At 40.6% G+C, this 576,716-nt stretch overlaps 1 protein-coding gene, 1 long non-coding RNA gene, 2 other non-coding genes and 1 pseudogene across 7 annotated transcripts; 3 read left to right on the top strand and 2 right to left on the bottom strand.

The window, feature by feature from the left end:
• Positions 1-199,406: 199,406 nt before the first annotated feature.
• On the top strand, positions 199,407-199,478 carry TRNAC-GCA (transfer RNA cysteine (anticodon GCA)). The gene has a single exon. It is a non-coding gene; the product is annotated as a tRNA-Cys (tRNA).
• A 2,953-nt stretch (positions 199,479-202,431) lies between these two features.
• Positions 202,432-203,297, bottom strand: LOC110122413 (mitochondrial intermembrane space import and assembly protein 40 pseudogene; annotated as a pseudogene).
• A 9,194-nt stretch (positions 203,298-212,491) lies between these two features.
• On the top strand, positions 212,492-225,355 carry LOC139037793 (uncharacterized). 4 transcript variants are annotated; one of them, XR_011490691.1, is made up of 7 exons: positions 212,492-212,576; positions 214,721-214,888; positions 214,987-215,557; positions 218,163-218,916; positions 219,706-222,520; positions 222,601-222,690; positions 225,265-225,355. It is a non-coding gene; the product is annotated as an uncharacterized lncRNA (long non-coding RNA). The 4 variants fall into 4 exon arrangements; XR_011490694.1 differs by lacking the exon at positions 222,601-222,690 and having other exon boundaries at positions 219,706-220,116; positions 225,265-225,348; XR_011490693.1 differs by lacking the exon at positions 222,601-222,690 and having other exon boundaries at positions 219,706-220,150; positions 225,265-225,348.
• Positions 213,855-495,691, bottom strand: MED13L (mediator complex subunit 13L). Its single transcript, XM_070475321.1, is given in 32 exon segments — positions 213,855-213,998; positions 214,999-215,111; positions 217,301-217,462; positions 220,190-220,347; positions 221,540-221,716; positions 222,313-222,471; positions 225,276-225,418; positions 225,607-225,830; positions 230,659-230,847; positions 231,908-232,033; positions 232,035-232,128; positions 232,873-233,299; positions 234,054-234,246; positions 236,070-236,293; positions 236,904-237,083; positions 241,713-242,650; positions 247,133-247,338; positions 247,833-248,053; positions 252,835-252,934; positions 258,790-258,914; positions 259,220-259,322; positions 260,295-260,520; positions 261,329-262,060; positions 265,573-265,677; positions 267,843-268,008; positions 272,231-272,419; positions 272,807-273,001; positions 275,507-275,652; positions 340,011-340,094; positions 353,089-353,173; positions 463,947-464,195; positions 495,552-495,691. Coding segments are annotated over 32 exon segments (6,633 nt in total). The 5' UTR covers positions 495,613-495,691; the 3' UTR covers positions 213,855-213,865.
• TRNAV-UAC (transfer RNA valine (anticodon UAC)) lies at positions 315,124-315,195 on the top strand. The gene has a single exon. It is a non-coding gene; the product is annotated as a tRNA-Val (tRNA).
• Positions 495,692-576,716: the final 81,025 nt, after the last annotated feature.

Here is a 576,716-nt window from a genome sequence, read left to right as displayed (position 1 = left end):
TCTGTCAATCGCCTTCCCCATCCTTAACAATGTCACACACACAAACACAAATGTACATACACACACACCCAAACACCACGCATGGTCAGCTCCCTTCTCTTCCTCTACCATGGGCATTCCTATCATTGTAATTTATGGTCAACGAAAATTTTGGTTAAAGGGTTTGAAAAAAACCAAAAATGCCTTTCATTACCCCAGGGTATGTGAAGGTGTTGTAACTACACCACTAACCAAAGAATCCATTTTTCCCTGAATACCTAAAGGGATTTGGATAATCCTACAAAGTCAGAGTCTTGTTTTCTATTCAGTAGTGCCAGACCAAAATCCACCTACACCAAGACAAATGGGTCTTTTTCAGCTCCAGCAAGCTTTTCCAAACAAGACATCCCCACAATGTGCAAGTAGAACTCCTTGGCTTGGTCACTTTTCTCCTTCTCTTCATCTTTTGATGCCATTGTTGACTACCCAGAATCAGCCCCAAAGTGCCTGTCCACACTCTTGTCCCAAAGACCAAGAATAGCACTAAAATCAGGTCCAGCAGTAGTAACCAGGGGTGCAGTGCCATCTGCTGGCCATTTTTATAAGACAGCCTCTCAGCCCACACAAGGAAATGTTCCCCCGTTTCAAAGCTACTGAAAGAATCTGAAGGTTTGGTATGGGAACAAATGATTTTTACTGTACTAATATCCTATGATTGAGAATAGTCATTTAGAAATAAATGTCTTCTCTTTCACTACTTTTTTATGTATGCAAAGGAAAAATCAGAAATCTGGGAGAGATCGACTCGGCTTATAATTCCTTTTGTTTTATTATTGTTGTTACAGTGTTATATTGGGGAATAATAATAATAAACTCTTAGAAAACTCAGTTTTACACACTCGTAATCAGGACCCTCTAAATCAGCATATCACGGTTTGCAAAGGGATTTATGATCCACAGCAAGTTTACGAGACTTTTAACACAACAAAGGCAAGAAAATAAAGGACAAGAAGAAAAATAAAGCGGAAATGAATGATCCTGTTTCCAAAGGAGCAAGGCTACAGCTAATGAACGTATATTTTTGTGATGAGGCTGATTTGTCTCACGTGTGGATAAGCATTTTTATTTAAAATCTGATGAGTTTATTTCTTCCTTTCAGGCTACTATATTTGTGTAGTCTCCTAAAAATCCAGAGAAAACACTTTTAAATCAGGTGCCTGTTCCACGAGAGAAAACAGAAAATGCATCAGTGTGCTTCTTTAGAGTTTACTCGGCTTCCAGTCTTTCTGCTTTCAAATTAGACAGTGAATTGACAAAATTGACCAAAGAGAAAGGAAGGGATGCCTTTCCTTAAAAGAACTTCTGACATGTTCTTATCTGTAATATTCACCAGGAAGTGTGGCAATAACATACAAAAGTCAGGCATTCTCTTTCCAATTGCTCTTTCTGGAAGTTTTCCTAAATGATCATCTACATAAGTGTAGACAAATATATGGAAAATAATGCAAATTGCACACACACACACACAGGTCTGCCATGCTTGGAAATGCCCACTCTGAAGAAGGCTTGTCCTCTGGTTGAGTGCTTCTAAGTTTTCTATACCGAACAAGTCTTTGGGATCCTAAGCGTTCCTTTTGTTTGTTCTCTGCTCAGGCTTCCAGAGGCATCAACAAGCTACAGTCCTTACTGCAAGGGGAGGATTTGGTTAATAGTTCCTAGTATTTTCAGCCCTTTCGTTGATTTCCTTCCCTTCTAGTATTTTTAGTTCCTGAGATAAAACTCTCATTTATAATAAAGTCAGAATCCCTGGAAAACATTTCGTCAATGAAACATTCGGCTTTGCTGTCCATTATTTTATTGAATGAAGGGGTTTCCCCCCCACCTTAAAACCTGGCAACCCAGCTCTGATTATTTAAAGGCAGACACAAAGGCAGAACTGGGTGGAGTTTTTAAATATTTTAAGAAGTAAAAATCTTATTAAAAATGTTTACTCTTTGCTGTAAAATTGCTGTTCCAAAAGCACAGGTTTGCTAGGACCAAATCATTCACTTTAGGAACTAGGGTATGTCAGCACCAGATTCAGTTCTGGCAAATTCTAATTAAATGTTTGTCTCAGCCTAAGTTTGTTTTTGTTTGTTTGTTTTTTATCACTGTTATTCACAGTCCCTGGTCTAAAATACTGAAATTTTGAGGCATGATCAAATAGTTTTAACTGAAACTAGTCCAATAAGAAGTTCTATTTCTTTCTTTTCCTTTTTAAAGAAGTGTTATTTCTTTACAGGGTCCTTTCATTATTACCCCAGAAATTTGGGGAGGTTTTTGCAATCATCATACATTTGAAATACCAGCTGCTAACTTCAACCCAATTTTCTGCCCTGTTTGAAAAGGATTTTTTGTTTGGGTTTAGTGGGGTTAGGATTGAGAGTGTGTGTGCGCGCGCATGTGTGTGCCCAGAAAGATAGAGAAAAAAAGAGAAAAGCACACAAATAGTTTTGCTTTGAAGTTGCTACATAATTACTGTTAAGATCTACCAACATGTACTGAGAGACAGCGCTGCTTACTCAAATCTGGTGATTGAGCAGGCAAACAGCGTCTGGGAAGACTTAAGGATGGATGAAATGGAAGCATCGGAAGAAATGCAACCGAGGTAGACGGAAAGATGTTTTCTGTTGTTTTCTTGTAGAGACGCATTAGGGAAAGAGAGGGCAAGGGGAGGAAGGGATACTGGGGGAAAAAAGAAAAGAAAACGTTCCTGGAGAAAGGGCCAGAAAGATATAAGAATTGAGGGAAGGAGGGGGAAAAAAGGAGGGAAGGATGGAAAGAGGGAGGGAGGGGTGAGAGAGAAAGAAAGATACTAAGCTGTTTTATCTTCCTGTGCTTCCCTTTTCAAAGCCCTATGTCCTTGGTGGAGACATTAAACCTTACATATGGAATGCAGCAAATAAAAAAAGAGGGGGCAATATAGTGAATTTCCCTTGTTCATTTCCTTTGTTGGAATACTGGCTTGGAACATCTGAAGAGAAAACAGTCGCCAAGTTGGAGAATTTCTTCTTCCAGCAGGCTCTTTCTGCAAAAGTTGTTTATGTCACAGTGCCCCCTGGAGTGTGGCCGGGAAGGGACCCCTCAGGTCCCCCGCTCTAGCTCCCTACTCGAGTTGTTTTTCTTACCACGGGGAGGGGAGGAAGGGGGAGGAAGGACTGGAAAATTCTGAAACAATCTCAGAAGCTTCTGAAGAGCTGCCACTGGCCAGGGGAGAGGAGGATTTCAAGAAATGACTTCCGATTTATTTCGGATAGTTAGGGGAAAGGGGAAGGAGGGAATAAAACCCTTCCTTCTCTTCATTTTTTTTTTTCTTCCCCCTTACCCCCTTAATCCTATTTTAGTTGAGGTCTGACCTTGGAAATTTCCAAAAGACTTTAATCTCCTGTACTCCAAATTGCTAAAAGGAGCTCAAAGAGAGCGTGTGTGCGTGTGGGTGAAAGGCGGTTTTAAATTGTTTATTTATGAATGGGTTAGACTTTCCTGATAGTAAGAATGTTAACTAGTTCATTAGGTACTCTCGGTACATTTAAGTCTTTTTTAGTTTTTCTTTTTATTCCCTTCTCTCCCTCTCTCCTTTTTCAGACAAATACATTTAATCACCAAAACACAGCAGAGAAAAAAATGATCTTCAGTTCTGCCTTCTGCCTCTGGGCAGACCTGACCCACTTGAACGTTAATATTCTCAGATAACTAGGAAATGCCATTTAGTATTTTCTATAACTACACGGCTGTCCTCCACCCTCCAACTCTCCCAGAGAAAACAAATTACCTTCCTGTTGCAAGAAGGGTGGGGGGAGTGGGGGGTGGGGGGTGCTGGAGGTGGAAAACCCAAGAGAAGAATCATTTCCATACATAGTTCCCAGATATAAAGGAAATCCAGGCTCTATGCTGATCTCAAATTTGGGGAGGTACGAACTCAATGAAATCATTAAGCATTTTATTTTTCAGATGAAAGGCCCTCCTTCTGCATTACTGGGGAGAGTTCTGATGTAATCTGAAGTGTCACATTGGAGGGGTCTTGGTGATTAAGTCTTTTCCATTTCTTTCATTAAAGGGCCAATTTTCCTGAGGTGGGTTATAACTTCATTCCAATCTGAAATTTCACCCACCCACCCTGCAAAAAGGTCTATATGTACGACTGATTTTTAGAAAGAATAACAAATCCAGTTGTATACTTATTTTTTAACTGCTTTTGATTTTATTGAACTACGAAACGCAGAAACCACTTTGCTGTCATTCTCAAAGGTCCATTCTAAATCACGAGCTACGTCAAGGTATAATTACTCACATTTAAAACATTCTGTAATTATAGGAGGAAAGAATAGAAAAATGGCTTTAAAGAAAGGAATCGTTGGAAGCAATTGACTCTCAAGAAATGTCTGTCTTTCATAAAGTTCATAATTTCCCAGTAAATTCTTTTAAGTTAATAAACATATTAAACATAAAGAACCTTTTAAAAGCACTCCCCCCTACCACCATCTGCCACCACACATACACACACAGGGGAAAAAAAAAAACAAAAAACCTAAATTCTTTTAAAATGTGCATTTTTTTAAAGACCTCAGAGACGGAAATATTTCTCAGGAAATGTCAAACATGAGCGTCTACATAATATCTACATGAAATAATAAATCAAACTCAGCTTTTTTTTATCTGACAAAACACAATAAACGGGTTTGGAACATTATTTTTGCACATGCTTTTTAGCTCTCAAAAAAAAAAAAACTCCAATAATAGATAATGCCTTATTGGGAAAGATAACGTGTTTTCTTATAACTTGGTGGGAAAAGCTTTTTTTCTTTTCCCTTTGTAAAGGAAATTAGATATATATTTGGCGGGGTGGGGGGGGGGGTGGGCAGGCGGAATATAATGTTTCACTGTGATACAAGCCAACAAAAACCCAGGAAATTCGAAGTCCAACTGATGTTCAGCTAAAAATTCACACCATTGTGCCCCTTTACTGACAACAGATTTAAGAGTCCAGAATGTCTGGGGGAACATTTCCTGACTTTCAGCCTCTCATGTCTAAACAGTAAATTGTTATTTAAACTTCAGCCAGTCTTAGAAGAACTGCTCCCCCATCCCTTTTTTTTTTTTTTTTTTGCTTCTTATATTTCTCCATGTATATTTTATGTCTTTGCTGGTCCTTGTTTCACATCACCTGAAATGTATACATTATATTGCATTTTAATCCCAGTGACTGATAGGCTTTCTGGGGAAACTGAAATCTTTTTTCAATGAGAAGAGTATTTAAGAAGAGAGAAGAATCAGAGAAGTGGGATTTCCAAACTGATAGAAACCAAGGACATAGAGCAAATAGAAAGGGAAAGATAAATCAAATGAAAAGGTTGGCGAATTGGGGTGTAGGGGGACCCCAGATGTTGTCCAACGGCCTTGTTTGGGGCTGTGCCTAGAAAAACATTAACCGTCAGGGACTCATGCCTTTGTGTAGGTTTCAGTTACAAAATCAAATTATAGAACCTAACATGCTGTCAGGAGCCCTTGCTAAATATTTAAACCCTCAAGTTCCACACCATTTGTGAATTCCAGATCATTAATTTACTACTGGATTGTTAATTACAACGGAGTAATGGAAAACCGGGCTTGTCGATTTTATGGACACCGCTCCTGTACAAGTGGCTGTTGGTACTTTCAGAGGCTAAAAGCTTAAACTTTAACTACATTTTAAGTATTTGGGACTGGGGTGAAAGGGGGACCTGTGAGTAAATGCTTTGAGCAGGTAAGTAGTTAGTTATTAAAATGGGCTTTGAAGCCCTCTCTTGGTGTATGTCTGCATATTTTAAGGGTCCCAGCAAAAAAACAACTTTTTTTTAAATGCACCTAATTTAGATTTCATTGAATTTTCTGCACGCACTGATGTTAGGATATTTTGGTGGGTTTAATTCCCCCAACCCTTCATAAGAAAGAAAAGAAAGTCTTTCTCGAAGAGATTTAGCAAGAGAAGAGAAATCCTTTTTAAAAAGCTTAGAGAACTGGGAGGGGGTGGGGGAATAAGTGGTAAGAAGCTTTAATTTCTAAAGCTTTAATCCCAAAGGAGAAGGACAATCTACGGAAGAACTGAAACTAATTTACCTGAATTCCTTTGTCACTGCCTGGCTCTCCACTATTAAATGATTCTTTTCACTAGCCAATAAAACCGAATCCAAAGCCTGTTTGGGATGGAAGGGTGGTACACGACCTACCCACTCCAGCAAAATGGAAAGCCAGTTTTCTATGCTATTTGTTTTAGTTTCCCCAAAAGGATTTTCAGAGAGAGAGCTGGGAGTTCAGGCCACCCTACTTGGGTCTCACTTAGACAGGGAAACATGGGAGAACGCGTCGGCTCTTGTTCCCAGAGCTGAACCTTCCTCAGTGTATTCCAGAAAAGAAAGAGAAAGTACCTGCATCTTAGGTCGACAGGCCGTAGCTGTCTTGTCTTTGTTTCCCTCTCATGGGCTGTTTTAGGATCTCTGCCAAGGCAAAGGGTTGTGGAGGTGATTGCTGCTCTTCAGAAAACAGTGCAGACTTTCTGTAACTTCATATCTCTACCTTTGTAAAACAACAGATAGAGCAACCGCCGACCATCTGGAAGATGTCACAGAAGATGTTTACGAAAGATTGCAGTGGGGGGGATCCTTAAAAGCAAGTAGCTGTATAAAAATACTGAGGTTTTTTTTTTTTTAACATCACGACAGCGACTTTCATTCTATTCCTAACATCCCGTCAGTCAGGATGGCAGAGAATATACCAGAGAAAGCATTAAAAGTGCCTAATCACAACTACTAACAAGGAAAAGTACCCAGCATGGAGTAAACACTCAATAGCTGTTATTTAATTTTAATAGAAGTAATAGCCTTTCAAACTCTTTTGTCCCACCTTGAAACTAGAAAGGGCCCCTCCACCTTTTATTTCAGGAAATCAAGCTGAAGAAGAAATGAAGATAAGATAAAACTGCTCAGTAATCACCGTTCCTGGGTTTTCCAACCTCGAGTGAGGTTTTGAGGCCTTGATTCCAAGTCTCTTTGCCCAGACAATGACAAGCACCCAATTGAAAAATGGATGAACTAAAGCTTTTCGCTGTTCTCCTGTCCAAATTGGATTGGTTACCCAATTTGACTGAGTGCTTAGAAATTAGTCAATAAGGCAACTAATTAATAATTTGACTGGGCGGGGGGCAGGGGTGGAGGAGAAGTCAATTTCTCAGCTGCACACAGATATAAGTCAGGGGAAATCTTGAGGCCCCTTGCTACATAATTCTAGCAGAAGCTTGTTGTTTTGAAAATCTTGTAGGCTGATTTAAAACAGGAATTCTGGGTTTAGTTTACTTTGTATTAAGCCTTTTCGTCTCAATGAAATAATATAGTGGAGAGAGATCTCAATGAAATAGTATAGTGGAGAGAGATGATATACAGAGAAAACAACAAAGCTGTGAGAGTTAATACAAGATATATTAAACATATATTCTCTATAATATGTATTTATAAACTATCTTGTGTAATAATATAGTCATTATAATCATAATGCAGAAGGTATTCACTATGTCCTAGGTATGTGCTGAGTAAGTGCTTTGCAAATGTTATCTTATTTAATCCTATGAGGGAGGTGCTATGATACTATGACCCCCAATTTACAGGTAAGGAAACTGAAGCCCAGAGAGGTCAGCCATTTAAAAACCAGGATCATACAACAGTAAAAAGAAACAGCAAGATTTTGAACCTAGGGTCACAGATTCCAAACGCTGCTTTCCTATTCCTCTCCTCTAAGACCATGGAGAAAATTAACCAGTGATCTTGTTGCCAACTTTCTTCCTGCTTAAGGGAAAACTAAATGACTTCAAAAACTGGCCCTAATTTGATGTTTGTCCATGGACAAGGCATGTTCCTCTGGACCTCAGTTTTCCCTGGACAAAGTCAGAGAGATCCTGTAACAGCAGCTCCACAAAATCACCTTATCATGCCACACTGCAGGCTCTATCAAGAAATATGTTTTCAAAAACTTATCAGATCTTCTGTCTGTACCCACAGATGGCAAAACTTGAAAAGATACTAGAAATTTTTGTTTGCTTGTTGCATTTTTAAAATTTTTATTTTATATTGGAATATAGATGATTTACAATGATGCATTAGTTTCTGGTGTACAGTGAAGTAATTTAGTTATACATACATAAACATATATCTATTGTTTTCAGATTCTTTTCCAGGTAGGTTATTAGAGGGTATTAAATAGAGTTCCCTATGCTACACAACAGGTCCTTGTTTATTATCTATTTTTAAAAAATTTTTATATGGAACATAGTTGATTTACAATGTTAGATTCAAGTTTACAGCAAAGTGATTCAGTTATACATATACATGGATCTATTCTTTTGACACTAGGGTTTTTCAATCTGGACTAGACCTTAAGAGATTGTTTAGAGAGGCTTCATCAAGTTATTAAGAACAAGAGTAGTCTGGGTTTAATTCATACTCTACCACTCACTAGGAAAGTGGGCCTCAGTGGCCTCACTTGTAAAACTGGAACAATGGGATTAATAACACAGACATAAATACATATTCCATAGGGTTGTGAGGGTTAGATAAGAAAATGCTTTATATAGTGAAGGACACAGTGCTAGGAACATTGGGGATGCTCAGTATGCACTTTCTATAGTAAGGATGATGGCGGTGTTGGAGATGATGAAGACAGTGATAATGATGGTGGGTGACAATGGCGATGATGGTGGTGGTGATGATGATGGTGATAATGATGGTGGTGATGATGATGATGGTGGTGGTGATGATGGTGGTGATGACGATGGTGGTGATGATGGTGGTGGTGGTGATGGTGATGATGATGGTGGTGATGATGATGATGGTGGTGGTGGTGGTGATGATGGTGGTGGTGGTGATGGTGGTGGTGATGATGGTGATGACGGTGGTGGTGATGATGGTGATGATGATGGTGGTGATGATGATGGTGGTGGTGGTGATGATGGTGGTGGTGATGATGATGGTGATGATGGTGGTGGTGATGATGATGGTGATGATGATGGTGGTGATGATGATGGTGGTGGTGATGATGATGGTAATGATGATGGTGGTGATGGTGATGGTGATGATGATGGTGGTGATGATGATGATGGTGGTGATGGTGATGATGGTGGTGGTGATGATGATGGTGGTGGTGATGATGGTGGTGGTGATGATGGTGGTGGTGGTGGTGGTGGTGGTGATGATGATGGTGGTGATGATGATGGTGGTGATGATGATGGTGGTGGTGGTGATGATGATGGTGGTGGTGATGATGATGGTGATGATGATGGTGGTGGTGATGATGATGGTGGTGATGATGATGATGGTGGTGGTGGTGATGGTAGTGGTGATGATGATGGTGATGATGATGGTGGTGATGATGATGGTGGTGATGATGATGGTGGTATGGTAAAAACGGTGCTGGAAATGACGATGTTGGTGGCAGTTGTGATGCTGATGGTGATGATTCTGATCATGAAGGGAATGATGGTGATATTAAGTCATTCAGTTAACAGCTGAGGAACCTGAGACACCCCCCAAAAAATTATATGCTAATAAGCAGCCTAGCCAAAACTAGAAATCCATCTCCCTGGAGCTGGCCCACTGCCTCATGCTAAAAATAAGTGCAGCAGGATTTGGCTGAAGGAAGCTGGGAACAGCAAGTCAGGTCGTGGCTGAGAATCAGCATGGTTTTGGCTTCCCCTCCACCCTGAGCTCATTTTACAATGCCAGAGAAATTACTCTGTCCTCACCAGACCTCATTCACTGCCTTTTATGGATGATGACACCTCCTGATGTTTAACTGAGAGGTAGGGGAAGAAGGTGAGGTCTAGCAAGCTGCTTTTTAAACAGTATCTCCCAGTGATCCTATTGCAGCTGGTCTCACACTGCATTCTGAGAAATTCTCCCACAGAGAGTTGACTTACTTTCTGGTTACTGCCCAAGAGACAAAATAACCTACTGAATTTGTCTATTTAATCTTCCAGATGGGGCTAAGTAGTCCCTCAAGGAGCTTGAGATCAAGCCAGTAAGAAATCAGATTTGAAAGAAAACAGGAGCATGAGAGAGGGGAGAAATACATATATTTCATGCCAAGTAGTAACAGAATTGATATTTTGGGTCAGCACACATCCCCAAAGAGCACTGAGTCTTCCCAATAAGGAGAGTAAAATTAGTTGTAAGATTTAAAGCAGCTCTACCTCAAGGTACAGCCGCCCCAGGAATTCAAAGCTAATACACAGGAATAGGTGATGCTATTTCCCTTAAGGTACCCATGGCAGACATTACTAACAGATACTGGCATCCTCCACTAAGCCCAAAACTGCCTCCCAAGGCTTCTCACAGAACTCTAGGCAGCCATGAGCAATCGATCAGAGTGGACACGCAGATGAAAATGATTTTCCACTTAGCACATGGGAGCAAGACCCCGTAAATGATTCATAAGGTCCTGAGCTGCTGAAAAAACCATTAAGTGACTAGGTCATGGGAGAGGTTACAGCCAGATTTAGGCCTCCCAGTATAATCCCATTCCAAACACTGTGGGTGATATTTCATTCATTCATTCACTCATCCATTCATCCATTCACTCATCCACACATTCATTCATCCATCCATTCATTCATTCATTCACTCACTCATTTATTCATTATTCATTCATTTTCTTATTTATTCCTTCAATCACTCATTTTCCCAGTCATTCAGTCACTCATTCCCTCTGTCATTCATTCTTTAACCAATATTTACTTATTCTGCATTCTATATGCCAAACTGTCCCACATGCTGAAGACCTAAAAGTGAACAAGACGGACTCAACCCTGTCTACAGGGAGATTATAGAAAGGGTATGGGGTGAGGTGGAGAGATGAGTGGGAAAAAAAGTGTTGTTTTTTTGGTCACAGAAAAAAAAATTAAATGTAACAATCACATAATTCATTATTTCTTTTTAATTGTGGTCCCTGCAACAAAGAGTAATACGGCATGCTCTGAGAGCAGAAAGCAGGGACTCAGCTTAGCCTGGTGGGGAAAGGTGAGGAGGGGAATCAAAGTGTCCCAGAGGAAGAAACATTTGAGGTGAACATTGAAGGATGAGGAGTTAACTAGACATAGAGGGGAACGGGTTTCCAGGCAGAAGGAATGGCTTCTGTAGAAGCCTGAAAGGATGGAAGCATTTTTATCACTGAAAATGAGAGAAGGTCAGAGGGACCAAAGCCCAGGGAAGGCCTGAAGGCGTGAGCTAGATGATGCTACAGAGGTGAGCAGGGGGCAGTGTTCCCTCCCAAACATGAGTCCCGGTGTGACCCTCACCTGCTAAGAACCCTTCAGTGACTTCCCCCTGCCCTCAAAATGAACTCCAAACCCCTCACCATGTTCTGGCTCCAATCACCTCTCCACCTCGCCCCATGCCAGCCTTTCTCACTGGACACTGAACAGTTTCCAGAATGGGAAGCACTGCACTGCAAGCCCCATAGGAGCAGAAACAACGTGTGTTTTGTTTCCTGCTGTGTCCCCAGTGCCCAGGGTCCTGGCACCATGCCAGGCATAGAGATGAACTTGAGAAATACTGTAAATGTACAAATGAGTGATCCTTTGACCCCACCCTTGGCATAGTGCCTCGCACAACACACTGAAGGTTTAAACGTTAGACAAGAGCAGGGATGAAAGAGGAACAGAGGGAGGAGGGGGAAGGAGGGCGGGAAGGATGAAGGAAGGACAGGGAAGGAGGCAAGAAGGAATGGGGGGTGGAAGGAAGGAGAAAGGACGGAAGCGAAACATCTTATGTGAGTATTGGGAAAAGGTCATGCCATAACCAAGCTTTTCAAAGCTCTAATTCTCATCCTAAAAGACAGTGAATCTAAGTATTTCAGAACAAATGATTTAAACAATGTTTTAAACAAACAAGTGTTTTTAAAAAAAAAAAAAAAAAGGATTCAGACTTACCAAGCTGGCAACACAGGGTCCGGTAGGGAGAAGGAGGCCTGACTGTATCAAGATGGGTGGGGCCCATTTGGACGCTTCCAGCCAAAAAGCATTTTTGTGGCCTCGTAATTTCTGAAAGCTCTTGGCGAGGCTAACTGACTCCAGGCTCAGTCTCCTGCAAAGACCTCAATCTCTGCCATCCCCTCAGTTCACCATCACGTAACCTAACCCAGGCCAGGCTGTTGGCTGGGCCTCAGTTTCCCCGCCTATAAAAAGAAATCCTTGGGTTATATCATCTCTAATCCAGCCCTAACACTGTGAGTCTCTCTTAGGTTCTCTTCCTGGAATCCCTTCCTATCCATCCACCTCAGCTCTGAAAATATTAACATCCATCCACCTCAGCTCTGAAAATATTAACAATCATAATTACTATAATAATAGTAATTATTCTTATACTAGCTACCACTTACTGAAGCACTTTGTTTTTCATCTTTGCAACTGTCACATAAGGTTGATCTATGATCTTCATTTTACACAGGAGGAAACTGAAATTCAGAGAAGTTATGTACCTTGCCCAAAGTAACACAGCCAGGTAAGGGAAAAGCAGGAATCTGATCTCAGACATGTTTAAACCCAAAGCCCATCCGCCCCTTCCTTTATCCACAAATCTAACAGGCCCCAGCAGGACAGATGTTTACTGAACACAGACACAGATTTCCTAGTTAACTTGTGAGGCAAGGGGGAAAACAGGCAAAGGAATATGTAAGTATGGTAGGAACATTATTATTGTTTGCCAGCCTCTCTTTTTCCTTTCTTTCTGGGGCGAGGGGTAAAATTGTCTTTCATATATACACAGATTATGGAGTTTTAGGGGCTATTACCTCTGTCATCCTTTTAGTTCTAATGGAACCATGAAGCACACAACCCTGCCAATGGCAGCAGTCATGTGGGACCTAGGTCACATGACCCATCCTGGGCTATTATAGTACAATATTAACTATCACCCGGTCACAGTGGTTGGTGATTGGTTCACGTAATGAACATGTGACCCAAAACAGCCAATAACAGCCCTCCCCTGCTCCTAAGTTCCGAAGGGAAAGCTTTCTCTTTTCTCTAGAGTCGCTATGTTGATGCGGAGAAGGCAATGGGAACCCACTCCAGTAATCTTGCCTGGAAAATCCCATGGACGGAGGAGCCTGGTGGGCTGCAGTCCATGGGGTCGCTGAGTCAGACATGACTGAGCGACTTCACTTTCACTTTTCACCGTCATGCATTGGAGAAGGAAATGGCAACCCACTCCAGTGTTCTTGCCTGGAGAATCCCAGGGACGGCGGAGCCTGGTGGGCTGCCGTCTATGGGGTCGCACGGAGTCGGACACGACTGAAGCGACTTAGCAGCAGCAGCAGCAGCTATGCTGATGTGATCGAAGCTTCAAGTTTCCTGTGACCTTGCCCCCATGGCCACTCACCCACAGATGCCATGAAAGGGAAGCCCCCTGTCAGAGAGAAGAATGTGGCCAATAGAAAAGCTGAAATGAGAGTCAAGGAGAAAGGAACCCTCACCCCATAGATAGGCTGCTGAAGCCAACTCCACACTTGTCCTTCCCAGTTGCTGAGCCAGTAAGGGCCTGCGATGTGAATTAGCCACTTGCAATCAGGAGAATCCTAAGAGAATTTTTGACCAGCATTGCATAGCTATGGTCATATCCCACCACATACACGAACACAATATGTCTGCTACCTAGATTTGGGCAAAAAGACCTGGTAAAGAGCATTGAGGAGGAAAAGAGGCAGGAAGAAATACAGACAGAAAAGAAACCCCAAATTGCCATTTCCTTCCCATCCAGTCTTGCCTCAATATCTGACCCATGCTCATGCATTCATATCATCTGGGCTTCAGTTTCCCCAGAAAATCATGTCTTCTCTTAACCAAACAGCTACCAAACAGCTTTCTTTCCTATGTTACCTCATTTATTCCTCACTAAAACCTGCAAAATAGAAAAGTTATATCCATTCTGCAGAGGAGAAAACTTAGCCACAGAACAATTAAATTACCATATAATTAAGTGGCAGAGCCTAGAGTTTTGAACCAAGATCATGTAACTTTAAAAGCCATCCCTTTAAAAAAACAACAAGAAAACGACTTCCAACAGTCTCCCCCATCAATGACACATTGGTTTGGATGCCAGCACTTTCAATGGAGTTATCCCTCTTCTCTTTCTGCTCTGATATGTCAAGGGTTGCCTGTGCCTGAAGGTCTGAAATTAACCAGGCACATCCTGATACAAGAGGATGTTTCTTTTCAGCAGCACAAGGGCTTACAGGTAGTTTGATCCTAAGAGGAAATATCCCCAGGGCAGTGGCTGGCAGCAAGTAGTAGGCTCCCTCCACTTCCAGAAGTCAGTGCCTGTGTGTGTAGAAGGCAATTAGGACAGCCCACTTGTTAATACAAAGGTGAAGATATGAACATCCGGATGTCTAGTGGGTATGGAATAAAGCCGGACAGAGGCTTTTGAAAGCAGACAAGATGAGGAAAGTGATGTAAAATATTGTCACTTACGCTGCTTTGAACCCCCAAGCCAAAAGAACTTTTAAATCTATACTCAGTGTTACTTTTCATCCTAGGGAAGAAAGAGAGGGTCTGATGACCCATAGCAATCTGTACCTAGACTCTCTACTCAGCCAGAAATTATTGAGCACCTACTATATGCCAGCTACTGTTCTAGTTACTGAGGACACAGGGGTGAACAAGACAGCTTTCCCCAAACCCTCCTTCAGAGCCATAGATCCAGTCGTGGCATACTCCCTGCCTAAAACCATTAGTAGCTCCCCATTGCCCACAGAATCAAGTTCAAATCCCTCAGTATGGTCTACAAAGTATTTCATTGTCCAGCCTCTTCAGTTTCATCTCTTTCACATTGCTCACCATCCCCAATCCTTCCGATTCATGCTGTGGCTATACTGAAATATTTCCAGTGTGCCCTGACTCCCAGGTTTTCAGACTTTTCTACCCCTCTCCCTTGGAGCACTATTCTAACACCACCAGTGTCCTCTTGCCCACTCCCTGGTCATCTCACTCTTACTTATCCCTCAGTATACATGTCACCTCTTCAGGAAGTTTTCTTGACCCCTTTTCCACACCAGTGTTAAAGCATCTTTCTTTTTAATTTAACTTTACATACATTATTGGTTTTATACATAAATAAAAAAGAAAAACTACAGTGCTTTGTCACAACTTAAAATTTTTTACAACTACTACATTTTGCTAGAGTATAACTTATATTTTACTCGTGGTAGAATGTATTCATTAAAAACTCCAACTCCATATATATATCAAAATGTAAAGCCCTTAGCTATCTTTCTGTTATTTTTATCAATTATTTTATCAATTATTATCACTATTAAATTTTATCATATAAAATCTTCCCTTAAGTCTGTTGCATTTTCTATATCAGCAGAATAATTTTATATCACATACAATTCAAAAAATGAATAGATACTAACATCAGTCATCAGATTTCTGGACCTTAATGTCAAAAATGAGATTATGTTCTCTGGTATGAATCTTTTCTTCTGAAAACTTTTTTAAACTTTTTATTTTATATTGGAGCATAGCTGATTAGGGCTTCCCTGGTGGCTCAGCGGTAAAGACTCTGCCTACAATGCAGGAGACACAGAAGATGCCAGTTCAATTCCTGGGTCAGAAAGTTCCCCTGGAGAAAGTCATAGCAACTCACTCCAGTGTTCTTGCCTGGAGAATGCCATGGACACAGGAGCCTGCTGGGCTACCGTCCATAGGGTCGCAAAGAGTCGGACACGACTGAAATGACTTAGCACTCACGCACACATAGCCAGCTAACAATGTAGTGATAGCTCCAGGTGGACAGCAAAGGGACACAGCCATACATATATATGTATCCATTCTCCCCCAAACTTCCCTCCCATCCAGGAGTGTTAAGCATCTTTAAATGATAGTGTTGTTTTGTTAGCCTCACATCTCTCTCTTCCTTCTCTAGTAACAGAAAATCCTGCCTCCTATGGAGAATGCGTTCGAAGGCATTCAGTGGGCTATCCCATGCTCTTATCTTAGCCACAGATGACTTGAGCCAGGAATATCACCGAGCTATCACTGAGACCCCACTAAACACTAAATGCCACAAAAGAAGGACAGACCTATATATGTATAATTATGGCTGTTTTGCTTCCCAGATGGCGCTAGTGGTAAAGAATCCACTAGGGTTCAGTCCCTGGGTTGGGAAGATCTCCTGGAGGAAGGCATGGCAACCCACTCCAGTACTCTTGCCTAGAGAATCCCATGGACAGAGGAGCCTGGTGGGCTACTGTCCTTGGGGTCACAAAGAGTGAGACACAACTGAAGTGACTTAGCATGCACAGGAGAAAACAACACAACATTGTAAAGCAATTTCCCTCCAATTAAAAAGCAAATTAAAGAGAGAAAAAAGGACAGGTTTGTTTGCTTCGCTGTCCTGACCTCAGCACCTAACACAGGTGGAGAATCCACAGGTAGGTTATCAACAAATATATTTGAATAGACGAAGGAAGAAAACTTAATTTGCTTTTACATTTGATCAAGCTAAAAACAACTGAGGTTTTCTACCACCAAAACTTCATATTTTAGGTCACAGAGAACCAAATTTCAGTTTAAAGAACATGGGTTCAAATCCTAGCTTTGCCATCTAAGAACTCAGCGGCATTTGGCAGGGGGTTTACCCTCTTTAAGGTTCAGTTTTTCTCGCTTATAAAATGGGATTTAAAATGAACTTGCTGGGACTTCCCTGGTGGTCCAGTGGCTAAGACTCCATCTTCCAATGCAGGGGACCTGGGTTCAATCCCTGATCAGGGAACTAGATCCCACGTACCACAAATAAGGATCCCGTGTGCCACAAGGAAGATCAAAGATCTCTCATGCCGCAACTAAGACCTTATACACCCAAATAAGTAAATAAAAATATTTTTAAGTAAAATGAGCCTGCTTCATTGGGATATGACGAGGGATAAAAAAGACTGTATTTGCAAAATTCTTAGGGCAGGCAGGCATTGGTACTCAGTGGGAATCAGTGAACATTAGTAGTCTCTGAGACTGTATTTAAACTAAGGACTCTAAGCTGAATTTAAACTAAGCTCCAAGCATTAGAGCTTCCTATTTAGAAGAGTTGCAACTAGACATCTGTTGACATCAAAAAGATCCATCCACACTGTCCCTTGACCAAGCAGATCTGCATTGGGAACTAAATAGTCAACAAAAGGCACATTTTACAGCCTCAACTAGTCAGGAGTTTCCCATGATGCCTTAAGGAGCATCAATTTGCCACATCCTCTACCCTTGTCTGCACCTCGGCATCAACCTGGATTGAAACGGCTGCAATAAAAGACAGAGAAATGCCTGCTAATTATTTCCATTTTGTGGGCTTTGAAATGCTTATCTTTGCCATACTTTTCTCATGGGATTTGATTTAGTAAAGTGTTTTAATTACCTAGAAACTCTGAAACGTTGGTGGTGTTTCCTTGGGTAAGCGTGGTTGTTCCTGAAAGGGATGACTAAAAATAAGGCTATTTTTAGGAGAGAAAACTGGCTCATTTCCTCTCTGTCAAATCCAATTAGCTTCTTTCACCTACCAAAACATAGCACTGAATGTACCAGAACACCGTTGCTTGGTGCCCAGCTGCGGTCTCGCAGACAAGTGGAGTGACCTTGGGGAGGTTAGCTGAATTCACAGTTAGTTTTCAAATTGGGGAAATGGAGAGCCATAGTTGTGCTGGTTGATGTCCTAGTTCCAGCTGCCATCCTCCCAAAAGCAGACCCTACATCATGTACTTGTGTGTGGGTAACTGATTCAGAATATGATATCAAAAAGTAGGAGTGAACTAATGAGGAAGGAAAAAGGATACTTTTAAAAGTGCATTATCAAGGTCTGTGATATAGGCAACAGAGTCTTGATTTTGCACAGAGAATTTATTCAACAATCCATGGTTAGGTCCCTGCACTTCTAGACAAAACTTGGGTGCCACCTAGCAGGCTCTTAAAGCACCAAAGAAGGTCCTGGGACAGAAATGCAGAAACAGGTTCTTCAGACTGTCAACTGAGGTGTGTCTGAGTTCCCAGGGAACTGTCCACCACCGCTGAGGCTGAAATCAGAGTTGGTTGGAGGAGATGCAGAACAGGGGAGCCGCAGCACCTGGGACCTCTACCTAGAGCTCTTCGACAGAAGTTAAAATAGATGAGCATGGATCCTGGCAGATAATAAGCAACTCAGTGCACTCAGTAAGTAAGAGCTGCAAGTAGGTGTGTTGAGGAACTTGGAACTCCACAAGTACTACATGATCAACTCAAAATAACAGGTGAGTTTCCTCTCATGTGCCAACTCTGATCAAATGGAAGTGGCTGCCTTGAGCCCTGTTGAGACAAGGCTTCTGAGATACCATCTGAGCCCAGTGGGAAGGAGTGTGGTGATGGATTATTGATCTCTGCCACGAAAATGGGGTACATATACTGCTATGTATACTTAAGGTTTATTGATTGTCTCTGTCTTCAATCGTTCCAATTCACACTTAGAGGTTAAGTGTCCAACCCATGTAAAATAAGGACAATACCTGTGGTTGACCTTCTTGACTCACAGGGAGACTTTGAAGTGGTAAATTTGAAAACGCTTTGGAAACACATAGGATGCACATAAATGTGAGAACTTTCCCAGCCAGCTCCCTCCTCCCCAATTCATGGGGAGGAACCCTTGGGAATAAGGAGGGTCTCTGAGAAGATACCTGGTTTTCATCTTGCTACTTAAACACACTACATGAGACTGATGGTTAGGGGACACTTGTTTGCACCCCAGTGTTCACAGCAGCACTATTCACAACAGCCAAGATATGGAAGCAACCTAAATGTGCATCAACAGATGAATGGATAAAGAAGATTCATATTTTATTACTCAGAGAAAAGAATGAAGCAATATCTTTACAGCAGCACAGATGGACCTGGAGAGTGTCATAATTAGGTGAAGTTGGTCAGACTGAGAAAGACAAATAGCATATGATAACACGTATGCGTGGAATCTTAAAAATGCTACAAATGAACTTATTTACAAAACAGAAAGAAACTCACAGCCATAGGAAACAAGCTTATGGTTACCAAAGGGGAAAGGTGGGGAGGAACAAATTAGAAGATACATACCACTATATGTATAAAATAGATAAGCAAAAATGACCTACTGTTTAACACAGGGAACTATACTCAGTATCTTTTTCTAAAACTTTTCATTTTATATTTGAGTATAGCCAGTTAACAATATTGTAATAGTTTCAGGTGGGCAGCAAAGGGACTCAGTCATACATATACATGTATCCATTCTCCTCCCACCCACCCCCCCCCCCGCCCCGTACTCAGTATCTTTTAATAACCTATAACGGAAAAGAACCAGAAAAAGAATATATATACACACACATCTTAAACTAACAAAACATTGTAAATCAAATATACTTCAGTAACAAAAAAAAAAATTTTTTTAATTATATGACTTGCCTGATACCTCAAAGAGGGGCTCACCCCACAGCTATTTCTCAGTACTTTCTCTGTTGCTCTAGCTGTAAGTAGGTGCTAACCCTTGCTACCTAATTACCCTTCGGTCCGATCATCTTTCCCCCAGAGTTCCTATTCACCATCTCCCAGTGATGAGTGAAGGTAAGGTGGCTCCATCTCTGGAATTTAGACTGATGAATTCTCCCATTTCCTCCCTGGCCCTCTAAAATTCCCACCTCTTTCCCCATTCTGGGTCCTGAGTCCCTGGAGAGGGCACTGTCAGGGGCTCCCCAGGGAGCAGTGGTCCCCTACATTCAGGAGCCCAACCCCAGCAGACCAGAACACTTCCTGCCGGGAGATCACCCAGAGAGACCCAGGCCTTCACCTTTGCTCTGAGCTCACAGTCAGCAGAAAGCACCTGCAATTCTTCAGCTTCTCTTGCACGCATAGTCCTTCACATGGGCTGGGCTCGCAGCTCCAGCTGATGGAAGCAAATCAGGGACTTGATAAGTGAGGAGACACAGACGGAAACCCCCACTGCCAGGGGGAGCAGAGGGGAGGGCTGACTTCACTTATTCCTAGCAGTCTCATGCCTGTTGTTCAAAAGAAAAAAAAGGGCATATCTTCATTTTCCCCCATAATATATCTGATGGATGTTCAAATTCCAATATAGGGAAAAGAAAAACGTTTCTTTGATCTCACTTCCCACAGGTATCTGTAGTTACCAGTTTAATGTGTCCTTCCAGACTTTAAAGACTTTTTCTTAGATAAAAAGATTATACCACATAATATCATCTTATAATTTATGTTTTTTCACTTAAATGTAATACATTAAGATTGTTTCCCATTTTTAATTGGTAATCTGTCCAAAAATGTAATTAATACTGAAAATTACCTGAAGAATGTTCATTTCGAATAATGGTAACACTGCAGACAAGGTTTCCTTTTTTTCCTGTATTTTTTTCTCTTAATATAAAAACCATTCTATTGTCTCAAAAAATTAAATTAAGAATATTAAAAAGATAGCTTCTAATTTTTCAATATTATAAACAACATAGCAATGGATATCTTCATTCATACATCTTGCATGCTATTCCTGTTTGATTGTTCTTTTATAGTCATTTCCTGGAAATGTGATTTCTTGGTCAAAGGGACTCGTGTTTAACACTCTTGATTCACATTTCTCAGTCCTCTAAATCTATTTCTCAATTTGTCAAACCACCAGCAGGATGTGAAAATGCCAGGTTTTTTACATCCTTGGCTTACAAATAAAGGTACAGCATCAGGATTATTTTTAACTTTTTATTTTTAAATAACTGCAGCCTTTACAGAAAAGTTGTAAAATTGGTAGAGAGTTTTCATATGCCCTTCACTCAACTTTAAATGTTAACATCTTATATAACCAAAGTACGATCAGCCAAGCCAGGAAATAATACTGTTGCAATGCTATCAACTAATGCACAAACTTTATTTAGATTTTTATCAGTTTTTCACCAATGTCTTTCCTCTGTTCCAGAATCCAATCTGGGAATTGTATGTTACATTTAGTTGTCATATCTTTTCAATCCTATCCAATATGTACTAATTCCACTGTCTTTCTTCGCTTTTCATCACACTTTTAAAGCAGTCTGGCTACTTACTGGGTAGAAAGTCCCTTGATTTGGATTTGTTGATTTCTCCCAGGATCACATGGAGGTTCTGCATTAGAGATAAGAAGGCTACAGAGACAATAGTGCGTCCGTCTCAGGACATTGTGTCAAGCGTTTTAAGATGCTGTGATGTCTAACTTACTGGTAATATGAACCTGGTTCATTTGGTTAATATGGGTGTCTGCCAGCTTTCTCTGCTGTAAAGTTACTATTTATCCCTTTGTGATTAATAATATCTAGGAGGAGATAATGTTGTTGAGATTAGGCAAATATCCTCCTCAAATTTTGGCCCACTTGTCTTAGTACCCATCTGTGTGTCTTGTCAGATGCAGCATCTTTTAAAATAAAACTTAAAAGTAGACAAAGCATTCCTGATTAAATAAGCAGTAGCTAGTGAGATTGGTAAGTTAACTTAGAATCTATACCAGAGGAATGGGTGTGAGCATGTGTACACACCCTAGAGGATGTTTTCTTTATGATGAACACTGCAGCCTGACCTACCACAGGTGGACCAGTAATCTGCCAGTCTCAGGCATGTGGGGCTTCCCTGGTGGCTCAGTGGTAAAGAATCTGCCTGCCAATGCAGCAGACAAGGATTCGATCCCTGGGTCAGGAAGATCCCCTAGAGACGGAAATGGCAACTCACGCCAGTATTCTTGCCTGGGGAATCCCATGGACAGAGGAGCTTGGCAGGCTACAGCCCGTGGGGTCACAGAGTCAGACATGACTGAGCAACTAAACAAGCCATGCACGTGGAAAATGGCTTGGAAGACAAAGCATTCCACCATCTCTCTTTCACTCACTCTCTTTTGCTCTCTCTTTCCCTTTCTTTCCCTTTCTTCCATTTGTTAGCAGCGTCGCCCTAGGCAAATTACTTTCTCCCACTCAGTACCTCAGTCTCACTATCTGTAAAATGGGGGTGATAGCAGTACCTACCTCATAGGGCTGTTGGTAGGATTCAGTGAGCTAATGATTGTACCATCTGGCACAGAATTAGTACTGAATGCACAATAGCAACCATTAGTATTGTGTAGCTTATCTGGTTGTTCCTGGCTGCTCTTAAGGAATTTCTCCTCTGCCTTCAGAGTGTCCCTGTCATATTACCGACCATCCAGCAAAACCCTCTTGTATCACAGAAGCGGAAACTGCTACCCTAAGAAGGTGAGTGATCGTGGGGAGATGATTAAAAGTATAGGTTTCCTGGTTCACATGTCATTACCTTTTCCAGTGATGAATACCAAATAGCAACACAATTCAAACAAGACACTTCACAGACCCCCACCTTCCACCTGCCTTAGTTAGGACTGTTTTTGTGGGATTGACAGAGACCCAACTCAACAAGCTTAAGCAAAAAGGGGGAAGACTCAATTTATTGAAACAATCTATAGGCAAACAAGCTTCAGGCATGGTTGGATCCAGAGGCTAAAGTGAAATAATTAGAGCTTGAGATCTTTCTTTTATATAGGATCTCTAATCTAATTCCTCCCAGATCCAACTTCAGCAGACAGTTAGAACTTCTTTGCCAACAGTCCAATAAGTCCTGGAATGGAATCTGGGTAACCTGGCATGATAAGCTATGACCCAGCCTGCCTGCTGACCAAGTCCCAAGTGAAAATCTCCTAGGTCTACAGCAAAGATGCAGATAAGAGGATATTGCCCCATAGAACCTCAGAGCTTGACCATGTGGTTTCTGAGTCAGAGAAACTGCCTCATATATAATCAATATTGAGCCTAGGTGCTGACATGATGGAATATAAAAGACACAATTCAAACAAGATACTTCAAAAAGACAATGACTCTCTATTCTTCCCACCTTTGACATAGCAGACATCCCACTGTACTGAGACAACCAAAGGTCACAGAGACCTCAATGAAATAATGACTCACATTCACTGCCTACAGGCCTCTAGCCTTTATATCCTTCATATTTCTTATCAACTGCTTTATTAGTAAAACATAAAAAGTAAAAGCCACCAAGTCCAAAGGATTTACTGTTGCCCATCTTCAAACCTGGACTAAACCTGTGGTCCAGTCTAACACACCTGGGTCATTTGCTGTCTTCTGAACCAGCTACTGAGGTCAGAGAGATGGAGTGCTATGGTTGGTTACGTTTCTGCTTTTGAGCCAATCACTGAGGCCAAAGGGATGGAGTGCTCTGATCATTTTTCTGCTCTTGAACCAATCACTGAGGCCAGAGGGATTAAATGCTCTGCTAACCCCCCAGACTAGGGAGATGGTGTCCATCCTACTTGAACCACTAGAACTAAGAGTGGGGTTTTCCCAAATAAAACAAGGATGATGGATGCTGGAACAACAAAAAGTGACAGATTACAGCATTCCATTTGTGCTAAAAGAAACAATTTTGGGGGCTCATTCCTGTCTCCAATTCCACACTCAAGGAGGTTTTCTCTCTCAAAAGATCCTAATGATCATCCCCATTACATCCATCACCATTTCCAATACTTAGCTTGTAGAGGCATTCAGCTGGGTTGCTCATAAACACATCTGCCAGACAGATCCTCTGGCACTCAGGAGATCTGGACTGAGGCCAACTGTGCTGATGCAGACCAAACTAATTCTGATCAGTTGTTGACGATCTGTAGTGCTGTATATCCAAATCTGAGCTCAGAGTGGAAGAGTGTGATAGTTGATTAGTGATGTCTGTCCTGGGCATGAGCAAGAAGGATAGGAGCATGTTTGCAATGTGTATCTTATCATAAAATATCTCAATGACACTTTCCTGCTTGCATATGCTAAAATCCAGGTCAAGGCAATAAACTTTGGAACACACATTGGGCATCCCTCAGAAGGAACATACAAAATAAAGCTTTGAATACAAGCTTTGTCCTATCGAGGAGATTACTTCTAACTGGGAAGACTGAACATTTAGGAAAGCATTTGGACATCATAGACTCTCAGCCTTAGATATTCCCAGTGACGCCTGCCCACTTCTCCCAGGTCTTCAGTTGCAAGGAACATCTATAGCCCTGATTGAGAAGCTATCTCTGCTCTTGCCTATGGACTCAGGATCCCTTTATAGAGTGGTCCCCAACCTTTTTGTTACCAGGGACCAGTTTCATGGAAGACAATTTTTCCATATACTGGGTGGGGAGGGGTATGGGATGTTTCAAGCGCATTACATTTATTGTGCACTTTATTTCTCTTATTATTTTACCAGCTTTCCCTCAGATCATCAGGTAGTAAATCCTGGAAGCTGGGGACCCCACTTTATAAGGCATGCTGTGTGTGTGCTAAATCGCTTCAGTCGTGTCTGACTTTTTGCGAACCTATGGACTATAGCCCACCAGGCATTAAGCCTTACGAAGCCCCAAATAGAGACTCCCTTCTCGATGTAATCAGAAGACAGAAGAGCACTGACCAAGAGAGAACACTGTGCATCCAGAACACAGCCCCCTTTGTGAATAAACCTTTAGGACGGGCACATTGAGCGCCTCCATTGCTCATGCCAATGTCTAGAACAGGAGCTACTCATGGAGAAAGCCTCCTAAATGGTACCAACACATGCACACCAGTGAAGAAGAGCTTGTTGGGCAGCACTGATGACCCCACAATGCACAGGATTCACCTGGGGATCTTGTTCAACTGCTGAGCCTCATTCAAGAGATAGGGGGTGGGGCCAGAGATGCTACAGTTCTAATAGGTTTCCAGTGGTCTTGGCTCCAGAGGTTTCCAGAGGATGCCAATGGTCTTGGCTCACTTTGGGGAGCAAGGGGCTGAGTAATGGACAGACTAGATGCTGTGGGAAGACAGAGAAGAGGGATAGGGAGAGGGGAAACTGCACTGTGTAGAACAAGAGTAGGAAAGGAAATGAATGATGTTCTCAATATCTGCATGAAAGCACCAGCCTTAAGCCTGATACGTGGTCAAAAATTAAATTAAAATTTCCCATCTTCCTTCTCCCTTTAATCCTTCTACTTTTAGAAGTAAGGTGAATTGTTGTTTCCAAAATTGGCAAGCCACTCCAGTATTCCTGCCGGGAGAGTCCCACGGACAGAAGAGCCTGGTGGGCTACAGTCCATAGGGGTGCAAAGAATCAAACACAGCTGAGCGACTGACACTTTCACTTTTCACCTCCCACCCAACCCAGCCCACACACTGACACTTTCAAATGGGGCAACCAAGGGTTGGAAAGATAAGTAACTGGTCACAAGTTACACTCTGGGTAGATTCAAGCCAGAAACCCAGACACCAGCCCCTGCCTGCCTATACCTACTCCTCTGTGTTGTGACATGGAACCCAGAAAGGGACCTTGAGAAGATTCGGGGGCATGCGCAGAACCAGCTCAAGGGCCCTCATCCATAGGCCTCCAGTTTCTCAAATAATGAGGCCAGTTGGAAGCTGTTAACACAGATGGGAACCAGCCAGCAACAGGTGAAAGGCCACCCAACCTAGCAGCACTGTTTTAAGCCATAGCACACTGCTGGCTTCCTCTCCCCAATTTCCAGGGGCCCAATCCCCAGATGCACCTGCCAGCAAACAAGCAGCAGCCACAGGGGAGACCTGGGTCTGCCCCACTCTGCTCCGGCTTCCATGTCCTTCCATTTCCTGGAGCCTCTTGGGAGCACAGTTTCTCCAGGTTAATATATGGTGCTAATGAGGGGGAGCCGGCGGGGAAAGGCAAGATCTATTTGATCCAGGGCTTGGAATGAAGCCAGGGTCCCTCTGGCCATAGAGTCTCTCTCCTTCCAGGTTAGTGGGAGATTAAGATGTATAGTCTGCAAATGGACTAACCTTTTCCAGGCCTCTTTAATGAGGCTTCCCATAATAGGGCCATTCCTCTTTCTTGCATATGTGTACACATTCACACACATATATACACACACATTCCTTAACATAACCCATATGGAAATAAAAAATCTCTCCCTGGCTCTATTTTTTAAGTGGATGCTATAATGGGCAACACTTTTTTTTTTTCTTCAAATGAAAACCCAATGGGTTTTCCCGCCTTTCCAGTGACTCAAGAAGGTAGTTTCAGCCAACTAGCTAGGCCCCTCTTAGAGCTCAGCTTTATGGATAGTGAGCAATCAACTAGACCAACAGTTCCAATACTTTGGACACCTGATGTGAAAGAGTCGACTCATTGGAAAAGACCCTGATGCTGGGAAACAGTGAAGGCGGGAGGAGAAGGGGGCGACAGAGGATGAGATGGTTGGATGGCATCATTGACCCAATGGACATGAGTTTGAGCGAGCTCTGGGAGACAGTGAAGGACAGGGAAGCCTGGAGTGCTGCAGTCCATGGGGTCGCAAAAAGTGGGACAAAACTGAGGGGCTGGGGGATCCCCGCACAAAGTATGGTAAAGTTCCTAAGAAACATACTCAGTCCTGGGACTCACTCTGGATGAAGCAGCATGAGCAGCTTCCAACCCGAGGTCCCTACAGAAAAGGAACATTATTATGTTCTGTATCACTCACTGAAATTCCCTGGTGGCTCAGGCAGTAAAGAATCCGCCTGCAATGTGGGAGACCTGGGTTCAATCGCTGGGTCAGGAAGATTCCCCAGGGAAGGAGTGGCAACCCACCCCAGGACTCTTGCCTGCAGAATCCCATGGACAGAGGAGCCTGGCGGGCTAGAGTCCACAGGGTCGCAAGAGTTGGACAAGACGGAGCGACTAACACACACACATATCATTCATACCATCATCTACTGAAAAGGAGGAAATTCTAGCCTCTAATATTGCCAGGCACCTTTCAACCTTAAAACATACAGTGGTAGGGCAGGGATAAAGAAGCAGGGTTCTGAAGCTGCCCCTCAAACCCTTGACTTTTTAAAATACTTTTATTTATTTTATGTATTTATTCACTGTTGGCTATGCTGTGTCTTCACTGCTGTGTGGGCTTTTCTCTAGTTGTGGCAAGCAGGGAGCTACTCTCTAGCTGTGGTGTGTGGGCTTCCCATTGTGGTGGCTTCTCTTGTCGCAGAGCATGGGCATGGGCCCCAGAGTGCGCGAGCTGGACAGTCACAGCTCCTGGACTCTAGAGCACAGGCTCAATAGTTGTGGTGCACGGGCTTGAAGTGCATGGCACATAGAGTTGATGTGCGCGGCACGTGGAATCCTCCCAGACCAGGGATCCGAACCTGGGTTTCCTGCATTGGCAGGCAGATTCTTTACCATGCCTTGACTTTTTAACCACCATCACTATTATCCACACAGCTTCCCTGGTGACGCAGTGGTAAAGAATCCACCTGCCAATACAGGAGACACGGGTTCAATCCCTGGGCTGGGAAGATCCCCTGGAGAAGAAAATGGAAGCCCACTCCAGTATTCTTGCCTGGAAAATGCCATGGACAGAGGAGCCTGGCAGGCTACAGTCCATGCAGTTGCAAAAGAGTCAGATATAACTTAGTGACTAAATAACACCAACTATTATCCACATCAGGGCTGTGGGTAGGAACTCTCTGGAGAGTTTCAACTCCATCTCAAATCAGAGGATCATCTAACCTTAAGCTTCCCAGAGAGCAGGGGCATTCTCAGGCCTGTCTCAGACACGTGAGCTTCTGAACTCAGACGTCAAGCAGTGAGCAGCGGCGCAAAGTTGAATTGTCTGACCGCAAAGTAATAAAACTAGATATTACTTTACTTTTTAAAACTCTGGACACTTAAAAATTTAAAGGCACATCCCAAACAGCTTGAGACAAAGAGGAAATCAAACCCGACAATTACAGCAAAGGAAATAACAATAATGAGAATACTGTGTATTTTAAAAATCACACGGGAAATGCCCAAGGCTGTAATCAGAAGTGCAAGTCATAGTATTAAATGCTACTGTTATTGTATTTTAAAGGATACAAATAAATGAGCTGGCCATCAACTCAGGAAGTTAGAAAAGACCAAAGAACAATAGGGAAAAAATACAAATAATTATTAACAAAGAGAAAAGGAGAAATATGTGAGTTCAGAATTTTTTTAATCCAGAGCAAAGATATAAAACTCTGAGGGGCTTAATCAAGAAAAATAAATAAGCAAGACACATATAATTAGGAGGAAGAGAGTTGGTGGGATAACCACAGTAATGGCAAAGATTAAAAATAGCAAAGCCTCTTGCTGCTGCTGCTGCTGCTAAGTTGCGTCAGTCGTGTCCGACTCTGAGCAACCCCATAGACAGCAGCCCACCAGGCTCCCCCGTCCCTGGGATTCTCCAGGCAAGAACACTGGAGTGGGTTGCCATTTCCTTCTCCAATGCATGAAAGTGAAAAGTGAAAGTGAAGTCGCTCAGTCGTGTCCAACTCTTAGTGACCCCATGGACTGCAGGCTACCAGGCTCCTCCGTCCATGGGATTTTCCATGCAAGAGTTCTGGAGTGGGGTGCCATTGCCTTCTCTGAGCAAAGCCTCTTAGTCATGTCCAAAAATGTTTGCTGAAATATTTGCAGCATGTGCAAGGTTCATGTTTTATTTATTAAAATAGCTATTAATATTCCTATATAAAGCATACTTGAAAATGAATTTTAAAACTTTATGATAGAAAAATAAGCAAAGGGCATGAATAGGCAGCTCAGAACAGAATGACTACATATAGGCAATGAACAAACCAGAAAATGCCCAACCACACTGTAAATCAAAGAAGAAAACATGCAAATGACTGTGATGCCATCTTTCCCGCTATCAAATTAGCAAAGTTTTGTTTCTGAGGTGGTTCTTACTGTAAATGGCTACAATCAATGAAAACAGAGATGAGCTGAACCAGGTGGTCTCCCATCCAGGTAAGAGTAATGTAAATTACTGAAAGACTCTTGGAAACATTCCAGGTGAGTATTTGGCAATTTCCTTTAGATGGAAAGGTTTCAAACATAACTCTTCTTTACAAATGCTTACAAAGCAAGCCCTGATTCCTGCACATTTGGAGTTTCCAAGATATCAAAAGAGTCAAATTTGTGGTGCCCAAGGATGAGATCAAAAGTAAAGAACTCACCTGCCAATGCAGGAGACCTAAGAGAGGTAAGTTCGATGCCTGGGTCAGGATGATCCCCTGGAGAAGGAAATGGCAACCCACTCTAGTATTCTTGTCTGGAGAATCCCATGGACAGAGGAGCCTGGCGGGCTATAGTCCCTGGGGTCGAAAAGAGTCAGACACGACTAAAGCGACTTAGCACACGTGCACATAAAAATGAGATCAAGCAAGAAGAATACCTGGCTCCAGGATCCTGTTCCGCCACCAGCAACCTAGATGACCTTGACAATTCTTTAATTTCTCCCAAACTCCACTTTATCACCAGAGTAATGCAGGAGCTAAATTTGACCTCTAAAAGCTTTCCCTCCCCCACTCGATGCTGACGTATCGTTTCGTTCTCTTCTCAGCACCAGGATGTTCCTGGTGTGTTTAAGATGCACATTTCTGCATAAGAGGCAAGAGGAAAAATGATGGAATGAGAGTAAAAAATGGACTTAAGTAAATTTTGTTTAAAAATTAATATCTATAAGGGAACTATTTTATCGAAGTAAATGATTATTCAGAATCATAAAACACATTTAATCAATAAAACTTTAGTTCTATATACATTTATAGAAAAACGTTTAAAAAATTTTGAATTTTAAAATATTTCCTCTATCAAATGTTTATAAGAGATTTGGTTACAAAGTTTAAATCTTTTAAGTTTATGGGCGATGTAACTTACAGGCAAACAGAAGTATAAAGTTGTCAAAGAGGAAAAAGAAAAATGGACTAACCATCAAATACCAGAGACAGTTTCTAACCTTTCTTCTGCTTCACTTCCTGCATTTCTTAAATGGGCTATAATGCTTTTGTATGCTAGAGCTCTCAATAAATATTTGCTGAATCAAAAGATAGAATCAATAAATGATATAGAAAGCCTATTTCTGTAAGGTTTTTTTCTTACTGATCTCCAAATCACTGGAAGAATATAATAAAATTTATATTTTGTTGTTGTTTTTCAGTTGCTAAGTCATGTCCAACTCTTTGCAACCCCATGGACTGCAGCATGCCAGGCTTACCTGTTCTTTACCACTTCCTAGAATTTGCTCCAACTCATGTCCATTGAGTTGGTGATGCTATCTAACCAGCTCATCCTCTGCCGACCCCTTCTCCTTTTGCCTTCAATCTTTCCTAGCATCAGGGTCTTTTCCAATGAGCTGGCTCTTCGCATCAGGTGGCCAAAGTACTGGAGCTTCAGCTTCAGCAACAGTCCTTCCAATGAATATTCAGAGTTGACTTCCTTTAGGACTGACTGGTTTGATCTCCTTGCAGTCCAAGTGACTCTCAAGAGTCTTCTCCAACACCATAGATCAAAAGCATTAATTCTTTGGCACTCAGCCTTCTTTACGTACATACCGATAAATTGACGAGGTCCCTCAGAAAGAAATTGTGAGTCAAGGAAGGACACACATGGACTCTGTATACTTGCTCTGTTACTTAGCAGTGGCAAAAGCAGAAAAAACACCAGTCAACGTGGCCAGATAATCCAGAGCACCTAGTCATTCCAGAGGGAAGAAAATCTAACCATGCCATTTGCAGGTGATTCTTCAAAGTTGAGTCACATGGCCAGTGGAGTCAGCCACGTGGACTCAACCATGTCCATCCACTCCTCCACTGTCATCATCACCCTCGTGGTCAGGAGGGGAGGAACCAGCATGGGCAAAGCCACACTCCAGGTGTGGCCACTGCACAACTTGCCTCTCTCTCTGTAAGGATATAGACTAAAGCCAAATCACAAAGCAGGCCAGCTCAAGTTGGGTTCAGCCATCAGGACAACCCATCACATGTGTAGCACTACTCTCCATGCCTTCACCAACAACAGACATCATCAACCTTCCCTACTGTGCCCAGAAGGGACCTCAGAATCCTTCACAACCCTGAACCTTCCAGGCCACCACAACTACCTGATGAGAGTCATCACACAAGAAAAAGTGTATCTGTGATTTCTGGTTCAGCAAATATCTCATGTTCCAATAATGGGAACTGTGAGCTGGGTTGTGTCCTCCAAAAATTCATACAGGGTTTTCTAAACCCCCAGTGGGTCACCCCAGAATGCAACAGCATTTGAAGACAGAATCTTCGTTCAGGTGGTTAAGGTAAAATGAGGTCACCTGGATGAGTCCTAATCTCATATGACTGAATCATCTTAAGAAGAAATTAGGACACAGGTATACACAGAAGGAAGACTGTCCTCACACTGGGAGAAGACTGCCATCTACAAGACAAGGAGACAGGCCTCATGAGAAACCAACCCTATTGTCATCTTGATCTTGGATTTTGGGCCTCCAGCACCATAAGAAATGAGATGGTTGGATGGCATCACCAGTTCAATGGACATGAGTTTGAGTAAACTCCAGGAGTTGGTGATGGACAGGGAGGCCTGGTGTGCTGCAGTCTGTGGGGTTGCAAAGAGTCGAACATGACTGAGTGACTGAACTGAACTGAATCATAAGAAAATTAATTTCTGTTGTTTAAGCCACCCAGTGGGTGGTATTTCGTCATGGCAGCCTCAACAAACAAACAGAGTGGATGTGCTGATAATTTTTTAGGTGAAAAATTACATTACAAAAGAGTACATAAAATATCAGTTTTATGCAATCAAATGTACATCTGTGTGTATGTAAAAAAGAGAGTGTACACTCCAAAAGGAAAATGGAATGGTACAGACCAAAGAGTTCACAGTGATTCTTTCTAGATGGTGGTACTACAGGGGATTTGAGGGAGCAAAGATGTGATTCCTTGCTCCTGTTAATCAGTGCTGCCTTTTCAGTGGCCATGTGTTAACTGTAGCTTCCCTGGCAGCTCAGCAGTAAAGAATCCGCCTGCAATGCAGGACATGTGGATTCAATCCCTGGGTCGGGAAGATCCCCAGGAGAAGGAAATGAAAACCCACTCCAGTATCCTTGCCTGGGAAAACCCATTTCCCAGACAGAGAGGAGACTGGCAGGCTACAGTCCACAGGGTCACAAAAGGTCACGACTTAGTGATTAAACAACAAAGATGAAATATTTATACCAGTGTACACATATCCATTAGTTATAAAAGTTAACCCAGAGGTGATACTGTGTGTCAGGCACTTGCTGTTTTATTTATTTGAATTCATTTAATCCTCACAATCACCCCCACCAGGTAGGAACATTTTTTATTTCCATTTTCCAGATGAGGAAACTGAGGCACAGAGATTAAGTGACTGCCCAAGATGATGAAGTTGGCACATGGCAGAGTCAGCCTCCAAACCAGGTGGTCTGGTTTCATATCTGTGACCTTAATCACAGAGCGCCCCAGCTTCCCCATCACTGGCCAACTCACTGCTTTCCTGAGAGTTTATCTGAACACAGTTTTGTTTAGTACAGTGTGATTTGGTACAAGGGTACATGAACACACACACACACACACCAGTCAAGCACATTTAGCTGTGCTTCACGGCCCAGCAGATTACCTAAGTCCTTTCCATTTAAGGGGCACAATTCAGTTGGGTTTAAGACACCATACCTGAGAGGGTGCACCCCTCTTATAAACCTTAGGAGGAAGACCGAAGAAGCTCCATAAGTTCCGGGGTGGGGCGGTGACCCTTATGCTCTTGGACGGAGGTTAGGGTAAGAAACCTATTCATATTTTATAAGTTTGTTTAATGGAGCCTTATTTTGGGGGGTTATGTATTTTTAAAGACCATACAGCTTAGACTGATGGAGTTGCGATGCTGATTCTCCTCTGAAAGCCAGAGAGCTGGAGGAAGCTCAGCTCTTCTGGGCCCAAGGAAGGACAGGGAATAGTCGCAAATGGATAAATGCTCATCAGAAGGAAACTGGTTAAATAAATTATGTTCATCCCCATAATGGAATGTATGCAGCTGTTAAAAAGAATGAGCTCGGGCTATAGGTCCTGTCAAGGAAGGGTGTTTGTGATATACAGCTAAGGAAAAAAGACAAATTGCAAACCACTGGGGATAATATGATGCTATCTGGTGATAGGAAATTGTGATGGGAGTGTTGTGCGTGTGTAATAATCGCTAAGGATATGGACTCTGGTCGAACCAACTGGAGTTTACATTCCAGTTCTATTACTTCCTAGCTGTGTGACCCTTGGTTTTCTTAACCTCTCTAAGCACCAGATCCTTTACCTGTAAAATAAAGAGAAACTGTACTACCCATCCAATCCATGATGTGGTGTGAGGGTGAAATGAGAGATGGATGGAAGGGATTTACATTGGCTTAGCACACTAAGCACTCAAAAAGTGCTTCTAAGATTACGATGAAGATATTTAAAAGGTCCATAAGGAAACCTAGCAAATTTTTCATAGTGTTCACCTCTGGAAAACAGTATCAACGAGAGCAAGGCTCTTACTGTTTACATCACACATTGTAATTCTATCATATTTGAATTTCTATCATGTATATATTTGACTTTCCTCACTAAAATACAATAAAGCAGAGTTTTGTTTATTAATGAATAAAGCTGATTGCTCTCCTGAAAGAAATCACAGGACTCCTGAAGCTTCTAATAGGCTCATTCCTGGTGATCTGCTCGTGTTATGGCCACAGTCCTGGGACAAGTCTTCTCTGTGAGGTAGAGAATAAGAGCGAGTCTTCCTGAATTGCTCAGATGGGAATCAGCAACGTTGTCTGCAAACTCCCAAGACATATACCTTGGCAGTAAATCTGCCCTAACTTGATTGCTACAGTCCCTTTATTTCAGTTCAGTTCAAGCCCTCTAAACAGATAAAGCTGGGCCAAGTGAGCAAACCTACAAAAGTGCAGGGGCTTTGAGAATAAATCAAATAGCAGCAATAATTTCTCAAATCCTTAAAAGTGTCAGGCATGATGCTAGATACTTCTGTACCATCTCATGTCATCTCTCATAGAAATCCTGTATGGTAAGTACTGATTGATCCCCTGTTTTACAAATGACACAGTAAAGCCTCAGAGAGGGGAAGACACTTGCTCAAGGACACACAGCTGAGAGCATCAAAGCCAGAATTTGATCTGATGCCTACCTGGCCACAAAATCTAAGCCTTCCATGCTCCACAACCTGTGTACTGTGTCAGAGGGAAAATGGATGGACTCTTACATGGTCAGTTAAGACCTAGACACCCTTTACTATATAACTAATACCAAAGATGAGTATAAAATATTTCATATTCACAAACTCTCTTGAAGTTTTATGCCGGCTCAAATTCATTGATTCTGGGATACCATTCTGTTTTGTTTTGTGTTGTGGTAATAAGTATTTTGTGAGAAAAGAGTTTGAAGTTCCAGTGATTTTAGAAAGTTCTATTGGTTTTGTTGAGCACGTTTCCTTATGGCAAGACTTGTCAAAATCTTTGCCGTGCCAAGTATGTTTGATTACCCAAGAAGGCACAACTGAAATGATCCATGTCTCTCCTCATAAATCATCCCTGTGCCTTCAAAATTACTCAAGATCCTTAGACATATATCTGAATATAAGAGAACTCCAAATGTAACATAACCCCACCTATAAGATGAGCCTATGCTTCTCCCAATGGGAAAATCTAAAACTAACTTTTAATTATATTAAAATTTAATTATTAAATTTTTAATAATTAAAATTTAATTATACCTTTAACTTAATTGTATATATATAGATGGGCTTATATATATACATGTATGTATATATGTGTGTGTCTGTGTATGTATATATATATGTATGTATGTATGTATATGTGTGTGTGTATATATATATGTGCTTCCCAGGTGGCTCAGTGGTAAAGAATCCACCTACCAATGCAGGAGATGTAAGAGATGTGGATTCAACCCCTGGGTCAGGAAGATCCCCTGAAGTAGGACATGGCAACCCAAGAAGTAGTATTCTTACCTGTAAAATCCCATCAACAGAGGAACCTGGCAGGCCATAATCCATGGGGTCACAAAGAGTTGGACACAACTGAGAGATTGAGCATGCATACACACACACACACACACACACACACACACACATACATATGCTGCTTAGTCGCTTCAGCTGTGTCCAACTCTGTGTGACCCTTAGGACTGTAGCCCACCAGGCTCCTCTGTCCATGGAATTCTCTAGGCAAGAATACTGGAGTAGGTTATCTTGCCCTCCTCCAGGAGATCTTCCCGACCCAGGGATCAAACCTGGGTCTCCTGCATTGGCAGGCAGATTCTTTACCACTGGGCCACCAGGGAAGCCCACACATACATATATATACACATACATATATGTATATATACACACACACACACACACATAAACATATATACATAACTTGCCTTTCCAACTTTTAAGGATTAGATGGAGTCAAACATTCATACTTATCATATGTAATTACTGAGTTTGACATATATTTTTTAATAACACGTAATGTCAAATAATGTTGATGTAGACAATCTACTTTCTCCCACTCTCTCATACCATGAAACAATTTATTCAAACTCTTTGCCTGCATCTTTGTCTTAAGAAAGTCCCTTTTAGGGCTTCCCTGGTGGCCCAGTGGTAAAGAATCCGCCTGCCAATGCAAGAGACACAGGTTCGATCCCTGGTCTGGAAAGATCCCATACGCGGCAGAGCAACGAAGCCCAGGCGCTACAGCTACTGAGCCTGTGCTCTAGAGTCCGGAAGCCACAACTGCTGAAGCCCACGTGCCCTAGAGCCTGTGCTCTGCCACAAGAGAAGCCAAAGCCCCAAGAAGCTTGAGCACCACGACTAGAGAGTGATCCCTGCTTGCCGCAACTAGAGAAAATCCTGTGCAGCAACAAAGACCCAGCACAGTAAAAAATAAATAAATCTATTTTTTTAAGTAACCATTCTCTTAAAAATAAATAAAAGGAAGCCTCTTTGTGTACCATCTCACACGGCATCCAGCTAAGTCACATTCACTTCAGCCCAAGTCATTTAGAATCGCAGCCACTTTAAACCTGTGCAATGTGCCATCCCTGGAAATGTTACTCCAGACCTCAAGTACTGGTACAGATAACATGGTGACAGTCAGGACAGTCGTGTTTTCCCCTCGTTCATCCTGTAGGTGTCTCGACGTGACCTCTACAACACCACTGCTTCCAGAGTTGTTTGTGAAGTCAGCTTTGGAAGTCTGGTTTACAGGGACATCAAACACTGGCATTCCTGAGTCATAGCGCCTGGAATTGCTGTTACATCTCTATGGTTCTGAGAGGTGAATGTTGGAATCTTCCAAAGACCCAGCTTTGGTGTCCAAGTCATTATTAAACAGGACTTTGCTAGTCTAAATAAAATCATTACAGGTGTGTCCCGTCATGTGACGCACTTTGCAAGGACCCAAGTGTCTGCAGCATGTTCTCTCCTGTGGCATCGATACGGGAAGAACCTCTCATGTCATAGTCGGGCAGGTGCAGTGGATATAAAGGGAAGCTGTTGTTTTAGTCACCAAGTCGTGTCTGACCCTTCGCGTCTACATGGACTGTCTCCCGCCAGGTTCTTCTGTCCATCTTGCCTCTGGGATTCCCCAGGCAAGAATACTGGAATGGGTTGCCATACCCTCCCTCAGGGGATCTTCCCAACCCAGGGATTGAACCTTCGTCTGCTGCATTGGCAGGCGGATTCTTTACTGCTGAGCTTCCTGGGAAGCCCCAGGAAAGACCTCCCCTCTAAACAGAAGGCTGCGCCCTGTCAGCAGTGAGTGGGTTAAGCACAAGCTATGCACCCCAGCGTGAGAAGGAGTCAGGCCAGATATGGCAGGACCAGGAAGACCTGGTCTTCCAGGCAGGACCTGGTCTTCCAGGACCAGGAAGAGTGAGGGCAAGAGAGGAAAAATTATTGACCTAGGCAGAGCATTCAATTGCAACCTCATGAGTAAATGGGCCATTTATCCCCCAGTCCGGAGCTCCTTGAAAAGGTGACCGTCCATCAATCCCTCGTCCAAGCTGCCCTTTGATGAGCTGTTCTATCAATGGGCTAATTTAGCTGATTACAGAGGAATTTGAGAGGAACGGGCTGCCAGAGCCTGGGTCTGGGCCAGCAGTGCATTAAGTCCACCAATGTCTCCATCAGCCCCCACTTGGGACCGATAGGGGCGTCTTATTCCTGAAACCATGTCCCATCTGATGGGCTTTCTTTAAACTCAGCTCCAGCTTATCAGGTGCTAGGTGGAAACCCTCCTGCTACAGTGCATGGATTGTTCTGTCCTCTAAGTCCTTGATGGGGTAGGACAGCCTCTGGGACCAATGCCAGGCTATTCTCGGCTGCTGGTCAGCAGCATGTCAACGCCCAGCTCCATAGGATGGGAGTGCAGGGAGAGATGCAGAGGCCCAGGCTGGACTGTCCTTGCTCCTTTACCCCTCTGACTTTTTACAGCACACAAGGTTTAGAAAATGCCCCCACCATCCTTCAACAGAGGGTGAACTAAACTCACATACAGGAGGAATAAGTGCACAACCATGCTGGGAATCTCTCCACTCCTTCCAAAAGGGATCACCTTCAATCATCTCTAACATTTCCTACCATTCCCATCTTTGAATTAAAGTACTGCCCCATCCAAATAATCCACTTAAAATATGGAGTTGTTAGCCATTTACACTTTAGTATGATTTAGTCCCTAATAGTTTCCCTAATGGCTCAGTTGGTAAAGAATCCACCTGCAATGCAGGAGCCCCCAGTTTGATTCCTGGGTTGGGAAGATCAGCTGGAGAAGGAATAGGCTACCCCCTCCAGTATTCTTGGGCTTCCCTTGTGGCTAAGCTGGTGAAGATTCTGCCTGCAATGTGGGAGAGCTGGGTTCGATCCCTGGGTTGGGAAGATCCCCTAGAGAACAGAAAGGCTGCCCACTCCAGTACTCTGACCTGGAGAATTCCATGGACTCTATAGTCCACAGGGTCTCAAAGAGTCAGACACGACTGATTGACTTTCACTACACTGTGATTTAATCTGCCCGCTCTTATTTAAGGTTCTGAGAACAGGACATACAAGGATATGTCCAAATGATAGGAATGTTAGATAGATGGAAATCTAAAAAGGAGGGCTGAGGGATGCTATATTTAATATTTATATTAAGGCATTTAATTCTCTGCACAGTTGAATCACAGCAGGTTTCAGTGGGGGAGGGGGGAAGGGAGGTACTGAAAAAGAAGGAAAAAAGGACCCTGGCTCTTTGACTGAGAGGGATTCCAAATTCAGAAAAACATGAACCTTCCTGCTCAAACTTCTCTTTAAAGGAATAAGAGCACAGGCTCACATAGGTAGCTATAACGTGACTTAAATATCATTCATTTCTATTAGGAGGGTCTGAAATGACCCTCTCCCTTTCAATGGACCTTCCTATTAGGACTGTGTTGATACACAAATAATCCCCCTCGTTTATTTCTCCAACTTAAAACCCAAGCCCTTTTGTATTATGCAGAAATCATTTTGTGGCAAGTGACAAAAATCAAACTGAAAAGTTTCAGTGTTAAATAAGATGGTCAGGGTGAGTCTCACTGAGAAGGTGATACCTGAGCAAAGACTTGAAGAAGGTGGGTGAAGGGGTGAGGAGGTGGGGAGAAGAGTGTTCCAGACAGGAGAAAGCAGCCAGGGCCAAGGTCCTGAGTGGGGAATGTGTCTGGTATAGTCAGACACGCCAAGGAACCCAGGGGAGAAGAGCAAGCAAGAAGCTGGACAGAAAAGAAACAAGGAGTCAGATCCCATGGGACCTTGTGACCATTCTAAGGACATAAGCACATGAAATGACTACCACAGCTTAGCCCATAGAAGATTCCAAGAAGTGGAAAGGTGGTGACAAAGACAGCAATCAAGATGCTGGCGCTGATGGCAAAGATGCCGATGCTAATGGTGAAGATGCCGAGGTGGCGATGATGGCCGTGACGACCGTGACGTGGTGTGATGTGGCACCCAACCGTCCAGTGACAGCATCCTGGCTTAACACAGACATACTCTCACCTTTCTGAGCTGTTCTGAGGATTTCCAAATTAACACAGGCAATTTGCACTTTGAACCCATGCTGAGAAAATTGCTCTGTCAACACAGGGTGTTTCCTGCCACCACAAGTCTTTATCATGTGCCTGACACCATTATCACGGAGAGGTCACCAGGTGGCACCCATTAGCAGCGCTCACACTTGTTCTGCTCGCACCTCTCTGTTCTTCATTTCCTCCTGATATCGGCAGAAATTCCCTGAATCCAACTAACCTCCCCCATGGATATCGTGTGTTCCTCACGCATGGCCTTTTGCCCAAACCAAGTGGATCATATCACTGGGTAATATGTGGTATGTGGGTCCAAATTATCTGGATATTATTAACAACCACTGACAAGGCTCCAGGCTATCAGTATTGACATCATCTAACCGAGCGCCTGCCTCACCCTGACTCTTGACTCCTGGAAACCATTGCAAAGTGTAAGTAATCCTTCTCAGACACCCAGGGCCCCAGCAGAGCAGTACCGTAACACCGCTTCTTCAGAAAGGAGTGTTCCCGACATTTCCAGGGCATGGACACACACACGTGTGAAGCTGTTGAGCCATCCTCCTGAGAACGTCTCCTGTCCTTAACTCTAACCTGGCTAAGAGTGCTCCTCCCTGCACCTACGCTCACTTCCCGGCGACTTCCCTGGTGGTCCAGGGGTTAAGCGTTCACCTTCTAAGGCAGGGGGTGTGGGGTTTGACTCCTGGTCTGGGAGCTAAGAACCCACATGCCTCACAGCCGAATAAACCAAATTATAAAACAGAAACAATACTGTAGCAAATTCTAGAAAGACATTGAAAATGGTCCACTTTGCGGCAGGGGGTGGGGGCGGGATACGTATCTTTAAAAACAATTTTTAAGAAATTCATTTCCCAAATCTGTTGTGGCAGAAAGTCCCTTTTTGAAATTTAAACATGGAATTATCAAACTATTCAGCTTCCCAGATGGCGCAAGTGGTAAAGAATCAGCCTGCCAATGAAGGAGACGCAGGAGACATGAGTTCGATCCCTGGGTCAGGAAGATCCCCTGGAGGAGGAAATGGCAACCCGCTTCAGTATTCTTGCCTGGGAAATCCCATGGACAGAAGAGCCTGGCGGGCTACAGTCCAAAGTGTTGCAAAGAGTCAGACATGACTGAGCGACTGAGCACATACCTACATATCAAATTATTCAGCATGTTCCAAACGCCTTTAGACTCCTTAGAACACTGGCAAGGCTCCCTGTGACTTGGCCTCTGCCTTTCTCTCCAGCTTCATCTCCCACCAGGCTGAGCCTGCAAGATCTTCGGTACATACACTTCCCCACTGTCCAGGCCGTTCTGGTCTCACACGTCCTCCTCCTCCACGAATCCTCCGCAGAGCTCCTCAGCCTGGCAGGAGCCCCCGCCCTGTGTGCCTGGGTAACCAGTCCAGAATCCCGCTGCGGCTCTTACCACCTGTCCTCTTGTGTTTTGAGGACACTTTCGCATCTGCCAGATGTCCTGTCTCATTCACCCGTGGGTCTCCATCTCTGGGAAAGGGGTCTACTCACAGCAGATGCTCTGTAACTGCCTGTTAGTTGAACAGCAGAACCAGTGTTTAGTCAATTCCATGTGTTTAGTCACTTCCGTCCTCACCTTGCCTTCTGAAGCACATGCAGACATACCGTCCACAGTACGCGGTAGCAGGCTGGTTTGGCAGACCTGGGTCCAGATCTCCACTCCACAACTTCTCAGCCATGACTTCGATGGCTGATAAGGCAAATTGATCTTCCTAGTCCCAGTTTTCCCATCTCTAAAAGGGAGGGGTAGCACTTCTTACAGCTACACTGAGAATTTTTTAAATTTATTAGTTTTTCTTTCTTTATTTTTCGTTGTGCTTGGGTCTTTGTTGCTGAGTGGGCTTTTCTCTAGTTGCAGCAAGCAGGGAATACCCTTCCTGTTGGTGCACAAGCTTCTCATTGCAGGACCTTCTCTTGTTGCAGAGCATAAGCTGTAGGGTGCATGGGTTTCAGTAGTTGCAGTTCCCAGGCTCTAGAGCACAGGCTCAATTGTTGTGGCATATGGACTTAGTTGTTCGTGGCATGTGGGAGCCTCCCAGGACAGGGATCAAACCTGTGTCTCCTGCACTAGCAGGCAGATTCTTTACCACTGAGCCACCAGGTAAGCCCTACACTGAGGATTAAATAAGATATTCTACTAAGTATTCTTCCCTGGAGGCTCGGACGGTAAAGTGTCTGACTACGATGTGGGAGACCCGGGTTCAATCCCTGGTTTGGGAAGATCTGGAGAAGGAAATGGCAACCCACTCCAGTACTCTTGCCTGGAAAAGCCCATGGATGGAGGAACTTGGTAGGCCACAGTCCATGGGGTCGCAAAGAGTCGGACACAACTGAGCGACTTCACATTCACTTTCACTGAGTATTCAAGGAGTGCTAGTAAACACTATTATTATATTCTCCATAATCGATGAAGTGGTCACCATATCCTCAAAGCTAGAGATTCTTGTCTATTTGTTCACTGATATACCCAAGGCACCTACTATGGTACCTGACACATAGTAGGTATTCAACAAACATTTGTTGAATGAATAAACAAGCTAGTCTTGCTAGACTGAAGGAGAAATTCCCTGTATCCCTGGAATCTTTAGATTCACATATAGGATTCTCGGGGCTTCCCAAGTAACTCAGTGGGTAAAGAAGCTATCCGCAATGAAGGAGATGCATTCGATCCCTGGGTTGGGAAAACATGGCAACCCACTCCAATGTTCTTGCCTGGAGAATCCCAGGGACAGAGGAGCCTGTCAGGCTATAGTCCATGGGATCACAAAGAGTCAGACACAACTGAAATGACTGACAGGTACAATTAGGGGTAGAATTCTCAAGATGTCTTTTTCCTATTCCCAGAGGTTCTAGTTTGGCAGGGCATGGATGAGACCCGAAAACCCAAATTTGAATGGGTTCCTTGTGATCACCCCCTTCTCCATCAGTTCAGGAACCTCAGAGCTACATGATTTAAGTCTCCATCATCTCCCCTTCTTTCTCAGCTCATCCCCTGTTCCTTTCCAATTGCAGTCATCTGACAGTCCACTCTTAGTCGCAGTTACGATCATTGCACTGGGGCTGATATTACTTGCGTCGGACACAGAGACCCAGCAGAGGCTTTTAAGTGAATACTTGGTAACAGAACAATCAAGTTAAAAGAGCAGTGTGACGCAGAGCATGAAATAGGAAAGTCTCGTGGCCAATTGATTTGGACCACACTTATGGGTTTGTGAAATGAATTTCATTTTCTGGACCAAATGGAAGCCCATCTTGTAAATCACTGCCGCTCTTAGAGATTAATAAAGGAAACAGGCTTGATTAAGAATTCAGAGCATTGGTCCCAATGCAGATTTATAGACCCAGAGGTCTTGCCACAGGGATTTCCCACCTGTTGTCATTTAGGAAGATTAACCCTAGGGCTTCAGGCTAAAACCTTCCGGCCCAAGCCCTCCTGGGACAGTAAAGGTCGATTCTAGGAAACACATTTCTCCATGTATTTCCAACCCTTCCCAGAAATGAACTAGTTATGTGGCCTTTGACACAATGTTCTCTGGGATTTTTCCTAGATTCTGGACAGGTGGGGAATTTGATTTAAATGTCTTTCTGCATATCTGCTCTAACTTGGCAGAACAAGGTTGAGTCGAGATTTAAAAATAAAAGCAACAAGAGTAAAAGGTGTTTAGGGGAATCAACTAAATGCAAAATAATCCCCATCAGCCCCAGTGTTTGCACACCCTGCGTGTAGGAAGGTTTACAATGAGAGCCGAGGCATTTAGCGTCCAAGACTATATTTGGTATTCCTTATCTGTCAAAGCCTGTCTGTGTTATAGGCTCAAGTCGTGTCTGATGCTCTGCGACCCCATGGACTGTAGCCTGCCAGGCTCCTCTGTCCGTGGGATTCTCCAGGGTTGTCATTTCCTTCTCCAGGGGATCTTCCCAATCCAGGGATCGAACACGTGTCCCCTGCATCAGCAGGTGAATTCTTTACCACTGGAAAACTATCTACTCAAGACCAAAAAGAGTTGAACTCATGAAACTGATGTGAGGGGAGGGCACAGGACCACACTAACAAGCTTTTGGGAACAGAATCAACTCCTGTTATTCTGGTGAAATGTCCTGGTTTGGGAACAAGTACTTGTGATAAGTGTGCTCTGCACATAGGAAGTCACGCTAGTTTGACATACATTTTACTCTATAATATTTGGAGCCCTGGTGGTTTACCCTTCAGCGAAAGTTAGAAACCAGGAAGATGTTCATACCAGTGAAAAGGGAATACAAGGGAGGCTTTTGAGGTGCTGACAATGTTTCATTTCTTGATCTAGGTGTGTTCAGTTCGTGACTTTTTCTCAAGATGTACACTTAAGATGTTCACTTTTCTGATATTTTTATATTCAATAGAAAGCTAAACATTTAAAAAGTAGCACAAGACTGTTGGAACCAGACAAGTATGTCTGACGCTTCTGCAGGGTTCTAACTGGTTACTTAAGTCAAAGCAGCAATGAAGAAGCCTTCTGTATAGTTTGTTTCATTCGATCACACATCATGCACTCATTCATTCAACAGATGCTATATGCCTACTCTGTTCATTCAACATGATTCTGTTTTACCTTCTTCAGGAAACTTGTCATTATCAAAAATTATCATTATCATTTATTTGTGTCATTTACCAGTGTATCATCTGTCTCCGCTCCAATAGAATGCAACCTTATGAGAGCAGGAACTGTATCTTTCTTGTCAATGCAGTAACCCCAGAGCCTAGCAAGTGCCTGGCACATAGTACACTCAGTGAATATTGGTCAGTTTCCCAAATGAGAGAATCAAAGTAGTGCCTTTAGCTCTGGAGTATCCAACTCAAATCTCTATGGTAGCACTAGATCACATAGTCATTTTAAGCCAGTGAAAATCGCTGCTCAGACCTCCCTGGTGATCCCGAGGCCAGGAAGATCCTACATGCCTCGGGGCATCTAAGCCCGGGCGCCACAACTACTCAGCCCGATGCAGCCAAAATACCTTAATTGTTTTCTAAAAAGGCATATATGTGTGTGTTTTAATTTTTCATTTAATTTTTTCTCGCTAAGTTGTGTCCAACTCTTTGCAACCCCATCAACTGTAACCCACCAGGCTCCTCTGTCCATGGGATTTTCCAGGCAAGAACACTGGAGTGGGTTGCCATTCCCTTCTCCAAGGGATCTTCCTGACCCAGGGATCAAACCCAAGTCACCTGTGGCTCCTGCATTGCAGGCATATTCTTTACCACTAGCACCAACTGGGAAACCCTGTGGCAGGGGCGGGGGGTGGGGCGGGGCGGTGGAAGATGTATTTCTTTAAAAAAAATTTTTTTTAAAGACCACAATGAGATCTCACTTCATGGCTGATAGGGTGATTATCAACAAAAAGACAAGAGGTAACCAATGCAAGTAAGGATGTGGAGAAAAAGGAATCCTTTTGCACAGTTGGTGGGAATGTAAACTGATGTAGCCACTACAGAAGACAGCACAGAATTTTGTTAATATAATTAAAAATAGAACTACCATACTCTGGGTATATATCCAAAGGAACTGAAATCAGGATCTCAAATAAATACCTGCATTCCTGTGTTCATCGCAGCATTAGTCACAACAGCCAAGACACAGAAGAACTTAAATGTCCATCAGCAGATGACTGGATACAGAAAATATGGCATATACGTGTTACTGTTTAGTCACTAAGTTATGTCTGACTCTTGTGACCCCATGGACCGCAGCATGCCAGGCTCTCCTGTCTGTGGCATTTCCCAGGCAAGAATACTGGAGTGGATGGCCATTTCCTTCTCCAGAGGATCTTCCCAACTCAGGGACTGAACCCACGTCTCCTGCATTGGCAGGTGGAGTCTTTACCACTGAGCTCCTAGGGAAACCCCAGCATATACAGATAATAGAGTATTATCCAGCCTTTCAACAAAGTGGATGAACCCAGAGGACGTTATGGTAAGTGAAATAAGCCAGACACAGAAGAACGAATACTGCCTGGTCTCACTTATATGTAGAATCTGAAGTAGTCAGACTCAGAAAAATGGGATGACGCTTACCAAGGCTGAGGGGAGGGGAAACAGGGAGGTGATCGTCAAATGATACAAAGCTTCAGTGATTATAGTTAACGACATTGTATTGTATAATTCAAATTTTGCTAAGAGGATAGATCCTATGTTGAGTGTTTGAAACTTCTGAAGATGATGGATATGATTATAGCATTGATTATGGGGATGGCTTCATAGGTACCTGGTTATCTCCAGACTCATCAAATTGTACAACAAAAATGTACAGCTTCATGTATATCAATCAAACCTGGATAAAGTGGTGGGGTTTCTTTGTTACTGTTTTTTTATACTGTGCCCCTTGCCATGTGGGATCCTATTTCCCCAACCCATGCCACCTTCAGTGGAAGTGCAGAGTCTTACCCATTGGACTGCCAGGGAAATCCCAAAGTAGTTTTAATAAAAGAGGTGAGATGGCAAAAAGTGGATGCTCACTGCACACGCTAGCTGTTACTTGGAACTTCCCAACACGCTGCTTAAGTCTGGATGTTCGCTGGCCCAATTTGGGGATGTATGTGCTGCCACTCTTCTCTGCTGTTTCTATTTCTCTTTTCTTCTAATGACTGTATATTGAAATCAAGTTAAATAATCTCTATTAAATATTAAAATAAGATGAAATCATTGTTAATGCTTTAAAAATAAAAACGGCCAAGTGACCTTCAGGGTAGAAGCTAGAATATAAAATCACAGACTAGCTTCTGAGGACCCTAGGGCCTCTTCCACCAACAAGTCCCCCTGAATTCTCCTTATATTCCCAGAATAACTCCTTTTACCATACATTAGCCTAAGTCAGAATCTCTCAAGCCAAGTGTTATTGACTGAATTTTTTCTCCCTGCCCCCCATTTCCTACTCAAAGCCTTAACCCCCAATTAAGGGAATTGGAAAGTGAAAGTGTTAGTCACTCAGTTGTGTCCAACTCTTTGTGACCCCATGGACTATAGCTCACCAGGCTCCTCTGTCCATGGATTTCTCCAGGCAAGAATACTGGAATGGGTATCCATTCCCTTTTCTGGTAGATCTACCCAACCCAGGGATCGAACCCAAGTTTCCTTCATTGTAGGCAAATTCTTTACTGTCTGAGCCACAAGCTTTTAAGGAAGGAATTAAGACTAAATGAGATCATAAGAGTGGGACCTTCACCCAATAGAGCTGGTGTCCTTACAAGAAAAGGAAGAGACTGCAGAGATCTCTCTCTGGGCGCACACACAGGGAAAAGGTCACAGGAGGACACAGCAGGCAGGTGCCACCTGCAAACCAAGGAGAGGAGTCTCACCAGGAACACACTCTGCTGCTCTGGGCTTTGATCTTGGGCTCAAGCCTCCCAAGCTATTTGAAAATAAATTTCTGTTTTTAAGCCACCATGTCCACAGTATCTTGTTACAGCAGTCCAAGCAGGCTAACACACCAAGTGACTCTGGTTTTGTGGCTTTCAATTATGCATATTAGTTGAGATTCCACTAATACTGATGTACCACAAAAAGTCTTCATGGGAGCAGACTTTATTGGCCCTTTAAGAGTAAATCAGGGACTCCCTGGTGGCCCATTGGTTAAGAATCTGCCTGCCAATGCAGGGGACCTGGGTTCAATCCCTGGTCCAAGAACTAAGGTCCCACATGCCATGGGCAACTAAAGCCCACCCACTAGAACCACTAAGCCCATGAGCTCCAGAGCTCTTGTGCTGCATGCCACAGCTAGAGAGTCCATGAGTCTCAGCCACAAGATCTCACTCCACTTGACACAACTAAGATCAAATGCAGCAAATAAATATTTCTCAAAAAAAGAGTAATTCACCATCAGTATATTAGCAGATGTCCCGTAATCCTGCTAGGTATGATCAGAGGGGGTTACTAAAAGCAGCATAAACAGTGTCCCTATTTACTTTCCTCTGGGTCATTCATTCATCCAACAAACATTTATTGAGCACCAACTGCATACCCAGGGCTTCCCTGGTGGCTCAATGGTAAAGAAGGCACGCCCGCAATGCAAGAGACATGGGTTCCATCCCTGGGTAGGGAAGATCCCCTGGAGTAAGAAATGGCAAACCACTCCAGTGTTCTTGCCTGAGAGATCCCATGGACAGAGGAGTCTGGTGGGCTACCGTGCATGGGGTCACAAAGAGTCAGACATGACTTAATGACTAAACAACACAACATGCCACAGAACTGCACATCTAGCAGTGTGCTAGGCCCTGGAGACGCAGCAGTAAATGAAGCATAGCAGAGCCTGCTGTGAAGGGGCTGACGGTCTAGTGGACAGAGATAGAAAGTAAACAAGTGAATGAGACCATGTCCAAGAGTTATAAGGGCTCTGAAGGAAGCAAAATAGCATGGCTCACAATGGGCCTGAAAGAACCGTAGGGGCCAGTCAACAGGAAGACCTGAAGATGGAACATTTCAAAAAGGGGATACAGGGCCTTCCTGGAGGGCCCAGTGGCTAAGCCTTCATGCTCCCGATGTAGGGGCCTGAGTCAAGTCCCTGGTCAGAGAACGAGATCCCGACCTGCCACTCCGGAGCCCGCAACTAAAGAAAGATCACACGTGCCACACCTAAGACCCAGTGCAGTCAAATAAATAAATATTAAAAAAAAAAAAGTCTCCTTACTTTAAAAAAAAAAAAGGGTGGGGGGTGGTGAGTATAAAGTCAAACACCCTGAGACAGAAATAAGGACATGTGAAACCTCTCCAGCCAAAACTTAAAATTATCACTGGGTTTGAAAGAAGTCAGTGCTCAGTACCTATTTGTTGCTTGAACAGAAGAGCCATTCACCTGTTTAGTCCTATGCCATCCTCACTTTCCCCACCCAAGCCAATGAAGATATACCAGAAGTTCCTAGAGCACTGTAGCAGGCTGGTCCAGCAGACTTGGGTTTGAGATCCTACCCTATCTCTTGAGTTTCCCTGGTGGCTCAGTGGTAAAGAATTTGCCTGCAATGCAGGAGACTCGGGTTTGATCTCTGGGTTGGGAAGATCCCCTGGAGAAGGGAATGACTACCCACTCCAGTATTAGTGTCTGGAGAATCCCATGGACAGAGGAGCACAGCAGGCTACAGTCCATGGGTTTGCCAAGAATTGGACACAACTGAGCAACTAACACTTTGCTTTCACTTTTCCATTTCTTAGGGTCTAGTATGCTTGCAAAAGTGGGGAGGACAATGTTTATCTAGATGGACGCCCTTTATTCCACCCTTACCCAACCTTGATATTCAGAGTCCTCAGACCAGCAGCACCAGCATTATGTGGGAGTTTATTAAAAGTGTAGCATCCCTGGTCCCACTCAGATGTACAGAGTCAGAACCTGCTTTTTTAAAACAGATCTGCATGACCATTATAGGTTGAGACTCATTGCTCTATGAAACACTGTGTACCCATCATTTAATCCCATCCTTGGAAGAAAGACATTAAAAGATATGGACCCATAGGTGAAATATGACTACATCATCCTCCCCTTCATCTTTGACTCACTGTAATTTCTTTTAATAGCCCAGGAGAAATATTAAATGACCATGTGGACTGCAGAGGCACAACTCAGGAGAAAGACATGGATCTGAAAAGGGCTTGGAAGGAAGGAAACTCAGAAATGTTTGATCTTTGTTTTCTGTTCAGTTTATTCCTGAAATCAGAGTCAAAAGGGGACAATCAAAGGAAATCAGAGTCAAATTCCCCTGAGAACAGCCAAAACCAAACATCCACACTGAGTCATGACTAGCATGGGTTACACAGCTTCAGTAGCTCCAGGCCTTCAGGACCAGAGGCCTGTCTTCCCCGAGGAATCAGGTTGGGATACCTGTGAATCAGTGTTATCTTCGGTGGGGAAGAAGCCCTGGAATTTGATTAGATACAGCTGGTGCAGCCAGGGGTCATTTACCCAGAAAATTAGGGCTATCTTGCTTACACAGCCCTAAGTGGGGAAAGTGCAGGGTCAGTTGAAATGGCTTCAGCATCCATGAGACAAATTAAAAGGCAAAGAGAAGAATATAATATATAATTCATGAGGCCAACCGGAGCAGGAGAACGACAACAGAAGGAAAAGTACCCACACATGCGGGATGGGTTCCGTTGCCCAAACATCTTTGGGGAAATGATTATGACTGTTTTCTACGGGAAGGAAAAATGTTTCCAAGAATCAGTGAAGATTCTTATTCAGAAATGTCCATAAGCTGGCGTAAGAGGTGGGACAGGAAGGATCTGAGTATCTATTTTACAGAGCGTTTAAAGGTGCTGATGGTATGATCAATTACTCAGACAGTTTTCTAATTTGACGAGCATCATGCACAAGGCAGATACTTCCATGCCCGCTCCTCGATTCCCTCCTCCCACGTCAGTTGATTCTGCTCACCCTCCAGCAGCAGATCAGGAGACAAAGCGGGTGAATCCTGCCTTAGAGTTGCTCACAGAAATTCAAAGGCCACCCTTGCCCACCCTCCCTCTCCATCACTGCATTGAGATGGGAAGAAACCAGGGAGGAACATACATACCCTACCCCCAAGGTCACAGGAGTAGAAAACCAAACCCTAAACAGTACAGATTCCCATACAGATTTAATTGAGAGTCCTCTAGACCAGGGGTCAGCAAACATTTTCTGTAAAGGCCCAGACAGTAATTAAGACTCTGCAAATCATAAGGTCTCTGTAGCAACCACTCAACTCTGCTAAGGGTGGCATGAAAGCAGCCATAAATGATGTTTAAAGAAATGAGTGTGGGTTGTTCCAATAAAACTTTATTGACAAAAACAAGTAGTGGGCCAGATTGGACCCATGGGCCAGAGTTTACCAGCCCATGATCTAGTACAATTTGGTCCTGTCTTCTTATTTTACAGATGGAAAAACCAAGGCTCAAGGGGGAAATGACTTGCCCAAAGCCACACACCTAGATCAAGACAGAGCATAAGCTGAAAGCTTAAAATGTTAACTATACCTTTTAAAACTCTCTCCACTGTACTAGATGGTCCCTTCCTCCCTTCCCTCCTGCCTTCTTCCTTTTATTATGTGCAAAATAACTAAGGATATGGTACACAAATACACAGTCCATGCATTCATACCTTCAGCCTAGTGTTATACTGAGAAACCAGTTTAAAAATAAGCTTACTTTCAGAAGTAGCCTTAAGTGCATACTGATTTGTAAATATTAATATTCTAAAACCACTACAATTAAATTATTAGAATAGTGCTGACCTGGAGCATGCAAAGCATTAAAAGGTGATTGCTCCTCAGAAGAAAAACTATGACCAATCTAGACAGCATACTAAAAAGCAGAGACATTACTTTGCCAACAAGGTCCATCTAGTGAAAGCTATGGTTTTTCCAGTAGTCATGTATGGATGTGAAAGTCGGACTATAAAGAAAGCTGAGCGCCGAAGAATTGCGATGCTTTTGATCTGTGGTGTTGGAGAAGACGCTTGAGAGTCCCCTTTGACTGCAAGGAGATCCAACCAGTCCATTCTAAAGGAAATCAGTCCTGAATATTCATTGGAAGGACTGATGCTGAAGCTGAAACTCCAATACTTTGGCCACCTGATGGGAAGATCTGACTCATTTAAAAAGACCCTGATGCTGGGAAAGATTGAAGACAGGAGGGAAAGGGGACGACAGAGGATGAGCTGGTTGGAAGGCATCACCGACTCAATGGACATGAGTTTGAGCAAGCTCCAGGAGTTGGTGATGGACAGGGAAGCCTGGCGTGCTGCAGTCCATGGGGTCACAAAGAGTTGGACACACTGAGAGACTAAACTGAACTGGTGCATGCAATACTCTTAGAAATGTATTTTCTCTTTTCACAGGTGTGTTTGCTGCTTAGAAAACTAATCATGCTCATTGAAGGGGGAAAAAAACTCTTTAATATAAATAACAGATGGAAGGAGAAATTGCCCATTATCATCTTATTCACAGATATCTACATTAGCAATTTGATGTATATTCTACTTTTCTATATAGACGTGGATATATATGTGTGTATATATACATGAGGAGCTTCCCAGGTGGCACTAGTGAACCTGCCTGAAAAATGCAAGAGACATAATTGACACAGGTTCGATCCCTGGGTTGGGAAGATCCCCTGGAGAAGAGCATGGCAATCCACTCTAGTATTCTTGCCTGGAGAATCCCATGGACAGAGGAGCCTAGCGGGCTACAATCCATAGAGTCGCAACGAGTCAGACATGACTGAAGTGACTTAGCATGCAGGTGCACACACACACACACATACACACACACATATATGTGGGTATGTGTGTATATGCATATGAGGGGGGTTAGGAGGGTGGTAACAGAAATGAGATCTTTCTAACAGTACCACTCTGCACAGATGTAATATTGCTTCTATGGTAAAATGCCTATTCATTTCCATCCACTGAGTTACCGTAAATTTTTGAAACACAGCCCATTCATGAATTGGCCTTTATTTGGATCTCTCAAAAGCTTGTGGGGCCTCAGATGGAACAGTGGTGACAGTGGTGGATGGAAAGAGGCAGGAAGACCCAGAGATGCCACCATCTTAGGAAAGGTGAAAGGTGAAGGTAGTAGGCTAATCCTTGAGTGTTTAATTTTTTAACAAGTTGCTTAGTGACCTCACTGTTTAGGCTGACTTTGATGGTCCAGAAATAAGCGTGCCGCCATTAGCAGAGGGTAACTTTTACAAAGATCCAGACCAAAGAGCATCTAAAGATAAACAATCCATGGCAGGGAAATATTTGGCTTGGGCCCCCAGGGAGTGTACTGAGGGTTTTTATTTTTTTTTTTAACCTTCTCCATCTCAGATTTATGAATCTGACAAGCAAGTAAAACGTGAGACCCTCTTAGGCTAGGGGACTCAGGGTTGTGACATATAAAACCCCATGAACTCAAAGGTTCCCTCCTCTTTGAATGGTGCCTCAGGTCAACATAAATCATCCAAGTCCTGACCCAATTCAAACACAACCATTTTCTGAAGCTGGCAAGGGGAGAGCTTCATGATCCACGTAGATTAATTCCATGTATCTATTTTGGACTCTACATAAGAGGAGTCGTTTAGGGTTTTCTCAGTTGTAAGTATGCCTGCATGCTCAGTCATTAAGTCGTGTCTGACTCTTTGTGACCCCGTGGACTGTAGCCCACCAGCCTCCTCTGTCTTTGGGGTTTCCCAGGGAAGAAACTTGGAGTGGGTTGTCATTTCCTTCTCCAGGGGATCTTCTTGACTCAGGGACTGAACCTGCATCTCCTGCATTGGCAGGCAGATTTTTTACCACTGAGCCACCAGGGAAGCCCTCAGCTATAAGGAACAGATGCCAACTCTGGATTCTGCAACCAAAGCAGGACCTTCTTAGAAGATTACTGGATAGCTCACAAAGCCTAAAGATAGGACTCAGGAAAGACAAGAAGCAGAGACTATGTTCCAAAGCAGGAAATAATGATGATACTCTTCAAGGCATCACAGTTTGGATGAATTAGCTCCAACCATTTCTACTCCTTGCATCATTCCACTCAAGACTTCAATTTTCTGGAGATCATAGCTGATCCTCCTGGTTCTCATGCTAACCCTGTGACTCAGGGAAGATGGAACTTTGATTGACATGCCCACCCTTGGGAGAGGTGTAGCTTCCCCAAAGCAAAACCAGACAGATATTACTGGAGAGAAAGGTGAATGAATGACAAGTCAGTGGAATTCACAGATGTCTGCCCCTGGAGGGGATATGCCAGGGCTCACAGCTGAAATGGACACCGTCAGAGGAGTTCACAGTGCACGTGGTTGATTGTCCCTCCATATCCTAGTCTATGATAGTGTGATCACCCATCTAGAGCCAGACATCCTGGAATGCAAAGTCAAGTAGGCCTTAGGAAGCATCACTATGAACAAAGCTAGTGGAGGTGATGGAATTCCAGCTCAGCTATTTCAAATCCTAAAAGATGATGTTGTAAAAGTGCTGCACTCAATATGCCAGCAAATTTGGAAAACTCAGCAGTGGCCACAGGACTAGAAAAGGTCAGTTTTCATTCCAATCCCCCCAAAAGGCAATTCCAAAGAATGCCAAACTACTGCACAATTGCACTCATTTCACACGCTAGCAAAGTAATGCTCAAAATTCTCCAAGCCAGGCTTCAACAGTATGTGAACCGAGAACTTCCAGATGGTCGAGCTGGATTTAGAAAAGGCAGAGGAACCAGAGATCAAACTGCCAACATCTGTTGGATCATCAAAAAAGAAAGAGTTCCAGAAAAACATCTATTTCTGCTTTATTGACTATGCCAAAGCCTTTGACTGTGTGGATCACAACAAACTGTGGAAAATTCTTCAAGAGATGGAAATACCAGACCACCTTACCTGCCTCCTGAGAAATCTGTATGAAGGTCAAGAAGAAACAGTTAAAACTGGACATGGAACAACAGACTGGTTCCAAATTGGGAAAGGAGTACATCAAGGCTGTATATTGTCACCCTGCTTATTTAACTTACATGCAGAGTACATCATGAGAAATGCCAGCCTGGATGAAGCACAAGCTAGAATCAAGATTGCCGAGAGAAATATCAATAACCTCAGATATGCAGATGACACTGCCCTTATGGCAGAAAGTGAAAAAGAACTAAAGAGCCTCTTGATGAAAATGAAAGAGAAGAGTGAAAAAGCTGACTTAAAACTCAACATTCAGAAAGCTAAGCTCATGGCATCTGGTCTCATCACTTCATGGCAAATAGATGGGGAAACAATGAAAACAGTAAGAGATTTTATTTGGGGGGGCTCCAAAATCACTGCAGATGGTGACTTCAGCCATGAAATTAAAATATGCTTGCTCCTTGGGAGATAAAGCTTCCAAACTAGACAGCGTATTAAAAAGCAGAGACATTACTTTGCCAAAAATGGTCCATCTAGTCAAAGCTATGGTTTTTCCAGTAGTCATGTATGGATGTAAGAATTGGACTATAAAGGAAGCTGAGCGCTGAAGAACTGATACTTTTGAACTGTGGTGTTGGAGAAGACTCTTGAGAGTCCCTTGGACTGCAAGGAGATCCAACCAGTCAATCCTAAAGGAAAACAGTCCTGAATATTCACTGAAAGGACTGATGCTAAAGCTGAAACTCCAATACTTTGGTCACCTGATGTAAAGAATTGACTCATTGGAAAAGACCCTGATGCTGGAAAAGATTGAAGGTGGGAGGAAAAAGAGACGACAGAGGATGAGATGGTCGGGTGGCATCCCCAACTTGATGGACATGAGTTTGAGTAGGCTCCGGGTGTTGGTGATGGACAGGGAAGCCTGGCGTGCTGCAGTCCATGGGGTCACAAAGAGCCAGACACCACTGATCAACTGAACCAAACTGAACTGAATCCTAGTCTACCCTTCTTCCTCAGGCACATGTTGCCTAGGGGTAGGGGAGGAGGGAATGACTTGAAAGTGGCCTTTTAAGAAGAGCAATTAAGGGACTTTCCTGGAGATCCAGTGGTTAAGAATCCATCTTCCAATGTAGGGGACACAGTTTCGATCCCTGATCAGGGAACTAGATCCCACATACTACAACTAAGACCTGGCTCAGCCACATAAATGAATAAATAAAATATTTTTTTAATGTCACTTAAAGACATTTTAAGACAGAATACAGCCAGTCTTTGATTACCCAGCCTAATTAGCACCCCCACCTCTACCTCTATACTCATTATACAGCCCGTTCAATGTAAAATGTACATTTTAAAACATTAGGAGGCAGTCGGTCTTCTCTGATTCCCCAAGCTATGTAGCCCCTCCACCCCCATACTCATTATACATGTGCCTCCCCTCTGTAGCACTTCAAAGCTCAAATCGATGGTCTGTTTTATGTTTATCTCCCACCACCAGGTTAAGTCCCATGGTGTAGGGACTGTACCACCTCCTTTATATATCATTTCTGGTGATCAGCACATATTACGATCTCCATCCATATTTGTTCAATGAATGAACCAGTCACAAACTAGTCACAAACAGTGTTGTATGAGGTTTACAGGCTCAGGTTTCAGAGGCAGACTCACCGGGTATGAATCCCACCTCTACTTCTTCCCAGAGGAATGCTCTTAGTCCATGACTCAGTCTTCCCCTCTGTAAAACAGGAATAATAACATTACCTCCCTCCTCAGGGTGTCCAGCAAGTTAATGCACATGGAAAATGTACAGCTTGCCCAGAGCAGGGCAATAACACAATAACATTAGTCCTGGAAACACCAAAATAAGCATAGGAATGATTTTGCAGTGACAAAAACCATGTTGCTTTTACTAACTTTCAAGGCAACACTCTCTCACATCTCACAAGGTCATGGGCCCTGGTCTCCTTTCATTCCTGCGTTTTGTATTTCTGGTTGGTTTGGCCATGCTTCTCCCTGGAATGCAATTTCACACAGTTTGGGAAGAGATGATGTTCCTTGAAACTTCCGCCCCGTGGCCGTCCCGAGAGGGCTCAGAGATACAAAGACAGATTTGGCTCTGTTCAAAACCTGTTTTGAACATTCGTTGCACATACTTCAAAAACCCTGGTCCCTTGGACTTCTCACCCATTTACTCTTGGCAGAAAGCAGTTTCCTGCTTCTGCGACGTTAAGGCTTTCAAGCTTAGGGGGAAAAGCTTTTTGGACAACAAACAGCCCTTTAAAAAACAATATTTTGATGAGTTAAGTGTAAATGAATCAGAAACACATGGATTAAGCTTCTCTTGATGTACACATGGGTTTAATAATTATCGGAGGTGGGGGAGAAGGGAAATGGGGCTGGAAAAGCCGTGTCTTGGGTTTTATCAAATCTAAAATGTTTGAGAAGTAATTCAAGACATTCTGCACACCCCCAAATGTAGCCAGATTTTCCGATTCCACTTCCAAGGAGCCACACCGGATCTTTCTAGTAACGATCTGAGTGTTCCAAAGCACCGGGTTTTTGTGGCTCTGATTGGCCGGGCATGAAGCTATGATTTATGAGACCATGCAAAGATTTATATATTGCCATTATAAAAAATCCCTTTCAAACTGAACGGTACCCAAATGCAGCTTTATAAATATCTTTCCTGTTAGAAGCCTCCTTTCTGTTCACAAAACTCTCCTTCTTTGCTTTTTTTTCCCCCAGCCCCCCTTAAGCCACAGATTCCCCCATGAGGTCTCAGGCCAATGAAGAGAGAGGGAATTAATTTTACCATAGCTGAAACGTGTTTCGCTTTGGATTGAGTTTTAAATGACTTGGGTCCATATAAGCTGCGGGTCATAAGAAGGTTATAGCTAAAGGGCTCATAAGTTAGGTGAAGGGTGGAAGGGCTGGAATTTTATAAATGCTTATTGCTTTCATAAAAAGAAAAGCGAAGTTGTGTTCGTGACGAACACAGCCAAACACTCAATACATCAGGGCCCGCCGTTTCCTAGAGGAAATGTCCTTCGCTGGTTTGGCGGGCTTCTGTCATCCTCCATTTCAATGACGTCATTAGTGTTGGGTGAGTAACTTCTTCCACATGGCACCCTCCATGGGTCCTTCCCCCAAATAAATTTTGAGTTACTCATAGCTCAGAGGTACTCTGAATTGCATGGCTTATTGGGCAGCAGGAAGGTGGGTGAAAGGTCGTGGGGGGAAGGACTTTCTGATTTTCTAATTCAGTATCCCATAGGTCTTGTTTCCAATGATAGGTTCACAAGCCCCATCCCCATGGAGTACAGAAGTTATCAAGAAAAGAAATAACAGAGTCAAATCAGCATGGGCGTCAGAAGCAGCATGTGACTGGAAAATTGGCAGAGGTGGCTGATTTATCAAATACAATATATAGGGGCCATTGACCCAATAGTGCTGCATAGGAGAGCCGTTGCTAAAGTAACCTAAGCCATCTGTGTTACTCAGCCATGCCCCAGCAGTGCTGCATAACAAAATATCCCAAAATTCAGTAGATGGTAAGGACAATCAGGTATTCCTATGTTTTCAGATTAGTGAGTTGAACACAATCAGCAGAGATAATATAGACTTCAGCCTCCAGATTCTGACTATGGGCTCCAGGCTGTGGGGCCATATATGCTTGGTCATGTCCATCTCTTTGTGACCCCATGGACTGTAGGCTGCCAGGCACCCCTGTCCTTGGGATTCTCCAGGCAAGAATACTGAAGTGGGTTGCCATTTCCTTCTCCAGGGGATCTTCCCAACCCAGGGATCAAACCCACATCTCTTGCATCTCCTGCATTGGCAGGTGGATTCTTTACCACTGAGCCACGAGCCTATAAACTGAGCTCAAATCTCTTTCAAGTGTCTTTCATCTTCCTTGTACCAGTGGTCACTCATATCATGTGGCCTTCTCCACACGTCACTTTCCAGAGCTCAGATCTGCAATGTCTTCTCAGATATAGTATTCTTCAGATATTATTTTGTCTATAATCCATGGTTTTCCTCTCCCACAAGAGAGAGTAATCTGATCTCCCCTGTACCCCTCAGATGGTTGTCACCTGAAGTCAAAACGAGGAAACAGTTGGGAAAGCATGTATACTTCATGAAGGCAGATTTTGATTCTTTATTTATGCTGTATCTGCAATCCCTAGAACAGAACCTAACACGTAGTAGATGCTAATACATATTTGTATAATAATAAGAATTTGAAACCCAAGCCATGTCTTCTAGAATGCCACTGGAGTGGATGGATAGCCCCATCTACCCAATAATGGGGTGGATTGTACAAACTGAAACTTCTTTGAGGTTATAGTCATTAGATCTGCCTTATTAATAGACTATGCATTCAGGATTGGTCGTTTCATAAACTGAGTCATGACAGTGATGGTGAGTGCCAGTAACAGAATCATATCTTCCTCTAGAAAGAATAGAAACCCAACTCTAGCTCCACCAAAAAGGGGTGGGGAAGATTGGGATTGACATATATACACTATTGATACTAGATATAAAATAGATAACTGATGAGAACCTACTGCATTGCACAAGAAACTCGACTCAGTGCTCTGTGGTGACCTAAATAGGAAGGAAATCCAAAAACGAGGTGACATATGTTTGTATACATACAGCTGATTCACTTTGCTGTACAGTAGGGACTAACACAATATTGCAAAGCAACTGACTCCAATAAATGTTTTTAAATAAATGATTTTTTTTTAATGAGATGAGGGATGTATTGTTCCACCTAACCAAAAATTCCACGTCAGGTCAGGCAAATTAAAACAAGGACCCAGGAATTAAAACAAGCACTCAGCTGCTCTCCATCTTTCCATTCTGTCTTGGAAAGTGACAACTTAAGATAGTGTTATCTCACTGCTGGACTTCTGAGCAAGACCCTGTGATGCTCAAAGAGCATGATTGCCAATGGCTCATTCTGAGGAAGTAAGAGGGTCTCCACTGGGCATCCCTGCAGAAGGGGAAGGAACCCTAATTGTCAGAAACCCAATCAGATGACTTCCCGCACTTCACATGCTCTGATTGGTTAGATATTCAACCCTGAGCCAATGACTGCAGTATGGACAGAGATCTGCTCATTGCTTGCACAAGTTGGACCTGGGAGCTGGGCATCAGGGCCATCCCACCTGTGCTCAGTCACATAGTCATATCCGACTCTTTGCAACCCCATGGACTGTAGCCCACCAAGCTCCTCTGTCCACAGGATTTCCCAGGCAAGAATACTGGAGTGGGTTGCCATTTCCCTTTCCAGGGGATCTACCTGACCCAGGGATTGAACTTGTGCCTCCTGCATCTCGTGTACTACAGGCAGATTGTTTACCGTTTGAGCCATCAGAGAAGCCCTCCCACCAAAACCTTGTGGCTGAGAGGGATAAATGCTGCAGAGAGAAACTCTAGGTAGTGCTAGTGGGGAAAGAGTGGACTCAATCCTGGCATATCCCCTAGATGTCACCACTTCACAGCCAGGTTACCTTTTCATGATTTCAAAAGCTCTTTCCCACACATGTTCCCTAAGGAACCCTACAAAGGCTCTGTAAGGGACATAATAAAGTTTTTTGGCTCTGGCATTTCCCACAATGCTCCCCAAGAGGGCATCCATCTCTTCCCAACTCTGCATTTGTCAACATAACATTGGGCATCAGTACTAGCCATGGTGGGATATTTACCTGGAAATGGGTAAAAGCTACAAATCATGACCTTTTTTATTTTTTCATACCCACCAAGAGGGTCAGAGAAGGATCTGTTTAGCGTCCCCAATCAATCCTCCACTCTACCTCCACAACAGGCTTCAGAAGACACATATCTGATTAGGCATTCCATATCAATCCTTAGCTGATTTGCCTTCAAATAATCTTTCCAGATTCATTTCCTTATTTATCCTTTGAGCTCTGGCCATAACAAGTCATTCCCTGTTCCTTAAAATACCAGATGCTCTCTCAGCTCTATGATTTTGCACGTTGCTCCCTCTGTCAGAACACCTTTGTCACCATTCTTCACCTGGCAGACTGCTACTCCTCCATCAAGACGCAACTCAGATACTCTTATACTTCGCAAGCTCCGAGCAGAGCTGGTCAATTGTTCTCTGGAGTCCCATTTCGCCTCTACTCCAAGACTTGTCATTGCAAACTTAATTACTCATTGACACATTTGTCACCCTCCTAAAAGACTGCCTATTTTGGTTCACTGTTGTCTACCAAAGTCTTGCACAGAGCGTCACATACAGTAGATTGTTCAAAAATAATTCTCAAATTAACAATAGATAAAACACATATGTATTTATCAGTCATTATGTGTCAGACTCTAGATTTTTGACAGTGATCAAACATGGTCCCTGACCTCAAAAAGCTCAGATGAGGCAAATAAGCAAATAAGATAGAGACCTAGCCTAATCATCATGACATCCCTCCCACCTAGCCTCTATTATGTGCTGAACATCTGTTTGTGGTAAGAATGACAAGTCAAACTCTTTTTTTTGGCTGATTGAAGCCAGTGGGAGAGCATTCTTGACTCAGCTGTCATTTGTAATACACCAGCGTCACCCAACACTATTAAGCATCCTTGCAATATAAATACAAAACAGGTTACAGAGACACAGACCTTGATGTCTGGGAGCCAGCATGAAACGAATGACATCAACCCTCAGCAAATAGGAAAGAACAAACAAGAAGAGAAAGAGCTGCATGCTTCTCGGGGAGAACAGAATGGGTGGCACCGACTCAGGATGGGATCAGAGAACAGGGACACAGAGTACCCGGAACTCAGGCCAGCTGCCCTATTTGGGTGGGAGAAACAGCATGAGTCACCACCTCAGTCACACTCGAAACTCTAAGGAGTGTCTTGAGTAAGAGGTGTGTAAGGCACGGAGATGATAATTAGCCACAGCCAACATTTTTTTTTTGGAGCGCTGTTGTATGCACCAGGCATTATTCTGAGCATTCTCTCTACCAGGTCACTGAATACCCACAGTAAGCCTGATGTGAATATTCACTTGATACAGATTAAAAAGTTGAGCCTCAGAAATGTTAAGTCACATGCCTAAGATTGCCCAGCCAGTAAACTAGAGGGCTGGGTTACCAACTCAGATTCTGTTACTGAACCCAATTTTTCGCCATAGCTTCACGTGAACTAATTCAGAGAAGTTAGCCAAGAATACAAGACAAGAGTTGACCCTCTTTTTCCAAGAGTGATCAAGTCTGGGCCAAGTGTGTGTAAAAGTTTGTGAATCAGTCAACCTTCAATTTATTCTTGACTCTGAAGACTCTCTGCTTGGCCTTTCACATGCTCCTGTTTCTCTTCTTCACTGATGTTTTTTTCTCCTTTATTTCTGGGCTATTAAGAGGGTAGATAACAAGAAAATATTCTAAGATCCTAAAGGGAGAAAAATCTAAAATGTAAATCCATAGCCTGAACAGATGGCCGGGGTAAGCTATCTTGTCTTCCTCTTTGCTCAGAGCCCCTCCATCTGAGTTGCTGAGAGGGTTATTTACAAAGGTTTAGCAGATCAGGGAGAATCTATGAGGGACAATGTAGTACCCAGGGGCTGACCACCGCTGGGAGCCATTACTACCCTGGTTCTCAAGAGGCAAGGGGGAAAATGGTTACTAGAACCTGAAAGAAAACTGTAGATGAGGCAGCCTTGATTAAGAACAGAGCGTTGGTGGAGGGCCATGATCAACCTGGCAGGGGAAGCCTGGATTATAAACACTCTGAGCTCCACCTCTCTAAAACCAACCCCACATCTCATGCTGGTTAATCCCAACAGCTGAATTCAGTCCAGAATGCAGATAACCCCACTGATACAGTCCAATTGGGACAGCTTCCCAGGAAGAAAATGTGGATCTGGAAGGACTAATGGAAAAAAACAAACAAACAACAAAAAAGGCACACCCAGTTTATGAAGTCAGTCTTCTAGAGGTGGAGCTTGAAACTCACTTCCCCAGCTTCCCTTGCAGCTAGAACCTGATCATGTGGCCCAGCCTTTCAATCAGATGTGTTCAGGTGTGACTTCCATGGGGCTGAAAGGGGATGGCCTGGAATGCATTCTGACATTGTGGCCTCCAGAGCAACCAGTGACAGCTGTCTTTGTGGTGGTGTTTTCAGTAGTGTTAGTGGGACATGTTCCCAGGTCTGGTGTAGCAACCCAGGAGTACAATCCAAGTGGTATAGGCTTTAAGCTTTATTTTCTGTCCTGGAAATTCAGTGAACTTTCCTATATCCTCAACACAATCCTTTTCTGCCTAAACTCGCTAAAGTGGATGCTGTTGCTGGCAACCATGAGCTCTGACTGATGCACTTCAATTCTCCAGAATGTTCTCTGGCTCCCTCTTGCCCTTAAAGTGCTAAACCCCTTCACAGGATTCTCCAGAACTCAGATCAAATCCAGCTTGTGTTACAAGCCCGAATAAAATCCTCTCCACAATCCCACCTTCCCCCCAAGTGCCTTGCTCCCCAGTCACGAAGCCCCCAAGCTCTTTATCACCTCGGTGCCTCCATAAAGGGTCACTCTCTGCCTGCCTACATCACCATTTTCCCTCCTCCTTATCTAAAACATCCAGTCTTTGAGAAGTCAGCACAGCCACCTCCTCCGTGAAGCCTTCCCATCCAGCCTCTAGGGGGATTTTGTGATCCTTTCTCTGTGCGCCTTCAGGGCCAGACCGACATGTCTCCTGACGTTCTTGTTAAACTTTCACGTGTCAACCTGCTCCCAGTGAGGATGGGGAAAGGGTCTGTGTCTTAGAGTCTGTCATACTTTCCCAGGGCTGTCAAAACACATCACCACAAACCGGGTGACTTAATAGAAATCAGATATTCTTTCATGGTCCTAGAGGCCAGAAGGCAGAAGTCAAGGTGTCTACAGGGTCGGCTCCTTTCAGAGGCTCAGTAAATGCTTGGACAGGGTGACTGAGGGAATGGAGTACATGGAAATTTTCCTTGTGGATCAAAACTCAGTGTCTCCTACCAACATTCGCTTTCTTTCATCCATGCCCTTGTCCCACTTCTCCACCAGGGACCAGTCAAGTGTATAGAGCATCTGTCAGGAGAGAAGGCAGCTGCACATCTATCTCTCCTGCCCCCACCTCCAACACCCTCCCCCACCAACTCTTTTTTTTTATATTGCTTTTGTTGTTCAGTAGCTCAGTCATGTCCAGCTCTTTGTGACTCCATGGGCTGCAGCAGGCCAGGCTTCCCTGTCCTTCACCATCTCCCGGAGCTTGCTCAAACTCATGTCCATTGAGTCGGTGATGCCATCCAACCATCTCATCCTCTGTCGTCCCCTTCTCCTCCTACACTCAATCTTGCTCAACATCAGGGTGTTCTCCAATGAATCGGTTCTTCACATCAGGTGGCCAAAGTACAGGAGCTTCAGCATCAGTCCTTCCAATGAATATTCAGGGTTGATTTCCTTTAGGCTTGACTGGTTTGATCTCCTTGCTGTCCAAGGGACTCTCAAGAGTTAACTTCATTTTTTTATTTGTTTTTGACAGCACTGGGTCCTCGTTGCTGTGCATGGGCAGCGAGTAGGGGCTACTCTCTAGTTGCAGGGCATGGACTTCCTACTGCCGTGGCTTCTCTTGCTGCGGGGCACAGGCTCTAGGGTGTGACGGCTTCTGCAGCTGAGGCTCCCAGGCTCTAGGGTGCAGTCTCAGTAGTTGTGGTTCTCTGGCTTAGTCACCCCTTGGCATGTGGGATCTTCCTGGACCAGGGATCGAACTAGTGTCCCCTGCACTGGCAGACAGGTTCTTAACCACTGAACCACCAGGGAGGTCCCCCTTCACCAACTCTTAAAGTCAAATGTTTTTATCATTGATGAATCCAGCCAGGCAAACAGGGTTGGCAGAAATTTGCCTTTCATTCCTAGACTATCTAATCTCCATGTTTCCCAGCTTTACTGAGGCATAATTGACACATAAAAATTGTATATATTTAAGGTGTAAAATATGATGTTTAGATACACATATATGTTATATCACATAATCACCATAGATACATATATATGTTATGAAATAATCACAATTAAGATATCCATCACTTTACTCACCTAGTTACTATTTTCTTTCACTTTTGTGTTGTGTGATGAGCACACTCAAGATCTACAGATTTATTCTCTTAGCAAATTTCAAGTATACAGTACCTTCCTGTCAATTCTAATCATCAGGTGGTACGTTAGGTCTTCAGAAGATATTCATCTTGCATAACTGAAATTTTGGAGTGGGAGAAAGTATTTGAAAACCATCTATCTGATAAGGGGTTAGTATCCAAAATAAATAAGAAATTCAAACAACCCCAAAACAAACACACACACAAAAATCATCATCATTATCTGATTAAAGAAACAGGCAAAGAAATGGAATACACATTTCCCCAAACAAGATGTGCAAATGGCCAAGTATATGGTAAGGTGCTCAACATCACTTACCATCAGGAAAATGCAAATCAAACCACAAGACATCATCTTACATTTGTTAGGATGGCTACTATCCAAAAGACAGGAGATAAGTGTTGGTAAGGGTGTGGAGAAAGGGAACCTTTGTGCACCGTTGGTGGGATTGTGAAGTGGTATAACCATTATGGAGAATAATACGGCAGTTCCTCTGATTTCTTTTGCACTTCCGGGCAAGCGATTGCCTTGTTGTAAATAGAACGTTCTCATAAGAGGTAATCTCAGCACTTCCCTTCCCCACTCTTCTGTTCCAGCCTAAAATGCCACCATAGTGGTTTCCATCTGGGAGAGAAAGTAAGAAAGAAGGAGGCAGCTGGGGATATGAAGGAAGTTAAGGTGTGGAGGCAGGAACAGCTCAGACACGCATCTAGTGAATGACTGGACCAGGGTGTAAGGTGGAGACCAGAGAAAGGATGAATCTAAATGCAAAGCCAAGTTTCTTCTCTCTCGCTCAAAAATTAATAATCTATGCTTGATGCAGACAGCTTCATACCAAAAAGAGAAGCCAAAAGCAAGCCAGAGGTCCCAGGTCTCTGGTAAAGGAAGCTTACTACCACTCTGAGTTTTCTAAGGAACAATGCATGGGCTTTGGAATTAGTCCCATCTGGTGGTGATTCTCTGCTCCAGCACTTGGCAGAGATGTTGTAGTGGGTTAAATATCAGTGCCTCCAAATCTATGTCTACTTGGAACCCCAGAATGTAATTTTGTTTGCAATAAGGATCATTGTAGAGGTAATTAAGGTAAGGATCTCGAGATAAAACCATCCTGAATCTGGGTGAACCATATATCCAATGAACGGTGTCCTTATACAGGAAATAAAACAGAAGAAACACAGAGAAACCCAGAGGAGAAGGCCAGTTGAAGACAGAGGTGGAAACGGGTATGATGAGTCTTCAACCCAGAGAATGCCAGGCATTGATAGAAACCAAAGAGACAAGGAAGGATCTTCCCCACAGCCTACAGAGGGAACTGTGACTCTGCTGATACCTCGACTTTGAACTTTTCACCTTCACAATTTAGAGAATCAATTTCTGTTGTGTTAAGCCACCAAGTCTAGTGACCCAAAAATACAATAACAGATGTGATGCCAGGCAAGCCATTTTATTTCTCCTCTCTAAGCCTCTGTTTTCTCATCTTTAAAATAGGTACAATAGGGAACTTCTCTCACAGTCTAGTAATTAAAGACTTGGCCTTCCAATGCAGGGGGTGCAGGTTTAATCTCTGCTTGTGAAACTAAGATCCCACATGCCTCCTGGCCAAAAAACCAAAACATAAAACAGAAGCAGTCTTGTAACAAATTCAGTAAAGACTTTAAAAATGGTCCACGTCAAAAAAAAAAAAAATTCATTTCAATGTATGACAAAAACTACTGTAATGATGTAAAGTAATTAGCCTCCAACTAATAAAAATAAATGGAAAAAAAAAAAAGGAAACCAACAATAGTGTTTAAAAAAATAAAATGGGTACAATAGTAACATGAGGCTGTCCTCAGGGCCGTGGTCATAATTCTTAGAAGCGTATCAACTCCAGAGGGGAAACCCATGAACAGACTATCCCCACACCTTGAGACAATTGTCTAGCACAAATAAAGAGAAGAAGAGGGAGCAAAGTATCATTTTTGTGGATCAGCTCCAGACATCAGAAGGGTGAGCTAGAAAGGTCAGGATAAAAGCAGAGAAGACCTCAGATGATGGGGGAGAAAAGGGACCTCAGAGATAGGCAGGAGAAATGCAGAGATAAATCCCTCCCTCCCAAAAAAATGATCATGCTCCTTCTGATGCTTCTAAGAGGGCCTAAGACACTGTACCACATCTCTCTGAGCCTGTTTTTCCATAAAATGGGAATAATAATAGAATCACTCTTGCAATATTTTTCTAAGGATAAAATGACACTTGGTATAGCAAGTCTTTAAGACAATGTCTGGTATTCATTCATTCATTCATTCCACGCATAACTGTTGGATTCAGGTTTGGGCCAGGCACCAGGCAAGTAAGAAGCACCCCATAAATTCTATCTGTTGTTGTTATTGTTATTGGGGGAGCTGGAAACATCTGTGTTGGTCAAGGGCTTCCCTGACTGTGGAAGAAGGATGCAAAGGGACTATCCATTTTCCTCTCCCTCAATCCTAATCAGCCTCCAAATGTTCTCCTTGGCACCTTGCTGAGAGGTACCCATCCATCAGCAAAGATTTTTCAGGACCACAGAGGACTGGGGGTAAAATCGTCCCACCCCTGCACATGGACATCTGCCCTGAGGACACAGCCCTCACCTCCCAGAAATGCAACAGGAGTGATGGAACAGCCATAAATCTCACGCATGACTTCAAGTCAATCAATCATGCTGCTCAGCTGAGAAACAGAATGCAAGTTCCTTTGTGCCCTCAGACCCATGAAGAAAGATCACTTCATTTGTTCAATCATTCATTCCTTCTTTCAATAAATAGTTATTGAGCATCTCTCTGTGTTGGGAACTGTTCCAGATTCTGAGATGATAAAGGGGAAAAAATAAACAATGTCCCTCCCATCATGGAATTACCAGCTCTGTACTATACAGATAAGTATGTTATTTCAAACCATAGACAAGTACACCAAGGAGAAGTTACCCATTGTGATGAGAACATTTATAGAGGGACCTAACCATGGGGTCAGGAGAGGGGACTGATGAAGGCCAAGAACTGAAGAATAATATGTAGGAGTCAAGCAGGCCAGGAGGGAAGTAGGAAAGTGTTCCAGGCGGTTGGGATAGCTGGTGCAAAGGCCCTGTGGTTACAGAGGATTGCTGGAGGATAGAGGAGGAGGAGGGCTGTGGAGAGGAATGAGATAGGGCTGGAAGGAGGCAGCAGGCTTGTGAAGTTAATGCTATATCTCAGCTCCATTTCACAGGTAAGAACCCAGATCCAGGAGGTTTAGTCACTTGCCCAGCCAGTAAAGGATGTCCTTGACCTGCCTTAACTTAGGACTTCTGGTTTTTTCTTTGCTTGCTTCCATAAGCAAAAGAAAGATAAAGAGAAATCTCGGAAAGGAGACTGGAATAAGGTGGGGGTAAGGGATGGACATGCATGGCTTAAGCACAGCTCTCCACCTCCATCCTACACAAGCTGATGGGCCAGAATATTATTATCACTTTGCCTTTACACAGCACTTTTGCTTTTCTTTTTTGTTTATTTTGTTTTAGGGTGTTTGGGTTTTTTTTTTTGTGTGTGTGTGGTGGGTGGGAAGGGTTTACTGCTCCGCCCAGCTTATAAGATCTTAGGTCCCCTACCAGGGATCAAACAGAGCCTTAACCCTCTGGAGCACCAGGGAAGTGCCACACTTATGCTTTTCTATCTATGATTTCCTTCAATTGTCAAGGTAAGAATTATTATACCATTTTCCTGGAAGGGAAACTGAAGCAATGAAAAGTGAAATGTCTTGCTCTGAAGCAGAGGGCTCCTGGTGACAAAGCCAGGACTGAACTCCACTTTTCTGACTCCTAATCCAGCGACCTCCAACTAAGTTGGACCTCCAACCTCCAACTTAGACACCATCCTGTGCTAAGACTATTCTCACAAACACGTGGGTGACCCTGGAAGAGAACATATTCATTCGGAGCCTAATTAACTCTAATCTGATTCCCACTCTCACTTTTCAAGGGGCAAAGTTAAAAAATAAATAAATAATTGGCAGGAATTTCATTTTCAAGTACCTCTCTGTGGATCACGATGCATATTTTCATCCTTATTCCCATACTTTTTACACCTGTAATGTTAGACAAGGTTAGCCTTACGTCACTGAGCCTCCTTTTGTAAAAAGACCACTCGCCTGAGAATCACACGAAAGACACAAGGGGAGACCTGGACGTAACCTCTGTTGAGCAGACTATGGTCTGCTGAGTTAGACTTTACTGTTGCTCTAAGGATGATCAGAGCCATGAATGAGCTTTCCTGAGGAATGACCCTCATAAAGAGTCAAGGGAAAAGACTTCGTTGGTAGTCCAGTGGTTAAGAATCTGCCTTGCAATGCAAGGGCCATGTGTTTGATCCCCAGTCCAGGAACTAAGATCCCACATGCTGATGGGATCTGTGGAGAGATCAGCTAAGCCCACTTGCCTCAACTAGTGAGCCTGCGAGTTCTGGAACCCACACACCACAACTAGAGAGTGTGCGAGCCAAAACGAAAGATCTCATGTGCTGCAAGCAACTAAGACCCGACACAGACAAATAAATAAACAATTAAAAACAAATAGTCAAGTCACAAGGCAAGGCATCGGGCCATTTTGGAAAGACCCTTAGCAAACAAGCTTTGGAAAAACAACCACAGAAAATCAATTATCTGCTTTGGAAAAACAATCACAGAAATTCAATTATCTGAGGAACCATTGGTTAATCACAGGGAAGATGTATATGAACTTAAATCATCTGGGAGTAGTCTGCTCAAACGGCTTCTAAGTAAGCAGACAGACAGATGTCTGCTGAGATAGTCTATGTGGCCACCTCTGCCCTGTGATCATACTTTAAGGATGCTATGTTCCCATTAGACACCTCAGCTTTCCTGGCTATGAAAAGAAAAATGGACTTAACAACTCCCTTTTACTGAGCACTTATTCTTCCCAGATACCATGTGAGCGGTTACATGTTGCACTGGAAAAAATGTTCATTTGAGATCCAAACCATCTTGCAGAAAAACTCAAACAAACTTTTTGGTCAATCCAACACATAAACATACATTACATCTCACTTAAGCATCATGTCAATCCTCTGTAGCATATATTCCTATTACCCCCCATTTTACAGATAAGAACACTGAGGTTGGTTAAGCCATTTGCCCAAGTGGCAGAGGCAAGTTTGGAACCTCGGGCTGTTTGATCCTACCTTCTTAGAACATTTTGCTCAATAGCTCCATGGATTGACATCCAAGCCCTTTCTAGATCTCAAAATTTCTGAGTTCTCAGGTGTAACCCCACCCTTATCCTTGCTTCCTGGAAATCCTCTCATACACATTATTCTTTCATAGGTCAGTCTTGGCAGCCCCAGGCAGGATCAGGGGACAGGCAGGTCAGGAAAGTTGAGTTACTTGGCTATAAATTCTCTGTCTCTGACACACCCCTTAACTGCTTATCTTTGGAAAACGTGACCTGGGATAAGGCTGGGGGATGGCAACCCAAGTCATAAAGCAGATGGCCAGGGGAAACGGGGTGTCTGGGCGATGCTCCTGACATTCTAGCCAGGTGATAGCCGCAGAGCAGCCCACTCTCCCCTCCCCCTGCCAAATGACCTGACCCAGAGAGATGCCACAGGGACGTCACCAGAGATCTTCTCTCATCTGTCCCCATTCTTGCCAGATTCCCTCTGAGCCCTTACCCCGTGTCTGTCCTTCACCCTCTGATGTGTTTCAGATGTGTGAATATGATATGAAAGCTCCGATTTCAAAGCCTCTGTGGACTGAGGCTCCAGCCTTTTGGGCCCCAGGCTCTTCATTAAGATCCTTTCCCATGGATAGATGGACGGATGGATGGATGGAGCTATCACACATCATGGCACTGGGGCCATCTTCCCAAAGGTCTCCATCATTCTGACAGAAAGGGCACCAGAAACTCCTCTCTTCAGAGTGAGGCCAGTGGAAGAAAGCTGGGGAAAAGATTAACCTCCAGCTAAACCCAGGAATGGGGCTTCCCTGGTGACTCAGTAGGAAAGAATCCACCTGCCAATGCAGGAGATGCAGGTTCGATCCCTGAGTCAGGAAAATCCCCTGAAGAAGGAAGTGGCAACCCATGCCAGTATTGTTGCTTGAAAAATCCCATGGACAGAGGAGCCTGGCAGGCTACAGTCCATCAGGTCACAAAAGAGTCGGACACGACTTGGCGATTAAACAACAGCAACAACCAAGGGATGAGCAACCAGAAAGCCCAAATGACCACACACTGGGGTGAGATGTGGGGAAGAGTGCCCAGGGAACCTATAATCACTGGAGACCACTTTCCAACAGCAGTATCTTGGGCAGGACTCCTCAGCCTCAGTTGTGCACCATCAACACGTGGAAAGAGCTTCTTAAATATCGTTGCTTGGATCAACCCTGGTGATTCTGGTTCAACTGGCCAAAAGTTGGACTTGGATGTCAGCAGTGGGTGCTCTCTTTGGCAGCACATATACTAAAATTGGATGTTAGCAGTTGTAATTGTGTTTTTTCTCTAAGTTCCTTAGGTGGCTGTGTTAATTCTCTATTGCTGTTTAACAAATTATCACAAATGTAGGGACTCAAGAAGTACACATGCATTGTCTCTTGGTTTCTCTGGGTCAGGAAACTGAGCATGACTCTGTTGGAGCCTCTGCTTCAGTATCTCTCAGGAGGCAACCAGGACTTTGGCCTCATCTGAAGTCTCAACTGCGGAAGGATCCATTCTCAAGCTGCTGTGCCATTGGCAGGATCCAATTTCTGGCAGGTTGTAGGACTGATAATCTCAATTCCTTCCTGGCAAGTGGAATACAGTCAAACCTGTATTTCTCATGCTTTAAAAAAGCATATAAATCTCCCAGGGACCTTGCTAAAATATAGATACTAGCTGATGCCTGGAACTCTGCATTTCTTTCAAAGTCCCACATGATAGGCATGCCGCTGGTCCTCAGATATTTAGAAGGAGCAGCAAGGATTCAGGGAATGTCATAGGCCCAAGCAGATGTTAAGGTCAAATTCCTACCTCATCTTTAACATTATTAGAGTTAAGGTGCCATACCCAGATATTGTAAAGCATAAAGCTAAATCCAGTAGCACATGGGATTAACCAGAATCTCATATTCAGTAATGCATCATTGAACACTTCTCCTATTTCCAGTCAACTGAGGGAGTCCCCAGAATCTAATGATTTGGCTTTTGAGATTTCACTTTATAAATTCAAAGAGTTAATACATGTAAATACATACACATAATGTATTACACAGTGGAACTCCACTGATGTTACAGAAACATAATTTTCACTCTCAACCACCTAGAAGTGAAAAAAGACAAAACTTGGAAATAAAGAGAACAACCATTGAGTTCCCACTATAGATTCCTTCAACTAAAAACATCCAGTGTATGTGTGCATGCTAAGTCGCTTCAGTCGTGCACAATGTGATGGACTGAGCCCCTCAGGCTCCGCTGTCCGTGGGATTCTCCAGGCAAGAATACTCAAGTGGTTGACGTGCCCTCCTCCAGGGGATCTTCCCAACCCAGGGACTGAATCTGAGTCTCTTAAATCTCCTGCATTGGCAGGAAGGTTGTTTACCACTAGTGCCACCTGGGAAGCCCTAAAAAAAGTCCAGTGCCCTACAATTTTTAAAAAAACTAAACTTTTTCTTTTATTAAAAAAAAAAGAAAAAGAAGGAGACTTCCCTGGTGGTCCAGTGGTTGAGACTCCAACCTCCAATGCGGGGGTTATAGGTTCAATTCCTGGTTGAGGAAGTAAGATCTCACATGCCATGAAGTATGGGCAAAAAAAAAATTTTTTAATTTAAAAAAATAAATAGATAAAAACATCCAGTGCCCTATTTCCTTGATTCTGAAAAAAAATTCTGAAATCCAAATATGCATTAAAACTGATGTGTACAGCTGATACAGTAATGTTTTTGTTTCCCTAAAACATGGCTAAAAACTTGATTATATTGTGATTGCAATCATCTCTGAAGTCTCCTCACCTCTACATTTGCACCCTTCCATCCATCCACTCAGTGCTTTCTTGGTGGCTCAGTGGTAGAGAATCTGCCTGCAATGCAGGGGACCCGGTTCGATCCTGGGTTGGGAAGAGCTCCTGGAGGAGGGCATGGCAACCCACTCCAGTATTCTTACCTGGAGAATCCCATGGACAGAGGAGCCTGGAGGGCTACAGTCCATAGGGTTGCACAGAGTCAGACATGACTGAAGTAACTTAGCAGCAGCAGCAGCCGCCCATCCACTCAGCAAAGTCAGCAGAGTCAGCCTCATTCTGTATAAGGATGAGGTAAGTCGGATCAGGTCCCTCCTCTATGCACACCCCTGCCATAGTCCAGTCTCACTTGGAGTAGAATGCAGAGTCCTTACTGCTGTCTACCTATGTGATCAGGTCCCTCCACCTCTGATTGTATCTTCCTCCCCGCTTCCCATCACTCACTCTGCTCCAGCCTTACTGATCTCCTGGCTGTTCTCTGAATATGCCGAGCACAGCCCACCCCAGGGCCTTTGCACTTTTTGCACTTGCAAATCCTTCCTGGAACACCCTAGTCTAATATTTGCATGTCTCACTTTCCTCACTTCCTCCACATCTCCACCCAAAGGGCACCTTATCAGAGATGTCTTCTAGGACTACCCTACTTATGAAACCCCAGTATCCTACCTTAATTGACTTTATAGTATTGGGTTGGTCAGAAAGTTTCTTCAGGTTTTTCCACGAGATGTTACAGAGAAAGCCAAACGAACTTTTTGGAAAATCAGATACTATCCTTTGTTTCTCATCTGACTCCCCAAAGCAGAAGGTACATTCCCTGAGATGAGGGCCTTTGCCTTGTTTACTGCTGTGTCCTCTCCATCAAAATACTGCCTGGATGATAGTTGGAAGTCAAATACTTTTTGAAGAAATGATATGATAAATATGATCTTTAAAAAAAAAAAACTTCTCCATAACATAGTTAAGCAAAAATTGCTAACAGTGACAGATTTTATTTTCTGGGCTCCAAAATCACTGCAGATGGTGACTGCAGCCACGAAATTAAAAAACACTTGCTCCTCAGAAAAGCTATGACAAACCTAAACAGTATATTAAAAAGCAGACATCACTTTGCCAACAAAGGTCTGTCTAGTCAAAGTATGGTTTTTCCAGTAGTCATGTATGGATGAGAGAGCTGGACCATAAAGAAGGCTAAGCACCAAAGAATTGATGCTTTCAAACTGTGGTGCTGGAGAAGACTCTTGAGACTCCCTTGGACAGTAAGGAGGTCAAACCAGTCAATCCTACGGGAAATCAACCCTGAATATTCATTGGAAGGAATGATGATGAAGCTGAAGCTCCAATACTTTGGCCACCCAATGGAAAGTGCCGACTCATTGGAAAAGACCCTGATACTGGGAAAGATTGAGGGCAGGAGGAGAAGGGGTTGACAGAGGATGAGATGGTTGGATGGCATCACTGACTCAATGGACATGAGTTTGAGCAAACCCCAGGAGATGGTGAAGGACAGGGAAGCCTGGTGTGCTGCAGTTCATGGGGTCACAAAGAGTCAGACATGACTGAGCGACTAAACAACAAACGAATAAAAGCTATTTATGACTACAAAGAGGAGGAATAGTATCATTTCAACATGCAATCAAGTGAAAAATAATAGAGATTTTATATGTTATATCATTCGTGAGTCATATGCATTGCACTTACAGCCCACCTCAGCTCAGACCCACACTTTATGTGCTTGATGGCCACGTATGGCTGGTGGATGCTGTATTGGACAACACAGGTTGTCCTGGATGCAAATTCTCCTGCACGACTGTCATCTGAGATCAAGATAATTCTCAGCCCAGCAATCCCTTCCCTCTCCCCGTGGAAAGCTCCCATGTGTCCAGCTCCCTATAGCTTTGTAGAACCACAGAGGAGCCTCTCCTGGCATTCCACCCGGGACAGGACAAGCTGAGCCCAGCCCAAGTGTGCAGGAGGAGACAATGAGAGCGTGGGTACCATGAGGTCAGCCCCCTCTGCCAGCGCTGCTTCCAGGAAGCCTGCCCTGCGCTGCATTCTGTGCCCTCCCTTATGTCTGTCTTCTCCCTCTAGGTCAACATCAAGTGAGGAACACAAACCAACAAAGAAGGCATTGAGTATAAATATATAAGTGCTTATAGCGGAGTGGTGGGGACTGTGGCTAACTAGAGCCACATGCCTCGTCTGAAAGGGCTGCCTCTGCTCACTTTCTACCAATCTTGCTGGCAATCAGGACATGAGCCCAGAGTGGCTAGATTGCCCATCTTTTTAGGCTGAGAGGTTAAGATTATTAAATGTGATCTGATATTTAGTGTTGGATCAACAGATTTTTTTTAAGCAGACTTTATTTTTTATAACAGTTTTTAAAATAATTTTTAAAAATTTCATATTTATGTATTGGCTGTGCTGGGTCTTCGTGGCTGCACGGGCTTTTCTCTAATTGTGGTGCATGGGTTTGTCATTGTGCTGGCATTTCCTTGCGCTGGTGTCTCTTGTTGCTGAGCACAGGCTCTAGGGCATGCAGGCTCCAGCAGTAGTTGTGGCACACGGGCTTAGTTGTCCTGCTGCATTTGGGAACTTTCTGGACTAGGGACCAAACCCGCGTCTTCTGCATTGGCAGGCAGATTCTTTACCACTGAGCCACCAGGGAAGCCCTTTCAGAACAGTTTTAACAACTTGTTGACCAGACACATATTAATACATGTTTTGTTACTGAATGTTATTGACCAGAAACGTTTTGATATTCACTTACTTAACAAATCACCGGCCACAGGTGTTAGTTTATGCAGAAATCCCCTGGTCAATAATGTGTTACATTCACAGCAAAAGTAAGCAGAAGGTACAGAGACTTCCTATAAACCACCCCCCAACTCCCTCACATACACAGCCTCACCCATTCCCAACATCCCCACCAGAGGGGGACATTTGTTACAATCCATGAAATACACTGCCTCACCATCATCACCCAAGTCCATAGTTGACACTCTGTGGGTTTGGATAAATGTATAATGACAGGTATCCACTATGATAGGATCACACAGAGTAGTTTTGCTGCCCTAAAAATCCTCTGTGCTCCACCTACTCATCCCTGGTCAAAAGACTTAACACACCAAATTCAATTATGTCATCTCTAAAATCTGCCAACTGTGCCCTTGACTGTTGCTGGACCTCTTTTGAGTCATTCATGTACCAAATATTTATGGAGCGTCTACTCTGAGATTGGTCTGTATGCAGGTGATCTGGGTAACATCTCAGCTCCTGCCTTCCAGCAGCTTACATGTTGTCAGAAGAGCCAGGCTAGAAAAACCACAATGACAATTGTGAGACAATCTTGGGATCCTGATGACGGGCTGTACAAGACTTGGGGGTCAGGAAGGCTGCCTGGAGGAAGTGACATCCAAGGTTAGAACTGAGGATACGTGGAACGAACGGGATTGCAGGGGGAGGAAACAGATGTGAAAAGTCCTGGAGCAGAAGAGGAGAGGGGTTAAGTAAGCGTAGGGCTGAACGAGACAGAGAAATTAATGGGACAGTCCTGCTGGTCCAGTGCTGAAGAATCTGCCTGCCAATGCAGGGGACATGGGTTCGATTCCTGGTCCAGGAGATTCTACATGCCACACGGGGCAACTAAGCCCGTGGGCCACACATACTGAGCCCACACGCTACAGCTCATGCTCTGCAACAAGAGAAGCCACTGCAATGAGAAGCCTGCACACCGTAACAAGAGAGGAGCCCTCATTTGCCGCAACTAGAGAAAGGTCAGCATGCAGCAACGAAAAACCCAGCACAGCCAAAAACAAACAAACAAATGAATAAAATAAAAAAGAAACTGATGGCATAGAGCATCATTTCTAGCTTGTAGCCTGCCAGGAAGCCCCCACTGCTGGCTGCTGTGATGAGGAAAGCCATAGACACTCTGCCGGTGCCTAAACTGCCCCCGACACTTCCAAATGCAGGGGGCTCTTTCTGCTTTAATCCACAGAATTAGCTTCTGGCCCCATCAGTGCCATTCCCTGAATTGCTGGAGGGCAAAGGTCAATGCATTAAGCAGGGCCGATTAATACCCAGCCGTAAATCCCACAAGCACCATTTAAGCAGCAGTAATATTTCACATGGGATTGCTCCAGACATCGATCAGCCCATCTTTGGGAGGGTGCATGTTGTGTCCTGGGCCGGCCATGTTTACGAGACTCGCCAAGCCCTCCTGGGCAGCGCCCCCCACACACCGCCCTTTGATCAGAGAAATCCAATAGCTGAGGTCTGGGCTTTATGGGCAAGCAAGTCTAGATTAAGGGAATTAACCACAGTTGATCACAACTAATAAAACGGTGCCTGGGCCCCACCACAGTGTGGCCCTGGGGGACAGGTTGTGGGGGGGGGGGGATGTGGAATAACCACCCGGGGTTCCACCCAAAGGCCACCATTCTAGCCTCCTCCCAGAGCTGTCCATACAAGGACACTGAGAGAGAGAGAGTGTGTGTGCATGTATGTGTGTATTTCACCCAAACACTTCCATACATTTTATTTTCCTATTTTCAACTTCCTCATACCAACTTCAGTCTGAAATTTCCTAGAGAAACAGGCACCCTCAGACAGTCAATTCATTCATTTCTCCATACAGTCATTCCTTCATCAAGTATTTAGGATGAATAGATGTGGCTGGCACTGTTCTGAGCTGAATTACGTCCCTCAAAGGATATGTCCAAATCCTAACCCCATTTACCTGTGAATGTGAGCTAATTTAGAAATAGGGGGAGCTTTCTTCCCTGGAGGTCCAGTAGGTAAGTCTCTGTACTCCCAATGCAGGAGACATGGGTTCAATCCCTGGTCAGGGAACTAAGATCCCATATGCCACACAGTTGGGGGGGAAAAAAATAGAAATTGGGTCTTCGCAGATGTCATCAGGTTAAGATGAAGGAATACTGGATCAGGGTGAGCCCTAAATCCAATGACTGCTGCCCTTCGAGAAAGACAGACACTCACGGGTAAGGCTCTGGGACAATGGAGGCAGAGATTGGAGTGATGCAGCCACAAGCCAAGAAAGGCGAAGCATCACCTGTGACACTGGAAGCTGGGATAGAAGCAGTGGACTGATTCTTCCTCGGAGGTCACCAGAGGGAATCAGCCTTGATGACACCCTGGTTTTAGATGCCTGACTTGCTGCATCATGAGAGAATACATCTCTGTTGTTTCAGTTTGTGGTGACTGGTTACAGCTGCCCCAGGACACGAGAACAGGCATTATGGTCTTAGCGATGAGTAAACCAGACCGAACCTCTGCCCGCAGGAGCCTCCCACATCTGTCCCTGGGAGACAGACAAAGATGAGGCCGTTAAAACGCAATGTGGTGAGTTCTGGGAAAGAGAAAGCTCAGAGCTTTCTGGTGGGCCGAGGAGGGGCACTGAACGTGGAGGAACCTGGGCACCCTCTCTGATGTGCACTGTGTGTGTGCTCAGCCGCTAGGTCGTGTCCAGCTCTTGGCAACCCCGTGTCCTGGAGCCCACCAGGCTCCTCTGTCCATGGGATTTCCCAGGCAAGAATACTAGAGTGGGTTGTCATTTCCTTCTCCAGGGGATTCTCCTGACCCAGGGATCAAACCCGAGTCTCCTGAATTGGCAGGCAGATTCTTTACCACTGAGCTATCTGGGAAGCCCTTATTGGGCACTAAGACAAGTCAAACACATCATCCAGTCTGCAGTCACGGAGCACAGACCTCCCTGGAATAACAGAGGACAGTCATGTCCAGAACAGGGCAGAGACACCTGGAAGGAAGTCCTGATTGAGGAGGTAAATTTTGAGCTGGAGTGTGAAGCTGCTGATGCTGCTGCTAAGTCGCTTCAGTCATTTCCAACTCTGTACAACCCCATAGGCAACAGCCCACCAGGCTCCCCTGTCCCTGGGATTCTCCAGGCAAGAACACTGGAGTACGTTGCCATTTCCTTCTCCAGCGCGTGAAAGTGAAGTCGCTCAGTCTTGTTCAACTCATTGCGACCCCATGGACTATAGCCCACCAAGCTGCTCTGTCCATGGAATTTTACAGACAAAAATACTGGAGTGGTTTGCCATTCCCTTCTTCTGGAGATCTTTCTGACCCAGGGATCAAACCTGGGTCTCCTGCATTGCAGGCAGTTTCTTTACTATCTGAGCCACCAGGGGGGGCATAAGGAAATTAGTGAGGTGTAGTAGGCATCTCTAAAGATGGCCACATCTTAATTCCTGGGACCTGTGACTCTGTTATGTTTCCATGGCAAGGGGGGATTCGGGTAGTGGGTAGAATTATGGCTGTTGCTCAATTGACAGTAACATACCCTGGCTTACCCAGGTGGACCAAGTGTAATCTGGGGATGTGAAGGGAGGTGAGCAGACAGAGGAAGAATCAGTTTCGAAGTGATATGATATGAAAGGCTCAACCAGCCAGTGTTGCTTTGAACATGGAAGGGGCCACGAGCTAAGGAATGAGGGCAGCCTCAGGAAACTAGAAAAGTCAAGCAAATGAATTCTTCCCTAGAGCTTCCAGAAGGAACACAGCCCTGCTGACACCTTGATTTTATTTATTTTAAAACGTATTTATTTTTATTTATTTATTTGGCTGCACCAGGTCTTCATTACAGCATGTGGGGTCTTTAGTTGCAGGAGTCGAACTCTTAGTTGCATCATGTGGGATCTAGTTCCCTGGCCAGGGATTGAACCCAGGTCCCCTGCATTGGGAGCTCAGAGTCTTAGCCACTGGACCACGAGGAAAGTCCCTGATACCTTGATTTCAGCTCAGAGAGACCACGTCTGACCTCCAGAGCTGCATATCCTGAGAACCTGGAGCAGTGCTATGGGCATAGGAGCTGCTCAGTAATGACCTGTGAGTCACTTAGACCCCTCTTTCTTCCCATCTTGCTACATATTACCACTCTCTGCCCCAGCACTTATGCTAGAAACCGGGTCTTCACGAGTGTCCCCTGCTCAGTTCTGTCAATGTCCCCACCTCAACAGTGCTTCTGTTCATCCCCTCCCCTATATTTTCCCTGCCCATATCCCAGCTAAGACTCTCAGCACGTCTTGTCTGGAGTATTGCAATGGCTTCATGGTTAATTTTATGTGTCCACATGGCTAGACTATGATACCCAGATAGTTGATCAAACGTCAGTTCGTGTGTCACTGTAAAGGCATTTTTTTTAAAAAAAAAATGAGTTTACCATTTAAATCTAGATGTAGAGAATGGATTTGTGAACACACCAGGGGAAGGAGAGGGTAGAATGAACTGAGAGAGGAGCAGCGCTGTGCATGTAAACACTACCGTGTGTGAAATAGCTAGCTAGTGGGAAGGCGCTGTAGAACACGGGGAGCTCAGCTCGGTGCTCTGCAACAAGCTAGAGAGGTGGAGTAGGGGGTGGTAGGAGGGACCTGCATGTGTATACACATACAGCTGATTCACATTGTTGTATGGAAACTAATACAACATTGTAAAGCAAGTATCTGCCAATTAAAAAAGCAAAGGAAGAATTTAAATATGAAATTACCATATGCTCCAGCAATTCCACCTCTATATATAGACCCAAAAGAATTGAACACAGGGATGCCAACAGATATTTGTACATCCTTGTTGCTACCAGCGTTATTCATAATAGCCACAAGGTGGAAACAGCCCAAATGCTCATCAGATGATGAAAAACCATGAACAAAATGTGGTATCTATTAATACATACCATGCAGCATTATTCAACCTTTCAAAGGAAGGAAATCCCACCGCATGCTGCCACATGGATGTACCTTGAAGACATTATGCTGAGTGAAACGAGCCAGACACCAAAGGACGAACATTGCACAATCCCACTCATATGACCCCAAATAGTCAAATTTATGGAGACTAGTGATGGCTGCCAGGGACTGGGGGAGAGGGGAACGGGGAGTTACTGTTTTCAGAGTATGGAGTTACAGTTTGAGATGACAGATGGTGATGATGGTTGGACAACACTGTGAGTGCACTCCATGTTACTTAACTATATATTGAAACTCATTAAAGTGTTCAATTTTATGGCATGTATATTTTAGCAGAATAATTTTTTTAAAAGAAATACAGTTGTATCTAATTTCCTTACCATTTCAGCCACTGGAAAGGCCCTAGTCTCCATGTCAAGGCAGAAGAATAAGTTTGCCAGAGGACACATAAAGAAGAAATCATTCCAGGCAGAAGTGAGGCAAGGAAGAAAAACCACTCTGCCCAAGACATGGAGCAATTTTCATTTTCTTCTGTTGTTGCCACTCATGTTTTCAATTTTCTAAAATTGCTACATCTCTAGATTTTCAAATGTCAGAGGCAGAAGTTTTCTACCCATGCAGAATCTCCCAGAACCCTGTCATCAAATTATACACTGGACAATAATGCCGTTAACATTCATCTATGTCACCGAAGAACAACATGTTTTATAGCAACTAGTCTTTTTTCAAAAATGCAACTTTAGACCAAAGGACATAGACTTGGCCAAGGGAATGGAAAAAGAAGCAAGCAGAAAGGGAAATATTTTTCAAAGAGTTTTAAAGATGGGGAGGAAGAGACATTGGTGAGAAAACATAAATTCTGTGGAAGGAAAACAATGTAATTTAAAGGACAGTACGGATTTACCCACTGCCATAGATAAAGGAGAGAAGGGTTTGGGATACACTTTGCAGAATTTAGCACAGTCTTACAAGTAAAAAAATTGACTACCATTACACAGACTTAGAGCTTCCCCAGGAGCTGAGCAGTAAAGTATCTGCCTGCAATGCAGGAGAAGCAGGAGGCTCAGGCTCAATCCCCGAGTCGGGAAGGTCCCCTGGAGGAGGGCATAGCAGCCCACTCCAGGGTTCTTGCCTGGAGAATCCCACGGACAGAGGAGCCTGGTGGACCCTGGTCCATGGGATCCCAAAAAGTCGAACACGACTGAAGCGACTGAACACATGCACACACACACACACACACACACACACACACACACACACACACACAGTTAAGTAGTATGTAATTTTTTGACTCTTCCTCTTTATGCTTCCAAATCAAGGAGCCAGTGTGATCCAGGCTGTGATACGAAAAGAGCACGAATCTCATCAATGAGGGCTCCACCCTCTTGACCTCATCACCTCCCAAGGGCCTCACTTCATCAAACCATCACCTATGGGCGGAGGCAATAAGTTCCACTCTGGGAATATGGAGAGGGACACAAACATTCAGACCATAGAAGGAGGAATGACAGCCAATAAAAGCACATTACATGGGGGAACCTCCCTGGTGGTTCAGTGACTGAGACTCCACACTCCCAATGCAGGGGACCCGGGTTCCATCCCTGGTCAAGGAACTAGATCCCACATGCCACAACTACGAGTAAAACAGGTTGCAACAAAAGATCCCAAATGCTGCAACTAAGACCCAGTGAAGCAATAATAAAATTTGAAAAGCACGTTATATGAGGTGCAACATCTTAATAGACAGGAATTTCCTTTGGAGATAATGAGAATGTTTTGGAACTAAAGAGAGGTTGGGCCACTGAATCATTCAGTTTAAAATGGGCAATTTATGTTATATGAATTTTGTCTCATTTTTGAAGCAAATGATCAAATCAACCACACTGTGGATAATTTAATCTCTTAATTAGTTAAACTCGTGCAGAACTTAATCTTGCTGGAGAAACTTGAACTCCACATACATCAGTTATCTCCCCCATGCAGTGAGGGGTACCTGGGGCATTAATTTTCAGTCTAGGGTTGAGAACACTCCCTCGGGGATGTTATTTCCTTTCTTATTTTTCTTAATTAAAAAAATTTTTTTTAATTTTATATCGGCATATAGCCGATTAACAATGTAATAGTTTCAGGTCGACAGCACAGGGACTCCACCATACATGTATCCGTTCTCCCCCATCTCCCCTCCCATCCAGGCTGCCACGTAGCATGGAACAGAGTTCACTGTGCTGTACAGTAGGTCCTCGTTGGTTATCCATTTTATTTTATTTTTTTTCAGTTCCTCTTCTATAAGCTTTATTTTTTTCGCCATTTATTTTTATTAGTTGGAGGCGAATTACTTTACAATATTGTAGTGGTTTTTGCCATACATTGACATGAATCAGCCATGGATTTACATGTATTCCCCATCCCGATCCCCACTCCCACCTCCCTCTCTACCCGATCCCTCTGGGTCTTCCCAGTGCACCAGGCCCAAGCACTTGTCTCATGCATCCAACCTGGGCTGGTGATCTGTTTCACCCTAGATAAGATACATGTTTTGATGCTGATCTCTCGAAACATCCCACCCTTGCCTTCTCCCACAGAGTCCAAAAGTCTGTTCTGCTGGAAGTTTTGGCCACAGCAATCAGAGCAGAAAAAGAAGTAAAAGGAATCCAGATAGGAAAAGAAGAAGTGAAACTCTCGCTGTTTGTAGATTACATGATCCTCTACATAGAAAACCCTAAAGACTCTACCAGAAAATTACTAGAGCTAATCAACAAATATAGTAAATTTGCAGGATAAAAATTAACACACAGAAATCCCTTGCATTCCTATACACAAACAATGAGAAAACAGAAAGAGAAATTAAGGAAACAATACCATTCACCATTGCAATAAAAAGAATAAAATACTTATGAGTATATCTACCTAAAGAAACAAAAGACCTATACATAAAAACTATAAAACACTGATGAAAGAAATCAAAGAGGACACAAACAGATGGAGAAATATACCATGTTTATGGATTGGAAGAATCAATATTGTCAAAATGTTTATACTACCCAAAGCAATCTATAGATTCAATGCAATCCCTATCAAGCTACCAACAGTATTTTTCAGAGAACTAGAACAAATAATTTCACAGTTTGTATGGAAATACAAAAAACCTTGAATAGCCAAAGTAATCTTGAGAAAGAAGAATGGAACTGGAGGAATCAACCTGCCTGACTTCAGACTATACTACAAAGCCATAGTCATCAAGACAGTATGGTACTGGCACAAAGACAGAAATATAGATCAATGGAACAGAATAGAAAGCCCAGAAATAAATCCACGAACCTATGGACACCTTATCTTCGACAAAGGAGGCAAGAATATACAATGGAGAAAAGACAATCTCTTTAACAAGTGGTGCTGGGAAAACTGGTCAACCACTTGTAAAAGAATGAAACTAGAACACGTTCTAACACCATACACAAAAATAAACTCAAAATGGATTAAAGATCTAAATGTAAGACCAGAAACTATAAAACTCCTAGAGGAGAACATAGGCAAAACACTCTCCAACATAAATCACAGCAGGATCCTCTATGACCCACCTCCCAGAATATTGGAAATAAAAGCAAAAATAAACAAATGGGACCTAATTAAACTTAAAAGCTTTTGCACAACAAAGGAAACTATAAGCAAGGTGAAAAGACAGCCCTCAGATTGGGAGAAAATAATAGCAAACGAAGCAACAGATAATGGTTATCCCTTTTAAATACAGCAGTTCCAGCCCACAATGGGAATAGCAAAATATGAGGGCTCCAGCTGGAGGTGCTGAAGATAGAAAGCACAGGGTCATGGGTGGAACAGACGTCAACAGTCAGCCTGTGACAAAGTTCACACATTGTTGCTATCAACAGCCTTGATTTTTTTTCTTTTCTTTTTTTTTTTCCCCCCCGCTGTATTACATTTCATTGTTTGAAAACACCTCACACCTTTCATCCACTCTATCACACATGGGCACTTAGTTTGTTTCTAGCCATTATTGTCAACAGTAGCTGAGAACATTCTTATTTCTCTTGGACCTGCCTGCAGGAGAAAAATTACTAGATCAGAGGATTATGAATTTTCAATGTGAGATGATGACATGAAGCTGTTTACCAAAGCACTTGCACTGATTTGTATTCCCTCTGCACCTCACATCCTTTCTAATCCTGACTTGTCAGATTTTTAAAAATATTTTACCAAACAGATGAGTGTAAAATACTATCTCGTTCTGGTCTTGATATGCCTGACAATTAATTATTGCACAATCTCTCTTCATGTATTTATTAGCCACATATGTCCTTCATTTGATATATCTGTGTATTTTTCCCATTTTTCTATTGGGTTGTTGAGCTATACTTATAACTTTCTAAAAAATTTCTTACATATGCTTGATAATACTCTCCTCTGTGAGTCATGTGTATTGCATTTTCTCCCAGTTTATAGTGTATCTGTCACCCTTTCATCTTTTAAAGTGTCTGTTGAGAGCAAAATTCTTGATTTTAACAGTGAAATTTATTCATCTTCTTTGTTTTTTAAAAAACTAAATATCTGACAACAGGGAACTGATCAAATAAACTACGGTATGCCCATGCAATGGGATATTGTATAGCTAGCAAAAATTATTTTGTTGAAAAATATTTTTTGAAACAGAAAGATGTTTGTAACTTAACATTAAATCAAAAAGCAGTATGTATAGCAAGATCTCACAGTATATTTTTGTTAAGTTTAATAATTTACCATGTTGACAAACTTGTGGGCTGATAAGCTGTCTCATTCATTACTGATGGATGGTGTACATTGATGCAATGTAGGAAATGCAACTTGGCAATGTCTATCTAAAATTTTAATGTGTGTATAATTTTTAATATTCTTTTTTTTTGGCTGCGCTGGTCTTAGTTGTGACATGTGGGATCTTTAGTTGCAGCATGTGGGATCTAGTTCCAGGGATTGAACCCAGACCTCCTATACTGGGAGCACAGAGTCTTAGCCATTGAACCACCTGGTAAGTCCCAAGGATGGTATCTATTATACCCAATTTAGAGAAAATTGAGGCTCAGACAAGGTTAAGTCCATCAGGGCTCCTCACCCAGCTTTGCAGAGCATACGTGAGGGCTTCCTGGAGGAAGCAGTGCCTGACCACAGGTTCTGTCACCAAATGAAATTATCAAATCCTGGCTCTGCCTCATTCTCTGTGGGAACAAGTTCCTTAAACTCTCTGTGCCTCAGTTTTTGCATCTATAAAATAGGAGCAATGAAATTACTGCCTCCTAGAAATATGAAGATGAGATACGTTCAGACGTGTTCATTGCTGCAGCTAGTGAGCCTTTTAAAAACATATATCAGATCACATCACTCTTCCACTCAAACCCTTTCATAGACTCCTATCTCACTTGGAATAAAAGCCGAAATTTGTACAATGAAGGGCCAGGGCCTGGTTATCCCGTTATCTCCCTCTCTGGTCTCATCCTTTAACTCACTCATCACTTTAACTCAATTAACCAGCTTCCTGGTGGTACCTCCAACACACCCAACTCTGCCCTGCCTGCAGGCCCTTGGACATTTTCTCCCCCTGCCAGGAGGGCTCTTCCCATGATACCCGCTTCGGACCTTACACAAGCGTCCCTTTTCGAGGCCATCCTTCCTGACCCCCTACCTCCCTATCCTGCTGGGTTCTCTCTCCCTGGTGCTTGTCACCACCACATATCTGTGTCTTTTCCTTAAAGATAAACTTGATGGAGGCAGGTATGTCCTCTGTTTCATTCATCACTGCATCCTGGACACTTAGAACAGGATCTCTCATACTTGGGGCCCCTGGTAAATAATAGCTCTCCCAAGAGGTGGGAGGGAAGGGTGTTTCAGGCAAAGGGGCAAAGCTTGCACAAAAGCAAGACCGTGGGGGACAGCGCATGATCTCAGCAGGGAGACATAGATGGTTCCTTTAACCTGGCTCCACCACCTTGAAATGGAAAATGGCCTCTGAGCACCAGCAACAGCTCAGATGTTTGATCCCTTAGAATTCAAATCCTTCTTTCGTCCCTTCCTGGGGCTGCTGCTGCCTTTGCCCCCAGCCCCCAAGGCTAGAGGTACAGCCAGTAGTCCCAGCCAGCAGCGTAGGGGATCTTGGGAAGACTTATAGCTAACAGAATGAGGGGGAGACACTGGGGGAGGGGGGAGGCCTCCCTGGAGCAAAGCCTCCTAGTGGAACATTGTCAGCTCATAGCAAATAGAAAAAAAAAAAAAAAAATATATATATATATATATATATATAGGATGGCCAAGTTCATTTGTGTTTGTCAGTACAATGTTGCACTAAACCCAAACGATCTTTATGGCCAACCTATTATATCTATACTGGAAAGGGCTTGCATCTCTTCTACCCCTTTAAGAAAGACACCTTTGGACTCAGGCTGGAGGTCTCAGCAGGAAACCAAACACATACAGAAAGGCGGTCCAGCCAGATAAATAGACATTTATTAAGGGACTTGTCTCCGCAGCAGGAAACCAGCATAGGGGTCGGAGCCTTCCTTCCCTAAGAGAGCAGGCATCTTTAAGAGAGAGCAGGGAAGAAAGCTTGATTTGAAACACTTGTCTCCAGATGGGACCAGTAAAAACAACGGCCCTCAACCTGGATTCAAACCTGGCAGAAAAAGGAAGTGCAATGAATGGTTTCCTAGAACCTCCCAGGGCAGAAAGACAGGCCTTCTCCAGGCCACCAGGCTGGGTCCACAGCCTGAGCCTCCACCAGACCTGTCCCCACACAGCTTCCTCTGAATTTCTGGCTGGGGCTAAAACGATAGCCCCACAGCACACTTTGTTTCTGCAAAGGCAGGTTGTCTGTGAAACAGAGCCAAGACGAGGTCTGAGCAGGGAATTCCTGGCCACAGTGCGCCCAGGAGGGGACCTCGCCAAGAGCCAGGTTGCCTCGCGCATGTGCTTACCTATCTTGAAAGCTTCATGCTCTCTCCTTCCACGGAGCCGGGCAGACTTCTCTCACTTTGTCTGGAACATTCTCAACATTTTCTCCTGGCCACCCCTACCACCTCATCTTGTAGACTTCAGTCCACCAGGGAAGCCTCCTCCGATCACTGTGACAACTCAGATGCTGTGTAATGGGCTCTACTGTACCCGCTCTCACTCCACAATGTACACTGTCCATGCTTATCACAGCTGGCATTTCACATCTGACGCAGGTGTGACTGTTAATTGCCACTCTTCTCCATTTCTTCTGCCGTGCTCACCATGAGGGCCATAGTGCCTGACACATAGTAGGCCCTCAATTAATATCTGTTTGATGAATAAATAAATGGACCCTGGAGGGAAAAAAATGTGCGGATACCTTAGGTAAGTGTCCAAACCCTTGAATGTATGCCTCAATAAGCAAATGAAAGAATGAATGAATGAGAGATGACTAAGAGAATGAATGAGTGAATGAATGAGTGGATGAATGAGAGAATGAATGAGCCAAAGAACGCATGACAGATGAATGAGTGAATGAGAACGAATGGGTGCGTGAATGAATGAGTGACTAAATGAGTGAATGAGGATGTAAAAGACTGAGAAGGAATAGTGATAGTTCCCTCAGGTATTGCCCTAGGGTTCCCATGTTTTTTCTGTCTTTCCTTTAGGTAGTAGAGTTTGGGATGAATATGACTCTAACCAAAACCCCTAAGAGAAGGAGGTCATTTCCCCAAGGGGCACCTGGTGGGAGGGCTTCCAGGCAGAAGCTGATCCCCAAGGGGCACCTCTGTCCCTGACCCCTTTCACCTTCCCTTGTTCTGATCTTTATGGGGCCATCTGCCTTTTAGCATCAAAGGAGACAGCAGGCCCGTGATTTGTCCCACAACCGCTCTATAAAAATGTAATTACCCAATAACCCGCTGTCTGCAAAACAAACCATCTTCCTGTTTCTTCTCCCATAAAAAGCATTTGACAGCCCTGTTCTATCAGCTTATAAAAGCTGGAAAGAGTTGACTTAGCCCTCTCTGGAATGAAAACCCTCAAGGCGGGGGAGCATCCAAAGTGGGGAGAAACAACACCTCTGATCTCCCAGGCAGTCGGCTGCAAAGTCTCTTGGAGGCTTCTAGGGGAGGCAAGGGAAGGAAGTCATTGTGGCCCGATCTGGGACTGGACAATGCCGGACTCACCTAGAGAGGATGGGGGTGGGGGGATGCTCAGAAATGCTAAGAACCCAGGCCTGCCACAAGCAGCACCCTCACAGCTTTCTGGAAGGTCTTGCCTCCATTTAATCACTCCACAAACATGGCTCAGGCACCTACTACACACTGGGCAATAGGCGAGACCCTGGGGGTCCAGTACACCATGTCATTCGAGAAACTCATATCTATGAATGTGTTTATTTGTGGAACACTTTGATCTGAATGGACTGACATGCAAAAGGTGGGTAGAGTCCAGCATTATGTGGATGAGGCAGGTTATAACATAGTAAGGAGGGGACTTCCCTGGTGGTCCAGTGGTTAAGAATCTGCCTTGCAATACAGGAGACATGGGTTTGATCCCTGGTCAGGGAACTAAGACCCCACATGCCGTGGGGCAACTAGAGAGATTGCATGTCACAAAAGAGCCCGTGCTGAGCAACTAGAGAAAGCCTGCATGCCAAAACAAATACCCAGTGCAGTGTGGCACTGTGGCTCCATCTTGACTATTTGTGTGTTAGTCACTCAGTCGTGTCCAACCCTTTGCAACTCTATGGACTAGAGCCTGCCAGGCTCCTCTGTCCATGGGATGTCCCAGGCACCAAGACTGGAGTGGGTACCCATTCCCTTCTCCAGGGAAGCTTCTCTACTCAGGGATCAAACCCGGGTCTCCTGTATTGCAGGCAGATCCTTTACCATCTGAGCCATCAGGGGAAATAATGGAATCTGAGGAAGGGGTTGATACAAATGTTCTTTATCTTGACTGGGGGAGCTATGCCATGGAATGAATTGCATCCCCTGAAAGACATGTCCAAGTCCTAGCCCACAGTACCTGTGACTATGACCTTATTTGGAAATAGAGTCAGATGTAATTAAGACAAGGATCAAGAAAGATCATCCTGGATTAGGGATGGTCCTAAATGGCTTCCCTGGTGGCTCAGACGGTAAAGCGTCTGCCTGCAGTATGGGAGACCCGGGTTCAATCCCTGGGTCAGGAAGATCCCCTGGAGAAGGAAATGGCAACCCACTCCAGTACTCTTGCCTGGAAAATTCCATAGATGGAGGAGCCTGGTGGGCTACAGTCCATGGGGTCACAAAGAGTAGGACACAACTGAGCGACTTCACTTCACTTCACTTAAATCCAATAAGCGAGTCCTCAGAAGAGGATGGGAAGGGAGATTTGATGCACACAGAAGAGGCCATGGGAAGACAGGGACAGAGACTGGAGGGATGCAGCCACGAACCAAGAAACACCCAGAGCTGGAAGAGGAAGGAAGGATCCTCTCTGGAGCCCTCAGAGAGAGTTCATGCTTGTGTGCACGTTCACACATGGTCAGTTGTTTCCAACTCTTTGTGACCTCATGGACTGCAGCACACCAGGCTTTCCTGTCCTTCACTATTCTATCTCCTGGAGCTTGCTCAAACTCATGTCCATTGAGTTAGTGATGCCATCCAACCATCATATCCTCTGTCGCCCTTCTCTCCTCCTGACTGCAGTCTTTTCCAGCATCAGGTCTTTTCATTAGTCAAGAAAAATGCAAATCAAATTCACAGTGAGATACCACTTCACACCTACTAGGATGGCTATTACCAAAAGGAAAACAAAATAACAAGTGTTGGTAAAAACGCAGAGAAATCAGAGCCCCCGTGCATTAATAGTGAGAACGTTAAATGGTGCAGCCATTGTGGAAAAACAGTGTGGTTGTTTCTCTAAGAGTTAAACACAGAATTACTATATAATCAAGCAGCTCCACTCCTAGGTATATGCATGATAGAACTGAAAACAGGGACCTAAACAGATACTTGTACGTCAATGTTTACAGCAGCACTGTTCACAATAGTCAAAATGAGGAAGCAAACCAAGTGTCCATCAACAGATGAATGGATAAACAAAATGTAACATGTACCTACAATGAAATATTATCCAGTCTTAAAAACAAATGAAGTTTTGACACCTGCTACCACATGGATGAACTTGAAAACATGACATTTAGTGAAACAGTTGAGGCACAAAAGGACAAATATTGTATGATTCTGCTTATACGAGTTACCCAGAACAGAAAAATTCATAAAGATAGGAAGTAGAACAGAGGTTGCCAGGAGTTGGGGGGAGTAGGAGTTAGTGTTTAATAGGTACAGAGTTTCTGTTTGGGACAATGAAAACGTTCTGAAAACTGATAGTGGTGATGGTTGTACAGTATTTTAAATGTATTTAATGTCACTGAATTGTATACTTAAAAATGATAATTTTTATCTTATCTATTATATATATGTATATATAATATTTCTTTTTAAAAATAGGAGAGATGCCTAGATGCTACTGAGGACTGGAGTGGTTTTTCTTTTCTTTCTTTTTTTTTTCTTTCTTCTTTATACTTGATGGTATTTTCAATACTTCTTTTACATGAATATATATTATATGAAGAATTCACAGTTGGGGAAATAGATTAGGAAATCAGCTATTATGATACATGGTCATATACACACAGTGTTGGGGTATATGAATCAGATTGTGGGAATGCCATAGAAGAGTCTCCAGAGAGAGGGCAATAAGCAGGAATGAGCCAGGCAAAGAAGTATAGTGGAGAAGAGAGGGTGTTCCAGAGGAAAACTGATATTGGAAATGCAAAAGACTGCCTAGTTTGATTCTTGGCCTGGCTACTTACTTGCTGTGTGTCATTGGGTCAGTTGATTAATGTCTCTGTGCTTCAGTTTCCTCTTCTGTAAAACAAGGCTCAGTCATTGTACTTACGTCATATGGTGTGGTGAGAATTGAATTAATACATGTAAAGCAATTATAACAGCATCCAGCATATGGTAAAGACTATGTAAGAATCAGACTTTTTTTTTAATGACTGTAAAGGACAGGAAATTTCTGAAAATAGTATAAAAGAGAAATGAAATGGCTAAAGGAGCCTGGGAAAAGTGCAATGTAAGAATTATCTTCAGTGAAATGTAAAGCAAATAAAGCCTTGGGGAAAAGAAAACAAAGGGAAATCACAAATCTGAAAATAAAGTGTCTTATGATGACGGGATTACATGTTGGACCAAGATATTTATAGCTAAGAAAATTGAGTTAAAATGGGTTTGGACTAAGTGAAAAGATGCTGAAAATGTATAAAGGAGTCAGGCTCGAAAGGCTGAATATAAGTCAGCCTCTTTGTTAGAGAAAGCTCCACTGTATTCAACATTTGGAATTGATGACTTGGTGGTTTCCTTTGGGGAAGAAAACATCTAGACATTTCCTCGTAAGTCTTCCTTCCTACCCTCCCTTGCTCTCAATGACCTTCTCTGTCAGCATAATGTCCCAGCTTGAGCATTGATGGGTGTGCGTATGTTGATGATATACAGGATATTAGCAGTTTGGAGGCTCAGATCAGTGTCTGCCATCTTCATGAAGATGCAAGCAATTCTACTGCCTAAGGACCCCTTACAGTCACAAATCACCATTCAATGAATTCCAGGATTTCAAAGCTGTGGCATAAATTTCCAAGTCAGAAGAGCAGTGTGGAAGCCTTAAGTGCTGGGTTTCAACCCTCCAGACTCCCTGGAACCACTGTCTGGGGTTCTGGCAGCATCAATGTGGCCCTTTCATCCTTCCAGGGGATATGGATAGTGTGTTAAGCCAATGAGAGACAGACAGCATGTGGTCTATGATTGGAAGCCACATCATGTACTTCAAGGCTCTTGGACTCTCTTTGAAATTCTGAATGGCAAATCTGTACCCCTCACTCCTCTGCATGATCATCTTTTAGATGGGTACAGCAGTGTTTTATTCTGGCACAGAATTAAAGGTCTTAAAGTCTTTGAGGGAAGGAGAACTGGGTCAGTTTAAGTCCATAAATATTGGGGCTTCATTTCACATTTAAGGGAAAGGATTGGGAACATCCCTTTATCCATTAGCAGTACATTCAGCTTTAATTAATGGAATATTTTGCTATGGTACCTTAAATTAATAGGCATTCATTTTTCTTATACAACAAGAATTCAGGAGGAAGTCTGTGACATACTCTGATTCAGCCTCAATCAATGTTTTGACAAAAGAGCTGCCACAGCTCCAGCCACCACATCTAAATTTAAGACAGGAAAAAAAAAAAAAAAAAGAAGAGGGGGAAGGCGCCACATGCACCCCCTTTTTCTAGGAGAATAAGGTTTTCTCCAGACTCTCTTGCAACAGACATTTTGGGCAAAACTGGGTCACATTCCCTCCAGCTATAAAGAAAACTGGTAAATGAAGGAACAAAACTGAGAATGATTACGATCCAGAGCCTGGGTCCGAACTCACTAGGAGTCCTTGTATTGCCTTCACAGGCTGGTAGAGAGAATGAAATGAAATGATCTATAATAACAATATACAATGATCTACTGGTGCTGTGATTGGCACACAGTGTGTTCAACAACTGATAACTATTACTCAAATTCTGAATTTCTGAGGTTCATTTCATGTCTTTAAGTCATCTTGGCCCGGGCTGTCTTTGGACCCAGTCATGCCAAATAATCAATCTCTAATAAGCGCTTTGAGATGTCCAAGATCAAAGTATGGCAGAGGTCTGTTCCTTCTTCTTTTTCTTTTCTACACAAATCAGAAAATACCTAGACTAACATCTAGCAACCTGTACATGAAGAAATTAGAAGTTTAATTCAAAATAGAGAAAGACAAAGCACCCCCCAGATCTCTTAAAACCCATAGCTGTCAGGGAGACCTCGAAATTAAACTCTGAGACTTTCTGCCTGGTTTGAACCATACATTTCTCAGGTGGTGGAATTGGGAACATGTGTTTTGATTCATCATCTGGGGCTTTGCAACCTCCTTGGGCCAAGTCTGGCATGCTGCAGTCCATGGGGTGGCAAAGCATTGGACACGACTGAGCGACTGAACTGAACTGGGCCAAGTCGATAAGAGGAGTTATTTAAGTGATTTTGTATTCCATACCTAGGAGAGAGAGACAGAGGAAGAGAGGAGGAGGAGAAGAAAAAGGAGGAGAAGGAGGAGAAGAAGGAGGAGGAAGAGAAGGAGAAGAGAAAGGAAGAGGAACTGGAGGAGAAAGAGAGATTGAGCACCATGTGGGGGAGGGGGGATGAGCAAGCAGAAATGGACCTTTGCCTAGAACCCGTGGTAGGCGCGGGGGTGTGTCTGGTATCTAATTTCTGTTGACATGTGCAGGAGAAGCACATGTGTGACCTGTCCTGGGAGGAGGTCAGAATGACCCAGAAACAGCTGAACATTCCTGATCATTCCATTTCCAATCCAGGCGTTGTTTCCAGGAGCTCAGTAAATTCTGCCCCATTCCACACTGCCCCCCACCCCCAACAGTCATGATCTCCAATGCACCTGCCCCCAGCACCTCTCCCTGCCCCTGGGAGAGCTCACTCAGACGTCAAGAGGTGGTCAAAAGGATCAGGAGGTGGGGGCGGGGGCATAACACTGCAGGACTCAGAAGGTGACACAAGACGGCTTACTCAGAAGAAATGGAATCTGTCCTCCCAGGGACAGGCACCACTCACTCGGAGGCCATGAGCAACCAGGTATAATTAGACTAAAGCCCCGGCAACAGGCTCCGTGCCCCATTCATGTCAGGACCCTGTTCCTGGCATGTGTTTCTGTTGCATATGTGTTTCTGGCGTTACCTGATCACTGACCCAGGGGACCCTCCCAGCAGAGAAGGGGTTGGCAGTTTGCTTTCTGCATGGACATGGCCATAACCATTATTCTAGGAAACCTAATAATAATAACAACAAATAGTTCATAATAATGATTGATGAGGAGAATAGAAATACTGATATTACAATCATAATGACCACCTTTGGAGGAGAAAGTTTGTGACAGGTACTTGGCAAGGTATAGGTAACTCAGTAGCTCAGTGGTGTCTGACTCTTTGCAACCCCATGGACTGTAGACTGCCAGTCTCCTCTGTCTATGGGATTCTCCAGGCAAGAATACTGGAGTGGGATGCCATTTCCTCTTCCAGGGAATCTTCCCAACACAGGGATCGAACCTGCGTCTCTTGTGTCTCCTGTACTGGCAAGTGGATTCTTTATCACTGAGTCACCTGGGAAGCTCTGGCAAGGTATCAGGTTGGCCAAGAAGTTCGTTTGAGTTTTCCCATACAATCTTATGGAAAAATCCAAACGAATTTTGGGCAACCCAATATTTAACACATGTCATCTCATTGAACCCACCCAAAAACTCCCTAAGGAAGGTAATATCCTCATTTTCCAGATGATGATAGAGAGGCAGGAATTGAACTCAGGTTTTCTGAACTCTCAAGCACAGATCCTGTTTTTTTTTTAATTAATTTTTATTGGAGTATAGTTGTGGATTTACAATGTTGTCCTAGTTTCTGCTATATAGTAAAGTGATTCAGTTATACATAACATATATCCACTCTTTTTAAAATTCTTTTCCCATATAGATCATTACAGAATATTGAGTAGAGTTCCCTGTGCTATACAGTAGGTTCTTTTTTTTTTTAATTGTAGGCTAAATACTTTACAATATTGTGGTGGTTTTTGCCATGCATTCACATGAATTAGCCATGGGTGTACATGTGTTCCCCATCCTGACCCTCCCTCTCACCTTCTTCCCCATCCCAACCCTCAGGGTCATCCCAGTGCACCAGCCCTGAGCACCCTGCCTCATGCATCGAACCTGGACTGGCGATCTGTTTCACATATGATAATATACATGTTTCAATGCTATTCTCTCAAATCATCCCACCCTCGCCTTCTCCCACAGAGTCCAACAGTCTGTTCTTTACATCTTTGTCTCTATTGCTATCTCGCAAATAGGGTCATTATTACCATCTTTCTAAATTCCATATATATGTATTAATATACTGTATTGGTGTTTTTCTTTCTGACTTACTTCACTCTGTATAATAGGCTCCAGTTTCATCCATCTCATTAGAACTGATTCAAATGCACTCTTTTCAATAGCTGAGTAATATTCCATCGTGTAAATGTACCACAACTTTCTTATCCATTCATCTGCCGATAGACATCTAGGTTGCTTCCATGCCCTGGCTATTGTAAACAGCAAGCACAGATTCTTAACTGCTGTGTTCTATTGACAGATGACAGCTTTCAAAATATGCTGCTATTCTTCCAGCTTGTGAGTGTGTTCCGAATTCCAACCTAGGATTCTGAGAATTGGCTTTGCTGGATTCTAACTCAAAATTACTAGCCTTTTATCCTGCACTTGGAGGCAGCCTTGCATATATGGTGGTAAGTAGTAGGAGAAAGTTTAAAAGGAAAATTGGGCCCTGATCTTGGAAGGCATTAGATAAGGTGCGTGACAAAGACCCTGAAACAAACTGAGCTGGTTTCTCTTTTTATGTATGTATTTCTGAACATACTTCTCTGAGTCCAGTTTTTGTAACAAGCCTCATATGCAAGTACTGGGACCCACGGAGTGTTTACTAAGTCCCTGTTGGACACAGTGGACTTCCCAGGTGGCGCAATGGTAAAGAATTCACCTGCCAATGCAGGAGACACAAGAGACACAGGTTCAATCCCTAGGTCAGGAGGATCCCCTGAAGTAGGAAATGGCAACCCACTCCAGTATTCTTGCCCAGAAAATTCCATGGACAGAGGAGCTACATGGCAGGCTACAGTCCATTGGGTAGCAGAGTCAGATTTGACTGAGCATGCGCACATCCTGGACACGGCAGGTGCTATAGGCACTCTATAAAATGCAGACAGAGTCCACAGAATGACTGTGTAGGATGGTCGAATCATTGTGAGATAGGAAACAGTTTCCCTACATAATGCAAAGATGCTCATCACTGCCTGCATTTCTTTTTAAATTTTTTTGGCCACACCGCACAGCACATGGTATCCTAGTTCCCCTACCAGGGATCGAACCCTTGTCCCCTGCAGTGGAAGCAAAGAGTCCCAAGCACTGGACCACCAAGGAAGCCCCTGCACTTCTAATAGCTACAAATCACTGTTCTGTAGTGCCTGAAGCAAGGCAGGTGAGTGGAAAAAGCAGATAATCTCATCTCTCTGCTTTTAACATCCACAACCTTCCCACCTTTTCATGAAACAAGCTTTCTCTGCATCTTCTTCCTGCTCTGAATGCATATCCTTAAGGTGAGAATGAAGTGCCCTCCCCCATAACTTCAGAACCATCAGTGTCACTGGGGGCAGAGGTGTGCATGGAGCCTGACAGTCTTCTCCGATGGGACCCAGCCCAATCCCTCTTATGTCAGAATGCCTTGTTTACCCATTAGTGGAGCATTGGACACGAGCAGCAGACAGGCTGGCTCCAGGGCATTTAAAAGGTCACGAATTGAGAGCCCAGGAAGGCAATCAGCTGGGATTCTGATCAACAGAGCTTCCAGAGATGAGCATCATTTCCTAAATGCACCAACGATGTGCTTTGTCCTAGAGGAGAAGGGGACCCATCAGTCAGAGGTGAGCCTCTCTAGGAAATGATCTTTCTCCCCAGCCCTCCTTGGCTAATAACCCAGGGGCGCCTGCCCTCAATCAGAAGCCTTGCTTGAATCACTTTGACCTTGGGGAAACTGAGATAATGGCCTTGGGGGAATTTTCTTGGTAAGACCACTGCCTTGGAGAAACTGAGGCAGTAGAACTAAGTGGGACTCGTAATCCTCATATAGCTAGCAAGAGCCTGCGATACTACACGTGGAGCTCACTCAGTGCTCTGTGATGGCCAAGAGGGGAAGAAAGGGCAGGGGGCAGGAGGGAGGCCCACGAGGGAGGGGGCATATGTACACTCGTGCCTGATTCACGGCAGTGCACAGCACAAACTAACACAACATTGTAAAGCAATTCTATTCCAATTTCTAATCCCAAACAGTTGAAATAATAAGGACTTAGACATAACAAGCACAGCTTTTATAAATCACTCGCAAGCACGGACCTGGTGGTAAAGAACCCACCTGCCAAGGCCGTAGACTTAAGAGACTTGGGTTTGATCCCTGGGTTGGGAAGATTCCCTGGAGGGGGGCATGGCAACCCACTCCAGTATTCTTGCCTGGAGAATCCCACGGACAGAGGAGACTGGCAGGCTACAGTCCATAGCGTAGCAAAGAGTCAGACATGACTGAAGTGATTTAGCACACATGCATGCATGCACCAAATGTTCCTGCTGAGCTCTCTGGGTGCATTCTCTCATTTAATATAAAGCCCTAAGAGGTACTTACTTTTATTGCTGTGTTATAGGTAATGCTAGAGAGGTTAAGTGACTTACACAAAGTTGGCCAGCTAGTTAGGTGGTAGAATTTGAACCCAGGTCTCTAAATCTAAGTTGGCCTCATCCAACCTAGAAGGGAGAAAATGGATGGAATCTAACAGATAGGGATTAAAAAGGTGTTAGGGCAGAGGGCTTTGTTTGTTGTTGTTTTAGACACTAAGTCATCTCCGGCTCCTTTGTGACCCCAGGGACTATAATCCACCAGGCTCCTCTGTCCATGGGATTTTCCAGGCAAGAATACTGGAGTGGGTTGCCATGCCCCTCTCCAAGGGATCTTCTCCACCCAGGGATCAAACCCGTGTCTCCTACACCGGCAGGCAGATTCTTTACTGCTGAGCCACCTGGGGAGCCCAGCACAGAGAGCTTGGTGAGGCCCAAATTGGAAAGAAATAGTATTTTTGTTCATTGTTTGTTTTTCCCAGCACAGTTCAGATCAAAAAGTGCCCTGACAGGCTGAACTGGTCAGACTGGGGGTAATGGTATGATGGACATAGAAGATAAATGCTGATTCACCACCTGAATGTTTTATAGCCGGTAGAAAACATAGGGAGGGAAACTTGTTGGCTAGTATCTTAGAAGAAGAAACTCTCCTTATTTCATATTAATAGATGTGGAAACTGAGACACAGATGGAAATTGTCCTGACTTAAATGTAGACTGGGATTATTGATTTTCTGGTTGCTAGAACACTCCTTTTTCAAATAACAACAGTAATAGCCATAATAACAATAAAGTCAGCCCACAATTTTCTGTGTGCTTCGCATGTGTCAGGCTCTGTGCTAAGCATTTTATATGCCTATAAATACAGCATTGTGCAAACTTCATCACAGCCTCGCAGGTAAGTTCTAAGTCTCAGAGAGGTTGAGTCAACTGCCTATATCACACAGTTAGTAAATGGCAGAAACAAGATTTTAAAACATAGGCAGTGGAGAAGGAAATGGCAACCCACTACAGTATTCTTGCCTGGAAAAGTTCATGGACAGAGGAGCCTGGCAGGCTGAAGTCCATGGGGTTACATGACTGAGCGTGTGTGCACGAGGGTGGAGGCAGATGGGTTGGTAGCAATAAAGCGGTAGAAGAACAACAACAAAAAAATTATAGGCAGCCTGATTCCAGAATCTGAGGTGTTTTCTGTTTGGTTTTGTTTTTTTTTTATTTGGTCACACCATGCAAAATGTAGGATCTTAGTTCCCCAACTAGGGATCAAACCTGTACCCTGCATTGGAAGCACAGAGTCTTAACTACTGGACCACCAAGAAAGTCCCCAGAATCTGAGTGTTTTTTTTTAACTCTTTGACTCTGCTTCTTTATAAAATAACATTCATCAACAAATATTGATGGAGCCCCCATAGGATCCTGGATGAGTGACAGGTTCTGTCTCTCCTCCATGAACTCACCACTTCATCAAAGAAACAGATTCGTGTGTAAAGAACTGAATACAGTATAAAAATGCTTCAATGAGGGGACTTCCCTTGAAGTCCAGCGGTTAACACTCCATACTACCAATGCAGGAAGCACATGTTTGAGCACTGGTCGGGGATCTAAGGTCCTGCATGCCGCATGGTACTGTCAAGAAAAAGAAAAAAGAAACAGAAATGGTGGGCAGTTATAGAAGTTACCCTTGAGAACACACTTCTCGCATGCATGACATCTTATTACTGAGTCCAAGCTCACTCTGCTCACCACACACAAGAGGCCAGTGAATCCGAGAGGTAAGGGGTTGAGGCAAGGAATATGCAGAAAGCTTAGCATAAGAAGCTTGACTAAGAAGATGGCAGACTAATGTCTCAAAATAACTGTCTTGTTGGGGTCTTGACACCAGGTTCTTTTATGGATCAGAGATGGGGGGTATATGAAAAAACAAAGTAATAGGGTCAAGTAATCTTGCAAATATCTCCTAGAACGGCAAGTTTCAAGCAGGGAAATGTGTTAATTTCTTCCTTCCTGCCATCTACAGATGGAAAGTCTTCTCAACAAAGCCTCTTTAGCTTAACAGTCAGGCAGAGGGTCAAGATTCTCTGAGGCAGGCCATTATGTATGATTATAACAACAAAATCAGTAAAACAAAATAAACAAACAACAACAACAAAAAAAAAAACCAAGGGTTAAAATCAAAGAAACAGATCTAGCATGGAAGAGTCAAAATTGACTCTTCCCTGTTACAATCTCTTGATCCTCATAACACACCCTGAGGAAGCTATCTCCATAGAAGGACACATAATTTGCTCAAAGTCACCCAACTGGTAATGCAAGGAGCCAAGATTCAAACTTGGGATAACTGACCCCAGTGCTAAGGAAAGTTCCTGACCACCATGCCGTAAGAGTGTACAGGATCCCTCCAGGAAAGCATTCATCAAGGTGAGGCAGACTTTCCATTGACCCATAGCTTTGTTGCCCGAAAGTTATGGTCAACCACCTCCTCTCAGAATGCAGTTCACATCAACAAAACCCTAGGCTTCAGGAGGCACTCACTTTTATAGGACAGACCTTGCCCTTTAAAGGACACCTTCCCTTCCAGGTGTTTATAAATTCAAGGCCATTTTTGGACTCATGCATTTGAGGAAGCCCTGGTGGCTCAGATGGTGAAGAATCTACCTTCAATGAAGAAGCTGCAGGAGACACAGGTTTAATCCCTGGTTCAGGAAGATCCCCTGGAGGAGGGAATGGCAACCCACTCCAATATTCTTGCCTGGAGAATCCCATGGACAGAGGAGTCTGGTGGGCTACAGCCCATAGAGTTGCAAAATGTTGGACATAACTGAAGTGACTTAGCACAGCACAGCACATATCATGAAGGGGTTCCACAAGACCAAGTTTCAACTTGGCTCTCAAAATAGATTCGCCTCTCCAAAAAACCAATTCTGAACATAAACCAGTCTTGTTTAGGTAGCAGTAACCTGCATTTGTCCTGAAGACACAGTTTTTCCATATATTTTCCATACATTCACTCAAACAAATGTTTTATTAATTGCTGGAAATGTGCTAGGCACTGTGATAGGCACTGGTGAACACATGTTTTTAAAAGATAGAACTTGAAAGTATCAACAAAACAAGGGTATCAAAAAATTAAGAAGAAAAGTTTTTAAGTATTTCATATTTTATATCCCCCCAAAAAACCATACAAGTAATCATAATAGCAAAAATTGAATTTAAGGCAACATAATGTTTTCAGTACTCTAGGTCTGTAACTAGTTCCAAGAAAAAGACATTAGTTCCTAGTCTTTGTGGAGCTGGATGAAATATATGTAGAAAATGTTTGAGCATGTTCATTTTTGAGTCAGACAGGACTTGGTTCAAATCCCATTTCTGCTACTTTCCAACAATATGATTTTGGACATGACCCTTAAATTATGAGTCTTGTTTTTTTTTCATCTATACAATGCAAATAGTAACAACTTGCTCTTAGAGTTGTTATATGGATTTCATAAAGTAATGTCAATAAAGCATATAGTCTAAATCAATATAAATGGAACTTCTTTTATGAGACCTTTCTTATCCATGGTTATATTAGGTATCTATTTCTGCATAACAAATCATCATGAATTTAGCATCTTAAAACAATGCACACTTATCATCTCATAGTATCTGCACATCAGGAATTCAGGCATAATTAATTAGGTTCACTCTTTTCCAATCTCTCACAAGCTTGAAATCTAAGTACTGGCCAAGGTTGGAGTCCCATCTGAAAGCTCAACTGGGGAAGGTTTTTCTTCCAAGCTCACTTATGTTGCTGTTATCAGGATTTAGTTCCTTCTGAGCTGGGCTATTGGGCTGAGAGCCTCAGTTCCCAACTAGCTGTTAACCAGAAGACACCCTCAGTTCCTTGTTACATGGATCTCCCCAGCAGGGCAAGTTGCTTCATCAAAGCCAGCCAGGGAGTCTGAGCAGGACAGAGTTTACAATCTTAAATAACACAATCATGGAAGTCACATCCCATCATGTTTTCTATTTTCCCTTGGTTAGAAGCAAGTCATAGGTCTTGCCCATCCTCCAGGGGAGGGGATTACACAAGAGTGGGAGTCCGGTGGGGAGGGGGGCGGCAGTGAGAACATTTCAGAAACTGTCTGCCACACCAGCTGACATTTCACCTTCAGTAGAGGTTTCTATTACTGGTGTCCTGCTTGAAATTAAGTGGTGTCAAATAGAACTTAGGACACCCTTGAACCCAAATTATATTTATTCATCTAGCAAATATTTACTGAATATCTACTTATCCAACTCGACTGGTCTAGACATTGGATATACTGTTTAAAAAAAAAACAGGTAAAATCTCTGTCTTCATGAAACATATTATATTGGCAGAACAGGGAGGAGGGTTACACAACACTTTCTGCACTATCAATAACTTATCATGTGTGACTCAAATATAAAGTTTAAACATAAAATTTGAAATCCATGGTTTATTTCCAGAGAATTGTTTTAAAACGTTTATTGACAATTTCAGTAACCATTGCCTTGGCAGAACAAGGTCTTTCCAAAAAGAAATTAAATTTTAAATAACTATGGAAATCTTAACTTAGGTGCTAATTACATGAGTATATACTTTTGTTACAACTCATTGAAATGTCACAACTAGAATGTGTTCATGTTATTGCATGTAAATTATATCCCAATAAATAAATATTCATTTCAGAAAAAACTACCTAAGAAGTGTCTTGCCTGATGAAAGTTTTTTCTAAATTGGCAGGATCATCAATAGATCACAAATTATCAGAAAATATTGATTATAACCTATAATTCATCATTTTGCTGAAATGAAAGTAAGAAAATACATTTTTACATTATGAATATCGAGCAATTTGTAATTATATGTCTTTATTTGACAGCTCATTCAAGCATCATCTACCCATTAACAGAGGACCAAGTCTCGCATGATTGTAATTAAATTCAGTCATCTTTGCTATTTTGCTGACTTTTCAGTTATTAAAAAACATATCACACACAAAATTTTTTATTTTGTTGTTATGAGTTGTATATGTCAAGATGGGACCCCGCGGAAGGTAGGGGGAGAGGATAAATTGAAAGACTGGGATTCTCATATACACACTATTATATATAAAATATATAACTAATAAGGACCTACTGTATAGCACTCTACTCAATATTCTGTAATGGCCTATATGGGAAAAGAATCTTAAAAAGAGTGGATATATGTATACATATAACTGATTCAACTTGCTATACACCTGAAACTAACACAACATTGTATTGGGTTGGCCAAAAAGTTCATTTGGTTAGTGAATATGTTGTTCAATAAAGTTCTTGGTGAAAATGAAAACTATGTCTTTTATTTTTACTTAAAACCAAACAAACTTTTTGGCCAACCCAATAAATCAATTATACTCCAAAAAAAAAAAATTGTTTTTAAAAGAAGGGACCCCAGAACATATTTTATTCTAACAGTTTTTAAAAGTACATTACAACATGTAAATTTTAGCCTTTTGGGTATGTGGGTCTCCCCATGTCCTCCTGCCCTGGGTCTCAGAAATGTCCAGAGCAAGCCTGCCAAGGGGCTCAACTTCCAGCTCTGAAAGTCACACAAGAGCGATGGTTGAAAGTAAAACCAGAAGAATCACTAAGTGAAATCCAGCCATGCCCCTGCACAGCTGTGTGACCTGGGCAAGGCCCCCGCCACTCAGAGCCTCAGTTTCTTCACCTGTACAATGGGGCTAATAAAAAAAAAAAACCAATTTAGTAGAGATGGTGGGAGAGATAAATGAGATAATGATTTGTAAACCAGTTAAGCACTGGACCTGCTGAAAATGAGAAAGCCTCTGGCCTTTCTTTTTAAAAAAAAAAATCCTTTTGGGGGTTTGTGGTAGGGCAAATCTGGGAGGCAAAGAGTTTAGAGAACTGGGAATGATTATGGGATAATATTCCCAGATGGTGAAGTGGTAAAAAGTCCACCTACTACTGTAGGAGACACAAGAGACACAGGTTCAATCCCTGGGTCAGAAAGATCCCCTGGAGAAGGAAATGGCAACCCACTTCAGTGTTCTTGCTTGGAGGATTCCATGGACAGAGGAGCCTGGCAGGTGATGGTCCATGGGGTTGCAAAGGGTCGGGCATGACATTCAAGGCAGAGGTAAGAAGTCTTTAGTGAGAACTAAGAGATAATTGGGGCTTAGCTCCACCCATGGTACAGAGAATGACTCAATGTAAGTGTGATTCCCATGGGGCCCAGGCCCACCTGGGGACTCAGAAAAACTGCATCACACACACTGGTGGCCACTAGTCCCTCCTAGGGAGCTTACCAAAATGCTGATTCCCAGGGCCCACCCCTAAAAGTCTGATTCAGTAGGTCCTGGGATGGTCCCAAGATGGGTTGTTTTTTTTTTTTTTTTTTTTTTTTACAAGCATTGTTTTAGGGGCAATTCCAAGAATCCCTGCCCTTCTAGGTTCTAAGTGAGCCTTATTCATGTCACCCTTTAAAAACATGCATACTCTGTAATCAGAACACCCGCAGCCCCCAAACTCCTGCATCTACCCAAGATGGGCAGGAAGTCACAGGAGATAGCTTCTCCACCTCTGGCTAAGATCAAGCTTCATGTCAGACCAGTGCATTGGAACCACCAGCCTTAGCAATCATGGTACACAGAAGAGCAAGAAATGAAAGCAAGCTGACAACACAGGGCCTGGAGTAGGGGGTAGCAAACTTCTGTTAAGAACCAAACAGTATACAAGTTCCCTGATGGTCCAGAGGTTAGGGCTCCATGCTTCCAGTGAAGGAGGCATGGGTTTGATCCCTGGCTGGGGAACTAAGATCCCACATGTGGCATGGTGCAGCCAAAAGGGGGGGCGGGGGGGAAAGGACCAAACAGTAAGTATTTCAGCTCCACAGGCCAGTCACAAAGGTGAAGCAAAAGCAGCCACAGGCAACACAGATACAAATGGATGTGGCCAGTTTCCAATAAAACTTTATTTATAAAAACAGGCAGTAGGCCAGGTTTGGCCCATGGGCCATAAGCTTACCAACCCAGGATCCAGATTCAAATGGAATATCTGTGAAATCCCAGCTGTGCTGTGCTGTGTGTCCTTGGATAATTTACCTAACTTCTCTGAGCCTCGGTCTCCCCGTGTGAAACTCAGCAGAATAAGAGTACCAGATCCACTGTGTTGGTGTGAGAATACAAAGTATTTCACATCATCCTGGGAACTCAGTACACCAGGATAAAAGTCAGCTGTTAACTACTGTCTGGTCTAGAATGAGCAAGGCTCCATCCCTTCCCAGCTGGGTGACCTTGGGCAGGTGATATAACCTCTCTGTGCCTGAGATACTTGGATATAAAATTGGAATAAAAACAGTTGTGAGAATTAAATGAGACAATTAATGCAAAATGCTTAGAAGAATGCCTGTAAAAAAGGCACACTGGAAAGTTAGCTTATTACTGTGTTATATTATTATAAATTATAAATTATTATTTTGTTATTATGCTTCTTACAGAGAAGAGATTGAATCAACAGAGTAAGGGGAAAAGTTCCTTTATAGCAAAGAAAAGAGCACCAAGATTCTTGCCTTTCCCAAAAGCTATTAAGACTTGAGCCTTTAGCCAAAGACACAGAGTGTAAAAACGTCTTTCTTTGCACCCACAGGTCAGCCAGGAGACAGCCACACTGAAACCAGCAGACTTGAAGCTGAATTGTATTTACCACACTTAGCTTTGCCTCTAAATTCCTACTAAAGATGAAACACAATATCTAGAACCTTCGTGGGAGCTTTGAGACAAAGCTATGGGATGCCACGGGAGGGGTATTTTAATAAATACCCCCCCCAGATTGTTTTTATCTGGTTTTAATCTTAGTTTCACATTTCTTCTATCCTTTATTGAGTCTCTACAATTTGCCATCAGCTTGTCAAAGACCAGTGATGCCTCTTCAAATATATTCTCTTTTGTAATTTATATATCGAATATATGAAGATCTCTTTGGCTGGGGGTTTTCCCAACACGCACAGAAGCCAACTCAATTAACTTTCCTTAAGGAAATTCCATCGCCTTTGAGAAAAACAGTTCTTGATCCTCTCCTCTGGGCTGCTGCTCCAAAGCGCACACACACACACACACACACACACACAAACACACAAACGCAAGTCCAAACAGCACTAAAGTAATTAAAGCAGCTGGGATTGATTGGGGTTCTGAGTGACCTTTTGGTAACTTACCTACGCCTGCCATTTAGAGAAAGAATAATTTATGATGCAAGTGGAAGTGCAGAAAACCAAGGCAGACAGAAAGAGAATTCTGATTAGCCAAGAGGGGTGAACTGTCAGGAAGGGGCCCCAGAGCCCCTTGTCAAAACAGGGAACAAAAGCAGTAAATGTCCAGGTTCGCCCAGACACAGACGCCTGCGGTTCCCAGGGTGAGTCTGCTCTTCTGGTTTGGAGAATCCAAGAAGTTCAGGGTTGGGAAGGTCTTAAAGGTCTCACCCAGCCCACTCATTTAACAAATGAGGAAACTGAGGCTCAGGGTAGAGGCTGACTCACTCCAGATTTGACTGTAGGTCATCTGCCTGTAGGGTGCTATGAGTTTCCCACTTTACCTGGACCAATGTGTTCAAACCAGAGGGATCTTCAAATTCCAAAATGCCCTTTATTTGGAAATTATAAACAAGTTTGAGATTCAGATTACAAATTAAAATTGCAGAAAGCAAGCTCGACAACACATGGATTATTTTCTGCTTTGTTCACTACTGTACCTAGTACCTAGATTAACAGCTGCCATGAGGTAAATAATGCATTTCTCTAGAATGAGCTGTCAGGAGCCACGTTTCCTGGATTCAACAGATGAACGTAGGGCTGGGTTGGCTCTGTATCCTAAGTGCTACCCATTTGGAGGCACCGGGTCAGGAAAACAGAAGATCTAGATGCCACAGTATTGCAGTTGCATTGAGACTATTCCATTGCCTCTCCATCAACAGTCCCAGAAGCAGGAATGACCGCTGATGAGATCTGTGCAGCTACGAGAATAGATCAAACAGTTGAGACTTCCCTTAGTGAACTCCCACCAGTGCCCCACCTTGGTTTCTCCTGTTACTTTCACCTGGGAAATGCTTCGCTGGCTTCTGAATCTTCACATCTCACCCACACTTTAAAATCCAGTTTGTAGGACTTCCTTGGTGGTCCAGTGGTTAAGACTCTGTGCTTCCAATGCAGAGGGTGTGGGTTCGATTCCTGGTCTGGGCTCTAAGAGCTTCCATGCTATGCTGCATGGTCAAAAAGTAAAAAAGTAAAATTAAACCCAGCTCACATGCCACCTCCTCTAGGAAGCTTTCTTTTCTTTTTCCTACACAGAAGCAACCCTTCCCTCTTTTGAGCTAACTTCCACACAGCTTTTGGGACTTTGTTTAAATGCTACTTTGTCAGGGGAACCTTCTCTGACTTTCTGGATAAGGTTAGATTTTCCTACTTCTTATATTTTACTATCACAACACTAATTGTGCTTTCTTTATTATCTGTCTTTCCCCTTTGGATAGTAACTGTCTTGAGAAGAGAGATCATTTCTGCTGTCTTTCACCATTTGTATTCCTAGAACCTAGCACAGTGCCTTGACCACAGGAGGCATGAACAAATTGAAGGATGGATGGATGGATCAATGAATGGTTTAATGAATCAATTAACGAATTAGTCAATGAATGAATCAACTTATGAATCACTTACATGTTATTATGCAATCTCTACCATGCTGTTGAATTTACTTCTCAAAGAGAAGAATGCAGTGGTTAAAAGCGTGGTTTCCAACAGGCTCATAGACATAGAGAACAGACCTGTGGTTGCCAAGGGGATGAGGGGTAGAAGAGGAATGGAGTTTGGATTAGCAGATGCAAACTATTATTACTATATTATTAAACTATGGATAAACAAGGTCCTATGGTATAGCACAGGGAAGCACATTCAATATCTGGTGATCAACCATAATGGAAATGAATATGAAAAAGAATGTAAATATGCACAGCTGAATCACTTTGCTGTACAATATAAATTAGCACAGCTCTGTAAATCAACTATACTTCAATAAAATTTTTAAAATTGTGTTTTCTAGAGTGAGGCTGCCTGAGACCAAATTTTAACTCCATTTACCACATGCATGGTATGGAAGAAGCTCCTTCACACTTCTGAGCCTCAGTTTCCCCATATCTAAAGGAGAACCATCGTACTGCTCACACCTCATAGGACTGTTGTGTGTTTAAATGAGATCATGCGTGTAAAGTGCTTGGCACATCACAAGTAATCAGGAAAGGTTAGCTTTATTGTTCTGATAACTCTCTCAGCAAGAGTTGTCAAATTCATCTTTGTAAGGCCCAGTACCCGTCAGATACACATGTTTGGGTCTCAAAAAGACTGAAGATTTACATGGATATTTTAAACCTCTCTGCCAGGACACTTCAAAATTCTGAGAATGTCAAATATGTCAGCTACATGGAAGGAAGCTAAAGGGAAACGACAGCTAAATGTAATACCTGACACTGGACTGGGTCCTAGAAGAATGCTGTAAAGAACATTCTTGGGTCCACTGACAGAGCTGATCTACACATGAAGACGAGATGAAGGTACTGTATAAATGCTAAATTCTCTGAAGTCGACAACTGTAATGTGATTACATGAGGCTATCCACATTCTTATATGCTGAAATATTTAGGGGTAAAAGACCTTGATATATGCAACTTACTCTTACATGTTTCAGAAAAATTATACACATTTGAGAGAAAAGGAAAAAGCAGAGTAAAATACAAGTGACTCCAGCTAAAGGAAGGATACACTTCATGCTATTTTTGTTCTTGAAATTTTTCAACAAGTTTGAAATTATTTCCAGGTGGAAGGAGTTTTTCAAATTATGAAATGAATCTGGAACCACCAGATTACAATTCTGGATTTTCAAATAATATTATAGTTACACCTGAAAAACAGTCTAGTGAACTAATCTCCAGGCTTCCCAGGTAGTGCTAATGGTAAAGAATCTGCCTGCCACTGCAGGAAACATAAGAGACCTGGATATTCGATCCCTGGGTCAGGAAGATCCCCTGGAGGAGAGGATGGCAATCCACTCCAGTATTCTCACCTGGAGAATCCCCATGGACAGAGGAGCCTCATGGGCTATAGTCCATAGAGTCGCAAAGAGTGGAAAGACTGAAGCGACTTAGCATGTGATTCAAACTAATCTCAGCAGATAACCCTCCAGAAGAGGCAAACACATGATTCCCCAACCCTCTCTCAGGGCAGACATTACTAATCAAGACAGCATCCTTAGTTAGAAAATCCAGACCCAACCTCAGAATCCTCAACACAGCTGCTACCAAGCAAATAAAACAACTCCCTAGATGAAATAACCATGGACTTGACCTCCTTCTGAGAGCTTTCTGTTCCAATCAGGGACTCATCAGACTTCAGAGCCTTTCTAGTGAAGGCACCACAGCCCCTGGAACACCTAGATGGATGATCTACAAACTACCACTCAAAGTCTTCTATATGTTATTCCTACCAAAACTTAGGACTGATTTTACTTTGGTGAAAGGAGGTTCTATGTGGTCAGAAGATTCTAGCAGTCAGATTTCTTTATGTTTGAATATCATCTCTTCAAGGGCTTCCCAGGTGGCACTACCAGTGGTAAAGAACCCACCTGCCAATGCAGGAGACATAAGAGACGTGGGTTTGATCCTCAGGTTGGGAAGATCCCCTGGAGGAGGGCATGGCAACCCACTCCAGCATTCTTGCCTGGAGCATCCCATGGACAGAGGAGCCTGGCGGACTACAGTCCACAGGGTCACAAAGAGTCAGATGACTGAAGCGACTTAGCACACCTGCTCACCATCTCTTCAAACACATCTTCCAACTTGGTAAGTCGCTTTAACCTTCATGAACCTCAGTCTCCCCATCTACAAAAAGGAACATACGATAACCCTCCAGGCTATTATGAGGACTGGCTAAGGTAATGATTGTGAACATCTTATACCCTTTACAGCTAAATTATATGATTACAGTGATGGTGATTAACCACATCATCATCCTTCCATCTTTTTCTGTTCTCCAATTACCTCCCAGTTAATGGAGCCCTGTTTCTCTTTAGAAGGTAGAAAGTAGCCTCTTCCCCAAACATCTCCAGCCTGGGTTCTTCAACAACCCATGGAGCTCTCCTGCCTTGAACCTGAACCATGCCTGAGTTTTGAGAGACCAGTTACATGTCCATTTTCTTCGATTATCAGTGAAAGGTTAAGTGCCCCAGGCCTCAGCTCCCAGATATCCATCTAAGCTTTCCATTATGAGCGGAGGTAGACCAACCGGGTCTGTGAGTTTCATTCTCCGGCCCTGGGCTCTCCAGCTAATAGAACCTCAGCCACTCTCTTGAAGGTAAAGCTTTATCTCCGGGCAAAGCCAACCAATTTAAATGGCACTCACAGCTCAGGCCTGCATGTTCATGGGCTCTGAGTACTCCAAGGAGCCAGAGCAATAAAATCTATTAGGTCTCCTTTGTCCCATCTTGTTGTGAACTTATAAGAAAAAGCCACTAAGAGGATCAGTACCCAGAAAAACCTTCATAATTGTGGCTTCTATGCAGCGAATGAGGACAATTACCAAGGCAACCGGCCAATCATTCTGGTTAAGGGCAGAGGGAGTTTATTCCAGAAGAGGCTGTTTCGAACCTCTATGGCGCTGTAATCAGAGAGTAACCAACATTTTAAAAGGCCCTTGTGTAAAAACAGGAGGAACAGCAGGGGAGGAAAAGAGGAGAGGGGGGAAGAAATTAATTTCCTCTTATTTCCTGCCTGCCTCATTGATTGCAGTCCAAAGGCAAAATGATGCACTCACTCCGGTGCACCTGGGGCCACAGGGACTGACAGCCAAGCCCGCGATGTTGTCTGATTCTATGCATATGTTTATTTACTTCTTTTCCCCTCTGGATCTGGCATCTGCAGTGTCGATCTCAAGACAGGTGCAGCCAAGGTGTCAGTAAGAATCACCAAAAAAGGTATGGAGCTTCTTTCAGTACCTTCTGGTCCCGTGAGAATAAAAACAGTAGCTCATCCTTCCTGACCCTGCTTCCATCACCTCAGTTGCTGATTTTGGCAGATCATTTTGTGATGAAAGTTGTTTTGCTCAGCAGTGTCTCCTATGAGTTTATGTTGGAAATCAGGGGAAATTGGGAAAACTCTACATGCTTTTCCATCTTGGGGACTCCGGAGATTTTAGCTGATACTGAATTGGGGACTGACATTTTCCTGCTGGGCCATGCGAGGCTCTTGGGATGACTGAAGACACGGGTGAGAATATATCTTTGGTCTACAGTCTCTGTGTTCTCAGCTCTGTGCCCTCATGACTTTTCCCTGCCTCCAACCCAGCCAGCCATGGGCAGTGAAACACTAAATAACCTGCCCCGGGTTTGCTCATCTTCCTGGTAGGACTAGCAAAGCCATCCAGTGAAATAAGAGGCTATCTTTTCCATTAGTGAGCCCCCATGATGTGAGGTGTGAAAGAGAGGTGTGCCCCGTTGAAAAAAGTCATTGATTCACTCAATAAACACAGGCCAGGCACTATTCTCTTAGCACCACGTAGGAAATCATTTCCTTGTTTCTCCCCAACTAGCAGAGTCTATCATTCTACTTACACTGAGATAACAGCAATGAAAACAACAGGAGTATAATATGACCACAGCAACAGGTGAATTAAGCATTTGCCCATATGTCATGATCTCCCTTAAGCCTCAAGGATATTATGGCATCAGTCAGGGTCCCAGCAGGAAATAAGTGGCACATGCAAAGGGTTTAACTGATGAGGGTTTAGTAAAGGGTCTCTCTTTCTTGTAGATGTACAACCACGCTTCTCCCCCCAGCTTTATTGAGATGCAGTTGACATGTGTGTGCGTGTGTGTGCTCAGTCGCTGAGTTTGACTCTTTGTGATCCTATGGACTGTTGCCCTCCAGGCTCCTCTGTCCATGGGATTCTCCAAGCAAGAATACTGGAGCGGGTAGCCATGCCCTCCTCCAGGAGATCTTCCTGACCCAGGGATTGAACCTGTGTCACCTCCATTGCAGGCAGATTCTTCCCCCCACTGAGCCACCTGGGAGCCCAAGTGACATGTAACATTGAATAAATTTAAGGGGTACAAAGTGTTGATTTGAGACATTTATATATCGCAGTAAGATGACCACCACTACTGGCTTACCTAATAGCTCCTTCATGTCACATACTAACCACTTCCTTTCTGTGGTGAGAACATGTAAGATCTCCTCTCTTAGCAAATTACATTAATACAGTGTTGATAAGTTCTGGTACTCTAATAAAGGGGTCTATTTTCACAGGTGTGAACAGGGTTAAAGGAATCAGCAAAGGATATTTAAATTCCTGGGGTCAACCTTGGGTGGGGAGCTGTTACCACCTGCAGCCAAATGAAGGGGCATCGGGTTCCCAGGTGAGGGACATGGGAGAGGGGCCACCCAAGAGGAGCTGGAGAAATAGAATAGCCCAGTCATTCCCTCCCTCCTGACCTCCAGTCTTTCTCCAATGATTCCCACTGGCCAATCGACTGAGGTTGAATCAATCACCAACGGCCAGTAAGTTAATCAATCATGACTCTTTAATGAAGCCTTCATAAAAGCCCAAAAGGAAGGGGTTGAGAGCTTCCATGATGGGGAACCAAAACACATCCACGTGCCATTTGTGTTAGGCTCCAAGTACCAGGAGGACAGAAGATTTTTTTTTTCAGTATCTTGCCCTATGAATCTTTTCCATTAGGCTGTTCCTGAGTTATTTTATAATAAAACCAGAATAGTAAACTGTGTAGTCAAAGCTATGGTTTTTCCAGTAGTCATGTAGGGATGTGAGAGTTGGACCATAAAGAAGGCTGAGCAGCAAAGAATTGATGCTTTTAAACTGTGGGGCTGGAGAAGACTCTTGAGAGTCCCTTGGACTGCAAGACCAAACCAGTCAATCCTAAAAGAAATCAACCCTGAATATTCATTGGAAGGGACTGATGCTGAAGTCCCAATACTTTGGCCACCTGATGTGAAGAGCCAACTGACTGCAAACGACCCTGATGCTAGAGAAGATTGAAGGTAAGAGAAGAAGTGGGGGGTGACAGAGGATGAGATGGTTAGATGGCATCACCAACTCAATGGACATGAGTTTGAGCCAACTCTGGAAGATAGAGAAGGACAGGGAAACCTGGCTTGCTGCAGCCCATGGGGTCACAAAGAATTGGACACGACTTAGTGACTGAACAACATTAATAAACTGGTAATCTGGTGAATTCATGGATTTCTTGAGTTCTGTAAGCTGTTCTAGCAAATTAATTGAACCCAAGAAATGGATCACTGGAACCTTCCATTTATAGCCAGTGGGTCAGAAGGATTTCTGAACCTGGGTTTGTGACTGGTGTGTGAAGTCTATGACTGAATCATTGTTCCTTTTTTAATATTTATGTATTGATTTAGCTGTGCCAGGTCTTAGTTTCAGTTACAGCATGTGGGATCTAGTTCCCTGACCTGGGATCAAACCCTGGCCCCCTGCATTTGGAACATGGAGTCTTAGCCACTGGACCACCAGGGAAATCCTAGGACTGAGCTCTTTAACTGTGAAATCTGATTCTATCTCTACATAGTTATTGTCAGGATTGAGTTGACACCCTGGTGGTGTCTGAGAATTGCCTGTTGGTGTGGGAAAGTTGAAACTGGGTCCAGGAACCTAATTTAGTTGGGATACTACTAGCTGATACTATGGCCAGAGGATTCAGGGATATTGGAACCTTGTCCCAGACCACATGAGGTTCTGAGGCAATTCCATGCGAGGAATGGACACACAGAAGGTGAATTTGGAGACTGACACTAAATTCTCATGCATAGCTCAAATGACCCCAGGTGAGTCATGGAAAGACCCCTTGGTAACAACAGCTCTGGAGCTTCCCTGGTGGCTCAGTGGTAAAGAATCCACCTGCCAATGCAGGAGACGTAGGTTTAATCCCTGGGTTGGGAAGATCCCCTAGAGGAGGAAGAGGCAACCCACTCCAATATTCTTGTCTGGGAAATCCCACAGACAGAGAAGCCTGGAGGGCTGCAGTCCATGGCGTTGCAAAAAAGGTGGACATGACTTAGTGACTAAACAACAACAACCATAGCCTTAGAACAAGAGCAGACTGGAGCTTTTTTTCATTTATTTCATTTCCTACATTTAAGCCTACATTTCAGCATCACCACTTTTTTAAATTGAAGGATAATTGCTTTACAATGTTGTATTAGCTTTTGCTGTACAACGACATGAATCAGCTACATGTATACATATCTCCCCTCCCTTTCAAGCCTCCCTCCCACCTCCCCCCCGCCCCAATCAGTCATCATAGAGCACCAAGTGGAGCTCCCTAAGCATCTCCACTTTTAATGGAGGGATTCACCTTTTTTTTCCCACCTGGATGATCACAACAGTCTTCTAATTGGGCTTCATATGCATTTTCCCTGAACTTTCTCTAATGTTGTTTACTAATGCTTTCTTGACATCTTTATTGAGGTACTGACAAATAAAGATGGTATATGGTATATGATTTGATGTTTGATATATGAATAATTATGAAAATAACTGCCACAATTGAGCTAATTAACATATTTCTGGTTGTGTGTGTATGTGTTGAGAACATTTAAAGATCTACCACTTAGCAAATTTTAAGCATACATTTTTATAATTGGAGGATAATTGCTATACATCATGGCATTGTTTCTTTTGTAAAACAACGTGAATCAGCTATAAGTATACATATATCCCCTCCTTCTTGGGCTTTCTACCACCTCCATCCCATCCCTCTAGGTCATCAAAGAGCACTGGGCTGAGCTCCCTGTGTTATATAGCACCTTCCCACTAGCTGTCTATTTTACACATGGTAGTGTATATACATCAATGCTACTCTCTCAATTCATCCCCCCTCTCCATCCCCCGCTGTGTCCGCAAGTCCATTCTCTACCTCTGCACCTCTATTCCTGCCTGGCAAATAGGTTAATCAGCACCATTTTTCTTGATTCCAAATGCACGCATTAATATATGGTATTGATATTATTAACCAAAGTCATCTTGCTGTACTCATCTTGCATAATTGAAACTTTGTACCCCTAGACCACTGACCACATTTTTTCCTTCCCTACCCCTGGTAATGACCATCCTTTACTGTTTCTATGAGTTTGACTATTTTAGGTTCCACATGTGAGTTCATGGCTTATTACCCTTAGCATAATGTTCTTGTGATCTGCTTTGACTAATAGAACATGGTTAGGAGTGACATTTGGGGGTTCAGCTTCCACGTTCATCCCCTGGGGACCCAGCACCATGCAGCAAAGACACTGGTCCAGAATGCTGGAGAGAGAGACCGCACAGAGAACTGAGACCCCCATCTAAGAGCCACACCAATGGCCAGTTCTGTAAATGAAGTCCCCTCGGACATTCCAGCCCCAGCCACACTCTTAGCAGACTGCAGCCATATGAATGACCCTAGCCCACAACCCCACAGAGCAGAGGTGTGTGATCCTAGCACAGCCCTGGAAAAATCACAAAATTGTGAGCTAGTAAACAGTTGCTATTTAAGCCACTATCTCTTGTTTACAGCAAGAGATAACTGAAATAGTACCTTTTAAATATCCACCCCCCAAGAAAGAGTTCTCCAGTCCAGTGGACTGGAACCTGAATTATGCAAAACAGTGATGTCTATCCCTGAGGTGGAGTAAAAGGGATGGGGGGTGGGGGTGGGAGGACCCTTCTTGTAGAAAGGAACAGAAGGACCAAACCTTTCATCTTTCGAAGTCCTGATATGTGTGTGTAGTTGTCCTACAGGCCAGTAAAAGCAGTTCGCATGAGCTGTTGAGTTTTTTATTGTATCAAAATACACATAACATAAAATTTACCATTTTAACCATTTCAAGGTGTACATTTCAGCAACGTTAGGCACATTCACCATGTTGTGTGACCATCACCACTACTCAATGCCCAAACAGAAACCCCACAGTCATTAAGCAATCATTCCTCATTCTCTCTTCCCTTCAACCCAACATAACTACTTACCTATGGATTTGCCTATTTGGGACATTTCATATAAATGGAAACATACAATATAATGATCTTTTTTGTGTCTGGCTTCTATCACTTAGAATGATGTTTTCAAGATTCAGCCATGTTGTAGCATGCATCATCACATCATTCCTTTTTATGGCTATATAATATTCCTTTGCATGGATAGGCCAAATTTTATTCATCTTTTCATCCATTGATGGACATTTGGGTTGTTTCCACCTTTTAGCTTCTGTTAGATAACGATGTTATGAACACTTATCATACAAATTTTGAACTAATTCAGTAGTTGTCAACCAAGGGTCCTTGTGTTCCACCCTCAAGGGGACATTTGGTCACGTCTGGAGACACTCTTGATTATCAAAAATGAGGCAAGGTGCTACTAACATCTGAACAGAAGGCAGAGATGTTGATCAACGTCCCACAATTCCAAGGACAGCCCCACCATAAGGATGCTGCTGCTGTTACCACTCATTTCTCAGTCGTGTCTGACTCTCCATGATCCTAAGGACTGTAGCCCACCAGGCTTTTCTGTTCATGGGATTTTCCAGGCAAGAATACCAGAGTGGGTTGCCAAGTTTCTCCTCGAGGGGATCTTCCCAATCCAGGGATTGAACCCACATCAACTGCATTGCAGGTGAATTCTTTACTGCTGACCCATCAGGGAAGCCCTTGCCACAAAAATACTTGAGATACAAATGTCCCCAGTGCTGTGGTAGACAGACCCTGCTCTAATCTAACCTCTCCCAGCCACCATGGAGGTATAGGGACTATACCACACTTTCCATTCAGTGTGGATTCTTTCAGAGCCCCCCTCCAATAAATAATCAACCTTCTCTCCTTCCCATCCCAGAATTCACAGCCTGGTGACCAGTTTAGAAATGTGAGATTCTTTTTTAACACCCACTATTTCCAAGAAGGAAATCAAAACAAAACCCTCGAAATCAATTTGCAGGAAAAAAAAAAAAAGGATATTTCTGATGTTTTTCTAAGCTTTTCATCCTTTTTAAAAACAGGGGGGTCAAGTGGCAACTGAGGAATAAAAGCAAGTGTTCAAAAGCATGAGCGACCAAAAGTCCACAGAAAATCAAAACAAACCCAGCTCTCAGTGTGCGTAATTACGGGTACAACCCAGTAATGAAAGCTTTATTGGTTTAATGTGATTCCATCAAGTACCAAAAAGCGGGAAGGAGTGGGAGAAAGAAAGAAAATGGATATGAAAGAGGGGAGGGAGGGAGGAGACATGAAAGAGGAATACGAGAGAGCAGAGAGGGTGTAACTAGGATGCACTGTTAATTAAACTGTACATTCTGGGTGTTGGACCAGCGTTTATTCAAAGGAGCAGCAAGGACAGACCTGAACACCTTCTCCAAAATGTGCACCTCTGCATTCAACCAATAGGTCAATTGCCGATGCTGCGTGCTTGACCCTGGTTTTGGTAGGGGGGATCCAGCAATGAATAAATTAGACAAAAAGCCTGCTTCTTCTCCCTGGAGCTTACATTCAAGCAGGGAAAACAGCCATTCAATGAAATAGTAGGTGTGGACCTCCCTGGAAGTCCAGTGCACTGGACTGGACTGTGCACTTCCACTGCTGGGGGCCCAGGTTTAATCCCTGATCAGGGAACTAAGATCCTAAAAGCCACATTGTATGGTCAAAGTTAAAAAAAAAAAATAGTAAGTAAAATACACTGTACCTTTGCAGAAAAAAAAGAAAGCAGGGGAAAGGGACAGAAAGTACCAGGGATCGGGGAGGTGCTGGAATTTTAGAGCAGGTAGCCAAGGAGGGGGTGATAATTTTTTTCCACATGTCACATGGCATGTGGAATCCTAGTTACCTGATTAGGGATCAAACTCATAACCCCTGCAGTGGAAGCACAGGGTCTTAACCACTGGACCACCAGGGAAGTCCCAGGAGGGGGTGATAGATGGCAAAGATCTGAAGCAAGTGAAGGAGTAAGCCAAGGATAAATCTAGGGAAAGATCATTCCAGGTGAGGAGAAAGGATGTGCAAATGTCCTGAGGTGGGATGTGCCTGCGGAGGAAGAGTGAAGGGGTTAGTGTTGTTGGGACAGAGCAGCGGGGAGGCCAGTGGGAGACGGGACAGATCCCAGGAGACCTCATTGGGTACAGGAAGGTCTTTGTTTTTCCCCTGAGTGAGAAGTGGGCCCTGGGTGGGGGCAGGGAGTTAGACACAAGATTACTCTCATAGGAATTAGGGTGAGGCAGCAAGGGAGTGGCTGGTCATGGGCAATTCCTCCAGGGTCAGCAAGAACCCAGATATCATAGCATTAGGAAATAAAAACATGCTTAATACAGGGTGACCCACATCCAAGGACTGATCCACCCAGGAGTATAAAGGTTTGGGTCTCCCATTTTCATTGCTGTATAGTATTCCTCAGCACAAATGTACCCACGTTCCCATTCTTCTTTAATGGACTTTGAGTCAATAGGCTGGTAGCAAAAATAATTTCTCCAAATGGCTAATAAACACATGAAATATGCTCAACATCATTAGTTTCCAAGGAAACGCTAGTTAAAACCAAAATGGGATACTACTATATACCAACCAGAATGGCTAATATTAAAAGTTGGAAAATACCAAGTGTTGGTGAGGATGTGGTCTCACAGTATTCCTCTTTCATCAAACCAAGCTGTGTGGTAACTGGGTTCCTGGATAAGAAATTAACTGTGCTCCCCAAAACCAAAGGAAACCAAGAACCACAGCAATTGATTACAGATTTCAAATCAACCAATTAGCTCTTCAGTATAAACACAGACAGCAGGCAAATTCACCAGTCCTCCCTCCTACGCCCCTCATCCAGCTTGCTTTTCCCTGTTAAGGCTAAAACCCCAACCACAGTTGAATGTTGTTGCTGTTGTTCAGTCACTAAGTTGTGTCTGACTCTTTGTGACCCCATGGACTGCAGCACGCCTATCTGCCATAGCTTACTAAAGTCACATGCATTGAGTCAGTGGTGCTCTCTAACATCTCATCCTCTGTTGCCTCCTTCTCCTCCTGCTCTCAATCTTTCCCAACACTGGGATCTTTTGCACTGAGTCATCAGCTCTTTGCGTCAGGTGACCAAAGTCTTGGAGCTTCAGTTTCACCATCAGTCCTTTCAATGAATATTCAGGGTTGGTTTCCTTTAGGATTGACTGGTTTGATCTCTTTGCAGGCCGAGGGACTCTGAAGTGTTTTCTCCAGCACAATTCAAAACCATCAATTCTTCAGCCCTCAGCCTTCTTCATGATCCAACTCTCACATCCATACATGACTACTGGAAAAACTATAACTTTGACTAGACAGACCTTTTCGGCAAAGTGATATCTTTGCTTTTGAATATGCTGTCTAGGTTTGTCAGAACTTTCCTACCAAGGAGTCAGTGTCTTTTAATTTCCTGACTGCTGTCACCATCTGCAGTGATTTGGGAGCTCAAGAAAATAAAATTTGTCACTTCTCCTATTTCCCCTTCTATTTGCCATGAAGTGATAGAACCAGATGCCATGATCTTAGGTTTTTTCATGTTGAATTTTAAGCCAGCTTTTTCATTCTCTTCTTTCACCCTCATCAAGAGACTCTCAACACCAAACCAAAGGGGCAAAGATGGATATGCCATCTCTGACATAACTGTATGCTTGAACCTTGAAGCTGGAGAGCCAGCGGGCACGTGGACAGTCATCTCTCTTTGACATATTGCCTGAATGCAGGTCTGCTTGTTTTGATAGGCTTTCAAAAAATAAAAATTATAATCTAAAAGGTTACAGTGATGGATATTGAAATCCAAACCCTAAAAGCCTTCTGACTTCGGTGTTCCAGGTGGCTCCGAGATATTTTTTTTTCCTTCTTTTTAATCTAAATCATGTTCTCAGACAGCACAGAGCCTGGTATAAATTCTCTTCTGCACTAATCTTTTATATACTTTTATGCTTGTCTGAGATGATTGAACATGACTCATTCATGGTTCTGTTTTCCACCACCACTGGTCGCTTCCAGTCGGCAACATCTGGTTTTTTGCAGTAAAAGTTTCCCTTTGTCTGTCACATAACTCTGCGGTGTTCTGAGGAGAAGAGGAGTCTACACCAGGGGCTGGTCAAGTGCCAGGAACTGCCATGGACAATAGCAGAGCTGGGATCATCTCTACTATTTATTGATGGTGATATGAAACTGAAAGTCGGTCGAATAAAAACTGTCAGCTCTACAGTGTAGACTGATAGATTTCAACCTTTTACATATATTATATATATATATATATATATATATAGTTTTTGCTGCAGGTCCTTTTTTGAAACAAAATTTCAATAAAATTGTGAAAAGAGTTCCTGTTCTAGGGAGACACACCCTCCTCTTCACTCTCAAGACAATTCACGAAGCTCCTTCTCTGAAATACCAGTGCTCCCAAGAGATTCTCAAAAGCCACTGTGCAAAGCAGATTCACAGCATAGTTCTGTTTACCAAAGGTTATTGCCAGGTGATTTTGATTTTTTTTCCCTGCTTTTTTCTATATTTTAAATGCTCTACAATGAACATTTATAACTCCATCATCATAAAATAAATTGGAACGTCTTAAAGAAAACTGGTATCATTTGATACTCCTTAAACATATCCCATAAAGCATCAAGTCAGCTTCTGGCAGTCGGTCTGTAAGTATAATAACCAAGTGCTAAATACATACCAGGTACTGTTCTTGGCATAGAAGATACAGTGGTGAATAGTGAGAGAGCAGCTGACTCCAAAGGTCTGACAGTTTAACAGCAGGAAGACAGGTGCAGGAGGCCTTCTGCCCAGCATCACTTCCCAGCAACTCACATGAAGAATTCCCTGTGACTTGGAACTCTCTGGGTCTAGAGACCCTAGTACTCAGAGGGAGGCTCAGTAATAATCCCAGGACTCAATAGCAATCCCACTCAACTCAAATCTATGGCTGCTTCCTGGTCACTTTGAGGAATTCACACCAGTCCTCCAGAAGGCAGAGCAATCAGCATGCTGGCATGGGTCACTGACCTTGATCATCACCAGGAGATAGGGCTGTAGCACAATAGAGCTTTTGTGTTTTTTATTTTTGTTTTTAGTCACTAAGTTGTATCCGACTCTTGTGACCCCATGGACTGTATAACCCATCAAGGCTCTTCTGTCCATGAGACTCTCCAGGCCAAGAATACTGGAGGGGGTTGCAATTCCCTACTCCAAGGGATCTTCTCAACCCAGGGATTGAACCCATGCCTCCTGCATTGGCAGATGGATTCTTTTATCCCTGAGCCACAGAGAAGCCCAACACAATGGAGACAGGGAGGTAATTGCTTGTGTTTGGCAGTTTGCTAGGGCATCTCCTGCTGTCCCCATGCCTAGGAGTAACTGAACATGGATAATACAGCCACCCCAGCCTGATAAGGATGAGGTCACCATGGGCTCAGACCCCTCCAGGATGAGGATCTGGGTCACCCCACCAGGCCAGCTGCTCAGACCAGAAGAGGGAGAGGGAAACCTGGAATGAACAGTGAGTGAGAAGATGATGAGTGACATGGAAACACTTGTCCATGGGATGGCTGATGACATGGAAACCATCTGCAACAGAGGGGGCTCATGCAGCCCACTTCCCCTCCTCTTAGAAATGTCTTCAGAAATTTGTGACCAATCAGAGTCCTGGAGAAACTCCACCTCGATGAAATGAATGTACGTGAGAAGCGAATGACTCCAAAGGGTGGATTGTAGCAGACAATGTTGGTGTCCTATCTGAATCTTCCTAGCTGGACTGTGCACCCATTCCCCCAGCTGTACTGTTGTTGGCTGAATATAACTCAGAGCTGACTCATTCTCTATATAATTGGCCAAAATGGAACCACCTCTCCCAGAGGCTAAGCTATCCCTCTGTAGGGGAGGCTGGCATGGTGGTACAAAAGCCCAGCCCTTGCCATAAAGGGGTACCAATTCCATGGGGCAACTTATGTTCAGAATCATGAAGTCCTTACTGTAAAATTCAGAGTTAAATTGAAGAAAGTAGGGAAAACCACTATGCCATCCAGGTATGACCTAAATCAAATCCCTTATGATTATACAGTGAAAGTGACAAATAGATTCAAGGGATTAGATCTGATAGAGTGCCTGAAGAACTATGGACAAAGGTTCATAACATTGTACAGGGCAGTGATCAAGATCATCCCCAAGAAGAAATGTAAAAAAGCAAAATGGTTGTCTAAAGATGCCTTACAAATATATGAGAAAAGAAGAGAAGCTAAAGGCAAAGGAACAAAGGAAAGATATACCCATCTGAATGCAGAGTTCCAAAGAATAGCAAGAAGAGATATGAAAGCCTTCCTCAGTGATCAGTGTAAAGAAGTAGAGGAAAACAATAGAATGAAAAGACTAGAGATCTCTTCAAGAAAATTAGAGATACCAAGGGAACATTTCATGCAAAGATGGACACAACAAAGAATACAATACACAATAAAGAAGAGAAACAGTACAGACCTAACAAAAGCAGAAGAGATTAAGAAGAGGTGGCAAGAACACACAGAAAAGCTATACAAAACAGATCTTATTGACCCAGGTAACCACAATAGTGTGATCACTCACCTAGAGTCAGAATCCTGGAGCGCACAGTCAAGTGGGCCTTAGGAAGCATCACTACGAACAAAGCTAGTGGAGGTGATGGAATTCCAGCTTAGCTATTTCAAATCCTAAAAGATGATGCTGTGAAAGTGCTGCACTCAAAATGCCAGCAAATCTGGAAAACTCAGCAGTGGCCACAGGACTGGAAAAGTCAGTTTTCATTCTAATCTCAAAGAAGGGCAATGCCAAAGAATGTTCAAACCACCGCACAATTACACTCATTTTACATGCTAGCAAAGTAATGCTCAAAGTTCTCCAAGCTAGGCTTCAACAGCACATGAACTGAGAACTTCCAGATGTTCAAGCTGGATTTAGAAAAGGGAGAGGAACCAGAGATCAAATACCCAATATCTGTTGGATCATAGAACGAGCAAGAGAATTCCAGAAAAACATCTACTTCTGCTACATTGACTATGTTAAAGCCTTTGACTGTGTGAATCACAACAAACTGTGGAAAATTCTTCAAGAGATGGGAATACCAGACCACCTTACCTGCCTCCTGAGAAACCTGTATGCAGGTCAAGAAGCAACAGTTAGAACTGGACATGGAAAAATTAAATGGTCCAAAATTGGGAAAGGAGTACATCAAGGCTGTATATTGTCACCCTGCTTATTTAACTTATATGGAGAGTACATCATGCAAAATGCCAGGCTGGATGAAGCATAAGCTGAAATCAAGATTGCCGGGAGAAATATCAATAACCTCAGGTATGCAGATGACACCACCCTTACAGCAGAAAGCAAAGAGGAACTAAAGAGCCTTGTGATAAAAGTGAAAGAGGAGAGTGAAAAAGATGGCTTAAAACTCAACATTCAAAAAGCTAAGATCATGGCATCCAGTCCCATCACTTCATGACAAATAGATGGGGAAAAAATGGAAACAGCGATGGAGTTTATTTTCTTGGGCTCCAAAATCACTGCAGATGGTGACTGCAGCCAAGAAATTAAAAGACGCTTGCTCCTTGGAAGAAAAGCAGTGACAAACCTAGACAGCATATTATAAAGCAGAGACATTACTTTGCCGACAAAGATCCATCTAGTCAAAGCTATGGTTTTTCCAGTAGTCATCTACGGATGTGAGAGTTGGACCATCAAGAAGGCTGAGTGCCAAAGAATTGATGCTTTTGAACTGTGCTGCTAGAGAAGACTCTTGAGAGTCCCTTGGACTGCAAGGAGATCAAACCAGTCAATCCTAAAGGAAATCAATCCTGAATATTCATTGGAAGGATTGATGCTGAAGCTCCAATATTTTGGCCACTTGATATGAAGAACCGACTCATTGAAAAAAGACCCTGATGATGGGAAAGATTGAACACAGGAGGAGAAGGGGATGACAGAGGACAAGATGGTTGTGTGGCATCACCAACTCAATGGACATGAGTTGAGCAAGCTCCAGGAGATGATGAAGGACAGGAAGCCATGGGGTTGCAAAGAGTCAGATATGACTGAGTGACTGAACAACAATTGCGGTTTCTTTTTTCAAACATTTATCCAGTTGAAAAGACTTTCCTTTCCTAATGGAATGGGGCATTTGCTAAAAATTGTGTGTGTGAATCTTGGCTTCTGTTGCATTGATCTATTTGTCTATCCCTGAGGTCATATTCTTGCTTAGATTTCTTTTTTCCCCTGGCTTACCATCTTTCCCTCATGCCTCATCTCCTAAGAGAACTCTCTTAATAAATTGCTTGGCTAACATTCCCATCACAGGCTCTGTTTTCAGGGAACTAGATTTAAGATTGCAACAGACATGCAAGTTAATTGTTAAATGAGAGACTTCCAGGTGCTAATCAGTACTGGGAACAAGTCAAATATGGTAATACTGCAGTAAAGGACTGGCTTGCTTGTGGAAAGCTAGTTTAGAAAAGTTGTCTCTGAGAAAGTGACATTTAAGTCAAGTCCTCAGTCATGACAACATAAGTGGATGGTTGAAGGGCAAGGAAAATAATCACTGGAGCCAAGAAGGTCTAGGAACTGAGAGTGAAGAGTGCTGAATGTTGATCTTCAATGTCATGGCTAAAGCCAGAAGCATGATGGTCAGAGAAGTGGTGGAAAGTGGGGCAGAGAAGAAGCTGCCAAGCCAGGCAAGAGTTTGTTGAAGAGCCCTTCATATTAGCTGGGAGTTTTGATGAGGGAAGGAGTAGAGATCATTTCAAAGTGTCAGTGGTGTGGGAGGGAGGGGATTTATGTATACCTATAGCTGATTCATGTTGTTGTACAACAGACAACACAACACTGTAAAGCAATTATCCTCCAATTAAAAAAATATTTTTTTAATGTTTTTAAGTGTCAGTGGAGAGTACACCCACCACATCTGCAGGTACTGAGTTCTCCAGGAGCTGGAAGAAATCCACAATCTCCCTGAAGAGGGCTGTAGGGGAAGGTGTACTCAGGGACAAAATATGCAGACAAGATGCACATGGAGAAAGAATATGATCAGAATTTGAACTTAAGCATGTAGCAGAATCAAGTGGAGGACTTGTTAAAACACAGATTTCTGGGTTCCACCCCAGGGTTTCTGACTCAGAAGCCTTGAAGTAGGGACCCAAGAATGTGTATTTATAACAAGTTCCCATGTGACGCTGATGATGGGAGACCAGGCACCACTCTTTGAGGCCCACTGGCTCAGACAATACCACATCAGGAGACAGAGAGGGGCTCAACATTGGCAAGACCATGGACTGCTTTTGTTAATCAAGTTTTATTGGCACATGGCCACGCCCATTTGCTCACATGTCATCTGCAGCTGCTCTCCCGGTTCAGGGGCCAAGATGAGTAGTTTCAACAGAGGCTGTGTGGCCTGCAGAGCCAAATATATTTATTAATACAACTCTGGCTCTTCATAGAAAAAGTTGGCTCATCTCCATTCTGTTTTATCACTAGACTTCTGGAGTTTCTTGATGGTGTGCCTGGAGACGCAGGAAAGCAACAAAGCACCCCATATAAGGGTCATGATCGTTTGTAACCTAATCTTTCCTGTTCTCTTCGAAATTGTAGGTCTGTGCTCTTAAAGATTATTTAACTATCTTTTTTTAGTGACCTTCCAGTTGGAACTGGGGGCTTCTCTGGTTGGCTCAGTTGGTAAAGAAGCTGCCTGCAATGCAGGAGACCAGGGTTCGATCCCTGGGTCACAAAGATCCCCTGGAGCAGGAAATGGCAACCCACTCTAGTATGCCTGCCTGAGAGATCCCATAGATAGAGGAGCCTGACAGGCTCCAGTCCATGGAGTCGCAAGAGTTGGACAAAACCGAACGACTAACACTCACTCACTCAGTTGGAAATGAGATATATGTTTTCAATCCACCAAGGTAATGATGTGGATTTTTAATAGAAGTATCTATGGGCCCATCAGACATGAGTCTTTACAAAACTCTAAGATGCAAAGAAATGCCTCTACAGAGAGAGTTGAACACCCCGAGATGGGGGGCTTCCCTCTTTACCCACTCTGGACCACCAACTGCTATCAATTCATAATGAAAACTTTAGGTGTCTGGAGCAAAATGAGAAGAGAAAGAAAATTTTTCTTTTTAAAATGAAGCTCACCATGCTCATTGTCCTTTCTTCTGAAAGCTTTTTCCAAATTTTTTTGTGTTAAAAATGTACTTTCTTAAAAAAAAAAAAAAATGAACGAATGGTGGTTTTTAAACAGCAGCTATTTTTAAATTTTTCTAGTACCTGCCAAAACAAAGAGTAGACACCTAATATTAGTCCAGGGCTCAGATGGCAAAGAATCTGCCTGCAAGGTGGGAAACCCAGGTTCAATTCCTAGGTTAGGAAGAGCCTCTGGAGAAAGGAATGGCTACCCACTCCAGTATTCTTGCCTGGAGAACCCAAGGCCAGAGGAGCCTGCTGGGCTACAGTCCATGGGGTCACAAAGAGTCAGACACTACTGAGTGACGGACACTTTCACATGAGTTCATCTGATTTTTCAGGAATTCCACTGATCTGTAAAATACCAAAGCGTGGGAAACAGTGTACTAAGATACCATAGCAGAGCTGTAGGGCATGTTACCACATTTGCCCACACCCTCGAACACTACACTGACTGGGATTCTAAGGGTCTGTCCGATCTCACAGGAAAGTGCAATGATCGATTGATTAGTGCTGTCTGCACAGGTGCAGGAAGTCAGCCTGAAGCCTGGGCTGCCTTCGCCTGCCACCTTTAGCGAACATCATTATCAGCAAATACACATTTCTAGATCTGATCTTGAGATCCAAGAGGTTCCATGAGCACAAAGCATACAGCTTGCTCATAAACATGCCCTAAGACAATAAGAGGGAAATTGGGTGCAGGCACTAATACCCCCCACAGCTCATTTAACGACCTCAGAGATGGCCTCAAAAAATAGAAGATATCAAGTTATCATAAAGTAGATCCCACTTCCCCAGAGGAACAATGTTGCACTTGGTGCACCCAGCCAATGACTGGGTCCCAAGCAAACCAGAACAGGACACAAAGTGGAACCATACATACACAATTATAATGGAAATAACATCTAAGATTTTTTTAACTCCCACCCTCACTGCTTTGCCAAAGAACCAAGTTTTGCCCTATTAGGAACGATGTTGCCCTCTTTCCATGAGCATGCACGGACTAGACTAGGTCACGAGCAATTTATAAGAATCTGCCTACTTCAGGGAGAGACACTGATGACTGAAAATCAGGGATGGGAGGGAGATTCACTTTATTTATCTTTGGAGCCCTTTGAACTCTCTACGTATATTGCCTATTCACTAATAAGTTTCCAAAACTTAAAACCATCACCACTTTCATTTCATAAGAGAAAGCGTGTTTTCTAATCATGAAAAATAAAAGGACACCATCACAGAATATAAGATCATCTTTTTCCAAAAAGAAGGGGTGGCAACTTAACACGGACTAAGAAATAAAACATGCAGTATAGTTTCATGTTTTATTCAAATGCAAAAATAGAAACTTTCCTTTTGCAACATACAGTACATATAATTGCCTTAATAGAAGGTTGTTTTATGGGGGGAACGCTTTGGTGATGTATTTTGAAGTAAAAGTCATCTAATTTCTTCCAACCAATTATTTTCATATTGTTGACTGAAAAGCCGCTTTCCCCTATGAATGTAGAAAACACCCAAAGCACCTTCACTGATCTTTCAGATCTTAACTATTTTGGGCAAAGCCAGAAAAATTCAGGAACCAGGCCTACGGGTTTCTGGCTATTTCTCCTGACTTCTCACTGCAGAGTTATTTAGAAAAAACAGTAGCTACAAGTGTGAGTTCCAACCAGCAAGTGTTACAAATGAATACACAATTTTTCAACTAAATAGTCTATTAAAAAAAAAAACTAACCTATTAGCAGGCACTTTAAAGCCTATGAAAGTCTAAAAAGAGCCACGTGAAGAACATCCTACAGGACCCACTTCCCAAAGGAGACAATGAAAGCTCAGAGCAGTTAAGTGACTTGCCCAGGAACACACAGCATGAAAGGAGTAAAGAAAGATTCAAACCCAGCTCAGCCAGACAGCCAGGCTTACTCACTCAGAATACATGCACCTGGTATTCACTCATGACTGGCTCCCTTCTTAAATTTCTACTCCCAGTGGGTCCTGCCAGGAGTCTGCCAACTGAGGGAGAGAGAAGACAGTCAAGACACACAGGCCTGGAATTGCTGGGGCTGGGAGTAGGGTTGGACACTGGCCCTGGGACTTGGCACTGCTTCCAGCACACAGCCTGAGTCCAGCTGGGCTTCTCCATAAATACAATCCCCAGTCAGGCCCCCAGGTCCAGGTACAAGTGAACTTCAACCTAAAGGAATGACTTGGGAGACACTAGGCCCCACGGCCTTGAAGAGCAGAATAGGCCTCTGAGGATACATACATTCAAAACCCACTAGGCCAGGCCCCATGTACCACTCCCTCCTCCCAGCCCCAAGCCTGGAAACCATTTCTTAAATATTAAAACATGGCCTCTAAGCTGGGAGATTAACAGAGACGCAGCCTTCTTATCGCAGGTCGGAGTTTCAGAGGCCCTCCTGGTGGAACCGTAACAGGATCCCTCCAGGAGGGGAACTAATCGCCCTGAAAGCTTCTGAGCGTGGAAGGGAGACAGGAGCAGAGAGTCAGCCCCACCCGGGCCAGCCTCATCCCCGCAGTGACCCACATACAGGGAAGAAACCTACCTGCTGCGAGACTGGGCCCCAGCCTCCCAGAACATGCAGAGCCCAGAGCTGTAGACAAGAGAGGCAAGCGATAGCCAGACCCATTTCACAGATGGTGCTCATCAAGTGATGCTCAGAAAGCCCTCCAGGGCCCAGGACACTCAGGGTCTTCTTGGAGTTGTCCTAACCAGCATGGCTGGCCCATCTGAAGGATGCTGCAGGTGCGTGCTGGAAGCAGAAGGTTAGAGTCAGGAGTTCTGTGAGTCAGTAGCTTGAATTCAGCCTCAGCAATTGTTCTGGTTTTTTTTCTTTTTTACGGCCCAGATTGTGGGCATTCTTTGAAAGCCCACATGCTTGGGTTGTCATGCAATGCAGGCAGAAGGAGGTAACTGAAAGAATTTGAACTTTAGAACCCCAAAGACCTGGGGCAGGGTCTCAGCGCCTTAGCAACTGACTAGCTTCAGGTGCTTGATTAAGTCACGTGACTGCTTGGCCCCCATCCTCATCTTCTGAGTTAAAGTGAGAAAGGACATCTACCAGCGAGGCTGCTCCAAGGATTAAAACAAACAATTGTAAATCAAATGCATAGCCTTGCTGAAGGGCAGGGTGGCTGATGAAATTGACATAGGGGTCATTTTCAGGCAGGTCCCCTCTACTGGATTGTGAGTCCTGCTAAGGCAGGGTCTGGTGCTCAGTGAATTCTAATTGAAGGAAATCAACACAGAGGTATTAACAACTGCCTTTCTCATCTTCTGTTGCCAACAGCAGAATAAACATTCTCTTCAGGGGAGCCAGGAGAATAGATGCTCACCCGGGCGTTGCCCTCCAGAAGCCAATGGCATCATGGGACCTAAACTGCTATTCTAATCAATACCTCTTTTTTTTTTTTGAACTCAAAAGATCTAAAGCCTTTATTTTTTCTATGTCCGTCTTTTTTTAAAGTTCTTTTTAATTGCAGGAAAATGACAATACTGTGTTGGTTTCTGCCATACATCCACAAGGATCAGCCATAGGCAGACATATGTCCCCTCCCTCCTGGACTCCCCCCGCCCCGCCACCTCATCCCACCCCTCTAAGTTGTCACAGAGCCCTGGTTTGAATTCCCTGAGTCATGCAGCAAATTCCCACTGGCCATCGATTTTACACATGCTAGTGTATATGTTTCCATGCTGCTCTCTCCATTTGTACCACCCCATCCCTTCCTGGGCTTCCCTGGTGGCTCAGCTGGTAAAGAATCCACCTGCAATGAGGGAGACGTGGGTTCAATCCCTGGGTTGGGAAGATCCCCTGGAGACGGGAAAGGCTACCCACTCCAGTATTCTGGCCTGGAGAATTCCATGGACTGTATAGTCCATGGGGTCGCAAAGAGTCAGACACAACTGAGTGACTTTCACTTTTTCCTTCCTAAGCACCCCCCCCCACCCCGCCATTTCCGTAAGTCTGTTCTCTATGTCTGCGTCTCCACTGTGTCTTTTTTTAACTTTTTATTTTACATTGGGGTACAGCCAATTAAAAATGTGATTGACTCAAGTAAACAGCAGAGGGACTCAGCCATACATATACATGTATGCATTCTGTCCCAAACTCCCCTCCCATAATCAATACCTTCTATCACAAGAGGTACACGGGGGCCAACTGGCCTGGTTTTTTTTTCATAATAACCCCCAATTTCCCAATGAAACAGACACTGTGTCGTCTCCACAAGTTTGCCCAAACCCTTCCTTCCCCTGCTCTGGGAGTCTAGCCCATCCTTCCAGGCTCAGTTCAGGTGCCTCCTACCCAGTGAAGCTTCCCTACAGAGGAGGGAACCTCCCTCTGGCTCCGGACATGCTGACCTTCTTCGCTCTGGGCTGAGACACAAGCTCCAGACACACAGACCTGGTTCCATCGGCTCTGGGTGACTTTGGGCAAATCACTTGATGTCCCAGAGGCTTGAGATTCCTGAAAAAATTCCCTATAGCTACTGTAGACCTTAAATAAAAATATGTAAAGTACAGGACCTGGTACCTTAGGTACTCCTTCGATTAATGGGAGTTGTTATTTTTACTGTGGACAAGGCCCATTTTCTCCAACTAAACACCCACTCCCCAACAGACACACACATGTGCACCCCTCTAAACACAGGGGGTGCTCTGCTTGCCCTGGTTGGTAAATGGCTGGTGATGTAAGACAACAGACAATGAATATCACACTCTCTCTCTCAAGCACCTACTATGTGCAAGAATCGCACAAGGAGAAAAATGGGAATAAAGGGATGAGTTGGGCTCTGGACATGAGGGAGGCCGATTTGCAGGGAGAACAGGATTTGCCAGCTTCAGAAAACAGGACCAAGTTCTGAATCACCGATCTATAGAACTTCACTGAGTCCCAGGCTTCCTCATCTGTAAACATGTTCTAGGATCCACACCGTGTAAGCATTAAACATCCCGCATAAAGAGCTAACACAGAGAAAATGTAAGAAATGTTAGTATTTATCAATGTGCTTGTTATTAGTGGTAATAAACCCCGGGAGGTATTATCACTGCGTACCTTGAAGTCAAGGGAGAAAAAAAGTGATGAAAGGAAGCGAGGGCTTTGGGCTCTCCTTCTGTCTTCAAACAAAGGACCTGGGCCGGGAAGAGTTGTGTGTGCTCAGTTAGGATGTGCTCAACTGCAGGTCACAGACTAGATCGCCTTAAACAACCGAGTATAATTTCCCACCTAACAAGCCCGGAGCAGGCTGCTGGGGTTGTTCGAGAGCTCAGGGAAGCCAAGGTTCTGGATCAATATCACTGCAACTCTCCAGACCTCAGTTCCTAGACTCAGCTCCATGGTAACCCTCGCCTGCCAGCCTCCAAAAGCAGTGTTTGGGGGGCGGTGGGTGGAGGGACATTTCCCAGAACCCCCCACAGTCCCAGAGCTGCCATCAGGTCCCGCTGACTAGAGTTCGGTCACTTCGGTACCCAGAAGCCAAGGATGCCTAGGCAACAGGAGTGGGTTTACCATGACTACGCAGAGTCTTGCATTGTTTCATCCCTGGGGCTGGGCCCAGCTTCCCTGCAAACTAGACACACCCCTTGTTTCCCGCAAGTGATGAGGTTCTGTTAGCAGGAGCATCAAGGAAGAGGTTGGCAGTGCCCAACACCTGGATGTACACGTGGAAAGAGCAAAAGGCGGGGGCAGAGAGGATCCTGAAGGTCAGTCAAAGCCTCAGGTGAGACTTACAAGATACATGGTGTGTTCCCGGTCCCCAGGCCTGACACAGTAGAGGGGTACAGGAGACCTGGCTCCTGCCTCTAAAGGACAGTGAGGTCAAGTCACAGCTACAAGACACACACAGCTGTCTAAAGAGCAGACCCTCTGATGGCTCCAGGCTGGCTGATTCTGCAGGTCTCAGTGTCCCCGGCCTGCAGAGTAAGCCCAGGGTGGTGGAAGAGGCAAGGGGTTCAGCCTGTGCCAATGCAAAGAGGGTCAGTGAGCCCAGCCAAGAACCTGTTCCCCATACTGAGAACACTTACTTATATGAAATGTTGGGGTTTGCCCTGGATGCTGGGCACAGAGGGAGGAGCCCTTGGCCCTGTCCTTCATGAGGTCACAGTCTTCCTGCACCTCACTCGTTTCTGTACCCCAAGTACAGAAACTGTTATTAAACAACAGCAACAGTAAATGCAAGTCATTTGCTGTAAACCAAGCCCCTCTCTGAGCACTTCACAGGTATAATCTCAATTGGTCAACACAACCACCCTATGAGGAGGTACAGTTAAGGCCCACATGTAACAAATGAGGAAACTGAGGCAGAAGACATTAAATACCTAGAAAAGCAGTGGGATGAGAGGGATGTGAGTGAGAAGCAGGAATTCTAGTTCCAGTCTTGGCTCAGCCACAGACATTCTGGGTGAGCCAGGAAGGCTCTCTCTGGACCTCAGCTTTCCTGCCTGTAAAAAGAATGATGCTCCATGAGCCAGGAGGTTCTGAGCAGGGGTTCTTGAACTTTGCTGCCCAGTAGAAACACCTGGGATCTTCCAAAACTCTGATCACAGGTCAATTCAGTCAGGAAGTCTGGGCATGAGAGCCAGGAATCTGCAATTTTTTGTTTCACTTCATTTTAAAGTCTTCAGGTGATTCCTACTTGCAGCCAAGTCTGGGGACAAGGATGATGATTTCCTGGCACACTGTGACAGCACATAAGGATGGCCTCGTACAGAATGAAGACTGAGCCACAATTAAATATCCAGAACAGTCAAATCCATAGAGACAGAAAGCAGATTAGTGGCTACTGGGGGCTGGGAGGAGGGGGAATAGACTGTTCACTGGGTCCAAGTTTCTAAAAGGAAATGGAAATGTTCTGGCTCTAGATCCAGGTGGTGTTTGCACAACATTGTGAAGGTACTAAATGCCACTGAATTGCACACTTCAAAATGCTAAATTTTGTAATGTATATTTTACCACACACAAAAAAGGTTGAAAATGACTACAAATTCAATTAAAAATATGGTGTGTCTCTCAGAAGGTCAGAACTTTGTGGGCAAGCAAGGGAAGGAACAAGATCCGAGCTGTCTCTGGAGGCAGGCCTGAGTTCAAATCCCAAGTCTGCGACTTGCTAAGTGGATGCTGTGTGACCCTGAATAAGTGACCTCACCTCTCTGATCCTCACTCTGGCCTCTGTAAAATGGAGGTAAGAAAACTACTGACCTCAGAGAGCTATGCTGAGGCTCTAATGGGACATGTACACAACACATTGCTTGATGAATGAAAATTATTATTACTCAGAATCACAGGAATGCACCTTCGGGATCTGACTGAGACCAAGAACGCTGGGGCCCAGAGCGGAAAGGGACTTGAGCAGAGTCACCCAGTGGGGAAGAGAGCCAAGGAGCACGAGCATCCGGGTGCCAGCCTGGCCACCTCCCTCCACCCGCGGGGCCAGGGAGCCTGACTCACCTGGTCCCCAGGCGTGGGGTAGGACTCCCGGCTCTCACCTGGCGCTGCAGGCGGCCCCCACCCGCCACCCGCCTTTCATCTCCCCTCCTCGTGGCTCCGGGCGCCGCTTTCCCAATTGCCCAGGTGACGCCAGAGCCCGGGCTCTTGGCTTCCGCGGGGGGCGGGGCGGGCAGGTGAGGCCGCCACCAGGTGAGGCCGCCCCGCGGGAGGCCCGCCCACCGCACCGCCTCGCCTCCTCCCGGTCTGTGGCGACATCTGCTGGCCGTCCCCGGAGGGACACAACCTCTGCTCTGATTTCTGCTTCAGTTCTGATTAATCCCCATTCATCCCTGAGCACCTCCTAGGGGCCCCGGATGGTGTTAGGTGTCCGGGATTCGCACCATCCCGTGTCTCCAGCAATCTCAGACTACCTGAAAGCTCAGATGCAGAGAAGACAAAGAAAAAGAGCAAATTGCAATCATTCTTTGCTCAGATACAGAATAACGTTATTTGGGGAGGAACCAGCCCATCCTCTCTGAGGGGATGTCCGTGGGAAGACTTCAAAGAAACCAAGAAAATCTCAGGGAAAGGAAGTAAAAGTAGCCCAGGCATAGGAAGGCACCTGGCCTTTATAGGTGAAAAGCCCAGAGGCTGAAACACCATGGCTGAGGTATGAAGTAGGCAAGGATCAGATGAGACCTTCTATCTAGGCTCTCATCGTTCCCACGGGAAAACTAGGGCCTGAGAAAAGGACTTGCCCTCTTAACCGAGTGAGGCAGTGACAGCCAAGCCTGGAGGACTCTTAGCCCAGAGCTCTCTCCAGGCTCCACCACCCTCTCCAGTCTCAATTGCTATTGGTATCCAAGGATCCAATTCATTCATTCAACAAACAATTCTTGAGCAGTTATTTGTGTGCCAAAGACTGTGCTAAGCATTAAGAACATAGTGGTGAGACATATTCCTTGAGATCCTCCTATTCTAGTGAGGGCATCAAACCTGTCTAGGATGGTTAGACGAGGTTCTCCGCACCGCCCCCCACCTCGCCCCATCCCAAAGAGACAAACCCAAAGGAATGAATCTCTAATGGCAGAAATCTGGAACAAGTAGAGGAGGTATCTCGGCACTCTGTAAAGCACACCATAGGAACAAATCATTTTAATCAATCCCTAGCCCCAGGTTTTTGTTTGTTTGTTTGTTTGTTTGTTGCAGAAGGGAAACAGTAGGTCAGAGAGGGATGGAGTCAGGATACACAGCTGGACCTCTTCTAAGATATCAAAATCTTTGTGGTAGATTCAGCTCAAGGAATGTGCTAGTAATAGGAATTCACCCCCAGTTTCCCAGAGAGGAGAACTTGTGCTCAGAATTCTGCAAGAGGGTCCTTATTATATACTCGGCAGTCAGGCTGATGGGCTAGTGTGACCCACACCCTCCTCCTCTTCATTATCATTGTCTGGAATGATCATCATTGGCACTATTGAGAATTTACTTCCAACCAGCTTCCAGTCCTTGATTTATTAAACCAAAGAAGGTTTATTAATCACCACTCCTGTCCCAGCATTCATTTGAGGTTGGGACAGACTTAGAAAGTTGAAAGCCACCTTTGAACAGCTCACAGACGAGGCAGTTTGGTGTTTAAGCAAATTATTTGAACCTGGTGTGATAAAGTGATTGCAACAGTGGTAATTTCCACTTGAGAGGAAGGACAGAAGACCGTGGATTCACCCTGCCTGGAGAGGCCTTCAGAGGGAAGTCCTATTCGAATCTTGAAAACCTTCACCTGAATCTCTAGTCCCGCGGTCCTCAGAGTGTGGTCCTGAAGCAGCAGCATTTTCACCACTTGGGGGCTTTGTTAAAACTGCAGATTCTGAATCTGGAACTCTGGGGAGGGTCCCAGCGATCTGTGTTTTAGCAGCCCTGAAGGTGATTTTGATGCTCCCTGAAGACAGAACCTCTGTGTGAGGCAGAAAGACGCAGTGTGAGTGCGTGCTCAGTCGCTTCAGTTGTGTCCGACTCTTTGCGACCCTATGGACTGTAGCCCACCAGGCTCCTCTGTCCATGGGATTCTCCAGGCAAGAAAGAATACTGGAGTTGGTTGCCATGCCCTCCTCCAGGGACTCTTCCCAACCTGGGGATCAAACTCAGGTCTGCCTGTGTCTTCTGCATTGCAGGCAGATTCTTTACCCACTGAGCCACCTGGGAAGCCCAAAAAGAGGCAGAGGAGCCCATAAATTGGTGTCTTCAACTAAAGTTGAAATTACTGATTTTTATTTTCACCCAGGTTTTACATTCCTCTTTATTTCTTTTGTCTCAGAATATCGTCTCATCTTAATTCTACGTGTGTATCTGTTCTCATAGACTGTCAGGACCACACCAAAAAGAGCAAGTGTGGTCAAATAGGGGACTGAATGACCAATCACTAACTTGGGACACTCCTGTTACAGTACTGCAATTATCACATCCCATAAAGACCTTTAAGTCATGGGCAAACCAGGACAGTTGGTCATCTTAAGTAGGCATTTATATCTGCTTTACTGTGACTAAATATCAAACAACCCAAATGCTGAGAGTATTGAATTATAATGTCGGCAACCTTTTTACAGTCCTAATCCCAAATTCAATTTTGTAATCTTCATCATAATCATCTTCATGGCTTCTGATCCACTTAAACAAAACTCATAGGCAAAATGTTACACACTTCATTTTTATGACTCAGGAGTATCCTTAAAACTTGACCTTAGGGTTGAAAATGTACATTCTATAGTAGAGCGATTCTGCTTTTAAGAGAAGCTTCTAGAGAAATTAGGTGGAAGAAAAGTTAATTGTTATATTGGTAATCAGTGTCTTGAGAGATCCTTTTGCACTGATATGGGAACAATGTAAGTTATCATCAGGAGAATGGATCACATGATACCAAAAACCAAGTGAACCAAAGCTATACGTATTTTAATTCAGCAGGACCCTAGGGGGCAATCCCAGGACAGACCCCTCCCCCACATCCTCTGCTTTAGCTCCTCTCTGAAGTACCTACATAACGGTACCTGATGCATATTTCCTGAGTAGTTTTTCATCTCCTAAAACCCGCCACCAAATGGAAGAAATTAAGGACTTGAAGATCTCGAGCACGTAGCCCTCAACCTCCTGGCCCTTCTGGATTGGTCACCATCAACCAATCAGAGAATGGTCAGGAGCTGATCAGATACCCTGGGACGCCCCTCCCTCACCTGGTCTTTTTTAAATGATTTGCTGGAAGCCTTCTGGAGCTTGAGGAGCTCAGGGGCTTTGAGCACGAGCCACCTGTCCCCCTTGCATTTACCCTAAAGCAATACTTTGCTTCACTACAACCAGGTGTCAACAGCTTGGCTTTTACTGCGCATGAGCGAGGAGGCCGTGAAGTCCAGTCTCGCGTGGGTTCCTCGCGCGTGGACACCTCGCCTGTGGCGCGTTAGAACCCGCAGCGGTAGTGGTGGCTTCGGCTCACGGGGCCTAGCCAGCAGTTGCCTGAGCACGTTTGCCTCAAAGTCACCCCCAGAACTGGCCGGCGGGCGTCCCTGGCCCTTGGCGCTTCGAAGTTTAGAGGTGATGGAGATGAGGCACTAGCAGTGGCCGGCCGAGATGTCTTCGGTGAGTAATGGCGGTCGAGTGTGATGACGCCCAGGTACCCAGCGCCATAACATTGGTCTTGCCTGAGGTAGAACTTTACTTGGTTTTTTTCACCCTTGGACCCGCCTTGGGCTTTCCTTCAGCCTCATCTCTGATGGGACTGGGGTTCTACCTCTCTGGGGCTAGGAAACTTTCACCCTGAGAGACCGTTTGGCATTGCGGTAGATTTCACAACACCTGCGGTGAAGAGTTAATTATGGGTATTCAGATCTCTGTTTTCCATCTTAAAATCCCCCTAGGGGTGAATTTTGCGAAACTGGGAGAACTTCAGCTATGCTATCAGAAATGAAAGAAAAGTGATGTTTTTGTTGTCAGCATTGTGGGTCTCAGTTCTCCTTGAAGTCTGGAGAACAGTGGCTTCAACGGTTCTGCTATCATATCAAAGTGAGAATTTTCCATTGCTTTGGCTTTTATTAATATCTCGGGGGGGGGGGGGCGGTGTTTCCGTGCCTAAGTCCAAATCCTGTTCTCTCTTCCTGGTTTTGCTGAAAGTGAGGCATGTGATTGTGAGCAAATAATAGATATATTCTTTTCTGTAACTGTTTGTTTCAACTGAATTGGGTGTTTGGAAACTGGGGGAGAACGTTTCTGAAAATGGTCAAGGTGGCCGGACAGTTTGCAAGGAGGAAGCTACATTTCTCTTCTTGTGTCTTTGAGATGAATATATCGGCCAGGAACCTCAGGAACTTACCTAGTAATATGTGTTCCTGAGGCTAAGAAAAAATATATATTTTAAACTCAAGCAGAAAAATTGAAATCCCTGGTTCTGTCTTTATGTATTTGTAAAACTTAACTTGTAAAAATGCTCTATTTGAGTTAAAAGTAAGTGCTTACAAAATAAATACTTCTAAGTATAAAAGATGCTAGCCAGAAAAATTGCAGGTTCACTTGGTCTAGGAAATATGTAATATCTAATTAATATCTATATTGTCACTTCTTGGCCTTTTGGCTAAGATCTAGTGTAATATTTGGTATTGAAGCCAGTATTAGTTTGGTAGAATCAATACAGACATGTATTTTGTTGTACCTTGGGTTACTGAAGGTCGATAAATTTGTTATTTTTGTTGTAATTTGTCAGCAAAAAGAAACATTTAATTACCTTGTATGATGAAATTCTTATATGTAAATTACATGCAAATGAAATAACAGCTTTTGGGTGAACTCTTTACAAATAATTGTTTTAGGAATGTCTACTTAAAAATGATTTCTCTAGATAATGTGGTAACTTGAAATTTCAGAGTTGTGCTAAATTAAGTTAAATAATGGAAGTTTATTTTATAGTTAAGTCATTAGCAAGCAAAATTAATGAAATATTAATAACTGAATGTTGGCTTCCCTTTACAGAGAAACTAAATGTGTTTAGGACTGTTACTAAATGGTGCCACTGAGATGTTTTCTATTAAAAGCACATGTTTTTAGAAATCATTATTGGTATTTATGTTTGACAGTCTACAGAATGCTAATGTAAATGTTTATAAATACTTCTTAGTTTTTACTAGAGATTAAGGTTTTTAAGACTTGAAGATTCTAATTTAAATATGTAATTAAAGTGGTTAGAATAATAAAGGAAACACTTAGGTATACAGTAGGAAAGTCGGATATATGTTTTAAGTAAAAGAAGGTATGAGGAAAGGAATTGCATCTTGTTAAGAAAAAGAAAGGAATTTGGTTCTGGAGCTGGTTGTTTATAAATGGGGAAAAAAATAAAGGACAAAGCTAAGATGAATACAGAAAGCTGTGGAAGGTTTATGGAAAGGGAGTCTGGAAAAAGGAGTTTTGTGAATGGTCAGGCTGAGATTATATTAAACTTAGTAAATGGATTTTATTAAAAGTTGGCTGGTACAGGACTAGATTTTGTTCCTCTCTTGAGAGAACAAGTTTACTTAGAATGCTGATTTTGATAACAGGTTGTGTGAATTTCCTTGCCTTTAAGTGATCTGTATTTGCTTTTTTAAAATTGAATAGTTGATTTACAATGTTGTGTTAGTTTCTGGTGTACAGCAAAGTAATTCAGTTTTGTGTATGTATACACACACATACATATACACATATATCTTTTTCATATTCTTTTCCAGTGGTTACAGGATATTGAATTTAATTCCTTGGGCTATACAGTAGGACTTTGTTGTTTATATACTAGTATCTGTTTATATGTAGTTTGGATTTGGTAATCTCAAACTCCTAATTTATCCTTCACCTCACCCCCTTTTCCCTTTGATATCCATAAATTTGTTTTCTATGTCTGAGTCTGTTTTGGTGGTAAATAAGCTCATTTGTATCATATTTTAGATTTTATTTAGATTTTGGATTTTAGATTCCACATATAAATGATATGATATTTGTCTTTCTTTTTCTGACTCCACTTAGGTCCATTCATGTTACTACAAATGGCATTATTTCATTTTTATGGCTGAGTATTACCTTTATATATATATATATATAATGTGTATTATATATATATATATAATGTGTATTATATATATATATACACACATCACAGCCTCTTTATCCATTACCTTTAGATTTCTTCCTTGCCTTGACTATTGTAAATAGTGCTGCTATGAACATTGCAATGCATGTATCTTTTTGAAGTACTTTTCTCCGGATATCTACACAGGCATGGGATTGCAGGATCATATGGTATTTCTGTTGTTCTATTTTTAAAGGAAGCTCTATAGTGTTTTCCATAATGAATCAATTTTCACTCCCAACAATGTATGAGGGTTCCCTTTGCTATATACACCCTCTCCAGCATTTGTTATTTGTAAACTTTTTAATGATGGCCATCTAACCAGTGTGACGTGATAACCTCATTATAGTTTTGATTTGTATTTCTCTCAGGGATGTTGAGCATCTTTGCATGTTCCTATTGGCCATGTCTTCTTTGGGGAAATATCTATTCAGTCTTCTGCCCATTTTTTATTGGGTTGTTTGCTTCTTGTTATTGAGTTATATGAGCTATTTCTGTATTCTAGAAGTTAAGCCCTTGTCAGTTGCATTATTTCTCCTGTTCCATAGACTTTTTCATTTTGTTTATGGTTTCCTTTGCTGTTCAAAATGTTAAAAGTTTGATTAGATCCCATTTGTTTTTGTTTTTATTTCTGTTGCCTTAGAGACTGACCTAAGAAAACATTGCTGCAATTTATGTCAGAATGTCTTGCCTATGTTCTCTCCTAGGAGTTCTGTGGTGTCATGTCTTAGTTTTCAAGCCATTCTGAGTTTATTTTAGGGTTCAGTGTGAAGTTGTGTTCTAACTTCATTGATTTACATGTGACTGTCCAGCTTTCCCAACACCACTTGCTGAAGAGACTGTCTTTTCTTTGTTGTATATTGTTGCCCTTTGTTGAAGATTAATTGACCATAGATGTGCTGACTTGTTTCTGGGCTCTCTATTCTGTTCTATTGTGCTACATGTCTGTTTTTGTGCCCAAAATACCATGTTGTTTTGATTACTGTTGCTCTGTAGTATTGTTTGAAGTCTGGGAGAGTTATGCCTACAACTTTGCTCTTTTTCCTGAGGATTGGTTTGGCACTTCTGGGTCTTTTACAGTTCCAAATAAATTTTAGGATTCTATTTCTGTGAAAAATGTCATGAGTAATTTAATAGGGATTGCATTAAGTCTGTAGTTTGATTTGGGTTGTGTGGCCATTTTAATAATGTTAATTCTTCCAGTCCAAGAGTATGGGATACCTTTCCATTTCTTTGCATCATCTTCAGTTTCCTTTATCAGTATTTTTCTTCTAATTCTCAGCATGTGAGTCTTTCACCTCCTTGGTCAGGTTTATTCCTAAGTATTTTTATGCAATTTTTAAAAGAATTTTTTTTAATTGGAGTATGGTTGTTTTACAATGTTGTGTTAGTTTCTGCTGTACAGCAAAGTGAGTCAGCTATATATATCCCTCTTTCTCCATTTCCTTCCCGTTTAGGTCGTGACAGTGCGTTGGGAGAGGTCCCTGTGCTATACAGTAGGTTCTTACTTGTTATCTATTTTATACATGGTTGTGTATATATGTCAATCCCAATCTCCCAATTCATCGCACCCGCCTTTCCCCCTTGAGAGCCATACATTTGCTTTATACAGCTGTTTCTACTCTGCTTTGTAAATAAGATCATCTATACCAATTTTTTTTTCAGATTCCACATATATGCAGTAATGTGATAGTTGTTTTTCTCTTTCTGACTTCACCCTGTATGACAGTCTATCCATATCTCTACAAATGACCCAATTTCATTCCTTTTTATGGCTGAGTAATAATATTCCATTATATACATATGCACCACATCTTCTCTACCCATTCCTCTGTTGATGGACATGTAGGTGGCTTCCATGTTCTAGTTATTGTAAGCAATGTTTCAGTGAACATTGGGGTGCATATCTTTTTGAATTAATGGTTTTCTCTCAATATATGCCTAGTAATGGGATTGCTGGGTCAGATGATAGTTCCATTTTTAGTTTTTTAAGGAACCTCCATACTGGTCTCCATAATGGCTGTATCAAATTACATTCCCACCAACAGTGCAAGAGGGCTCCCTTTTCTCCACACCCTCTCCAGCATTTATTGTTTGTAGATTTTGTGATGATGGCCAATCTGACCAGTGTGAGGTGATATCTCACTGTAGTTTTGTTTTGCATTTCTCTAATAATTAGTAATGTTGAGCTTCTTTTCATGTGTTTTTTGGCCATCTGTATGTCTTCTTTGGAAAAATGTCTATTTGGGTCTTCCACCCAGTTTTTGATTGAGTCGTGTTTTTTTTATATTGAGTTGTTTGTATGTTTTGGAGATGTTAACCCTGTTTCAGTTGCTTCATTTGCAAGTATTTTCTCCCATTCTGCGTGTTCTCTTTTTGTTTGATTTCCCTTGCTGTGCAAAAGCTTTTAATTTTAGTTAGGTCCCCTTTGTTTGTGTTTATTTTTATTCTCATTTCTCTAGGACAGCAATCCCCAACGTTTTTGGCACTAGGGACTGTTGTCATGGAAGACATTTTTTCTGTGGACTGGGGAGGATGGTTCTGGTTTCACCTGCCATTCAACTCCTGCAGCCCAGTTCCCCTAACACCCAGTGTTGGGGACCCCTCCTGTAGGAGATGAGTCAAAGAAGAGCTTGCTGAAATTTATGTCAAAGTGTGTTCTGCCTGTTTTCCTGTAAGACTTTTATAGTGTCTGGTCTTACATTTAGGTCTTTAATCCATTTTGAGTTTATTTTTGTGTATGGTGTTAGTGTTCTAATTTCATTCTTTTACATGTAGCTATCTAATTTTCCCAGCACCACTTATTGAAGAGACTGTCTTTTCTCCATTGTGTATTCTGGCCTCCTTTGTCATAGATTAGGTGACCATAGGTTTGTGTTTATTTGTGTTTGGGTTTATTTCTGGACTTTGTATCCTGTTCCATTGATCCATATTTCTGTTTTTGTACAGAAATGTAGTACAGTCTGAAGTCAGGGAGCCTGATTCCTGCAGCTCCACTTTTTTGGTTTTTTCTCAAGATTGCTTTTGCTATTTGAGGTTTTTTGTGTTTCATACAAATAGTAAAATTTTTTGTTCTAGTTCTATGAAAAAAATGCCATTAGTAATCTGATAAGGGGGCTTCCCAGGTGGCTCAGTGGTAAAGAATCCACCTTCCAATGCAGTAGACTTGGTTTCAATCCCTGGGTCAGAAAGACCCCCTGGAAAAGGAAATGGTAACTCACTCCAGCATTCTTGCCTGGGAAATCCCATAGACAGAGGAGCCTGATGGGCTACAATCCATAGGGTTGCAAAGAGTCAGACACAACTTTTTAGCGACTAGACAACAATAACAATTTGATACGGACTGCATTGAATCTGTAAATTGCTTTGTGTAGTATTGTCATTCTCACAGTATTGATATCTATTTGTATTGTCTTTGATTTCTCTCATCATATCTTAGTTTTCTGTGTACAGGTCTTTTGCCTCTTTAGGTTTATTCCTAGGTATTTTATTCTTTTTATTGCAGTGGTAAATGGGATGGTTTCCTTAATTTCTCTTTCTGATCGTTCATTATTAGTGTATAGGAATGCAAGAGATTTCTGTTTATTAATTTCGTATCCTGAGACTTTACTAAATTCATTGATTAGCTCTAGTAGTTTTCTGATGACATCTTTAGGATTTTCTATTAGGTTGGTACCAAAATAATTGCCGTTTCAGACCATAAATTTTAAGTCATAACTAGGCCCAAACACATCTTTATTAATCAAGGTAGGAACCATTATAATCAACACTTTTTTGCCAACAAGAAGCAAGACTTCTCATTCCTGTAGCATAAAAGTTCGTGCTTCCAGATTCAATGAACTCTTGGTTGGCTGTGGAAGCATTTTCCCTGAAAAAAATTGTCAAGATTCTTGTAGAAGTGGTAATCAGTTGGTGAGAGGTCAGGTGAATATGGTGGATGAGGCAAAACTTCATAGGCCAATTTGTTCAACTTTTGAAAAGTTGTTGCACAGCGTGTGGTCGGGTGTTGTGGTGGAGAAGAATTGAGCCCTTTCTGTTGACCAGTGTTGCCTGCAGGCCTTGCAGTTTTCAGTGCCTCTCATTGATTTGCTGAGTATACTTCTCTCAGATGTAATGGTTTCACTGGGATTTAGAAAACTGTAGGATCAGACTACCAGTGACCGTGACCTTTTTTTGGTGCAAGTTTGGCTTTGGAAAGTGCTTTGGAGCTTATTCTCAGTCCAGCTACTGAGCTGGTCATTGCTGGTTATCATATAAAACCCACTTTTCATCACAATCAGATCAAGAAATGGTTTGTTGTTGTACAGAATAAGAGAAGATGACACTTCAAGATGATGATTTTTTTTTAATAGCCTTCGGCTCATGAGACACTAACTTATCAAGCTTTTTCAGCTTTCCAGTTTGCTTTAGATGCTGAACAACCATAGAATGATCGATGTTGATTTCTTTGGCAACTTCTTGTGTAGTTATAGGAGGATCAGCTTCCATGATTGCTTTCAGTTGGTCGTTCTCACCTTCCCATGGCCAGCCACTATGCTGCTCATCTTCAAGGCTCTTGTCTCCCTTGCAAAACTTCTTGAATCACCACTGCACTGTATGTTCATTAGCAGTTCTGGACCAAATGCATTGATGTTGCGAGTTGTCTCTGCTGCTTTACAACCCATTTTGAGCTAAATAAGAAAATTTATTTTTATCTAACATCATTTCCATAGTCTAAAATAAAATGAAATAAATGGCAAGTAGTAAGTCTTTAGCAAAAAACATAAAGGAAGAAATGTGCATTAAAATGATGTATAACATAACCATATTTATTGAGAATGTGTTCCAATATCAACAGCAAATTTCAACAGTGCAAGAACCACAGTTACGTTTGCACCAACCTAATATGTGTAGTATCATGTTATCTGCAACAGTGACACTTTTACTTCTTCATTGCTAGTTTGGAATCCTTTAATTTCTGTTTCTTAGATCTCCGTGGCTAGGACTTCAAAACTACGGTGATTAATAGTGGTTAGAGTGGGCACCTTTGTCTTTTTTCTGATTTTAGAGGAAATGCTTTCAGTTTTTCACCATTGAGAATAATGTATGTTGTGGGTTTGTCATATATGGCCTTTATTATGTTGAGGTAGTTTCTCTATGCCCACGTTCTGGACTGTTTTTATCATAAATCAGTGAATTTTGTTGAAAGCTTTTTATGTATCTGTTGAGGTGATCATATGGTTTTTATTCTTCAGTTTGTTAATAGGGTGTATGACATTGCTGTTGTGGATATTGAAGAATCCTTGCATCCCTGAGATAAATCCTGCTTGATGTATGATTCTTTTAATGTGTTGGTGGATTCTGTTTGCTAGTATTTTCATGAGGATTTTTGCATCTCTTTTCATCAGTGACACTGGCCTGAAATTTTCTTTATAATATCTTTGTCTTGTTTTGGTGTCAGGGTAATGGTGGCCTCGTATGAGTTTGAGAGTGTTCCTCCCTCTGCAATTCTTTGGAAGAGTTTGAGAAGGACAGGTGTTAGCTCTTCTCTAAATGTTTGATAGAATTTTCCTGTGAAACCGTCTGGTCCTGGACTTTTGTTTGTTGGAAGATTTTTAATCACAGTTTTCATTTCATTCCTTGTGATTGATCTGTTCATATTTTCTGTTTCTTTCTGATTCAGTCTTAGAAGTTTGTACCTTTCTAAGAGTTTGTCCATTTCTTCCAGGTTGTCCATTTTATTGGCATAGTCTCTTATCCTGTGTAAAAGGGATTTTTAAAAAACTTTTTATTTTCTGATATTTCATTGTTAGTGTAAAGGAATGCAAAAGATTTCTTTATGTTAATCTTGTATCCTGCTGCTTTGCTGAATTCATTTATTCTAGTAGTTTTTGTGTGGAGTCTTTAGGGTTTTCTGTATATAGTATTATCTGTACATGATGACAATTTTACCTCTTCCATTCCAATTTGCAGTCCTTTTTATTTATTCTTGTCGGATTACTGTGCCTAGGTCTTCCAATACTATAGAAGTATTGGAATAGAACTATATTCAACTATAGAAGTTGAATAGAAGTGGTGAGAGTGTGCAATCTAGTGTTTTTTCAGATTTTACCAGGAAGGCTTTCAGCTTTTCACCATTGAGCAGGTGGGTTTGTCATAAAAACTTATCATGTTGAGATATGTTCCCTCAATACTCATTTTTGGTAAGAGATTTTTTTATCATGAATGGATGCTGAATTTTATCAAATGCTTTTTCTGCATCTATTGAGATGATCAAGTGGTTTTTGTCTTTTCCTTTGTTGATGTGGTTTATCATATTGATTTGCATGTGTTGAACAATCCTTGTGACCCTGGGATGAATCTAACTTGATTGTATGACTTTTAATTTCATGTATTGTTGGATGTTTTTTGCTAATACTTTCTTGAGATTTTTTGCATCTATATTCATCAGAGATATTGGCCTGTGATTTTCTTTTTTTTTTTTCTCATTTTTATTAGTTGGAGGCTAATTACTTTACAGTATTGTAGTGGTTTTTGTCATACATTGACATGAATCAGCCATGGATTTACATGTATTCCCCATCCCAATCCCGCCTCCCACCTCCCTCTCCACCCGATTCCTCTGGGTCTTCCCAGTGCACCAGGCCCGAGCACTTGTCTCATGCATCCAGCCTGGGCTGGTGATCTGTTTCACCCTCGATAATATACATGTTTCGATGCTGTTCTCTTGAAACATCCCACCCTCGCCTTCTCCCACAGAGTCCAAAAGTATGTTCTGTACATCTGTGTCTCTTTTTCTGTTTTGCTTATAGGGTTATCATTACCATCTTTCTAAATTCCATATATATGCATTAGTATACTGTATTGGTCTTTATCTTTCTGGCTTACTTCACTCTGTATAATGGGCTCCAGTTTCATCCATCTCATTAGAACTGATTCAAATGCATTCTTTTTAATGGCTGAGTAATATTCCATGGTGTATATGTACCACATCTTCCTTATCCATTCTTCTGCTGATGGGCATCTAGGTTGTTTCCATGTCCTGGCTATTATAAATAGTGCTGCGATGAACATTGGAGTGCACGTGTCTCTTTCAGATCTGGTTTCCTTGGTGTGTATGCCCAGAAGTGGGATTGCTGGGTCATATGGCAGTTCTAATTCCAGTTTTTTAAGAAATCTCCATACTGTTCTCCATAGCAGCTGTACTAGTTTGCATTCCCACCAACAGTGTAAGAGGGTTGCCTTCTCTCCACACCCTCTCCAGCATTTATTGCTTGTAGACTTTTGGATAGCAGCCATCCTGACTGGCATGTAATGGTACCTCATTGTGGTTTTGATTTGCATTTCTCTGATAATGAGTGATGAGCATCTTTTCATGTGTTTGTTAGCCATCTGTATGTCTTCTTTGGAGAAATGTCTGTTTAGTTCTTTGGCCCATTTTTTGATTGGGTCATTTATTTTTCTGGAATTGAGCTGCAGGAGTTGCTTGTATCTTTTTGAGATTAATCCTTTGTTGCTTCATTTGCTATTATTTTCTCCCAATCTGAGGGCTGTCTTTTCACCTTGCCTATAGTTTCCTTTGTTGTGCAAAAGCTTTTAAGTTTAATTAGGTCCCATTTGTTTATTTTTGCTTTTATTTCCAATATTCTGGGAGGTGGGTCATAGAGGATCCTGCTGTGATTTATGTCGGAGAGTGTTTTGCCTATGTTCTCCTCTAGGAGTTTTATAGTTTCTGGTCTTACATTTAGATCTTTAATCCATTTTGAGTTTATTTTTGTGTATGGTATTAGAAAGTGTTCTAGTTTCATTCTAGTTTCACTTTCTGGCCTGTGATTTTCTATTTGGGTAATATCTTTGGTGTTAGTATCAGGGTGATGGTGGCTTCATAGAATGACTTTTGGAGTGTTCCCTCCTCTTTGATCTTTTGGAAGAGTTTGAAAGGATCAGTATCAATGTTTTATATGTTTGGTAGAATTCCCCAGTAAAGCCATCTGGTCCTGGACTTTTCTTTAACAGATCCTCTTTCACTTCTAGTAGTTGGTCTGTTCAAATTATCTGTTTTTCTTTTTTCGATTTTTGGTTGTATGTTTCTAAGAAATATTTCCATTTCTTCTAGGTTATCCAATTTGTCCTCATATACTTGCTCACAGTGTGGTACTTGTTATTTCTCGTCTTTCATTTCTTATTTTGCTTCTTAGGGTTCTCTTGCCTCTCTTCTTGGTGAGTCTGGGCAAGGATTGTTGATTTTGTTTACCCTTTCAAAGAACTAGCTCTTGGGTTTATTTCCTATTGTTTTTTCAGTCTTGATTTTATTTCCTCTCTGATATTTAGAGGGTAAAGCACCTGCCTGCAATGCGGGAGACCAGGGTTCAACCCCTGGACTGGGAAGATCCCCTGGAGAAGGAAATGGCAGCCCACTCCAGTACTCTTGCCTGGAAAATCCCATGGATGGAGGAGCCTGGTAGGCTACAGTCCATGGGGTCGCAAAGAGTCAGACATGACTGAGCGACTTCACTACACTTCACTTCCTTCTGCTGACTTTAGGTTTTGTTTATTCTTTTTCCAATTCTTTTAAGTGGTAGTTTAGGTTGTTTGAGATTTTTCTTGTTTGCTGAGAAAGGCCCATGTGGATATGAATAACCTCTAAGGACTGCTGCTTCCAATAAATTTTGTATGGTAGTGTTTTCACTGTCAAATTTATCTCGAGGTATTGTTAAATTTTCATCTTTTACTCCCTCATTGACCCATAAAAGTCTTCATTTTATCGATGAGAAAGCTGTGTCTCAGAGTGAAAGGGTTTAGCTCAGACCAGGTGCTAATACTACATTGGAAACATCATGCTGATTGATTCTGCTAAAAATCTTTTCCCTAAGGTGAAAGACAACTTACTGCACCTCCCACCCACTACCACCCAAAGCCAGATGCCATGTGTTGCAGGTCCCTCTTAGATTCTGGAAGCAATAAGAACATGTCTGAGTGAGCTCCTTGTCCACCTACAGAGCCACTCAGAAGGCTTCCAACTTCAGTGGGAACCAGAGCAGAGAAAGGCTCTGCAGAATGTCCAGGCTACAGCACAAGCTGCTGACAACCCAGGTCCATGGTCTGGTGGATACACCAGTGCCACAGTGGTTGCACAGAAGTGGGAAAGGAGACCACTCCCTGGATATTTTGGACTCCTTATACCACCTAACTGGCAAAGGAAACGAGTTAATTTACTAACAGGAGAGGTTGGTCCCTATTAGCAAGTGCAAATTAATAGGGATCAGTTTGAAGTGGGTGGCCTCAGCTCAGTGAGGGTAAGAAGATGATGTAACAAGGGTTTGGGTCACAACCACTAAATAAAGAACCCCCACCAGCTGGCTGAGAGTGGAGGAAACACAGAATGAGGGGTGGGAGGGAGGATGACAGCCTCATGACCACAATTCAGAAGCAAGGATATAAGGACTTCATATATTTTCTTTAGCTATGTAATAGGGATGTGTTTATTTTTATATACTAACAAATTATCTTTTCCTCCTTCCCATTATTTTACACACAACTGTTGGAAATTAAGTTTATGATTTAGCCATTAGGGGCTAGAATATTCAGCACTGTGATTGAATTTCAGGGGTAATGAGTATATTATTAATTAGCTTAGATTCAGTGACCCTTGAAACTGCATCCTGTCAATTTGGAGAAAAGAGTGAGAATTTATTTGTAAGAAGCGTGGCTGTATCTTGTTCAGATAAGAACATAAAGTTAATTGTATATAAAGTTGTGTAAACAGGGTACATATGGAAGCTGAATCGTGGAAGGAAGAGACTGCTGTTTTCAATTTATTGCCTCTAGTTCTAAATGCACCCTTTTTTGCCTGCTCTGTGGAGAGGAATCCGAGCTTAACAGTTTTCCTTTCCCGCATGACGCAATGTTACATGTTGCCAGCAGAGGGCGCTAGAGAGACACTGCGGGAGGAAAGGGCTCTTCTAGTGCCGGTGGGTTGTTTACCAGGTTTCTCCTGCGCGCCCTCCAGTGGCCGACTGCTGCAATGCGCAGCAGTCAGCGGCATCTAGGCTCCCTTCACCACCAACCCCATCCGCAGGGCACTTTCTGAACGGAGTGCCTCCAGGGAGACCCCGTCCAGTAACCGCTTTCCCTGACACCCTGGGAGGGGCGGGTTTCCACTGTGTTCCACCAGCATGGCACCCCAGCACTTCTCTGCCAGCTGGTGAACCACAGCCATGTCCTCCCAACAAAGTCTGGGTCTCAGCCCTGTTGGGGGACCTGGGTGTGGGAGTCTCTTGGGTGGCCTACCTCCGCCCTAGGGGGAGGAGCTGCTCCTTAGGGCTGCTCTTCCTAGATCCTTTAGATGTCTCTGTACTTTTTAATCAATTCACGCTAACAACTTATGGCAAATTCAAACTGCCTTTGAGGAAGGGGACAACCTGTAAGTCTCTCAGGATTGTCCTCCCTCACCTTACCCTCTCCTATTTTCTTCACTTCTGACTATCCCCCCCTTCCCACCACCATTTCTTATCTGTTCCTCTCTGTCACCTTCTTCTCCCTCCTTCTCTTCCTTGTCTTATCACCACGCTCCCTCCTTCTTTGAAAAGTAAGCAGCTCAGATTTTTGTGCACTTGAGATGACGATTGCATCAGAGCCTGGCAGAGGGCTCCTTTCTTTCCCTGTGATGTCACACCAAGAAGGGGTGGGCAGAGGCACAGGGCAGTCACAAAGGTCTGCATGATCACCACCCCAGCCAAGAGGCCCACACAGCACTGGCCTCCCTTCAGGTGCTTCCTGCCACCTGCCTCTGCAAAACTCCTTCAGTGAATATAAATTGAAAAATCTACACAGAAAAATCTGAGATCTCCAGCCTTGAAAAATGAATGTATGAAATGCCCAACCAGACTTAAGACTGGCTAAATCCTCTCTCCGGGCCTCAGTTTTCCCATCTGTAAAATGGGAAGGACTTTCTTTTCTTCACATAATTTTATTTTTATTTTAAATATTTATTTGGCTGTGCCAGGTCTGAGTTGCAGCATATGGGATGTAGTTCCCTCACCAGGGACCAAACTCAGGTCCTCTGAGTGCAGTGTCTTAGCCATTGGACCACCAGGGAAGTCACCTTCAGATAGTTTTATCTATTTAAAAAGGTTTGTAGAAACAGTTTCTCTGTGCCAGATACCATTCTAAGCACTGTATATTGATACATATTATTTGAATCAATATAACAAGCCAACAAGGGAGGGACTATTCTTCCGATTTTATAAGCATGTCTATGACACATTAATGAGGAAACAAAACCAGTGTTTAAAAGTGTATGCGACCATGACATTTACTATTAAACCTGAAAGGGTTAAGCCTCGCCTTGTTAAAAATCATAATCTCAAGGATGAAGGTGTTGAGGAATGCAAATACTTTCACTTTCAACCTAGGCTCTGGTGATATTTGACTGTAATGTGCATACAAGCATTTTGTAATAAAACAGATATTGCCAATCTGAATAATGAATGTATGAAATGCACAAACAGACTTAAGTCTGGCCAGGTCCTCTCTCCAAGCCTCAGTATTCCTATCTGTAAAATGGAAATTACCTCTTCTTCATGTTGTTTTATGTATTTAACAAAGATTTGTAGAAAAAGTTTCTTTGTGCCAGGTGCCATTCTAAGCACTTTGATTCAGTTAATAGGTATAATCCTTACAACAAGCTAATGAAAGAGGGGCTGTTATTCTTCCCATTTTATAGATGGAGGAACTGAGGCACAGAGAGATTGAGTGACTTGGCCAAGCTTACCTAGCTAATAAATGCCAGAGCTAGGATTTGAACTGAAGCAGTCAGACTCCAGAGCCTTGCTTCATAGCTATCATACAGTATAGCAAAGAGTCAGTGAGAATGTATGTGAAATGCTTTTCATGTAATGTGTCACCTGATACTTGTGGAAGGTGAGAGGTGCTTCTCAGACTCTGCCTATAGCGTGGGCTCCCCACAACCCCCTAGAGTAATCTCTGACCCATAAAAGCACTCAGAACCCAGTTGCTGGATTAATGAATGTGTGAATGAACAAATCCACAGATGTCTGGACCATCACCTTACTTCTCTAAGCATATTTTATGTGGCAACATCTAGCCCAGGAGCTAGCACATTTAAAGGCTAAAGGATAAATGGGTGGAGAGCGCATTTGGGACACAAGTACAGCATCAGGAAATGACTGGATTACAGCAGGATGGTTATTCTGTTTCCTTAAAGCCACACCCTGACTCTTCCACGAGACTAGGAGCTCCAAGCAGACAGGGACCCTAGCACCTAGCCCAGGGCCTGGCACACAGTAGGTGCTCAGGAATGGCTGAAGAACAAATGGCTGAGATGGGGCTTGAGGGAACAGAGGGAATCAGAGCTGGGTGAGCCTCTGTCCTGAGAGCTCAGGCAGAATGACCCCAAGGTGCCAGCCTGCAACCTCCATGGGCAGCTCTGCATGTGCCTGGCCATGCATGCCCTGGGAGAGAGGAGGCAGGATCATGGAGATCCCCTGTGAGGGGAGGAACATGGAGAGGAAGGAGCCAAGGGGTGGCCAGAGCCCAGCCCAGGCGGGGCTGGGAGGAATCCTGCTGGCTGTCACCTGTGGGTCTGCGACCAAGAAGAACTTCCCTCACGTTGTCTTCAGGGGGCCTCTCCTAGGCTCCTGAAAGAAAATACATGCAGCACCCCCAGATTCCTCCTTCCACACCCACAGCTCCAACATCCACTCTCTAAGTAACTGCACCCTAGGAAGAGTCTCTCCCTTCCTGAAGCCCCCAGAGATAGAATTAAAATCAAGCCTGCCTTCTCCCTGTTCACCAGGACCTGTCCACTTCCCCTTCCCTCAGGGAACCAGGTCTCTTTCAGCCTCCCTCCACCTCCTGCCCTCCTGGAGAGCAGACTCCCATTACTCATTCTCACAAACGTCCCCATGCTGCCAAGAACATGAGTCTCTAATTGTGCCATTCTAGGCATGTCCATTAGAGCTGGGCTGTTAATTGTACTGTTCCAATGTCTTCTGTGTTCTTACTTCCTTATTACACAGCTGTCAACTCCTGAGAGGCCTGTGAAAATCTTCCACTGTCATTGTGCACTTGGGACCATGTTACATGTACCCAAGTTTGAAATGATTATAGCTTCCAGTGAAGTTAGTCTTAACATTACATTGTAAGCCTCTTCTTTTCTGACAGTGCCCTTTGCCATAAAGTCTATCTGACTGGATATGAATATAGTCATATAAGCTTGCTAGTATTTTCCAGGCGTGTGTGTGCATTATGTACCTTATCCTTGAACTTTGATGTGCCTTGTAGGTTTAGCTGCACCTTCTATAAACAGTATATAGCTGACTTTTATTTTTGTTCCCATCCAATAAGATACGGCTTCTTATTGCTATTCCTAATATACTTAGATTCATTGTGGTTGCTGATATATTTTAATCTGTATCTACCATCTTCTGTTTTCACTTTTTTCTATTTTTCCTATGTACTTCTTTTTTTCTTTTTCTGTCTTCAACTCGATTGACAGAGTTTTCTCTGTTTCTTTTATTTTTCATGTTGGAAGCTGTACATTCTGACCCTTTACTGTTGATTTTTAAATTTTTCTCCATGGCTTCTAGCTAATTGTGGGTAACTGAGTTAATATCTATACCTTCCTCTCTAGCAATACAAAGATTTAGATCACTTTTATTCAGATTATCCTGGGGTAAGTTTTATTTCCAAATGGTTTTATAACCTCAAAATACTCTATCATTGTTTTTTTATCATTTGTACATTATGATTTACCCATATTTATGGATTTCTCTTCACCTCTTCTTCCTATGGTCCTGGCTTCCTCCTGCATTTGTTTTCCTTCTTCCTAAAGGATGTGCCTGAGCAATTATTTCTGTTTCAGGCAATGATTAAAGCTGTCCTTTTGTCTGCCTGAAAATGTCTACTTCGGCTTGATAGTTTCACTGGGTATAGAGTTCTGGGTTGTCAGTTACTACATTCTCAGCACTTTGCAGACGACTTTTATCCTCTGTTGTTGCTATTGAGACGTGTGATGTCAGGACTTCCTTGCCAATCTTTTGCTTCAGTTAAGGTTTTCTTTTGCTCTGTGTTCTGCAGTTGTATTATGATGTGGATTTATTTTTATTTATCCTTCTTGGTTTTTATATATGATCCAAAATTTCTAGGTATTTTGTAAGCATGGGGGTTTTGGGTTTGGTAGTTCAGAGTCTAGCGGGGGTAGGGAGCCAGAATCACTCTTGGAAGAGCTTGTGTGCCCCCAGCACTGCCTGGCCCAGAGCCCACAGGCAGGTCTGGAAGGACAGGGATGAAGTCAGAAAGATCCTGGCCTCAACTCTCAAAGGATCCAGGCCTTCAGTTAATGCCCTGGGAGCAGGACATCAGGGTGGGAATAACTGACACAAATAAGTAAGATACCTTGATAGACACTCAGTGATGCTTCCTCTGGAAGGGGATTCTTCATGACTGAGAGCAGAGAAAGGGAAGAAGAACTGCCATGTGCCACTGCTGGTGAGTGCTGAGAGAACAGGGATGAACTAGATGAGGACCCCCTTTGGGGAGCACACAGTCCATAGGGCTGCTCTAATGTAACAGGGAAGATGAGGAGACTCCCAAGTACCACCTCCCTCCCCAGCAGTTGTTACCAAACATGTACCCTAGTGGTAGGTGTTTGGTGCATAGGCTGGTTCTCAGCAGCAGTGATGCACTGATGAAACACTCTTCATAGTTACAAATTGATTTCATCCTCACAGCAGGATACTGAGCCCCCCATTTAAACATGGAGAAACTGAGGCTCAGAGGGCAAATAGTGTAACTTCTCTGTGCCTTAGTTTCTTCTTCTGTTATGTGGGATAATAATGGTAACAACCTCTATGGGCTGGTATGAGAATGAAATGAGTTGATGTCTGTGAAGTGTGTTCTGTAGAGCAGGAGAAGATAATAGGTGTTAGTGATGGAATCCAGAATCCCCTCACCCCAGAATCCAGCCTTCTCTTGGTCCCTCATCACCCTCCATACAATGTCCTGTATCACTGTCTTCATAACATTTATCCCTGTATGAAATTACGCATTTGTTTACTTGTGTGCCTGTTTACTGTGTTTTCCCCATAGATTCCTTGTGCCATGGGGACAGAGCCTCATGTTCATTCACTCAGTGTCCCTGACAAGGTGGCACTCCACAGATGTTTCTGCATCTGAGAGTAACTAAGCAACTGATGGAGCCAGGATTTCAAGGAATCCCCAATTAACCTAGATCCATGGGCCAGTCACTCACTCTGACCCATAGAAAGTAGCCTCTGAAATGCACATCCCTGGTCAGCCACAGCCACGCTGAGAGTCAGTGTTAACCCATGCAGTTCTGTCTCCTCCAAGGGCATCCTCATCCCTGGGCTATGTTTATTTTCTGCTCCTGGTACTCTCTGTTTGGATCTCTGTTTACAACACCTATTGGCAATTATTGATTCCCTGAACAGCTGGGGAAGGTTCTCATAGGCAGAAACTAAATCAGTTATCTCTGAGTGTCTAGCACGTGCCAGGTATCTGGAAGGTATTGGAATGAAGGACAGAATATTGGATGACACCAGGAAAGGGTCACCAGATATAAGACACCCAGTTGAAACTGACTTTCCTGGGGGCTCAGTGGTTAGGACTCCATGCTTCTGCTCCAGGGGGCATAGAGGGGAACTAAGATACTGGGTGTTGTGTGTCACACTTTAAAAGAGCAAATTGAATTTCAGATAAATGATGGATATTTTAATATTAGTATGGTCCAAGTATGGCATGGGATGTACTTAAATGGGAAACCATTTCTTTTGTTCTCTGAAATTCAAATTTAACTTGATAGCCTGTATTTCCATTTGCAAATTGTAGCAGTCTTATAGGAGAGACACATGCAAGGGACAGGAAGGGGAAACAGATGTCAAACGTGTGTGTGGGGCTGGGCTTGCTGGGGAGATGGGCACAGCTGGCAATGCAGCTGCAAGGTCAGTGGATTCTAAAGTGTGACCTCCAAGTATCTGATCAAGAAAGGTGGCAAGGGCCTCCTTTCAACTCCTCTGCCTCTGGCCTTGTGCAGTGACAGTCAGGGCTACTCGGGGAGTGTGGCTGGGGAGGCGGGTTGTCAGGAGGATCACTCTGGAGAAGGGGGATGCTCTCATTTCTGGACTTCTAAGCATGCCATGTACCAGGTCCTCAGGAAAGGTGTGTCAGCTGAAAATACACACCCCCTAAGGCCAGCTCCACTCTGCCTTCCCCAAAGTAACCACATGCTTCAGGCATCAGCAGGGGTGTGACACATTGCATTCATAATGAGGAAACCTCCACACCTTACAAAATTCAAAAACAAATAAATACTCTCCTACATTTCTACATATTTGGGCAGATTTTCAAATTTAATTTCATTAGGTAATTTTCAAACATGCATGAAAGTAGACAGAAGAATGTAACAGTCACCCATGTATTCATCACACTATTTCACAATTATCAAAATTTTGCCACCCTCCTTATACTGATATTTATACCCTCACCATTCCCCCACAAGCACACACTTATTTCCTTTGTGAGTTTTCTTAAAGCAGGTCTCAGACATCATATCATTTTATCCAGTTTACAATTCTAAGGGGTTTACAAAAACACCACAGTTTCTCATGAGTGTTGTAATCCCATTTTACACATGTGCAAACTGAGGCCTAAAGAGCTGAAGTTCTTGTCCAAAGTGACAGGGAAATGGTGGGGTTGGCACCAAGCCATCAGGACCCCCAAACCTGAAGACTCCTCTCCCTCTACGAAGCCCCCCGCTAGCCCTCCTACTTTCCCACATGGCAGGGCTCCCAAGTCAGACTTTGATCTCTGCCAGGGCCAAATTCCAGGCAGAGATCTGGCCAGCCAGCTCAGGCAAGGCGATTGATGGGGTGCTGATGATGTCAGGGTTTACAGACAAGCGCCAGGCTGGGCCAGGCCAGGCTGCTGAGGGCCGATTGTCAACCATGATGGGAACCAGACACCTCAGCCCCCTGGGGCCTGGAGGAGAAGGTGCGGGGCCAGGAGGGGGCCTGGGGGTTTCTCTCCCTGCAGCAGCCACAGACTCAAGAGTACGTGTCAGGTGAGATCAGATGGTCTCGGTTCCTCAAGGAGCTCGGGGAGGCCCTGGGGGTGTCAGGGATGTCCTCAATCTCCTCTATGTGGGATCTAGCAGGAAGGGCTCTCGACTCAGAGTCCAGTGTCAGCCTCTGAAAATGACCTTAGACCATCTTCTCTCTCTGGGCCTCAGTCTGTTCACCAGTAACAAAAGAAGCTGAGACTAGATTAGGGGTCAGCACACTTTTCCCATAAAGGGCCAAATACTTCAGCTTTGGGAACCACACAGCCTTCACTGTAGCTACCAGGTTCTGCCACTGTAGCCTGAAAACTGCCAGAGATGAGATCTGATGGAGTGGGCATGGCTGGGTTCCAATAAAGCTTTATTTACAAAAAAGAGGGAGAGGGCCACATTTGCTCTCCAGCTGTAGTTGGCTGACCCATGAACTAGCCAGTCACTAAAGGCATTTTGATGGGCTTCTTCAATAGTTCAATTGGTAAAGAATTTGCCTGCAATGCAGGAGACCCTGGTTCGATTCCTGGGTTGGGAAGATCCGCTGGAGAAGGTATAGGTTACCCACTCTAGTATTCTTGGACTTCTCTTGTGGCTCAACTGGTAAAGAATCTGCTTACAATGCAGGAGACCTGGGTTTGATCCCTGGGTTGGGAAGATCCCTTGGAGAAGGGATAGGCTACCCAGTATAGTATTCTGGCCTGGACAATTCCATGGACCATACAGTCCATGGGATCCCAAAGAGTTGGAAATGACTGAGCGACTTTCACTTTCACTTTCAAAGGCACTTTGAACTCTGAAAAATATGCACATTGGAGATTAGGGTTAACAAACACCTATGCTCACAGGAGCCGGGGAGATAATGTGGATGAAGCAAAAGCCAGCGAAAGGCATTCAGGAATGCTGAGGACTGAAGCAAAAACTGCAGACTGTGCCCTAACGAGAGGAGATGGCTTGGGGTGCTCCCTGCTTTAGCCAGTTGTTGCCAGGTGGAGACCAACTTACTCCCAAATATAAATGATTATTCAAAAGATGCTGGAAATCTGCTTGTTAAAAACTGTGAGTTGCCCCATTTTGAAATGCTGGTTATAAACTCAAACTTGTAAGAAACATAACATGGCCACAATCCCATCACACTGGCCATGTGCTGTGTTTGGCCCAAGGGCCACCATTTGCCCTTCTTTCAGATCCTCCCCACCTACTGCAGACACCGGGTTAGTGTTTACAGAAGCACAGAGATTGTTTTGGGGGCTCACCTTAGTGGACTGGTTTTTTCGCCCACCCTTGGACATATACAAGCTAATGGAAAAGTAAGGAATACTGATAAGGAAAGAACCTCAGCTCAGTCATGGGCCTTCATCCCTTCAGGGCCTGGACCAGAGAATCTCCTGGGGAAGCAGCTCTGCTGCTGGCCTAGAACCAGTCATCTGCCAGGCTCTCTGTCTGAGATGGGGGAGCACCGAGGCTTCTCTTCTTGGCAGGAAGCAGGCAAAGCTGTCACCCCAGCCACCTGCCCTGATGTCCCTGATGGCCACCAGCTCAGCCTTGGAGGTGTGTCCCTCTGCACCAGCTCTCCAGGAAGGCCCACATTGCTCTGGTCCATCGCCATTTTCCTGGCTGGCATGGAAGGGGCCAGGTGGCTAGCCTGTGGGTATTTCATTGCCAACTGTCTCAAAGGCAACATCCAGCCAAGACGTGGAACTCCAAAAGAGCTGTGAGAGGCAGCAGACCATGGTCAGAGACTTGGAGCTAGGCTGGGTTGAGGGTGTTTAGTTTGGGGCCTGTTGGCCTGGGAGCCATAAAAAATGCTGATTAATCTTCCCCCTGGTCTCAGGGGATAAAGTTAGAACCATAAATGAGTCTGGAGCTATGCGGACCTGGGAAAGATACACAAAAGCTCTGCCTGTGTGAACTGGGGAGAAAACAAGACACCTGCCATCTCCCCTCCAGAGCCATCCAGTGGGGTCTGTCTTCTCAGCCACCTTTGAAAATCAGGTTTACTGAGGTATCATTTATTTTTAAAAAAATACACCCACCTTGGTGCAGCTGCTGTGGAAAACAGGAGGGAGCTTCCCTACCCTAAAAAACTATAAAGAGAATGACCATGCCAATTAGAAATCTCACTTCTGGGTATCAACCCCCCAAAACTGAAAGCAGGGTGTCAAAGGGACACTCTTGGCCAAGTTCAAAGCCATATTATTCACAGCAGCCAAAGGTGGAAGCACCCCACCTGCCCATGGTCTATTCCAATATTGGAATGTTCAGTTCAGTTGCTCACTTGTGTCTGACTCTTTGCGACCCCATGGACCGCAGCATGTCAGACCTCCCCGTCTATCACTAACTCCCAGAGTTTACTCAAACTCATGTCCATTGAGTCAGTGATGTCATCAAACCATCTCATCCTCTGTCTTCCCCTTCTCCTCCCACCTTCGATCTTTCCAGCATCAGGGTCTTTTCAAATGAGTCAGTTCTTCCCATCAGGTAGCCAAAATATTGGAGTTTCAGCTTCAGCATCAGTCCTTCCAATGAATATTCAGGAATTGTTTCCTTTAGGATGGACTGGTTGGATCTCCTTACAGTCCAAGGGACTCTCAAGAGTCTTCCAACACCACAGTTCAAAAACATCAATTCTTTGGCGCTCAGCTTTCTTTGTAATCCAACTCTCACATCCATACATGACTACTGGAAAAACCACAGCCTTACCTAGACGGACCTTTGTTGGCAAAGTAATGTCTCTGTTTTTAAATATGCTGTCTAGAATGGAGTGTTACTCAACCTTAAAAAGGAAGGAGATCCTGACACATGTACCACCTGGACAGACCTTGAGGACATTATGCTCAGTGACTTAAGCCAGACACAGAAAGACAAATACTGTATAATTCCATGTGTATGACGTTCCTAGAGGAGTCGGATTCATAGAGACAGAAAGTTGATGGTGGAGACCAGAGGCAGGAGAGGGAGGGAGAGTGGGGAATTGTTTCGTGGGGGCACAGTTTCCACTTGCAAAATGGAAAAGTTCTGGAGATCAGCTATAGCAAACTGTGAATATACTGGGCACTACTTAAAAGTGGTAAGGTGGTAAGTTTTATGTTGTATGTTTTTTCCTACAATTAAACTTCAGCATTTTAAATGATGCACCCATTTCATGTGCACAGTTCCTTGGGCCCCTCTGTAGTCTAAGGTGGTTTTAAACTTTTTGCTGAATGAAAGTGTAATTTAAAGGAAATTATTTCCTTTGGGCCAAGTCTGACCCTCTGTGGCTGCAGGGAGCTGTTCTGCCTAGACTTCTCATCTGCCTGTGGGCGGGGACAAGAGGGAGCCAGGGAGAGACGTCTACTTTGGCTTCTTGATTTCTAATCAACTGCCCAGGGGTTGAAAGTAACAGTATGAACCATTGGCTCCACAGACACACCCAGACCCCCACACACACACACCCACACACACCCCAGAAACACACACATGCCCCCCAGACACAGCAACCCCCTTGGCAGCTGCCCAGCCTGAGCACCCTCCTCCATGCGCTGTAAGTTTGCCAGATAGGAGCCAGGCTGCTCTTGAAAACCACCCCACACTGGTCCTTGGGTGTTGCCGGCAGTTTGTCCCCTGGGGCTGTTCACCCCAGTGAGGGCTTCCCTGGAGAGTGAACTCAGATCAGCCTCCTTGACTTCTCCCTTCATCCCCTCCTCCCACCTAGCCTTGACCTTTGACTTTTGCCAGTAAAGAGTGGTCTGTAAAGGTCACCCCCTGGTGGCACATCTGGGACATAACAAAAATATGTTGGTGCTTTTGTGTTTCATTGAATTCATTTAATTCCAAATATTTGAGGGGGGGAAATCATGACAGTGGAGAAAGCCAGGAGACACCTTAACCAAGTGATCAGATTCATGTCACCTTCCAGAGGACAGGGGGATAGCATGTACCCCCGACGTGATACTCTGAGAAGGATGCCTGTTTCAAGTATTCTTACCCCTCAAATCCCATTACTTTTGCAACTTCTTCGTGATCCTAAATTATTTCAAATTTTTTTCCAAAATTCCAAAGTTATTTCAACATAAAAAGTTAATGTGGGCTTCCCTGGTGGCTCAGTGGTTAAGAATCCACCTGCTGTTGCAGGAGACATGGGTTTGATCACTGGTCCCAGAAGATCCCACATGATGCAGAGCGACTAAGCCTATGCACCACAACTATTTTTTTATTTTTAATTGAAGGATAATTGCTTTATAATATTGTGTTGGTTTCTGCCATACATCAACATCAATCAGCCGTGGGTATAGAACTATTGAGCCTGTGCTCTAGAGCCTGGGAACTGCAACTGCTGAGCTCATGCACCCTAGAGCCCCTGCTCTGGAATGAGAGAAGCCCCCACCATGCAGGGAAGGGTGGTCCCTGCCTGCTGCAGCCAGAGACAAAGCCCGCTTCCGGCACCAGAGGCCCAGCACAGCCAAAACTAAATGAGATAGAAATATTTTTTAAAAGAGCGTATTTGTGGGCCTTCTTGCTTATGTGGAAGGCAATGATCCTTAAACTGGGGATATCTTCCTTCATGGAACTTAGGTTCTCGTAGGAGAGAAAACACACAAACCCAGCAGTTGCATCTATGTCAAATGATAAGGGCTGAAAAGCAAAGGAAGGAGAGACAAAGGGTCAGGGGTAGCTGGTGGCGGGGCTCAGGGGTGAGCTTTCTGTGGAGATACTCAGTGTTAGGGCCGCAAGCGGCTAAGGGGAGGCTCCATAAACTCCTTCATTAATAAGTACTACCGTATGTTAGATCACCTGCAGTGCTGTGGATGAGAAGTAAGTGAAGTAAGTGTTAGTCGCTCAGTCGTGCCTGACTCTCTGCAACCCCATGGACTGAAGCCCACCAGGCTCCTCTGTCCATGAGATTTTCCAGGCAAGGATACTGGAGTGGGTTGCCATTTCCTTCTCCAGGGGATCTTCCCAACCCACGGATCAAACCCAGGTCTCCTGTACTGCAGGGAGATTCTTTACCAACTGAGCTACAAGGGAAGTGTTTTTTAAGGGCTTCCCTGGAGGCAGTGGTCATGCATGGATGTGAGAGTTGGACTATAAAAAAAAGCTGAGCGCCAAAGAATTGATGCTTTTGAACTGTGGTGTTGAAGAAGACTTTTGAGAGTCCCTTGGACTGCAAGATCCAACCAGTCCATCTTAAAGGAGATCAGTCCTGGGTGTTCATTGGAAGGACTGATGTTGAAGCTGAAACTGCAATACTTTGGCCACCTGATGCGAAGAGCTGACTTATTTGAAAAGACCCTGATGCTGGGAAAGATTGAGGGCAGGAGGAGAAGGAGACGACAGAGGATGAGATAGTTGGATGGCATCACCAACTCGATGGACATGGGTTTGGGTGGACTCCGGGAGTTGGTAATGGACAGGGAGGCCTAGCGTGCTGAGGTTCACGGGGTCGCAAAGAGTCGGATACGACTGAGCAACTGAACTGAACTGGAGGCTCAGCTGGTAAAGAATTCTCCTGCAATGCAGGAGACCCTGGTTTGATTCCTGGGTCGGGAAGATCCCCTGGAGAAGGAATACGCTACCCACTCAGGTATTCTTGGGCTTCCCTGGTGGTCAGGTGGTAAAGAATCTGCCTGTAATGTGGGAGACCTGGGTTTGAGCCCTGGGTTGGGAAGATCCCCTGGAGGATGGCATGTCAACTCACTCCAGTATTATTGCCTGGAGAATCCCCATGGACAGAGGAGCCTGGCAGGTTACAGTCCACGGGGTCGCAGAGAGTCGGACATGACTGAGCATCTAAGCACAGTTCTCTTTAAACAGCTGGTGTGTGACACATGTCTTACTAGGCAAGTGGTGGGTGAGCAGAGGCCTAGAGGGAAAGGTCTGTGAGTTTCTGATTCCGGGAACAGGATGTGCATAGGTCCAGCAGTGGGCTTCTCACTCACAACACTGAGCACAGTGGGACACTCATTGTTACCTATTGACTTAATTTCTTCCTCTGCCCTCCTACAAGGGACACTAAAGTCTGCTTACTGCTGTGTCCTCAGCCGCCTGGCACATAGTGAGCTCAGGGATGATAATCTGCTGAATTAATGAACGTGTTTATGGGAGAGGTCGCCCCAACCGCCGACCACCAGCTGCCCTGACCTTTCACCCCTAACCCTTTGTCCTTGCTTTTTTTGCTTTCCAGTTCTTACTATTGACATAGATGCGACCACTGGGTTGGTATGTGTGTCTTCTCTCCTTTAAGAACCTAAGTTCCATGAAGGCAAGTATCTCCAGCTTAAAGATCAGTACCTTCCACATATGTAGGAGGTCTCACAAACACTGTAATATTTATTTTGAAATAATTTTTTATCTTGGAAAATTTTTTGAAATAATTTAGAGTCACAGAAAAGTTGCAAAAATAGTAGGGATTCGAGCATTAAGGATACCTGAGAAAGGAGGTACTCTTCTCAGAGTATCACCTCGGAGATACATGACGTCCCCCTGTCCTCTGGAAGGTGATGTGGACCTGATCACTTGGTTAAGGTGTCTTCCAGCTTTCTCCACTGTCATGATTTCCCCCCTCAGATACTTGGGATTAAATGAATTCAATGAAATATGAAGGCACCAACATATTTTTGTTATGTCCCGAATATTCCACCAGGGGGCGACCTTCACCTACCAATCTTCGCAAACAAAAGGCAGGGAGTTTGAGAACTGAAGGTCGAGGCTGGGGGGTGGGGGCAAGGATGGTTGATGAGTGAAGGGCTAGCTCAAGGAGGCTAGCCTGAGTTCGCTTTCCCAGGAGAGCCCTCACTTGGGTGAACAGCCCCGGGGGACACACTACCGGCCACACGCTAGGGCCAGTTGGAATAGTTGGGGTGGTTTTCAAGAAGAGCCTGACTCCTAATTGGCAAATTTATAGCACACGGGGGAAGGAGCCCAGTCTGGACAGCTGCCATGGGAGTGGATGTGTCTGGGTGTTGGGTGTTGGGTGTGTGTGGGTGGGTGTGTCTGGGTGGGTGTGCATGTATCTGTCAAGCCAGTGGTTCGTGCTGCGACTTTTCAATCCCTTTGCAACTGATTAGAAGTTAAGAAGCCAAAGTAAATGTCTCTCCCTGGCTCCCTTCTATTCCCTCCCACAGACAGAAGTCCAGGTAGGAGCAGCTCCTTGCAGCCACAGGGGATCAGACTTGGCAGAGATCCTGGGCGGGGGTGGGGGGAGATAATTTCCTTTAAATTAGACTTTCATTCAGCAAAAAGTTTAAAACCACCTTAGACTTCAGTGAGTGAGGCACAAGGGGCTTTATGAATGAGGGAATGCCCAAGGAACTGTACACATGAAATACGTGCATCATTTAAAATGTTGAAGTTTAACTGTAGGAATAAAACACACAACATAGAACTTACCACCTTACCACTTTTAAGTAGTGCTCAGTATATTCACAGTTTTCTAACAACTGATCTCCAGAACTTTTCCATTTTACAAGTGGAAACTCTGCCCCCATGAAACAACACCTCCCCACTCTCTCTCCCCTTCCTGCCCCTGGTCCCCCACCATCTTACTCTCTGTCTCTATGAATCCAACTCCTCTAAGAACCTCATACACGTGGAATCATACAGTAATTTGTCTTTCTGTGTCAGGCTTAAGTCACTGAGCATAATATCCTCAGGGTCTCTCCAGGTGGTGTGTGTGTCAGGATCTCCTTCCTTTTTAAGGCTGAGTAACATTAAATTGTTAGAACAGACAATATTCTGTTAGTCCATTCATGAGCACATGGGGTGCTTCCACCTTTGGCTACTGTAAATAATGTGGCTTTGAACTTGGCCATGAGTGTCTCTTGACTCTGCTTTCAGTTCTTGAGGGTCGATACCCAGATGTGGGATTACTTGACATCCTCTTTATAGTATTTTAGGGAAGCTCCCTCCTGTTTTCCACAGCAGCCACACCAAAATGGGTGTATTTTTTAAAAGATATCTCAGTAAACCTGATTTTCAAAGGTGGCTGAAAAGACAAACCCCACTGGATGGCTCTGGAGGGGAGATGGCAGGTGTCTTGTTTTCTCCCCAGTTCACACAGGCAGAGCTTTTGTGTATCTTTCCCAGGTCCGCATAGCTCCAGACTCATTTCTGGCTCTAATTTTATTCCCTGAGACCAGTGGGAAGATTAATCAGCATTTTTTGTGTCTCCTAGGCCTATAAGCTCCCCTCCCCACTCCAAAAAATAAACACCTCCATCCAAGCCAAGCTCCAAGTCTCTGCCCATGGTCCCCTGCCTCTCACAGCTCTTCTGGAGTTGCACGTCTTGGCTGGATGTTGCATTTGAGACAGTTGGCAACGAAATACCAATAGGCTGGCAACCTGGCCCCTTCCATGCCAGCCAGGAAAATGGCGATGGACCAGAGCAATGTGGGCCTTCCTGGAGAGCTGGTGCAGAGGGACACGCCTCCAAGGCTGAGCTGGTGGCCATCAGGGACATCAGGGCAGGTGGCTGGGGTGACAGCCTTGCCTGCTTCCCACCAAGAGGAGAAGCCTCAGTGCTTCCCCACCTCAGACAGAGAGCCTGGCAGATGACTGGTTCTAGGCCAGCAGCAGAGCTGCTTCCCCAGGAGATTCTCTGGTCCAGGCCCCAAGGGATGAAGGCTCATGACTGAGTCCAGGTTCTTCCTCATCAGCGTTCCTAACTTTCCCGTTAGCCTGTATATGTCCAAGGGTGGGCGAAAAAAACCAGTCCACTGAGGTGAGCCCCTAAAACAATCTCTGTGCTTCTGCAAACACTAGCCCAGTGTCAGCAGTAGGTGGGGAGGTGTGGGGAAGATCTGAAAGAAGGGCAGAGTTTGCAAAGGGTGGCCCTTTGTCCAATTACAGCACATGGCCAGTGTGATGGGATTGTGGCCACGCTATGTTTCTTACAACATTTCAAAATGGGGCAACTCACATTTTTTAACAAGCAGATTTCCAGCATGTTTTGAATAATCATTTATATTTGGTATCCACCTGGTATAAATTGGCGAAAGCAGGGAGTACCCCAGGCCATCTCTTCTAGTCAGGGCACAGCCTGTAGTTTCCCTGCAGTCCTCACCACTCCCTAATGCCTTCCGCTGGCTTTGCTTCATCCACATGATCTGCCCTGTGAACCCTAATCTGACTTGCACATTTTGCAGAGTTCAAATCACCTGTAGTGACTGGCTAGTCCACAGGTTAACCAACTACAGCTGGAGAGCAAATGTGGCCCTCTCCCTCTTTTTTGTAAATAAAGCTTTATTGGAACCCAGCCATGCCCACTCCATCAGATCTCATCTCTGGCAGTTTTCAGGCTACAGTGGCAGAACCTGGTAGCTACAGTGAAGGCTGTGTGGTTCCCAAAGCTGAAGTATTTGGCCCTTTATGGGAAAAGTGTGCTGACCCCTAATCTAGTCTCAGCTTCTTTTGTTACTGGTGAACAGACTGAGGCCCAGAGAGAGAAGATGGTCTAAGGTCATTTTCAGAGGCTGACACTGGACTCTGAGTCGAGAGCCCTTCCTGCTAGATCCCACATAGAGGAGATTGAGGACATCCCTGACACCCCCAGGGCCTCCCCGAGCTCCTTGAGGAACCGAGACCATCTGATCTCACCTGACACGTACTCTTGAGTCTGTGGCTGCTGCAGGGAGAGAAACCCCCAGGCCCCCTCCTGGCCCCGCACCTTCTCCTCCAGGCCCCAGGGGGCTGAGGTGTCTGGTTCCCATCATGGTTGACAATCGGCCCTCAGCAGCCTGGCCTGGCCCAGCCTGGCGCTTGTCTGTAAACCCTGACATCATCAGCACCCCATCAATCGCCTTGCCTGAGCTGGCTGGCCAGATCTCTGCCTGGAATTTGGCCCTGGCAGAGATCAAAGTCTGACTTGGGAGCCCTGCCATGTGGGAAAGTAGGAGGGCTAGCGGGGGGCTTCGTAGAGGGAGAGGAGTCTTCAGGTTTGGGGGTCCTGACGGCTTGGTGCCAACCCCACCATTTCCCTGTCACTTTGGACAAGAACTTCAGCTCTTTAGGCCTCAGTTTGCACATGTGTAAATTGGAATTACAACACCCATGAAATTGGTGGGTCTGTAAACCCCTTAGAATGTAAAGCTGGATAAAACGATGTCTCAGATTTAAGAATACTCAAAGGGGAATTAAATGTGTGCTGTGGGGACGTGTATCCTGAGGACATAAATAACCGTGGCAAAAAGATAATCGCTAAATCTGAGTGAAGAATATTTGGGTGATCATTACACTTTTCTGTTTTGTGGATGTTTGAAAATTTCCTAATAAAGAGTTCAATTAAAAAAATCTGTATAAGGCTTCCCTGGTGACTCAGTGATAAAGAATCTGCCTGCCAGTGCAGGAGACAAGGGTTCGATCCCTGGGTCAGGAAGATCCTGCGTGCTGCAGAGCAGCTAAGCCTCTGAGTACCACAACTATTGAGCCTGTGCCCTAGAGCCCAGGAGCCACAACTACTGAAGGCTGCGTGGACCCTAGAATCTGTGCTCTGCAACAAGAGAAGCCACCACAGTGAGAAGCCCACACACCACAACTAGGGAGTAGCCCCAACCTCACCACAACTAGAGAAAAGTCCATGCGCAGCAATGAAGACCCAGCACAGCCATAAATAAATAAAATTATTTTAAAAAATCTGTATAAATCTGTAGAAATGTATGAGATAGTTTTTTGTTTGTTTTTGAGTTGGGGGAAGTAGCAGGGTTCCCTGATGATAAAATGTCTTACACCCTTGCTGATGTCTGAAGCCCATGGTTAGCGTGGGGAAGGCAGAGTGGAGCCGGCCTTGGAGGTGTGTGTGTTTTCCCCTGACGCACATTTGTTACGGACCTGTTATATACTAGAGGCTGAGAGTGCCAGGTGATGAAATGAGAGCATCCACCTTCTCCAGAGTGATCACCCTGAGCCACCATTTCTAAATATGCCCTGACTGTCCCTTCATGAGATCAGAGGCTGGGGGGTTCAGCCCAGGCCCTTGGCCACCTTCCATGGTCAGATAATATGAGGCCACACTTTAGAACAATCTTGCTGCCACATTGCCGGCTGTGCCCACCTCCCCAGCAAGCCCAGCCCTGCAGGCACGTTTGACCTCTGTCACCCCTTCCCGTCCCTTGCAAGTGACTCTGCTATTAAATTGCTAGATTTAGCAAATAGAAGCACAGGATGTCCAGTTAAATTTGAATCTCAGAGAACCAATAGATGATTATTCGCATAAGTATATCCCATACCATATTTTGTTGTTGTTCAGTCTCTCAGTCGTGTCCGATTCTTTGTGACCCCATGGACTGCAGCACCCCAGGGACTTCACCATCCTGCCCTTCACCATCTCCCAGAGTTTGCTTAAACTCATCTCCATTGAGTCGGTGATGCCATCCAACCATCTCATCCTGTGTTGCCCCTTCTCCTCCTGCTCTCAATCTTTTCTAGCATCAGGGTCTTTTCCAATGAGTCGACTCTTCACGTCAGGTGGCCAAAGTATTAGAGCTTCAGCATCAATCCTTCCATTGAATATTCAGGGTTGATTTCCTTTAAGATTGACTGGTTTGATCTCCTTGCAGTCCAAGGGACTCTCAAGAGTCTTCTCCAACAGCACAGTTTGAAAGCATTAGTTCTTCAGTGCTCAGCCTTCTTCATGGTCCAGCTCTCACATTCATACATGACTCCTGGAAAAACCATAGCTTTGAATATACAGACCTTTGTCAACAAAGTGATGTCTCTGTTTTTTAATATGCTACCTAGATTTGTCATAACTTTTCTTCCAAGGAGCAAGCGTCTTTTAATTTCATGGCTGCAGTCACCATCCACAGTGATTTTGGAGCCAAGAAAATAAAGTCTGTCACTGTTTCCATTTTCCGCATCTGTTTGCCATGAAGTGATGAAACCAGATGCCATGATCTTCATTTTTTTAATTTTGAGTTTTAAGCCAGCTTTTTCACTGTTCTCATCAAGAGGCTCTTTAGTTCCTCTTCACTTTTGGCCATTAGAATTGTATCACATGTATATCTGAGGTTATTGATCTTTCTCCCAGCAATCTTGATTCCAGCTTGTGATTCATCCAGCCTGGCATTTCACATGATGTACTTTGCATATAAGTTAAATAAACAGGGTGACAATATACAGCCTCGACATACTCCTTTCCCAGTTTTGAACCAGTTTGTTGTTTCATGTCCAATTCTGTTTCCTCTTGACCTGCATACAGGTTTCTCGGAAGACAGGTAAGGTGGTCTGGTATTCCCATCTCTTTAAGAATTTACCACAGTTGTTGTGATCCACATAGTCAGAGGCTTTAGCATAGTCAGTGAAGCAGAAGTAGATGTTTTTCTGGATTCTCTTCCTTTTTCTATGATCCAACAGATGTTGGCAATTTGATCTCTGGTTCCTCGCCCTTTTCTGAATCCAGCTTGTATATCTGAAAGTTCTCTGTTCACACACTTGAAGCCTAGCTTAAAGGAGTTTGAACATTACTTTGCTAGCATGTGAAATGAGTGCAATTGTGCAGTGGTTTGAATATTCTTTGGCATTGTCCTTCTTTGAGATTAGAATGAAAACTGACTTTTCCAGTCCTGTGGCCACTGCTGAATTTTCTAAATTTGCTGGTGTATTGAGTGCAGGACTTTAACAGCATGATCTTTCAGGATTTTAAAAAGTCCAATTGGAATTCCATTACCTCCACTAGCTTTGTTCATAGTAATGCTTCCATGGGCCCATTTGACTTCACATTCCGGAATGTCCGGCTCTAGGTGAGTGGCCACACTGCTGTGGTTACCTGAGTCATTAAGACCTTTTCCTGTACAGTTTTTCTGAGTATTCTTGCCACTTCTTAATCTCTTCTCCTTCTGTTAGTTCCTTACCATTTCTGTCCTTTTTTGTTCCCATCCTCGCATGAAATATTTTCTTGATATCTCCAGTTTTCTTGAAGAGATCTCTAGTCTTTCCCATTCCATTGTTTTGCTCTATTTCTTAGCATTGTTCACTTAAGAAGGCTTTTTTATCTCCCCTTGCTATTCTTTGGAATTCAACATTCAGTTGTGTATATCTTATCCTTTCTTCTTTGCCTTTCACTTCTCTTCTTTTCTCAATTATTTGTAAGCTTCTTCAGACAACCACTTTGCCTTCATGCATTTCTTTTTCTTTGGGATGATGTTGTTCACTACCTCCTATACAATGTTACGAACCTCTGTCCATAGTTCTTCAGCCACTCTATCATATCTAATCCCTTGAATCTATTTGTCACTTCCACTGTATAATCATCAGGGTTTTGATTTATGGCCTACTGCTTCTCCCTACTTTTTTCAGTTTGAGTCTGAAACTGAATTTTGCAATAATGAGCTCATGATAAGAGACACAGTTAGCTCCAGGTCTTATTTTTGCTGACTGTTTAGAGCTTTTCCATTTTCATCTGCAAAGAATATAATCAGTCTGATTTCAGACATGCTTATACTAAAAAATATCCATCATTTATCTGAAATTCAATTTTTTTCCATACCACATGACATATGGGATCATAGTTCCCCTGCATGTCCCCTGCAGTGGAAGCATAGAGTCTTAACCACTGAGCCCCCAGGAAGTCAGCTTTAACTAGGGGTATTATATCTGGTGTCCCTTTCCTGGTGTCATCCAATATTCTGTCCTTCCTTCCAACACCATCCAGATACCTGACATGTGCCAGAGACTCAGAGATTACTGACTTAGTTCCTGCCTATGAGAACCTTCCCTGGCTGTGCAGGGAATCAATAATTGCCAACAGGTGTTTAAAATAGAGTTCTAAGCAGAGAGTATTAGAAGCAGAAAATGAAAGTAGCCTGGGGATGAGGATGCCCTTGGAGGAGACAGAGCTGCATGGGGGTGACACTGACTCTAGGTGTAGCTGTAGTTGACCAGGGATATGAATTTCAGAGGCTATTTTCTGTGGGTCAGAGTGGGTGACTGGCCTGTAGGATGTAGGTTAATCAGCACTTCCTTGAAATCCAGGCTCCATCAATTGCTTAGTTACTCTGAGACTCAGAAATAACTATGGAGTGCCATCTTGTCAGGGACACTGAGTGAATGAACAGATGAGGTTGTGTCCCCATGGCACAAGGGATCAATGGGGAAGACACAGAAAACAGGCACATAGGGAAATGAATGTGGGATTTCACACAAGGACAAGTGCTATGAAGAAAATGATACAGGACACTGGTGGAGGGTGTTGAGGGTCTGAGGGGAGGGCTGGATTCTGGGGTGAAGTGGATAATATTTATCACTAACATTTTAACATTCCTTTTACTATTTTCTCCTGTGTTCTTGCCTGGAAAATCCCATGGATGGAGGAGCCTGGTAGGTTACAGTCCGTGGGGTCACAAAGAGTCAGACATCACTGAGCAACTTCACTTTCACTCTTCACTTTTCCTGCTCCTCTGAATGCTCTTCATAGATGAACTCATTTCATTCTTGTACCAGCCCAAAGATGTTGTGACCATTATTATCCCATATGACAGATGAAGAAACTGAGACAGAGAAATTATACTATTTGCCCTCTGAACCTCAGCTTCCTCATCTTTAATAGGAGGCTCAGTAGACTGCTGTGAGGATCAATTTGTAACTATGAAGAGTGCTTCATTGGTGCATCACTGCTGCTGAGAACCAGCCTATGCACCAAGCATCTATCATGTGGGTGCATGTTTGCTAACAATTTGGGGAGCACTTGGGAGCCTTCTTGGCTTCCCTGTTACATTAGAACAGCCTGCCTTGTTGGACTGTGAACTCCCAAAAGGGGGTCCTCACTTTATCCCTGTTCCCTCAGCACCTGGACCAGCATGGGCATGTTGCAGGAATTCTTCCCTCTCTCTGGTTTCAGTCATGGAGAATCCCCCTTCCAAGAGAAGCATCACAGAGCTATTAAGTTATATTACTTATTTGTGTCAGTTATTCCCACGGTGATGTCCTGCTCCCAGGGCACTAACTGAACATCAGGCTCCCTTGAGATCTGAGGCTGGGATCTTTCTGACCCCAACCCTGTCCTGCCCAAGCTGCCTATGGGCTCTGGGCCAGGCAGTACTGGGGACACACAAGCTCCTCCAAGAGTAATTTTGGCTTCCCCTCCCTCTGCTATCCCAGAGAAGGAAATGTCAACCCACTGCAGTATTATTGCCTGGAGGATTCCATGGACAGAGGAGCCTTGTGAGTTATAGTCCATGGGGTTTGCAAAGAGTTGGACATGACTGAGTGACTAACACACACACCACACTGTACTATGAACTATCAAACCAAAAACCCCTGTATTTACAAAATACCTAAAAATTTTGCATCATATATAAACCAAGCAGGATAAATAAAAATAAATCCACATCATAATACAGCTGTAGAACACAGAGCCAAAGAAACAACCTTAACCAATGAAAAGATCACCAAGGAGGGACTGACATCACACATCTCAGCAGCAACAACAGAGAATAAAAGTCACCATCTGCAAAGTGCTGAGAACACAGTAACTGACAACCCAAAATTCTATACCCAGTGAAACTATCATGTGAAGAATGAGAACTGAAATAGGTGTTTTTACTTTCAAATAGACAAAAGAGACGCTTTAGTCATCACCCGAAATGCTGAAATAACTGCTGGGGTACATCCTTTAGGAATAAGGAAAACAAATGCAGGAGGAAACATGGACCATAGGAAGAAGAGGTGAAGAGAAAGCGGTAAATATATGGGCAAATCAAAATGCACAAATTAGAGAAAATAGTAACAGTGTGTTGAGGTTATAAAACCATGCAGAAGTAAACCCTTCATGAGATGATCTGAATTAAAGTGTTCTAAATCTTTGTATTACTGGAGATATGTATTGATATTGATGAACTTAGTTACCCACAGTTATCTTGAAGCCAGGGGGAAATTTTTTTAATTTCAGTGTCAACATTAAAATAATTGAGCAAAATGCACAGCTTCCAAAGGAAGAAATAAAAGAGGACATAGAGAAAACTCAGTTCACCCAGTAGAGTGAAGAAAAAAGAAATATAAAGAAAAAACATGAAAATAGCACAAAAAGATGGTAGACATAGATTCAGTTATATCAGCAGTCACAATACATCTAAGTTTATCAGTAACAGCAATAAGAAACCATGTCTTATTGGGTAAAGAACAAAAACAAATAATACTATTCATTGTTTATACAAGATGCAGCTACAAATATAAGGGCACAAAAAGATTAGAAATGCAAGGATTAATCCGGCAAACAGAGCAAACTTGCATGACCATATTCATATCCAACCAAAAAGACTTTATCTCAAAGAGCACTGTCAGAAATGAGGCTTACAATATAATGTTAAGACTTAATTCACTGTAAGCTATATTTCAAACTTGAGTGCACTTAAGATCCCCAATCCACAATGACAGTGGAAGATTTTCACAGGGCTCTCAGCAGTTGACAGTTGTGTAATAAGGAAATAAGAACAAAGAAGACATTGGAACAACACAGTTAACAGCCCAGCTCTAATGGACGTGTCTCGAGCCACACAATTACAGACTCATGTTCTTGGCAGCACAGGGACATTTGTGAAAATGAATGATGAGACTCTGCTCTCCAGGAGGGCAGAAGATGGAAGGAGGCTGAAAGGGATCCAGTTCCAGGAGAGGAGGGGAGGTGGGCAGAGCCTGGGCAAATGGAGAAGGAAGGCTGGATTATTTTTTCTTAATATATAATATTTTATTGAAGTACAGTTGATTTACAGTGTTTCAGGTGCACAGCAAGGTGATTCAGTTTTTTTAATATATATATTATTATTTTTGAAATTATTTTCCATTATAGGTTATTACAAGATATTGACTGTATTTCCTTGTGCTATAGAGTAAACCTTTGTTGCTTGATGCATATCTATTTTTTTAAATTAGAAATCAAGCATTCTATTTATATTAAGTCAACAAGTGGCATCAAAATGTCATACATATAGGGTTATCGTTACCATCATTCTAAATTCCATATATATAAAAGAGACTCAGATGTATAGAACAGACTTGTGGACTCTGGGAGAAGGTGAGGGTGGGATGTTTCAAGAGAACAGCATTGAAACATGTATATTATCTAGGGTGAAACAGATCACCAGCCCAGGTTGGGTGCATGAGACAAGTGCTCCGGCCTGGTGCACTGGGAAGACCCAGAGGGATCGGGTAGAGAGGGAGGTGGGAGGGGGGACCGGGATGGGGAATACATGTAAATCCATGGCTAATTCATTTCAATGTATGACAAAAACTACTGCAATGATGTAAAGTAATTAGCCTCCAACTAATAAAAATAAATGGAAAAAAAAAGTCATACATTTTTTTGTTAGGCAAAATTTCATAGTTTTTCTAAAATATATATTAAACATATTACATATGTATGCAAAAATTTTCTACTACATTTAATAAAGGCTTGGGAGAGAACATAAAAAGAAGAGATGTAGAAATTGGAAAAATAAACTAATTGAAATGGGAGCACCGAATGTGAAATAGAAAAAGTGAAACAAACTAGATGAAAGTAAAAGATCATCATATAGTGCAGTTGTTTTTAAACATGACTGCTCATTAGAAACATATCTGGAGCTCTGGAGGAAAAAAGGCAATACCTGGGCATTTGTATATTTCAAAAGATTTCAGATAATTCTGATATGCATCTGGATTTTAAAAAGTGATTACAGGTTTTTCTATTAAATCCTAGTTTTGGCAATACAGAGTTCTATATTTCTGTTGACTTACCATGATACAATGGTATTAAATGAGTAATAGTTACATAATCACAATAGTAAAAGATGTTATCAGTTTTCACAGTCAATAGCCAGACAAAAAATAAAAGATAATTACTACTGTAAGCCATAATGGAAATATGATTAACTTAACAGTATAATATAATTACATACAGTTTGGGGGATCAAGCAGAGTGATATGGTAAGTGTAAGTGTATACATGAACATGTTTTAATCAGACTGCTCAGCCAGTCTCTGTATTTTGGTTGGTGCATTTAATCCACTTACATTTAAGGTAATTATGGATACGTATGATCCTATTACCGTTTTAATTGCTTTGGATTTATTTTTTGTAGGTCTTCTCCTCTTATGTTTTCTGCCTAGAAAAGTTCCTTTAGCATTTATTGTAAAGCTGGTTTTGTGGTGCTGAATTCTCTTGCTTGTCTGGAAAGCTTTTGATTTCTCCGTCAAATCTGAATCAAAGTTTTGCTGTGTAGTATTCTTGGTTATAGGGCTTCTCTGATAGCTCAGTTGGTAAAGGATCTGCCTGCGATGTGGGAGACCTGGGTTTGATCCCTGGGTTGGGAAGATCCCCTGAAGAAGGGAAAGGCTACCCACTCCAGTATTCTGGGCCTGGGGAATTCCATAGGGTTGCAAAGAGTTGGACATGACTCAGAGACTTTCACTTCACTTCATTCTTGGTTGTAGATTCTTCCTTTTCATCATTTTAAATATATTCAGCCATTCCCTTCTGGCTTGTAGAGTTTCTGTTGAGAAATCAGCTGATAGCCTGATGGAAGTTTCCTTATATGTTATTTATCATTTTCCCCTTGTTGCTTTTAATATTTTTCTTTGTCTTCAATTTTTGTCAGTTTGATGTGTTCCTCCTTGGGTTTACCCCACCTGGGACTCTGTGCTTTCTGTACTATTTCCTTTCCCATATTAGGGAAGTTTTCATCTTTTATCTCTTCAAATATTTTCTCAGGTCCTTTCTCTCTCTCTCCTCCTTCTGGAACTTGTGTAATGCAAATGTTGGTGTGCTTAATGTTGTCCCAGAGGTCTCTTAAGGCTGTCGTCATTTCTTTTCATTCTTTTTTCTATATTCTGTTCTGCAGCAGTGATTTCGAACATTCTGCCCTGCAGGTCATTTCTCTATTCTTGTTGTTGTTCACTTGCTCAGTTGTGTCTGACTCTTTGCGACTCCATGGACTGTAGCATGCCAGGCTTCTCTGTCCTTCACCATCCCCAAAGTTTGCTCAAACTCCTGTCCATTGGGTAGGTGATACCGTTTAACCGTCTCATCCTCTGTCATCCCCTTCTCCTCCTGCTCTGTCTTTCCCAGCGTGAGGGTCTTTTCCAGTCAGTCAGCTCTTCACATCAGGTGGCCAAAGTATTGGAGCTTCAGCTTCAGCAGCAATCCTTCAGTTGAATATTCAGGGTTGATTTCCTTTAGGATTGACTGGTTGACCTCCTTGCTGTCCAGGGGACTCTCAAGAGTCTTCTCCAGCACCATAGGTCGAAAGCACCAATTCTTCGGTGCTCCGTTTTTTTTATGGTCCAACTCTCACATCCATACACGACTATTGGAAAAACCATAGCTTTGACTATATGGACCTTTGTTGGCAAAGTAATGTCTCTGCTTTTTAATACACTGTCTAGGTTTGTCATTGCTTTTCTTCCAAGGAGCAAGCATCCTTTAATTTCATGGCTGCAGTCACCATCTGCAGTGATTTTGGAGCCGAAAAACATAAAGTATGCCACAGTTTCCACTGTTTCCTCATCTGTTTGCCCTGAGGTGATGGGACCAGATGCCATGATCTTTGTTTTTTGAATGTTGAGTTTTAAGCCAGCTTTTTCACTCTCCTCTTTGACTTTCACAAGAGGCTCTTTAGTTCCTCTTTGCTTTCTGCCATAAGGGTGGTATCATCTGCATATCTGAGGTTATTGATATTTCTCCTGGCAGTCTTGATTTCAGCTTGTGATTTATCCAGCCCATATGTACTCTGTATGTTAGTTATATAAGCAGGGTGATAATATGCAGCCTTGACATACTCCTTCCCCAGTTTTGAACTAGTTTGTTGTTCTGTGTCCAGTTCTAACTGTTGCTTCTTGGTCTACTTATAGGTTTCTCAGGAGACAGGTAAGAAAGTAAGGTGGTCTAGTATTCCCATGTCTTTAGGAATTTTCTACACTTTGTTGTGATACACACAAAGACTTTAGCGTAGTCAATGAAGCAGAAGTAGATGTTTTTCTGGAATTCTCTTGCTTTTTCTATAATCCAACAGATGTTGTCAATTTGATCTTTGGTTCCTCTGCCTGTTCTTCTGCCTCACTTATTCTACTATTGATTCCTTCTAGGGTATTATTCATCTCTGTTTGCTTGTTCTTTAGTTCTTATAGCTCTTTGGTAAATATTTCTTTCATCTTCTCCACTATTTTCCCTAGATCCTGGATCATCTTCACTATCATTATTGAATTCTTTTTTCTGGAAGATTGCTTATCTCCACTCCATTTAGTTTTTCTGGGGTTTTATCTTGTCCCTTCATCTGGAACATAACTCTGTGCTTTTTCATTGTGATTCACTTTCTGTAATATGGTTTTTGTTTTAGCTGCTGTGGGATTGTGGTTCTTCTTTCTTCTTCTGTCTGCCCTCTGAACAGTGAGGCTAAAAGGCTTGTGTAAGCTTCCTGATGGGGATGACTGGCTATGGGAAAAACTGGATCTTGCCCTGGTGGGCAGGGCTGTGCTCAGTGAAGCTTTAATCCAGTTGTCTGCTGATGGGTGGGGCTGCCTGAGGCAGTCCAGCCCTGGAGTCTGCTTTATGGCAGGGTTAGTGGTGAGCTCCAAAGGGGACATCCCAGCCTGCGGCTGCCAGTGCCCCTGTCCCTGTGGAGAGCCCCTGGAGACCCAGGAGGCCCTTCAACATTAGCAGGTGGTTTTGGTTCAGTCTCCTGTGGGGTCACTGCTCCTTTCTTCTGGATCTTGGTGCATGTAAGATTTTGTTTGTGCCCCCCAAGAGTAGGATCTCTGTTTCTCCTAGTCCTGTGGAAGTCCTGTAATCAAATCCCACTGGCCCACTGGCTTCTGTCGACTGAAAAAAAGGTGTACAACTTAAGAGTTGTGAGTTAAACTTTATTTGGGGCAAAATGAGGACTGCAGCCCGGGAGGCAGCATCTCAGATAGCTCTGAGAGACTGCTCCAAAGTGGCAGTGGGGAAAAGTCAATATATAAGGTTTTGGTGAAGGGGGAGTTCAATACCATGAAGCACTCATTTTGCAAAAGGTCTTTGCTGGTCGTGAGGCTCTGCTGTCCTCGTGGGGGCCTTCGTGCTTCCCTGGTGGCTCAGCCGATAAAGAAGCGCCTGCAACGCAGGAGGCCTGGGCTCCGTCCCTGGGTTGGGAAGATCCCCTGGAGAAGGGAAAGGCTACCCACTCCAGTGTTCTGGCCTGGAGAACTCCATGGACTGTATAGTCCATGGGGTCGCAAAGAGTCAGACAAGACTGAGCGACTTTCACTTCACTCACTAGATAGGAGGAGATGCAAGGATTGAGATCATAAAATCTGTTCCTAAAAACATTCAGCTATCTAAAGACCAGTCCCACCAGACTCCCTGGAGCACAGAGCGCCTCACTCCACCCTGAGCTCCCTCAGGGGTTGTTGAAGGTCAACAGCTATAGCAGCATGGGGTTCAGTCTCCATAGAGGCAGATGGCAAATGCCTTTGTTATTCAGTTGTTGGCAATGCTCTTGGTAAGTGCCAATTTGTAGTTGATACCTGCAAGGTCAGATTCCCTGGGGATTCCAGCCCTTGGTTGGATCCCCAGGCTTGGAAGCCTGACATGGGGTTCAGAACCTTCAGAACAGTGGGAGAACTTCTTTGATATTATTGTTCTCCAGTTTGTGGGTCACCCACCCAGTGGGTATGGAATTTGAGTTTATGGTGATTGTGCCCCTCCTATCCTCTCACTGTGTGAGATATCTATTTTTTTTTGTGTGTGTGGGTTCCAGCATCCTCATGTTGATGGTTGTTCAACAGCTAGTTGCAGTTTTGGTGCTCTCATATGAGGAGATGAGTGCATGTCCATCTACTGTTTCATCTTGGAAGGCTGATTTTTTAATTCTGCCTCTGGGGGCTTCAGGCAGGGAGAGACTCTCTCTGGGGTGCAGATACTTATTGGGTGGGTGTTGGAGTGTTTTGGGGGGAAGGAGGACTTTGGGTGGGACCCTGCATGTATTTTCCTCCAGAAACCTTTTCCTTGATGTCAGCAATCTGTTTTCTGGAGGAAATTGGGAGGAGGTCCCCCCAAAAGACATGGTGGGGGGAAGTTCTTGGCCTCAGTCCCACAGGTGACAGCCAGCAGGCTTCTTCTACAGCCACCCCCTCAGCTCCTTCCCCTCAGGCTGAGGTAGACCACCCAACAGACCCCCACACCGAGCCCCCCCAACAGGGCTTGAGATTCACTTTGTTTTCTGGAAGGCATGGTCATGGTTCACCACATGGCAGAGAAGTGCTGGGGTGCCATGCTGGTGAAACACGCCAGAAACTTGCCCCTCCCAGGGTGCCAGGGGTCCCCCTGGATGCGCTCTGTAAGGGGAAGCTGCCCTGCACAGAGGGTTGGTGGTGGAGGGAGCCTCTGGGTTCTGTTGACTGCCCTGCACTGCAGCATCCGGCCACTGGAGGGCGCGCGCGAGAAGCCTGGTGAGCAGCCCTACTGCCCCAGTAAGAGCCCTGTCCTACAATGTCTCCAGCGCCTTCTGCTGGCAACATTGAACATCGTGCCATGTGTGTGGCTCACTGGGTAAACGGTTTGCCTGCAGTGTAGGAGACACTAGTTCAATCCCTGTGTCGGGAAGATCCCCTGGAGAAGGAAATGGCAACCCACTCCAGTATTCTTGCCTGGTGAATTCCATGGACAGAGGAGCCTGGTGGGCTACAGTCCACAGGGTCACAAAGAGTCAAACCCAACTGAGTGACTAACACTTTCACTTCATGTGGGAAAGAAAAATGATTAAGAAGCTCAGATTCCTCTCCATAGTGCAGGCAAAATTGGGTGCATTTGGAACTAGAAGAAATAAACTGAAAACAGCACAGTCTCTTCCTTCCATGATTCAGCTTCCACATGTACCCTGCCTACACATTGTAATTTAATATACAACAAACAACTTTATGTTCCCTGACATAGATACAGCCATGCTTCTTACAAATAAATTCTCACTCTTCAAAATGAGGGGATGCACAGTTTCAAAGGTCAGTGAATCTATATACTGACTAATCATATACACATCACCCCTGAAATTCAGTCACAGTGTCACTGAATATTCTAGTCCCTAAAGGCTAAAGTTTAAACTTAGCGGCCAACAATCATGTGTAAAATAATAGGAAGAAAGAAAAAGACAACGGTTAGCATATAAAAACACACACATCCCTATAACGCAGCAATAGAAAATATACAAAGTCCTTACAGCCTTGTTTCTGCAGTCGTGGTCGTGAGGCTCAGTGTTATGTACAGCTTCATCTTTCCACCTCTCATTTTCTATTTCCCCCACTGTCGGCCAGAACTCTAGCTGTTGGGGGTTCTTTACTTGGTGGTTGTGGCCCAAACCTTCATTTCTGAGTTTTGAGTCTTCAACCATCCTGACATTGTTGGCTGCTGTGTTTCTCCACCCACCTTCACTATCTGGCATGGAAGTGCTGGGGTCCACAGTACCCATGGAGTGATCTCCTTTCCCACCTCTGTACAACCACTGCTGCACTGGCGTGTCCACCAGATCATGGACCCGGGTTGTCAGCAGCTCGTGCTGTAGCCTGGACATTCTGCAGAGCCTTCCCCTGCTCTAGTCCCCACTGAAGCTGGCAGCCTTCTGGGTGGCTCTGGATGTGGGTAAGGAGCTCACTCAGACATTGCCTCCAGAATCTAAGAGGGCCGCCACATGTGGCATCTGGTTTTGGGTGGTAGAGGGTGGGAGGTGCAGTAACTTGACTTTCACCTTGGGGGAGATATCTCCACACATTCCAGATCACTGTGCCCCAGACTCCTTACCAAGGAGGGGTCCCTGAATGTTTGTGGTGGTTCTCTTCTCTCTCTCCTGTTTGTATGACTTTTGAAAGCATCTCAGACCTTTCTACTTTGTGCTCAGTAGAGCCGATCAGCATGATGTTCTCAATGTCGTGAACCAGGAGTATCAAGGTCTCTGTGGCCTGTATTAGGGCAGAGAACTGGAGAATTGGGGCATAAAAGGTTGAAGGCATAGCAACTGGAAAATTTTTCTCAGCATTTTGTGTTGTTATTTAGTTTCATTTCAGTTTAGTCGCTCAGTCATGTTTGACTCTTTGTGACCCCATGGACTGCAGCACGGCAGGCTTCCCTGTCCATCACCAGCTCCCAGAGCTTACTCAAACTCATGTCCATAGGGTCGGTGATGCCATCCAACCATCTCACCTTCTGTCATCTCCTTCTCCTCCTGCCTTCAATCTTTCCCAGCATCAGGGTCTTTTCCAATAAGTCAGCTCTTCGCATCAGGTGACCAAAGTATTGGAGTTTCAGTTTCAGCATCAGTCCTTCCAGTGAATAATCAGGATTGATCTCCTTTAGGATGGACTGGTTGGATCTCCTTGCAGTCCAAGGGACTCTCAAGAGTCTTCTCCAATGCCACAGTTCAAAAGCATCACTTCTTCGGTGCTTGGCTTTCTTTATAGTCCAGTTCTCACATCCATATATGACCACTGGAAAAACCATAGCTTTGACTAGATGGACCTTTGTTGGCAAAGTAATGTGTCTGCTTTTTCATGTGCTGTCTGGGCTTGTCATAGCTTTTCTTCCAAAGACCAAGTCACAGTAAAGCACGTATATACATGCCCACTAATGATGACTGTCCTGGTTTGCCCAAAACTTAAAGGTGTTCTAGGACATAGGCCTTTTACTGTTAAAACAGGAGTGTCCCAGGCAACTCAATGGTTAGTCACTTTATCCCCTGTTTGACCACCCTTGTTCTTTATGGTGTGGTCCTGACAGTCTGTGAGAACAAATGCACTCGTAGAAGTAAAAGGAAATGTAAAAGTTGAGTGAAAAGAAAAATCAGTGGTTTCAACTTTAGTACTGTTCCCAGACCCTGGGGTCATGGAAAATTGTCGTGATGCTTGATGAAAACACCTATTTAGAGACTCCTTTGGCCTCTCTGCCTCATGCAGAGGCTCTGTCTTCAGGGCGCAACAGGATCACCTGTAGGGCCGCTAGGACACAGCTCGCTGAGCGCCCCAGATTGCAGGTTCAGAGTTTGCAGTTCTGACAAAGCCCCCGAGTGGCGGCACTCTGAGAACCGCAGGACTGCAGATTCAGATGGAGGTTTTCAAGGTTCAATAGGACTTCCCTCTTAAGACCTCTCCAGGCAGGATGAATCCACGGCCTTCTGTGGTCCTCCCAAGTGTAAATTACCACTGTTGCAGCGCTTTTGTGACTCCGGGTTAAAATGATTTGCTTCAGCATTAACATGTGTCTTCTGTGAGCTGTTCAAGGATGGCTTTCACCTTTCTAAGTCTGTCCCAACCCCAAATGAATGCTGGGACAGCAGTGGTGATCAATAAACCTTCTTTGGTTTAATAAATCAAGAACTGGAAGCTGGTTGGGAGTAAATTCTCAATAGTGCCAATGATGATCATTCCAGACAATGATGATGAGGAGGAGGGCATGGGTCACACTAGCCCATCAGCCTGATCACCCAGTATGTAATAAGGACTCTCTCACAGAATTCTGAGTACAAGTCCTCTCCTCTGGGAACCTGGGGGTGAACTCCTATTACTAACACATTCCCTGAGCTGAATCTACCACAAGGATTTTGGTATCTCAGAGGAGATGCAGCTGTGTAACCTGACTCCATCCCTCTCTGATCTAATGTTTCACTTCTGTGAAAAACTGGGGCTACGGATTGATTAAAATGATTTGTTCCTATGGTATGCTTTGGAGAGTGCTGAGATGCCTCCTCTACTGGCCTCTCCTTATTCCAGATTTCTGCCATTAGAGATTCATTCCTTTGGGTTTGTCTCTTGTGGGGGGAGGGAGAACCTCATCTAACCATCCTAGACAAGTTTGATGCCCTCACTAGAATAGGAGGATCTCAAGGAATATGTCTCACTTACCACTGTGTTCTTAATGCTTAGCACAGTCTTTGGCACACAGATAACTGCTCAAGAATTGTTTGTTGAATGAATGAATTGGATCCTTGGATACCAATAGCAATTGAGACTGGAGAGGGTGGTGGAGCCTGGAGAGAGCTCTGGGCTAAGAGTCCTCCAGGCTTGGCTGTCACTGCCTCACTCGGTTAAGAGGGCAGTCCTTTTCTCAGGCCCTAGTTTTCCCATGGGAACGGTGAGAGTCTAGATAGAAGGTCTCATCTGATCCTTGCCTACTTCATACCTCAGCCATGGTGTTCCAGCCTCTGGGCTTTTCACCTATAAAGGCCAGGTGCCTTCCTATGCCTGGGCTACTTTCACTTCCTTTCCCTGAGATTTTCTTGGTTTCTTTCAAGTCTTCCCACGGACATTCCCTCAGAGAGGATGGGCTGGTTCCTCCCCAAATAACGTTATTCTGTATCTGAGCAAAGAATGATTGCAATTTGCTCTTTTTCTTTGTCTTCTCTGCATCTGAGCTTTCAGGTAGTCTGAGATTCCTGGAGACACGGGATGGTGCAAATCCCGGACACCTAACACCATCCGGGGCCCCTAGGAGGTGCTCAGGGATGAACGGGGATTAATCTGAACTGAAGCAGAAATCAGAGCAGAGGTTGTGTCCCTCCGGGGACGGCCAGCAGATGTCGCCACAGACCGGGAGGAGGCGAGGCGGTGCGGTGGGCGGGCCTCCCATGGGGCAGCCTCACCTGCCCGCCCCGCCCCCCGCGGAAGCCAAGAGCCCGGGCTCTGGCGTCACCTGGGCAATTGGGAAAGCGGCGCCCGGAGCCACGAGGAGGGGAGATGAAAGGCGGGTGGCGGGTGGGGGCCGCCTGCAGCGCCAGGTGAGAGCCGGGAGTCCTACCCCGCGCCTGGGGACCAGGTGAGTCAGGCTCCCTGGCCCCGCGGGTGGAGGGAGGTGGCCAGGCTGGCACCCGGATGCTCGTGCTCCTTGGCTGTCTTCCCCACTGGGTGACTCTGCTCAAGTCCCTTTCCGCTCTGGGCCCCAGCGTTCTTGGTCTCAGTCAGATCCCGAAGGTGCATTCCTGTGGTTCTGCACAATAATGACTTTGACTCATTAAGCATTGTGTTGTGTGCATTTCCCATTTGCGCTTCAGCATAGCTATCCACCTGGGTTCGATCCCTGAGTTGGGAAGATCCCCTGGAGAAGGGAATGACTACCCAGTCCAGTATTCTGGCCTGGAGAATTTCATGGACTATATATGGGGTTGCAAGGAGTAGGACAGGACTGAGCAACTTTCACTTTTCATAACTCTCTGAGCTTGGTAGTTTTCTTATATCCATTTTACAGAGGCCAGAGAGAGGATCAGAGAGGTGAGGTCACTTGTTCAGGGTCACACATCATCCACTTAGCAAGTTGCAGACTAGGAATTTGAGCCCAGAATCTGAGTTCTGATGCTATTGCTCCCCTTGCTTGCTCACCCTATTAGAGACACCCTATTTTGTTTTCACAATTCTGTATCAATGTATTTCAAGAAAAATTTTTTTTACATATCCACTCTTTTAGAAATTCTTTTCTGGGACTTCCCTGGTGATCCAGCTGTTAAGAATCCACATGCCAGTGCAGGGAACACAGGTTCAGTCCCTGGTCAAGGAATTAAGATCTCACATACTTCAGGGCAACTAAGCCTCAGTGCTCTTGAGCCCATGCTTTGCAACAAGAGAAGCTACCACAGTGAAAGGCCTGACCGCCACAACTAGAAGTTATCCCCTGCTTGCTGCCACTAGAGAAAGACTGCACACCGCAACAAATACCTAGCACAGCCAAAAATAAGTAAACATTAAAAAAAAAATCTTTTCCATATAGGTCATTACAGAGTATTGAGAATAGTTCCCTGTGCTATACATTTTCCCTGGTGGCTCACACTAAAGAATCAGCCTGCAACGCAGGAGATCCGGGTTAAATCCCTGGGCTGGGAAGATGCCCTGGAAGAGGGAATGCCTACCCACTCCAGTATTCTTGCCTTGAGAATCCATGGTCAGAGGAGCCTGGCAGGCTACAGTCCATGGGGTCGCAAAGAGTCGGACTTAACTGAGCAATGAATACTTTCAACTTTTTCACCTTCAGTGTGTATATGTCAATCCTAATCTCCAAGTTTTTACCTCCCCTTCCATTCCCCTTTCCCCCCAGAACCATAAGATTTTTTTCCTACATCTGTGATGCTATTTCTGTTTTGTAAATAATTTCATTTGTACCGTTTTTTTTTAAGATTCCACATAACACCCTATTTTAGTTGAATTGCTTTTTATTTATTCTCAATGCCCTCACCTCTTGCACCCCCTCACTGCTTTTGGAGCTGGCAGGCCAGGGCCACCTCGGAGCTGAGTCCAGATATTGAGGTCTAGAGGGTTGCAGTGATACTGATCCAGAACCTTAGGCTCCCTGAGCTCACGAACAACCCTGGACTGGACTTGTTAGGTGGGAAATTACTGATTTGGTTGTTTAAGACGAGCTAGTCTATGACCTGCCACTGGGCACATCCTAACTGATAGAACTCTTCCCAGAAGGAGAGCACAAGGACCAGGGTTCCTTTGATCACTTTTTTCACCCTTCAGAGTATCCAATGATAACACCTTCTGGGGTTTAGTGCCACTAATAACAAGCCTATTGATAAAGGCTAACATTTTTTTTAACACTTCCTCTGTGTTAATACTTTGTGTGGGTTGGGTTTTTTATTGGAGGGTTATTGCTGTACAGTATTGTGTTGGTTTCTGCCATACATCAACGTCAATCAGCTACAGGGAATACAGAGCGATTGTTTCATCTAGTTCTCACAGAATCCCACCACGTGGATCCTAGCACCTGTTTACAGATGAGGAAGCCTGGGACTCAGGGAAGACCTGCAGCTTGATGGTTGAGAGCTTGGTCCTAATTCCCTTGCAAGTCCTCAGTCTCCCTCACGTCCAGATGCCCCAGCTCATCCCTTCAACCCCATGTTTCTCATTATGTGATTCTTGCACATAGTATGTACTTGATAGAGACAATATGGGGTTCTAAAGTTCAAATTCTCCATTATCTCATTCTGCCTTTAGGGTGATAACCCAGGCATGTGGGCTTTCAAAGGATGCCCATGCTTTGAGCAAAAAAAAAAAAAATTGCCAGGAGGATTGCCCTGGTTGAGTTCAAGCTACCAACATTTCAACTACTGACTCACAAAACTCCTGACTCTTTAACCATTCTTGTCCAGCATGCATCTGGAGCATCCTTCAGATGGGACAGTAGGCCAGCCACGCTGGTTCAGACAACTGCAAGAGGACCCTGGGCATCCCAGGCTTTTAAGGGCTTACTGAGCATGACTTGATGAGCCCCATCTGTGAAATGGGTCTGGCTGTTGCTTGCCTCTCTTGTCTACAGCTCCGGGCTCTGCATGTTCGGGGCCCATTCTCGCAGCAGGTAGGTTTCTTCCCTGTATGTGGGTCACTGCGGGGATGAGGCTGGCCTGGGTGGGGCTGACTCTCTGCTCCTGCCTCCCGTCCATGCTCAGAAGCTTTCAGGGCAATTAGTTCCCCTCCTGGAGGGATCCTGTTATGGTTCTACCAGGAGGGCCTCTGAAACTTCTACCTGTGATAAGAAGGCTGCGTCTCTGTTAATCTCCCAGCTTAGAGGCCAGGTTTAATATTAAAGAAATGGTTTCCAGGCTTGGGGCTGGGAGGAGGGAGTGGTACACGGGGCCTGGCCTAGTGGGTTTTGAATGCATGTATCCTCAGAGGCCTATTTTGCTCTTCAAGCCCATGGGGCCTGGTTTCTCCCAGTCGTTTCTTTAGATTGACGTTCACTTGTAGCTGGACTAGGGGGCCTGACAGGGGCTATATTTACGAGAAGCTCAGCTGGATGCGGGCCATGTGCTGGAAGCAGCGCCAAGTCTGAGTACAGGCCAGTGTCCGATCCTGCTCCCAGCCTGAACGAGCCCAGGCCTGTGTGTCTTGACTGTCTCCTCTCTCCCTCAGCTGGCAGACTCCTGGCAGGACCCACTGGGAGTAGAAGTTTGAAGGGAGTCAGCCCTGATTGAGCTGACCGTATGCGTATATTCTGAGTGTGTCTGGCCATCTGGCTGACATGGGTTTGAGTTTGTTTTTACTCCTGTCCTGCTGTGTGCTCCTGGTCAAGTTACTTAATTGCTCAGAGTTTCAATTGTCTCCTTTGTGAAGTGGGTTCTGTATTATGTACTTCACATGGCAGTTTTGAAACCTTAGGCTGCTTAAGTGCCTGGAATAGGTTAGTTTTGTTTTTTTAAATAAATTAGTTGAAGAAATATCTATTCACTGTCTTGCTGATGGAAACTCACACGTGTAGCCACTCTTTTTCTTTTTTCTTTTTAAGTCCCCAAAGTGAGAAGGCATAAGAAATAGCCAGAGACTGACAGAACAGGTTGAGTTTCTGAATTTTTCTAGCTTTGTCCTGAATAAATTTCTGAAAGATCAGTGAAGACACTGTGGGTGTTTCCCACATTCATAGGGGAAAGCAGGTTTTCAGTCAATGATATGAAAATAATTGGCCAGAGTAAATTACATGAGTTTTACTTCTATATCTAACCACACTTGGATCTGCTCACTCGTGAGCAGTAAATCCCATCTACTGACACCTGGTGGTCGTGACGGGAAGTGCAGCTTTAGTGTAAAGATGCCAATAGAAGGCAGGCTGGTGGTCCTGCCCCCAAACCCTGAGCTCCCTGAAGGCTTTCAGCAAAGCCCTTTAGGAGGTGAGGTGAGGGAGGGGCTTCCCGGGTCTGTGATCAAGTCGTGCACAATTCTCTTACTGGTTGAGGGGAACAGTCCTTAGACACCAGAAGGTCAAGTACTACATGCTCATGATCATAAAGTCATTAAATTCTTCCATTTGTTGGTTTTAGGAGCTGAAAAATAACTCAGGAGATATGCATCAGATACTGCTATCCAGGCACTTCACAGCGGAGCTAAAGCAGAGGATATGGGGGAGGGAGGAAGGCCCCATAGGGTCCTTCTGGGTTAAAATACGTATAGCTTTGGTTCATTTAGTTTTTGGTACCATGTGATGATCCATTCTCCTGTTGACAACTTATGTTTTCCTAATTTATCTCCCCACCCACGCTATCCCCTTTGATAATTATCAGTTTGTTTTCTGTGCCTGTGAGTCTGTTTCTGTTTGATAAATAAATTCATTTGTATCATTTTTTTCAGATTCCACATATGAATGATATCATGTGATATTTGTCTTCCTCTCTGTGACTGACTTTGCTTAGTATGACAATCTCCAGATCCATCCATGTTGTTGCAAATGGCATTATTTCATTCTTTTTTATAGCTGGGTATTATTTTATTGTATACATACCACATCTTATTGATCCATTCATCTATTGATGGACATTTAGGTTGCTTCCATGTCTTGGCTAGTATAAATAGTGCTGTAATGAACATCAAGGTGCATGTATCTTTTCAAATTACAGTTTTATTCAGATATATGCCCAGTAGTGTGATTGCTGGTCATGTGTCAACTCCATTTTTAGTTTTTTAAGGGACCTCCACGTATTTTCCATAGTGCCTGCACCAATTTGTATTACCACCAAGTGTACAGGAGGGTTCCCTTTTCTCCACACCCTCTTCAGCATTTATTATTTGTAGACATTTTGAGGATGGCCATTCTGACTGGTTTGAGCTGATACCTCATTGTAGTTTTGATTTGCATTTCTCTAATGATTAGCAATGATGAGTGTTTTTTCATGTGCCTGTTTTCCATCTGTATGTCTTCTTTGGAGAAATATCTATCTAGGTCTTCTGCTCAATTTTATTAGGTTCTTTGTTTCTGTTTTTTTTTTTTTTTTTATTGGGCTGTATGAGCAGTTTGTATATTTTGGAAATTAATATCTTGTCAGTAGCATCATTTCCAAATGTTTTCTTCTGGTCTGTAGGTTGTCATTTCATTTTGTTAATGGTTTCCTTTGCTGTGCAAAAATATTTAAGTTTAATTAGGTCCCATTTGTTTATTTTTTGTCTTTATTTCCATTACTCTAGGAGATGGGTCCCCTGAAATATTGCTGTGTTTTATGTCAGTGTTCTGTTTATATGTTTTCCTCTAGGAGTTTGATAGTATCCAGTCTTACATTTAGGTCTTTAATCCATTTGAGCTTATTTTTGTATATGGTGCTAGAGGATGTCCTAATTTTATTATTTTACATGTAGCTGCCCAGTTTTCCCAGCACCGCTTATTGAAGAGACTGTCTTTTCCCCATGTGTATACGTGCCTCCTTTATTGTGGATCACAGAGTGTGAGTTTATTTCTGGGCTTTCTGTCATTCCATTGATCTGCGTCTGTGTTTGTGTCAGAACCACACTCCTCTGACTGCTGTGGACCTGTAGTGCACTCGAGGTCGGGGAGAGTGATGCCTCCAGCTCTGTTCTTCTTTCTCACATTTGTTTTTGGTTTTCAGGGCCTTTTCTGTTTCCATACCGATTAAAATTTTTGTTTTAGTCCTGTGAAAAATGCGATTGGTTATCTGGTAGGATTGCCTTGAATCTGTAGATAGTTTTGGGTAGTATGGACATTTTAACAATATTGATTCTTCCAATCCAGGAAATTAAAGGATTCTCCAATCCCATAATTTTCTGATATTTTGTTGATGGTGTATAGAAATGTAATAGATTTCTGTACCTGAAGTTTGTATACAGCAACTTTACTGAATTTATTGATGAGTTCTATTAGTTTTCTGGTTGTACCTTTAGGATTTCCTATGTATAGCATCATGTCATCTGCGAACAGTGACAGTTTTACTTCTTTTCCAGTTTAGATTCCTATTCTTTTTCTTCTGATTGCTGTGCTAGGACTTCCAAATCTGTGTTAAATAAAAGTGGTGAGGGCAGGTATCTTTGATTTGTTTATGATCTTAGAGGAAAACCTTTCAGCTTTTCACCACTGAGAATGATGTTAGCTGTGGGTTTGTCATATATGGCTTTTATTCTATTGAAGTAGATTCCCTTTATGCCCAATTCCTGAAGAAATTTTATCATAAATGGATGTTGAATTTTGCTTTTTCTGCATCTATTGATATGATCTTACAGCTTTTATTCTTCAGGTTGTTGATGTGGTATATAGATTTTAAGAATATTGAAAAATCTTTGCATCTCTGAGATAAATCCCACTTGATCATGGTCTTTTTAATGTATTGCTAGAATAAGTTTGTTAGTATCTTGGTGAGAATTTTTGCATCTATGTTCATCAGTGATATTGCCTGTAATTTGGTTTTTTTGTATGATATATCTTTGTCTGGTTTTGGTATCAGGGTGGCCTCATAAAATGAATTCAGAAATATTTCTTTCTCTGTAATTTTTTTGGAATAGTTTCAAAGCAGAAGTATTAACTTTTTCTCTAAATGTTGGGTGGAATTCAACTGTCAAGGCCTCTGGTCCTGGACTTTGGCTTGTTGGGAGTTTTTAAATTACTAATTCAATTTCAGTACTGGTAATTGGTCTGCTTTTTCTACTTCTTCCTGGTTCAGCCTTGGGAGATTATATCTACCTATGAGCTTGTCCGTTTCTTCCAAGTTGTCCATTTTATTGGCATACATTTGCTTGTGTTAGTCTCTTATCCTTTATATTCGTGTGGTGTCAGTTGTTACTTCTACTTTGTCATTTCTGGTTTTATTGGTTTGGGCGGGTCCTCTCGCTTTTTCCCTTGATGAGTTTGGCTAAAGGTTTATCAATTTTCTTTATCTTTTCAAAGAACCATCCCTTAGTTCCATTGATTTCTTTTTTTTAAATTTCTATTTCATTTATTTCTGCTGTGATATTTATGATTTCTTCCTTACTAACTTTGGATTTTGTTTGTTCTTTCTGTAGTTGCTTTGGTGAAAGGTTAGGTTGCTAATTTGAGAGTTATCTTGTTTCCTAAGGAAAATGTGTCACTATAAACTTTCCTCTTAAAACTGCTTTTGCTGTGCCCTAGAGGTTTTAGATCATCAGGTTTTCATTTGCATTTGTCTCTAGATACTTTTTGATTTGTTCTTTGATTACTTCAGTGATCCACTGGTTGTTTAGTAGCATATTGTTCTTCTTTCTCACATTTGTGAGAAAGCCTCTGTGTGTGTGTTTTTTTGTGTGTTTTTTTTTTCTTTGTAGTTGACTTCTAGCCTCATAGAGTTGTGGTTGTAAGAGATGCTTGATATGATTTCAGTTTTCTTAAATGTACCAAGGCTTGCTTTGTGACCCAGAATTTAATCTATCATAGAGAATATTCCATGTGCATTTTATTTTATTTTTTTTCATTTATTTTTATTAGTTGGAGGCTAATTACTTTACATCATTACAGTAGTTTTTGTCATACATTGAAATGAATTAGCCATGGATTTACATGTATTCCCCATCCCAGTCCCCCCTCCCACCTCCCTCTCCACCCGATCCCTCTGGGTCTTCCCAGTCCACCAGGCCCGAGCACTTGTCTCATGCACCCAACCTGGGCTGGTGGTCTGTTAGACCCTAGATAATATACATGTTTCAATGCTGTTCTCTTGAAACATCCCACCCTCGCCTTCTCCCAGAGTCCACAAGTCTGTTCTATACATCTGAGTCTCTTTTTCTGTTTTGCATATAGGGTTCTCGTTACCATCTTTCTAAAGTCCATATATATGTGTTAGTATACTGTAATGGTCTTTATCTTTCTGGCTTACTTCGCTCTGTATGATGGGCTCCAGTTTCATCCATCTCATTAAAACTGATTCAAATGAATTCTTTTTAATGGCTGAGTAATATTCCATGGTGTATATGTACCACAGCTTCCTCATCCATTCGTCTGCTGATGGGCATCTGGGTTGCTTCCATGTCCTGGCTATTATAAACAGTGCTGCGATGAACATTGGGGTGCACGTGTCTCTTTCAGATCTGGTTTCCTTGGTGTGTATGCCCAGAAGTGGGATTGCTGGGTCATATGGCAGTTCTATCTCCAGCTTTTTAAGAAATCTCCACACTGTTTTCCATAGTGGCTGTACTAATTTGCATTCCCACCAACAGTGTAAGAGGGTTCCCTTTTCTCCACACCCTCTCCAGCATTTATTGCTTGTAGACTTTTGGATAGCAGCCATCCTGACTGGCGTATAATGGTACCTCATTGTGGTTTTGATTTGCATTTCTCTGATAATGAGTGATGTTGAGCATCTTTTCATGTGTTTGTTAGCCATCTGTATGTCTTCCTTGGAGAAATGTCTGTTGAGTTCTTTGGCCCATTTTTTGATTGGGTCATTTATTTTTCTGGAGTTGAGTTGGAGGAGTTGCTTGTATATTTTTGAGATTAATCCTTTGTCTGTTGCTTCGTTTGCTATTATTTTCTCCCAATCTGAGGGCTGTCTTGTCACCTTGCTTATAGTTTCCTTTGTTGTGCAAAAGCTTTTAAGTTTCATTAGGTCCCATTTGTTTATTTTTGCTTTTATTTCTAAAATTCTGGGATGTGGGTCATAGAGGATCCTGCTGTGATTTATGTCTGAGAGCGTTTTGCCTATGTTCTCCTCTAAGAGTTTTATAGTTTCTGGTCTTATATTTAGATCTTTAATCCATTTTGAGTTTATTTTTGTGTATGGTGTTAGAAAGTGTTCTAGTTTCATTCTTTTACAGGTGGTTGACCAGTTTTCCCAGCACCACTTGTTAAAGAGGTTATCTTTTTTCCATTGTATATCCTTGCCTCCTTTGTCGAAGATAAGGTGACCATAGGTTCGTGGATTTATCTCTGGGCTTTCTATTCTGTTCCATTGATCTATATTTTTGTCTTTGTGCCAGTACCATACTGTCTTGATGACTGTGGCTTTGTAGTAGAGTCTGAAGTCAGGCAGATTGATTCCTCCAGTTCCATTCTTCTTTCTCAGGATTACTTTGGCTATTCGAGGTTTTTTGTATTTCCATACAAATTGTGAAATTATTTGTTCTAGTTCTGTGAAAAATACCGTTGGTAGTTTGATAGGGATTGCATTGAATCTATAGATTGCTTTGGGTAGTATAGCCATCTTGACAATATTGATTCTTCCAATCCATGAACACAGTATATTTCTCCATCTGTTTGTGTCCTCTTTGATTTCTTTCATCAGTGTTTTATAGTTTTCTATGTATAGGTCTTTTGTTTCTTTAGGTAGATATACTCCTAAGTATTTTATTCTTTTGGTTGCAATGGTGAATGGGATTGTTTCCTTAATTTCTCTTTCTGTTTTCTCATTGTTAGTGTATAGGAATGCAAGAGATTTCTGTGTGTTAATTTTATATCCTGCAACTTTACTGTATTCATTGATTAGCTCTAGTAATTTTCTGGTAGAGTCCTTAGGGTTTTCTATGTAGAGGATCATGTCATCTGCAAACAGAGAGAGTTTCACTTCTTCTTTTCCTATCTGGATTCCTTTTACTTCTTTTTCTGCCCTGATTGCTGTGGCCAACACTTCCAAAACTATGTTGAATAGTAGTGGTGAGAGTGGGCACCCTTGTCTTGTTCCTGATTTGAGGGGAAATGCTTTCAATTTTTCACCATTGAGGGTGATGCTTGCTGTGGGTTTGTCATATATAGCTTTTATTATGTTGAGGTATGTTCCTTCTATTCCTGCTTTCTGGAGAGTTTTAATCATAAATGGATGTTGAATTTTGTCAAAGGCTTTTTCTGCATCTATTGAGATAATCATATGGTTTTTATCTTTCAATTTGTTAATGTGGTGTATTACATTGATCGATTTGTGGATATTAAAGAATCCTTGCATTCCTGGGATAAAGCCCACTTGATCATGATGTATGATTTTTTTAATATGTTGTTGGATTCTGTTTGCTAGAATTTTGTTAAGGATTTTTGCATCTATGTTCATCAGTGATATTGGCCTGTAGTTTTCTTTTTTTGTGGCATCTTTGTCTGGTTTTGGAATTAGGGTGATGGTGGCCTCATAGAATGAGTTTGGAAGTTTACCTTCTTCTGCAATTTTCTGGAAGAGTTTGAGTAAGATAGGTGTTAGCTCTTCTCTAAATTTTTGGTAGAATTCAGCTGTGAAGCCATCTGGTCCTGGGCTTTTGTTTGCTGGAAGATTTCTGATTACAGTTTCGATTTCCTTGCTTGTGATGGTTTTGTTAAGATCTTCTATTTCTTCCTGGTTCAGTTTTGGAAAGTTATACTTCTCTAAGAACTTGTCCATTTCTTCCAAGTTGTCCATTTTATTGGCATAGAGCTGCTGGTAGTAGTCTCTTATGATCCTTTGTATTTCAGTGTTGTCTGTTGTGATCTCTCCATTTTCATTTCTAATTTTGTTAATTTGGTTCTTCTCCCTTTGTTTCTTAATGAGTCTTGCTAATGGTTTGTCAATTTTGTTTATTTTTTCAAAAAACCAGCTTTTAGCTTTGTTAATTTTTGCTATGATCGCTTTAGTTTCTTTTGCATTTATTTCTGCCCTAATTTTTAAGATTTCTTTCCTTCTACTAACCCTGGGGTTCTTCATTTCTTCCTCCTCTAGTTGCTTTAGGTGTAGAGTTAGGTTATTTATTTGACTTTTTTCTTGTTTCTTGAGGTAGGCCTGTAATGCTATGAATCTTCCCCTTAGCACTGCTTTTACAGTGTCCCATAGGTTTTGGGTTGTTGTGTTTTCATTTTCATTCATTTCTATGCATATTTTGATTTCTTTTTTGATTTCTTCTATGATTTGTTGGTTATTCAGAAGCGTGTTGTTTAGCCTCCATATGTTTGAATTTTTAATTATTTTTTTCCTGTAATTGAGATCTAATCTTACTGCACTGTGGTCTGAAAAGATGACTGGAATGATTTCAATCTTTTTGAATTTACCAAGACTAGATTTATGGCCCAGGATGTGATCTATTCTGGAGAAGGTTCCGTGTGCACTTGAGAAAAAGGTGAAGTTGATTGTTTTGGGGTGAAACATCCTATAGATGTCAATTAGGTCTAGCTGGTCCATTGTGTCCATTAAAGTTTGTGTTTCCTTGTTCATTTTCTGTTTAGTTGATCTATCCATAGTTGTGAGTGGGGTATTAAAGTCTCCTACTATTATTGTGTTACTATTAATTTCCTCTTTCATACTCATTAGCGTTTGCCTTACATATTGCGGTGCTCCTATGTTGGGTGCATATATATTTATAATTGTTATATCTTCTTCTTGGATTGATCCTTTGATCATTATGTAGTGTCCATCTTTGTCTCTTTTCACACCCTTTATTTGAAAGTCTATTTTATCTGATATGAGTATTGCGACTCCTGCTTTCTTTTGGTCTCCGTTTGCGTGGAATATTTTTTTCCAGCCCTTCACTTTTAGTCTGTATGTGTCCCTTGCTTTGAGGTGGGTCTCTTGTAGACAGCATATATAGGGGTCTTGCTTTTGTATCCATTCAGCCAGCCTTTGTCTTTTGGTTGGGGCATTCAACCCATTTACATTTAAGGTAATTATTGATAGGTATGGTCCCGTTGCCATTTATTTTGTTGTTTGGGGTTCATGTTTATACCACCTTTCTGTGTTTCCTGTCTAGAGAAGATCCTTTAGTATTTGTTGAAGAGCTGGTTTGGTGGTGCTGAATTATCTCAGCTTTTGCTTGTCTGTAAAGCTTTTGAGTTCTCCTTCATATCTGAATGAGATCCTTGCTGGGTAGAGTAATCTAGATTGTAGGTTATTCTCTTTCATTACTTTAAGTATGTCGTGCCATTCCCTTCTGGCCTGAAGGGTTTCTATTGATAGATCAGCTGTTATCCTTATGGGAATCCCTTTGTGTGTTATTTGTTGTTTCTCCTTTGCTGCTTTTAATATTTGTTCTTTGTTAATTTGATTAATATGTGTCTTGGGGTGTTTCACCTTGGGTTTATCCTGTTTGGGACTCTCTGGGTTTCTTGGACTTGGTTGGCTATTTCCTTCCCCATTTTAGGGAAGTTTTCAGCTATTATCTCCTCGAGTATCTTCTCATGGCCTTTCTTTTTGTCTTCTTCTTCTGGGACTCCTATGATTCGAATGTTGGGGCGTTTCACATTGTCCCAGAGGTCCCTGAGGTTGTCCTCATTTCTTTTGATTCTTTTTTCTTTTTTCCTCTCTGCTTCATTTATTTCCACCATTTTATCTTCTAACTCACTTATCCTATCTTCTGTCTCTGTTATTCTACTCATGGTTCCCTCCAGAGTGTTTTTGATCTCATTTATTTCATTATTAATTTTTAATTGATTTTTTTTTATTTCTTCTAGGTCCTTGTTAAACATTTCTTGCATCTTCTCAATCTTTGTCTCCAGGCTATTTATTTGTAACTCCATTTTGTTTTCAAGATTTTGGATCATTTTTATTATCATTATTCTAAATTCTTTTTCAGGTAGATTCCCTATTTCCTCCTCTTTTGTTTGACTTGGTGGGCTTTTTTCATGTTCCTTTAGCTGTTGGGTATTTCTCTGCCTTTTCATCTTGTTTAGATTGCTGTGTCTGGAGTGGGTTTTCTGTATTCTTGTGGTCTGAGGTTCCTTTTTATTGTGGAGGTTTCACCCAGTGGGTGGGGTTGGACGATTGGTTTGTCAAGGTTTCCTGGTTAGGGAAGCTTGTGTCAGCGTTCTGGTGCATGGAATTGGATTTCTTCTCTCTGGAGTGCAATGGAGTGTCCAGTAATGAGTTTTGCGATGGGTCTCTGTGTTAGGTGTGACTTTGGACAGCCTGTATGTTGACACTCAGGTCTATGTTCCTGCATTGCTAAAGAATTTGTGTGGTATGTCTTGTACTGGAGCTTATTGGCTCTTGGGTGGTGGTTGGTTTTGGTGTAGGTATGGAAGCTTTTGGATGGTCTCTTATTCCTTAATGTTCCGTGTAGTCAGGAGTTTTCTGGTTTTCTCAGGATTTGGGCTCAAGTCTCCTGCCTCTGGATTTCAGTTTTATTCTTCCAGTAGTCTCAAGGCTTCTCCAACTATACAGCACTGATAATAAAATTTCTGAGTTAATGGTGAAAAGATTCTCCACCGTGAGAGACAACCAGAGAGGTTCACAGAGTTACATGAAGAATAGGAGAGGGAGGAAGGAGATAGAGGTGAGCAGGAGGAGAAAAAGGGGACTCAAGAGGAGAGAGACAGATCTACGCAGTTATCTGATCCCAAAGTGTTCTCCGTAGCCCAGACACCCACAAAGATTCACAGAGTTGGATTGGGAAGAGAAGGGGAATGGAGGAAATAGAGGTGTTCTGAGGTAGAAAACAGAGAGTCAAAAGTGGGAGAGTATCACCACACTCCTGAATAGAAATGGGAACTGAATATTGGATTTTTAAATGACCAAAATTTATATCACATACTACTGAAAAACAAAGATTGAAAATCTGGTGTAGAGGTTAGACTCTTTGAAATATAATATTTAAAAACAAAAACAAAAAATTTAGAACTGTATATGAAGTTTGGTTTAAAAATAGGGTTTTTCTCTCTCTTTTTTTTTTTTGGCAAGGTTATAGTGAAATGAAAATGAAAGTTAAGGAATAATAGAGGAGTATTAGAGGACTCTAAAAGGAAATAGGAGAGAAAAACAAGAAAAAGAAAAAAAAAATTTTTTTCCCTAATTGAAAAAAATCATAAAAATATATGAAAATGAAAGTTAAGGAATAATAGAGGAGTATTAGAGGACTCTAAAAGGAAATAGGAGAGAAAAACAAGAAAAAGAAAAAAAAAAAAAAAAGAAAGAAAAAAAAATTTTTTTTTTCCTCTAATTAAAAAAAATCGTAAAAATATATGAAAATGAAAGTTGAGTAATGCGGGAGTAATAGGGAATTATAAAAGAAAATAAAAGAGAAAAAATAAAAAATAAAAAAAAGGAAAGAAAAAAAAATTTTTTTTTAATTAAAAAAAAATATGTACATATATATCTAGGAATTTCTCTGGGGTTGTTGCGGTCAGCGTAGGTTCAGTTCAATTTCAGATAGCTCCTCTTTCCAGCTTACACTTCTCGATATCTATAGGCCTCTTCCCGTGTAGTCGGTGTTACCTTCAGGGATTTTAATCTGTTGCACCGGTCCTTTCTGAAGCGGTTCCCTTTGTTTATTTGGCTTCTGTTTGCCGTCTCTTTGGTGTGTAATTTCCGCCCTGACACTGGCTGGCGGAGGTGATCTCTTATTTAGGTTCGCTAGTTCAGTTCAGTCCTGCTACGGGGAGGGTGGGGCGCTGCAGACAGATCCCGCTCTGTGTGGATAGCGCTCACCGTGTTCCGGCCACACTGGGTTTGCCCCGCTCACGGGTGTCAGTGCTTTCCCCGTCTACACTGCTCAGGCTCCCAGCTGCTCTATATGGAGCAGGCCCTGCGTTGAGTGCAGTTCCTGTTTTCGGGCACTCCACAAAAGCGCAGATTTGGTTGCGCCTGCGTTTTGTTCCTTCCCCGGCCTGAGCGGTTCAGGCAGCCAGAGGCTTGGGCGCACTCTCCCCGGGTGTGGCGCGCCTTTTCCCTCCGGCGTCGAGCAGCCCAGGCAGCCAGAGGCTTGGGCGTACTCTCCCGGGTGCAGCACGCCTTTTCCCTCGCTGTGAGCGGCCCAGGCAGCCAGAGGCTTGGGCGCAATCTCCCTGGGTACGGCGCGCTTTTTCCCTCCGCGCCCCAGCACGCACCGCCAGTCGGGTCTCAGGAAGTCTTCAGCTAGAACCCGGAGGCCTGTTTGCAGTGTGGGAGGTGGTGGCTTCTCAGGGGCTAAGTTTGCCCTTTTCCCCTACCCCCTGCCTCCTACCTCCAGCGGGGATGGGCCGGCTCTTCTCTGGAGATTCTCAGTCCCTTTGTTTTGCGAACCACCGGCAGTGTGTTCGGGCCAGTTAATTTTGTCCCTTGCTATCCCACAGTTTAAAAAAGCTCCCTCCGATTGCTCTCAGGGTCTTCGGGCCGGTCCTCACCCTAAGCAATGCCGCCCGCTCCTCTCCGTTCCGCCCTGCTTGTTGCTGGCAGGTACGGGCGTCTGGGGTACTTTTCTGCTGGGAGTTGCTTTTAGGCACGTAATCTGTGGGCCTTGTTTAATTTTTCCTCCCAGTTAGAATGCCGAAAACTTCCCCCAGTCCCGCCAGTGCGAGGGTTTCCTGGTGATTGGAAACTTCCTCTATTAAGACTCCCTTCCCGGGACGGGTCTCCGTCCGTAGCTCTTTTGACTCCCTTATTATCGTTTATATTTTGTCCTACCTCCCTTCGAAGACAATGGGCTGCTTTTCTGGGCGCCTGATGTCCTCTGCTAGCGATCAGAAGTTGTTTTGTGAAATTTGCTCAGCATTCAAATGTTCTTTCGATGAATTTGTAGGAGAGAAAGTGGTCTCCCCGTCCTATTCTTCCGCCATCTTCTGCATTTTAAAATAATATATATTCTGTTGCTTTTAGATGGAATGCTCTATAAATATCAGTTAAGTTCAACTGCTCCTATCATTTAATGCCTGTGTTTCCTTTTTGCTTCTCTATCTGGCTGAACTGCACATTGATATAAGTGTGTTAAAATCCCCACTATTATTGTCACTGTCATTTTCTCCTTTTATGTCTGTTAACATTTGCCTTATATATTGAGGTGATCCTATGTTGGGTACATATATATTGTTATATTTTCTTCTTGGGTTGATTCTTTAATCATTGTGTAGTGTCCTTCACTGCCTCTTGTAGTAGTCTATTTTAAAGTCTATTTTGTCTGATTAAATAGTGCATCTCTGGCTTTCTTTTGATTTCCACTTGCATAGACTATCTTTTTCCATCCCCTCACTTTCAGTCTATATGTGTCTCTAGTTCTAGAGGGAGTCTCTTGTAGACAGCAAATATATGAGTCTTATTTTTGTATCCATTCAGCTAGTCTGTCTTTTGGTTGGAGCATTTAGATTATTTACATTTAAGGTAATTGTTGATATGTATGTTTCTATTGCCATTTTGTTAATTGTTTTGGATTTTTTAATGTGGACCATTTTTAAAGTCTTTATAGAATTTGTTACAATATTGTTTTTCTGTTTTGGTTTTTTGGCTGCAAGATATGTGGGATTTTAGCTCTCTGAACAGGGATTGAACCCATACCCCCTGCATCGGAAGGTAAAGTCTTAACCACTGGACCACCAGAGAGGTCCCTGGATTTGCGTTTATAGGTCTTTCCCCCCCACTTCCTTTGTTCTCTTCTCATTTGATGACAATTTTTAGTGTTACCTTTGGATTTCTTTTGCTTTTGTCTGTGTTTTTTGTTTTGTAGTTACCATGTGGTTTTTGTATAGCAGACTATATTTATATGTGCTTGTTTTAAGTTGATAATCTCTTAATTTCAGACGCATTTTAGATACACTGCATTTGTAATCTCCTCTCATGATTACTGTTTTTGTTTTTATATTTTACATATAATCATTTTCTGTATCCCTTAACTGCTTGTTTGTAGACACAAGTGATTTTACCCGTTTTGTCTTTTAACCTCCCTACTAGCTTTGTACATGGATGACTTCCTACCTTTATTGTATGTTTGCCTTTGCCGGTGAGCTTTTCTATTTTGTAATTTTCTTGTTTCTAGTTGTGGCCTTTTCTTTTCTGCCTAGAGAATGCTTTCTGCCTAGAAAATTCCTTTGGCATTTGCTATAAAGCTGGTTTGGTGATGCTGAATTTTTTTGGCTTTGCTCATCTGTAAAGCTTTTGATTTCTCCATCAAATATGAATAGAGCCTTGCTGAGTAGAGTATTCTTGGTTGTATGTAGTTTTTTCTCTTTCATTACTTTAAAAGCCTTATGGAAATTCCCTCACCCAGAAGTGCTCCTTCACCCCGCAGCTCAGAGACAGATCTGAAGGCTTCAACTCCAACAACTGAGGAGCGGAGCCTGCCCCTGACCAGGGCTGTGATAGCCACAAACAAAGCGGAGGCCTTGCCTAATGCCCAGAGCAGGCTCTGGTCACCACACCACCAGTCACATCCCCTTTCAAGGGGCACAGCACACACTGAGAACAGACACTGACACTAAAAACAGCCTTCGCACCAAAAATATTAGACTCACACAAGCTACACAGGGATGACCCACAAAAAAAAAAACCCTTCAAGACCACAGTAGATAACTGTCTCTTCTAAACTCAAAGAAATATAAGTAAAATGAAGAAATAAGCCCATACACATATGATCAACTAATCTTTGACAAAGGTGGCAGTATATACAGTGGGCTTCCCTAGTGTCTCAGATGGTAGAGAATCTGCCTGCAATGCAGGAGACCTAGGTTCGATCCCTGGCTTGGGAAGATCCCCTGGAGAAGGAAATACCAGTAGTCTTGCCTGGAGAATACCATGGACAGAGGAGGTTGGTGGGTTACAGTCCATGGGGTCACAAAGAGTCAGACACAACTGAGTGACGAACACTTGCACATTCATATACAATGGAGGAAAGATAGTCGCTTCAGTGAGTGATATTGGGAAAAGCTAAATCTACATTGATACTCATTTCTCTAGTTTAGCCATTTTACCTGTGGTTTAATTGTTCCAAATGTAGCCAATACTTTGAAATAGCACAGCATTTGGGAGGTCACTTAGATTTTTTTTCTTTAATGTGGACCAATTTTTTTTGTCTTTATTGAATTTTTTACAGCATAGCTTTTGTTTTAGGTTTGGGTTCTCTGGCCACAAGTCATGTGGAATCTTAGCTCGCTGACCAGGGATCAAACCCTCACCCCCTTCACTGGAAGGTGAGGTTTAACCACTGGCCTACCAGCAAAGTCCCTGGGAGGTCAGTTTAAAACAGTTTTATTTTTGTTTTCCACTGACCCCTTAAATTTATTCTACAGTTACAGTTATTCCCTTGCTCCTAGATAGAATTTAGGGGAGGCCTCATAACTTGTCTGGTCACTATTAGGTAATGATGAAGTGTTCTGGTCCTTTCAAGTCACAAAGCACAGGGTCCTCCCTGGCAGTCCAGTGGTCACAACTCCACGCTGTCAGTGTAGGGGTGCAGGCTTGGTCCCTGGTCAGGGAATTGAGATGCTGCTAGCCTTATGGCATGACCAAACAAACAAACAAACAAACAAAAACCCAGTTACAAAACACACTCTTGGCAGGCATTTGAATCTCACTCTGTCATGGGGTGCTTCTGTGAGTTCTTTGGAGACTTGCCAGCCCATAATGGAGGTTCCTCCCTGGATTTCTCTGATATGGCAAAAGTATCTTTCAAAAAGCTGGATAGCTGCATGTACATGAATGAAGTTAGAACCCACCCTAGCACCATACACAAAAATAAACTCAAAAGGGCTTAAAGACATAAAAATAAGACATGACACCATAAAACTCCTGACACCATGACACCATAAAATGGAGAACATAGGCAAAAATTCTCTGACTGGTACCATAAAACACACCACTGTTTTCTTAGATCAGTCTCTTAAGGCAATAGAAATAAAAGCAAAAATAAATGGGATCTAATTAAACTTCTAGGCTTTTGCACAGCAAAGGAAACCATACACAAAATGAAAAGACAGATGACAGAAAGGGAGAAAATATTTGCAAATGATGCAACTGACAAGAGCTTAACTTCCAAAAGATACATACAGCTGATGTAACTCAGTAACAAAACCCCAAAGGATTCAATCAAAAAAGAAGGCAGAAGACCTAAATAGATATTTCTGCAAAGAAGATATACAGATGGCCAACAGCACATGAAAAGATGCGCAACATCACTAACTGTGAAGAGAGATGCAAATCAAAACTGCCATCAGATATCACATCACTGACTCAATGGACATGAGTTTGAGCAAGCTCCAGGAGCTGGTGATGGACAGGGAAGCCTGGCATGCGACAGTCTATGGCGTTGCAGAATCGGACACAACTGAGTGACTGAACTGAACTGATCACCTGATAACAGTCAGAATGACCATTATTAAAAAGTACAAATGAAAAATGCTGGGGAGGATGTGGAGGAATGAGAACCCCTCTTACACTGTTGGTAGGAATGTAAATGGGTGCAGCCACTATGGAAAACAGTATGGAAGTTCCTTTAAAAAGTAAAAATAGAATTATCATATAATCTTGCAATCCCAGTCCTGGATATATATCTAGAGAAAACTGTAGTTTGAAAATATACAGGTACCCCCATGTTCACGGGCTTCCCTGGTAGCTCAGATGGTAAAGAATCTGTCTGCAATGCACAGACCTGGGTTCAATCCCTGGGTTGGGAAGATACCCTGGAGGAGGGCATGGCAACTCCCGTATTCTTGCCTGGAGAATCCCCATGGGGCAGAGGAGCCTGGTGGGCTACAGTCTATGGGGTCACAGAGTCAGATACGACTGAGTGACTCAGCACACCATGTTCCTGGCAGCACTGTTTAAATTAGCCAAGACATATTCAGTCAGTCAGTCAGTCATGGGACTCTTTGGGACCCCATGGACTAGAGCACGCCAGGCTTTCCTGACCTTCACTGTCTCCTGGAGTTTGCTCAAACTCATGTCCATTGTGTTGATGATGCCACCCAACCATCTCATCCTCTGTCACCCCCTTCTACTCCTGCTCTCAATCTTTCCCAGCATCAGGGTCTTTTCCAATGAGTCAGCTCTTCACATCAGGTGGCTAGAGTATTGGAGCTTCAGCATCAGTCCTTCCAATGAATAGTCAGGGTTGATTTCCTTTAGGATTAACTGGTTTGATCTCCTTGCATTCCAAGGGACTCTCAAGAGTTTTCTCCAGCAGCACAGTTTGAAAGCATCAGTTCTTCAGCTCTCAGCTTTCTTCACAGTTCAACTCTCACACCCATACATGGCTACTGGAAAAACCATAGCTTTGACTAGATGGACCTTTGTTGGCAAAGTGAAGTCTCTGCTTTTGAATACACTGTGTAGTTTTGTCATAACTTTTATTCTAAAGGGCAAGTATCTTTTTTTTTTTTTCAGGTAAAAACCATGTTTTCCTTTTAATGGACACCGTTTCCTCTCTTGCCTCACACCCTGGTAATGATTAGGTCCCCACCTCTCGGGAGCACTGCATCCGAACAAGCTGAGACAGAACCAGTGTGAACGCGGTCCCAGAGCAGAGCTTTTCACTTACAAAGGGGTTCACTCAGAGCCCAAAGCTCTGCTTTCTAACCGCAGAAAACCTGGAGCTCAAGGCAAAACTGGAAACCAGAAGGAACCAGAAACGAAGCCTGCTGCCTCCTCAAATACTCGAGGGCTGATCGTCTCACCTCTGCTACAAGGAATGGCCCCACTCCAGCATTTGTAAGGGAAAAAGTTTTGTTTCTATTCCACTTTCCAACTGGGTATAAAATCTACTAAAAGGAACACAAAGAATCAAAACAAATCAGCTCACTCACAAAAGTCACTCCCAGATAGTGATTTCTGGCTGCTGAGATGATTCAGCACGTTATTTCCAAGTAGCAAAATTCAGGACAATCTGAGGACTCAAGAGTGGCAGCGACATTCACCAACAGGTTCGTGTGAGACACACATACACACAACCCCGTTTTTCAGTGTATATACGGCAAGGGGCCAAGACCCCAATCAGCACAATAACTTATTTTGTACATTACAGTGCACAGAACGGAGGGAAAACACTTTCCTGGAGACGCTCGTCTGGGCTCTGAAGGCGCTGGAGCCCAGTGCCCCGGCCACCATTAGCTCGATGCCGCCGCCTCTCTGGCTGCACTGGCCTCGGAGGCAGCTGCTCCCCGCAAGGGATCTGCTGGCTTCTCCTCCTCCTCCTCCTCCTCCTCCTCCTCCTGGGGGTAGAGGTCTGGGTACTTCTGCATGCACTCCTGCATGGCCCGGAACTGGTCCACACAGTCCGACCCCTTGACATCCTCCTTGCTGTAGTGGAAGCAGGAAAAGGCTGCCTTGAACTGTTCCCCGCACGGGCCGCTGGCCATCCCCCCAAGGCATGGGCAGTTCCAGTTGATGTCTCCGTTTGGCAGGATCAGTCCATGCTCCTCGTACGGATCATTGGGGTCATCGACCACCAGCTCTGCGTTGCTTGGAGTCTCGTGGCCTTCTTTGGTCACAAATATAATTCGATCCTTCCCTTCCTGCCGGCAGTAGGCCATGATGCAGCCCGGCACTCCGACCTGGCGGCGATCCAGGGCAAGTGTCTTTTAATTTCATGGCTGCAGTCATCGTCTGCAGTGATTTTGGAGCCCAAGAATAAAGTCTCTCATTGTTTCCATTGTTTCCCCATCTGTTTTCCATGAAGTGATGGGCCCAGATGCCACAATCTTAGTTTTTTCAGTGTTGAGTTTTAAGCCAGCTTTTCCATTCTCTTCTTTCACCTTCATCAACAGGCCCTTTAGTTCTTCTTCACTCTCTGCCCATAAGGTTGGTGTCATCTGCCTATCTGAGGTTACTGATATTTTTCCCAGCAGTCTTGATTCCAGCTTGAGCTTCATCTCTCCCAGCATTCTGCATAATGTACCCTGCATATAAATTAATAAGTAGGGTGACAATACACAGCCTTGACATACTCCTTTCCCAATTTAGAACCAGTATGTTGTTCCATGTCCAGTTTTAATTGTTGTTTCTTGACCTGCATACAGATTTCTCAGGAGGCAGGTCAGGTGGTTTGGTATTCCCTTCTCTTTAAGAATTTTCCACAGTTTGTTGTGATCCACACAGTCAAAGGCTTTAGCCTAGTCAATGAAGCAAAAGTAGATGTTTTTCTGGAGTTTTTCTTGCTTTTTCTATGATCCAAGAAATGTTGGCAGTTTGATCTCTGGTTCCTCTGCCTTTTTTAAATTCAACTTATACATCTGTAATTTCTTAGTTCGCATACTGTTGAAGCCTAGCTTGAAGGATTTTGAGCATTACCTTACTGGCATGTTTAGAAATCAATGCAATCGTGTAGTAGTATGAACATTCTTTGGCATTGTCTGTCTTTGGGATTGGAATGAAAACTGACTTTTCCAATCCTGTGGCCACTGCTGAGTTTTCCAAATTTGCTGGCATATTGAGTGCAGCATGTTAACAGCATCATCTTTCAGGATTTTAAAAAGCCCAGTTGGAATTCCATCACCTCCACTAGCTTTGTTCATATTAATGCTTCCTAAGGCTCACTTCACTTTGCATTCCAGGATGTCCGGCTCTAGGCGAGTGGCCGCACCACTGTGGTTACCTAAGTCATTAAGACCTTTTTCTATACAGTTTTTCTGTGTATTCTTGCCACCTCTTCTTAGTATCTTCTCCTTCTGTTAGGTCCTTACCACTTCTGTCCTTTATTGTGCCCATCCTTGCATGAAATGTTCCCTTGGTGTCTCTAATTTTCTTGGAGAGATCTGTAATCTTTCCCATTCAATTGTTTTCCTCTGTTATTTTTGCATTGTTCACTTAAGAAGTCTTATCTCTCCTTGCTATTATTTGGAACTGTGCATTCATATGGGTGTGTTTTTCCTTTTCTCCTTTGCCTTTCGCTTCTCTTCTCTTCTTCTGGTTGTAAGCCCTCCTCAGACAACCATTTTGGAAGAAACCTAAATATCCATCAACACAATTAAGTACTACTCAGCTATTAAAAAGAACAAAATAATGCCATTTGCAGCAACATGGATGGACCTAGAGATTATCATACTGAGCAAAGTCAGAGAAAGACAAATATCATGTGATATCACTTAACCACTTATATGTGAAATCTAAAATATGATACAAGTGAACCATTTACAAAACAGACTCACAGACTTAGAAAACAAACTCTGGTTGTCAAAGGGGAAAGTGGATGGAAGAGAGAGAAATTAGGGGTTTGGGGTTAACATATACACACTACAAGATATAAAATAAACAATAAGGACTTACTGTATGGAACAGGGAACTATATTCAATTTCCAGTAATAAACCATAATGGAAAGAACATACACACACACACACATATGTATATACATGTATGAAGCTTCCCAGATGGCGCTAGTGGTTAAGAATCCACCTGCCAATGCAGGAGACACAAGAGATGCGGGTTCAGTGGTTGGGTCAGGAAGATCCCATAGAGGAGGAAATGGCAACCTACTCTAGTATTCTTGCCTGGAAAATTCCATGGACATATATATGTAACTGAATCGCTCTACTATACACCAGAAACTGAGCACTGTAAATTACATATCCTTTGTTTAAAGAAGATTCCAAATTGGAGACAGGAATGGGTTTGCTCATTGCCCAGACTGGTTTGGGAGTGCATTTCTCTGCAGGGCTTTTTTAGAGGCTGGTCCACTGTGTGTCACAGATGCTGGCCTCCTCTGTCCTTAGGATATGGGAGGGCGGGGGTTATCTCTTCACCCCCTAGCACAGGGCCTGGCACCTGAGAGGCACAGAATATCAGTTGACAGAATCCACAAATTCATTCTGCAGATGTGTTACAGTTCTGTGTATGGTTCTGTGTGGCAGGGCCTGAGGGGACCTGATGGTACAGTGTTCTGGTGTGAAGTGGCTTCTACCTTTGTTAGAGAGAGAAGCGTGTAACTAAGGGAGCTGCTCAAACCTGCAGGGCAGTATCCAAGGGAAAGGAGGACAAAGACGAACAGAAATTCTGCCCAGATTCACAGATCTCCGTAGGGCCTGGGAGATGAATACAGCTGAGTGAGTCTTGAGAGAACACGATGGAGGTGGAGTTAGGACTCATGGTTAAGGAAGGATTTTTTTTTTTTTTAAGATGGGTACATGTAGATAAGAAGTGCATTGTGAATGTTTGTGGATTGTTATATAAGGCAGTCACTAACTGGAAAGTAAGGTTTCTCTTCAAAATGTTTTGAAAGGTAAAAGCAAATAGAGTTCATACACAAAAAGGTAAAACTGAAAAGAGAAAGGAAACAAACAAATCATATGTGCATTTATAAGAACTGGTTGACAGGTCAAAGGGTGACACAGAACAAGAAATGCAAATGGTAGAAATTACGCTATTGAAAGGAGTTTATAATTCTATGAAGCAATGAAACGCAACGACTTGTATGAAGAACAACTAACACAGAATGACAAAGGTTGGAAATAAATGGTTGATCAAAGATGTAACCAGAATTCTAACTAAAGGAAATAGGGTTGGTAATATTCGTATCAAAGGATAATTTAAAGCAAAAAAAATCTATGCAGAATTCATTATATAGAGATAAATTACATAGCAGATACATCATAAACCTTTATGCAGCAATAATGTAGGGCAAAGGAAAAAAGGACAGCCAAATTGCCGTGGGAAATTTAACTCCTACATAGAAGACATAGAAAATATATTGATACTTGAGACAGAATTAATCCATCTCAAATCTTACATTCTAGCACTGTACTGTCCAGTGGGATAGTGAGTGTGTGGCTTGGAAATGTGAACATGGCTGAGGGGACTAATTTTTAAATTTTATTTAACTTTCATTAAAATTTAAAACCTGAAGCAGCATACAATTTTTTTGTTAAATTCAGCCTGTTTTGATACAATGTATTTTGCTTTAACCACTGAAAATTTAGCATCCAAATTAGATATAATGTAAACAAAATAAATACTGAGTTTTGAAGACTTAACTGTGAAAATAAGAATGCTAAATATATGATAACTTATATTTCACATTGAAATATAAAAATTTAGCTGTATGGGGTTAAAGAAAAATATTATTCAAAGTAATATCCCCTGTTATCTTCACTTTTTAAATGTGGCTACTAGAAATTATAAAACTACATTTATGTGGCTCATGTTATATTTCTGTTGTGTTAGTTGCTCAGTCATGTCAGACTCTTTGTAATCTCGTGGATTGTAGCCCATCAGGCTTCTCTGTCCATGGAATCCTTTTTTTTTAATTATTTTAATTGGAGGATAAATACTTTACAGTGTTGTGATGATTTCTGCTGTACGTATCGGCCAAAGGTATACACGTGTCCCCTCCATCCTGAACCCCCTCCCACGCTATCCCTCCAGGTTATCAGAGCACCGGCTTTGGGTGCCCTGTGTCATACATTCAATTCCCACTGGTTATCTGTTTTACATATAATAATGTATATATGTGTGTGTGTGTGTTAGTCACTCAGTTGTGTCCGACTCTTTGTGATCCCATGAACTGTAGCCTTCCAGGCCCTTCTGTCCATGGGATTCTCCAGGCAAGAGTACTGGAGTGGGTTGCCATTCTCTTCTCCAGGGGATCTTCCCAACCCAGCGATCAAACCTGGGTCTCCCAGATCACAGGCAGAGTCTTTACCATCTGAGCCAACAGGGAAGCCCAGTAATGTGTATGTTTCATTGCTATTCTCTCAAATCATCTCACCCTTTCCTTCCACTGAGTCTAAAAATCTGTCCTTTGTCTATGTAGTTCTTTAGGCAAGAATACTGGCTTGGGTAGCCATTCCCTTCTCCAGGGGCTCTGAGGGACAGAACTAAATAGGACACACCTTGCTTTGAAGGTTTTGGAGACTGTTTGCAAAACCCAATCATTATTAGTTTATGTGCAGTAAGAGAAAATTAGTCCAAGAGACTTGAAATCCAAAGAGAACTTTCCTTTATTTAAAAAAAAGCAGATCAAAAAAGAAATAAAACACCAAGTCTAAAAATAAAAATATTAAACATCAAAACCTGTAGGCTGCAGTCAGCTTTAACATAGTCCCAGAGCAGTCATTTTTATCCCTTTAAGGATCAGATACCTCTGAGAATCTGATACAATAGATCCCCGCCCTAGAAAAAAATGCAAACACAAAGAATTTTGCTTATAACTCGAGGAGGCCCACACACATCCAGAAGCCCCTAGGCTATAAATGCCTGTATCATCAAAAAGGAAAATAAATTAAGCAGGCAATTAAGATTCAAGGAAGATAAAACAAAACCCTCAAGGAAACTAGGAAAAGGAACAAGATTAACAACCAGGATAAATAACAGCAGAATTGTCAAATCCTTGAGCTGTTTCTTTGGAAAAAATCAAAACTGAAAAACAGCAACTGCTAGAATAATCCATCAAGAAAGGGAAAACAAAAAAAATGCATAAACAGAAATGAGAAGGACCATACGTTACCAAAAACAACAGGTTCAGAATTAAGGGAATACTGTGCACAATTGCATAGTAGTAATATGTTGGAAAACTCAATTTTTTCCCTGTAAAAATTCAAATGTCCAAAATTGGCATAAGAAATAGAAAACAGAAAAAATAAAAGGAATTCTTCTATTTTCTAGTATATAAAATATATTTTCTGCTCCTCCAAAAAGCAGCAACAGGTGGTGAATTTGCTGGTAAATTTGAATTTTGATGTGAAACTCTTTCAACAAATATTTCCTGTGTGCCTACTCACAGCATTAGTATATAGTTAGCCAAATCTAAGGTCGTTTTTGTCATTTTAAGCAAACTCTCCTGTTCACAGAAATGACTGGAAAGTCATTAGTTCATCCCATGAGACAAAAAATGACCTTGATCCCTAGACCTGATAGGGAGATAAATTCCTAAGCTTTGTAGTGATGAGAGGTCAACAGGAAAAATAAAAAACTGGCGTGTGCACACAGAACTATATAAACATTCTCTTCTACAATTACAAATCACACACTTTAAAGGAGTCAGATAGGAAATAATTTTATATATTAAATAACATATAAATTAGTAAGAGCTCCATCAAGCCTCTAAAGTGAACAAAGTAAGATTTAAATAAGAGAAGCTAACTTGTAAATGCTTTCTGAAAAGTGTCCGAGCTCAAATTAAGACAATGACCATCCCACAGCAAACATTTCCAAGTCAGCCCTCTTACCTTAGCTCTGACAGGGCCAGGTTTCCTGAATATCATGTGGTTTTATGAAACAGGTAAATTGAAACCTGCTTAATTTTCAAGCAAGGAGACAAAGGCATAAAGTAGGGAGCACTGGCCAGAGAGATGCTGAAAGGGCTGTTAATTTCAATGTGTCTGCCTGTTCTGAGGTGTGGGTGATTTTAAACACACTGCGACACACCTGCTTAGACTCCAGTCGGAACAGAGCACCAAGCTGCAGCCTGCACAAACGCTGTTTCTAGATTACTAAAACATCCTTTCCACACCTCCCTGCTTGCCTTAAAGAGAAAAAAGTGAGACTGACCCAGTGTCTGCATCTGTGTCTTCCCTGGTAACTAATGTTCACTGAGGAAAGTAACCTTTACAGAGAAAAATCAATATTTCAGTCTTGTCCAAGCTTTCTTCCTCAACTTTTCTTTCTTACCTGCTTCATTACTTTGTTCTAACTAGAAGCAGTTAAGTGCCAAAAAAAAAATCTTTTAAAATTGACCTGAGAATTTCAAGCGAAATGGTGGGACTTGGTAAATCTGGTTCCAAGCAGAGTAAGATGCCCAGGACAACTGTTGCAACCCAGCATAACAGAATTTTCTAATGGTGTCTCATTAGGTTATTAATGACATGAACTAATTCCTGGTAGAGTGACGTTTTTGTCAAGGGGATATAAACAAACCAATCATTTAACACCAAGATAATGTAATACATGAAAATTGCATCTTGTTAGGACTGTAGCAAGTGGTAAATTCAAAAGGGAAAGAAATTTTTATAGAATGGCTGGTGTGTAGATGACAAGGAACAAAGTCTGTTTCCAGTATGTGTCTCACACTCAGACACTAAGTCTTATGACAAATCTGTCTTTAAGAACTATTGACAAACTGCACTTTTTATAAAGATTTTTCATGAGCTCTTTGATACCAGTTGGGAACAAATTCCTGGCCCCAAGACAGGGGCCAGGACATAAAACTATTGGATGGCATCGTTTGGGGCGAATGAACTGGTTTAAGCAGAATCTGAGCAGAGCAAATGCCTGAAGGCCAATGGCTTGAGTGGCAGGTCAGACTTAACTACATGGAATCTGCAAAATGTTTAAATTTGGTAAGTTTTTTGTCTCAGAGATTTCACTACTGTTGATGTTGGTATGGCTAATAATGTTATGAAAACAAAGTTCCTAGTATAAATAAAGCCAACATTCATTGGTTGTTGGATTAAGTGCCATCGGATGTATGAGCACAGAACCCAAGAAAATGAATTGGTTGGAAAAATACCACCTAGTTCTGATTTTTACACGGATACAGGAACAGTTGGACTGACCCGAATTCACAGGATCTAGGAAGTATGCAGTTCTTTAATGCTTTTTGGCCAGGGGAACTAGGTATAAAGCGGTGGTAACTGGACAAGACAGAGATCAACATTATCTGTTAACTGAAGTGGTCTCACTTTTCTCAGCCTTCTTCAATAGTACAACTATAGTAACATGGACACAGCTTTTCAGCTGGCATGGAATTGCCATCACCCAACTGCAGAGGAAATAACTCAGGCTTAATAGTGTCAACAGTTTTATCTCTAGGTCCAGAGTTATACCCGATGAGCTGGAGGAAGTTAAAAAGGCAAAGCCTTTCAGCTTACTCAGATTTTGACAGTATGCTCTGCGAAGTCCTGGTGTTAACTATTTTAGTGAGAGCTTCTGCCCCATGGTGGTTTCTCCTATGGAAAGGATCCGAGGAGAAGAGCACCAGGTAGTGGGGCCATGCAGTCAATGAGTGTCTTGTTCATATGTGTGTTGGATGGCACACAACTGTCATCAGTCTGTGTGTGAGTTGGGAAAACAGTAGAGTTGGAACTGTTGTTTCTAATGAACAACAAAAGGAAACTGGTTGAGCTCATGAAGAGAGAGGAGCAGAAAACAGACTTGTACTCTAAGACTGACTGCAGTCTTAAGAGCTGGAAGACAGTAGATCACTGTTAGATGCGATCTACTCAAAACAGTTAAGGAACTAAACACCAGAGCTCCAAGTCCAATGCTGTATATGTGTGTTCATTCTAAAACTTGATCCATGAATGCACTTGTATCTTGGAGCATGTGAAAACTGTAACAGCTATTAGATGGAGTGATCAGGGGAATAAAATTTTACTCTGAAATGTAGAGCCTGGCTCCTGGTCAAGGACTGTTCAATCCATAATACATAACACCTTTTGAATAGGCGTAATCATTTTTATTACAAAAGCAGGATGGAAGGGGGAAAAAAAGCCACTCAATGTTTCAGTAATTCAATAATTTATTCCTCTAAAAAAGTGTGTAAAAGTATATAGCTCTCATTCACAAGGTATATATGAATGACATTTAAAATGGAGGCTTTTTAGTATTGTTTCTTTTTATCAAAGTCTTTTAGTGTACTGTACCAGCGCTATACTGTAGTTTTTTTAAATGAACTTCACATATTTTTGTATTCTTTCAAATTGTTTGCTATATATAAAAGAAGCTCACTGCAAAATGCTTGAAGGAAAAAAGGAAACAAAAGAAATTCAGAACTTCCCAGAAATGTACAGCTTTTACATTTAAAAAAGGTTCTGAAATATACATACAAGCATGCTGGACAAACCCACCCCTCTCCCCTCCCCATGTCCCCTCTTTAGTTCAAACCAAGGTAAGAGTTCTGATTTCTGCAGAATTTCCAAAATTAAAAATAAGAAAAAAAATAAAATAAGTTCTCACTCTGTAGCAAATCCAGGGCTTGTACATTTCAGATTAATTCAGTAAAAAACTCACAAGTAAAATAATGCATATTTAAGGGAAATATTATACAGACTTTTTCACACAGAAGTACATAATAAGATTTTTTTAAAATCTATTGCCATTCATTTATTTTTGCACAAAAACGTATAAATATGTCACCAGCTTTTTCTTAACTTAAAAAACTTAAATAAAAGACACCAGATGAAAACTACCCTTTGCTGCCTTTTTTTTTTAAAGTTTTTGTAGGGGTTTTTTTAGTTTTTTGTGTTTTTTTTTTCTTTTTTTGCTGAGAATTGGGTTTCTAGGGAAGAAAAGCCCCTGCATTAAAAACAGCCCATTAAAAAAAAAAAAAAATTCAAAGTTCTGATGAATTCTGGGAAAAAAAGCAACCCCAAAGTGGTAAAAGATTACAAATATCTACTTTACAATTTGTCTTCTCACCAAGATAATTTTATACAAGTTTACAATCTTCATCATCTTATGCTCTTCAAAAGGCCTTGAGAATTTTTCCTTTCTGATTAAGAAAAAATAGCACTGCAATATTTTTAAAGTCAATTTTACACTGTACACATTAGATACAAATGGTTTGATATATCAGATTTTTTTAACCTATACATTGCGAAAGTCAACCCCTCCCCCTCATTTGGTGGTACAGAGAACAAAATTATCCATTTACAAGTGATTTCTCTGCTTTCACATTCCCACCACACAATTTTTTTTAATGTTTTTAAACGTTAGATTATTTCAAGAAAAATACTTTTACAAAATCATCAATTATTACATTTTTTTCTTTTTTTGTTAATAACCAGAATATGGAAGTTTCTTGGAAGAACTTTTAAAATCTGCATGATTCTCTCTACAGATGACCAGAACTCTGCAGCCTGACCAGAGTTGCTCACGGGAGGAAGCCCACACCCACTGCCCTCAGACAGAGACGCACAGCAAGGTAGGGGTAGGGGCGGAGTCTTCAAGACAACCCGCTCAGGGCCTGGAATGAGGAGTTGTAAAATACTTAAGTTAGCCTTAATGTTTTAAAAAGGCATGGGTTTTTTTTTTTTTTAAAAGTTCCACCACAAAGGCTCAACTTCAAGTACTAATTTAATGGTTAAGTTGTAATATTTCTTTGAAATAATATTCCTATGGTCCAGAAAAATTCACCATATTTATAACTGATGTTATGAACAAACACTTTTTATTGTGATATGTACATGAGTCCCTTTTGATCTAATGAGAGGAGAGACCTGGCTTTCAGTAAGAATTCACTAGAAAATATATTTCCACTGTGACTATATAAAACTAATGAAGGTACTTGCCTCCATGGCTCTGGGTGGAGCTTGGCTGCCTTCTATATAAAAATGTTGTCCTTCATGAAATGCTGGCCACTTTTAATAAGGAGCATGGCAGAATGTTTACCCAGTTTGTTCTCAACAAAACCTACTGCTGGGTGGTTCTGAATATATTATTACTTTGTAGGCATGATCCTTCCCAATTTCTATTCACTCCTTTTCCGGCTTCTAGGACAGAGGTATGTAGTCAAAGAATCCTATGGTGGATCTGAGTTGGGTTTTAGCTACTGTACCTGGTCCTCACAAATTTAAAAAAAAAAAAAAAAAAAAGTCACATGACAGAACAACCTAAAATAAATAAACAAAATGAAGATGTCTCCAGACCTCTTGTATCTACACACAGGTATAAAGTCAACCAAAGCACTCACGCCAGTCTAGATGGGAGCACTAGGGAGATAGAAACCCTATGATGAAATCATGTACTTGAGCTGGTTCTTATTTTCAAAAGTCCCAGATTATGGAGTTCAGGTAACCCACAGGCCACACACCAGGAACTGGAGGGTTTCATCAGAGGGCCACACTGCCCATGTTAAACAGAGACTGAAAACAGACTCTTGTGCAAAAGGACACCGTCTCTTCTATTTCCCTCTTAAAAACCAACAGAAATTAACTTCCTGTGGCCCAGTGGTTTGGGGCCACACACACTGTAACACTGGCTGAAAGTCACTGCTCGTGGAAGTTTCCAGGTCCGTGAGAGAAGTGTCAGTGAGTCACTCTGGTACTGAACACCGCAGAAATGACATGTGCCTGCTGAGAAGGAATCACAGTGCGGGACTGTGCAGAGTGGTCTCCAGAGGAGAAAGTGGGGTATTTGCAGAGTGTCGTAGGTTCCTTGGACTGAGGTTGCAGGGAGAAGGAACTGAGCCAGAGAGAACAAGTGCTTTTCCAATTAGAGTATATTCATGATGGCATTGTACAACTGAGTGAGCACCACAAAGTGGACGGGAAGGCAGGAGGTACGGTCCTGGGTGGCCGGATTGCACGTGAGCCACGACAGAGCGTTGTACTGCTCCAAAACAAACCTGCCAGGGAGAACACACAGGTTAGGGCGCCCAGCACAACAGAAAAGAGGCTGGTCCAAAAGATCTGATGAGCCAGACGTCGGCAGGAAGGCCTGACCTCATTCTGTAAGTGGTCCCAGGCCCTTGCCTGGAGCTCCTGTCCCGTCTTCCCTTCCTTCTAGACCTGCACTGTCCAATATGGCAGCCACTGCCCCCCATCAACTCAGATATGCTATATGCAGAGAACAGGCACAGGGATTTCAGGGACTGAATATTTTAAAAAGCACAGAAAATAGCTCATGACTATTTTTACATTGATTACCATTCAAATGATACTATTTAAATGATATCACTATCATATTTTTATATGTTACTAAAATTAATTTCAAAATTTTTCTAGTAGCCACATTAAGATGGTAATTATGTGACTCACATTATACTTCTATTGGACAGTGTTGCTCTAGAGGCTCTGGAAGCCAAAATCATGCAGATTAGGTTCTTGTTTTAATTATAATTTTCAAATCATTTAAGAATTAGAAAACATTAGAAAAAGCATGCATATCTTCTCAAGGTATATGAAGCATGTTTATAGTTTATAGCTTGCTAAAGTGCAAGAGAATCCCAACCATGGAATTTGTTTTACTTAACTTTATTTACATAATCTATGTCAGGGAGGGTAGAAAATGTGTTCAATGTCAAGTGCTTTAAGCTCTAGACGTGGTTTTCTACCTGTCCACACCTAGTCCTGATCTACTGTCATCACCATGACTGCGTCCTGGGAACAGGAAGTGACAGCAGTGGTGCTCGCAGCTGCCAGTGTGATGGCGTTTGCGGCACTGCCTGTCCGAGGCACGTGTTGGACGGATGTGGCTTCTCACTGGCTAATCCAAGAGCGCTCCACTGCACTAAAGGTAACATCTCTTCCACAAACACCACATTTTACTCTTGTTTTTCCAAGGTGTTTTTCATTAAAGCATATAATTTTAAACTGTACTGCTATGTCGCCTAGGTCTGAATCTACCTTAAAACATCAGACGTGGTTTTGGAGTCAAGAGGATGCGGAACCCGCTGAGAATTCCTGGCGGGGAGAAGTTCGTCCGTCTGTGCTACAGAAATGTGGTGATGCAGCGAAGCCTGGTAAAAGAACAAGAGAATGTTACCGTTCAAGCCTAATCAACTTGGGAAGGAAGCCTACGTCTGCCAGCAGCAGATACTGTCTAAAGTCCTTAGGAGTCAGGGTTTCTATAAGTCCCTGAATTCAAGCTGCTCAGTAACCCCAAGGTGATTCCAAATAACTATATCCTAGAATAGAGTGGGGAAAAAGCTAGCTTTGCAAATGCCCTACAAATAATTAAATAGTGTCCCCCTACAGGTTTTAATATGCAGAAGGCCCACTCTCTGGGTGGCTGAGGGTGTCACTGTGGTCCTCACTCCTGACCTCCATGCTCCGTCACTGGTGTGCTGCCCTTCCAGAGTCATGGCCAAAGGCCCGTGCTATCCCACCTGCAGCAGTATGACAGAGCCCTGGGTTCAGCAGGTACCAGCATGTTACCTCAAGAGGAGGCTTCTCTCAGCAATAGGTATGTGGGAGGGACCCATGAGTTTGAGTTTGCTGCCTCAAGTGGAATATACACCGAGAAGCCCTGACTCGAAAGGAGGCCGGATTTCCTTGCAGTGGCTTGAATACAGGCTCGTCTTTCATCTCACAAGATGAAGGGATGTCTGAATCCCCTGTGGAGTCCCTAGAGAAAGCCCTAGGTCCCCGCCTCATTTCGACGGAATGCCTCACATCCCTTTGACACCTCGAGAGGCACGCAGAGTTCACTGCTTCAAAAGGTGACGATGCCTGACTTCTCTTGAACATTGAGAGGAATCCCAATATTTCTGTGGCTACTGGAAAGGAACCCTGCGTCTCCCGCCTCACCTCGAGAAGCGTCCCTTTTGCCCTGCCAAGCCTCGAAGAGATTCCTGAGGTGTCCCTCGTAACTAGACAGGAGTCCTGACGTCGCTGAACAAACACGAGTTTTGAAGGGCCATCCCCGCCGTAACTCGAGAAAAACCATGAGACTTCCCCCTCGAAGCGAGATGAGGCCCGATTCCCCTGCATTGCATGCAGAGCAATTCCGTGATCCCCATTCAAACATGTAAGGAGCCTCGACTTGCTTGATGGATCTCGAGACAGTCCCCAAGAACACTGTCACAAGTCTAGAGGGACCCTGAGGTCACCCCAGCAACGCGAAGGAGCTCCATGTACCCCAAATCAACTCGAGATGAGGCCCGATTCCCCTGCATTGACTCCAGTTCCCCATCAATCTTTAGCTAGGGTTTTAACATAGTTTTACTTTATTAATTTTGAAATAATAGTATTTAAGACAGAGGCAACATAAATGCTTAATTCTCCTTCAAAAGGTGACTTATTTTAAATGTTTTCCAGCACAACTATGAACCCATAGACTTTTAGCAATCTGTTGCCATCACTGTTCATTCTGATGACCAAAATCCCTGGGCAATGGGAACCCCTTCAAGTTGGCTATAGGGTTCTTTGAAAAGACTCTTAATAATCTTTGGTAACTTCCATGCTTTTAGGCATGACAAGATGTCTCGGGACATCATGAATTTCTTACTTTAGTCCTGGAATCAGTCATTCCTCAAAGAATTCTCATTCTTTTGAATGATAAGTGGTATTGAGAAATCATACATGTGTCAAGAAAGGTACTCATTGCTACTAAGCTATCATCTCTAAGTCTTTTCAATAAACAGAGCATAAAAATGAGTATTTTTTAGAGAGGAAAAGATTAACTGAAGGTAAAGATTATGGATTTTTAACATAAATTCTTTGATTTCATAATACTGTGTTAAAGTCATCAGGAGAAGAAAATTGTTTTTAACCATCCAGGTGTATGTGTGTGTATCACATGGATCCCTCTGTGGTGGGACTTCTGCATCAGAAGCGGAATGCCACAGTCCTGCCAATAGAGTATGATGTTCAACACCTGCATTTTTGCCCATCTATAGATTTCTTCTAGGTTCTTTCACCCAAACTGAAGTGAGAGATCTTTTGCTTTTAACTTTAATTTGGAGTAAAAATTTCCAAGAAATATACAGGAAGGGGCATGCATAAACATAAGATTTTTAGCTTACTCTCCTGCCCTACTCTAAGTTCCTCTCCTAAATTCTACTCTCTGCATCCAGCTGTAAGAAAACATCCTCAGACTTCAAGTAGACATGAGAGAATCAGGGAACAAATGCGACAAATTCTCACCAAATTTTGAGCGTTAAGTCATTCATCCCCCCCAAAACTTCAAACATGACACCAAACCAACCTTTAGGAAGAGGGGACACTGGTTCTGAGCCTGGGGACATGATGACCAAAACCACTGGGGGAGATTCTCGGCTTTGGCGGTTGACACGAAATACCCAAGGGCCAGAGGCTGCTGTTTCAGCTCCTCAGGCGCTTCCCTAGAAAGAAGACGCTCACCCTGGCTCTGAAAGACAAAGTCCCAAAGCATGATCAGCATTTATCACCAAAGAAAGCTTTCTGTAAAATCATTTTTTCAAAATAAATCTATATAATTGACATGTAATACTAGTTTCAGGTGTACAACATGATTCTAATTGTGGGAAATATTCACAATAAGGCTAGTGAACATCCACTATGTACGAAGCGGAATGTTTTTTCTTTTGATGAGAACTTTAAAAAAAAATCTACTCATAGCAACTATCAGACATACAATATGCTGTTTTAAAATTATTTTTGTTTGTGCTGGGTCTTTGTTGCGGCGCGTGGGCTGTGGAGCACAGGTCAAGAGGTCCCGCGGCATGTCCTCCTGGACCAGGGATGGACTCTGTGCCCCTGTATGGCAAGTGGATTCTTGACCAATGGACCACCAGGGAAGTCCCTACAATATGGTATTAACTATGCATTATTACATCTGCGGACACTTCTTTTATAACCAGAAGTTTGTCCCCTCTGACACCGTCACCAAACTTTTTATCAGTTCACCATGCACACTATAGTGACTAATCCCCTTCCTGGCAGCACCTCACACACAAATCAACGGACCAAGAAAGGGCGGCAGGGGAGGCATTGTCTTTGCCACACACACAGATATCTGATGAGATATATATATAGCTAACATCAGCCAAGGAAATACAGACTTATTTTCTCTGCTTCCTTTTCTGCAGAATGTTATCTAATAATGCCACGGAGCAGATTTTACAAACTAAAAATGGAAGGAGTGGACTCTGACAGCTGAAGGTGCTCTTTCCCCCTGCAACCACCCAGAAACACACGCGTGCACCTGACTGTCCACTGTCAACAAGGTCATAACACTTCATGGGTCTCTGACCTGCCAGCAGCCGGCGGTCTGCTCCTGAAGAACTCTTGTTTCAATTTATAGCAATCCCAGGAATAAGAGATTTTTCTGAGAGCCTTATTGGGCTTTTTTTTTTTTTGCAATTGACATTTTCCTCATCTTTGCCTCTTTTAGCTAGCTTGGAGAGTTGAAAGTGAACCTTTTATGCAAGCAATAAGTAATCCATTTGTTCTCAAAAGACTTCTGTTTTGAAGAAACAAACAACCCTGAACTACTGCACCAAGTTGTAGCAATTCTGAGTTGCTTAAGAAAAACTAACTGCAACTTTGAATGCTTTCTCCTGTTGTAATGTCTTAACTGAATATCAAAGAATGTTTAATGGTGCAGAAGGAGAAAATGCTGAAAGCCTGTCAGAGTCACCTGGCTGCAGGCGTTCAGGAGTGGAAAAGGCCACCTGACCAGCCTCAGCACAGAACTGTTTGAAGTGTGACATTCAATAGCTTGAGGCACCAACCAAGGGAGACAGCCAGCACACCTCTGCTTCTCACAAACCGACATCATATACTTCAATTACCAATTCTTTGTTAATGGAAAGGCGGAATTATAACAACCAGTACTGCAAGGTAGTTGCTCGTATTTCCATTTCACAGATAAGGTAACTAAGGCTGAAAAAAGTAAATTTGTCCAAGGTAACAAAAAGCTAGCGAGCTGTAACTCAGAGCTATGTTTATCAAGCTCCAGGGCGCACATTGCTAGCTGCAGTGCTAGTTGCCTCTAGAATTCACAGTAATCCTAAATTAAAACCACTCAATGTAGAAGTTGTGTTCTTGGTCCCCGTCACAACAGTCTCCAGTGAACCAATAAATTGTATTAACTGGCAAATGCTTGAGGAGGAAGTCAAGACACTTACAATCTCTTCCTCCAGAAGGGAAAATTAGGGGGGCAGGCAGTAACATGAAGGCAGACTACTGAGTTGCCGTTCCTTGGTCTCATCTGCTCTGTAACTAAAGTCTTCCATCTTCTTTTCTCTTGATGGTCCTTCAGCAAACTCAGGGCTGGCAATAAAAGTCCCACCCGCCAGAAACCTAAGTCCTCCAAGAACATCTTTATGTCTAAATGAGGGTAAACAGGTTGCTTTTACTTGTCCAGTTTAAGATACTAGACAGCTATTTTTCTGTGTCTAACCCATCAATCTCTTAGTATTTTAAGTGTTATACCAGAATAAGGTATGTATCACCTAGCTTTATGGCAGAACCTTTAATGCTTCAGTCTTCTGCTAGTTCACCTCTAACATCTGTAGAATATTTAAAGATGAAACTAGTTGTAAGCTCTGTTTTGTCCCTTAATATTCTGGCATTAACGTGGACATGTCTCCAAAATCAGCCTCCTGTGTGCTCTTCCCATTCCTGCAGGCTGGCTACAGAGGAGGTCGGACTGCCTAAAAAAGGTGGCAAAAGACAGACCAAGACAAGGGAGGCCTCTTTCCGAACAACCATCAATAGTGTGTCTTCAGTTAACACAGTTACTCTGCATGTTGAATAAGCAGGATTATTGAACTAGTCTCTGAAAAGCTGCTGTCTTGGCAAAAATATTACAATTAACTGGGAAACGGCAAGCAACCAAAATTAATTTTTGCTCAGAAGACAACTGCATAAAACTCTTACGACTGTAATGGACTATTCTTCTGATTAAACACAGTCATCAGGAATGATAATACATTTCTTTAGAATTCCTGCCTTTGTTCAAAATGGAACAACAGAGCCACACTGACTTCACTTGTATCAGGACCACTGGGAGGAAAGGTGGATGTAGTAACGGAGGAGGTCAGCACTCTCGAGGCCTTCCCTCAAGGCTGTGGTGGGTTTAAACATGCCAAGTTTCCCAAGTCATGCTTACCCGGCTGTGCTGAAAGTGAGAGCCCACGCCGATTCCAGAAGGAGAGCCTGGGGAGGGGACTGGGGAGGAGTTGGGAGAGGAATGGAGATTCCCAGTCATTAATATGCCAATATCATTGTCCATATCATCTGGGAATGGAAGGTCAACAAACATGTCATCTAGAGGGGAGAGAGAAAAACACAAAAATTAAAAAGCTCATCCACAGCCCCAACTTAAAGCAAAACATGGTTTGTTGGCCTAGGACTGTTCTAGATATGTATTGTTAACCACTTAGACTTAATGTGTGCCCATTGGGTTCAAGGTGCTGCAAATAAGCCTTTCATTGTGTCCACTCTCCAGTGATCTCCTAGTGTGAAGTATTAACAGAATGGAGAAATAAAGAACTTAAAACTCCAGCCTCCAAAGGCACATAAAAAGATGGCAAAACAGCTAAAGAAGCAATTTAATTATTAAACAAAGTTAAAACTGACGCCATCCAAGAAAACAGCAGACTCCATCTATGCATCCAATTAGCAACTAAAAACACTTAGGGCTGAATTAATGCATGCTAATAGGTGTGAACTTGGCCTGAAACTGGAGGCCTCTTACACCAGCAGATCAGCAAAACAGCAAAGACACTGTTTTCCCTATGAAATCCTCTCCTGTATCATATAAGTAAGGTACACACATAGCTGAAAACTTGGAAAGTATAAAAGGGGAAACCCAGTCACCACGACCATTTTTGCTGCTTCTGTTTCTGTATTATTACACCATGATCATACTACACTTCTTATCTGTGTACACACATGAAGGATGATATCCTTTTACCCTCCCCATTTTCACGGGAGCAAATGCTGCAAAAAGTTCCTCAAAAAAAAACTGCAAGTGGCTGCATAATATTGAGCATTTTACAGTTTATACTCATTTCTTAACGAATGCTATTCAAACCAAGAATATCTATTAAGAATCATCAACTAAGGAGTTGTTTCAGAGCAAATTAGATTTCAAATGATCAGCAAATGGCAGGTGCTATCTTACTACTGCCCAGTAGTCTTCACTCATTTCAAACCAGCTAAGAAATATTTATTGAAAGAGTGACACCCATGTACAGGACACAACCAAACAGATACTTTTTGCCTTTCATTTAATGAAAAACAGGAGAAAGTTAATTACCCAAGAGAGGAAAGTGTTTATATGGCCTCGGCAATAGTATAAATGAAATCCTCAAAACCAAAAAGATTCTAAGCCCTTTAGTTCCCTCATGTTCTATAAGCTGTTCATACAACACAGGAGAACCTGCCGCAGCCCGGTGACCCCTCGCTGCAGCACGGCATTTTGGTGAAGGGGCCGAGCTGCGCTGGGTCCACTCACCATTGTTGGGGCTAAACCCGTCTTCATTGGGATAGTTGGCTGGAGCCACCTGGATGGTTGACGACGTTGGGAACACCAAGATGTGTGTACACGAAGCATCTTGAGGGGTGTTAAGCTGAGATGACTGCATGTTCAGTGCAGTACTTCGACCAAAAACAGAGCCCATTGTGACAGCATCTTAAAAGGTGGGGAAAAGGTATTAATTCCTTTTGTGTAGCAGTGAACAGCCCCAGAAATACATTTTAAGAGGACCTGGACTGAACTGATATGAGTCTGACACAAGAGCCATGATGGATACACATTTAAAGTTGAGTGCATTTGTTTAAATAATTTCAAGAAGCTGACTAGAGCATTTACCTATGATAACCCAAGCCAGATTTCACATTAGGCAAGTTAAGATAAACTGGACCGAGTCAACCAAAAATTCTTTACTCATATCATCTCATTCAATCATCAAAGCCAACATCTTGAGGTAAGACCACAAAGAAATGATGTAACCTGCCCAACAGATTGGGCTCAGGCAAATAATTCGCCATGACTCTAAGAGCTCTCGATCACACTCAGGACTCAGGCTCTCTCCCGAGTGATGGTTAACAGATAATAAAGTCACAAACCACTCCCTTGGAAGGGACCAAACAGTTTCCACTTTTGAGCCTTGAGTACAACCGTTTTTCATAAAGATTATAAAGATACAGTCTATATTTGTGTGTGAACTTCAGAATAAATGGACTGACGTACTCTGATACCTAATTAAGAAAACTGACAAGAGTTACCTGGCATCACTACAAAGGAGCCCTGGGGCTCCATGGCAACCAGGCAGGCACTAAGGATAGAAGGCGAGTCTGCGGCAGAGATTCCACACATCCGGCACACGTCCTTGAGCCGCTTACTGATTGTCTGTAGTGAACATTCTCCGAGGAGGATACTCCAATCTGGAATCAAATAACACAGTCTCACACAGTCTTCGAAATGCATACTGATGTGAGTTTTGTGTTTTATCAGTTCTGCCTGATAATTGAATTTCCAGGATTGGGCCCTAAAGGGAATATGTCTTTATACAGGTTCCCCTCCTTGCTACAAAGAAAATGTTACTTGACCTCGATTACACTTCATTAACAAGGGAACAAAGGCCTACCATTATGGAGACTGAGGTAACGTGGAGGCCCACACAGACCCAGGCAGACGGAGGGCAGTGGATATACTTTCTATTGGGGATGCCAGTCTATTCTGTCCTTTCTCCTCCTCCAGGCCTGGTTCTTTCACACCCTCATAGATACTTTTCTTCAGGAGAAAGCAGAGTTGGGGGTGAACCTCAGTTTTGTTTACTGCTTAAGTTAGGTTGGTTGTTTCATCAAAGGCAAGCAGCGGAAGAAACAAGGGGACCCTTTCCTGGCATGCCTCAAACAGCTGGGAAGCAATGGGTGCAAGTAACGTGCTCCAGATAATGCCACATTAGTTGTTCAGATTAAAAAGGTGGCACACATTTTCTGTTTGTTTCTTGCCTCCAAACAAAGGCAGGATATCTCCTCACAGAACTGCGGAGGGTAATGTTACTCTGGGAATTGAAGGGCACTCGGTCCTCCCTTTATTCAGACCCTGGACACACAGGAAGCCCACACACTGTCACATCCCAGAGGCAACGCCACGCCACCTCCCCACCGCCACATGCCTGCTCTCCCTTAAAAAGCAGTTTAAAACCCCCCCAAAACTTTCACGTTTCACATTCCCAATGAACAGTGAACCGAAGTGGCTAAAATAAACAGGGTCAAGGAACATGGAGGAGGGCATATGTTTAAAAAACCACAGAAAAACCCAAGAGATGTGAATTCAGTATTTAAAAACCAAATAAGAAAGAAAAGCCAGTATGATTATTTTTTATCACAAACACTATGGTGATTAAGAATGGAGATTCACAAAACTGAAATCTGTGGACCTGTATCTGCTACTGCCCCACAGAAATGCAAGGTGGTGCAGAGCTCGGTTCCCCAAAGGAAGAAACTCATGTCCTGTCACTAGGCTGTTTTCTGTGTTTATTCCTTGAAGGTATGTTTTCTCTCAGTCTTTTGATGGAGCCCTTGGTCACACTTGTGTCCCTTCTAAAAAATCATACAAGGGAGGGCAACAGCTCTAATAATTTTCCAAAACACCAAATGATTAGACTGCTAGGCTATACTTTTATCCCCTCTACTTCTTTGCTATTATATTCTAACTTTTCCCAAGGGTTAAGAGTAGCTTAAAGCCTTTAAGAAATAAGATTGACTAAAAGGTATACTAGGAGAGAAGATAGGAATTCTGACAGAAATGAAATGATGAATCCCCTAATGAACAGACCTCCAGGCTACTGATAGAGATTCATTATAAGTATAATATTCTTTTAAAAATGAAAAGGATGATATTTTTCTATTGGTCCAGAGTATGATTTTATTTAAAAAATTCTGTGTATAAGAAGATTCCTAAGCAAACACTTAATACATATTATATATTTGTATAAACTGCTGTTAAACCCTAATAATTAACCCCTACAAGACAAGTTATATCCATATCAGGGGTTTTATTTCAGGGTTTCCCCAAACACCTGATATAAATTTCATGTAAAGAAATACCATGCACACTCCAACACAAGGGTCTGCAAACTTCGGTCCGCAGGCCATGTCGTGCCCACCACCTGGTGTCAGCAAGGTCTTCTGGGAACAGAGCCATGCCCTCTCCAGGGGGTACTGTCTGTGGCTAATGTGGCAGCACAGTACAACAGCGGGGTTGCTCAACAGTGACCAGCTAGCCTGCACAGTCCAAAATATTTACTGTCTGGCCCTTTACAAAGAAAGTTTGCCAACTCTGCCCTAATATACACTTGAAACATGCAAAACTACCAGGCTAATTTGTGACACATGCTTGCTTTTGCACACACCTTAGAAAAAATTCACATCTATATGCATATACTGGATTTTCTATAAATATGTCATTGACAGGCTTAAAAAGAAAAATCTAGGCCTGTTCAAATTGCTTATGTAAAACTGGACAAGTAGCTCCACAAGGATAAAGAATGAGCTGGGCTCAACGTCAGGCAAGACAGCTGCCAGTGGTCAGTGGCGTTACACTGTTACTTACTTTTAGTCCTTTGTTGTATTTCTTATAAGGAATATAAGTTGGGGGATTCAACTTAAAAAAAAAAAAAAATCTGTTCTCTTAAATTTCCAGACTGTAGACTATCAGACAGTGGTAGTTTTGGAACAGTGTTTATAATTTGCAACTACTTGTCCTCGTCAACAAGGATTATCTTGCTATCATGCCACTAAAACAATATAATCACCTCACCATCAACCACCAAAAACAAACAAGCAAATGCAAGTAAAGGCTGAATATGACGTTTACTATCATCCATAATCTGATATAAAATTTTCCAGGTTGAACTTGTTTAAAAAAAAAAAAAAACCGACTTGTTCTCACTGACTCAATATACAAAGGTTAGAAATTCTAATTTACTAAGTGTCACTTTTACAGATTAATATAAAGAATTATTTTTCTACTAGGTTCAATATTTAAAATTTTCTTTGTAAATGATTCTGTTGCTAATAAAAAGTCTAAAAACTACAAGTTTACCCTGTACATTTAAAACAAGCAGAAAATATAACCTGCTGTATCTACTCTTACTACCAACTTTACTCTTTTCTCCCTCAGCCTACTTAATGATGTTAGCTCAGCCCTCTTCCTTTCCTTTGCTTCAGGAATTTCTTACCTTTGAGTTCCCCGTGGCCTAGACGCCCGAGTCGCCCGATCACAACTCTCCAGGGCAGAGATGTCATCTGGACAATACCGACACACCATTCCCACAACTTCTGTAGTCCAATTTTACGTGCAGATACTTTACTCCTCCGTGACCTCAAATAAATGGCAAAGGGTCCCCAAATGAGTCAAAGCTATTACTGAGTACAACAAAACCAAGAAAACTCCAAAGAACCCACCCCCGTGGTACCCACTGCATTTGGGTAGGAGAGTTAGAAAGATCCATTAGCTGAGAAAAGGCACAGTGTCAGGTCATGTGCACCACAAACACCAAGGCTCCTCACCTGTTTGGTAAAGCAATATTTACAATACAAGTTTCTAATAATTCTCCATGGAGGTCAGTGCAGGAAGCCAAAAGCCAGCGCTGGTCATGAGACAGACAATAGCCGACAAAGAGCACGTTGTATTTCTGGCTCGCTTCACCAAGTGTCTCTCCCAGCTCTGTCTGCTTGTCTTTGATTGGGGCCAATATAAAAGGAGGGGAGTAAAGCTGGATCGGGCTGGGCCGCTGAAATAAGAAAATCAGAATCAGTAACAACACAGAGCAACTCAACTCGGTGTTCACAACAAAACCCATATAGCACTGAGGGAAACCAACAGGGAGAAATGATAACAGACTGCACACCGACTAGTCCTATAAATAAATAATGATACAAAAAGACTGTATAAGTTACATGAGCTAGGGAACTCAATCAAGCCAGAATTTCCTATGAAAATAAGTAACTGGCCCAACTTAGTCATTAGGCAAGTGGATTAAAACCACTACATACCCACCAGAATGTCTGAAATACAAGACAGACAACATCAAGTACTCATGAGAACAGGGTGACCAGGACTCTCTCTCACTGCTGGTATATGCTGTGCTTTGGAGAAGTATTGATAGCAGCTGTAAAAGCTGAACGAACATGTACCCTCTGACCCCCCACCCCGCAAATGCACATATATGCTGACCAAGGACAAGTATAAGCATGTTCATAACAGTATCCATTTTAATAGCTCAGAAAAAGGCACACAGAACTAACAAGCCATGTGGGAAGTGTTACGTCTACCTTCTGATTAGCAAGATGTTTGTGGAAGCAGGAAAAAGCAATTCCAAAAAGAAATGGAGCAACCAAAAAAAAACATGAGTTAGTGTTTGCAAATGCAGAAGAAGAATTTTTCTACGAGAAGGCAATCCAGAAATTCAACTGCTCAGTGCAGGAGGAGAGTGACACGTGTCTGGGAGGCCGATGATCCTTTGATGATGTACCAATGAAGCCCTGCGAACTGTGATGTTAATTCCAGGAAACAAAATGAATGAAATTATGGAAAAACTGAAAGAACACCTGTCTGTCTAACCCATCTTCCATGGACCATGGTGGGCTTGCTTCTGTTCAATTACCAGAAGACTTGGTGGAGGCTTACTTAAAAACTCATGACTTTATTCAGATGAAGGTCCTCTTAGAAAAAGTAGGGTTCTGTCACCTGTGTCTGCGACACATTTACAAAATATCTTTGCTTTTTAAAATTTTGGTCAAGTTAAGAATGGTTGGTTAAAAACTTTTCTAGTAAGAAGAAAAATATAGAGTAGTAATTTAAAGAACTCAATAAAAACTTCTACTTTTAGTTTTTAAATTAAAAAGAAAAAGCTCAGAAGAGAAAACAACCTAAATAACCATCAATAGTAAAATGGATGATAAGCTGTGATAAAGTTACACAAGCAGAATATTAAATGGCCAAGAGAATGAAAAAACTACCACAAGCAACAAAATGGGTAATTTGCAACACTGAATAAAAGAAGTCACACAAAAGATTGCAAATTATAATTCCATTTATAAAAAAGCCAAAAGACAGGCAAAATTACATTGTTACAAGTCAAAATAGTGATCCTCACTGGAGTGACTAGAAGGGATGTTAGAGATAGATGCTTGTTATGCTTTATTTCTGGCTCTAGGTTTCATAATCTTTTTACTTATAGAAATTCAGCAAGCAGTACACTTATTGACTATGCCAAAGCCTTTGACTGTGTGGATCACAATAAACTGTGGAAAATTCTGAAAGAGATGGGAATACCAGACCACCTGACCTGCCTCCTGAGAAATCTGTATGCATGTCAGGAAGCAACAGTCAGAACTGGATGTGGAACAACACACTGGTTCCAAATAGGAAAAGGAGTATGTCAAAGCTTTATATTGTCACCCTGCTTATTTAACTTATATGCATAGGACAACATGAGAAATGCTGGGCTGGAGGAAGCACAAGCTAGAATCAAGATTGCTGGGAGAAATATCAATAACCTCAGATATGCAGATGACACCACCCTTATGGCAGAAAGTGAAGAAGAACTGAAGAGCCTCTTGATGAAAGTGAAAGAGGAGAGTGAAAAAGTTGGCTTAAAGCTCAACATTCAGAAAACTAAGATCATGGCATCTGGTCCCATCACTTCATGGGAAATGGATGGGGAAACAGTGGCTGACTTTATTTTTCTGGGTTTTAAAATCACTGCAGATGGTGATTGCAGCCATGAAATTAAAAGATGCTTGCTCCTTGGCAGGAAAGTTATGACCAACCTAGACAGCATATTAAAAAGTAGAGACATTACTTTGTCCACAAAGGTCCGTCTAGTCAAGGCTATGGTTTTTCCAGTGGTCATGTATGGATGTGAGAGTTGGACTCTAATAAAGAAAGCTGAGCACTGAAGAATTGATGCTTTTGAACTGTGGTGTTGGAGAAGACTCTTGAGAGCCCCTTGGACTGCAAGGAGATCCAACCAGTCCATCCTAATGGAGATCAGTCCTCAGTGTTCATTGGAAGGACTAATGTTGAAGCTGAAACTCCCAATACTTTGGCCACCTGATTCGAAGAGCTGACTCATTTGAAAAGACCCTGATGCTGGGAAAGATTGAGGGCAGGAGAAGCGGACGACAGAGGATGAGATGGTTGGATGGCATCACCAACTCGATGGACATGGGTTTGGATGGAATCTGGAAGTTGGTGATGGACAGGGAGGCCTGGCATGCTGCGATTCATGGGGTGGCAAAGAGTCGGACACGACTGAGCGACTGAACTGAACTGAACACTTAAGACTGGGCACTTTTCTGTGTGTATGTTATACTTTACTGTGTGTGTGTGTGTGTGTGTGTGTGCAATTTAAGAAATCAAAGCATTAGCTGTTACCTAAGACAAATATTTTAGATGAACTGTGACGAAATTTAACCTTTTTGTTTACAGCTATTACATACGTATCAGTGTTTAGTAGACTACAGCAGGGGTCAGCAAACTTCTGTAAAGGACCAGATAGCAAATATTTAGGCCTTGTGAGTCTCTTTCACATAATCCTCTCTTTGTAAAAATGTAACCGTCACTCCTATCTGGCTGCTCATACACATGCAGGCTGCAGGCTGGGTTTAGCCCATAGTCAAGAGTTGCCAACCCGTGAATTCTATAGTCACATAAAAACTCATACACAGCTATTTAGAGCAGCATTAGTCACAATAGCCAGAAAGTGGAAAAGTCCACACATCCATCCACTAATGGGATAAACAAGTTGTGGTCCATCCATATAATGGAGTATTATTTAGCCATAGAAGTGTCATATGTGCTATAACATGGAGGAACCTTGAAAATATCATGTTAAATGAAAGAAGCCAGACATAAAAGCTTATGTATGGGATGAATCCATTTACATAAAACATCCAGAACAGGCAACTGTACAGAGACAGCAAGTGGAATAGTGGCTGCCAGGAGCTTGCATGAGGCTGTGCCACTGCAGAAACCGAGAACCCCTGGAAGCAGAGGACTAGCATCGCGTTGACCGCTGCACAGCCGACACCTAATGCGGAGTCCGGCACGCGGCAGACACTCGGCTTCAGCCGCTGGGTGAAAGTACAGAATTCTCCCTGCAGACTGAAGAGAGGCCACACCGAGCAGTGGGCCAGTGCCTTAATGCAAGCGAAGATTTACGGGCCTCAGTAAGTATTCATAATGTTTGGTTCTTAGGTTTTTAATTAAGCCAAACAATTGATCTCTCTCTTCCTGTTCCAAAGCAAAAGGAAGAAAGCATATTTTTGCGACATATTTTCATCTGAGCCTCACTTTGTCTCATGAACTCTCACAGTGTTCTGCCAGTATGTTATATAATCTTTTAAAACATTACATAATGCCTTGGGATATCTTAATATAGGTAGTCAGCCTTTACTCACTTCTATGAAAATGCAGACTGCTATTAGCTGTCACTTGAAATTGTGATAGCTTCTTACGAAAGCATAAGGAATGACTGCATCTGAACTGCACAATAACCACAAGAGGTAAAGAACTAAGAGATTTAAAGTGTAAACAGAAAGGACAAACTCATAATTTCCAGGCACAAATAAGAAGTAGAAACAGATTTATTACAATTCTAGAAAAAGCTAGTAGTAGAGAAAATAGATGACTTGCTCACCAAAGTAAAAAAAACACAAACTCAACCAACTAACCTAAAATTGCCAAAGACAGAACTTTCCTATAACCCCAGAGTGGATGTAAGCTGTCAGCTAAGCAGTTCCCGTCCTTGGGACCAAGCTGACTTGAACCAAGTTACAACAAATGTGGTATTAAGTAGTACATTGTCTTTTTTTCTTTTTAGTTTTCCAGAAAAACATTACCAACTAAAATTAGCAGTTTTGGGTATTAAGTTCTCTAACAGTAAAGCGGCGTTTGCTGGCTCTTATTAATGGGTAATTTTTCATGCAAAAGTTGTGGAATTGATTTTTGAAGGCTTTGAAAGTCCTCAACACTGCCCTGTACATCTGTCTTCAGGAAAAGATGATCTAGTAAAACAACAGCAGTGGACAACTCCTGTTTAAAGAATGTTTGCCTCGGTGTTTTGGAGGTACACATCTGTGGAAGACAGGGTTAGGAAGATGGAGAGAAAACACATTCATCCAGAAGCACAGAGACCAGGGGAAGAGAAGCGTCAGAAGGTGAGCAGCCCGTGTAGTGAACACACACAACAGCTGCTCCAGGAGGAAAGAGCTGGGGGAGGTAGAGGTAGAGACTGATTCAAGAACAGATCAGCTTCCAAAAATAATGAGCAAAATAAATATAGGAAAGCTGAAATTAATAAGTAAAATAGTAAGTAAGAAGGGTAAGTGTGTTGTTGCCTTAGGTCTTACATCAAGAAAAAAGCAGGAGTTTGCTTGCCTCCTTTCTCAAAAAATACAAGTTCAGAGACGTTACCTCCTCCATTTCAACTTAAGGATTAGAGAAATCTACCACTCTTATGTAAAGGGAGAAGACAGAACAAGCAAGTAACTCTCCTGGCTTACATCTTTAGTATAAAAGCAGTCTTTGCAAATTTCTGCCCTGCTGCTGCCTACCTCTGGGTTCTTGAGAGTCATCTCAATGCTGGCGGCAGGCCCGAATCCTGTGAGGGATTTAATGTGGATCTGTGTAGGCAGAGGTCGCCTGCATTGGCAGTACACTGAAAATGCCATGGACTTCAAGTATTGAATGTAGAAAACTTGCTCATCCTTCATTGTCTGCAGCATGTACTGGCAAGGCACAATCTACAGGCAGAAATACAAACAAGAATGGGAACAGATCTAATATGCTAACAAGGCAGCTGGAAAAGGAAATGGTATGAATTCTTTATTTGAATGGGGAGGAAACTTTAGTCTTAAAATACAGAAATGCCAAACATAATATAATCCAATCTTAATTCCTTTCAGTGACACAAAGTCTTTTTTTTTTTGACACAAAGTCTTATATTACAAATAACAGCAGTTTAAGAAAAGGTGTCACTCTGCTAGGCAAGTTACATTGTCACTTATAAATTACCCTGTTCCCATTTTAGGGATAAATTCTCAATTTATCGTTGCCATGCCCTCAAATTTTAAAACTTGCTTTTAAATATATTTCTCAGTTCTATCACATCTACATTTAATATGCATGGCATCACTGGGATTATTGTCTAATCATGTGAGACACAAAACTTCAACGAAAAACTATCAACAGACTACTCCAGGAGCTTTAAATTAATTCTATAGAAATGACTTGAGTTAAAACGGACAACAATACAAAAATCTAAACACCCATTATTTTTCACCTATTAAATTATAAGCTTAAAAAATTATTACACTATGAAGCTGGCAAAGGTGCAGTGAAAATGAGCATGCTCATTCACTTCTGAAAGAACCATAAATTAAAGTATAATCTTTTGGGAAAGGAATCTGGCATTATTTACCAGTATCTTTATCAAAGAGAGATTACACATAAAGATGTTTATAATGGCAGTATTCATTTATTTATTGGTCATGCTATGCAGTTTTCAGGACCCTAGTTCCCCAACCAGGGGCTGAACCTGGCTCCGGCACTGGAAGCACATAATCCCAACCACTAGATTGCTAAAACAGTGAAACGGTAGAAAAAAAATTACATGAAAATATGATCTCAATTGTGTAAACAAACACAGAAAAGAGGTTAGAGAAACATCAAAATACTAACTAATAATGTCTGAATCTAAAAGGAAGAATTAAGAATAATTTTTTTTAATACATACATTTTTTTTTTTAATGTATTTACTTTCATAAAAATAACAACAAAGTAAATAAACTTGCAGTTCGTTACCTGGAGAATGAAAGAATTTCTCATATGCTCAGGTAAATTATCCAGCATTTCTGTGTAGCAGCGCATCAAACTCAAAAGCCAAAAATTTCCACAAGTGGAGTCTTCCTCCGCAGTGTACGTGAAAGGGGTCCACCATGTAAATGACAACAGCGGGAGGGTAGGCTTGGCTGTCTGCAGAGTCGGGCTCCGTGGGAATTCCTATTCTCTCCCTTTCTGTAACACTGCAAACAGAGCCACTTATGAGATGCGCAACATAAATTATAAAAAATACATCAACTCAAGAGCAGACTGACTCCCTGGACAGTGATTACAGAGTAAATGCAACATCAACAGGGAACAAAATGAAGGCAAACCAAGTCAGTTGGCACCAAGATAGATGGAAAATGACAATGTGCTTATCTAAAATAGGAGATCTCTTTTCACCCCCATGATTTCCTTCTACGAAGATGTTTTATAATGCTGTTATATTAATACGAAGAGGTTGAAAGTGAAAATGTTAGTCACTCAGTTGTGTTGGACTCTGTCCAACTGTAGCCCACCAGGCTCCTCTGTCCATGGGATTCTCCAGGCAAGAATACTGGAGGGGTTTGCCATTCCCTTCTCCAGGGCATCTTCCCAACCCAGGGATTGAACCTGGGTCTCCTGCATTGCAGGCAGATTCTTTACCACTGAGCCACCAGAGAAATATTATTCATATAGTATTAATAGTAATATTAATTACACTAAGTATATTAATTAGTAGATACTATTATACTAGTAATACAATAATTACTAGTAAGTTTATAAGAAGTTCTCAAATTTCTTAACACTGAACTATAGACTGACAGTTGTTACCTTCTTGGGGGAAGAATAGAAATACAGCACTTCACTAGGTTTAGAGACGCGTGAAGTTGAGGGGGCTGGGGGCACAGAGGAAGAGTAGCCCAGGGGTCCAAGTCGAAGCCACTCGGCTCAGAGTACCGTACCTTTCCTGTCCGTCCTGGGAGGGCTGCGAGGAGCTCTGCCCGGGCTCGCTGTCTCCAGCACAGCCCAGGTTCCCTTGTGTTCTCTCTGCAGCGCTGGCCCCGGTGCTGGGGTTCTGCCCCCCGACACTACCACTGAATCCTGAGGAAGAGGTAGTGCTGATCTGGTTGATGACGGGAGCAGAGGCGGATGTGGAGACCGGGGGCCCGGCGGAGCCAGAGGCAGAACTGCTTGCAGCCGGGTTCAGAGAACTGCCGTTGGAGGTGGGATTAAACGCACTGCCCGCTGAGGGTGTGGCCGAGCCTGGATTTGAAGCCAAAGGCCCAGTGCTCCCAGGTGGAACTTGCGCCTGTGCTGCTGCTGGTGGGGTCTGGTACTTAGGTGGGATCAACAGGCTGCTGTCGAGCTGCAGAGTGGCCAGATAAGGTGCTGAAAGAGGATACACAGAGAGGTGCCCTCAGGGACGTTCTGCAGGCCTGGCTGATACAGACACTCAGAACAGTCACCTTCTGAAGAGCTATGCTTCCAGGCTGCAATACTCTGGTTCTGACACCCAAAATGCTATCTCCACACCGGAACGCAAGCTTGTATACAGGAAGTAAACATGGAGCTACTTATTATAAACTCTGGAAGAGTCTTATTTGAAGAACAGAAGAAAAAGGAGAAAACCATTTCATTTACAGGAAAACCAATCATTTTCCTTTCAGACCAATTCCACACACCTTCACTAAAAACTGAGAGGCCATGTATTCTACAGACATCATGGTATATTATGCTCCTATGTGTTTAACACCTTATAAGCTAGGTCTAAGATTCTCTTGAGAATCTGGGTTAAAATTAACCAGTTAATACCAAATCATGCTGCTACATTTTCGAAATGTGGAGTAAACTAGATATGACTTCTTTAGGCTACTTTAAATAGCTTTTCAAGAATATATGTGCACATTAAAACTACTTTAAATAGCTTTTCAAGAATATATGTGCACATTAAAACTAGCATATAACTACTTAGAACAAAAAGATTGTGCGCTCGGTCACGTACGATTCTTTGTGACCCCATGGACGGTAGCCCGTCAGGCTCCTCTCTGTCCATGGGATTTTTTCAGTCAAGAATGGGGGAAGGGGGAAACAATCTGCTATTCCATATCTCAAATTTGACTTTGTCATGTATATCCCCATTTACCTAGGTGATGGCGGCAAACTTGCGCGTAAAGTTTGAGTCTGGAATGATTGTCACTCTCCTCGCTGCCCCACGGCTGGCTGAACCACTCGCTCACGAGCTCTTCCGTCAGCTTCTGCGCCACGGTCCTCCCCACACGCATGATCCCGTCGCGCAGCACTTTGCAGATGGGCTTGTGCTGCCCGAGCCGGCACATCTGACAGAACACAGCAGACCCCACTCAGAACCGGGACCCTCCCTCCTCAGAGCGCACCGTCAGCCGCTGAGACACCTGACATACACGTGGAGGCCTCTTCCTCCTTCTCTCAGCATTGCCACATGCAACCAGACCAGTAATGTATTTGAATCTGCTCTCTTGTCTCTCCAAACCCTGGACTAGCCTCTCTAAGGAAAAATGTTCTTTCTGAAGAAAAAAATAAAGGCTTCTTCACCCCAAGCACCTCCTCCCACACAAGGGAACACTGCTGAGCGCTACCTGACTGCTAATGGTCAAATAAAGAGCCAGATTCCTGCCTACAAAGGCTGACGGAGACATAGTCCACTGAACTCTCTTAAGTAATCTCTACTCTGGATGTTCTCCCATAAGATAACACTAACATTGTATGGGCCACCTGTTACACTGTTACATTTGGAGATTCCCCAAGAGCAGAGGCCACTAAAGCAGTGGACATGCTTTTAAAAGTAAATCGTTGTTTTAGCACAATGAGATCCCGTTATTAACCTCCAGAACATTAAAGGGGTGCTTATGGTAAAGAATGAATACAATATATCTGCAAAAAGTAAGCTACTTAACTACATGTTCACTGGCAGGAGAGCCCATATTAACTAGCCCATACTAGAGCTGATGAACAGAAGGCTAACCAAGCTTCTAAAAAATCCTCTAGTATACACTCCTCTGAAGCAGGTATGTATTACTGCCAAAAGAGCAATTCTGAAGTGATCAGGTAATCCTTTTATGTTCTGTAACTTATGCTGAGAGCTTCATTCAAAAGAATGACTGGGCTTTAAAATTGCTTAGACAAGTTTTCTGCATTAGGGTAATTGTGATTTAGTATTATTACGCATCATGGACCAGGCACTGTTTAGAAATTACTGTTTCCAAGGATTTCCTTCAGTGGCTTAATTGATGCCGTTATTTCAGACATAAGCGTCTTCTCTTTTCTTTGAAGCAACATGTAAGTTTACCATTTCATGTGTACTCATACATTTATAGATGGTCAATTTCTGTTATGGAATATTTTTGAAATTCAACTTGGCATCTTATTTAATAAACACTTTTGTAATGCTTATAATATATCACAGCTCCAAACACTTTATAAACACTAATTTCATTTACTCTCATCAAATATGAAGATTAATTAGGAGTATAAGGTACAAAAACTTTAGTGTATATGTACTTTAGCAGAAGAAATGTACACTAACTCTTTAAAGACAGATATGATTCTAATTTTTCAAAAGTAACAGGAGTTTATATACTAAATATACAAAATTATCTAACATTACTAGGGTTATTACATTATTAATCTGTACCAAAACTAAGTATTAAGATGTTTAAATAAAACATAACAGGGATATGAGTCATTAAACTTCTATATGATTCAGGAGTTTTCCAGCTAAACATTCTTATGCTGTTTTCAGGAACTCCCTCCCACCCCCAAGAGTAGATGTGCTTTGTTTTTGTAAAGTTCATCTTCCAAACAACCACTATCCCCCGGTGAGCAGTCCTTTTAAACTCAAGCACATAAACGGGGGACAAAACAGCTGATGGGATTTTAAGATGTCTAGTAAGGCTGGTAGAGGAAAATCTTTTCAATCTAATAACATATAAAGCTATGATGGGAAAACAATGTACTTCCTGAAAAACTTGCCAACTTATCCTTTTCTTCATCCTCCAACTACGTGCAAATTTTCCTGGAGATCTATTTTGAAGGTATTTATACTTTAAAATTTAATCACAACTAAAAACAATCTGAGGACCTGCATCATTCAGATGACTTTCACCTCTCGTGTCTTTCTCACCTCATATACAGCACTCAAGTCCCTGAAGAAAGTTTTGGCTCCTTCGAGCAAGGCCTCGTTTTCTGGACACACCACAATATAGGCAACATCACGGTGGCCCCCGTATGGGTCCAATAACAGCCTCTCCCAAAACGGCAAGGAGAATGGCGAGATGGTGAGGAAGTCCTTGTCGTAGCCTACCAGCAGGGTGGGGATGGGCAGTGGCTCAGGAGACTCTTCAGAACCTAAAACAAGACTGCAGTTTAGGAAAGCTCTTGCAAGTCCGTTTCCCCCTACCTCCACAACTGCGAATTCTCTGGCGATTCGTCTTAATTCTGGCATCAGACATTTTATTGCAGGCAGGCTGACATGATACTCTTAAAAGTAGTCTTCAAATCCTCTAATTAAATGGCCCCTGATGAAGAACCTTAATTAAATGAGTCAGAACATGCTTATAAAGGTTCAGTGAGTGCAGACTAGAGCAGGTATTGTTAGTTCTCCAAACAGAACTATCTACCTTCCTCTAAGACAAGCATTATGGTCCTGACTACAAAGAAGCTGACAGAACTAGTTCAGAGGCTCATCCAGATGAAATGGCAGTGAGGACTGGGAAGAGGAGATTCTAACAAATAGTCTAGTTGGGCATTATTTGCCCCATTGACCTTGATTATGCCAAAGATATTAAGAAACATTATCTCCAAAACTGACTATTGGAAAACAGGAGATTATAAAATTTAGTAGTCAGGAGGGAAAAGATTCTATTTTGTCAGCGAAGGAAGGACTTGACAGTAACTAAAGCTGCTCTTTTCACGGAAGAAAAAATCTGAAAGACTGTCAACAGGGAGAAAGGTCTACCGTAGGTTCCCCGTCCTGCCATCTTGTGGAACTGCTGCCAGGTGAGTGGCCCCTGCACGTGCTGGATGTTCTCCCAGGTCCTGCCCGTGCGCTTTTTCTGGATGGCGTCCTGGAGAAAGGGCTGCAGAGACAGCAGCGTACGGACCACGTCTTGGGAGGACAGCATGCTGATGTCCAGCACTGCAAGAGAAGTGACAGGAACAGGACAGGAACCGTCAAGGCGGGTTGGCATGACCTCAGCGACAGGCCGTGACAGAGACGTCCCTAGCAGTAGAGTCTACTTAAAATATTTAGTAAGTAATAAATTTTATTATTATTGGAAATAATAAAAGGGGAAATAAGGTTATTCTATATAATCAAAGCTAACTATAGAACTGCCTAAAAGTGGAAAGGTGAATAGGTCTGACTTTTTAAAACCATACAGACCTGTTTCCAAGGGTATTCATAAGAGAGCTGCAAAAATTTCTTAATGATTGCTTCATAATTACTGCTGGGAGCCGTTATGGGGGGTCCCGCCTGTGACGAGGTCATGAAGAAAATACCAGGCAGGCAAGGCCGTCCGGGACCCCATCCATGACGAGGTCACGAGGAGAAAACCTGACAGGCAAGGCCGTCTAGGATAAGGGACCCTCCAGGTTGGCCTCAGTCTCTACCCCACCCTGTATCCTCCCCCCTTATTTCTGCTGTTGCTCTTGTTTGCCCTGCTGCGGATTCTTGTGTTGCCTGCCGAAAGTTCTCCTGCTCCTCTTTCACTGAATAAAGACCAACTTAAAATCCTAATTAATAAATCTCCTGGACGCTGGTACCCTATGAAGGGGCCAGGGATGAAGGAAATGCTTCAATTCAAACCGTTTTGCTGGCATTCTGGCTTGTGTGATAAATATGTGCTCTCACTGCAAAAAATGCTCTTGATTGTTCTAAACATCCTAAGCACAATACGCTAACAAAAGAAACACAGGCCCCTTCATGGGGTGAGAAAAGCTCCACAAACATGATAGCCACAAATGTGCCTCATAGAAAATACTTTAGATAGAGATTAGCTGGCGACTTCTTGCAGGTAGTTAACTTTTAGATTAAGAGCCTGTTTTGTGCCATATCTGCTGTTTTTGCAGTCCTTCGCATTTCTGTTCTGTAAAAATGTAATCCTATCTAGCTCCCATAGAGATGACGCTTATTAGAAAGAAAATAGATTAATTTTAAGAAAAACAGGGCCGGCTACTGAAGTTGCTTAAGTCACACCAGGTGCAAGCCATAAAATGTTAGCAGGCCTGAAGGCCAAATGATAAGAAAGACTCTTGTGAACGAAAAATTATGTGGGTGACATCCAGTTTCTGTTGAAGGTCAAGCTGCTGTAATGTTTTGAGATGCCCTGTGTGTAAGCAATATGCACTTCCCCCAAAGATGTTGTTAAGGGTATAAAGGAGCCGTGCAAAAATAAACTTCAGACTTAGCCCTGAGCTTTGTCTCACTCTCTCTCTCATTTGCCGACGCCGTTCATCCTGAGGGTTCCCCTGGATCCTGCTGGGGCTGGACCCCGGCAAATTACTTTTAGTTTCTTAACTACTTTTGAGAAGGTTATTTATGCATGTATGGCTATGCTGGGTCTTTGTTGCTGTGTCCAGGCTTCTCGCTGCAGTGAACAGGAGGAGGCTGTCCTCTAGTTGCAGTGTGTGGGCTTCTCACTGCAGTGGCTTCTCTTGTTGCGGCCTGCACGCTCCGGAGTGCAGGCTCAGTGGTTGCGGAGCATCAGCCTCGTGGCCCCATGGAAGGCAGGTTCCTCCTGGATGAGGAGCAAGCCCGAGTCCCTGCACTAGCAGGTGGATTCTTAACCACTAGATGGCCAGGGAAGTCCAGTTTCTTAATTACATTTGTTTACAAATATTAATGTTTATCTGATTATATGATGAGTGGGAAAAAGGAATTTAAAAAGCAGCTTAGGACAGCTGGGGAGTCACAGTTTCAGAACGCACATTCTTCCTGCTAGCAGGAGGACTCCTTAACCTCAAACATGAAAACCTCTGAAACTCTCCCCAAACTGCACGTGCCTGCATGAACACAGGTGTATTTTTCCCCAGTGGGGAGAGGGTCTATAATGCTCATCAAATTCCCTAAAAGATCTGAAGAAAGAAGTATTGAAGATGGAGGTGGTCAGCTATGAACCTGCAGACCTTTCCTTTCCTCTTCTCCAGCTGACGAGGACGGCGGCACAGATGGAAACCCGTGACCTATTTACCAACTGAACCTAGAACACAGGGTGCTTAAGGGTCTGAAGACATTCTCAGGTGTGTCCTCAAATCAAACACGGGTTGCAAATTGATGGCACAGAGGTTTTGTTTTCATTTTTCAACTGAAACAGACTTCTCAGGAAATTTCATACACAAATCTGGATTTCCAGCTTCTCTTGAAAAACTGGAAGACTATCTGACAAGCCTGGGGCTGAGACCACTACATTGCTAGGTGCCCGCCGCCTGTGGGAGTCCAGGTGCTGCCTCCTCCAGACACTGCTGCCTGCCTGAGGGTGCAGCAGGGTTAACTGCCTCTATCTGCAAGCCTGTGCTGCTCTTCTTCTCACAGTGAAGAAAGAGTACAGTGCTTCCTATACCATGGCTCTGCCCAGTGCAGGAGAATGACAGACCAGAGAGTTACAGGTTACAGAAAGATAAAAGCAGAGGCGAGTCTCTGTGAACTCTATTCCTGTGCATACAAAGCAGAAGGATATTGTGGAAGGACACTGCTTTTCTGCAAAGCTGGCTCTCCACATCATTTGTTTACACAATCCGTCTGGTACTTTCAGCATCTAAATTTAGAACCCACATCTCATCTGCAATAAAACATGCTATTCTTCATATCCAAAGATGACACTACTCATCCACCCACCCAGACTGCTTTTCTATCTGAAGGCCACTATCTAATAAAAGAAACCATGTAAGATAATCACCCATAATTCTTTAGGGGAAAGACTTTAATTCACAAATTCATGCAGCAGTCATTAATCCAAGGACTGCTAAGTATAAGGCACTGTACTTAAACCTAAGGAGTTATAAAACAGCTCTCACTGTGGTCAAAAGACCCGTTTAATACTTATCTTAGAAGCCGGGCGTACTGAATGCCTGCTGACCACTCTCTTGGTGGAGCCTGGTTACACAGCAGAATGTAGCAAATGCAGGCCCTCCTCTGGCTCCATGCCTGCCTCCTCCTCAGTGAGCCCTCCTCCTTCACCACGCCCTGACCTGGGCTATCATCCATGTGCCGTCCACTCCCCTTCCCCTGAGCGCCACACCATGAAGTCCCAAGTGTCCACCTGGACATCTCAAAGGAGATCTTTAAAACTTCCCAAACTCAATTATGACCTTCAGACCTAGTCTGAACACTCATCTTTGAGTCCTTCCCCAGAACACTCATCTTTGACCAACATGGCACTGTCTGTCCAGGTGTACAAGTCACAAACCTGGGTGTCTTCCTTAATATCTCACTCTCTCTGACCCCCCAAACCCAACGCATTACCAAGTCCCACCATAATACCTCCCAAACGTCCCGTGACTGTTTCCACTTCTTTTCCATCTCCTATGCTAGGACACTAAGCCAAGCTACTCGTTCTTCTTTCATCTGCTGCAGGAACTTCTCAGTGTCCCCCAATCCCCTCTTGCCATTTTCTAATCCTCAGTCCACATTCCAGTCAGAGTCCACTGTTTCTGAGTACACAAATCTGATGGCAGTGTCTCTTCATAACCCATCAAGGACTTGTTAAATCTGAAGACCCAGGGCCCAGCATGTCCCCAAAGGCTCTTGACAGTCTAGCCCTGCTGGCCTCTGGGCTTCTCTGAAGGCCCCACACCCTACTTAACTCTGGCCCTCCATGCTCGCCACCACTGCCCTCAGTTAACCTGTACCCAGCGTTGCAATCTCGAATATCACTGCTTCTTCAAGGAAGTGTCCTCTGAAACCCCATGCTTTCATCACTTATAATGGTTTGCAGTTATATGCTTATTTGTGTAATTATGTGATTCATGTCATTTTCCAAAATAGATTAGAAAGTCCCTGAGGGCAGGTACCTTGTCTCTTTCATTCACCACTTTTTCCCCCAGGACACACCACAGCATAGATTGAGAATGAATAAAGAAGAGGTAACAGTCAGGTGCTCAGCACTCTTAGAGCCAAACTCCAAAAACATTTATCACCTGGAGTTTTTTAAGATAGTGACATGCCCCAGGAGCCACAACATAAAGTAAAATGTGATTACTGTTACCAGAGACACAAAATACTGGAAAACCAGAGGCAAGAGAAAGTATTCTGTAAATGGACAGAAGGCTTCCTGGAAGAAGTATCATGGAAACTTGACCCAAAAGGGTGTGAAGATTATCAGTCTGTATAATCTAGATCAGGGCTCCCAATCCCCGGCCACAGACCAGTACCAGTCCGCAGCCTGTTAGGAACTGGGCCGCACAGCAGCAGGTGAGAGCCAAGCAAGCGAGTGAAGCTTCATCTTTATTTACAGCCACTCCCCATCACTCATATCCTCCTGGTCCATGGAAAAATTGTCTCCCATGAAACCGGTCCCTTGTGCCAAAAAGGACAGGGACTGCTGATCCCGATGACTTTTATCCCACAACATAATTACTCTTCTCCAAATGTGTTTCAACATGAAACATTTCCCCATCCTTAAATTTCGAATTTCAAGATAGCTCTCACTTCAGTTGTGTCTATTTTTTAAGAAATAAAATTTAAAATTTTGTCACATAAAGGCAAGTGTGCAAGTTATCGTCACACCGAGACAGTTCTCAAAGTAAATCTGTATTCCGGGAAACCTACCGTTGCTGTGAGGCCAGGAGTGCACAGTGGCGCTTCTCACCAGGGCTTCATCCACTTTGCCACCCGTGGGATTATCCACATACTGCCGACCCTGCTCCAAGGCATTAAAGCATTCCGTCCAGTAATCATTATTATCTGCTTGCACCCGGTCGTAACTCCAGCTCACACAGGGAAGGGTCTGGCGACTGTTGGAGGAAATGTAGTCTAGGAAACTCAGTGAAGCAAAAGGCTGTGTGTGTTGGTTCTGCAAGAGGAGGAGAAGGCTTATTGGTGGCTCCTGGGGTTTTCTGGCTCCTTCCATCTGAGGAAGGAAGGTGGTCTGACACATCATTAGACGCCTTTCGGCAGCCTGACCAATGTCAGAATTCTTCCCAAAAATATCCAACTCATCTTCCAGGAAGAGTCCCGAATTGTAACCAAGTTTGCGATTCATGATCGCACTAAACCCACAGGTGCAGCGGTACTGGTCCTCGTTGGAAGAATCGGGGATGTAGAGCCCGACATCCGCCCCTTTGATGTTCATGTTGCAGGCACAGATGCAACAGCTGTCAAAGTTTCTGTCTTTAAAGATGTTCATCACAGAATCAGAAAGAATCAGGGTGACATAGAGGCTGTGGGCTTCGGGGATTGGCTGCATGGTGGCGGGCTCCACAGAATTGAGAGGCCGAGTGGTAGAGGGGGTGGAGGCTGGTGAGCCCTGGTCCGTGCTGTCATACTTCACAGAGCCCTGGCCACTGGCAGTGCCCCCTCCTCTAGGAGTCCTTGGGGTCCTGGGGGTTCGTGGTGTGGGGACAGAGAAGCGAGGGGTTGCTGGGGACGGTAAAACTCCTGCTCCACTGTTGCTGGCTGGGGCAGCGCTGTTGAGCGTCACCGGCGTGTTCATCTGTGGCGTGTTCAGATAATCTGGATCTGCCAGGCTCCCAACACTAGGCACATTGCTGCAAGAGAGACGGCACCGCGTGAGAAGAGGAGGCAGGTCCCGGGTGCCGGACACGCACCTCAGCACCCCAGCCTGGCCCGGCCATTTCTTACTTATGCATGCTATCGCTCGGTTTATTTCAGTTTCTATATATTTTTTTACGGGATTCAAAGGAGTCAGTGCAGTGTGTGGAAAAGCAAGCAGCAAGGTATGAAGAATAATTCAATATAGCATTGCCCTTCCACTCAGTCCACACTTCAGCAAGCCTCCTCTTCATCTTTTGAGGAAACTTTTACTATTTTTAACACGAAAACATGACGCTGGGTTTGGACAAAGTAGTTCTGAAAAACTCTAACTACTAAATAGAACTTTAACACATGAGTTCAGATGCCAAATTAGCTAGAAGACCATAGATGAAATTCCCATCTAATTTGCAATTACAATTTTGTCCTTTTTTGAGACTGAAAGTCTGCCAGTGTACTTGTTCTCTGAGGCTATAATCTACATATGATTCTACAGTAGTTATAATCAAAGGCACATGAAAATTTAACATTTTTCTAGTTTCCAAAAAATGCAATCCTATCTAGCTAGCATTTTTATCGTAATGAGTGACCATGAGGGAATTCTATTTGAGGAACCCATTGGCCAGTCATATATTACAATTAATACAAATGTTACACATGCTGCCAAGAGGACTTAGTATTAATCAGGTCACTGCATGTAAGTATACACGCTGCATCAAAGTGTCCAGACTGCTAACAGGTTTCTGTGGGAGGCAACTGCGGTTCACTTTCTATTTTCCGCATGCGAAACAGCACCAGGATTTTGAATTCCCAGAGACAATCACACTGTGCTGTTTCCTCATAAGCAGGGACTTCTGTCTGGAACAGCCACAAAGAAGACAAAACAGTGTCCACAATGTTCTCACTGTAATAAAATGTTCTTGTTCTACATTCTCAGAGGCACCCATAAAACAGACTGGGATCATTCTTTCCAATCAGAAGGTATCAAAAGAAATAAGATTTTTAAATGCTTAAAATTCTTCTATTAATACTGTGCTTAAACTAATGTTCCTCCAATAAAGTACATATTCATTCACTTATAATTTGAAAGAAGAATGTCATAAAGTAATGGCTCTTTGAATCACTTTCTTCTGATTTTTAATTAGCTATGCCTAACCTACCAACCTGAAAATCCAAATCAGGTTCTGCAAAGAAATGTTCAATCTGAGGCACAGTGGTGTCTTTGAGTACAGATAACGAGTGACCCAGAAACCCTGATCAGCAATCACTGCTATCTCAGAGAGCAAAACGGTAACTGTGTAATAATGATCTTTACTCTAATTGGACTCCTTTCAAATTTTCCTGTTCAACAAAACTCTGAAATGATTATGCAGTTCAGATCAGAAACGGAACTACAACGATTAACTGAAAACCTAAATAATTAAATTGCTCCCGAGGCAGTAAAATGGTTTATCGTATATAGGAACCTGACTTTTCCCATTCAAGAAAAATGAATTGAGGACCAACCAACCCCATGCTAGCTGCTGGATATACAACAGTGAAAAAAAAAAGAGGAAGAAAAGCCAGTGCATGGCAAGTGTGAGAGGCATCGAGAGCATGCTGGTGAGTCTGCGGCAAAGCGGGAGGGCCTCCTGCAGCTCGGACAGTGAAGAGTGCCTGCGGTGCAGGAGGCCAGGCTGCAACCCCTGGGTCGGGGAGATTCTCTGCAGAAGGGCATGGCAACCACGTCAGTATTCTTGCTGGGAGAAGTCCATGGACAGAGGAGCCTGGCGGGCTACAGTTCGTGGGATCACAGAGAGTCGGACACGACTGAGCAACTAACACACACACACACACACACACACAGTGATAGAGACCACAGCAGGAGGACTTCCCACACAGACACACACACAGTGATGGAGACCACAGCAGGAGGACTTCATACACACACACGGTGATGGAGACCACAGCAGGAGGACTTCCCCACACACACACACACACACACACACACACACACACACACACACACACACAGAGTGATGGAGACCACAGCAGGAGGACTTCCCACACAGAGACACATACACACACACACACAGTGATGGAGACCACAGTAGGAGGACTTCATACACACACACGGTGATGGAGACCACAGCAGGAGGACTTCATACACACACACGGTGATGGAGACCACAGCAGGAGGACTTCATACACACACACGGTGATGGAGACCACAGCAGGAGGACTTCCCACACACACACACACACACAGTGATGGAGACCACAGCAGGAGGACTTCCCACACAGAGACACACACACACACACACACACACACACACAGTGATGGAGACCACAGTAGGAGGACTTCCCACACAGACAGACAGACAGACACACACACACACAGTGATGGAGACCACCACAGCAGGAGGACTTCCCACACAGACACAGACACAGACACACACACACACACAATGATGGAGACCACAGCAGGAGGACTTCCCACACAGACAGACAGACAGACAGACAGACACACACACAGAGTAATGGAGACCACAGCAGGAGGACTTCCCACACACACAGACAGACAGACAGACAGACAGACAGACAGACAGACAGACACACACACACACACAGTGATGGAGACCACAGCAGGAGGACTTCCCACAGTCCACAGCTGTGCAGTCCACGAAGTAAGCGAACCACCAGCCCCATGTGCTGAACTTAGATTCAGTCTTGGTCTCACCGAGCCACGTGCCTAGCTACAGCACAAGGGTAGTGGGTGCCACACTGGAATGTGCAGGTATACTTACTGTATCCCAGAAAGTTCTGTCAACAGTGCCAGTTTAGAATACCAAGAATATCTGGGGTGGCAGACAACAGATTTAATAGACCTAAACAATGATCTAAATTATCTGTCACAGAAACTATCATGCAGCAAAGGGCTGTGTGTTACTGTTTTGAGGAGCCTGTGTGTATAAGAGGCTAAGCTGTGGAATGGCTTCTGAAGCGGTGACACTGCTTGTGAGCAGCATGCTCACCCACATGTGCCAGTCGCTCCAGCCGTGCGAGACCAGTCTGAGATGAAGCAAGCTGGGACACAGCTGGAGAAAGGCAACCAAGAATAAGCCAGGCCCTGCCCTACAGAGTGCTTCTAGGCACACACATTTATACTGTTGGTGGAGTGTTGCTTCTACAACCATTGGTTCTCAGAGCAATTCAAAAATCTCGTGCCTGAAACTCCATTTTAAAGAGGAGAAGACCTAAGTAAAATGGTCCCTTAAGGTCATACAGAGACTAAACAAAAGAGGCAGGAATTTGAGTCCTATGACTCCATGTACTTCTCCAAGTCTAAGGTTATTTTAAAGTACTTCGCAGTCACAGTTTTTCATTCCAATACAGACTTTACACAAACTTAAGCATAAAGCCTGCTTGTAAAATTAAAGTTGATTTCATCAAGATGATTTCTACACAAGGTCACAAAAGTAGCCCACAGACTGGACCTACAGCATAAATTTGTCTTAGCTTTAAGAATGTAACTCTGAATTAACTGTCAACAATTTTTTCTTTGGTGTGGGGAGAGGGCACGTCTTGCAGGATTTTAGTTCCCTGACCAGGGATTGAACCCAGGCCATTCACAGGGAAAGTGCCAATTCCTAACTACTGCACTGCCATGGAATTCCCAACTATCAATATTTTTAAAAAGGAAATGCACATTAAAATCTCTCACATTCCTGCCTGAACAACTCCCTCTGGTTGAACAGCAAAAAAAGAAAAGTCCCTTTAAAGGGGGCAATACATACTCTCAAACAGTCTACTGTTGACCCCATTCGCCCCACTGCCCCACAGTAACACCTGAGCATCAGCAGTGCCTAGTGTTCGCTGGACCCAGACCACTCATCCACATACTGCTTACTTGGTCCTGACAGGCCTTTCACTCTTTAGTATTTACATTATGTCATTAAGAAATTATCAAAGGGAAAACTGATTCTGCATTGTTGAAGTCAAAATTATTTGGAAATAGTATGAAATACATACAAGCTATGATAAATACTTCCTTTTCCATCCCCCATATCGTAGCACTGTTCTATTGCTGCTTTCTTGACATGGGGTGAGCAATAGAAATTAGCATATGAATACTTAACCTTAAAGTGCCTTAAGTAAACACATCTGAAATCATCAAAGTACATATAGCAAAGTACTTACCACCATCACCCTAAAAATATTACCCACTCCAATCTACTGCATGGTTCTGTGACAGACTCTGATTTGACACTGAATGACCATAAACACCATGGTTCTCTACACAAATAACCTCAATTTTCCCATATATATGAAATTTAGTTTAGAAAATAATATTTTCAACACAAAAGAATATGCACAAAAACATGAATGGCCGATAAAGTTTCAAATGAAATGCTGTCATCATGTAAAGTAAATACTTAGGTTAAATGATAAAAATCCTATTAAATATGGCAGGCGACTTGACACAATCCCAGTACATACTTGTAGCCATCTCTAATGAAAGTGGCTGCAGGTGGCATGGGCAGTTGTTCAATTTTAGGAGGGATTGCCCACGAAGGCCGAAACAGACAGGCATCAGGAATCTTCAGAGGTAGCAGGCATTGGCTCGGCAACATCTTCAGTGGAGCAAACATGGAGGATCCCACAAAAGGCTGAAAAGTTGGAACTTTGTGCACGTACGAAAAGTCCTGTAACAACAAAGTGGGGTTGGTGATCAAGCTGGTAAACAACTTGAGGACATACCAAAACAGCAACAAAAATGACTGCAATTCACTATTTCTCTTATCTGATCAATGGGAAAATGTGAATGCCAACATTTTAAATTAATCAAAAGACACTAATATGCCAAGTGACATACCACATGGTCTAATTCAGAGAACCCTTAGGAATGTATGTATATATTGCATACAGACAACACTATTTTAAAGAAGCTGTAGAAAAGTGTGCTTTAAAATCACCCTGTCTTTGTATGGGTTTCCCAGGTGGTGCTAGTGGTAAAGAGTCTGTCTGCTAATGCAGGAGATGTAAGAGATATGGGTTCGATCCCTGGGTATTCTTGCTTGGAGAATCTCACGGACAGAGGAGCCTGATGGGCTGTGGTTTATGGGGTTGCACAGAGTCGGACACGACTGAGTCTGAGCATGCACGCGTGTCTTTGTACAGTTAATATCCCGGCAATTACCTTTATTTCCTCTGGCTTGGGACTTCCTAATCCATCTTCCACTTCCATCTTGAATTCAGTGAGCTGTGTTGAAACCATACTGACCATTGGGCTTTCCATCATGCCTAATGCTGTCACTGTCTCTGAGCTGATCCCATCTTTATAATTCATCACAGGAGAAAATGCGGGGTGCTGTTCCAAAGAAGGAGGGGTGGGGAACATCCTCTGCAGGTCTGCAACTGCTAAAAATAAATAAATAAATAAGAAAGTAAAATTTTTAACGGACCTGACTTCTTAAAAAAAAAAAAAAAAAAAAATACCAGTTCATAATCAGGCCCCCTAGTTGGCATCAGAAATAATGTTGACTGAATAAGCATATCCGTTACATAACAGAGTACTAACAATGGAAGTTCCTAAGAAGAAAATTAGGAAAATTTTCAGTGGAAAATTAGCCTTTGCTGAATCTTTACAACTGTCCTCTTGACGCTTTATAATTTGGCTTCACATTAATTATGTGAACAAAGTCTACATAAACATACTTTTTCCCCCCTTCTAACAACTGACATCCTGAAAAATCTAAGGAAATGAAACTTTATAGTCAGGATTAATAATCATATCTAGAACAAAAGAATTTATTGAAAATCAACTGGGGAAAAATTATCTTTTAAGTAATATTTAGAACAGTGCTTCTCAACCTTTTTTTAAAAACTCATTGTTATATACCTGAGGTTAACCATCATCACTTCCAGTGTCTCTTTAAGGCACTGATTCTTGAAGCACGAGTGTATGGGCTGAAATGCAAGTTGTGGTTGTGAAATCTGGCCACTAGGGGGTGCCCTGTACAGCAAATGTATTTGCATATTTGGAGACACAAGTTTAAACCAGTAATCTGGAAACATCTAACTCCCCAGTTCTCAACCACACTGCTCTTTCTAGCAACTTCAACATTTAAACTAACTACTGTCTACAGTGGTATAATTTACTGTAGCTACTGAACAGATGTTAACACGACTTACAGAACTGAATCAGAACTTAAAAGAACAGCTGCCCTGTGCTCTGTCCCAGCTAGCACCTGCGGCAGAGCTGTACAGAGGAGCAGCGGTGGGCCGGCCCCCACGCAGGGGCTCCCACCACAGCACTGCTGTGTGCTGCTCACTTCCTCCCCCGGGGCCTAGCTTCTTCATCTAGAAGGAAAGGCTTGGCTAAGAGTGTGATTCTCATTAGGCTTGCTTTCTTCCCTTTGTTTATGGAGGGAGGGGAAGACTCCACCCTCTGGAGCAGAAAAGGGTGAGAACCTCTGGATTAGATGATTTTTACCATGTTTCCTAGTTATTTATATAATCCTGAATAATTTACCCTCTCCTGGCCTTGGGGACCAACAAGGGGCAAAAAAAGGCCAATAGGCAGGGTTTCAGATCTCAACTTTTACTTCCATTAGAGAAGCTCTACTTCTATTTAACTTCTATAATAGGATTCTGTATAAGATTTCATTTGACAAAACAGTACCTGCTGCTGCTACAGAAAAAAAGTTAAAAAGAGAGAAAAGAAGAAGAAAACCTATTGTAAAACTCCCAAGATGATCTTCAAGTTACTTTCTTGCTGTAATAGTATTTGACCCTAACACCATATAACAATCCACAGTATTAGGGATACAAGCCAAGCCAGAAACTATCATAGAACCACTGGAGAGATTATAGAGTTGATAAGTCCTGCTACTGAAAAACAGGTCTTCAGATGCAGCAGCAACCAAATCAATACATCTTTAAAATAAGACTAAAAACTTTAATACAGAAAAATAGGTTATTCTTGAAATTCATCACCTTTAACCTTTGGTCCCTATTCCTTTTCCCAAGCCAAAGAGAAGCTACTGTTCAATGTAAATTATAAAATTAATTTGTAAGTAGAGTGTTTTAAAACATGTGTCTGCTTCATAAAATCTTCAAACTCCTGTTACATTACAGAACTTAATTAACAAAGCAGATATCTGGAAAATAACAAAACTATATAAATTCACTTTGAGTTAAAATGGCAATGAACTTAAACACAGCCCTTTCTTAAGTATTCAAGCTATGGTACAAAATGTTAGCCCAAAATTATTTTATTAAATTTGTTTTCAAATTTTCTCTGAGATGTGTAAAAAAGGCATTTGCCATTTAGGGCTCCTCAATTTCTTCGATGCTACCGAATACAGTTATATATCTCAGTTTGCAAAGCCTCAGCCACCTTCATCATTTTTGTCAAAGGTAAGAGAGAACACAGACAAAAAGTATGGATAAAATGATATTCCACTTGCCAGAGATTTATGTTAAAAAGCAGTCTTCACCATTCTCATTATGAGCTATTCAGGAAGACTTGTAACCTCTCTATAGTTTTAATTTCCTCATCTACAAAATGGGAATAATATCTCCCTCATATTTTTTGTGCACGTTAAATGAGATAAGGTATGCACAGAAGTGAACAGTTTGCCAGGTCCATCTAAATACTCAGAAAGTAGTGAGAGTCAGCAATAATTAGTCCTCCCTCCTAATTTTGGTTTGATTAGAAAAAGATGGAAAATGCTATTCAGTCACAGGAAATTCCTGAAATGACCCTAAAAAGTTTTGAGATGAAAAATAGGGAACTGGACTCAAAGTAGGTAAGGTAGAAAGAAAACAGCAACCTAGAGAAACATTCTGGTCCTCTAAAGTAGAAAAATATTGCCTGTAGTAGAACTGCCTGTTCAATTTTCTTCCCATAAAATGACTAAAGTGAGTGTGAGAACAGCAACCAGGACGGACTGGAGTTTAAGAGTCTTACCCACAAAGCTCCAGTTACTCATCCCTGCCTGTCCTCAAGACCTGCTGCACTTCAGCAGGAACTCACCATTCAGGACACCCTCATTTCCTATCCTGTATATCAAGTATTTATGCAGCAGACCGAAGCCTTCCAACAGAAGCACCATCACCAAGGGTAAGTTCTCAGTACTCGTCCCTTACAAACAGTAAGCGCTCTTGTAGAATAAAAAGTCAATGCAAAGCCCAACTCTTTCATTTTGCCAACTGAAAGTCTCAAACTTCAAACTGACATGCTTTCCAAGATAAGTCATGTGACTGGTTTATAATAAAACCTAAGAGAAATGTTTCATTTCAATTAATGTAACAATACTTACTTAACACAGACTTGATGCTAAATTAAATCTCGCTGTTACTGTATGGTGCTTTCTCCATTATTATATATGCAAATGAGTAATTATGGACCTATGCTATGCAATACAGGATCCACTAGCCACATGGCTATGGAGCATTCAAAAGGGGGCCCCATCCATCCTGAGAGATGCTGATGTGCAAAAGGTACCTGGATTCCAAAGAGTTAATACAAAAATGGAATGTAAAAAAATCTCAGTATTTTTATGCTGATGACATATAAAAATGATGTATTGGATACACTGAGTTAAATAAAATAAACTATTAAAATTAATTCCACAGGGTTCATTTTACTTTTTAATGCAACTAATAGAAAATTTAAAATTACCTTATGTGGCTCTCATTTGTGGCTTCCCTTGTACTTGTGTTGGATGGTGCTGCTATTGTAGACATTAAATGCTATGTTTTTCCACTTCGATGTACAATAAGCTACTGCAGAAATTAAGAGCTTCTTGCCATGCTATTTTTATTGTCGCATCTTTGGAGGAAAATACTATGTATATATGTCCCCCCACCCACCCACATACACGCACACATACTTTGACATGTTAATAAGATCCTCTGACTCTTGTTTATCTGTATTTTCCTGATGCCAATATTTTTGCAATATTTCAAATTTATTAATTCTTATAACCTGTACTTTATCATAAAATTCTGAGTAGCTTCTTACTGAAGCAATTCCCTTTGGAACAGAAGTGAGAGAAAAAAGAGAAAGTACACCATATTCTTTACTGGCAATGACACTAACTAGTAGGATGGTTTGTGAGTGAATAATCTGGGACAAGTTATCAGACATTTTAACATCTAACATGATTACATATCAAAGTGTCAAAAAAAAGCACAGCAACTGGTTAAATGCAAGGCAAGAATTCATTCATCTGCCTTATTCCAGATGAATCTACTTTAATAATGTTTCTTTTAATCTGTGAGTTTCATGTTTGTAAAATTCTGCAGTGCAGAGTAATAAAAAAAGAAAAATGTTTAATTAAAAAAACTACAGCAACTGGCTGGCTATCATTATTCATTTTCATACATGTCATGCTTGAGAAAGCTTTGCATATTTTAAAAAGCTATGGATCCACTAAAGCTGTCAAAATCCAATCTCTGTATACTTCACACTTCTACATTTGAGTAAATCAGCAGTACATTTATAGGTTCATAAAACTTTTTGACTCATCCCTATGACATGGTGGTTTTTCCCCTCAATTTGTTCTCATTACCAGCTGAAGTTAATGAGAAGGTATTAAAGAATGATTTGCAATGGAACTGTGTTTCAGTTCCAGAGTACCCATATAAGCAACCTTGACTTTCTTCTCTCTTGCAGAATCATGTTTCTTAGGAAAAAAAGGAAGTTTCTCGTCCACATACATAATAAAACTAGCTGATCTCTTTAACGAAACACAAAATCTTCATTATCAATCATAAAAAGGACCATAGAAAACAAATATTCATTACCCTTGTATGAATTAAATTTATGAAAATTGAAACATTCCACACAAGCTCTTATAGCAAAATATTGCTCTGAAAACCACTGTGCAGCATTTGTCCTACTAGGAAAGGACTATTAGAAAAACAAACCTAAAACATTTTTTCATATTTTAAACCATGAAAGTTAATTTGAAAACAAAAGGAAAAAGACTTCAAATTTAAATGGGTCTCTAAGCTACCTGCCACCCTAGGAACACCAATTTATACAAGTTTTAATTTACTTTCAGTATTCTGTTAAAATGAAAAAAAAAAAGAAAAAAAAAAGGAGGGGACTCAGATGAGGCACCACTGAGGATGAGAACATTATGTATATATTATAAGCAGTAAGCTGAAGCTACATTTCCTTTTCTTACTTGGTGGATAAGGAACAGCAGCTCTTCCATCCTTCCCAAGAGGTCGGTCTTCTGTCCCAACTGTAGGCATTTTTGATGAGCGCAGTGCAGGTGATACAGCCTAAGAAGAGATTATTAATTATTAAAACCGAGCAGCACATTTATATATGAGTAGGGCGATAGTCAGCTATTGCTTAGAGTGCATGACTATTGATATTTTAAAAGAATAGAAACACACTTCCTTACAAAGTTTTCACCAGGTGAACGTCTAGAAATACTAGCAGACAGTGACACAGAAGAGATGATTACAAGCTTATCAAGTATGAGAAAAGCACTGACTGGGTCTTCTCGTCACAGGTCAGGTGAAGGCAGACTGCCAGCCGAGCAGAGCTCCCAGACCTTGGGCCAATCCCCTCACCAAGGTCATGAGAGAAGCAGTTTCAGGACACAATAATCACACAAGGGGGTGCCTCCAAGTAGCAACTGGTTATCAGTCTGATTTTCCTTCTGCTCGGAAGCAGGCAGCCTAAGATGACCTCAAGCCCTCCCAAGCCATTACTCTTACCCCACACAAAAGATATTTCCTATTCTTATTTCTTGGGCTTCCAAGGTGGCTCAAGTGGTAAAGAATCCACCTGCCAATGTGGGAGATGCAAGAGATGTGGGTTCAACCCCTGGGCTGGGAAGATCCCCTGGAGAAGGAAATGGCAACCCATTGCAGCATTCTTGCCTGGGAAATTCCATTACCAGAGGAGCCTGGTGGGCTACATACAGTCTGTGGGGTCACAAAGAGTCAGACACAACTTAGCGACTGAGCACACACATTCCTACTTCTACAACTACTGTTCACCTTCATGGGGAAAAAAAAAACCTTACCTCATAAAATTATTTAAATGTATATTCAATACATCTGAAGAAGGTTTTTCTTTGATTTGCTAAGTTCAGCTCAGTTCAGTTGCTCAGTCGTGTTCAACTCTTCCTGACCCCATAAACCGCAGGATGACAGGTCTCCCTGTCCATCACCAATACCTGGAGTTTACTCAAACTCATGTCCATTAAGTCGCTGATGCCATCCAACCATCTTATCCTCTGTCGTTCCCTTCTCCTCCTGCCCTCAATCTTTCCCAGCATCAGGGTCTTTTCAAATGAGTCAGTTCTTCACATCACGTGGCCAAACTATTGGAATTTCAGCTTCAATATCAGTCCTTCCAATGAACACTCAGGATTGATTTCCTTTAGGATGGACTGGTTGGATCTTTCTGCAGTCCAAGGGACTTTCAGAAGTCTTCTCCAATACCACAGTTCAAATGCATCAGTTCTTCAGCATTCAGCTTTCTTTACAGTCCAACTCTGACATCCATACATGACTACTGGAAAAACCATAGCCTTGGCTAGATGGACCTTTGTTGGCAAAATAATGTCTCTGCTTTTTAATATGCTATCTAATTTTCGGTCATAACTTTTGGTTATAACTTTTGCTCATAACGTTCCTTCCAAGGAGTAAGCATCTTTTAATTTCATGGCTGTAGTCACCATCTACAGTGATTTTGGAGCCCAAAAAATAAAGTCTGCCACTGTTTCCACTGTTTCCCCATCTATGTGCCATGAAGTGATGGGACCAGATGCCATGGGTCTTAGTTTTCTGAATGTTGATCTTTAAGCCAACTTTTCAACTCTCCTCTTTCACTTTCATCAAGAGGCTCTCTAGTTCTTCTTCACTTTCTGCTGTAAGGGTGGTGTCATCTGCATATCTGAGGTTATAGATATTTCTCCTGGAAATCTTGCTCCATGTCCAGTTCTAACTGTTGCTTCCTGACCTGCATACAGATTTCTCAAGAGGCAGGTGAGGTGGTCAGGTATTCCCATCTCTTGAAGAATTTTCCACAGTTTGTTGTGATCCACATAGTGAAAGGCTTTGGCATAGTCAATAAAGCAGAAATAGATGTTTTTCTGGAACTCTTTTGCTTTTTCAATGATCCAGTGGATGCTGGCAGTTTGATCTCTGGTTCCTCTGCCTTTTCTAAAACCAGCGTGAACATCTGGAAGTTCACGGTTCATCAACTGCTGAAGCCTGGCTTGGAGAATTTTAAGCATTACTTTACTATCATGTGAGATGAGTGCCATTGTGCAGTAGTTTGAGCATTCTTTGGCATTGCCTTTCTTTGGAACTGGAATGAAAACTGACCTTTTCCAGTCCTGCGGCCACTGCTGAGTTTTCCAAATTTGCTGCCATATTGAGTGCAGCACTTTCACAGCATCATCCTTTAAGATTTGAAATAGCTCAACTGGAATTCCATCACCTCCACTAGCTTTGTTCGTAGTGATGTTTCCTAAGGCCACTTGACTTTACATTCCAGGATGTCTGGCTCTAGTTGAGTGATCACACCATCGTGACTATCTGGGTCGTGAAGATCTTTTTTGTACAGTTCTTCCACGTATTCTTGCCACCTCTCCTTAATATCTTCTGCTCCTGTTAGGTCCATACCATTTCTGTGCTTTATTGAGCCCATCTTTGCATGAAATGTTCCCCTGGTATCTCTAATTTTCTTGAAGAGACCTCTAGTCTTTCCCATTCTATTATTTTCCTCTATTTCTTTGCACTGATCACTGAGGAAGGCTTTCTTATCTCTCCTTGCTATTCTTTGCAACTCCGCATTCAAATGGGTATATCTTTCCTTTTCTCCTTTGCTTTTTGCTTCTCTTCTTTTCACAGCTATTTGTAAGACCTCCTCAGACAACCACTTTGGTTTTTTGCATTTCTTTTTCTTGGGGATGATCTTGATCCCTGTCTCCTGTACAATGTCACGAACCTCTGTCCATAGTTCATCAGGCACTCTGTCTCAGATCTAGTCCCTTAAATCTATTTCTCACTTCCACTGTATAATCAGAAGGGATTTGATTTAGGTCATACCTGAATGGTCTAGTGGTTTTCCCCACTTTCTTCAATTTAAGTATGAATTTAGCAATAAGGAGTTCATGATTTGAGCCACAGTCACCTCCCAAATTAAGTCCCTTAATAGGCAACATTATCTTTAAGAATGCAAATGAACTGAATGCAAGATAAAGCAAAAAAAAAAAAAAAATCTCACAAATAGAGGCCTTTTATTTATGTTCACTTACTCAGTGGAGAATCCCCATGGACAGAGGAGCCTGGAAGGCTACAGTCCACAGGGTCTCAAAGAGCTGGCATGACTGAGCCACGAGGCACACATTCGTGTCATAGAGCTGAAACGTGAAACTAAACTCTGTGAGGTGAAAACCCGGACAACAGTCTCCAGATTCCAGTTACTAATAAGATGAATTAGCAAAATGATTCTAAGGTAACCTGTTCCTTTGTTTAAATGCCAGGCCAGAAGTCAGAGTAGAAACAACCGTTCCAGAGAAATGAGAATTAGATTAAAAACTGTCCAATTCCCCTTTGCATATTAACATTACTAAAATATATTTTAAAAAAACCAGAGTAAACATCTCTTCATTTAGTCAGTAATTCATAATTTATACAGAGAGTAAGGATGATGGTTCAGAGCAGAGACAAAAATCACTAGGGATGTTGGCTATTAACAGAAACTGGGCGGCTCTACAATGCTTGTTTTTTTCTTTTCTTACATCTCTCTTTCCATTTCTTTTTAATTCCTTTACTTCTCACACTTTCTTCTCACTACCACCAAACCAAAGAATCTGAAACTAACCCTCACTAAAACCAATCCTAGATAATACATGGCTTTACAGACACAATCAGGTACAAAATGGATCTCCAATGCCTGGGTCAAAGAATAAGGACATGTCATTTCTTCTGACAGTGTTTTTCACATTGCCACGTCCTTTTCTTAATGCAGCCACTGCCTGAATTTAGGTCCTTGTTTTTCAATCCAACAAGTTACCAAACAGTACTCTTGTTTTCCATGTATCAGACTGATGTAAAACAGCACCCACTTCTACCAGGTCAGCTGCCCACTCGGCAGCCTTCAGAAGAGCACATTACCAGCGAAGTCTGAGTTCCAAAGCCTGAAGTGTGGCCAAGCGCCTCCCCAGCCCCAGCAATCTTTACCCCCCCCCGCCCCACCCAACTCAGGAAACAGATCAATGTGCTCACTATCTCACAAGGCCCCAGCTAGTTCATTCTCTTTGCGGTCAAGCACCTCCCCAGCCCCAGCAATCTTTACCCCCCCCCCCCCCGCCCCCATTCAGGAAACAGATCAATGTGCTCACTATCTCACAAGGCCCCAGCTAGTTCATTCTCTTTGCTGAACCAAGACTCCTTCCAGGCTCAAACACACATCCCTCCCCTGCTTCTCACTAACAAAATCTTTCCACATTTCAAGTCAATTTCATTCTTTGAGATCATGATTATCCCATCTTCTAAGTATTTGGGTTTCCCAGGTGGCACTAATGGTAAAGACCCAGCCTGCCAATGCAGGATCAAGATGAGGGTTCAATCCCTGGTCACAAAGATCCTCTGGAGGAGGGGGTGGCAACCCACTCCAGTATTCTTGCATGGAGAATCCCATGGACAGAGGAGCCTCACGGGTTACAGTCCATGGAGGCAGAAAGAAGTACTTAGAATACTACTGGTGTATAGTGTCTGTTAACCAGATATATTTTATTTTAAAGTGAGAATGGGCTTTAGAAACCTGATTCCTATTTAACCTTCAAGCCTTTACTAAAATATTGCTTGCCTATTGCTTTGTACTTGAACAGGTAGCATCTTTAGATTCAGATAAATTATTGCACTCACACGGCTAAGTATATTTTAAACTTTATTTATATGCTATTTCTCCTAAAGTCTGTGAGCACCTCAAGCATAAGACTGGTAATTTAATTTTATCTATAAACCTAGAGAACCAGCCACAAAGGAACTGATCATTAAATAATTAACAAATATCATGTCAACTGGATGGATGGGAAAGTAAATATATAAATCAAAGAAAAGTGAACTAATACTTTGACTTCACTGAAGAGCAAGCCTATCTTACTCATCTCTAGGTGCCCCCAGAGATAACAGGGGCACTTCTGTTTACACAAAGGTACAGGCTTAGTTAGGATGATGACAACACACATTTCCTGACTCAGCTCAGCTATTCTCCAGAGAATTATAAATGCTAATCTGTCACTTTAATCATATGATGTGCTGTGCTATGCTCAGTCGCTCAGTCATGTCTGACTCTTTGCAACCCCATGGATTGTAGCCCACCAGGCTCCTCTGTCCAATGGGCATTTTGCAGGCAAGAATACTGGAGTGGGTTGCCATGCCCTCCTCCAGAGGATCTTCCCAACCCAGGGATCGAACCCAGGTCTCTTGCACTGCAGACGGATTCTTTTACCATCTGAGCTCCCAGGAAAGCCCAAGAATACTAGAGTGGGTATCCTATCCCTTCTCCAGGGGATCTTCCTGAGCCAGGAATCAAACCAGGGTCTCCTGCATCACAGATAAGATTCTTTACCAGCTGAGCTGCCAGGGAATCCCAATCACATGACACCTTGTATTATTTAATGTCTGCGTGTATAAATTCTATTTCCTGACTATGATGCCATAATCCTAGAAAGTATAAATCATATTTGTAATTATCTCTCAAAATGCTGACTATCCTGTGACATAAAGTTCAGTATGGTAAAGTTCAAAAAATTCAGTATGCCCCACTACATGTAGGGCATTATTTTTAAAATCTAAGCTAAAGGGACTACATAATATATTCCTGTTAGTCTCATATTGAGGAGTTAAAAAAATGAAAGATTTTAATGTTTACAACAGGAATAACACTAATGGAAAAAAGCCATCAACAAACAAAACCCAAGGGTTATCAGAGACTATGCTAATAAGTTTCAGAATCCTTTCAAGGTACACAAACATTTTTGAAGAACATTTAGAACCTGAAATATGAGCTCCCAATTCAGTAGACCAAACTATAAAGAAATACTGAAACACTAAGTCCATCCACTGAAGTGCATTTTTGTTTTGTGTAGCTACTGCAGACTCACCCCAAGTTCGTCGTCATCAGAATTATCAAAGATGTTGTCTAAGTCATGAAGGGAAGGTGCCAAGTCTGTCACCTGTGTGAGGCTACTGGAGCCTGCCCTGCCAGCAGCGTTGTCCTGCCGGACATCTGTGGGAAGGAGGCAAAAGGCACTGAATAAGCAGCTTCCTCAAAGGAGAAGGGGTGAGGAGAGGACAGTGAGCAAGCCCTGCCTGCCAAATGCTTCCTTACGCTGTCAGTTAAATCGAGATACAATTAGTGCCAAGTACGCTTATCAGTTTTGAAAGGAACTGAAAAACAAACTATGAAAATTATATTACAGATGAGGTCAAATTATTGCTAATACAATCAGCACATAATGTTAAATAGAGAAGCATCTCCCTAGCATTTACTTTAGCAACAGTCCAAGTGAGGCAAATAATCAGTGTACACACCTGTTTTAGTAGAACTGAAAAGGGACATGGCATTTTTCCCTTCAGGCACCGGCGTGGAATGACCTGGTGTAGTGACATCCTTGGTACCAAATCCATCCTCTGACTGTGTAATAAATTCAGCCAAACAAAACACATGAACAGCAACCCAAAGTGTGGAATATGAGGGAGAACACAAAGAATTAGAGGGCAGAATGGAACTTGTTATGAGCACAAGTATGATAAACCATGGTCTATGCAACCAAAGGAAATAAAAGATATGTCCTCATCCCTGATTTTAAACTGAAACCAAAAACTCCCACACTTGCCCCTCAATCTGAGTCAATCGGGATTTTATGCCTCAACAGTACTGGTGGGGTTTGATCACAGACCTGTCACGGTTTTAAAAGCTGCCTTTAACATATTTTGGAGGCTGAATTATGCTTCAAGCTTTCTGGATCTAGACAGGCATAAGAAGTATTCTCTTGAACTATATTGGTCTCCTTTCATTCTCTTATTTCCTCTGTTCTTAAGAATATTTCTTTAAATGGCCCAGTATTTTAGAATGGTTTAAAATATAAGGCTAAAGACAGCAGACACCCCCAGTACTCATTTTTAAGATAATGAAACCAGTAAAATTATACTGACACAGACTTGGAGTAGTGATGATATTAATTCGGAGAAATACAGAGGTAAAGCGCGTAACACAGTAAACAGTGAGCGCCTGATAAATGGTAGATACTGTTACCAATATTTTCCCTTACATTTTGGGTATTTTGGAATAATAATTAAAAAGAAATAAGCAGGGAGCATAGGCCAACAAGAATTAGCATATGAGAGGAAACATGCACGGTACAAGCTATAGCCTGGGAGCTATGAGGCTTCATTTATGTTCGGCCGACTTCTGAACAAAGGTGAGCCATGACATAAAGAGGAACAACACGCTGTTCGATACACTAGTACCAAGAGCATGAATATGGGGACAGAGCAATCAGGCAAGACTATCTCAAACATTCTGCCTCAGAGTCTTCCCACACGTGTTGTACTGACATAGACTGAAACCCACTCCTGGCTGGCCTCTCTCTCTGTTAAGTGGTACCTTATTCTTTTTCAGGGAATCTTTCTCTGTCCCTTGTTTGCATTTCTTGTTTGCAGTAAAGATGTATTTTATGTCGCCGTCCTCGAAAGTATATGGGTCGTTGACTTCTCCCAAACTGTCTCCAGGTTGTTGTGACAGAGGCAATGGGTCAAGAAAGTGGAGGGGCTGCATCTGCGGCTGCTTGTCTTGCCAGACTTTAAACCGTTTGTTAGGTTGTGCTAAGAGTCTGGAAGGGGAAATGAATGATGATTTAAGCAAGAAATAGTAAAAAGACCAGACTTTTTTTTTTTTTTAAAGCAACATTTGTGATTTAAAAGCATTTAGAAGCTTAAACTTTAACAACAAAGAAAACTAAAAAATTCACCTTCAAGTGACTTTCAGAGACTATATTCACAATTAAATAAATCTTAGTAGCCTTTGTTAATGCCATATACTTTTGTTTCTGATTCCACTGATTTCACTTAACAGCAGAGATGGGCTCTGGGAACAGAATGTCTGGGCACAAATTCCATCCATGTCATTTACTAACTGCATGACCCTAGGTTCTTTCTCAGCTATGAAATTAAAGGTAGCAATACGGCTGTGGTGAAGATGACATGAGAAAAACTGTATAAACTGTTTAGAGTAACAGGTTGCTAAATAACCCTCTGAAGTATTACTACTAGATGCATGATACACACCTGAACGCATGTAAAGCCTTCCTTAAAAGTGTCAACATACAAAGAAGGCACTGACTGCAATATGGAAAGTCCCATAAAGCTATATTCTTTGATTAACAAACAGCAGACCAAAAATGAATTAATTCTAGTAAGCTAATCTTACAACAAAACCTTTATAGGCCAGCATTTAAATAATGACACATATGATAAATATGTTGGATAAAGCATTTGACTTTTAAACCTTTTCCAAATGCAGAGTCTAGAATGGTGAAGAAGGACCTCTTCTATTTTGGATCTGAAGGCCCTGATTCCTGGGAACCTATGGCCTTGGCCTTCTGGTGGGTGGTCGGGGGGTGGGGTGGAGGGTCGCCTTACCTTTGCAATGCAGTGCTCTCTGAGGTTACCTCCGTTTTGGCATCGCATCTCTCACCCTGGAGCTCTGGAGGCCGGAACTCAGCATCATCAATGGATGGGAGATGGTAACTGTGCCACCACTTATCTGATGACTCTGGGTTCGAGGGCCTAATCCCACAATATAAGGCGGTCTCACTGACCTCTGCCGTGAGAGGCAGTCTTTGGCCGACGAGGACAGTCCGGTCATCCAGAGCAGACAACTGTTGGAGTTCGAGCCCATTTCCATAGAGGGCTGGATTCACAGGGACAGAGGGTGGGTCCAAACTCTCTGCTTCCTGACCTCGTGGCTGAGGGCTGAGTGTTGGCGGCAGAGGGGAAATAGGGGAATGAGGTGAATCCATAGGATTCAGATTCATTTGCTTGCTTGTATTTCTGGAAGGCACGGCCATTTGCTTATCATACTTCCTACTGCTAGCCACCTCTAAGGAGGAGTCTATCCCTGCCAAGCCTAGCTTCTGTCCCGGTGGATCTTGCTCCATGCATAACTCTTCAGCCACAGACGGCCTGTGATGAAATGGTATCAAGGGTCTCTTTTGCAGCTTGTCTCCCTTGTCCTGTCTTTCTGTTGTTTTGTGCTTAGAAGAAGCAGGAGGCGGTAAAGATGAAGATGATGATGGTCCTGCATTGAACCCTGGTTGTGATATTGTGGGAGGTCGACTGGGGCCTACTGTACAACGTTTTAAAAGTTTATGCCTGAAATGAGAATGAAAATGAGGTAAGTAAATACACAGGTGAATATAACTATACCATTCTAATACAACAGAAGAGATGCCTCTGACAAGGTTACACCTTTTCAAGAGCGTGTTATATGCACTAATACATCCAAATGGACTCTAGGTGTTAAATATATTGATAATGACTAAAAACTGCAACACATGCTGATAAGAAATGATGAACCAATTACATGCAAGTCAAGTAGATAAGAGTTCAGTTCAGTCCAGTCCAGTCGCTCAGCCGTGTCTGACTCTTTCCAACCCCATGAATCGCAGCACACCAGGCCTCCCTGTCCATCACAAACTCCTGGAGTTTACTCAAACTCATGCCCATCGAGTAACCTTAAGAAATATTCGTTAAACATGCTGCTAACCTCTACAAAAATACTAATTTGAAAATCCTCAAATCTTTCAAATTTGGTGAGGGCCTCAGACAATCTATTCGTATGGCATTTTAAAACCAAGACCATTTGTCAAGAAAGGCAGCAAAAAAAAGCTTCCAATCTCTATTTTACAACACCCGACTAACTCCAACAAAGAATGGTTTATAAAAGCTTAGAGTGCTGTAAATCAGGAACAAGATAACTATGCAATTCTCCCACAAAGTGTGAAACTAAGGGTCAGTTTAAGAATATTTAATAGGATAAATAACTAAGAGACTTATACACTACTATTATCCAACAAAGAAGGGATAAAACACAACTTTGGATCTTAAAGAAATGTGCTAAAATGAGACAGAAGTAAAATGGTTGTGAGTGAATATGAAAACAACACACATATATACAAATGCATCTGTCCTATCTAAGTAGGAATAGCAAGTCTGCTCACAACCTAACACACTTCTTGGCAGGGATGGGTGTGAGAAATTGCTCAGTAAGGGCCTACTAGATAATGCTAAGGTTTAATCTGCACAAAAAAGTTAATACAGCAGGTCAGCCAGTTCCTCCCAATATATAAATCATTCCCAGGAAAAACATAAGCTCTCCTGCCAGTGTATCAGTAACTCTCTGAGGCCACTAGGGTGGCATTAAATTACTGTTGCATTGCACTAAACGATGCCCTAGTGGGCAGTAAAATGGATTTGTGTGGCATAATGGGATGGTTTAGTGGGACAGCAGGATGGCCACCCTGCCCCATAAGACCATTAAATAGCGTGAGGAGTGGACCATTCCATAATGGGTTTGGTAATCCTGCAGTAGATAATCTGAAAACACTCTTGCCAAAGTCTTAGCTACTCTTAAAAAAAAAATCCTGACTTTGAAGAAGTCAGCAGCTTAAAGCTACTGTCAAAAAGGCAAAAACTGGACTTTAAATCTCCAGGGCACAGTACCACACTGAGAGATGAATGTCTTACCTGAAAATATCTCAATTATATCATCTAAGGGTGCTTATTTTAAGACCGAAGCTCTCAAAGTCTTTTACATAAAACTTTTTGATGTGGATTTTCTCCAAGAGCATTTAACCACACTGATCTTTTGAGATAGATATTTTATAGTAGCCCTTTCAAAGTAAGGACTTTGTGCAAGGTGGATAATCTTATAAAGCCATTTTCTTCTATTGCATTTAGCAACTTAGCTACATTATGGAACCTTCAGAATAAGGGATACACCAGTACGGAACAGACCACCACTGCACATCTGTGAATGGGTACGGGACTTCCCTGAAGCCAGCAGCAGGCCCAACAGGCCCAGCAGGCCCACCAGGCAACCATGTGGCACTAGTGAGAAGGAATCAGAAGCTGGGCCAGAGTGTAGGAACACATGGTGACTAATGAATAAGGAAAGCAGAGTGGCTGTACAGACATTTCAAAGGAAGTCAGTGTGAAATGCAATGGTGAAACTGATCTAGAAAACTAAGGAAGATAAATGATAGTTTCTAGGCCGAGGAGGAGAAAACTGACAGAAATGACTGCAACAGGGTACCTGGTTTGATGTCAATATTAAGGGTATATCTTAAAAGCACTTTGCAAAATACAAGACTTGAGTACATGTGAGAAGTCAGGTGTAGAGATAAATATTTAGAAGTCAATGGAATGGAATGCATATTTACAAATAAGATCTGAAGGGTATAAGCTGGTGAGGAGACAGAACAGTAACTCCAGAGGACAAAAGAAAAAGAGTTATTTACTTATACTTTAGGTAAAAATAATTCAAGGTACTGAATAAAAATGTGATAGAAACCAGTAAAAGGATTATTTTAAAAAGTGAAAAAATCTAGATTAAGGAAAAAAGCAGGAAAAAATAAGAGGAACATACAAGTGAAGTTAAACACACTAAAATTTTTATCCTATGTACTTTCTAAAGGTGGACCATAACCTGGCTGTAAGCTGTTCAGAAGTCAATATTATTAGGAAAATACCTTTTTTCCTCATAATCACATGATTAACAATGGCCTAGAGATGAAAGCAGACCAGTCATTCAGCTGGTGTACCACTCCTATCCCGGGACTAGAGAGATTCTCTCCAGCTCAGAGTAAGGACTCTTAATGAGCAAAGAATATCACTGAAAACATCCTCCTTGAAAAATCAATCAAGGGTTTCATTAGGCACTTAAGATAGCATCTCTCAACAGAAAGCTGACTACCAAGGCAGAGCTTGATAAAAGAGAATCAACTTATAGGAAAGGGGGGGGGGGGACAAGAAGAAGCTGTTAAAACTGTTGCCTATGTGTATAAACAAACATGTGCACACGCATGTGTGTGCTTGCAGAGATTTCTGGGCATCGTGACCTCCTCCCTACCCTGAAACCAATTCATATATGCCACATTAAGAACTCCGTGGTCTCAACTAGAGAAATGGATAGCCAACTTTCAAGTATACTTATCTCAACTGACCTTTGTATAAGCATTGAGCAGTATCAAACGGAAGCAAAGCCACTCTAAGTTGCTAAGTGAATATTCAGAAAATAATTTGGGTTTCCACTCAAGTATCTAAATGAATGAGCAACAATTTTGGCTTTCTTCATATATTATTACCACATATCTACTTCAGTCATCAAAAAACACCAGCACCAACAAGAAAAATTTTCTATGGAAATTCTATTTCCATAGAATTCTAATCCAAATTCGATTCCAAATTCTATCCAAATTCTAATCCAAATTCTATTAATTCAAGCCAACTTGCTTGATATTTATCTCAACTTTATAATTAAGAATAACTAAATAAACTCATTTAAATGGCAAGAGATTGTCTTGTTAAACTGATGCCTTTAGTTCTAAAGAAGTTATCCTGAAGAAATCTGCGGGAGCAATTTGTTAACAGGGTCAGTTGTCTAAAAAGGTTCAGTCTGAGTCCCAATAATAAAACTGTATCCTCTACATAGACACAAAACAACAGCAAGCTTTTTTCTAGCACTGGAAGTAGAAGATTTATAAAGAAGACAAAGCAAAATGATGTGGAAGAAGTGGTCTCTCAGACCACGAGACAACCAACAAAATGTACTATGATTCTGTCCAACTCTATCCAATTACTGCTCTGCCTCAGCCCCTACCTACCTAGAGCAAGAACAGCTGACTCTTTGGGTTGGATCCACAAAATCCCAAGTAGCAGGATTGTTAGCAGGCTCTTCTTCAAGAGTTGGAGTGGACATTTGGCTCCTCCTAAAAAAGGTTAAAATATGTGGTTTGTATAAACATGAGATAATATTCATACCTCTGGGAAGGAAAAGGATGTTAGAAAGACATGAATACATCTTACACAGTAACAGTATCCTGCTGATAAGACAGTTTAGAGCAACCCAAGGTGTAGGGTTGGGGGACAGAGGGGAAGTCAACTACTATGTCCGTGCACCAGAAGGAAAATCAGATTCAAAATATTTTTATTTAAGATCAATATACATTTTAACATGGGTGGTACAGATAGCAATGAAAACACCACTATCTAACACTATTTGCAGCTAGTTTTTAAAAAGTCACCTAAATTCTGGAGAGAGAACCTAAATTTTTAAAAATTATCTTTTCATAGCATCTATGAATCATATACTTTCAGACAGATTATTTTTTTGGTTCTGTTCTGCTTTATTTCTTTGTTAGACAGACTGTTTAAATCACTCTTAAAACATCTACATTTACTAGCATTTAAGGACAGCACTCCATGTATATAATGTGAACCAAAAGACAAGAATCAAAGATGTCTCCTACGTAATAACTGGCAGCTAAAGACATCTATTGCTGCATAAATAGGAACACTGGGCAGCCCCCCTGCACTGTGGGTCCTACTACAGCTGATGCTGCATCTCACTGATGGCTCTGCCCGGACTTTGCTTGCTCTCCACCCTCCCCTGCCTTTCTGGGCGTCTCACTTCCCCGTGCAGTGCTGCTGAAAGAAGGGCTCTGATCTGTTAAGAATTGGTGGAAAGGTTAGTGGTGATAAAAATCAAAGATGGTAAATGAAAGAAAAAGAAAATGTTAACATGGAAATTGTTGAGGCACTGCAGACAGAAATGAAAATACCTGTACCAATAATTCTAAAGGAAAGGACTGTTTTTAAGCAAACAGAGATAGCTTTTAAATTCTAGAACATGACATGATTTCCCACTGCAATTATTTTAGATTTTTTCCTACTAAATCTTTAGTAGCCTATTCTATATGTGTTAGTTGCTCAGTCATGTCTGACTCTGCAACCCCATGGACTGCAGCCTGCCAGACTCCTCTGTCCATGGAATCCTCCAGGCAAGAATACTGGAGTGGGTTGCCATTCCCTTCTCCGGGGGATCTTCCCAACTCAAGGAACGAGCCTCAGTCTACTACATGGCAGGCAGATTCTTTACCATTCTTTCAGAATGGTCTGAGCTACCATTCTAGAGCCACTAACTGGGAGATAAATATATAGTATGAATTTGTTAAAAGCTAGGTCCGAGGTCTGAAGGATAGCTCTTAAATGTGTATAAGTAAAGTTTTTAAAAGTAGTCACTTAAGAAACACTGACTTAACATCTAAATGATTCCTTTGGAATTACTGACAAAAATGTCCATACTTGTTCTGCTCCAGAGAATCAAGACTCATTGTTCACTTGTATCAGTCAAAAAGGTGGACATCTCAGTCATATCAAAAACATGTGAAAATATGCTGAATGTGTTTACATAATTCTTGATAAGTGAAAAAGTGTTTACTGACTACAATTTGACATTATCATCCCTGCAATTAAAATGATAGCTCGTCTTAGAATCGATTCCTACTCTTTTCCAAAAATATGTTAAGGAAGGAGGGAAGGAGGTTAGAGGGGATAGACTGGAGGGAGGTGGACAAGAAAGGGGAGTTGGGTAGAGGAAGAAAAGAATTTCCCCAAATCAAGAAACAGAAGCATAACAGCTACTAAATACTTCTCTAACTCTCATCTGTTTAGTTGAGAAATACACTGTCAATTAAAACAAGGGGCCAATGTATCATAGAAAACATGGCAATGAAGGTCATTTTCCTTTGTAAATAGCAAACATTCATTAGTAGGTACACAGGGAAAAACCATACCCACAACTATTCTCCTGATATTCAGGGTGAATTTCCGAGTCAGCTGTGCTAAAAAATGTCAGATGAACACCATGACAATCTTGAGATGATAAAGAACTTCACAATTTTCCTGGCCATCAAATTATTCTAACATCTTTGCTTTGAATTTTACTCTATCATGTTCAGAAAGATGAGCTAACAATTCAACGACCCCCTTCAGGGTTTGGTCACACAACAGTGCCATATGATTGATCCTCTTCATGTGGCAAAAAAAGGCATATCAGGTAAACCACCACCCAGACAGAATGGAAAACACATACTTGGACTGGGTTCTGTTGAGGATGCATTCCTTCCAGACTCGATGGACCATATGATTGTGGAGTTTTGGAGGAATCTTCCCCGATCTCTTTGGACTGTGCATAGTTAGCATGCCCCCGTCTTGGGAACCTAGGTGACTGACAGCACTCTGCGTACCTCCACTCTCACCTAGGAAAGAAAAGACAATTTGGAAGATCAGAATTTTCTGAAAAGGCCTCCTAGTGCACAGACTGTTCAGGGGATCTTCCCAACCCAGGGATCAAACTTGGGTCTCTGGCATTGCAGCCAAATTCTTTACCATCTGAGCCACCAGGGCAGCCCCTTATTTATTTAACATAGACACTGGACTGTTGAACTGATTATGGCAGCTTTGCTACTACCCCTGACAATAACGCTACCCATAGCTATGAGTAAATCTGTGTCAGTATAGCTTTCAGTCACATCAATACCCACACTCACATACCCACAATGGCATATCCATCAGGAGGCATTCCTACTCAGAGGTTTTGGAGATAACTTACACAGGAGGATTCAACACGACAACGTTAAAGATATAAACATGCATGGATTGTCTGAGTTTTTAAATCTCAATGCAGTAAATGAGTTTCAAGACAGAAGAAGACAGTAGAGGGAGCTTTATGCTCATGTAGCTGAATGGCTGTGTAGCAACAGCACACGGCGCCCTGGGCAGGAGAAAGAAATCCTTAACAAGGTCAAATTTCAAATCTGTGTGTGTGGAGCTGTTCATCCTTATGCCAGACACCACCTATGAAAGCCAATACCAAAGAAATGAAAGAGACTGACTCAACATTTTATATCAGAGGATTAGAAATTCACTGGTTTCTAATATTTCCATTTAGATTTTCCAACTGTACTTGGTATGCAATACATTTTCGGTGGCATGCATGCTATGTCACTCCGTCACGTCCCACTCTTTGTGACCCGATGGACTGTAGCCCACCAGACTCCTCTGTCCACGGGGTTCTCCAGGCAAGAATACTGGAGTGGGTTGCCACTTCCTCCTTCAGGGCCATTTTCTATTATGCCTACTCTAACTGTTGATAAGATTAGTTATTGGTTCTAAGTATTTTACTACTTTCATCTCATACAAGACAAATAATGAAGTCAGTTTTCAGTATTAAATTCTGATTCGATTACTTTTATGTATTTGATTTCATAAACATATTGAGGGTTTTATTCCTGATAGAATTATGATGCAAAATATCTCAACTGAAATAATTTTAAAGTGCTCTGAAATCCTTCACTTTCCTGTGAAAAAGAAAGAAGCAACCTAATATCACAAACTAATATTTCTTGGTATCAATGCAAAACAACCATTGTATGGAATTGACTGGTTAATCTCAGCTCCACTTTTTTTTTTAATAAAGCAAACCCCAATGCTTACATTCTTAGGAACTGAAGCTTTCTTGTTCCCCAGCAAAGTATTGTTATAATACAAATGAGATAAATTAACAGAGACAAGAAATTTGATCTTTCACTGCTATCTTTTAATCTTAAAAGTTCTCTGACTTGGCTCACAGGACAAAATATTTCATTTTGACCTTACAATGGATTTTCAAATGCCTATTATAAAACTAGGCAAAGTAAAGCAACAAACAGAAGTAGATAGCATAGCTCTTTGACCCCAAACACTCAACAGTATAGCCAAACAGACTATTAGTCCATGGTATCATAAGGGAATTATTTATGACCAAAACAGGAGAGGTTGTGGGGAAAGCCAGCCACAGAATCTTTTCTGATTAAAGGTGGTTTAATGTTTTTCAATAGCTTTTAATGATTTAACTAAAATGTGGGTGGTATCTTATATGGAATTAAATGAGACTTGTATTAGATGTTGTTAAATGCATATTGAATGCTGCTTCTCAAATTATCTCCATAAACAGAAGAGGCAAGCTGATCTATCTATTCACACAAGCCAGAACTCTGGCCCTCCCAGGTCCCATGCTAATCTAAGAGATGTTTGGCCATTTTAAGGGGCAAAGTAACCCCCTCTGTCCTATGCCCAGGAAAGCATGGCCGTGCTCAACATCATTCAAGTGCAGCCTCAAGGAGGCTAAGCAGGATTCTCGCAAATGGAGCATTAGGAGTCCTAAGCTGTAATTTGATGTTATCATGTATAAAGCTGGACAAATTAATTTTATGACAAATACATCAGTCACTCTCATTTAGTGTTTCTGTTTTAGGAAATAAGGAGACATCAAGAGATTTACTTACCCAGGGCGTAGTACAATGATATACACGGAATTAGAGGGGAAGAAATCTAAAAGATCTATAGTTGTAAAAGTACACAACTGAAATCCACCAGAATAAAGCATTTTTTTCTGAATTATGAATTTAAGAGCTCTGAACTGATCAAAGGTCAAGGCATCATGCACACAGCAGGCCTTCAATTTTAAGCTGAACACAAATTTTACTAAATACCAGGCAAAACAGTAACAAATGTAAACAAAAATTGCTGACTTCGGTAGTTTGTTAAAAATCCAAACTTGCATATGAAATATGATTAACATTTTTCAAAATACTGACAATTCTAGACTTATCATCTTCTCTATGATATTATTATAATTATAAAAAGACTATACAAGGGTTTTTCTGCTTTTTCAGTTTGAAAGTCGTTTTAATAAAAACCAACCGATGGCAAATCCTTTCACAAGGGATCATCCAAATTCTCTGCTCTACTGTATTCAGAGCTGGATGTAGTACATTTTTTCACCATCTTAGCAACTACAAGGCTCTTAAAAACAAAGGCTAGGAATTTCCTGGCAGTCCAATGGTTAGGACTCTGTGCTTCCACTGCAAGGGGCTCAGGTTCAGTCCCTGGTGGCAGAACTAAGATTCTGCAAGCTGTGTAGGCCAGCCAAAACAATCCCCCAAAAAACAAAACCCCAAAGGTTACATGTTACAGCATTGTTACATGTTATAAGTTACAGGTTACATCATTTTTATGTCCCCCACACAATAGCTGAGTTATTCCTTCCAGATAACTTAATGTGTGTGCTATGTTGCTTCAGCTGCGTCTGACTCTTTGTGACCCCGTGGACTTAGCCTGCCAGGCTCCCCTGTCTATGGCATTCTCCAGGCAAGAACACTGGAGTGGGTTGCCATGCCCTCCTTCAGGGGATCTTCCCAACCCAGGGATCAAACCCACATCTCTTACATCCCCCTGCACTGGCAGGCGGATTCTTTACCACTAGCGCCACCGGGGAAGCTGATAAAAATACTGTGTGTTGAAACTGGAGTTCTGAGCACTTCTGTGAATTCCTGCACTACTGTTTGTATGTGGTTTTACTGTTTATCAAGCATGTCAGGTACACGATCTAACATGCGTAACAGTCCTGGAAACTATAGAATTTAACAGAGAAGGAAACTGGTGTCAAAACAAGTGTGAGAATTAAATAAGGTCCCTCACCTAGTAAAAACTAGGGTTTAAAAGGTTTAAAAGGTGTGTTCAATCACAAAGTCTATACTTTTCCCCAATGTTATTTAACCATGTACATTTATTGAATGTCACTACATGCCAAGCACTATGGCAGCAATTTTTAAATACTGCCTTATTTCATTCTTATGAAAATTATCACGTGATGAGCATGTATCATGCTTGATAGCCCGTTTTCAAAGTTTAGAGGACAGGACTTCATTACTGATGTTCCTGCCAATATGGCCCACATTAAATACCTATAAATAATCTTACTTCAGCTCAAGTGTGATGACTATCCTTCTCTTAGTGATCATATTTTTAATTAAAATGAAGTCAACTATTAACAACAAAAAAGTTAATACAGAATATATACTACTTGACAAAGGAAACATCTTCCCAATTTAAATAATTTCTGAATTTTCTCAAGGAAGAATGTTGAAATGGGCAAATTTTTCAAGTTAATTAATATCTGTCATTTGTGTAGACAGATTATTCAAAGGACAAAGCATTCATTCAGAGCTCTTGGATGTCAGACTAACTTTGTAACAAGGAAAGAGAATTCACCCAAGACTTGTCCCTGTTGGCAATAGCCAACTGGGCAAGCACGTCAACTATTCTGATTTAGCATTTTTCACCACATCTTGCCTCCGGAGGCATGTGTGTGCACACATGCACATCAGTGTAAAAGGGTGGATGCATGTGTAGAACTGAAGAGAAATAACGAAGGTGTTTAACTGGAGTAAAGACTAACACAGACACAATTAAAATTCTGAAGCACATAAACTGTTTGTTTACAATTTTTCTTCTCTATTTTGTAAAATCCCACATTAGCCCATTTCCATCTCTTCCACCAGGAATTTCTCCGTGTGTTCTCTCATCTGTTCCGCGGCAGGGGCGCTACATGACTTTCTGGGATCTCTTCCCCCCAGGATGTTCCTGGATCGTACTCACCCACGACAGCCTGTTCTGGAGAAGTGGGCGGGGTGAGAGGCATCCCGCAGTTACTCGGGTCCTTCACACTCCCAAGCCCCTGCTGCCCAACTGTAATATGGCCCCCGGTACTGGCCACACTCTGAGGAACTGGGATGTCATTCTGAGAGATCAGCACAAAAGCTGAAGGATAAACCATCCGAACACCACCTGTGAGGATAGCAAGTGAGAGAACAGGCCTGAGAAAAAGGTCACGCCAGAACTGCCAAACTTATTATTCCAGTGGTCAGAGTCAAAGCTCAGTGGTGAAAATGAGATGCTCATTAGGTACTGCCAAAAGTGATAAGTTCCATCCTTTCATAAGTTAATAGCTATTTAAACATGTGTTCCAACACTATCATAATAGCATTTGGAATACAGGGACCACTGGTGCTTCAGGCAAGATAACTACTCAGCAAATACCACTGTATCAAGAGAATTCAAAAAGATGGGAAAATTATGGAGATTATTTTTGATGAATCTGAATGATTATCTTTTTAAATTAAGCAAGATGAAGAATATAGAATTAAGTTCTTCAGGCAAAACATTTTATCTTACCAACAATTACTTCTACTGCCACAGGGAAATCATCATCATATCCCAACTCTTCCTCTTCTTTCATTTCTTCTTTCTTTTTCAGCACCATTGGGTAGAAATACTGCCATTCCTCTATCAACTTACGGGTGGCTGGGTCTGACATTTTGTATGCTTGGCCTGTTAGCGTGCCGTTTAAGCCGTAAGGACTTACCAGTACTAAAGCAGACAGGAGAAACATATGTTACACATCAGAATGATAATTCCTACTTAAGTGTAATGCTACATACACGGTAGTTTTAGGGTGAGGCATATTATCATTTGATGTATACTGCTCTTTATTTCCTAACCCCTTTTTAAGTGTAATTAAGATTTCTCATTTTAGAACTTTTTACATGCCTCTCAACTCAAATCAGTTTTTGAAGGAAATCAAATGGGAGGAGATATAATTAACACCACCAGACAAGTACATCAACACACAATATATAAGCTATCTACACATTATCTATCTGTACATTAAAACATACAAACATCAATTTGGTAATAGCTCATACACTGTGAATCCTGAATCTTCCATGAAAGAAGACCATTCAATATATATATCCTGAAACCAGTCTGGGACCTGAACACTCACCCTGTGAGTTCCTGAGACTTCCTAAATATTTGAGGTAATTTAAAAATAATATATAAATAAAATGTCTATTGGCAGAAAAGTCTTAATGTACCAAATCTGAAACATAATGTTAAGTATAATTTCAGTTACAACCATTTTAGAAGTCTGCTGATTAAACAACTCTAAAATAAAATTTATTTTACGTAAAGGACTCAAAAAGTCCTTCTCTCTTACTCTTTCACTGTTTGACCTTGATGTCATTTTCACTGAGCTAGACACAAAAATGCAATTAACATAACACTGTATAACTCAGTTCTTATTCTCACAGTGAGTATTTCAACATTTCAAATAACACTTTTCTAGGGATAAAAGTCACTTTTTAATCCTGATTTATAAAAACAAATCTCAGCATAAGCATTAACTGGGGGGTCCTTTTTGGGAGACAGTTTTTTCTTAACTGCTGGATGATATATCACATCAATCAAGAGAGAGATGGTTAAAAACATCACATATTTCATGTTGCCTTCTGCTATTCTGTATGCATACAAATGGAGAAATACTGATCTAAGCAACACAGCTAACCAAAGGTAATTTTCCTATTTTAACATTTCTAAGAAATCCCCACATCAATATGATTAATTATGTTCACTATTAATTGTCTATATGCCAACACCTGCCCTAAGAATGTACCTTCTCTACACCAATCATGGGAAATAAGCAGGATAATGCCCCACAAAGTCTTCCATGATTCGAGATATTAGTAACAAACCAGTAATATTTAAACTAAGTAGTCTACAGGGACCAAGTATGGCCAATATTATCTTTCCCAGCTTAGAAGGTTAGACATCTTTTCTCATGACTAGTAATTCCTTTTGTTATTTTAAGTAAATGCTTTTATTTTGCTCCATGAAATCTAAAGTCAGATGATCCTCAGCACTTTCAGAGTCAAGGAAACACAGTGTTTAAATAATCCTGACAATCCACAAAATGAGCATACTGTACAACTCAAGTGTACAGTTTGAGAATTGGGCTGTTTTGAATAATATAGCAGTTCATACATAAAACATCCAAAAAACTACAGAATAATAAAGTACACAGTTTTAAATGTGTTGCTAGATGGAGGAAAACGCAGGCAATAATCAGGACACAATTACATGAGGTTCAATGTTCTTTTTTACCTTTAAAAAAAAAAAAAGTTTAACAATCTTTAGGGCAAGAAAAAGCTGCTTTCATCAAATTAACTTACAATCATTTGTATAAGACCAAAAACCAACATAAATAATATGGAGGCTAAACACTCATTTGACTATTACACTGATAGGTTATTATACCAATAAAATACTTTAGTCAATTTTATTAAAAATATTTTTTAAAATTACATTTTGTGATATACTAAGGCTATTTTAACCAGGCATCTCTAGAACTGATAAGATTAAACTCAAAAAAAAAAAAAGAAGAAAAGAGAAAAAAAGATGTTTCTATATGGTTCAATTTAATATTATAACATTTAAAAAGAGTTATTCATAGAAAATTATGAATTCCAAAGACAAAACCAAAGCTTTAGAATATATAGTTAGAAAAAAAGAAACATGGTGTTATTTTGGTGATATCTAGGTAATTAGTTGAGCATTCAAGAAAACATGAATGTAAATTAACCAAATATCTACAATCAATGCAGTCTAAAATCAAAAGAAAATAAGGTATTAATAAAGAAACTATAGACTATACAACTTCAGGAATTTGATTTTGGTTAAAATTTCAGAGTACAAAGCTTAACAGTAGCTCTGTTAGTCATTACAGTTCTAAAACCATAGGACAAAGAAAACAAGGAAAACCTTTAACTTATAAGATTTTGATCTTCAGGAAATCCTCCACACTTTATTCTTCAACACACTTAAGACCAAGTTGTAGCTGAGGGGAGCTTTCAGTAAAAAAATGAGCAAGCTATTATCACTTACCTGTGGTCTTCCCTTTCTTCAGAAACTAACCCTTCCTGCTTAGCTCAACATGTCCATTTCAGATACTACCTCATTCCATGAAACTTCCCTGGGCAGGGTGGCTATCCACTGGGTAGGGAAAGGTGAAGAGGAGGGACATCATTGTTTACTCACCTTGAAATGGTGCAGGTGAAGACTGAGCCATGTGGATATGCTCCTCATTGATCAAATAAATTGGCTGGTGTTGGGCAATCTCCACACTTGTGCATACATTACTTTCCCCGTGAAGAAAGAATGTGAATGCACAGGACAAATGCTCACTAGAAAAAGACAAAATGAGAAACTCAGCTCTACATTTCTGTGGGAAATAAATAGGTGCTAGAGACAGGAACACAGACGGGACACAGCTTTACTTTATCGAGCATCCACCACAGACTGCCCTGGATGATATTAACAAGCACAAACTTTCAGTCAGCTGTGGACAAATAACGACAATGGTAATTAAAGATGCCATATAAACAGAAAGTTAGGTTTCACTGCAGAACTGAAAACTACTGTGCAGAATGCTTTCTGCTTCCTTTGCATAGAGTCTTCAACTATAAGCTCCTAAGGACAGAAAAAGAATAACATTTTTCTACCTTCTTGTGTATTACTATCTGAACTGGCTTTTAAATGACTAGGAACAATGACAAAATAGTTTTGCTTGTGTTTGGTATGACATAACAATAAGATCAAATTTAGAATCTTATTACAATAAGGTTATTAAACTTACTGATTTAAAAATAGCAATCAAGAACACTGCTATATGTAAATTTCCCATATACAACTGCTAAGATAATACGTTTCTAAATGGACTGGTAAATGATTATATTTAATTTTCATAATTTACCTCTGATCACAAAATTTTATTAAAGCATTCCACTTTGCCGTTTTCCACACAATTTCCTAAAAATTGAAAAAATGATGTGTCTTGGAGAAAAATAATTTCAAAATTACTATAGTGGCACATTCTTTCAAAGTTGTTAACTTTGGCCCTAAGCCACCCATAACATCGCCATTTCTCAGGACAGCTTATAGGAACATTTGCCTGATGAACCAAAATCACTATACTCTAGGCAACCAGCATTTGAAAACTCATCTTCCAAGATTTCTTTCTTTCCAAAAGTTCTCTAAAATATTATTAAGTATACTTTGAGTACCACTCAAAAAATTAAAATTTATTTAAGTATAAAATTATAATGATTTTGGAAAAGTGAAATAAAATGACAACATTTTCACTCTATTCCTACAGGGAAGCATATATTAATAGTCTTCCTTGACAAGTACATGGCAATGATCTGAGAAAATTTTGTGCTTTACTGGAATGTGGTCCTCCATAGGACCTACCTAGACTTGGTATTTGGAGAAGGCAATGGCACCCCACTCCAGTACTCTTGCCTGGAAAATATCATGGACAGAGGAGCCTGGTAGGCTGCAGTCCATGAGGTCGCAAAGAGTCGGACACGACTGAGAGACTTCACTTTCACTTTTCACTTTCATGCGCTGGAGAAGGAAATGGCAACCCACTCCAGTGTTCTTGCCTGGTGGGCTGCCATCTATGGTGTCACACAGAGTCGGACACGACTGAAGTGACTTAGCAGCAGCAGACTTGATATTTGGGTATTTAGCACGCCAGAGTAATCGTAAGATAAAAATTTAAACATCTCCTTAGCACCTTATGTCTAAGTTTCAAGTTCACAAAGAGGAAACAATACATGTAACTTAAATGTATACAAGTATACAGTACTGTCAACAATGTGCTGTCCTTCACTTATGGAAATGACACTGAACACATAGCATCGCCAAGCACAACATTATTCCAGGCATGTGAGACACCAACATACACATCAACTGACTGTGGACTGGTTGTTTTCGTTTATAAAATCCAGCATAGAAGGAGGAGCTGACATATCCCTCTCATGCCTATTAACCCACGAAATCATCCAAATATTTATAAGGCCACTGGTGAGAGTTACAGATTCTGAGTACGGCCCAGAGCACGCTTGCTCTTCCACCGGATCCCAGCTGTGCATGAACACAAACACAACCTACGTCTGTCTATCAACCAGGAAGTGAGAAAGGTGCAAGAGTCTGCAGAGTGACAATGAATACACCTGTCCTCAAGGAGTGTATAAACGGAGACCGACATAAACGCTTATCAGCAAAATGAAGTCAAGTAAGAAACAGAAAATCAAAATGCCATGGGAAGGCCAAAGTGTACTGGGTTTTTCAGTTTGGAAGTCCAAATGCTTCAAAGCAGATGAAATCAGATGAACGTGTGATTTCAGCATAGAGAGAAAAGAAAAAGTAAGAGAGGGAATATGAGGCAAGGAACAGATGTATTTAAGAACAGGATATAGCTTAGAAATTCTAAAAGGAGGAGAGACAGGACATGATGGGAAAGGAGTCTGAAAAAAGAAGTCCGAGGTCACCCTTGAGACAACCAGAAGTCTTGCCATGCAAAAAATAAAGGGGAGCCAATTTAAGGTTTGGTTTTTAAAAGTCGACTCAAGCTAAAGAATCAAGATAAAAACCTCAAAATAGAATTCAATCTGAATTTGCTATGTTCCAAGACACAGAAAAGCACAAATGAAAACAGTAGGAAGTGAATCAATGACCTATTTTCTATATTGATAACTTTTAAAAACAAAACATGTTTTTTTTTTAAAGAGACAAAACTACACAAGAAAAACAACAAGTTTTGGGGAAACAGAACAGAAGCCACCAGTAACTACATAGTGTTTGGTAAGTTACTTCACTGTTCTGATCACAGCTTCTTCATATGTCAAGTCAGATGCTGGCACAAACCGCTGCTCCTTCGCCTGGAGAAATTCTCATTCAGAATGCCTAGAATGAGCCCCAAGAATCTGCATTTCTATCCAATTCTCAGTGCTGCTGCTGCTACTCCTAGCTCAAGGTTCATGCTTCGAGAATCACTGAACTTTATGGCACATAAATCCTTTTCAGCTATAAAATTCTTTTTTTTCCCCTAAGATTAAAGAAACAAGAGGACAAGGAGGACAATACTGATGACCTAAGGAGACTTCTGCCACTTCTAAGAGTACACAGATAAAACTTACAGCATTGCTTGTAATAGTTAACAACTAAAAACAGACAAAACGCCCATTTGTAAAGGACTGGTTAACTAAACTATGATACATTCCTACAAAATAATACTGTGTAACCACTTAAAAGAAAACACTGACACATAAAAACCAACCACATAATCTCAAAAGATGAAAGAAAAAACAAGGTACAAAATTGTTGTGAATCATATACACCCATCTGTATAAAAATGCGCGAGTGGGGACAAAAATATATGCACACACAATCTGCTTACCCTGGCATAAAATTTCTCTGGAAGGATTCACTTTAAAAACCTAATAATTTTGGCTGCCTTTGGGGAATGCAGTGGTATGACTAGGGGATAAAGAAAGGATTCTCAATACTCTTTTCTACTTTTTGACTGTGGGGCCAGGGGTCACACAGAAGGTAATGGAGGCAGGATTGAAGGAAGCCCCCGCCTCCCATCCTGTGCAGTGCCTGCTGGCCCAACTAGAGGAACCCACAATCTTTCATCTCACCACATTTGGCTCTTAGTTGAAGCCTGCTGAGATCATCTTTGATTCTGACTCTGTTATCTAACATGCTGGATATTTAATCAGCAAGCATCAATATCTTTATCCATGTCAGTGCTAAAAATGGTGAATGAGACTATACTGAGGAAAGAATCCTGAGTCATTTTACCAGGTAATTTTCCAGTTACAAATTCTCCCAAGTGCTGCCACTCATGTACAGTTTCTTGTCTACAAAGGACAACCTGAAAGATTACTATGTCAAATGTCTTTATAAAATGCAGACACATAACAACTACTATATTACCCTGATCTAGAAACCTGCCTAAAAGCCAAATTCAGGTTGTCTGACATAAAAGTTAACTCTCCTCATTTTACAGATGAGAAGATAAGGATAACAAGCATGGCCTGCAAATGCCGTTCTTAGCAGCACAGCTGGAATCAGACTTGAAATTTAGGGGTCCTTCCTCTCCTTTTCACCGCACCTGTCTGCTGTCGCACTCACCTCACTCTTCCCCAGAACGCTGGAGGACTATAACTTTCCTGTTCTCTGTGAAGGGCTCCCACACTCTCTGCCTAGATTTCCACAGCTTTGCCTGCTCTTCACTTGAGCAGGTGACTCCTTCAGCACTCCTTATCTTTCTCCCTCTACTGACTAAGGTCAAATAATCAACATGTAAATAAAATGATTAGTATAATAGTAATACTACTACTGATATCACTAAATAACCTATCTATAAATAACTCTGGTGTTAAGAAGACAACTGTAAGGTGAATTTGGAAATACAGGTATAATTTGTTCACTATCAAAAAGATAAAGATCATCTGAATGGCCGAAAAATACTAAATCAATCTACGTAAATACTTACACCAGACATGCAAAATTAAACCACATACATGGACCTCACCAGATGGTCAACACTGAAATCAGATTGATTATATTCTCTGCAGCCAAAGACGGAGAAGCTCTATACAGTCAGCAAAAACAAGACCAGGAGCTGACTGTGGCTCAGATCATGAACTCCTTATTGCCAAATTCAGACTTAAATTGACGAAAGTGGGGAAAACCACTAGACCATTCAGGTATGACCTAAATCAAATCCCTTCTGATTATACAGTGGAAGTGAGAAACAGATTTAAGGGACTAGATCTGATAGACAGAGTGCCTGATGAACTATGGACAGAGGCTTGTGACATTGTACAGGAGACAGGGGTCAAGACCATCCCCAAGAAAGACAAATGCAAAAAAGCAAAATGGCTGTTTGAGGAAGCCTTACAAATAGCTGTGAAAAGAAGAGAAATGAAAAGCAAAGGAGAAAAGGAAAGATATTCCCATGTGAATGCAGAGTTCCAAAGAATAGCAAGGAGAGATAAGAAAGCCTTCCTCAGTGATCAGTGCAAAGAAATAGAGGAAAACAATAGAATGGGAAAGACTAGAGGTCTCTTCAAGAAAATTAGAGATACCAGGGGAACATTTCATGCAAAGATGGGCTCAATAAAGCACAGAAATGGTATGGACCTAACAGAAGCAGAAGATATTAAGGAGAGGTGGCAAGAATACGTGGAAGAACTGTACAAAAAAGATCTTCATGACCCAGATAGTCACGATGGTGTGATCACTCAACTAGAACCAAACATCCTGGAACGTAAAGTCAAGTGGGCCTTAGGATGCATCACTATGAACAAAGCTAGTGGAAGTGATGGAATTTCAGTCGAGCTATTTCAAATCCTAAAAGATGATGCTGTGAAAGTGCTGCACACAATATGGCAGCAAATTTGGAAAACTCAGCAGTGGCCACAGGACTGGAAAAGGTCAGTTTTCATTCCAATCCCAAAGAAAGGCAATGCCAAAGAATGCTCAAACTACTGCACAACTGCACTCATCTCACATGCTAGCAAAGTAATGCTTAAAATTCTCCAAGCCAGGCTTCAGCAATACATGAACTGTGAACTTCCAGACGTTCAAGCTGGATTTAGAAAAGGCAGAGGAACCAGATCAAATTGCCAACATCCACTGGATCATCAAAAAAGCAAAAGATTTCCAGAAAAACATCTATTTCTGCTTTATTGACTATGTGAAAGCCTTTCACTATGTGGATCACAATAAACTGTGGAAAATTCTTCAAGAGATGGGAATACCTGACCACCTCACCTGCCTCTTGAGAAATCTGTATGCAGGTCAGGAAGCAACAGTTAGAACTGGACATGGAACAACAGACTGGTTCCAAATAGGAAAAGGAGTACGTCAAGGCTGTACATTGTCACCCTGCTTATTTAACTTATATGCAGAGTACATCATGAGAAACACTGGACTGGAGGAAGCACAAGCTGGAATCAAGATTGCTGGAAGAAATATCAATAACCTCAGATATGCAGATGACACCACCCTTATGGCAGAAAGTGAAGATCTAAAGAGCCTTTTGATGAAAGTGAAAGAGGAGACTTAAAAAGTTGGCTTAAAGCTCAACATTCAGAAAACTAAGATCATGGCATCTGGTCCCATCACTTCATGGCAAACAGATGGGGAAACAGTGGCTGACTTTATTTTTTGCATCTGCAAAATCACTGCAGATGGTGACTGCAGCCATACAATTACAAGACGCTTACTCCTTGGAAGGAAGGTTACGACCAACCTAGACAGCATATTAAAAAGCAGAGACATTACTTTGTCAACAAAGGTCTATCTAGTCAAGGTTATGGTTTTTCCAGTAGTCATGTATGGATGTGAGAGTTGGACTATAAAGAAAGCTGAGAGCCGAAGAATTGGTGCTTTTGAACTGTGGTGTTGGAGAAGACTCTTGATAGTCCCCTGGACTGCAAGGAGATCCAACCAGTTCATCCTAAAGAAGATCAGTCCTGGGTGTTCATTGGAAGGACTGATGCTGAAGCTGAAACTCCAATACTTTGGCCACCTGATGTGAAGAGCTGACTCATTTGAAAAGACCCTGATGCTGGGAAAGAGGGCAGGAGGAGAAGGGGACGACAGAGGATGAGATGGCTGGATGGCATTACTGACTCAATGGACAGGAGTTTGGGTAAACGCCAAGAGTTGGTGATGGACAGGAAGGCCCGGCGTGCTGTGGTTCATGGGGTTATAAAGAGTCGGACATGACTGAACGACTGAACTGAACAAAAAAAAGTAGAAAATGATATTGCAGGTGAATACAAGTAAAAATAAAGCTGGTATAGAAAGAGCAATAAACAGAACATTTTTAAAACAGGTTCATCATTATAGAATAATGAACAGAGAAATTCACTATGAAATTTAAACAATCTTGAGTGTGCATGTACACAGCCATATGGTATACAATATAACTTAGAAATATATAAAGAAAAAATGGCAGCATTACAAGTAGAAACTAACAAATCTTTAATTGATAAGTATTTCAACATACCTTTTTCAGTATTTAATAAGCAAATTACTTAGAATACCAAAAACAATACAAAAATATATAAACAAGTATGTATGTTGGCTTTTAAGAAATAAATAATCTGTTCTTTTCCAGGGACACAGAGAAGATGTACAAAAAAGGACTGAGAACTAAAACACAAGACAAATCCAAAATTTCAAAGAATTGATATCACACAGACTATACATTCTTTAATCATGGTGCAATTTAGTTAGAAATCAACAGTTTTTGCTTTTTTCTTTTTAAGGTTAAAATAAAATCCCTCTGTTTGGAAACTTGAATATGCACTCCCTAAATAAATCATGGGTTACAGAGGAAATCACAATGGAAATCACAAAATGTTTAAAACTGAATGACAACAAAAGTAATACATGTCAAAATCAGAGAGATACAGTGCTTAGAGAGTAATTTATATCCTTATATGCCTAAAAGAGGGTCTTAAAATAAATGAGATAAGCCTTCAAATCAAGAAGTTGAAGGGGGCAACAACAAAAAACAAGTCAACTCAATGAAACTAGAAGGCTGAAAATAATGAGAAAAACACAAAAACTTGAGTGGGGGGAGAAGACAGGTAACAGAAATGATTAACAAAATCAAACTTGTTCTGTGAGCACATTAAAAGAAGACAAACTACTAAGCCAACTGATTTGAGGAAAGGAAGTAGACAGATGCCTATGCAGCAAGGAGGGAGGGGTACCATCACACAATCCTGAAAACCAAAGGGAGGAAGGACCCCCGAGGCCCTGACCACTTGGCGCAAGACTAAACACTTACTGCAAAGGCTCTGCTGCTTCCTACACCTCTGCTGTTGTTCATGCTTTTCTTTGTCTAGAATAAACTTCTCCCATCCCTCATCACCTAACTCCTTCTCATCTTTTCCAAGAGATCACCTTTAAAGTCCCAGAACTGGCAAAAAGCACCCAAACTACTCTGTATATATCTCAGCCAAAGCCTCTCAATGCTCCTAAGTTTTACATCTAGTTCATCTAAACTTTTGTGAGGACAAAAGTCAAGTTTTATCTACCATTTTGTATTCCCACACTTAACATGGTGTTTGGAGTGGGAAGATGCTGCATTAATCACTTGAGTTTGTGATACTTTGTACCTTTCCTCTAAAATTTTCTGGCATTTTATTTGGAGAGTCTGAAATAACCATGGAATTCTGAGTCATGAGACAGAGAAGAACAAGAGGGAAAGGGGGAAAGGAGAAAAAAAAAAAAAGCTGTGATTTTTCCCGTCAAGAATACATTAGGGGAAACCTACCCCTGGTCTTGAGAATCTCCTGACAATCTCTCCATCTCGTCTTCTAAAGGGAACCTGCTTGGAAGTATCACTGACAGCTGTGGCATATAATATGGTATGACTCTCACTGGGACCCAAGACAGTTTATATTGTGCACATCTCACCTACATTTCTATGACTCCACATGATTTCCCTACTCTGTCACTCTCCTTAAATCCCATCTTTCAAAGTCCAATATCACTTCTACTTTTTCCATATAAGCTCTTTTATATGGCCTCATACAAAAGGCCTTCTCATATAAGCTCTTTTCACAGAGACCTCTTTATTCTCTGCCACTGAGAGTATTTACCTCTTGTTTGGCACCCATATTATCAAAAGAACTCATTTAATTAACAAGTATTTACTAAGCACATCTATCTATCTTGTATCAAACACTATGCTGGACTTGGGTATTTTACATTTTTTTAAGCAAAGCACCAAAAAACATTTAAAGGGGGTAGAAATTAGAAGACTAAGGAATTCTGGTAGGATGCCCTCACTAAAAGTGTGTACTTGAATGCCTCCAGGGGATCTTCTAGACCCAGGGATCAAACCCATGTCTCCTGCATTACAGGCAGATTCTCTACTGCTGGGCCACTGGGGAAGCCCATCCAATCATTCTATCATCCAATTTATTTCTTTCACAAGACTGTCATAATTTGCAGTTGGTTATATTGATGGTCTCCCTCACCATAAAATAAGCTCCCCAAAAGGAGGAACCATATCTGTCCCACTGCCCTCTGAATCCTCAGCACCTAGACATATAACAGTTAGTAGTCACTGCACGGCGAAATGCAGTTTTAGTCATAACCAAAGAGTAAATTACTTTTAGCAAGTTCCATCATGAGGAGAACAAGAAAAACTGATGTGCACAATGAATATTTTTCAAGTGGGAAGATTAATTATTATTAATAGGAGGGTAATGTAATTTCCAGTGATAGAAAACAAAGCAACTTTAAAAACTGTTTACTTGGCAAATATAAAGGGGTTGGTGTAGGATGCATCTGTGTTGTTGAGAAAAGACTTGCAAAAATGAAAAAAAGGAAGAACTATCTTCCAGATCATTTTACTCTTACAATATTCTAAATCTTACGAACAATTTTTTTTTCACTTCTTACACTGAGTTTTCAGAATGCAAGTATTACATGTGCTTTCAAAATGCATTATGAATATTAATAAACTCTTGTTCTTTTCAGGGTGTAAAAGTGTTTTGATAACAGATTCACAATGCAGAATGCATTTAGATAATTTCACCTAAATGCTTTTTGTGTTATGAACTTATTATCTTAAAATTTTCCAAGTTGTCATTAACCAAATCTCTTGCAAGAGGTAATTTGCCTCACTCTATAGATCCTCATTTGGGGATATTTTGATAATGTTATTTTATCATTTCCTTTTCTTAAAAATATACCATTTACTTTGTCAGCCTTCACAAAGACTATGGTGAATCCTTTGCTCATTGGCATACTGACCTTTCTCTTACTGAACAGTTCTTTAACTTTCATCTCCTCTTTACAAGATGGTGACATTACAATATTCGAATAAGACTTGATCAAATTATTTTATAAAATCCTGAGATTCTTTCACCATTTCATATATCTTCCCTTTAAATCAGAAGTTAGACCTGATTACAAAAGCAATAAAAACGTCCAGAAAAGTTACTGGCACATAATTTAAAAAAAAAAACAAAAACAGGAGTACCTGCATTATAACTTTAAATTATCAAGTACAACTTTATGAGTAATTGCCCTTCTAAAAAACAGTTAACCAATTAAATTGTTTGAATACAAAATTGCCTCAAAGAACAGTTTTTCTTCACAAAGGTATATACATATGTAATGCATAGGTATATATGTATTTAATACATATACATAAATTTATAAATACACACACATGCACATGTACATGAGAAATTAAATCAGTGAGCTCTATGACCTTTCCCTTCTACCCTGCCAAACCTCAAACCCAGGTTGGTCCTCGGCAATAAATTCGGCACGGGAGTGGTGCCGTAATTCTTCCCCATCACCAGGTGCTGCTCCTGGTCTTGCAGTGGTAAAAAAGCAGCAGCATCTCTTGCACTGATGCAAAAACAGGGCCCCGGTGGCCTAAAGACTGAATGTTCCTCCCTGGGCATCTCACGAGAAGTAAATGACAGTGTAGAGGCTCTGACTCAGTATGTCTTTGACTCCAAAGGCAGGAAGAGTGTGACAGGTTCTCATCCTGATGGTACAAACTATATTAGGTAATTTTCAGGATGCCAAAATTGACATAAGAGTTACTCTAGTCAGTGAAGTGTGCTTGAAGAAGCTGGTATACACAATATTTGAGGAGACTTACGCAAGTTGTCTTATTTAAAATCTCTCTTGAGGTTACTAAACTAAACCAGATTATCTAGTCTCAACTGCTGGACAACCCTTGGAAAATTCAATGGGAGTGTGCCTGGCAGAGAATACAAATAAAAGTGACATTTATATTAGGGAACTCATAACTACTACAGCACTTTTACTGCTCACTTTAAGACATGATTGGATTCTTTTCTCTTTTATTAAGTATAAAACAAAACCTTTAATCCATTTTTTGTTACTTTAAAAGACAGTAACATTATCAGAGAAATGCAAATCAAAACCACAATGAGGTACCATTATACGCCAGTCAGGATGGCTGCTATCCAAAAGTCTACAAGCAATAAATGCTGGAGAGGGTGTGGAGAAAAGGGAACCCTCTTCCACTGTTGGTGGGAATGCAAATTAGCACAGCCACTATGGAAAACAGTGTGGAGATTTCTTAAAAAGCTGGAGATAGAACTGCCATATGACCCAGCAATCCCACTTCTGGGCATACACACCGAGGAAACCAGATCTGAAAGAGACACGTGCACCCCAATGTTCATCGCAGCACTGTTTATCATAGCCAGGACATGGAAGCAACCTAGATGCCCATCAGCAGACGAATGGATGAGGAAGTTGTGGTACATATACACCATGGAATATTACTCAGCCATTAAAAAGAATTCATCTGAATCAGTTCTAATGAGATGGATGAAACTGGAGCCCATTATACAGAGCGAAGTAAGCCAGAAAGATAAAGACCATTACAGTATACTAACACATATATATGGAATTTAGAAAGATGGTAATGATAACCCTATATGCAAAATAGAAAAAGAGACTCAGATGTATAGAACAGACTTGTGGACTCTGGGAGAAGGTGAGGGTGGGATGTTTCAAGAGATCAGCATCAAAACATGTATATTATCTAGGGTGAAACAGATCACCAGCCCAGGTTGGGTGAATGAGACAAGTGCTCGGGCCTGGTGCACTGGGAAGACCCAGAGGGATCCGGTGGAGAGGGAGGTGGGAGGGGGGACCGGGATGGGGAATACATGTAAATCCATGGCTAATTCATTTCAATGTATGACAAAAACCACTGCAATGATGTAAAGTAATTAGCCTCCAACTAATAAAAATAAATGGAAAAAAAAAAGAAAAGAAAAGAAAAAACAGTAACAAAGTTGGGGGAAGGGGGAAGGCTAGAGTAATGGAACAGTATAGGGAACCACATACATTTTCTACCATTTTTCTCATTAAATATTTATACCAATTAGGCATTATATATTGCTAAGAAAAAGGCTGAACTGACACTAAAATAGCTAAGACTTTATATATATGAACTTCCCTGGTGGCTCTGACGGTAAAGCATCTGCCTACAATGCGGAAGACCCGGGTTCAATCCCTAGGTCGGGAAGATCTCCTGGAGAAGGAAATGGCAACCCACTCCAGTATTCTTGCCTGGAAAATCCATTGGATGGAGGAGCCTGGTGGGCTACAGTCCATGGGGTTGCTTTATTTATTTATTTATTTATTTATTTATTTATTTATATATCTGAGATCATAAACCAGCCTTTCTCTGTTGCTCCTTACTGCTAAACTGAAATGTTATTTCTTCCCAAAGTACAAAATACATGTGAATGGTACATCTTAAAATCAGTGACTGTTTGCTTATATTTTTACACAAACGTCCAATCACTATGACAGATTCTGCTGCTGGAGGAGGAGCCTAAGTGGCAGACATGGTGGAATTCTTGCCAGCTTGAAAGAAACATAGGGACAGACCTCTGACATCTGTCTAGATTCCCACAAGCAGCTCACAGTGGGAGAAACGACCTGCCAGAAAGCATAAAGCAGATGGGAATTCCACTATGGTGCCATTCATCAGGTGAACAACAGCAAGTAGGACTTTACCTACATGATCAAACCCCCCCCCCCCAAAAAAAGAGAGAGAGAGAGAGAGAGAGGATAAAATAGAAAGAAAATCTACTAATGAATAAGTGCTAGGTAAACAGGGCTTCCCAGGTGGCTCAGTGGTAAAGAATCTGCCTGCCAAGCAGGAGACTGGGGTTTGGTCCCTGGGTCAGGAAGATCCCCTGGAGAAGGAAATGACCAAGCCTCTCCAGTACTCTTGCCTGGGAAATCTCATGGACAGAGGAGCCTGGCGGTCTACAGTCCTGGGGTCACAGAAAGTCTGACATGACTCAGTGACTCAGCAGCAGCAGCAGCAGCAGCCAGGCACACGGCCTTTCTGCTGTCACAGAGTGTTATTCTTCCATACTCCATTACTACACTTTCCATTGCTTATGAATATCAACCCTCACTATTTTTTCCTGCCTCATTATATTGATCATATGTAAACTACCTTAAATACTTCCAAAACAAGATGAGGTAGGTAAAAGAGACAAGGATCCATGTCGAGATTTTGTTTCTCTCTCATACCCCAATTCTATTTAAGAAACTGATAGTGCTAGAGTTAAGTTACAGAGTGTATGTAACAAGAGCTAATACATAAAGAAACAGTATGATGAAGTTATTTTATGTCTCTACTTACAGTGACCGTTTTAGTCACATTTTAAAGACATTGTCTACAATAAACAAAGCAAGAGAAACATCTAACTTCTTGTATCACTCTATTTCACATCTAGCAGCTGACACTAAAAGTGGCTTGGCAAGTTCTTTAAAGGCTTTCCAACATTTGGCATTAGCCAACCAGAGTGCAGAGTCTTTTATATTCAGCACTACTGCAAAGTGTCTCACTCACCAGTACTCAAAGGAGGTCACAGATTTCCCAGCTAAAGGAAAATAAAATTGGAGCTGACACTTACTTGGTAGAATGCTGTTATCAGCAAGAATTTATCCTCCATACTCTTCCCATGCCACAGGCCTACACCAGAAGCTACGTTTTCCTTTTCTTTAGTCAAAACACAGTGCAGCCTTTAATCACCAGCACTGCTTGTCATCCCAACTCCCCTATCCCTAACACAAGAAAAATAAATCTGCTGGCTAGAACCAACAAAAATAAACATAAGATGCTTCTACATTCTTCTTGCCATCTACTTAAGACTATGAAGTCAAAGACAGCTACAAGTTTTGTAATACGTTTAACAAATTCCAAACAGAATTAACTTTGATTCTTAACAGTTGAAAACAATTTTTCCTAAAATTCAGCAGTGATGATATACAAAGAAAAGTAGATATTGGAACTAACAGAGTTGTTAGTTGCTGTAAATAAAGATGACTTTAGCATCTCGCTTAAGAGTAACAGAAAACACAAGATCCTTCAGGTGATGGATGGAGCACCTAAAAAGTTAGTGTGTACCCCAGACACCCAGTAGTATTCATTCTTCAAACTGGTGTACTATACACAGTAGCTACATAAGCAGTTATTTAACGACAGTGATATACAATCAGCATCTGGTCATTATCAAAAATCTGAATGCTTAAAATTATGGATGTTTCTTCCTTTCTTTTTTTTTTTAGAGCACCGATTTGCAAAAGGTTTAGAGGGAAAAAAAAATTCTGATAGAGAATCTCCTTTCATTATCAAGAATCATTTGCTCAGGCAATTTTTGGTTTATTTCTTAATTCTACAAATATGCAAGCATTGCCCTAAAATGCCAGGTGTACCACAGTGAAGAAGGCATATAGTCCTGACTTCCACAGAGCTGAAATTCTAGCTGAAATTCTGAAAGCTGGGGCAATCAGACAGTTGAAAAGTTTTTTTAAAAGATAATTCTGATGGAGAAGGAAACGGCAACCCACTCCAATATTCTTGCCTGGAAAAGTCCATGGACAGAGGAGTCTGGCGGGCTGAAGTCCATGGGATTACATGACTGAGCATGTGTGCATGAGGGTGGAGGGAGATGGGTTGGTAGCAATAAAGTGGTAGAACTAAAAAAAAAAAAAAAAAAAAAAGATATTTTTGAGACAAAAAGCCACAAGAAAACAAAACAAGGTAGCTGTGTTTAACAGTGGCAGTGGACAGAGGAAGGGGAGAAGCGACGATGCATTAGATGGGAGGCAGCAGTGGGTAAGGGAGGGGTCTTCTTTGAGGAAAGGCAAATGAGAAGTCAGCCCTGGTAAGACCTCAGAGAGAGAAGTTTAGGTAGACTATCATACAAAAGCCAGAAGTACAGGAACAAGCTTACTGTATTTGGGCAACAGAATGGCCTGCCATGTACTAAGTCACTTCAGTCGTGTCCGACACTCTTTGTGACCCTACGGACTGTAGCCCGCCAGGCTCCTCTGTCCATGGAATCCTCCACGCAAGAATACTGGAGTGGGTTGCTATGCTCTCCTCCAGGGGATCTTCCCAACTCAGGGATCAAACCTGCATCTCTTACATCTCCTGCACTGACAGGCAGGTTCTTTACCATCACCTTGGAGATAAGTACAAAATGAGATCAAATAGGTGAGCAGGGGCTGGATCATATAAACCTTTCAATACTGAGAAGGGGCATGGGTTTTATTCTAAATACACTGATAAATCTTGCAGGGTTTTAAGCAAAGGAATTACCATGGTCTCATTTATATTTTGAAAGGATCACTTTTAGTTACTTTCTTGATAATTTGTTATGAAGGGGATAAGAGTAGAACAGGAAGACCAGTGGAAGGCTGGTTTAGAGAAAGGCACAGCTGAGAGTAGGTTGGTAGCAGTGAAGACTTAGGGGGAACGTGGATTCAAAATCTATTTCAAAAAAGCGGCTAACAGCACACGTAGACAGGCACACTATGAAGGAAGGTGGATGCATCACTAAGGAAGAGGGAAGAGCGAGAGATGACATGTGAGAGATGTTCGCTTAACGATGGCTGTTAACGCCAAGGGGACGAGTGAGAGCACACAGGTCTGAGCTTGACAGACTCCAGACAGAAGAAGTAACAACTCAGCTTCTGTCTGACATCCTCAGGGTCTTCATGGGGGGTGGGGGGAGTGGGGAAAGGCTACTGTGTTTTTAGTAAGACAGTATGTGAAGCACATGTTTTAATGATATTTCTCCAAACATAGGTAAAGATAAGCCACAGTGCACTTTTCTTAACTTTTGTTTGTTTTGATGAGAGACGCTCCCCCGTACTCTGCCTGCACATACTCACTCCAATTTAGGGTTTAATGAGTTTAAGTGAATCAAACTAACCCATTCAAATTTTCTCCTTTCAAAACCACGTTTAAAAAAAGATTTATTACTAAGTTTAGTAATAAAATTAACTGAAAACAAATAATGAAGTTATAAAATACTATTTGATTCAAATTATCATCTGAATACCAGTTTTTCTATTTAGTGATCATACCTAGAAACTTGACTAATATCTGACTAATCTGACACTATTAAGTAACAATAAATGAAGTAATCACACAACCTATTTTACATTAAACTTGGAGATTTCCACTTAAAGTAATTTTTCCCTTTCATAATGCTAATAAAAGTGAGGGAGAAATGTGGCTGGGTCACCCACTCAAATCACAAGACTCCATCACATCTAGCACTCTCTCACTAAATGACTTTGACACAGTATTATTTACTGACTTTAAACATTTATCAGGACTGGAAACTACCTAAACTCCCATCAAGAATAGAAGAGATAAATCAACTGGGGCATAGTCACACAATGGAATACTTTACAGCAATCAGAATAAGTGATCTACAACTGCACATACAGCCTGAATAACTAAAACAACGTAGACCAAGAGAAGACAGAAACAAAAAGATACCTATGTAGGATTCTATTTATATGAAATGTGAAGACACATTAAACTGCTGGAACAAGTGCTCATGCTTGGGAGGGGAGAGGCAGTGACTGGAAAAGAGAATGAGGGAGGTTTTCGGGCTGCTAGTAACATCTATCGGAGAAGGCAATGGCACCCCACTCCAGTACTCTTGCCTGGAAAATCCCATAGACGGAGGAGCCTGGGAGGCTGCAGTCCATGGGGTCGCAAAGAGTCGGACATGACTGGGTGACTTCACTTTCACTTTTACGCATTGGAGAAGGAAATGGCAACCCACTCCAGTGTTCTTGCCTGGAGAATCCCAGGGATAGGGTCGCACAGAGTCGGACTCGACTGAAGTGACTTAGCAGTAGCAGTAGTAGTAACATGTTTCTTGTGCAGGAGCAGGGGTGTGCGTGTGCGCGCGCATGCGCGCATGTGTGTTAGGCGCTCAGTCATGTCCGACTCTTTGCAACCCCATGGAACGTATGGACTCAATTTGGAAAAACTCATTGAGCTTTATACACTTAACGACACATGTACTTTTTGTGCTGTATATTATATATATCAATAAAAAGTTATACACATGAAATATGAAAGATATATAGCAAAATGTTAACATTCTGGACCACATCAGGTTAAATGAGTTGTAAAAGCATGAGTATTTATCTTATTGACTATGATAAATAAAATAATTTCCCAGATATGCTTGTGTTCTAATCCCCAATACCTGTGACTATGTTATGCTATACAGCCAGGGGGAATTAAGGCTACAGATGATTAAGGTTACTAATCAAATAACCTTAAAATAGGGAGATTATCTGGGATTATCCAATGGGCCCGATATAATTATAAGAGTCTTTATTGTTCAAGGAGGTAGAAGAGTCAAGGTCAGAAAGACCCAACAAGCTACCGCTGGCTTTGACAACAGAAGGGACTCACAAACCAAGGAATGTGGGCAGCCTCTGAGGCTGGAAAATGCAAAGAAACAGATTTGCCCTGAAGGCGTCCAAGAAGGAATTCAACCATGCCAACATCTTGGTTTTAGTCTAGTGAGACCCGTTTCAGACTTCTGATTTCCAGAACTGAAAAGATAATAAATCTGTAAATAGAACGTTCAGTTTAATTCTGGATGCCACATTTTAAAAGGATATTAAGCAAACAGAAGCACACTCAAAAGAGAATAACCAAAAGAACTTAAAACCACCCAACATGACAATAATTGAAGGAAATGGAGATATTTAACAAAGAGATAAGACAACCTAGGGAAGAGATATAAACAATGAAACACTACCCACAGTCAAGCATAAAATGTTATGAAACCTATTTTGTTTAACACAATATTTGACAATTATTGCTGCAACAGTATGTGCTGTCCTTAATTGTGGCAAATATCAATTTCACACACTGGTCAAAATTTCATGGTATATCAAAGAACTCAGGTACAGTGGTCAAGCACCATTGATAAAGACACTACAGAAAAAAAGATTTCAATTCAATATAAAGACTTCCTCACTGGGTTTTTTAAATAAAAAACGGCTTACAAGAAGGGTAATATGTTTGCTTCCCTGGTGGCTCAGATGGTAAAGAATCTGTCTTCAATGCAGGAGACCTGGGTTCGATCCCTAGGTTGGGAAGATCCCCTGGAGAAGGGAAAGGCTACCAGTATTCTGGCATGGAGAATTCCATGGACTATTCCATGGGGTTGCAAAGAGTCAGACACAACTGAGCGACTTTCACCATTATGTCTGCTATACCTAATGGTGTGGTGGAGGAAATTCAAGCATATTGAAAAAGGAAAGGAAGAGAATGATCTTCAATGGTGCCTTCAATCCTCAGATTCTTATAATTCTACAATTTGATTCTCAGGTAAGTTGTACCTATTTTAAAATATCCCATATGGGATGATTACTCAGAAGCAGAATACTTATGGAAAGGCAAAGCACATCAAATTATAAGAGAAAGATGTATTGAGACAGGGCAAAGAGAAGTATCTTGAAGACACCATTCCTGAAACTTGAAATGTATACTGCTAGTGAAGTCACAAATACAAACTTAAAAAAAAAAAATTTAACTCAAGTATAGTTGATTTACAATGTTGTGTTAGTTTTAGGTATGCAGCAAAGTGGTCCAGCTACATATGTTTCTTTTTCCAATTCTTTTCCATTATAGGCTATTACAAGATCCTGAATACAGTACAGTTCCCTGTGCTAGACAGTAGGGCCTTGTTGTTTATGTGTTTTATACATAGTGGTATGTACATGTTAACCCCAAACCCCTAATTCATCCCTATGAATTCTAAACCCAGTCTGCCAAACCAAACTGTTCTGCTCTCCTTTTGTTACCAGGATTACTTTGTGAAAGCAGAGCTTACATGAATACCTATTTATAAAAGGAGCAATATAACAGAGGTGAATAAACACAAATTTATTCTCCCTGGAAAGGAGACATGAGGCTGATGTGATAACCTTCAAGAACAGCATCCTGTCAGACTGAAGTATCAGCTTGTGAGTCAGAATGAGAAAAATCAATATTATTTGAATAGAAAGTTATACAAAATAAAGAAAACTTTCACTGGGGATAGTGCCATTACACTGCTTACCCTCAAAAGCTGACATCTCAATTCGATTCTCTCAAGGATAAAGGGTTGTATTTACCCTGTTGCAGGTGTGTTAGTCACTCAGTCATGTCCAGCTCTTTCGGTCGTGTCCAACTCTTTGTGACCCCATAGACTGTAGCTCTCCAGGCTCCTCTGCCCATGGAATTCTCTAGGCAAGAATACTGGAGTGGGTTGCCATTTCCTTCTCCAGGGGATCTTTTCGACCAAGGGATCAAACCCTGGTTTCCTAAATTGCAGGCAGATTCTTTAACATCTGAGCTACTAGGGAAGCCCATTTACCCTGTTAGCCAAAGTCCATCTTGAACAATGTACTCACAGAACGCAAACTTTTAAATTTCTTATTCAGTAACAACTCCTATGCCTGGGGTTATCACAGAGTTTTTAGAAACAGTCTTTCCCTGGAGATATTTTCAGCGACCCTGGAAGAACTACCACCTTAAAACTCAATGGATGGTTCCATCCCTCTCCCCTTTTAATCATTATACGTTAAATCCCCTCTGCATCAATTAAGCACACAACAGAGTGCAGTACATAAAAACACAATAAGCAATACAGAAAAAAGGATTAAAGCCATGAAAAATGTATTAATTTATTCTATGCAATGCACTTGTAATTCTCCCACTTTCAGTCAAGATCACAGTACAGTTTAATAGTCTGGTTCAGGGACCAATTAATCCTTTTATATTTAAATCAATCACTGACTCCTCTCCGAATAATTTAGCTTCTACATGCTGCCTCCCATTTGATGTCTTTGGGGAAAGAGCACAGTTAACACTATGTGGCACATTAATCATGTTTGGTAATAGAAAAAGAAATGCATTACCAGAGAAATCTCTTACGGAAAGTAGAACATGCTCTAAAACATGTTAGCATAATCAGTGTAAGTGTCGTCATTTTCCTAATTAAAGCAGGCAAGTTAAACCTGGAGCCAAGAATGCACCCTTCATCTGCCTTTTTGAGGTATGTGTAATGCATGTATCTGTTTATTTTGGTTATGTATAAAATATACATTCAGGCACAAAACCACTCTATACAGCCCCTCCCCCAACTGCTATCAGACTGCTCTCTTCCATTCCAACCAAAATCAGAATGACTTGATGATGCTCAAACAATGGGAAAGGGAGAAGTAAAAGAAAAGCATGTATCTTATTCAAACTGGTCTGTGTTTGGCACCATGCCACAAAGCTCTGTCGCCTTCCTTGAATAACTCTGAAGTCTAATTAACAGGGTTAATCCAATGCCATAGTCATATGTTGCCTAAGTTCCTTACTACTGTATGTAAAGCAGATGTCCATATTTAAGAATATTTTCTCTAAATAAATGCGTCAAGAAAGCATTAAGAGTTCATGTGACTTAGAATCCTACTTCTTACTTTGACCAACAGCAAGAGAAGGAAGTGTGCCTTTTCTTTCCTGGATCTTACTTGCCACAAGAGTAATTTTGTATTCTAGCGACCAGCCACACCATGCATTGCAAATGCAGGGTTTAGTTTCAGAAGTTCCAAAGCAAATGTAAGTACTTTTCAAATGGTCCATAAGTGAGTATTTTCTAAACATTTTAACCGATCAACTTTGGATATAGATCCAGAAGTGAAAAAAAGTGGAGTCTGTATCTTGGCATAATCCAAATGTAGTGCTAACTCAGGAGCTCTGCCAGTTCAAACAATTCCAAAGAGAGGAAAGCACAAAGTCAATGTTAGCTCTGTGCTCACTTCACACCAACACAGAGAAATCAAATGGTAAAAGTTTAAGATCAGGTCTATAATACTAGTAGGAGGAATAATTTTAAAACGGGCCGTGATATACATGGTAATCTGAATTTGAAGAGCACATACAGTCTACAGAAAGAAATTCAAAAGCCTGACTACATTAACTGTCACATTGAAGACTTACTTTGCTGGCTATGTGAACTGTGACAACCTCTGAGACTTTGTTTGACAACTATGACCTACAAATAATCATCAGGTGGAAAAAGAATGATTGTCATTACTCTCTAATCCCTAGAATAGTCACATCAAAGAAACATTTATTAACAGAAAGAACACAAGTCATTTGTCTGTTTTTCATTGAGGAATGGAACAGTGCACTACTAATCAAAATTAAACAAGTGAACCAAAGCTCATCATCAAAAACCATCATCTTGGCCCTAGAATATGAAGTCACACCAGCTAACAAGCTACCATCAGCAGGATGTGTCTGTCTTAATTTGAGTTCATGGTGGCTGGGATTCACTCACACTCCTCTGTCTAGTTTCCTCTTGCTAAGCAAGAATTGAAAGTGCCACAGACTGACAGGGAGGTTATAAGAGACCCTCCAGATTACTTAAAAAAGGAAATCCCAGCAGTTAAATGCAAGGGAGAAAAACCTTCTGTATGTGTTTGGGCAAAATGCACTCTTATTCTATTTCAGTGACTCCCAGATGGTGAATCTCAACAGGTAAAATGCTACATGCTTTCTAGATTCAGCTCAGGAGACTGTTCAAAAGAAGATCATAAAATGCTAGACAGTCTTTTTGAAAACTGGTGTACCTTTCCTTTCTCTTCTCTATTTTTAATCTAGCTGCCCTAATTCTGGGCCTAGATAGCACTGATACCCTCTGGCTGAGACAGCAAGTGAAAACCTTACCACATCCCCAGAGGGCTCCTTTGTCAGGTCAGGCCCCATCTGAGCTGCTCTGGACAATTCCCTCCCACCATTCTGGCAGCAGAGGTTGCATCGCTTCTACATGGGGATCACAGGTACTTCTTAAGAGCCCCAAGTCTGACAGCTTCTCTCCTTTACCAGGCTGTGCAGACTTATGACTTATGTCTATGAACAGTCAGTATTGAAATCTATAGTGTGATACAAAGTATGAGGCACTGCCTATTTGGTGTTCTTCTATAAATCTTACACTGAACATCATTTGATTAAAATCAAGATACGAGACTGTCAAGTAACCCAGTAAGTATTATGACTACCAAAGAGGATTCAAGTTGAGAGTTACTATCAGTAGTCATCTTTAGACAAGTTACCAGTAAAAATGGAAAAGAAGCATATTAATGCAACAAAACTATTAATGCACAAACAAGCTTTTAACCAGTCTTTCAAAATCACCAATAACAAGACGTTGTAGGTAATCAATAAAAACTAGGTAACTGAATAGCGATATTTCTAAGTCAATGTATTATAAAATCTACTCTGGAAGAGACTTATGCAGGTTTATAAAACATCTTAGTTGTAAAATTAATATTCAAATTCAACCATTTTACTCTATTTGTTCTTTAACATACCATGTCTAAATCAAATATGATAGGCTGGTTTATAGTTCTTACACAAGAAAAAGAAGTCCTGATTCTTCTCTTATTTTCAAAAGTTGAATCAGTTAATTTTAAATAGTCATTGTTAAACACACACACACAGAGTATCTATATGAAAGGCACTTGAATTCTCCTCCACTGACTCTTTTGAAGAAAAAAAAAAAAATCACACAAGAAATTGTTAACACTGTGATGCAAAATCCAAGCGAATGGCAAATAATTATACCTCCCAAAACAACAGCTGGAATGGCCATTTAAAAGACACTTAATATCTGTAATGCTTTTACCTCATATTCCATTATCTTCTTTGATAAATGAATCTGAATAATTCAACAAATACAACTCCAATAGTACTTCATGTATGAGTATTTTAACATGTATGGAATAACACATGAAAATGTAACAAAATATACCTGTTCAATCCATAAGGAAATTTTTTGTTTTTTAGGAATCTGTACTATTTATTAATTTACTTGTTATTTTTAAAGCTTTATTGACGTATACTTCAATGTGTGGCTTACAATGCTGTGTTACAAGGTGACTCAGTTATACATACATACATATGTGTGTGTGTGTGTCTGTGTGTGTGTGTACATATACACATTCTCATATTCTTTTCCATTATGGTTTATCATAGATATTGAATATAGATCCCTATGCTATACAGTAGGACCTCGTTACTCATCCATCCTATATACACTAGTTTGCGTCTGCTAATCTCAAATTCTCAATCCTTTCCTCCCCAACCCCCAATCCTCTTTGACAATCACAAGTCCGTTCTCTACGTCTGTGAATCTGTTTCTGTTTCATAGATATGTTCATTTGTGCTGTATTTTAGACTCCACATATAAGTGATATCATATGGTGTCTCTTTCATAAGGAAATTTTTGATAGCAGAGAAAATCAGCATAATATTTCTTTTTCGTTTCCATCTGTGTACAGTGAATTAAAATTTTCTTTTTAAAAAGAAAACTGAAAATGCCTTCCTTACCTCAGACACAAGGAGGACAAGCACCCTACTGACAAGGACATAAAAAAATTAAAGATAAAACTATTGAGCTAGCTGTTTTACAAGTTTATAGAAAAATATTGATGGGGGGGCGGAAATCTGCTTTCGTTTTATTCGATAAGTGGATTTCCTTTAGCCAACAAATCTGCCTAGCTCAGCTACATGGTACAAGTGATATGTTCTTGATAATCAATATAAATTAAGTTAAAATAATGTCAGTGATTAAAAACACAAAAATTAAAGGAACTAGATTAAGATAATGGGGAGTGAGACGCTGACAGCAGTAACACCATCCAGAGACAGCTCAAGGGCTCTCCAGGGTCTCTGAGCCAGCTCTAGGGATCTCACTAGTAGTTTCTGTCCCACTCTTTCCTCTAGCAAGTCTTCCTGATCAAACCCCAGGGCTCAGTACTAGAACTCTTACCCTGTCCTTCTATCTGAATAACCCCTTCACATTTCATCTGAGAGACGCCACGGTTAGAAGCAGGGTTCTGGTCCCCCCCTTGCTTTCTCTTTCAACAGTATGGAAAGGCTAGATGGTGTTAAAGAAAAGGGAAGCTTAACTATAACATTTATGGAATGTGTTTTTATTCAGGTTAGTTTTTACTTGGTTTTATGAGAAACCTACAGAACAGCTGTACTTGCAAAGATATGTTACTTCTACATGCTCCACTTAAAACCTAATTTACTACCATCTAAAAAATCTGGGGACAAAAATTTGGAAGAGAATTAAAAAATCCCTGACTAGCACTAGTTATAATGGTGAACAGGCACTAATACCCACTCAGGGAATCAAGGGTAGAAACAGTCATGAGGGCAGCTCCCCAGAAACCACTGTATATCATCCTGGGCTGAATGAGGGCTGGGTACCTAACCCACCCTGCCAATCCAGTTTCCTTCCTAACACTTTTGAAACTGGGATAGAGCGAGTTCTCATCTCTCCAGTAGATCGCACCTATTAGAACTGCTAACTCTGAGATTTATATGTGATCATTTCAGGGTAGGGGTGTGAGGTAAGGTACAGGAAAAGGACAGGGAGTCAAAGTATCAAAAGGTTAGTGCAGGATCTCAGAATGAAGTGATGAAAACTTAAGATCAGAATAAAAGGAAACAGATTTTATAGGGAGACAAACCAAGAAGTATAAGTTTGTGAGACCATTATGATTACATTCTTCTATTGGTAATGTTTAAAACATAAACTAATTTATAAATCAGAAAGAATCTTCATCTTTTTAAATATCCAGAAAAATCATTTTCTGCAGAAAAATGAGCTGAGTTATCCACATCTTACTTGCAGTTTTTTCTTATGCCTTCTAACTGGGAGGTGGGACAGGGCATCAAGTTACAGACAGCCATTACTATTAGAGATTTCTATTTTTAAAATTGCTGTTTTCTAGTAACTTTTTTTTTTTTTAAGGAGGAGACAATGATACTTACATCATCTCTACTTAACCTTGTTCCCAAGGAAACAGCTAACTCTCAAAATCAGACCCTGCATAATTACTGACTACAAAGGAAGTATGTTACAATGAGACACTGCATTTTAGCAGAATGAAAATGACCAGCTTGGTTTTGCCTTCATATCAAATAAAAGTCTCTGATTTTCATACAGAAAGCAAGACTTTCTACCAGGCGTATGCTAACAGGACCAGGTTACATTACTTAACATGTTCTCAAGTGTGGAATGTTACTATTTTCAGTGGCATTCTATTCTAGATTAAAACAAAGATGTAACTGAAACCACTTTTATTTTTAGATACTAGTGACTGACTCTTTTGAAAGAAACTCAGCTTTGAAGTCACTCTATTAAAGTGTAAGTAGAGATAACTGCTCATAAACCATCACAGATGAACATATTTCCCATGACCAAAAGCTAAAAATTAAAATGACTTAAATTTTAAAAAGTTTATACATTTTATATTATTAAAAGAACCTAACATCAACAAAGCATAAATCTTCTTGAATAGACTACATAATTTCTAATAATATAACTGCAAATCTCCTACCTTTTATAACCAGCCCTTTTCTAGAGAAAGCATTTAAAATGTTGACATAGCCAAAGAAAGAGAGATCCATGAATTATTTGTAGATTTATGTGGGGCTTTTTTTGGTTAAAGATTTAGAAATATTTAAACTAGCAGGTCTAACTGTTATTGAGTCTGAAAATATAACATGCATGGATATTTTACCCAAAATATGCAAATGGTAAAGCAAAGCTGGTTAATTAAAAACTCAGCCTCATTTACCACTATATGGAACAAACTAAAATACACATTAAGACAAGACCTGGGAGACAGAACCTTACTGAAAGTGCACACATCCAGGGCCCTTCCATATGGGGAGAAATGGTTCTGAGAGCATAATGAAAGGACTGATGATAGCATTTCAGATGTGACAACTGAGATTCATGATGATGGCCCCACATCCTCCGGGAACTATTAAATATATTCTGAATATTCTGATTACAAAGAGAATTAGGGAACATATTTGAGATTTACACTAAAAAGAGGAAAATGAACAAGGAATTTCAAGAGAGAAAGAAAGGGAAAGAGAAGGAAGAAAGGGGAGAGCAGAAAAAATAAAAATAAAAAAGGAAATCCCTGGAGAATAAAATTCTAGGACAGGATTTTTCAAACAGTTTAAGGGTCATGAAACCAATTTCTTGTTGTTGTTCAATGGCTAAGTCATATCCGACTCTTTGTGACCCCATGAACTGCAGCACGCCAGGCTTCCCTGTCCTTCACTATCTCCCTGAGTGTGCTCACACTCATGTCCATTGAGTCAAATGATAACATTCAACCATCTCATCCTCTTGTCTAAATTGAAACCAATTTAGTGGATTTCAATCAAAATCTTTTTAAGTAAATAGAATAGAATAGAAAATGTAATAGAATTCCAGACTTGTTTTAAGAAAGGGAGAGACACAAACACATACATGCTGACTGCAATATAAGATTCATTTCTTTGAACGTAATTAAGAATAATTAAAAAGTTCTTTGAAAGATCAAATATTATGGTAAACCTCAACAAAACATCCACATAACATGAAGATTTTTCATTATATTGTCCTTCGAAAGAAAATGTTGTTAAAGCCCCAAATGACAATTCACAACTAGATTCTTCTAGGTCTAATTCCTTGAAAGTTAAAATTTTGACTCTGGGAGTTCAATAACTCCTTTATGATACAAGAGACAGCACTGCTTTCCTAATGCTGGTATCCCAGCAAGCCAGGACAATATACGCACTTAGAAAATAATTGTGAAGATACACAAAATCTGAAAATAGTATAACAATTTCATTAAAAGTTTATCAGACAAGTCTGTGCATGCTATAAAACTTCTGTGTAAACACAGAATAGGCACATCAAGACAAAAACTCTTTATAAACTAAATGCATCTACTGAATGGGAAATCAAGAACCAACATCACTGAGACATTCTAATACACTGGTGGCAAGAAGCCAAGCATGGTTAATGCAAAAGCAGTAAATTTAAAGATTTCTCTCTCTGAATTAAAAGCACATTGTACTTAGAAAATGGCAATTTTTTTTTTCATTAAGTAGTTATGCAAGTTCCATTTCAGTTCAGTTCAGTTGCTCAGTCATGTCTGACTCTTTGCGACCCATGAATCTCGCAGCACGCCAGGCCTCCCTGTCCATCACCAACTCCCGGAGTTTACTCAAACTCATGCCCATCGAGTCGGTGATGCCATCCAGCATTCTCATCCTCTGTCACCCCCTTCTCCTCCTGCCCCCAATCCCTCCCAGCATCAGGGTCTTTTCCAATGAGTCAACTCTTCGCATGAGGTGGCCAAAGTATTGGAGTTTCAGCTTCAGCATCAGTCCTTCCAATGAACACCCAGGACTGATCTCTTTTAGGATGGACTCCGTGCAGTCCAAGGGACTCTCAAGAGTCTTCTCCAACATCATAGTTCAAAAGCATCAATTTCTCGGCGCTCAGCTTTCTTCACAGTCCAACTCTCACATCCATACATGACCACTGGAAAAACCATAGCCTTGACCAGACGGACCTTTGTTGACAAAGTAATGTCTCTGCTTTTTAATATGCTGTCTAAGTTGGTCATAACTTTCCTTTCAAGGAGTAAGTGTCTTTTAATTTCATGGCTGCAGTCACCATCCACAGTGATTTTGGAGCCCCCAAAATGAAGTCTGACACTGTTTCCACTGTCTCCCCATCTATTTCCCATGAGATGATGGGACCAGATGCCATGATCTTAGTTTTCTGAATGTTAAGCTTTAAGCCAACTTCTTCACTCTCCTCTTTCACTTTCATCAAGAGGCTTTTTAGTTCCTCTTCACTCTCTGCCATAAGGGTGCTGTCATCTGCATATCTGAGGTTGTTGATATTTCTCCTGGCAATCTTGATTCCAGCTTGTGCTTCTTCCAGCCCAGCGTTTCTCATGATGTACTCTGCATATGTTAAATAAGCAGGGTGACAATATACAGCCTTGATGTACTCCTTTTCCTATTTGGAACCAGTTTGTTGTCCCATGTCCAGTTCTAACTGTTGCTTCCTGACCTGCATACAGGTTTCTCAAGAGGCAGGTCAGGTGGTCTGGTATTCCCATCTCTTTAAGAATTTTCCACAGTTTATTGTGATCCACACAGTCAAAGGCTTTCACATAGTCAATAAAGCAGAAATAGATGATTTTTCTGGAACTCTCTTGCTTCTTTGATAATCCAGTGGATATTGGCAATTTGATCTCTGGTTCCTCTGCCTTTTCTAAAACCAGCTCGAACATCTGGAAGTTCTCGGCTCACGTATTGCTGAAGCCTGGCTTGGAGAACTTTGAGCATTACTTTACTAGCGTGGGAGATGAGTGCAATTGTGCGGTAGTTTGAGCATTCTTTGGCATTGCCTTTCTTTGGGATTGGAATGAAAACTGACTTTTTCCAGTCCTGTGGCCACTGCTGAGTTTTCCAAATTTGCTGGCATATTGAGTGCAGCACTTTAACAGCATCATCTTTCAGGATTTGAAATAGCTCAACTGGAATTCCATCACCTCCACTAGCTTTGTTCATAGTGATGCTTTCTAAGGCCCACTTGACTTCACATTCCAGGATGTCTGGCTCTAGGTGAGTGATCACACCATTGTGATTATCCGGGTCATGAAGATCTTTTTTGTATTCTTGCCACCTCTTCTTAATATCTTCTGCTTCTGTTAGGTCCATACCATTTCGGTCCTTTATTGAACCCATCTTTGCCTGAGATGTTCCCTTGATATCTCTAATTTTCTTGAAGAGATCTCTAGTGTTTCCCATTCTGTTGTTTTCCTCTATTTCTTTGCACTGATTGCTGAGGAAGGCTTTCTTATCTCTCCTGGCTATTCTTTGGAACTCTGCATTCAAATTCCTTTGCTTTTTGCTTCTCTTCTTTTCACAGCTATTTGTAAGGCCTCCTCAGACAACCATTTTGCCTTTTTGCATTTCTTTTCCTTGGGGATGGTCTTGATCCCTGTCTCCTGAACAATGCCATGAACCTCCATCCACAGCTCATCAGGCTCTCTATCAGATCTAGTCCCTTAAATCTACTTCCTACTTCCACTGTATAGTCATTAAAGGATTTGACTTAGGTCATACCTGAATGGTCTAGTGGTTTTCCCTACTTTCTTCAGTTTAAGTCTAAATTTGACAATAAGGAGTTCATGATCTGAGCCACAGTCCAGCTCTTGGTCATGGTGGAGAGGTCTGACAGAATGTGGCCCACTGGAGAAGGGAATGCAAACCACTTCAGTATTCTTGCTTTGAGAACCCCATGAACAGTATGAGAAGGCAAAATGATAGGATACTGAAAGAGGAACTCCCCAGGTCTGTAGGTGCCCAATATGCTACTGGAAATCAGAGGAGAAATAACTCCAGAAAAAATGAAGGGATGGAGCCAAAGCAAAAACAACACCCAGTTGTGGATGGGACTGGTGATAGAAGCAAGGTCCGATGCTGTAAAGAGCAATATTTCATAGGAACCTGGAATGTTAGGTCCATGAATCAAGGCATATTGGAAGTGGTCAAACAGGAGATGGCAAGAGTGAATGTCGACATTCTAGGAATCAGCGAACTAAAATGGACTGGAATGGGTGAATTTAACTCAGATGACCATTATATCTACTAATGTGGGCAGGAATCCCTTAGAAGAAATGGAGTAGCCATCATGGTCAACAAGAGAGTCTGAAACGCAGTACTTGGATGCAATCTCAAAAACGACAGAATGATCTCTGTTCGTTTCAAAGCCAAACCATTCAATATCACTGTAATCCAAGCCTATGCCCCAAACAGTAATGCTGAAGAAGCTGAAGTTGAACGGTTCCATGAAGACCTACAAGATCTTTTAGAACTAACACCCAAAAAAGATGTCCTTTTCATTATAGGGGACTGGAATGCAAAAGTAGGAAGTCAAGAAACACCTGGAGTAACAGGCAAATTTGGCCTTGGAGTAAGGAATGAAGCAAGGCAAAGGCTAATAGAGTTTTGCCAAGAGAAAGCACTGATCATAGCAAACACCCTCTTCCAACAACACAAGAGAAGACTCTACACATGGACATCACCAGATGGTCAACACCGAAATCAGATTGATTATATTCTGTGCAGCCAAAGATGGAGAAGCTCTATACAGTCAGCAAAAGTTCCATTTATATATATCCAAATTCACTGTTCTAAACTTAAAGTTCAAGAAATATTTATTCTTAAAGCTTAATAAAAATACTAATTTTTAAAATACTTAACAATATACTTTAAAAACATTCTGCACAAAACTGTATGCATGAAAAACACACATAAAAGTACCTAAATCAGGAAACCAATATTTTAAAGTCTAATCCTAAAAGATAGGTTATTTGTGATTCTTCAACATCATAAGCAATTCCCACAGAATAAAAATTATGAAAGAATATTATATAATACCAAGAAACAGAAGACATATTTTGCTAAGATAAAATAGTAGAATCCAATTAGTATTTCATTTAAATAATTTTTTAAATCCAGAAATAAAGTTCTACTCTCCCAGTAAGGGAAATAAATCGTCTGTATGATCTCTATGATTCTAAAATCATGATTGAAAAATTAATTCCGATTAATCTAGACACTAACTCTGTTACCAAGGAGTAAAAGCTGGCTGTGCGGCCACACGCACCACGTTTCATCAGGAGGCAACCCCTAAGGAGCCACGACAGCCGACGTGGAGCGAGAAACAAGGCGAGCCACAGCCGTGCTTCTGGCACCTAGAGAGACGTGTGTGCTGAGAAATCACCTGCCAAAAAGCCACAATCAAATGACAGCCTGCCGCTCAATTTAACAGCAGCAGTCAACCGCTTTTCTGTTACTGAAGTCTAAAGTATATTATGTGCTTAACTAACTTTCAAAAGCGCACTTCATGTGGCTGAGAAGCAGAATGACTGTTTCTTGGGGTGAATGTCTTTCACAGGGTGAAGGAGTCAGTAGGGGGCAGGGATTAGAATGCAAAGCCTTGAGTGACTTGTCTTTTGTGAGCTCAAAGAGAAGACCTGATACACAGGACAGAGAAACAAAAAGGTCAGACTGAAAGGATAATGAAAGTCTTTAGAAATACAAAGGCTGAGAGAAAAGGAGTGTTTTTAGGTCCAATATCACTGGTAGTGGGTCTTAATGGGACAAAACCTCGATTTTGGATGCGTTAAGGCATCTGCTTGGTTCTGCAAGAGACAGAGCCTTAAAGTATTTAATAAACAGTAAAACTACTCCAAGATTTTACTGAATTTTGGTGAAGAAATTAATTCTTCATTATCCATTGAGAAAAATGCTTTGGTGTTATTCTAAAATAGTATTAAATCAATTGTGATCTTTGTAGGGAAAAAAACTGGAAAGCATCATTCACTCTTAAAGTTACCCAGTTAATAACAAAAATTGCTAGCCGTGTGCTGGACTCTGGTTTGAATTATGTGATTTTTAAAAAGTATTCCAATCTTATTTTGCTTTAATATTACAACCTGGCTGTATGTTCCATCTCTAAGACACACTCAAGAGACTGGGAAGAGGGAGCAGAGGGAAATGGCTTGGAGTGCAGAGGAGAAGCAAAACAAGTAGGAAAAATTAACAAGAAAGAATTTTCAAGAATAACTGATAAGTGAAAAATTCAGAGTTTAATCTCTTTTAACTAAATGAGGAAGTCAAACATTTCAACAAAGCAATGGGCAATGTAATGAATAATGTTAGGTAAACTTCATCTTTAGTATCTTACAAAAGCACTGGAAAAACCTAAGGAATTTTCTACAATCCATTATTCCACTTATTAGGCAAATATCTATCTTCAAGAAAGGTTTACAGAAAAGTTCTCCATGTGTCATGCAATATGTAAAACAAAACAAAACTACAGTACTAATTTTAGAGTTTCTTAAAGAGTAAAAATCATTTTTTACTGGGTGACTTCTAAATTCATGGAAAGAAACACAACTAGGGAGTTAAAAATATGAGTAAAACAATCTCTATCCTAAGGAACTTATACTCTAGGAGAAAATTAAGTATAATAGATGGTACAGATAAATACCAGAGGACAAGTATAGGTTTCTCTAAAACATAAAAAAACAATTCTTCTACCTGTGGGAATCCAGAGGTGTTGTGGAGGAGTTGGGACTAAGGTTGACCCCTGAAGAATTTTCAGGGAGATAATGTGAGACTGTAAGCTTAGGAAGGAAGTCACTGCAGGAAAGGAAATACAAATAAATAGCTAATGTTTACTGAGTGCTCACTTTGGCAAGCACTTTTCTAAGGGCTTTATTATCTCCTTAAAATCCCACAGTTAACTCTGAGACAGAGTTATGTTATTATCCCTATTTTGAAGTGATAAGAAAACGGTAATACAGAGTTAGGGTAACGTGCCCATGGTCAGATCATTTGTCGAGTAGGGCCATCTTTCAAATTCAAATCTGACTTGACCAAAGCACTATACTCTCAAAGCACTAAGCTTCACAACCTTAACTGAAATGACATGACAAAAAGTAGCTTTCATACGTATCTTAATAACTAGACATGTCAATCTATAAAGATTCTGTCAAGTTGAAATGCTTTTAAAATAACACAACTATTAGTAAAAAGTTCACGGATACCAAGATGGTTAAAACAGACAATTCCAAGTGCTGACAGATGCAGAAAAACAGAAAATTTCATACCCTACTGATGGGAGTCTATATTGGCAAAGTCACTTTTGGGAAACTGCTTGACAGTATCAATTAATATTAAAGGTGAACATCTGTAGGTCCTCAGTTAACACACCGTTAAGTGTAAGGATCAGTTCCAACTACTGCTGGTGATGATAAACTCAAAGTCTAATAACTACATTTGTTTTCTATGAATTCCCCACATAGGAATGACATAAAGAAGAGAATCATTATCGGATGAGATTCTCTAAGATTCTTTAAGAAATTACATTCTATCTGATCATAAATGATTGCATAATTAAAAGATAAAATTAATATCTTGGGTACTAATTCAAATTGTACCTAATGATCCTAGAGAAATGAATTACTAGAGATAAAAGATAAATCTTGCTTGGGTTTCTGATCTTTATTTCTATCCTTAAAAATTAACAGACCTCTTTAATTTGTTTTTCTAACTTGGCAGATTTACTAAAATCAGGAGTATGCTGCAGTTACTTACATGTATTTGGTTACTGTATTTCCTCCACAACTAACACAAATAGTAAAAGAGCAAACAGTTCTCATAAAGCAATAAAAAGTCTCTCTCTTTTTTTACTGTTTCCTACAATTAAATATATAACTGTGAAACAAAGTTAACCTAGAAGCAGAAGTGACCAGCAGGAGACTCTCTGGAGAAAAGTAATAAGAGTGATTTAACAGAAAATGAAGCTGGCTAACACCTGAAGGATTAATGGCAGTAGATTATTTTAAGTTGCTCAGATACACAGCCTATAAAATAAAGCCCTATGAGGCAGTCAAGAGTCCCAAAGAGATTACATTTAATAATCCTCCTGAAATGGCAAACAGGAACATTCTACACGAAAGTGTGCTGTCTGTGATGTCAAGGATGACAAAGACAGTAGCAGTAATCCTGAGAAGCCAAATCCCCAGCATCCAAACTCCAAAGTTCTCTCTGCCCTTAGTTTGTGCAGCAGAAGTAACTAGTTGCCTTAAATGAGTATTCAGTATTCACATGCTATCCAGAGTTGCATACCATCTCTGCCATCAGCCTTGTCATCAGCACTTAAATTCAAGGTAGTGACCTAACAAAAGACGATGTAGCATTGTTTATGAGATATTGGTGACTTCTCTTCTGCCGCTGGATAAGCCTAGTCTATCCTATACTCAGATTAATGGTCCTTATCACAATCTCTGAAACAGTTTACACATGAAGATAGTCCAAAAGTCAAATTCAGTACTTTTACATTCACCTGGAAAAATATGATCACTTCCTTCAACTACTAAAGATGACTCTCAGAGTTCAAAATATGCCCTGCTTTTCAAAAATTTGATATTCAAAGTATCTAAGTTTAGGAAAGAGACTTTAGTTTTGTTTTTAAAAAGCTCTGATGGTTACAAAAGGAAACTTTACAGGCTTATTTTAAATCACTCAGCTATCTGTATCTAGCATATTTATAAACAGAATTCAGTTCATTAAAATGTATTTTTAAAAATATATTCTTGCATATGTTTTTTGATCCAATGTCTTAACGCATACTGAAATTAGTCAAGGACTAATTTAGTCAAGGACTCAACCAAAACTTCACTAATTTTTCTTACTTATCTCTGGCAAGATACATAACAGAAAAGTTTTAAAGCCTCTTAAATTACTAAAATAAGTCAATTATAGCCACTCAAAAGACATACATTATATTTTCTTCCTGACTAAGAATTCAGCCAGCACCCTTACCCTAAAAAGTGGCGATTATTTCCTACTGGACAAGTTCTAAAGAAAAGGCATCAGCTTCTGATCTGAGGCCCACATTCTTCTCAGCTGATCTGATTTCTCATTTTAAGAACTGAACAAGGACATAAAGAAAATACACCTTCATTTGTTTATTTTCAACCTAAGCAATGTTAAACTTTTAAAATCCAAAAATACTATTTCCCTCATATATATTCTGGAGATAGGTCTATGTAATCATTGTGCTCACATGTCTGCATAAGTAGCAAAATTAAAACAAACGTTGAGATTATATTGAAAGTACAAAAGAAGTTTATACTATAGCATGAATTGGCAATAAGACCTTTCACTTTTTCATGTCTATAATGGAAAAGAAACAGACCACAGGTTAAGGTGGTATCTTGTTGGCCATTTATATAGCTATTTTTAACTCCCCAAATATTTTTAAGGTCATCAAAAGATGAAATAGAAGTGTTTCTTTCAGAAATAAGCTGCTAATAACTGGGTTTTTTTTCCATTTATTTTTATTAGTTGGAGGCTAATTACAATATTGTAGTGGGTTTTGTCATACACTGACATGAATCAGCCATGGATTTACATGTGTTCCCCATCTCAATCCCCCCTCCCATATCCCTCTCCACCCGATCCCTCTGGGTCTTCCCAGTGCACCAGGTCTGAGCACTTGTCTCATGCATCCAACCTGGGCTGGTGATCTGTTTCACCCCAGATAATATAGTGTTGCCAGAAAGTGTTTCCTATAGGGAAAGCTGAACTGAAAACAATTTAGCCTACTGTAAGACAACGACAGCACAATGAAGTACATAGCGGTTTATGGACTTCCAAATTTAACATTTATGTATTCTCAAACATTATTATATTCCTCCATTCCCCCTCAGTAACATTCTAAAACACCAGTAGTTTTTCATCCCTTTTAGTAGAATGACTTATAACCACAAATGTAAAATACAAATACATTAATTAAGGATCTTAATATGGTAAAAGTATATACAGATGTTTCTAATAAGAAGCTGTTATGCTTATAAAGACACGTGAAATAATCATTTCCATTTACAAGTTTATGTTAAACAGAAATGTGCTATTATTTTTACCATAAAAACAGTTACAGAAGTCATCAATGTCACAATTATCACCTTAAACGAAACATCTGAAAAGTCTTTGTCCTTTCTCAACTGTGAGGCAAAATAACCCCTGCAAATACTATGCAATTCCTCACATGAAATTCACATATTTTGAGAGAAAAGTAAAGTAAGTTCAAGATATTTCCTGTAGATTCCCCAGGAAACAGTCCAGGATCACCCTCTTTCAATTTGGAGCACGTATCTGTGTATCATGAACAGTATCTGGAATTGTGCCAATAGGCAAATTTCTAATAAGCCTCAAATTTTAAAAAATTGTTTTATTTTGAAAAATTTCAAAAAGAACAGGTAGAAAGACAGCAATCAAGTACAGTTTTTTTTAAGATCAGATTAAGTGGCCAAAAAGTGTCACTTTGTATTAAATATACTTAGTATTTAAAAATCTGAGAAATATTTTAAGGTCTGAGATATTAAAAAGCAACCATACATACACCAATATTTTGATAATTTAAGTACATAATACATTTATTAGACTGCATTGGGGAAAAGATTCTAGATTAAACCATATCTTAACTATACACACATCAACACAAATGACACTGGTTTTATGGAGCTTTGACTTTTGCAGAATTATTAATTCACGGAAGATAAATAGAAGGGAAAGCACAGAGATGAGAAGAAAGTAAAGACAAGAAAGCACAGTGTCATCTTTAAGATGAGGAAGTGCAAGCTGAGGGCAGGGGCGTAAGAGCATCTGTGTCTCCTGTTATTCTCCACTGTGGGCTTTCCTTCCTGTTCCATCTCTGAGGCTCAGCTAACATTTACAAGCATGCTAACCACAAACTCAAAGCCTTTTCGTCACAAAAAGAATCTACTTTTTTCATCTTCAATTTTAAAAATTATAATTTTAAAGAAATTTGGGGAAAAGGTTTCTTTCTTTCCTTTTTAAGTCATGAAACACCTATTTCTAAAACTTTCAGTTTTGTCCTAAATTAAAATTCCACCTTCTAAAGTTGTCCACATCAACATTTTTGGCCCAGATGCTTTTTTTTTAATTTTAAAATAAATTGTAGTTAAACACAACATGCCTATTTGAATGCAAGGCTATATACAATCAATTCTCAATTGTTCAGCACTAAGAAAGGCAACGTCAGAGTGTCTCACAACTGAGCAGGGTAGAGTTCACATGTGATCCATTATTAACTGCTTCAAGTTAATTAACCTCTCTATTTCAGTTTTCAATGCTCTAAAATAGAGATGATAAAGCACAACTCACAGAGATACAAACATTAAACAAGATGTGGTCATGCTCTGGATATAATAGCTATTGAAATTAAAGTTCTCACCAAAAATCAGAATGAAATCACCTACTCATCAGCACTCACCTAAAAGTATCTAATGTGAGTTTGGGAATAAACTCAAACATATTTTAAAAAACAGACTAGAAAGGAAAATCTACTCCAGAATCCAAATAACAAGGTATTACACAAGCCATATCCAAACACTGATACCTTAAATAATTTCTGGGCCACTGGTTTTTTAAACTCTTCTGAGCAATACTGCCTTCCTTTCATATCAAATGTTACAGAGCATCCCAATCTACTTTAAAAAGGAAAGACCAGAGTGGCCTAGGCTGGACTGAAGGCTGTTTTCACTTAGATGGCCTCACAGTCCAGCATACCACACAAAGTCCCAGAGCTCTTCAGACTCCCTACCTGAGAACTGCTTCCTCTACGCCAGTCAAACCCGTGTACACGATGCCCCATATAGGTGGACACACTTTGTGCCTTTCCTGCCTTCTTACAAAATACTGGCTCCTCCACTTTATTATCTACTTTATTCCTCAAAAGCAGTTCAGATTGTTCCACAGGACTGTCTATAAGACAGTCCAGAACAAAACCCCTCTCTGAACATGAGCTATTCTTCCTGTCCATTCTTCCAGATGAGGGTCCACGCATCTGGATCCTCAGGGCAGCACTTTGCTTGGTATTGCTTAACTCAGGGCAATTGTGTTCTCTGCAGACCTAGTCCCACTCACGAGGTTATGTGTGAGCCCCTGACAGTCCTGAAGAGAGCCCTGCAGATCACTTTTTTGTATTACTAGAAGGCACTGAGTATGCTCTGAGAAATGGCGGGTGGGAAGAGTCACTTCAATTATGCAATGTTTGGGATTATTTAAGCTACAGACTCTGACTTAGATGAATTAACATCAGTAGAGCCCAAGATTAATCAGGCAAAAGCCTTTTTAACTGCTACCATTAAAAAAAACTGACTGGAATATACAAATTTAAAACTGTACTACACACATAACACAAATGTAGTGCTGTTAACTGTGGTACTGCTATGTTATTATTAACACAAAAATACAAACAGCAGTTAGTATTTATTTCTTATGTAGAGAGGTTAATTTGATTAAACTTCTCTGCTCTTAAAATCTTTGGAATTTGGTGCCCCGGATGTCTGGAGCATGAGTGCCTGGGGAAGAAAGCAAGACTGAGAAAGCAAGGGGATCGACAGCTTAGTTAAGCCTTAGACTGAGAAGGGCGTTCCCAGGGTCTCATTAGTACTCAGCTTGTCTAACAGAGGGCTGCTTTGGCGAAGGCAGACAAGGAAGACTGCTTAAACACACAACAAAGCAACTGAGCCTTCCACAGCACTAAGCTGCCAAAAGAGCAGATTCCTCTCCTCACAGCTCCTCCATCTGACACTGCTTCAGCACGGAGACTCACCACACCAGTGCACGGTCAAGTTCTGCTTTACAGGGCGCTGTTCAATTATAAACAGCGTGAGGACAGGGGCCACATCAGTTCTTCCATTGTTAAAAGCCCTCGCGTCCATCATAATGTGTGGTATACAGCAGACTCTTCAAAAGGGGGGGGGGGTGAAAAAAAAGGGGGGGTGTTGGGATGGGAATCTATGTATGTGTACACATATATGCTGATATAATAAATGGATGGAAAGAATAAAGAAAAGCACTTTCATGTTCACCATCACATCATACTAATTTTTTTTTTACAATGTGACCTGAAGATGGAGTTTTAAAATTATGTTAAATATAAGATATCACATTAATAAATTTCCCTGCAAGGCAGGATGACATGTAGAATATTTAATATTATTTCTGGCCAGGTCTAAGCTTTACTTATAACAGTTTTTAAGAGTCTGAAGAAAACATGATTGCAATACAGTAGAATCTCCTGCATTCTGGCAGCACATCAAAAACCTGTCCCAACAGGACTAATACTGCATGGTCAGCGAAGAGGAAAAGTGAAAGGAGTCTTCTACTTTGCTGCTTCTCTGAAAAGGGAATCACATTAGGCCATTAAGTAGTCAGATACATTATTTTATTGCTTGCAAAACCCCTGGGTAATAAAGAATGAGTACAAATTGCCACAGGCAGTTTTGGAGGAAAAACAGAACTGTGGAAAACAATGACAGCTGCTCCCTGCAGCACTGGACGACTGCAGAAAAGAAAACAGTGCATTGGTTGTAGTTTTTCTGCTCAAGTAGAGCACGAGGCCACGTGTGAGAAGGGGCTACATAAGCACCTAATTCTGCAGAATCTGGGTGCAAGGCACAGGCAAGAGAAAGGTGAGAGAAGAGGGAGATGTATTTTGTAAAAGCAACCACAAGTCAGAATAAGTACCACACATACATTTCCATTCTCTTCTCAGTTAGATGACCGTGGGCAGCCACCATGAAAAAAAAACACATGCCCCTGGGAAACACATAAGTAAAAAGGTCAATACTTTTTATTGAGGGGAACATTAATATTTTCCCATGGAAATACTAAGACATAAAAATAAAGAAGGATATTTCTTCAACATGGTCTATGATCTAAGGAAATAATTTCCAGGCAAAGAAAACCAATTTGTGTCAGATCTCGTATGGGGAAATAGCAAGAATGAGTGATTTATTTTTATGGGACTCAGAGACTAAAACTGGAGTCTCATCTTCAACCTTGCTTAAAAGATGTTATAAAATATTAGATTTATTTCTAAAAACCACTGCTTTATTTTAACCTCTTTATTGTGCTATTTTAGTATATGTGTTGCCGAAGCGAGCACTATTGTGCTATTTTAAAGTACTGTGTGAGACCTTTATTTTACACACTACTATACTGTCAAATTTTTAGAAAAAATTACAAGAACTCTTCAGTATTATAGTAATAAAAATGCAAGAGCTTTGCTTTTAATTATAGATAGAATCTCATTATAAAATCATGTAAGAGTTTTATCTGTAACAAAATAAAGAAAACCCTTATTTATGAATTTTCAACTTTCAAATTTTCATTGAAAAGAAGAAAAATCTCTAGTGCAAAGGAATCAACTATACCAGCAGCCAACAGATGGCACAGGTGGTCACAAGCAGACACTTCGGTATCTGCTCTTTCAACCTCTATAGTCAGCAGGTTCATGCTCAGTTTCACGAAGTTTTGATAAGATGACTAACCTTATGATGTTTAACAAGCAAACAGCAGAACAAAGAAAAAATGTGTGGTCAACAGAAATGAAACCCAAGATCATTTCTAAATCTAAAAGTGATAAGGAAATGATAAGGTCAGGACTTTCCTGGTGGTCCAGTGGTAGGACTCAGCACTTACATTGCTGGAGGCCTGGGTTTGATCCCCAGTCAGGGAACTAAGATTCCGCAAGGCTGCGTCACGTGGCCAACACAACACTTGAGATGTGTGCTACGAAACAAATCCACACAATGCTGAAATGTGTGCTTCAACATAGTTCTCTATGATACCTATGCTGATCATCCAATGACAGTTTACCTGCTTCAATAATTCTAAGATGGTCCACATTAGTACGCCTTGGGAAAAGACATTTGGATAGCACTTATACTGTCAACAGGCACCTGGTAACAGTGACAGGAAATTAAAAAATTCTATGCAGGAGAGGGAAAATTCGAAAAAACCATTTTGATTACATACTCCTACCAACTAAATAAATAAATAAGCAGACATCACCAATATGGGGCTATTCATTTACTTTCTAACTTTCCACACCTAACTGTATTTCATTGAATGTAAGATATGATAAATTGTAGATACTGTTATTTTACTAACGCTAAGAAATAAAAAGCACTAATTACAATTCTTAAGTAAGAAATACCACAATTTGAGATGTTAAGATGGTGGTGAGGGGGAGAAGATGCATTTTAGAGCCAAACAAGTGTAGGGAGTGACTAGCACTGATACGTTTTGTAAGATCTAAAAACTCCAGGAAATACTGAAGCAAAGGTAAGACTGGCATGTTGTAGTCCATGGGGTGACAAAGAGTCAGACATGACTGAACAACAACAAAATATCCACAAAGCTGGAATTTTTAATAGAAAGGGAGAAAAGACACAAAGTAACATTTTTATTCACACACTTTAATAGATTTGTCTTCTACACAAAAGTTTGGAGATCCTCATCAGAATACAGGATGAAAGGACACCGGTAGAAGATGAGGTGAGATCTCAACAAACGGTCACTGAATGAAGAAGCAGATGTTTTATCTCCTCTACTGGATTTATTACACATCACATGAACATGATCTGTGATGAGCTCAACAAGAAAAAAGGAGAAAAAGCAGACAAGTATCTCTCGTGAATTACCACCCCTCTTAACTTCTTCATTCAGTTCAGCCACTCAGTGGTGTCTCATCTCTTCATTAGAGTAATATAACCGTAGGGGTAAAGAGCACAGACTTCAGAACCAAACAACTCTGGGTTTGCAGCATGACTATCTGTGCCACTCATTATGAAAATCACTACAGACACTTCAGTGCTCTCACCTATAATATGAAGATAACAGTTCTTACACCACAGGATTAAAATGGGGGATTAAATGAGAAAATGCACATAAAGCTTCTAGCAAATTCTCAGAACGCAGCAAGACTCAATATATGGCAATACAGGGATCATTTATTCAAATTAATTTCATCTTTTAAATTACTTTAGGTTATCTGAGGTGAGAGATGCAAAGATGGTATCTGAAAGTATTTGACTTAAAAACCAGTCTTATTCACCAAGACCATGTTAAGATGTCACTCTAACACAAATATTCATGGGATGAATCCTGAAATCAAAATCCATCTTTACCTATAAATCTGAGGGAAAATCATATTAGGGAACAGCACCAAAACTCACATACTGCCTTCTTATTTAACACTGGGACAACATTGAGGAGTGCTCTGGGCCTCAAATGTGTCTGACAACTGACAACAGTAATGGGAACAGCAAAGTACACTCTCGACAACACCAAGTCAGAAGAATCTCCCCAAAACAGCAAGGTTCATTTTAACAAGACCTGGTTTTCTTAAAAGTGCCTTTGACACAAATACTAGTTTAAGTAAGAATGTATTGGTAACCTGCCCTGTAAGAATATATTCTACTGATGACCAATTTTCAAACATCAACATTCTCAAATATAAACACTCCTGACACATGGTTTAGAATTTCCAAAATGGTCAACTAAAGAGTTCCATCTTGGCATAAACCCAAAGGTGGATGGCAAAATACTGACAATGTTTGTGGTAAGCAGGAATCACTGGCCTATAAATTTGCTTCCTGACTCCTGCTGCCTCTGTTTATTACCTTAGGACTGGCAATAGCTTTTCTCAGAGTAAGAAATCAGAGCTCTACATACAAACTTGAATTGACTTTCCACATATGCTTTTCAGAATGTCAGTGCTTTGGATTCAAACACTTAAAACGTTACATTTTAAGGACAATCAGTCTATGCCCTCTCTAGGATTGTGAGGATTCTAACCTGAAATAATATCTATCACTGCTATGCACAACCATATATATGCTAGACCGGGCATCACCTTTTATGTACTCATGGTAGCCCACGTTAAAAAAAAAATCATACGTTTCCAAGATATAAAAATCTAATCTAATGGGGGGGGGGGGGGGGACAACAGGCCCTTAATTTGAAGTTCACAACCAAAGAGCTCTGGGTGTAACAAGGGAATCTGGGCACAAGAGCTAAGGTACTCAAGAGAATGCAGCACTCATGACCTGGTCCATGCGAATGATAAATATGCTGCTTCCAAAAGTGACTGAGAAAAACTCAAGGCCCAAGGGATATGGAGGGTCTCCTTATTTGAAGATTCGACATCTTCCCATTGCAACAGCTCATCAAGTAGACACCTCTTAACAGTCAGAAACTTAGTGGCAGAAATGAATAACACCAAAGGAATCCAGAACAGCTCTATTAAAGCTGATACTTGGAACCAAGACTTGTTGGCCAAACACATCCCTCATTTAAAATAAGCCTAGCCTTTGTCTTTTTTCCTGAAAGATGATATCCAGCCTGGCTTCCTTCACTCCTCAAGTCCTGACAAGTTTTTCCTTCTTTTGGCCTGGGCTTCTCATTTCCAACCAGCAGGTGAACTGCATGGTCCAATGGTAAAACCCTGCCTGTCCCAAATTCTTGCTCTGGCTACCCAGTCTCAACACAGAATCCACCAAAGTCAAAGGCACTGAGGTAAGAGCAGAGATATGGGAGAGCAGGAAGTATGAAGGCAGGCTCAAAGCCCAGCCCCCTTTAACTTGCTGGCTGTCCAACTCTGAGTGGGCTACTTAACCTTACTGCACCTTAGGTTTTACATCCATAAACCAAGGTAAATAGGTAAATCCTATTACCTAATAGGATTATTATCAGAATTAAATAATCTTTGAAAACATGTTTATAAAAGTAGTACACAGTACTACTTTAACCAGTAGGTGCTAAGATATTATTCCATTTATATATTTTACATAACAAGAGCCTCACTGGGGGTAAAAATACTGCAAGAATAGCATGTGTTTCTTATTTAACCAGCTTTACAAAAAATAAACACTAGTTAGTATCAATTATATCTCAATAAAACTGGGAGAAAATTTAAAGAAGTAAAAACTATAACAGGATCATTCATTGATTCTTCTATCCACCTATCACCCACCGACTTACAGAAATCCTGAACAAAAGACTGGGCCCTGTGCTCAACTCCCTAGTCATCAGTCAGCGACTATAAGTCAAATACCATCAAGCAGGGATGGAGGAAGAGAGGGGGAACTTCCTGGCCACAAAAAATAACTTTTAAGAATCCATCACCTCTTGCTATCCTTGGTTCACAGGCTTCACAGAATCTGTGTCAGGTATCATTCTGTCTCACACCCTCATTTACAGAAAAAGAAACTGGTACCCAGCAAGATTTGTGTAGGACTTTTATCATTACTAATAAGTTATTTTATATGAATGCAAAGCATCATACACATTTGGTATTCTTGATTACTTAGAAGCACATGTTACATACTATAAAAAATCTCAATGTGAATGAAAATATAAATCCATATTCAAACAAATATTTTTGCTGAGCTATTGTTAGGGGAGGTCCCAGTTATTGGTCAAATATAAATAATACAACTAGAAACAACAATGAAAAAAAATTTTCCCATAATATTGTTTGCCAGAGATGGTATTACTATGTGAAAGAATAACATGAATTTTACAGTTCTTGTTTTGCAGTACAATATCACTATCTAGAAAGACTGGATTCATTAACTTTTTTTAAAAGCATTGTAGTAAATAAGCATGGAGGCAACCCTTAAGTGTCGCCAGCCTTGGTTTTGTCCATTTTATTTTTGCTTCATTAGTACATATGAATGCATACTTCCCATTTATTTCCATCTGCATTTATTTGGGGGCTTCCCTGGTGGCTCAGCAGTAAAGATCTGCTTGCAATGCAAGAGATGCAGGTTCAATTCCTGGGTCAGAGAGATCCCTGGCAGGCTGCAGTCCATGGGTTGCAAGAGTGTTTTAAGGAAAAGGATGGGTGAACAAAACCCTTCTCTTGCCAAGTTTGCTATCAAGATTATTGTAAAGACTGACTGAAATGGAGTCTTTGTTTCATAAAAAATGGCTGTTTTTAAATCTATTAACCATTTGCACACAGAAGGGTCTAATTAATATGTTCATTTTCAGTATTTCCTAGATATTATACTTGATATATTTATCATGATCAGACTATTGCTATTCTTTTTATTAGTATTGCTGGTTTTCAAGTACTTTTTGAAAGATTTTTAATGTAACCACCAAAATATAGATAAATTATTATTGGTTCAGTAGGATTTTTTTTTAAGCTTCATTTTAAAGTACAGGCAAGATAAATAAGTTTTTCTGGTGTATTTATTTTTAATGAGCATGTTTCATTTCACATTTAACTTCAGTGCCTATATTTTGTATTAGCAGTTTCAAGTTTTTTCCATATTAACATACACACCTTTCTCAGTTTATTATGTTTCTCTTCCCAATAATTTTATTTCACTCAAACAAGTACTTGTTAAATTCATATACCGCTGACTTTATTCTAAATTATGTATTTTACTTTTTTTAGGGAGGGTGGGTGGGTGGGAGAGTAGCTGATGCGTACTAAGTATCACAAAATTTAAACTGTTACTTTTTTCATGACTTAGAAACAGGTAATACAATCCCCCATATGCCTTTTTTACACGTTAGAATCAGGCCTGATTATTTTTCACACATACTTAACTATAATTTTTTATAGGTTTTTCAGGTTTTATATAGCATAAGCATCAGTCACTTTTGACAGGATGCATTAAAGGCTAAACTAGATAAAATCACTGTCCAAATGCAAGGGCTATTATAAAACAGGCACTTATAATCCCAACGCACATTTTTGGACAGCCCAGAATTTAAATCTCAGAGCCACAATCACTAGTTGTGTGACCTTAGGCAAAGCACATAATCTCTCTGAGCTTTACTCTTCACATCTGTAAGACAACCATCTCTCTGTAAAGGTTATTATGAGGATTAAATGACTAGTTCATTTCACTAGTAAATAAACGCTAGGCACACTTCTAAGTATTAACTTATTTAATTTTCAAAACAATCCTGTGGTGTAGGAATAACAATTGCCTTTCTTTTACAGATAAACTGGAAAAAAAGACATTAAGTAACTTTACTCACCTAAGGTCACACCACTGGTGAGGGGCAAACCTAGGGTTTGAATCCAGGCAGTCTGACCTCAAAGTCGACACTCAAGTATCACACTACAGTGCCTCTCAAAACATTGAAAGCACTTGCCCAGCACCCAGCATAATGGTAAGAATGATGATAAAGCACATAGTGGAAGGTCTAGCACAGAGGGCACAGTCCCCGAGAGGCCCAAAGACGGCTGAGGGCCACAGTGTTAGGATGACATATAAAATACACAAGTACTCCTAGATAAAACTTATACACAGGACAGAAATCTCTAAAATACAAATTAGTAACACAGCTCTAAGAATGTAAAAAACAGTGAACTGTATTAGAAATCACTCTCTGCCACTGAGAGCCTGGTTTTTTTCTCTTAACATTGTTGAATGAATCTTACAAATAACTAGCAGCTGATATTTGGTGTGTGTGTGTGTGTGTGTGTGTGTGTGTGTGTATATAATATAATGGGTTACTATATAATGGGTTACATAATGAGTAGCCATTTCTTTCTCCAGGGTTATCTTCCCAACCCAGGGATCAAACCTGTATCTTCTGTACTGCAGGCAAATTCTTCACCTGCTGAGCCACTGGGGAACCCCCAAGAAATACAAGGGTAGGAAGAAGAAAACAATCACTAGTACTTCAATATCATCATATACAGTGTGAGATAAATATTTAATTTTCCAATGATGACAGCTATAATTCTTTCAATTCTGAAAACAGATGAAATTTCATGAACTAAAGTAATGTCAAGGTGCTTCAAAACAGAAATGTTCTTCAACTGAGTAAGAAACATTAACTCCACTTATAATTGTTTTAGACAATGAAAGCTTTCTCCACTCTTTATGCTTAATGTTAATTAAGTTCAGTCAACAGTCATGATTGACTGAATCTAACTAACTAAAATGGTTTTTAAAACAATTTAAACAAGTTTCTATAAAATCCAAGTCACATGTTGAGAAAGCGATTACTAATTAATGACAAACACTGGAAATAAAATTCATTCTCTTTCACGGTACAGATGACACCAAATCACTCATTTGGTGTTGCTCTAGCATAGTATGTTTCAGCTTGGTTCCATATATGCTGATGAATTAGAAGAGCAAAGTAACTTCTGTTCTTCTTAATGGGATACCTTATGAAGAACAACTTTCAGGCAGAGCCAATACTATTCAGATGGATACCTATTCAAAAGGCACTTATTCACACTTTCAGTATACTAACTTCAACAGTCCTCAGAAGCGAGCCTTCAACGTTTCAAGCCCTGCACCAGCAAAGGGCGAGGAGAGCAGTGCTGAAACGTATGCAAGTAAACTGCACTTCCCATGCCACACTCAGAACCACAGTCCTACAGAATCTTTCCGGGTTTTCTACCGTAGTAAAGCCTTCATTTGACATGGTTTTTTTTCTTACTCTAATTTACAGGACAAGTAAGACTCTAGGTATCTTCCAGTTCTCCAAACTAGTAATAACTAAGTTTTAATATTTATTTTTTTAATATTATTTTTTATTTTTTTTTAATTTTTTTATTTTTTATTTTATTTTTAATATTTAAAATAAGTTTTAATATTTAAAATAATCTTTTAAAGTATCTTTTTTTTTTTTTTTGCCATTTTAAAGCTGTTAATCAAATCAGTGAGCTCAGATAAATCCAATTAGCTAAAGGCACTCAAACACTGTGGTAAATCAGCATTCACATCAGTTTTGGGAAGCAATTTCTTACATTTCAGGAAACTTAAACTTTTTAGTTTTCAGCTTTTATATCTTATTTGATTTAACGTTAAGCTAGCACTGGTTTTTATTATATGTTCAAATAGGTTTCTAAGCAAGCTGCTGATCTGCTATTTGAAGAATAAGCAGGCTTGCCATCCTGCAGATACTTTTGTTTACGACCCTTAATGCCCTGTTTTTAACTGCACTTGTTTAAACACAAGGAATATTTTCGTTATATTTCATATACAGTGACAAAACAAGGCAAGGATTCTTCATATGAATGAATTTTATAAAACTGTAGAGCTCCCTTAAACTTCACATGTGTTTACATACCCATGGCTGATTGCACACTATTTCATATTATACTATGTCAAGGTAACTGGTAGATGTGATTCCTGCCAAATCTTGGCCAGTAAGCATGATTTTACATGGGCCATGCTCTGTCCCCTAACACTATACCACCACTTAAATTCCAATCAGGTCCCTGCCCCAAACTTCATACTCCAATTTCCAGCCATACCCCTCCCCCCACCCCCCAGTATGAGGGGAACTATTGGTTCATAAAATTAGCTCACTCAAGTATGCAGAACAGAGCTGTAATCTGATCTGAAATGTGTGGGAATCTGGTTCCATCTTGTAACGTAACATAATTTTAAAACTGCCCTTTAACGGGAGGAAAAGGATTAATAGGAAATTTGGCACTTGAGTGGACCAAACATTGCAGGAGGCCGAAGTAGATTCTTGTCTACTGAGAAAGGTGGTCAGGACCAACATGATAGCTTTTGAGTGTGAAGAAAAACAACTTGATTCTCCGAGAGCAGAATGAAACTAAAATTAAAATCATACGCATTTACTATGGAAAAGTTCTTAAAAATAACAACACTCTCACTTTTTTAATGAACTGTAATGAAAAATTACTTTCTTTAAATCCAAATATTCAAGTATCTGTTGCGTGCCAGGTAGTTGATGGATTGGATTTTTTAAAGCAACTCCTTTAGAACACATATGAGACACACCTGTTTATGATACACAGTTCACTTTTAAGCCTATAAAACGAACTGAGAGGCAGTGGGAAGAACAGAAATCTAAAGGTTGGAACCGCTTACTGGAATTAAACACTGTGGAGCTCTGCGCAAATTACTTAACCTCTTATTTAAAAAGCTAAGGGGACTTTCTTACCTCACAGGTCCTTCCAACTCCAGGAACATAACAAACCAGATTTTTTTATTAAAAAGTAGCATTAAGTAGTTTCAAAGTCCACACTTGGAAGCTAGGAGACTGTATTAAAATGGAAAGTGTTTAATTTTCCTTAATTTTATGGTAGATTAAAGAAAAATCACTAGTACAAAGATACAATATTAGAGTCCTCTGAATAAAATTCGGAAAGGATACCTAAGAGACCATTCACAGGGACTACCTCTTACAAGTCTGGGAGCAAAACAGCTGAAGAGGGAGGTTTTTGTTGCCTTCTAAACTACCTAATTTTTCCTAGAGCATTTATTACTTTTATAATTTTTTTTGAACCTCCTATTTTTAAAAAACTCAGGAGCACTTAAATCATTGAAGGCTTTGTAACATAGCAGAAAGTACAATGAACTACAGATGGGGAGAAAAGATTACTAGTCTGCCTCTGTCTAGCTCTGTGACCTTGGGAAATATATTGGAGTTACAACATTATAGCTTTCTTATGAAAACAAGAATAGACTGCTCAGTGCGTTACTACCCCACTGGACTCAATTTTATATTAACTGGTCTTAGGTCACCTTTCTCTCATTTAGCCATTAAGTGTGTCCATCAAACAGTGAAATAACTGCAGGACCTAAACAAAATTAAGACAGAGTGCAAATTAACTTCCCTATAATAAAAATAATTAACAGTCCCCTGCCCAAATCTAACAGAGTTCTGAAAATGTTTAATTTGCTGAAAAGAAAAGAATGGATAAAAGATATACTTGGTGAAAAGCCAAAATCTATTATTGACAAAGGTGAATAAATATACACTCAGACCTAGACCTGAATGTTTTATTAGAATGCTTTCCAAACATATGCCAGAAAAGTAATTAAATTTAAAAATTATTATCAATCACATAAATTACAACTCTGCTGGGGTTAGGATACTGTCTTGGTTCTTAATTGACTGATGGTCATACTTTCTGTCTCTAAATATTAACCCAATTACTGATTTCCCTAAAGATGGATCTGAATGCATGAAATTATTCTTTGTAGTTTAACATTCACCCTCTTACCAGAGAAAACTAAGGTTTGTTATTTTATTGTCCTTCTCAGCTTCATGTGACCAATACAAGGGTTAGGTGGTTATCAGGCAGCTTTCTCAAAACTTCCTACTAACATGCATCTCTTTATTGTATTTTTTCTCTGTTTCACATCTCCTGAATAAAAGATATTGTTAAATATTAAAACTTAAAAGTTTTCTTAAGCATTTAACCTATGCTCAATTTTTAAGCTTTGAAAGAATGCTGCTTTTCCTTACACCTCATCTAATACATAAATGAATAAATGAGGGGACGATAACAATTTTCTCCTCCAAAATTCTAAATCTGGCTAAATGCCACAAATAAAGTGTATTCTTAAATTTACTATTAAGCACCAGTCACTGAATATTTAGGCAAAACATCAAAAGATGGATAGAAACTCACCTCTCTGTACCCCTGATCTCTATTCCTTTGACCCAAGGATTCAAACTGATACCTAGAAAGACTTCCAGTTTAACAGCGCTAGGGGAAGACGCAAACCAGGCGATGACCAAAAGGGAGCCCTCAACTAAGCAGCTTGCAGCTTAGACCCTTAGGCCAAGTGCCCAACAAATGCCCAAGGCCCGGAAACTCTTCCTTCTAAACATGCATTTAAATGTCCTACTTGGGCTTTATAGTGCAAGCAAGGTCTGTAAAAGAAAAGCAAGATTAGGAATCTCCTTCAAAACCTTGAACACCACCTTTGCTTGATCTCTGTCTTTGCTTTGTGTCCCTTCTCCACAAAATAGTTTTCCATTGTCCGCAGTTAGCCCGGGAGCTAAAAAGTGAAATCATTTGTTTTTTGTTTGTTCTTTATGACATCACACCTAACATTAAGCCTCTACTTTTTATATTTCTCTAACTTTTTTCATTTTTTGGAGGAAGATAGTACTTATTCTTTGGTTGCTGAAATCATGGGCATGAGCCCTGGGAGAACAGGGATCCCGCTGTGCCCTGGTCGAAGTCTAGCCTCGCTCACTGCCATTCCTCACAGGCTGAGCAATGTTGGTGGTGTTCAGTCACTAAGTTGTCTCCGACTCTGTGTGACCCTATGGACCACAGTCCACTAGGCTCCTCTGTCCATGGGATTCTCCAGGCAAGAATATTGGAGGGGGTTGCCATTTCCTTCTCCAGGGGATCTTCCTGACCCAGGGATCAAACCTGTGTCTCCTGCTTGGCAGGTGGATTCTTTACCACTGAGCCACAATAACAAAACAGAACGACCTAGCGAGCAGCATGCAGAAAGGTCCTGCCTTCTCCTGGAAAATGTGCTCTTAGCTCTGGCACTTTTTAACTCTGTTAATGAAATTCTCTAGGTCTCCACGTTCTCATCTGTAAAACCAAGGTAAAAGACGCAAAGTTCCAAGTATGTAGTGAAGACTGGAAATAATTTATGTACAACATTTAGCACAGTACCTCAATGAATAATACTAACTTAATATAGCTCCCTTTCCTTCCAACTTAAAGTTGTGCTACTGAATATCTCTATCTTGGTTGGCTTTTTATTCTACCATTTCAATTTGACTGTGAGAACACATCCAAGCCTATACTGTGGACTCTGGAAGCATGACTGCCTTTCTGCTGATGCCTTCTCCTCGAGTCTGAAGTAGATGTCAACTGATTAAACCCACACAGAGAGGCCAAAGTTGCACCAGGGAGCACTATAAAGAAATCCCTATTAATGCTACAATAAGGCTTAGATGCCTCTCGATTTCAATAACGTGAGACACTGATAGCTTCAAAAAAAAATTTATCATGAGCAGTAAGAGCCTGCAGGTTATAAAGGCTAAAATCTTTGGCAAGAGAGAAAATAAGACAATACAAAAGTCACTAACTAAAAACAGTCCCAGGCTATGTTAATAAAATCAGCAGAAGCAAGGAATCAAGAGCAAGAGGGAAAAGTTATAAATTAATCTCCATAACTCAGTGGCCAGTTTGGACTGAGCCATCAAAAGAAGCTTGGTATTCCTGTTTGTTTTAAGATCTTTAATTCTCAGGACAATGTTTACTGGTGGCTCTTTTGCAATTCTTCAACTCTAACAGACAACTAATCTAATTATTTAGACATTACTATAATAGCATTTAAGTCTCTATCTGTACTCATGAACTATTACAAGTAATCAAAGCTTCATTAATGTAGAAAGCTGTCATGATTTTAAACTTGCTATCTAGATGTTACGCTCTTTCAAAGAACATATTCTTTGCCCACATTCACCAAAATAAATAAAAATTCCAAATCTATCATTGTGGCTTAAGGACAGAACAGTGTCTACAGGCAAAATTCATCTGTGGCCCAGCTCTCCACCAAAAATGAACACCTAGACAGTTTCTTAGTACAAGCACATAAGTTCAGTGATACACAGATCCTGCTAAGCAATTTATCATCTTTTCTACATCTTGGGCCCACAACAGAGAAATGTCATAAAAGAACTTGTATTTAACTGTCAAGATCACTTGAGGTCTCTTATTTGAAATAATCTCTTCCTATCTTCCACTGCACCTTCCTCTCGAGATGCCGAGAATTTCCTTGAGACACTACTGGGATATGTCTCCTTGCTATTTTCCTCTCCACGACTCTACCCCAAGTCACCCAAACCTCAGGTATGACAAAATACAGTTAATTTCACGAATCTTTTCTCTCCACTAGAACCCACATCAATATCTTACAATTTTCCCCTTTAGTGCTTAATATTTCACAAACCAAGACACTAATTATATATAGTGTCTTATCTTTAGTTGCTTTAAGTGCTTATATCTTACCTTCCTGACAATAGTAAGATCTTTGGAAGGACTCTGTCAAGTTATTTTATTCATGTTATACCAAAACAAAACCATTTTTTTAAAAAAAACAAAACAACAACAAAAAACTGTTAGAAAAGCTATTCACAGAACACAGATAACAAAGTAAACAAATTCTGGAACTAATCAACTTCCTATACAGTCCCGAATGTACACACTTGGATTGCTCTTCAGTACATCATCACCATAAAGTAAAACAAAGCAACGGAACGCTGGGTAGGCTGTGTGCACCATGTGGTCTACTGTGCGCACAGAAAAGGGAACACACACACTGTGTACCTGCACAAACTGATCTCTGGAAAGACAAAAAGAAACTGGGGGCTTCCCTGGTGGCTCAGACGATAAAGAATCTGTCTGCAGTGCAGGAGACCAGGGTTTGATCCCTGGGTTGGGAAGATCCCCTGGAGAAGGGAATAGCAACCCACTCCAGTATTCTTGCCTGGAGAATTCCATGGACAGAGGAACCTAGTGGGTCCATGGGGTTACAAAGAGTCAGACACAATTGAACAACCAACATTTTCATGTCTTTCCAGGTTCAACATGATTTAACACTAGGAGAAAAACTGACTGGGCAGTAAGTGGAGGAGACATTTTCACCTATGTAAATTTTGTGCTATTTAAATTTCATACTATATACATTTATTTCCCACTCTACATAAAAATTTAAATAGAATAAAATAGTTTTTCAGTTAAAGAGAAAACACTGTCAGATATGTACATTTTAGTGAATTATCATGAGAATTAAAATGCTGTGCTATGCATGAGATTTATTATGTTAAAGACACATACAAAATCATCTCTTGGGTATCCATGGAGATTCTAAATTCTAGCCCCTATATTAACTTTGTAATTAGATAAACATTTACCTCAAAAAATCTGTTTATAATCAATGATCACTCCTCATTAAAGGTGTACCATTAACCTTACTAGTGAAGTCAGCATGAAAAACTGAGGAAAAATAATGGTTGTGAAACTAGAAATGCCTAGACCTGAATCCTCGACTTTCTAGCTATATGGCATCTTAGCCGATCACTTTAGCCTATCTGGATGGCAAATTTCCTTTTAAGGGCAGAGGTCTGCGAAGTTAGGTACCAGGGCCAACTACATCCCATTGCAACTGAGAGTGGGGGTTCAGCTGCTTGCCTCTTGTAAGTCAATAAAGAGGCCAGTTGGTGAAAAGAAGAGTTTGCTTTATTTCAGAGGGTGGCAATCAGCAGGAGAGCAGAGTCCTGTCCAACGGTTAACTCCCCACCACTGACAATCGGTGGGCAAGAGCTTTTACAGACAGAGTGAGGGGGGCAACATGTAGAAACAGCACCATCAGCTCTGACAGTCATCTTGAAATTGGTTTTTTTGAGGCCATTTCTTGGAATTAGGGTAGCTTATGTCTTGACTAGTCTGGTCATCAGACTGTAAACTTCCACCCGGTGGGGATTTTAGTATTTATAAGACAGCTCAAAGGACATGGCTCAGAATATTATCTATAACCCCTGAGGTCCTTGACTTTGCTCATTCAGTTTAGTTCAGTTCAGTCGCTCAGTCGTGTCCGACTCCTTGCGACCCCATGAATCGCAGCACGCCAGGCCTCCCTGTCCATCACCAACTCCTGGAGTTTACTCAAACTCATGTCCATCGAGTCGGTGATGCCATCCAGCCATCTCATCCTTTGTCGTCCCCTTCTCCTCCTGCCCCCAGTCCCTTCCAGCATCAGGGTCTTTTCCAATAAGTCAATTCTTCGCATGAGGTGGCCACAGTATTGGAGTTTCAGCTTTAGCATCAGTCCTTCCAATGAACACCCAGGATTGATCTGCTTTATGATGAACTGGTTGGATCTCCTTGCAGTCCAAGGGACTCTCAAGAGTCTTCTCCAACACCACAGTTCAGAAGTGTCAATTTTTCAGCGCTCAGCTTTCTTCACAGTCCAACTCTCACATCCATACATGACCAATGGAAAAACCACAGCCTTGACTAGACAGACCTTTGTTGACAAAGTGATGTGTCTGCTTTATAATATGCTGTCTAGGTTGGTCATAACTTTTCTTCCAAGGAGTAAGCACTCATTAGGTCTCCTTTGGTGATTTATCTTTGTTTCTCCCTTTTCTCACTTCTTGGATTAAACTTATTCTTTGAATAAATTTTTCCACAGACAAAAGGGAAGCTGGGGACATGAGTGGGGTGGAGGTAGGGGAGGACCATTAGGTCCTGCTCCACTTCATGGTCACCTATTTTTTGTAAATAAAGTTTTATTGGAACAGTCTACTGCCTTTTTGCTTACATATTGTCTATGGCTGCTTTTCCAGTGCAGTGTGGGATGTGACTAGTTTTGACAGAAACCATATGCCCTGCAAAGCTGAAAATATTTACTATGTGCAGAAAAAGTTTACCTGCCCCGGCCTAAGAATAAAATGCAGACAAACCACATCTTGGTTGAAATTTTTTTAAAGTGCAGGAATACTAAGCAGGCAGCAGGTCAAAACTACTTCCAAAATAACATGAAGACATTATCCTTTTCACTCTGATTTTCTCCAAGTGCACAATGGAGTTTTCCAGAGACTACATGGTGTTTTATGTCACAACAGACTATAAGCAGAAGCAGACACAAGAATACAGCTGTTTTCCCTTAAGTCAAACTTTAAAGAGATTCACAAAAACAGTGCCACTCTTCCAACTAAATATTTTCATCTTTTTAAAAGTGTTATTTTATTTTAAAAAAAAGAGTTATTTGTGTTAACATATAGTGGGCTTGTTACTGTTATTTTATAAATTTATAAACATTTTAACTTTCCTCAGTTTTATTTCTTTAAATACTGAAAAGTATAACCCAATAAACAAAAGCTCTATTGGGTGCTCAATAACGTTCACAGGTGTTTTGAAGCCAAAAAGTTCAAGAAACTGCTATATTATAGCTCAAGTGTATCACAGCACCATGATTAACTGGCCTACTAGAACAGTCTATACACTGGGCAGGGACTGAGGATAAACACCATGTAGTTTATTAATCATGGACAGTACCAGGAAAATCAATGGCACCACCACCATTCAGAAAGTTGATTTTGAAAGAAAATTTGACAATTCGCATTAGAAGCTCCTTGGGGTACTTTTTAAAGAAATTTATTCAAAACTCTGAAATAAGGTCAATGGAAGACTGGTTGTCCTTACAATACTGTATTGGGAAAATGCCCATCCAAGGATTATCTAGTGTCTCAGTTCCTCAACTGTGTACCCAACACCTCAGAACACTGCGGCAAATTCACACGGATGTGGTGGGATATTTTAGATTGGCAGGGCCAGAGGAAAAAGTGACATCGGGACTCTACACAAACCACTAGCTTAAGGCAGTCTACAGTCTCAATATTACACTATACTGCATTCTCTGCAATAAAGTCAGATCAGTAGGGACAGGAAATAAGAGCAGTGACAGCCAACCTGATTGCAAGGTCTGGGAAGCTGCATGGTGCTCAACAGACACATGTGTCCTATTTATAAGCAATTCGAGGTAAGGAAAAAAAATAAGTTCTATTCTTCCAATTTATGTGCATTATTTGTTCAAACAGCTACTAAGTTGGAGGTACATATATACCAATTAATTTTCTAGAAGAAGCTAGCTACTCAAATGATCTCTGAATTGGTTTTCACATGTTAGTTGTTCTTTCACTAATTAATGAGTTGATTAAAATATATGGCATTTATTCATTTCATATTTGCAGTAGAGTCCCAATTTTACCTAGCATTCTTCACTCCATGTCAAATACTCTTATCTAGATCATTCTTCTCACTTCAAGCTACGTAAGTGATAAATGTGTTTAAGAAGAAAAAAGAATAGAAAACAACTGTCCCCTTTCTGGCAACCTTATGAGGAACAATAGGGAAAAAAGCGAAGTAAAAAGCAAGTGCAAAAATATGTTTCTAGAAGGTTTGACCGATGCCTATTCAAGCAAGAGGAAAATTCGGGAAGTATCTACTTTTAATTCATGGTTTATATAAATAATACAACTTTGATGTATATGTGCTTAGTCACTCAGTACTATCCAACTCTTTGCAGCCCTATGGACTGTAGCCCACCAGGCTCCTCTGTCCATGGGTACTCTCCAGGCAAGAATACTGGAGTAGGTTGCCATGCCTTTCTCCAAGGGATCTTCCCAACCCAGGGATTGAACCCAGGTCTCCCACATTGCATGTGGACTCTTTACCATCTGAGCTGCCAGGGAAGCCTTTTGATGTATACAAACAATATTAAATAATCTGAAAATGGAAAAATAAAATGATACACAATGCTGTTCCTGAATTATGGTCATTTAATTTTGAAAAGCTGAAAGGTTTCATTCATAATACAGTGAGGAGTATATAAAGTGCTATGAGAATCTAGGAAACTTATGAAATAGGCTTTAAATAACCTGTCAAGTCACCCATTCACTCATATTAATTATCTCCCACTTAATCCCCCAAACAACCTGTATATAGACATCAATATACCCTTATTATTATTCCTACTCAGAGTTTAGGGGAAAAAAATAGGAACAGAAACACAGGTTATAGTAAGTGGATCATTTTGACTCTGTACACTAACAGCATAACCAGGAGTCATAACACAGTCCTAAACTACTGTCATTTATATCCAAAGGAGCAGTCTATTGGATGGTAGATGCAGGCCCATCAGTAACACTTGTAATAATGTATATATGTGTGACCCAATACCTAAAAAAAATCATATTTACATGAAGTTCTAATTCCTGAACTCAATACTGATAATTCTGAATCCTTACATGGCAGGTCAGGATGACTGGTCCCTACTCAGCTGCCTCATCCTGTCTGATGTCATCCTCACATCAACTCCAACCTGGCAGCTCAGGGACTTCAGCTGCTTCTGAAAATATCTGATGTGTTCAAAGGAGTTACAGGAGCACTACATGAATCCTCAAAAGAGATCAGATGATACAATGTGCCAATGGCCCAAATGAAGGATTCTTCTCCATGATATATATACTCGGAGGAATTAAAAGAGCTCTGAAACTTGGGAAGCTTAGTTTACAGTATATCAAAGCACAAATACAGAATGCTTTGTTCCACAGCAGCTACATAACATACCCTGTATTGTACTTCAAACAGAGTCAAATGTAACCGTAATATACTTCGACTGAAGCATCCTCTGGTTTGAAATGTACTTAGCAAGTATTTTATTGAGTCTTTCCCGGGTATTTGTAACTGCATATATTTCTAAGGGTTGGGGTAAAGGGAGGCCTTGTCATTATTAGGGTCCTTTATTAGTACCATTATTAGTAATTTATCTTTCTGAACCTACAAAACATGCACAAAATGATCAAGGTTAATGCAAGAAAGTACATATCTAATTTAGCACTTGAACGTAACCATGTGTCTCAAACCAGCAATGTACGTTTTCAGAGACCAGGTAAATGAAAGGCTACAGGGATAAAGTCAAAAAGTAAAAGCATATAATCCCATTTTTTCTATTTTCACAAACTGGGTATTTAAGGGCTATCACAATGTCTTATTTCTTTCCTAAAAAACTCTAGTTGAAATCAAGGCCTAGAAATAGTCAAGGATCCAACAAATCATTAGGAGAAGAAAGTGGTCATTTCAGGGGTGTGAACCATACACTGATACAAAGCTTAAGTTTTAGATCTTGAAATTATAAATAAGAAACAAAGGAGGGGAGGTGGCCTCCTTACACTGAAATTGATGGAACACTTTAAAGTCCACTGAGACAAAGCTCAAAATTCTCCAGCTAACAGTCCAATTTTCTCCTTCAGTGAAACGTGCCTTCTACAGTCTTTTTTTTTTTTTAAAACAATTCACCTAACAGAGAGATACTTCAGTCAACTCTCTTCAATTATACATACTAAGATGTTCCTTTGTTTCCTTACATTTTCAGCACCAGATAAACTCAGCAAACAACACTGGGTCAATTTCAGTGGTTCATAATAATCCTTCAAATGTTCCCCAACAATGTTCTTTCTAGGCTCTTCTGTGTGCAACCAACTAGAAAAGCCTCCTTTTTTCTATGAGGTCTGTTAAGAACTCAAAACATGTTAAGTCTGTTTCCACTAGCAGAACTGCAATTCACAGGCCAGCAATGAGTGGCAAAGTCCAACAGGGTAAAGTCTGCTTTCTACTTAGGGAATACTTAAACTAAAGTAACCATCATAAAGAGAGCCCAACTGCTCAAACCTGAAACATGAACAAACCACTAAGTAATATTGAGAAAAGGCTCATGCAAAACTGACAATTATAAGAAACAAATGTTTTAACCCATTTATAAAAGATAATAGTTTAAAATGGGAATGCAATCTTAAAAACTTCATATTTTGTTTTACATTAAATCAATTTTAAGACATCATTTTTAATGAATTCTTATCTTAGTACAAATTCAAGAGAAAAATAAAAATTTTTAAATAAAACACACACACACATACCCCAAGAATAGTAAAAAACATATTACTGATAAACATTGAGGTAAAATGTCAGGAAAACACCAGCTAGAAAAGTTGCCTCAGGGGAGCGGCTCAAAGAAGAGAGATCAAAGTTAACTTGAGTTGCCAGAGAAGACAGATGAGGGGTGGCAGGGTGGGGGAAGAACAGGAACAAAAGAGAAAAGAAGTTGAAACCATGCTACTAGTAACTGTGAAGGGCAACTCTGTCTGGACAAAAGGCTTCTTCTGGGGAACAGGAATGCCAGATAAAATTTGGGTAACACCCTAAACACTGATACCACATTATGGTCTTATATGGGAGAGCGCCTCACCAAAAGTAGTTGAACAGAAGGATACACAGCGTATTAGAAACATGAGCAGCTTGAAGTCAGAAGATCCAGACAGGCAGAAGACTGTAACAAGAGACCAGAGCTGAACATCACAACAAAGAGGAAGCTTCACAGTTAACATAATTTAAGATTTCATCTTAACACTCACAGCTTCCATATTCTTCAGCCATAAATATTGTTATAATACCTCAAACCTACACAAGTATTAATGAAACCCTACATGAGAAGTACACTTTCACATTCTGCCAGGTTCTCAGATAGAAATTTAATACCTTTGAAGAACCATACTTAATAAAAGCTTTATTTTTATAATGCCCTATGTCCTCTAACAGTCCAAACACATCAAAGAAGTAAACCAACTACTTATAAATCCCACTGGTACCTAAAATTTCTTCTCCCTTCTTCCTAATCTCATTATGAACATTATTACTGAAACTAACACAATTCCTTTCTCTAGACACATTCTTGAAAACTTTCAGACCCTCTGGAACAGTAATCAAATCCCCTGAATTGGTAAATAAAGGAGCTATTTTCTGCTTACAGCCAGAACAGAAACACAATGAAAACAATATGTTCCTGGTGGTAGACAAAGAAGGCAGAAAAGATATATATGCATGTGTGTGTGTGAGTGAGTGAGTGTGTGTGTGCGTGTGTGTGTATGTATATATATACACACATACATACACTAAAGACTTGCCCAGATTCTACAATTTCCCTGGAAACATTTTAGAAATAGTAAATGCTAAAACTGAAGTCCACAAGATTCAGTAAATCCTACAAGATCAGATATTTAATGGGAGACCATCCATATTTCTGGATGGAGCAGTGATCAAGGATAGCTCTATTTCCAGCTTAGTTTCAGCCCTCTAGCAGGAATTAAAACAATGCTATTCACAAAATCTCTTCAGTGTATATATATATATGTTCAACTATATATCTGTATGTATACAGATATATAGGTACACTTTTAAAGAACAATCTACCTGCAATGCAGGAGACACGGGTTCAATTGTTGACTCAGGAAGATCCCTTGGAGAAGGGCATAGCAACCCACTCCAGTATTCTTGCCTGGAGAATCCCAGGGACAGAGGAGCCTGGCAGCTATGGTCCACAGGGTTGCAAAGAGTTGGACATGACTGAAGAGAGTTAGCGCAACACTGTAGGGTGTTTAAAATCCATTTTGAAACTGGACAGTATATATTTAAACTGTGAAAATCCACTACTGATATTCAGGATATAAGTTTTTATTGTCTACTTTTTAGACTACTAATAGGAAAAAACCCAAAAATTAACATTGATGACTGCCTTTTGGTTATTAAGAAAAAAAGGAAAGTAATTTTTAAAAAGTAAACAAGCTATTTCTGGTTGAGCCAGTCTTTCAATTTAACACTCTAAGCATAATGTCTGTAAAAGTACAAAGCAGAGTGTCTGGGATATGAAAGATACTTTTAAGAAGGACAGACAGTATCACTAAGACTCATCAGAGGCTCTTGTCTCCTCCCTTCCTAGTAGTAGATCCAACAGTTTAACACTTTGCAGACACCTATGACAAAATACAGCAAGAAGTCTACATTCCTATCTTCATTTCAACTCCCATTTATATCTTAGGCTACCACAACCTGAAATTCACTTCAATGAAACTGCTCATGTCATGTCCATCATGACTGCATAACTACCTTTTCAAATGTATTTTATATGTCCTCACTGGTAGAGATAGCTGATTAATCTTGACACTTTAAAAATTCATGGCTTTGATGATACCAATCCTCCTGGGTCTGTCTCCTTTCTCACTGACCTCCCCTAGTCTCCTTTATATATCCCTTTTCTCTACCAATCCTGTAAATGCTCCCCAGGACTCTAACCTCATCTTCTCACTTTTCATACAATTCTCAAATTCAAGAGACATAATACATAGTACCTTCTGATATATCTTCCATCAGTAAACTAGCAGAAAATGACTACATATTTTATAGATCCACCAAAAGCAAACAAAAGCTATGGTAAAATTATTATGTATGATTAATACATCCAAATTGTCCCATTACTTTTTAAAATTAATTTCCCATCACAAATTCTTTAAGGCACCACACACGTGCAAAGTAAATTTACAAGGAAAATTACAAGGCTATCACTAATGATCTTACTTTTCTGGACACCAATAACAGATTCTCGTTACTTTTTACAATGAAGTGACTGTTTAAATTGCTTACCCTCTAGTGAGATCCCTTTCCCTGAATTTTTATCTCTGCATCTCAAGAGGGAAACACAGATGACTGGGGCTATAATATAAGGAAAGTACAGGAAAGAGGAAGATGGAAAGGAAAACAAGAAGAGGTGAAGAGACAGGGGAGGATAAGGAAAGAGAGGGAAGGAAAGTTTTAAAGTGCTAAAGAATATTGGTACCTCAAAATATTCCATCCCTTTACACAGAAACTGCTTTTGGCTACTAAAATCAAAGGATGAGTGCATCTCTAGCTAGGTAATACATGAACATAAAAAGGAAGTTAAAGAAATAATCCCAGGCTTAAGAGTCAAGAAAATATCCAGATGAGATGACACAAAAGCACTCAAAATAATACACTTCCAATTGTGTATGTGCATGTGCATCTGTTAACAGCACACACAAAAGTAATTAAAATATTTGAAGACATGTGAGGCTACTTGGAGCATCACCCAAGAGAAGGGCAGGTTTGCCCACAAGGAAGAGATGGCAAATTAATTCAAAAAATGCACTGGCAAGTTAGTATTTGTGTTAACTCAGCTACCATACATCTGATATGTATATATCAAAGAGCCAAATTGCTATTGGGGACAATCAATTATTCTGTTAAAAATGGCATTCAAAGACTAAGGAATATAAACTCCAAATTCTGTGGCAGTCAAGTATGGGCTGTAGTTAGACTAAAGTAGAAAATAGACATCTTTCCAATAGAAAGAACCTCCACCACTGGAATAATTTTTACATTATCTTAAAAGAACATTTTTTTACTGGTTTGTTTTTAAGAATATTCTGGAAGCTAAGGCTTTTTCAAGTTCAATATGCCTTAGAAATCAGAAATTATATTTGTTTGATGTTAGCTGTCACAACTTCTTAGGGCAAAGTCAAGTTCTCTTTCTTACTGATTATATTTCCAAGAATGAATAACAAGAGATACACTACTATAGCAAAAACAAAAAATGATATAAATTTCTTTTATCTTCCTGGACCTGCCTGGTCAAATCTGTGTGTGTAAATTTATACACATATATAATTTTTCTTTAACTATCCTGAACATCATCTCATATCAAACTTTGAGAACTTTAATTTCAGAGTCCTTTAGCAAATGACTTATTTTTACTATCAATACAGAGAGAAATAATAGCGCAAAAAATAATATATTATTAATCGAATTGGTGAAACCTAGTCATCAATATAATCTTTTGTCGCCACTATTAGAGTTATTTTAGCTTACTTAGAATATGCAGTGTGTTAAGTGGTGCATTTGATCTACTGATCAAAAGTATCTATATGCTAGTATCAGTTTACTTTATATTTAGAATATTATTATTTATAGTATGTTCTTTTTATTTGGGTCTAATGATATCAAATTAGGGAATTCCTAAAAATATTAATTTGTACATACAAAGCATTTAGCATTTGTAGCAAACTCCTCTCCATTGATACTAAACTGGTATGTACTAAAATAAAAGAAAAAGCTTAAAGAAGATTAATTTGTTCTTCTTGTTTCTCAAATAAATTATAAACTAGTCATATAAATTAACTCATTTAACTTTCACAATAATCCTCCAAGATACCATTATCAATTCAATAACAGCAAAAAATAGAAGTACAACTCAGAAAAACTAAACAACTTTTATAAAAGCAAATAACTTGTAAAAAGAGGTGTAGGATGTGATACCAACTCTTCTAACCCTAAATGACCTCCCCTACATCGCTACCCTATCCACCCAAAATGACTTAAGCACTGAGATCCTATTCAACATCCGACAAGATACTCTATTTTCCACTGAGAGAACAAGAGTGAAAAAGTCATTACCCCTAATAAAAGTTTTATTATAGCATATGCCAAATTTTTTAATAGAATCTTTGCTTTAAAATGTTTTCTAATTGTTAACACCTTCCAAAATAGCTTTTTAAAAGTATCAATATTTCTACACGAAAAGCTGCACAAGATTCAACCACAACTTAAAGTCTTAAAAATAATACAATAACTAAATTACACTGTTCAGAAATCAATAGCCTCCCAGGTACACAAAATCAAATATCCAAACATATTACATGCATTATTTACATCTGGCTTGCTAAAGTCAGGAAGACTCTTGAGTATCTAAATAAAGTGTAAAGATATACAAGCTAAAAAAGAAGTACATCTGACTGTTAAACATTATTTTTTACATTAAAATAGTAATTGCTACTCCTTCACTCCTATTTCTACATTTAGCTACAACAGCTACTCCTATTTCTACATTTCCTCTTCATCCACAAATTCCTCACAAATCATCACACAAATATCTGTACCTTTTGGTCAAAACTTTCAGGACTGGCTCAGTTAATTCATCAGAGACCAGCTGTGAACATGCTCACTGATCATGGAGAGGCAGGCTGAAGACGGCAAAGGAAAACCCTGCACTAAAGCAACACCATGCATCACCATTCAGACTCCAACAATGGCAGTCCGAACTTAAACCAGCAGGAAAGTTAAGTCCTCTATAAATTTAAAGAAAATGCCAAGATGAATTATGTCCATGAAACATTCATTAGTTATATGAAATCAATAAAAATAAAAGGGAAAAAAGTTCCTCTCCATCAATCAAAGCATCTGTAAACAGAACCACACCCAGACACATTAGTACCTTTTTTCTAAAAATTATTATCCTTTTCAGGCAAACTTTGATACCCACAATACCTACTACCTACTTAAACACAATTTTTAATAAAATGCTTTGTGTACTAAAAGGGGGGGAATATTTCAAGGAAGTTAATGATGATTTGGCAAAAAGAAAAAGCAAAGTCAGTCCCTAATTTATCTGATTTGAAAAATTCCAATTTTCATAAATTAGGTTTAGTTAATAAGGAGATTCCACAACCATTAAAGTCAAAGCTTTATGACATACAGATTGGAGAGAAGGCTGGTATTACTGGAAGATGAGGCAGAGTAGCCAACTGAAATTTTGGCCAACTAACCAAACAACTGAACCTACCACATAAGGCTTCAAGAGCTCATGTCTACAGCCACTAGCTGGTACCCTTAGCTTTGGACAACTTCATAGATAGTAAAATAGAATCAAGACTGTGTCCTCAGTTCTACAAAAATGAAATAATCACCAACTTCCAATTAAATTCACATTGTGTTCAAAGCAAAGTGAGATAAATATTAGATTTTGATGGTTTTGAATTTTGATTCTGGCTTGATTGATCTAAAATTCCATGTTTGTTTAGTATCAAAGACTGCCTTTAAAGCCTTGTATATAATAAGTGATGGTTAAAAGTTTAGAACTGTTTAGATAAGTAATTCCCAGTCCTGGTCTGACAACTATCAAGGACGTGTTGACCAACTTTTAAGGGCATCAAACAATTCTATAAAAACTGTCACCATTTGAATTCACTTGACTATTGATGTAAAGTTATGCCACATAACACTTTAAGGAAGAAAGATAAATTAGAATAACAAAATAGAGTAATTCAATTCCAAAGAGTGTGGCTATAAGGATCTCAGACATGGGTTACCGATAATTTTTCTAGCCAAATTTAATATTCCACAAAAACTTAGTAATAGAGTATTTAATAAAATGTGATCCAGGAATCTGTTTCAAACATCTAAACTATTAACATTACTGGAAAGTAAAAAAAAGCTGCTTCCTCCATTCATCTCTTCTCCAAAGACAGTTGCGGTCAAGCAAAAGAAACCCAAAGACCAAAAGCAATGCAAAGACTCACCTTTTGTTGACTGGCTTTTCATCTTTTTCATAAGGTCGGACAAACCATTTCCCAATCCTAACGAAGTTCTTATCCATTAGGCACCTACAATAATTATGTCAAGAATACAGTTTCAATAACGAATTAGCAAGTCACTGAATCAATAATCAGATAAGATCCACCACTGAAAATAAAACCATTACCAAATATATTGGCAAAATGTTTTCTCATCACTTAAAATTTTTACACTATACTAAACTAAAAGAACTTTCTGACTTTGGGCACAGACTTTCATTATATATTATTTTTACACACTTTTTTTTTTTTTTAAAAGAATTAGCTGAAAAATTCCTGAAGCATTTTACACTTCTGAATTACTTCAAATCCGATCGCACCTCTGTGTGACTTTAATTCTTCTGTGATCAAGAATGTTGGGAATATAGACAGCATTTCTTATGAATACCTCAGAGAAATTCTTCAAGTGTCTGATGCCCTTTTTTGCAAGTTTTAATGCTGGACTTGCTTGGTGTGTGGCAGTCAATTCTTTAGCAGGGATTTTGGTAATAAAAGCATACCAGAGCCTCTTCAACTAGGTTCTTTCCTTTTGTAGATATGGCAAAGCACTTCATTATGGCTTTGCAAAAAACAAAAACAAAAAAACTGAGGAACTGCAGTCAATCCTTCACTAATGAATATTTGTTTTCTTCATATCTAAATTGTTCCCTGCTTCGGTATTCACACCACTTTATGTACATTATTTTTCAATGTCAAGTCACAGGGTATTCCTTCTGAAGACATGTTAATGGCAACTGAACTCAACTGATGTAATACCAAAAATGCACACAATTCAACTGAAGTGACAACAATACAAATAGCTATAACCAAGTTCACTGGAATACAGGCAGATGACAACTATATCATAACTGCCACCCAGTCAGTTGTGAGCTGCCATCATTTGTAAAGAATATCCCTGATTTTGAAAATATAAAAATGTGGGAGAGAATGTGCATTTTGAAATTGATGAAATACAGTAATCTCTAACACTATTCAATGAAATGATACCTATTTTGTAAGAAAACCTGTCAGAAAGGTAGATGTAATTCTTCTATACAAGGTTTTACCCACCAGCAAAAGAGCTGCACAGCAATTCTTTATTGAATATTCAGGCAATTCTGCTGGTGGCTTTTGCCTCTGTAATTTCCACTCCATCAAGGAGGATGGAAACAATTCAAGCCTTCACCCAACTCCTTACAGATTAGATGCCTTACTAAATGGCAATAGTTTCTGTTGGCCACAATGTAACTCCCTGTGGGCAGAGCCAGTTTAAAACAGTGTTGCATCAAAAAGCCACTGGCTTCAACTAACTATTTTGAAAACTATTTTTACAATAAACTTCCTTATTTACAATGAAAAAAAAAATCACTTTCAAAGTAACCAGACTGTTCTCCTAAGATTATAAATAAACTTGCCTTTTAGGATTAAAGACCATATGACTCTATTAAAGTTAGAATAGAAAATACAGAAAACCCATAAGATGAAAGTGCTCAAGAAGCAAAACTGAAAAATAAAATTAACAGTTTCTTGTCTAGTTAAGGGACTTAATTGCATTTTTTAGGTAGATGACATATATGCTGTCACATTCCTGCAAATCTTTACTCATTTTTAAAGTCCAAGTTTATCTTGTAATTGATTACTGTTTTTTCTTCTCCAAAAGCTATTACTAAATTGAAGGTGTATCTTAAAATCAATAATGCTTAGAATGAAAGCAATAGGACATGTACAGAATCACACCAAACATTAAACACTGTCTTCTACTGACACTCATCCTCACTTACCAAATACCACTTTTAAATAACGTATTCATTAGCTCATAAGTCTTAAAGGTCAGAATTCAAAAAACCCATTTGTTCAATAACAGAGAAAACATGAATTTACAGTTTATGGAAAGAAAAAACTCCAAGGCTTTTGACAGTATAACATCTCTCATTAAAGAGGACAACATGTAGCCTGTTTCAAAACCCTTGCCCTTCTATGAAGTAAAAGCAACAAATTCTATTCACAATTTTCATTCCAGCACAAATGAGAGACGGGAGTGGAGGAGCAGCAATGCACAGCCAAGGACAAAGGCAAAAGGCAAAAAGCTAATGAAAATGCTGAGGGTGTACTCTGTGCTAATACATCTCCTGGAGTTTCCACTGCAGATCATATTTCTTTGTCAGGCAATGTCAACCAAAGGTTATTACCACTAATACACAAAACAGCCATGGAAATGACTGCTCCTTCAATCCAAAAACATCTGGTTCCAAATCAGAGTCATAAATGACTTACGTGATTTTTAACCAATAACCAGTGTCTACGTGATCAGTGATTTCCCTCGCACTGAAAGGAAAACACGAGAATGCACAATTGCACTGGATGAAGCCGTGTTTTTAATACTGTTCTGGATCTGGGACTGACCGACTGCCTGACTGACCGACCTCTGCATAAGGGAGCTGTCACAAGTAACCCTGTCACCAGTGATGTGACAGAGTTAGCAAAGTCACCAAGTACCTCAGAGAAGGCTGGACCAAAGGAGTGAAGACGCCGAATGTGCGCCCTCTCTATCCTCTGACCCCCAACTCAGCAGAGAACTACAGACATGCTGTTAGATGCAGAGATGGGTAAAGATGAAGGCAGTTTCTTTTTAGTCAATAAATAGGTTAAAAGAATTCAGCAACTATCACTATTAATTTTTATACTCTGCAATCTCTTAATCTCAACTACGGCTGATCGCAAAGAGTCGGACACAACTGAGTGACTGAACTGAACTGATGGCTGATCCAAAAAAAAAAACAAACTCTCTCTCACACACACACACACACACACACACTCTCTCTCTCTCTTTCTCTCTCTCTCTCTCTCACATACACACACACAGTGATACACATGAATCCTTCAAGATTAAGCAGTACAGAAAGTATTTCTATTTGGAGTCTTGTGCTTTATGCTATGGGAGGAACTGTGAGGAGACATGTGGCTCTGCTAAGAAAGACAGTTCTGCCACCTGATTGATACCTGGAACTATGCTGGCTCAGTAGCAGATAATATACTGAGATACTAATAAGTCCTTTCTTCTCAATCATTTTGGGGTCATGATTCATATAATATGTTTTGTATATCTGGGGTCACGATATGCACACGCTTTATGTTCTGCTCGAAAGTAATAGGTGCTCAATAAATATCTGAGAAATGAATGCTATACACCGAGTATTTTCCTATTCACAGTGTAATATTGAGACTCCTCTTGTTTGTAACCACTAATCAGGGGCAACCTCACATTGTTATTTCAATTTTCTTGTGTGTATGTGTTTGGGGCAAATATGTATATATATATATATCTATCATCTCCTTATAGCCCATCACAACTCACTCCAGACTAAAATCATAGTGGATACTCAATACATGGAAAATTAGATAGGTGTTAAAAAATGTTTAGGGATACTGGCACTACTGCTCATATGCTTTAATTATACCTGAAGAACAAAATTAAGCAAATCTTTTTTTTGAGAGAGATAATGCTATGCTATGCTCAGCTGTGTCTCTTTACGACCCCATGGACTGCAGCCCACCAGGGTCCCCTGTCCAGGGGATTTCTCAGGCAAGAATACTGGACAGGGTTGCCATTTCCTTCTCCAGGGGATCTTCCCAAACCAGGGATCGAACCCTTGTCTACTGTATCTCCTGCATTAGCAGGCGGATTCTTTACCACTGTACCATCTGGGATGTCCCAAGAGATAATGCTAAGATATAAAAAATACAGTACATCAGAAATACTATTTCCCTCTTTTATACTCTATTAACTTTTATTCTTTTTGAGAGACAAAATTTATATTTAAGTTGACAAATATATAAACCTAGAGATATACCTCATCTGCCAAAAACTGCAATTATATCAACATGACAAATAGTGCTAAGAATTTGTATCAGTTAACCCTGGCTATCCACTCAGTAATCCCACTCATTATTATTGAGATTTTTTAAATTACCTTACTACTAAAATAAGACGAAATTCTGTAAAGCAGTACAACAATATCTCAAAAAATCACAATGTCATGTCAGATTTATAAAATGTTTTGTCTAGGTAAGTATTTCTTTTTGGAAATAATTCCAAGTCCCCTACTACCTCCCTAAAAATCACTATTTCAAGAAGAAAAGAAACAGGAGCCAAAAAATAAAAAAGAAATACAGTTGTGTGTTTGTGTACACATGATTCTGCATCATGTCAAATGGTTGTAAATAATTAACTTAATTAACTACAAGAACAACCTGGCTCTGAAGTTGGCAAGCCCCAGTCTCTAATCCCAAAACCACGGGCAGACCTGACCTAAGATCACAGAAGCCACAGCAGTAACCACAGCATAAATCAGCAATCCACTTCCCAGGTGGGATAGCTGGGAGGTTTAGAAGGGAGCCAACACTGGCTGCAGCCCCTTCTGAGCCCTCATACTCCATAGGTACTATAGCTTTCCTAGATATAAAAGTCCAAGGATAGCGTTCCTCCACCACATCCTCAACTGAACTGCCCCTTCGTGCAATCATCTACTTACAGGGCTGCTCAGACAGACTAAATTTTATATAACTTCATACCAGAACATCCTTACCAACAGTAGCCAAATCTATATCAAACATGTATGCAATGAAGTATTTTCCCAAGAAACTGCAGTGCTCCTAATTCCCAACTAAATAAAAGAAACCCCATTTTTGTGACTCCATGGACTGTAACCTGCCAGGCTCCTCTGTCCATGAGATTTCCCAGGCAAGAATACTGGATGGGCACCTATTCCCTTCTCCAGGGGAGCTTCCCGACCCAGGGATAGAACCCAAATCTCCTGCATTGCAGGTAGATTCTTAACCATCTGTGCCACCCAATTTAAGGTTAAAGAAACCTTTTTCAACGGATCCCTTCTATCTTCAGTACTTCGGGTTCCTACTGTGCCTGAATGGATGCTGTCTCCTCCAACCAAGAAACCCCTATTATTTCCATCCTCTCCAAAATCTCTGTAAGGCTAAGGCCTTCTGTAGGACTGGCCTAACCTGAAATGCCCATTCTGCAATAGTTTCAAACATTTAGTGTCTGATCCCACTCTCTAACCATACAAATAATAGTAATACATTTAAATTTAAAATTTAAAGTCTTAATCCTTTCCCTGTCCTAAAAATATTAATAAATGCCCCTTAAGTCTAAAGCCTCATCCTTCTACTTCTCTTAAAGAACTGTACGCTGCAGCAATTCAATAAAATGAGAATTTATTAATTAGTCATTTCCTACTCTTATTACATTTATTACCCCAGGACCCTCAAGGTTGCAGTGTTACATCACCGTTTCTTCAACCAAGGCTGTACTAATCACTATCCTCTACTGAATATATTTATCATTTTGAAATATATTTATCATTTTGAACTACCACATCCAAGGGCCTTGCTCATCTGCCCTCTGATAATCTTATTGGATCACAATACCATAGGGTATTGAAAGCTGCTGCTGCTAAGTTGCTTCAGTAGTGTCCGACTCTGTGCAACCCCATAGACAGCAGCCCACGAGGCTGCTCGGTCCCCAGGATTCTCCAGGCAAGAACACTGGAGTGGGTTGCCATTTCCTTCCCCAGTAATGAAAGCTACTAATTTACAAATGCAATGTTATTGTTATAATATAATTCCAATCCTCTCTATGTTATTTTTAATGTACTTTTCCAAATTGAGTATCTTCACTTAAAATATCAACTCTTGGCAAACTTATAAGCTCCAGGCCGAAGTCAATTTTACAGCTCTGTTATAAACTCCCATGGGGGGAATATGACAACAATCCATTAAAAAAGCAGCATCAATGGATGACTCAGAAGAGCCATTATGTTTTACAAATATCAAATACCCACAGATTAAAGTCTCCCTAAGTAAGCATGGGGCTTCCCAGGTGGTTCAGTGGCAAAGAATCCTCCTGCCAATGCAGGAGACTCAGCTTTGATCCCTGAGTCGGTAAGATCCCCTGGAAAAGTAAATGGCAACCCACTGCAGTATTCTTGCCTGGACAGTTCCATGGACAGAGAAGCATGGTGGGCTGCAATCCATGGGATCGAAAGAGTCAGACATGGCTTAGTGACTAAACAACACCAAGAAGTAAGTGTGGACTGGACAGAGCACAATAGCATCAAAAGACCCATGTAATCTTCCATTGTGTGCAAACCAATGATCTGCATTTTATAGGCGGGGAAGGGGGGAGAAAGAGGGGAGAACACCAAACAAAAACAAAGGGAGAAAAACCCTTTCCAGCAAAATCAGCTGTGTTTAATTCTAAAAGCTTAAGAAAATTAAAATGAAAGTATACTACCACATATACCCACACATAATTGCAATTTAACAACATTATGGCAGGCATTTTAAGTACTTCTTCAAAGCTACAAAAGCAAGATTTTCCTAAGTCCCATATATGGTGAAAATCACTGAGGCAATAATAAAAACTCTGGGTGATATGAACTACACACATTTCCTGAATTCGTTTTAAAAGCTTTTCAATCAAATGTCTCACTTCATTTAAACAGTTATATGGGAAGGTATGGTACATTATGGAAACTGGACAAATTATAAGAGCAACAGCCATTTCATCCATAATATTAAAAATGCCAAATGAAGAAATTTCTGAAAAAAAGACCACAGGTTTTTGTTTTCCAAAATCTATTCACAGCTAAAGTACTTTAGTACTTTTCTATTAATGAGGTGTGAGACAATCTAAACCTAAAATACAAAGTGTACCCTTTGACAAGTTCATTAGAAATACATACAGAAACCCATATGAAACTGCAAAGACTGATGAAGAACTGTTTGAAATAGAGCATTATTTTAAAAGACAGTGAGCAGGCACAAAAAGGTGAGGTACAGTGGAGTCAAGTCAAATTAGCAGAGATTCTATAGGAATAAAAAAAATTAATGGTATTTTATTATTCTAGTCATTTCACCAAAAGGGGTAACTGAACATTAAGAAAACAAGAAGCACACTTTCTCAGAAAGGAGGAAAAATAACAATGATTGTATGATATAAAACTGAGAAGGTGTACATACTTTCAGATACTGACACTGACTCAGAAATCACACGTGAAGAAAATACCAAAAGAAGCCAACATGGTCAAAGGTTTTAAACACATGTACACATACACCAATAGTTGTGTTTCAGAAACATATCTGGTTTTAGTAATGTAGCTAGCACCTGTTTGGAGGACAATTCTTGGAGAAGAGCTTACTTAAGAGGCATGGCAAACTGTGTCCTTTTCCCAGTATGTGTGCTACCCCTTCGTATCCACTGACATCAAGCTTGGCCACGAGACTTTGGTACCTCTCAGTGATGGATAACACTTTCTCATTCACTGACTTTAAGCTTGGTGGTAAAGGTCCTGGACAATGTAATATAAGCAGAAATGCCATGTACCACTTTTGCACAGAGGCTTCAATGGGCTATTATGTATTTTGCCATTACTCTGCTCTTTACCAGGTGTCTTTGACAAGGGGCACCCCAACCATGTAATTCCTGCCTGGAGGGATGAGGACACAGAGAAGCGCTGTAGTAAACGACTCACGATGGACAGAAAGCGTGAGCAAAAAAGGAACTTCAACTGGTCTTTCAGATCTTTTGTTACTGCAGTGTAACTGAGTCTAACCTGATTGACTCAAGCGGCTGTTGTTGTTCAGTCGCTGAGTTGTGTCTGACTCCTTGCAACCCCATGGACTGCAGCACACCAGGCTTCTGCGTCTTTCACCATCTCCTAGAGTTTTGCTCAGATTGACTGGAGAGGCCACTGCAATACTTCATGAAACGCCCATGAAATCTTAAACTAGGCCAGTGGCAATAAAAAATGAAGAGAATTGAACTGACTAGAGGAAGACCTAAAAAGCTGAAGGAAAGGGGTAAGGATATATATAGTAAGAATATGTAAGTAAAGAACCACAAACAAGGAAAAATAATTTAACTCAGTGTGTGCACGATAAATTGATTCAGTCATGTCTGACTCTTTGTGACCCTACAGAATGTAGCCTGCCAGGCTCCTCTGCCCATGGAATTCTCCAGGCAAGAATACTAGAGTGGGTTCCCATGCCATCCTCCACGGGATCTTCCCAACTCAGGGGTCGAACCTGTGTCTCCTGAATCACAGGCAGATTCTTTACCACTGAGCCACTGGGGAAGCCCCAAATTAACTCAGGGGACCAAATTACTGAACAGACCACTACACAGAAGTTAGACTGATGAATTATATACAACCCCCAATGAACAGAATCAAGAAAAAGAAAAGAAAATTACAGGGATACAGATTTCTACTCAGCATAAGAAACTTTGTAACAATGAGTATTCAGAAGATAAAAAGAACTCCTTTGGCCAGCAAGGCTCACATAATCAGAAGTACTCAAGGAAAGGACAGATGACCACATTAACAAGGGTATTATAGAATGGAATTCCAGAATTAGCTGGGTAAACAGACTATTAATGTTGTGTCCAACTGTGGCCAACAGTAACATCAATACTTCTGTTAGCTAATATTAATAGCAGTTAACCATTTATTGAGCTGTTTTAACAAGAAAGTTACTGTGCTGAGGAAAACAGACCTTCACCCTTTTATAGATAAGGAATGGGAATTCAGGTGACTTAAATCGTCTGCCCATGTCATATATAATTGGCAATGCCAAGACCCAAAATATCTCTTGCCTCTGAAGATAGGCAAGAGATGGACTTTGAGAAATGGGTGCCACTGGAAAGACATAAAATTTCAGATATGTTAGCTTCTGTCTGACACCTTGATGGGAAATGCTATACAGTAAGCAGCAGTGAGGTGGGGTTTTTTTCCCTGTTTCTGTCTTTTTTAATACAGATGACACAGGCCAGACATATAGAGCATACTATATGCAAATACTGAAAAGTTACGGGAGAAATGAGTAAATGAAAGACAAAAATATTTGAAGTCAAATTACCTTAGAATTTAAAATCTAAGGAGTTCCCTGCTGGTCTAGTGCTTAGGATTTAGCACTTTCACTATTGTGGCCTGGATTCAATCCCTGGTAGGGTAAATGAGATCTCACAGACTGTGCAGCACAGCCCAATAAATCAAAGAAAAATTTAAGAAAATCTCTACACAGCATCATTATAGTATTATCTAAGCACTAATCAACAGCAACAAGGAATGAACTGATCTTACCCTATGTGAAGTTTACAATGGGACCTTAATTTCTGTAATGATATTATGTTTTATGCATCACTGCAGTGAACCATCATTCTATACACACTAGCAACCATAAAGAAGACCCATTTATATGACTACTGCTAAGCTGTGAGAGCATCTCAAAATAGTTAATGGAATTCCTTTTTAATTAAACAGTTTTGTATGCTAAAAAAATTAAGAGAGGAAACAAATTGTAAGAACTTTGTTAAAATACAAACTGAAGGGAAAAAATGGTTCCGGAAGTACAAGTACCCTTCAAGTGATACATTCTTTGATGATGCATTTCAATAACCTCAGTTTTGGCTTTCAAGGCAGAAACTCTAAACATACTCAACCTGGGAAACAAGTCAATCTTATCTAAACAGAAATGGAGAGACAATCTCAACAAAACAGAAACAAAGTCAATCTTATCTAAATAGAAATGGAGCCCTGGTGGTCTAGTGGCTAGGACTCCATGTTCCCAGTGCAGGGGGCCAGGGTTCAACCCAGATGCAGCAACTAAAGAGTTCTGCATGCCTGCGGCAACTATGACTTGGCACAGTCGAATAAACAACTAAAAAAAAAAAAAAGACGTAACAGAAAATTGTTGAGAATAAGATAGCAAACTGTATTTCAACAAATTTAGGTTGTAAAAAGATAAGTGAGTTACAGCAAGTGGTCTAAGCTATGAGAAGAACAAAAGGGCAAGCATGTATTAGCGAACCCAGCTTCTGTTGACAATGAATAAAGACAGCTAAAAAAAACCATGCAAAACGCTTCCCTGTCTCATGAGTAGGATAATTTTCATTCACAGAGCACAGTTAAAGTTTAATGAAAAGAGAACATTATTTTAAAGGACAAAAAACTACTACAAATTTTCAAAAGAATCTCAACTCATCCATTCTAATAGCAGGAAGGGAGCCAAACAGCATAATTATTCATTATTTTCTCAAAGAAACACTGTTATCTCTGTTTCAAAATAAACTTATATTAGGACCCAAATCAAAATATGCAAAACTATACTTTATGGGGAAAAGGAATTAATAATTATTAAAAACAGGTCAAGTATTAAGTGGAAGGCATCACATATATCATCTAACAAAAAGTCAACACGCACAGTATCCTCTATTTAATTTAAAGGGCATTAACTAAGACTGAAGAGAGGTCAGGACAACTGTCCAAGTAACAGACCCTGAAACCAAACCAAGATCTAACCCAAAGTTCTTCAGAACTCCAGCTTTATTACAGGACACACTGCATATGACACAATTACCTTTCTTATAAGGAAGTTACTTCAAACTGACCTAGACTCTATTTTCTAAGCAGTTATATTGTAGCACTATTACCCTAGATAATAGCTGGGATAAAAAACAAAGGTACTAAAATGCCCTTTCAGTTTTGATCACCTAAAAGAACTATATATAAACTCAGGGAAAGAAATACAAAGTTTTTCCCATAGAAATTCTTAAATAGCCCATTCTTTCTCTTCTCTCTTTCCCCTTAAAACACCATGCAGAGCCTGGGGCATACTGTTACGCCTAGAAGTAAGGACGTGCTCAAACAATGATGCTGCTACTGCAGCTAAGTCACTTCAGTCGTGTCTGACTCTGTGCGACCCCATAGACGGCAGCCCACCAGGCTCCCCCGTCCCTGGGATTCTCCAGACAAGAACACTGCAGTGGGTTGCCATTTCCTTCTCCAGCGCATGAAAGTGAAAAGTGAAAGTGAAGTTGCTCAGTCGTGTCCGACTCTTAGTGACCTCATGGACTGCAGCCTACCAGGCTCCTCCGTCCATGGGATTTTCCAGGCAAGAGTACTGGAGTGGGGTGCCATTGGCTTCTCCGTCAAACAATGATGAGGACAGGTCAAAAAACCACAGAAGCCATCATGAAGGGACTTCCCCCAGCCAAATCCAGAAGAACTTACACATCAAATTAAATGATAGTAATGTACTATAATTCATTGAATAACCAGGAACCCCATTTTTCCAAAATTATAAAGATAAAAAGATTAAGAGAGACAGATAAATGCAAAAATCTATGGAAGAAACTGAAATCTTTTCCTTACAAAAGAATGCCAACTAAATAAAAATAGAAGGAATGGTACATTTGAAAATTAACATTACAGCCACATAGTAATAAATGATATACAAGAACCACCAATAGAAGCTTAAACAAGTGATTTAGATTTTGATAACAAACAGGATAATTACACAATTATATTTGGTCACACAAAATGCTGGGATAGATGACTCACAAGCTGGAATCAAGACCACCAAGATATACATCAACAACTTCAGATAAGCACATGATACCATTTTAATGGCAGAAAGTTAAGAGAAACTAAAGAGCCTCTTGATGGAAGGTGAAACAGGAGAGTGAAAAAGGTGGCTTAAAACTCAACATTAAAAAACAAAGATCATGGAATCTGGTCTCATCACTTCATAGCAAACAGATGGGGAAAAAAAGGAAACAGGGTCAGATTTCATTTTCTTGGGCTCAGAAATCACTGCAGACAATGACTGCAGCTCACGAAATTAAAAGACGCTTGCTCCTTGGAAGGGCAGCTAAGACAATCTAGACAGTGTATTAAAAAGCACAGACATCATTTGCCGACAAAGATCTGTACAGTCCAAGCTGTGGTTTTTCCAGTAGTCATGTATGGATGTGAAAGTTGGACCATAAAGAAGGCTGAGTACCAAAGAATTGATGTTTTCAAACTGTGGTGCTGACGAAGGCTCTTGAGAGTTCCTTGGACTGCAAGGAGATCCAACCAGTCAAACCTAAAGGAAATCAACCTTGAATATTCACTGGAAGGAATGGTGCTGAAGCTGAAACTCCAATATTTTGGCCACCTGATATGAAGAACCAACTCACTGGAAAAGAACGTGATAGTGGGAAAGATTGAGGGCAATGGGAGAAGGGGGCGACAGAGGATGAGATTGTTGGATAGCATCACTGACTTAATGGACATGAGTCTGAGCAAACTCAAGGAGACAGTGAAGGACAGGGAATCCTGGCATGCTTTCAGGGGGTCGCAAATAGTGGGACACAACTTAGCAACTGAACAACAACAACACTGGATTTGGCCACAGATTACTTATTTCAAAGAGAAATAAAGATCATAGTTAACAAGTCCTTTTCTATGGTGTCACTACTGAAAAAGCATACAGGAAATATGTATGAGGAAAATATCTCAAATTTATATAAAACATACGGCCTGAATCCATCCAAATGTCAATGATGACCCCAAGGGGAAAAAAAAAGGAAAAGTTAAAGAACTCTTCCAGATTTTAAAATGACATCAGAACTAAATATAATGCATGATTAAGAGCTAATCTGGGGGGGGGGGGGGCAGGACAGAGGTTAAGCTAAAAAAGAACATAACTGGGACAGATGATAACAGCTGAGCTGAACTACAGATTAGATAATGGTATTTTATCAATGTTATATTTCCTATGGGCTTACATGAGAGGATGTCTTTGTCTTCTATAACTACTTCAGAGTTATAAAAAATGAATCTCAACTGTGTAAATGATGTTTATTCAGGGAATAAATCTGAATGCACTCATGTGCACACACAACACATACTGAGTTCAAAGTTGGGGTGAGTGAGAGGGTGAGGAGTCACACGAAATATAAAGCAAATTGGGCAAAAGAGAAACTGTAAGTGAATCTATGCAAAAGGATATGTGGAGTTCTTTGGGCTATTTCTAAAAATTCTGTAAGTTTGAAATTATATCAATATAAAAAAAACACCAAGAAGTTTATATAAATTTTCATAAAGTTGTATGTGAGAGTGTTTTGAGAGACACAGGAAACCTTCTGAGTATCTAGCATTATACTAAGGTGTCAAAATCACCATGCTGCCGTTCCTTCTCTTACCTTTCTAACAGATTGTGGATCGCTTTGAAGAGCAGCGTCCGACATTCATAGGAAAGGCCATTTTCCCAGAGTCCTTCTTCCACAACTGAAAACAAAACAAAACAAAGCAAAACAAAAAAATGAACCAGTAAGCAGGGCATCCAAATAAAAATAAAAGAAACTTTAAAAATATTTTTCTAAAGCAAAGTTAATGAGTTAATTTAAGTAGATGAACTTACACTGAAACAGAAAATAAGTTCAATCCTTGTCCAAAATCATAAAATACTTATGTACAGAGGGAATAATGTCTCAATTTTAAAGTTACTGAAACACAGGCATGGCACATCCCCCTCACACAAAGGTCTTACCAACCCGCCTCTGCAAAGTCTGAAACCATCCAAAAATCTCAAATTACTCTTTCTACCTAATAGTGTCACAAATAATTTTATTAAGGTTCTACTTAAAAGTAACAAAATGGCACAGATTAATACAAAGGTAATCATGTGTATTTTCAGAGAGAAAACAACAACAACCAAAAAATCCAAAAAAAGGGACATTACACAAATTGCTCTAAATGTTCTGAAAGCAGTTATCTGAATCAGATTTTTAAAAATATGGTTTTAGGGAGAATGCCAGAAAATTAAGTCTTAATATAACACCAAATTCATTTCCTGAACTCATAATTTCATTAATGTTTAACATTTGGCAAAGTTTTAATATTTGTTGAATATTTGCCTTTGAAATATGCTGCAGCATCACTTAAGAGCCACTAGGAACTTTGACACCAGAGAATCCAACAAACCAACAATATGCCTCATGCATTCCTAACATTCTTTTCATATGTAAAAACTACAAAATGCCTGAGAGAAGATAGTTAATTTTCTTCTAAATTATATTAGTTCATTTCAACACAGTAAAATATTGAAAGGATGCAGACAACATCTGCAGATGAAAATTTCCCTCTCCCTCTTTAACATGTCGTCTTGACACAAGTACTCACCGGAGAAAATTGTAACAGAGAATTAAAACACACGTTAAATCCATAATGCACTTTTAATGCATTTACCGCACAAACTAACTTTCAAATTGCATCTCCTTAGTCTCCAATTAGAGAGAATTTGAAAAAGTATACTTACATTTAGGGGTTTTCTCTATAGGACTTTTTTTTTTGAATGATAAAACTGGATAAATATTTCTTTTCTTGGGATGTCAGATAATTTTTTTATCTTCCTGACTATGTGGCTAATCATGACCTACCAAATTTTTCCAAATTAACCTCTGTCAAGAGACATTTTATATTATTTTTAACTAGATAAATGGAAATAAAGTACAGCAAATAAACATTCCTGCTAGCAACTATCTCTGCTCAGGACAAAACATCCAAATGTTTTCTACAATCCTGTAAAGGCATCATGAATCTCTACTTTCACACATTTATTTTTGGGGTTGAGCTTTTCTGAGTGAGAAAGCAAGCTAATATATTTCAGTGAAAGGAACAGCCCGTATTAATTTGCTCTTATTTCCTAACATAAGCTAAAAATTCCTACTTTAATAACAAAGCCCAGCTCTTCTGAATTACTCTTCAAATCAGTCACTGGTTTCAGCTTTTTCTATATATTAGTCTTCTGTGCCATAAAGAGTGCTGGTGATGCATTATTTATGAAAAAAGTATCCCATTCGTCTTTCCAAGATTTTCTTCCAAGTTGGTGGCACCTATTCTGCACATTAAAAAAACAGGAACTTTTATAATTAAAACCTTCACACATACTTTAGTGTAGAATAACAGGCCTCAAATAACCTCCAACACCAAATTATCAACAGTGTCACTTGCTTCAACCACACTGCTTTCCTTTTTCTCTTTTTGATTTTCTTGATATATTTTTGAAGCATACCCCACTCCAAAGTACTTCAGTATATATAAAATTTGAATCTAAACAAGGTCTATCAAATTGCCTGTCAAGTTGTATCTCTTAAGACTCCTTAATCTCAACAACTCATCTCCTTTTTTCAAACATGGCATTTATTTATTGAAGAAACCAGGTTAGTTGTTTTATAGACTACCTTCCATTCACATCTGATTGTTTCCTCATGATATTCTTTAATGTTGGCACTACTTTGATCTTAACAGAAGATGTCAAAGGAAAGCTCTCAGACAACAAACAGAGCTCTATTTCTTCCTCAAAAGATCCTCAAATACTTTGTTAACTGAAATGTGCAAGGGTTATAGCTGTCTGGTCATGCACTATGGAATACTAAACAAGTTTTAGCATGCACAGGTAATGCCAATTACATCACAGTCTTATGACACCATTATGATCTTATCCTGATTTCAAGAATTTTTAAAATAGCCCTTAGAAATTTTTCTTTGAAAAAAATCTTAAAAGAGTCATTACAACACACCTACACCTAACATCATACTGTTAAAAACACTGAATATTTCTCCTAATATCAAAACCAAAGCAAGGATGTCTGCTCTGATCAGTCTTACTCCACTTTACAGCGGAGGTCTCAGCCAGTACAAGAAAGTAAGTACCAGGCATATTAATTGGAATAGAAGAAATGATCTTTATACAGATGACATGACTATTAGAAAATCCTAAAGGATCAACACAGAAAAGCTACTAGCACCAAAACTGAGTTTAAGTTAGTTAAGGTCAACAGACATGAAATAATCATATTTTTATACAATGTAATGAATAATTAGAAATTTTTAACAATTTGAGTACTATTTACAATAGCACCAAAGCCCATGAAATTCCTAGGTATAAATCTTACAATTGGGAGACTAACACTACCTAACTTCCAGGTTAACTATAAAGCTAGAATAAACAAGACAATATGGCACTATAGAGAGGACAGATATACAGATCAACAGAACAGAAAAGAAAGTCCAGACATAGACCCACAAATATATAGTCAACCGATTTTCAACACAGCTTGCAAAGGCAGTTTCGTGGAGAAAACAGTCTTTTCAACAGATGATGCTAGGATTAATGAATATCCCTATGGAAAAAAACTGAGCCTGTCCTCATGCCATATAGAAAACCTCAAAATGGATCATAAAACAAAATGCAAAACCTAAAACTATAAAACTGTGAAAATACAGGAGAAACCTTTTATAAGTTTAGGTTAATCAAAGACTTCAAAGCTGACACCAAAAGCATGATTCATAAATAAAAACTGTTAAACAGTGCTTCATAATAATAACTTAGCTCTTTAAAAAGCACAGAAAGTTATAGTAAGCTATAGAAAAGATAAGCCACAGATGGAGGGAAGGCAATTACAAACCACATATCTGTCAAGGACATGTATTCAGAAAATGCTCTTCTTTAAAAAAAAAATCTCAAAGCAACACAGTTTAAAAAAATTTTTTAGAGAATGGACAAAAAATTTGGACACTTCACCAAAAAATATATGAATGGCAAATAAAAACATGAAAATATGCTCAAAACATCATTGCCATTAAGGAAATGCAAATTAAAATCACAGTAAGATATCACCCATTAGAATGGCTTGAAAGAAAAACTGAAAATCCTAAGTGCTAGTGAGCATATAGGTAACTAGAACTGTCCTATACTGCTAATGGAAATGCAATATTATTAGTAAAGTCACTTTGGAAAAGCTGACTGGAAATTTTTCCAAAGTTAAACATGTGCTTTACATACAGCTTAGCAATATCCCTCCTAAGTATATATTCAAGTGGAATAAGAACTTAGGTTCACATGAAAAACTGTAGCAAATTTTTTTTGCCCCCATATTTGACAAAAACTAGAAACTACCCAAATGTCTCTCAACTGGGGAATGGTCAAACAGTGGAAAATCCATACACCAAGATACCATTCAGAAATAAAATGAACTACTGATACATCTAAAACATGAATGAATGTCATTAAAGTGTTAGTCGCTCAGTCATGTCCGACTCTTTGTGACCCCATGGACTATAGCCCACCAGGCTCTTCTGTCCATGGAATTCTTCAGGCAAGAATACTGGAGTGGGTTGCCATTTCCTACTCCAACTGATACACCTAAAACATGAATCAATGTCATTAGGTTAAATGGAGAAAGTCACACTTAAAAGGCCACATGCCATGTGATTTCATAGTATGACATTCTTGCAAGGCAAACTTGAGGTAAGGTGAACTGGGAGTGGTGAGAGGAGGGCTTATAACATAAGGACAAAGAAAGTGGGGCAAGAGGCATGGAGGTTGGGTTGGGGGTGCTCCTGGAATATGCTTATATTGATTTCTAAAATACATTTTTAGTGTTGAAAATGAGAACACAGTGTGAATTAAAAGAACTCCTACTCTAAATATGTATTCTAAACATAATTGTTTTTACTCAAAGGATTGTGTCTATTTGATTAACCTAAATTATTAAAAGCAAAAAACAGCTGTAAGCAAAAAGATACCACAGACCCAACCACAGGGGTCCTCCCAAACAACATAATATACTGTAATTTATAGTATGTACTTGTTAATTACTATAAATAATACAAAGAGAGAGTCTCTTTCCTGGCTCAGTTCGTAAAGAATCCGCTTGCAATGTGGGAGACTCGGGTTCGATTCCTGGGTCGTGAAGATCCTCTAGAGAAGGAAATGGCAACCCACTCCAGTATTCTTGCCTGGAGAATTCCATAGACAGAGGAGCCTAGCCGGCTACAGTCCATGGGGAAGCAAGAGTCAGACACAACTTAGCAACTAAACCACCATCATACCAAGAGAAGAAAATAATTCAGGAAGATGCTTTTGCTTTTTAAATATTTGAAAAAGTATCTTTATTAATATTATTAATTAAATTCTCATGTCTCCCTCATACAGTATAACAAAGTTTAGGAACCAGTGTAATAAAACAACAGCGAATAAAGTAGTAACATGAAATAAAACCAATTCCTCTACATTAAGCTCTTGTTTAAGAAAAGTACACTAAAGCTGAAACAATAATAGAAAATTATGAATTATCCTATAAGTTAACCAGTAAATTTTTAAATATAAGTCAGTAGAGGTAATTAAAAAGGATACAGTGTTTGAACTTCATGTAAACATTTGAGTTTCATAAGTCATATGATTTATTACAGATTTCAAAGCAGTCAATAATTTACTGGAAGTCAACAACTGTGATCCAAGATTAACCACTGTAATAAAAACCATCAATATAAGCTATGGATTTAAGGATAATGCATTAATATGCTAACCCTTTTAATTTACTATTTATATATACCCAATAAACTTGTAGAAAGGAACATTAAGTCAGAACATACTTTATTTCTATCTATTTCACATACAGAATTTCCAGAAGTACAAGAATGATATACATTTGATGTATATTTCAATCAATCTCTAAAATTCCAAAAGAAGCAAAATCTAGAATGACATTTTTGGAGTCTAGTAATAGATATCTGGCCAATAATCACTGGCCCACAATTGTTGGCTATAAATCAGGAAAGCTCTCAAAAATCAAACAGACTTTGAAAACCACTGTAAGGCAAAATTACTTGGAATACTTTTCAAATCTGCCAGTGAATGCTGAAAGTCTTTTCTTTTAAAACACTAAGAGGAAAGCAAAATAACTTAAACAGTCAAGGTTAGTTTTCTATTCAGGAAACAGTCTTTCTCACTTAATGAGGCTTCACGTACCAAATCCGAACCAAGCACTACATCACTACATACAAATGTAGGGGAAGGGGTTCCTCTTTTCACAACACTTTTGAGACAGAGTAAAAGGACACATAGCATTCACTTTTCTCACTCAATACCTGACTTCTTCCCATCACTGCAAACTGCATATTTCATGAACTCTGGTTGAAAACAAAGATGGTCAGCCACCCCTAACAGGAGATGAAAATGCTGATTGTCCTACATGTAGGACAAGGATCCATAAGCTAAATGCTAGATGCTCCTGAACCATAATTTTGACCCTAGATCTTGGGACACAAAAAGGAGTGGAGAGAGAGAACTTTCTGTTAGCACTAAAACAGAGGCTGCAAGATTAAGTTTCCTGAGGTACTGTAGCATCAAGGGCTTGGTAGTAATAACACAGTTTTCTCAGACCACATCTGCAGCACTGATCCTAAAAGAAAATACTCAGTATTCTCTTACCCAACTCCTCTTCTTAGTTTGCAGCTAAAAACAGTGACCAATACACTTTATTCTAATCTCCATTTGAGAAAACTAAGGCTTAAAAAATAAACTTCCTGATGGTCACACAATAAATTCAAAAATCTGGAGTTAAATTAAGTATCTATACTCAACAGCTAATGGGATCAAATCATTTTGTATCTACTTTTATAAACAATAAACTATACAACATTCCATTAATTAAACTCCTGAGGGGAAGCAATTTATTTTCATAACTGCACTGACTAGGACATTTCAGACATTCATAAACCTGTTTTAAATTGACTTGTTATTATGTGTGTACACATCTTTCAAATTTCATTGGAATTAGTTTCAATCTAAAATCTCCTTATATCTAACAAAGAGGATTAGCAGCAAAGATGGGATTCAAACCCAAGGTTTGTGACAAATGCCCAATGCTCTTTCTACTATCACACCAAGTTTTCTAAGTTTTCTTTTGTTAAACTAAGTTTTGTTAAACTTAGTTTTGTTAAAACTAAGTTTTCTTTTGTTAAACTGCCCCACCCCAGCTTTTATTCTCATGCCAAGTAGAAAGGCAACCTTCAACACTTAAATTTCCCCTTGGATTCACAATTTGCACCTTAAATTAATGTTATCTTAATAGCTGTAAAGTAACCTTTTCAAAGGTTACGCAAAACTGAAAGTGCTTCTGCAATCTATGTGTACAGGTCCATGATAAAGTCTAAGAAAATCACAGAACAGACTTTTAAAACTAATATATCTGACACACCCTCCGCCCAAGGTAAAATTTAAACCAATACTTCATTTACTTTATACTGTGATTTTCCAAAAAGTATGGGGGGGGGGGGCCCCTGCTGGCAGACAGAGGAGTTAAAAAGTAGCTAGTCTATGTTAAGATGCTATAAATGACATGAGGTGCATTTACTACTTAATTCTCTATCTCCCTTCCAATTGGACTGAGAAGAAAAGCCAACTGCCAACAAGTTTTACAAGAAGGTAGGCAGATGCTAGACCCTTATCCTTAAGAAACCTACAATCTCCCCAGGGCACACTGCCTTCATCTTTAAAAAAAAAAAGCCTTTCTAATTCTTTTGATCTTTCAAGTTTCAACTTAAAATGCTTATTAACTCCTCAAGAATATAAATTAGCAAGAAGACTGTCTCTATAGAATACACTTACTCTATATAATGGAAAATTTTTTCTAAAACTTTGTTAACAGTCTCAGGAAATAAAAGCAAGAAAAGAAGTAAAATGAATGCACCAAAAATGACTGGCAAAACTCAACCAAAATAAATTCCTAAATTAAAACATGCTCTTGATGTTTCATGGTCAATTAAAGCCAGACTGACACTGAAAAATAAAATTAAGTACAACCATAACTGCCTACTTACAATGAAAAACAATTTTGGCACTAAAGTTATCTAACTTAAATTGCAAAAGCTATAATCAGAATTTGTTTAAATGGCTGTTATTCAACTTTTTAAAAATATAGTAATCCTCATAATCAAATATTTAAACTGTAAAACTATTATAAAAATCTTTTAGTGAAGAGACAGTGTTTTAGAAACAAAAATTTAAATAGCAGTAATTACTGCTTAGCTCACAAATAATTTTTTAAAATCATCACAAATTGTACTACAAATTCTTTCAACTTTGCTAAACATGGTTCCTTGCAGAATTAATAAGCTTCTTTGAAAGAAAAATCATATGAAAGGTTCAGGGGGATAAAAAAGTCAATATGGCAAAATATCAAAGCAGCATATACTTCAATGATTTTGTGTTTCCCAGCAGAGATCATGGAAAGATATCTCTTCCAATTCCACAAATGAAACTGACATACTTTACTTGAAGGGGAAAAAAAGGGAGGAGGGAGAATGGAATAGAGTAAGGGAGGAGCATAAAAATTGTGAAACCTTCAAGAAATTCAAGCTCATGCTTTTAGAATTCAGGTCACCCTGCCTTATACAGTTTAAAAGTAGAATTACTTTCAAAGAATACATATTTCCTCTGAGCTATGATACATATTTCCTTTTAATGTATCATATTGCAGCAACAGCTGAAATGAACTAGACATCAAAAACACTTCTTACTCCCACCTACTGCTTTTTTACCTCAGGCATCAAAACTAATGAAACCTATTATCCAGAACATTGAGTTCAGTAACCACATTGGCCACTGCAAATACTGGAGGGGGGTGGGGCACTTTCCAGGATGGCACTCCTGATTCAGCCATTAAAATTACTGAAAATCAAATTGTGCACCAAACTCCAGAAATACAAACAGATTAAAGCAAGGCACATGAAATGAGAAGATTATTTCCCAGTTAGATTTCAGAGGCAAAACGATAAAGAAAATGCAGCTCTGAATCCAGGATTTATAATTTTCCCACCACCTTTGTGGTCAAACCTTTATCCGCAATATATATTTAGCCCACTATGTTTTTTTGTTTGTTTGCTTTTAAATTAAATCTACTACCTAGGAATTATACTTAGCAAACATAATAACATTTATCAACTTATCATTTATCCATTTAATTTTAAGGGTTGCAATAAATATTTTCAAGATAAATATATGGAGATTTTTGAAGTATCTGCTGTTTCTTTTTCTAAACTGGGGTATAGCTGATTTACAGTGTCTTCTTAATACTGACTTATAAAAGAACTGAGTAACAAAGTGGCATAATGCTACATTAATTCTGAAATATAACACAATACCTATAAAAAAATCCAATTACATAGAACACTACTGATTGATCACAGTTATGCTGCCATCGATTGCCTTGTAAAATCTATATTTGAAGTCATTAATACCTAAATGGACTGACTTATTACTTATATCAAGTTCAACCCACCTAGAGCTCTGATTTCCCTGAATTGCTCATGGATGTAGAATACTTGCTATCACTTGACAAACCTATGTTGAAATGATTTTAACTTTCCCAATGTCAATTAATCAATCAAATAAGAATTTGAGATATAAGATATAGATCATAATGCTCCATTTGTTTCCTATTTGCCACTTTACATGATGACAAACACTGACAATATTCATCAGACAGAAGCACAGCTGTAATTCAAAATTTTAACAGTATAATGTCTAACTAAGGAATCTCTAACAGCATGAGTTCTCTGCCAGTTGCAGGGTAACCAGAATTTTAATGACGGTTTCTACACACCACTGAAGCAGTTGAGACATGACCTAAGTTAGCATTTCAATGGATCACAGGACTCCATGTAAAGCCACTAAACTTTAAATTGAAGGAGACCATAAAACTAAATTTCTAGATAAATTGAACAGACCTTCAAAAGGCAACTGCTACAGAAAACAGTCAGGCTGCCGTGCTACTTTAATAGCTACACAGTGAAAAAAAATCTTGCACAATGGCTGTTACTGACTTTGAAGAACTAAACTTGCCCCCATTTTTTACTCCTTTCAAAGATTTTTAAGTAATTATTACACTTTTATCCCTTCAAGCTATTAATATGCTCTTTTGTTTTAAAATATACATAAACAAACAAAGGCCTAAAGGCACAGCCACTGGAATTAACAATTATATTTGGTGCTAGAATAATTGTTATTTTCTTCTTTACCTCTTTGTGTATGTTAGCGATTTTCTTTAATGAATATGTTATGTTTTAAAAGATACATCATATCTGAAATAGTTTAAATGTCTACTGTTGTTTATTAAAGAGCACTGTGTGTGTGTGTGTGTGTGTGTGTGTGTGTGTGTGTGTGTGTAAGCTATGTGCTCATAAATTACAAGAAAGGTAACATCCTCAGGACAAGAATCACCACAAGATAAATTAAATTTTGAAAAAGGAAAACCAGACATATGATTCAGTTAGAATATTTACATTTAAATCAGTACTGCAAAATGAACACTTTATAAACTTTCTCTAAGACAATGACTTTAATCAAGATGACTCAAATACTGATTTCAACACTGGCAAAACCAAGCAGTAAAAATTAAAAATAATCCCTCCACTCTTCAGAAACAACCCGATTTGAAACACAAATACACACACACCCACCAGACTGCACGCGCGCGAACACACACACCCCCACCCACCCACCCACCAGACTGCTACTAAAATTTTAACAGAGCAAGTCTCCAAACTGCCTTTCACACTAAAGCCCAAACAGCTGTCTGTCACTGCTACTACAGTGAGTAACCCTTGCAGCTGTAAGCGTCTGAAAGGCAGCTGTCTCGTTGGCATTCTCTCCCTACCCCCACTCATCCAGCATTTCTGTTCTTGCTACAATAATCTTAAAGAGCATTTTACAGGAGGCTTAGCCCTGGCTGAGGGCACTCTACGGCGTGACCGAGAGAACATGGAAACACGATTCATTAGACACGCCTGGAGTGATAACAATGGTGCTGCTGCTTGCTGCCTTTCATTTCGTACATCAGGCTGAGACTAATGCATTCTCGTTACACAACAAGCACATTTATAGACAGGAAAAAACTGTAATCACCTTTGATTAAGAGACAGCATATTTTTCCTATATGAGCCGCCAGCCATACTGACAGAGTAATTATTTTTTAACTGACAGGTTAAAATAGCAAATGTAGCAAAAATAACATCTGCCCCCAAAGAGACAGAGAGATGACTACTATAAAGACTTCGTACACAAAGGTTTCTTAGACCAGGCTCAGTGCCATATCCTTGAGAACTGATGGGTACCTGGGCTTATATTTAAGCTACAAAGTCTATGAGAAATAGAACAGGCTCTTCATGCAATCTCATTCTATATACCCAATTCTTTACAGGTAAAAATTACAGAATTTCATTGGTCACTTTATCTGTAATTATTACTGACCTCCTTTCTACTTTCACCACAGTACTACAAAATTCAACAGTACTATTAATCTTCTTCTCATTTTCCATTATACAAAATAATTTATCCTTTTACATAAAATGCTAGCCCAAAACAGAAAGTCTGCTTTCCATCCAAACTGTAACAGCAAAAAAAGTGTAATTTTGATTAAAAACAGGGATATAGAATAATTTTCTATCACCCAGCTTCCTCAGTCACTGCACCCAATAAAGGTTTGAATTACACATATAAAAGAATATAAAAGACCTAATTTAAACTGAAAAAAGTCATAAACCACATTATATTGACAATATGTAAAGTCAATTTTCTTACAGGATTTCTTACTTCTTCACATACCCATACACTTGCAGTCTTTTGTGGGTTCATGCATATGTTGCTCACTTATTACTTATGGGGAGCTTGGTAGTTTACATATGTATTTATTGGCCAGAAATTAAAAGATTATACATTAAACAAAAATATTGGAAAGTATTTCTTCAAGGTTAGCAGACTGCATAATTAAGCATTTTTTAAAAGATCTTTACTCTCTCTTTTAAGCTTTCTATAATACGCCTATATTTTACACCAAGAATGTGCTACAAAACTACCAAAACAATTTGTAAATGTGAACATTTGCTAAAACATTAAAGAACCAAAAGTGAGCAAATAACTGAAAAGGTCTGGTTCACGAAACTTTTGAGTTCTAAAAACAGCTTTAAAAAAAAAAAAAAAACCCAAAACAGTTGTGTAGGGCAAATGAGTTTTTGTAAAGCAGTAAAATGTTTAGTTGCTGGATTACAGGTTTGCTGACCTGTGCCTCTACCACACCAAGCTAGAAAGTAGGAAATATGCTGTTCATCTTTGATGTGTCTGTAAGAGGACCACTGAACTCTAAAATGCATTTAAACACAGTGTGCTTTGAAGAGAAGTCTGATGTGAATCACAGTATATCAGAATTACATAAGTTTAAAATTTTTATCATCTGGAATAAAATAACATCTACTACAGATGGCAACAATCATACAATTTTTACTCTACAGGTGCCCAAGTCTTGTCTCTCTTAATTTGGTCTTTTTTTTAAACTGTAAAAAACAATGACTCCCCCTAAACTAATCAAATTACTTCCATAAGCTTTCTGTTAGGAAAATACAAAATTAAGCAGCAATATGCAATACATCACCACAAAAAAATTATTTTTAAAAATGCAGTATAAATGGATTCTTACTTTAATAAATAACCTGATGGTTTACATATAAATTTCCATTACATTACTGGCTCTTAGAAGGATCTCAAATCATTATTTTTCACTTTTAAAAGCAGGATCGTGTAAGTCTGCCCTGAAGTCTTCAAAGTTAGTTTATGCTTAAAAAAAAATTTTTTTAAACAACCTACCAGAAAGCATTAAAAGCGTCCCAAAACTTTAAATTGAAACATACACAGAAAGATGCTGCCTTTCCCAAAACTTTTAACAAACTTTTAAACAGTTTCCAACTCATAAGCAAAAAATTTATAGATGACCTAAGCATTCCAACAGAGCCAACATTCTACTTCATGTAGGTGTTTCAACACTACAAGATTCCTTTGCAGTAACAAGATTCAATTGCAAAAACTTTCAAGCGCTCTGGGAAATGAAGATCAGTTATTTACCCAGTGGTGTGAGTGAGTTCAATCCTATTTTCTTTCTAAACTTGGCCAGAATGGCATTTTGATTGGAGGGTGGGGCAACCCAGTAATTTTGGATCTGGCACAATCTGGAGCTGGGAAGGGCTGAGTAGGTTCAATAACACAGGAGGCAGTGGTTTAGTCCCTGTGATCCTGGGAGCACACTGTCCCATGGAAGAGTCCTGGCAAGTCTCTAGTCTTTTCCATCTCCACATTAAAAGTAGTATGGTTACAGTTTTATACAGATATAAACAATGGAGTTCTGCTACCGAGGATTCATTTGAAAGCATAAGTAAGTACAAAGAGTTTGCAAAGAGGACAGAACTTGCAAACCACTGGAAAAGGAAAAGCAGTAAACAGGACCAGAAACCCACAAAGGCTACTAGCACTGCACTCCCGGGCGCCACCGCTTTTCTCACACTTATCTGCACTCTCTGAGTCTTTCCGGCCCTCCAACTCCATGATTCTAAGGGTGAGTGCTAGCATATGAGAAAGTCTGCCAAGAAAAAGTGTGAGGGCTTCAAATACAGAGTCAAGTCCTACCCAATATCACAAAACCCAGTACACAACGTAACAGTAAAGTTAAGCATTCCTGGTTAATAGTCTATACAGGCTAGCCTTAGAATTTATCCACCAATTAGGCTTTTCACAGGGGGAAAAACATATGTTTCTTCCAAGTTATTAACTTATAGATGGCCTTTCTGAAAACACAGTATTAATATTTACTTTGTCAATTGGTGTTTGTCCATGATGAATCTCCTTTCCAGTTTTAAAGTACAATTAAAAGTTACCATAATGAGTATTTATCACTGAAGGGAAAAGGAGAGAGTTTTGATAATGAATAACAAACTCAAAAAGCTTCTGGAGTGCTAGTAAAATTTCTCAGGAGCTATATATTAGATGTCTTTGTAGAATAATTCCTTTACTTTGAATGTAATTCTCTTATCACAGCTCACAATTTTAAAGCATGCATTCAACTATGCTCCTAAAACATATATATATGAAATAACATAAGATTAAAATTTAATTGCATATATACTATAATCACAACTTTTAAGAATGCATGTTCAAATATCTTAAAATGGAATTAAAAAACATAGTAATTGTTATAAGTTTAAAATTTAAGTACACGCCTGCAGGCATGCTCAGCTGTGTCCAACTCTTTGTGACCCCAACCAGGCTCCTCTGTTCATGGTTTGTCCCAGGCAAGAAACAGTACTGGAGTGGATTGCCATTTCCTACTCCAGGGGATCTTCCCAGGCCAGGGATCCAACCCAAGTCTCTTGTGTCTCCTATGCTGGGGAGCGGATTCTTTACCACTGCACCACCTGGGAAACCCAAGTACATGGATACACTCCTTAAAATAACAGTAAATATCTTAACTAAAATATACATATATTCAAAGGCAATATTATTCCTAAAGGGCTTAGCAAATCAAATTTATCAGATAATAAAGAAAACAGCCTAAAGATAAAATGCAATAAACATGAAACAGATATTATCTGGACAAAACATAAACTAACACTTTGTTGGGCTTCCCAGGTGGCGCTAGTGGTAAAGACCCCGCCTGCCAACGCAGGAGACCTAAGAGACTGGGGTTCCATCCCTGGGTGGCGAAGATCCCCTCGAGGCGGGGCATGGCATATACTCTGTAAAGTACAAATACTGTTGTTACATTTCCTTTACAATGCAGCTTCATCAAGAAGCAAAAACTTCTAAACCACTCTCAATGTTTTCACTCTCGGCATTCTAAGCCCATTTTTCATGATAAAGTCAAGGTGATCTTTCCAAAACTTAAATCACACCATTGCATTCTTCTGTTTCAAACTCTATTCCAATGCCTTCACATGACATTAATAATCTATTTAAGCTCATTACCAGAGCCTACAAAGTTCCATCTGATCTCATCTCTAACTATCTCTTTCATCTCCCAGGAGCTTACGAGTTTCAATAGCACTGACCTTCTGTTTCTACAAGTGAGCTTGGAGGTTTCTGCCCTTACTTTCCCCTGGGACTGCATGTCTGGCTGGATTCAGATCTCCAATCTCAACCCAAAATGTCATTTCCTCCCAGAAGCTTTTTGCTAAATAACCCCCTTACCTAAAGAATCCCTATCCTTGCCTAGTCACTCACCTTCTCGCCATTTGCATTATAACACAGGATCATATGAAATTATTCATTCGTTTACTGTCTTTTATCCATGCAGAACAATGCCAGTTCCAAAATGCACAAGGGGAATGTCAATACTTGTGTACTTACGATATCATACACTGTGACCTCAAAAAAACCAAAACATTCAGAACTTCTCTGGTGGTGCAGTGGATAAGAATCTGCCTACTGATGCAGGAACACAGGTTCAATCCCTGGTCCAGGAAGATCCCACATGCTGCAGACTAATGAAGTTCATGGGCCACAACTATTGAGACTGTGCCCTACAGCCCACAAGCCCCAACTGCTAAGCCTGCACGCCCCAACTACTGAAGCTCAAGCACCGAGAACGTATGCTCTGCAACGAGAAGCCACCACAATGAGAAGCCCTCACACTTCAACGAGCAGAGTAGCCCCTGCTCGCTCCAACTAGAGAAAGCCCACAAAGATGTGATGCAAATAAGATCTTATGTGAACCCATGATCATTAACAAGATTAGAATGACTAACGAGAAGGATTCTTGAGGGGAAAAATCAATTGAATTAAGTTAAATTAAAATGCTTTAAAATAATGGCAATCAGTTCAGTTCAGTTGCTCAGTCATGTCCAACTCTTTGCGACCCCATGAATCACAGCACGCCAGGCCTCCCTGTCCATCACCAACTCCCAGAGTTTACTCAAACCCATGTCCACCGAGTCGGTGATGCAATAAACTATCACAATTTAAAGCAGTTCAGATAAGGACATGAGCCTATATGTTTTTTTGTGTTAAAATCAGATAACTCTTAAGTTATGAAACTTCTATCCCAATATGGAACATTTAGAAACAAAATTAACTCATCATCTTTCCTCAGCATAACTGATGCTAGTAATCAACTATAGATGGTTGCTATTAGTATTATTATTAAGGACTCTTCATTACTATAAATTTATAATGTCCTCTAATTTCTGACTATCAGTCATATTCATCAAATTTAGAAAATAAAGTTACACAATTATTTAGCAACCTTAAATTCACATTACTTATTGATATAACTATATATAAATGTGTTACTTGTTCCAGTCTATAAGGTATGAGCCAAAAGTCTCCCTATAGTTATCTGAAGCCACATCTGTAAAGGCCACAGGAACTTTTTTTTTTTAAAGGGGGCGAGGGAGGTGGTAAGGAATACAAAAAAATATATATATATATATTTTTTTTTGGTAGAAAAACACTGTAGAATCATTTCTATGTAAGCTTTGGCAATGTTATATGGTTTTCTGAAGTTACCTTCAGTAGCATTATTCTCAACTTACCTCTGGCTTATTCATGGACACCAAATTTTGTGATTCTCAAACAAAATTTTAACTAAATTTTTAAATATAACTTAATCACTTTACCAATAGTAAATTCTCAATTTGAGAGATATTTAAAAGATTTCTTTTATCTATTTGAAGATAACTCAAATATTATACTTTGAGCTAGTTATTAAAAATCCCATTTTCAGCAGAGATGTTTACAAATGAAGGTACATAGAGAAGAAACTGAAACATAATGGCTCTTTTAAACTGACTAGACAACTATTCACTGTTCACATTCATTTTGTATCTTTCAGTCTGGAAAACCTAAGGCTCCTTTTAACTTTCAATTAGTCATATGCTGTCCTGTTTAATTTTTTCTCTGACCATTTTGCCCTTTTGAAGGTGAACTCAAATTAAGTCAAAATCATATAATACACAGACAGTAATTTGGAAGTGGATTTCTGCCTCCCCAAACCAGACATTATGCCTTGCCAAGGGAAAAACTGTATAAATAAGACTATTCACAAGATAGGAAGCATAAGCACATGCCCATTTACCTTCAGGGTAGTCACTGAAACTTCAAAGCACCATGAAAAGCAGCATCAATGCTTTTGTCTAAAAGATCTCAGAAAATGTAAGTGATCTTGGTTTCATCAATATCTAAGACTTTCCAGGAAACAAACAGGTTTCTTAAATTCACAAGAAACCACCTAAACATCTCTTACTAGCAATGAAAATCACAACCTCTTTCCTTGAAGGTGATCATACTTATATAAGTTTAAGAAAAAAAAATTTTTTGGCCACAATGGAATAACATAAAAATGTTTTACACTTGCTTTACTTTAGTTCAGGTTAAAAACAACTATTTTAAAAATAAAACTCCAGATTGTGCAGTTTCAATTTTCCACTGCTCATTTTCTATGACAATCTGACCAAGAATTTCCCTGGTGAGGAAAGAAGATGATATTCTAAAACCTTATTTTCAGAAAAATATCTGCTTACATATCCAGTTTTTTCTGAAAACACTAATGAAAAGGTAATGATATAATAAACTGAAAGTTGGTTTTAGAAATGAGCAAGTGAAGCTCATCTAAAGGCCAGAAAGGACTTTCTGGAAAGAATGATAAGCATCTTGGAATCTCACTACTCACACACTGAGCTCCAATCTGCAGCCATTTCCCTCTAAGCCAATGCACTTGATGGGTGTGATAACAGATGGATCACTGTATCTGCCAACTTCCTGTGATGTACTGTATGGGGACTGATAATTTAGTGACTACAGAAGTCCTACAACAGACAATGCAAGCAATCCTGGCATTCGGTAAGTAGCTGCATGCAGTCCTTTGACAGTCTGTAGGTGTTGAATATATGTGGATCATTGTACAATGTAAGCTCTCTGCAAGTATCTATGCCATTTTGAAAAAAGGAAGAAATTAAACACTGGGCAAGCTAAGAACTAAATAGAACAAACAGGAAAGAACAAATATACTTAAAGTAACACTTTTTACTTAAGAAATATGAAAACCATATATTGCTCAAAAAGTTATTAGAGCCTCATGACCAGGTTAACTAGAAATGTATGTATACACATGAAAAGCATCCACTGTGGGCCTAATATTCAGGTTTCACAAGCAGGGTGATACTGTGTGAAATAACTCCTTGCTGTGTAGGGGGCTCTCTTGTGCATTATTCCTGGTTAATGGATGGGTAGCACCATCCCTGGCCTCTACCCAGTAGATGGCAACAGCACCCTACCCACCAGTGGTGACAACCAAAAATGTATCTAAACACCACTAAATGTCCCCTGGGGGAAAACACCACCACCTCATTGAGAAGACAGTCTAGAACTGCACTCTCTCAATTCTAATGTTTACGTCGGAGTGGAGGGAGAGAATATAAGGAAAGCATAGTGTTTATTCATGGAAAACATACACAAAATACTCAAACAATCTATATAGTGTGGATCAGCTAAGCACATATTACTATGAAGAGGAAAGGCCATCTAGAGATTTGGTGGCTAAACTGTTCACCAGGTTACGGAGGGAAATGAAAAGGCAATTTCCATTAACAAGCATAAGCAGTGTATTCTCTCTGCAAAACAGGAAGAAAATCATAGCTCTGCTACAACACTATATACAATTGATACTGACAGTACTTTTGCCACAAATCCTCCTCAAATAAATTCTTCATTAAATCAGGCACCAATTTACAGAATTGTCAACTTTAACAGATGCTCAGAGATGAAACTCTCTAGGTTTCACGTTCTGGTTAAAAAAGTCATATCTGTGCATACACATATAAATGTGTGTGCATGTATATAGTCAAAATCCAAGTGTAGACTCATTTGAAAAACATGGGTACTGAATTCAGTATGACCGTCTTATTTTACTTGCACATCGCTGGAACCTGCCAAATATACTTAAGTTATTTGGGAGAGGATTAGTTTGTCATTTTTGCAGCACCTCTAATGTGATGCTCTTCTCTAAGTCTAAAGCACAAAATCTCTTTTAAAATATTGTTTTAGGATACCACACAATATAAGCACTTGGAGTAAAGTCCTATAATCAAATTAAGGATGCTATTTGCACAAGGAAATGCAGTTTTCTTCTCCTCATTTTCTGTCTGCCTGCTCTTTCTGCAATTTCACTATTGAGCAAAAAAGGAGTACTAAAAGCGGGGGTGGGGTAGAGGGATGATGAGAGGAACAGACTAACCAGGGGAAATGAACTCAATATTACTTACTACACAGTTGTAATTCTTTGATTAGGAACGAATTTTTGAAACTAGAAATTTTTAAAAATGATGAGTAAACTGGATTTACTAATGATAATACTGTCACAAAAAGAAACTCCTTGGTAATTTGAAAGGAGGACATGAGTGAAGGGGCAACTCTTCCCTCAACTAGTAGAGGCCATTAACAATATTGAACAAAACCAGAGCTGATTTCTGGCAGGTCACTACACAAGCAGTCTTTATTTTCAAATTCTTGAAGAGCATCCATAAAACATAGCAGTTCACCCTGGAACACTCCCTGTGCCGGTCAGCGCTGCCTTAAAGTCCAACTCTCGGCTTCCCTCTACAATTGCAAAGGCTCAATCTAAGAGTAGAAACAGGAACTCCTAACAATGTGGGAAATCCATACGCATGGAGAAGCGCTTAATCCAGGATGACTACAGACCAAGCTGGTAGTGAAACTCATGCTCCACTCAAAACTGGCTCCAAAACCATGGTGATTAATTTGTGACCCTCAGATACAGACAGACAGGCCCTCAACACCACAGCTCACCCAGCTAGATACCGTCTGTTTTCCAAACATGGCTGGCAAAACATATTCCATCCTGTGCTGTGCTTAGTCACACATCCATGTCCAACTCTTTGCAACCCATGGACTGGTAGCCCACCAGGCTCCTCTGTCCATGGGGATTCTCCAGGCAAGAGTACTGGAGTAGGTTGCTCTGCCCTCCTCCAGGGGATCTTCCCAACCCAGGGATCAAACCCAGGTCACCCACACTGCAGGTGGATTCTTTACCATCTGAGCCACCAGGAAAACCCAAGAATACTGGAGTAGGTAGCCTATCCCTTCTCCAGGGGATCCTCCAGACCCAGGAATTGAACCAGGGGTCTCCCGCATTGCAGGCTGATTCGTTACCTGCTGAGCTGTTCTTTCTCCATTGTGACACTGTCACTCTTCTCATCAAGTAACAGGGAGTACGTCGCCTCCCCTGAATCTACATGGCTCTCTGTGAGTGCCTCAATACACAAAAATTTGGCCAGAGTGACACTAGGCTAGTCTCCGGGTCCAAAGCTTCAAAAACTGGCAGTCTCCATGTCCTGCCTCTTGGAATGCTCATTTTTAGAATCCAACCACCTCACTGTGTGAGGAAACCCAGTTCACATGGAGAAGTCACAGGTGGTTGTTCTAGCTATCTTGACTGAAGTTCTAGCCAACAGCCAGTACAACACCAGCTATGTAAGTAAAGACATCCCCAGAGACTATCAGGTCCTTGCCACAGAGTCACTTTTAGTCTTGGTATCATACTAGGAGTCCTCAGACATCCTGGAGCACAAACTAATAGCCCCTGTTATGTCTGGAGTTCTGACCCATAGAATCCATGGGTATAAAAAAATAGCTGTTTTTTTTTTTTTTTGCCACTAAATAACTTATCCAGTGCAATCAGCATCCTAGACAGAGTAGATTCAGTACTTCATTCACAAAAACAAAGCCCTTACAGTACTCACACTAGTCTTGCTATATAACATGATCTGGATGATTTATTGCTGGGTGACAAATCATTAAGGTTAGAGGTGGCATACTGACAGTGAAAATATTAAATTTTAAAGGTACATGATTTCATTACCAAGTACAATATAAACAAAGATGTAGAGATTCAGTGAGACAAAATAGGAAATTTGTAATTTACAGTATTATATATTAATATAGGAAATTTTTATGAGAAATATTATGATGTAATGGAACACTGGAAGGGTATTCAGACAGATGAGTAAAGACACAGCCAGACAATTCTAGCACCCAGCCATTCAGGTGTTCCAGTTTTCCCAGCTGAAGCCCCAGACACCATGATGCAGAGGTAAAACAGATCTGCAATATGCCCTGCCCAAATTATTGATCTAAACAATCTGTGAGCTTTTAAAAAAAAAAAAAAAGGTTATTGTTTACACCACCAAGTAGAGGGTGGTTTGTTATGCAGCAGCAGATAACTGGAGCAAATGATAAGGGGAAGACCACTACAAGGAGGCAACAGAGGTAGCATTTATTATAAGAAACAAATGCTATCAAGCAGTCAGGATAATGAAGATGTTAAGAAAAAGCTGTCTCCCCCCCCAACAAAAAAAGAAAAGAAAAAGCTGTCCCAAGTGGGAGAATGAGTATTAAGTCCTAAAGCAGGAAGAACTTGGAGGCATGAGATATGTCAAGCACGTGGCAAAGGCTAGATGATGCAGAGTTTTGTATGCCTTGGTGAGTTATTCAGAAATTATCTTCAGTGTACAAGGAAGTCACTGTAATGCTTTAAGTAAGACATTCTTTCAAAGATCCCTTTGGCTGCTTTGTTTCCTGATGGTAAATGTGGAAACTGAACTAAGCGCTCTGATTCCTTTAGGTCGACCACGCACACACTCAGCGTGTCTCAAAACTGGGTCTCTAGAAAACCCTTAGGCTCTCTACAAAATTAAATAATCTTTTACAATTAATGTTTATTTGGGTCAACTGAATGCCACCACACAATTTCTGTGTGCACGCATTTACACGCGTAATTCCTCCATTGAGGTCAAATGAGAAAAGAACAAGACTTAGTGTATGTGTGTACATACACACACAGACAAATGTACCAGATGTAGTCACACCACAAGAGGGCCTGATGACGCTCCAGTAAACTGTGCAAAGGAAAGTTTTACAGGAGTTCCAACAGAAGGAAATGGTGGAAGAACTGAGTCATCACACTATTCACAAAATAGGCAAGCCAAAAAGAACAGATCTCTTTCAAAACAGACAGTACCAAACTCTTACAGAAAGTTATATTCAAGTAAACATCAGGTAGCATAAAATGCTGTATTATTACTCTGTATTTTTACTGGTCATATAGTTTTGATGGCTACATATAACCTGTAAAAATTTTTACAGTTTAAAGTTTTATAATTATATATGCTGTAAGTATAAGGCATTTATTTTTTATTAGTCATGTCTCTAAAATCATAATAAAATGCTGCCATACATAATATATGAATATATTATAAATCTGTGAATTTCACATCATTCAGTAGACACACGTTATAACGTGTGTCTACTGAATGATGTGAAAGTCATAGATTTTCCGGGGTAAACTTAAGATCCCAGCTGACCTATGTCAATTATTTTAAGTTAGCATAAATAGAAGGGAACTGAGGTAAATCAACAGTAAATAACCAATATTCAGTTATTTTGAAATAATTCTGTGTCTTAAGAAATAGTCTTCTCCTTCCAATTTGTGTTTACTTGACTAAATCTTTTTCATTCTTCAAAGTCTAATTCAAGTACCACCTCTCTGTATAAACATCCCAGACCACTCCAGCAGAAATACTTTTCATTACCTCTGAACTCCCACATAATGTCTACACCATATCGAGGCATGCTTCCTAACACTGTTAGTTATCCCATGCATTTCTGTCACTAAGATGGCTGATGAGGAGATGACAATGTTGCTGTAGGTGCTATGATGATGATGACAATGGCAGCAGCTATCTTCACTAAGTGATCATTTACATTCCAGGCACAAAATTCACTCCGTGGTAATCTCCATCTTACAGATAAGGAAACTGAGGTAACAGTAATTATGTAATTTTCTCAAGGCCACAAGAACTAATGAAGGAACTAGAAATCAAAAATTCTGACTTGATTAACCAGGGTTAATCAAAGCATGGGCCTTTGAAATATCAGAGTCACAGGAGTGTGTGTGTTAGATAGAAATTCTCAGGTACCCCAAATTACACTAACATCTCAAGGAAATGGTCTTGAGAATCTAGTAACAAGCTTCCCAAGTACATTCTTATATACGTTGAAGATTAAGAAACACAATGCACCCGAACAGCACTGGGTGCCTCCATTTAGACTATTTTTTGAGGCTACAAACAATTTGAAATAGCTATCCTCTGATAAGTAAAGAATACAGACAAGAGTAAGCCATTATTTAAATTTTATAGTTGTTAAAATCTGCTGCTGCTGCTAAAAAGATCTAATTACAAAAGACACAATGACAATTATTAAATTCTATAAAACATAATCCCCATTCTATAGGTATGTATAGCCTACACTTAGAAAGCAGTAATAATTTTCATGGTTTTCAAGTATTTTTTTTAAACATAAAGGAGTTTGCTGGTGGTGTTCAGTATAAAGCCTGGAAGAGTTGAGTTCAGGATAGAGAATGGATGGCAATGACATAGAAGGCTGACAGGAAAAAGACTATACAGAAAGGGAAAGAACCAAAGATTCCTTGAGTGGTTCCTGTTGTCTGTCAACCCTCTATTCTGCAAAAGAAGCAAAGGTCAAGCTAGAATGCTCCCATAACCGAAGTGTCTTTTCATGATTTTATGATTCAGTGAGGTGGTTGCTGAGTTAAACAACTGTCTTCCTATACCAGAGATGTGTCTTTGTCCATCAGGATGGATCTGAGGAAGCTCAACTTACACACGCCGGACCTTGGTCAAGTAGTATGCCCTCAAAATACATCTGCAATATTGTGACCTATCAGAAAGGTGTGAAAGGTGTGAAATTTTTATTCTGTAGTATTTCCTTCATTCTGTTTTGTTTAACCAATGATTCCAAGGCACTACAGTTCAAGGTGTAATCTCTGCCTTAGGATGTTTTACTATGTAAGAAAAGAGGAAATAATATTTTCAAATCAAACCACCCTTAAATGCCTACTTTATTAGTCACTAGTGAAAATCAGAGCAATTAATACATTTGATTAATGGAGGACATCACAAAACCATAATATAGTTAAGAAATATTTCTGATTCTCTGAATCGACCACTGCCACCTTAGTGGTAACAAAGAGGTCAAGAAATGAGTGGGCTACAGATGACAAACCGAGCTTTCGATATGCCAAACTCTCACACTGCTTAACCAAGGGCCTTTGAACCAAGAAGATCATAGAGCATAGTTCTCAAATTTTAACCCAGCCAACATTTCAAAGTTTGAAAACCAGGAACTTTACATAGTGTACTATATTTTACTTATTTTTATCTATTACATAAATTAAAGGATAAATCACAAGGTGATTCAATGATGGATTGGTGAAAACTTGGTAGGTCTTCCAAACTACACTCAGCAGGACACAATGAATCATAATGCAGATTCTTTTTTCAAATAAAGACATCACAATATCCAGAGAAAACACTGATTTTCAGCAGTGTTATAATTCCACCAAGGGGTCCTAGTTGATAAGTGAAATAGTTTGTCATGTAAAGTCAAACCTAAAATACTCTGTTATACCTACCCATTTTTTTTTTTAAAGAAAAGATAAATGACACTCCTATAAGTTACCATAATGTGTTTCTTTGTTTTTTTTTTTAACATCTTTCCAATCTGGTTTTAAACTCCTTAAGGGTAGACAATGTGTCTTTTATCTCCTTTGTCTCATAGAGTAGGTGGGACAAGGTAGTATGTGCTTGCTGAGTATTTACTAGATGAATAAACGGATGTGAATTGTTCCAGTTTCCAAGGCAGATAGGACATTTATAACAATTTTAAGTGTACTTTATTTTTATAACTTGCCTAGGAACAAAATTATCTGAAAAGGAAAATTTGCATAAAGTGAGCAAAAAGCATATCCTCCTTTTTTTCCCCAGCATACTCTATCCTCCTCATCTTGCTTTATCTTCCTCCAGAGCACTTACCACCATCTGACATGCTATATATTTATGTGTGTATATTGTCTGATTCCTTATCCCATCTCCTACTAGAATGTAAGCTTAATGAAAGCAAAGATTTCTATGCTTTGTTTCAAAGCTATATTCCCAGGGCTCAGAACATTCCCTGGTGTACTGTAAATATTCAATAAGTATCAGTCAAATCCATCTTCAGAGTTCATTAACGGTGTTTCTGTTTCTTCCAGCAGCATCTTTAGAGCTCTGATTTGATACTAACAAATGAGTAAGTCTTATGGATATGCTATATGCATATAAACAAAAATTATTTCATCCCTTATGAAATACTGCTATCTTTGAGGTGTTTCATATATATAGCAGGTACCTGAAGAAAGGCATATTTAAGATAGCAAGCCATCACATACTCATTTAATCACGAAAAAGGATCCAGAAAAGCAATTACTAAAACTGGTGTTAAGACCATAGCCTTCAATAACAATTGGTCATCCCTCATGTTAAACATCTCTCATGCAGCAGCAAAAGCCTGATTCAGCCCTGACTTGAAGAGTATCACAGTACCAATACTATTCCTAAACTTCTAAAATTATTTCGGGGGGGGGGGGGGGGGGGGGGGTTCCCTAACTAACATTATTCCTATGCAGCAAGAAAAATGGCTAAAATGACATAATCATAACATTGTATCTAATTACATTTTAAATGTCTACTCCCTTTGCTTGACTGTTAAGTTGCAGGTACTACAAGGTCTGTCTCCTTCAATCACGAATTATTTCATTATTTGCTACTCAAAAGAACAAAAAACAAAATCTGTTCCCTGTCCAATAGAACATAATAATCATGAGTGCAGAGAGATGACAGGACTGAGCACAACAAATAAATATTTGTTTAACTGAATTCAATACAGAGATCAAGATGCCAATAAAACTAATCTTCAATCTACAACCCTATTTCTAGAGAATTCAATTATCATATTAAAGATCCATACCAGGAACTTAATAGGAAAGCAATTAAGTAAGCCTCAATTAATCTGTTAACACTCTGTTTCAAACCAATATTAAAGCTATGCATAACCAGTTACTGTAATTACATAAATGAAGGGCTATAAACATTAGGTGGCAGCAGCAGTACACTAATCCTGAAATTGATTTTTTTATACCCTCATATATAGAAATTTGATCCATAAATGGGGCTACACAAATAGACTCACACATAAAATGTGCAAAAGGATCTGAAAACACAATAACAAAACATAGTATCTCTTAGTATCTAGATTCCTCAATTGTTCTTTAATAAAATAATTGAGCAATTTCAAAAAGCACTGGCAATTTCTTATCAGTCAGTTCAGTCACTCAGTCATGTCCGACTCTCTGCGACCCCATGAATTGCAGCACGCCAGGCCTCCCTGTCCATCACCAACTCTCGGAGCTTACCCAAACTCATGTCCATCGAGTCGGTGATGCCATCCAGCCATCTCATCCTCTGTCGTCCCCTCCTCCTCCTGCCCCTAATCCCTCCCAGCATCAGGGTCTTTTCCAATGAGTCAACTCTTCGCATGAGGTGGCCAAAGTACTGGAGTTTCAGCTTCAGCATCAGTCCTTCCAATGAACATCCAGGACTGATCTCCTTTAGGATGGACTGGTTGGATGTCCTTGCAGTCCAAGGGACTCTCAAGAGTCTTCCCCAACACCACAGTTCAAAAGCATAAATTCTTTGGTGCTCAACTTTCTTCACAGTCCAATTCTCACATCCATACATGACCACTAGAAAAACCATAGCTTTGACTAGACGGACCTTTGTTGGCAAAGTAATGTTTTTGCTTTTTAATATGCTATCTAGGTTGGTCATGACTTTCCTTCCAAGGAGTAAGCGTCTTTTAATTTCATGGCTGAAGTCACCATCTGCAGTGATTTTGGAGACCCCAAAATAAAGTCTGACATTGTTTCCACTGTTTCCCCATCTATACTTAAATTTTTGTTTCATATTGGTTCTCTCATAATCTATATCCAAGCAGCCAACTCCTACCTCCAAAATTGTATGTACAATATGACTACTTATCACCATACCAATCAAATCCAAGCCACTATCAGCATTCACCTAGATCATTACAACCACTTCCCTGCCTCTGTACTGTCCCGCCCCATCCCAGCCCCAACCAATCTGCTCTCCACCAGGTAGCTAGAGCGATCCTTTAAAGGACCCAGGTCACCTCATGCCTCGGCTCAGACCCCTTCAATGGCTTCCCAACTCAAGAGGAAAGCCCTACTTTGTCTTCAATACACTTTGTGAATGCACCTACCAACTTCACCCCCGCTACTCTTCACACTCACTCCGCTCCAGCCACACTCCTCCTTCATCAGGTCAACACGCACTCTCCACCTCAAGAGCCTTTGCATTTACTCTTCTCTCCTCCTGGTATGCTCTTCTGACAGTCACCCCCAGTTTTCCCCTCACATCTCAGATGCCAATGTAATCAGTGAGATCATTCTATTTAAAATAGCGACTGTTTCTTGCTGCTTCACTCTTCTCTCTGACACTAATCAGCATCTTTTACTATCTCCTCTAGAAATTGAAAGCCACAACAATCAACATTTCAGTATGTTTTCTTCACTGTTTGGTCCAGAGTTGTAAATAGTATCAGGTAAGTGGCAGTCAATTATTTTCAGTAATGACTCCTGTTATCAAACAAGCTTACAGCAATCATTTTACAGCTGGTTCTGACTTAAGACGTAAGACTGCCTGAAAAGTTCAAGAGTACTATTGGTTTATTTACTATTTTTAAGTTCAAGTATGCATAATTTGAGTATGAAGTGATACTTTTTAAATACATACATTTTTTAAAGCAATAAGAACCTGAGCCAAATGTGTTGCACTGACCTAATATGTTGGAATTATATTTTTATGTTAATATTTTCTTTAAAATACAAGTTCAAATTGTTTTTTAAAATAACTATTTTTAGTGTCTTCAAATATTAAGAACTACATGTAGCCATGTTCTTCCACTCAAATCAAACAGGTGAATTCAAAATTGACTGTTACATTTTTAATCTTATCTACTGGCAAGTTTGTGGCTTCAGGCTCTGCTGGTTTCAGAGAGAGAAAGAATTACAGGTTTGCTCTCCACTAAATGACTCTATAATCGGTGCTGATTGCTTAATTCTGAACTACATCAGTAGCTAACCATTGATTATGAAATGCCTGGATCCAGTTTATTTTCTTTACTGTTTACATTCTGTAGAATAAACATTTGAGCAAGAGATGGAAATACTAAAGAACCTCAAGGAATTTTCTTTATACCTATAATATACCTTTAAAATTCTCACATGCCCTTTGTTAGGATGATCAGCATTATAGCTAACCTCCTAAAGAGTGACTTTGAAAGCATCTCAACACATACATGAAAGAGTCATCCCTGTCACTTATTAATTTTAATATGTGGCAAAGGCTTTTTTCACAGAGCATACTTGCACATGTTCCAAAGAAAAGGTTACCAAAGTGCCCAGAAAAGATTTTTGTTTTTGTTTTGCTTTGTTGCTGTGCAGAGTAGTAAGCAGGAGAGGAATGGTAACACAGTGTGAAGAGAAATCAGAAATTTAACAAATGTGGAACACTTGCTTTTTTCTGTGTCAAACTAGGAAGGTTACGTGCTCCTTTGCCCTAACAATGTATGCAGAAAATTATCATGCCACAGTTTATGCACATAACAAATAAAATGCAACACAACACATTATTTCTTGGTCATAAATTAACTAAAAAGAAAGAAACAAAGATAACCAGAGCCATGGAAATTTAGGTATACCCACTATTGCTTGAAAGTTGGCTTAGAAAGATCTCAATTAACTATAAATATGTTGTGTTCCAAAATTTAATTTGTAAATTAACTAACTGGAATTCAAAACTTTGTTCTCTCACAATAACAGTGTTAAATATAGCAATTAGGTTCCCAATTTGTCCATAACAGTTGACACTACCTTAATTTACACTTCTTCTAAAGAGTTAATTCACCTCCATTACTCTTCTCTGGGACCCCTTTCTTCGAAAAGGTTTTAATTGTGCATTAATTGACTTCTGTAGTCTAAGCTAGACATCACCACTTTATATGCTTTCTATATATTCCTATGAAAACAAGAAAACTGCAGATCAAGGCAAAAAAAAAAAAAAGATTGAGAGAGAATACTTTCTGTCCTTCATGTCTCTGAAAAGGGCTAGACCCTGATGAGTTTGTTCGCCTTTATCAACAGGATAGATTAATGTTACAAATCCTAAACCATGTAAAATGAGTATACAAAACCTATTTTCAAGCAAAAAGAAAATCACAGTAATTTCTATCTTTATAAAATCAGATTATTGATTGGCTAAAAGAGACCACACACACACACACACCTCCTTAAAATTCCCAATTATTTAGGCAATGCTATAGAACCTAATAAAAGCCAGGTGGTCAGACAGAACCGCAGAACAGGCACATACGCAGCTTACCTTTGCTCTGGCTTTTCCTCTGCCCCTGGGTTCCACATGCCACACACCAGCAAGAATCCTGACTGAACTGAGAAATTCTTGCTATTCCACTGTCCCAAAGGCTTAACTTACATTTGGAAGTACTCACACCATGATTCCATGTAAAGTAATGCTTGAAAATCAGCATCCTTCATTCCTAAATCAAACTTAGCAGCAACAGGGCCACACCCTCACCTAGGGTAAGGAAGCGAAGTTGCTGCCCAAGCATTCCCCCAAATTCCCCTATCTCCTGCTGTCCTGAGGGGCTTCCCTGGTGGCTCAGAGGGTAAAGACGCTGCCTGCAATGCAGGACACCTGGGTTCGATCCCTGGGTCAGGAAGATCCCCTGGAGAAGGGAATGGCAAACCACTCCAGCATTCTTGCCTGGAAAATTCCAAGGACAGATGAGCCTGGTGGGCTACAATCCATGGTGTCACAAAGAGTTGGACACGACTGAATGACTTTCACTCACTCCATTGTCCTGAAGAGCTTGGCTCCCCTACTCTCCAACTCTAAGTAAGACAGATTTCAGATACCTTTTCTGAAATTCTGGGTGATTCTGACTCAGATCTGAGGATCTCTGTCCAAAATCTATTCTTCAATTTAAGAGAAAAAAAAAAAAAGTTTTTTTTTTTTCCTTTAATGAGAGCGCCTACCCCAAAACATGGAACTTTTGCTCAAAGCAGTCTCAATATAAATTCTTTATGCTAAAAATCAATTTGGCTAATATAACTAATAGCTCACCTACTGAACTTTTCATTATGAATTCATAGCCACTAAGAAGGTATGTTCTCTAGAACTCCAACTACTTCATGGAGAGACTTTTTAAGGATAAACTGAGATAATATCTAAAAGTACCTAAAACTGTCTCCAGCAGAGGGTAAATGTTCCATAAAAGATTATGGTAGTCTGTGCACATAAGCAGTCTGACTGCTAGAGCTAATACATTTAATAGATTTAATTATTTGCTACCTAACAATCAACATCTATGCTACACTGCTTTCAAGCTGCAATTCATGGCATTGCTATACTGTTTCTGCCGTATGGTTGCTCCACTTAGTTCACCCCATACCACTTACAAAGGTAATTACATGTGCCTACGTGCCTAACAAAATAGCAGTGCAGGGCACAAGATTGTTGTCAGTATACTAACTTCATATTATGATTCCATTACCTTCACATGGCTATTTAAATAAAGTTGGCTTATCAAAATTATCCTCTTCAGATCAATAAATTACTGGTGTATTTTTTTTAATTTCCATAAGATGGCTCTAGTATCGCTTAGTTATCTAAAATCATTCAAAATAACTGTTGGATTATATTGTGACAGCTATCATATATAAGCGTGCATTTTTAAAAAAAACTTTTCAAAACTGGGGAATTTTTGTGTTGAAAATTTTGTGAATTTTCACATTAAAGATGAAAAAAGCAATATTTTGGCATATTATGCTTTACTATTCCAAGAAAGGTAAAAAGGCAACTGAAATACAAAAAAGATTTAGGCAGTGTATGGAGAAGGTGTTGTGACTGATCAAATGTGTCAAAGGTAGTCTGCAAAGTTTCATGCTGGAGGTTTCTCACTGGACAATGAGCCATGGACAAGTAGATCAGTTGACGTTGACAGTGACCAAATCAAGACATTAAGTGAGAACAATCAACGTTACACCATGTGGGACATAGCCAACATACTCAAAATATCCAAATGAAGCACTGGAAATCATTTGCCCCAGTTTGGTTATGCTAATCATTTTCATATTTGGGTTCCAAATAAGTTGGGCAAAAAAAATCTTGACTGTATTTCCACATGTGATTCTTTACTGAAACATAACAAAAATGTTCCATTTTTAAAATAAACTATGACGGGCAACAAAAAGGGGATACTGTACAATAATGTGGAATGGAAGAGACTGTGGGGCAAGCAAAATGAAACACCGCCAACCACACCAAAAGCTGGTCTTCATCCAAAGAAGGTGAAGCTGTGCAGATGGCGGGATTGGAAGGGAGTCCTCTATTACGAGCTCCTTCCGGAAAACCAAACAATTAATTCCAACAAATACTGCTCCCGATGAGACCAAATGAAAGATGCACTTGACAAAAAATGTCCAGAATTAGTTAACAGAAAATGCATAATCTTCCATCAGTATAAGGCAAGACCGCATGTTTCTTTGATGATCAGGCCAAAAACTGTTACAGTCTGGCTGGGAAATTCTGATTCATCCACCATATTCAGCAGACATTGCACCACTGGATATCCATTTATTTTGGTCTTTACAAAATTCTCTTAATGGAAATTTTTAAAAGTTTCATTTTTACTTAAAAACCAACCCAATACTATCCATTTTGGCCAACCCCATACAATCCACCTCATACCAAATAGGGGAGCCAAATTTCTAAAAGACAAAGTGCTCTTTAGAGGAGATGGAAACAAGTTTAGTTATTCTGTGTCTTCTGGTATATTGTTTGATATGGCAATGCTAACGTCAACCAAATCAATGGTCTAAATGGCAGATGAAAACTGTCAAAAGGAATCCTGACACTTAACCTCTTTGGACATCAGTATGCTTCCTTTAAGAGTTCCTTATTATAGGCTGACAAACCACCTGAGATGGATTTCCTAGAGCAGAGTCTCAGGGTTAGCTGGACCTTTAAAGGCCCCTTCCAGTCCTGAGGTTCTATGTTCTTTCCTATTACTATATGGCTTTCAGAGTAAATAGCATATAGTAGTTTCTGAGTAACTGTTGCAACTTTACCAACTAGCCTAAGCCTAGTGAAAATTTTTAAAATTCCCCATACAATAATAATATTTTAATATCATGCTCCAGGTTATCTGCAATATCTAAACAAATCAACAAGAAAAATTGAATCCTTTCCTATCTGGGACAAGAAATGTTTAAAAACTGTGCTAATGACAATTAACCAGTCCCTTGAATAATGCAGGTTAGCAGCATCAACCCTTGATGCAGTGGGAAATCTGCATCCAGGGTTCCACATCTCTGAATTCCACCAACAGTGCATTGTGTAGTACTGTCGCATCTTCTGTGGGACCTATGGAGTTCAAACCCACGTTCAACTCCACCTATGGAGTTCAAGTCAATTGTACTTTAAATTTTCAAGAAACCTTCTAAGTAGCCCCAACTCAAGAAGAGTGGCAAAGGCACAGATCAAAATTTCAAATGTACATCTATGACAACAAAGACAATCACCTCTCAAACACCTGTGGTATGCATTTTATGTGCAAGAAGGAACTACTGGAGCTGTAACAATAATTATACCCTTGGGCTCATGCCCGCAAAAATGACAGGAGACATATATTCACTTAGCTAACATTCAACAAATATATGTATCTTTGTTGACTGTTATGTACCTTTGGCTGTGCAGCATGCGGGGACTTCTCTGGCCCCAGAGATAGAGAACTTGTGCCCCCTGAAGTGAAAGCAGAGTCCTAACCACTGGACTATCAGGGAACTCCCACAACCAATATTCACTAAGCAAAAATCTGTGTTTAGTTAGAAACACTGGGGGTGGGGGGCAGGGGTGCTAACCCACTGTATTAGTTTTTGCCAGGTTTTGCAAAGAAAAAAAAAAAAAAGGAAAGGAATGGAGACGGTGGGAAGGAGGGAGGGAGGAAGAAAAGAAAAAAAAGCAGGGAGCCAAATCAAAAACTTATCAGAAACTGTTCTGCTTTTCCTCTTACAATTTTAAGGGCCAGCCATATTTCTGAAGCCCTGATATCTCTTACTATTCCATGTTCAAACAGCACCTCACTTCAATATGTGCTAAGCTGCTTCAGTTGTGTCTGACTCCGAGACCTCACGGACTGTAGCCCGCCAGGCTCCTCTGTCCATGGGATTGTCTAGGCAAGAATACTGGAATGGGTTGCCATGTCCTCCTCCAGGGGATCTTCCCCATCTAGGGATCAAACCCACATTCTTGGTCTCTTGCACTGACAGGTGGATTCTTTACCACTAGCGCCACTATACTGTCCAATATGACATTATATTGGATCAAACCATCTAGTTTTCCTCATGGCCCATGTAAACTGCTGACCGTGAAACCCAGAGAACTGCCAGATAGCTCCATCTTATCAGACTCTTCACATCATGAGTAATTGTTACCAGCATCAATAAAATATAAAACAGAATTGTTTTCCTGTGACTGCTATCCTGGCTGCACACAACCCCTGTAAAAGGTATGGGGAAGCAAGTCCACACCTGGAAATCTTCACCAGACAACAGAGTCCTTCTGACTGAAGGAGGCAAGCTTGCACTGATGAATCTGCCATAGAAGTCTTAGTAGCAAGTTATTATTAGTATCATAATGATGGTAACAAAGTATCAAAATCACAGAATGCCAGTAGGGGGCACAATTCAGATGAGCACAGATACATACAAAGATTTAGTCTTCTCCCACAAATTGGGAGAACAGAGGTTACAGGATAGCTTTTATAGGATGAAAAAGGATAATAAAAGTGTCTTTTTTCCATGGTGGGGGTGGGGTGGGGGGTAACTCAGATAAAGACTCTGGTGACAGATGTAAAATTCAAACCTTATTAGAAGACTACAACTCTTAAACTTAAGTGCTAAAGATTTCTTTCTAGGCTTTAAAATAACCACCCTGCTTTCAAAAATAAAATAGCTTATTTTGATTTTGTTGTCTAGGGAGAAGACAGTAAAAGGCAAGGGGAGTGATAAAATTTAGGGTTCCTTCTGGAGAATGCTAGCCTTTGCTATGAAGTGGCGGGAAATCAGATTCAAGGTCCATCTATTCAATCAACACAGAACCTTTCAAATCTCTAACTTGTCTTCAGTTTCCCGTTTAAATTTGATTCTCATTACTGCCTTTGATCCACTCTTCTCACTACTTCTTAGACTATTTTACTAGTAAACACAGCTCTGATCATGTCACTTCCTTGTTCCAATAAATTTCACTGACTAAAAATAAAGTCCAATGATCTCAGAACTGCACTTTTCTTGCCCACCTGTTTGGTTTTCTTCCTTCTGTCTATATATTCCCAACTACTAGCAATGCTCCATTGTAGATACTCTGATCATACCCTATATTCGTACTTTTGTTTATACACTATACCATGTACCTGGAATAGGTTACCCAGCTCCTGTATCTGCCTAATACTATGCCATGTTTCCCATACAATTTTCTTCATGTAACTCCAAGTGGAATTAATTTCTCTCTTTCTTGACTTCTCAAGGCATTCTTAATTATATTACAGACCTTCTCACATCTTGTCATACATTATAATTAGCTATGTAAAGTGTCTTACACTCCAACAGATTACAGGCTTATCAAAAGGGACTTCCTAGAGCTCAGCAATCATATCCTACTCTTAAATATACCCCCAATAACCCTAAAAAAGAAGTCCACATGTCTTAAGTCATCAGTAAATACACTGATTCTGTCAAACATGCTTCCAAATTTCACTTTTTAATTCTCATCTGATAAAAAGAGCTAGTTTCATAAGGAAGAGGCCAGGCTGTGTCCAGAAACTCAAATGGTTTGTGACTAAACAAGGAAGCAACTTAAAGACGGATATCTGGTACAGGAGCTTCTCACAACTTATCTAGACACAAATATTTCACCAACATTTAATCAAACTGTGAAGAACAGGTAATAATCGGAATATGGAAACAGGGAGATTAAGAAGAGATGGGAGAACAGAGATGACCCAAGCAGAAGAAACAACATGAAAAAAGGCAAGACAGAATTGACATTAAGGATGGTTTGGCTAGAAATGAATGACTGAAAAATGTTAGGTTCCTTTCAGATGCCCCCAGAGAGTCCGGAACTAGTTAGCAATAAAATATATTTGATAAAAGAATGATAAAATAACATTCAAGGAGAAGGGGCTGGGGTGAGGGGAAGGAGAAGAAAGGGAAGGGAAAGACAGGAGAGGGTCAGAGAGGTATGACATTTCCTTCATTTTGGTTTTTAACATTTCCATAGTGACATAAAAAGATGCCCTCATCTCCCTTGAATTGGATCATATATCAATTAAGTATATACATTAAGTATATACACTTAATAAATGCACATATGGAGATATTTAGCTGTCAAAAGAATGGCTCTAACTGCAAAAATCTTTCAAAGACCTAACTGGTATCAGAGCTGATGTTGAGATTGCTGCTATACCAGTATGGCCCTAAGCCAAACCTCTTGTTCTGGCTGACCATGCAGACTGTGTCACTGGACATTAACTTCACACAACTTGCAACAACCACCAAGTGTCTAGTCCTCTTGTGTCTGCCTAAGGTCAGATCCTACCTTTCCTCACAGTAGAGTAGATTATCAACATACTCAAAATACTACAACAAAGTCTTTGAAAGAAACCAGGAGGAAAAAAAGTCACTTCTGTTCTTCTTAAAATCTAGATATTGTCGTCATTCAATAAATCAAAGTTCTATAATGAGTGAGGTGAGAACCATGCTGGCATTCCAAATTTCCCAAGCATCCATCTTGGTCTTGTTTTCTACTTCCTGAATACACCTCTGTTCTCCTCCAGCTTTTAAATTCCCCTACCTGCTCCCTAAAGGCGCTCCACTGACACGGAGAGTTATCTGTTATTCCTCGAGTCTCCCACTGTACTCAAACACACTGCATTTCCTAACTTTTACTGTTATCTGTGTAGGATTCTAAAGCTGGGAAAATAGTGAAAACTTACCTTATTAATGGGTACTTTAGACTAATGGAAAAAATAAAAGCTTTGGAATTAGAGAGGGCTTGATTTGAAACCCAGATCTGTTGCTTCTTGGTTGTATGGTCTCAGGGATAGTCTTATGTCTCTCAGTAAGTTTCCTCTTCTGTAAATATAACCTATAATATATCACTACCCGTTATTCAAAGAATTAGAGCTAGTGTAAGTAAAGCATATAGCACTATACTAGGCACATAGTAAGACCTAACACATGGCAGTTATTATTGTCATTCAATTTTATACACCCCTTCACTCCATTCCCAAAGGTCGATCACATCGCCTTAGTGTTTTTTTAAAAAAATGAGAAAATTAAGATGACAGAGAATAAATTGGACCCACAATTTCATCTTAACCAAGCTTGATGCAACCAAAGTCATGGGGGTGGGGGGTTGGGTAGAGCACTGTTTAATTCTAACACTGTTATTCAAATGAAATGTGTATAAGAGGTCTCCATGAAGATGCCAATTTTCATATAATTGGTTAAGAGATCAGACATGTCTTAAGCTACTACAGAAATGTCAGAAATGTTAAATGCTTTAAGTGAAAATATTTCTTTACGTTCTATCTTTAAATTGCTTCTTTGATGAAAAAGAACATTATTTTAAAAGGCATCATGAAGAGACCACATTAAGCAGGGGGTGAGGACAGAGATTTAACAATAAACATATACAATGGAACTCCTCTGTTGCACTGCCTGTAGGAAAATATGGGAGTGTTATATGGATCCCATAGAGAGGCCTGAACCTGAGCAACAGGAAGCCACGTTACAACAGACCTCACTGCAGAAACAAACGTAAAGCAGGTTTTGGAAAACCAGAATTAACCATAATGTCAGTAAAATGATGCCTTCTGTCTACAGTGGCTATGGAAATGGAGCAAACCAATGGATGTTGATTGTTCAGATTCCCAAAGGTGATAGTAAGTACAAAAACAGAGGAAAGTAGAGGATAATGTACCTAAGAAAGATATATCCTAAATCTAAAAATTAGGTATTTCCTAAATTTGAAAGATATTCAATTCAAATACATTAATGCTCAACTTCTATTCCCTATGCTTTCTCACCTCTATACTTCTATTTATTTTCTTCAGTTTGTCCAAGATGCCTGAAAGATAAATTCTGCTTCTTTGGACCACTCAAATACCATCTCTTCCCACTCCCCTACACACTCAATTAGAAGTGGTCCCCCGCCCCCAACAACAACTTCAGCATTTTCACTTACCCGGACTTGTAGGACTTTCATGCTGCATATGACATGGAAATGTCTTTTGTTTCACAGATTCTCTCTTCCTCACTGGATTATAAACTCACTGAGGTCAGAATGTTCTTATAAAGCCCCAAAGAGTTGTGAAAGAATAAATATTTTCAGAAAATGTTTGTTGAATGAAAGAGAAATAAAAGGTAATTTTTTCAAAGTCTGGAATTATTTTTAAGCACAATCATGTTCTAGCAGATTTGCATTACTGTTTCCATATCTAAGCAAACTTTAATAACAATAATGGCTCCTATCATGCTAATATAAAGTGAAAAAGTGAAAGTGAAAGTTAGTCTGTCCCACTCTATGGGATCCCATGGATATATACGGCCCATGGAATTCTCCAGGAAAAAATACTGGAGTGGGTAGCCTTTCCCTTCTCCAGGAGATCCTCCCAACCCAGGGATCGAACCCAGGTCTCCAGCATTGCAGGCAGATTCTTTACCGCCCAAGAATACTGGAGTGGGGAGCCTATCTCTTCTCCAGCCAACCTTCCTGACCCAGGAATCGAACCAGGATCTCTTGCTTTTGCAGGCGGATTCTTTAACAACTGAGCTATCAGGAAAGCCCAAGGAGCTAATAAAACGGTATTATTTTGTGGATTTGGCAGGGGGGTGAAAACAGATGATTAAAGGGCCAAATTCTGTCTTCCGATAAAGTTGCTCTAACTTTCAGGTCTACTACTCAAAGAATGCAAGACACAATTTAGTAACATTTTATACAACACCTTGGAGGCTTCCTACACACTTGCCCTCTCTGCTTCCCACTTCCTTTGCACTGGGGCCTGAGAAAGCAAAAGAGATCCTGAGTAAGAACTTAGAGTCACAGGACCCAGTCTTCCCAAAACCCAAACAGAGAAACAGGAGCAAGGGATAAAGGTGAGAGCTGTTCAACAACCGAAAACAAATCTAAGAAAAACACTAAATGAAACATGCAAATAGAGCAGTGTGGTTATAAGAAAATAATTTTAAAAAAAGAAAGAATCATAATGAAATAATATACAGAACTTGTCTTAAATTTTTCAAAAAAAAAATGATGAAGCAAATATGGCAAAACATTCTTGTGAGGTGTTCAGTATAACATTCTATCTAGCTTCCCATATATTTCAAATTCTTCATAATAAAAACTAAAAAGAATTTTAAAAACTTGAAAAAAATATTGAGCTGTGAGGTGTGGATTCCAGTTCCCAGCTAGGTCATGTACTGATGGGTAAAGATAAGTAAAGTAAACCTCTGTGAGTCTTAGTTCTTCATCTGTCAATACTACTAAGCTTAAGAGTTATTTCAGGATTAAATCAGTGTGTAACATAATGAGGGCAGTGCCATCACACAGTAATTACACTATATAGGTTAGCTACTATTACTGTTAGTATTCCTGCTGGAAGGTACAATAACCTAGTTAAACAGTTTTATTTTCCCACTGTATACAGAACTTACTGCTGATGGCAGTGGGGGTACCTGGAGGAAAAGATCACTGTCTTTCTCTGGTCCAATATTTGTAAAAAAAAACTACGGTGGCAGCTAAAAGCCACAAAATTAAACAAAGAAAGGAGGACGCTAAAGCACCACCTCCCTCAGCAAGAGAAGACCTAGAGCTTACTACAGTGACTGACAGCTGCCACAACCTCCACCTCCACAAACACAGAACTGGAAGCAATCAAGCTTTGTGCAACAGCAGTAATCTGACATGTCATTAACAATAAAAATCAGTTGCTACTCATACAATAAAAAATTAAAGGTAAGAGTTATATACGCTTAAAAGGCTAAGAGCACGTTAAATTCACTCTCCTAGAACAAATGATGGTCAAGATTCCAGTGGCATATGTACATGGGAAGTAAATGATTTCTCTTCTCTCAAAAGAAAGAAAAGACATCAGCTTCTATTTCAACCCATTCCCCCTACTGCAGAAAAATTTTGCAAGCAAACAGAAAAACCTTCTAACTTAAATATGCAAAGATTATATTTAGCTTAATCCTTCCTTTTGTGCTTAGAATATACTTGCCCATGAGGACACTGAAGACTTACACCATGGCCTCGCAGGTTCCTTTCTTCCCCAAACTGACAACATTCAGATAAAAAGAAACAATCCCTTCATTAAAAATAGAAAACAGAAAAGACCGTAATACATGTCAATGTCAGTGAAAGGAAATTCAATTAAGAGTAGACCTAACAGCAACAAGAAGAAAAGTCATTGCTGCCTGGAGCACTGTTCTTATAGCAACAGCAGAAATAGCGACAATGTTCACATTAACAGCTTGTATTTAGTCTTCTACAAACGAAGTGCTGCGCTAAGTGACTGCCTTGCATTAACTCACATAATCCTCAAATTCAATGAAGTATTATGACTTTAATTCCCCACTGTGCAAATGAAGATGAAATTGGTTTTGCCAAAGGTCATACAGCCAGCATCAACAAGAGGTGGGATTTGAACCTGGGTCTAACACCAAAGCCCAAGCTGTTAATTAGTGAGGCACACAGGCTCTCTTGAATGGATTCCTACAGCTGCTGTAAGCCTGGAGCTATGACTCTGGTATTGCCAAGGCCAATTAGAGGCACTGACTGATAAACCACAGTCATCTTGCCACCTTCCGATTAAAAAAAAAAAAAAAAAGATGTTAAAAACTAATTCTAATAAGTATACTTTTAAAAGTTCTTTTTTTTTTTTTTTTACCATTAGTTCCCATGCAAAACACTTACTATTCCCATGTTGTGAGCTTAAACTCACCTTATTCAGAAACTTCTGTTCACAATGATTCATTTTCTTCTGGTTTCATATAGGTAAAGCACTACTGTACTAAGAATGAAAATTGTGCTGATAATGATTAAAAGGGGTATCAGTAATTCAATAAAATAACATGAAAAGCATCAACATAGCATGAAATATACCCACTCCACTTTTACTTTTTAAAACCTATTGAAAGAGGTAGATATTTAACCCCATCCACAGAAAGTAAGTACCCAAAATGTAAAAGTCATATTTTTTTAAAAAAAATACTTTTTCAGGCTCTGAATATTTCCAAATTCCAAATGTATTTTAAATTAATAAAATTTAATGAAGGAGGTCCAATGGGGTAGATAGGCAAATATACCACAGTTAAGTCACAATATGTGTATCTCATATTTGTTCATGAAAAATGTTCACAGCCTGAAATACTGTGATCTTTTGATCACAGCCTATTAGTACTATGCACAGTGCTAGGGTTAATTTCACTACTGGGAAAACATTTTGCCAATGTCTTAAACAAGTATCTGGTTCACACTTATCTATGACCATGATTTTAAAAACTAACTTGAAACTGCTGACATATTAAGTATTCTTTATTAGTTCTATTCATGGAATTTTTTTTGTCCTTCAAAACACAAAAACATAAATATATTGCTTCTTGGTTCCAAGTATTCATTCTTTCATTTTAACAAAATTAAGATATGTAACTGTATGTATCAATTGTATGAATATACAGTATATATTTTATTAAAATAACAAGTGAACAAGCAGAATTTAACCATTTCCACTACTGCATATATAAATTTTGCTCCAATTAATTTTTTACTCAACTCAATAGAGGAAAAGTGTCTACACATCAATTATTTCCATGTTTCTACAGACAATTCATTCTAGAATGCTTTTTTCTTAAGTCTTTTATTCAGTATAAGAACTTTTCTTCATTCTGTTATTGTAAAACTGTCATGATCTCATTTCTCAAAAAAAAAAAAAGTAAAATCTATTCAGTCTATATTACTATTAGCCACATTAAGGTTCAAGTTCACTGACTTTAGTTGTGTTTTTGCAATGGTCCCAAATCTCTCTCCAACTATATGATGAACGTCCTCTAGCAAAAATAAGTTATAACTTCACTAAAGCATGTATTATACCTAACATATGAGTACATCTGTTAAGATGCCACTTTTTTTTACTACAAATTAACTAATGAAAGAATACTGAATTAAAGGCAGTGTTAGATGCTCAGCCATGTCCAACTCTTTGCAACCCCACAAACTGTAGCCTGCCAGGCTCCTCTGTTCAGGGGATTCTCCAGGCAAGAATACTGGAGTGGGAGCCCATTCCCTCCTCCAGCAGCAGAGAATAAATGTGAAGTGTATCCAATGCCTAAGAAAAAGCTTTAATAGTACAAAATTAAATTCAATACATTTGAGGGGAGAAAAGTGATGCTCACTCCAAATCAAACATTCGTTAAGTACACTGCAGGCCAGGTTTCCAAGCACCAGCCATCCCCTTATACACCAATACCAAAGCATCAAAAGTATAAAGAACAAATATATGTGTATGTATACAGAAACAATAAGGAGAGGTAAGTCAGATTTAGTTATTTAAACCAAAGCATGTTATTAACTCTGAGAATCTGAAAGAGAAATAGAGAATATATACGACTCACTGTAAGAGAGGACGTTCATAAAAAATTTAGCATTTGCAAATACAAAGAAATACTTAAAACCAACAAAATGACAGACATAGAGATGAAATGGAGTAAGGAGAAAAAGAAGAGATAAGAAACCAAATTACTGCTCATGTAATTAGCATTTTGATCATGTTGATAATCACTAAAAGATACTGGACATTACCTCGTTTATTACTTTCCATAACCCTCAAGGTAATACTATTAATACCCCCATATTACAGATGGGGATACTGAGGCACATACAGTAACATTTCCAAGATCACATGGTTAACGAGTGGTTCATTTGGATTTAAGTGTTTTCCTATTCTGTAACAAACCCAGAAATTTAGAAGAAATGGTTCATGTCAATCATCAAACAATAGTCTTTAACATCTCATTTCTCTTTGGAAACCAAAAAACATTCAGTTTCACCTTCCTCTAACAACTTTCTAGGAAATAATTTCCTTTATTGAGTTCTCTCTAAGTTTTAAAAGAAGGGCAATGTTAAGGGTTGAAGGTCTACAGTGTTAAAGCTTCTTTAAATAAATAAATGAATTCTCTTTCCTGTATCACTGAATACAACAGAGTCAAAATAGGGGCTCTGAGATTTTTATGTCCAACAAATGAAGGTCCCAATCTCAAAGCTTACATAGATATTACAAAAAATGTTTCAATGGTAAGCGTTTATTTTAGTATTGGCTGTCTGCCCAGAGAATACCAGAGTACATTTTAACCAAGTAGACAGAAAACAAAGTGGGACAGATTTGAACTCTACTTTAAATCTACTCAGATCTACGTAACACCACAATATAATTTCCTCTCATTACTTTTAACATATAGTTAGACTTGGGAAGTGACCAGGTAATTTTTTTAAGTTCAATAATTCATATCTGATCATTTTAACTTACAGTCCATGTTCTTACATACTTTAAAGTTATATTGTAGTTGAATTTTGGAGATTTAAGGGAAAAAAGCACTAAACCAACAATGGTATCTTGTTTTGTAAGGTAACATCTGTGAAAAGGATAGAACATTAAAAGAGCACACAGGTCTATTTAACTGTCCGGAAAGAATTAGAAAGGCTGCATTGTGTTTGTGAATACATATAAATATGTAAAGTTATCTATAGATCTTATGTGCAGCATGTATACATTTAATTCTATAATACCAGCTTTTCTTGCTTTTTAAATTAAATCTTGAACTTTATGCTAACCAGTTCTCAAGAGGAAAGAATTATAAATGTGCCACATCCTGTTCTTTATTTCAAAGTGTCAGCGTGAAATAATAAAGAGCTAATGTGGTCCTAACGATTACTGTACGCTGCATTAAAATTTCATCTCTTTGTCCCATTTAAGGACTCATGACATGCTTCTGGCCATATGGAGTCAGTTACACAGACTCTGATTTCGTCTCCATAAACATTACTTCACTACTTGCACAGGAACAAAAATAACAAACTAAGAAATAATTTACACCATTTTTATAGCCGAGTTTTCCAATGATTCCATTACAATTCAAATCATCAATATATCATGAGGTCAAATTCACTACAATGAAATCAACGGAAATTTCAAATTTTTCACAAAGGAATATCGAAATCCCAAATTAAGTACTCATTAGCTTACACTTTTTTTTAAAGTAACAACTAATTTTTAAGCAATAGCTTTTTTAAAATTGTTATGATGTATGTGAACATACATTTTAATGCTACTGAATGAAACAAACTTGGTCAATACAAACAGTTAATACAAACCATGAAAGCATCACAGTAGCAACCACACTTACTCTTCTAAAGGCTGGTGAGCATTACAGCAGCCACTCCAGAAGCACTGTGGTGCAGCAGGAAACAGCACAGAGCAAAAGCACTGGGACCCGAGAGCCTCCTCTCCTACTACTTTATATGGAACTGGACAAGCAACTTGCCTCCCTGGACCTTGGTTCTCACTGGTACGAAGAAACTGAACTAGATACTTCCTTTGCAAACTGCTGAAGCAGAATCCTGGCTACAATAATGCCCCCAGAATAAAGAGACAGAAGGAGACCTGCACCGAACTCTCTTCAGCAGCAACTCATGAGGCAGTGCCGAGCAAGCACCTAGGGCCTCAGCAGAGTGCAATCAGAAATCTGGGAGGGGTGAAAATACTTATTACCGCTCAAACACTTTCCAGCAGTTAACTCCCAAATGCTTTGTGCTGAGATTAAACTAACACAACCACATGCATTGCTGCTCCCAGAAATATCAATCAGAAACTGGATAAAGCAATTACATTCAATAAATATTTACTGAATATCCACCAGGAGGTAGATCCTGAGGATTAGTGGCAAATAAGACATAGTCCCTCCCTGAAAAAGAGCCTTACAAGCTATAGGACAGAAAGGTACAACCAACTATAAAACAAACAGGCAAAATACTGCAGCAGTAGCAGAATGCTACTAAGACACATAGGAGGGGCAGTTTACTCAAATTGGAGGTGTCAGGCAAGGCTTGTCAGAAAAAACTGCATATAAGCTAACAAACCAAATGTATACATCATAAATGACAGTGTCCTAACTCCAGTGGATTTGCTCACTCTCCTAACCACTCCTCGAAAGTCTCCCCCTTACTCCCCACACATTCCAACCATCTCACCCTTACTCTACTGTTCTCAGTAAAACTGACAATGGATATGTCCATGTGAGCACTTCTTTTAAGGACAACATGCTTTCAAGACTGAGTGCTTTATGGAAACATCCACATGGGTGTGAGTTAACACAAGAGATGTGTGGAGGTGTAAGGTGCATGGTTATTTTTATAAAATCTGTCCATGAATTTCTACTGAGGGTAAGGGTCATAACTTTATGCTCAATATGTTACGGTTCAAAGATATTTTGAATGTTTCAATGTCATCACAGGTATCAACCTAACATAGAAATTAATTAATCGATGTTTTGAAAAGACCTGAGTCAGTACTATATATACATTAACTATGAGATCTTTTTCAGAATCAATAAAATTTCATGTCTCCAAATAGCCCTATTAGGGAAGTAATATAATTTGATTAACTTGCTATCTTGACCTTCAATTTTTATATTTAATTCCTTATAAACTGTAGCTTTGGGGTATGTGTTTTCTTCCATTTTTCTCTTTTACTATACTTTAAAATTTTAATTAATGAAAAAATTCAAGTTCAACTGGCCACTAAAGTCTTAGGAAATCAATTCCTTTTCAATGCAAAATACATTTTACAACTCTCAGATAGTAACAAATATGAACAAAGCTGTTTAATATATACTTGCAAAAAAAGCTTTAAAATTCACAAAGGTTTAAGTATAATAGAAGACACCCAAAAAAGGTATTTACTATCAATAAGCTAATTATAATCAGCTCAGTTCAGTCGCTCAGTCGTGTCCGACTCTTTGTGACCCCATGGACTGCAGCACACCAGGCCTCCCTGTCCATCACCAACTTCCCAAGCTTACTCAAACTCATGTCCACTGATGCCATCCAACCATCTTATCCTCTGTCGTCCCCTTCTCCTCCCGCCTTCAGTCTTTTCCAGCATCAGGGTCTTTTCCAGTGAGTCAGTTCTTAACATCAGGTGGCCAAAGTATTGGAGTTTCAGCTTCAACATCAGTCCTTCCAATGAATATTCAGGACTGATTTCCTTTAGGATGAACTGGTTGGATCTCCTTGCTGTCCAAAGGACTCTCAAGAGTCTTCTCCAACACCACAGTTCAAAAGCATCAATTCTTCGGCACTCAGCTTTCTTTATAGTCCAACTCTCACATCCATACATGACTACTGGGAAAACCATAGCTTTGACTAGACAGACCTTGGTTGGCAAAGTAATGTCTCTGCTTCTTAATAGGCTGTCTAGGTTGGTCACAGCTTTTCTTCCAAGAAGCAAGCATCTTTTAATTTCATGGCTGCAGTCACCATCTGCAATGATTCTGGAGCCCCCCCCAAAAAAAGTCTCTCACTGTTTCCATTGTTTCCCCATCTATTTGCCATGAACTGATGGGACCAGATTCCATGATCTTAGTTTTCTGAATGTTGAGTTTTAAGCCAACTTTTTCACTCTCTTCGTTCACTTTCATACAGAGGCTCTTTAGTTCTTTGCTTTCTGCCATTAGGGTGGTATCATCTGCGTATCTGAGGTTATTGATATCTCTCCCAGCAATCTTCATTTCAGCTTGTGCTTCATCCCGCCTGACATTTCTCATGATGTACTCTGCATATAAGTTAAATAAGCAAGGTGACAATATACAGCCTTGATGTACTCCTTTCCCGATTTGGAACCAGTCTATTGTTCCATGTCCAATTCTAACTGTTCTTGATCTGCATGCAGATTTCTCAGGAGGCATGTCAGGTGGTCTGGTATTCCCATCTCTTGAAGAATTTCCCAGTTTGTTGTTATCCACACAGTCAAAGCAGAAGTAGATGTTTTTCTGGAACTCTTGCTTTTTGATGATCCAACAGATTTTGGCAACTTGATCTCTGGTTCCTCTGCCTTTTCTAAATCGAGCTTGAACATCTGGAAGTCCACAGTTCACATACTGTTGAAGCCTGGCTTGGAGAATTTTGAGCATTAACCTGCTAGCGTGTGAGATGAGTGCAACTGTGCAGTAGTTTGAGCATTCTTTGGGACTGAAATGAAAACTGATGTTTCCGGTCCTGTGGCCACTGCTGAATTTTCCAAATTTGCTGGAATACTGAGTGCAGCACTTTCACAGCATCATCTTTTAGGATTTGAAATAGCTCAACTTGAATTCCATCACCTCCACTAGCTTTGTTTGTAGTAATGCTTCCTAAGGCCTACTTGACTTCGAATTCCAGAATGTCTGGCTCTAGGTGAGTGATCACACCCCCATGATTATCTCTGTCATGAAGATCTTCTTTGTATAGTTCTTCTGTGTATTCTTGCCACCTCATCTTAATATCTTCTGCTCCTCTTAGTTCCATATCATTTCTGTCCTTTATTGTGCCCAACTTTGCATGAAATGTTCCCTTGGTATCTCTAACTTTTGTGAAGAGATCTCTAGTCTCTCCCATTCTATTGTTTTCCTCTATTTCTTTGCATTGATCACTGAAGAAGGCTTTCTTATCTCTCCTCGCTATTCTCTGAATTCTGCATTCAAATGGGTATCTCTTTTATTTTCTCCTTTGCCTTTAGCTTCTCTTCTTTTCTCAGCTACTAATTATAATATCACCCTTATTAATGAAAAATATGTATTAAATCCAAAATACTCATTAACAACACCTCCCTTTAAATAATAAATATTTGTGATAACTACATTGTTTATAAGGTGAATAAATATTAAATGTACATGGAAAGGGTTTTTACAAAGATTCACAGTAAAGATTTTCTAAATAAAAAAAAGCACATACATATAACACACAATACTTGCTTAGAGGTGAATTAACCTGGAATTGTATTTTTAAAACTTTTATAAGACAGACTAATATAAAATGACTTCCCAGTAATATCTTCAAGTTGGTAGGCCTTTAGTAGTAATGAAACACACAATAACAATGCATTTTCAAAGCCTATAATATCAAAAGAATAAAACAATGGTTTTTTTCAACCACAGAAGGCATCACATGATAAAAGAAGTAAAACTGAAAATGCTGGGGGAGGGGGAAAAACACTTTAAATTAAACGGCAAGACAGCCGATGTAATACTTATCATAAATTTTACATATTTAAAAAGATACATGTCCACTCACAGATTCCTAAATTATACTGGGTTCAAATACTGTAGGTGAGCTTACTTCACGGGCACCTACTTGCTGCTCCTTGTCCATGTCATTCTTCTCCTAGCAGTACTCTGTGCCGAGGCACATAACCATGTGCATCAAGAAAAAGAATTAAATCATTTCTCCCACTCAGTTTTACCTTTATTACTTCAGAGATAGGCCCCCAAAAAAGTATTTAATATTCTCAGACCATTCATTCATGAGCTGAACCCACCTGTCTATAATCAATTCAACTTCCTCAACCAAAATCCTATGTACACAAAAGAAAAAAATTCAACAACAAAAAGAGACTTAGGAACAGAGCAGTAAAATATGAAGGAGAAGCACTTTTTGTTTATTTATTTAACTGCAACAGAAGCTGCTGCAACTGCAAAGAACCTCTTCTGACTGATGTGACATGAGTCCCTACATCTTAAAACAAGGCACTTTGAACAGATGGCTATTTGGCTAAAGTCTTCAGGCATTATCTCCCACTCTCAGTCACATTTGCCAAAGAAGAGGGCAGTAGGTTTCTGCTACAGCTTCAGTATTTGTACACTGACAATTACACACAGGACCACAACTTAGTGATAAATAACTGCTACCATAATTTACATCTGTAAGGGTGTAAGCTAGTTTCAAAGACACAGCAAGAAGCAAAACACTAAAGCCTAGGTAACGGATTCACTTTAAGTGCCTTAAATGTAGGCTACAGCTAACATACAATTCAAAGACTATTCTGTACTAGTAAGTATTTCAACTTATGGCCAATTTTAGTCATTTGTTGATGTCAGAAGTTTATACTGCCACAGTAATGACTAGCAAAATGTGTAGCTGGAATATAAACCAATTAAGGATCACCTTATATTCATACATTATATTTTTAATCAGTCTCCCAAAAGCACATTACAATGCATGCTTACGAATACTAGCCTTCATATAGCTGCTTTCAGATTATATCTGTATTAATTCCAAAGAAACAAGCAGCCTTGTGCTCTGGTGCTTCAGTAAAACACTGGGATAAATAACATCCAAGCTTCTAATGCAATAACGTGCTAGAAATTGCCTCGGAAAGGGAAATTACAGCAATTTTAAAAAACAACAACAAAAGAAATGCATCATCACTTCCTTGGAAGACTATACAAGCTTCCTGAGCAGAATGTCCGTGCCTTCTTTTTGGTCACATCCTCTTCTATCCACCTTGCACACTAAACTCTGCCCAAGTCACACCCTTCCTGTCTCAATCCTCATTTGCACACATTCCCTCAGTGCCCCTACTCCCAATTCTTACTTAAAATAGGTAACACAGATTCTCCTCGTTCTTAGGATAAGTCCTTATCATGTCTGGAGAGCCATCTGTAACCTGACTGTGCCTGGTCTGCGCCCACTGACACTCAGATCTGCCTCATCTGATAACACTCTCTCAGGCACTTTCTCTGCTAGAGCCGCACTGGTCTTCCATTCCTGCAATCCACGGAGCTTCCTGCCACCACGGGCTGCTGTCACATCTGCCACAGAAATACCGTCACTCCTCTCTTCATCCACTTCAAGTCCACTCTACTTTCACATTTCAGTTCAAACACCACCTCCTCAGACAACTGATTTTCTTTTATTAAGTCCTGTACTATCTACGTAGCACCATACAATCCAGTTTCTGTACATACCGCAGTTGTGATTTTTTAATGTTTATTTATGTGACTTTACTCGGAGAAGGCAATGGCACCCACTCCAGTACTCTTGCCTGGAAAATCCCATGGACGGAGGAGCCTGGTAGGCTGCAGTCCATGAGGTCGCTAAGAATCGGACACAACTGAGCGACTTCACTTTCACTTTTCACTTTCATGCGCTGGAGAAGGAAATGGCAACCCACTCGTGTTCTTGCCTGGAGAATCCCAGGGACGGGGAGCCTGGTGGGCTGCCGTCTATGGGGTCACACAGAGTCGGACACGACTGAAGTGACTTGACAGCATGTAACTTTACTAATGCCTACATCTCCCCCACAGTTTAAATTCAAAGACTGCAAAAGTTCAAGTTTGTTTGCATCCACCACTATATTCCTCAGTGCTTACAGCACTGTGACTGGTACAGACTAAGAAATTAATAACTGCTGAGTGAGTGAAAAGGGGGGATTAAAAAATCAGTATACATCTTTCAGTAAGAAAATTTATTACCACATTTTTCAGTTGCAATCCCACAACAATTTACTTTCACTGAATTGGAAATTTGGCGAAACTCCTCCTTAGGGATCAAATTTTTCATCTTTTGACTTTGAGCATGAAAATAAAATTCTTCATATATAAACCCATGAATTTACATCATAAAAATAATAAGCTATTCGAGAATTAAATCTTTAAAAACTAGACTGTGCTTCAGAGAGACAAAGGATTAAAGATGAATTTATAAAAATAAAGAAATGGATAGGAAAAGGGATAGAAAAGAAAACCCAGAAAGTAAAGCAACTTCCTGAAGGGAATAAAATGGTTTAAGAATATATTTTAATTCACTGTTAAGATAAAAAGATACTAGGGTTGAAATTTTTGGCAAGAAAGGAATAATGTGATTTTTTATACATAAAAGGATCCCTTAAAAGAAGGCAGATTAAACTGATTTTTTTTTTTTTTAATTTGGGAAGCAATTAGATGCCAGTCTGTTAAGGATGTAATACTTTAATATAAAAATGTCATAATCAACAGCCCAGCAGATACTATATAATTCATTTTTCCTCATTGTAGTTATACTAATTTAGGATGTGGAGGTTTAATTTTTCCCCATAATATTTACACTTCTAAAAATCTTGTTCTCTAAGTAAAGGGCCATCACTTACAAGTACTTGTTTTATGTAGAGATTATTCTGAAGTGTCAAGAGATCAACTCATCATATTATGTGTATTCCCTTATGACACAATTTACTGGAGAGACTCAACTACACAATGTCCAATAGTAACCAATTTTAAACTCAGTTACCTTAAAAAACACTGTGTTACTGCCATATAGACATTCCAGTGTGTTCCTTCCTCACCTATATTTTTATTTCCTTGACTTCCTTATTCATTATTGCTTCATTGCTAACATTTCCTTTTGATGTGTATTGATCACACTAATAGCTATAATACTGCTTTTTGTGCCTGGAACTGATGGACTGTATTTTATAAAAATCCATATGAATTGACCAATAAGTTTATTTAATGATGTTTATTCAAAGGAATGACATTTTCTTGACATTTTCACCACATTTAAAATATTCAAGATAAAATACATGTTAGCTTTTTAAATATATATATAACTTAGAAAATCTAACACTGTATAACAAATCCACCACATGTAAATTTTCATAGACCATCTAAACTACATGTACCAAGTCTATCACCAATATCTATTAAGACAACCTGATTTTGTGCTACCCACCTGTTCGAAGTATAAAATAAAAATCTTTATGTGAATGTAGTTCTTTAAGTTCAAAATGAAGACATTTTTATTCCTACATATAAAATCCTAAATGTGACTAAATTAGTTTTATCTTAAGATTTGACTAAATTAGTCATGAGGACAAATAAGAGTACTAAACAGAAGTAACACACCTCTTTAACTCCTAGAATAGTACCTGGTGCTTAAGAAACATTTTCTAGGTGAATGAACAAATAAACAGCACAAATATTTGTGATGAGAACTATTAGGCTCCTCCCCCCACATATTTCCTGGCCTCCAATCAGAAGAAAGGTGAGAAAATTAAACCTGTCTTAAATGTGAGTAACCCCAAAGCCTATAGAATCCAACCAATTCTACAAAAACAACTGTTTAACCCCATAAGATACTTCCTGGAAGTCTCCCTATTTTATAAACTCCCAAGATCCAAGATGCAAACTAAAATTAGAATTTTCTTCTTCAACAAGTCTAAAAAGACAGTCATCTGTTTAAACGATTCCAACAATGATTGTATGAAGGAGATAAAAAAAAAAAAGTTCCAGGCCTATAATATAGACTCTGAAATACTTTTTAAAAGAACATGATCCGAATGGAAACCCACCAGATACTACAGACAAGGTCAGAGGTGGGGGTGGAGGTGGGGTGGGGGGAACACTGTCTGAAATGAAAGACAATAAGAAGCATAAGCTGCCTAAAGGAGTCTTCAAAATGTGACAGGACTAAGATGTCTGGTGAGCTGAATCAAAGTGATCAGTTTGGCCTTAGAAAAACATTATGGCACTGAATCAATTATGAGACGATGGGGTTTGAGGGAATATATATACATATATATAAGTATATAATTATATCTATAAGTATATTTTATATAATTATATAAAATATATTTATAACTTTTTTACTAAGAATTTAAAAGAAGCCTGTCCAAAACAGAAACATGGTAAACATAACAGACACTAGACAGCAGAGAGGTGCTCACTAATGTGCAGCAGGGACACAGTATAATATGTCCCAGAAAACATTTAATTCCTTTGATCTCATGTTCACCAAGCAATCCTTTAACACTGCTAATTTAGTTTCCCAGATACCAAGACACAATGAAAAAGCATGATGGGGAGCAACGAGCTTTCCCAATTCACCCCACTGTCAATTAACTGACAAGCACTGTGGATTATAAACCGACTTCTCTCTGAAAGTGTCTCAGGTCCCCAGAGCTGGATCACACCCAGGCAAACTGATGAAAATACAAAGCTGAAGTCATGCAGAGAGTAATGGATCCCTTTACACTTTTAAAACTGAGAATAAACTTAGTATTTATTAATTCTTTTAAACACAGTAAGTCCATTATATATCATCCCACAATATATTATTCATAGGAAAAATATATTCATTAAAATTAGTTGAGTAAATTGCTAACCACTTTTCATTATTGCTAACCACTTTTAAGTCTGCCTTAACAGAAGACAACTGATTGTTGATCTGCTTCTAAATGCAATACATTGTAATACGCTGTCTTGGTTAAAGTTTACAAAAACAATCCAACTCCATGCAAAGACATACTTGGAGAAGAAAGGAACATTTTAATAATCCTGAGAATTAGCTGTGTTATACCAAAAGCTGATAAATGGTAGCTTCTAAACATTAGTACATTCTAAAAACCTGTATCATTGAACTTTCCATCATCTGTCACATTAAAACCCCACTGTTTGCCTTGCCCTCTAAATGGACCTGTTAACCCAATGCATGATTTTGTAAAATCATGCACTGATTGTCTGGAAAATACTCAGAATTCTGAGTTATGCAGATCTTCTATCTGCTGACACATTTTACCATTAAGTAAAGTCACTGAGTCGTGTCTGACCGTGACCCCATGGAATAGCCTACTAGGCTCCTCCATCCATGGAATTTTCCTGGCAAGAATACTGGAGTGGGTTACCATTACCATACAATATCCAAAAATAAAATCACCCTTACTGTTATCTCCAATGACCTCATCAGAAAAATCTTTGGGTACTGGGAACCTAAGAAAACACAGTAGCTGACAGAAGGTTTTAAAACTATAATTTTCACATGAAATCACAAATTCTATAATAAACAACAAATACATCAATGTCAAGCTCACTTGACAAGCTCACTGCAAGTTCATTTTGGAGGAAAAATCTGCCTAATACTTAGGTCTGAAACTATAGTTTGTCAGTTTTTCTTTGAAAACCAAGAAAGCAACTGATTTAACACAAAATTCAGATAACTGCACAAACGCTTCCCCCTGAGATAACCATCTTGAGCATAAGTGTCTGATGTATGTATATACTTGCTAGTTTCTCTCATAGGATATTAAAAAGACACATACTCAAGGATCAAGATTTAATACAGTATTTTTATATCTAGACTAGTGACGCTTAAATATAAGGTACTATCTTCTTTGAATGTGTGGCAATGAAGAATAAAACAATGATGACTAATACAGTTTGATACCTCTTCCTTAATTTCATAAGGCACCTGCAGTCTGACACACCATTGCTTTTGCACCATCGGCGCAAATTTCAACACAGTGAAAAAGGCAAATATTACAAAAATTGTTTTCAGTTCCTGAAAGAGACTAAAGGACTCCCTCTCACCCCTATGACTGCAGACCACATCTGAAACTGAAGGAGTATAAATCGACTTCTATGGGTTGTTGGGTAAGCATCTAAAAAACTTGCACTGCATGTTCAGTCACCAAGTCATGGAAAGCCTTGTTAGAAATAGCCAAACGGCTTCTCTCCCAGAGATTTGTTTTTGCTGGGAAGATGGAGGCTCCCTACCCAATGAGACAATGGATTTGAAAGACCTCTAATAATTCTTATACTAAGTTAAATCTGTAGTCCTGTAACTTACATCCACTTATTGGAAAATAATACAAAATAATTTTTTGTTCACAACGGAGACTATTTTATAAGTCTCTAAAAGTCCAACACGTGTTTTCTGTTTCCTCTTTGGGCTAATTATATCTAATTGCTATAACCATTCCCCGTAATGACATGGTCCCCAGACTTAGCCCCATCCCAACCAACCCTTTTGTCCTGTCATGGCTCCAGTTTTCAAAGTCCTTAGAATGAAGCTTTCCAACATGAGCATCTAATTCCAGGCATCTCTGATGAAGAGAGAGAGAGCAGTAAAACTATTCAAGTACCCTGATGTGAATACAATGTTTATAATCAAGACAGACTAGGTATCATGTAAACTTCATTAGTCATAAACCAAGACATCCAGCTTTTTTTCTTTTACTCAATACTGTCAAGCCCCAGCTCCTCTATCTATACCTGTCAATCTGCTTTTTTCAAACTTTAATACAGGGTTTCACCTTTATCCTTATTACATTTTATCCTGTCAATCAAGATACACTGACCAAAGACAAACTTTTGAATACTCTCAACTTTATTACTATTTTTTAAATCAGCTTTAAGCAGATTTTATAAATATGACTTCTTTCTCATTATCCAAAACTTCCGTTATTTTTATTTCTAAATTAACAAGTGCTTAATAAGACAAAACCACAGGCAAAGTCCAGGGACATAAAACTGCAGAATCTCCTTCTGGGCCATGAAAGACTCAATCAAGACCCACTTGGGTATAAGTTCCCCAACACATATCCCTAAATTGCACAGAAGTTAAAATTCTGTACAATTGTTTACTTCTAAGTCAATGACTCAAGAAAAGGACCAAAGAGTTTCTTTCTAAAATGAAAGAATCACGTTTTCAGATGTAAAAAAATTCAGTCAGATACCAGCATGTGATTTTCTCCCTTCACCTTCAATGAGAAAGGTCATAACAAAGTGCAACTGCATTCTTTTGAGTAACTAGTGATATCATTACCAAAAGGATCCTTTTTGCCATATATTCCAGATAAGTGAATATATCTGAAAGAACATCTCTTCTAGAAATGAGAAACCTCCAGCTTGCAGTAAATGGCCATAGAAAATGAAAGTACATTTTATAGAATTTAGGTCATCTTCTGCTCCCTACTAGATACTTTATATGGAATACTAAGCATCTACCCCAAGGCAACAAAGCATACTAAAAAAAAAGATCTGAAGTCAAAAACTTCTGGGGTCCTAGCTTCACCACCTTAAAACTGAGTGGTCATCAGCGTTCACTTCACATCTGTGTAACCCTGAATATGTACTGGAACCTCAGTAGACTCAGAATACTTCATAGATCATAGCGTAACTGTTAAGAATAATAATTGAGGTAACATACAGGAAGATGCCTCATAAACTGTCTAGCACAAAGGAAAATTTCAATATACATGAGTTTTCATCCCTCTTGACACAGTGTCTTCCATGGAGTAAGCATCCCCTCATTATGCTTCCTTCCAAATCATTTAAGGCAAAAAACAAGTGTTATTCTAAGTTCCCACAGAAGACAACAGTTGTCTCTCCCAGTCCCAGAGCTAACAGCTTTTATAGACAACATTACAGATTGTGATATAATTGATCAGAAAATATGCCTTGCTCTTTGGATACAGGGGCATGGCACACTATAAGCAAAGAAAAAGAAAAAAGAAGTTTGCCAAACGAGTGATCCTCAATCTAAGAAACTCTCACCCACAGAAAAAGTACAGATGCAAAGTGAATTTTTTTCAATCAAAAGCACCTATCATAAGCTTTTAAAAACATGACTCTTAGATCTCAAAATAAGAACTGCAATGGTTAAGCATAACTTGGCTAAGCATGGCACTGTAGGTGTTCTCTGAATGTAATTATTAGATACAGCAATAGAACCACTACAAGCAGAGAGAACAACAAAGTCAAGAAACTACGTCACCATGATTCAGAAACAGACATAGGACTGTCTTTTTTTAACATGGCAGGATACAGGGTAGTAAAAGAGGTATTTCAAATATAGTATGATAAAACACATATATGCTATAATAAAAAGTATACATCCCTGTTTCATACTTTGTCTCTGTCTTCCCTTGAAAGCATGGCAAGACAATTTAATCAGAGATATTTAATATACTACATTTCCTTTCCTTGACTCCCTTACAGAGTGTCTATTTGTTAGATATCAAGATAAAAGAAATATGAGACGCAATGAAATTGGTAAATGTTTCTAAATATTGGCCCAATGACTGACAAAATATCACCCATACAACCAATTCTCATTTCCACCTCACCAAATTAACAAAACCAAATATTTCAGTATCACACAATTTGTATTACAGGAATCAAAAGGAAAAAGGACTATCTATATAAGGGGTCAACTGAGAGAATAATCCTATAAAGGCTACTCACTTCAGTGTTCTGGCCTGGAGAATTCCACTGACTGTATCGTCCACGGGGTCACAAAGAGTTGGACACAACTGAGCAACCTTCACTTTCACTTTTACATTATATATGAGAAAGAGGAAGAAAGGCAAAGCTAGGATAACCCAGCGCAAACACTTACGTTAAATGTGAGAACAATATTCCATATTTGCAGGTAAAGGTTAACCAAAGTTCTACACTACATAAATGGACAATAACTTGAAGAGATGAAGGTTTTTTTACTGGCTAAGCAAAAAAATTCCAGCTACAAGTATACAAATTAGAAACCAGCACCACATAATATAAAACTTTTTACATAATTTACATCCATTTTTATAGTTATTCATCTGTCTTCCCAATGTGATTCTTCTTTTCCCCGTGTCTAAGTACTTAGAAACATCACTTTGACTTAAATCTCAGACATTTCACACGAAAATTTCTCAAGTATAATTTTAAAATTTCATCTTATACTGACATTATTAATTTGGTACCCAACCATACTATTCTTACTATATTTAACAAGCCTCTTTCATTACTGATTATCTCCCTGCATAGTTAATTTTGTATTATTAAAAACACACCAAAATATAAATCTATCATATAAAAAAAGCAGCACATTAAAAGAGTACATCATCACATTTAGAACTCAGTGTCCAAAATAATATTTACTAAGAGCTACTTGAATTTTACAACAACAATTCTTTCACTGGAATTTCCAAAGCAAAATTCTTAACACAGATTACAGAATTTTCAGAGTTAGCTCTACAGATCCGTGTTACATTTCTGATGGCCAGATGTTACAGTTCTCTATGGTACTCAACCAAACACTTTGATAAGAGTATTTTGTACTGAAATATTTATACAATTTGACAAATGATCCTAATTTCACAGTTAGGAAGACCTAGAGTCATAACACCTTTCAGACCTAGCTGCTCTTTGAGACTGACCTGCAAAGGTATACGTAATAAATAGTTCTGAAAATTAAAGTCAAAATTGGAGCTAAATTCAACCATGTAACTATGGAAAGCTATGCAGTCATTTGAAAGAAAAAATATCAATTACCCTACTGTTAGAAGTATCCAATATACAAACTGAAGAACATGAATATATTTTTATTAATAATGAAATAATGCTGTAATCCTGTGATACATTAATACCATTCTTAACCACCCCTTACCTTGTCTTCACCTCTTTGCAAAGAATAACGTCCTTCCTGATTGATCACCTACTGAGTCTCTCAACAAAGGTGTATCTTAATCAGCCTTGTAGTATGCAGCACATATTAGGAATTCCAAACTTTGGGGGCTCCATCGAACTCAATATTCACTCCTAAGATATTCTGGTTATTTAGCATTTGAAAGGGAGTTTGAAATGAGAAAAATCTAACATCTTTTTGTTAAGTGGATTCTGAATTAATATAAAGAACTTATTGGAGACTATATAGTTTTGCTCTGTAAGCAAAGCAATCTATATCACAATGAATTTTTGTAAAGTGAATTAATGTTCTGCACTGCCCATTTTAAAAGTATACTTATTTTCTCCACGGAACATGCACTTTGAAAATACATACATAAACTGTTTGTATAAAAGGGGAATACTGAAAGCAGAACAGTTATTCAAAGTGGAAAGGTAGTGAGTAATTATGGTTTTGCTTCTTAGGTCCAAAATTGTTTAAGAAGTTCTTCCCATAAAGATTTAAAATCTCCAGTTACTTGTGTGTGTATATGTACATGATTTTTTAAAAAGAGAGCAGTTTCATGTCAAGAAGTAGTGGAGACTTTTTCTTAATTCGTATTGTAAAATAGAATTTTAATATAAAACTCATTCTGCCTATATTTAAACTCAGAGAAACTGCTGACGCAGATAAAAAATAATGTTGTGTATATGGGTAAAGGATAAGTGGGAAGGTTTCTCAAGGTCCAACAGTGGCGTCAAATAATGGGGACATTCACGTATCTGAGCAGGACACAAACTGCTTCTAAAATGTTACAGAACAGTAGACTAGAAGAAAGAAAAGGGAGAAGGAAGGAGAAACCAAAGCGATTCGGGGCAAAATCTTGAAGTACAGTACAGATGATATGGTCATTCTCCATGGAACACTCACTCATTAAAGAATTAGTAGTTGCTTACCTGGCTACCACCAGCTGTATTTTGAATCTATATGCATAGCTACTGAAAGGACTTTAAGTAATTACCTGAAAGGGTTGTTGTAGAAGATGCCAATGACACAACAGTAAGCACCAGTTAAAAGATGCTGGTCATATCTCATAACTGTCAACATTCTTTACTGGAGTATCTCTATAATCTAAGTGATTTACTTCATGGCCTTCTTCATTCCAAACTGCTAACTGAAACAACTTTTAAGGATTTCACCTCAGTCTCTGTGGCTTGACCACACTGCATTAGTCATAAAACCCCAAACTGGTGCTGTTTACAACAAAAGACTCTTGATTACTATTATTGCCTATCGGTGCAATGGAACTCAAGAAAGTGGAGAAGAAAGCAAGCCAAGAAGGTGAGGCTCAACAGAAGGAAAGGACAGAAATATTTTCTGAATAGAACAAATGGTTAGATGTGCCGAAAGTCAAATCAAAAAGAATGAGAACTTCATTTTTTAAATAAGTCAACTGGATATACATAGAAAAATATGACTTATTGAATAAGTCTATAAAGATTATAGCTGACCATGTCAGGCTGAAGTGTTACTGGGACTGTATCTTGATCGAACAAGATAAATTTCTAAAATACCAGTGTTTCAGTGTCAACCACCACAGAACAAAGACAAAACTACAAAAATAGCCACCTGCCTGCCATTTGTTCTTTCTCTCATAACTTCACTTTCCACTTCAATAAAGAAAGTAACTGGAAAATAATTTTCACAGATGCAGAACTCCACCTCTACCCAAATGCCAGAACCTTGGTCCCTCTTCTATTACCATAAACCATTGGTACTCAACCTGAGGCAATTTTGACCTGTAAGGTCAAAGTTTTTGATTGTCAAGACTGAGCAACTAGTGAATCAAAGCCCAAGATGTGGCTAAACATCCTACAGTGCCCAGGACAGCCCTCTAAAGGAAGAATTATATAGCCCAAAATGTCATCAGTGCCAAGGTTGAGAAACCGACAAAGATGGATTATCCACGCTGCTAACAAGTCCCTAAGAAGATGCCCTAGACCCCATCCCCCTCACCTACTATAAGACACAGGTCCAGTAATTCTAAGTATCACTATTACATCAATTTGTGTGCAAGAAAAGGTAGAATCTTAATTAAGGGGATCCAAAAGAATCCTATTTAAAGTAATATATATTTTAAGCTGTCTTCAGCACTAATCAAACCTAAAGCACTAATTAAAACTCTAGCAGTTCCTCCTTACCATATAATAACAATGTTTATATGTAGAAAACAATTTCTAAAAAAAATTGGAAAGGAGTTCCTTGTTAAATAGAAACATATCTTGAAATTTTATCTAAGTAAACCATTTATGAACATTTTCTTTTTTAAGAAAAAAAAAAGGTGTAATCTAACTTTTAAAAAAATTCTCATTCAAGCATTTGGTCCTCTGTTTGAGATTACACAGGACATCACCTAAACCTAAACTTCCTTTGCATATCATCCAACTGGAATCTGGTACCAGCAATTTAGACAACAAGAATATAAAAACACTCATGTTATCACAAATTACACTGTAAAACAACCACTTCTTTAAAGTAAACCAAAGTTTTAACTAAAATAATGTTTGTGAGATGGAACAAAAGGGGTAAAAAATGTATTTCTACAGATGATGCCTTTTAAAAAATGGAATATAAAAAAAAAAGGAATACTAGGAGAATCTCAAAATAAACTATTGGGCGGGGGCGGGGTTGCCGAGGCTGTGGTTCACACACTCTTACTACCAATACTAAGGCCTAAAATCGTAATTCAAATTGGTGTTACCACAGTGAACTTGAGGCAACTGGAAAACTGTGGAGTTCGTAACCCACAGGTGCCACCACCTTTCTTGTCCCTCATTCTCATGCCTTCTCCTAGTTGAAATTCCATGGTCGCTCATTACAATCACTCTGTGCATGAAACTTAACTGTCTTGGCCCTCTCTCATGTCCTTGTACACTCTGACAAAATTCCAGTTAAATCCAACTCTCCACCTAGTCAGTGCCTCAACCTATACAGTTGAATGTGACTACATGAAACCCAAACCCACACAAACTGGTGATACTTTAAATTCAAAACTACAACTTAAGTGGGCTCCTGACATCATGCAGAGAATTAAATCACTTTTCCAGAGGGCCTTCACTTTACTGCTATCCTGGAACACTAACCCTTTTCTTCTTTGCCCTCTACAAGCCTCTGACTTGAGAGCCTTTGCTCTCAAGTGATGACCTTGTTTCTTTTTTCAATGATAGTTAAAAACCACTGAAGGAGAAATTCCACATTCCACATCTACCACCTACTGCATCTGTACTCATCAATTCTTATCTCCTCTCTTATTACACAGATATGTCTTTGCTCTTATCTAAAGCCACCTCTCACTTCTGCACTTTCCCCCGTTTCCTACGGCTTACTGAAGAACACTGATCCAGCAAATTCTACCTATCCTCTCTGCTTATCCTCTATTCTTCCTGTCCATTTCTCATTCTCTACTGTATTATTCCCAACATACAAAGGAAATAAAGAACAGAAGGGAGAAGCAGAGAAACATAGATACCTTCTCATGAACACAGAGATCCACAAAACACAACGTGGGAAGCAATCGACTCCAAACAACACACGTCACATGATTGCTATCCCCCACCTTGAAATCCTGGTCAGTGTTCAAGGACTATCCCCTTTAGAAAGTTCCTTCTCCCTTAAAGTTCCAACAGAGCACTATCAGAGCACTTTGATCACCATGCTAACATGCTGCTCTTCAGGTACAAAGATACACGTTTGTTGCCCTTCTTGAGATTTCAAGTTCCCTGAAGTGTGTGAATGTTCATCAAAGGAAGGAGTGAATGAATTTTTGCATATGTTTCTTACAAAAACATTACAAATGCTTTTGAAATCTGAAAAAACATTACCAAAAATTTGTTGAGAGAAAAGCTGATTTAAATAAACGTATTACACGACTTTTTAAAAAGGTCCAGAGAAGGATTTGAACTTAATGGGAATCCACAAGTGACAACAGTTTATAACATACCTGTTTGGGTGTAAATATTGGGAAATAAGCTCACAGTGGTTAAAGCAGCTATGCAGATTTTGACTATGCTAAAACCTGAGATTTTCACAAACCCTGCTGTGAACAATTAAATATTTTAATACACTTCTTAAATGAAACATCACCTATGAGCAAGTGTTCAGTTCAGAGATACTTAAATATAGGACTGGTGGGCTAAATTTTTAAATGCACATTTTAAAATCTCAATCTGTAAAACTGAGTTAATGTGTAAAGTAGTATCATAAAGCATACCAAATAAAATGACTAAGTACCACCAAGGAGGACATTTGATTTTTAAAATAGCAAATAAATTTCTGAACACCACCTAATAAATTCCTGAACTGCCAATTCCTAGCATTTATAAACAAATATGTACTTTAGTACTAAGACCTTTAACTTAATTCTATAATACAAGCAAAACAACCACTAAGGTGAAATGTCAATTTTCAACTATAAGATAAATATTCCAATATGTTCACAATCTCTGAAAGTTCACTTTATTTCCGTTTTAAAATTCATAGGAGTCAATGAAATTAAACAGCACTACTTTTTAGTGTGTGGGGAGGGGAAAATTAAGATCAGACTCTTTCTTAAATGGGTTATAAATTCTCCAAGTGTTTAAAAAAAAAAAAAAAGATGTGTGTGATGAAGATGAACAACAACATGAGTCCTTGGAAAATAGAACTTTCCTTGAGATAACTGGTTAAGACAAACTCCAAAGTTTGAACATTACACCAGGCAGAAGCCAGAGAAGTTCTAAACAGTTTACAAACCACCATTCCAACTACCCTTAAGCCTCATTTCAGGATCACTGCCTACAACCTAACCTCACTGTTGCCACTGCTTCAGTGCTGAGTCCAAAGAAATGACTAAACAAATACGGGGTTTCAGCAAATGTACTCTTCATGAGCTATAGAAAACACTGGAGAAGTCTGCTAAACATTCAGAAAGTCAGAGCCCCTCTGGTAAGGTTGCCAAGATCTTTAATTAAACCTTAAACTTTTGTAATAATTACAATCAGTCTGAGGTCAAATGTGGTGAACAATATTCTGCCTATTAAATAACAGAAACAAAAGTAAATTAACAATTACAGAACATGGATGGTATGCAAAACAGTTTTTAAAAGTGCACAAATGGAAACTGAATACTTTCAGGAAATGTTGAGTTTGTATAACAAAGAAGAGAGGGATGTTTTCAGCAAAGTGGCAACTAGCCAACCTCTCGTTTTGAATCAAATCTGTCACTGAAATGAGGTTTTCCAGGAAGCTATAAGAATAATAAAACTTTAGGCTTCAAAGAAACTCAGCTTAAGAAAAAATTATGTGGCAAATACTCAAAACATCAGTAAAGTAACAATAAATCATTTATTCAACCTGAAATCCGAACAATTTCCAGAAATGTCAATTAAACCAGACCTCTATTTAAGCAGCAAGTCTGAACTACTCTTCTGATGCCAAGCATTCACACACACACACAAAATCAATAAAAATCATTAGTTTGATTTAAATCACATATCTAAAAAACATAACTTTATCACTCGGTTTCTCACTTGGCACTATTGGTTTTTCAAAACAACTAAAAGTCACTACTATTAAAGTTTTAGTAGTGTGTAAAGTTTACTTGACAACTACTACCAAATGTTTATGACCCATGCCTGTTAGAAATAGCACTGTACATGGCAGTGGTATTTCACACTTTTAAGAATATCATCCTAGTTAGTGTCTACAGTGTTGAGGAATCACAAAAGGCCTAAGAGAAGCAAGCACACCCAAAAGATTTGTTTTGTATTATCAGCAGGAAATTTTATCACCAAGAAATTTTAACATACAAACATTTTTATTCTTGAAGTGTCTCATCTGGTAAAAAAAAAACTTAAAGAATGTGATAATTTCAAACTGAATAAGTACATAATCTGTACTCTCTTACAAAGTAGTCAGCAGAAAGTAGTTAATTGCGTAAATTGCTCTGGGCACAATAAAGGACAGAAATGGTATGGACCTAACAGAAGCAGAAGATATTAAGAAGAGGTGGCAAGAATACACAAAAGAACTATACAAAAAAGATCTTCGTGACCCAGATAAACTTGATGGTATGATCACTCACCTAGAGCCAGACATCCTGGAATGCGAAGTCAAGTGGGCCTTAGGAAGCATCACTACGAACAAAGCTAGTGAAGGTGACGGAATTCCAGTTGAGCTATTTCAAATCCTAAAAGATGGTGCTGTGAAAGTGCTGCACTCTATATGCCAGCAAATTTGGAAAACTCAGCAGTGGCCACAGGACTGGAAAAGGTCAGTTTTCATTCCAATTCCAAAGAAAGGCAATGCCAAAGAATGTTCAAACTACCACACAATTGCACTCATCTCACATGCTAGCAAAGTAATGCTCAAAATTCTCCAAGCCAGGCTTCAACAATACGTGAACCATGAACTTCAAGATGTTCAAGCTGGATTTAGAAGAGGCAGAGGAACCAGAAGTCAAATTGCCAACATCACTGGATCATCGAAAAAGCAGAAGAGTTCCAGAAAAACATCTATTTCTGCTTTATTGACTATGCCAAAGCCTTTGACTGTGTGGATCACAACAACCTGTGGAAAATTCTTAAAGAGATGGGAATACCAGACCACCTGACCTGCCTCCTGAGAAGTCTGTATACAGGTCAAGAAGCAACAGTTAGAACTGGACATGGAATGACAGACTGGTTCCAGATAGGTAAAGGAGTATGTCAAGGCTGTATATTGTCACCCTGCTTATTTAACGTGTATGCAGAGTACATCATGAGAAACGCTGGGCTGGGTGAAGCACAAGCTGGAATCAAGATTGCTGGGAGAAATATCAATAACCTCAGATATACAGATGCTGCTGCTGCTGCTGCTGCTGCTAAGTCACTTCAGTCGTGTCTGACTCTGTGCGACCTCACAGACAGCAGCCCACCAGGCTCCTCTATCCGTGGGATTTTCCAGGCAAGAATACTGAAGTGGGTTGCCATTTCCTTCTCCAATGCGTGTAAGTGAAGTCACTCAGTTGTGCCCGACTCTTCGCGACCCCATGGACTGCAGCCTTACCAGGCTCCTCTGTCCATGGGATTTTCCAGGCAAGAGTACTGGAGTGGGTTACCATTGCCTTTTCCGAGATATACAGATAACACCACCCTAAAGGCCAAAAGTGAAGAAGAATTAAAGAGCCTCTTGATGAAAGTGAAAGAGGAGAGTGAAAAAGTTGGCTTAAAGCTCAACATTCAGAAAACTAAGATCATGGCACCTGGTCCCATCACTTCATGGCAAACAGATGGGGAAACAATGGAAACAGTGACAGACTTTATTTTCTTGGGCTCCAAAATCACTGCAGATGGTGACTTCAGCCATGAAATTAAAAGACGCTTGCTCCTTGGAAGAAAAGCTATGACCGACCTAGACAGCATATTAAAAAGCAGAAACATTACTTTGCCAACAAAGGTCCGTCTAGTCAAGGCTATGGTTTTTCCAGTGGTCATGTATGGATGTGAGAGTTGGACTATAAAGAAAGTTGAGTGCTAAAGAACTGATGTCTTTGAACTGTGCTGTTAGAGAAGACTCTTTAGAAAAGTCTCTTGGACTTCAAGGAGATCCAACCAGTCAATCCTTAAAGGAAATCAGTTCTGAATATTCATTGGAAGGACTGATGCTGAAGCTGAAGCTCCAATACTTTGGCCACCTGATATGAAGAGTTGAGTCATTGGAAAAGACCCTGATGCTGGGAGGGATTGGGGGCAGGAGGAGAAGGGGACAACAGAGGATGAGATGATTGGATGGCATCACTGACTCAATGCAAATGAGTTTGAGTAAACTCCAGGAGTTGGTGATGGACAGGGAAGCCTGGCATGCTGTAGTCGATGGGGCTGCACAGAGTCGGACTGAGTAATTGAACTGAACTGAGTACTTTATGATAATCAGCTGATCTTGACATCTAACAACATCCAGGGTCTAAAGTTCTAAAGCATATCAAGCAAGCCTCTTGGTAATCCGGTCCCATCCCATCTTTCTGATCTATTTCCTGTTATTTCTGGCCCAGATACTTATTACAAAAATACCGTTTTTTTGTGGCCACATGTTTTTCTTTCTCTATGCCTTTATTCATTGTATTCTCTTCCCCTGAAATAAATAAATTCTCATTTCAGCATCACATCCCTCTTTCAGCACTTCATCTTCCACAAAGCATTCCCACTCCTCCCAAGCAGCAATAATCTCTTTTGAATTACCATAGCCATAATTATTTCATAAGCATCATTTTGCTTATCCCATTATACATAATATGTTTCTCTCCCCTACTTGACAGTGTGTCCTGTGACCAAATCACACCTGCTGAATAAAAACCATCAGCGTGCCATAGACCCCAAAGCCAAAAGAGATTCGGTATCAGGTGAACAGAAAGAAGCAAAGTCTTCCCACTCACCTGTTTATTTTAATTCCTGTTTAGCAGCTTTATTGCTTAGCAAATTGTTTTTTGAGGAAAAACTTACTTGGGTCCAATAAGTTAAAAGTCTTGGACTATCTCACCTGGCTGTCACAGAAACTTTAAATTAGGTATGTGAAACTAACCCACTATACAGCTGAGGAAATGAAACCCTGTGATTACGTAACCCATTTCAAGGGCATTACAGCAAGGAGGTGGAAAAGCTAGTACTACAGTCCAAGCTTTGTGATACCTGGTTTACTGCTTTTGTTTCACCACACTACCTCCGCTCTGAATAATCACAGCAAAGCTGAAATACAGAACTTAGCATAGAGGCAGACAGACTAAAGAGCCACTGCCATAGTCTTCTCTAGCTCCACATACAAGAAGTTCACATACAAGGTATCTATGATAGATTTGGCTTCTCTAAATGGCTTCCCAGAAAATGTGTTTCCCAAATCCACACACTGCCATTCAAAATTCTGACCCTAACTAATCTGGCCCATGTTTTCGACCGCTCTCCCAAACAAACTTTCAGCTCCCACAGCCGCTTCCTGCTACGCCACATACAGCACGTTTGAGTACTCACCGCTTTGTGCTCAGGCTGCTATCACACTCCTGTGTACACTGTGCTCATCTGCTGTGTTCTCCTGGCAAGCTGCCCTAAAGACTCCTGCTCACAGATTTGAGCCTATTACCTATGAGATCACATTTCACATTTTATTAAGTGCTTTCAGTTCTCTAGAGAAGTCAGTATAAAGCGGTTAAAACCAAAGACCCAGAGCCAGATGCCCTTCTCTTCCACTTACGTGTCCTCTGGGAGTTCTTAACATCTCTATGCCTCAGTTTCCCCATATATAAACAGGAAATCTTAGTATAGTCCCTACCACACAGTAATGGTATGATAAAATTAGTTAATACAAAAAAAAAAGTGCTTTGAACAATAATGGAGAAAATGCTTCAAAATTAGTAGCTATCAATGCCATTTCTTCCAGTACTATAGTTAGTTTTATCTCCTCAGAACTATTTAACTATTCCACAATGCTAGACACATATTGTTTCATTTGTAAGTTATATTTTAATAACATGCTTTTAAGTCTTTCCCCCAAAAAATCAATTTGTTTTCTGAGATCTCTTTCATTTTATAAGGCAAACCAGTACATAATAAAAACTTATTTTTACAATATAGAAAATATAACTATGGTAATCATAAGGGATTAATAGAGGTAAGTATCCACTCCATTACATCTGGAACTCTGTACTGATCCAACAGTTCCATTCATTTAATCAAACACCATGCAAACTATTAAAGAGTTCCTTCTGACTTTAACAGCGAATTTCTCAGAGAAAAAGCAAGTGCCTGCTAAAAGATCTTAATAATCCACAGGGCCTGAAGAGTACTGCCTTTTTTCTTTTTCTTTCTCAAGTTAAGAAAGGCTTTTCCTCTCACAGAAATCAATGAAAAGCCTCTTGAACACAGCAAGATAAGGTTGATTTTAGCTACAATGTAAGTCAATACAGAATTTCAGAGTGCCAACAATGGTGTCACTTTTCTCATTCATTGGATTTATTCCTGTTTTTTTCAGGACAATAGTCTGTGCAATGTTATGAACTCCTCACCAGTGTTACATTTCACATAACATAATTAACAAATTAAAAAAAAAATTTGTCCTATCACAGCTGCTATTATTAGTCCTGAAAGGAACTCTTAAATATGAAGGAAAAAAATTGTATTATGACCAATGAAGCCAATGGCTATATCACAGTTTAACCTTTTTTCCACATATTGAGGGATATCTGAGTTGTTTCCAATTTGGAACTTCTATGAATAAAGCAGCTATTTGTTTATAGCTATACATGTAAAAACCTGTTTTTATGCAAACATACATTTTCATATATCGGGGATAAATGCCCAGGAGTACAGTTCTTGAGTTGTACGGTAACTGTACATTTAGTTTAAGAAACCACAGGATTAGAAAGGTGGACCATTCCGGAACTCGCTGCACAAGTGGTACAGAAGAGCAGACAACCAGTGCTGCACTGACATTAATCCCAGGAACCACTAGCAACAGCGGGGCACCACCAATCTAACGTGAGCACAGGTGCCTCATGACAAACGTTACTAGCATGTTCAACTGCATAATGTTCTAGCACTGAATTCTGAAAGACATTAATTTAGTAAATAAATTGTGTATATATATATTTTTTAAAAAGGTAACCATCCAGCTATTTCTATAATGGCTTTTTCAAAATCCCACCAGAAACATGCAAGTAATCGTTTCTTCACATCCTCCCCAGCATTTGGTGTTGTCACTATTTTTCACTTTAGCCACTGTGGTAGGTATGTAAGTAATGACTGATCGTAATTTTAATCTGGATTTCCTTAATGGCTAATGATGCTGAAAAGCTTTTAACACATATATTGCCTTGTATATTTATCTCAACAAGTCTTTTGGCCATTTTCTTCTACATTAACTATTTGGTTTTTTACAATTGAGCTTTGAGAAATTACATATTTTAGATACTAGGTCTTGGTCGGATATAGGGTTTGCTAAGACTTTTCTCCCATTCCAGCTTTTCATTCTCTCAAAGTGGTTTTCTGCAAAGCGTAAGTTTTCAAAATAAATAATCAATTTGTTAATTTTTCCTTTTATAAATTGTGCTTTTGCTATTGGCTCTAAAAACTCCTAGATCATAGAAATTTTCATACTTATCGTTTTTTCCAAATGTTCTACAACTTTACATTCAATGCCTATGATTCACGGAGTGTTTTTGTGTGTGTATAAGGTATGAGACTTGGGTCAAGGTACTTTTTTTGGTTGTTTCTGGATGTTTAATTACTTCACTACCAATGGCTGAAAAGGTGTATGAATTTTTAGCATATGAGACCTATACACTTTTTGTTATAAATGATACTGGATTTCACTTTTGTTTTATCCACACGTTCACTGCTAATATATAGAAATAAAAATGATTTCTATATGTTTACCTTATATCCTGTAATCTTGAACTCACTTATTTCTAGCCTTACTGGTCTTTTTTTCTTTTTTTGGTAGATTCCTTGGAATTTTCTACAAAAACCATTTTATCCACAAACAGGGACAGTTTTCTTTCTTTCTGATCTGCCCCTTCTTTCTTTTTCTTGCCTTACTGTACTGGCTAGAACATCAACATTAAAGTGAGTAAGAATGGTTAAAGCAGACAACCTGGCCTTATTCCTGATCTTGGGGGAGAGGGGAGAAGTACTCAGCCTTTCATTATTAAATATAATGTGAACTGTTCGTTTATGTAGATGTTGTTTACAAAGTTGAGGAAATTCCCCCATTACTGTTTTTCTAAGAGTTTTTATCAAAAATGGATATTAATTTCTGGACTTGAGTTTGTCACAATTTTCAAAGAGAAATGATGAAGAAGTTGCTCTGAATTAATCCCCAATTGTTTGTCTTTAAATACAAAGTTTGTGAACAGAGAAAATTGCTCACTACATCAAGTCTGAATTAAACTGCATTTCTTTTTACTACATAAACATATACCTTATATCAACAGCTTCAAATCCTTCCCCCCAACCCTAGGAAGCAATCCAAAAACATGATCATTTGGGCAACATGCAACATTCTAATATTTTTTGTTGAATTAATTCATCAAAACTAAGTACTGCTTTGCCTTCCATGTTCTTAAAAGTTCACTTTTTTTTTTCCAGCATAAAAAGTGATGTACTATTTTAAACATGAAAACAACACAATTTGACCTTGTCAGTGGAAATATGAGTGGTTTTCTTATCCTGGGATGTTTCTGCTGCTACCTTGAAAATCACAGCTTAGCTCAGTCAAGTAACAGTCATTCCCTGTCAAATACCTAAAACAAAATTCTATCCTCTAATCACTATTTATCTAGTGTTAAACTGCAGTGGTACTCTCAAGGAGTACCACTCAAGGATTAGTCGTGAAACACTAATCAAACTCTGAATTTAAACATCCATTTGCTTTTAACTCAATTTTAAAACTGAGAATTTTAAGAGCATAGAAATCTACGTTTAATTTAAATTTAAACTACAGCATCAGAATTTAAAAGTCCAATTATTTCAAATCACCAAGGGACTATCAAAGGGAAGACAAAGGAGAGGCAAATACACCCAGAGTATTAATAATCTGCATCCTACCTAAAACTATTCATTTCCTTAGTCTTAATAGGGCAATAAATAGAAAAAAAAAAACAGTTAAAACAACTATGATAAAATAGTTTACATTCAAATGCTAGAAAAGCAGATGCAAATATTAAATTAAGGTTCTTTAAAGTTTTACATCCAAAGCCAAAAACAATACTAAGCTTACAGGGCTATGGAAGCATTGAAAGTACTGCCTCTGTAGAACCAGCCCCCTCCATATACTCCTCTTAGAGAAGACACCCCACTCCTAATCTACCATAGCCAGGCACTTCTGCACTCCAAATGACAGAGCATAACAAAACACTTTTTAAACCAAGTATACCAAAATTTGAAAATTGCTAGTATAGTTGGAGAAAATTTAACTCTCCAATTATCTATGTTAGTTATGTTTGCTTTAAAGATAAATGAAGTAAGTGGGATTTCTACCTGCTTAATCTAAAAGAAAGGGAAGTCACTCAATCGTCTCTGACTCTCTGCGATCCCATGAACTGTATGTAGCCTACCAGGCTCCTCTATCCATGGGATTTTCCAGGCAAGAGTACTGGAGTGGGTTGCCATTAGTGAACAAAGGAAGCATAAGAAAACAGAAACACAAATGCAAAAACAAAACTGAGAAAAACAAATGAAAATTAACAGAATATACCACTAGTAAAAAGTTTTACTGTGTATGATTTCACAGGACTTATTCTGCAAATGCAGAACTGTTCTTAAATTATATAAGATTATCTTAAGTTACAATATAGTTTAAGTTACATAAGATATATTGGGGACCCGAATACACCAGTGTTAAACCTGTATTACAAACCTACTCAGGAAATGAGTGGATAGTTCAATATTCTTCAATTTCCAGGACAGTGTGACAAGAACAAGTAAAGCAAACAAGAAAAACTAGTCTATTTTTATATACTTCACCACTAAATTAAACAAACCATGTAAAAACTAATTTCTTTTTAAAACAATCAGAAATATTTTTCAACGTAAATATTAAAGTATGATATTGCCAGTATTTTGTCTTAGAACCTAAAACTCTAAACTTAAAATTTAAATAAGCACAAATATCAACTGAAAATGTCTACATATTAATTTACCATTTTATGAATAACTTGAAATGTGAGCCGTCTATCTCTTAAAAAAAAAAATCTCAAGTAGTATATAATTAAATACATTATGAAATCTAGTCAAGATGAAGACTTAGCGTTAAAGAGAAATCTCAGGGAAATCCAGCCCCTCTCAATCACCAATATACCCCCAAAAGACAGGCAGAAATTCCTAATTCCTCATAATCAGAGTCCCCAAATTAAAGGAAAAGGCATAAAGAAATGAAAATCATGTGTATGTCTCAGAAGGAAAGCACCATGGGACGAGCCAGTGATAATCAGAAACTGCCTCTAATCCAAAGGAGAAATACAATCCAGGGAACTAATTACTTGACAAATGTATCAAAAATAGGAATATTAAAGGAGAATTTGTTCTATATTCCATTTTTTAACAGAGAGAGACATAAATTAAAACTGTTTGTAGCCACACCTCTATTTTTTTAAAGTACAGGATGATTTCTAATCATTAGAGGGATAATAAAAATCATACATTTTAAGATTACTTCATCTGTAAATTTTTACCGCATCTGATCAAATTCACTTTCACCCCATTGATAAGTACTTCAAAAATATAAAGGCCACAAAGTAAAATAAATTTTGGCTGAACTACAGAAGGACAAAAATTTGAACCTTACAGAATACAGAAAGATTCAGAAGATTGTTTTAAAAGAAAAAGGAGTATTAAATGTAAAGTATGACTAGGAATACAATAAACTAGAATCCATTCTAATTTTTCAATTGATTTAGTTATTCTTAAAGTAATAAATCTCAGGACTTCCAGTCAAGCAGACTTCATAAATTCCTCTGAAAACCCATTCTGCTCCAAATACATAGAAATGATAGATAAAACAGACAAATTTAAAAGGCATGAATACACTTTAAGAAAAAAAAAAAAGACAAACACCATGACAATAAAACACATAAGAGTAAGAGGGATTTAAGCTGACAGCCTACTGGGCTCTGGTTTTAGAAGGTATCAACAGAGCCTAGATTTCAGATTCTGTGAAAAAAGAAATTAAAATGGCCCACCCAAGACTAGAGACTATAGCTGAAACTGGGCTGAAAAAAACTGCTGGTAATAGCTGCCCAGGGATAAGTAAGTTGTGTGCATGCAAGTGTGGCTTCTAAACTGAGTCCCTAGGAAAGTGAGACTATCCAACTTAACACACAAGACCTAAGCCACACTGTCCAGTTGACTGGCCAATGGAACAAAGATACACTGAGCATCAGGGGTGGGCAGTCATCTGGTTTTGGACTGGGGGTTGGGGGAAGGGACAGTAGGAAGAACCAGTTAAGAACACCTGCAAAACCACTAGGTAAGAAGAGTAAGAAAAGACCGGGGGTGGGGGGGGTAGTGACTTCTTGACAGTCAAGTTGTACCATGACATATGAAGAAAATTAGTAAGAAAGACAGTCTATAAACACAGCAACTGAAGTACTTACTTCCTCCAAACAAAACAGAATCAGGAAATATACCTGAAAAATAGATGTTTCATAGTTCCTAAAAGATAAATATTAGAAAACATAAAATTTCTTTTATAAAAGGAAAAAAGTCAAAGATAAGAAAAACCTAAACAAGATTAGGTGGAAATGAGAAAATCAGAAAGGTGGAAAATTAAGTTTATAAGTTTTAAATAAGTAATGAAATTAAAAATTCAACAGATGAGACAAAGTTTAAACTGGGAAAGCTGAAAAGCAATTCATGAACTAGACAATAATAATGTAACAGAGGGATGTAACAGAGTTTTTTAAAATATATACTATGAAGGATAGATACCGATGTTTCAAACTGTATTTAACAGCAGTTTCAGAACAAGCAAAGAAGCAACGGTAAGAGATTAACCTTATATTAGTAGAAAAGAGAAAAATCACAATGAATCATACAGTATTCCAGACAGATGAATAGTTTTCATATAAAAAATATTCACAAAGGGTACACTTTAAACCTATGTACAGTCTTTCAAACAGCAGGGGGAAAAATTAGACTAACAACTCATCTAACCTAATTTTAAAACTATATTTTGAAAGTTGACAAGATGTAATTAACAAAAAAGTTCCACTCACCCAGTCTTCATTTGCAACCCAATAGTCCTCCAAGTTCACAGTTTCTACACTCAGAGAAATGAGGCACCAGATGAGAGTGCTTTGCTTGTCAAAAGTGGAGCAATAAAAATTGTGATTGGGATAGAAGAGTGATAGAATCGTAGATTATACAACTGAATAATAACTGATTTCCAACAAAAAAGAAAATTTCTCATTTACTAAAATCACATAAATCAACAAAAAGCAAAAACTAGTGCTATCAACAATAAATTATTCAAGCAAAAGTATCTATTAAATTTCCCCTCTAAGTTTAAAACAAGTAGTCAGAAAAACTATAATGCTGACAATGGGGCACGCATTTACACTAAAGTTTTTGGTGGTTCAGTTATCTACAAGGCTGAAGAATTTGAAAGTTTTACCCGAACAGGTTAAGATATACAACCGGTTAAAGCTAAGATACACAACTGGTTAAAGCTTTGTGTGTTTTAGCAGGATGACTAGATTAATAAAAAGTGAATTAATTTTATCATTATACAGACATGGATTCAATCCTCTACACTAATCACTTATTTTGATGGAAATATGTATTTAGGAATCATTCAGAAATACACAGAGTAGTTGAAGACTACACAAGAAAGAAACACAAACTATAGATAGAACATCAGTGTCCCCATCAAGACAAAGCATATTCTTTGCTGGTGATAAACAGTTTATTCACTTCACTTTAGTCTAAAACTCCACCCAGGAGATCCATAAAATTACTCTGAGTTCCAGCTGATAAAAATACAGCAGCAGACATGCAGCCTGACTGCAAACACGGAACTGTGTACGCAGCAGAGTACCTGGCCTTGCTAACGAGAGAAGTTCAGGCATTTCTATGGTCTGACAGTAGAGAAACACTCCATGAGCTTTCTCAGTTATCTATAAATGTCAGTAGCCCTCTGGCTCACTGCCATAAGGAGCTCTTATCTCTGTTCTCTGCTTTATCTCTTTGTCCATTCTTCAGTCATTTAGCACAACCACTACTCTATTTTCATCAGTAAGATGTTCTTCTGCAACAAAAATGGGAGCTCCAACTGCTTCAAAAGCAGTTACTCACCAGCTGCTAGCTAAAATCATGAAAATTAGAAAGCAACACTTTGTGGCTTTTTTAATCAAAGGAGCATAACATTTCAAATTGACATTTACCACCCAGCAATCCACCCTCTTTTATAGTAAGCCAAATATATAAATACACACACATACATATATAATAAAACGTTCACATAAAAGCAATCACTCTGATAAAAATTTTATAGACGTAACACTTACTTAGAAAATGTCTATGAAATCACAAACTCATTAACAGTAAGAAGTAACATCAAAAGTGTTTATTTAAGTATGACAGATAACCAAAATACGAGCTGTTATTTATTACTTTCCTTCCACACACCAAAAACCCAATAATTTTTTACTGAATGTAAAAAAGAAAAAAAAGAGTATCTCAACCTTTCTTCTGCTTAGCTCTGAACTGTCATCAATCTAACATTACATCCTGGTTTCATTCTGCCCTTTCCTCCCCACTGACATAAAATTCTCTGTCAAGTGACCTAAGAGTATTCAATGTATCCTGTGTGTGTCCATATACTAAAAAAAAAGGTAAATAGAAAAGATTAAAACATGCCTTTCTTGTATTGTACCGTCTGCTTTGAGTAGCTTTTCCTTCCTCTTCTAAAGGATATTATTATTTTTTTTAAAGGCAGTAGCTCCATCCAGTTTTGCTAAGTTTTCATCAATAGGCAAACAGAATAAACTGCTTTCTTTCTGTGATCCCATACAGAATTTTAGGCCTGCATCTTTACATTGAGACCTGTCTGACAACTCTGCTCACCAGGTTGAGGGCAAGCAGAGTGTTTCAACTGGAAAACACCCTGAGCAGCAGTTACTGTTGCCACAACTTAGAGCACAATAGCTACCTCTTTTTCAGCAGCAATCATTCTGCCTCTAACACCTCTTCTAGCTAAAAGCTTCTTCAAGTCAGGGCCTCAAGAAATGTCTCTTACCATATAGAGATCATAGCTCTCCACGTAACAGCCATGCAAAAACTGCTTGGTGAATAATGAAAATTGAATGTATAAACACACTTTGAAAAAACTAGTATAATGAGTTACAGCTATTGTGTTAGATAAAGACACAGATGCTAAGGAACATAAGACTTTACGAATACAATTACACAAACTCACTGTCTCCTACTACGTCTCTCTAAGCCCTATTACCCACCCTCTCTATCCCTAGGAACCACTAAAATGTAGGTATTTACAGGCTGACATACTGATTCAGGACTGTAAGGTATATACAGGTTGGTGTCTGATCCATTCAGAGAAGTTACGATCTTCTTCTCTGCGGTTCCTTCTGTCTGCTCTAGGCATCTGATATCAGCCTCCTCCAGGATTCCCTTCCTTCTCCAGTCCCATATGTCTCTCCACCTCTTCTACCTTCTCTTACAGATCAACTTTTACATCAGAGGAATGGCCCCTTTTATACAATGCTAGTCAGCCAGGGAAACACATTTTATTCCATGCAGTAAAGCAAGCTTTGATTTTAATAGACTTTATAAACATAATCTCAGGCATTTCTCCCTAAGAAAATGGAGAAGAGAGTTCACACAAAAGTGGTACAGGCTTCATGCACACTTTATTTTTATGTCAAGTAGCTTCCTATAGCAATATCCTCATCTGCAGTAAACACTAAGGTCTTATTTAGGAGTGCTAAATAGTGTCACCCTTGAGCCTTACAGAAGCTTATCATCTGACTTAAACTTTGTCTATTAGAAAAGAGTTTCATCAAATGCCTAAATTTCTATTTTCACTGAGTGTAAAAACAATAGCACTAAAGCACTTTCAGGAAAACAGTTTCCATTTCGTTAAACAATCATCAAACTTTAAGACTGAGACTACAACAGTTCAGTTCAGTCCAGTCACTCAGTCATGTCTGACTCTTTAGAACCCCATGGACTGCAGCACAGGCCTCCCTGTCCATCACCAACTTCCAGAGTTTACTCAAACTTACATGCATCCAGTCGGTGATGCCATCCAAAGATCTCATCTTCTGTCGTCCCCTTCTCTTCCTGCCTTCAATCTTTCCCAGCATCAGGGTCTTTTCCAATGAGTCAGCTCTTTGTATAAGGTGGCCAAAGTACTGGAGTTTCAGCTTCAGCATCAGTCCTTCCAATGAATATTCAGGACTGATTTCCTTTAGGATGAACCTGTTGGATCTCCTTGCAGTCCAAGGGACTCTCAAGAGTCTTCTCTAACACCACAGTTCAAAAGCACCAATTCTTCGGCGCTCAGCTCTCTTTACAATCCAACTCTCACATCCGTACATAACTAATGGAAAAACCATTAGCCTTGACTGAACGGACCTTTGTTGGCAAAGTAATATCTCTACTTCTTAACAGGCTGTCTAGGTTGGTCATAGCTTTCCTTCCAAAGAGTAAGCATCTTTTAATTTCATGGCTGAAGTCACCATCTGCAGTGATTTTGGAGCCTAAGAATATAAAGTCTGCCACTGTTTTCACATCTATGTACCATGAAGTGATGGGACTGGATGCCATGATCTTAGTTTTCTGAATGTTGAGCTTTAAGCCAACTTTTTCACTCTCCTCTTTCACTTTTATCAAGAGGCTCTTTAAGTCTTCTTCACTTTCTGCCATAAGGATGGTGTCATCTGCAATTCTGAGGTTATTGATATTTCTCCCAGCAATCTTGATTCCAGCTTGTGCTTCACCCAGCCCAGCGTTTCTCATGATGTACTCTGCATACACGTTAAATAAGCAGGGTGACAATATACAGCCTTGACATACTCCTTTACCTATCTGGAACCAGTCTGTCATTCCATGTCCAGTTCTAACTGTTGCTTCTTGACCTGTATACAGACTTCTCAGGAGGCAGGTCAGGTGGTCTGGTATTCCCATCTCTTTAAGAATTTTCCACAGGTTGTTGTGATCCACACAGTCAAAGGCTTTGGCATAGTCAATAAAGCAGAAATAGATGTTTTTCTGGAACTCTTCTGCTTTTTCGATGATCCAGTGATGTTGGCAATTTGACTTCTGGTTCCTCTGCCTCTTCTAAATCCAGCTTGAACATCTTGAAGTTCATGGTTCACGTATTGTTGAAGCCTGGCTTGGAGAATTTTGAGCATTACTTTGCTAGCATGTGAGATGAGTGCAATTGTGTGGTAGTTTGAACATTCTTTGGCATTGCCTTTCTTTGGAATTGGAATGAAAACTGACCTTTTCCAGTCCTGTGGCCACTGCTGAGTTTTCCAAATTTGCTGGCATATAGAGTGCAGCACTTTCACAGCACCATCTTTTAGGATTTGAAATAGCTCAACTGGAATTCCGTCACCTTCACTAGCTTTGTTCGTAGTGATGCTTCCTAAGGCCCACTTGACTTCGCATTCCAGGATGTCTGGCTCTAGGTAAGTGATCACATCATCGAGACTACCTACTTACACACTTTAGGGGTGGTGGAGGTGGAGGGATATCAAACCTGTACCAGGAGAAATAATACTTTGATCTAGTATCAAATTCTACTCTTCTCCACATCCCCACAAATAAAGAAATGTATCTACCCTACCACCATACTTCTCACATTTAAGAAGCTAATCAACTAAAACTATTAACTTCATACAGTAATCAATAAAAAAAGCAAATTATTATCTCAAGAAAATAATTCCAAGTTCAAGCTGTTAATATGAACATTCTCTCTCCTTCTCTCCCTTTTGGCCACACTGCACAACTTGTGGGGTCTTAGTTCCCCGACCAGGGACTGAACCTGGGCCCCCAGCAGTGAAAGCACTGAGTCCTAACCACTGGTGGGGCAGGGAAGTCCCGACATGAGCATTTTCTAACCTAGACTTTGTCTTCTATGTAATATAATTTAAATCCGCAAAGAACCAAAATTCTTTGTTATGGCTGAAATAAAGGAGGAAAAACAAACATTTTAAGCAGCCTATTAAAAAATACATATATAATTAAAATCACTTACCAACATAAAGTTTGTCTGATAAAATGACACCAATCCTCTGCCTTATTAAATGGGCTTATTTCCTTCTTAGACCATGAAAAAAGGAATAATGGCCATGTGGTAGTCATTCAACATTTCCAAAGCACTTTTATACATTCTACAATGTTAACAATTCAATATAATTTAGCCACCATTCTTATCATAGGCTGTAAAAATGATGCTATTCCAAGACATCAATTATATTCACAATAAATTATCACATTTATTAGAACAACAGCATTTGTAGTTCAAATTAATGTGAACCATCAAGAGAAACAAAGAAAGAAAATAATCTTTCCCACCAAGTCTAAATTTTAAAACTCTTGGGAACTCATTCAACTAGCAACTGTTCAACTACTGTTGAAATACTTAGTAAACACTATGCTAACAGTGTTCATAATGCATATGGAGACTGCCCTCAATGAGTCTACAGTTCGCTGGGAGGGAGCATGAAACCCATGATAACACAATGATACATATGAAGCACACTTCAAAGACAGTACTGTCACTGAACCTCACTTTCCTATTCATCAATTTTAATTGTCTTAATGAGTAAATGTCATTGATAAAATTAAAGAACATTAGTCGGCAATTTGAAATTTTACAATAAAGGGCTGGAGGTAGAAAACATCATTAAAGTTCCTGTCACACAGTAGATATGATGGCTGTTGTTCCTGTAACTTAAAAGGGGAGTGGGGAACACAAATAGGCCCAGCCTCTGAGTTTAAAAGGCATTAAATTCGGAGAGAAGGTTACAAAAGAAAAGCAGTCATCCTCAAGATAAATTAAGAAACATACATGCTAGCCTTGAAGCACTGGCAAAATTGCAAACTGTAAAAAAAAAACTACACAAAGACTACAGAATCAACCAAATACAATAGTACACACCCACTGGTTTGATAGACAGGCCCCTGTGGCTTGTCATATGAAGAGTATCTATCTCTACCCTAAGTGTCAATTTTCTCTAAGGTATTCTATACCTACATTGAAAATATCATTTGGAAATATCACACATAGAAAGTATCAAGGAAAGGAAATCACAAAATGAAATCAGATAAACCCATTGTTACTTTAATACCATATAATCTATCGTATGAACTTTCGTGATCAAATGTATCCAAATAACGACCGTAAAAATCAAGAAACCCTGAGATGGACAGCTTTCCTTCTCTGAAAAACCTGGAAGAACAAGGAAAAATAATAAAAACAGATAATAAGGCAGGGAAAGAAAAATAATACATGTGTAGAGCAACATATTTAAAATAGTGACTCAAGTATTCAATGAGTCTAAAATCTGTATATAAAAAAGGTAACTTTGGTCCATAGTCAACAACATTATTAATGTACTTAATAATAGAGGTCAAACAAAGGACATCAACCAGGAAGCAATGTACTTCAAGGGATCTGCCCTAGGGAGCTCCACCTTCCTACAACTGTACAGTTTTAGAAGTATGTGCATAGGTGTTTTTCCTAGACCACCCAAAGCTTTCCGCAGATCTCAAATGGATAAATGACCTAAAAAAGCTAAGAGTTACTCATCTAAGACTGTAAGTTTTCAACATTCCTAATGTTAATTTTCCTTGACAATCAACAACAATAAGAAAACAAGCTAAACACTTAAGAATAAGGTTAAAACAAACTATCATAAAACTCAGTGGAAATTTTTTTACAGCATAAGAGAAATACACTGTATTCTCTTCGTAAGTCGTAAATTTGAAAATTTAAAGTTTTATGACACTAAACTAGCGTCACAAAACAGATGTTGCTTATGCCATTTAATCAATTCAAGTCACATTCCCAGAAGACAATACAGCCATCTGATGAGCTCCACGTCAGTGGAACGAGCCAAAGCCACACAACAGCACTTCACAAAAATAATCAGCGGTTTAAAGCAGGGCATGTGCAAGATTCCTGAAATAACACATACATAATTCACTGCCAAACTCAGATCAATCCAAAATCTGCAGAGGCAAGAGGCATTATTACGGCTCTGAAACCCATATTCAGTAAGGCTGTGTTCAGAAAAGTTTCATTTCAATTTCAAGAAAGTAAATGACTAGAGAAGCTCAATAATGATTTTGGCAGATAACAGTATCTCTCGTTTAAAGCAGAAAAATGTTACACAGCTCAAGATTTTTTAAAAGATAAAAAAAAGCACCAATTTATAGAACCTGAGTCTGAATTTAGGAATGAAATGTCACCTACTTGAAGAATGTAACACTGCAGCCTCTCAAATATTACAGCCATCTAGACAACAGAGGCAAAAGAACACAATGGAAAAGGAAGGAGAAAGCACAGTCTTATTGGAGATCAGGCTGTCATCCTGGCTCTGCCACCAGCAAACTGTAAGGCTTAGAGCAACTTACTTTACCTCTTTATGCCGTGGTTTACTCAACAAAGTATTAGCAAACTTAATCCAATAACACATAAAAAAAGATCACACACACAATCACGTGGCATTCATCCCAAGTTCACAAGGATGGTTCAACACATGCAAACCAATCAGTGTGATACACCACATAAACAAAAGACAAAAACTACATGGTCATCTCAAGAGGTGCAGGAAAAGCATGTGACAAAATTCAACATCCAATCATGATAGAAATTCTTGTCAAAGTGGGTACAGAGGAAATGTATCTCAAAACAATAGAAGTTATTTATGACGAACCCACAGAGAATGTAATAACAGTGATGAAAAGCTGAAAGTCTCCCTGCTAAAATCTGGAACAAGACAAGGATGCCCACTGTCATCACATCTCTTCAACATAGTATTATAAATCCCAGCCACAGTAATCAGATAAGAAAAAGAACAAAAGGTATCCAGATTGAAAGGAAAGAGGTAAAACTGTCATTACATGAAGATGATACAATATGATAAACAGAACACCCTAAAGACTTCATCGAAAAAGCAAGAGAGTTCCAAAAAAACATCTATTTCTGCTTTATTGACTATGTCAAAGCCTCTGACTGTGTGGATCACAATAAACTGTGGAAAATTCTTAAAGAGATGGGAATACCAGACCACCTGACCTGCCTCTTGAGAAACCTATATGCAGGTCAGGAAGCAACAGTTAGAACTGGACGAGGAATGACAGACTGGTTCCAAAAAGAAAAAGGAGTATGTCAAGGCTGTATATTGTCACCCTGCTTATTTAACTTATATGCAGAGTACATCATGAGAAATGCTGGGCTGGAAGAAGCACAAGTTGGAATCCAGATTGCCGGGAGAAATATCAACCTCAGAATTGCAGTTGACACCACCCTAATGGCAGAAAGTGAAGAGGAACTAAAAAGCCTCTTGATGAAAGTGAAAGAGGAGAGTGAAAAAGTTGGCTTAAAGCTCAACATTCAGAAAACTAAGATCATGGCATCTGGTCCTATCACTTCATGGGAAATAGATGGGGAAACAATGGAAACAGTGTCAAGACTTTATTTTTGGGGGCTGCAAAATCACTGCAGATGGTGACTTCAGCCATGAAATTAAAAGACGCTTACTCCTTGGAAGGAAAGTCATGACCAACCTAGACAGCATATTAAAAAGCAGATATTACTTTGCCAACAAAGGTCCGTCTAGTCAAGGCTATGGTTTTTCCAGCGGCCACGTATGGATGTGAGAGTTGGACTGTGAAGAAAGCTGAGTGCCGAAAAATTGATGCTTTTGAACTGTGGTGTTGGAGAAGACTCTTGAGAGTCCCTTGGACGGCAAGGAGATCCAACCAGTCCATCCTAAAGGAGATCAGTCGTGGGTGTTCATTGGAAAGACTGATGCTGAAGCTGAAACTCCAATACTTTGGCCACCTCGTGAGAAGAGTTGACTCATCTGAAAAGACCGTGATGCTGGGAAAAATTGGGGGCAGGGGGAGAAGGGGACAACAGAGGATGAGATGGCTGGATGGCATCACCGACTTGATGGACATGAGTTTGAGTAAAGTCCGGAAGTTGGTGATGGACAGGGAGGCCTGGCGTGCTGCGATTCATGGGGTTGCAAAGAGTTGCACACGATGAGCGACTGAACTGGACTGAATTGAAAGACTTCATACAAAAACTACTAGAACTGATAAATGATGAATTCAACAGAGTAGCAGGACACAAGATTAATATACAGAAATTGGCTGCATTTCTTCACACCAGCAGTGAAATATCAGAAAGGGAATGTTTAAAAAAAAAAAAAAAAAGTACCTTTTAAAACAACAGTCTCCAAAATAAAATACTTAGGAATAAACCTCATCCAGGAGGTAGAAGACTCATACACTGAGAACTATAAAATATTAGCTAAGGAAACTGAGGGGGTGTGCTCACTCAGTTGTGTGCAACTCCTTCTGACCCTGTGGACTGTAGCCCACCAGGCTCCTCTGTCCATTAGATTCTCCCAGCAAGAAAACTGGGATGGGTGCCATTTCCTCCTCCAGGGGATCTTCCTGACCCAGGGGCTGAACCTGCATCTCTTACACATTCTGCACTGGCAGGTAGATTCTTTAAAACTAGTGCCACCTGGGAAGCCCAAGAAAACTGAAGTGACTCAAAGAAATGGAAAGATATCCCATGCTCCAGGACTGTAAGAATTAATACTGTCAAAATGGCCATGCCACCCAAAGCACGCTACAGATTTACTGCAATCAGTATCAAATTACCCACGACCTTTTACAAAGAACTAGAAGAAATAATCCTAATATTCACATGGAACCATAAAAGACCCAGAATTGCCAAAGTAATCCTGAAAAAAAAAAAAAAAAAAAACAAAGCAGGGGGCATAACCATCCCAGGCTTCAGACAGTACTATAAAGCTGTGAGAATCAAAACAGCATGATATTTGCACAAAAACAGACATATGATCAGTGGGACAGAATAGAGAGCCCAGAAATAAACCCAAACACTTACAGTCAATTAATTTTTAACAACAGAGGCAAGAATATATAATGGGAAACAGTTTCTTCAGCAAATGGAGTTCTACACCCACATGTAAATCAATGAGGTGAAAACACACTCACCATACACAAAAATAAACTTAGAATGGCTTAAAGACCTCAACCTAAGACCTGACACTATAAAACTCCTAGAAGAGAACAGAGGCAAAACATTCTCTGACATAAATCACACCAATCTTCAGTCTTCAATCTTCACACCAACATCAGTCTTGCAAGGCAACAGAAGCAAAAACAAAAACAAACAAATGAGTAATCAAATTTACAACCTTTTTCACAACAAAGGGAACCATAAACAAAATGAAAGACAACTGACAGAATGGGAGAAAATACTTGCAAACAATGGCAACTACCAAGAACTTAATTTCCAAAATATACAAACAGCTCACACAAACTGGACAACGACAAAAAAATAACCTCATTAAAAAATAAGACAGAAGACCTAAGTAGACATTTCTCCAAAGAAATACAGATGGGCAACAGGCCCATGAAAAGATGCTCAACACTGCTACTCATTAGAGAAATGCTAATCAAAACTACAATGAAGTACCACCTCACGCAGGCCAAAATGGCCATAATTTAAAAATCTAGAAATAACAAATGCTGGGGAGGGTGAGGAGAAAAGGAAACCCTCCTATACTGTTGGTGGGGATGTAAATTGGTACAGCCCCTATTGAAAACAGTATGGAGGTTTCCCAGAAAACTAAAAAGAGAATTACCATATGATCCAGCAATCCCACTCCTGAGCATCACGTGTGTGCACTCAGTTGCATCTGATTCTTTGTGACCCCATGGCCTATAAACCACCAGGCTCCTCTGTCCATGGGATTTTCCAAGCAAGAATATTAGAATGGGTTGCCCTTTCCTTCTCCAGAGGATCTTCCTGACCCAGGGATCAAACCTGCTTCTCCTGCATTGGCAGATGTGTTACCACTGAGCCACCATGGACTACTGCTCAGCCATAAAGAAGAATGAAATAATGCCATTTGCAGCAACTTGGATGCAGCTAGAGATTATTATACTAAGTGAAGCTAGAAAGAGACAGACAAATACTGTATGACATCACTTATGTGTGACACAAATGGAACCTAACTATGAAATAGAAACAGAATCAAGACACAGAAAATAATGTTAGTTGCCAGTGGAGTGAGGTGTGGGAGAGGGATGGACTGAAACTTTGGGATTAGCAGATGCAAACTAGTATGTATAGGGCTGAGAAACAAGGTCCTACAGTACAGCACAGGGAACTACATTCAACGTCCTGTGATAAGCCATTCTGGAAAAGAACATGAAAAAGAAGGCACACATAACTGAGTTGCTCTGCTGCACAGCAGAAACATAACACTGTAATGCAACTACACTTCAATAAAAATAAATTTAAAGCAAATAAACTGCCTGAGGCTGTGATGGCCAAGGAACCTCTTAATCTCCCCTAACCACCATCAACCCTTAACCACCCCATAGGCTCAAGTCTTCCTTAAAAGACAATTTTAATGCTTTAGGAAAATTTAAATTCCTTCTCACAAAAGGCATGGCAGTAAAACAAGAGTCTAAAAATGTAAAAACATCTGGCAAAAGAAGGACAAAAGAAAGAAATTACAAAGGTTTACAAAAGCACTGTTGTTCAGGACCCAATGCTAAACATACCTGGAAGCCAGAGCAATGAACCTTGCTAAAACTTTTCAGATCTGATTCATGATTGCTTTCCACAGAAATCTATGTAGAAACTGTAGTCTGAGTTTCCTCACCTGCCGAGTTGTATGTATGTTTAGGGGATGGGAGTAAGTATACAGTAAAATCAGCAGCTTTCAAAACACATTCCTCTGAACTCTCAGGTCCTGTGAAAGTGCCTCACAGGTCTCAGGACAAATGTCTTCACACTATCTTCAAGCAGGAAACCCAATTGTATCGCTTTATGTATGATCTGGTTTTACATTAAGGTAAAATCACATAAGGATTCCATGTAAGATTCTGTCTTACAACTAAGTTCTGGTTATAAATGTTGGCAAGTGACACACAAAATAAATAGTTCTTAAAGCTCTGACACTCTGTGAGTTGATGGCTATCATTTTGAAATGGAATTTAACAGTAAAATGAGATCTGCTTTATACAGAAACTTGCTTGTACTACAGATTCAATGACAGATTACATCTATTTAATACTACATTTATCCCCACCTCAGGACAAAGGTAACATCTAAAATGTTATCTTCATGAAGTAGTAGAGGGAAATACCAGAAAACTGACAAGAAAGTCAGATACAGAAATGCATGTGGTTTAATTCCTCTATGTCTCTTGTAAGAACTTTAATGTGATTACAATCATAAATCCCTGCAATTCAATTATTGCTAAAGTTAGTGTTAATTTACAAATGAATTGCTTTGAATTTCTTCAAAGAAAACCCACATATGAAAGGAAGACTATACAGAAATTCCTTGGCACTGACAGATTTCAAGTTTTTCGTTTCAACTAGTCAAGAGGCAAAGGAAGGGCCACTGTAACATAGTAAACTGCATTTTGCAAAGGCTAGAATGTGAACTCCTGGCACAGTCAGACTGGTGAACGGGAGCAGTCATTTCACTTGCAAATAAGCTTCACTAGTGCACTGTTTATGATTTTTTTGCTACTGTTTATTTCTTTCTACCTGTTGCCAGAAATACAGTAACTTTCCTGAAGCTATTGTTTTAAAAGTTGCTTTTTTGTTTTAATCAAAAACAGACACAAAAATAAAAACCAGCCAATTGCTAGAGCTGGTGGTAGATGTGAAGATGTCCAAGGAATGACTAGTGTTAGCCAAAAATAAAAGAGGAAAGTCACTGGTGACCACTCAGACTTAGGAAGAGAACCAGTGATCCATATGCTCAGTTAGAAATAAGAAAAAGCCATCTGCAGCAGTATTTTTGGTGAGTGGACCAGGAAGGGCAAAAATTATATTTTATGGAGGAAAATTCTGTCATAATGGTATTTTTTTTTAAGTGGGATTTTTTTTTTTTGAAGAAGGCTTCAAGATGTACCTCTCTCAAATGTCAGTCTGAACTGTATCACAATAATCCAGTGAGCTGTTTCCCAAAGTCAACCCAACCTGAAGTGTCTGCATACAAACAGATTAAGATTTTATGGGCCACAATCTTGAAATCTGTCTACTTTGACAGAGAAGAGAACTTAACAGAAACTAACTTAGCATAAAACCCTAATGATTTGGACCACCTGCTCAAGAGTCATGAGCAGCCAGATGTAAAGTGAATTGCTGCACTCTGCTATCATCTGCGATAAGGAGAACCTGAAAGGGCTTTCCTGACGAGGAAAGACTGCTGTCTCAGGAGCCACGCTGCAGGTGGCTCAAACCAACTCTCCCAGTAGACCTCCTGGAGTCGGACTGCTGCCATGACTTCTAACAAAGAACCCTGCTTCATTCCCCACTAAATGCGCTCCTAGTTACAACCCATTTCTTTCCATCTTACCTTCCACTATGTATGTCTTCCTTTGGTCTACCCCTTCTTTGTTTTAACCCACTGTATTTCCTATACCTGGCTGCTGCTCTTAATCCCAAACTTTCCTTGTCTTTTGTGTGTGGATCCCAGCTTGCTATCTCACTTTCATAAACTAATCCAGTCAGTGTCCAAGACAAATTGGACATAATTGGACAGGCAGCAGACAAGACATAATGCCTTTCGGAATATATGAAAGGGCTAAGATGAAAGAATCGGAATCATATCATTGCCAAGAAAAAGGAGCAGTGTGCGTTAATGGTGGGACCACAGCTGGCACTCATTCACAAACACCAGTTCTTTACCATCTCCTCTCATGGTGACACTAGGACACTATCACGGAGTGGGAAGGGACAGCCTCACTTTCAACATCACGTGACCTCCTACAATAACCCAGTTACAAAAAGGACCCAGAAGCTATCTCGCACAGGTTTTTACGGACTGAAAACAAGACAACTTAAACAACATCAAGAAGGATGACAACTGCACTGACTGAAACAATGTGTTTAAATCCCTGAGTTTAAAAACGTTCAAAAATAAAAACACAGGTCAGTTTCTGAAGAACAGTTGAATATCACTCCTTAAAGAATTTTCTTCAAATACTAGTCATATTACACCTGCCGTTTCAATAATAACTCTAATAAGATTCAAATCTTCTATTCATAGCGAAATGGAAGCAAAACTAATTTGCATCCTCTGCATGAAGAGTAATGCATCAGAAAGAAAAAAAGAAGAAGAAGAAGAAATGGATTATCTGGTCAAAGCCGTGATATAAAAGATGGAAATGTTAAACTCCTCTCCCTCCACAAGAGTCACGAAGTGTATTTTATGCATCCCAATCAGCATTTTTGCATATACATGTCCTGACTTTTAAATCTATGCGAGAATCATCAATGATTGAGTAGAGTGCTGAGAATCTAATGGTTTTTTTAAACTGCCAACACTTTAGGTACCTATTACCAGTGGACTTTAAACACTGCAAGTATGCAGAGCGGATGAGACTTTGAAGTTTCTGATTCCTGAGGATAAATTACAAACCTAGGAGATAAACCACAATGTTCAACATCATTTAATAATGATGGACTATTTTGGACTAAACAAGAACCCTAAGGCCACACTGGGGAAATATTTTTAAGCTGTCCCCAGAAAAATCACACAAGCTAGAGTTTACTGCTCTTGAACTTCCCGGCTTTGCTTAAAAAAAAAAAAAAAACCACTGAACTGGACCACATTACCGACCTCAGGGCCTTTCTGGTGCCTCGACCGGCTACAGCCAAGACCATCCCACACTTGTTTCAAACTCTGACTCAAAGGAACAACAACAACAAAAACCACCGCTCTTTACTCAGTTTACATAACTGGATATGTAAATCCAACTATCCTCTACCATGCGTTCCTTCCTAAGTATTTCTCTTAGTAATATTCCTCATTGCTTCCTATCAACTGCTGAGCAAGTAGTCAGATAACTATTAGGGCCAATCTCCTACCACAGTGAGGTTTGTTCCAGGCCTACTTACATGGTCCCAAAGCCAAAATAAAACCAAGATGATACTTTCTCAAATGATACAGAGTCCTCTAACTGTGGTAAGCCCTGAAGATTTTCAAGTGGTTCTATTATAATCTGGGATCTTAATGCTAATAACACGTTACCATGGAATGGCCAAAAGATGGTTCCTCCTGAAATATTCTTCTAAAAAAACACTAGGAAAGTTAAAACAATTCTAAAAACTCTAAGAAAGTTAACTATTTTTCCCCTAAATTTCTCTAATGTTTTGGGCAGTCAACTGCCACAAACTACACTAAGCCAATTTGAGTGAAGAAAAATTCAACTGCTTTTCCTTCCTATTTCAACTTACATGCTACATGAGATACAGCAGCTTGGGAGGGAGGGCAGGCAGGTTCAGACTAAAGAATAAGCCTTGTCAGTACGATGAGTTACAGAGGCACCTCGAAATGAATTCCAATCACCCCCATAGCATACAGACATTCTCTAAAAGACAGTCAAAGGATCAGAATCTTCAGCAAAATCATTTAAGTGCAGAGTGAAAGTAAGACTGCACATGTGGATCTTCAGCTACACAGAAGGAAAGAAGACTGCTTTGAAATACTGCCACATTTACATTCTCAAAAAAATCAGAAAAATCACAAAGCACACGGTATGAATACCATTCTTACTTCTCCCAAACCTCTGAGGGCATTTAATAAATGCTTATTGGATGAACTGGCCTTATTTTATGCAATAAGCTGAAATAAGGTGGCCAACAGGGTGGCCACACTAAGCACATATCACAGCTCCTGAAATTTCTACCATTTCTCCAAAACAGAATAAATATCCCCAAATCAATCTCAGAAAGTTACCAACATATACTCACATAACATTTCTGTAACGGTACAGTATAGCCCTAAAGTGTAACCACAGGTCTTTCAGGGAAAATGTGTACGTTCTGTACAGCAACTAATATTCTGTTCACAAAGGGACAACGAAAAAGCCACCAAGGATTCTAAAATCCAAAAGTGGCACAACTGTATCTACCACATTTATATTTGCCCACAAGCAGAAATGCACAAAAATAAGCCTCCATAAATCATGCCTGGGTTTAGGAAAAATGTAAACTGGCACGATCATAAAGAACAAAACCTCTAACTAAAGCTAATGCAAATGGAGAGGCATTTATAAATGAAAGCCCATCAGGAGATCAAGATAAATCATGTGAAAAGTAGATGCTGAAAAGCACTGTGAGGTTTACCACCTGAAGCTGTCAACTTGAAGAGCCTAGGAAAATCATCAAGAAAACTAATTCCCTACATAGTAAATAAGTTCACTACCATTTCAAAAAGGAAGTAAGGGAGGAAAGAGAAGGGCAGAAGAAAAGAGGACAGGCCAAGGGAGGACTTGGAAAACTTCAGGACACCCTTATTAAGCTCCCAGTCAGATGAGGAAAAACTCTTACCACATTCCTGCTCAATGGTCTTCCGTTAGAACACTTTAGGGCCTCCTCAAGGTGGTATTTCTGCCCTTCCCAACCATTGCTGGTTTTCCCCCATACCGGAACTGCTAATCAAACCTTCCCTAGCGATGGAAAGGTCTCCATTATCCAACAGGGTGGCCGTGTAGGACAACTAAGCACCTGTAATGTGTCACGTGACAGAGGATCTGAGTTTTTCACTTTATTTAATACTAATTAATTTAAATTTAAACAGTCACAGGTGAAGTGGATGTCATGCCAAATAATGCAACTCTAGAGTCAAAGTAAGTAATCTGATAATTTATTGTTGAAAAAAGTTTTACTGATAAAAATGTACCTTTTAAGGTGGCTGACCAATTCAGAAAGGTGTATGAACTCAAGAAAAAGAAGAAAAAAATTTTTCTTGAATACATTCCTGTACATATCAGTCACACAGGGTCCTCTCTACTGAAAGGCATACTCCAAAACTGCTCTATTTATACTTTAAGACAGCCGAATTTTGGAGTTAGGAATAATTTTTATGACATGCCTGAAAGGTAAGTGACAAAGGAAATACAGTACAAAAATAAATTTAGAAAGTTCCAAAATTGTTCTTAGTTTAACCTTTTTAAAAATAAAAGTAGCAGGAATTCCCTGACAGTCCAGTGGCCAAAAAAAGTAGCTACTCATCACAGGTCCCAAACTGCTAATCACTATATCCCTATTAAAAAGTTTCCATCTCAATTACTATTGTATCATATTTTAATCTTATATGTACCATATTTTAATCTTATATGTATCATATTTTAACCTTTGATTACATTCAATTTTAAACTTCATTATACATGACTGTGTTAGGTAGCATTTCCTAAGAATACTGTGGCATATTCTTATAAAGCAAAATGAAAACAGGACTACAGTAGCTCAATAAATAATTACTGAAATAAGTTAAACTAATGAAAAACAGCCTTTTAAAATACTTATTAAGTATATATATACCACTTTCTGTGAGGAAGCCAAATCTACTAATCATATTATACCTCTGTAATTAAATTTTAAAGTTTGCAAATAACCTCCTCTTAGAAACCCATGAGATTAAGCTAATTGTTTAATAATGATATTAAGTTAATTTTTATAAATTAATAAAATTGATACTATTATTACTTCCCTATTTGAACAAATATAACTCAAGAAGAATACATTTTCTCATGAGAAACCATCAAAACTTCTGAGAACCAGAGAATCTGACCCCACAATTTTCTGGTCTTTTCAGCAGAGTGTACTATGATGCTATTTCTTATAACTTGGTTTTTCTACTAGAAAGAGATTTTTTTAAGCCAAACAATTACAGATAGTTAAAACTATCCCATAAATATAGTACATATGGAGCATGTTAAATAAAATCTAGTTTTCCAACTTAACATGGTATTCAAACTTCATCTCCTGCAGCTCATATAGCCAAAACAAACACACATACACACTCACACGCACACAACTTTAACCAGCCTAAGCAAAACACATGTACTGAAAACAAAATCAAATATGTTCTGCCCTAATGATCAAATTATACTTAAAAAAAAAAAAGGCTTTCTATAATATCAGAAAACTCAAGTGATTCGTAAAAATACATAGTTCTTATAGACAATAAAACTATTGCAGAAAGGACACTGAGAGAATTACAACATACATTATCACCTTCCTTTTGAAACTAAAAATCCCAGTACAATTTCAGAAAGTCAAGAGTAATGCTCAAGGCAACTCCTTGACATGCTGCCATCAGATCAAGTAGACTGTCTTCTGAGATGTTGCTATGGCAATCAGAGATGGCTATCCTAAAAAGAAAAAAGCAACTACCACCATCAATTATAGTCTCAATACTAGCATCCAAAAACAAATCCAATACTGGAAGAAAAAGTATGTTGTAAATGAAGCACAAAGCCTACTCCTCCCATCATTTGTGTGGCCTGATGAACTTTTACAGTTTAAATTTTACTTTTCAATAAACCAAGTAGATTTTCTTCCCACCAATTAATTCCCCTTCACAAGGATACAGGGACCAATGGACTGGGAGATGGACAGCAAAAGAAGAAGAGGAAGGGGAGACCTCCCAGCTATATAAAAACAACCTCTGCTTCCAAATCAAAGGTAAAAGCAAGTATGGGAGGGCAAATATTTTAGAACTAAAAAATAAACACTAAAATTATTTGCAAGTTTCTCCTGGAGTACAGGTTATTTTCCCTAACATTTTGCAACTATTCTTCCAAATTCCTAAATTTGATGCTTCTGATTACTTGCACATAATGATCACTACCAAACAAAAGATCCTTTATTTCAAAGGGTACTGGTGAAGACTAAATTTAGTTACAAGGTAGAAAAAGCCAAGAAAAGCTCATTAGCCCAGAATTTAAAGTTTATATCTAGGAAACAAAGCATTACATCCATCTTGTATAGATTCCATCTGTTACCCACTGCCCTGACTCAACACCCCTTAAGGGAAAACAAAAACAAAACCTGAGGTATCTTTAAGTCACAGAGTAAAAGTGTAGGTAGGATTCCTTAGTGATGTGAACAACTCTACTAGATACAAAGTTCTGATTTTTTTTTACCCCCTAATCAACAGATCAGGTTAAATAACAACTACATAATATAATATCCTCTTGCCAGTATGTTGCAGTCACAATAACAACACAACAGCAAAATACTAAGCGTTTCTTTCCCATCTGACTCATCCTGTTATGTAATAACTCAGTTCTGAGAGTCAAGAGCCATTTAATGAAACTGGAATTACTTACGAAGAAACCATCTATCTTCTCTTAGACTGTCAAATGATTTTTTAAAAAAACAGAAAGGAAAAGGAAAAACAGCTTTGCAATATCTATTTCAAAGGTGTGAAGCTAGATCAAATATTTTCAAAATATTAACTAAAAACTGAATTAACCCCAAATCAAAATTTCAATATTTATATTCATCCCAAATCTGGATGAAATATAAGTAACACTAAAATTTCCCCCTATTCAGGCACCCACAATATCTAAGGAAAACATGGTTTCCAGAAACAGTTTCTTTCTCTTGGTTTCCTATCGAACAACTTAAATAGGAGTAAGTAAAAATGGTTAGCTCAAAATCACTTTATTCAATTTGTACAAAAAGTAAATACAACAGCCCATCCATATTATAACTAAAACCTTTGGAGGAAAAAAAAAACACACAACTTTTAATCAAACTCTTTGTGATTTCTATAAAGTGACCACAAAGTGTATCTGGTTAGCTTAGCTCTGCACTACTTTATCACCAAAAAATATCCTCATACATAATAATTTATGCCGCCCAACAGATAATGCCTTTATTGGACTGACCAACTATATTTAGGCTGCCTTATTTGAAAATGTATATCCACCAATCTGGCCTCATAAAACTATCAAATAGTGCATCCTAATATTTCTGGGGCACTCTTAATTTTACAAATTACCAAAATCTACATAAAAATTTCAAAGGGTATCATTATATATGTACAAACTGAATAATAGATTAATTTTTTAAGTGTTTCAAAAAAAACATTTCAGGGGCAGGGGGTGGTTTAAAATATTTTACTTTTACTTTAGCTATGCTCAACAGTATGTTATAATACAACCTTTGTTCTCTTTCACCCACAAATGATGTTGTCTATGAAAATCAATACTTCCTTTAAGTGAACATTCCCTAATACCGTTCTTTCAGAAATGACAAAATCGTATTTACAGGCTCTTTTTCTCAGCAGTCTTAGAGAAATCTGTCACCTTGCATTCCGTATAATTTTCAGTGGCTTTGCCCACTGTCTAAAAGAGAAAGCCAAGGAGGCCTTGCACAGTCTGATTCCTACCTATCTTTCCAGCTTCAACCACCCTCCCCTATCCAGTCACCTCTTCTACCACATATTCTATAGGCCCTGAACGTCTGCAATTAACTCAACCTCAATAACTTCTCCTGCCCTGTTAAAATACAAAAACCTAAAAAGTGCTGAGATTATCTCACTTTTAGATCCACAATGCTTAACGCAGTATTTAGGAGAGAGGAACAAATCAACAAATTAAAACACACATAAATTCAATATTAAGAAATCAAAAAGTCAGATTAAAATATACAAAAATGCTATTTAATGGCTCTCGGATTTCACCAAGAATGATGGAACAGACTCCTAATATTCTCCTTGCCACCAACTTCCTTGCTCCAATTTATGAAACACATTGCAGTCCAGATTAATTCTTCTAACTGATCTGGATTCTGAAGAGATCCTGCTAATGGTCTACTGAATGGTGCTAACTGCCGTAACCCACTGTTCAAAGCCCTCTTTCCAGTCTTACTTCTTCCTCCTCTTACACTCTCTTCTCAATCAGCTCAGTTGCATCCAACTCTTTGCGACCCCATGGGCTGCAGCACACCAGGCTTCCCTGTCCATCACCAACTCCTGGAGCTTGCTCAAACTCATGTCCATCGAGTCGGTGATGCCATCCAACCATCTCATTCACTGTCATTGCCTTCTCCTGCCATCTTTCCCAGCATCAGGGTCTTTTCCAATGAGTCAGTTCTTCTCAACAGCCAGCTGAAATTCCAGCTATGACCAAAACTTCTCTACTGTGCCTTTATCCTTGGTTAATCATTTTCACTAGATTATCTTCTCTTCTTCCAGCCGCTGAAAGTCACATGTTCCAAACTTCCAACTTTCTACAACATCATTTTTTTTTCTTTTAAACTGGTCAATGTAAGAAGCACACAGCCATGAATCCATCCTCTTGCATTCCATACTCAACAAACATCCCATTCAATATAAGAGAATTACAGCTGGTGGCTTGAGAGACGGTAACAGTAGGAAAGACCAACATGCTATTTCTATGTCTGAGTTCACAATGAAAATCCCCAACAAAGATGTACCTAACTAGCAAGGAGATATGGTATGTGGAATACATAAAAACATGTCATAATAATGTATGACAGCAACGTTGATACTTATAAGGACAGGAAAGGATACTATAAGGACAGGAAACTTGGCAAAATCCCATTTATCTTCCACATGAAGAAAGTTTTAACATTCTGACATTTTTAACAAACCTAGTAACTTGTGAAGTCATAACCTTTAGCTTTACAGAATATTCACTGAAGATACTCATTCAATTGGCTCTCTCACCCTCTGAAGGTTGTCACAATCCAAAAAGACACTGCAACATACGAACAAGTCTAAGAAGCTCCTTGGGCACCCATCTATCTAGATAAAAATATATAACAACCTATGTAGGAAAGAAGTCAGAACCCAGTGAGAGAAGCTGAGTTTTTATAACCATCTGTCTTTTGCTATTAAGTAAGCAAAACAGAAAGACTATTTTGAGATGTAGGAGAAGATACTTAACTAAAAACTTTTAACTGCCAATCTAGCTGTCTTGAATCCTAACTACACATCTCTTGAGTTTCAAACATAAGATCAGTCAAGTTTCTTGCTCCCACAGGGAAAAAAAACTTCATGTCTAGCTTATCTTTCTATCACCTCAAGATAATGGCATCTTACAAAAGAACTGCCTGAACATTTTTAACTGAAGAAACAAATCCCTAAAGTCACAAGAGGAACAGGACACTTCAAGGATGAAAAAAACATGAACAGAGCAGTACTACCCATATCAGAGCATTTATCACACTGTACTGAGTACTTATCTAACTGTCCCACAAAGAATAAATCTGAGAGATCAAGAAGTGAGTTGTCCAACTTACCAGTAAATGTCAAATATCTAACACGTTATCTGGCCCATGTTCATAATACATGAAGACTGAACAAACAAAAAGCAAGAGTAAAGAAAATTCACTAAAACCTCGTATCAAAATAAGATGATCTAAACTCAAATTTTCATTAATTAAATTCTGGGAAAATGAACAACAAATTATGTATGTCAAGCTGCTGGAAGGCAATAACCATGTCAACCCCAGCACACAGGATAGTATCGAGCACTCAACAAATGTTTGTTGAATTGAATTCCATATTTTCCTCCTCCTCCAAGTATAAGAGATGTAAAGAAATTCGCTAAAATAACTATCCAGTTAGCCTTTTTCTAATTAAACCCTTGCCGGGTCATTTTAGGAGGTACATAATTTTATTTTAATCCAGTAGCATATGCTGATCAAATTTACCTCAAATAACACTTTTTTTTTTTTAAGCTAAAACACAGAATAAAAGATGGGATTTTACTTATTTTTCTAACTTTCCTTAATAGTGCCCTTAATCTTAATCTGAGTCTATTCTATAAGCTAAAAAAGTCTCTTTAAATCTATTATTCAGTACATTGGGCAATTACTATCCACTAAATATAACCAAGTCAGGATCAGTTTTTACTCTGTTCCAAATATCAGGCACTTGAAGACAACTCCTGCAATGCCAACAATTACAATCATGTCAACTAGCCAACATTTATAACAAAAACAGCTTTTTATATCCAATATGCCTTTATCCTAACTCTGGAATTCAGAGTTTGGTACTCTGTGTACTTTTTGGCATTTTTCAGAAACTCAGTCTCCAGAAAACAGTTTCATACTTAACACACCAGGATTTTTTTTATGACATTAACACCACACTTCTGAGAAATTAATGAAGTTGTTAAAGACTCTCTAATATCAAATTTCTTCTCTAAATAACCCAAGACAAAATTCAGTAGAGTACTTACCAACATTCTGCAAAGCAGTTAAGACTAGTAGTTAAATATTCTAATGATGATTTTACCAAAGAACTGACTACATTTAGAATTCCATGGTAATTTTAATTTTCCTCACTATTTTCAGAAATCAAAAAGCCCACAAAGGATAACTTTAAAGACTTTCTAAATTGTAAAAGGAACACAAATGAGTTGGATAGATAATTTTTAAATGATTGAAACAAATGTCGACCTCAAGAATTTACATCATAGTTCTTATAAGTTAGAATGAAAGTATCATTGGATACTTAAAGCATAATAGTCAATTCTATACATCATTTTAGTTAACTCAAAATATTCTGGAAGAAGATAGAATATTAATAATAAGAAATGGAATTTAAATTATTCTTTTCCTATAGGTAACTGTAGTAGGTTTTAATTCATATTGAATTTTAAAAATATACAATCAAGGAAAATGAAGTAAAATATTTAAAAATGAAAAAATTAAAACTTAAATTATATTTATGTTATTAATGCAGTGCATATTTCTGCCACATTATAAACTTAAGATAGATCAGCATTACAAATATAAAAATGATGAAATAAATTTATTTCAGAAGGAAATAGATTCTATACCCCAACTCATTCATTTCATGAACCTTTAAGTGGTCTTTAGCACTTCTTAAAGAGAAATATATAAATATGCAGATTGATTCATTTTTTTATGTTCATAATGTGACTCCAATTAAAATCCCAAGATAGTCAACAAGCCAAACTTTCAAAAGCATTCATCTACTGTACATCAATTTTAATTTAAATTCTGTAATTTCACATTTACACCATTTCCAAGGCAAAATAATTTTAAGAACAAAATGTTAACAGCAAATTTGAACCACAGTTATTCAAGAAATATTCAACCTTCTAAAGCCTAAAGACTGGATTCCAGAAAACTCTTGTTAAATTAAGTTCAGCTGCCAAACAGCTTTTCATGTGAAATATCACAAATATCTGTAAAGCCACCTATGTAAACTAAAACTATAACACATAGATTAACTTTGCTGTGTTAGTGCTATTATAAACTGATGAATCTTTTCACAAAACACATATTTGATAATCATAAAAATCTGAATTATTGTTCCAGTGAATATTTTTCCAAACTCTATTTTCCTCTACTAGAGACTTTCAAGAGAAAACTATAAACTCATTACTTATATAGGTGACTTCCATATTTCTCACTTCTTTCAGCTGGACACCTAAATACACAGACTGATTAAAGTAGACCAAAGGTTTAGTTTGATATACCTAGAATGGCAGAGGTTAAATTTTATAGTCCATACACACAAGAGTTAATCAACCAAATAAGATGCCAGGTAAACTTTGGGGCACAATACTTAATCTTAGGAAAACTAAAAAGCTGGAAAAAGCTATGTGACTCTGCTATTTAAATAAAGCATCTCAACTACTAAACTGAACTAAAAAATTCAGTGGTTAGTTCACAGTCCCTCTAGTGTTCAACTAGTTAAATTAACAGTCTCAAAATGGTAAAGACTGATGTTTATTTCATAACTACTAAATCTGTTCCACATATTAAATAAAATTGAATTAAAAAAAAAACAAGGTACAAAAACACATCAACAAACTCTGAAATCTTTCCCTTAAATCATTCAAGTTAAGATATAAAAACAATGAATGAATTCAGAACCATTTTCCACTGCAAGATTGATCATCAAGCAACCAGCATGATGCCTGGCACATAACAAGTGAACTATAAATATTTGATTATTGTCTGGTTTCTACTTTCAACATATAATTATTTCAAGCCATCATTTTTTTTGGTTTATTACTACTATAAAATTAGAAACAATAAGCATAAAAACTACCCTGCAAATAAAAAAACCAAATGTGGAAAGAAAAATAGGCTTATTATGGCATGTAACATGAATCTGTAGTAATCCTCGTTAATCAAATATTCCTGCCAATTGTCTATATGCAACAGTCAATAAAAAGTCAAAAACACTCTGGTCAATTAATAATTCACACACACCATACACTTACCATAATTTTCAAGGATCAGATCACCATCCCTATTTAGAACAATATGAAATACAATTTTAATTTTTTATTCTAAAATCCCTTCAGCACAGGCATAAGTATTATCAATCGTCCTTGTACTGCCAAACCCAAAAAAACAATGAGACAACTTACTGAAAAATCAAATGGCTACATGTTAATGTAACTAAGATGACACTCACAATGTCAGGTGAAAAGGAATTCAAATTTTATCTATAGGCAGAAATTATGACCAAAGCTATGAATTATAAAGTAAGTTCATAAAGATTTAAATATTTTCAAAGCAGAGTTCATTAAAGGAAAAGTATGATTATGAAAAGTATTTACTTACACAGCACTTAAAATCTATGAACTTTCCACAGTTGCTTCATGTTGTATCATAAAGTAAAGCTGTAATTCCCATAGTATAGACAAGAATAAGTCAAAGCAAATTTAAATGACTTGTTTCTAATGAGACAAGTATCACAAGAGAGACAAAGAGTGAACATTCCTTTTTTTTTTTAAGTTTACTTATCATACTTATGGTCTCTACCTCTACAAAGATAAAAAATAATAAAAGAATGCTAAATTTCTTCCTGGCCTCTGCTACATTTTGGCTATGGGAGAGTGAACAGGAGGGAGCAATTCACAACCATGACCTATACTTCTGCTGGGTGCCAGCTGAGCCAAGGTGACAAATGGAAACAGAGGGATAATGATTCCTAGCCAAGAAGGTGTGATTTGCTGAAGATGGAAGGGTTCTTCAAGCATTCTCTGTGAGACAGGGCTGCATTTCATGTGTGGTCAAATGGCATTTTATCTAACACATGAAATTCAAGTAACTGCAGGTGTACATGCAAGTATGTTTATAAGCATCTTTGGAGGGACAGATCAACTTTGTGGATAGTTTTTGAAAAATGCCATTTTAGAATTATAGAACTAATAAAGTAACAACTTGCTACCTTAAACGTTTAGAAAACAGATGGAACCAAAAGGCTATCTTTATAACAGAAGAACAAAAGATGTATATTGACACACACACACAAAGTCTGTCAAGGATTTCACTGAAAATGTTGCCTAATAGTATACTAACTCATTTTATCATGTAGTCTATAGACATGATATTAAGAGGTCAGTAATTAAGGATTTCAGAGTGAGAAAGCTCAGTGAAAGCTTTCAATCCAATTCTACAGGAAAACATGCAGTTTACCAGTGAGCATCTCAGCCAAGCAATCTTAGCTAATGATTTCTACATAGCAAATATGAACTCTAAGATTGGGCTGGCAATTTATAACATACAGAGGACAGCCAAGGTCATTCAATCTGTGACATATTTATAAGTTAACAAGGCTTCTGACACATAAATATCATTAAGCACTTTAATCCAATAAACAATGCTCTTCCAAAGTCCCTGTTCTACATGACACAAGCTTTTTTCCCACCACCCAATAATTGCTATCTACGAATGAATAAAAATAATTTATGGAAAATAATTCAATTCAATTAAGTTTAATAAAACCTTTAAAATTAAACTATAAAAAGCAATAACCCCCCAAAAATGAAGAAAATTATACTACTGTCTTTTTAATATGGAGTTAAAAGAGAAATCAATGCACCAAGAAAATCTTTCAAATGTGGTCATATACTTTTCTTTATATGTCTTCTACAAGAGCATGTTTTCCTATGTGATCCAAAATGCTACAAGAACTTCATAGTATGCAATGGGGCTAGACTGGTAATCTTCATACAAACTTCTCTTGAACTCATTCATTTACTAATTAGCTTATCACCAAAATATGTGCCAGGAATTATGTTGGTCCTGCAGTCACAACAATGGGCAAAGTCAGATGCAGGTCTTACCCCCAGCACAGTTCACAGCCTACAGGGGGCTTCCCATCTCATCCTATCCAAAAATTCCCCAAATCCCCAACTACCTATTAAGTCCAAACTCCTCAGCCTAGTATGTAAGCTCTATCACCATGAGGCACAAGCATGCAGTTTCAATCAACTTATCTTTAACTCTTCCCCCGCAGATATTGCAAACTTTCCCACTCTGTATCTTTGTAATTTCATATACCTGATATGTTCTTGCCGTGACACAGTCATATACCCAAATACCCAAATTCTACCCACTCTTTAAAGTTCAGCTTAAGAATCAATTGTTAGCAATCCCACTCCTGGGCATACACACCGAGGAAACCAGATCTGAAAGAGACACGTGTACCCCAATGTTCATCGCAGCACTGTTTATAACAGCCAGGGCATGGAAGCAACCTAGATGCCCATCAGCAGACAAATGGATAAGGAAGCTGTGGTACATATACACAATGGAATATTATTACTCAGCCATTAAAAAGAATACATTTGAATCAGTTCTAATGAGATGGATAAAACTGGAGCCCATTATACAGAGTAAAGTAAGCCAGAAAGATAAACACCAATACAGTATACTAATGCATATATATGGAATTTAGAAAGATGATAATGATAACCCTACATGCAAGACAGAAAAAGAGACACAGATGTATAGAACAGACTTTTGGACTCTGTGGGAGAAGGCGAGGGTGGGCTGATCTGAGAGAACAGCATCAAAACATGTATATTATCAAGTGTGAAACAGATCACCAGTCCAGGTTGGATGCAAGTGCTCGGGGCTGGTGCATTGGGATGACCCAGAGGGATGGGATGGGGAGGGAGGTGGGAGGGAGGTTCAGGATGGGGAACACATGTAAATCCATGGCTGATTCATGTCAATGTATGGCAAAAACCACTACAATATTGTAAAGTAATTAGCCTCCAACTAATAAAAATAAATGGAAAAAAAAAATCAATTGTTCCTCAAAGCGCTGCCTCTTTCCAAATAACTGTGTGTGTTCCTCTCAGGACATTTGCAATAATGCTCTAGGTACACGTGTTATGTCCCCTATTAAGAGTGTCTGTTTCTGAAGAACAGAGTATGTTTCTGATTAATTTCACATTCTGTACAGCACCTAAAACAACGCAGGCTCAATAAATATCTGCTGAATAAATACATGGTAACTCTAAATATTAAAGATAACTAAAGAGCAATAATACTTTACAAAGCTGAAAGGATGCTTTTAAAACATCCTTTCATACATTATTTTACTGCTGTTACAAAATACTATAAATTGAAACATGAGGCCAACTGAGCTGAATCAGTATTCCAGGACATCCCAGGAGGATGTTCTTGCCCAAGTATATTCTACCTCATTGTCCCAACCATGCTGCACTTCAAACTGATATCTGTGCACATCAGGACTAATCACAGACAGTGCTGTATTTAAGTCATTTAACCCTTTTATTGGTAAAATTTCCTTTGAAAAAGCCTAAGTCACTCAGTCGTGTCCAACTCTTTGTGAGCTCATGGACCATAGCCCACCAGGCTCATCTGTCCGTGAGGATTCTCCAGGCTGGAAAACTGGAGTGGGTAGCCAGTCTCTTCTCCAGGGGATCTTCCCTACCCAAGGATCAAACCCAGGTCTCCCATACTGCAGGCAGATTCTTTACCATCTGAGCTACCAATGGTTTATGCTTATTAAGAATGGGTTTAAGGGCTCTGGCTGAGTTCTGGTTAATGAAACCTTTTCTATAGCAACCAGGTACGTTTTCCAACCCCAGATGTGCTACTGGAATCAAGGGCTCCTCCTTGTTACACTCTTCATGAAACCAAGAAACAGCCTGATAAATGTCTCCATAAAAGTCATTGTCAACAAATGTTCCTTCCTTCCTAAACAGAGTTGCATGTAATTTGTCCAAGGATGCCAAGGCAGGCGCCCTTTCCATTATTAATATCTACTAGGCTACTTTTAAAATAAGTTAAAAATACACTGCCTAAAACTGAACAGACAGTATCTAAATTTTTCTCCTTTAGACTAAATATATTTCAGTGTGAATAATCTGCCCTCTTATAAATAGCAAACATCAAAGCTGCTTACATATAAACAAGCCCAAGATTACTAGTGAAAAAATAATCTTAATGAAGAGACCTCATCGTGATGATGTTCACACTTTCCTTCTTCAGGCAGTCACTACAAATATTTACTTATTTCCTACTGAAGGGAGAGAATAAGCCTTCAAGAAGATTAGCAAAAAGTCTTACCTCCCCCTAAGGCTAGTAAAGCCACAAATAAAGCTAATGTTTTAATGAAATATATTTTGCATATGACATTATATTAAATAGGAGGAAGGGGTTTTTCATGACAAATCTGTGAATATGCCACCTTTCAACTTACCACTGTATACACACAATCCTTTTCAACACAAAAGCACTCTATCCAATTTTTAATCTTAATATTTAATTTGTTTTAAGTCAAGCCAGTTTAGCTGCATGATCAACTGCAAACCGCAGGTATTATTCTACCACAACAGCCTGGCAACTGGCTCATATTCAGTTACACTATCACAGCACCCCAAAAAAAAACCTAACTATGATCATGTGGCTATTGCAGAAGGCCTTTAAACTCAATCCTAGGTGGGCCTCAAGAGGATAATGCTTATTCTGTTGAAGTCACAAACAAATCATAGTACGACAGAGCCAGGATCAAAATGAGACCCAACTATACAAAGAGTACATTTAATCAATGTTGGGTTTATAAGAAATAGGTATATGGCCCAGTACTTGTGGGAAATTGTACAAAAATATTTACATAGATGAGGCAGTAAAGAGAATTACTAAACACTTACTAGCCATAATGATATTCAATGAAAAATTCTTCAGGTAGCATGAGGACAATTTTAGGCATGAAATATTTAAAGGAACAGAATCCAATTTCATAATTCTCTAGTGCTTAAAACATTTCTAAACCTTTGAGATGGGAGGAGGAGGAAAGAAACATATACTATGTGTTATTTCTGCCATTAAAACATTTTTTATACAGAACAAAAAATTTTAGCTCCTAACTGAATCATTTTGCTGTTTACCTGAAACACTGCAAATTAACTATACTCCAATATAAAATACAAATTCAATTTAATTTTTAAAAATACTAATAAATAAATAAAGTAAAAAAACATAAGCCCTGTCCAAAATTAAGCAAATCAGTGTTCTTTCTGTAAGTTCAGAAAATAGATTTTATTAGATACATAGATAACAGAACTCTAATAGTTTATTTTAAATGATACAGTAGAACTGAATTACTCTATAAAATGAGTAAATCACACAGTTTATGTTACATATAGCTTTACAAACAACAATGGTTTTAATTTTAAAAGATGTAAAGTATGGATTTGAGTCCCATTACAACTAATGATATGACTAAGTCATGGACTTTTATAAGCATCCATTTCCCTTTGGATATGCTAACTTAAATGTATGAATGGGACAGGACACTTAAGGAGTCCTTTCAATGATGAACCACCAAGATTCAGCCCCACTTCCTTCCTTCCTTTAAAAAACCTAGTTTTATTTTAGAGACTTCTAATTTTATCTTCTATATAAAACACCTCAAACAGTAAGACTGACTGAATATGTCAGCAAAGGATTTGCTTGTAAATTGTGTAGCAAAAAGTGTTTTGCTGTCTAATGTGTAATTTTATATCTACATCACTCAATTTTAATCTCCAAATATGTATTTTTTCTTGAATTAATTAGGCCTTTAAATTCAACTAAATATGTTAACTTTTTCTACAATTTAGCACATTTTAGTTTCTTAGATCAACCCCTCTAAATAAGAGATAAAGAAATTGCTTTACTGGACAAAGAAATCTTTATAGTACTTTAATGCATAGGAACCTATTTTAAATCTTAGAAGTATTCTATTAAAATAGAACAAGATTTTGAACTGTGTTCACTAAAACTACTTATGTATCAATCAAAAAGAAAAAAACAAAAGCTGGAATACACCAAGAAAGTTTTCTATGTTTAGGTTAACTTGAAATCCTACTTGTGGTGGTGACTTTAACACCTCATTACTGGGGAGTTTTATTCAGGTTTACTTTATAGAGTAGGTAATTTTATATATAATGCTTATACATACTTATCAAAATATAAATCTACACACACAGACACATACACTGCAAATCAAATGATTAGATTTAACTTTTCCCTAAAGCAACCATCCTTAAAGTATAATTTTTCTTACCAACTGTTTAATTTTCATATCATTAGAATAAGTCCTTTACATGCTATTTCACTACAATCTCTATATAAATGTCTCATTTTTCATAGAAAAAACTAATTACATGGTTCAGTAAGTTGCCTGTGGTAACACATCGATTTTATTTACATTCAAAAGTTAGCCTTCAGCTTATTCTCTCAATTTCAAGCACATTTAGCTTAATAATTCTATTTAATCCATTAGATCTTTTCCTATTCTTCATTTGAAAGAATTCTGAAATCTTAACCACAATTTTACAATATAAATTTACTGCTTACCAAAGTCTTAATAAGTATTTTACTTTCTCTTTTAAGAATAAAATGTATAATTTTCTATTAAATCTAATATTTCAGTAATTAGACACTAGAATCACTTGTATAATCATACAATGAAAATTATTACTATTTTGTAGTTTTTAGCAAGCTAATTCTTTCAAAACAAAACACAGTGAAAACAAGGAATACTTACTTTGTAACTACTCAGAACTAGCTACCATTTACCACTCAGTTCATGTTTTCCATCAAAGTGTTTGCTTCTTTTGAAACACAAATGTATTTTTCTATTATCCTTCACAAAGTAAAAGAAAATATGAAAATTAAAGTAACATTTACTTTTCGGATATACTGTGTTAACAATCTCAAGAATTATTAATGACATGTAATGAAATCTCCATATAAATGTTGACACATAAAATATTAATATTAGAAATCTAGAATGTTGTAGAATGGTGTAATTCACTTGTTTTCAAAATCACCAGATTTATACACTTGAAGAATAAATAAATGCAAACAATGTGAAAAAATCTTTTTCAATCTAGCCAGAGATTCATTTTAATGAATCATAAATGAACTATCAATAATGACAAAACAGATAGAAAAACAGAGTGGAAAGTCAGGGATCAGAAGAAATTTCTTTAGAAGAAATTTTCAAACTGAATGACATTTTATCTAATTTCACCCCTATTAATTTTATACATAAAGGTGTCATTATGTTCAGAGAAAGCAATTCTTTTTCATTTCAACTGAGAATAAATCCACTTACAATGCTGACTAAAATTAATTTAGTTTAGTCAAAGATAATCAGAAATCACCAAAACCCAACTGAAAATTCAGACTGTTAAGATACACATACACGGTAATACATTCCTGCATACTTCACATGTCTATGATTTTATGAAAATTCAATGCCAACACTTCTCTTTTTAGTATTCTAAGCAATAAGTGGCTATTAATTTTCAGAGTTTGGCTTGATCATCATAATTTGCCTTTGCGAGCTCTTGAATGTTTTTCATCCTTTCTTCTCTCCTCTGCCTGACCCCCATCTTTCTTATGACTTAAGAACAATCTTCATTTGAACTTTCAACTGCTTTTGTAAAAGCAGATGATTCAAGAAGTCTTCTGGTTTTTAAATAGGCTCAAAGTTAGGTTCTTCCTCAAGCCAGAGTGAAAAGTTTTGGGGGAAAATAACAATCACAGTCTCAAAGTTTTGCCCCAAACTTACTTAACAGTTAACAAAAGTAGGAGGGCATCTTTACACTGGATATTTACATCTTACTGAGAATCAAAAACAGAAACAATAATGCCTTAACTAGGTTTCAATCTCCTCACATTACCAAATAATTCAAAATTTCAAGTGTATTTATTATAAATCAACCTTCTGAAAGCATAAACCATGCTATGTTAGAACCATTTAAGAGGTTTCTCATTCATTCATTCAACGAACGTTATTAAGCATATATACAACTAATCTCTATAGGATACTTCTTCTGGACCAGGAGTTCTTTGGGTCAAGCCATCTCCAATCCCTAGAAGTCTGTGCTTGTTCTTTGTATGATTTTGGACTCCAAGATTGCATGTCGTTCCCATTACTAACAGGTAATGAAATGACCAAACAATTGTGTTTATAAAATGATTCTGTTTGGCAGATAAGAAGTCAATTTAGTTACCATAATATATTATTCTCTAAAAATCAAACTAAAAAATTTGGGAAGAATTTAGTCAAGCAAAAAGAGCAAAGTTATAATAAAATAAAATTGGCAAAAACTATCAATACAAAGTTCAGTACATAGTCATTGGTATTTTTTAATTTAAATCTGTATCCTAAACTAAAAACATTTAAGGTCATAACTCAATTTAGAATAAAATATTACAATATTATGGTCTTCCTGTCTGTATTCAATCTTATATATAATCTAATTATCTCTTTCCTGATCAAAAACCTGTAACAATTCCTCAAAATCTATCAGATTAAGTCCTTGCTTCAGTGAACTCCACACTATGGCCCACCTCCCCACTTTTTGTTTCCCCCAACCATCTCACTCATACCCCACGTTCTGGGCAAGCCTGCCTCTTCCACAGTTCATTCACTGCCCAAAGGCCCATTTATAGAGGCTACTTTCTCTGACTAGGGCAAATTCCATTGCAACCTATGTAACAGATGCATCCTGTAAGACACCGCAAGCCTCACAGCCTCTGGGCTTCACCCCTATCTCCCTATTCTCTTTCCCTGAGGTTGCATCTGGTACTTCTGCGAGATCCCTAACTTAAACATTTGCGGCTTACTCCACTGTATCATCATTATGGACTCATTTAGCTGCTTCCCCAGTAAGACTGTGAGCTCCTTTAAAGATGAGGATTCATTTTTACACATCCAGGGCTGATCACAGCTCTTGCCTAATAGACTGAATAAACAGACCAGAAACCAAGAAGGTTTCTCACTAGGACTCACAGGGTTTTTGTGAAAACTTTATAGAACACTTATTTATGCATTAGTCCTGGAATTGAGGGCTTCCCTGGTGGCTCAGATGGTAAAGAATCCACCTGCAATGCAGAATACTTGGGTTCGATCCCTCGGCTGGGAAGATCCCCTGGAGGAGGACATGGCAACCCACTCCAGTATTCTTGCCTGGAGAAACCCCATGGACAGAGGAGCCTGGCGGGCTGCAGTGCATGGGGTTGCAAAGAGTCGGATAAGACTGAGCGACTCAGCACATCACACACCTGGAATTGAATGTTTGCTCATGTGGAACACAGTCAATCTACTCTATTTCTCTTATATACTTACAGTGTTCCCTGCATTATACATATCTGTGTGCCTGTCCTATACCCTTTTCAGACTATAATTTATCAAGGGTAGAGATTTCAAAGCCCTATAATTGGACCTGCTATACAGGCACTTAGAGATGGACACAAAGAAGGAAATACTTGTATATTCAGTATTCAGCCAATGTCCTCTGATACCTCTATGTGGAGAAGGCAGTAAAGTTACAAATCTACATTACAGGGATCCAACAGAGTCAAATCTTAAAGTTCTGACCTCTTTATAACATAATTTAAGGTTTGTTATGAAATTCTGTTTACAGACTCTATCTATCTAGACAAATTACCTATGAGGAGGAACATCTTCACTGCTCTCTAATAGTTTACTATTCTCAGTTATTCAACATTAACAAAGTCAAAAATGATTACTTCAACCTAAAAGTATACTTTAAAAAACTAGTATTTGACAAACATCAGCAAATACCAATGTTTTACTGCACAGACCAACTGCCAGAATGTTTTCATTTTAATGTCTGAGTTAATTGCTGGCACTGAAGTAGAAGCAGCAGTTACAATTCTAGATTAGCTTGTTCTCCGTGCTGTTCTGAGTACTTAGTTCTTGTAACCCAATTTAGAGTGAGGAAACTAAAGCACAAATAAGGTAAATAACTAAACCAAAGATACAGAGCAAGAAAGTCAATAAGCAGGGGTTCAAACCCAAGCCTCTGAACCACTATGCTATACAATATAAACAACAACTCCCTAAACAAGAGCCCAAAAGTGTTTATCCAAGTGACAGGGACCAGTTATTAACGTGTCTTAGTCTTCTCATAGACTATTTCATAGGTATTTTAAGCATTTGAACAAAAAATGTAAAATAAAACTATGTGTATCCTATAGGATTATTCTCCTTCTGCATGTATTTAAATCCAACACTTTGTGACATTTCTTAGTAGAATGCTATTTGGGCTGTAAAAACAAAAGGTAAATGCCTAATAACATAACTAAAAAGCATTTTAAAGGACAGTAAAATGTCCTTTAAAAAGAGAATGCTACTATGGAATTTAGAAAGATGGTAATGATAACCCTATATGCAAGACAGAAAAAGAGACACAGAGGTATAGAACAGACTTTTGGACTCTATGGGAGAAGGCGAGGGTGGGCTGATCTGAGAGAACAGCATCGAAACATGTATGTTATCAAGTGTGAAACAGATCGCCAGTCCAGGTTAGATGCATGAGACAAGTGCTCGGGGCTGGTGCACTGGGATGACCCAGAGGGATGGGATGGGGAGGGAGGTGGGAGGGGGGTTCAGGATGGGGAACACATGTAAATCCATGGCTGATTCATGTCAATGTATGGCAAAAACCACTACAATACTGTAAAGTAATTAGCCTCCAACTAATAACTGGGAAAAAATTAAAATAAAAATAAATAAATAAATAAAAAGAGAATGCTACAAATAATGGTACCATTATCTTAATATTAAAGGATCCTGACAAAATTTATTTTAGCCAAAATGGAATCATTCTTACACATACTAGAGAATGAAACAGACTGCAAGTATCCTAAATTTGTGTGACTACCATTACAATACTCCCCTGGTATCCTTTTTTCATGATTGCTCTACATGTCATATTCTCCCTCACTTGAAACAAAGCAGTCTTTATGTCACTCATTTTTCTAATTAAGTTTCATATACTTCCTAATATTAGTTGAAACATGAAACTACTCTTTGCAACCATTTTTACCTACAGAAAAGATCATTTGCCTTGATCTAATAACTGTCACACATTCAACATATTAAAAAGAGTAGATGTACTTAACAAAGTTATGATTGTTTCATCACTCTAATACTCCCCGGTGACGTACCGAAAAATAAACAGTTTACACTGTTTTCAGACTCAATAGGGAAGAAAATTAAAAAGCAATCATTCTCAGGTGAAAACATTCATAAGACACCGTTAAGTGAAAAGGGCTGAGTTACAAAACAGTATGATGCCACTTCCATTTGCACAGAGAAACACCAAACACTAAAACCTTCAGGAGTCTTGTGTCTTTGTTCTCTTCCTTTGGCAGTTCTGTTTTCCTAATTTTCTAATTAAAATGTTGTATTTCTGTAATTTATAAAATGATCTAAAAGAATTTAATCTTAAATATTTACCATAAAAAAAAACACTTAAAACATGAACAAATGTACATAGGCAATCTATAGAACTATAAAAATACTCAAACAAGCTACATCTTTCTGTTAACACAGTAACAAAACCCATGAGAAATAACACAGTAATTTAGTAAGTTATTTCTAAAAACAATGACCATGTGCCTTTTTGGTACGGATAAATAACTTTATACATCAATTAAAAAGCCTAAATAACAGTTGGGTTTGGTTTCATCTTCACTATAAAGTGATTATTTGTGTTGCTAACAGTAAAGACCAGACCAAAAAAGTTAAAACATAAAGGATCAACAGGGAGTAAAGAAAGAGAGTGAGACCGAGTCAGAAACAATCATGGAAAATGAAGGGGAAAGAAACGGAAAAAAAAAAAAAAAAGCTCTATTCCTCTACCACGTGTACAAAATATTGTGAAAGAAGAAAAAGATATGCTTTGATACTTAAATGGAAAAATATAAATGCTATCTTTTAGGAGGTATCTTATTTTAAAAACTCTGATTAAACAGAAACCAGATGTTTAAAACTAATTTTACCTGAGTTCACTGCAAACTACATGTAATAAGCTTTGAAATGCATATAATTCTGAGATTTTGTTGACTAACCAGCTAAGTAAGCAATTTTACCCAGAAGAGATTCTTATATATATAAACCAAATATTCTAAAAAACTATGGGAGAAAGGTTTGAGCTGAACAAATGGACCGTAAAGTAAACAGCTCAATTAGTCCACTGTGGTTTACTGCCCTCTGGCTGTTGTGGCAGGAGATATCACAGATAAAAAAAGTGGCTGTAAAGAAAAGGGAGGAAGGTGTCAAGCAGAAGTTGGCAGGAAATCCTTTAAGGAAATTTAGAAGCTTTAAAACAGATCCTCAGATACATTAAAGTTAGTTTTACTCCTTCCTATAAAAAACATTAAATATACGCAGTAACAAAACATTTCAAACACTAACCAAAATTTTTCAACCACAAATTAATAAGAGTGATTTAGACATTATAAATGCTGGCTCTAGGAGACTAATAAGTCAAAAAGAGTTAATGGCCTATCCGAACTAAAAATCAGAATTAGCCCTGATTTAGAAAAATTCTTTAGCATACTAGATGAAAACATTTAAGGAAAGAGGTGAAAAAGTTTTACTAGAAATTCAAAGAATATCAATAAAATTTCCTCTGGTTATAAACTGGTGGTAAATACAAAAAGTATCAATAGCTCAGAAAAATCAAAGTTTTATATTAATTCAAAATTTCCATATATTAGAGGTAATCTGAAGTTAAACGTTAGGCAGCATTAGAGTAAATAATTCCTGGAATCACCTACTTATATAAAAAGCAGGAACAAAACACAGGAAAACTTGCTACATCAAAACCAGAGTAGATTCGTGACATGAATCTTTCTTCAAATATATTATGCAATGACACCTCATAATTCTGTCCAATAAGGCTTGCACTAAGTTTCTATTATCACTTTACAATTTTCCACCAGAGTTCAGCTGGCAAAAACCGTAACAGCAAGAGTCCAAAAAAGAAAAAAAAAAATTCTTTCCATTTCACTGACTTGCTAATAACTCACATTTCACTATCATTTTAATACAGTAGATCTTAGCCTCAATTCCAACCCAGACACCCAGGGGATACTATACTTTAATAGAGTGGATCACAAGGTACTGATTCCCACTCAGTATGAATGGGCAAGAATCTGAAAAAAACAGGGGTGAAAACAAGAGGGGTGAGAGTAAGGAGCTTCCCTTTGACACAAACCCATTAAACACTTGGATTTTTCTTCTCAGCAAGTCTTAATAACCTTTTCAGAATTTACCACTATTCAAAAAATACATAATGCAGATAACTGTTACGAAAAAAAACCAAACAACTTACCCTGTAGTTCATGATGTATTACACCCACTAGATTGGGTTCATCTCCCCACCAGAATATCCATAACTCTTTGCAATCTGGTTTGACATCACGGCGCCATACACACAGCAAGTTGGCTTGGAGACAGCGGATGAAACTTAACAGGATTGGATCATCTTGGGCTGGGGCTGAAATTATGGGTCCACAGTCCCCGTGCCCTCCAAAATTGTACCTACGCCATTTGATTCCCGTGAGTTCAGCCTGGAAAAAGAAAATTACAATTTTGACTGTTTTCTTCACATAAAGAACACTAAAAACAGGCTTCAATACAGAAAAATAAATCTGCTAAAAATAAATATTTACAGTATACCTCATTACCGTAAGATTTCTTACACTGAAGAATTTCTGTCAATCCTTGATTTTTTTTAAGGGGGTAAAAAGTTCATTTCTTCCTATCAACATTTCTACATATATTACATATCAAAATACAGCAAAAAAGTAATCATTATTTCCTGTTGAACCACTTTTTACCTATTATTTACTATAAAGTCCCTATACATAAAACTTTCTATATTATTATTCCTTATTTAACTCATAAATTACATTTAGAAATCAAGTAAGAGTCTGTAGAACTGGAATAATTTCTTTCAAAGAACTTCCTCAATTTCATCCCATCCAGAAACTATACTTTAAATCTTTTTTAATCGGGGAAATACAATGCAGTAACACAGTAGTTCATTATGAAAGCCAAAATAACCTGCTAATAAACTAATGGAATGTTATCAACAATTTATTCCTGCTATTTAGTTTGTGGCACACAGAAGAGCTTTCCTTTGTAACAATTACCTAGTGTAGTTTGGTCTTTGGTTTTTTTAAACACATTTTAAAACAGAGTAACTTTAAACAAACTGAGAGCAGATCCTCTATCTTTGATCTGTCTTGTGAATTTGTATTCTAAAATTTCTTAAGTATTAGGTTTAAAAAGAACTAAGTTTCAAGGTTGTTTCAACACAAACAAAAGTTGAATTCCTTACTTGATTAAGACCTACAACTATGTATTCAAAACTGATAGTAAAACTGATTCATAACATAATTCTGTACCAAAGAATCCATGTATCCCTTGCATTTAACCCTTACTCACTCATATTCCCTCTCCTCACACCACTCCCAACAACCAAGTTAGTAATTTTTGTCAAGAAGCTGCTTTTCGAAAAACAAGTACCACAGGTGAGAAAAATAACTGTTACCTTCTACTAACATAACTAAAACAAGCTGAAGTCCTAAAACAATCACCATAATGAATATCTCTAGGAAAAAATTATCAGTTTTCTTCAATCCCCAAATCACTAAAGAAAAAATTATTCCAAAAATACTAACATCCAAACTAGAACTGTCTGAAATTCACTAATTTTTCCTTTCACAGTATGAGATGTGGAAATCTAATCTTTAATGAAAATGAAAACCTGGTATTGGCATCATTTAGGCTTTCTCTTTGGACCACTTGGTTTTTCCTCCAAATAAATATACCTGGCCAAGGAAAAGGTTCAAACAAAAAAGTAAACTAATCACACAAGAAATAATTATTTTCCATTATCATATGAGAAATAATTATCAGCATCATACTTTCCTGTTTTTCTATACATAAACATTTTAAAGTTTACATGTTTTCATATCCTTTTTCATTTACTATAAATATTTTTATATATTACTAATTACCATTCAAAAATAATTAATATTTTCATACTATTCACTGCTTGGAGAAAACAATTTATTCAGTAACAACTGGACAGTCTTCATTTTTCTATTATATTTATTATAACTGGTGAATATCCTTGAACATTTTCCTCAACTATTTCCTTAGGAGAGATTGTTGGGTACAGAATTACCAAAGACTACAAATATTTTAGTCTTTGGTAGACTCACAAAAGAATGCTACCATACTGCTTTCCAATAGTCTCATCAACACAAATAACCTCCTCCCAAACTGCCTATCTTTAAAAACTCCTATCAGTTTAATAAAATGGTATGTCCTTGTACTAACTGGTAGTCCTCATTCCACTTAGAGAAAATCATTATCATATATTTGATCTGATTGGGGCCAGTATTCCTGGGTTTGACTTCCAGCTCTGTACTTACTAGCTGGAGGTAGAAGTACCCAGCAAATCATTTAATCTTGGTCTTTCAGTTCCCTTACAAGTAAAATGAGAATAATGGTATTCAGAATTGATTAAGTGAGTTCGTATACAGAGAGAGCACTTAGGACAATGCCTGGCACATGGCCAAAAATGATACTGCTATCATTACTAGCAGTACTAGTATAGTTGTACTGCTTCCCTTTAGTTGTCTGTTTTCTATCATATAGATTTGTTTCTTCAAATAAAAGCAATATGTATGTGTCTGTTTTAATCAGAAAGCCTAAGATCAAGTTTTAAATATGTATCAAAGAAGGTATCTAAATAAAAAGACTAAGTGGGAGCAAATGAAATCAGAAAAGTAGAAGACTTGTTCAATCACTCAGTTGTGTCCAACTCTGTGACCCCATGGGCTGTAGCCAGCAAGGCTCCCCTGTCCATGGGATTTGGGGGTTGCCATTTCCTCTTCCAGGGGATCTTCCCCACCCAGTGATTGAATCAGCATCTCCTGCACTGCAGGCAGATTCTTTCCCACTAGAAGACTAACTTTTCTTTCATCACATAAACAAGCATTCTATGCCCAAAGATCCTGAGGAAGTGAGGGGAGGGAGGTAAGGGTGGGGAATGAAAATATACCAACGAATGCAAACCACTCAACAGCCCATAGGGTCACAAAGAGTCAGACACAACTGACAGACTAACACTAATGTTTACACTAACCATATTTAAAAGGTTAGAAAATTTAAATATATCAGATATTTAAACATCAGGTGAGTCAGTTCCCAAGAAAATCTATGAACCGCAATTCACTCACAAGAATACTTTCACCTGTAACATCCAATACAGCTCAGCAGACAAAAATATTTGGCTTTGATTCAGGAGAATGGTTTCCTAATCCTAGCACTTCCACTAACTTCCTATCAGTATTTCCATGGTCTCAGTGGTAAAAGAAAGCCGCTGCCACCTGCTCTCTATCTTTATGGAGTTGTTCTAGCAAGTGATATAATACAAACGCAAGTGACATTACTTCAAAGCTACAAACTTAATCTCTTCATAACCAATTCAGCCAGAAGTACTAAAAATGTCCAGTCATTTAAAAACAATTTATCCCTTTACCTTAAAGCTAAAATTAAATATCACTATACCAATCTTCACTGGAAAATGTAACAATGAAATACCATTCAAGCCTAACATATACCTAAGTATAAAATGAATGTTTAAAGATTTAGCTTTACATTTTGAATTAGTATTTGATAAGAGGAAAAATGATTGAAACACTCTGTCCATGAAAAAAAATTCTATCATGGATGTATATTCAATTACACTATTAAAATATGTCCTTATACGCCATGATCATGTTTATAGTTAAAAATCAATTCCACACAAAGGTCTGTTGACTCAATTTCTGAGTCAAGACTCAATATTCTTGAAGCAATCATCTAAAATATTTCTAGATGCAAGTTATCCCCAAAATGCAATTATTTCTCACTGTCAAAGATGAACAATCCACATTTATATTTAAGATTGTTGTTGTTCAGTCGCTAAGTCGTGTCCAACTCTTATAACCCCATGGACTATAGCCTACCAGGCTCCTCTGTCAATGGAATTCTCCAGGCAAGAGTACTGGTGTGGGTTGCCATTTCCTTCTCCAGGGGATCTTCCCGACCCAGGGATCAAACCTGCATCTCCTGCTTGGCAGGTGGATTCTTTACCACTGAGCCACCAGGGAAGCCCTAAGCTTAAGATTACATAGTTTTTAAAATATAAAATCAAAAGTATAAATATATAAGTATTTTTATTCATCACCTACTTAATAACAGGCACCAAAGCAGGGTCTTCACATAGAATTTCTAATATGAGGCACCATACTAGGCTTCGTATGTAATTTCTACATATGAGGCCTTCAAATGTAATTTCTAATCTTGGCAAACAGCTAAAGAAATTAGAAGTCAGAAAAATTAAGTAACTCTTCCAAAACCACACAGGTAGCAACTGGCAAATCCTAAACATAACTGAATTTAAAGCATAAATTCTTTCTACTCTGCCATGATGTTTCATAGGGCTAATGGTAACAAGTAGCCCTACAGGGTTATAAAATAGTACAAAGAAACTGTCATCAACTCAATTTAGCAATGACAAGAGCTCATGCCCATACTTTCTAATTTAAGAAAGTTCATGAATCTTTCTTCACTCTTCCTGAGTTATTAAGAAAACTAGTATAAGACTGCCCACTACACCATCCCATAAATAGGAGAGATTAACTTCACTCAGATAATTACATACCCCTGTACATGTTACCACTGTAAGACCACATCCACACAAGCTAATTCTTAGGGTGCGCATAACAAACCAAGAAAACAACTACTCTAATAGCAACAGAGGCTGGAGGGAGGTTTTCTCAGCAATGGCTAGCATCAGTGCATCGGCAGTCAAGGTCCTCGGGGAACTGAACTCCACCAGAAGAGACCTCCTGGCCAAAACAGTAGTTCAATTCAGAATGGTTCTAACTAAACTGCAACAGAATCAGGATAAACGCATTTTTTTATGACATGAATGTATTTAAAGAAAATGTATATTGATTCTTAACATCCTACTCTTTAGGTACTAATGTAGGAAGTGAGCTGATAAATTTTCCCACTGGAGGTCACTTATTTGCACTGACCCATTGCAATCAGATCCCTTGTGACCAGCATACATCAATACTTGCAAAGTGGCTCTCCAAAGTTAAAACTGTATTCAGAGGCCATGGAATAGAGTAAAACTAACTTAACTTGATAAGAATGAACCCCGGGTGGATTATGGAAAGAACACTGGCTGCAGGTCAGGAGACGGAGGCTCTAGTCCTAGTTTTTCAACTATTTACCTAAATGATATCAAGAAATCTCCATCTCAGGGCACCTTGGCTTCCCGACCTGTAAGGTGATATGGTTGACCTAGATGCTATAACGAGCTCACGTCTCCTGATCCAAACTAATTACATCCCACTCACAAAGGCGACTTGTAAATGAAACTGACTCTCATTAAAGACATTTGAATTTTCAAGATATAGTTGAAATAAAGATTTCTCAAACTACAGAACAAGCAGCTTAATATCAATCCTTGGCAGGATTCTAGGATGATCTGTAGAAAAGGCAGATGTGATCATTTGGGACTAACGTGAGTACATGAGGAAATTTCAAGTCTGCCTCACACCACTTCCTCCTGTGATAGGGTTACTATGCTAGCAGATCAGAGAAATACAGCTAACAAACATATTAAGGCACCTCTCAACTGAGTCAAAGGAAAGAAGAGAGTTAGGATAATAGAAAACGTCTGTTAAAACATAACTAATCAGCTCCAGGTAAAGATGGCAAAACAAATACACACATCTGCTTTTGCTCTCTCTTAAATCCCTCAAAAAACCCAGTAAAGAAGTTTGTTTCTTTGTTTTGTTTTGTTCCCTTAAATCATAAAATCACAATAGTAGGTAGGTAGCAGAGACAAGAGCATCCAGATTTTTAAAGGTAAGAAGCCAATGCTCAAGAGGTCAGGAGCCTTGTAATGCCTAAGAAAACTGAATCTGGGCTGTGGAGAAAGCAGAGCTACAACCCAATTTACACAGAATGATAAATAACAGGTACAGTCGTCCCTCAATATCCACGGGGGATTGGTTCCAGGACACTCCACAAATTATCAAAATCTGTGGATGCTCAAGTAGTTTAAATAAATGGTGTAGAATTTGCATTTAACCTATGCATATCATTTAACCTATGCATATCATTATCAAAGAACTAAAAGGGCTCTTAGAAATTTTAAAACAATGATGCCAGAAATAATAAAACATCCACAGAAGGGCTGGAAGAAGATAAAGTTTCTCCCAGAAAGTAAAGCAAATAAAAATAAATAAAAATAGGAGGGTGGGGGGAGATAAAACCAGAGGATCAGCCCAGGAAGTTCAAAACCAAATAAAAGAGCTTTCAGAAAGGGAAAACACAGAAAATGAAAAAGAGGAAATGACCAATAAAATGGTTCATGAAAATTGTGAGGGGTGGAGAGGTAAGGGTGGGGACAAAGGAAGAATGTCAATTTCCAGATTGCAAGGGCAGAGTAGAACAGAGTAGAAGAGACTCACAGAAAGCATATTACTGTAAACTTTCAACACTGCAGACAAAGAGAAGCACCTCAAAGCTTCCATATAGTAAAAAGGGGTCAGGAATCAAAAGGATTTCTGGCTTCTCAACAGTAATATTAGAAGCAAAAAGGCAATAGTGTAGTATCTCCAAAATTCTAAAGAACAAGTATACCAAACTAAACATCTATGCCCATCTAAATTATCTATGAAGTGTAAAAGCACAATACATTTTAGAATATGCAATGTGCTTAAAAAAAAAAAAAAAGGCATCCTTTCTTAGGAAGCTACTGGAGGCATCCTCCATGAAAAGGAGGGAATGAATAAACCCTAAGCAGCCAAGAGATTTAGGAAATAGATTCAACATGGGAGGGAGCCCTAAGATTACAGGCAATAATCAGATGATCTCAGGTTGTGAACTGTGCACCAGTTAAAGGGCAACCAATCCAGATTATAAGAGGTCAGATGGCTCCAGGGAAGACCCTGTCACGAATCTGGAACTGACAGAACACCAGATATTTGTAAGTCTTTTAAACAGAGAGTCAAATAATAGGCAAAAAGTTTGGTGATGAATTAGTCAAAAATACAAAGAAAAGTAAACAGTCCAAAAGCAAGCAAACAAAATCCAGATAATTACCATCTTCGAGTTACACAGAAAAGAAAAAGTAATCAGAGTTCACTCCATGGCTCTGCCATATATTAACATAATCAAGTGAACGTTAACACTGAATACTGAGCTAACCAAAATTACAATACAACTATTTTGGTGAAATGGAAGGATAGAAAAGGCATATTTGCTTAGTAGGAGGGAGAGAGAATAAGCTAAATCTTGATTTTCAACAGTGGAAGGTTCAGAATTTCAAAACCTTAAAGTAATTACAAACGGTATTTAGAAACATTTAAAAATTAAGATAATGAACAAAAGTAGATGAACACGTATGTCTCTGGAGAGGGTAAAATAGGGGCCAGGAGTAAGGAAATGCTATTCACTAAACCTAGGAATTCCCTGGAGATCCAGTGGTGAGGACTTAACTGCTGTCACTGTCAGACCCAGGTTCAAATCCTGGTTGGGGAACTAAGACCTCACAAGGAGTGTGGCGCAGTTAACACAACAACAAAAACCTTGTAGAACTATTTGATTCTTTAACTATGTCAGAGTACAGTTCTGTTCTAAAATTTAAAAAAACACTAATCAAAATGTAGCAAAAATATTTAATACACAGAAAAAGTTAAAACTAATTTTGAGAATTCACTTATACATTTTTATAGACTGATTCTAGGCAAATTCTGAAGCTTAAGAACAACTTAATATCCCATAAATTGTGTTGAAAAGCCAGAAACTTATTTTACTGGGTGTTACGATAACTGTTGTTATCTGTTTCTTCTCTCCATTTTTAGACTATTAAAACTCTAGGTGGGCAGAGACATGCTTCCAGCTACATGCTCCCGCCCATCTAGCTCTGCTCAAACTCTTCCTGCTCCAAGACAAGAGGTTTACCAGGGATCACATTCACAGAGGCGAGGAGGACAACAGGACCCTGGGTCTCTCATCTGACTCTCATCTAACATGGTATTTTCATGTTGTGAGAAACACAGTATGGTAACTCCCTCCATACAATACAATTTTATGTCAAACATGGTTTCTAACACATACATACGTTTACTGACTCATAATAACGTTTTCCCTCAACTGTAACTTTCTTCCCAGCCCTCAGTTTACTAACACTAATTCAAAAATATAAAGATTTTTAAAATGGAGTTTAGCATGAGTGGAAAGGGATGCTTTATTTGACAATGACCCAAACACAAACAATGTGAACTATCTTAAAAGTTACTGCCATCCTAAGCTACATTGATAAAAGTATAGTATTTAGATCCTACATAACAGACTGTAAGAGTCACTAGTCCGTACTGCTTCCACAGCACAGCCACGCTGTTCAGCCTGAAGTAATGAACTCTCTGGTTCTCTAAGAAAAAGTCTGCTCATCCCTAAACTAGGATAATATACACAGGCAAATATGACAGTTAAATTATAAGCAAGAAGCACCAGAATTATCCTCCCACCATAAACAATCAGAAAACCAGACCAAAAAAAAAAAGAAACTGTTTTCAGATACTGGACGGCAGACAACACAAAGGTAGAATCTCTGAGGTAAAGAAAACCAAAGAAGCAGGTCCTATAACTCTAAGGTAACTAGAATATGTTAAAGTAGATCAGCAGAAAAGAGAGATTTTATGCAGAAAGAATTCCAGAGATCTGATAGGGTCTCTTTTGAGGCTGTTTCTAAATACCAAGTTACACATTTAAACAAAATTCAACAGGCGCCAGGCAACCAGGAAGTTCAGTGAACTCAGAGCAATATAAACCAGAAGAAAAAAGAAAATCAAAATATATACAATTAAACATCTGAAAACCAGAGATAAAAAGGGAAATCTTCTGCAATGACAGGCAGGTTCTTTACCACCAGTGCCACCTGGGAAGCCCCAAAAAGAAAAATCTTAAAAGCTGTCAAGAGGGGAAAAAAGAAACACATTACATAAGCAGAAGCAAACAATATTTACAACAGATTGCTCAAAAGAAAATATGCAAGCAGAAAATAATGGAACTTGGGACTTCCCCAGTAGTCCAGTACTTAAGAATCTGCTCTTCCCATGGGTTCAATTCCTGGTTGGTTAACAGAGATCCTACATGTGACACAGTTAAAAACCAAACAAAAGAAAACAATGGAATAAGCTGAAAGACAAAAAGTCTCCACACCTATAACTCTAGATCAAGCACAAATCTTTCAAAAAATGAAGGTAAAATATCGATTTTATCTTTTAGATCAACAGAAGCCAATGGAATTGTACTTAATGTAACTAGAATAAACACTTTTTAAAAAGTTTTTCTGCTACAAGGAAAACTTATCAGATGGAGACCTAGATCTACACAAAAGAATAACAAGCTCCAGAAACAGTCAATATATAAATATAAATCATGTACTCTCATTTTGAAATTTCCTGAAAAACTAATTAACTGTTACTGCAAAAATAATGGATCATGGACTGGATACTGGCTATAGAAGAAAAATTTAAAACAATAGAACAAAGGCCAGAAGGAGAAAGTGGATATATACTGTTCCATTAACATAAATGAAAAAATGCACTATTTGGAGGCAAACTGTAGTAAGCTAAAGATGCATATTATAAACCCTTAACCAGTTCTTAAAAACTAAAACAAAGAAGCATATCTAATAATGAAGACAAAATGGACTCATTCCAAAAAAAAAAATACTCAAAATAACCCAAAAACAAGGAGAAAAAGAAAGAAAATGGATACAACAGACAGGAAAAAAGCCAAAATAGCTGATTTAAACCCAATCATATCAATACAATTATACAATTAAAAGACATTGATTCTCAAAATGGATAAAATATTTAAAGGTCCAACTATATATTGCTCACAAGAAAAGCACTTAAAGAGTGAAATGACATAAAAAGGTGTATCAGGCAAGCATAACTTATAAGAAAACCAAGTGACTACATTAATACCAAAGTTGACTCCAAGAGGACTATTACTAGGACTAGAGAGAGAAATTTCATAATGATAAAAATGGCAATTCTTCAAGAATACATAAATCCCAAATGTGTAGGTATCTAATAACAAAACTTCAAAATATATGAACCACAATATATATATATCTAAAAGGAGAAATTGACAAATCCAGAATTATAATTGGAGACTTCAACAGGCCTCCTCTCAGCAACTGATAAAACAAGTAGACAGAAAATCAATAAGGATATAGAAAAACGTGAATACTATCAACCAATATAACCAAACTGACATTTATAAAACATTACAACTCAACAAAAGACTACACATTTTTTTTTTCAAATCCACATGGAACATTCACCAAGAGAAACTATATGCTGGGCCATAAAATAAATACCAATGTATTTTTAAAAGCTGAAATCTCTGAACAGAATTAAATTAGAGATTAACAAAGTATCTCCAATGCTCCCCTCCCCCACAAATAACTTTTAAATAATGCACAGGACCACCTCCTGCCAAAAAAAACACAAGAGAACTAGAAAATATTTTGAACTGATTATGACAACAAAATATACTGAAATATGAGGGCTACAAGTAAAACAGTGCACAAAGAGAAATCTGTAGTGTTATATATTCACATCAGAAACGAAGAAATGTATAGAACTGCTCTAAGCTTCTTCCTCTGGGAGCTAGAAAAGGTGTAAACTAAATAAAATGCAAATTGACAGAAATAATAAAGCAAAGAAATAAATGAAATATAAAACAGACTAACAACAGACAAATCCAATAAAATGAAAAGCTGGTTGTTTTAAAAGATCAATAAGATTGACAAACTTCTCACTACGTTAATCAAGAGAGGTTAAAAAAAAGACAAATTACCATTATCAGGAATGAAAGATGAGAAATTACTCCACATTGTAATGACACTGTAAAGATAATGGAATTACTATAAACAACAGTATGTCAATAGTTAAAACTACTTAAATAGACTATTCCTTTTGCAACAATTACAAAAGTAACACACACACCAAGACCTAAATAGCCCTTTATTAAGAAATGGAATTCATAAATTAAAATCTTCCCTAAAAGAGTTCTCTAAGGCAAGATGGCTTCACTAGTAAATTCTATTCAAACATCTAAAGAAGCAATACCACCAGTTCTACACAAACTTTAAAAAAACAGAGGGACTACTTATCAATTCATTTTTAGGAGACCAACATTACTAAGACCAAAGACATTACAAGAAAAGAAACCTACTGTCAATATCCTTCACGATCATAGATTTAAAAATCAGTAACAAAATATTGACAAATCAAATCCAACATTATATAAAAATGATAATACAGGAGTTTATTTTGGGTATTAAACTTAGCATTAGTTTGAAAATCCATCAATGTAATTTCAGTCAAATTTAGTTCAAAAACTCATCAATAAAATACCCTATATTAACAAAACTTGTGATCAACCCAACAGATACAGAGAAAACATTTTACAAAATTCAACACCAATTCACAGCAAAAAGATTAAGCAAACCGAGAATTATAGGAAACTCTCTCAACCTGATGTACATTCTTAATACACTTCTATTCAACTCTGAACTATAGATCCCTCCCAATCAATGCAATAAATAAAGGAAAAGAAAAGGCATACAGATTAGAAAGGTGTAACACATCATTTTTATTCACAGACAACAGCATCATTTACATTTACAAAGATTAAAGGACTTCAGAAGAGCTACTAAAATTAATACAGTTGACCTTCAACAACATAGGTCTGAACTGTCCAAGTACACTAAAATGCAGATTTTTTTAATACTACAGCACTACATGATTCGTGGTTAGCTGAATCTGTGGATGCAGAACTGTGGATATGGAGGAGCCATGGGTATGTAGAGCTGACTATAAGTTATAGTCAGATTTTCAACTGTGGGGAGGGTTGCTTCCTATAACCTTCATATTGTTAAAGGCTCAACTGCAATTGAATTTAGGGAATTTACAGTGTGCGGGATAAATATTGGGCTTCCCAGGTGGCTCAATGACAAAGAACCCGCCTGCCAATGCAGGAGACATGAGAGACGCTGGTTCGAATCCTGGGTCTGGAAGATCCCCTGGAGAAGGGCATGGCAACCCACTCTAGTATTCTTGCTTGAAGAATTCCATGGACAGAGAAGCCTGGCGGGTTACAGTCCATAGGGTCACAAACAGTCAGACACCACTGAAGCGATTTAGCATGCATGCACAGGATAAATATACAAAAGTTAACTATATTCTATCAATACAAACTAGCAGTGAACAATTTTAAAAAAATATTTAAAAGTAATGCCACTTATAACAGCATTGAAAAATATGAACTACTCACAGATAAATCTGATAACATATGTTACAGACTTGTACACCAAAAACTACAAAAAAATGCTGAGAGAAATTAAAAATCTAAAGAAATGGAGAGGTAGAACATGTTTATGGATTAGAACATCTAAAACTGTTAACCTATCAATTCTCCCCAAGTTGATCTACAGAGTCAACCAGACATCAATCAAATCCCTGCAGTTTTTTTTAATAAATTAATAGATTGATTCTAAACCTTATATTGAAATGCAAAGTACTCAAGAGAGCCAAAACAATTTTGAAAAAGAACAAAATTGAGAGTTTATCCTGATTTCAAGATATACAATAAGATTTCAGTAATCATGACTTTGTGCTAGGGGCAGAAGTAGGGAGATCAAAGGATTAGAACCATAGGGAATTCCCTGGCAGTCCAGCGGTCAGGACTCCTCTCTTTCCCTGCCAAGGGCCCAGCTTCAACCCCTGGTTGGGGAACTAAAATCCTACAAGCCATGATACACGCATACATTCATTACATTCAATAGATTTTTGATAGAGATAGGGAAAAACATAAGTCTTTTCAACAAATAATGCTGGAATAACTAGATATCCCACGAGCAAAAAGAACTTCAACCCTTACCTCACACCACACAAAAAATTAACTCAAAATGGATCACTTAACCACAGACCTAAGCCTAATAAAAAAACACTATGATACCTCTGGAAGAAATCATAAGAGAAAATCTTTGCTACTCTGGAATAGCAATTAGAACTCACACATGGCTGGCTGCAATGTAAAATGGCACAACCACCTTTTTAAAGTCGAGCAGTACTTAATAAACTGAAATCTGTATTTCCCACATGATTCAGCAAATGCACTCTTGGTTGTTTACAGAAATAAAAACATATGCCCCACATAAAAACCAGTACATGAAAGTTCATAATCATCAATAAATGAATGGATAAGCAAATCGTGGTGTATCAATACACAGAACTACAGCTTAGCACTAAAAAGGAATTATCTACTTAAGAAACAATATGAAGCCACACAAAGGAGACTATATACTATATGATTCCATTCATAAAATATCCTAGAAAAGGCAAGATGAGTCTACAGTAACAGAAGATCAGTGGTTGCCTGGAGGTGGAGGACGGTTTCACAGACTACACATTCATCAAAACTCATAAATCTGTACTGCTTAAGATGGGTAATATTTTACTGTACATAAACTATACCTCAATAAAGATAATAAAAAATGTATGTATGAAAGAAACTACATTAAAAAATCTCTCAAATGAAAAAAAATCTATTTTTAATATAGCTAAAGTAACCATATTGTGTATCTCCAATATAAATGAATCTCTTTTACAAAGTATACAATATTTTCAAAAAAATTATTTTCATGCCTAACTATCTATATCAGGTCACTGATTAATGACTTATATTTATTAAACTTAATTAAAAGAGAACTCTTATGAAATATCTGGGAACTATTTAATGAAGTTCATTAGTGACATTGGGATGATTTCTTATCCATGCAATAACAGACTATAAATAAAAAATTTATGTTACTTTCTCTGTATATCAGAGATTGTTAGCTGCCTACCCAAGCATGAATGGCTCCTTCCCCCACAGTAACACACAGTCCAATGCTGGGGAAAACAACATGCTCACTTAAAGAACTACACTTCCCAGCCTCCCTGAGGTTAAGTATGGCCAGATGTGTTGCAAAGAACTTCCTAGAAGTTTCCTTTAAAAGGAGGGGTGTGGCCCTCCTACAGTTCCTTCTCCTTCCTATCTAGAATGTCACCAGGACGATTAGAGTTTGAGAAGCCTCCTGGACAGCATGCTCCTTGTGATAAACTAGAGATGATGGAATAACAAGGACGAGCCTGGGTCCCTTGATGACTGAGAAGTAACCAAGCCAGTTCTGAAATGCTGCCTCCAGGTTGCATGTGTGCAAAACAGGAAATTTCTACCTTGTTTAAGCTATTTTTGTGTTGAAATAAGCACATAATTATGTTACTATAATAAATCATTTCAGATGAGCATTTCAGCAACTGGTTTTTCATTTTCAAAAAAATTTTTAGTGAGGTGATGAGGTTTTTTGAGACTATATAGTAACCTAGGTTTTTATCTTGCCCAGTCATTGACCAAAGCAATAAACCACCCTGATTTTTCAACTAATTCTCTATTTGGAATAAAGTAGTCTAGGAGGATGGAGAAGGAAATGGCAACCCACTCCAGTATTCTTGCCTGGAGAATCCCAGGGACAGAGGAGCCTGGTGGGCTGCCATCTATGGGGTCGCACAGAGTCGGACACGACTGAAGCGACTTAGCAGCAGCAGCAGTCTAGGAGGAAAAAAAAAAACACCTGCCTATCTATGGGAAGAAATTTTAAGCTGCGTTATTACTCCATTAATCTCTGATGAAACTTTTTAAAAATGTAAACTGTGTTATCACTCCATTAATCTCAGGCAAATCTATATGCTCCAGTGACTTCTACCTTCATGCTTATGCTAAATTATATGGTGTACATTGTTAATTTTTAAAAGGCTCAGAAAAGAAAGAGACCAATAATGTCTGGAATAGCTAGGAAGAGCTTCACAAAAACTCTAAAAGGATTTAGACAAGAAAAGAAAGAAGAGCATACAGTACAAGGCACTAGGTTAAGTGCTCAGGCTTTTAAGGCAGTGGCTTGGCTCCAGGGCTGGCTGGCTGTGTGACCTAAGGCAAGTTACTATAATCTGATTCAGTTTTCTTATCTGAAAAATGGGAACAGTAGTATCTATCTCGTCAGGATCTTCATGAGAAAATTTATGTAGCTGGCAAGAAGTTAAGCAATTCCAGGCATTCAGTAAGCACTTTTACAGCAAAAGCTCTGACATGAGAATGTGTGCAATATGTGAAAATCTAACCTAAAATAAAGATGCCTGTTAGTGAATGGTTGGAAATTTTAAATAGAAAAAGAAAACAGAAGGCTTTCTAGAGATTAAATGCTTTTGAAAAGTAAGAAAATTCACAAAATATGTATACCTGTTTGCATAAAAGCATTCTCATAACCTCATTAGAAATAAACTGAAGTTTTAAATACTGAGATATTTTCTGCTCAGAGTATAAAAATTTAAATAAGCTTCACAATAGGTGAGGATGGAGGAACTGGGCATTTATATTATTGCCCAAGGAAATATAAACTGATACATCTTTCTGAAGAATTTATGGTTATAACTATCAAAAATGCATAACTACTTGTTACAGAAAATACTGAACTGTAGTATTTCTCACAGTAGATAGTTAAATAAACAGTACATCCGATCCTGTGAAACATGATACAACCACTTAAAAAAATAACAATAGTGAGATATATCTAAATTTACTGAGTCGAAAATATTTTGAGACTTTGATTCTATGACTTTAATATTTTTTAAATGTTAATAATATTTTTTAAATGTTAAATGTTGAAGAGTATGTTGCAGGAAAAATGGGAGAATTAGCCCCCACCTGTAATTTTTTTAACTACAAATACGACCATCTTCAATAGAATGCATAAACAAACTGTGGTACAAGAGTAAATGATAACTGCACATTGCTGGAATACAGTATTAAATAAAAAGGCAAGTTGCAAAGGAATACAGTTCATTTATAAAAAGTTCCAAAACCCAAAACTATGTACATGTGTTTATATATATATAAAACACACTAAATTCACATGATTAAAACTTTGTTTAAAAACAGATGATAAAAATAAAATCCAGAATAGTTACCTTTGAAGGGATAGAAAACAGAATGGAAAGAAATCATAGGACTTCACAAATGATAAAATGTTCTTTTTCTTACTCTGGGTATTAGGTACATGGGTGTTTAATATATCATGACTGTTTGTATCTTATGTACAATTTATACATGCATCTTTATTTATACATCTAATGAAAACAACTTTGCAATTGCCAGCTTATAAGCACACAAACATATTTTTAAAAAACCCAGAATGATAAAAAGTAACCTGGAATGATAAAAAATTAAAAAACTGGTAGTTATCCCTACATGGGGAAGGGGAACCTCCTGTTAACAATATTGAATTATTAAATTATAAAATTAATTAAATTTATAAAATACTTTTCTCTTTCAAATTATAATTATGAAAATGGTAACCACATGGAAAATATGTTAGTGCATACAGCTGAATAAAGAACTGTATTTACCCTGTGATTATATGTTTACCCAAAAACTGCACGTTAACAAGAATAGAAAAGTTGTGTGTATCTAACACACACAGATCTAATGGTGTGTCTGGATTACGTAGGCACTTTATGCAGTTTTAATTTCTTGGAAGTTTTATTTCTTGGAAATATTTTGTATTTCATTAGTACGACCTCACTTGGAGAGAAATTACAGAAAAATGCAACTGCAAGAAAGCCAACTCTCCACCTTCAGGGTAGCCAAGTTACAAAATCTACCCGCATGGGAAGGCTGAATGAATTACAGCCAATTGACAATGGATAGCACATGCTGTGCCAGTAAGTGCACTCAAAACAACTGGAGAGGATCCCCACCACAGCAAGGAGATTACATCAAAAGGTTCTGAAGTGCATATGTACATTCTAGCGCTTAGCTGAGAACTGGGGCTGCCAAGTCAAAGTGCAGCGGACAGGGAAAGCTCCAGAGCACAGGGGGTGCAGGAATGTGCTGAGGAAGGAAAGGGGTAGGGAGGGATGGGCAGAAAGCGAGGGACGAAGGGAAAACTCTTCCCAGCACGTGAGGCAGAAACCTGACGTGGCATAACAATGATACTCTCAGTATCTATAAAAATATTGTCCAATCAGAAACCTAAGTGCTGAGGGAAGAACAGGATGATAGGAATGAAAATTTAAAGGAATCCAAAATCAGAATAAAGAAGAGGTACCAAAGATACACACTGTTGTGGTCTTTACAACTGTCCTCTTTAGTCTATCCACTTTTGTGGTCTTTACAACTATCCTCTTTAGTCTATCCATTATGCCAGTTCCTACAGTTTCCACAAAGGCAAGAAGAAAAATAGTGGTAAAGTCGTTTTCATCCTCCTACCAATAATATCACTAATATGAAATTAATATAAAGGAAACCTTTAAATCTTAATATAAATAAAACCTTTAAATAAAAAACTAAGTGAAAACCACCCAGAGCAGATTTACAGAGGGAAAATGTAACCTGCTTTCTGAGCTTACCACTATTAAAAGCAGAAGCATTATGTAACAAATGCTGATAGAATCACTGCTGTTGGGGTACACCCCCATCTATTTTCTTTTCTGTCAGAGTTTCTCCACACCCATTTCTGATCATCAACATTTCAAGAGCTCTTCCCCTACCAAAATATTCTTCATTCCCACCTACAAACCACCACCATTCATCACCCACAACTCTCCACCCAGTCTACCAGTCTTGCCTTCTCCTTTCTTCCCCACCTTTTTAATTCACCCCCCTTGCTCCTAAATCTTATTCTCTATTTAGGAGAGAAATCTTGTTCCCACTGCCTCAAGTGTTTTCTGAAAATAGGCAGGTTATAAAGGCTAATGTTTGTTTTTACTTTTTTCCCACTATCTCTTGCCTTTCTGCCCCCAGCTCTTGTCCATAATTAATTTTAAAACTGTAACTTCCACAGGGCATAATTTAATAGCAAGAACCCAGGCTCAGTGAATACTTGCATATATATATATATATAAATATGATCAAAGCATAGCTCTTTTTAACAACTATACCTCATGGATGCCGCTAACAGTTCTTTGTTTTGGATAAACAAGAACACAAGTGCTATAAACCAAGAGTATCTGTTTGCCATTTGATTCCTCTCCTATGACAAAATTTGGTAACCAACTTCTGTCAATTCTACCTTCAAAATATTACTTGATACCATTTCTCTCTCTTCATTCCTACTGACCCTGCATAATTTCGCAGATCTAGACTATTCCAAAAGCCTTCTCTCTGCCTTTGGGGTTTGTCCGCTATTACAGCTAACACTACACAGAGCCCACATGAGTTTTCTCTCTGAAACATAAATCTGGTCAGGTCATTATTCTCCTCAGAAGCCTTCAGGCACTCCCTTGTGCATACAGAATAAACGTCGAGCTCCTTCATGTCATCCAATATAGCATCAAACATCATCTTTCAGGCTTGTCTCCTATCTATTATAAGCATTAAATAAAAATAAGTAAACTCAACAAAAGAATAATTTCAAGGGTATCTAGAAATGAATTCTTAATGTATTATGTATGTAATTATTTATGTAACTGATAAATTTATTTATCTCAACCACATACTATTACCTCTAAACTCAACTTTTACAAAATAACTAAAGTTCTATCCACCTAATGTGTTAAAACTGAATTTCACTATTTAAAATATTTTTATTTTCAATTCCAATGTTAAAATGTAAGGTGGACCACAAGGATTCTAAATCAACAGTTATCTTTTAAATGAATGCTAACCCATATCATTTTCCATATAGACTATTTCTTGAGTTCACCATATAAACTATCAAACCAGGCTACTCATCTTAACACAATTATTAGAAAAGTTTCCTAAAAACAAATACTTCTTCTTCAAATCAAATTTATAAAATTTACTAAAAAAGACAGTTTTATTAGCTTACACATAGCAAAGGATGGGTTCTCATGAGAATCAATCTGCTGTGTAATTAAATGTTATAGGATCTTGCAGACAGACTCAAGAATAGCACCATCTGTCTGGGTTACAGAGCTCGGTTTTACCATATCACCAAACAGCAACAAAATATTATTTTCATACGTATCTCAAGTAATTTACAGACAACTAAAGAATTTGTCTATTTGGGATCACAACACTTGATTCAATCCATACCCATGATAACACTTTGTATGTAAACCAATACTCTTTGAAAAATGTTTTTAGTAACTTAGACTTATATTTCAGAAGGTAAACATTCATGGTCTTCAGTAGCTACAATGTAGATTTACGTTGTGGTATAAATTCTAAATGTTAAACTGTTCAGGTGTTAAATACATCTGTAAAATTTTAAAGTGCCTGTTATTTGTTTAGAATAATATCATTTAAGTAAATTTTCCCCAAATATCTACAGATCTAGGATTACACTGCCACACTTTTTGACAGGATTTCAATTCTCATTTTTTAATATGAAAAGTATTTTTTAAAGAGAAATTATTATAAATAAAATCATCTATGTAACATGAAAACCATAGGAACAAACCTGATTGAGAAAACTCTCATGATATTCCTGAATTCAAAAGCAGAAAATAATCCTTGCCACTGCAACTCAATCTAAATAATACAGGCATGCCTGCTACAGATCAAACATCCTCTGCACCACCTCCTCTAACACTGAATGTTAAGGGAGACCGTGAGAAAGTAAAATCCTATATAGGCATGTAAGTGCTAATCTTTGCTGCCTGTGGAAGAAGTTGCTGAAATGAACATGCCTGGGACGGTAGACGGCTTCGTGTGTGTGTGCACTTAGTCACTCAGTCATGTCCAATTCTTTGTGACCCCATGGACTGTACCCCACAAAGCTCCTCTGTCCATGGGATTTCCCAGGCAAGAATACTGGAGTGGGTTGCCATTTCCTTCTCCAGGGTATCTTCCCAACCCAGGGATCAAACCCAGGTCTCTTGCACTGCAGGCAGATTCTTCACCATCTGAGCCACCAGGGAAGCCCACAGTTGACTACGTGGGCGGCTCAAATGAGTAAAGCAACACCAAGGGAACAAAGGCAAGTTATTTTGGTCTCAGAGCCCAAACTTTCTGTTACAACCTAAAGAAATTGTCTCAATGGGATACTTTATTTATCCTAAGGCTTTTCTTTACAATTATTTCAGTTTAGCCCAAATTGAGGAGGCTGCCCACGTGGCTCAGTGGTAAAGAATCTGCCTGCCAATGTGAGAGACACGGGTTCAATCCCTGGGTAAGAAAGATGCCCTGGGGAAGTAAATGGCAACCCACTCCAATATTCTTGCCTGGGAAATCCCACGGACAGAGGAGCCTGGTGGGCTACAGTCCATGGGGTCGCAAAAGAGTCAGACACAACTCAGTGACCAAACAACAACAAGCAAAAAATGAAGCTCAGGAGGATAGCTAGCTGACGTTTGCTAGACAGACACAGACAGAGCACAACTTACAATTCTATTCCTCCTCCTCTGATAATCCGCCTTGATCCCCAGAAAGCAAAAATGGCACTCTCAATATCTAGTCCAATCAACAGACCACTAAATCCACCTGCACTGAAACAAACACACTGAAGCGCCCGACAGAGAACCTGGAAAGCAACTGTACAAGCAAGGGAGGCACTCTTGGCATGAATGCGTAACGTGTGCATTCAAAGGCGGCTGGCCCTTGAGCGGCCTGCCCTGCAGAGTGAAAAGTCATGTGTAACATCACAGTCAGCTCTCCCTATCCGTGGAACTCAATCCACGGAACAGGTCGCATAATGCTATAGTATTTATTTATTGAAATACACCTAAATATAAATGGACCCATGCAGTTCAAACCCATGTTGTTCAAGGGTCAACTGTATGGCCAAAAGCAGAGTTCTTCCCAGGACTTGCTCATCACCAGTAAAACCCCCATCAGAAGGTACTAAATTGCTGACATAAGCAATAATTTAGAGCAAAAAGCAGCACCAAGAGAAGAGAAGACACTGACCAAAGAAGTATACTTTAAAATAAGACTTTTCAGGACAGCTGACTAAACTGTCTCTAAAAGAAATTCCAAAGGAAAAAGACCAAAAGATACTAGAAAATGGCATCAATATCTGATCCATTTCAAAGCAGTCTATTTTGAAGAAAGCTTCTCATTTGGGCAGATGTGTTCTAGTGTGACTAGCTCAAAATTAGTTTTGTAATTGTGAAGTGTACAATCAAAGCAGGTGACATTTGACCTACTTAAAACAACCATTAAAGGAAAATAAAAACAAAAATGGTTTGATAGCAACAAGAACATCAAGTAAAATGCAAAATTTTTAACAAAAAAAAATTTTACATGTTTATTCAGGCTCAAGCTCTGTATGTTATAGTCTTTGAACTTAAAAAGCACTCAAGCTACAACTGAGATTGTCCCGCTTCCTTCATACTTATTCATTTCTTATATCCTCACAGCTTTTGTTTCTCAGGTGTCTTCCTCTTTTCCCAGTGCTAATCTCATCACCTGGGTTCTTAATACCATTTCCAGCCTGACTGTTTCATCGATTATCAACTACTCTTGTATCTCTCGTTTTTCTTTCCATCCCTCTACTACAATCGCTCCTAACATGCAAACACAAATAAGGCTCCGGCCTTCTGGAAATCGCCTTCATCTACCTTCAGTCTCTTACCCTTCCCACTCCCGTATCGCCGTCTGTTTCACAACCAAGTTTCTTCAACTGTGAAGTGTACCATTTATTCACTTTGCAAGCTGCTGTAATCCAGGTTCTGCCCTAACAGGAAACTTCCTCATCTTCCTCTCCTTAACTCTTTCCTTCAAGGTCCACCACAATTGTCTTTGAAAATTACGATTATTCCTTCTTTACTATATTCAAGACTTGAATGTCTAGTTTCCATGAGAAGTAATTCTAGACCAAAGTCTACTTTGTTTTAAATGCACAAAATTTAAAGAATGATAGGTTACACAGTTCAACAATTCCAATTTGTCTATGTAAGAGAGCAATCCTAGAAAGGCTTTTAAACATATTATTAAATGTAATACCATTTAACACACTTGTTTTTCCTCAATTCATTTCCCATAATAGTTTCTATATCATCTTGGATTATCTCCCACTTTTAGTTTCATATCCCATCTGCTCATTTAAGATTCACGTCTGTCCAGTTTCTGAAATATTTGTCACTTTAGTCATTAGCATTTTGCGTAATATAGCACTTTTTTTAAAGTTCAAAACTGAATTATTTTAGTAAACTGATTATTTTAACATCACCACTACTTAACCTAAATCAGTCTGCCCACACTTCAAATCTTCCACCTAACAAAAAGCAGATTTCAGTAAGCTTTTGTACTGTTTTTTAAAAGGGAACCAAGACCATAAATTAGAAGTGCTCTCCTATATACCACTTCAGAAAATATTCTAAAGGACAGACAGAGTTGACAACTGAGCTTCCAAAGAATATGCAAGCTTTCCATCCCCCTTCCAAGAAGCCATATCCATTAATTCCTTCAAGACCCAGTTTAAAACAGAAAAAAGTTTTTCTGGTTGAGTTACTATGCTATCTGTTCATATTGCTCTCCCTCTGCACTTACCATATACAATCTTATAGAAACTAAATATCAATAGTATATGCAGGTCTTTATCCTACATATCAAACCCTTTTTTGTTTAGTTGCTAAGCCAGCTGTCTCTGACTCGTTGCGACCCCATGGACTACAGACCGCCAGGCTCCTCTGTCCTTGGGATTTCCCAGGAAAGAAAACTGGGGTGGGTTGCCATTCCGCTCCAGGGGATCTTCCCGACCCAGGAATCAAACTCACATCTCCTATATTACAGGCAGATTCTATATTACTATTCCCTAGGGAAGCTCATTAGCCCTTCTGTAAACCCAAGCCAGATTTCAAGCATTTCTGATGTTTGTACATTATTTGAAAATAAATTATATACGTCCTAAATTTCTTAAGCATCTGTTGTTTGGTCGCTCAGTTGTGTCTGACTCTTTGTGACATGGACTGCAGCACACCAGGCTACCCTATCCTTAACCGTTAACATTCAAAAAAACTGTCTAAATACTAATTTATTAGTTACACCATCCAATCTCACTCCCAATTCCCTTTGCCCTTCACTGAGGCTCATAAGTGCTCATTTACCGCACAAAGTATCAGGTAGAAAAGATTGTCTTTAAGGGTGAACGGAAGGAAAAAAGAAAAGGGAAAAGCTAAAGCGCAAAGATGATATCACAGAACCTGCTACTACTCCCTACATTTTAAGGAATACATCAGCAAAGAGGAAGCAGCAGCAGATACCCTCAGAAAGGAAAGGGAAAATCTGCTTAAATCCTTGTTCCAAAACTGCTCTTCTCCCCATTGGGGAGAGGCCACCCTCACCTCTCCATGCCCTCTTCAAGCCTCTCTTTCAGACCGCAACCCTCTCCTACCCCTCAAACATGCCCAGAGTCTGTGTGGGCCTCATTCCCACTGCCTGGAGCCAAGATGGGTTTTAGGGAGGGCCTGCTCTGATGGCTGGGACTATAGTCAGAGGAAAGGTACTCCTAATAACCTAAACTTTCCCATAAAAATACTCCCATAAATAGCATCTGAGTTCTATAATACAAGTAATTAAGTACAATACAATAGGCTAACCATCATTTGTAGCGACAGAATTAAGGGTAGGTTTTATTTAAAAGCAAACACGTACAAATTAACTTTTTCTAATATTTAGAATGCTGCAGACCACTACATGTAAAATTCTACACTTTGGATAAAACTTAGGACACTGTTCATAATCAACACGACTAAGACTAAAACTACAGACTGGGGCAGAGGGGCTTTCCTTCCTTTAACAAGGTCTAAACAATATTTTTAGATGTCGCCACATTATTAAATGGAAAACAGAAACCGGCTGGCAGTTGAGAATATATACTTTGTTCAAAACAAAGTAAGGGTTATGACATGTGTGTCACACTAAAATGTGATTTAGTCTTTAAAAAGAAAAAGATATTTATTAAGTACTATTTCTGACATTCCCTGAGACAAATCTCAAAATGTTAATAGAACTGCTATTTAAAGTTCAAAGAGCACTCTGGAGCTGCCAAGGAATTAATAGCTTAACCTACCAAATAAGAGCCACAGTTCAATCTCCAGTCCCAGCCAGTCAGAGCTCAGGGTTGGCAGAGCAGAATCACTCAGCTTATTAAAGACACACTGTGCAACCTGAGAATCATATACACAAATGAAAAGTTGTGACATCTAAAGATGGCTCATTTATAAAGAAAGACACAAGAACAATTTAATCTTCTGCTCCCCTCAAAAAGCACAAATTCAATATAACTGCCATACTTAAAACAAGTAATTTTGCTGTTCCACTTCCTGGCTAACTGTCTAGGGTTACTCTATAACTTTAGTTGTAATTTGCCAGAAGACTCTTCCTATTAAAAAACATTATCTAGTCATCCAAAGTGCTTTCCTTAAAAGATACTCAAAATGATTTCTCACACCTCCTGACTTCCATATTTCCATCAAGTTTATAGGAGAAAATGAGACACAGAACCATTATGTGACCAACTAGATACAGTCACTAGTTTAAAAAAAAAAAAAAGGAGGGGGGGTTTGAATACCACTCAACTTTCCCTATTACCAATTTACTATCCATTTTACTGAGCTCATAGAAAGTAATCTTATAACTGAAGATTAAGCAAAAGCCTTCTTATAGGATACTTCTTAGAGAATGAAAATGAAGGAATTTTGAATCAAATCTCAAACAAAATCTCCAACAGTTTCCAAAATCTATTAGATTGCTAACCACCTTACACAAAATCTAAATAGGAACCAAATTCCTGCTCCTTTGGGGTATAAGCATGCATCTCTTGATCAACTGGAAATTTTTTTTAAGGAAGATTTTCTAGAACTCATCTAAAATATTACCAAGCAACAGTACATACAGCCTAAACAATGTATGTTGAGAACACAGAGCTGAACAGCTAAATAAACTTCAAAAATAATAACAACATATTGTGATCAGGGCCTAAATGTGTAATGAGAACTCCCTTACAAAACAAGGTGGAGAAGAGAATAGTTGTCCAGTCATTCATTCATTTAACTATGAAGGGAATGCAAAGATGGCTTAGACGGGGTCACTGCCCTACAGAAATTCATATGATTATCAGAGGTAGACAGAGGAGGTATTTGGAAGGAGCAAGAGTGACAAGTTCAATCTGTGGGAGTCAAGGAAATCTTCAGAGAGCGGTGACATTTGACCTACTTAAAGATGAAGAGGCCTGTGCCAAACATATACATGTGCAATAAAACTAGGAGCTGGTTCCTCCCGAGTTGGACATATGTATGTTTTTCCTTATTTCTCTTTAGGACATTAATACTCAATCTTGTGAACTGCCAACACAAAATGCTTTTTCACACCTATTTTACTCTTTTGAATACCTTACTTATTAGCTCTCAAATTAAGCACAGATGGACTGTGGGAACTTTATGGTCATGCAAAAATACTTCCTCAGAAATATATCAATGATGGGAGCGAGAAGAAGGATCATGGTTTTCATGCAACTTAATACGTTTTAGGTGAACAATCTTTGTAATTTCCACTCAGTATTATAAAGGACTCTATGCACAATTAATGATATATGTTATTTGAAACAAATTATTTCTTCAAATTTAATTTTAATACCAAATGTCTTAAATATATCCAATTAATGTAGTGATTTAATACAAATCAAGACAATTATTACAGTAAAGAGATCTAGTGAAGATTGAGAAAAAATGCTTACCTGAAAATTTACCTAATTCGCTTTATCTTCCCCCTTTTCATTTGTTCTTAAGTTACAAATTTAAACAATGTAAAATAAAGGCACAAGTGAAATTTTAAAAGAATCAACTCAGGATGTTCCTTTAACAGTAATGGAATTTCACTGTACTTGGAAGAAGTACAAAATGCAGAAAGCTGTCAACCAGGGCTCTGTGCTATTTCACAGTAGTAGAAATGCAGCTTTAATAAGACTACCACAATTCATCTAGAATGAGAAAATAAACATTCAAAATATACATAATAAACTACAGAGTATGGAAATGCCAATGGAGTAAACATTCTCCCTTGGACACCACTGATTCTTCTAATTCTCATCTAGAAAGAACAACAACAAAAAAAAAACCCCTCATCTTTCTTGACTAGAATCCGAATGTACTCTAAGACATTTCATTAGCTTAAAAAAGGAAAACAACTTTATTCCAACCAACATAACTAAAACATGTCAATATAAATGCAAGTAAAACAGGAGTTCTTAAAAGAAAACTATGATAGCCAAGTTATGACAACAGAATCCAATCTATACTACAGATGATTTCAAAAATTGAGTAACAAAACAAAGTAGTACGGTGGGGGAGCTGCCTCTGAAATACACACCAATCACATATTAAAAGCATTTAAAACTATTTTTGTGTAAACTAAAGCAAAGATAGAAAACCATGCTGATGTACACAAGTGACTATACTCAACAAAAATTGAGCACACATACATATTTCATTCATGCAAATGAACATGAATTTACAATTCCTCATTTATGTTAATATTTACCAAGATTAATGGAAAATCATCTCCCTTATGTAATGAAGTGAATTCCCCCAACAGAACAAAGTTAACACCTTCAAATCTTTTGAATAAACAATGAAAGCACATACTATAAAAGGAAATTATCTGAACTGGATAGAAGTTAAATGACTCAAGAGAGAAGGAAAGTCCGAAATTCCAATACACATTACAACCATTGATTCATTAATTCCAAATCTGTAAACCAGTCCTGTGAAGAAAAATGTGTGCCTGCAAATTTTTTAACTATCCCCCACAGCACATTTTTAGACTACCTACCTAATTACCTCACTTTGCAATGCACTAAATGCAATTTCTTGAAATAGCAATGTTTATACAATGACAAAATAGAAATTCTGGTAGCCACAACACAGTTTGTAAAGCAAGTTAGCACATAACACATTTTAAATAAAGGACACTAAAAGAAACGCCGAGGAAACAAACTCTTTTTCTCCATTTCTAATAAATGGCTGCAATGCACAACTCAGTGATAACATCCAATATTCCACCGTATTACTAATTCTCATAAACTTTGTCTAATCTCTCAAAGTAGCTAACGTCTGTGAGATGAATATATCATCCAGTTTCAAAACAACAATAAATCAGTACCTTCTACTACTATTTCAAAGGAGAAGATTATGCTTTTCCTCTACTGAAAACAAATTAAAACACTCAGAAAAATATCTAGTCTGGGAATTCCCAAGCGGTCCAGGGGTTAGGACTCTCTTCCAGTACATGGGTTTGATCCCTGGTCTGGGAACTAAGATCCAAGTGGCCAAAAAGAAAACAATCTAGTCTATCTCTGAATCAAACTTTGAGAAAAAGTTGAATTGTTTATTTCAAAAAATGCAGGTAAGTAATCTTAATACTATTTACACTGAATTTCACCTCAATTTTAAATAACTTAAACATTACTATAGAATATGCCTATCTTTTGCCAATATATAATATATAGACTATAGTATAAAGTGGTAACAGGGTATCTTTCTTATTAATCTCAAGAGCAGAGAAGACCTTTGAAAATGTTTGATGAAAAAAAAAAAAAAGAAAAAAAAAAGAAAATGTTTGATGAATACAATTAACTCAGAACTAACTAGGCCTGTGAACAAAAAAGATGAATGAATCTTTCCATGCCTAATTAATATAAGCCACTACTATAACTTAATGTTATTTAAAGAATGCCTTAAAAGGTTGTTTGTTCCCCAAATACCTAATACAGTCACGAAAAAAATGACCAAAATATTCCAAAGAAAGTGCTAAACTACATAAGCACCTGGCATAAACTCAACACTCATTGTCCTAAGGCACCCCCTGCCTTTATTTTCACAAAGCAGCAGCCACAACCTAACTTCCTCTCAATGAACTCTTCAAGCAATAACACAGCAACACATTTTGTAGCATGCAAGTCCTACGTACATTATTTTCTCTTTAAAATTATGAACTCATCACACGTACAAATGGCTCTTTAAAACGGTCCAGTAAACTGCTACACTATGCCTTAAATTGCTGTCTATTATGTACTTAAAAATATTTACTAGCAATTGGAGGTTAATACAGCAACTACTACCGGGTAAGCAATTATTGCTATTAAAGATACATAAATACTGTAATGCCATGCGATACTAACAACAAAATGCTGAACAGAAAACAAACAGTAGCAAATTATAAATATTTTCATTAAAGAAAATGAACCATCATGAAAAAAAGACGCTTCACATGTAAATACTAACACTGGAAACTCAAATGAAAAAAATACTCTATATAAAGTATCGGCATTTGAGAAAATTAATCATTCCTTCTTCCTCATTTTCAATTGATGGTCCTCCCCATCTGGTTCTAACTCAAAAGAATAAATCTCAAAGTTTCTACAACTATCTTCCCTCTCTGCAAAAAAAATAAAAATAAATCTCAAGAAAAAAGAAAGCAGGTCAATGAGAGATTACTGTAAAAATCTTCAAATGCGGAATGAGTGATCCTTAATAGGAATCATGTACTAATGTGTATTTCAATTTAGGAAGGAAGAATTTGATACCATCCCCCAACTACCCCATAGTTAGGAAGATTCTAGGCAAATAAAACAACATGAATGTGGGACATACATAACTAAGAATTAAACTGCCCTATGTCAAAGAGTATATACTTTTATGAAGTATATACATATACTTTATGAAGGACATAAAACTGCTTTTCTCCGTATCATCTTGAATAAGAAACAGGAAGAAAAGTAAAGATATACTTACATCTGGAAATTATGTCTTTCCACAAGGATGAGTTGACATCCCATAGGGCATTGGTACACTCTCCAAAAGGGCAGATTTAACACACTTAACTGAATTATAACTGAATGAATACATAGCAAGAGTCTCCCGGAAATGTGATGGACAGCATGAGAAAACAGTTCTGAGTCACAAAGGCACAGTCAGGAATGCATTTAATGCAGTAGCTACAAATCTCACAACTGCAAGAATAACCCATGTCATGTATGCACAATGGCATTTTTCACATGTTAGGAAAAGGGGGAGGGGTTGACAAAGAATTTAGGAAATATGATGATGCCACGCAGTAGAATATCAGAAAACAAAGTAAGTAAAGGACTAACAAAAATCTTAAGTCACCTGACTGCACAAATCAACTTCTGCTAAGCCAGGTGAACACCCTGAGGTAACAGAAATTGGGTGGGTCATTAATGTGGTACAGAACTTTATCAGCTCTAGCTTACATTTCAATCCACATTAATAAGAGTATTTAGGTAAATTCTCTATAAGCAATACTTTGCTCAAAAAAACTACAGGTCAAAAAGAAAACTATATGCTAATACTATGTACTAAGAGTTTTTATAATGCATGCTTTATTTTGAACAGGTGATGATTTTATCCCCTTTGGAATTAATTATTGTATACAATGTATTTTAGGCAATATATTTTTGATATTCCAAGTTGCTGCTGTATCTGATTTTCAAGAAAATGCTCAATTTGGAGCAAGAAAAATTTACAGTATCAGCAGCTCTTTAACGGATTTGTAATTTTTCAATAACCAGCTATCCAACCTCCATCTATAAAAGAACACAGACATTCCATAGTCCTTTAAAAAAAAAAAAAGCATTTCTGCATTTCCAAGTTGCTACCTAAAGAATAATTGTTTTAAAAAAGTATACTCAAAAATCAATTCCTGGTTTAAACACAAACCTTTAGAAAGTCAGAAAGCACAGAATCATCTCCTACAAATTGTTTCTCCAAAACAATATTAAACATCTTTAGCAACATTATCATTCTTACTTAAGTTTAAAAAAAAAAGGATAAAAAAAATGATATATACTAAAGACTGGCTACACATGTATTTTCATTCCTACATGAAAGGTACTGTATACAAAATAGCCACATATATACAAGCCATTATCAGTCAGCATGATATATGGTAATTTGGGGGAATCTCTCCTCACTAATACTGATCTACTTGGTTATTTTAATTTCCTGATGAAGTGTCAACGCGGCCACCAGTCACCAAACCAAAACCACTTAAATGCCCCTTAGCCAAGGCTCGCTAGCCTATCCAAGTCCCTGAGAACCTGAGTGATACTAAACGAGAGATTGAGAGAAGAAAAGAGGCGGCAAGGGGAAGTTACCACAGGACTGAGAGGGAGAATCACAACTTGTAACTGAATGTTAAGATTAAATATCCAAATAAAAATGTTGGGAGGAAAAAAACTGGCCTGCTATTACTACAGTAAAAGCACAGATACTATGTCACTCGGTCTCAGTAGGTAAAAATCGCTTGTCTTCATTTTTTTTAATCTGCACAATGAAATATATTTAATAAAGCTTCCATTTGAAAAGTTGGCAAGAATTTGTATTTCTCCACAAGTCTCAAAGGGGAAAAAAAAAAGCATCTTTGCTACCCATAATTAAATGTAACTAATTACAATTTGAACACTAAATTATGTATCCAGTGTAAACAAAGATTAAGAGGAAATAAAGCTCTATGTACAGCAGAGGTTACGGAAAACAATTTCCAAAATGCATGTTCTCTAAAGGCAGTCCCCCAAAAAGGGTACACCACTTAAACAAAGTTGGGTTTTTTTAAAAGTCTAAATTAAACAAACCGTTCAGCCAATTTTCCAATTATATTCCACGCTTGAAACATAATTGCCTTACATCTGTTGACAAATCTTTGCTCAATATTTAAACAAATTCGTAGTCTCCCGGGCACATAGCTATACATACAGTAACTCATGCACAAAGCACATATTTAAAGACCACGCACTGCAATTATTAGCCTAAACGCCAGGTTTAACAACGTGAATGTTTTCAGAGCTAGGTAATACGACCCAATAAAAAAAAGCAAAGATGGCATTTACCACCAAATGTCACTGCCACCGCCAGGAAAGAGTTGCTGGAACCCTATACATTTTTAATTTCGATGAATTTAGACGCCGTCGTCGGATGCCAGGCTTCCAGGAGAACAATTGACACCCTAACTGCTTCAAGATTAGGGCAGGCGATTCAAATCCGAAGGAAAAGTTGTCAATTATCAGAGAGAGAGCGCGAGAGAGGCGAAGGCAGATAAAAGCGATGTTATCAAACCGCCCAGCTTGTTGCTGTGTGTGTGTGGATTCGTTGTGAGCAGAGAGAAAACAGTTTTTAAAAGACACAGGAGGAGAGAGAGAAGAAAAAGCTTTCTCCACCTTCCGTCGGCTCGGTGCAATGGCTTAAAGGCTCTTCAGCGTAGTAAGCCCCGAGAGGCAGGCGGCTGTCGATGTTTACAATCGCCGGAGCTTCGGATGCAAGAGTCCTTTACTGACACAATCGCATTCAATCAACTGTTTTCGGGCGAAATTGCAGGTGTCATTATGGAATTTTTTAAAAATTTCAAAAGGCGGGCGGGCGGGCAGCCGATCCGACACAAGGAGGGGGGGGAAGCTGCTTATCGCAGGCGCGGGCAACACAAGGCAAAAGCCTTCCACATTCGGGGGGGGGGGGAAACGGGGGGAAAGGAGGGGAAGGGGAGTGCGACTGCAACAGAGGGTGGGCGTTCGAAGTGCGACCCAGAATCGGCAGCTTTGAGACTTCCACATGCAAATTCCACGCCGAGCGCCGCGCTCACAAATGATTTTTAAAGAGCCAAATAAACACTGGATGGGATCCAAGGCGAGGGAGAGACGATCCAAAAGGGGGAGAATCGGCAAGAGGCGAACGGCGGGGAGAGGCGAGGGAGGGGCGAAGTCCCGGCGGCGGGAGGAGAAAGTTGGTCGGCGGCGGAGGTCGACCCCCCCCCCCCCCCCCGTTGGAGTGACAATCCTCCAGGCTCGCCCCGTTCGCCACCCAGTTCGCTGCCGCAGTCATGATCCTCCGCGAGCCCGGCCGCCAGAGCGGGGCATGTCGGAGCGAGGCGTCCGAGGCGAGGCCGGGCCGGGCGGCGGCGCCTCGCCGGGAAGCGTGGGGCGGCCGGGCCGCCGCCGCCGCCGCCGCCGGGGGAGGGCGCGAGGGCCGGCGGGCGGGCGGGAGGCGCCGCGGCGACGCCGCGCCGGGGGCGGCGGGCCCGGGCCGGCGGGGGGGTCCGCGGCGGCCGCGCGGCTCCTTCCTGCTCGGGCGGCGGCGGCGGCGGCTGCTCCCGCGGCGGCGGGGGGCGCTGTCCGCGCGGCCCGGCGCCCTCCCCGCCTCTCAGGGCCGCCGCTGCCTCCCGGGCCGGCGCTGCGGGCCGGCCGCCGCCTCCGCCTTCCCTGTTCCTCAGCCGCCGCCGCTGCTGCCGCCGCCGCCGCCGCCGCCGCCGCCTTGTTTATCTCCAGCCACCGACTCCCCCTCAGCCCCCGCCGGCGCGTGAGGGGAGGCGAGCCCTGGAGTCGCCGCCGCCGCCTCGGAGCCGCCGCCGCCGCGGAGCGCGAACTCGCGAAGGGGGGGGTGCGGACGAAGCCAGCGGGCGACCCCGGCAGCCGAGCGACGTCCCCTCCTTCCTCTTCCTCCCCCACCCCCCCCTCCTCCCCAGTCAGCCTCGCTTCTCCTCCCTCCCCGGGCTCGCTCGCTCTGACAGCAATGGCGGCCGCCGACCGCGGCTCGGCCCGCCATTGGCTGGCGCCTTGTCACGTGACGGGCGCCGGCCGCACGGGGGGGAGCACTGGAGGGGGCGGGGGAGGGGCCAGAGCGGCGGCCGTGGCTGTTCGCTGGCGGCGCTGCTGAGCCGAGTGCGGCTGGATTCTCCGACGGAGAGAGGGAGGGAGACCGAGACAGAGAGGGAGAGAAAGAAGTGCGGGCGGCGCGGCTCCGAGGCGGGCGGGCGGGCAGTCAGCCGCCGAGCCGGCCGCCCCGCGCCCCGCCCCCCGCCCCCTCGGGTGCACGAATCTTTGCTGGGCGCGACCGCGAGCCCCGGGAACGCCCGTGGCCGTGGCTGTAGAGGGCGCCGGGCCCCTTGCCTGTGCCCTCGATCGCCCCGGCCGACTGGGTGGCAGAGGCCCGCCATGGGCCAGACAGCAGATCCAAGTGCTTCTGGGTGTCTCCTCGAGGTCTCACTCCGTGGTCCGCGTTCTGCAGAGGAGAAAACCGAAGCACAAAGAGATTAAGTCACTTACCTGAGGTCGCTCAGCTGGGAAGAGGAGGGGGTGAGATTCGAACCCCTGCGCTCAGGCACACAGCGAAGCAAAGCTCTTGCATTAAGATTCTTAAGCCTAGCCCAGGAAGTGCTTACTGTGTACCATGCACTATGCACTGAATCCAGAAATGCCTTTTAAGCCCTTACTCCTAGGCGCTGTGTGCACTATGCATGCATACATGCATGCAGAAATGCTTTCTGACCTCTTGCTTTGTGCCAGGATATAAATATATGTATATTTTAAACTACCAGACACTACTGGGCTGGATTTGAAGCAGACCTTCCCGCCTGGCTCCATTCACTCAATAACCAACATTTCCCAAGCATAACAGCGTGGGAGTCCAGAGAAATGCCAGTTTAAGGAGGCTCTCAATCAGACCTCAAGAGTTCATGCTCCGCGCGAAGGTGGGAAAGAGATAACTTATTAACAAGTCCGCAAACGTTGAAAAGCCAGGTGGATTGGATTAAAAGAGGGACGAATGGAAAACAAGAAAGAAACAATGTAATAAAAGGAGAAGAGTATTAGATATATGAATTGAACTTTGGAATTACCAGAAATTACTGCTAAAGCAAAACTTAGGAGCAGCATGTTATATGTGTATTATCATGACTGACACTATGTTATAACCCAGTGACACTATGTTATAACGAATGTACCTACATTATTTCACCTAGTCCTCAGAACAACCGCATTAAGATACTGTTTTTATCCTTAGACTGTAAGTCAAAGCTCAGAAGTGCAGTGACACCTCCAAGCTCTCCAGTTAGTGAGCGGCTCAATCCCAGGTGTATTTGACTTCAGAGCCCAAGCCTGAGTCCAAGAAGGTTCTGTCAACAAGTGCCTATAGATGACTCTGGCACCCATGGTTGTATTACCTTAACCACCACAGTTTAACTCTCTGAGCCTCATTTCCCAGTCTGTCAGAAAGAGGTCCCAGTTGCTGACCCACTGACTTCAGACCAATTTCATGCATTTCTATTAAGATGTATTGATGAAAATGTTTGTGGGGGGGGGCACTTTATCAACATGCATGATGTTACTTGGGTCTGAAAATCAGACTGATGGTCTATCATATCCAGGTGTGTTTCTATGCCAGGAGGCTTTCATCTTACGTACCTGGTCACCAAATTCTCATTCTTCAGTTAAGTTTTTTTTTAAAGTCTCCCAAAGCAACCTAATCGAAAAATGAGAAAAGGACATGGACAGTTTACAGAGTAGGAAAGACGTGTTGCTCTTAAATATATAAAAAGATGTTCAGCCTCACTTGTTGCAGTGGACAGAATGTTTGTGTTTCCCTAAAATTAATCTGCTGAACCTTTCATTCCCAGTGTGATGGTATGTGGAGATAGAGCTTTTGGCAGGTAATTAGGTCACAAGGGTGTAGCCCTCATGATTGCAGTAGTGCCCTTGAAAGAAGAGACAAGAAAGACTTCCAGCCTTCAAACTCTCTCCCTCCCTCCTCTGTCTTTCTCTCTCCCTGCCTACTTTGCCCTCCCCCACCTCAACTGGCTCTGCCCTGTGGAGACATAACCAAGAAAAGCATTCATACCAGGAACCAAATTGGCTAGCACCTTGATCTTAGACTTACCAACCTCCAAAACTGTGACAAATAAATTTCTCTTGTTTAAGCAAGTCAGTCTATGGTAATTTGTTGGAGCGGCCCAACAAGTGGACTGAGACACTCTTCATAAGAAATACAGAAATTAAAGCTATAATAAGTATTGACAATATTTTAAAAGCTTAGGCAACTGTGAAGGGAAGCAGAACTCATACATGCTGTCAGTGGGAATATAAATTAGCACTGCAGCTTTGGGTGTCAATTTGGAAAAGAGCAAAATTTATAATGCACCTTCCGTTTGACCTAGCAATTCTGCACAGATGTGTGAAGACCTATAGAGCAAGATGTGAACTAAAGCTTCTTTGTAGAAAGCAACTTCCATGTCCATCATCTGGGGAGTAGTGAACAGTATAATTTAATCCCATGCAGCCATTAAAAATAATGAGTTAATGCTATGTATACTGATAGAGAATAATCTCAGAAAGAGGTTATTAATTGAGATATCCCTGGAAGGTTGCACCAGAGACAATGGTAGTGTCAGTTCTCTCTGGGGATAGAGAGAGTAGGGAGAGAAATCACTTTTCACTGTTTTGCATTTTTTTAGTCAAATGTGTATATTACCTATTCAATACAGTAAGTTTTAAACAACACAAATCAATAGATAAAATTGAAATCAAATTTTGCAATCAAATAAAAATAAATAGCAAATAAAGCAAATTGGGAGAAAAAAGAAAAGAAAACCTCATCTAGGGAGATCTCTTCGGCTGTCAAAGCGAAAGCCCCAGAGTGGAAAAGAAAAGGCCAGAAGTGCAGTGTGCAATTGCCCCAGCAACATGAGTAACAGAACTCGGTTCTAGTCTCAAGTGGCCCCTGAGCAGCCCTGTTATCTTAGACAAGCCACCCGACCTCTCTGGGCGTTTCCTCCTGTGGGAAAAGGCAGCCCAGGTGATCCTCCATGCTAAGTCATTTCTAGCAATGAAACCTTTTGACTCTGCATGTAGAGATGACTGATAAATATCTGCAAAGCCCTAATAGAGAAAGCAATGGGAGTTGATGGAGAGCCTCAGGAGATAAAATCAAAACAAAACAAAGCCATGCTGGCGACTAGGCAGCCCCAAGACACCAGGCACTTCTAAGTCCAGTTCCCCATGTGGGGGGCTCATTAGAAGCATCCTCGTTCATGACGTTCATGAGTTTCCCTCTTTGTGAAAATGCCTAACTGCCCAGGCAGGAAATGGATGGGCCCCTCTGCACAAGTCTCAGGTCCTATTCTGAGAATGACAGGTTAGTTCCCTTTCATGGTTACCAAATGTCATGGCAGAGAGAAAATGGAAGCAAAAACCTGACCGGAGGAGGAACCACCCTGTTAGAAAGACCACAGGAAGCCGCCACAGCTGCAGGGTGGGAGTATTTTGTAGGAGTTAAGACAGCTTCAGAGTAAGAGGCACCTGGGTTGCAGTCTCTGCTCTGTCATGTGCTAGCTGCGCAGCCTTAAGCAGGTCACTTAACCCCTGTTCCAGTGGGTTGACCTCCCAGAGTGATAGCACAGTGATCGATAAATTACAACAATCACAAGTCACTTGTCTATCCTTGTACAATGGAATGTGGCACCCAGTCACATCACTTAGAGGACTTTTCTCCCTTTAACCTCAGTGCCATTGGATGTAGTTTATCGTGAATAACAAAAGTAACAAAATGCTAGCTGTAACAGGTTAAATAGCAGGGGAGCATCCCAAGGAAATCTCTACCACTGAGATCACCAAACTCAACCAAATTGTTAGGAATCCTTATTTGGCTTCCTCCAAGATCATACCAAATCGTAGTGGTTGACTCAAAAAAGTTCCCTCAGTTTTTAAGTAAAGATAAAAGACACATTTTTCATTTTCACCAAGAACTTAGATCAACAACGTATTCACCATTTTGTTCCAATACCTTCTGCTATTTTTTAGGCAACTTCATAATTCCATCTTCCCCAAACTTTTTATCTAATTGAGCAAAGAACTGCTCCAGGTGTCTTTTACAGTCTTCCAGGGAATTGAAATTTTTTCCATTAAGAGAATTTTGTAAAGACTGAAATAAACAGAAATTTGAAGGTGCAATGTCTGGTGAATACAGTGAATGAATCAGAACTTCCCAGCCAAGCTGTAGCAGTTTTGGCCTGGTCATCAAAGAAATGTTTGGTCTCGAGTTATCCTGATGGAAGATTATGTGTTTTCTGTTAACTAATTCCAGACGATTTTTGTCGAGTGATGCTTTCAGTTGGGCTCACTGGGAGCAGTACTTGTTGGAATGAGTCATTTGGTTTTCTGGAAGGAGCTCATAATAGAAGACTCCCATCCAGTCCCACCATATGCACAACCTCACCTTCTTTGCATGAAGATCGGCCTTTGGTGTGGTTGGTGGTGGTTCATTTTGCTTGCCCCACAATCTCTTCCATTCCATGTTATTGTACAGTATCCACTTCTCGTTGCCTGTCACAATTTGTTTTAAAAACAGAACATTTTCATTACATTTCAGTAAAGAATCGCGTGTGAAAATATGGTCAAGACACAGGTTCAACCTCTGGGTCAGGAAGATCCCCTGGAGAAGGAAATGGCCACTCACTCCAGTATTCTTGCCTGGAAAATTCCAAGGACAGAGGAGCCTGGCGGGCTACAGTCCATGGGGTCTCAAAGAGTTGGACATGACTGAGTGACTGAGCATACATGCACACAGACATGTGGGACCCAAACATCACAGTAATTAACATACCCAAGCTGGTGCAAATGATTTTCAACGCTTGATTTTGATATTTTGAGTATATTGGCTATCTCCTGCATGGTATAATATTGATTGTTCTCAGTGTCTTGATTTGGTTGCTATCAACTTCAGCCGGTTTACCCAAACTGGTGTGTCATCCAGCAAGAAATCTCCAGCACCAAACTTTGCAAACCACTTTTGACACATTTGACTAGTCACAGCACCTTCTTCATACACTGCACAAATCTTTTTTTCGGTGGGGGGGGGGGGTGGTGTTCAGTTATGTTTTTAACCTTTCTTAAAACAATAAAGCATACTATGCCAAAAATGTTGCTTTTCTTCTTCCATCTTCAATATTAAAATGGCTACCCCAAAATTCACCATTTTTGAAAAGTTTTTTTAATGCACACTGATAGAACAGCTGTCATGATACAATGTAACAAAACTGTTTCAAATGAAGTTAGACAACTAAGCATTACTAGAGCCATCTTACAGAAAAAAAAAAAAAATGAAACTTTTGGCCAACCCAATACAATTTAAACACACATTCCTAAGAGGATTTTTTTTGTTTGTTTTTTATGAAAATGGGATCATGTCACATATATTATTTTGCAAGCTGCTTTTTTTCACTTAACAATTTATCACAAATATACCCCCAGGCCTATATATCTAGATCCAACTCAGTCTTTTATTAGTTGTATAGTGTTTCATAGAACACCTGTGCCATAATTTATCCAATTATTCCCCTATTTCTGAACCTTCGGGTGGTTTTCAGTTTTTTTCCTACTCTAAATAAGGGTGCAGTAAATATCCTCACCCATATTTCCTTATGAAGTGACACTTTTATTTCTGTAGAATAAAGTCCCCAAAATAGGATTGCTTTTTTATTGTTAATAAATGTGTATTTTTATTGTTAATAAATACAGCCGGAAGACTTTCCCGAAAGATTGTAGCAATCCACACTCCCTCAAGAAATAAGGGAAGATGGTATACTTCCTCACCACCCTGCCAGCATTTGTATGTTGCCAGTCTTTTAAAATTTTTGCCAACCCAACGGTGAAAAGTGGTATCATTGTTGTTTGGATTTGCTTTCTCAAACTCCGGCAAGGTAGATCTCTTGGGTCTCTGGACCCTTTGCATTTCTTCCCGAGGGTGGTTTTTTTTTTTTTTTTTTTTTTTTGCTACTCTCAAGTCAGCAGCTGAGACGAAAGAGAACCAAAGGTAGTCTCAAGGAGACCAGCCAGGGGCTGGGCTCAGTGACAAACACGAGTCTTGGGTTTCTCTCATCTGGTGTGGACAAGGCCGTTCATTCTGTAATTGCAGAAAGATGTTTATAGATGCTTCCACATGGCATGCCTATCCTTTTCATTCCTTCACTTTCATAATTCAATTTTTAAGTTGAGGTTCTTAAGTTCCCTCTGAAAGAATGGTCTTATACCAATCAAGCTGGGCTGCCTTGGGCAATAACAGCTCTGCTCATAACCACCAAGGATTTCCTAATTGTTCCAACCTCTCCCCTAAGACCGTGCAGAGGATGAAGTAAAAACAATAGCAGTCGTTGCTGGTTCCGAGGGTGGCTTGAGGTCTGGGGAAGGGCAAGAACATCAGTGCTGGTCCAGACCCCAGCTCTGTCTTCGACTCTCTTGAGCTGTTAGCCAGTGCCTTAAACTTTCTGTGCCTCAGTTTCCTCATCCCTAAAGCAGGGTTGCCCTTGTGTCTGCTTCTTAGAGCTACTGTGAGCATTCAGCGCGTTACTGCACACAAAGCACTTGGCACCCACCCGACACATAATAGGTGTTCAGTAAAAGTCAGTGACTCTTCAGGCCCAGAGCGTTTATAAAATGTAGGCGGAGACGGAACTCCAACAAACACCACCAAGGAGATCTTTCAAGCAATGATTTGAGTCTTTAAAAATCCCAATGAGCTTAAATTAACTGTACTTAGTGGCATTTTACCTACACCTACATACAAAGGACTCTTGCTTCCTTCCGGTAATGTGGATTTTTGAATGAATTTAGCAAACCACGATAAAGCGCTTTCAAATAGCCAGTAATAAGGAAGTGTGTGAAGGTCCCCTGAAATTTTTCTTTGACTACTCTGCCGCTTGACCCAAAACAAGTGCCCACATTCATAAATTTTCAGCCTCTGCTACGTTTACATGTTGCAGGCTATGACCATGGCAGGTGGTGAAATATATCACATGAAACTTAAATTCTGTTTCCTCTGGATGGACCCACATACACTCTCTCTCTCTCTCTCTCTCTCTCTCTCTCTCTCGCAGTCTGAACAGCCTCGCTTACAACAGCCAATTCTGGTTTGAGGCTGAACAAAATCATCTTTAAGAGAAGAGGGTGTTCAAGAGGTGGATTCTGTAACTTTTCCTCGCCAGGGCTGTGCAAGTGTCAATTCAGTGCCCACGAGAGGCTCACAGGCAGGCTGTGCTCTGGGAGGGGAGACGCCAACTTCTCTGGCAATTTTGCCAGCCCATCTCAGCCTTTCTGCTTTCTTGTGCTCCAGGCCAGATCCAAGCGTCCAGGGGGTTTGTAAGGAAGACAAACATCTTTTCACTGGTGGCCTGAATCAGGGACTTCAGCCGAGGTCTGGATAGGTGAGAAGGCAGCTGATCGAGCCGCCCAGGCCATGTGATGCTGCTTTTTGAGAAGTGGCATCCAGGTCCTGTCACGTTAGACAAAGGCCACCAAAAGGTCACCATCCTCCAGGGACCCTACCAGTTCCCTCCAAACTGTCTGGCACTTTCCATTCCCAGCCTGAGAGGACACTTTGCCTGCTCCCTGGCGCAGGTGTGTGGGCTGCATGCTGGCTGGGTCCCTGCCTGGAGCCCAGATCTTGCTTTCTGCAACAGATCATTTTATTTAAAGGCAACCCTTGGAAAGAGCATGGTCCTCACTCCCGCAGCACTTTGGAGGCAATAAAAAAATGCCATGTGTAAAACTTGAGTCATCACTTTGTCTTCATGTGGCCTCAATGACTGGTTTACCAGGCTCCTCCTGTCGCCTAGGTTATAGGTTCCTGGCAACGATGAGGCAAGCAGCTCATCTCTCCAGCTTGAGTCTCAGTTTCTCCTTTTTAAAATGGGCTGCCAACCTCTCAGAATGCTGGTGAGTTATAATCAATTGGGTTTTTTTTTTTTAATTGCACACACAATTTCTCAATTTTCAAATATGCTGACTGCAATAGTCTGTCGAGGATGGAAATGGAGTACATCTACAGAGTCGCTCTGTTGCTGCTGTCGGTACAGATCGCTTCCCCAAGGAAATAAATTACATTTCATTCTCTATATATTGTTTACTTTATAGTCTCTTGATCTTACTTTGCTGACTTCTTGTTGTAGATTTTTCAGTAGCTTGGTTCCCACTTAATCACAACAGCTTCTGTAAATGTTAGCGAGTTGTGTTATGGGGATTTGCTACCGGCGTTTCACAACGGTTGCTGAACATAGAAGCCCCTTCTTTATTCTACCAAAAATGCCTCGGTAAATATTCCCTTCACTTTAAAAAAAAATAGACCCTTAAAATGATTTTCCAACAAGCGGACTTTATTTCATGTTCGCCATGCAATAACTCAAAGCATATTTTGCATGGTTCTGTATTTGTGGTTTTATGAAGAGGTCACTGTTTACACAGCACGTGCACCCTGATGAGCCGGTTCATTATAATCTAATCAGCCACTTCCCAAAATCGCAATGGAAGACAGGCTTTCTTCTCCCTAGCAGAACTGTGTGGTGCAGCCAGAAAAACCAGCCATTTACTCAGTTACAACCCTCCTTATTGTACCACCTTTTCAGGAGGGTGCTCTCTTCCAGATGTGTTTATGGAGCTCATTTTATGCCAGATATCTACTTGCCACAGCTATCTTAGGAGGTAGGTTTTATCCCAGTCTCCGTTTTGTAAGTGACACTGCTGAGGCTCAGAGAGGTGAAGTGACTTGTCTGAGGTCACACAGCTTAGAGGAGCCAGACAGGATCGAAAGTTGGCCACTGCTGCCTTCTGTACTCAGATGAAGTGAGAGGACTTCCCCAGGCTTGGACACCCTCGGCCTCTCATCTGGGCTTCTTGTCTTCATCAGCCCCATGTGTCTCCTCAAAAATGTTCCAAGCGGTTCTGGAGAAATACAGCTCTGCCACTCACCAGCCATCTGCCCTCTGAGCCTCAGTCTTCTCATCCATAATGTGGGCATAATTATGCTGGCCTTGCTGGAAGAGTTGGTAATAATAATAATAATAATAAGCACGGATGTATGTACTGAGCACATCCCCTGTACCAGGCACAGGGCCAGGTACTTAACACTGTGAGCTTGTTTAATCCTCCTGTGAAAGAGACACTATTATCATCCCATTTTGCAGATGGGGAAAATGAAGAATGAGATAAAAATATCCAGAAGGTGCCACCACTAAGTCTAAGCCACTGGCCTCTGCTGTTCTCACTCCTTCACCCCACCCTCACTATATTCTCTTTTCCACATAGCAGTTGGAAGGAGTCTAATTAAACCTAAGTCAGATCAAGGCCATTCCTCTCTCCAAACCCTTCCCTGACTCCCCTCATTCAAGGTAGAAGCCGCATGCTCCATCACCGTCTGCAGGGCCCTGTGTGAGGTGGCCTCTTGCTGTCTTGCCACGTGTGTCCCTGTGCTCACTCGGCCACAGGCCTGTGACCTCCCTAGGGTCATCTTCTCACAGATGCAACCTCAGGGCCCCGGCCCTTGCAGGCCTCTCTGTTCCTCGGCTCAGTGATCCCCATAGTGATAAGATCCTTTCAAGGCAGGGTGCCTCATCCCTCCCTCTGGTACCCCTCGCTTTGTTCAGTTTTCTCTTAGCATCTAAAATCCCCTGACATATATTTGCTTCTATATATTTTTGCCTGTCTCCCCCTCCCCCTATCAGAACATCAGGCGATAGAATATAAGGGCTCTTTTTTCCTCTTCTTTGTTCACTGCCATATCCCCAGTGCCTGGAACATTGTTGGTATTTAATAAATGTTTGTTAAATGAAGGAATTACAAAATTACACAAAGTGGTAAGTGTTTGGTCCGTGTCTGACACAGAGCAAGTGTCAACAAACGGCTGTTACTATCAGAGGTGTCAAACCACCTTGGGCCACGGACAGTTCTTCTCCACGACAGGAGGACGAGGGTCATGACAACCCTGAACCTCATTCCACCTCCATTCAGAAAACTGACTCCTATGGGAACCACTGAAAGGCCATCTTCCCCCAGGAGCAGCTTAGAGGGGACAGCAGCCGTTCCTCGTCTGGAAGTGGGGTGGGGGTCCCAAGTCAAAGAGGAGGACATCCCGCAGGCTTCCCAGGGCCTGCAAAGTCACACTACATCTTTAACACCCAGAGTGAACAACTGCCCTTGAGAGCCAAAATTAGGGTCACGTGATGTGCCTGAGCCTCTTAGGTGAGTTCTGTGCCTCCCCGAAGTAGCCTGGCCAGCACAGAGGATACATTTTGTATCACAATTTGATTCTCTCTGTAATTTTGCAAGTAACACTTGTCCTATAAAATATTCAAACATCAAAGAAATGTCTAATTTAGAAAATGAAACACCCCTTTCCCCAACCCAGATAACTTACTCTTAATAATTTGGCATAATGGATATTCATCTAAATTTTTTTCCAAAGCATATTCTAACATTATTATTACTTACAAAGATGGGATCATATTGTATGCACCTTTTGCACTTCAGTTTTTCCCCTTAATCAGGTTTACTGAAGTATAACTTACATATAGTAAAATTCACTGGTCTTAGTGTAGCATTCTTAGGATTCTCAACAAAAGATCTACAGTTGTGTAAGCATCAGCACAACAAAGACTTAACACAGGGACTTCCCTGGTGGTCCAGTGGCTAAGACTCTGAGCTCCCAATGCAGGGGGCCCAGGTTTGATTCCCAGTCAAGGAAATAGATCCCACATGCTGCAACTATGATACACGCCTCAACTAAAAATTCCAAGTGCCACAACTAAGACCCACTGCAGCCAAATGAATGAATAAGTTTTTTTTTTTAAGACTTAATACAGCTCTAACATCCTCTGAAATTCGCTTGTGCCCCTTTGTAATCAACCCCTTCCTTCACTCTTTGTTCCTGGCAACGACTAAATTGTTCTTTGTCCCTAAATTTTACCTTTGCCAGAATGTCATATAAATGAAAATACAGAGTATTTCCACTGAACATAATCCACTTTGTTGCATGAATTAGCCTCTCCTTATTTTTTATTGGTGTATAATATTCCATTGTATAGCTGTACCATATTTTGTCTAACCACTCATCAGTTGAAGGACACAGGGTTGTTTCCATTTTGGGGGTGACTACAAATAAAGTCACTATAAACAGTCACACACAAGTTTTGGGGTGGACATAAGTTTTCATTTCTCTTGGGTAAATACTCAGGAGTGGGATGGTTGGACTATGTATAACTTTACAAGAAAATGCCAAACTATTTTCCAAAGTGGCTTTTCCACGCTCCTTGCTTTTTTGTAAGCTCCATGAGGACAAGAACATTGTCTCCTTTCTTTACTCCTGCATCCTCTGCCTAGAGCAGTGCCTGGAACTTAGGAGGTGCTTGAGAAATGTGTGGAGGATGAAAGAACCCCAAGCCTGCAGGCCTCCCTCCACCTGAGGAAACGTAGAAGCACATCATTAACCCACCAGGGGCAACACCATGAATGTTGCTGCCTAGCTGTGTCTCGCATGTCTCCGCTAGTCCTCTTACTGTGAGTCCTGGGTACCCTCCAGTTTTTTCACTTCAAGACAAGGCTACACTGATGGGCTTGCATATTTCTTTGCAAACTTGTGTGTGAGTTTTCCATTAAAACAAATTCCTAGAAGTAGAATTGCTGAGTCAAAGTTTACAAAAGATCACAACTTTCATAGATCCTGCAAAAAGGTTATGCCAATTTACACTTTTGCCGAGAGTGGAGGAGATAGCCTGCTTCCGGAGATTACATGTTTTGCGCAGGCTCGCCTACACTGAGGATGGTCACTTGGGATAAATGTGTTAAATCTATGCTGCTGGAGGTCTCAGGGTCATCAAGATCAGGGTTTCCCAGATTTTTGGATTTCACATGTGGGTACACTCTCCAGAAAGAATGGTGGAGATCCACGCAAGACTGCTAGCTTCTTGTTTGGCTAAGCAAAGACAACAACAAGAACAAAATCAAGACTGAATCAAACTTATCTATAAAACATAGTACCACCTCCTATGGTGTTATAAATAAAACGACATTTTGCCCCATTGAAAAATTGGAAAGGCAAACGTGGAGAATAAAATCAATCTAATTGTAATCTGGTTGGACTTGTTTTGTTTTCTGATTTCACTGTGAATTGGGGAAAAGAATGCGGCCTGGGTCTTGCAGATGAGTTTGGATGGGAGCCTGGTTAATACCAGCAGGCCTGCATAGGTGACCCTGAGAGGGCTTTAAATGAGAACAACAAAAGATAGTTGGGGAAAAAAATAAAACGAAACTGAAAGGGGGGAAGAAATGAAAGTGTTACAATTAGTTAATTGGGCTCAGTTCTTGTGGTGTAGCTTTATCTCCCCCACTGTGCATGGAGTTCTTCTCCACATCAAAGACCATTGAATGCCTGGAGAATTGGAACCACTGTTTATGGAGTGCTTTGAAGATGTAAAATACTGTTTAAATGCTAAGTATTATTATTATTATTACTTTAAATTTTAAATACCTTTTTTTTTTTTTGGTGCTGATGGGAATTTTTCATATGTTTGCCATTTTTATTTTATGCTGAAAGGGAACTTGTCTGTTAAATCACACCTCTATTCAGGCTGGGGTGAGGCAAGCACTCCGACATACCTTTGGAATATGGAACCGAATTCCCCCATTCTGTCCTTGTAAATTGTGTTCTCTGGGAAGATGAACGCTGTCAATCCGATGCTGTCAGTTTATGTAAGAACATGTCTCAAGATCTAATTGAAATACAGTCTCTTTCCAGGCAGGGTTGATAGAGTTATCACATTACAGATTTTATTTGACTCTGCATCTCAATTCATTCCTTTGTATAGTTTCCAGATTTCTTCATAAAACAGAATTAGACACAGTCTTGACATTAGAATTTCACGAAGAAGCAATCAAATCCAAATTACTTCGAAGAAGGAAAGGACTATAAAAGTGACTAAACAAAATGAAAGGGAAAAAACCTTCTGGAGGGCCCTAGCTCATGAATTAATTTTCTGATTTGGTCCTTGGGACAAGTCCAACTTAATTTAGGAGGTTGCCTGACTTAAAAACATGAAGAAAGACTTTTGCATCTGTGGCTACTAAGGGCTTAAAGATAAATATTGTAAAGTTTGAAAGTTTTGTTTACTTTTCACCCTCTCGTTTTTTTTTTTTGGCATAGGACTCAGACAGTATCCCTCTCATGTGTTCACCGTGTGCTGATAGATTTTTTTTTTTTTTGAGCATTAATGGGGAATTTTTTAAATTAAAAAGTCATCAGAGCTTAAATGAATCATCTGGCATAAAACTTGGATCCAGAATGAAACACAGTCATTGGGTCTTTGCAATTTCCTATGGTAACCAAAGACCAAACTGTGTTTTAAAAACTCTTCTAGTAATGAGATTCACAAGAGGTCTCAAGTTACTAAGTGGCTTTGAGCCTCTTTTGAAACCGAAGTAAAGGAAAATCTCATTAATTTGAACTGTGCTAATAATGGAATTTGTTATAAGTCAGCCTGGCCTAAGCTGCAGTTTACCTTTGCTCTACCTGTGAAGAAAACTTAACCAGTGTAACCGTGTAAAGAAGGTTGTGTAAAGAGTGTCTCCTGTCTTTAAAGGAATAAACTGTTTTAAGGCTTTTAGCACCTCGTCTTAACCAAAGAAATTCCTGCCAAATCCAGATGAGTTTTAAATGTTGATTAGAGCAGCTGGGAAGTAATACTCCTTGGGAACTCTTTCTTTGTCAAATTCTCCTCTGTACTCAAAAGAAAGAAAGGTTCATTTTGTTTAAGGACTCTAAACAGGCCCTTTAATGCAGACGGATCTCTTAACCTGCCCTTCATACATATTGTCATGAATGAATGAGGTTTTACTGAAGCAGTAGCAAAGATCTGTAATTACAACCACCAACAAAGAATTCAATAAAATGCTTTTTTCCATGACACTTATATGTGTCAGGTCATGTGCAGCACTTTTTAATTTCTTCATGCAGTGCCTGGTAACTAATAGGTTCTTACTAGGTGGTCACATTTACTATTAAGTAATCTGTGTCTTCTTCCAGTTATAGGAGGACATGAACATTTGTTGACCTCATGGCTAGCAAAGGATGGATAAAGGATGGTTAAAGGAAAAGGAGGAAAATACATGTAAAGAAATAGATAACAGATGATAGATAAGGATGGATGAGGGCTTCTCGGGTGACACTAGTGGTAAAGAACCCGCCTGCCAGTGGAGGTAGATGTGAGAGACGCAGGTTGGTTTCCTGGGTTGGGAAGATCCCATGGAGGAGGGTGTGGCAACCCACTCCAGTACTCTTGCCTGCAGAATCCCATAGACAGAGAAGCCTGGCAGGCTGCAGTCCATGGGGTAGCAAAGAGTTGGACACGACTGAGTGACTTAGCCTGCACACAGGCAGGGATGGATGGAGAGATAAACACAGGGATGGATGGATGGATAGATAGATGAACACAAAGCAAAGAAACAAGAAGTGGCACTTTGGGCATGCTAGCCTGATGTCAGTGAATGGCTCTCTCCATCCAATCAAGAACTATGGCAAGGCACAGTAGAAAGGTGGCCATGAACCAAGAATGACATAGCCCTTCTGGCCATTAGAGCAAGTTGGCTTAGGAGTCTGTATTTGGTGCTCCTCTGATGAGGTTCCAAGGTCTTGTTAAACTTCATTCAGTCATTTCCCTATCAGACAGATAAGGAGGTCACTATAAGTGCTTTCACTATTAAATATAAATGTTATGATGAATATCCTTACAAATAGGCTCACTTCTAAAGGAAGTGAATAGATAGGTAGATAAATGACAGATGGCAGGCAGACAGATAGATAGATAGGAGGGAATAAAGAAGGAAGGAAATAAACAAACAAAGAAACAACTGAATAAATAAATTATGGTATGTCCATACAAGAGAATACTACTCAGCAATAAAAAGGAATGAAGTACTGATACACAGCAACATGGATGAATCTAAAATTATTTATGCTGAGTGAGCTTTTCATAACTTCAGTTTTCTTATCTGTGAAATGGGAGTAGTAAGTAGTATTGTCCACAGAATGCCTGTGAAACAAAGGCACGAGAGGCTCAGCACACTGCATGGCACGCAGCAGGCCCCAAGTGAAAGCTAATTTCATTTTAGTTTTAGTAGTGAGGAGGTGACGAGCTTGGACTCTGGATTCAGGCTGATCCAAATTCAAACCTCAGATAATTGCCCCTGGGCAAGTGACTTAATTTCTCCAAGCTTCAGTTTCCTCCTCTATAAATGAGAAGTGATGCAAATGCACTGGTCAGCAGTCTGGGCAGGAAACAGAGGGCACACTGACATGGAGTAATCTGAGGTGAGTTTATTATTAATGGATTATTTGAACGGTTGTGGGCAGGGTTTGGGGAGATCAAGGCAGAGTGCAATACCTGGGGATAGCAGAGGGAGGTGCTATTCCTGTCTTGGGTCTGTAGGAGCAAGGAGAAGGGTTAATTCCAGAACCTGTTCAGGGGAGCTGTAAGGAGAGAATCACCAGAAGGAGCCAGCCTATAGCCACACAGCAAGGAGGAATCTGGAGGGGTGGGAGTGGAGTTACTGCCCCCAGTTTCTTCTTGTGCAAATCCAATCAGAGGCCAGAGTACATGGGAGCCGACTGGTACCATCCACCCAGGTCAGCCTCCTGCGCTCAGAGCAAGGGTAAAGGGGGGCCAGCAGACCTAGAAGGGCAAAGAGATGAAATGCAATATGCAAAGGTCCCACCTCATAGGATCAGTAGGATGAACTGAGTTCATGTCTGTAAGGCATTTGCACATAATGAGGCTTTGCAGTCCATGCTCACCCCAGAACCCACCCCGGCCTGGGTTCTTGAGGTTGGTGCCAGGCCAGCCTTGACCCAATCTACAGTGCTGGGAATGCAACTGAGCTGATCTACTGCTACATTCTGTGTTTACTTAGAGAAAACTTGGCAGCTGAGAGCAAGAAGAGGTTGACTGTGGTTTTCTGCAACAGCTGGGGGGTGGAGGGGAGGTGGAGAGAGGAGAGCTGGAATCTATTAGGACTCCTGAAAGCCAAGAGACCCCAGAGCCCAGGAATATGAGAAGAGTCCAGGTCGAGGGCCGAGTCGGCCTGCATTCTCTTTGCCAAGAGGGCTGTGGATTTCGGGGGCTGAGCAGCAAGCCCTGGGACCTCATCCCCATGGGGCCGGGCCATGGAGCAGCCCCCGGTGCTGGCCACGTGGAATGTGCCACTCTTGGAACTGAGGCTTTTGCTTTTCAAAATTGGCTTGTAAATCTCTGTATAGTTTTCAGGGTTTGGGAATTTTATTTTATCTGGATTAAAGTCATGTTCTGCTTTGGCATCGGAAGGCGTTTATGACTGTTAAAACAAGAAATGAAAAATATAGGCCTGGAATCGTCAAGGCTGCCTCTTGCCAGACTCCTAGGGATTTGTCTTGGGGGCCAGGTTGAAGGTTTTCTGCCCCTTCCCCTGCCTGCTCTGGTCTTCCTTGGTCAAGCTGGAGCTGACTGAATCCAAGCAGTGAATACAATGCAGGGAGAGTCCATCAGAAAGAAAACCTTTTTCCTTAGGTGAACTTTGCCACCTTGGCCCCCTTCTGGTTCCACCTCCCCTCACAGCACACCCTCTTCTAGGTCATTGTTGAAAGGACTTTCTCACTATCACTGTCACTGGGCTTCACTTGGTCTAGGGGGCAGATGGCTTAAGACTTTTGCTTCATCATTTTGGGATAACTTTGAACTTCCCAAATCGCAATTTTGGGCAAGATTGAAATAACTGCAATTCCAGCTTCTTTGGCCAACTTTGCCATCTTCTCTGTTCCCTCTGGCTTTTAACACACACACACACATACACACACACTTCTTTCCTGATGGCAAAAGTTACAGATGCTTCACGAAGAACACTTGAAATCCAAAGAAAAGCACCAACGGGGGGGGGGGGGGGGGGGGGGGCACAAAAAATCATGAGAGAAAGTCACTCAAGCTTTTGGCAAAGATTGCTCTAGTATTTTTCCTCTTCTCCATTTATCTATCATTTATCTGTTTTAAAAGTATCACAATGTGCAATCTTGTGTCCTGTATTGTCACTTATGTGTTGGGAGAATCTTTGTATTCCTACAGATAATGTGCTGTATTTTATGACAGTAACTAATGATTGCCATTTATTAAGCTCTGTGGTTTAGAACTCAGCCTTTGTAGACAGAGAGATCTGGGTTCCAATCTCAGCTCAGTCAATGTCTAGCTGCATCTTTGGGCAAGTTACTTAATCTTGCTGGGCATAAGTAGGTGTTAATATATAGTAAGTGTTCAAAAAATTCCAGTTCATATTCCTATGGCTGTGTTCAGCAGTGATCCACATAAGACATTTGTCTGTGTTTTTCTTTTCATGAAAGTGTTACATGCAGCATTCTCTCTAAATCAGAACTTTGCGTTCCACAGCATTTGTTTCACGGTAAGCAGCTAGCTGATTTTCAACTTCTATCTTCCCTCAAGAACATGCGACAAAATTGGCAGTCTGTACTATGCAAAAATTCACCCAGAAATGGGAGAGAGGGACATTTGCACAAGCTGGGTTGTGTCTACAGAATTAGAAGGCACAGTTGGACTAATTTTAGTGCTAAAAATTGGAAACATTGGAATCATGTTTCATAGGGAAGGCAAATTCTCAAAAGTGGTGAAAGGAACCCTCAGGAAGGTTTGAATTGGGTACCATCCCCTCTAGGTTTGGGCACCAGCCCAAGCTGTACACAGGTCTCGGTTTGTCTGGGAGTTGAAAGGTTCAGCCGGGAAAGGGTTAAGCGTCCTTCTAGCCTTCAGGTTAGCAGTGACCAGGGAGGTCTCCTTCACGTGCCTCTTCATTGTCTTGGCTTTCCCGGCTATCTGCTGTCCATTGTGTGGCCAGAGATAATTTTGATCCCGTGACCAGGCAGTTGCTGTGTCGGGGCCGCTGGTATTTTGTCCTTTGGGATTTCTGAGAGGCATGGGCCTCTGTGATTGGCCTCACATGGGCAAAAGCTGCACACAACTCACTTTGTATTTGAGGAGCCGGAGCGGGGGCCTTACTCCTTTTTTGTCACAGCCAATCAGGCTGGGGCTGAGAATTTATGAGATGAGGGGGAACCACTTGGAAGAAAGACGCCCTTGTCTGCGGGCCTGGCCATTGCTCGCTGGTGTGCGTGGGGCGCCTGGGAGGGGGTGGGCCAGCAACCCTGGGGATGGATGGGGAAAGAAAGAAATCCGAGCAACCAGGGTCAGAAGTCTTTCTGGGAGCAGGAAAGAAAACTGAGCAGGTCACCTTGCAGGTGGGGAGCCAGAGCCCTTCCCAGGGGGCAGGGAGAAGCGGGAACATCGCATCTGCCTGCAGACCCCATTCCTCCACAAGGGCAGAACCAGAGAGGTGAGGTCAAATTGCTTCTAGAATCAATCCCGGGATCCAGTAGCCTAGACGCGGTAATATCTCCACGGAGGCAGCGAGGTACAGCTTCTAGTCTTGCTGGCCTTATACCTTTTGGCTTCTGATCTATGAACCTCAATTTCTCCATCTCTTAAAGGAGGTGGTTGGTTAATCACAATCCCTTACTCACGGGACTTTGGGAGAAATGTGTGGAACACATTCAGTACAGCACCTGGTATGAAGTAAGTGCTGAATAAGTAGAAGCTATTATTAATGATGATATATTTGGTTTCAGAAGAGGATAGTCTGTTTTCATGAAAGCTCAAATTAAAGTTCATTCATTCACTGGTTCTTTCATTCATTGGTTAAGGTGATCAGTAAAGACTGATCAGGGCCTTCTACTTTGGTTATTTTACTGGAGGTTATGATAATAGTAGCTAACACTTGCATGGGGCTGACTCTGAGTTAGGCTCTACTGCCAACTCTTCATATATATTAACTTACACAGGCTTCACAAGCAGACCATTGGGTGGGAACAGTTTCTCCTAATATCTGAAAGTAGAGTGTTCCTACGACACTTTGTAAGCCAAGACTGTCTAAAGCAAAGAAGCGATTACTTTACCATACATCTTGCTCAGCAAAAAGCAGAGACATCACTTTGCTGACAAAGGTCCGTATAGTCAAAGCTATGGCTTTTCCAGTAGTCATGTACAGATGTGAGAGTTGGACAATAAAGAAAGCTGAGTGCCAAAGAATTGATGCTTTCAAACTGTGGTGCTGGACAAGATTGTTGAGAGTCCCTCTAACAGCAAGGAAATCAAACCTGTCAATCCTAAAGGAAATTGTCCCTGAATATTCATTGGAAGGACTGATGTTGAAGCTGAAGCTCTCATACACTGGCCCCTTGATGCGAAGAGCCAACTCATTGGAAAAGACCCTGATGCTGGGAAGGATTGAGGGCAGGAGGAGAAGGGGGCAACAGAATATGAGATGGTTGGATGGCATCACTGACTTAATGGACATGAGTTTGAGCAAACTCCGGGTAATCATGAAGGACAGAGAAGCCTGGCATCCTGCAGTCCATGGGTCACAAAGAGTCGGACATGACTGAGCAACTGAACAACAACACATCTTGTTCACGTGGACTTCCCGGGGAGCTTATCAGTAAGGAATCCACCTGCCAATGAAAGAGATTCAAGTTCGATTCCTGGGTCAAGAAGGTCCTGCAGAGAAGGACATGGCAACCCACTCCAGTATTCTTGCCTGGGAAATCCCATAAAGAGAGAAGCCTCGGATACAACTGAGCGACTGAGCACACATGCACATCTTGCTCACAAATTCACAAAATAAATTGAAATAAAGCACAGATGCTCACCCAATTCAACGCTGTGGTGACTTGATGCTGAGATGCCAAGGGTAGTTTCGGGAGAAGAAAATTGGAGCTGCCAGTGCTGCTGCTCGGGGGCACCTGTTGCCTGTATAAACAACCAAACAGCAAAACAAACAGTGAACACTATTTTGGCTTTTAGCCTTTTTTCTGTAAAAGTGGAAGTCCTCTTCAGATTTCTTTCGGTTACTGATGTACTGATGGGTACTGGTGTGGGTCTTTGGTAAAAGTGAAGTGAAGCAAACTTCTGATAAGCAGGGGACATCTGTGTTGAGAAAATGAATTTGGTCAAGATCACAGAGTTAGTAAGATTAGAAGCTGAGATTTGAACTAATATCTGCCCACCTCTCAAGTATGTGTCTCAAACACACTTCTAGCTCTAAACTAAGAAAACAACACAGGACTCCAGCCCCACCCCCTCAGGGCAGTTCTGTCCACTAGAGCTTTCTGCAATGATAGAAATATTTGCTATCTGTGCTGTCCAATTCAATGGCTACTGAGGGTTTGACATGCAGCTAATGCAACCGAGGAACTGGATGTTAAAGGTTTTGTTTTAATTTGTATTCATTTCAATGTAGCTTTATATAGCCACAGTTGGCTGGTGGTCATTGTATTAACCAGGATGGTTCTAGGAATTCAGAGTTTAGGTGAAGCCATTTGTGTTAATCAAGGCAGTAAGTGTTATGCTATCAGTTCAGTTCAGTTGCTCAGGCGTGTCCAACTCTTTGCAACCCTGTGGACTGTAGCACACCAGACTTCCCTGTCCATCACCAACTCCCAGAGCTTGCTCAAACTCATGTCCATCAAGTCGGTGATGCCATCCAACCATTTCATCCTCTGTCGTCCCCTTCTCCTCCTGCCTTTAATCTTTCCCAGCATCAGGGTCTTTTCCAATGAGTCAGTTCTTTGCATCAGGTGGCCAAAGTATTGGAGTTTTAGTTTCAGCATCAGTCCTTCCAATGAATATTTAGGACTGATTTCCTTTAGGATGGACTGATTTGATCTCCTTTCAGTCCAAGAGACTCTCAAGAGTCTTTGCTAACACCACAGTTCAAAAGCATCAATTCTTCAGCGCTCAGCTTTCTTTACAGTCCAACTCTCACATCCATACATGACTACTGGAAAAACCATAGCTTTGACTATATAGACCCTATGGCTCTGCCCAAGTTCCAAGGGCATAGCGAAGTCAGCATTGATGTAGGGTGGGGGCCTGTGACCAGGTCAGGGGAGGCTTCCCTGAGAAAAATCTTCTCTGAGCCAAGTCTGGAGGAAGGAGGAGCTGGCAGGAGGGGAGGTATTCTCAAATATACCCACATAGGCTGGGTTTCACAACACGGAAGCTGCTCAGTCAGGACTTTGGTGGAGACTGAAACCTGTAATCAAGACCCAGGGTCTTCTCTGAGCTACAGCATAACCAGAGCTTCCCCCTGAAGGATGAAAGAATAGTGGATTCAAGAATCTGTTCACTGTGTTCACTTCAGTTTACAGGTATCAGCTTGTGTTTGGCTTCTAACCATCACCTCTCTGAGGATGTGAAAACACCAGGAAAACAAATCTGAAAGATTCACCAGCTCATCAGAATGCTTTGTCAATATCATGTGCAGTTAAATGTCCAAGAATTGTGAGCCAGCTGTAGGCAGACAAAAGAGTAGTAATAATAATAAGGATAATGATGATAATAATGAAAAACAGTTACCACTTATTAAGACACTTACTTTGTGCCAGACCCAATCTTAAGTGCTTTCGTGTATTGATCGTCTCACACAATCTTACAATCTATTCTCTACATGGCAGGAGAGTGGCCTTTTTAAGACATAAACTCTAAATCAGATCATGCTAGTCTGTGGCTAAAAACCCTTAAGTGGCAACCCATTATATTTAGAACGAAATCAAAGTTTCTGGCTCTGGCCTGCCAGGCTTGTCCCCTGTCTACTTCTCCCCATCTGCTTCCATCTACACACGGAGTTCGAGACACATAAGAACACTCTCTGGTATAAAGCGCCAAGCTATTGTCTGCCCCAGGACAACATTCACCCTTACCCTCCACTAGAACGAATGTGCCGGCAGAGAACAAGGACTTTGTTTCTTTGCTCACTATTGCATCATTAGCTCCTACGACGGTAAGAACTCAATAAAAATATGTAATTGAAAACATTTCAATCCTATGTACTAGGCATTATTATTCTCATGTAACAGATGAAGAAATTGAAGGTCGGAGTGGTTCATTTGCTCAAAGCCACACGGCTTGTGAGTTTCTGACTCCGTAGCTGGAGGAATCCGTCCATTTCCTCATCAGCCAGCCGTACCGAGGCTGCACACCTACCCCTGGAGGACGAGCATCCTTCAAGTTGTGGTTTTCATCCTTTCACTCCACCAACAGTCCTGGTTTGCCTCACTTAGTCCTTTATTGCCTGGACCTGTCTATATAATAAGAAACCCTAGCCTGCATAACGACCCAGTCTTCTTCTGGCTTTTACTCCGTGTTTTTCTCTGATCATAAAAATGAGTATTAAAGACAGACTGGAAAATATAGGAAAAACATATAAAGAAGCTGGGGGAAAAAACCACTCATGACTTCATAACCCAGAGGCAAATGGGTTAACGCTTTGGTTTCTTGATTGCCAATCTTTTCTATGGTCCTGATCTCATTATCCGTATGTAATTTTGTGTCCTGCTTCTATCCCTTAACGTTCTATCTTCAGAGTGTTCTCAAGGCATTGCAAAGTTTTCATAAGCACTAAAGCTAATGGTTGCATAATACTCCTTCACTTAGGTATACTCAATTGACTCAATCATTTTTCTTAATTGGGAGAGGGGGTGAGATTCCCTTTTCTTATCTTGCAAAGTCAGTAAGCCAAATATAGGGCTTAAATGTAAGGAAGCATATATTACAATTATGACTTAAATATAAAGAGACGCTTGAACAATTATGCTTCCCTTTTGAGATCAGTGGGCTTCCCTAGTAGCTCAGATGGTAAAGTGTCTGACTGCAATGCAGGAGACCCAGGTTCGATCCCTGAGTCGGGAAGATCCCCTGGAGAAGGAATGGCAACCCACTCCAGTATCCTTGCCTGGAAAATCCCATGGACAGAAGAGCCTGGCAGGCTGTACAGTCCATGGGGTCACAAAGAATCAGACATAACTGAGCGACTAACACAGAGTTTGAGATCAGAAAAAGGCATGTTGGGGCTTCCCTGGTGATTCAATGGTTAAGAATCCACCTTGCAATGCAAGGGACACTGGTTTGATCCCTGGCCCAGGAGAATCTCATATGCCACAGGGCAACTGAGCCTGTGTATCACAACTACTAAGCGCATGCTCTGGAGCCCACAAGCTTCAACTGTTGAGCACATGAGCCACAACTACTAAAAGCCCGCATGCCTTAGTACCTGTGCTCTGCAACAAGAGAAAGGGCTTCCCTGGTGGCTCAGACTGTAAAAAAAATCTGCCTGCAATGTGGGAGACCCAGGCTCCATTCCCGGGTTCAGAAGATCCGCTGGAGAAGGGAATGGCAACCCACTCCAGTATTCTTGTATGGAGAATTCCATGGACAGAGGAGCCTGTCGGGCTGCCGTCCATGGGGTTGCAAAACAATGGGAAGCCCTTGCACCACAAGAGAGTAGGCCCCCCTCACCACAACTAGAGAAAGCCTGCATGCAACAATGAAGAGGCAGCAGAGGCAAAAGTAAATACTGTTTTCTAAAAAAAGAAAAAGGCATATTTGTACACCATCAGAATAATTATTGCTATTATTTTATCATTTCCTGAGATTTCCTAGTATATTAAACTTGCAGGTATTACAGAGAAAATCGTGGATTATACCTAAATGTCTTTACCCAAAGCAAATGTTTTAGGGCTATGTTGACTCTTGGCAAAATCCCTTTGGTTGCCTTGTCACCGATACTTTCTAATCCTTCCCATGATGGGATCCAGACGGTAAAGAACCCGACCTCCTGCCAATATCGGAGATGTAAGAGACACAGGTTCAATCCCTGGGTGAGGAAGATCCCCTGGAGAAGGGCATGGCAACCCACTCCAATATTCTTGCCTGGAGAATCCCATGGACAGAGGAGCCAGGCAGGTTACAGTCCATGGGGTCACAAAGAGTTGGACACAGTGACTTAGCACATAGCACAGCTTTCCCTGATGTAGCCACTGGCAAGTCCCTCCTCTTGCTGGTGATTGGTTCCATGGGGGCCACGTGATACCATTCCAGTGACTGAGACAGTGAACATGGGGAAAACTCTCCTTGCTCCAGGAGGTAGAGTGGAAAATGGCTGGGATTCTAGAGGCCAGAAACCAGAGTTCAAGGTCCAGAGTCAGGGCCTAACCATGTCACATGCCTTTGGTCATGTCACTTCTCTTCCCTGCAGAATAAGGATCATAGTCTTTGCCTCAGAGAACTGTGAAGGTCAAATGAGGCATCTGACAGGGAGGGTGTGTAGTAAACTCAAAAAGGCCATAAAGTTGTTTGGAATGCTTATGAACCAATGAGTTATGACCACAGTGGCTATTTTAAAAGACTTAAAGGTCAGTAGAGCCAATGTTCTCCAGCTCAAATCTTTAAAAGACTTGCTCTTGTTATAAGACGTTATATGTAAACCAGATTAGGGGGTCCTCTGCTTGTCATAAACTCATGGGGATTTGAAAGAGTGGGTGTAGCAGGCTGTGCTGGTTGCCTACAAGTATCCATGTTCTACTTTGCTCTGTCCTAACAAAAGATCTGTTGGGGTCAGGCATTCGCCTTGTCCCCATTCAGAACGTGACTCAGGGCGAAGTGACTCCACCCCTGGCTGCAGGGGTGGGCCTGACTGGTCAAAGAATAGTCCCTCTTCTTGCCAGTGATTGGTTCCGTAGGGGTCACGTGACCCCATTCTAGTGACTGAGGCCTTGAGTGTGGGGAAACCTCTCCTTGCTCCTAACAATTTATGACTGGAAAGGAGAATGTTTTGTTTTCCTCTGGATGCCCCACCTTGAACTCTGGTCACCATCTTGCTATCAGAATGGGGGATGAAGGCAACACAGACAGGGGAGGGGTCCAGAGAATGATTCTGGATGTGTTAATAATAGCAACAATAATAATAGCAGCAAACACTTTTTGAGCATTTAGAGCTTTACAGGTACTATTCTAAGTGTATTATAGGCTTTAGTTTAGGGGGGTGGCTGCACCTATTTTGATGGCCCGTGAACCTAAGAATGGTTTTTATATTTTCTAACGGTTAAAGACAAAATCAAGAGAACAGTATTTCACAACACATGAAAATTACATAAAGTTCAACTTTCAGTGCTGAATAAATAATAAATAAATAAAATTTCATTGGACCACAGTCATGCCCACTCATTTATCTGTTGTCTACCACTGCATTCATGCTACAACAGCAGCGTTGAGTGGTTGGGCAGAAACTATCAACTACCTTGCCAAGAGCAAAGCTTAAAATATTTACTACCTGTTCCTTTATAAAGTTTGCCTGCCCTTGCTTTAGCACAGACAACAGTACTATGAGTTAGTGTACTATTTCTAGCCAATTTTTAACAGATGAGAAAAATGTGGCTCAGAGAGGTTAAGTAATTTGCCCAAGGTCACGCAGCTATTAAGAGCTGGACTTGAGATTCACTACCAAACAGTCTTGCTCTAGAGCCAGTGTTCTTAACCTCTTTGGGAAAGAACCTGTATTCTCAATGACAGTTGAGATGTCGAGTCAACCAACCCCAAGCGTGCCTCCCTTGGGATTTCCAGATTGAAGAAGTACTATGTTAGCAAAACCAGTTTGAGACTGGGTTTTTGTTCTTCGCAGGTGAAAGCCTCCCAGCTAATGCCATGAGGAAGCACCTTAAAGAGGTTAAGAGCAGAAATGGAAGGCAAGCTCTTTGGACCAACTACTTTCTTTCCCCAGTCAAGAGAGTAAAAGCTTTCTTTCTCTAGGCGATTCAAGTCTCCACAAGTTCTTCCCTTTAAAAGGGATTATGAAGGAAATCCTATTTTAGGATTGCTGCTGCTTTTGGCAATCTGCAATATTAGCCTGATGAGGAATTACACTCGCTAATAAAATATCTCAAGTTGGGATGAGTCTAATTGTTGCAAGTGCTGGTTGTAATAGCCTGTCACAAGGACTTCTATGCCAGCGCATCCCTCGCTTGGCTACAGCCCATGTGGAAAATCAATTTCCTCTAAATGTTTGAAGAATGGCACAGAAGGACCTATTTCTTTTCCCTCTGCTGGAGTCAATCTGGAGATAGTAAGCCTATGAGATGAATGAAAATAGCTATGATTACAAGATGCAGGGTAGAATGCCAAGTTGAGCAAAGCCTGATCACAAGCTCTGAGTTCTAGACAATTACATTTGTGTCCCAAATCAACATATTCTTGAAAAGTCACAGAACAGAAAGGATCTGACTTTAGCCCAGCTATTTCACTTCTAGGAATCTCTTCCACTGAAAAACTCCTACAAGTAGGCAAGAATATACAAACAGGGTGTTCCTCACAACCTCCTTTGTGAGGGTGAAAAACTGGAGGTAATATAATTATCTGACAAGAGGAAACTGGTTAATTAAAGGGTGATATTTCCAGGCTATGTACCCATTAAGAAGAAACAAATAAATCCATATGTATTCATGTAGAAAGATTTTTGTGATATGGTATTGAGTGGAAAAAAGGAAAGCTGAAGACCAGTATGTGTAGTATAAGTTTGTTTTCGTTAAAAAAAAAGTGCACATTTATATGCAGATGCTTGTACATGTAGAAAAAGGTATGAAGGGATACACACCAGGTTATAGATGGTGGTGGCTAAACCCAGAAAGTGGGAATAGTGGAGATGAGAAGGAAAATGTTCCTTCTATATTATTGAGATTTTTTATGAGAGTATATGAGTTTCACGGTGATAAAGGAAATAAAGAGTTGACTTTATGGCATGTATGAATAACACTGAACTCACCACCATTTCTGAGGGTACAGAGAATCAGCCTCAATTCCACAGCACTTACCATCCAATCAAGTCACAGATGCAAGTGTGTTACATAGCCTAACCTGACGGGTCATAGCTCCTCTTAGTTTATAGTTGTCCCAAAGAGACTTCAACCTTAGCTATCTGCCTGCCAAATCAGAACCAACCCAAAATGTCCTGCTACCAAGGCCAGAATTTAAAGACTTACTTTAAAAATCAATGGCAACAAAAAGAATAAAATACTTAGGAGTATATCTACCTAAAGAAACAAAAGACCTATATATAGAAAACTATAAAACACTGATGAAAGTTTCTTTCAAAGAGGACACAAACAGATGGAGAAATATATTGTGTTCATGGATCAGAAGCAATATTGTGAAAATGAGTATACTACCCAAAGCAATCTATAGATTCAATGCAATCCCTATCAAGCTACCAACAGTATTCTTCACAGAACTAGAACAAATAATTTCACAATTTGTATGGAAATACAAAAAATCTTCAATAGCCAAAGCAATCTTGAGAAAGAAGAATGGGACTGGAGGAATCAACCTGCCTGACTTCAGGCTCTACTACAAAGCCACAGTCATCAAGACAGTATGGTACTGGCATAAAGACAGAAATATAGATCAATGGAACAAAATAGAAAGCCCAGAGATAAATCCATGTACCTATGGACACCTTATCTTCGACAAGGGAGGCAAGAATATACAATGGAAAAAAGACAACCTCTTTAACAAGTGGTGCTGGGAAAACTGGTCAACAACTTGTAAAAGAATGAAACTAGAACACTTTCTAACACCATACACAAAAATAAACTCAAAATGGATTAAAGATCTAAATGTAAGACCAGGAACTATAAAACTCCTAGAGAAGAACATAGGAAAAATACTCTTCAACATAAATTATAGCCAGATCCTCTATGACCCACCTCCCAGAATATTGGAAATAAAAGCAAAAATAAACAAATGGGACCTAATTAAACTTAAAAGCTTTTGCACAACAAAGGAAACTATAAGCAAGGTGAAAAGACAGCCTTCAGAATGGGAGAAAATAATAGCAAATGAAGCAACAGACAAAGGATTAATCTCAAAAATATACAAGCAACTCCTGTAGTTCAATTCCAGAAAAAAAAATGACCCAATTAAAAAATGGGCCAAAGATCTAAAAAGACATTTCTCCAAAGAAGACATACAGATGGCTAACAAACACATGAAAAGATGGTCAACATCACTCATTATTTGAGAAATGCAAATCAAAACCACAATGAGGTACCATTATACGCCAGTCAGAATGGCTGTTATCCAAAAGTCTACAAGCAATAAATGCTGGAGAGGGTGTGGAGAAAAGGGAACCCTCTTACACTGTTGGTGGGAATGCAAACTAGTACAGCCAGTATGGAGAACAGTGTGGAGATTTCTTTAAAAACTGGAAATAGAACTGCATGTGACTCAGCAATCCCACTCCTGGGCATACACACTGAGGAAACCAGAACTGAAAGAGACACATGTACCCCAATGTTCATCGCAGCACTGTTTATAATAGCCAGGACATGGAAGCAACCTAGATGCCCATCAGCAGACAAATGGATAAGAAAGCTATAGTACATATAAGCAATGGAATATTAATCAACCATTAAAAAGAATACATTTGAATCAGTTCTAATGAGATGGATGAAACTGGAGCCCATTATACAGAGTAAAGTAAGCCAGAAAGATAAACACCAATACAGTATACTAATGCATATATATGGAATTTAGAAAGATGGTAACGATAACCCTATATGCAAGACAGAAAAAGAGACACAGATGTATAGAACAGACTTTTGGACTCTATGGGAGAAGGTGAGGGTGGGATGATCTGAGAGAATAGCATTGAAACATGTATATTATCTAGTGTGAAACAGATTGCCAGTCCAGGTTAGATGCATGAGACAAGTGCTCAGGGCTGGTGCAATGGGATGACCCAGAGGGATGGGGTGGGGAGGGAGGTGGGAGGGGGGTTCAGGATGGGGAACACATGTAAATCTATGGCTGATTCATGTCAATGTATGGCAAAAACCACTACAATATTGTAAAGTAATTAGCCTCCAACTAATAAAAATAAATGAAAAAATTTTAAAAAAATCAATGGCAAAATATATAAACATAAAATGGCAACATAAAATGTACTATTTTAACCATTTTCAAGTATACAATTCAGTGGCATTGGGTACATTCACAGTGTTAAGCAACCACCAGCACTGTGCGGTTCCAGAACTTTCTTATTACTCCAAAAAGAAACCTCACAGACTTCCCTGGTGGTCTAGTGGTTAAGAATCTGCCTTCAAATGCAGGGGACACTGGTTCGATCCCTTGTCAGGGAACTAAGATACCCATGGGGTAACTAAGCTTTCCTGCTGCAACTAGAGAACCCATGCTGCAATGAAAGATCTGATATGACAGAATGAAGATCCTGTGTGCTGCACCTGAGACATGATGCAGCTACATAAATAATTTTTTTTGAAAAAGGAAACCTCATACACATTAGCAGTCACTCTCCACTCTGCCCAACCCCTCTTAAACCACTAACCTGCTTCCTGTCTCTATGGCTTTGCCTATTCTAGACATTTCATACAAATGGAATCACACCATATGTGGCTTTTTGTGTCTGGTTTTTTTCATGTAACATGATGTTTTCAAGGTTCGTCTATGTTGTAGCCTGTATCAGTACTTCATTCATTTTTATGGCTAATATTCTGTTGTATGACTCAACCACAATTTATGTGTTCATCAATAGATTCACATTTTAGATGTTTTTGTTTTTTAGATATTATGAATAATACTATGACCATTTCTCATACATGTTTTTGTTGAGCACCTGTTTTCTATTCTTTTGTGTATACACACAGGAATGGAATTGTGGGGTGATATGGTTAACCTTATCAAGATTTGCTTTTAAAATCTCATAGCGCTTCCTTGACCATAGAGGACATAGCTTGAATGGGAAAAACTTCCTCTAAGTTCTCCTCAGTTTCTCTATCATGTCCCCCGAGTCTAGGAGTTAAGTACATAGATGAAGATAATTACTATGTAATTACCGTATCTATGCTTTAAAAACCATCTGCTAAGATCTCACTTCTAGGATATTCCAAATATTGCTATCACATGAGCATTTGGGGAACTGTTATTCAAAGTACATTAAACAAATGGTTAACCCAGGATTTCCCATGAAAGTTTCACTTTCTGTTACCACTTGTGGAAATTCAATAGTTCTGACTATTACTAAGCACAATGGCGCTAACTCTGAATTGCTGAAACACCAGACCAGGTGAACAGGATGTTGAAATGGGCTTTTGTTCAATGGTGGCTTGAAATTATCAGTGTATCTTAAGATGGGCTTAACTTGGGATCAGTACCAAGTCGGGATTAACTAACCATAGTAGTTAAGTTGCTTTGGGACACTAGGACCTGGATTCAAGTCCTGACTCTGCCATTAACTAATTTACCCTGGGAAAGTCACTTAACCCTTCTGGGTCCCCCAGTTCTCTCCTCTATAATATGGTTATAGGAGATACTTCATGGCTCATTCAACAAACATTTGTTCTACACCTATACAAGCATTTACTGACCAAAACACAGCAGTCCCTGGTCTTGTGGGGAGAGGCAAAAAATAAACATAACTAAAAGTAATTATGAGGTAGTTAGATGGTGATACATTTTATGAGGAAAAAATAGACCAGGAGGGCTGAGGGAGGGTCTGCATTTTAAATGGTGTGGTCAGCATAAGCCTCCCTAAGAAGGTGACATTTGAACAAAGACGTGAAGGAATAAAGAGGATAAGTCATGTGGGTTACTGGGAGGAAGAGGAACAGGTGTGCAAAGGCCCCAAGGCAGGAATGTTCTCCCACATTCACAGAAAGTTGAGGAGACTGACTGATATGCTGGGCCCAGCGTGCATTTGGGGGAGAACAGAAGAAGCTGATTTTGTGGGCTTTTGGGGAAGGATTTTGGATTTTTACTCTGAGAGAGAAAAGGAGACCTTGTAGGCTTTTGACCTGAGATGACTTTTACCTCAAAAACATCATTTAATCTGCTCTGTTGAAAGTAAACCACAGAGAGACAGGGGCAGCAGCAGACAGATCAGTTAGACGCATTCTGCAGTAATGCAAGTGAGACACGGTGGTGGCACGGAGGTGAGAAATGGCAGGGCTCTGAATATATTCTGAAGGCAGAGCCAACACAATTTCCTATCGGGAGGATTAAATAAGATAATGCAGGCAAAGCTCTCATCACAGAGCCTGCATGTAGTTAATACAAAATAATGGTAGCCACCTTTATTATCAAAGTGGGCTCCCCTGTAGAGACAGATTAGGAACTAAAAAGAAAAGTGAGCAGACTTGCGTTGTGGTCCAGTGGTTAATAATCAGCCCACCAATGCTGGGGACATGGGTTTGATCCCTGGTTCAGGAAGATCCCACATGCCAAGGGGCAGCTAAGCCTGTGAGTTGCAACTGCTGAGCCCACGTGCCCTAGAGCCTGTGCTCCTCAACAAGAGAAACCATGTCAAATGAGAAGCCATGCACTTCGACTAAAGAGTAGCCCCCTACTCGTTGCAACTAGAGAAAGCCCACACGTAGCAACAAAGACCCAGTGTAGCCAGAAATAAACAAATAAAAAGAAAGTGAGCAAAAGAGACCATATTCAGTTTCCAGTGTGATTTGCAGTGAGTCATAAGGCCACCAAAGGTAAGGAGGCATTGACACAATGAAAACAAGGGTTTCTGGACCTTCCAGAGAACTGGAAAACCCAAACCAGCAAAAACTGACATAATTTAGGCCAAAAAATAGAGATTTTAGATGTCAAGTTTTTCAGATAATCGCAAAAGCTTCCTTTTTGATGCAGTGGTAAAGAATCTGCCTGCCAATGCTGGGGTCACTAGAGACTCGGGTTCGATCTCTGGGTCGGGAAGATCCCCTGGAGGAGGAAAGGGCAACCTGCTCCAGTATTCTTGCCTTGAGAATCCATGGAAAGAGGTACCTGGTGGGCTATAATCCATGGGGTGGCAAAGAGTTGGACATGACTGAGCACACACACATAGTGTGTGGAAGGCAACATCAGTCAGGGGAAAATGTTTGTTTCTAGATTTCCTCGCTTTGGAAAAATTTACTGGTGATGTCGTTGCAGCCCAGGTATTTAATTTGGGGTTTCTGGTTGAATGCCCAACTCCAGAATTCCTTTCGGGAAGAACAGCCAATTGCCAGGAGACAACTGGATTCCTTGCAGCTCACCTTCTCTTTGTTCCAAATTTCAGAGACGAGACAAGAGGTCATTTCTGAGACTGATAAAGATGGATTTTTCCAAGGGGGATGCCAGCATTGCCCCTCGAGCCTCTGGTAATTACGCCTCCTGGAAGCCCTCTGCCAGCCTCTTCCTATCAGACATCTGGCCCCAGCAGGAAGAAATGGGGACCAAGGCACTTATTTTGGTTTTGACATCGGCAAAGGAAGGTTGATTAAATTCATCATGAAAGCAGATGAAAAGCTACCAAACTGTATCTTTCTTCATTGCATCACCTGCATTTCTAGAGTGGGCAAAGGTCTTGATTCCTTTTTTTTAAAATTTTACTCTGGATTAAGGGGTTTTTTTTTACAGTTAATTAATTAGAAGATAATAATGCCAGTGAGCTTATTGTTAATTATTTGTATCTGTACTTAATATTTATAAGTGTGCTCAGTTCTTGTGAGCTAACATTTGGCTTGTCAGATGTGTTAGTCATTGTAATTAATTGAGCCCATGTATGTTCACTGGGTAGATTTATAGGAATAGCAGCAGATATGAAATGTCTTCACTACCCTGAACTTATCTTGATTTTTTGTTGTTGTTTTTTTTTGACCACACTGCGTGGCATGTGAGATCTTAGCTTCCCAATCAGGGGTTGAACCTGTACCCCCTGCAGTGGAAGCGTGGAGTCTTAACCACTAGACCACCAGGGAAGTCCCCTGCACTAGATAGAGAAAAATTTGGGGGGTTGGATCCTTTGGGTGATGTTCATTCTTTACCTGTCAGGCCTCTTTCCTCATTCCTCTTGAGATGGTCTTTCTGTAAGACCCTCCACATCCTCTCTCTTTGACTCCCCCCTCCTCCTTCATTTCCTTTGTACCACCAGGCCCAGCTGCCTTGCTTGTGGGGGTCTGGTGCAAAATAAAAATATGGATCCCCTTGGTCAGAAATGATGAGGAATTTCAAGATGGTGACAGCAGAGTATTAAACCCAATGTGAGGCCCTGGTGACCACATAGGTCACACTCCAGTGAAACTGGCTCTGCATGCTATGGTCACCTTATGCTTTTCCCCAAAAGGCATCTTCCCACCAGAAAGCACCCCATCCCCCTTCTCTGCTGCTGAAACAGGGCACAGCACCCAGGAGGGGCTCAAGAAAAAGTAAAAGTAAGTAAAAGATTTTCCAAATGCGAGCCTGAGAAAAGCAGAGCATAATCATGGAGCTCTCCTGTTCTCTTCTGGATGGGTTGGGTTCTATATTGATGTAGAGGTGGTGGTCACAGAGGGGTAAGTGTTAATCGCTCAATTGTGTCTGACTCTGCGACCCCATGCACTGTAGCCCGTGAGGCTCCTCTGTCCATGGATTTTCCAGGCAAGAATACTGGAGTGGGCAGCCATTCCCTTCTCCAGGGGATCTACCCCGACGCAGGGATCAAACCCAGGTTTCCTGCATTGCAGGCAGATTCTTTACCATCTGAGCCACCAGGGAAACCCATGGCGGCAGCGGGGGTGAGAGGTGGTTAAGGTAAACATTTTTCTAAACTCATCAAACTAGACTTCAAAGGACTGCACTGCACTGAGGATCATTGCACATCAACTAATAAACACTGGGCCTAAAATAACCCCCAAGGGTTCCACATTACCCTCAAGACAGTCTTGTCTTTGTCACACAAGGTCCTTCCTCAGGGGGCTGTTCATTGTTTTTAAGCCCCACCTCCAGCACATCTGGGCTCCCTGTTTTCTAGCTGTGCTGGCTGCCCGCTCCCCACGCCCTTCCTACTCAACAGCTTCCCAGTGGCCCAGGAGTAAAAAGTCAAACACCGACAACCAGTATGGCATCAGCACCACCAGGGAAGGACTGAGGAGATGAAGGGGAGTCCTACTGTGCCAGGTGTTAACCTTTTCTTCTCTGCATTATGGGAAGTGGATGGAGGCCCAGGGAAGAGAGAGTAAGGTGGAAGGTATGCAGTGGGCTGCAGGCACTGCCTATTCATCCATCAATACAAAGGTAGGAAGGAAAGTTATGACAAACCTAGACAGTGTATTAAAAAGCAAAGACATCACTGTGCCTACAAAGACCCATATAGTCAAAGCTATGGTTTTTCCAGTAGACATGTACAGATGTGAGAGCTGGATCATAAAGAAGGCTGAGCACTGAAGAACTGATGCTTTTAAATTGTGGTACTGGAGAAGACTCTTGAGAGTCCCTTGGACTTCAAAGAGATCAAACCAGTCAATCCTCAAGGAAATCAACCCTGAATATCCACTGGAAGGGCTGATGCTGAAGTTGAAGCTCTAATACTTTGGCCACGTGATGCAAAGAGCTGACTCACTGGAAAAAAAACCCTGATGCTGGGAAAGATTGAAGGCAAAAGGAAAAGGAGGCAGCAGAGGATGAGATGGTTATACAGCATTGCTGACCCAAGGGACATGAATTTGAGCAAACTCTGGGAGATAGTGAAAGACAAGGTAGCCTGGTATGCTGCAGTCCATGCCGTCACCAAGAGTCAGACACAACTTAGCAACCGAACAACAACAAAGGTAGTCAAATATATGACCTAACATAGCCAGACTCCTGAACATCAACCCACTGCCTCAAATGAGGGCCAGCTCTTTCTTCTCTGGCTACACTTTCCTCCTCCTCCTTCAAGTCTCAGCTTATGGGTTTTCCTCCTCCAGGAAGTCTTTCCTGACCCCATCTTCTCTCTTGACCTCTCCTTCCATAGCATTTACCGCACTGTCCTAGATGACTTGACATCTGTCTTCTCCAGCTCTTTAATGCTGAGCCAGCGTCTTCCTAGTTCCAAAGTCCAATAAGGTGCTGGACACAGAGACCTGGGTACACACATGAGTGAAGGGGTTTTCTTTTGGCTTTCCTGGTGCGTGGTGCAGACACAGATACACTCGTATGGAGGGATGTGTGAACGAGCGAGTGAGTAAATGTCCCCCATACCTTATCTATCATTCCCTTAATCGAGGCAGTGGGGAGTCTCGGGACATGGGTTTGGAGGGAATGTATTGCTGCAGATAAAAGGTCTCAGACTGTGGTCTCAGGCAATCCAGAGAGGTCCTAGCCCTTGCTGGCAGGCATGCTCAGGCAAGTGACTTGACCTTCCTGAGCATCAGATCAAGTCAGTATTGCTCTGACTTCACAGGGTTATTGAGAAGCTCAAAGGTGATAATACCTGCAGAACACTTAGCTTTCAGCAGCTCTGACTCAAAGAGAAGTTGGATCTTGTTCGCCAGGGGGTCTGAATCGGTGACTATGGTCACCGGACAACAGGAAAAGAGGTCATCTGCCATTTGTAGCCGTCCTCGAATAAGCAACTCTGATTTTTGCCTTCCGTGAGCTACCCAGTCTCCTGGGTCAGGCAATTGCACAACAAAAGTGAACTTTTCTCTGCAATAAGAATATAACTATTGGCAGATGTCACTGAACCGAAATCTGGAAGACAATAAAAATGGGCATTTTCTTGTAGGCCTCCAACTTCCTGTTTCTCTGCAGGAAGACTCCAATTTCAGCCCCAAGAGAGAGAAGACAATGGTCCTCAATCATAAAAATCAAGAGAGAAACCAACATGTTGATTGCCTTCCCAATCAAAACGCCTTTTTTTCTGCCTTTCTGAATATTCCGCCCAAAAATAATTCTTGGCTAAAACGTGGCATAAATTGTCCCATTGCCCCATGCTTCCACCTCCTTCCAAACCACGGTCTCCCAACAAATCCTGAATTCCCAAGAAAAGGCAGTTTTGCATCCTGCCTGAGAACTCAGACCCCAGAGTTCCAGTCCTCCCCTTACTGATTCCTGGCCGTGAAATCTCAGTCAAGACTCTTAACCTCTCATATCCTACCCTGTTCGGTGGGGAAAGAACAGTGTCTATATGGTGGAGTTTCTGTGAGGACTAAGTGACGCTAAGTGGCAGAACTTGGTGAGATTTCATGAAGTGTTGGTTGTTGTTACACTCATTGTTTTAAAGAGAGGATATGGGATGGCAAAAATATTTTAAATGCTTATAATAAGCCCTGCAGACCCGCAAAATTTGGGAGAGACTCTCACTTTTATAAATCATCTCATCATCCCCCGATGTGGTAGGAAAGATTTAGAATCAGTTCCTCGGAATCCGGGAATGTGATCTCACTGGAAAAAGAATCTTTGCTGATGTAATTAAGTTAAGCATCTTGAGATAAGAAGATGTGAAGAGGCCCTAAGTCCAATACAAATGTCCTTAGAAGAGAAGGGGAGGAGACCTGTATGAAGGCCATGTGGGGACAGAGGCAGAGATTAGAATGATAGAGTCACAAGCCAAGGAATGCCAGCAACCACTCAAAGACAGGGAAGGATTCTCCCCTAGAACCTTCAAAGGGTGCAGGAGCATGGCCTTGCCAACATCTTTGTTTCTGGCCTCCAGAACTGTGGGAGGATACACTTCTGTTGTTTTAAGCACCCTGTTTGCAATAACTTGTTACAGCCGCCCCAGAAACTAGCACATCTTATGGCCTCTTTAATAGGGAATTCAATACCTTGCCTCACAGGTTCTGAGAATAAAGAAGGTGATGCTGCAGGTTTGCTGTCTTGGGAGTTTTGTTAGAAGCCAGCATGGAGCCCTTACAGCCTGATCATTGAGAGCAGGCAGACTTGAGTTCAAATTCCAGCTTCCCTTTTAACTGCTGTACAATCTTGGGCAGGTGACTCAACCTCTCTGAACTTCAGTTTCTTCATAGGTAAACAGGAATTGTTGTTCAGTTGCTCAGTCATGTCTGACTCTTTGCGACGCCATGGACTGTGGCACACTAGGCTTCCCTGTCCTTCACTATCTCCTGGAGTTTGCTCAAATTCATCTTCACTGAGTTGGTGATACTACCTAACCATCTCATCCTCTACGGTCCCCTTCTCCTCTTGGCTGGCTTCATTGAGTTATGCAAACCTCATTGCCAACAACAAGGCTGTGATCCATGAAGGGGAAAATGGGAGTGGTAATATCCTTTTTTAAAAATTATTTTATTATTTTTTGGCTGCACCATGTGGCATGCAGGATTTTAGTTCCCCAACCAGGGATTGAACCCATGCCCCTTGCAGTGGAAGTAGAATCTTCACCACTGGACTGCCAGGGAAGTCCCTGGAGTAGTGATATCCTTATCTCATGCGATAATGGAATGATTCAGAAAATACATCCGAAGTGCCTGGTATGCAGAAAATGCGATGATGACTCTTTGGGGGAAATCCATCTAGCTTCTCACACACGTGGCAAAATGCTGACGTGGTTATGGAGTGACTGTGGCCGTGGGGAGCACACAAAACTAAATGGCATCGTGAATGGGTTGACCCCGTGGCCATTCCTGGTTAGCACAGCTAGAAGGAAGGACTTGGCTGTCTCGAGGTGCCTCGTGAGACAGCCCACACTCAGGCCTCCTGCTTTATTGTTGCTGCTGAAATCAGAGGGGACAGAAGCCTTGAAAGCCAGCCCCAAGTGTTGCTCTGTGTCTGCCAGGAACCTTCTAAAGCTGATGACTTTTAAACAGGCAGTGTCGATTCCATGGCAGGTCCTGCTTCCTCAGTGTGTCTGTGTTCAGAAGGCCCCACCATCCGTGACCTCCTACTTACTGCCTAGAAGGGGCACATCCTTTTCACTCAGTTAAAAGGACATTTTTTTCCAATGAGAGCAGGTCATATTTCAAGTTGCATTGCCAAGGTATTGGGAGCCAGTAAAAGGGGGCATTTAACACCGTATTTATTTTGACTGGCAAAACAGGTCATGGCTGTAAAAGAAACAGCTCTTGAGAAGGAGGCAGCCTCACCGACTCTGGGCTCACTCTTCCTACCCACACACACACTGTTTAAAGCATTCCAGTGCTGCTGCCAACCTTCCTGGCAGTGCTCTTATTTCTTTACATGTATGTTGCATTCCATCTGTTTAATGTGCTCTCTGTGCCATTCGTGGATTTTGGCAAGGCCTGGCGAGGTGGCATGGCATGCTGAAGCTTGTTCTAAGCAAAACGGGGCACAAGGCAGAGGGAGGTTGGAGGCCGATGAAGGGGTCCTGTTTCCCCTTTGACTCGGGCGTGGGGGGCGGTGCCTGGAGTTGCAAAGACTGAGGGGGAGTTGCAGAGCAGTTTTTTCTCCAGATGTGGTTGAATCATGTGCGTGCCACTATGGCACTTCATCCTTCGTGGGGATTTTGGGGTGTACTTTTACAGTTTCTGATACGTGGCCAGAAAAATTAAAGTGATGGAGGAGGGTAACTATGGGGAAGTTGACTCGTACTCATGAATCTGGGTTTCCACCTGGAAATCTTCTAAAGTGAAGCCAGAAAATGCCAACACCTGGATCTGATGGGCCCAAGGCCTAAAGAAAACTGAACTCCATCTTTACATTATTCTCAAGAACCATTAAGTACTTGGTTGGAGAAGCTGAGGGGACGTGCTGTGATTTGGATCCTATTTCATCCACTTGGAAGACAGGAAAGCAAGGTTTATGTACCGCCAAAACATCTGGTGAATTCAGCTAAAGAGAAAACTCACCACTCCAGTTGCAGGGTGGGGGGATGGAGGTGGGGACAGAACCCTTTAGAAACAGTTGTGGGGTATTGGGTGACCAAAAAACATCCTGTTGATTGACTCAAATGTTCACTTTTCCATTGGTTCCTGTCGAGTCCAACTCTTCAGAATGAGGAAACGATGAAGATTCTGGGCAGAGAAACAAAGATTCGGGCGTTAAAAAGACACAGGAAAAAGATACCTGAAGAAAAACTTTGAGTGCACATTTTTTTTTTTTTTTTTTGAGTCCAGCCAAGAGTGTGAACAGAATCCCTGTGTTAAGAAATGGAATTATTCACCTGAATCAGGAGAGATGACATGGTAAAGCAAAAAAATAAGATCCAGCCTCCTAATAAGAAACAGCCACATGTGGAATAAAATTAGTGAGAATTGTGTAATCCCAGTTGGCCAGTTGTAAGAACAGGGAGGAGGAGAAAGGAGGATGGGGAACATGTTTCAGATGTGATTCAACAGGTCCTGGAGCCTGTCCTGACCCTCTGGGTTGGAATTTCTGACTCCCTTCTCTGCCTTGACTCAGAATAGGAAACCGTATCCTGACCGCGCGTTTCTTTTTATAGAATTAAACTTTCTTGCCAACTTCCTCCGGAGCACAGGATCATCCCTCCTCGTCTCTAAACAATACGCCAATCATCGGATGGAAGTGAGGAGAGGGGGGTACTGACCTGCTTGCACCAAACATAACCCAGGCCCTGAGCAGAAGACAAACAACGGGAACGGAGCTTGGCTTTCATACCCGGCCTGGTAAATACAACATGTTCTTACAGGTTGGAAAACCGTCTGGCTCATCTTTTGTACTTTCTCTTCTTTCTCCCACTTCTTCTAACTTGGATCTCATCAGTCAGCTTTGACGTGGGCCAAGTTCACGTTTGCCAGATACTGAGTGGATAATGGATGGTTTGTAAGATTAGTAATAGGTTAGAGATGAGGAGTCAGGCCGCCAAGTGTATACTGGGTGTGTATGTTGAGATGACTTCTCCCGACTTCCCACCCAGCCCTGAGAAGGGCTGGCCGTGTGCACCCAGCTGGCCATGTTTAGAGGGGATCGAGGTGGGTGGGGACAGAATCCCTTGGTTTCCGCCCATTCAGTCGCCATATTTGCACTGGGAGGCAAGACTCCCAGGATACCCTCTTGCCTTGGCCAATCAGTTAGTGGGGGTCATTTCTTGGGGTGTAAGATATACTGAGGCTTGAGAAGCCAAAGGGGACATTAACAAAATGCAAAGCGTTTAGTAGTCCCTCATTAAAAATGGATTTTGTTTTCAATGCTTTTGAGGAGGGAACAGTGAAGTTGGAAACTGTGCTTGTAATTGGGAGCAGGTCTCCTGCCAGATTCTAACAGCTTCAAGGGATATCCAGTTTTAGGTTTACAGTACTACATTCTGGCTCATTGAAATTGCATCTAAACGTTGCCAGAATGTGTCATAAACTACAAAATCTGTACAGAAATGTATCGACATAATGGCTCTGTAACCTTAAGTCAGAGGGCTTGGGGAGCAGCGTTTGTTCCCAGCAGGATCGTTCTTGCTTTGTCTCATGTCAGACTTGGGGCGCCTGGGACAATTATCATACATGGGATTCCAGTTCTGGTCTGACCAGTTCTCTCAGCTCTTAGGACACCATGCTAAAGGACTCTGGATATAATGCATCTTCTTTCAGCTCCTCCATTGACCAAGCTCCCTCCCACTCTGAGCCTTTGCTAGTGATATTCCCGCTGCCAGGAACCCTATTTTCCTGGTTGATCCCCAATCCAGCCTTCAATTTACAGCCCGTCCTTTACCATCTCCCAGAATTTGCTCAAACTCATGTCTATTGAGTCAGTGATGCCATCCAACCATCTCATCCTCTGTCACCCACTTCTCCTCTTGCCCTCAATCTTTCCCAGTACCAGAGTCTTTTTGAATGAGTTGGCTCTTTGCATCAGGTGGCCAAAGCTTCAGCTTCGGTCTTTTCAATGAATATTCAGAGTTGATTTCTTTTACTGGTTTGACTGGTTTGATCTTTCTGTCCAAGGGACTCTCAAGAGTCTTCTCCATCACCAAATTTCAAAAGCATCTGGGGCTGTTATAACAAAAATGCCATAGACTGGGTGGCTGAAATAACAGACACTTATTTCACACAGTTCTGGAGACCAGGAACTCCAAAATCAAGGCAGAGTCAGTGTCTGGTGAGAAATGAACCCTCACCATGTCCTCAATGTCTTCAAACATGGTCCAAAACACCATGCCATGTCCTCAAACAATAGAGGGTGTGAGGGGGCTTTCTGGGGTCTCTTTTGTTAAGGGCACTAATCCCGCTCATAAGGACTCTGCACTTCACGACCTAATTGCCTCCTGCCTTCATGACCCCACCGCCTGAGACCTGAAATAGGATTTCAGCATATATCAAGACTGTCACTTAAAACTTCTGTTTCATGTCTGATTAGAGCTGCAACTTCTCATACTATAACTGGGTGCACACAGATCTCCTGAGGTTGTGTCAACATGCAGAGTCTGATTTAGCTGACCTGGGGTGGGGCCTGAGTGTCTGCATTTCTAACAAGCTCCCAGGTGACGCTGATGCCGCTGGTCCATGGACCATACCCTGAGAGCAATGGTACAGACCTCTCTCACTCACGGTTCCATGAGAGAAGAAAATCTGACGGAAAATGAGTTGAAAAAAAAAAAGAAAATGAGTTGAGCTTCTGTTTTCTCATTTCTCCCAAGGATGGTGCTTAACTAGAAGCATTGACTAGAAGTTAGTTCCTTACACATCTTGTCTGCCTTAAGGTTAGGCTTTTCAACTTCCATGCGGTTGACATTTGGGGTGAGGGGCTGTGTATCATGGGCTGTTTAGCAGCATTCCTGGCCTCTACCCACTGGATGCCAATAGCACCCTCCCGAAACTGTGACATCCAAAAAGGTCTCCAGACATTGCCCAAGAACTCTTGTCTTAGGGCTTTAGGGTACTTTCTCTGGCATGCCCAGCAGAAAAGTGGGAAGTCAAAGAGAGTGTTTTGTTCAGGGCTATAGGACCACTGTCTAGCACAATGCTCTCTATATGGCAGACCTTCAATACGTGTTGATTGACTGAATGAATGAATGAATGAAAATGAACTTTCAGATCCTGCTTGGCTGGTGGGTGAACAGAACTGCCTTTACACAGCCTCCAACCTCCTCCGCGCCTTTCTCCCCCTCAAAAAACAGTAAAACTTAGTAGGCCAGTTGTCATCCGAGGCATAATTTTTCTAAATGTAGCACTTTCCAAAGTAAATATCCTTTTGAAAAAAATATAAAGAAAGATTCTCATTTGAGATCTTTTTTTAAATGTCTCCAATGACTAAAATCCTCTTACAGTAAGTACCCAGAGAGTTGCATTTGCTTAAAGAAAAGAAAATGCCGTTTTTAGTCTCAAGTATAGAAAGTACTTGAAAACCATATACTTCTTCTTCTTCTTCTTTTTTTTGCATCTGACTGGGCAGATTATAAAATGGTAGAATTAATTTTGGTTCTAGATTGTTTCTAAAACTCCATCTCAGACTGAAGACTTATAAAGTAACATCAGGAACTTATTTGAAAAAAAAATTCCTATAGTAAAAACACTGTTGGTCTTCTTTACAGGAATTTGAGGGAAAAAACAGCAGTTGTAAGGACTGGAGGGGAGAGGAGAGGGAATTTTTATACAATTTCAAGAGGAAAACTGCAAATAAAAATAAATCTGCAGCTTACTAAAAAACTACAAACTGGGGTTCTATTAAGAAAAAAGGTGAATTCATTCAATTTGCTTGTTTCTATGTGCTCAGAGACTTCAAGTTTTTAAACCGAATTGCTATGGAGAAAGCAAAGCTGACCTCTCCCTCTTTTCTTTCAAACCTTTGGTCGACTGGGATTTGGAGCACTGAAGAGGTTTCTGGAAAAGGATACAGTGGTGGCGACATTCCCATGCTCTTCAAGTATTATTCTTTTTTTACTTAGCAGAGGCAAAAAATCTTTTTTTCTGTTATGTGCTTACTCTGCAATCCACTGGTAGTGGCTGTATGTGTGATTTGGGGAGAAGAGTCATTGATCGGCAATGTCTGCCAAGGCAGAGGAGTGGAAAGTATCGATGAATCAGCTGTGCGTTTCCCATTCCTGGATCCCAGTATGGTCTTCTCTATCACAGGTGTTCTAGGAAAAGGAGGACATCAAGGAGAAGGCCCTGCGCATCTGAGCATAACTGTGTTATTCTGTGCCACAGAGACAGACCAAGACAATGTTTCAAATCAAGAAAACTCCTGAGACAGAGTGACACAGAAATGCACTCTGGGGGCACATTTCTCTTTCTCCTCTCGATATATTGGAAGAGAATACCATATGCATGTCTTCCCTCTCAGGGGCAGTACGGCCAGGACATTGCCTTTCCCCCATCCAGTTACCCTACATTCGATTTTGTCACCATGACACCATATGCTGCCAAAATCACACATCCTCCTTCCTTGGAATAAAGAGGCCTTTTCATAAGACTTATTAAGTCTGAATATTAATCATATTCATCATTATTCAGTCTGCCTGCTGTCCATAATATTTAAATGAAGGAAAATTTAAAAATGGAAAAAGACAAGTTTAGGATTTTCAAGACACTGATGAGTAAGAAATGATGGGGAAGAAAGCAACAGTGACTGTAAAAAAAGAAACATCTTAGAGTGAAAAAAAAAAGAACCCACAAATAGACTCAACTTTCAATATTAGTCTTTATTTAAAAAATAAGGGGAAGGATGATTAAAGAGATGAATTCACTTTTGAATAGAGTCCAAATGACTTAAGAATTATTTGGATTCAAATATTTCAGTTGGACAAGGAATGATATTAGAGTTATGTGATACATTAGGGGCTAAAAGAAAATGGAAATATTTCTTTTGTTTAAAAGCAATTTTCTGGCCTTTGTGGTCCTTGAGAATTTCCTAGGTTGTGAGTGCCAGCCACCATCCCCCAGCTTTGCTCTGGACGCATGGACTCCTAGTTCAGATCCACACTGTTTTTGGGGGGAAATGGAGTCTGTGTTTGTGAGAGCTCCTTTTTAAAATCATGTGGCTATGAGGAAGGCTTTCCACAGAGAGTTGAGAGGTCAGTAATTTTGAATCCAAATTATGAAGTTTTGATAATCATGATATAGCAGGATCACATCTGAATTGGTGCTGGCTTCAGAACCTCCCCTCGTGGAAGATAGCTGCAAGAGGTCCGTCCCTGCTGAGTGGGGCTGAAGTGGAAATTCCAGTTTGGGAAGACAGGAGGCAGGTGGCCTAGCAGGTCTACAACCACATTTCAAAAAACAATGTGTATGTGATAGAACCCAGCAAGCAAGATGTAACTATACACTCACCAAACATTTGTTAAGCACCTACTTTGTGCCAGGCCCTGAACAAAGAGCTCTGACATATGGCATCCCATTAATCTCCCATCACCCAGCCCCAACCCTTGACAAGCAGACCATCCAAGCAGACTTCACCCATCTCTCATTCCTAAATGTGGATTTGATAGTTTACAGCAGGGTTTCTCAGCCTCGGCACTAGTGGCATATTAGGCTATGTGGTTCTTTGTTTTGGGAAATTGCCCTGGGCATTGCAGGATATTTAGTAGCATCCCTGGCTGCTACCCGGTGGATGCTAATATCATACCCTATCCTAGTTATGACAATGCCTTTCTAGACATTGCCAAATGTCCTCTGGGAGAGAAAAATGGCCCCCAGTTGAGACCCTCTTCCTTGGACACAGAATGGTTTGAATCCTCAGGCAGTTGTAGGTAAACTTTCCTTTTATTCTGTCTGATGGTCTGACTCAGTGGTTCTCAAACCCAAGCTGTTTGTATATAATACCAAATATACCCTACTTTATGGGCAGGACATTTTCAAGTGTACCTTGACCCCACCCTTTTTTGCCTTATGTGCTGACATGAGAACCTAAAACCTCTTAGAAATTTAATACCACCAGTCTCCTGAAGAGCCCTGCAGTGATCACAAAGATCTTTCCAGGACAGAATCTCTCTTGTGCCCTGGCTTTTCCATGGATCCAATGATGACAACTACCATTGCTGAACACTCCCCATGGTGTCCCATCATCTCACTAAATCCTCATGTTTACACCATTTCTGCCCCATTTCAAGAGGAGACACTGAAGCTCACACAGGGTAAATCACTTGCCCCAAATTCCACGGCTAGTAAATGGTAGAGCACATTTGATGTCAAGCTTTATGGCTTTTCAATAGAAAATACAATATGCACAGCATACACTCAATAACTCTTAGTGACTGTTTACTAGTGGGAAAAAAATCTGTCTAATTTGATCACGAATAGTCATTCAGAATTCTTTCCCTGAGCTGAAGAAGCCTGATAGGATTGCCCAATCCTCCCACCATCTCAGCTAGCAAGGATAGGGCTTTTCAGAATGTATATATATATATACCTCAAATTGTGTTTCTCTTCTGCAACACAAAACAGAAACTACCCAAACATGCATTAACTAACTGTCAAAACAAAACAGATCATTTCCTTTGGAACTACAAAAAGACTGGAGTGTTGGCAGGTACTACAGAATAACTCACCATCATACTTGCCACACCATAGTATCATTACATATTTCTACTACATTTTCCCACATGGCTGAGTGCTTCTTGACGTCAGGAACTGACTTACTCATCATCACTAGACCCTGGTCCCATACTACGACTGTAGAGTTAGTGAATAACACATGAATACCCTTTTTAACTTAACATGCATATTTTATCTTCATTCTCTCAGTAACTGTGGGTGGTATATATTTTCAAGAGCCTCTTTTTCATAGGAAGAGACTAAAGTTGAAGGAGATAAAGTGACCAGTAACGAGGTCACCCTGTGGAAAATTGTGGACTCAAGTCTCATGCTTTGAACTCCAGATCTTATGCTTTTTACAAAGAGGGCTTTCAAGGTCAAGATGGGTTGGAATCCCCAGGTCCTAGCCTTGACCCCAATATCTTAATGTTTCTGAACAGTCTTACTATGAAGCAAATTAAATATAGGGAAATTGCGTCTTATAAGCCTTTAATGTTCATGGATTCAGCCACACAATCTTGTGGAGAGAAAGAACAATGTAACAAGTACAGGTGGTTCCTATAGTAGGATATGGATGAAGGCTTATCCAGGGTGACTTTTGGGTGGGACCTGAGAGGGTGGCCGATCCCTTGATTCATGAATTTCTTCTTATGTGTGGCCTTTGGCTGCCCTGACAGAGAGTCCAGTGTTTATAAATGTTTTTAAAGTATTTAAGGATCAGCGTTTTTCATACAACCTGACTCCTAAATACAAAGATACTGCTTTATCTGGTACTCAACCAAAGAATAATGTGGGATAAACTGACTGGGCAGAACTTACTAGATTGAGAGATGTTCTACAGATGACCAACATGGCTGCTTCCAAAGGGATTTTTGAGGCATGTGTGGGACTGTCACCAAACATGTTGATTCTTGACCCCAAGATATACCTGAGAATTACTGGGAAAACATCAAAACCAGATCTTATACAAGAGATCTATGAAGATATAAAACAAGAAATAAAGACAACTTGGACATCTTTTTTGAGTTCTAGACAATTTTTCTTTGATGTTCTATATGCAAACTGATTTAATCAGCAAATAACGCCTATTTGGTAGGAACTATCATTTAGCCCTATTTCACAGATGCAAAATTGAAGTATACAGAGATTCTGTACTTTGCCCAAGAATGTAGCTAGGAGGTGACAGAATTAGCATTTGAACCTCAGTAGTCCAGGCCCTATACACTAAACCACATTCTTATCTCCCCAACTAGACAGTCATCTCCAGGGTTCTTAGACTGGAGTTTCTCATCTTTCTGTCTCCTTCAAACATGACGCTGTCTTGTAAACACTAGGAACTCAATAAAGCTTGTTTTGATATGAATCAACCTCTTAGACTGTTGACTGGTCTTTACAATTTTTTGATAAGGGAAAAAGAACCAGGAGGCTCAGTGGTAAAGAATTCTCCTGCCAATGCAGGAGACTCAGGTTAGATCTCTGGGTCAGAAAGATTCCCTGGAGAAGGAAATGGCAACCCACTCCAGTGTTCTTGTCTGGGAAATTCCATGGACAGAGGAGCCCACTGGGCTACATACAGTCCATGGGGTTGCAGAGAGTCAAACAAGACTGAGCACACATGCATGCACCCAGGAGCTCACTATTTCAAGCAATCTATAGCTTGGTAACCACACCAAAAAGAGTGGAAACCGGGTGATAAAATGAAATATAAATAGAATTAACATTATCTGCAGAGCACCATTATAATGCATAACAGTGGCTGGTCTGCTCTCTATAGAAAACACAACCTCTTTGCAATGTTTTGTTTGTGTTACTGTTTCTGTTAGTATGAAAGGATTACAGATAAAGATTTAAATATTTTAGTGAGAATTCTATTAATCAGGGAAGGAGTTGAATGTGGACCTATATTAGTTCTAACTCTGAAAAAGGCTCTCCAAAGCCTGATTGGGTGTAGGGGGTAGCAGGGGAAAGGCTTAGCCTACTCAAGACAACTGTTTTTAAGTAAGTTGACAACCACTTTGCCGGGGTTCCTTTAATGAGCTAATTACAAAGGGCTCTTAGGTGTTCACTGCAGCCAGTCCTGGAGGAGCTCTACTTAAGAAACACTGAATGAGTCATTAGCACCTGAAATACTATAAACACTATAGACTCTTAGAGCTTATAATGAAATGAATGTATCTACCACTTCAGACTGATCTGGTGGAAGTCAGGACTTTTTCAGTTGCAAGCAACAGAAAACTAACTCCAATTGGCTTAAACAAAAAGGAATGTTTGTTAACATTAGGCAGAGGTGAATCCCCGTGCTTAAAGGGATGTCAGCAGGAATCTAACTTTGTCCGTTTCCTGCCTTTTCATCCTTTGTGTTTGCTCCGTTCTCAAGTAGGCCTGAATGATGTTGAAGCCATTCCCTGACAGTTTCAGCCTTACATTCTACCTGCTTAGCATCCCAGTGGAAAGACAGCACTCTTAATATCAGCACTTCCGCCAAAAATCCCAGGGCTAAGATTCTTTGTCTATGATTGGTGTAGCTTGGGTCATATGCCCATTCCTGAGCCAATCCCAGTGGCCAGAACAACACTGTACTCTTATTAGTCAGGACCGGGTCATGCCTACCTCTAAAGCCAATACATGGCCAGGCCCACCTTGAGCCACAAGGATCTAGGGGAAGGGATCATTTTCCCAGAGAAATATCTGAATTCTGATGCCAGACAATGTGGGCAGGGGTACAGAACAGGTGGATGCTGAGGCAGGCAAAACGATTGAACATTGGAACTTTCTAAATTATCTCCAACAAGCAAGGTGTTACCAAGCAGGAGAACTTTACAGGTGTTATTTAGATATTTGCTCAGATATCTGAGGTTTAAAACATGACCTATATTGGCTACATTATTTTGGAAATGTTTTTCTGCAAATTGTACTCACCCACATGGCTTGAAGTTTTGGGGGTTTTCTGTCTTTCTGTTTGTGTTTTTCTTTTTTTCTAATTCTTGGAACTAGTCCTTGAAAAAAAAAAGAGGAACAGAAATGCCACAGAATGATTCAAAACAGACAACTCTGAGAGCAGACAGAGATGGCAAATTAACACACTGTTGACATTCCTCCTGTCCTGATGACATTTCTTATGTTGAATAATATTCTCACGGTTCCTTTCTGCCTCTCCATTTGTATGTTAATAACTGTGTTTCAAGTTACAAAAGCAATAACAACCTAATTCAGGAAGAATTGAACACATCCAGAAAGTACCACGGTGAGCAAATACACACATATACCCACATACTATCACCCACCATTTTAGTTAGAAACAGTTACTTAATAAGTACCTTGCCCTTGGTATAGTCCAGAAACCATCCAGCCCCATATCAAAGATGAGGAAGCTGAGGCTTACAGTGTTCAAGCTGCTAAGTGGTGGATCTGGGAACAGAACTCATGTCTGTCTTATCTCCAAGCCCTCATCCTTAGCCACCTCTGTCACTCCTCCATTCTATCCTATTACCCAAAGATCTCCAAAATTAACCTTACAAAAATGACATGATGTTCATAATGTTTTACAATCTGCCTTTTCATATACCACATTCTCCCATGTTATTTAATATGCTTCTATGCAGTTTTTTTTGGACTGTATTGAATCTGTCACATGGACATGCCATAATTTACTCAACTAATCCCTGATTACTGGATATTCAATTTAGTTCTAATTTTTCAGTATTATATTAATGCTACAGTGAACCACCTTGGAGGAACATTTTTTGCATACATATCTGATTGGTCCTTATGACAAATTCCTAGAAGTTCTGGATCAAAGGGATTGGGTATTTTTAGTGCTTTAGTGTATTGCCAAGTTGTTCTTTAGGAAGGCAGGCCCACTGTACAATTCTACAGTAACAGATGAGTTTCTGCTTTTCCACTCTCTCCCACTTATGCCTCTTCCTCAGAGATTACCAGTCATTAGTTAATTGTGCCTCCCATCCTCCGAAATGGGGAACAGTGCTCATGCTCAGTCACAAAGTCGTGTCTGACTCTTTGCAACCCCATGGACTGCAGCCCATGAGACTCCTCTGTCCATGGAATTTCCCAGGCAAGAATACTGGAATGTGTTGCCATTTCCTCCTCTGGGGGATCTTCCCAACCCAGGGAGCAAACCCAAGTCTCCTGCATCTCCTGTACTGGCAGGCAGATTCTTTACCACTGTGCCACCTGGGAAGCCCAATTGGGAACAGGGGCCTTTTCAAAGTATAAATCATTTAATAATATTCAAACGGTTGAATGCAAATACAGTGGTAAAAAACTGTCAGTGATAATTTGCATCCCTATCATTGCTACTGCCAACATTGGGAAAGTTCATAACCTTTCTTCCCCAGCCCTTGGGACTGGATCCCCAGCCTTGGCACAGGACTCTGGCCGGTACCATGAAAACAACTCTCGGTCCAAGTCAGGAGTCATGCACTGATTTCAGTGAAGGAGGCTATAAGGCTGACCTGCCGTCATGATCCTTGCTTATGACTGTGTCATGTTGACATGGAGCCCAACTTCCCTTTCTCTGGAAACAACCATGCTTGCTTTGAGGAACCACTGTCAGTTGTTTGTGCCCCATGGTGGCTCTTGATTGGACCTGCCCCGGGCCTGTAATGTAGCTGGCCTCAAAACACAAGAGAATCAGACGTCTCTCAGAGATTTGAACTTGAAAAACTAAAACAACGAAGGCAAGTGGAGAGTAGTTGAGTCCATTAGAGGGAAAGAGGGAAGATTCTGAAGCTCAGGACTCCATGGCTCTATGTCAAGCACAGCCTTGGAACACCAGAGTAGTGCTCAATATGTGTTTGTTGTCGAACGAATGAATGGATTTGCTTACAATGAATTTTTTTCCCTACTCAGTTCAGCACTCTTTCCTCCTTTTTTCTGGCAACACCTCTGATGGGTAGTGGGAGGAAGGCAGCCTCCACTATGTGTGAGTTGACACTGTCCCCTGGACCCACCTGAGCTGGGAGGTGAAGTATACCCCTTTAGCCCTTAGGGCCTCTCCGTGGTGTGACGCCATTCTTTTCCTTCTACATCCACGCTCCCCCTTGGCTAATATCCATTCCCAGGATGGGCTCTGTACTTTTCGTCCTTTGTGCATTTACTGTTTCTCAAGTTTAGCCTACTTCTTCCCTCCATCTCTCCCTATGGAAATCCTACAAGCCCAGCACAAAGGCTACCTCTGCCAGGAAACTTTTCCTCTTCTGCCCTATTTGATTTTCTTCAAAGTACTGGTTAAGACCTAAAACTCCCTCACTTCTTTAGGTGTTTATGGTCTGTCTTCCCTGCCATGAGGTGCCCAACATGAGATCTTGTCTGTCCTGTTCCCAGCTGCATCCCCAGCTCTTAGACCAGAGCCTCGAACACTGTCGGGGCTCAAAAAAACTGTCTCAACTAACCTAGCCTTAGGGATATTTGCCTAAGAGAGGTCAGTGAAAGGTTCCACCCAGGAGTTGGACTCTTGAAGCAGGTGGGCACCTGCTTCCCAGGTGGCTCAAGTGATAAAGGACCAGCCTGCCAATGCAGGACACGCTAAAGATAAGGGTTCGATCCCTGGTTTGGGAAGATCCCCTGGAGGAGGAAATGGCAACACACTCAAAATTCTTGCCTGGAGAATCCCATGGACAGAGGAGCCTGGTGGGTTCCAGCCCCTGGGGTTTCAAAGAGTCGGACACAAGTGGGCATGCACGAGGGGAAAGAGGATCTGCTGAGCCATCTGTTGGTTACGGGTCATGGCCAAGGGCCTCAGATCTGCTTCAGTCCACCCTTTTTCTAGGACCCAGAGGCTCATCTCTTCTTTAATTCCAGAGCTACCCCCACAAACTTCCAATCAATTATTTATTTGCCCATGTGGCTGTTTCTGCTCCTTGTCATCCCAAAACGCTAACCACATACTGATCTCCATAACTAAGGTTCATTTACTATTTTGCAGAGGATGAAGCTGAGGCATGGGCTTGCCCCCATATCCCAGAGATAGCATCACTTGTGGGCTTTGAGGAGCTTTTCCTGAGTTCCTGTTGAATGTGGCTGATCAATAGCCAACTCGCAACAAGATGGAGCCCCTTCACTGTTTTCCAAGTGCCCACGCTGTTGCTGGTGGCCTGACCTCCGCCTGGTAATGAGGAAGTGAGTGTCATTCTCGGGAAGCAAAGGGCCAGGTAGGAGATGTTGCATGCCATCTGGAAAGGTGAGGACTGAGTTTGTTCCTCAGGGGCTTCCATGACTGAAGGAGACACAAAACCAAGGCCTCTCTTCTTGGGCTTGGGTTCCTCCTGGCTCCCACACCTATCACAGTCCTTCTGATGTTCTGGGTCCACGTGCCCTTATAAAGAGTCGGACATGACTGAACACAAGTACAAGGGGAAAGGGGTCCTGTTGAGTCATCTGGTGGTCAGATGCTCCTATCCACTCTGGACTCCGTACGGAATTTATGACATAATGTTGGGCTGATTTCTTGACCTGCCATCTGTCAAGACCCATCATTCATTTATCAAATATTTATTGAGCACCTACTATGCATGGCCCTATTCTGGATATATCAGATCCCTGCCTTGTCAAACTTAAAACAGGAGGAATAAATAATAAGTAATAGATCACAATAAATGAGTAAATTCTCTAGTATATTAAAGGGTTATAAATAGACCTTTCTTTCTCCAGAAGAAAAAGTAGAGCCAGGTAAAGGGCTGGGGAAGAAGTAGAGAGGCCGGTTACAGTTTTAACCAGATTACAGGCATACCTCAAGATGTGGGGTTTGTTCCGCATCATCATAATAAAGTGAAGATTGCAATAAAGTGAGTCACATGAAGTTTTCAGCTTTCCAATGCATATAAAAGTTATGTTCACACTATGCTGTAACCTATTAAGTATGCAACAGCATGATGTCAAAAACCAATTACATACTCTAAGAATACTTTAGTGCTAAAAAATGCTAACCGTCATCTGAGCTTTCAGTGAGTTTTTGCCATAGTCACATCAAAGGTCACTGATCACAGAACACCATAACAAATATAGTAATGAAAATGTTTGAAATACTGCTATCCAAATGTGAAAAAGAGATACAAAGTATGCCAATGCTATTGGGAAAAATGGCGCCTATAGACTTGCTCAACGCAGAACTGCCATAAACTTGAATTTGTAAAAAAAACAAAAGCAAGATCTGTGCATCTCTATAAAGTCAAGCACAATAAAAGGCCTCAGTTGAAGCACAATAAAAGGCCTGTACTCAGTGTCCTCACTAAGGAAAACCTGGAGGAAAGAACGGCTAGGTCACATGGATGCCAGGGTCCAAGGTGGGGAGAAGGGTTTTGCAGGTACAGGGACCACAGAGTGCAACATCCCTAAGTGAGGAGTTTTAGAACCCAGCAGATTGGGGTTCCGATCTCTAATGCTCCACTTTTTCTCTGTGCAAGCTCGGGAAAGTTAATTAACCTCCCTGAGTCTCAATGTGCTTTTAGGAGAAATGGAGATAAAAAATGAGATAATACCAGCAAAGCAGGTTGAACAGGGCTAATTATCAGTAACTGTGATGAACGGGCCCTGCCCGATCCCAGAGATGTGGAAATAACTACAGGAAAGTCCGAGGTAGCAGCGGGCAGTAAAGCGTGATGATTAAGAGCATCAGCTGTCATTTAGTAGTCCTGTGACCTTGGGCTAGTTTATGTAACCTCAGTCTCCTCTCTTGTAAGTGGGATAATAATAGCAGCGACATCAGAAAGTCATTGTGAGGAATCAGTGAGCGAATCCTGGAACGTGCTCAGGAGGTGGGCTTGGCTCTGAAGAAGCACTCGGTGAATGGCAGCTATTTTTTTGGCTGAAACCATGGGGAGAGAGGCATTCTTTTCTCCGTAGGATTGCTAAACTGGTAGAATGTGAGCCGGGAGCTGCTGGGGGCTATCAGTGGGAGGTCTCCCCTGCAAAGGAAGCCAACCCAGGGAAAGCAGAGCCAAAGGGTGGACAGAAAGGGACTCCTGACAACTTAAAAAAAAAAAAGTAACTTTAAAAATTAACCCAAAAACTTACTGTCAGGGGCTTGCACTATACACACATTCAGCTTGTGGTAATCCAACTTGCCTTGGTGTAAGGTGGTTGCTTGCCTTGGTGATGCAGTCCTCAGGAAGCAAAGGGCCAGGCAGGAGGGGTTAGGTGCCAGCTGGAAAGGTAAGGTCTGAGTTTGTCCCTTGGTGACCTGTAGCTGAGGGGGCGGGGGCTCCAAACCAAGCACCCCCATCCTTCTCCCTTCTAGTTCCCAACCATCCCAGTGTTTAGCACCTTTGAATGCCCTTTTTAGACCCTCTCAAAATCTCACTGACCTACACATTAAACAGTTGTTTAAGAGAAGGCATAACGACAAAATCCATGATGACTTCTCTCTGCTTTTAAAGGATTTTTTTTTCATTGCGCTAGTGTTGAAAATCCAGTCACATGTCTATATGTGGGAGGTACTGTTTATTCATTCAATGGACACCTCCAGCTGCACTCTGGACATGTGGGCCACCCCCCACCCCCACCCACCAGACCTTGGCCCACTGCAGGTCACAGTGGAGTCGTCCTCACTTGGTGACCCACAGCTCACTGAGAGGGTCTGTGGCTCCCTCCTGAGGGCCACGACCTTGTCCTGAAAGGCCATTCGCTTCCTCTGGTTCTTCTGAGCAAGTAACACGTACATCCGTGGATTTCCAGCTTTATGTGTGACTAAGTGTCACTTTCTAGGAAACTACTGAGTTACTACAATTCACTAGTCATAACTAAAATTAGTATATTACTAGGGTTTACCAAGAACTCAACTGCAGCATTCTTCTTGGAAGGCTGGCTCCTGCTTCGTGCTTCCCAACCTTGTAGAACTCCTACTACACAAATCAGAAAGGGAACTGGGGATGGAGACTGGATGAAGGGTCTTTGGCCACCAAGACTGAAGTTAACTTTGGTTTAAATTAACCAAAAGGGGCAAAAGGACTTGAGAGCCACTGTTCTAGGATCTAGAAATTCAGAAATCTCCTCTCTGGGGTGCTTTAGTGACCCCCCAGCACATTTCAATAGCCCTGACATTTCCAATAACCTCTATATCAACAGTGATTGTACACATTTAAGCCACAATGAGTTACCCACAGAACACATTTTAGACCAGTATCCATAAATAAAATTCTAGTTCTGACCCCCAGATGCCTAAAGAACACCTTCATACATTTAATATATATTCATTAAGACTTTAAAATAGGGACATCCCCAGTGGTCCAGTGGTTAAGGATCCACCTACCAATGCAGGGGACATGGATTTGATCCCTGGTCTGGGAAGATCCCACATGCGGCAGGGCATCTGAGCCTGAGCACAACTACGGAACCTGCACGCCTAGAGCCTGTGCTCCACAGCAAGCGAAGCCACCGCAGTGAAAGCCCCGGCACCACAACTAGAGAAAGCCTTCCCACAGAGACAAAGACACAGTGCAGCCCAAAAAAAATTTTTTAAAGACTTTAAAATATATCAGGCGTGGGTTAGTTCTGGGGCATGCAGTGATGAATCAAGTCTGTCACATTCCCTGTCTGCATTAAGCTTACAGTCTGGTCAGAAAAAGACATGACACAAGCAAACAGCAAAGCAATTATATAATTCCAGGGGTATTGAGAATAGCAGGGGAGGCCCTATTTAAACACTGTGATCAAGGATGGTGCTATCAGCCAGGCTTCTGTGGTTGCAAGCAACAGAAAATGATGCTGGAATGTGGTTGCAAAAATGTGAGATGACTCACAGATGCCATGGGGAACCGGACAAGGTGCTGGAAGAACGAGAACCAGGAAAATGCTGGGAATCCTGGGCACAAGAGGAATGTGATGTCTTAAATACCTCAGACAGGAGGTATCAGGGCCAACCACTTCCTATTCTTAGTTCACATGAGTCAAGGGCCCTTTGTGGAAGGGCAGGACATCTTCACTGACAGTTGTTCCAAGACCACGTGGAACAGGGGGAGGGAAACAGGGGGGTCCCATGGCAGATCCCATTGGCTGGCCAGACCAATATACATCTCCACCTCCTTTCCTTCTGCATGTTTCCATTGTCAAGGCTGATACAACCTAATTCCTCACCTTCCAAACCTTCCTTGCAGGAAGAGGCGGCTACATATATGACACAGGTCTGGCCAATAAGACAAGGGGGTTGGGGGGAGAGGGTTCTGGAAAAGCTTATTGTTTTTGAATAAAACGGACAGAAGGTGCCAGCAGCACCACTTCCCTCTTCTTCCTGGTTGGAATGTGGAAAAAAAACAGCTTGGAATGTTAGCCACCAGCCTTCTTACAGACCACGAGAGCAAGCCCAAGAGAAGTACAGAGATACTGGTCAGGATATTACTGTGTTGCCAAACTCTGAAATCACTTGAGATGTTGCTTTGTGAGAAAAATAAACCACCTTTTTTTTTTAAAGCTACTGTTTGTCAGGCATTCTCTTGTTACTTGCAGCCAACTGTATTTTCAGCAGATTGTGGTAGATTGTACTACTGTTCCCCAACCACTGGCTTCCTTCCCTATAGCAAGCTTATACACTCTTGTTCACTCCTGCATAAACTGCAATCCCCCGTTAAAGGTGGTCTATCCTTCCCCATCCTGACAGACTGGGACATGAGACTTACTTAATAAACCAATGGAGCATCAGCAGATATGCCTGACATTCACACGCCAAGTCTGAGTTAATAGCTTTAAGAGAGAGTGCGTAGAATTCTCTGGTGGTCCAGTGACTAAGACTCTGTGCTCCCAATATGGGGTGGGGGGAAAGGGTTTGATCAGAGAACTTGATTCCACATGCCACAACTAAGAGCTTGCATGCCAAAACTAGAGAGCTTGCACACCACAACTAAGACTGGACACAGCCAAATAAATAAATATTTTTTGAAAATAAAAACACTTCTTTAAAAAAAAGAGAGAGTGTACATTTTTAGTTGGTACCTGCTGTTTGCCATCAACCACCAGGTGACTTGTCCCAGACAGTGGCTTCTCCTTCAGCTTGTATCACGGAACGAGAGATGCACGGAGCTGGAGCTGCAGTGGCAAAGAGGTGCCATACGTGAAATGAACGTTTGTTGTAGTGAGCCACAATGTTTGGGGCTGTTTGTTACTCTGCCAAAGCTGACCAAAACACTCTAAGTGATGCTTGTACCCACCCTACCCCCACCCCTGCCAAAATTGGTATGGACATTGGGCAGGCAAAATTTCTGGGTATCAACTATTGAAGACCTTGCTGAGGAAGTGGCAAGAAAAGCTGAGGCCTAAAGCCTGTAAAATAATCATCTAGTCAAAGAACCAGGTGAAGTATTCTAGGTCAGAGAATCACATGCTCAAAGATCTGAAGTAGAAAAGTGCTTGGTTTTTTTAGAAATTGGAAAAAGGTCAGCATGGCTGGAACATCCTCATTCTTACTCCTTAATCTGTGTCTCTTTTCTCTATTTTTAAGCCTTTAGCTTGGACTCATGTTTCTAGCGCCACTCTCATCTCCTCGGACTTGCTGACCCAACTCCGATTCACTCTCCTTGAACATCCCCCTCTCTAAGGATTCAGCTTGCAGTCATTTCTGGCTCATCCCACTCTTAGCTCCTTGGGGTATCCTTCTTGCCCACTCCAACTGTGACCCCATGAGCCAAACCCTAGCCTGAACCCAGTGGAGATCTTCTGGAAACACAAGGCCAGGCATCAGAAAAGGTGGACTTTCTCCCCATCTCACTACCCAGGCTCATTCTGTGGGGCTCCAATTTGGCCCCAGGGAAGGAGAAATCCTTCCACATATTTCTTAATTGGTGGCCACACACAGCTCGTTAAGCTTAATTAATGAGCCTTTATCAACTTATTTTTGATGCCTTGGTGGAAAGTTGAATTCTATGTGCACACTGGGAAAACAGATGGGTGGGTGTGTCTGCATGGTTCTCAGCGGTAGGTTGAATTCCTGGTGGGCACTCATAGGATCTGCAGTTTAAAACAGTCAAAATCTCAAGCTTACTAAACTGAATGGAAAATCTGCTCCTAAATCCTATGAAACAGATCCATTTTAAGATACCTGCCTACCCACAGGTCCCATTGCTGAGGTCCTGCCTGCCCCCACATGGGGCCCTGGAATACTTCCCGGAGGCTTTCTATTTCTCAGGAGGCTTCTCGGTTCTTTATTGATTCTCTGTCCTTGGTTTCTGAGAGAATTGTCTTTACAATAAATCTTGTCTTACTTGGGGGAGACTGAGCAGGTTTCTGTTTCGTCCAACTCAGGATGTTCAACCTGGACCACCTGCTTTCAATTTTGCCCTAAGCTGTGTTATCTGGTAAAGACCAGAGTATCATTATCTGGAGAAAAGCTGTCTGCCCATCTTCAACTGATCCTTTGGGAGAAAGTTTGGCTTGAAGGTTTGGCTTTTTTCACAGTGGAGTCAAGGTGACCCTAGCAAGAGGAGGTGAAGAAGGATAGGGAAGTGGAGACTGAAATGGAAACATGACATTGGAGGCTGATAGAGGAATGGAAGATTCTGGTGGTGCTTTTAGAATTTAGAAACTGGGGTGACTGGGGGCCCTACTTCAGCCTTGCAAACATGTTTGGTTGGGTTGGAACTATAATTTTTAAACACTTGAGTGAAAATGCTTTCTGGCAGGAATGCACTTAGTTTTGCTTTTTGTTTTTTTTTGATGTGGGCCATTTTAAAAGTCTTTATTGAATTTGTTACAATATTGCTTGTTTTTTGCTTTGTTTTTTTCCGGCTGCAAAGCATCTTAGCTCCCTGACCAGGGATTGAACCCGTACCTCCTGCATTGGAAGGCTGATTCTGAACCACTGAACCACCAGGGGATTCCCATGAGTGCACTTTTTGTTCACCATAGTTCTCTCTCACCACTTCCTATTGTATTCTACCCAAATGTTTCCTTCTTTTTGAGTCATATTTATTAATACTTGTCTGGCTTCAGCTAATTGAGATTATCATCTGTGCTTTATGTAAAAAGCCTGGTGAGAAACAGTTAGTAGGACATCATTTAATTCAACCCTGACTTCACACTTGAAATCTTTCCACCAGAGTCCCTCCCACTTTATCAGCCTCTGTTGATCATTTTCATGCATCTAATGTGTTCAAGAGTTATGTGCAAACCTGCACTGAAAGTAAAAGGAGCGTCTCACATGGTTTTGGACTCAAAAACAGAGAACTAATATTTCTCACCAGTTTGCTGAAGCTTGAGGAGGAAAATAACCTCGGGTATCCCTTTGGAAGGGAGAGGGCTCTCAGTGGGAATCATTTCTGCCTCTGGGACCATCTGACTTCTCATGGGAGGAAAAACCAAAAATGCCTCTCTAAAGAGCGGGGAAGGGGAAAAGAAAACACACTCTGGGACTGCCATGATGGGGAAGCCCAGTTCAGGGCAGTGCTGAAGGCAGGGGCAACGCGTCCAGGGCTGGAAAGAGACTCTTCGGCTGCATTCCCCAGCTCAGCCTGAACTTTCGACCCCATTGTCTACTCTAATTACTGGAACCAGCAGGATTAATTCCTCGACCTACTTTCCAGTCCTTTTTGCTGCCACAGAGCGATAAGGCCTCACTGGGTTTCTCTCTGTCATTTTAATGCAGCAGAACTCGCTGAGAAGTTACATGTGAACTCGAATTTGAACCAAAGGAGCATCTCATTTTTTGAACTGAAGAAAGGGGCTCAGGATAGCTCCTTTTTAGCCGATTCTGACATTCGGCTTCTCTAAAGTTCCTCAACAAAGAGCAATCAAACACAGGAAAAAATTCCCTACTTTGCGAACAATTGGAGATACAGCTAAAAACAAGGTATCATTTTATATCTCCTAAATTAGAGTAAGATTTAACCTAATAATAAGTGCTGGTGAGGTTGTAAGAAATCTATATGTTCACAAGTTGCTGGCTGGCACAATTTTATAATATGGCAATACAGAGCAGGGGCCATTAAAAACATTGTTGTCCATTGATCCAGTAATCTCATTCCTGGGAAGTTATCCAAAGGAAGTGGTTCAAAAGAAGGAAAAAGCTGTATACATAGAGACCTTCCCAGCAGCATAGAGACAGGGGTTGGCAAAATAACCTGTGGGCTGGCTGGCAAGTCTATGGACCAAATTCAGCCTAAGACCTGCTAAGACCTGTTTTTATATGACCAACAAGCTAAAAATGTTCTTCTGGTTTTTTTTTTTAAAGAATTATGACCGGGATGGGGAATACATGTAAATCCACGGCTAATTCATTTCAATGTATGACAAAAACTACTGTAATGATGTAAAGTAATTAGCCTCCAACTAATAAAAATAAATGGAAAAAAAAAAGAATTATGAAAAGATTGTTAAAGCAAACAAACAAAGGATATGTGAAGTGCTGACCCTGGAGGAAGAGAAAACTGGATGAAGACTATAAAACAACATGGGAAAATGTTTATAATACATTAAACTTTGCAAAATATAAATGGGATGCTTACCATGATATCAACCATGTAGAAATATATCATGCTATACAGACAGGAAGAGAATGCAAAAAAATGAAATCTGTTGTTTGGGAGTAATTTCAAAGGTTTATTTTTCTTAAAAGAATTCCTTCTTATTGGTTAATTAATTTATTTTTTATTGAAGGATAATTGCTTTACAGATTTTTGCTGGTTTTTTTTTTTTTAAAGCATTCCTTCTTATTGGAAACAGCCCAGATGTTCACGGGGAGGGGGTTAATTGTGTGAATGCTATTTCCTTATGATGGAGTACTATGCAGCAATCAAGAATGATACTGTGGATCTGCTTTTACTGAGATGGAAAGGTACTTAGGATGTATGTTGAATGAAAAGGCATGTTTTACAGCAGTTTGTGCAGTGTGCTCTCATTTATATATGGGCACACCTCGTTTTATTGCACTTTGGTTTGTTGTGCTTTGCAGATATTACATTATTTTACAAATTCAAGGTATGTGCAACCCTGAGTCAAGCAAGTCTATCAGTGCTGTTTTTCCAGTAGCATTCTCTCACTTTGTGTCTCTGTGTCACAGGTTGGTGATTCTAGCAATACTTCAAGTCTTTGATTATTTTTTATATATGCTGTGGTGACCAGTGAACTCTGATATTACTGTTGCAAAAAGATTGACTTGCTGAAGCCTCAGATGATAGTTAACATTTTTAGCAATAAAGTATTCTCTTTTTTTTTTTTTTTTTGCCACATCATTAGGCAGGTAGGATCTTAGTTTCTGGACCAGGGATTGAAACTGTGCTCCCTGCAGTGAAAGCAGAGTCTTAACCAATAGACTACAGTATAGTATAAACAATTTTTACATGTACTGGAGAAACCAAAAACTGCATGTGACTCACTTTTTAGCGATATTAGCTTTATCACGGTGATATTGGAACTGAACCCAAAGTATGTCACCTTTATATCTCTATCAGGGTGGAGAACAATCTGGAAAGACAGACACTGAATATGTTTATAGCAGTTATTTTGGGGTGATGGGATTTGTGGCAAACTTTTTTTCCTTTTACTATTTGAAGGTTTGGGGTTTTTTTATTTTTTGCAAAGACCATTTATTATTTTTAGAATCAGAAGGTATTTTCATAAAAATTGAAAGAATGTTGTGAAGGGCTTCCCTGGTGACTCTGGTAAAGAATCCACCTGCCTATGCAGGAGAAACGGGTTCCAATCCTGATCTGGAAATATCCAGCATGATGAGGAGCAACTTAAGCCCATGCACCACAATTACTAAGCCCATTCTCTAAAGCCCAGGAGCCACAGCTACTGAGGCTGGAGCACCCTAGAGCCTGCACTCTGCAATGGGAGAAGCCACCGCAGTGAGAAGACTGCACACCATCACCTGAAGAATAGCGCCCGCTGTCTGCAACTAGAGAAAGCCTACATGTAGCAACGAAGACCCAGCATTGTCAATAAATAAATGAGTAAAATTATATTTTTTAAATGTTGGTAAAATGTTTTTACAGTAGAAAAAGAAAACTGTGCCATTTACAATGCTGCCGAAATTACAGGGATCTAAGAAAAGTGTCCCTCTGAGCGGCTGGCTGCCTTGTCACACTGTGTCCACCTTAAATGCTGCCTCCTCCAGCCTGAGGCTCTCTGACACAGACCGAAGTCATGAGGGGACTGAGGCTCTTGCTTTGGGTTCAAAATTTAAAGTGACACCGAAAAAAAATCTCAGTAGTCACGATAAATATTTTAATACCATATTTTTTCAGAAATTAAAATTAATGGGAAAAAATCCATAATGAACAAAATATTAACATTTTAAATAAAGACAGGATCAGTATGACTGATTTTCCTTTTGCCTCAGGCCACCATATTGCTTGGTACACCACACTGTTACTGATCCTGTCCTTATTTAAAATGCTGATGTTTTATTCATTATGGATTGTGGGGCATCCATTTTTATTTTTAGAAATATCATATTGGGCTTCCCTGGTGGTCCAGTGGTGAAGAGTCTGCCTGCCAATGTAGGGGACACAGGTTCAGCCCTTGCTAGGGGAATATCCCACAGGCCAAGTGGCAACCGAACCCATGCAATGAAGGCCACGCGCCTAGAGCCTGTCCTCCCCAGCAAGAGAAGCCTCTGCAGTGAGAAGCCTGCACACTACAACTCGAGCGCAGCTCCTGCTCGCCACAACTAAAGTCCACCCGCAGCAACAAATTCCCAGCGCAGCCAAAGATCAATAAATAAATCTTAAAAAAGTAGCATGTTAAAATATTGCTTATCTTGAGCCTGAATTTTTTGGCACCTCCTTAAATGTACTGAAAAGCATCGAATTGTGCATTTTCAAAAGATCTTTAAAATATATAAATTATATCTCAGTGGAGATGTTTAAAAACTATTTGTAGCAACTGAAATTTAAATTTTATGTGATTTTCACATATCACAAAATTATTCTTCTTTTGATTTCACTCCTCCAATTTACAGGTGTATAAACTTTCTTAGTTAGTGGGTGATACAAAAGGGGGTGACTGTCCCAGTTTGGCCCATGGACCATATTTGCTGACTCCTGAGTTAAAACATGGGAAGTGCTTGACATGGAGCCTGACAAGCAATAGTTTAAGCTTGGAAGGAGTTCACTGGCCTCTGAATCTATTTCCTCTGATAGAGGATGGGCTCACGCTAGCCCATACCTATATTATTAAAACCTATAATACTTGGGAGTAAGTTGAGGGAATACAGGCTATGCACCTAGAATAGAATTTCCTTTTGGAGTGTTAAGATTGAGTTTCCTTACATAACCAGGAGCAGGGCTGCTGAGCGAGGCCCCGGGCAGCTCCCTCTGGAGGCCCCAGGGGTTGCTGGGCCAGCTCCAGTCACTACGTCTCTTCTCATCACTCCTTGGTCTCATCCTCCCTTCCACAGTCCCCGCTTCCCACTCATATTTCTCAGCAGAGTTTGTAATGACTGTCCAAGCAGCCGCCACCTAGCAGCTTATCTGCTTCATTACTGCCTGACAGGGCCGTAAAACTGCAGATAACCCTGGCTTTCTGGGCGGGAGGGCAGCTGCCTTATCAGACACCGGCTACAATAATTAACCATGTGGGGAAATAAAAACAAGTATCAGACAGTGGATGCCTCATACGTGACCTAAAGCCCCAGACTCCACAGAGACTGTGGGCTCTGCTGTTTCCTTATGGCTCTGATGCTGTTCTCACTGCAGTTTTCCTGAAATATCCATCACCTGAGCTCCTGTTCCAGCTTCCTGTGACTTCTGAGTTGAAAACCCCATGTCTTAACCTCTCGTTTATCATTCACCTTTACCTAGCTTTTCATGCTCCCCAGTTCTTCCACTTCAATTTGTCACAGCAGACCATCAAAGAGGAAGGTGGGCTAATGAGGCCTCCATCATGGGCTTTTTGAGTGGATTAAATGAGACAACATACATGAAGGGCCTGGCTTGATGCCTGGCCCACAGTGGGTCTTGGTGAACAACTGTTAGTATCATTTCAGTAGATATGTGTTAAATAGCAGTGCCTAGGATTTGAAGGCCTGTCCTTATTTCCAGGGGTACAGATTGTCGATGGGTCAAATTTCATCACCCCAAATGTAATCAATATCTTGCCCTATCAGAACGGTTTGTAATCAATTTCATTCATTCATTTATTCAACACTGAGGGGCTTCTGTACCATGTTAAGTAATTTGAATTCTTCTGTAGGCATTGGAAGCATTGGCATTGAAAAAAAGCAAGAGACTTATCAAAATTATGTAACTGAACATTTAAGCTCTAAGCACTGTTCTAGACAAGAGTGGCATGGTTCCTGTCCTCAAAGAGCTTAAAGTTGAGATGGGCAGCCAGGCACACAATGTAAGTAACTTGCAGGAAAGAGGAATAGGTTCAGCCTAAAGGTTGAGCTATAGCTTCTTCCTGTAGGGTGAAGACTGTGAGTTGCCCTTGAAGGAAAAATGGCCAGGGGGTTGGGAAGGCAAGGGTGGAGTGGCCCAGGTGTGAAGGGGGCTTGGTCATCCAAACACCAGCACAAGGAAAAAGCAGAGATGGTCCTTATGATTTCAGCATATTATTACACCAGCAGCTCCTTCTTAAATGTACTTTGAAAGGTTTGCTAGGTTCCTAGCTTTTTTTGGGAAACTAGTTCTGACATGACTGAGCCACTAAACTAACAGCACAATTTCTGTTTGGTGAAAAGATAGACCCTCATGTGTTTAGCTGTTGTAACGGTTTTGGTTAGTCAGTGCCAAAGGTGATCCTGGAGGGTTGAGTAGGGTTGATCATAGACAAGCTTTCTGGTCAGAGCCAAGAGCACCAATCAAAAGCATCAGGTCATGAGTGTCTGGGGTCTAGAGTCAGGTCACCAGGCAGGTTCAGCAACTGAGAACTCAGGAACTGGCAGTGAGGCTAGGACTGGGACAGAGGAGCTGGCTGCCCCTCTTACGCCAGAAACACGGCAGTGGATTCCTGGGTGGAGGAAGAAGGGCTTCCCATCCCACCTAGCAGGCTGGGGCAGGTCAAGGCCAGAGAAATGGGTCTCCAGCTGAGATAAGAAGGGCTCATATACCCTGACACCTGATTGGATCTGGGGCTTCCACTCCACTAAATGCCGTGTTTCCTCACTAGACCTGGCATTTTGTTTCTCTGATTCTTTCTCATGAGGTCTTATTTTTATAACCTTCTTCCTTTACTCACTTGCTGCTAAGAATAAGGTAGAAAGATGAGAGGGCAGGAGGCTTAAAACTCCAAGGGGCTGTGGCTCCTTCTCCCCACTGCCCCTCCACCCCCCACCCCATGCATAAACATTTGCTGAGTGAGCGACTGAATGCACCAATGAGCGGGTCCTGCAGATTCCATCCTGCTACTATCTGTGCTAATCCATAATCATTTCTATTTGACTTTGGAATGCATTATGTAATTTGAATTCTGCAAATTTACCTTCCTAATTAGGTTCTTCTTTGGCTAACACAGAAATTACTTTGCACAGATTGAGTGATGGTGGGGGAATATTTGCTAGGTGTTGGGATCATTAGGTAGATAATCCATATATTGGCAGTCAAGAGCTGTCTATATCAGGAAGGTCAACTTGATTGATATTTGAGGCATGGGGAGTGTGTGTGTGCGTGTGTATGTGTGTGTGTGTGCATGTGTGCACGAGCCTAGTGTTCTGTTTCTGCTTTAGCCAATCTATAGAAACTGGGTCTACTTAAAGCCCTACCTTCCAGCTCAGTCTTCATCTAAACTTTCTGTCCTGTCCTGTCACTGTTCTGAGAATGATGAGACTGTTCACAGCTTCAAAGATCCAGAAAGGAGTGCGATTACACCTGGTCCTGCTCATACTTCAGGACCTCAATGCCAGGGACTAGGTTCTCAGGTTAGTATATTAGATGCTGGGATACTGCCTTATCTAACCCCTGCTTGCCCAATACATAAAAGGATGAGTGAATGGATGGCTGGATGGATGAACTCTTTATATAATAGGTCCCCAGTCTCAAATCTTGGCTCTCCAGGAACAATTGCTGATGTATTGACTTCTGTGCCATCCACCCACCTGGATCTCCACTGACTGACCCTTCTGTTTGAACTGGGGCTGGGCTTTACTTGGACTTTGATTACTAGACTCTACTTTCCCCTGAAAAGAATACGAAGTGCCCAGCCCAGCTGGCGATTCTTGGCCTCGTGTGCCTGGACTTAGGATGCCCGCTCCCTGAGCTTGTTTCAGTGGTTAGACATTTGATGGGGCCTGACCTGGCCACATGCCTTTAAGCTGGCAGGTCTCACCCCAGCCACATGGCCAGTATTCAATACAAATAAACCACTGACACTGTCAACTCATTCACAGCCTTGCTCCTGGATCATTCGCCTTGACCGAGCTAGCTTGCCTTTTGTTCCTAATATCCTCTAGGTATATCTAACCCCTAGGTTAACCTTCAGGTTGATTTATGCTTTCATATTGGCTGTGATCTCATAATTCCCTCCTGAGCAATGGGTCACACTTGACTTCCTACCCCAGAATTGTGTCACTGAGCTCTGCTTTCTTTCCACAATGAAGGTTCATGCCAATCCCTTTGATTACATCACTGTTGGCAGCTTTGGGTTAACATTTGGCCAAATCCAGGACCCTATATCCATGGCATCTTGTAGCCTTCTCTCTCCTGCGTCTATCCAGTCTTGGGAATGACAGCAGGATGTCTACACCTGTGGATATGCTTACAATCCCAACACCAGCCTTTCCTGATCTCTCTTGGCAGCTTTCCTTCATCAAACATGTATCAAATACCTACTCTGTGTCAGGCACTGTACCAGGCCCAAGGGATTTAACTGCAGTGTAGACATACACAGTCATTACTTGAAAGCCTCTCAGGGAGACAGACATGTAAACAGGCAACTGCAGTGTAGCTTGTCAAGAGCCAGGACAGAAGGAAGAGAGCTCTGTGAACCATCACAGCACCTCTCAACAAGAAGTCGTAACTAGAACAAAGGAGATGAAAACGGTGCCAGGCGCCAAGTGAGTGCCAAATGGAAACCCCGGGGAATTGCTGCCCCAGAGTTCTCTACCCTGGAAACCAGAGCCACTTCCTCCTCTGGGGAAGAGGCACTGATGGTCCAAGAATGGCAACCACCAATGCCACGTGAGTTGGCCTGATAACTGGGCTCTGGAGGGCAAGTCAGGCATACTCCCCACAGAGGGAGACTTAATTGAGCCTCCCCTCTCTAAAGAAGTATTGCTCCAAAGCAAATGTGGTGCTTCTGCCTCAAAGGGAAGTGTTGGAGAAATTACTGAAAACACAATGATGTTCAATTCTGTCTCCAAGATAATGGGGACAGGGCTTTGAAAGAGCTCTTTGATTCTAAGAAAAAAAAAAAATTAGAAGGAAGCTGAGCACTTGTCTCTGTGAGATGAGAAACCAACAGACAGCGCAGTATGGAAGTCCTGGGGTCAGACCATGTCAAAGAAAAGAGCAAAACAAATGCCATAAAAATAAGGTTTGTTCCCCTCTCCCCCACATGCCTATTCTTAGCTGATACTCACAGCATGGCATCTGGAAATCTGAACTCACTAATTTGAACTGTGTGAGGAGAGACAGTCTAAACGAGTAAGTGGTTCAAATGTTAGAATTTACTTGGAAAGAAATGATTCAACTATCTGGAAAAAAGTATGGTTGCCAAAGAAGCAATGTCAGGAAGTGGTGGAGGGGGTCTCCTTAAATGAATATATGACGTTCATTTGGTAAAACAGAGTTGTGTTCATGAAATGATGCCTGAGGTCCTCAAGAAAGTGCTTGCCCTTCCTCTTCCTGTCTGGATGGGCTTCCCCTACATCATATGACCTGCTTTGTTGAGATGACATTCACTCTACTCTTCCCCTTAGAACAGGAGGTGGACAATATGTAGGGAGAGAAGCTTCTCAATAAAGAAAGGGCCCCAAATGACTCCCCTCTTATACTTGTTACTCTGTTAATTTCCTTGTCAAAACCTGGTGGGATTTAAAGCAAAAGGATTTTATTAGGGGAAAGGTCCATGTGAGAAAAAACCACAGGGAGGAAGCCATGGAAGTTAGGAGGATTATCAGACCCCCAGTGAAGAGGAGAGGAAAGGCAGGTCTTGTGGGAAGCAACCTAGACTGTCATGCAATCTGAGGCAGATTCATTCAGCCAGGCCCATGGATCACAGCTGCTGTGCTCATTCACTGGCAGGGAGCAGCAGCCCTGGGGATGTCAAAGCCAGCCCCGGGGCCCTCGATCAACTACAAATCCTGTGGTAAGAGGTCCTCAAGGCACATTATCAAGGTTGCTTTACCTCTCTTTGTAGTTAGGGTGGCTCCGGTTTCAAGTTTAGATCTCTGAATGTCTGGACTAGGGGCTTCTGCTTTTGGGTATGACAGGCAAATGGAGAGATAAAGTTTGCATGCTAAAATATTTCAGGGACTTCCCTGGCAGACCAGTTGGCTAAGACTCTGTGCTTCCAATGCAAGGGATGTGGGTTCCATCTCTGATCAGGGAACAAAGATCCCATAGGCTATGTGGCACAGCGAAAAATAAATAAAATAAAATATTTCAGTTGCTGAGCTATTTCAATAGTTTGTGAAGATCATTGGGGTAAATATTTAAAAAATCAAGGCAGAGCTTCTCAAGGGTAGTCCTTCTCTGGCAGAAAACACCTAGAACATCTGTTTAAAAGTCTTTAATTCTGCCCAGATCTGTTGAATTAAAACCTTAGGGGCTGAGAACCAGAGGTCTAATAGATGCCATGTTTATAGATAGTACAAAGTAAAGAGAAGCTTGTTTGAGGTTATTTACACCAGACCCAAATTAAATGATACCTAAATGAAATATGACCATATTTTAACATCAGTCTTCCTACTTTTTTTCCTTGCCACTAGTAGCTACATACACCCCTCTGCTTCAGATTCCTTCTGTTTTCCAAGTCCTCCTTTCAGATAGCTAAGGGGAGGGGGTGAGTTAAGAACATTCTCAGAAAACTGGGCTTCAGAGAAAGCAGTAAGATTACTCAATTGTTTTCCTCTTGTTAATTTGAGGATCTTAAATTATGCATGTTGTTGTGCTCACATTTGCATGTTCAATTCACATGCCTGAGCTACCAGTCAGCAAGATAAAAATCAAGCACAATAATTTAAGTAACCTGCATCTGATTTCTCCTCATCCAAATTTCAGGGCTAACCATCTTTGAGACAAAGAATAGATCATTAAATCACTTGGGAAATGCAGGAGGCGTGCTGGTGGGGTCAAGAAAGGAAAGCACAGGTCACGGAGCCAACTCCTGCCTCCATCCCTTCTAGATTGCCAACGCTTTCTCCTTCCACGCCCCGCTGGATTTCACAACCTCTATAAGGCCGCTTTCCCAGAAGGGACTGACTGCCTTGATTCCAATCCTTAAATCTAGCCAGGCAGGGAGGCCAGAAGTGGAGTTTGTCCCCTGTCTGACGTGGGTAACCTTGAATGTAGAGAAACCACCACAATAGGACGGTCCTGAAATTTGAACCAATGCGAGCCAATATGCAGATTAGGAAGTTGGAGCCACCCGTCCACTGGCGGATTGCTCATGTGACGTCACAAAGGCCCAGCCCAAACGTGGCCAGAAGTGCCGTGGGCAAGTTTCTCGGCAAGTTGTAAAGCTTTTATTATTATTATTATCACTATTTGTATGTGTGAGCCCCTTAAAAAAAAATCAGCTGGCCCTGTTTTCCTGAATTTCCTGTGTTAGGAGAAAAGTGTTCGTGTACTAGCCGGAGCTGAAGGACTCGGGCCGAGGAGCATTTTGTTCTGTGTGGCGGCTCTGTCCCTTTGCTTAGGGTTGACTGGTGTTTCGAATGACAGGAGGGAAAGCTGTGAATTCCAAATGAGCCATGGGGACTTGACAAAACTCTGCAGCTTAGTGGTGTCTGAGAAGCCCCAGCCTGACCCAAAGTCTATGAGCCAGCTCAGTGGAAATCTTTGACTGCGATCTTGACACCAAGGCTCAAGAAATGCAGGCATAGGAGGTTGGGGCCTCCCTGACTTCCCCTACCTCTCTTTGCCAGGTTCAAGGCAAAGACAGAAGCAAGTTCCCTGACTTGTGAGCTTCTCACAGCTGGCCCCTCAATGCGAGGTTCCCAATTTCAATACCTCTGGAGTTGAAATCTGTTAGAAAGGAGGGAGAAAGCTTATGTAGAGAATAACAAAATAGGTATAACTGCTAGCTTCACACACCCTGAAAGCTTGTTTTTCCCAAACAACTGTCCTTGAAATGTCTGGCAGCTCCTATGACGCTGTCTATTTGGTCTCCTAGAGCCACTAGGAATTTTTCCAACATCTCTCACCACAGGAACCCCTCCTCCCCAAATTGGCACAGGCAGAGATGTAACACAGCTGAAACGTTTCATGGGAGTTGGGGGAGGCACTCTGTGTTGTTTGGTTTGTCCAGATACCATTTTATCTCCTGGGAATGGCATCCATTCCCCACCCACCCCCGCCCCCCGCCTTTGGGGAATCATCCTGTCATTGCTGTGAGTCTTTGTTTGAATTAAGAGGGAGCCCCACCCCCAAACTGTAGAGACCGGCCTGTCCCATTCTCCTGGCTACACAGGGATCAGGACTGAGCATGTCATGCGTGTATGGTCCAGTGACGGTCAATCCAGGGACTTTGATAGGAACTTTGTAAGAGTAGGTGCTCTCTTTTTGCACTGAGGTTGCAAAACTGACAGAAAGCAACCATGGAGTTGATGGTGACCATCTTCGCCCTTAGAAAGAAAGAAGCTATTCAACAAGGAAGTCAATACCAAAAAAAAAAAGAGAGATTTCTGATAATGTTGTTTGAGCACCTGGATCCAGCTGTGCCTGAAACTAGAAATGGGAAATTTTAGTTAATGGAGCCAATATATTTTCCTTTTGGTATAAGTCAGATCAGGTTGAGTGTCTATTAACTTGGTAAAAAGAATCCTCACTTAGATATCCAATCACTGGGTAAGGCTTACTCTTACTCTCACGGATGGTTTAGGGCTAGATTAGTCCCCTTCCTGTGTGGTTTCTTCCTGGCTCCTTCTGCTTAGTTGGGGGGAGGGGGGTGGGGTTGGTTTGATGGCATATAGGTGGCAGATAGAGGAGACTGGTTATTCTGGAGTGGTATGGCACAAGGATCAAATGAAGGGTACTGGGGTCATATATAGGGCTGGGAAACTAACATCACCTCGCTGAGCCCCACTTCTCTCATCTGTAACATGGGGAGAGTGAAGGTCTCTCCCTGCTGTGTCGCTGTTCTATGCACAGCTTCTGGTGCATAGTAAATGCTCAAGAAATAGCAGCCATTAGCTAATTCTAGACAATCAACCTCAGAAAAGATGGGCTTTCCCCCTCGGCCTCCCGTACAGTATGGGAACAAGGGAAGGGAGGGCTCTGAAAGCCTTCACTGCAGTTCTAACCAACAATTCAGAGCCTCTGTTGACACTGCCAGCCACAAGCACCTGCTAAGCGGGCAGCGTGCACCTGCCACCTGCCACTCCAAGAAGAGATTCCTATCCAGCCAGAGCAGGCGGCCTCCCTTCTAGGCCAGATCCTGGCTGTGTGTGGAGTCTGCAAGCCCGCCCACCTGTTCTGAAACCCCAGCTGGGCTCCGTCCTTCGCCTGTCCCACCTCCCACCCCCAGCTTCCTTCCTTGAGCCCACGCCTTCCACGTTGTTGGCACTGTGCTAGGATTCACAGAGTGTGCAAGGAAAGAAACCTGCATCAGTAAAGCACCTTCCACCTGCCACACAATTGCTTTGCTTATCTGTCGGCCTCACAAACCTGAGAGTTGTGTTACACACACCCATTTCACAGAGGCGCGAACTGAGAGCACTTCCCGCCATGGGTGATAAAGTCAAGATCCAAATCCTGGCGTGTTTCTTCAAAGCCCATATTCTTCCCTTTCTTCTCACAGGCTGCCTACCACAACAGAGTGTAGACAGAGGCATGATGTCACATTAAAAAATGTAGTGCACAATTGCACTTGTGGCACTTTATCTCAGAGAAACAAAAACCAAAGTTCACACAGAAACCTGTACATGAATGTCTACTGTCGCTTTATTCAGAATTACGAAAAACTAGAAACAACCTAAATGTCCCTCAATTAGAGGATAGATTAAAAAATATCTGTGGTACATCCATAGTATGGAATATTATTCAGTAATAGAAAGGAATGGAGAATTCGGATGCATCTCGAGTGAAAAGAGCCAGTCTTGAAAGTTTGCATACTGTAGGATTTCATTTATGTAACATTTTCAAAATAACAAAATGGAGAATAGATTAGCAGTTGCCAGGGACTGGGAGAGAGGAGTTGTAGCTATACAAGGATAGCATGAGGCAGCTTTGTGGTGACAGAATAGTTCTTTATCTTGATTGCGACGACGTTTACACAGATCTGCATGTTTTAAAACTGCATAGAAATGTCCACATGCAGGACACCTGAAACCAGCAAGATCTGAATAACTGGTCAATTGTATCAATGCCAATTCCTGGTTTGGATATTACACTATAGTTATGCAAGATATTCTCCTTGGGGGGAATTGGGTAAGGGTACATGGATCTTCCTTGTCCTTTTATTTCTTTTTTGAAACTTCCTATGAATCTATAATAATTAAAAAATTTTCCCTTAAGTTAAAATAGCATGGTTCCTAGCACAGAATAAGTGCTCAGTAAATAGTTGCTATAAATACTACAAGGATTCTGGCTCTTATGTAGCCATATGCATGGAGTAGGGAGACAGATATGTTAACAATTGACTCAAATACAGAAGACAGAAAGCAGAGATGTGCAATAGAAACATACTCAGAGCCATATACATAGTTAAATTCTTTCTAGTAGCTGCATCCAAAAGGCAAAATGGAATAGATGAAATTATTCAGATGAAATTAATATTTTATCTAACCCAGTATACCGCAAACAGTATCATTTCAACATGTAATCAAGATAAATATTAGTGAGATATTTTACTTTTATTTTTTGGTATAACATCTTTTTTTTTTTTAATTAGTTGGAGGCTAATTACTTCACAATATTGTAGTGGTTTTTGTCATACATTGACATGAATCAGCCATGGATATACATGTATTCCCCATCCCGATCATAACATCTTTGAAATCTGTGTGTAAGTAATCAGTTATACCCCAAAACAAAATAAAAAGTTCAAAAGAAAAAAAAAGAAGTTTAAAGTAAAAAAAATCTGTGTATTAAGTATAACATGTCTCAATTCAGACACTAAATTTTCATTGAAAATACTTGATCTGTATTTAGATTTTATAATTTATGGTTGAAAAACTAGATTCGCATATCCAAATTGTTCCAAACATACTCAAAGTTTTCCAATAACTGAATGCATTATTAGTTTTTTAACTTAAATTTAAACTAATTAAAATTAAGTTATTTTAATTGAGAATTCTGTTATTCAGTTGCATTAGTGGCTGCCTTTGGCTCCTGTGTTGAGCAATGCAGGTAGAAAGGGGTGTGGGCTAGGCAGAGGATTCCAGGTAAGACTTTAGGGAAGTGATGCATTTGAGCCAGGCCTCAAAGGATCAGTATGATTTTCACAGGAAGGGAATATGTCAAGTACACAAACCACCATGGACAAAAGTAGGCAAATTCTTCTGGTTGCCCACGCAATATCTATACCCAACTAAAAAAAATCTACATTTCCCAGCGTCCTTTGCAGATTGTTGCTGTTCAGTTGTGTCGACTCTTTGTGACCCCATGGACTGTAGCAAGCCAGGCTTCCCTGTCCTTCACTATCACTTAAGAGTTTGCTTAAACTTGTGTCCAGATATACAGCCATTTCTCATAAACAGTATGTGGAAAACATTTGGGTAGAGCTTTCAGGAAAGCGTTTTAAAAATGGGTTAAGGCAGCCACTGTACCCTTTTGCTTTTCTCTCTTCCTCTTTCTGCATGCCTGGAATGAAGACATGATGTCTGGAGTTGCAGCAGTGATTTTGTGATCTTAATAATGGAAACCATAAACCAAGGATAAATGAGAAAAAAAATGAACATTGGACATTGATGATTTTGAGGACATAGTATGCCAGTCCTGGACTTTTTTTTAAGTGAGAAGAAAATAAACTCCTATTATTTTAAAAACGACTGTTATTTTATGTCTCTGTTACCACTAGCTGGGGCTTTTCAGGTGGCACTAGTGGTAAAGAACCTGCCTGCCAATACAGGAGATGTAAGAGAAACAAGTTCAGTCCCTGGGTTGGGAAGATACCCTGGAGGAGGGCATGGCAGTTCACTCCAGTATTCTTGCCTGGAGAATCCCTTGGACAGAGGAGCCAGGCAGGCTACAGTCCACAGGGTTGCAAAGAGCCAGACATGACCAAAGCGACTTAGCATGCACACCAGCAGCCAAGCACAATTCCTAACCAATACAAGGTGTGAGTAGAGAAGGGAATGGCAATCCACTCCAGTATTCTTGCCTGGAGAGTCCCATGGACAGAGTAGCCTGGTGGGCCACATTCCAGGGGTCGAAAAGAGTTGGACGCGACTAAGTGACTAACACTACACTACTACTACTATTATGTGGAGAAGGAAATGGCAACCCACTCCAGTATTCTTGCCTGGAGAATCCCATGGACAGAGGAGCCTGATGGGCTACAGTCCATGGGGTCGCAAAGAGTTGGACATTACTGAGCGACTAAACCACCACCACCACAAGGTGTGAGAGTGATGGGAGAAAAGCAAATAGTTTGGTACAATTAGATTTCATAAAACCATCCTGGGAAAATTATTTATGTATTGAGTACTGCTTCACAGAGCTTAAAAAGTATAATTTACCTAATAATTGCTGCAATAAAATTGTATTAATGGGGAAACTGAGACACAGGGAGAATTAAACAACTTAGTCAAGGTTGCAGAGCTGACAGGTAGTGAATCTGGGCTTCAAGTCCAGGCAGTGTGTCCAAAGGGCTGCTGCTTTGGACAAAAGTAAAGGAATTCTGTCTGAATAACGTGAAGGAGCTCAGACTAGGTTTGGACACATGGAACTTGGCCTAGATGTTCAGGTGCCTTCAGGCCCCTGTGGGTCTCTGAATACCAGCCTCAGCTCATCTACTTGGATGTGCCAGGCCGTGTCCCTCTACTTGACTGCACCCAGACTCTGGGTCATGCCTCTGAGATTTGCTTACTCCTTCAAAGTGTGCTATGTAGCCTCAGGGAGATGACCTCTTGGCTGGATATCATATTCTCTGGTTTTCTCCCAAGCTGTCTGACCCAGTGGGCAGCTCCCTCATTTTTACCCCAAGTACACTGGCTTCCCCCAGGGGCCCCACAGCATCATAGGTTGCAGGGAGCCTCACTGGGGCTGATGCTCTTAGGTATGCCAGGCCAGGGGTTCAAAGCTAATGTCTCTTCTGATTGGCAGATGGCCATACTTTTGCTAGTTATTAAAGACATGTAATAATGCCCTTGCTTGGGCTATAAACACTGTGTCTTCACAGCTATGGGATCTTGAAAAAGTCACTTCACCTCTGAGTTTTAATGTTCTCATCTATAAAGTGGGACTATAATACCTCCTGTGATCAATGAGGCTGCAAAATCAGATTAGGCCTGTAAAGAACTCAGCAGCTCACCTAGCTCCTTGACAGGGCTGGGTAACTGGTAGTTACTATTATCCTGCTAGAGATGTCTCAGCTCAAGAGTGCGCAGGTCAGCATTATTGCTTCCTGGGTCTTGAACCTGAAGCGGGGAGCATCTTTGATAGCGAACAACTGCAACCTCCTTGCTCTGGGCCTCAGTTGGTAGGTAAAGTGGAAGGAATGCTGGTCCTGTTTTTAGATGATCTGGGGTCTCGTCCTAGCTCAGGTCTGATGTGGGACAAGCTGCCACTAAGATCTCTGAGCAGTCTTCAGTGGGGAGATTGTAGACAAAGACCCACAGCAGGCCAGGTGGGCTGTGCAAATGGGAGAAGTGGGGTGGGGGGGGTTGGGTTTCAGATACAAGGAGAGGGGGCAAAGGTAGTAGGGATAAGGCAGGGGTGGAGAGGGTCCTGTCTTACAGTAGGCCAGTTCTACCGGCCTGGAGTCACTAGCAACTTCATGAAGGGAAGGGAGGTAGATATGAACATCTATTAAGCTCCTACTCTATACCAAACTCTCTCTATATCATCTTATGTAATTTTAATAACACAGTTCAAGGAAGGTATTTTAATCCCCATTTTATAAAGACAGAGATTAAGGCCAAAAGAGGGAAATGACTTGCCCATGAGTCACACAGCTAGAGGCAGCTGAACTGACATTCAAACCCAGGCCTGACTGTCCGGAGTGGAGGGTCTTTTTGATTCCTTGAAAAATGCCATTTGGAGGTTTCCTTCTGAGGGTGCTGCTCCTCTGAATGAAACCTCCCCCACTCCCGTCTGCTTTCCAGGCCATTTCCTTCTCATCCTGCAGGCTTCAGTTTAAATATCACCCTTTGGGGAGGCCTTCCCTGACCACTCCCCGCCCTGCGGCTCTGAACAGGCCACACCTGCCCGAGTTATCCTCTCTCACTGAGCTGTTCCCTGCGTCACAAGGCACAATCACTTATTAACTTTTTGTTTGCTTCCTTTATCTAGACAAAGGCTTTACTCCCAAGGAGCTTGCATTGACATGGAGAAGAAAGACACGGAACCCAGAAACCAGTAGTTATCCAGGATGGTGATAAGTGCTGAGAAGAAAAGAAAACTAGGCAATGGGCTGGAAAGTGACAGAGAGGGAAAGGGAAATTTAGAGTGGGGGTTGTCAGGGAGGGCTTCCTGGGGAGGTGATGTTTTTAATGAGATCTGAGAAGTGAAAAGGAGTGAGTCATATGAAAATCCAGGAAAGTTAGTTACAGGCAGAGGGAAAAGTAAGTACAAAGGCCCTGGGGTGGGAATGAGTTTGGTATGTTCAAGAAGTAAAAGAAAGCCAAGTGGCTAGAGCTTGGCAGTCCCAGGGAGGGTGACAGGAGATGAGACAAGGCCAGATCATAAAAGGCCTTCGAGGTTGAGCTAAGGAGTTGGTTCATTGCTTGGTTAGTCTCCCACCTAGGCTGTGAGCTCTATAGGAGCAGGGCCCTTGCTCACCACTATATGCCAAGACTCTAGCCCAGTGCTTGGCACATGGCAGATGCTCAGTAAATATTGTCTGAATCAATGAACAAATGTGTTCACACACTGCCTCCTACACTCAACACCTTCTCTCTGTATATTTTACCATCTCTTTCCCCCAGGTTTCCTGTCTTCTCTTTGCTGTCCCCTTCACCCTAAGCCCCAGCTATAAGAATGTACCCTAATCATATGAGATTATTTACCCACAAAGGCTCAGGGGTCCCTTTCAAGGAGGCCTGTATTTGCATAACGCACTGCAGAAACTGAAAGTGTTAGGCACTCAGTCATGTTGGACTTTTTGCGACCACATGGACTGTACAGGCTCCTCTGTCCATGGAATTCTCCAGGACACTCCAGAATACTGGAGTGGGTAGCCATTCCCTTCTCCAGGGGAGCTTCCCAACCCAGAGATTGAATACAGGTCTACATTGCAGACGAATTCTTTACCATCTGAGCCACCAGGGAAGCCCGTTTCAGAAAGCTCCCTTCAAGTCTGATGGCATCAAATGGTGGAATTTCAGGCCCATATGTGTCTGTGCTCACATGCACATGTGTCTACTTGGAAGTCCTAGTTCCCCCTCAGATCAGTGCAAGAAGGCGACCCCAAACCACCAGCTGCTAGGAAACTCGGTCACATCAATAATTCCTACGCCTTGCTTTTACACCAGTGCCCGAGGGAGTGGGAAGTTAATTAGCTTTGCTAGAAAGGGCCTGTGAAATGTGTGGGACTCTGCAGCCTTGAGAACCCTTCACAATCAAGGCATCGCTCTGCATTCCAGCCCCAGCCTGGGCTCACTTGGCCAGATCTTACACCTGTTCATGGTGTGGAGTGGTATTTACAGACAGTAGACACTCGTGGGTCAGTGGGAGGACAGGGATGGGGCCACCCCTGCGCTGCGTTTGAGTCGTCGCAGAGTTAACTTAATGATGAAACAATCACCATTCATTCTCCCTTCTCCTGGGAGTGCAAATGGCTTTATAAACACCAGGCCTAGGGCAAGTGAGGGGAGGCGGGGTAAGCGGTTTACCTTGGGTGGGGAGTGAGCCTTCAGTCCATTAAGGGTAGTCTGAGAGCAGAAGTTAATGGTCCCTCCAGGCCTGGAAGTTAATTCGGCCTTGAAAAGAGTTCTCAAAATCCATTTGCCGACCACTTCGGCTCACACTGATCTCCACGCCCTGCCTACGCCTCCCTGGAACCTCTCCACTCGCTGTTCCTTGGTCTGATTTTCTCTAAGATGCTGGCCCAGGAAGTCACTGACCTTAGATTGGGTTTCTCAAAGTGGGGAGTACCTTCCTTCTATATGCAACACAGGTGATGTAATGCGAGTGAAACACTTGCCTCTGGTCCAGAATTTGAGGTGCTGGCCAAAAACTCAGTCATCAAGATAAAATAAGCACAAGCAACAGTAGAAGAATTAAGATTCATGAAAAATATCTATGATGAACAAAATAACAAAATTTATAATAAGTACAGGATCTTATTCTCACTCACTCTACTTGGACCCTCACTCACATGACCTTGAACCTCATTGACATGACCTTGACCCCACTCATCTCCCTATAACCCTGACGCAAGATGATCTTAGATGGCCCGTAGGGGAACTTTCAAAATTTTAATACACATGTATTTTTTTTTCTTATTATGGCAAGTGATCCCAGCTTTCTATTCATGGTAGGGATATACCATTTCTCTTTTATAAAAACAATAGTTTTATTTATTTATTTTTGGCTGTGCTGGGTCTTCATTTCTGCGTGGGCTTTTCTTTAGTTGCAGTGAGAAGGGGCCACTCTCTAGCTGTGGTGCTCGGGTTTCTTACTGGGTGGTGGTTTCTCTTGTTGTGGAACATGGACCCTAGGGCCTCTTGGTCTTCAGTAGTTGCAGCATGTGGGCTCAGAAGTTGCAACTACTGGGCTTTAGAGCACTGGCTCAAGAGTTGTGGTGCATGGGGTAATTTGCTCCGAGGCATATAGGGTCTTCCGGGATCAGGGCTTGAACCAGTGTCTCCTGCGTTGGTAGGCACTGAGCCACCAGGGAAGCCCCAATTTCTCTTTTAAAATAGACTGATTTTAACAAATAATTTAAAGAAATGTATTGAGTAAATAATAGGATGGGGCCAAGGTCTTGGTAGGGGGGTATTTGGGCAAAGGCTTCACCTGTGAGCCTGCCGAAGGCAGGGCCAAACTAACCTTCTCTTCTGTTCCTTGTTGTATGAAGGTGACTTCTAATTTACAGCAGGAGCTTAAGAAAAAGAGGATGGGGCTTATCGGAAGGGTGGCTTCGACAGTCACCAAGCCCTGCTGAGACCCATACTCTTCACCTCTAGAATGGGGCTCACAACATTTGCTCCAGAGGGCTGTGAGGTTTATAGGAGATGACTATAATGTGCTCAGTGGAGATCAACAGGGCCACACCTTGACTTTTTGTGGACTCCTTTCCTGGAGAAGGGAATGGCTATCCTTCTTGTCTGGAGAATTCCATGGACAGAGGAGCTTAGCAGGCTACAGTCCATGGGGTCGCAAAGAGTCAGACACGACTGAGTGACTAACATTTTCCCCATTAAAAATACTAAAAGTTATTTTTTATATCTGCATAGTTACAAAGATAAACGCAATCAACTTTAATTATTAGTATATTCACCTTTATACCAACATGGTCAAGATGTGCATCTTGCTTATTTCAAGAAGTATTTTTTGGGGGGACTCCTGAAAGTACCATGTCCACAGGCCATGTGCCTGCTGTGCTAGATGGAGAGGCCAGCTCTGGGCACAACAGGCAGGCACTTACTCTTTTAATCTTCACAGCGTCACAAGACAGGCATTACTAGCTCCATTTTATAGATGATGAAAAGAAAGTCCAGAGAGGTTCAGCAACTTGCTCAAGGTCACACAGCCCCGAAGTAGCAGGGCAGAGGTCTGAATACAGACTCCTCTGATTCTGGAGTCTGCCACGCTGCCATGCCCCAGGAAGTGGGAGAGTCTGGAGGGCTGCCAACATGAGCGACTGTGTCCCTTGGTAATGGAAATTGTGATTACATTTGGGGCCAGCTCCTGCAAGGCCTGTAAGGTGGAGGCAATCTACAGGAGGAACCCAGTCTCCTGGCCCCTTGGTTTCCTGCTAGTTTGGGTGCGGGCTGGGCGACACACACAAGCTGGTTGCTTGAGAGTCTCTGGGCATTTAAGCTGCCACCCTAAGGCAGTGAGACGTGCTCAGGGCCTCTGAGACTCTGAGGACCAGACTCCAGCAGACTGGGCTGCAATTTGCTTCACAACTCTGTGTTCTTGAAAAGGACAAAGAAAAAGAGAAGAGGAACTTTGGACGCAGACCAAAGTCACTCAGGTTTTCTGGTATGTGTCTTCTTGCAGGCTCCTCAATGAGGAGGGCCTGACGAGTGTCACCTGAACAAGGGGTCAGAGCCATTCCCCTCCACACACGCGACACTGCAATTTTAAACAATTGTGGCTTGAGACAAAGATCCTCCCGAGGAAGGAAAATCTAACCGAGTTTGCAGTTTCTAGCTCTGGCGCTTCTTGAATTATACATGGGCAAAACCCCCTTGAAGGCTGCTTTTTAAGCCGTGAGGGGAAGGCATGTAATTTTGGTCTCTGGCATTCTGCTAGAACACTTGCTGAAAGTGGGGGCCCCTCCCCAGCCAAGTGGCGTTTGCCTCGAAACCAACTGGGGGACGTTTGACGCCTCAAATAGCTTCAAGCTGCCAGCTGAAAGGATGCTGAGGGAATCGGTTTTCTCTTTGCCACAGGCTTGTCTCCTTAGGGGCCTCTGTCCCTCGGAGGCTCTTGCCTTGCCGTGGCAGCTGTGACACTGACCACAGACATCCTCCTCCTTCCTGGCTGGGAAGACGGACAAGTGCTATATCCTTCCGGAAGGGGAGGCAGGAGGCTGGGTGGGGTCTGCAAGGTGCAGCAGGTCCAGCCAGGCCCATTCCGGTGTCCTCTGAGAGATGGCAGCTCCAGGTCCAGACCGCCCTGACATTACGCCGGGTCCAGAAAGAACGGCGCCATTTCTGGTCCCTGTAATTGGGCAAAGTGTCTCCAGTGATCTGCAACTGCAAAGTGCAGCCTGAAAGAAGGGGGTTCCCAGCATTCTTCTCCCACGGGGGATTGCCCCAGGACAGTGGACAAGGGCATCTGAGGATTCTGAGTTGACTAGGGTCATTTGGGTCATTGGTGACTTAAAGTGAGGGCCCTGGAGACAGTCTGGAGGTTTGGAATGGCTCTTGGTAACTTATTAGCTGTGTGAACCTGAGCTTACTGCCCCTCTGGGACCCT

This window comes from Odocoileus virginianus, chromosome 12, assembly GCF_023699985.2.
Source record: "Odocoileus virginianus isolate 20LAN1187 ecotype Illinois chromosome 12, Ovbor_1.2, whole genome shotgun sequence".
NCBI classification, from domain to species: domain Eukaryota; kingdom Metazoa; phylum Chordata; class Mammalia; order Artiodactyla; family Cervidae; genus Odocoileus; species Odocoileus virginianus.
The sequence above is the reverse complement of the archived record's forward strand: the minus strand, read 5'-3'. Positions and strand labels throughout refer to the sequence as shown.